General features: G+C 40.6%; 2 protein-coding genes across 3 annotated transcripts; both read right to left on the bottom strand.

Annotated features, from left to right (window-relative positions):
• Positions 1–51,050: 51,050 nt before the first annotated feature.
• On the bottom strand, positions 51,051–356,630 carry LOC148044542 (uncharacterized). Its single transcript, XM_087719342.1, has 5 exons — positions 356,286–356,630; positions 316,297–316,418; positions 294,850–294,897; positions 92,378–92,583; positions 51,051–53,416 (listed from the first exon to the last, which is right to left on the bottom strand). Exons 1-5 carry the CDS (start codon positions 356,344–356,346, stop codon positions 53,338–53,340), a joined length of 516 nt encoding a protein of 171 aa, XP_087575468.1. The 5' UTR covers positions 356,347–356,630; the 3' UTR covers positions 51,051–53,337.
• Positions 161,110–165,019, bottom strand: LOC148044543 (uncharacterized). Of its 2 annotated transcripts, none has more exons than XM_087719340.1 (2): positions 163,352–165,019; positions 161,110–162,806 (listed from the first exon to the last, which is right to left on the bottom strand). In XM_087719340.1, the coding sequence occupies exons 1-2, from the start codon at positions 164,020–164,022 to the stop codon at positions 161,255–161,257; spliced, it is 2,223 nt and encodes a 740-aa protein (XP_087575466.1). In that variant the 5' UTR covers positions 164,023–165,019; the 3' UTR covers positions 161,110–161,254. The 2 variants fall into 2 exon arrangements, with proteins under 2 accessions (XP_087575466.1, XP_087575467.1); XM_087719341.1 differs by having other exon boundaries at positions 161,110–162,811; positions 163,352–163,598.
• Positions 356,631–535,596: the final 178,966 nt, after the last annotated feature.

Below are 535,596 nucleotides of genomic sequence, written 5' to 3'. Positions count from 1 at the left end.
TCCCCCATTTTGATCACAACTCTTAACATTGAGATGGTTCCCTGACACGAAGGGACCAAAACATTAATTAGAGTTAGCAATGCAAAGGCTCCAATTTTGTAGGAGCACAGATCAATGGGGCAAAATGTGAATTGGGGCAAAGACCCATCCTGCTTTCCTCAAAAGTTGCCACCTGAGTAAATCCATGGGTGGCAGCTGCCAGAAATGGATCCCTTCAAAGTAATACAAATTTGACGGCTGGTAGTAGAAGTTGTCTTTGGCTACTTGTGCAGTTCAGCTCTTTTCCCTACTTGGTGGGGCTCCAGATGCATTTGTGAAGCCCAGCTGGTAGCAAAGGAAACATAATGCAAGGGAAGAAATATGTCTGGGGAAAGGAACAAACAACACCAATTTCTGGATATCAACACATGCTTATTTTTGACTGCAAATCACATCATCTTCAAATAGAACTCCCAGGACAAAGTCTGTGTAAAGTTGTATAAAAATCAACCCTCAAAGCCAAATTTAGTCATGTGACAGATCAACATTTCAAAAACGACTTTGGAAAAAAAAATGTCTTCAGACACACAATTTGTGCAGATAAATGTAAGACTAAAAGATATGAAGCTGGCAGCAAAATCCCTCTGATGTGTAGGCACTTTTCCCAGGTATATGGTGCATCTTCTGAGCTTTTTCACCCATGAGAGCCCTTTTACACGGACACCGCCTTTTGCTGCCCTGGCACACTGAAACACAAGCCAGCCATGTGTGTATATACACAAGTGTAGGCATGGCAGCAAGCCCCATGTGAGTCAGGTCAAGGTGGTGATTAAAACGCTGGCTAAAAACCAGGAACCATGAATTCTAGTCCTCCCTTAGGCATGAAATCCAGCTGGATGACTAGGCCAGGCATTCTGTCTCAGTTTATCCTATCTCGGTTGCTGTTGTGTGGTGTGTGTGTGGGGGGGGGGAATAGGAGGCAGGAACAGTATGTACTCTGTCTTAAGTTGTAAAAATAAAGGTGGGGTGTAACTGTGATAAGAAATAAGTAAAATCTCAATTTTTCCAGGTTTCTTGAATGGTATGAAGGTATGCCTAGAGTACTTGCATTGAATTCTACCTGCAGAATTGCAGAAATGTGGAGGCATATTGCTATATATTGTGGATGTGCCTGCTAACCAACTATCTATTTGTTTGGGGAATGTACAGGAAAGGAGGGTCCATACAAAGGAGATGCATGTCCATCAGTATGAATTTCAGATCCTTTTCTGAAGGAATGGCAGAAGTGCCCCACTATTCTTCCTTATTGCATCATGCATATTTATGTATTTATTCAATTTCAACAATGTGACTCTGTGGGAGGGGATATTCCACAAGGCAGGAGCTTCAGCAAAGAATGTTCATCTTCTAGTTCCTGCAGATGTCACTCTTTGGTTGACAGGATCTGCAGCACGCCCAGTATGTTGGATTGTGTTGGGTGGGTAGAAACTCTTGAAAAAAGATGATCCCCCAGGTAACCTTGTCCAAAGCCATTGTTTTGTTTTAAACCTGAAGCTTGCGCTGTGAGGAAGCAAGATCTACACAAAATTCACACAGTAGCTCCTCTGGCTTTCTTCATGGCTTTGCAAAAGGTGTGAAGACATGAATGGGATTGTGACATTAGCTCTTTATGGTGTCAACTTGAAGGGAGTTTCTAAGTGTCTTCAGCTGTATGGAATCCCATGTTGAACAAATGAATCTCTCTCTCTCTCTCCCTCTCTCCCGAGGAAGCTGGGGACATAGCCTCACCCTTCCATTGCTCAGTCTGCAGATAATTCCCCAGAAGGAAGTAAAAAGGGCTCATAGAAACCAATGTTGAATGCCATAAGGGCAGAAAGGTGGGACATAAATCCAATTAACCACAACTAAGGGTGTTGATTGTCCAGTTCATATTTATCCAGAAGAATTCAGTTCTGGGGAAGGCTGAGCCTGCTTAATATAGTATACATGGCATCAAATTGCCCTGGGAGGAGACCCAGTAATAAATATATCATGGTGTGAATTTACATCGATATGGATCAGCCTTTCATCTCTCTGAAGAGAAGGGGAATCTCCCTCTCTCTCTCTTCCTCTCTCTCTCCTTTTTTTTTACATCACTTTGCATTTCTCACCAAGCAATCTTCGCATGTTCCATCTGAGTTAAGACTGGGAGAGAAACTACTGTAGTGAAAAACAAATTGCCAGCTACATATTGCATAGGAAGTTTGTATGATATATCTATCACCTAGCACGGCGACGCATTTGATTTACTTTATACCAAAGCAAAAGGAGCTCAGATTTAAAACTAGAAAGCACTGTTCCATGACTGTTAAGATGGAAATATTTGAATGGCTGGGAAGCATTTTAATAACTGGTTAAAAAGGGAAAGAAGGAAGAAAAAAGTTAGCATGCACGTATTTGTGCAAAAGTAGGAAACAGGGCAATACTTGATCCAGATTAGCAGCTAACATCAACTTTTATTTCATCATGTTTTCTCTTCTCGTGGTAATTGAAAAGACCTTCTCATTTGGCAGGCGTGGGAATGACAGATATGAAAAGGACTCTTGCCTATTCTTTCTTCACGTTGCAATTTACAAAAAGGGGGGGGAGATTATTTTTCTATGTGACAGCTCTCCACTGCAGAAAACAGGGGAAGTAAATTTTCTCATGGTGTTCTTTTCTGAAATTTGCTAAATCAGTCAAGTCTATTCTTGAATTGAGCCTCCATGTTTAAAGGCAGTCTACCTTGAGCACGAGATACTAGATGCCAGGAATAGGGAAACTGTTGATTCAACTTCTAAACTATCCAAGCTAACAGAAAGTAAGATTAAGCTGATCTCTGATCCAGATTTGCAGGAACTCTTATTTCGTTTTGCAGTGTTGTGGATTTACATAGGTAATCCTTAACTTTCAGTCGCTTTGTGTTCAAATTACGACAGACTCCCCAAAAGCTACTTATGACCCATTTTTGAAGTTCTGACCCCCCCCCCCCCAGTCACATGACATTTTGGTCACTTGGCATTTATGCATATTTGCAGCGCCCTGTGTCCATGACTTATGATGATTTTGCTGGACTTCAATATTTACTTCTGGTTTCTAGCAAAAACTGCTTCACAGAGATCAATGGGGCTTTGCTTAACAACCACAGCATTCGCTTAATGGCTGCCATGAAAAAGGTCACAAAATAGCCAAGTTCAATTACAGTTGTAACCTAAGGACTATCTAACTCTGTGAAATATTCTACAAAGTTTGTTTATATTATTAAAAAGCCATCTTATATTGAATGGAATGGGTTTATAATACTCTTTATATATTATTCTCCTCAAAAGGAGAGACTTAGTTGAGACGGTGCAAATGGATCCTTCAGCAAATTATATTTAACTTCATCTATATGCTTTAAATCTTCCTTCTTCTGCTTCGGCTACTTCTACTTTTAGTTGTGGTTAAATCCACAACAAGGTGTTTTTTTTTATTGTTGTTATTTGGCCATCTATTATTCCAAACAAGATGGGATGGATGGATTTGGTTACATTTCATCTTGCGAAGGCAGAGAAGGAAATTGCTTGAAAATCATCTGCACTTCGGTGTCTGGGTGATATTTGTGCAGAATGAAAACTTGTTCAATGGCGATTTTTATATTGCAGCTTGGATTACACGGGTTGATATTCCTTTTTGAAAACCCTGTAGTGGCCACCGTTTCCCTTCTCAAGCCAGGAGTATTGATGTGAATGCCATCCTTTAAATGACTTTTCTACAGGTGTATTTCGTTGTGCCCCATTATCTTTTGCCACTGAAGTACGGGACTGATGCAATGACTCCATAATAACACACTGCCTCAGTAAGGGCCACTTTGCAAATTATTTTCCCCCAGCATAGATATTAATCACTGTGTGGGGAAAAGGCTACTGCAACTTTCTAACCCTGCAATTTTCAGCATGCTAACTTAGCAATATCTCCCAGTGGGTGTAAGAGACTTATTCTTTGGTCAGCAACCACATTTTGAATACTGTACAGGATGATGAAACCTTCCATTAAAATGGTAAAATAAAAAGGAAGATTTGGGGGTGGGTGGGAGGGGTGGAAGCAGCAAAATGAAGTTAAAATAAATATAGGTAGTCCTCAATTTGCAACAGTTCAGTTTGTGAACCATTCAAAGTTACAACAGCAGTGACTTCTGACCGTTTTTCACACTTAATAACCATCATAGCAGAGGTGGGTTCCTACCAGTTCGCACCAGTTCGGTAGAACCGGTTCGTCAAATCTACCGAACTGGTTAGAAGAGGTTCCACCAGTGGACCCGGAAAGCAGGACACACCTACAGAAGAGGTTCCAAAAATTTTTGAAACCCACCACTACACACACACACACACGCAGACTCACACACAGAGAGAAAGAGTAAGAAAGGAAGAAATAAAGAAAGAAAAAAGAAAGAAAAAGTGAGAGATGAAAGAAAAAAAAGAAAAAAGGGACAGAGACAAAAGGAAGGAAAGAGAGGGAGAGGGAGAGAGGGAGAGAGAGAGAGAGAGAGAGAGAACACATGGCCGGCAAGCCACTCCCACCAGGTCACATGGCCGGCAAGCCACTCCCACAAAGGAGGCCACACCCACAGAGTAGGTTCGAAATTTTTTTGAAACCCACCACTGCATCATAGCATCCCCATGGTCATAAGATCAAAATTCAGAGGCTTGGCAATTTGTTCATATATATATGACGGTTGCAGTATCCTGGGGTCATGCGTTGAGTTTTTGTGATCTTCTGACAAAGCAAAGTCAAAAGGGAAGCCAGATTCACTTAATAACCACATTACTAACTTAACCACTGCAATGATTCACTTAACATCTGTGGCAAGAAAGGTCGTAAAAATGGGGCAAAACTCACTTAACAAAAATCTCACTTAGTAACATACATTTTGGACTCAATTGTGGTTCATAAATTGAGGACTATGTGTGGCCCTGTATTGCTTATAGCTTGATAAAAGGAATTCCTTTATAAATAGTTCCAGCGTATTATTTGCCAACTTTTAACTGGAGCCACCCATCCGATTGCTTATGAGCTTTTATTAAAAATCTTAGAAAAAGAACATCCTCACTCTTTTATTGTTATTAATACAGTTGGGTGGTGGGTGGATAGTCAAATTATTCGACTGCAACAAAACCTCATATGGATGGCGGGGAGCTGTACCAGTTATAAAATTAGGTCTGGGCCCTGATTCAGTGAATGGATGAATAAGGCAAATTTAATTCCCCCTTGAGAGTACCCAGTTGGATTCAGATCAAATTAAAGCAAGTTTGGAAGTGTAGACCTTCTCACAAACATCTGTAACTTATTTTAAAGAGTAATCATAGACTCAGTGTCGGGAATCTTGACAGCTTTGCAGTTGTAAAAATGTTATTAAATCCTAATTTGTTGGTGAACATTTTTATGAAAATAACAAAGCTTGTATAGCAGCGCCTTATTAAGAAACTTGCCAAATTACAAAAAAGTTTCTCCTTTTGTGGATTTGTAGAGAAAACAATTGGGTAGAAAGTCAATGAAATGCCACCTTCGGGTTCCTTAGTTTTAGACAAGGAAAATAAAAGGAATATAATGGTAACAGACTGGGTGTGATGGAACTTGAGAGAGTAGTTTGGTGTCGTGGTTAAGGCTTCAGGATAGAAACTGGGAAACTGAGTTTTAGTTATGCGTTAGGCACAAAGCTGATTTGGTAGCCCTGGGCCAGTCCCTTTTTCTCTTGTCAGAAGCAATGACAACCCGTTTCTGAGAAACCTTGTCAAGAAAAGCCTTTCCTGTTAAACTTCTGGGCACCTGTTAACTCTTAGGCACTTAAAAAGTAGATATATTTTTTTCAATCAGGATAAAATAGGCTTTTGTGTCTTCTTCCTCTGCCAATCTGGGATTTTTTTAAAAATATCTTTGGGACCACCTCTATATGTTCTGAAAACTTTATAAAACTGAATATGTCCTTCTGGTGACTATATACATGCTTTTAAGTAGTTCTAAAAGCACCATAAACTCTCCTCTCATCTCTCTTCACTCCTTTCCCATTCTAGCCTATCTTCTCCTTTCTGCGTCTTCCCCAATGTTGCTCTTCTTCCTCTTAATTAATCAAAGCATTTCTTCCTGCTGTGGCTTTAACATCTCTGTAATGTAATGGTCCAAGTTTCTAGGCTTAGCCCAGTTTCTGGCTGGTATTAGCTTTTGCTTTGATTTAACTATAGGTCTAAGGTGGATATCTGTGTCTACCAAAGTAGTAGCCCTTTTCTAAGAGAAAATTTGTGTTGGATATTCCACTTTTTATGGGATATTTTGCAAGGGGATAGTGCACCTTCTGGATATTTCTCCCCCTTTTGGATAACCCTTTTTGGATATTCCACTATTACCACCGATTTGCACCAAAGCATATGCACCAGAGACAAATTCCTTGTGTGTCCAATCACACTTGGCCAATAAAAAAATATATTCTATTCTATTCTATTCTATTTGTCACAGATTCTTTTAAGTATATCCAAGTCAGTGGGTTCCAAAACACAAGAGAAACAACACAACAACACAGGTACCTAAGCCACACACACACATGCATTCACAGGCTAGTACTCACCGTGACCCGACAAAAGCGCGAACGTCATAAGCGCGCCGACAAAACCGCGGCGCTAAAACCGCGATGTCAAAATCGCGCCGACAACAGCGCGCCGACAACAGCACACCAACAACAGCGCGATTTAAGTTAAGGTAAGGTTTAGGGTTAGGGTTAGGTTTAGGGTTAGGGTTAGGGTTAGGGTTAGGGTTAGGGTTAGGGTTAGGGTTAGGTTACAGTGTGTTTCTGTCGGCGCGCTGTTGTCAGCGCGCTTCAGGGCTCCTTCGTCGCTCCTTCGTCGCGCGGTTTTGTCGGCGTGGTTTTGTCACCCCGGTTTAGTCAGGCGCGCTTTTGTCGTTCGCGCATTTGTGGTGGAACCAATACTCACTAGTCAGCACTACTTCACTCTTTCCCACTGCTGCTACATCTCTTTCTACTTTTATTCCTTGTGAATCCTACTAGCTGGCTATGTTCTAAGCAGCCTGTGCTCTCACAATGTGTTTAGATGGCAAATCTAATCTGAAGGATTTTTTACACTGGATCTTGTAGCAGGGAGCTCAGAAATTAGTCTAGTGCTCAGTCCTATGAACAGGATTTGGATGAGGATTCAAGATGTGCACACATACTCCAAATTTGTATGTGAATATAGGGAGGAACAGGTCAAGGTATATGACCAAGAATTTCATGTCCATGCATAAATTCACAAAGTATGCCAAGTCAGTCAAGAGAGCTGGATAATGTAATCCTGGACCAGATTATAAAAATGCCAGAGAGGAGAGATCCAAAAAATTTGGAGACTTTAACTGCTCAGACATCTCTCAGACAACCAACTCAATCAAAACTGCAGGGTTGCAAAAATTGTTGATGATTTCATTTTCCAGAAGTCTGAATGTGAGACAAGGGAATCAGCTGTCCTAGATCTGAACCTAACCAATATGGAAGGACTGGTTACAAAAGTAAAAGCACTGGGAACTTTGGGAAGAAGTGGCCACATCCTTCTGGGGTTTAAGATTCTACAGAAAGAGAAATCAAAACATAGTAACTGTTAGGTAAGCTCCCCATTGGGAGAGCCAGTGTGTGCAGAGAAGCGTTGTGATAATGGTGTTGGAGAACACACAAACCAGCATTCAGAGACACTGCAGTTTAAATAGGCTTTTTACTTTTGTGGAAATAGAGGTATCAGAGTCCATCAAACAGTCCAAGTCATACATGGTTAAGACATCAACGTCTTTCAGTTAAGGGATAATCCAAATAATCATAATCATAATATAATATAATCATACAAACAGTCTGGTACACAAAGTTCGCTAGCAGTTGCAAAACTTACAATACCTCACGCTGATCACTATACGGCACTTCTAACAGCCAGCTTCCAAACACTCAGATCGGATCAGCATCTAACAGTGATTCTGGCTCCATCTTATGGCTGATTGAGGAAACAGCAACCAATCACATTTTGCAGCATGATTTAAAGAAACAGGTACAGCATTGTTACATGATTTATATATTGCCAACCCAACCATTAGATTATATATGCACACTAGATTTCATAACAGTTCATTTTAACCAGAGAGTCAGGTTAGTGTGGTGCTTAAAATGGTTAAAGACACTGGTCTAGAAACTACCCTAGGAATTGTACTCCCAGAATGGGACAACTCGCTGTGGCCAGCTTACCGCTGCCAGTTTGCTATGGCCAAGCCGCATCTGTTGATTCACTGCTGCCAAACCATTGCAGGACAATTCCATACGGCCAACTTGCCACAGGGACAACTCATTGCGGGAAGCTGGAGGGAGAGCCTGGTGGGCGAGAGAGTGAGTGGGTGGAGTCTAAATTACCAGTGACCGGGGGCTTCCCATTGTCACATTCCCTGGTGCTGCTGCCACTGCACTGAGTTCCAAGCCAAAGGGGCTTGGGACGGAGACAGGGTGGCAATGGCTAGGGCAAGTGGCAGGGAGGAAGTGGTGGCCATGCTATTGCTGCCATGCCAAACCCCAGGCTGAAAATGCCAGTGTCGGGTGGTGTGGGCATTGGTGGAGGCTTCGGGAGTCCCATTTTCTCACACACACACACACACACACACACACACACACACACACACACAGCCACCACACTGAACTCCAAACTCAGTCCAAGTGGTGGTGATGGTGGCGGTGTGAAAATGAAACACCTCTGGCCACTGCCTCCCCGCTGCCACACCTACCCACCACCTGCCATGACCATCACCATTGCTGCCACTGTCACTGGCCTCTTCAGCCCAGAGCTGGGTACAGCTGCAATGATGGCAAGAAGCATGAACATGGGAAGAGCCGAGGTGGCGCAGTGGTTAGGGTGCAGTACTGCAGGCCACTTTAGCTGACTGTGATCTGCAGCTCAGCGGTTCAAATCTCACCAGCTTAAGGTCGACTCAGCCTTCCATCCTTCCGAGGTGGGTGAAATGAGGACCCAGACTGTGGGGGCAAGTTGCTGACTCAATTTGCTAAAAAAATAATTTGTAAACCACTTAGAGAGGACTGAAAGCCCTATGAAGCGGTATATAAGTCTAATAAATAAATAAATAACCCCTCGGCTGTCACCATTGCTCTGCACTATGCCCATCCACTCACTCACTCATCCAGATCTACCTCCCACCACTCACAGCAAGTTGTCCCCGTGTGGAATTTGCCATGGTGCCTTGGCAGTGGTAAGCCAGCAGAGGCAACTTGGTGATGGCAAGCTGGCAGTGGTGAGCCATGCGCACTGAGCTGGCAACAATGAGTAGCTCTAGACCCTGGTAGTCCTGCCTCAATACAAAACCAGCTGAGTGACTTTGGGCCAGTCCTCTTTCTCAGCAATGACAAATCACTTCCTAGAAAACTGCAGGGATTTACCCACACAATTGCCACAATTGACTCAAAGGCACGCACGCACACAAACACCATCACAGAAATAATACATGGACAGAAATCCTCACAATAAAGAGAATGTGGAAGAGTTGAGGACATCAGAAAAATAAGATAATTGGATATTGGTTGCCCAATGTTGCAATTAAAAAAAGTAGTCAGTTTAGGAAATCCTTGTGAATGCATAGGAAGCAATCAATTAAGCTAAGAATTTAAAGGGCATGTACAGGAAGTGAATGATGGAAGTAGCAGTCACTTATATCCATAGAAGAGAAAAGAAAAGGGTTCCTCTCCATTCTGTGTTGTCCAGACCATACCTAGAATATTGCATTCAGTTCTGAGCTCTGCATGTTAGGAAGGTTTTGACAGTCTGGAGCCAACCCAAAACCTGACATAAGGCCTGGAAGAAAACAGTCACAAGAAACAGGAGGAGATTGGTATGTTCAGCCGGGATAAGAGAACAGCTACAGGGTGACATCACAGTTGTCTTCAAGTATCTAAACGGCTATCATGCAGAGGACAAAGTAGACTTATTCAGAATAGTTCCAGAAGACGGTTCCACCACAAAACCGCGTTCGACTAAAGGGCGCTCGACGAAACTGCGTAGCTGATGTCATCACAGGGCGACAACAGCGTGGAGACAGAAGCACGCTGTAAACGCTAAACCTAAAATTAACCCCTAAACCTAAACCTAACCCCCCTAAACCTAATCCTAAACCTAACCCTAAACCTAACCCTTAACTTAAACCTAACCCTAAACCTAACCCTTAACCTAACCCTAAACCTAACCCTAACCCTAAACCTTAACCTAACCCTAAACCTAACCCTAAACCAAACCCTTACCTTAAGTTGAATCGGCTTGCTTTCAAAGTGCTATTTAAAGCGCCCTTCTTTCTCCGCGCTCGCTGTTGTCGCCCTGTTGATGATGTCAGCGACGCGGTTTAATCGGGCGCGCTTTAGTCGAGCGCGGTTTTGTCGTGCCACGCCAGAAGACAGAACAAGAGATTGAATTGCAAGATGTTGATTTGGTTTTGACTTTAGGAAACATTTTCCTAAGGATATGAGTTGTATAGCAGTGGAAGAGACTGATTGGGGAAGAGGTGGTTTGGGGATATTATCTGTTGAGGCTGCTGTAGTAAAGGTTTTCTGCAATAGGCATGAGGTTGGACTGAATGTTTTCCAATCTCTCTTCCAATAATTATTTGAATAATTCCATTCGAATAATTGAAATGGGGTTTAATTTGTTATCCCACACACAATGATATATTTGTGACCCTTTATTGTAGCCAGACAACAATCCCCTAAGATAGATCAGCCTGGGAGATGCGGGGGGTGGGGGGGGAGAGAAAATGCTTGGCCCAAGATTGCTGAATGAGGTTCCACCACAAATCCGCGAAGCCATCCGCGGAGACATAAGCGCGAAGACTAATTCGCGCCGTTCGAAGCACTAAGGAAAAACGCGACCCTACCACGATGACATAATCGCGGAGGGCAAATCCGCGATTCCTAAGCACTCAGTACCCTAAACCTAACCCTAACCCTAACCCTAACCCTAAACCTAACCCTAAACCTAACCCTAAACCTAACCCTAAACCTAACCCTAAACCTAACCCTAAACCTAACCCTAAACCTAACCCTAAACCTAACCCTAAAACAAACCCCTAAACCTAATCCTAACCCTTACCTTAATTGAAATCGGCTTTCTGCCGCGGCGCCATTTTAAAGCGCCCTTCTGTTGCCGCGCTGTTGTTGCGGCGGTGATGACGCGCAATGATGACGTCGCGGCTTTAGCGACGTGCTTATGTCTCCGCGGATAAGGGCTTTGCGGTTTTGTCGTGCCACGGCTGAATGAGACCCTTAACTAAATGCAATTTCTTCTTGGGTTGATCTAGTCCAAGCCAGATCATTGGGTTGTGATAAAATTCCTCCCTCGGATGATCAGCTCACAAAGCCACTGTCTTGAGTGAGGATGCTGATAAATCATTTACTCGTTATCGTCATCTGGCTTCTAAGCAAAGGCACATCCTTGAAACTATCAGTGGTTACCTGATGCTGTAACCAATGCAATTTAAAAGGAGACACACTTAAGAAGATACAATGCTTTCCAATAAAGCCTCTTAGATAAAAGAAATGGTTCGAATGCACATAGGTCCACTGAATGGACTCATATTTCTGTACATCAAGTGCTCCCTGACATGGTGTGTGTGTGTATATGCGTGCATGCTCGCTGGGGGTGGAATATTAAAGACAAGAAAGTTAGCAGGGTGAGTGAAGGGTGTAAACAATAAATTGGGTATCCTTAAAGGAATGCAGTCATAACAAGCCATTGAAATTTCCATAAATAACACATCACCCATTTAACTACTAATTTATTATTCCAATTCTGATTTTCAAATTACCGAAAATGAGCTGCTTAAAACACACACGTAAGTTCCACTAATCTAAAGCAGCCTTCAAAGCTGGCATCCAAATCAAATATATCAGCCTATTGTGGAGCAATCAGTTGGCTATTATAACAAAAAATTAGGGCAGGAAAAATAAACCTTATGCAAGGGAAATCAGCCATATGAAGCAAAGTTCTTTTTGAAAGTCTCCTGTGAAATCACAGCCTGCGCACCAAATTAGGTGGGTTAAAACAGCGGGCAGTCATTAATAACTAGGGCCACCGTTTTGATTATGCCCTCATAATACGTTAGAATCTGCAAGATGTATGGGTTGAAAGAAATTATAGATCCTGGCGAGAAAAGATATCTAAGCGTTGCTACCTAAAGGCTTAATGTAAAGGGACTGCCACATTCTGAATGCAAGTGATTACATGGCAGAATCGCTTAAAACCTGCCTGCCTGCTTTAATATAATGATATTTTTGCAGAAACAAAGAGGAAACCTTTCCAGGCTAATTACTCTGTGTGTGTGTGTGTCTGTGTGTCTGTGTGTCTGTGTGTGTCTGTGTGCCTCTGTGTGTGTCTGTGTCTGTGTGTCAGGGGTGGGTTTCAACCGGTTCGCGGCGGTCCCTGCGAACCGGTTGGTCGGCAAACCTGGAAGTAAGTAACTTCCGGGAACGGCGAAGGGTCCACCCGCCCGCCCACGCTCCTTACCCGGTTTTGACGAGTTCTGCGCTTCCACGCATGCGCAGGACGCATACAGCGCCTGCGCGATCCTCCAGGAGCAGCTGGAGCATCGCACAGACGCTAGTACGCATGCGTGCGCCGTGCGCGTGCACGAGGACACCGCCGGCCCCGTTCCAACTGAACTGGTTGGAACGGGGCGAGAAACCCACCCCTGCTGTGTGTATATATATATACATATACATACACACATACATATACATCATATACATATACTTACTTACATACATACATACATATATAAATATAAATATAAATATATATATATATATATATATATATATATATATATATATATATATATATATATATATATATATATATATATATATATATATATATATATATATATATATATATATATATATATATATATATTCACATTTTCCAACTATATTTTTGGACTCTGAGTTGTCAAGTGGCTGGACAAAGCAGTGTTAAAAATTCAACAACCCTAATTACTAGTCGAGCAGTATAAAAACCTCTGAATAAATGTCAGTCGGTGAGATAAGCTCTTATCTTAATCTAATGGCTCCACAGACTTAATTTGTCAGGCCGGCCTGGTTGATGAAAAACAGGTTTCTATTCTCCAGCATTCAGCAGTTGCAGCAACGTCTTTCCAAATCTTTGAAGTTGGATAGCAATACCAACAGCAGAACAGTCCTGGAAAAAAAAAAAAAAGTGGGTGGAGGGGGGGGGGAATTCCGGTGATGAAGCCAATTTAATTCCTATTGTCCTATTACGCTAATTAATACTGCTCTGCCTACACTGGTGCAAGAGAGACAAAAAATGAAGCCAATTTATTTTTAGATTTGTTACATTCTGGGCTAATTGCTCTCACCCCCCCCTCCTCCGACTATCCCCCACCACACACAATGTGTTAATCATTGTGGGTCCCTTCTGGCAGGAGAGAAACGGGGTTTGAAATGAAGGCCTCTTCAAGGAACCATTCAGAAAGACCAGGACAATCAATTCTTCTATCCCACAAAGTAAGACGTTCTGTGTGGAGGATTTGATTCGACTTGATTCCCCCCCCCCGCCCCCCCGAATACAAGAGATGCATTGGATCCTGAATGATGACTGTACCCTTGGAAAGCTCTTCCTTTAAATGCAGTTCATACTGAAGGCGCGCCAGTGTCAACAGACTTCTTGCCAAAAGTCGCAAAAGGAAAGATTTTGACCTCAAGTTAATGCTCCCTCCCTCTCTATCTTTGACCCACAGTTATACGCGCTTGGTAAATTCTGCGTAATTTTTAAAGACCGATGACGGTCACAGCACTCTGGATTTAAGAGATAATGGAGATCTTAAAAACAAAAGCCACTTTAATTTTTTTTTAAAAAAGCCTTTCAGCTTGAGCAGGGCAAGGGAAATGCCACTATATCTATGGGACATGTCTGCATCGTGAAACCATCAATTATAAACTTCTTATGGGGGGGAAGGGGGGAGGTGTAAACTATAAAACATTCTGGAATTAGAGAGACATAAAACCAGCGTAATGGAACACAGAACCACAGACACAATGATGTGATGATTTCAGAATTGCCAAACAATCCCAGTTCCGTAAGGTCATTTTCACCAATAGCAATAGCAGTTAGCAATAGCAGTTAGACTTATATACCGCTTCATAGGGCTTTCAGCCCTCTCTAAGCGGTTTACAGAGTCAGCATATTGCCCCCAACAACAATCCGGGTCCTCATTTTACCCACCTCGGAAGGATGGAAGGCTGAGTCAACCCTGAGCCGGTGAGATTTGAACAGCCGAACTGCCGAACTAGCAGTCAACTGAAGTAGCCTGCAGTGCTGCATTTAACCACTGCGCCACCTCGGACCAAAAGAAAGGATAGATTGCAATGAGGAAAAAAAAGAGACCCTACCTTTCCAATTTCCCTTTATTCAGTGGTGGGGTTCAAATAATTTAACAACTGGTTCTCTGCCCTAATGACCAGCTTGGTAAGCATGGCTCAGTGGTCATGTGACCATGTGGGGGTGGCCATCTCAACATCACTCAGGTCGATGGTGCTTAGGTGACAAACCCTTATTACATTGTAACAGCTAAGGTGAAGTGTCCATCGACCTGAGTGACCTTGAGTTGGCCACGCCCACCCAGTCACATGACCACTGAGCCCCACCTACCCAGATGGTCATTAGGGCAGAGAACCGTAATAAGGGTTAACCAGGGAGGCAGGGAGGGTTAACCAAGAGCCGAGGTGGCGCAGTGGTTAGGGTGCAGTACTGCAGGCCACTTACAGCTGACTGTTATCTGCAGTTCAGCGGTTCAAATCTCACCGGCTCAAGGTTCACTCAGCCTTCAATCCTTCCGAGGTGGGTGAAATGAGGACCCAGACTGTGGGGGCAATTTGCTGACTCAATTTGCTAAAAAATCTGTAAACCGCTTAGAGAGGGCTGAAAGCCCTATGAAGCGGTACATAAGTTAAATAAATAAATAAACAAATAAATAATAAATAAATAAATAAATAAATAAAAGTAAATAATAAATAATAAATAATAAATAATAAATAATAAATAATAAATAATAAATAATAAATAATAAATAATAAATAATAAATAATAAATAATAAATAATAAATAATAAATAATAAATAATAAATAATAAATAATAAATAATAAATAATAAATAATAAATAATAAATAATAAATAATAAATAATAAATAATAAATAATAAATAAATAGTTTCTGTAAGCAGGGCAATAAAGATTAGACTAGAAACAACACCAGAATGTTTCCTTCCTGCTTTCCTTACAAGATTAGCCCTGTAAAGTGGGGAAAAAAGAAACAAAATGAGATTTCTTCCAACAACCGGTTCTCCGAACCGCTTAGAAAATTAACAACCGGTTCTCCTGAATAGGAGCGAGCTGGATGAATCCCACCACTGCCTTTATTATAAAATCCCTTCCTGTTATTCCTTTTAATTTCTTGATGATAGATTTGTTGCATTTCTATAAACAGCCTTTCCTAGAATCCAAGGCAGCGTTTTAAGGAACTGAGCCAGTTTCAGGCCATATCTGCGCTGTTGTTGAGTGTGGGCCACAAACTGTGTCTGGAGTTGCAGGGAAGATGAGATGGTGTCGTCTTCTCTTTGCTGCACCGCCGATACAGCCGAACCCATATTTTTTTCTGCTCTGAGTTGAAAGTATGTTTTCTAGTGTATGTGTTGTTGCCCTGTTTGGTTTGCCTGTTGTGCTTCACCTTTTAAAGCCATCCCTGTACTTTGATCAGCTGCTCTGCAGAGACAGAAGAACTTCCCTTACCCGAGTTTCTTAGTAAGGTCACCACTCGGGCTCTTTAGGAGCTGAACTGAATCTCTTCTAATCTCAAATGTCTACATAAAGGATGAGACCGGCAGTCTTTGGGGAAGAAAAATAATAACTCAAAGAGAAATTTGTATTGGGTTTTTCAATCGATGGAGGTCTTGAACATCAAGGGTTAAAACCGCCACGCTGCTGAGAAGGGACTACAGTAAGAGAGTCAGCACCCAGAGTCCCTCTGTAGAAGGAAGAGTTTCTCAATTTGATAAATAAATAATAAACAAAGTTTGTTGAGGAAAAGCTGGGAAAATATAAGGGAAGAATTTCTGGTTGGTGCTTGTGTCTGTATATACTGTACGTCTGTCAGTATATGTGCTTCAGCTTTGTATATATAAATACATATATACGCCCTCGACGTGATGTCCTGATGCCTGGAGGCTGTGCGAATCTGGATGGGGAGGAACAGGCTCAAGCTCAATCCCTCCAAGACTGAGTGGCTGTGGTTTCCATCATCCTGATTTGTGCATCTTGTTCCATCTTTGATGATAGGGGGAGAAATTTTAGCCCCCTCAGAGAGGGCCCGCAATCTGGGAGTCCTCCTGGATACGCGGCTTAGTTTAGAAGAACATCTGATGGCCGTGGCCAGGGGGGCTTTTACCAGTTTCGCCTGGTACGACAGTTGCGCCCCTTCCTGGATCGGGATGCTCTGTGCACAGTCACTCATGCCCTCGTCCTTTCTCGCCTGGACTATTGCAATGCTCTCTACATGGGGTTGCCCTTGAAGAGCACCCGGAGGCTTCAGCTGGCCCAGAATGCGGCCACGCGGGTTATCATGGGGGTACCTAGGTGCTCCCATGTTACACCCGTTTTAGGCGGCCTGCACTGGTTCCGGTTGCTTTCCAGGTGCGATTCAAGGTACTAATTATGACCTTTAAAGTGCTCCATGGCTTAGGCCCAGGGTACCTGTGAGACCACCTACTGCCACCAGTAGCCTCCCATCACCCAGTGCGATCCCACAGAGTTGGTCTTCTCAGGGTGCTGTCAGCCAGACAGTGTCAGCTAGCGACCCCCAGGGGGAGAACATTCCCTCTGGAATGAGCTGCCCCTGAAGCTTCATATAATCCCCGACCTCCGGTCCTTCCGACGCGCCTTAAAAAATTGGCTTTTCCAGCAAGCCGGCCTGGCCGGAACAGAATAAAATAAATGATTAATTTAATTGTTAATTTTAATCTAATTTTTAAAATTGTATTGTTAATATTAATTGGGTTTGTTTTTGGATACTTTATTTAATTTCCTTTTTAATTTTTGTAATATGTGTTTTTTTTTAATGTTGTACGCCATTCTGAGTTGTTTGAGAGAAGGGTGGCATATAAATCCAATAAACAAACAAACAAACAGCAAAAAAAAACAAGATATACAGACATACATACAGACATATACACAGAAACACAGTTATGTTTATTTATAGGTCAGTGGTGGGTTTCTACTGGTTCGGACGGTTCCTCTGAACTGGTAGTGGTTTGGCGGCCTGGGTCACTGGGACTGGCAGCGGCCCAGGCCTGCCACGCCCCTGAACCTGTTCTCTGGGTGCCTCTATAGGCGCCACCATCTTGTTTTTCCCTTCTGTCCATGTGCAGAACAATTTTTAATGCACTGCGCATGCGCAAGCAATGCACACATGAGTGAATCAACAGTAGTGCCTGCCAGAACCCACCCCTGGTATAGGTCCAGTAAGATCAATACACACACATATCCAGGAAGACCCATACAAACACATAGAAATAAGTACATAGATAGACACAGACAGACAGACAGACAGACAGACAACACACACACATATACATGTCCAATAAGATCCATTAACAGGAAGGAAAGAGATTGCCAATTGCTATTCTGAACCCCACAGAAAGGAAAACATAACCACAGGGGAATTGTCCAGTAGTAGCTACTAGTCTGAGCCTGAACCCCTATTGCCTGGCTGCCCCAGTGTCCCAATTGGGCCAGAATTGTTTCGAGCCAATTGAGCATCCAACCAACATCAGACCAACCAGAGCCATGGTGGCGCAGTGGTAAGAATGCATTATTGCAGGCTAATTCTGCCGAATGCCAGCAGTTCGATTCTGACCGGCTCAAGGTTGACTCAGCTTTCCATCCTTCTGAGGTCAGTAAAATGAGGACACAGATTATTGGGGACGATATGCTGACTCTGTAAACTACTTAGAGAGGGCTGTAAAACACTGTGAAGCGGTATATACGTCTGAGTGTTATTGCTGGTGCTATGGCTATCAGCCCAGGAGAGAAGCAATGTAATGGTGCAGCATAAGAAGACATTGGGAAGTTTTCTGTTTGGGAGGCCTGTTTTGCGGAAATTTGCTGACATCTATATGATGTATATTCTTGATTTTCTTGATAATAATAAACTCTACGAAGAAACTAAGTTAACACGTTTCTTTGTCTCTCTGTCAATCTGCATAACATAACCAAGAAATGGAAGACCAGCTACAATCGGGTGAGTAGGAGTGAGTGAAATTGTCTCTCTGTTGCAACCTGGGTGATAGGCCCAGGCCACCTGGATCCCATTTTTTGACAGCCCTCTGAGCAATTCAAGATTGTTACGGAATATTAGTGGCAAAAAACTCCCCCATACATTAAGACAATTTCATGTTGTTTTAGTCACACCAACCACACAAAATAGGTGTGCTAGAATATGCTTAAGAAACTTATTTTCTTAAGAGGGGGAAAAAGGGCTAGTGGCAGTAGGACCTTCAATGTAGGACTTTGCCAGTCATGCCTCTGAACCTGTTGTAGCTACATCTAGGGACACGGTTAAAGAAGCAACTACCGTATTCACCTATCTGACACTCTACCTGATTCCGTTGTTAGTTCCTCAAACCACCATATCTTTAATCTTAACTGTCCACTGTGGACCTCACAAAGAAGTCCCTAAGGGGGCATGCATAAGCACACCAGCGTGCCTACTGTTCCTATCTTACTATCCCATTGATGTACTTACTTTATGTGTTCATGGGCATGTTATACTAATTTATATCCATCTATTTGTACCAATCTCATGTGATAATGTGCATATCTATACTAATACCTGTTACCTTGTACATGTTGACAAATAAATAAAATAAAAATAAACATTGTGGAATAAATATCAGCCAACAATGTCCCAGGGATAAGTTGATACCTTAAAACTGCTTTTATTCTTCAAAATCACTTGCTAGTATTTTCGTAGTCATTTGCTCCCCTCAAATCAAAATATTGTTTGCTGAAAGCAGGACATAGAAAAACAGGGTGGTGGATATGTTTTATTATGATAAATATTGTGTGTGTGTGTGTGTGGGTCTGTGTGTGTGTCTGTGTGTGTGTGTCTGTGTGTGTGTCTGTGTGTTTGTATAATACTGTGCTGCTAGTGAAATCAAACAATGGTGGAGAAGGAAACATATTTCAGAAAGATATGTTGGATGGCACAACTAGGGGGTGCAGTGCAGAATATTTGGAGGGCTCATAGATTGCTCCCTGATTGAAAAATCGTTAGTGTCTTAACTAAACGAAGAATGGCATCAATCAGTCCTGTATATTTGGAACTACTGTTTTTGCTTGTAAATAAGAGGCTTTAAAACCTGCCTATCCACTCCAACAGTATTATCTGCTTTTAAATATGTGAAGCCACAGCAATCTTAAATAAAGTTATCCCCAAGTCAACACTATTTGGATTATGCTATGGATTGCGGTATAAAATGTCACCGTAGCATAAAATGTCATGAAGGAACCAAGATGGCCATCGATAGCAGCTTCTGACTGGCCTCATTTCTGATGCCCCAGACCTTATGGCCTCAATCCTGCTATCCAGAAACAAGTAAAGAACCCAGACCAGTCCCAGTAATGATACTGGGACCCATAACTCTAATAAAATAAAGGCACAACGAGAATGTCACAGTGCAAACATTTAAATTTCATTCTTGCCTTGGGACAGAACATTAGTGATTATTGCTTTGTAATCGTATCAGTTTCTTCATCAGCAGCTTGAAAGGACTTCAGGTGGAAGGTAATTCAGAATTCCTGCCCTGGGCATTTTTCAGCTGAAGATATAACGCAGCGATAAGTGTTGATTTAAATTAAGGTTCTTAGTTGGGATGGAATTTTCCAGAAGATTGCTTATTCTTCCTATTAATTGTTAGATTCATAAACCCTAAGACATCTGTTGTGCTGTGAAACAGAAAGTGAGCAAATTAAAAATTTCAGCATCAGATCTAAATCCCTTTTCACCTACAAAGTCAACTACTGCTGTAATTTATTTGCAAGATTTCATTCCAATCTGCAGTTTGTTGCAGGATTGATCAAAAGGAATGACACACTAGCTCTGTTTAGCTCTTACTGGACTGAACTTCATCTGTCCTTATTGGGGCCTAGAAAGTAACATTGCTTTGGGATATTTCTCACTTTTCTCTGAGGTAACTACCCACCTTTTAGCATTGTGTCCAAACTGTAACTAATGTTTGCTGAGAAACACATGGGTGTAGAAGAGCAATGGACATTGGAGAAGGAGCTTCTGCCACTATCTGTAACTTCTCCATTCTGTGGAGGAGGCACAAACCCCATGGCCAAGGACATGATTTCCCTATGTTAGTGTGGACCATCTCTATCCTGCGATGGTTCTAGAAAAACAATACTGAGAGTTAAAGTTGACTAAGAACAACTACAACAAGCAATCACTTGTTAATATATGTAGGGAACACAGCAGAGGTGGGTTCCTACAGGTTCGGACTGGTTTGGCTGAATAGGTAGTAACTTGGCCAGCCACGCCCCCAAAGTGGTTCTATCAGCAGTGCCGTAGGTGGCACCATCTTGTTTTTTGCTTGTGTATGCACACAGAAGCATTATTTTACCTACTGCACAAGCATGTGTAGCGCGCATCAAGCGCATGTGCACACATCCAAAGCACATCCCTGAGCGAATTGGCAGTAGAAGAAGCCAGAACCCACCCCTGGAGCACAGTAGATCAGGGCTGTCAAACCCCCGGCCCATGGGTCAGATGCATCATGTGCTGGCCAAGCCCACGCCCAGTTTAGCGAAGGGGGGAAAAAGTCCCAATACGTCACCTGATGCTGCCGTGATGATGTGAGTTTGACACCTCTGCAGTAGATGATTAGGAAAGAGCTGTGAAACATCTGATGTTGTGGCAGTACAGAAAAGGTTGTGGCCTATATGACATAATGCCTCTTCCACTCCCCATCTATATTAAGGTGCCGTGCCTTCAAGTCAGTGTTGATTTCTGGCAACTGCTTGGACTACAGATTTTATGGAAACGCTTTTTGATTGCCTGTGCTTCCAGGGCAGTGGTGGGATTCAAATAATTTAACAACGGGTTCTCTGCCCTAATGACTATCTGGGTAGGTGGGGCTCGGTGGTCATGTGACTGGGTGGGCTTGGCCAACTCAAGGTCACTCAGGTCGATGGGCGCTTCGCCTTAGCTGTTATAATGTAATAAGGGTTAACCGGAGAGGCAGTTTCTGTAAGCACAGCAATAAAGATTAGGCTAGAAACAACACCAGAATGTTTCCTTCCTGCCTTCCTTACAGGATTAGCCCTGTAAAGTGGAAAAAAAACAAAAGGAGATTTCTTCCAACAATCGGTTCTCTGAAGTACTTAGAAAGTTACCAACCGGTTCTCCCGAATAGGTGCGAACCGGCTGAATCCCACCACTGTTCCAGGTCTAAGAGAGAATAACTGGTCCAAAGTCACCCAGTTGGCTTTGTGCCTATTGTCTCTTGATTCCTAATCAGGTATTCTTAACCACTATACAAAATGCCAGCATAGTAAGGAGTCACTAACTCAAAACATACACACCCAACCACAATTGGTTTTGATTTGGATGATGTGAGAAACTGCACTTAACTAATAGGGAACTGAACACCTCTAGTTTTTTTCTTGTGGTCAAACAAGAGAGTGAAAATGAAGATCTCATGAACCTGGAGGGCAAACTAAGGTCATTCATTACTTGATGCTATCCAAACACACTCCACAGCCTATAAACTGTTGTCTTACTACATATTTGCAAGCCTCATACAACGCTGACTGTTCATACGTTCAGGGCATTCACATGCATGCAACTGTATCTTACTATACGAATATATATTGCTTGTGTTAGCTTTAAATGTGTTTTGCCATAAAAGTTAATGGTTTTGATGCTGCATACCTAAAAGGAAACGTTTGTCATTTTCAGCTATAAATGTTTGTGTTCAACAGTCTTAATTCACTGTGTCAGATAAGAGGAAATCATGTTAGAATGTATTTATGATTTATCGCTCCTATCTAAGCTCCAGAGATGTTGGGAAAGTAGTTCTTCTTTTTAATCTAACAGGAATAGGCAGGTAAAACCCACACTAATCTAGCTCTTTGCTAGTGAGAAATAAAAAAACGTTATGTAGGCGATTCTTGGGCCTCTAACATTACAACAAGGTGACTGATCCATCTCTGCATGGGGATTTTGAGGCTCTGTTCCCCAAATTGAGCATCTATTGCATGCTGGTGGATGTTGTGGTTGTATAAAGCAGGAAAAGTCTAAGAATTAAAGGTATGTTCAAGATCATTAGGGGTGGGCCAAAGAGTCTAGGCAGTGGACATTCCATGCATTTTTAAAATAAAAGAACTATGATCCTAAATCTGATATGTGCTCTTTGTGATGGCATAAATTTTAGCTTACATGCTATCTGGGAGTCACAATACATCTAAAGCTAAGCATTTTAGAGCCGTGCTTATCATATATTTAGATGCGACCAAGATTATTCTGCTTTTGCCTTCCAACTTGGACATCTCCTCCAGCTGACAAAAATTCCCAGAATGTAGGCTGTAGACACCCCGCAAAGAGAGGTATGAGTGTTGGCATCAAAAACAAGCAAAAGGTGTAAGGTTTTAAATGACTAAACTTGCATGCACCATTTGGCGGGGGAGTATGGGTCTCTGGTGTACATTTTGCTTGCTTGGACAAAGGGGACTTTTGCTGTAGGTGGATTCATGGCCTCTTTGCACATAGCTGCTGATCATAAACTTTATCCAGGTGTTGCTGCTGGAAAATATGGTGAACCATCCCATTGAGAGCATAAACCTATCTAAGAGTAAGATTTGTTATGTTCAATGGAACTTGTACCCTGGTGAACAGGCATACAGTTTCAGCCTTAAAAGGCCTACAGATTTCAAATGAAGCATTAGGATCCATTTGTTTGGATGCTCAGAAGAAATTTTAATTCCAGTTTGTATGAAATGATTATTATTTGCGTATCAATGTAGAAAAAAGAAGTCAGGTTTCCTTCAGACTGAGCCCAAATAGCATTCTTGGCAATATAGTGGTCATTGCCTTACTTTTTGGGACTGCTTCCTGTCTAGCTACAACTCTGCTATATTTCCTAGTAATCTTCCTACTAAGCATTAACTTGGTTCAATCCTGCCTTTGCTTTACAAGATCAGTTAGATATTATTTTAATTTCTTTTATACAAGCATCCTGGTGATCCAGAATGGTCCTGATCCACTTTAAAATCAGCCGTATTTTATTCCAATAGCTCCTCAGTCTATGACCCAAGGCCAGAGGTGGGTCCCTACCAGTTCGCACCAGTTTGTTAGAACCGGTTCGTCAAATCTACTGAACCAGTTACAAGAGGTTCCACCAGAAAGCAGGCCACACTTACAGAAGAGGTTCCAAAAAATTTTGAAACCCACACCACACACACACACACACACACACACAGACTCACACAGACTCACACAGAGAGAGAAAGAGAAAGAAAGGAAGAAAAAAATAAAGAAAAAAAGAAAAAAGAAAGAAAAATGGAGAGAGAGATGAAGAAAAAAGGAAAAAGGGACAGAGAAACAAAAGGAAGGAAAGAGAGAGAGAGAGAGAGGGAGAGAGAGAACACATGGCTGGCAAGCCACTCCCACAAAGGAGGCCACACCCACAGAGTAGGTTCGAAATTTTTTTGAAACCCACCACTGCCCAAGGCCCAACATTTTTGTCTGGTTTTCCATCGAACTCCATCATTACAAGACAGGCTGTGATGGGAGTTGAGCAGGAAGATTTTTGAGTTTTAAGGAGTCAAACATTCCCATCTGAAACAGCCTAAAGTTTAAATCACAGTGGCCCAAATGTGTTCAGAATCTGACTCACTGTTATTCCTTTATTGGCATGTAGAAACCTCCAATCAGGTAAGATAATGTGGGATGAAATATCCATCTGGTTCAGTTCCAAGCCAGGAGAAAGACACTGGAAACATGGAGGCTGATTGGAAAAATGGTGTAATGATGAAGCCGAACCACATGGATTCTCGGTAGTTGACCACATGGAGTTGAGAGCGAGGGGACTTTATACCTTCTCTTGGGCTTTGCACTTGAACTTCCTGTTTATGTGCCAGAGCATATATTCTCTTGGCTGTTGTAGGGGCCATAGCTGGTTCTGTAGGTTGTCTGAGCTAAGTTTGGTTGAAGCCTGGAGGGTGATGCAATGTCCTCAGGAGATTGTGCAATGTGGTAAACTGGGCTGCAAGATGGTAGTGGGTTAATCCTATTATGTCTTGAGGAGCCATGTCTTAATCCCATCATCCTGGAGCTAGAGATCTTTTGTTTTATAGATAGGCTGGCCCAATCTTTCTCAATGGGCACAACATATCAAGTCATATCAAATCTCACCGGCTCAGGGTTGACTCAGCCTTCCATCCTTCCGAGGTGGGTAAAATGAGGACCTGGATTGTTGTTGGGGGCAATATGCTGACTCTGTAAACCGCTTAGAGAGGGCTGAAAGCCCTATGAAGCGATATATAAGTCTAACTGCTATTGCTATTGCTATAACATATCTACTGAGGGCTATTAAGAAAGACTTGGGGCTGCTTTCTGACTCCAAGAGCATGTTTCTCTATTTCTCTTTTAGGGAAATATAATATTCTGGCTTTTTAATATCTCCTAAAATATTAAAATACAGCATACTAAAAAGCAGAGACATCACTCTGCCAACAAACATGCATATAGTCAAGGCTATGGTTCTTCCAGTTGCAATGTATGGCTGTGAAAGTTGGACCATAAGCAAAAAAGCAAAATCTTCACCTGTTTAAATAAGAGTAATGTAGTTACAACCCATGGCTGGAAAGGTGGCAGTGCTACACATTTAAAATGCAAGGATGTATTAACTAATGTCACAATACCCCCTTTAGCTCTCCCACCCACCTTGCTTGGGACAGCCGGAATTGAGTTAACCCAATAGCCATCTAACTGAATCTCTGTAGAGGCCCTGGTTTCCTGCAAGAAGAGGATGTCAAATTGTGATATATAGTAAAAAAAGAGCTATATTCCAGGTTATAAGAGAAAGTGGGTCAACTTTTTGAGCTCATCAGGAAACTTGATTTATACAAAGGGAAGTTGTCTGGTTGTTACCATGGATTGAGGTGTCATCGCACACCGAATTGGCCTTCTTTAAAAATAGGGATGAAATTGGACATAAGGAAGGCTGAGTGCCAAAGAATTGAGGCCTTTGAACTATGGTGCTGGAGAAGACTCCCGCGAGTCCCTTGGACTGCAAGACAATCAAACCGGTCAGTCCTAGAGGAGATCAACCCTGACTGCTCTTTAGAAGGCCAGATCCTGAAGATGAAACTCCAATACTTTGGCCACCTAATGAGAAGGAAGGACTCACTGGAGAAAAGCCTAATGCTGGGAAAGATTGAGGGCAAAAGAAGAAGGGGACGACAGAGAATGAGGTGGCTTGATGGAGTCACCGAAGCAGTTGGCATAAGCTTAAATGGACTCCTGGGGATGGTAGAGGACAGGAAGGCCTGGAGGAATATTGTCCATGTGGTGGCGATTTGTCGGACATGACTTGGCGACTAAGAACAACAACAACAAAAATATTTCATTCTTCTGGGAACGGGTGGCTTCCCACAACAGGATGTTCCTTTTGCATTCTTATCAGTTTGGGATGAGATGTGGTTAGAGAAAGGGCTCCTTGTAGAGGCTTAACAGACCTATTTCACCCTTTAAAATTCTTAAAAGCTTGGCCCATCTGCTTTGGAACTGGGCCCCTCAGTTTGCTACGGCAGATTTGAAACAGTCCACAAGCAGAAATTTATGTAATTCTGAAAAGTGCGTTAATGTAGCCTTGAGTTCAAGGAATTGGATGGTGAAATCAAACAGTTTCAACAGAAAACCATGTAGGAAAAGGATCTTCTTCCATTGTGTTGACCTACAGCAGGCGGGGTATAGGTTCTGCTGGAATACCTCAACATTTACATAGAAATGCTTTGCTTTTTTGCCCTTCTGGACAGACAGTTCTTAGAATTACCAAATAAAACATCTCCAGTTGCTTTGTTTATTTTCCACCTTTTTCTTTTCTGGGGAAAAAAAGAATGAGACAGCAATAAGAAATCACAGGAGAGCTACAAATGTAAGACTTGGACATCAGCATTTCCTGTAAAAAAAAAAATTGTGAATGAAGCAGAACAATTGCCCAAAATAAAATGCTTGTTTGGAAGCTCCCTAAACAGTCTGATCGCTGATGGGGAGGAAAGGCAGCGGGAACTAAATCCACCTTTTGCACACAGAAATGGAGATTCTCTATCTAAGGGTTTCAGCTATCTTAAGGAAAATGGTATTTTTAATGAAAACAAAACAAAACAAAAAGATTTGGCACACGGATATATTGGAGAGTTTAAACCGTTCCAAGTATTTTTCTAAAATAAAAACGCCTTCCAGTTAAGGAGAGGAGAGAGAGAGAGAGAAAAATATATACTTGGAAAAATAGCATAAAACTGAATTGGATGCTACGGGTGTCTAGCATTTGAGGTAAATGTTTTTCCTTATTTAACTGTTCTCTGGAGGAAGGTGGAATGGGTTTATATAGTGCCAAACGTGTGAATATAAGGTAGATTGCACTTCCTGCTGGAAAGCTGGACCAGAGGCCCTAAACTTTGGGGGCCAGCGAACACATATGGAGTTTTCAGAGTATTTTATGGGCACTCTTGCAAAATGGTTCCATGGTGGCTGTGGCAAATCACAAAACGCCAATTTAGCAGAAGGCAAGCCAAACACTGGACTGCAGCCGCCGCACCATGCTATTTTCTAAGAATGCATTTGGGGTGTCTGTGTGGTCCAGAAGCATTGTGGGAAACAGGTATGGCTGGGGCCTTGTACTCCTTTTTTTAAAAAAATAAAAATAAAACAATATTTTACAATTAGGTGACAAATCTTGTCCAACAGGCACATTGTCATCAGAGGTGGTATTCAGCAGGTTCTGACCAGTTCTGGATAAACGGTAGCGGAAATTTTGAGTTGTTCGGAGAACCGATAAATATCACATCTGAATGGCCCCGCCCCCATCTATTCTTTGCCTCCCGAGTCACAGCTGATTGGGAGAAAATGGGGATTTTGCAGTAACCTTCCCCTGGAGTGGGGTGGGAATGGAGAGTTTACAGTATCCTTCCCCTGCCACCAAACCATGCCATGCCCACCAAGCCACACACACAGAACCGGTAGTAAAAAATTTTGAATCCCACCACTGATTATCATCCCCAGGGGCTATGTTAGCGGGAGTCGGCATTAGACTCTGACCCAATCCAGCAGAACAATTTTCAACCAGCTGACCTAGGCTGATTTAAAAACAATCTAAGCAATTGTTATCTAGCAATTATTCCCTCAATGCTTCTGGTCCCAAATGCACTCTTAGAAAATAGCACCGTTATCCAGCGGTGGGTTCCTAACCAGTTTACTACCGGTTCGCTGAGCACAGGCGCATGTGCAATTGGATGAAAATTAGTCGGGGAAAAAAGGAGAACAGCTGAGGAGCGGCAATTCAAGCGGCTGTCCTGGATCAGCTGGGCTTCAGAAGCTGGAATAAAGGTAAGTGTAACTCAGAGGCAGGTGGACGGGCCCACTTTACAAAAACAACAGAGAACCGGCTTGCTCTGTGTTTGAACTCAGCAATACCGGATTGGGAGAACCAGTTGGAACCAATAGGAACCCACCTCTGTGGTTATCACTTGGATGGAAGACTAGTTGCAAATGCCAAGGTAAAGTGGGAAGTTGAAGAAAGATTCTGCGGAAGGCCACACCTTGTAGCCAAGGAGATATGGCTTCCAGGGGTGAAGCCAGAAATGTGAAAAGTAGGCTCCCACAAGTGCCTATCAGGGAATAAGTGTAGTACTTCTAACTTTTAAAGCCCTGCATGGTATCGGACCTGGGTACTTGAGAGACTGCCTCCTGCCAATTACCTCCCTACAACCGATCAGATCCCACAGATTAGGCCTCCTCCGAATTCCATCCGCCAGTCAATGCCGACTGGCAAATCCCCGGGGGAGAGCCTTCTCTGTGGCTGCTCCGGCCCTCTAGAACGATCTCCACGTGGAGATCCGGACCCTCACTACTCTCCAGGCTTTCCGCAAAGCCACGAAGACCTGGTTGTTCCAGCAGGCCTGGGGCTGATGAATTTCCAGCCCCACTTGAATCGTTATGACTGTTGTTGTTTCTACTCTGTCTGTCTTTTGTCTTATTGTATCCCCCCCTTCCTCTGATTGTTAGCCACCTCGAGTCCCTCGGGAGTGGGGCGGCATACAAATTAAATAAACATAAACATAAAAGTATCTAGATTTCCCGTGTAAAAATGGGCTGGGTTTGTCTTTTTACTTCACAGTTCAAAGTTGCCCATAATTCCACGGGGATTTTTAAGGGGAGGGGGGGGAAGCAAGACAGTAAAGAGCTGCCTTTCAAGATGGCAACAAAATGCTTGAAGAAGGAAGAATGGTGGGTCCTGGGTTTGCTGACTCCAGGAATTCCAGTCAAATGGCTGGGCGAGGGGTTCCTGGTTTTGCTTGAGCTGGCTCTGTGTGTCATCTTGCTGGGATCAAAGACAACAGCAAGAACTTGTGGTCTTTTCCACGTTTGAACCGCCCCCCCCCTTTTCCCTTTCCCTCTTTATTGCATTTAAAAGAGTGAGGAGCTTTGTTTGCTGGCTGTTTAAACCCTACTTCAAAAGAAAACTTGAATCAGTACATGCCTGTGCTATATACAAATTAAAATAATTGATTTTTGGCAGACTTTGGGAAAGATATATAAATTTAAAGGATCACATTTCCAATCCAGGGCTCCGGACGGGCATGTTGATTTGGAACCACTGCTCCCTCGTAGAGCTGGAAGTTGGTCACGGAAGAGAAGGGAGCTGCTCGCTTTGATTTAATCTAACCTCTTGTCATGGCAGCTCTTTCTTCAAGTCTTTACAGCTCAGACCTCTTGGGTTTTGGCACGAGTCCATAGCTGCATCCTTTCGTTGGCGGCTGGCTTGGTGGCCTTTGCACAGAATTGTTGAATGGGGAAGATGTATAGGACAGTACTTCTCTTTTCTAATGCCCTCCTTCTCTTTCTCTCCTTCTCCTTCTCCTCCCCTCAGTGGGAGCACCACATCCAACGAAGCACAACAGCTTCTGGCTTATACCCATCCTGTGACGGATGGCACTGGGTCCCACACTCTCTGCACTGCCCTAAAAATAGCGCTCAATTAACATTGCATTTCAAGAATTGGAAATTTTCCCAGAAGTCCATTCTTTCCCCTCTCTTCTCCCCTCCCTCCCCTTTTCTGTTTCATTACATTTTGCAGTAATAATACATAAGCCTGTAGAAAACATGACGGGTAATGAAAAATGTAATTAATATAAGCAGTGTAAAGCATGTTTTTTTCCTCTGTTGTCCTTGCAGAAAATTGCTGCTTTAAACTGAGCAGGATGTGAAAATGCATAAAGCAAACATTGATATGCTCCGCTTTGTAAATATCTTATGCAAAACCGTGAAGGCAACTGCTGTTTATTATTTTACTCTGTCACAAATTCTTTTCAGAAAGTTTCTGTGTTGTTTTTCTTGTTGCTTCTTCTTTTTTTGCCCTTCTCAGATTAAAAGATCTATCCTAAAATTATCATTTTTTATTACTTTAGCTTTAACACAATACAGATTCAAGGTAAACATTTCATTTTTCCCCTCTGTTTGGCTCCTCCCCATTTCCAGAAAAGATAATCAGTCACCCCTAAACCTTTGCAAAATTTGCTTATGCTTCACATTTGTTTTTTACATATTAGTTTTATTATACATGTCTATCCTTAGACATGATCCAGAAAGCTACAAAACTACATTAGGAATACATTTCCCCCCCAAAAAAGGACCCTGTTATATTCTTAAAGCAACTTGGCAAAGTGCTTTTAATCCTGAAAGAAATTCTGAAATCTGATTTATGAATTTATGTTGGGGTACAAAGACCAAAATTAGCAAGTATAGCATGGCTTGTGCAAATTCTTTGTGTGAGCCCAGCTATCTTCTTTGAATTGGATTATAGTAAGATGTTTCCTCATGAGAGATTTAGCAGGAATAGCTTGATAGCCATCATTGCAGTGATAATAAAGTTTATTATACTATTGTTATTTTTCCCCAATAGAGATTGGCTAGCTCTAGATGCTAATAGTTGTTATCTGGAAATGACTACAGAGTACATTTCAGTTATGGGTAAGTACTGATCTATTGAATCTTAAGTTTGGATAGAGCTTCATCATTCATAGAGGATTCCATAGCTCCACATAATTCCATATGGAACCACAGCAAACTCTCCAAGCTCTTGCAATGTAGAGAATTCCTTAGTATTGCAAATATTCTTGGAACAACTCTAAAATAATTGAAAAAAGCGACTTCCAGGAGAACCACACTTGATTTGACTTGGAGTTGTTATTCATTGCATAAATTGCTGATCCGCATTGCCCAGTATTGAAAATATAGATTTTTGGGTTTCTTTGATACTCTCTAAACATATTGGATTGCTGCTCCTTTTCTCCTTATCTCATGTTCTGCTGGCTGAGGACAATGGGGATCATAGTCCATCACTTCTGGAGGTATCATTAGGGATAAAAGTCTGTCCAACCCAACCTGCATATAGTGGGGACTGAGTATAACATTTCTAGATGTGTAGCAGGTTCTCAATCATTCACTTCCAACTCACTTATGAGTTGAGATGAGAACCCTTGGTAAAACATGCTAAGATGGTCTGCTAGGTAATGCTATGTCTACCAACAGATCAGTGGTGGGTTTCAAAAATTGTTCGAACCTACTCTGTGGCTGTGGCCTCCTTTGTGGGAGTGGCTTGCTGCCCATGTGACTGGATGGGAGTGGCTTGCCGCCCATGTGACCGGATATGAAGATGCCGACGACACTTGTCAGAACCACCTTAAATTACCTCACACACAGCACTGGCATGCATAAGAATAGGATGTAAACTTGTTTTTTAAAAGGCATCTTTGGTTTGCGTTAAAACAACTTCAACACACGCAATGTTCTGATTGCACCACAAACGCAGTAGTCATCCTTACCTTTCACAGAGGCACTGAGTTTTATAAATATGAGCATGATAGTGTAGAATATTCATATCCAAGGACCAGTGGTGGGTTTTTTGGAACCTCTTCTGTAGGTGTGGCCTGCTTTCCGGGTCTACTGGTGGAAACTCTTCTAACCGGTTTGGTAGATTTGACGACATTTCCTAATATAACAGAATTATAACAGAGTTGGAAGGGACCTTGGAGGTCTTCTAATCCAATCTCCTGCTTAAGCAGAAGACCCTATACCATGGGTTTCAAACTCAATTTCATTTAGGACCGCCTCGGCTGTGGACCTTTGGGGGGGGGGGGGGGCTGGGTAGGTTTGTCCGACTGGGTAGGTGTGGCTAACTGGATTGGTGTGGCCAACTTGACGCCAATCCCCAAACTGCTGGCATGTTTCCTTTTTGCATTTGCATACCGAATAGGTGCGAACTGGTAGGAACCCACCTCTGCAACAGATTCTACTAAACTGAACAGAGTTTGCCACAGGAGCACTGCTTTGTAGAATAGGCTTGCTACTCTACCTTTGAAAACCAAGGTGAGAGGGATAAAGTTAACCAAGTTAAAATGTACCTGCAGGAGGCATGATTGACTCTGATAAGACTTTCCAGCTAGAGATCAATCCAACGGAAGTCAAGGCAATATGGTTCATACCAGGACTTTTCTCATGGGCCATGCCTGATTCCTTAGGAATTCAGTCTGAAAAACTCTCCCACCATAACAATCCAGTATTTCAAACTCATTTTCTGTACCCAACTAAAAATTGCGACTAGTTTATTTTTTTTCTTTTCTCCTTCCCGTTCTCTATAGCTGACACTTAATATTAGTTACTGTTTATTTTTACCTTGTTCCCAGAGCTAAAGGTTTTCACTTCAGACCTGAGTTGCTCATGTCCCACACACAGCGTGCCTTCTGCTTTACGTTCTCCTAGAGCCAGGCCTCTCTCTTGTTCCATTTTGCACAGCCATTTGGAGTCCCAGATGCAGGAAATGAAATAATCCACGCTAATACATGCCTGAAAGTGCCCATCTGGCACACAGGAACATCACCCTGCAGAATCACATAAGCGCGAGTTCACTTTTGTTATGGCATTTCATAAACAGAGAAGCAGAGAGCAAACAGGGAAGGCCTTTGAGATAATAACAATCATATTTATCACAGATTGGCCTTAAAATGCACATGTGCTTGCAAAGCAGGTTTGGAAGCACAAAGGAGATTATCCTTGGTGAAATTGCCGCCTAATTTTTCTCATCAAGAAGACTGAATGTGGGTGGAAGCATAGATGATGCCATCATATCTCTCCGTAATTAGAGGCATGCAATTTTCATCTTAAAAGAAATATTTTGTAAAACCTCAAAATATAAGGTGTATTTTCTAAAAAAACAACAAACCAACTCCAGATTTAGAGCTACATTATTAACTGGGCCACTGGGCTAGTCAACAGCAAGGAGATGAACAACATTTCCTAATATAACAGAATTATAACAGAGTTGGAAGGGACCTTGGAGGTCTTCTAATCCAATCTCCTGCTTAAGCAGAAGACCCTATACTATGGGTTTCAAACTCAATTTCATTTAGGACCGCCTCGGCTGTGGACCTTGGGGGGGGGGAGCTGGGTAGGTTTGGCCGACTGGGTAGGTGTGGCTAACTGGATTGGTGTGGCCAACTTGACACCAATCCCCAAACTGCTGGCATGTTTCCTTTTTGCATTGGGTAGATTGGGCCGACGCCACATTGCCTGGCTCCTTACATTTTCCAGGATGGTCCCACAGGGTGGATGCAGTCCATGTGCCTTGTGTTTGACACCCCTGTCCTATACCATTTCAGACAAATGGCTGTCCAGTCTCTTCTTAAAAGCCTCCAGTGATGGAGAACATTTCCTAATTTGGTAGCCAAGTTATAGTGTCTCTAAGCCTGGCATGGTAAAAGTACTTGAAAGGGTAAGTAAGGGTTAGTCAAATGAAGGTGAATGTTATTGTGCATAGACATCTTGGCAGTTTGAGGAAAAAAAGTTAAGATGGCAGCCATAACGATGCAGTCCAAGTCACATCCCTTGTTTATGTGCATGGTGATGCATGTGAGGAAGGTTGCATGGTTGACACTTTACTTCTGTGGGTCTGCTGTGGACATCCAATTGTGCATGAGCTCAGAAGCATACGGAACCAGGCTCTAACTCAATGTAGAACAGATCTCAGCTTCAGTTCTTGAAATCTTCAGAGGGTTGTAAACATCCCAGATAGGAATTCCAGAAGGCTAATTTCAAAGTCAACCTAAAGCGGTTTCCTACATTCCTGTCATTATATCGTAGCAGGTATAATGATCACAACTGGGACTGGAAATCCCATCATAAACTACACCAGTCATAAGTCAAGGTGCCCACATTGGAAGTAATTTCATGGCCTTTTTTTTACAGCAATCATGAAGTGAATATGGCAGTCATAAGTGTGAATCCATTCATTTGAATGGGTGTTTTTTTGCTGGAAACTAGCAAAACCTGTCATGATTTGCAGTCACGTGACTGGACTTCTGAGAACCAATTACAAAGCATCTCACATGCAACCATGTGACCTTGGAGGGATGTTCTATGGGCCATAATGCCCTCATTCCATAGCCCTCATAAATGAAAATTATCCTTAAGTGAACTAGTTGTAAATCAAGAGCTCTTAGGGGAAATCTTTCTCACCCTTCACCAAAAATATTTTTAATATATGATTTTTAATAGAATATTTTTTACAGAAATAAAAGATAAACAGAAAGTTAAGAAAAAGAGAAAAAAGGAAAATTGTGAAAAGCAATACACATAGAAAAAGATAATTAAAGAAACTTCTGATCTTCATTCAGCAATTACAAACAAACTTAGTATCCTCCCTCTCTAAAATTACAATAAATTGTTCCCTTCTGTCCCATATTCAACATTTTTTTAATCAGCAAATCCATAAATCACATTTCATTCCCCACCCCCCATTTTTCACCCATGAGCAAATCCTGGCTATTCAAGTGCTTACCTTTTCCAAAATACAAGCAAATACAACCTTGTGACAGATAAAGGGAATAATAAAACAAAATCTGTCTTCTCCCCCCCTTCCTTCTCACGCGCACCCACCCACACAGACACCAAGTGATGACATTTAGCAATAAGGTTATCATTGCAAAACAAGGAACAAAGCTGATGTTTAAATTAATTCTGTTGGAGCAAGAAATGCAATTTGGAGGACTCCTTTGTTAAATCCAGAAATTCAACACAATTTCCTCAATGACATAAGCACTCATTCTGCTCTTTTGGAATGAGTTTCTTGATAGGCAGGTAAATGTCAATGGAGATTCTCAGTCAACCAGGTCATGGTTGTCCCAAAGGTGCTATTTTCAAGAGGCAACTGGACATTCTGGTTATTCTTTGAAGACATTTCACTTCTCATCCAAGAAGCTTCTTCAGCTTTGATGATAGGCAGGTAGCAACAGGTAGGTAGTATCATCAATACTTAGTTCTATATCAAGAAGCTTCTTCAGCTCTGATGGTAGGCGGGTAGCAACAGGTAGGTAGTATCATCAATACTTAGTTCTATATCGAGAAGCTTCTTCTGATGATAGGCAGGTAGCAACAGGTAGGTAGTATCATCAATACTTAATTCTATATCAAGAAGTCAAATGAGACTATACATACTTTTGACTGGAAAATACTGTATGTAACATTTGGACTTAAAAATAATTTCATTTAGTCTTTCAGCTAGATGCTTAGGTTGGAGAAGACCAATGGTGCAGTTGACACTATTTAGTCATTTCTATTGAAAGCCATGCATAGATTGTGAAAAATGATATGCATATCTATTTAGAACTGGCTCACAACATGACACAATGCAAAATGTAGCATCTTCATGGTAAAGTATTGTAGACTTCCATGTGGTGATCAAGATGTTAATCCTGGAGACAGGAGCTGATGTTGCAATGGTACAACGTGCAATCTCGGAGCTCCGAGATCGTACTAGATACTTTTGCCGCTGGACGGTCCTTTTGGACCTAAACCATCCCGAAGAGATGGTGACAGGGAAGAGTACGTCTTGCTGATCTCAGGGACATCGCAAAGTTCCTGATTGATCCAAGAGAATCTCTTCTTGCCCGCGACAGAAGCGCAGCCAAAAGCTGCTGAAGTTGAGACAGCTCCAGAATGGGAGGAAAGCGGAAAGAGAAAGTGTGTTCATCTGTTGAGGAAATTTTATTGTTATAAAAGAGACTGCCCCCCAAAAATCAAAGCTAAATTAAACTTGCAAAGAAAAGAAAATAAGGAGAGGAATTAAGCTATATTGGACAGTATGTTATCTTTTTTTTAAATGGATGGAAGTTTTGCAAATATTTCCTACTTTTTAAACTTAAAGTATTGGTTTTTCTTCTTCTATTTCTTTTTTTACCTATGGATTAAATCTTTTTCTTTATTTTTATAATATTGGTTTGGATGGATTTTTTTCTCTTTATTTTGCTCCATTTAAGAATTTTGTTTATTTTAAGCCTGGAATATAAAGAAGATATAAAAGGAATATAAAGAGGGTAGTAACATCAGAGGGAAAAGAAGTTACACTGCCACTTGGAGGTTGGAGCTTGAGTCCTGAAAATATTGCTTTCTCTTTTTTCTCTTTGATCATTTTGACTTTGTACTTCAAAGGCTTCTGCTTGTTTACAGGAGAGATAAGGAAAAGAGCATGGGTTGTTTATACAGGTGCTCTTTGGATGCCTCTTTGGCAGCTGGAGAGAAGTGAAAACAAAACCTTGTTTTGAAACTAGAGTGGCAGTGTTTACTAGTTGGAAGTATGGCACAACACCAAAAAGAAACTATAACATTACAACAGATTATGTTTGAAATTCAAAAATTATTAGAAACAACAGAGAGAATTGAGAAGAGATTGGAAAATATAGATTGTAATGCAGTAAAATTCGATGGAAAAATTGAAGATATCCAGCAAATGGAAAAAGTGAAGGTTAGAATCCTAAAAACCCAAGGGAAAAATGAACAAAGAGGCAAGATAATTGTGGATACTGACAGTGAACTGAGTGTGGTTGGAGATGGAAAGAGTGGAACATGGAAAGGGAAGATAGATGGAAAGGAGCTCTACCCCACATTTCAAGGTATAGAAGAAGAAAAAAGAGAAGAATTGATGGATTCAAGGAGAGAAACTTTGACAAAAGCACTACTGATAACCAAAGATAAGCTGATTAAAGAAGCTGATGGAGGGTCTCGAAATTTTACAAGATATGTAAAAAGCAACAAGTTGCGAAGAGAAGTCCACACAAATTTGATTAAGGAAATAACCAGAAAACTAATTCCACAAATGGCAAAAGACATAAGACTGCACTATTACTGGAAAGACACAGGTTGAGATATGAAAACTAATAACAAATTATTAATCAAAATTAGTTAAAATTAGAGCATTATGTTAAAAATGAAGTGATAATGGATATAGTTAGATAAATTGATAATGATAACAATGTACACATATGTATTGGTTTGATAAGAGGAAATTTGGTATAAATTCTAAATGGTGATCATGAAAGGAAGTTTAGAAACTGTTATGCATAAAAGCTTATAATATTAAAAAAGAGTAAGTTAAATTTAGTTAAACTAAGACAATAATAATAATAATAATAAAAATAAAATGATAGATATTGTTAAATAAATGATTGATAATGATAATAATGTAATATTTGTATTGACATGATAAAATGGAAATTGGATATAAATTGTAAACAGTGATTAAGAAAGGAGGTCTAGAAACTTTGTTATTAAACATAATTAATTTTTATTTAGAAAGTTTCATAAAGATGTAATGTTGTTGGATGATATTGAAAATAGGTAACGGAATGCCATCATGTGGTTTTGCTTTAAAATTTGGAATATTTTATATAAATGGACGTAAAAACAATCATAGTCATATGAAGATTGAGGTATGATGATAGTAAGATATATACATATATTTGATTTAAAACATATAACTTGATATGAATTGTAGGTGATGACTATGGAAGGGATGCACGAAAGCTCTTTGTAACCAATTGACATACTCTTTACAATTTGTAATGGAAGATATTTTTGTGGTGTTTGTTGTGTTTTGTCTGTGTTTATTCAAAAATAAAAAAATTATTATACAAAAAAATGTTAATCCTAAGGTTTCATGAGATGTTCTAATTGAACATCTCATAAACTCAAGGTGTTTAATTCTATAGGAATAGAAGTGCACCATGTGAAAAATATTATCAATTCTTTCTTACTGTTTTAATTAACAATGTGAAAACTAAAGAACACATCTATTCTGCAGTGTAATTCTCAATTTCAAAAATGCATAATTTGAGAAAACAGTATTCTCAAACCTATATTGCTGAATTAATTCATTGTCCAAAATTGTGCATTCAAAACTTCATTTTTTTAAAATAAATAATACTTTCAAAGATACTGCTCATTTTGATTGATCCTTAAAAAAAATCAGTACATAAAGCAGGAAGGAGATAGGATGAGACAAATGTGAAAGTGAGTAACAGTAAGAGATCCATTTGCCTTTTATAAACAACGCTATTGCCTAACCATTGTATGTGGATGACACACTAGATGATGAGCAAAGGCAACACGAGCCACGATGTTGCAAACCTTGTGTCTCATCTGCTTTTAAGAACCTCTTGAAGACCTCCAGTGAAAGAAACACACCACTTAATAAGGCAGCCAATTCCAATAATTAATTACTCGTACCATATTCTTAGTAGTTCCTGTTGCTATTGGTTGTGATCCTGCAGAGATTTCCTCCTTCCTTGATATGACAAACATTTAAAAATCGGCTAGCATATCTTACTTTCTGCAGATCTAATTAAATCTAATCTAATTTCTTTAACTACTTCTGATAAGACTAGGTTTCCAGTCCCCTCACCATAATGGGCGCCATCCTCTGAACTTGCTCTAGGTTGTCAAAACCTATTTTAGCCTGTATACGAGCTGCTAAGAGTGTGTTTGCTTTGAAGATTATTTGGATGTATTACTCAGGGCCTTAAGTAAACTTCTCTACTATATGTTGGACATCCCCCTCTCATTTTCTCCCCAGTTTCTATGCCAGAGGTGTCAAACTGGTGGCCCGCAGGCTAGATATGTCATGCGCAGGTCACGTCCACCTCAGCTCTGCGAAGAGAAAAAATGTTGTGAAATATTACATGATGGCAAAGTGATGCCACAAGTTTGACCGCATGTTCCAGGCACTTCCAAAAAGCACATTTTTAAACAGCGAAACTTTAACGAATCATCTCCTGAGAGCACTTTCCTTTCTACTTGTAAAGGATCATAAAGAATTATGTGAGCACTTCCAGTGAACATCAAAGTAGTCCTGTGGTTGTGAAGAGTCTAAGGACTTCTAAGTCCTAATACTTCTATGTTTATGGGGAGAACTTTGGATAACACAGTTTCCCCACAGGCTATCCTCATAGTTCTTTAACCAGAAGTGAATCCTACTCAATTCAGTGGCATTTACTTCTAACTAGACATGTAGAGGATTGTAAATGACAGGAAATGCTGATAGATGAGTAAGCCATAGTTAGGGCTCATATCTAGGTTGCAAAAATCTAGACCAGGGGTGTCAAACTCGTTGCCTGTTGGCCAGATGTGTCACGCGCTGGCCACACCCATCCCCGGTTTAGTGAAGGGGAAAAAAATTGTGAAACATTACATGATGACAACTTGTCACCGCGGGTTTGACCCCCTTGATCTAGACAATCATCAAATGGTAGCAAAGAGTTAAGCATTTTCTACATTCCTTGTTGCCATCTAATGGTTATCTGACTTTGTGTAGCCCATGTAGAATAAGGGTTTAAGGGTATTTTCCAATCAGACAAAGCAGCACTGGAGAAGTTTCCAAACAAGATGGAAGGACTGGTTGTCAAGAAATATTGGACTGTTATCCAAAGTATCTAGCAGTGACCCAAATGCTTTTTTGAAGGCAGGACAGACCACTCACCAGTCTGGCATGTCCTCCATGTTTCTCTGAAGTGCTTTCTGATTTTTAGATGCCACTTCAGCAAAGTAATGCTTCAAGGATTTGATAACAGATGGAGCCAGTACAAGCTGCTCTGCACAACCCAAGAGAGGGGCCTTCTTGCATGGGTCATTTCCTTTAAATCAACCTTCCCCAACCCGGTGCCCTTCAGGTGTGTTGGACTTCCACTATTACAATGCTCCCCATTTCGTAATTGTTTATCACAGCGACTGGAGCTTATTTGAGTTGAATCCCCAAATACCTAGTAAGTGTCAAGAAAATTGCTCCAGTGTTATTATTAGGCAATCAAAGCCCAAAAGAATTGATTCTACTGTGCCACCAGTTTCTTATGTTTACTATAAATTGATGTTGAATCTGGGATAAATACATGTGGCATCTTTTAGAACCTGACAACCTGCTGGGTTCTAAAGGACGTATGCTAATTTTGGGCAATAGTTTAGAATAAGTATCTATGTTATGTTCTGATTCATAAGTCAGACTCCTGTCTCGGCTGGCACTTAGGAAAGATTCACACATAACTCCAGAAAAAGGTAGGGACATGACAAGATTCTTTTAGCTTGTCAGTTTCACATGGAAAATGTTTCTAAGTACACTTGGTGACAGCTGGTGTTTTCTATGTCAGGGACAGGCCTTGAAAATGGAAGGGTAACCTGACAGAGTAACTACCAGCTGTCCTCGGCTGAGGGCACATTTGTAAGCATGCACGGCAGGATGCTGATAGCAGAAAGCCACCTGAGGAAAAAGTCATGTGTGAAAGTAGCCCACAGTTTTACCAATAGTGTACTAGTTCTACTGCATGTGGAGCCTAGAAAGGAAATAAGCAAAATAATAATAATAATAATGTGCTGAGAAAAAGCTGTTTTTACTAAGGATCACCGGGTATTTGTAGTAGCCTAATTAGTCAGATCTAATTTTATACAGCAAGTGTAATAAGAATGATAGCCAGTGGTGGGATTCATTATTTTTTTTACTACCGGTTCTGTGGCTGTGGCTTGGTGGGTGTGGCATGGATTGGTGGGCAAGGATTGGTGGGCATGGCAGGGGAAGGATACTGTAAAATTTCCATTCCCTCCTTACTCCAGCGAAAGGTTACTGCAAAATCTCCATTCCCTCCCGATCAGCTGGGACTCGGGAGGCAGAGAATAGATGGGGGCAGGGCCAGTCAGAGGTGGTATTTACCGGTTCTCCGAACTACTCAAAATTTTCACTACCGGTTCTCCAGAACTGCTCAGAACCTGCTGAATGCCACCTCTGATGATAGCATATAACAATTCATGTAGTCAGAACAATGTTTGATCAATAAATATAACTTGTAACAGTGCAGATCATCATCTATATCTGATCATGGTTATTGGAATTTACTTCCAAGTAAATGTACAATTTTAGGATTATGGTCTGAGAGATTGAATGAGAACCCTAAAGCTACAGTTCATATTCTTCTCCAGCCATAAGATCAGTAGATTGTCCTAGATTAGCCCTCAAGTCAACCACGAACTCTCCTTGCGAAAGAGGCTTATGATTGGCCTACTTTACGAACTGTAAGGACTCGTGAGATAATGTGAGCTAAGTGCTTTGAACAAACAAAATTATGATTTATGAGGTTTGACTAACTGAATAGCACACAACATTGGTTGTTGCACAGCATCATGGTCTGGCTCAATGTGTTGCATTTTACTCCCGAAGAAGAAAAACAATGGTATTTGAAGGGTGGAAAAATGAGATTTACTAATTTGGGTAGATAAGTTTAGACCTGGCAGAACAACTATGTAATTATTGTGTAAGAAACTTCAGTGTTCAAAAAGGCTCTTCCTGCTCTCATTAATCTAGCCCTGTGGTTAATGTGTTTGATTCACCATTTGGCACCATGACAGGAAGCTTTGTATTAGGGAATAACTTATTATAATAAGTAAGTTTACAAGCAGAAATAAGCCATCCCAGCTGACTGTAAGAGAAGTTGCAGAGTTTCCAAATTAATCTTAGCTCTAACCCTGAAAAGCCACAAAGCTAATTGCAGAATTGAAAGCTTTCAAAACATGTTAGGGAGCTTGATGGGAACACGTTGAAATAAACACAAACATTTAGATAAAGCCACCATTTTAATTGTATTAATTCTGCCAATTAATGATAATGGAAGAGCCGTCCAATTAGCTAAATAGCTAATAGTTTTATCAAGCAGAGGCTGGCAATTTAAAGCAAACAAATTCTTTCTAATTTTATCCCCTTGCTCACTAAGATATTTAAAGGATAATGGGGGAATCCAATAAAGGATATTGCTCAAAGAGAGCTACATTTAAATTGTCTAATGGCTTTAAGAGTTTTTACCTCAATTAACAAATACTAAACCTGAGCACTTAGTGAATTCCTGTAAAAGAGACATCATTTGGCCAATTGAGGAGAGTTTAAAGAAATTTATAAATTAACATACTCTCTGCATAAGCATTATGCATAATGCGACATTATGACTGATGCTCTTCCCCCATTGGTATGTCTCCAAAGCCACCAACAAAAAGCAAGTGAAAAATGACAGACTGGAGACATGGAGAGAATTTTATTTACTGAAATACTCAACAAAATGGAGAAAACCAATTATTTATTCGAATAGTGAATTTCAGTAGGAGGAGGTCAACCCATCCGCCATACTGGGGAAGGGACAAATTCTAGCAGCTCTTTTTGTTTGAACTATACTAAAGTTCTGAAAGGGTTGCAAGATCCTTTTCGGAGGATGGGATTCATTAAGTAGAGTAAAGCTGTTGTAATAATATAGAGGATGGAATATTATTAAAGCAATGCCAGTGACTGCTAGTAATGGAGTGGTCTGGAATATGTCCAGTTTGATCCGGATGGATGATCAAAGTCTTCTGATCTCTTAGGGATACTCCATACATATACTTGCATCAGAGTTTCACTCCAACATATATATTTTAATGATGGGAAATGCCCAGTCAGGCAGGGATTAGATTAGATTAGATTTAGTTTATTTGTATGCCGCCCTTCTCCGGGAGGGACTCAGGGTGGCGAACAACTCAAAAGGGGAAAGGGGGATACAAACACAATACACGTAATTAAAATACACAAGAGTCATACAGCCATACAAGTCGAGAGGGGAGGGGAGGAAGACTCAAGCAGGGAATTACCCTTGAATTGTTGCACAGCAACAAGAGATCCAGGACTGACACCCTCTCCCCCCTTAAGCTTCGTAGAGCCTTAATTATACCCTTGGCAGTATGGAGAAATTCCTGTACTATAGGGGGAATACAATAAAGTAGCTAGTTTGAATTCTACACATATGAATCCAGTTGCTTGTGCCTAATATTTATTGGGGGGGGGGGAGGAAACTTCAGAAACAGTTAGATGGGAATGAATGAATCACTGTCTTTCAACCAACTAGAGTCCCCTTTTTTAAAAAAAATTCAACAGGATTTTGCCCTTCCTTCCTTCCCTCTTCCGTCCCCTCTCTGTATTGCATTGTTCACTAAATAAATGTTTCAAATCTCTTGAATTCATCAGCATCAGGTATTCAAATTTTAAGATACTAGGCCAGGGGTCGGCAAACTTAAACACTCAAAGAGCCATTTGGACCCGTTTCCCACAGAAAAGAAAACACCGGGAGCCGCAAAGGTCCTAACCGGAAGCCCCGTTCAATTCTGGAGCTGACCGGAAGTTCAGTTTCCCCACCATAGAGTCTCCTCCTAGCGCGGCGTACTTTTTCCTCTACCTGTCATAACCAAAAGCCTTATCAATTGTGGAGACGACTGGAAAACCCTCCCCTTGCCATAGAGTCTTCTCCGGGTGCACTGTGCTTCTCCCCACCCCAATGGAAGCTCCTCTCAAAATTGTGGTGCTGACCAGGGATGGAGCCCCAGCAGAGAGAGGAAAGAGCCACATGCGGCTCCAGAGCCCCAGATTGCTAACTCCTGTCCTAGGCCGACACACTTTATTGTTGTACTATTAATGTATATGAAATAAAGATAGCAATATCTTAAAAGTAATGCATGTCTTGAATGTGTCAAAGAATAATCTTCTCTACCACTGTTAACATTTTCTCTTTCCACTTTAAAATAGATAGGATCTTTGCCAACCGCTTCTTTAGGATGGGAATGCTGTGGGCCAATATTTTACAAGAGGATCTATAAAGAGGGTAATTTGAAAGCTGTGGTTGTTCTCATTCTTTGTGTCATTGATAGATAAAGGTGGCTGCTTAATCTTTGGCAAAGCAGTGGTATTTTCCTTGTTTAATATACGTGCGAGGATATTTGGCTATATAGGTATTGTTTTATTTCTCACAGGATTCTTAATAAAGCTATCAGAATAATTTATAACTTAACACAGTTTATTATATAAGTTTCAGACAATGGCACTCTCACAATTTCCAGTTTGTTTCCTTCTCCACCCTTGTCCTAAGTTCCTTCTCTTTCTGTCTTCCTGCAGTATCTCCTGGGACATACTAAAGTTGCTTTCTCTGATGTCATTGTGCTTTTCTATTACAGATCCAGCTAATGTCTCTTCTACAGAGGAAGGCATCAGTGGTTGATTTCAGAATAATGGATGATAAGGAGAAATAAATCCCAGCTATCTGCACCTGCCCTGGATTTGGAATAGCAGCAATTAAGTCCTTGAGACTAAAGACCAATGTTTTTCTGAAAACTTCTGCATTTGTTTCAGAGTGAAAGATCAACAGTGGAATGGAGGAATGGCTGGAGAAACTCTGATTATAAAATCATTTCATTCATTCATTCATACATCAGCTTATGCCATTTGATTTTAATTCCTTGGAATTTCAGGTTGCACCTCCGACTACATTTGAGCATCAATTCAGTCTTGCTTCTCTTCTCCGTTATCTGGCCTCTTACCTCTTCGATCCACATTTGATTTCTTCAGATTCTGATTTCACCTGTTTTCTTAGTGAGATTTTGAGTTTCACCTAATGCACACCAGATGGCAATGCACCAAACTGCCCATTTGACTTTGGAGGAATCCAATAGAGACACTTGGGTTTCAGCAATAGCAATAGCAGTTAGATTTATATACCGCTTCATAGGGCTTTCAGTCCTCTCTAAGCGGTTTACAGAGTCAGTGTATTGCCCCCAACAACAATCCGGGTCCTCATTTTACCCACCTCGGAAGGATGGAAGGCTGAGTCAACCTTGAGCCGGTGAGATTTGAACAGCCGAACTGCTGAACTGCAGTCAGCTGAAGTAGCCTGCAGTGATGCATTTAACCACTGTGCCACCTCGGCACAACAATTTCCAAGCTGTTTGATTATAGAAGCTCTGGTTTTCCAAGGTGAAATTGATAGAAGCGTTCCCAATATAAAAAGTGTGATGCCTCCTTAGAAATGAGAATTCCTTAGTTGAGTCTTCTTCAATTTCTTTTTGGAACTACGTAGATAAAAATAACTTACCACAAAGTACATAGGCAACTAAAGCAGAGAATAAACATTCATTCACCTAGCTGGATTTATGATTATGCTAGACCATGGATAATTTATTATTATTTTTAAGCAGCTTTGGTTGGGGACATACTAGATGTATGCTAGCCTTTAGAAATGATGGCTCAGTTCAATCATTGTGCTAAGCCAAAAGCTAGCCACTTTGACAATGTGATTTGCAGCCCAAGAACTTTCATTCTGTATTTTTAAAACTAACTGGCTTTTGCATAATACAAATATTTTTTTTAAAAAAACTCAAGATATGGGCATTTATAAAAAGGACCAAAAAGTCAAGATAGAATTAAATACTCTACATGGGGCTGCCCTTGAAGAGTATTCGGCGACTTCAGCTAGTCCAGAATGCGGCCGCGCAAGCGATTGTGGGTGCACCTCGCTTCACCCACATAACACCTATCCTCTGCGAGCTGCACTGGCTACCTGTCGATCTCCGGGTACGCTTCAAGGTTCTACTTATCACCCATAAAGCCCTTCATAGTAGTGGATCTGGGTACTTGAGAGACCGCCTACTGCCAATCACCTCCACTCGACCTATTAGATCCCATAGATTAGGCCTCCTCCGAGTCCCATCTGCCAGTCAATGTCGACTGGCAACCACGTGGAGGAGAGCCTTCTCGGTGGCAGCTCCGACCCTATGGAACGATCTCCCCGTGGAGATTCGTACCCTCACCACCCTCCAGACCTTCCGCACAGCCCTCAAAATCTGGCTATCCCGTCAGGCCTGGGGCTAAAGACTGTAACCCACCCGAATGGTATGATTGTTGTGTTTTTTAATGATGTATTGTCCTATGTGTTAAATGTTTGTCCCCCCCTTCCTTTTTGAGTTGTAAGCCGCCCTGAGTCCCCCCAGGGAAAAGGGCGGCATATAAATAAACTTCTCAAATCTCAAATCAAATAGCTTTTATGACAACAGTTTAATATCCTGAAGTCGACAAGACAATGTTGCCCTTTTTTCTCTTTATTTTTACTGGCATTAGACCCATTAGCAATGAAAACATGTCAGTAAAAAAAAAAAAATCCAAGGAGTTAAATTAGCAACTCAAGACCATAAACTAAAATTATACTCTGATGATGAGATTTACAGTTACCCAGCAGGATTTCTTAATATTACTACAACATGGCTTTATATCATGTTATTTTAATATTTAAATTATTTGGATCAGATTGATAAAGAAAAAAACTAAATTGTTGATATGGAATTTGGCAGAGAACGGAAAGCCATACATATTTTTGGAATTTAACATGGCTATAAAACAGGAGAAATATCTAGGAATTTGCATGACCACAATTAATTGGGATTTATGTAAAAACTACTTACCAACTTGAAAAAGGGTAACAACAAGTCTTGGCTAGGTAAAACTACAAGAGTTAAAATTAGTATTTTACTAAGATTTAATTTTCTTGCTCAAATGAATATATACTGATATTGGTAAATGATAAGAACAAACAAATAATGAATAATGAACTACTTATGTCCTAATAAAATACGGACCTAAGGTTTGCATGAGCTACGTTTCTGAAACAATTTTGGATGTAAGAGCTGAAGAGAGATTTTCTGAATGGCACAATAAGGAAAGAGGGAGAAAAGAGTTGAAAGACTTAAAAACTTTTGGCAAAAAGTGTAACTAAGAGTAGATACAAAGAAAGTAGATAACTAAGAAAGTTTAAAACAGTTAAAGGAGATAGTTCTTTTGAAGGATTTAAAAAAATAAATTGGAATTAAAATAGACAAGCAAAGAAGATGGTGGGAGGTTTTTTTTTGTATACTGTTAAAGACTGCAGAACATTGGTGGATTTTTAAAGTTAAAGGTAATATGAATCAGGCTAGGATTCTGACCGTAACTATGGAGGTGCTGGTTGTGAAGCTTATTGTAACTACAAAGTGCCTTTTGAGATGTGAAAATAAATAAAATATTAAAAAATACAGAAAACCTCAGAAGAGAGCTCCAATAGTATAAATACCTTGATAATGGCAGAGTTAGCGTCTATCAAGAGTTGTTGCACATTAAGTGTACTTAACTCTATCTGAATGCTGAAGTGGAATCACCTCTCAGCAATTTTCCAGCTCTATATTTTGCAGTGTTCTGGATTGTAAATAATTTTCTCTATTATATTTTACTAAATAGAAGATGGGAACTTGATTTAATTCAACCCCCACACCACCCAAATCACATTTGTACAACAAGTGAATGGGAACAATTATATAACCTCTTTAACAAAACATTTTCAATGGTCGAAGTAAATAGAAAAGAAACAAAGATGCTGTGATGTATGAAAACCTCTGTTTTATGCAACTCTGAAGTGTTCCATTTTACCTACTGACTACATCAAAACAAGACCAAAATCCTTCCAGAAGAACAAGACTACAAGTAGGTTTGAAAAAGTTAGACTTGGAAAATGGATGGATCTTTACAAATTCAGCAATTGTTTTATGGTGGCAAACGCAGCTCTTGCTTTTGCTGTTATTTTAAATAATTCTATGTGAAAGCAATACTGTCTTTTATAAATACTTAGCATGTAAGGTAATTCAATCTGTTTTTGTTTTTTTTGTATTTTAATCGTCCATATCTTTTTGCCCAAGATTTGTAGGAAACACTTGGGGCCTGTGAAGGATTGTATTGGAATTCCCCAGGGAAATAAAAATAATACTTCTGGACTAAGGATGCGCCTTTGCCAAGAATATTCCCCAAGGACAAGATTTTCCAGCCACAAGAAAGTAATCAAAAACAACTACAGTAAAGTTTTAATAACAGTTAAAATAACAGCATTAAAATCAGATTGTTAATATCTTTTAAACCAAGGATGTAATGAAAATAAATGGAGGTCAAAAGACGCATATCAGTTATAGGCAGATAGATGGTTCTCATACTACCAAGTCTTTACTTATCTAAGATTAGGTATAAAGCATCCCCAAATCTCTTCTTGCAAAAGATAATGATAATTTTTTAAAAAACAGTTATTTTTAAATGAACTTAACCCATTCTGCTTCAAAGTATAGGTGTATAGATTAACAAGACAGCATGATTTCCTCCAAGGTCAAGACAAGATAATGAAGCACATCATAAAATGGTAAACTTCTGAATTTCTTTACTTATTGATTTTGGTAAACTTTAAAAACTATAATATTAGGGTTTCTTTTATTTATCGAACTTTGAGTTGATCCATTTTATCCACCAATGCTACTAGCTTTCTAATAGTTGTAAATAGCAAGTTCCATCATTTTCATTCCTCCACTGTGGATAGGGCCAAATTTTTTCATATTAGTACGTATAATAATCTCACTGTAATTATGTACAAAACACTTTTATCCAGTTATTTGTCCATAAGACCCTCGGTGGCGCAGTGGTTAGAGTGCAGTACTGCAGGATACTTCAGCTGACTGCCAGCTGCCTGCAATTTGGCAGTTCAAATCCCACCAGGCTCAAGGTTGACTCAGCCTTCTATCCTGTCGAGATCTGTAAAATGAGGGCCCAGATTGTTGGGGACAATATGCTCATTCTGAAAACCACTCAGAGAGGGCTATAAAAGCACTGTGAAGCGGAATATAAGTCAAAGTGCTAAGGCTTCCATCATGACTCTTTTAAGTCTTCTGAATAAACTCCTAATCCCCGCTGTAAACTGTAGGGGATTATTAGGTGCAAAATACCTCATACATGATAATTACTTTCAAAATTATTGTGGGTAATTTTGGGCAGAACCCATCTGCCAAATGCTTTTGTCTCTCAGAGAAATGTAGTCCAGATAAGATTTCTTAAACTATACCTGAATGCTATTTCTAATCATTTTTCAGAAAAATAATAAGCATGTTCAAATGAAAGAAAGAAAATGAGTCACTGCTTTTGCCACACAAGACACATCTTTTTTGTATCTTAGATGGTATGAAGAATTATGTTTCCAGAAAAAAATGTGCCTTTTCAGATTCTCTAACTCCAAATTGTAAAACAAGTAATGTATGAAAGTAAGGTTCTTGTTATTTTTCCAGCTGTACAGAAGCGTTTGTATAATATGTTCTGGTTGTGTTACTCATGTTGAAAAAATAAATAGTTTTGCTTTTGAAGTGCCCCTAAAGACACTTGAATCAACTTCCCAAGTTGGAGAGACTTTTAAGGATTTGCATTCAATCACATCATTTTTGAGGACAAGAGCGGTTCTTGAATTAATCTGTGGCCCTAATTCTTTCTCCATACAAACATACATTGGATTTTCTGCCAATAATTCTCCTCCTCCTCCTCTCCTCCACCTCCCCCATCTTCCTGCTATCTCTTATTTGCAACACAAATTACAAACAAATTCATCGTTCACTTCAGAGTCAATTCAATTTGCATGATTGCTCAAAGGAAAAGAAAACCAGCTAAATACAACTTTTAATCTTGGTCAAAAAAACATGGTTCACTGCCAAAGACTTAACTCGAACATTTTGCTATGGCGGTAGTTGTTATTGCTGATTATTATAATAATAATAAAATTATTTCAGTTATTTTTATTTTTCTACAAGAATTCATATCACAAAATGTGCATATTGCTAGATTAAGATGAGATTAATGAGCCAGATGGGAATTTGTATTAGTTCAACTAGTTCAATACTTTTGTTATATCTTATACGCACTAAAAAAAGAAAAAATAGGCAACTGTTTCTTTTTACCTAAGCATATTTACTTCTTAAATATTTCTTATGGGGTTTTAGCTTCTAAGTGAGACCTAAAACATGAGTCTCCGGAACGTAAGTATCTTTCAAAGAAAAATTGGTCTCATCTTTCCCCTAATATTCGTTTTTCTTGCCAGATAAGACCATTTTCTTGAACTGTAGTGAGGTTTAGTTTTTAGAAGACTTGTAATCAATAGCATCTTCAAGTATTGTCATCTTCCTTTTGTGTTTCATCAAGCTGCTCTTGTTTCACAAGCTAGTAGTTTCTCTCAAACTTAATCACAGCCCTATTAATTCCAACCTATTAACCTAGAATTATATCTCAATAGAACGTTTTTAATGAGTGGGGATGGGACGATGGGAAGGAAAATTGAATATGGACATATCGACATTATATGAATGGGAGAGGCAAAGTTGTCTACTTGTGCTGAAGTCTTGGAAATTAAGTAATGAAGTTGTGATCAAAATTTTGCTTTGTTTGTAAAGTTGGGTGTGGTTTAAATTATGAAATGATAAGCATACGTCCTCTTGATATGGGAGATATTTAAGTAATCATTCTATGTCTAGTATCTGCATATTGGTAAGAAGGCTTCATTTACAATATGGACAGAAATATTTATTATAGTAATTAGCATTTAAACTGTTTATGATTATCCCAACAATTGCTCAGAGTGTAAATCCCTGTGTAAGCTTAATTCCTCTCCAAATGAGTATTGGCAATGACAATAACTGCCTGACACACCCAGAACATTATTACTCAATTGCATATATCCTGTTGTAACTAATTATATAATAATTAGTTTTCAAGAACACATTAACTTTTTCTCTGGCATGCTCTTACCCTTCCCCACCTGGTTGCAAAAAAACCTACAGCAAATCTAGTATATAGTGAGTACTGGTGCCAAGTCTGCCTTCAGGTTTAATATATTTTAATAAAACATTGCATACTCTCCATATATTTAAATAGATTGCTGGCATGATCTTCTTTCTGGTTTTATGTCTATAAAACTCACTCACTGCACATTATTGAAACTGATCTAGAAAGAAAACTTAATAGCTGCATCATTGCAAATTCAATGCTAGAGATCAAAATCTGTGATTCTGTAGAAGGAATGGCTGAGCATTGCAGTGGAGTCAAGAGAGAGATCAGCCTGGAGTCGTCGTGATTTAAGTTCAACCCCTCTTGAATTCTGTTAACTCTTGTCTAGCGCCAATTTAGTGCTGACTGACAGGTGACTAAATTCTTGTGTATAGGCATAGGCAATAAATCAGCTTAACTGGAACTTGCTGTGTGGTCCTGATTTGCAAGTTCTGGGTTTCCAAACATCCAATTGAAAGAGCGTCCAAAATTTTAGTACAAAAGTTTGAAAAATGAACTCGTACGTAAGTCTGGTTATTTTTGCCCTTTAGTGATGTGTCTCCTGCACTCCTACAGCAACACTGAAGCCCTAGCAAAAATACTGTGTCATGAATACAGTACAGTAGATACTATACTTTAAGATGAGCAAGTTGAGTGGAAAATGCTCTGGACTTCTCTTTCGTGAAAAGGTACCCTGTTTCCCTGGAAATAAGACCTCCCCAGATAATAAGCCCAATTGGCCCTCCCCGAAAAATATTGCAACACAGTAGCAGCCATGAGGTGACCACACTTGCCGCCTCCTGCATCTCAAAAATAATAAGACTTCCCCGAAAATAAGGCCAGGTGCTTATTTGGGGGGGGGAGGGGGAAAAATAGGACCCTGTCTTATTTTTGGGGAAACACGGTATAGAGATGCCTATCCTACAATTTTTAGCTGCCAAAGTCTGAAATAGACAAGAAGGTATTAACTTACCCAACCAATCTGTTATTACTTCTTTTTTTTTTAAATGTGCATTTGTAGAGGCTGTCGAATAAGGATAGGAATTTTGCCTAACTGAATATATAAATATAAGTCTCTTGAAGTGTCCCTTTGAGAGACAAAAATCAAAGCAATGGAATGGAAGTAATTCGTAAGATTATATCAAAGGGTGCATATATGAATACATTTCATTATGAGCTTGTTTTCAAAAGACTGTTCACATGGCAGAGTTAGTAATCTGAGTCCCTTATATAGCCCTTTCATTACAAAGCTAAATTTCTTTTCTCTTCTTTTAGAGAGAAAAGGTAAATTTGGTCCAAATAAATCTGGAATTTTGATTCCCCCCCGCCTTCTTCTGTCCAATTGTATCCAATTCTCTGAGAATGCCTGGATAAATCTTTGAAGTTTCCTTGGAAAGTTTTTCAAAAGTGTTTTGTTGTTGCAGGCTGAAGGAAAAAAGGACCTGCCAAGATCATACAGCCAGATTTGTGTCTAAGGCAAAACTAGAACTCACAGTCTCTCACTTTATAGCCTGATGCCTTAACCACTATACCAAACTGACTCTAGATATATACATATATTGCTTGCTCTCTTAGTGTAATTCAAACTAGAGGCTTTGAAATAAATATTCCAGTTGAACTAATCTGTGTTTTAAAATGTAGAAAATTTATCCTGCAGGGTCCAAATAACTTAAGAGGGTCAGAATAGATTCTTTCTTTAAAAAATAAATAAATCAAACTACTAAAAAGTTTGTGCTGTAAGGACTGTAGTTGCAGCTCCTGCTTCCTAAGCTGGTGCCCTCCCTATATTAGATTTTCCTAGCCAGCATGACCTAGGAATGGAATTGTTATCTGGAGGGCAGCTTTTTGAGAAAAAAAAAGATTTTAAATAGGGTCGCTGGTTTAGTCCAGACATCCCAAGCAAAAATATAGTAGGGGAGAGCAAGACATTTTGCTCTACCTACGTTATCTTCCAAGTCAGAAAAGACCAAATTCCTTTAATCTACTTTGACTTTAAATTAAAAGAAAAACAAACAGGGGAAAAAAAAATTGCACCTGGCTCGACAAAAGTGACTCACTTGCTTGACGTGATTTCAAGCGGCTGGGATATTAAAACCTGAAAAAGGGAGTTTATAATGGAAATGCTGACAGACTATTAACTATAGCATCACTGCTCTAATAAATGGAATGGGCTGTCATAATCTCTAGTTCATAAATATGCAAATACAAGTCAGAGGATTTGCTCCAAAGGATGTCTCTATAATTTTAACTGACCTTTACTGATACTAAATGTGCCTGTTGCTTCTGGTTTCACGTTTTAAATACAAAGCACTGCCTGTTTTGCTTCCAGGATGAGATCCTGTTTTTTCCTGGAAAGTGTATCAGCAATGCATGTCTACTTTCTTCAGTGGAAGCAAAGCAGAGCTCAAATGTCAACGCAAGGTTAAAAGTCCCACTTGCTGAGCAAAAAACCTTCTTGGCTGCAAGCAATTTTGGGTTGATACACATCCATATTCACGCCAAAAATGTTTGCTGAATTAATTACTCTCTTCTCCCTCTCATTCTCCCTCTCTCTTCCTCTCTCTCTCTTTTGAAGGGGAGATTTCAAATGCCTCTTTTCCATTCATGTGTCAAAGACCTCACTGACCTGCCAAAATTCAGTCAGTCACTCAGTGATAAACAGCCCATCAACACAATAATATCGACTCTGAATATTTTCCTGCTTTGGGCCAAATGGAGGTAAATCCAATGACTTAATATTTAATAACCTAAATGCAATTTGCTTAGAGTCTTTCATTGCATAGAAGAGAATTGGATGGCTAGCAGTTTTTTTTTTTTAGATTCAATCCTCCCCTCCCTCCCTCCCTTTAATTATTTTAAGCTATTCATCTTGGTATCTGGTCCACTGATGCTTCGCCAAATTGCCAGCAGGGGAAAGATCTGTCCAATCCTGAAGCTAAATGAGTCACTGAGAATCAATCTGTTTAGTTTCTCTTGCTACGGTAGGATTCCGCTGTCCTGGTCTCATTCGGCTTCATTCAGAAAGAGGGCTTCAGCGTTGGACATTGCCGCCTTCTGTTTCTCCATCCTGGCTCTGTTCGTCACAGCTGTTCATGGATTCCAACTGGCTGGACACAAAACCACAGATGCTCTGGTGTCAACCGCTAGGCAGTTCTTGCTCTGATGGAAAATGAAGACATCCGAGCTTTTTCAAGGTTACCAGTGCAGTGGTTTATCAGGAATCTGAAGAAAAAGGAACAACAGGGACAAATTGTTTAGCTGGTTTTTCAGCTGCTGCCTCGCCCCCTCCCCCAATTTTGTTCCCAATTTCAATTCAATTCATTAAATTTATATGCCGCCCTTTTCCCCCGAAGGGGACTCAGGGCGGCTCACAACTCGAACCGGGGAGGGGAATACAGACAAAAGATTTAAAAACAACAACATAACAATATATAATTTAAAAACTCACAACAGTCATACCATTCGAGACGGGGGCAACAGCTCTTTAGCCCCAGGCCTGTCGGAACAACCAGGTTTTGAGGGCTTTGCGGAAGGCCTGGAGGGTGGTGAGGGTTCGAATCTCCACGGGGAGTTCCCAAATCCCCAAACATTCTCCACAAGGGAATATCGTATTTTTCGGAGTAGAAGATGCACCAAGATTTTGAAGAGGCAAATTAAAACATCAAGCTTTTGCACTCTGCAGACCTCCCCAAAACAGCCCGTTTTTTTGTCCAAAAAGGGCATGAATAGCCTTTAGGAGGCTTGTAGTGTGCTCCTGGGGGCTGGGCAAAAACGAGCAAAAAACGGCTCGTTTTTCACTCATTTTTGCCCTCCCCAACCCTCAGGAGCACTCTGGAAGCCTCCTAAAGGCTATGCATGGCTATTTTTGAAAAGGGGGCGAGGTTTCGGGAGGCCCCAAATGCTGTATTCAGTATATAAGATGCACCCAGATTTTCACCCTCTTTTCTGAGGGAAAAAGGTGCGTCTTATACTCCGAAAAATATAGAAGCCCCCAAATAAGTGTGGTGAAGATTTTTCACCTTTCTCTCCATTACTCTCTAAGCTCCGACCTGTCAGATGCATTCATATACTTAAAAGGAAAGTGGTTTATATAATCCTGAAAGGGGAACGTAAAGGTTTTTGCAGTGCCTGCTAAAAAAAAATGCTAAGAAGCAAGTATTTCATATTTCCTTTCTTTCTTCCGAGCCATGATTCAATTACATAAAACTATGTGCATTGCTCTTAAGAACTTCATGTGAGATTAAGATAACTGGTATTTTCATGGTAAATGATTAAATTAGCAGACACTGTTTTATCTTGAACTTTGCCATCGAGGCTGACATTTTTGCACAATTTACTCCTAGACACTGGTAATCTAAATTGCTCCGCGTCTCTCATTTTTTCAAAGCATTTGAACAACTAAAGAGCCCTACTGCCTCAGTCTGATTTGTAAGAGGGCAAGCTTTGACACGCTTTCATCCTGGCGTAAGAAACGGCAAGAGAGAACATGGATGTTTCCTTTATTTCTGCTGAACTTGGATGGGGACATCATATTAGTGGATAGCATTGGTTCGCTCTTTTGAATGTGTGTGTGTGTGTGTGTGTGTGAGTATGCTTTGATGTTGTAGCAAGGCTTAATAGTTTCAATGATATTAAAAGTGACATCGATGGGAGCTTGAACCTGAAAAAAAGGCAGAATAACAAAAGAGATTTGGAAGGGACTTTGGAGGTTTTCTAGTTCAACCTCCTGTTCATCATTTCATCATCATAGCAATAGCAGTAGACTTATATACCGCTTCATAGGGCTTTCAGCCCTCTCTAAGCGGTTTACAGAGAGTCAGCATATTGTCCCCAACAATCTGGGTCCTCATTTTACCCACCTCGGAAGGATGGAAGGCTGAGTCAACCCTGAGCCGGTGGGATTTGAACCGCTGAACTGCTGATCTAGCAGTAGCTTGCAGTGCTGCATTTAACCACTGCGCCACCTTGGCTCTTTCCATCATTGGCTCATCATTTATTGGGCTTGTATGCCGCCCACTCTCAAGAGACTCAGGGCGGCTTACAGATAAAAAGGGAAGGGGGGATACAAAAAAATTAAAAACAACATTAAAATACCACAACATTCATAACTTAGGATGGGGCTGGATAAATCAACAGCCCCAGGCCTGCCGGAACAGCCAGGTCTTGGTCGCTTTGCGGAAGGCCAGAAGGGTAGTAAGGGTCCGGATCTCCACGGGAAGATCGTTCCATAGGGCCAGAGCAGCTACAGAGAAGGCTCTCCCCCGGGGAGTCGCCAGCCGACATTGACCGGCAGATGGAATCCGGAGGAGGCCTAGTCTGTGAGATCTTATGGGTCTCTGGGAGGTAAATGGCAGGAGGCGGTCTCTCAGGTAGGAAACCCTGTTCAGGTAGGAAACCCTCTAATTCAGACAGTAGCAATCAAATTCTGTATTATTTCAAGAGACTGTATGGCTATGACTGAAACCTACAGTGGAGTTTGGGTACCAGATGATGACATTTCCAATATGGGGGTTTCTGGGAAAAGCCCAGGACCTGTACAGGTAGATCTGGAACTGATGATATGACCCAATCAAAGTCAAAATTAGTTTGAAGTGCCAGTATCAAAAGAGGAGGAATGTCCCACTCTTTAGAAAGATGTTCCAAGAAGTAAGGATTTGAATTAAGAAGGATGTAATTCTGTTCCTATTAGAATCAGTAGATATTCAGTGAGTATCTATGTTATTGAGGTTAATGAAGCTAACATAGATACAGGGAGGCAAGATCCTGAGGAGTTCTCTAACAAATGGCAAGTAGTGCTAAATGAAACATCAAAAAACAATATAGCACTCGTTATGGTAATTGGAATAAGAAAAATTAGAGAAACGGAGGAGCCTATAATTACAAGAATACTTGGATTTGATAAATGCAATAATCTAGGACAGAGGCCAATAAGCGTTTTGTGAATACAATTCTTTGTTCATTGCCAACATCTGCTTCAAGTGACAGAAATGCTAACTCTACACTTAGATATCACGGAATAGAAAACCAGAATCATGTGGATTATCGGTTAGGAAATAGAAATACAGGAAACAGAAAATGTGAAAAGGAAATCAAGCCAGCTGTGACAGTTTCAGGGGCAGATTGTGGAACAGACCATGAATTATTAGTGTCAAATATACAGGTTAAATTTAGAAAATTAAAGAGGGTAAAGGCTGCCAGTGAAAATTGAGCTGGAGAACATACAACAAGAAGAATAGAATAAACACATTATACAATAATCTGAAGGGGTAAGGAACTTGAGGATTTACCATAAGAGGTATTACAATACAGTATTTCTGGAGTTAAGATGATGTCACTAAATTTAAAAATTTGAATTAAAAATTCTCAGGGTTTGTGCTTTTTTTTTTTTAAAAAAAGTAAGGGTAAAAAAGTAGTGCTGGGTTATACACTTACTTACTTTTTCCCCACCTTTATTATTTTTATAAATAAATCAAGGCAGCAATTATATCCCCGCACTTTTTTTCTATTTCCCCCCCACAACAATCCTGTGAGGAGTTGGCCCTGAGAGAGGGAGCGACTGGTCCAAAGTCACACAGCTGGTTTCTACAACTCACACTTTCCTGCTTTCTGCTGGTGCCTTAACTACTAAACCAAATTGGTTCTCTGGTTATTACCTTTGAAAAGGCTTTATGCAGAGCTCCATAGCAATAGCACTTAGACTTATATATCGCTTTACAGTGCTTTACAGCAAGGTTGGGTTCTGGCATGCATTGCTGCCGGTTCGCTTGTGGGCGCGCAGCACACGCATACCCAGTACAATAAAAATTGTTCTGTGCATGTGTAGAAGCAAAAACAAAGATGGTGCTGTCTACGGCGCTACCAGGAGAACCAGTTTGGGGGTGTGGCAGGCCTGGATCGCTGCCAGTTCCAGCGACCGCCAAACCACTTTTGGTTTGGCCGAACTGGTCCGAACAAGTAGGAATCCACCACTGCTTTACCCTCCTCTATAAGCGGTTTACAGAGTCAGCAAATTGCCCCCAACAATTTGGCTCCTCATTTTATCCACCTCGGAAGGATGGAAGGATGAGTCAACCTTGAACCTGGTGGGATTTGAACTGCCAAATTGCAGTTAGCAGGCAGGCAGCAGAAATAGTCTGCAGTACTGCACTAACCACTGAGCCACGACGTATCAAGTGATATACGTCTTGCCAGATTTCAACATGTTCTTCTGTTCAACCCACGAACAGAAATCTTATTTGCAAGTCCTCCGCTTCGCGTAGGTCCTGGTGATAGCCCCCCCCTTAACAGCACTTCACATTGGATGACCCTGTTCTTGTTACCATTTTTCTTTTTACACAAGCTGAAGCAGTTTAGATTAGTTGAATAGCATTAGATAAATGGGAAAGATCCAATTTCAGTACATCTCATTGTCATAGAGTATTAAGATTGTGTTGTTGTTTGTTAAAATTCTTCCACTGAATTGAACTAATAAGCTAATATTCTTCTATTGACTGTTATAATATATATAAAAAAGACATTCACCTTGCCTTCCATCCTAATGCCTATATGTTTATTTTAGATCTAAAGGGGTATGAGAGAAAACATACTTTACCACCATGGGAGTGAGAGCGCTATCAGAAAATTGCAGTTATAATCTTTCCTTGCACATCGAGGTAAATGAAGATACCTCCTCTCGATCTCTTTTAACCTTCTGAGATACCAAGTTGAAATGAACTTTGGTTGTCCCAAAGTTATGATCTAGTATCCATCTCATGAAACTGGAAATATGCAACAAGGGGGGAGGGTCATTCTCAGTATTTTGCTCATATTTTCTTTAAATTTATATTATGTTTTTCCAATAATCTTTTAACATTAATGATATTAAGAAGTGTTTTATGACTTTTCTTGTTTTCTTTCTCCCTCCATCCTTCATTTCCTTTCCTTTTATAGACCTTAGATCAGGGTACCCAATCTCCAGTCCCAGTCCATGGCCCATTGGAAACTGGGCTACACAAGCATGAGTGAGCATTCAAAGCTCCATTTGTGTGAGTGGTGGCACACACACAAAACCATCCTTCCCACCTTCCAGCCATTGCCACTCCACATAGAGCCGAGGTGGCGCAGTGGTTAAATGCCGAGGTGGCGCAGTGGTTAAATGCAGCACTGTCAGGCTACTTCAGCTGACTTTAGTTCTGCAGTTTGGCTGTTCAAATCTCACCGGCTCAGGGTTGACTCAGCCTTCCATCCTTCCGAGGTGGGTAAAATGAGGACCCGGATTGTTGTTGGGGGCGATATGCTGACTCTGTAAACCGCTTAGAGAGGGCTGAAAGCCCTATGAAGCGGTATATAAGTCTAACTGCTATTGCTATACCGGGAAATGTTGGGGACTGCTGCCTTATTCTATGCATTATCTTGCTTTTATGGGGGGAATCTTGGGGAATCTTTTCGGCCAAATAATGTTTTATTTTAGTCTCATATCATCCCATTTTTCTATATGTTCAAGGCAGCTTAAATGGGGGTCTCCCTTCATTTATCCCTGCAAAACCAAACAATGAAATAGGCTGGGCTGGGAGAAAATGACCCATCCAAAAACATAAACAGGAGCCAAGGTGGCGCAGTGGTTAAATGCAGCACTGCAGGCTACTGCTAGATCAGCAGGTCAGCGGTTCAAATCTCACCGGCTCAGGGTTGACTCAGCCTTCCATCCTTCCGAGGTGGGTAAAATGAGGACCCAGATTGTTGGGGGCAATATGCTGACTCTCTGTAAACCGCTTAGAGAGGCCTGAAAGGCCTATGAAGCGGTATATAAGTCTACTGCTATAAAGCCAGTTTCTATGGCCAAAGTTACATTTGAACCTAGAGCTCCTCAATCCTAGTTCAACCCCATAACATTACATTTCACTCATATAGATGCTTTAAGGAAATCAATTTTATAATTTTGTAAGTAAATCTATTCTACAGATTTTGGAAAGTGATCACTCTTGCCATGAAGTGCCAGAAGATTCAATCAAGAGAAGACCAGCTACTAAATACCTGCACATAGGTGTTATTTCCAGCAACAATTTTTACGGGCCCGGGCCCAGGCAATGTCTGACATAATAAAAAGAGTTAATGAAGTTAGGAATGGAGTTCAAAACATGGAATATGCTGAATCTACTGAGGCCATTGCCTGAAATATCCTGAAATCTCTCCTTGGAAAACGTATTTATTATATATGGTCAGACTCACCCTCTAGAAAAGGGAAAAAGGCAGAAAGTCAAAGTAGGAGTTACACCTACTTTGCTATTAGCACCTATAGTATCTGTCAGCGGGGCAAAGTGAGAAGAATGTGTTCTGTGTTCCAAACTTCACTCTGATGGTTGATCAGGTTATGCTCTATATATCATTTTTCTGTTCAATCATAATATGTAGGAAATATGTGCTAATAGCAGATGTTCACATGGGACAAAAATGGCTCAGTTTCAAAAGAAGAAACATTGCTGAATCTTGATATTTCAACAGTCTGAGTTGTGTATTATAACGATAAATCAAGCGTGGCAGATGATATCATGTGGGCTTGCCTTTCAGCTACTTGGTACACTACTTGAGCACTGGATTTGTCATCACCACAACAATTATGTACCTCCATGTTACTTTTGTAGTGTATGAAAATATCGTACTTGGCTAGCTCACACCATATGGGTCTTACTTATGTCAGCATCCTTCCTTAATAGAGTAGGTGAATGTTGGCAAGAGATAATAAAACGGGGTCACAAAAAAGTCCAACCTTCATAAGCTACATTGACAGGCAGGATGGACAGATTACGGAACCTCCAAGATAGCATATAGAAGAAAATGGATTCTGTTACAACTGCTCTCTCCACTCATCACCTAAACTGAATACATTTTGCATTTGAAGGTATTTAATCACTGCTAGGTAATGACAGGTAGTTTAACCAGCCTAACATGTTTTGAGCTGAGCTCCTGTAATGGTCATGTGGGGATGACTATGGCAGGCAGTGCAAAGAGACTCAGCCATGGGAATAGCCAGATAAAAGCAACTTAGCCCAATTTTGGAATGTGGGCAGTGTAAGTGGCTCAGAAAAGACTCTTTGTAGTTTCTTGGGCTGTAAAGGGGAGGGGTGGTCGTGATGATGTGGGGAGGGGGGGGGAGGAGGAAGAAATGCACTTTCAGACTTGCAAGATTGATATGAGTCTTGCGAAGTAGACCAGATAGGAAACATGGCCAGATAAGCTAATTCCACTTTATTCTAAGGCAGTGGTGGGATTCAATTTTTTTTACTACCGGTTCAGTGGGTGTGGCTTGGTGGGCGTGGCAGGCGAAGGATACTGTGCAAAATCTCCATTTCCTCCTGATCAGCTGGGACTTGGGAGGCAGAGAATAGATGGGGGCGGGGCCAGCCAGAGGTAGTATTTATTGGTTCTCTGAACTACTCAAAATTTTTGCTACCGGTTCTCCAGAACTGGTCAGAGCCTACTGAATACCACCTCTGTTGTAAGGTTACATTAGCCAAGTCTGGCAAATCTAAAAGTACATTTCTCTCTCCGTCTCCTTTATAGCCAAGAAACTAGGGAGGGTCCCTTCTGAGCTACTTGCCCTGTCCACATTCCTGCTGGCTAAGTTGCCCTTTATCCGACTAGTATCTTGGTTGCTTCTCTACATCCTATCTCCCAAGGTCACTGCAACATATCTTTATGGCTGCCTTGTTACCATCTCTAGCTTATAGTTACGGACATCTCAGAATTCACAAAGCTAAAATATTCCTGTCTTTGTTAATCATGACCCAGTGTGATGGATGCAGTGTGTGTGGAAATCAAATAATACAATTCTTCCTTCTGATTAAAGTTAAATTTATTAGCAATTAAGACCAGGGTAGAAAACAGAACAAGGCGAACTTCTAATTCTACGGTCCAAAATTATATAGTGAGTGACTGCATTATTTGTGGATAGTTAATATCTACTAAGAAGTTGACAGTATTAATATAACGGCAATGCAATTAAAACAACCCTCCAAGTTTGCAATGCTAAGATTATTTCTGCTCTAATTAAATCATAGCTCTTTAGCAAAAAGGAGAACAAAATTAACATGTTGGAATCTCTTCTCCCCCAGTTGCTTTCAGCACTTTCCTTCTCCTGCCCTCCCTCTTGGTGAATATTGATTTGGGGCTATCCTTGGCCATCCTAGTGAAGAAGAGAAAGCAGAATGTCTTTGGTTAAGCACCTAGCAGGTCATGAAAGCTTTCATTCTGTAACCAGCAGGATGAGAAATCGCCATATTAGAAAGACATACCAGCAGATAACTTCCTTGGCCCAGATATTCTGACATTTCTGAAGCATACAGAACATGGAACTGATTGGAGTCTGTGCATATAAACCAAATTCATAATACTCCTTCTGATAATAATAATACAATGAAACTGCACAAAAATTAATAAAATCAACATGAAATCCAATAAAAGGGAACACCACAGATTTCTATCTTCCCATGTGTTGAGCTCTTCCTTATTACAGGGCTGCGTTCAAGGAAGTTGCCTAGCAAAATTTTACTACTTTTTATAAGACTTAGTTCCAAGTAGATAAAAGGTAAAAGGTAAAGGTTCCCCTTACACAAATGTGCTAGTTGTTCCTCCGTTTCTTAGCCGAAGAGCCAGCGCTGTCTGAAGACATTCTCTGGGTCATGTGGCTGGCATGACTAAATGCCGAAGGCATATGGAACGCTGTTACCTTCCCACCAAAGATGGTTCCTATTTTTCTACTTGCATCTTTTACATGCTTTCAAACTGCTAGGTTGGCAGAAGCTGGGACAAGTAACGGGAGCTCACTCTGTTACGCGGTGCTAGGGATTCAAACCGCCAAACTGCCAACCTTTCTTGTCTACAAGCGGAGCGTCTTAGGCATAGAGCCACCGTGTCCCTCTCCAAGTAGATAGTTTATGTAAAAAGCATCCAAAGCACGTGGAGTTTCTTGTTTCAAAAATCATGGAATTCTGGATGTCTCCACAGAAAAGGCAATACAAGCAGTCTTTTTACTTGTTATCCTGTTTCCCTGGAAATAAGACCTCCCCAGATAACAAGCCCAATCGGGCTTTTGAGCGCATGCACTAAAATAAGCACTTCCCGAAAATATTGCAACACAGCAACAGCCATGAGGTGACCACACTCGCCACCTCCTGCACCTCAAAAATAATAAGACCTCCCCAAAAATAAGGCCAAGTGCTTATTTTGGGGGTCAAAAGAAAATAAGTCCCTGTTTTATTTTTGGGGAAACACGGTACCACAATAGGAACCAGGTGAATCACATCTGATCCTTATGATCTTTTCTGTCATGTTTGTTAAGTGAATCACTGCAGTTATTAAGTGAATCATGCATTTATTAAATGAACCCAGATTTTCCACTGACTTTGTTTTCCCGAAGCTGGCTGGGAAGGTCACAATTGGCGATCGGATTAAAAAAAAAAAGCAAACTATACGTACACTGAGAGTTGGCCAAGTCTTTGCAACCCAGATTTGGAAGCCTTAATAAAGTGTTGTAAAATAGTGCTGCTGTAAAAGCCCAAAATTATAGCTGTAGATCACATTTGAGCAAGAGCAAGGAGAGCTTTTAATTGATTTATTCATTGGATTTATTGATTTCTTTTTAACGACTTTGCTCAGTTTCCACATCTGACTCCATTCATGTTGGAAGTCATCCTCTGGCATCCAATACAAAGCTAAGTAGAACCGCCAAGCCCAAAATTTGTTTCTCCTTGCCTTCCTGGTTTGATTAAAAAACATGTAACTGAGTTAATGTTACTGTTTAGTTTCCTTTAGACATACGAGCTAGTATAGTTAAGCTATCATTGCAGAAGGCAGTTGTTTATTCAAGCGAAGTGGTAGAGGTTTTACACTTGTTACCAACTACTTTATTTATGATACATTTGTCATTTCACAGGTCAGTTTTTAAGCTCTTATTTCTTTCGTTCTCCATCCTTCCCTTGGAATTGTAAAACTCTTCATCTCTTGGACCTGATGATTAAAATCTTCAGGGTGTTTGTGTTCATTTCAGATAAACTGACTGCCTGCAATTGAGCAACTGCTATGACCTTTACACAGATGGCTTTCTGGTGCTTAGGCTATGCCTGCTTATGATGGAGGAGGCCAGCTGAAAAAGCTGTGCTACAGGGAGTGGAAGGGTGGCGTAGAATAATTGACTTATCCATCGTCCAATGTAGAATACTTTAAATCCATTTCTGTTGGACATGATAGCAACTAGCGAATTAGTAAGTGGAAGTTGGAATGTCATCTGCCAATAGGTTGCATTCAGCTTTACAACTCCTGATGATCATTTTTCAGAGGTTTCATATAGGCTATGAGCAATATACAGTTAAAGACCAGTGATTTAGCAACCATTCAAATTTCCAACAGTGCTCGGCAAATAGTACGTGTGACTGGTCCTCAGAATTCTGGTCGTCACAGGGTCTCCATAATTATGTGTGGTTGTCATTTGTGACTTTCTTTGCTGGCTTTCAACAAGCAAAGTCAATGATGCCACAGTTTACAACAGTGTCTTTAGGGAAAGCAATTCTGCTCCCAATTGCCACCATAAACTGAAGACTACCTGTGGTAGGGTTTCAGCAGAATGTAATGAGTAATCCAGAATCTACCAATTTGATTAAATATTTATAGACAAGACTCAAGATGCAAGTTTATTCAAGTGCTAATCTTAAAATAAGATCTAATGCAACAGGTCAGCTTTCTGATTGAGTCTCTTCCAGGAGAGAAGTTATATAAAGCTGTATTGTTGCTCCATTGTTACATGATTTCTATATAACAATTCCACGGTTGATCATCTAACTTAAACAGAATTTCATTCTTCAAATATTTCAGGGATGCACACAGCTACTACATGTAATGATGCCGTGATGCGATCACTATCATTGATGGGTCTTTAGAGGGCCCTTCAGCCTTTTAATATATCTTCTGCAGGGAGCAACAGCTATAGTTAAGCTCAGTGGTGGGTTGCAATTTATTTTACTACCAGTTTGCTTGTGCGTGCGTGCGGGATCGTGCAACGCTTCTGTACATGCGCAGAAGCATCCGGGCGGGTGGGTGGAGCCTTCCGCTGCTGCCACTACCAGTTTGCCCGATCTGGGCTGAACCGGCAGCAACCCACCTCTGGTTAAGCTGCACTGAAACCCAACTGCTGAGATCTTATGAAATATGTCCTGGCATAGTTACATTGGCCCACAGATTCCCAAATCAAATGACAGAGATCGTTCAGACTGGGAGACACTTCGAATAGTCCTCATGCCCTCATCACCTCAAGACTGGATTACTGTAACGCGCTCTACATGGGGCTGCCCCTGAAGAGTGTTCGAAGACTACAGTTGGTCCAGAATGCAGCCGCGCCAGTGATATGGGGTGTATCTAGATACACCCATGTTACATCTATCCTCCGCGAGCTGCACTGGCTCCCCATTGGTCTCCAGACGCGCTTCAAGCTGCTAGTCATTACTTTTAAAGTCCTACATGGTTTAGGACCTGGCTACCTGAGAGACCGCCTCCTGCCACTTACCTCCCAACGACCAACAAGATCGCACAGGTTGGGCCTCCTCCGGGTGCCATCAACCGGACAATGCCGGCTGGTGGCCCCCCGTGGGAGGGCCTTCTCTGTTGCTGCGCCGGCCCTGTGGAACGATCTACCCATAGAGATCCGGACCCTTACCACTCTCCCAGCCTTCTGTAAAGCCGTCAAGGCCTGGCTGTTCCAGCAGGCCTGGAGCTGTTGATTGATATCCAGCCCCGCTTAGATGGAATGGATGAAGTGGAATTTTAATTGTATTTTTTATTCTTAAATTTTAAATGTTTCTTTTGTCTTGCTATGAGCCGCCCAGAGTCCCAATGGGAGTGGGCGGCATACAAATTTTATTAAACTCGAAACTTGAAACTCAGATTTATGCAAGCAGTAGTCCTAACTTTAAGAAAAATCAGCAGAGTACAATAGCATATTTCAATAGCTGCGCAATACTATTGTAGAAGACAGCTGCATATAGCTGCCAAAAATGTTTTGCTTCACACAAACAGTGAAGCAACAACAGGTCTTTTGAACGTCACGTAACACAGGGGTCCCCAACCCCCGGCCCACTAGTGGGCCATGACCTATTCAAAACTAGGCCATGCAAGGGCAGCCCAGCACACACTTGTGCAGCTCAACTTTTACAAGTCGAGTCGCGCGGGCATGCGTGTGTGTGCTGGGCCACCGCTCACGTGACCCCGTTTGCCTCTCTCTGCCCTTCGCCGGGCCAAGCCACAAAGGTTGGGGACTGTTGACAAACTGCTTTGACAAACCCACATCACAGCAAAATCATACAAATCAATTTACCTTTCCTCCTTGTTAGTGGAATCTATGCAGACCTTCAGTTCCTACTTATCAACTGTAGAAGATTCATGGGATATCCGCGTATAGGTGAACAAGGCCTAAGTGACCTGTAGATTTCTTCCATACCATTCAGGTGGCATTGCACGGTTATTTAAGTAAACAACCAGAAGATTAAAATTACTGGAGACATAAAAAGGGCACTTGACATTTCTGCTCATTAACTAGCTGATGAGTGTAACTCATTTGGCATTAGTTTATTTATTGTCAGCACATTGTCCCACGTATCTTGTCAACACAATGAGCTTCACTCCAACATCACCTTGAGTTCTGTTGATGGCTCCTCTCAGTAGGAAGGAAATGGGTGGGTTTCATACGTGGCCAATGTCACTTCGGGTGTGTCACCAAGAGAGGCTTGCCAACCACTTTGATATTTCAGGACTAGCATTTCGTGCACCAGAACAGTCAGATAGAAAAAGCCACATAAATTTCCCACCCTCATCTGGAAAGAACTTCAGCAACTGATGCAAAGCCCATTTTTTCTGAACAACTCTTGGGATGGGGTGGCATATTAATCTAAGTAATAACTAAATAATCTGGCAACTTCCAAATTATTATTTATTAGCATTAAAACAAAATTAGGGATGATGATCTAGAGAACACAGAATTTCTTAGATTTGCCATCGGGAAACCAGTTTTAATCTCTGCACACAGTGGATTTCCAGAGAAGAAGCTTTACCACATGCAATGTGCCTTTAATGTGGTGTCTAGCTCTTTTATTTTTTTTGTCATTTGTGATCACAGATAAACAACTGACCAGTTCTGTGGTGTGCTTTATATCACGGCACGCAACCTTTCACAGCCACAAACTGCAGATTCTCTTCTGTACTTTTTTTGAATGTGTGTATGTGTATAATAACCTGCTATCTATCTATCTATCTATCTATCTATCTATCTATCTATCTATCTATCTATCTATCTATCTATCTATCTATCTATCTATCATCTATCTATCTATCTATCTATCTATCTATCTATCCTTCCTTCCTTCCTTCCTTCCTTCCTTCCTTCCTTCCACCCACTCACCCACCCACCCACCCACCCACCCACCCACCCACCCAATATTTTCTGGAATTATTAGAAATTTTAACTTTAATTAATGTTTCAAATCATTTTTAAAAATCATTAAAACAATGGAAAACATGCCATATGGAGTATTATGCAGACTAAACCTGATGGTTGTTCACTCTTTTTGTACATAAATGCTAGGTAACTCATGCTGACAACAGCCAGATGGAGTTGTGTTGTTATTATTGCTATTATTATTTATTATTAGTATACTGCTAAATGAAGAAAAACTGACAGCAGTTTACAAACCACTCAATTAAAACATCCATGCTGAAGAAATTAAGAAATCACATATATATATAATTCATTTTATCTATTGGATATATATATATATATATATATATATATATATATATATATATATATATATATATATATATGTGTGTGTGTGTGTGTGTGTGTGTGTGTGTGTGTGTGTGTGTGTGTGTGTGTGTGTGTGTATTTGTATGTGCATTTGTATGTGCATTTGTATGTGCATTTGTATATATGTGTGTGTGTGTGTGTGTGTGTGTATAAATACAACACAAATTGTAACAAAGGCAACAGTAAAAATATTGGGTTTCTGTCTGGATGGTCTCTTGTGATGAACCGATGGACAGAGAATGGAAGTAGTGAACTTCCTCCCATATTTGGGCATACCGGGGGTTGTAACTTTAAATATAAATATAAATATATTTTTGTGTGTGTGTGTATGTGTGTGTGTGTGTGTGTGTGTGTGTATGTATATGTATATTTATATGTTGTATTTTTGCTGATAAATAAATAAAGGGAGACTAGTATAGATCTATTTCAAGCTATTTAGCTCTCATCAGCTAGCCATACCCTTACTGGGATTTGAACCTGTAAGGGTATGGCTAGCTGATGAGAGCTAAATAGCTTGAAATAGATCTATACTAGTCTCCCTTTATTTATTTATCAGCACAAATACAACAAAATGTAACAAAAAGGCAACAGTAAAAATATTGGGTTTCTGCCTGGATGGTCTCTTGTGACGAGCCGAAGGACAGAGAATGGAAGTAGTGATCTTCCTCCCATATTTGGGCATACCGGGGGTTGTAAAAATCTAGTATATATGTGTATCTAGTATGTATGTATGTATGTATGTATGTATGTATGTATGTATGTATGTATATATATATATCTCCAATAGATAAAATTAAATAATACAGATACAAAAATAAAAATAAAACAAACAATTTTAAAATAAAATAGATAAGAAGTTAGCAGTGAACTCATCTCCAATACTCTACGGAGAAGTTTTATTTTAAGTAAGTTCTGGAACGTTCAGTATATATTCTTTCTTGGTAGACTGTAATGTACCCAATCCTCCATTAGGCTGTGCACATAATTTAGTTGCTTAAATTAATTTAGATTGAGATCCTTTGGGTTCCTGAATACTTGAAACAACTTCAACTTCACATGGTGTAAAAGAATAATCGTGGATCTAAAGTCTTTGGCTTATCACCACAGTCTCTAAGATTACTAGTCTTCAAGAAAGATGGCGCAGCGATCAAACAATAAAACTTTGATTTATTTAAACAAGGTTGTCTATGAATCAAAACTTTATTTATTTATTTAGATATTTACCATATTTCTATTCTGATGTGATCAAAAGCTTTTCTAGTCTTCTTGTGAAGTTGTTTGATTAATCTTGTAAACTATACCTTGTAGGTCTGACGTCAGTGTTACTTCTCGGGGAAGCAATTGTTAAATCAACATGTCCATTTCTCGGTTGCCTCCTGAAAAAGCACCTTTGGGACAACCATGACCTGGATGACTGATAATCTCTACAGACCTTTAGCTGTACAATTTGGGATGAACACCCTTTGAATAGTGTGGGAGTAGGAATGGATTTCCAGAAGAAGAAAAAACTGCAGACTACAGGAACCAGGAGCAGTACTCAGGTGACCCTGAGGACACATATAAACCTCCAAGTGCTTCAATGACACTCTAAAACAGGGGTGTCAAACTCACGGCCCATAGGCCGGATGCATCCCGTGCTGGTCCCGCCCCCCACCAAGTTTAGCGAAGGAGAAAAAACATCCCGATATGTCACAAGATGACGCAAATTTGACACCGCTGCTCTAAAAGGATGAAAATTACCAGCTGTCTGCAAGGAATATAAATTCTCCCATTGCCTACTATCCTGTCAGAGCTGAAGAAGCTTCTTGGATGAGAAGCGAAATGTCTTCAAAGAAAAAAACAAGAAAGTCCACTTGTCTCCTGAAAAAGCACCTTTGGGACAATAAAGCCAAAAACATTTGCGCTGATGTTTCACTGTTGCAGAAACTGTCCATTACTGAATGAAGTGTCTCTGGATGACAATCCAATCTTGCTGTTAGTGCAACATTCCCAATTTTCCTTCCTATATGCTAGGAAGAAGCTACGGTTACATCATTTCATTGAATACTTTTTTTAAACATTGGTCAACTCCTAGAATTGTGTTTGGGTAGAGTGGAAGCCTCCTTTTAATATGTACTATACTGGCAAGAATTTCTGAGTAACAGATTAACAGAGTTGGAAGGGACCAGAGGTGGGTTCCTACCAGTTCGCACCTATTCGGTAGAACCGGTTCGTCAAATCTACTGAACCGGTTAGAAGAGGTTCCACTAGTGGACCCGGAAAGCAGGCCACACCTACAGAAGAGGTTCCAAATTTTTTTGAAACCCACCACTGCTAAAGGGTTAGGGGTGCAAGGATCTTGTAACTTGACAGCTTTAAGACTTGCACACTTCAATGCCAGAGTTCCTGAGCCAACGTGACTGGAGGAGGAATTCTGGGAGTTGAAGTCCACAAGTCTTAAAGCTGTCAGGTTTGAAGACCCCTAGTTTTTTTTCTCTAAAGGGTTAGGAGTGCAAAAGGGTGTTGTAACTTGACAGCTTTAAGACTTGCATGCTTCAATGCCAGAGTTTCTGAATAGCTACTTGGACCGACCTAAGTACTAATTCATAATTTCACATCTGGTCACATGGGCGGCAAGCCACTCCCATCCGGTCACATAGGTGGCAAGCCACTCCCACAAAGGAGGCCACACCCACAGAGTAGGTTCGAACAATTTTTGAAACCCACCACTGGAAGGGACCTTATGGGTTATCTAGTCCAACCCACCACCACCCGTCCAAGCAGGAGACCCTAACCATTTCTGACAAATGGCAGTCTAATCTGTTCTTGAAAGCCTCCAGTGATGAAGCTCCCACAACTTCTGAGGGCAAGCTGTTGCATTGGTTGATTGTTCTCATTGTCAGAAAGTTCCTCCTTATTTCTAGGTTGAATCTCTTCTTGATCAGCTTCCATCCATTATTCCTTGTCTGGTCTTCAAGTGCCTGGGAAAATAGCCTCACCCCTTCCTGTCTGTGGCAGCCCCTCAAATATTGGAACACTGCTGTCATGTCTCCCCTGGTCCTTCTCTTCACTAGACTAGCCATATAGAGTCTTGGTAAGTACAGATTGAGATTGGCATAGCTTGCTACATGTAATTAAGATTCAAGTTAAGAGAGGAACTCGCAGAATAAGATAAGATCCAATTAAGACCCCATTGCCCTGTTTTAATGGCACCTCTGTATTGAGGAGCTAGGCTGTCTTTGGGTCGCTTTCCTAGTCTCTGTTCACCCCAATGAAAGTATTCCCCTCGCCAATTCTGATGGACGATTCTGCTCTTTATCAAATCCATCTTCTAATGTGTGCAAATGAAAGAGTCTCTGTTTCACTCTTTCCCTACCCATAGGAGAATAAGATACAGCCAGCAAAAACAAGAGGCATGCCTGGGTTTCGTGCTAGAATTAAGGATATGAAAAAAAAAAGAGGAAACAAATACATTAGGAAAATTGCTGCCAGAGTAAGTTATTCAGGTTAGATTGTCCAGGGAGAAAGTTAATATGTTCCCTAGCCATTAAAGAAAGCTTTCCATGACAGTGCTACCATTCATGAAAGGCTTCTATGGTGCCAATAGCAAAGATTTTACGGCATTCTCATTTAATTTAATGGGAATGCTGTGGGGCCCTCATATTTCATGCCTCGAGATCACAGAACTGTGCACCATACATCTTATTAATCAGCATATACAAATGCTGTTTGTATAAACCAACCCTGACTGTTAATTACAGATCCTGTTCGTTGAAATTTTGCATCTCCCCCCTCACACACCATTTTTGGCCTAGCAAGTTTTTTTCCAGCAGGAAACAGCGATGCTTCTGCATTCAATGAAGTTTAATCTTTAGTCAAGGTTATCCCGCATGTCCTATCCCTTTCAAGGTGGCTCATATGATGTTCCTGACCGTTGAACATATCCATTGGAAGGAGCCAAATTTCAATAAGAAGTCCTCTTTAATTTGGCCTTCGCTCAACAAGCGAAGTTTGAGCAGATGTTTATAGTGAGTTGCGGAGTGCCAAATACTTTTGAAAGTGCTTAATTGTACATGTTTAAGGACACCATACCTGGCACAGAAGCTGAATGCCTGGAGTGTGATCATCACAAAGAGGACACGTGTGTTGCATTAGGACACATCCCTTGCCAATTACATCCTACTTTCTCTTAACAAAGAGCCGAGGGTAGCTTTTACACAGGTACTCGTGTAAGAAAAATACGAGGCTAGGGAGAGGTGAGAAAGAAGAACAAGGGAAGAAGTTTTGAGGCTGACAGTTCTGGTTTCTAATCACAGTGAAGAATTTTACAAAGGATCTTCTATCATAGTTTTTTTGTTTTTGCTTTTGCAGGAAAGATATTGAAGTAATATATCGTAGAATAAATGTTGTTCTTTGCTAGTTCTCTCTCCTAGGACCAGGAATATTAAAGAGTTTCCACATAAGCTATGAGATCTGACAGGGTGTTTTGCAGTGTTTGATGGTAGCTTATCACTTCCTCCTCTCAAATTTGAAGATTTTGCTTCCAGAAAAATAAGTAGGCAAATTAGTAAATAAACCACACCTGTCTCTTTGACTGATTCTTAACTGAATGCCTCCAGAGTCATTTTCATAACAATTAACTCCAAAACCATATGGGAAGAAGTGCTTTTTTTTCCCTTTTAGAAATAACTACATTACAAAATCTTCTTTGCAAAACCTTTCAAAATTACAAATGAACGAAAAATTCACCTGAAACTTGTTGCGTATCAGAAGGCATGTTGCCTACAAATCTATGAAGAAATAAAATCACAGATAGCCCTTGACTTACGATCATCGAGCCCAACATTTCTGTTGCTAAGTGAGACATTTGTTAAATGAGTTTTGCCCCATTTTACAACCTTTCTTGCCACAGTTGTTCAGTGTATCATTGCAGTTAAGTTAGTAATATGGTTGCTAAGTGAATCTGGATTCCTCATTGACTTTGCTTGTCAGAAGACCTCAAAAAGAGTTCATATGACCCTGGGAACGTGACTGCCATCATCATAAATATGAATAAATTGCCAAGTATCTGACTTTGGATCACATAACTATGGAGATGCTGCAATGGTCCTAGATGAGAAAAATAACACAGTAGAAAGTATGGAGGACAGTTATAAAACTTTCCCCCATTTCTGGGGACAGCCAGGAGGAACGACTGGGTTTTGGATGTCCGAACGGAGATTTGGATTCAGTCTGCAAAGCCAAGAGAAAATGATCCCAGGGGAATTGGGCTGCTTTTCAAATCAGAAAATTGTGATTCAAGCTAAATGTTGCTATTGTTTATTTATTTTAGAAAATTTATATTGCTGCCTATTCCCACATGGCGATTCAAGGCTGCTTACATGGATATAAAAACACCATATAAAAATAAAATAAAAGTAATACAAAGAAAAATAATGAAACAATAAAGTAATAACCTCCCCAACCCCAGCAGCAACACACATTCATACAAGCCATGTAATGGGCTCCATCCCGCTCTGGGTTCCCCAGGCCCGCTGGCAGAACCACATCTTTAGTGTTAAAGGCTGTTCAACAGTGGCAACAAGTTGTTTTGGGATAGGGTGACTTTTCCCATGCTGAAGGTATTTAAACGTTGATTCCAGAGGTGGCATTCAGCCACTTCTGACAGGTTCTGGAGAACCAGGAGCGGAAATGTGGAGTAGTTCGGAGAACTAGCAAATAGGCTGGCCCCGCCCTCACTGCCTCCCAGCGGATCTTCTTTTGTTGCCCTGAACAGGAGAAAGGAGCTGGACAGCAGGTTAGAGGGTTGGGAAGGGAATGGGGATTTTGCAGTATCCTTCCCCTGCCACGCCCACAAAACAATGCCAAGCCCACCAAGCCACGCCCACAGAGCCGGTAGTATTTTTTTTATCTGACTACTGGTTGACTCACTCTTTTAAAGACATTGAGTTAATAAAGGGAATATTAGAGTACCGGTGTTGTCCATTATTGCATCCCTATTGTTATTTGTGCAAATTCTTACTACAGCAATTAACAGAGGAAATGCCAATGCTTATGGCGACACTACAGTTCAAAATTACTATATTATAAGATAATTTATTCATATTTCATAATCATGAAATACAGAGATATCCCTAAAGAGTAATCAACTCAAGGCTGGAGCTTCAGTCCATTTCTTTGCTGCCTTTGTTCATAGAAAACAAACAAGAGCCAAGGTGGCGCAGTGGTTAAATGCAGCACTGCAGGCTACTGCTAGATCAGCAGGTCAGCGGTTCAAATCTCACCGGCTCAGGGTTGACTCAGCCTTCCATCCTTCCGAGGTGGGTAAAATGAGGACCCAGATTGTTGGGGGCAATATGCTGACTCTCTGTAAACCGCTTAGAGAGGCCTGAAAGGCCTATGAAGCAGTATATAAGTCTACTGCTATTGCTATAAAAAAAAAAAGAAAAAAGAAAAGTTGACGGTCACAAAATCAAGCATTTTCTCACTATGCAGTCCATGTATTTTTACTCATAAGTAAATGAGTAAGTGGGACTTTTAAGAAATAGGCATGTAAGATACAAGCTACTAAAATCTTCTATCAAGAACTGAGACATTGATTTACAGAACACAACCCACAATTCCACCTGTTCTCCAAATGCTGCTTCTAAACGACCCCCTTGAATAAATGCAAGATGAAATTTTCATGTGACAATATACGAATTCTCACACAAGGAAATATATAAGCTGCAGGGAAATCACCTGAAGACTAAATCCACTAATGACCTAGATATTACACTTTAATTTATTGATAACTAAATAATCAGAGGTTTTTTACAGGCTCCTAAAGTCCCGACAATTGTGTATTGTGCACTTCAGCATGCACGCTGACACAAACAAAAACAATAATAACATCTGAAATGTAGTTAGGAACACAATTGAGAACATCTGTATAGTAAGCAGAAATAAATTAGAAATACTGAAGTGTTTTGTAGCTGTGAAACTGGAGAATATAAAAAAAATAAAATAACTGACAGCACCTGGATTAAACAGTTATAAATAATGGATAAAGGGAAAAATCACATTACCCCCTGTGTAAATTCCTCCTCCTCAGAAATATATTTTATGAATGTAGAATTACAGTAATAAATGCAATATTCGTTTTTCCCCACAGAAGCTCTACTTCACAGCTATAATGTAGTTTGAAAAAGCAATCATGACTATAATGTACTTTGAAAAAGTAATGACCAGTACAGACAGTGTTTGCCAGTGTTTGCTGTTTCCCTAAAATAATTTTGCTTTAACTTTAGGAAAGGAAGACACATGTTGCTATTGAAATACTTCATTACACTTACTAGCAAATAATTCTCTCCAAAACAACCCACCTCTCTAACAAATAAATATCAAAAAGTCTTACAACAAAGCTGTTTAGGCAGACAACAGAGCCCTCCCTCCCAGCAGCAACATCTGATAAGTTTTGCTGATACTCCCATAGAGTGTCTTCAATTTCAATATTCAGTAGCAGTACAAGAAAAAGCAAGTGAGTTTGAAGAGGAAGCCAAGCTAGAATCAAACAGCTACCCAGCAGATTCTAAATGAAAAGAGACAAGAATTTCCCCTCAGCTCATAGATAGAAAATGTCAGAAACATATAAAAAAAAAACATTATGAAATCAGGCAAAAGTCTGGAGTGTTTTTCCTTCATGATTAATGATTGGTCTGAAACAGGATGAGAAAGGGAAAGCAAAGTTCCTTTTGAAGTACCTTAAAAAATGCCACAACTGGCGGTGGGGATGTGAGTGGGAATATTGCAACATCAATTTAAAAATAATAATAATAATAATAAAAAAAAATCCCCTTCCACTAAGATGTAAAGGTCAGGCAAGATTTGGGTGTTTTTAAATGCTGTTGTGAAGGAATGTTTATAAAGGTTAAGATGTCATGTTGTTTCAGAGTTATGGGCCTGGGAGGGGGGTTCCTTGAGTGCCAGCTGCACCTCAGGCCACTGTGGGCTGTGAGACACAATGACAATGGACAGCAGGAGGCTGGCTGATCATAGGCTATTGCTGGGGAAAATTGTACCTTGCTTCCCGAATAATGCAAAGGGGTATGAATATTTCAGAAGCAAAAACAAAAATATCCTACCTTAAAAAATATGCCTTCAATAACACCGCAAAGGCCTAATTTAAACCCCCCAAAGCAGGAACAATTCCAGAGTTCAAGCTGACTCTCTGTCCTTAACTCAATTTATTACGCCTCTCATTTGCAGTACAAATACATATGGTTTGCACAGGCACTATGAGCTAAATTCAACCTGTTTCAGATATTGGCTAGCAAATGGGAAGGAAACGTGATACGGCTGTTTAAGGTATCCTTTTAAAACATTAAACACATAAGCACTTGTGGCTGAAAAGGTATGGAAACAGGTAATGGCCATGGTGTGTTTGTCTGTCTCTTCCAAAAATTCCTGGACAAATTTCTTCATGGCTGTTACAGCCTTATTTGCAGACTTGGGCCTATATGGTTACAAAGAAAAAGCAGGACCATAAGAACATTGAAACTGCTTTGTGCGATGCTCCATAGTTGTAAGCAAACTCAGAGTCAGTGCTAAAAGTTTCATTTCACATCCAATAGTCTCTTAATCAGTCCCAGAGTAACAAGTCCCAAACTCATGCTCTGATTTGGTATTAGGTCTTATTGCTCATCAAGGACAATTGAAGGTGAATTGCAGAAGACTAAGCTATACTGCGGTCCGGCAAGAAAAGATGGTTTGGACATCATTTGAAGCTCATACTTTTCACTGGGTTATGATACAAATACTTACATGTCAATACAACTTTCAGCTTTGCAGTTTAAGCAATGCAAATTAAGATACTTGCTTTGCCTCAGATTAACTATTGTTTTTGCAAACTGAAACTGGCTGAAGAACTTCATAGCAGCTGCAGGATGCATCTAAACTAAATAATACCAGTTGCAATTTAGTCGGTTCACTGACAAAAGGGTGAACGACAAAACCGCGCCCGACTAAACCGCGGTGACAAAAACGCAAGCTCTAAAGCGCTCCGACGAATGAGCGCTGAATCGCGCCGACAACAGCGCAGCGACAGAAGCGCACTGTAAAACTAAACCTAACCCTAAACCTAACCCAAAACGTAATGCTACCCTTAACCCTAAACGTAACGCTAACCCTAAACCTAACCCTAAACCTAACCTTAAACCTAACCCTAACCCTAACCTTTACCTTAACTTAAATAGGCTTTCTGTCACCGCGCTGTTGTAAAGCGCCCTTCTGTCGCCATGCTGTTGTCGCCACGCTGTTGTTGGCTCGTTGATGATGTTGCGGTTTTAGAGATGCGCTTTTGTTGGCGCGCTTTTGTTGTGCACGCTTTTGTCGGGTCACGAATTTAGTCAACCTGGCCAGTGGTGGGATGCTGCCAGTTTAACAACCGGTTCGGTGAGGGCACACTTCGTGTGTGTGTGTGCCTAAAGGGTTTGCGCGCAGCACTGAAAATAGAGCATTTTGAAAGCTCAGCTGCTTACCTTCCAAGTCAGCAATGGTAAGTAGAACAGTGAGGGGGGGGGGAATCAGCTGTGCCGCACAAATCAGATGAGTTAGAAAGCAGGAAATAAAGGATAAGATGGGGGGGATGGATGGGTGGGGCCAGCTGATCCTCGGAGCTACCGCTTCACCCAAACTGGTCCAAACTGGCTGCATACTACCTCTGAACCTGGCTAATCTTAACTTCCTTCTATTCTGATAGTGGATCTATTTTTTTTTTAAACTAAGTGACTCAGGCAGACTTCCCATAGAAATTACTACTTATAATAGCAGAGCTGAGTTTCAGGTAAATGCGTATGAGATTGCAGCTTTAAGTTATCTAATGGAAATGCATGCTTACAAAGAGACATTTTTATTAAATATAATTTCATTTTGACATTGCCCTCCCATTGATGCTAATCTCTCTGATGTAACAGCGATAGTCTGTAAAAGATGTGCCTTGGTGAGTCAGACTGCAAAGCCAGAACTGAAAAAATGCAGCAACGTAAGCATTTATAAACACACCTTGGTTTTCCCATCCATGATCCATCGCCCTTTGCAAGCCACACTGGCTACCAGTTGGCTTCTGGGTACAATTCAAAGTACTGTAACTGGGCCTCCTCATTATAAAGTCCTTCCATGGGTATTTATAGCACTGCCCCTTCCTAACTGTTTCTAATAGTATTTGTTCTTTTAACAATTGCCAAGGAACAAAGCTTTCCTTTGCCAATGATTAAAATAAAGGCAATATGCTAAAGACCCATGAAAGCATGCCAGTGGTATTATTTTAACCCATAGGAAATGGTGCCATGAATGCCTCCAACCAAGATAACAAATTAGGCTTTATTTTGGTTTGTACGGTTATTTTTCAAACAAGTACAGATCAGAGTTTGCCTGCATTTCTTTTGGAACCTTGGTATTTCGGGTTACTAATCAACATGTGTGGTGAGCAACAAATGGGTGAATTCAGGATTGTTTATGTCTGAACAAATCTACTACTGCCAAGCTGGATAGATTCCTCCCTCCCTCCGTCCCATACATATTTAGAATAACCAAACGTAGTTAAGGCAGGATCATGTCTTCTAAGTATCAGAGTGGTTTTTGTCTGTTTTCATCCATGCTTACTTCATTCTAATCTATATTTCATAGCTGGGAAAAAAGCATGCCTTTTTGAAGATTTAATATTTCCCATTCCCTAATTAAATAGCAAGAATTAACAATATGAGTTCACTTAGCAGTATTTAGCAATTAATGGGCTTTACGTGCTGGAATTTTGCCCCTACGTAAAACCACTAGTTCCTTCTACTACAAAAGAACTCCAACTCTCATTAGCTCATTGCACTGAACTTTTTCAACACCTAGTGTGACATACACAAAGTTGTAAATGTAAGCAATGCATTACCGTGGTGGTGCAGTGGTTAGAATGCAGCATTGCAGGCTAATTCTGCTGACTGCCAGAAGTTTGATTCTAACTGGCTCAAGGTTGACTCATCTTTCCATCCTTCCAAAGTCAGTAAAATGAGGATTCAGATTGTTTGGGACAATATGCTGACTCTGTAAACCGCTTAGAGAGGGCTGTAAAGTACTGTGAAGCGGTATGTAAGTCTAAGTAATATAGCAATAGCAGTAGACTTATATACCGCTTCATAGGGCTTTCAGCCCTCTCTAAGCGGTTTACAGAGAGTCAGCATATTGCCCCCAACAATCCGGGTCCTCATTTTACCCACCTCGGAAGGATGGAAGGCTGAGTGAACCCTGAGCCGGTGAGATTTGAACCGCTGAACTGCTGATCTAGCAGTAGCCTGCAGTGCTGCATTTAACCACTGCGCCACCTCGACTCTAGTGCTATTGCTATCAAAAGAAATACCAAAGCAATAAAAAAGTGTTGTTGCTAATTGAAAGAATTGGATAACTGAGCTCACGAGCCATAGATGTCTATGTGCCACAATCATTTCATATCATGGGCAGACTCTCTGGTAGACATGCATTTCCACATAGCAAAAGGCACTTTTTCAGTTAAGTGAAATATCACGATAATCAACACCTTGAGTTATTCAAGAGGAAATGTTTGAAGAGCTCTTATGAAAAGTTCAGCATAACCCCAATTCTCTGTTTACTTGTATCTTACTGGAAACATTAAATACTCATTCGGCTCTAAAGTGATCTCTGCAAGTGAATTTTTAAAACCATGTTCCTCTCTTAAATCCATTGGTAAAATATTTCAAAATTCATACATTTGTGTTAGGATACACCTGCAAAGAAAACATTTATTTTCTCTAATCATGTTTGCTTCAAATTTGGTAATTCACTATTTAAAGAAATGAGACTTCTGTATTTACCAAAATAAATTAAGGAGGAAACCAAAATGGGAACAGAAAGGTCAATCAAACCTACATTGATTGCTTTGGAGAATGTACGATGATATCACTAGGATACAGCCAAAATTATTATTTTTTGTTTTTTCAAGTTTTTCGGGGAACAAGATGTAATGGTATGTGAGAAAGACCTTGGGAAATGGAGAGAAGAGATGGTCCTAGTGAACAATCAGGTAAGAGACAGCAATAGCCTGCAGGGACCTTTCCTGTAAAGGCGCGGTGAGTTTGGTCCGGTTCAGCCGAATAGGTAGTAACTTGGCCTGCCACGCCCCCCAAACCAGTTCTCTCGGCAGCGCCACAGGCGCCACCATCTTGTTTTTTGCTTCTGCACATTCGCAGAAGCATTTTATTTAGTACTGCGCACTAAAGCACACACACGTGGCGCGTCCCTGAGTGAACCGGCAGTAGCAGCAGCCGGAACCCATCCCTGTTCTTGGACTATAACGAAGATGATGGGAGATTTGTATTTTCAGACCTGAAAGATTCTGTTAATGTAGCCTTACAATAAAATAGAATTAGTTCACCTAGTTGTGTTTTCCGTCTAGTCTACCTGGGAAGACTGACAGTAAGCACATTAAGTCTGTTTGTTATTTTTTAATGAGAAATCTATAGCGCAAAGAGTATATCATATTTAGCAAATCCACTTATACTTAATGAATAAAATCAGGGAGTAAAATAATTATGCTTCTCTTATACAAGTGAGTCCTTAGCATAATGGTTAGGGAAATCATGTGGACAAAAACAGAATATAAAACATATTTTCCCCGGGAAGGGACTTCTACTGCCGGGAAGCTACAACAGAGAAAAATCCAGTTCTTTACCAATAAAGTGCTTGTAAATATTTCCCTCTTGTAATCATATTTACATAAGAGTAGAGTTTGGTTCATACAATTGTTTCTCATTCTCAGGGCTTTATAAAATAAATAGTGTCTCTTCTTCTGCTATCAGCTGACATTAACCCAGCTGAAAGGATTGACCAAAAGGCACAGATTGGCCTTTCGATTTAACATTACCTTGAAGCATTTTATAAGGTTGGCTTGTACATAGTACAGAGAAGATTTTTTTTAGCGCTTTTCTGAATTAGGAACGTTACAGGTTATGTTTTTAAATTCACAAAATTTAAAAAACAAAAACCAGGAACTGAAATTCCTAACAGTTTTTGCATAAATTAGTTATTAGTGCATTCACAATAAAGGGACTTTCCTCCACATTACTGATGACAAACTAAAGTAAGTAACCAGCATTTAAATTTGAATGAGACTTAAGAGCTACTTATTTTATTTTGAATAAGGACAGATTGTTGTTGGTTTTTAATAGCATATTTATAGGCTCAGTTCAGACGTGACAAGAAAAACTTGTTTTGTACTATATGAAGCCTTGTTTTTATTCTCTTCCATGAGGTGGAGATCAAGAGTCCATTTTCCATGGTTTGTATTATGACGAAATTGGGAATCTGCAGTTTATATAAACTGTATTTAATATAAATTTTATATTAAATTTTAATAAAAGCCAAAGAACTAAACTGTAATTAAACCTTAACTTCCTAAACAGCAGAAGAAACTGTAATTGCTTAAAAGACAGTCTTTTGACGACAGCCAAAATGAGATGGTGTTTACCATTAATGGACGATGCAGAAACCATCACTCTATACCAGTGGTGGGATTCAGCCAGTTCGCACCTATTCGGCAGAACCGGTTGGTAACTTTCTAAGTAGTTCAGAGAACCGATTGTTGGAAGAAAACTCCTTTTGTTTCTTTCCACTTTACAGGGCTAATCCTGTAAGGAAGGCAGGAAGGAAACATTCTAGTGTTGTTTCTAGCCTAATCTTTATTGACCTGCTTACAGAAAATGCCTCTCCGGTTAACCCTTATTACCATTGTAACAGCTAGGGCGAAGCGTCCATCGACCTGAGTGACCTTGAGTAGGCCATGCCCACCCAGTCACATGACCACTGAGCCCCACCTACCCAGATGGCCATTAGGGCAGAGAACCGGTTGTTAAATTATTTGAATCCCACCACTGCTCTATACATACATTTTGGAGGAAAGAAAAGGTTATCTGGAAGATGAGGGGGAAAAAAAGGATTGTTGGAATTGTTTGTTCATACATATGTGGGTAAGAAGTCCTTCCTTCTAATTAAGATATGCTCAGTGAGTAACCCACTGGTATTAAACTCGACCGCGTCATGTGACATCACATGACATGGTGATGTTTTTTGCCTTTGCAGAATCAGAGTGGGCGTGGCCTGCATGTGATGCATCCGGCCATTTTAACATCCCTGGAGTAATCTATAATTTTAATTATATCAAAATACCATGAAGCCCTATTTTCCTTATTATGCGCTTCTTTTGAATGCCTTTTCTACTCCGATGTAATGTGGGAGAAATAGATATTATGTAAATTAAAACTGATATGTAGCTAAATCATTTATTAATGCATCGTACAGGTAAATTGAGAAACTTGGATATAAATAAAAAGGGGAAAAGAATGAAGATTAATGTAACACTGCTACACTGGAGGACTTTTGAATGGATTACAGGCTATTTTTAACTAACATAGAAATCACAGATAGTCCTTGCTTAATGCCCTAATTGGGACAGGCAACCCCATCAATAAGCAATGCAGTCACTAAGTGAAAAAAATTCTCATGACTGTGTTAGGTTTATAGCATCAATTCCACTGGGACCATTAGGAGAATCACCTGCAGTTGCTAAGGCATGTGACTGTGACTTTAGTGCTGGCTTCTCCATTGACTGTGCTGGTTGGAAGCCAGCTGTGGAACACACAATATTGTGACTGTGGGGTGCTGTCACGGCGTAAGTGCCTGCCACTTGCAAAACTAACCTGTTTGGTGAGACAAAAAAACAGCACAAATGTTTGCGAAAGACTGGAAGGCTTAAGGGATATTTTGCTGAAAGAAGGAAGAAATGAAATGATTATTTATGGATTTGAAGATTAAGAAATACATGAATTAAATGACAGGGTTAAGGATCTTGCATAACATCTAAGAGGGAGGAAGGTTAATAAGAGTGTAATTAAATATTGAAAAAAAGCTTGGAAGTCATTTATTTATTATTTAACTAATTCAATCCCTTCCTTCCTTCCTTCCTTCCTTCCTTCCTTCCTTCCTTCCTTCCTTCCTTCCTTCCTTCCTTCCTTCCTTCCTTCCTCCCTTCCCTTCGTTCCTTCTTCCACAATATAAATAAATAAATGTTTTTAAAAAGTGCATTTATCAGTTGTGTCACACCTGAATTTCAATGAGACCGTGGCAACACTGCAATATTAGTCATAAAGTGCAAATTGTAAGAGCAGGGGGGTCATTAAGTAAGTTTCTCACTGCTATTGTAACTTTGAACAATTGCTACACAGGGTAGCCATTAAGTGAGCCATCCAAAGGCAAAATATTTTAAACTCCTGTGGAAGAAGGCATTGACAAATGCAAGGGCAAATTCAGCATTATTAAATCTAGAATGGTTTAGTTATCAATTCACTGATTATCAAATTACATAATTATCAAATAATAAGTATTTCTAATTTGAAGAAGTCAAAGGCTGATCTGTTGCTTGGTAGAATCTCTGATAAAGGCAAAGGTAGACATTTCATTGCCATAGCTCAGTCAGGTTTAGTGCAAGTATGTTGAATATGCAGTTGTAGCTGCTAATATCGGTTGGCCATTGTTGGAAAGCAACGAAAATCCACTGCCAAGCCAACTCTATACCAGCCAGGCTTGGAACAGAAGTGATGCCATATTCTAATTTTATGAACCACGCCATATGCTTCCTATATGGCTATATGACTGCTGTAGAATAGAATATGCCTGACATGAAATTGACCCCTTGTAAAGTGGGCCAGTTCAGATTGGATTTGGGGCACTATAAAGCTACACTCAAATGGCAGTTGCTATTTGTAAATTATAGGTCAAACATTTGGTAACTACGCTAATGCATGAATTCTTTTACTTATGTTAACAGGCTTCTCCCCAATAAAGAAGTCTAAAATCTTTCCTATGAATTTTACTGAAGGTATGCATTTTTGAATCTGCATCTCAAAGACAGAATGACACATCAGGTTACATCAGTTTTCTAGCCATTGTAAAATGCAGTGCAGCTCTTCGGAATCTTATTTTTGATGAGAGATAGAATGCATTCTTGTTAGCAAAGTCACGCTCAATGCTTCTTATTTAGTAAGCATTATCTGGCTACCACCCGGGGGAGGGCCTTCTCTGTAGCAGCTCCGGCCCTTTGGAATGAACTCCCCGCGGAGATTCGGACCCTCACCTCTCTCCAGGCCTTCCGGAAAGCCGTCAAAACCTGGCTGTGCCGGCAGGCCTGGGGTTGATGAGTTCCCTCCCCTCTCGACTTGTATGGCTGTATGACTCTTGTGTATTTTAATTACGTGTATTGTGTATCCCCTTTTCCCCTTTTGAGTTGTTCGCCGCCCTGAGTCCCTCCCGGAGAAGGGCGGCATACAAATAAACTAAATCTTAAATCTTAAATCTAGTACCACTATAAGTATTAATATTCAAAAACCAGTGTTTCTTTTTTTTAAAAAAGAAATCTCCTATTTTCATATTTTGTGCCAAAATTTACAAATTATGGTTTCCAGTATCATTTCTGGCCTATCCACTCCTACTTCATTAATGCTACCTTCTTGACATCAAGAATGCCTAGAAAGTGTACAGGCTTTAGAGTTTATAATATTACAGCAATAATAATTACAACAACAACAATAACTGCAATAACAGTGAGGATGATGAGGATTCTATCTCAAGTAATGGAAATAAAACCGGAACTAGACTTTTTCTTTCCCCAGAAAGGATATTAAACATCTTTTTGTCTACTATTTTATTTTAGTTCAAGGTAGGAACATAGACTTCTATTGTGCCACTAAGAGCTTTAATATGTATTCATTCCTATTTAGCTTTGCAAAATATTTCCAGTAAGATTAACAATAAGCTTTCCTATCTGTAGGTGGTCTGGCTGAACATGTATACTTTAATTATTCAAGGTCAAGGCATCAAGATGTACACATATGCTGAAATAACTTCGCTTTGAAATAAAAATCCCTGTCTTACATTCTTCTTTTTCTTTTTCTTTTCTTTTTGTATATTTTGTATGCCGCCCACTCCCGAAGGACTCCGGGCGGCTCACAATAAACAAGGGAAGGAGGATAAATAGACAAAAACAACACTTTAAAATACGCAACATTCACAGTTTCCGTGGGGCTGGATGTTTCACAAGCCCCCCGGCCTGCTGGAGCAGCCAGGACTTGCTCGCTTTGCGGAAGGCCGGGAGGGTAGTAAGGGTCCGGATCTCCACGGGGAGGTCATTCCAAAGGGCTGGAGCTGCAGCAGGGAAGGCTCTCCCCCGGGGAGTCGCCAGCCGACATTGGCTGGCGGATGGAATCCGGAGGAGACCTAACCTGTGAGATCTGATCGGTCTATGGGAGGTAATCGGCAGGAGGCGGTCTCTCAGGTACCCAGGTCTGATGCCATGTAGGGCTTTATAGGTAATGACCAGCACCTTGAAGCGGGTCCGGAGACTAATGAGTAGCCAGTGCAGCTCGCGGAGGATAGGTGTGACGTGGGTGTACCTAGGTGCACCCACAATCGCTTGCGCGGCTGCGTTCTGGACTAACTGAAATCTTCGAACACTCTTCAAGGGCAGCCCCATGTAGAGCGCGTTACAGTAATATTTTCCCACATTTGGCTTAAAAAGAACTGTTGTAGTGTAGATTATTTTTTTTTTTGTGGGAAGAAGAATCTTTTAGTGACATAGTGGCTGTACCCTTTATCTGGCGTGCAGAATGTCACCTATTTCAAACCTTGCAGAATGTTTTAATTATTACAGTTTTTTCTTTTCCTGAAACTACCTACTTCTCTGCTTCATTATTTATAATAAATCGTGTACCATTTCATCAGTCTTCCAATCACTTCTAAGCCCAAACCTACTAATAATGAAGAATGATGATGATGATGATGATGATGATCAGAGAAAGAAATAACAAGTAAAAAGTTTCTGCTAGATTTCAAACCAGCGGTCCTTGGCTCCTCCAGCAAGTCCACCAAGCTACTGATATCAATAGCTACAACAGAGATTAGAGAGCTAGAAGGCAAAGAGCATCAGTCCAGGTGAGGGGGTGTTCCTCTCTCAGTGGTGGTAGCCAATCAAACTTCGGAGTTTGCCGAGGAAGAAAGATCAACACACCAACTAGACCACAATATTTGAGCTGATTAAAAAACACTTTCAGTATTTTTTGAGCAGGAAAACATAGGTTGCATTTGCAGTGGGCTACAAACAAAGGACAAAATATTCTGCCTTCCAGAAATGGTTGATGGACCACATTCCCAATGGAGCAACCTGGCAATGTGGTTATAGTACTTAGTTATTGTTGTGGCCCAGCAGGAGCCATTGGAGCTGCCGCTAGACTCCGACAGCGAGGGCCCCTATGAGTCGGCCCTGGAGGATGTGGAGGACCCTGGACAGGGTTCCGACTCCGAGCAGGGAGCAGAGAGACTGGTTGGCCACCAGGTGGCGCCTGAGCCTTAGACCAGTGGGGAGGAGACAAGGGAGAGTGATCCAGAAACCAGCAGTGAGTTGTTTCTGGATGCACGCCATCGAAGAGCTACTCGGCGTCAAGAACAATTACGCAATTACAGGAGGTAATTGCACTCAGCTGGTGGTCATTAGGCTCCAGACTATAAAAGCTACTTGTGCACATGGCCCTCTTTGTAGAAGTCAATGCAGGATTGAATGTCGGAGGACATTACTGTAGGATTGAATGTCGGAGGACATTACTGTGAGCTTGGCAGGCTGGATTGCTGCCAAGCCTTATCTGTGTTTATTGCTGCCTGAGTTTGTCTGAGTTGCTGCCAAGGTCCTTATCTGTTTGTTATGCTTGGCTTTCAGCCACCGAGGTTTTGGTCTTGCTATTAAAATACATTCCAGTTAAGCTTGTCCCGGCATTCGTTACTGGATGGAGGAGGGGGGGGTCGGAACAGTTATGTAACTTAGTTTTGAAACACACTTCTATCATTTCTTAGAAGCGATTGAATGCTTATAAGAAGTCACTGGATTAAAACAGCTATTCATATACACATTCCTTAAGCAGAATGAGATATTGTGTTCTGCTGTATAAATGATATTCTCAAGGGTGGTTATGAATACTGACTCAATCATTGTAGCAACTAGTTCAGGGTTGTCTAACATCAGAGGTTGGTGGCTTTCTTCTCTGGAGGAGTCAGAGGCCCTGCCATTGCCCTTTTGAGGGACTTGTTTCTCTGCCTGTTGAGCTGGTTGGTGAAGTCGTCATCAAAATGGCTAAAATGGACAATTGAGGGGGATGCAAGCATTTTTTCCTCTTTCTTGCAGGCTGGGTGAATCTATTTCTTTTTAGAACCATGGGCCAAATAATATTCTGCCTGTGGGCTATAGGATGCAGACCCCTAATCTCCATTGTCTGAGCTTAACTCTGAGGGGGTCTTAGACTGGAGTATTTAAGTGATTCCTAAATCTAAGATCGTTGACAAGCAAAATATATGTTCTATTACTAATATTACAATTGAGATATTTTATCAAAGCTACCTTGCGTATTTGTGGGTCAGCAAAATTAACGTCAGCACCGATGATACCATACAATTTGGTAAACTACACATTCAGGATTACATAATTAATATTAGTAATATTTGAATTTAAAATCTATTTACAAAATGTTCCCGAGGATAAATTTCAAATTCAATTACTGTTATTAAGTATAATTTATTATATTTCAAATGCATTTAGTAACCTAAATTCTTTGGGTGGATTACAAATTTATTTAAAGATCAAAGACTTTTGTGGCATCTTAATAATTAACAAATATATCATTGCATACATCAGTGTTTCTCAAACTTTCCCTAATCATAGGCCGCTAACATCTGGAAAATCTGGAGATCACACAGTAAAACAAGTATCTATCTCTTCCCTATGTTTAAGAATGTAGGAAATCTAGTTTTTTGTATTGTAATGAATACATTAATAATCATACTCACATTTGTGTTTACCTTCCTATCAGCTCCATTTTTAAAGGACATTTAAAATGAATTATTCTTCCAAATAAAAACATATTTGTTCAGGTATTGTACATATGCACTTTACAATAACAACCCTTAGCACAAACCCCTGCCAGTCACAAATGATCTTTAGTAAAAAAAAATCTCTGAATATAAAGAAGCTAGGAGTCCAATGGAATTCCATTTCTAGGTAACCATTGCCATTATTGCTATTTACATGCTTCTTTTTGGAGTTCCTGGTATAGGAACACAGCAACCTTTTAGCACAGTATGGACACTCGTGCCATGTCCTCACGATCTGTTTGCTACTTTCAGTTTTCAGTGCTCATGATACTACTAATCATCTGTATATTTCAAGAACTGATCCATTTTCTCAAACAAGGAACTTTAATGTTGAGTAGCTGATGGGTGAAGGGAGGGTTACATGGACTGGGAGAAGACACAGTTCGGACCTTAACTATCTGGTGGTAAACCAGGGGAGGCAGTAGCTAAGTGGGTAAGTGACTCTGATCTGACCAGGTAAATGTCAGTGAAGACCTAGATGACCTAAACAGAGATGGCCATGACTTCAGGGAAGGATGTAGTGAATCCTTGGTGGACTTATGTCAACCACCAATGATTCTTGAATCACAATTTCAGAATCACTGGCTTCAGTGATTATTACGTAACACAATTCACTTCCACTGTGAAAGTTTAGACTGTAACAAATTTGCTCATCATAAAGTTGCCATAAGAATCTTTGGTAATTTTGCTGCAAGAGACTTGATCCATCTGTTCCTCTGGAAATGTATATAAAATATTAAAAACAGTCACTCAATGGCTGAATGAAAGAAAAGGTAGATTTTCTAAAAAGTAGAAAGTAAGGAGATTTCTCAGTAGCATTGGAACAATATAATAAAAATGTAAAAATCTCCTATTCGGTGCAACATGTGGCACATTAAAATAAATTTTACAAAAACCAAGCAGGACCTTATGAGATTTGTTTTTTTTTTTTTACAGGCAAATGAAGACAGCAACAGAGGAAAGGATCAAATATTTCAAAGAATTCAAGCCTCCTGCTGGTTTATTTATTGATTTAAAACATTTATAGAGCCGCCCATCTTATAATAAACTCTGGATGGCTCCCAATCAAACATTATAAACATCTCTGCATCTGAATCATATTGTGTAGGCACTCCTGGCTCTCAGTAAACAGGATTCACATACTCACTAGAGGTGGGTTCCTACCAATTCGCACCTATTCGGTAGAACCGGTTCGTCAAATCTACCAAACCGGTTAGAAGAGGTTCCACCAGTGGACCCGGAAAGCAGGCCACACCTACAGAAGAGGTTCCAAAAATTTTTGAAACCTACCACTGGTCTTTGGATATGATTATCCTACACTATCATGCTCATATTTATAAAACTCATTGCCTCTGTGAAAGGTAAGGATGACTACTGCGTTTGTGGTGCAATCAGAACGTTGCGTGTGTTGAAGTTGTTTTAACGCAAACCAAAGATGCCTTTGGAGCCAAGGTGGCGCAGTGGTTAAATGCAGCACTGCAGGCTACTGCTAGATCAGCAGTTCAGCGGTTCAAATCTCACCGGCTCAGGGTTGACTCAGCCTTCCATCCTTCCGAGGTGGGTAAAATGAGGACCCAGATTGTTGGGGGCAATATGCTGACTCTCTGTAAACCGCTTAGAGAGGGCTGAAAGCCCTATGAAGCGGTATATAAGTCTACTGCTATTTAAAAAACAAGTTTACATCATATTCTTATGCATGCCAGTGCTGTGTGTGAGGTAATTTAAGGTGGTTCTGACAAGTGTCGTCGGCATCTTCATATCCGGTCACATGGGCGGCAAGCCACTCCCATCCGGTCACATGGGCGGCAAGCCACTCCCACAAAGGAGGCCACACCCACAGAGTAGGTTCGAACAATTTTTGAAACCCACCACTGCCCTACAGCCAGCAGTCCTTCCATAGTGGTTGAAGGCAAGTGATAATGGAGGAAGACAGCACCGAATTTGTCCTCCTCATCCACCAGTCAAAAAATATACAGTTCTGTGATGAACATGAAATTATTCTGTTTTATTTATTAAAGAACAATGTTGTCATATTGCAGAACCTGAGAGAGATAAAGTTTTCATTGGGACCAGATCGTTTCCCACTTGTGATCCCAATAAAAAACCTCTGGTTGTGAAGTTCAGGAATTAAAAAAATTCCCCGGTGATAGGAAAAAGTATAGCTTGACATTAGTGAAGATTAAATGTGATTCTTACAAATAGAGTGGCCTATTTAGACATAAGATTTGTTTGAGCTTCAAGGACTATGGCTGAGAATATTTTCGGATTATCATATTCTTATGCATGCCAGTGCGGTGTGTGAGGTAATTTAAGGTGGTTCTGACAAGTGTCGTCGGCATCTTCATATCCGGTCACATGGGCGGCAAGCCACTCCCATCCGCTCACATGGGCGGCAAGCCACTCCCACAAAGGAGGCCACACCCACAGAGTAGGTTCGAACAATTTTTGAAACCCACCACTGATACTCACTCTTTACATCACAAATTGCAACACTGAGAGAAGCTACATGTGGTCGAAGAGACACCTGTTGCTTCTTTAGGCTCATGTCCTGACAGAGGTATAGCACAAAGAAACCCAACACGAACAGAACACCCCAAGGAAGGCAAAAAATTGGACCCAAATAAAAATGTGACACGCTTCAATTAGATACATCTTTGGCTTCTGTTGTTTTGGTTGGAAAACAGCTGCAGGTGTCCTCCAATTAGCTCCCCATTTTTTGCAAATATCAACTGTCATATTTAATCTGTTCCGATCATTGTGCAGCTAAGTCAACCTTCATCGTTCTTTCACGATACATTTACAGCCTGGGTTTCTAGCATTCAAGCTAACTTTCAAGCTAGTCAATTAATGCATTATTTACAAGTTCTGTGTTATTAAAAGTAGATTCTTAATTTGCTAATGGGTTAGTAGTCCCTGGGCAACTTTCCAATTGGTATTATATTGAGGAGAAATTAAAAAAATAAAATAAAAAGATCCCTAGCCCCAAACTACTGAGGAAAAGGGGAAAAAAATAAGGCTGATATTTAGCTGCTTTGCTGCAGTTTTTTATTCAGATGATATGTTACTTTTAATGATTCTTTTGTCCCGGCTCCCATAGACCCAAATTAAGACAAGCTAACCAATTGCTTTAAAATAAGAAAAAGCTCAACCTCACTCTTTTTTCATATTTGTTTTTGAAATGTCAGGCTTTCTCGAATGACTCAATACATATGTTTATATTGTAATATAAAGCAGCCAGATTTGCAATACTGAACTAGCAACACAACAGATTAAAAAGGTTAGAAGTCAAGGGGAATTAAATACAATTAGCATTTCCTTGCTTTTGTGCTTCCCAGAGGGAATACGTAATATGCCAAAATGCTTATTTAAGATTATTTTCTGAAAATTATGTCACTGGATTTCATCCCCCCCCCCCAGTGCCACCTTTTTCAGTTTACGTTCTACTTTCCTTTGTTCTTCACTTGTTTAACCACTTCATTAAGGCCTGATCCTACTTCTTCTCTTAGCTCCTCAGCAGCTAAATTACAGCCCCCAACCAGAGAGTCGCCATCATTAAAATGCTGACATTAAATGTCTGAAGATAATTCATGTTAGTGACACTTATTTACAGGGCATACCTACAATTTCACAGTAACATAAATTAGTTTCAAACAGTAAATGTCAACATTTTAATAGTGACCATCACAGCTTCAAGATAATTGTGTCAACATGGGGCCGGCTGATTTGAGAGAAAGGGGAAAGGAAGATGGGTTTAATTATGGATGAACATTAGACCAAAGATTCAGTTTGAACCCAAGTTGGGAAAAGAGGGAAGTTTTGTATAGAAGCAAGTCAAGAATTACAGTAAATAAAAAAAAATGAAACAAAACCACCAGCCTTCCCTCAAGAGTCATATTGCAAACCACAACATGGATTTTTGCCATTTGACCATCACTGGCTCGGTTGCCTTTGGAGGAATTAAGTGAGGTGTTGCTGATGCAAATGTGGTTTTGGGAGAGGCTCTGAATCCGAAGTATATGTGGACTTAATGCATTCCACTTTCCATTTCATATTCAAATATGCACCCTGGCCATTTACAGATTTAAGGACAAACTGGTAATACTTTGGAAACTGCCCATCACATAATTAACTAAAAGGTCAAATTAGACACATGGCTGGTCATATGATTTAACCCTGTTATTAGCTGAGAGGAAGCCAACTGGCGTTTTATTGCTTGTTCTGTTTTCTTCAATGTGCTTTACTAGTCAGCAACTGGAATAGGAAAAAAAGTAGGTTTTGTATAACAAAGGTAACTATATCCAAAAGGTGCTTTTTCAGGAGGCAACTGGATTTTCTTGTTATTTCTTTGGAAGACGTTTTGCTTCTCATCCAAGAAGCTTCTTCAGCTCTTAGAGGATAGTGGGGAATGGAAGGATTTATAATCCTTACTGTATATATAAATCCTTCCATTCCTCACTATCCTGGCAGAGCTGAAGAAGCTTCTTGGATGAGAAGTGAAATGTCTTCAAAAGAAAGTCCTGTTGCCTCCCAAAAAAGCACCATTGGGACAACCATGACCTGGATGACTGAGAATATCTTACTGACTTAAAGGTAACTATATTATCCTGAAATATTATTCTTAGTTAGGTGGACAGAGATAGAAAAGACAAAAGAAGATTGCTTATGGCAGACATAGTATACCATGTAGGTATCTTGTTGTATACAGATGCACAACTAATCTTTCTCAGAAAAGTTATGGAAGAAAAGATATAGGGTTTAAACTGCTAACTACATTTATGCAGAAAGCATTCTCAACTTAGTGCTCTCCACATATAGCTGGTTCTCAACATACAGCTACATTTGAGACCAACATTTCTGTTGCTAAATGAGACAGTTGTTAAGTGAGTTTTGCCCCATTTCACGGCCTTTCTTGACAAAGTTGTCAAGTGAACCACTGCAAGTATTAGATTAGTAACACTTGTTAAGTGAAGCTGGCTTTTCAATTGACTCTGCTTGTCAGAAGGCCACAAAAGGGGATCACATGACCTCAGGGCAGTACAACCATCTCAAATGCTTTCCAGCTCCAAGCTTCTGAATTTTGATCACATGACCATGGGGTTGATGCAACGGTTGTAAGTGTGAAAAAGGGTCATAAGTCACTTTTTTTCAGTGCTGTTGTAGCTTTGAACAGTCATTAAACAAACTGTTGTAAGTCAAGGACTACCTGTATTTGGAAGCTATACTTTCTGAGTTTTCAGCCAGTGGTGCCCTCAGTTCTATCAGACTAGAGATGGTTCTTCTGCAGGCCACCCAATTTTTTCAAAGGCCAGACAACCTTGATCATCTTCACGACAGAAGAAGCAACAAGAAACAAGAGACTCTGTTTCCACACTCACTTGGTCAGAAGTATCTCTGTGAGTCCTCCAAAACAGATGGCTGCTAGGTTGAAAAGAACACCTGGCGGGGGGTCCGTAAATGCAATGATCATCTGGTAGACCAGGAATGGAGTGGTGATCATGAGAACCAGGACTATGCAGAAGATGATCCACTGATGCCACTGTGTCGCCAGAAGTCTCCAGGGTGACTTTTTCTCAAGTTGGTACTGGAGAGAAGGGGAAACACAAAAAAGTAAGCATGATATTCAAGCAACTTAAGGCCATGCGATGATGAATGCTTGCTGCTAATAGTTTAGAAAACTTCACGAAATGGTTCATATTGGATCATAAATATATGAGTTGTTGAGAGCTTTTCTGATTTTCACAAAAGGATTTCAACAATATTTTTTGTTTGCTTATATTGAGCAATGTATTTATGACAGGAGGGAGCATTAAAATGTAACCTATGACTGCATATACGATATTTGGGAATTTTAAAGATAAAGGCAAAATGGGCAATATATTCCATTAATAGAGAATGGCCTTGAGCTACCGGAACAAATCATTTGAGATTCAGTTATTGCATATTAACTTCCTGAATCTTCATTCTGTCAAAAACTAACAGGGAAAACATATTGTCTGAGATCAAAACGCAAAAAGCCCAAGTCAGAAACAAAGCAATATTCATTTTCCAGGATCCAGAAAATGCTATATTTAGTGGAAAAATGTGAACTTTAGGCATCTGCCCTAAAAAAAAGAACAAAATGAACATTAAAAATTGGCTCTGTTGCTTTGCTGTCACCTATCAGGAATGAATGAAAGGCAATTCTTTCCCACTCAGAGCTTTACGCCAAGAAATTAAAAAAGAATGTGTTTCTAAAAGCTAGAAAAAAAAAGACCCAACAACCCCCCCCCCAAATATGGCTACATTTAAAAATAAAGCACTTATATGTACAAAATGTATATTTTAAAAGCTCACATGTGGAATTAATATGTAAAAAGTGCAACACGGGAATATTTTTTAAAAAGAATTCACTGAAGTTATATTCAAAACTATGAAATATGTTAGGGAAAATAACATGCAAAAACTGAGGGTATTAGGGTAAGAATGAAAACATACAGATTTGGAAAGCGGAGTCTTTAAAAAAAAAAGCTATTCTAATTGCCACATTCCTAATTGGCACTAATTGGGACAGCAAAAGAACTGATCTATATAGCTTCAACTTCCCTAATTAAGGCACTGTACACATTCTCCCCATTTTATCGCTATGCCTGAGTCTTATTTACTTCATAAGTAGCCTTATTTGTGTTGATAATTGCCTCTGAAATTCCAAAGTCACTCATGGCTAGTGAAGAATTGAACCTGGGTCAGTTCAAGACCTAGTCTTAAATTCTTTAGAGCAGCCACACTGACATTTGGTATTTAAATAATAACATGTTTAAGACAGTTTTTATCTGAAAGACCTAAGGGAAGCTCTCGTATGCCATGTTGGATGAAACTACGTGCAAAGTGGTGTGAAATGATCACAGGGGCAAATGAAGTTCTTAGCATGCTTGATGATTATGAAGGACTCTGGAGGACTCTGGGAGGTGTAGTTTCATAAGGCTAAGTTAATTACAACTTCTATTTGTCTATCATTTTCTCTGAAACTTTAAAAAGCATTAGCCATAGCCGAGAGAGCTTTAAGAATCTGGGTCTGTTTTGTCACCTTACATTTCTACTTAATTATCACATTAAAAATATACAATTTTCAGTCTTGAATTCTTTTTATCACCAAATAAGTAACCTTTCCTTTCAATGAGTATCAAGGGATTTTTTTCCCCCAGTCTGAATTGCTTATGATTATTTTAAAAAAAGAAAGATTTCAAAAACCACCAAATAAAAGCTATCTAGATGCTAAAGAACAATTAACCATAGTATTATTTCATAGTATGCCACATTTGCTACAATTTGTATCAGTACTATTGACAAAATATGTGAGCCATACATGCAATCAGAAAAAAAAATTCTATTTTTTATCAATATATCTTAGACTGTGGTTGTTAAATATCTATACCGTGTACGGGTTCTGGGAAGTCGGGGGGGGGTAGGTTGTGGGGGCTCGGGGGGGGGGAGGGTGGGGTGGGGGAATTATTCCAGGTTTGATTTCAAAGTAGTATGATTGCACATGTATATTGTTTTCTCTTAAAACATGATATTCTCTATGTAATAATATACATGTGATTATATGTTATGGAAATGAAAATAAAATATTCGTAAAATCAAAAAAGGAAAAAGAAAAAGAAAATACTGATAGGGGGAAATATCACGAACCCATGGTTAGGATTAAGCATGACATGCAGGTATTTGGTGTTTAAACACATCTCACCTGCTGTCATAACCACAGGTGTAAATAAATATTAACATCTCTTGTCCAATGGAAAGAAATCAGTATATAACTTGGATCATTTAGAAGAAAAATAATACGCCATGCATCACACAGGGGATTTGTTACATGCAACAAACCACATGCTTGCCAAATAAGGTGGTTCTTTTTTTCTTACAAAAGCACCATGAATTATACTTTCTTGGGTGGGGGGGGGAGATACTTATTCGCTTCCCTGTGGCCTATGGAAGTATGTAAGTTAAACCAATACCTTTAACTGAACAAGCCATACAGCAAATATTTCTCTTTTGTAAAGAAGTTTGTGCATTGCTTTTGTAACACTTCAGAAAGCTCAGAGGGTTGCCAGCTGGATAATCTGAAGATCCTTTCAGCCTTAAATGCTGCAAGCCTACATGTGCTTCCTTGGAAATAAATCCAATTGAATCCAGTGGGGCATACTTCAGAATAACCATGCATAAGATTGGACTATTCAACACAGTAGGTGATGTGATGGGAAATAGTACTTGTTGGCTGTGGCCGCTGAGTGGCAACTGGGAGGAAGGGGAGTCTTCTTTCTTTAAGAAAGTAGAAAACATTGGAAGCTGCATTTTACTGAAACAGACCATTGGTCCATCAAGCTCATATCATCTACTACAGGGTTCCCCAACCCCCAAGTCGTGGACCAGTACTTGATTGCGGCATGCACAAACAAGCAAAGCTCTTCCGGTCCGCAGAAAAACCTTTCTCCATGGAACCGGTCCCTGATGTCCAACAGGTTGGGGTGTTCTACTATATGGAGTCAGAAACAAGGATTTTCCCCTCAACTCTACCTGAAGATGCCAGAAACAAATGTTGGGAGGTTTGCATATATGCCCTACAGCCAGCAGTCCTTCCATTGTGCTTGAAGGTAAGTGATAATGGAGGAAGGAAGACAGCACCGAATTTGTCCTCCTCATCCACCAGTCAAAAAATATACAGTTCTGTGATGAACATGAAATTATTCTGTTTTATTTAATAAAGAACAATGTTGTCATATTGAAGAACCTGAGAGACAGAGGTGGGTTCCTACCAGTTTGCACCTATTCGGTAGAACCAGTTTGTCAAATCTACCGAACCGGTTAGAAGAGGTTCCACCAGTGGACCCGGAAAGCAGGTGTGTGAGGTAATTTAAGGTGGTTCTGACAAGTGTCGTCGGCATCTTCATATCTGGTCATATGGGCAGCAAGCCACTCCCAACCGGTCACATGGATGGCAAGCCACTCCCACAAAGGAGGCCACACCCACAGAGTAGGTTCGAACAATTTTTGAAACCCACCACTGCCCTACAGCCAGCAGTCCTTCCATAGTGGTTGAAGGTAAGTGATAATGGAGGAAGACAGCACCGAATTTGTCCTCCTCATCCACCAGTCAAAAAATATACAGTTCTGTGATGAACATGAAATTATTCTGTTTTATTTATTAAAGAACAATGTTGTCACATTGCAGAACCTGAGAGAGATAAAGTTTTCATTGGGACCAGATCGTTTCCCACTTGTGATCCCAATAAAAATCCTCTGGTTGTGAAGTTCAGGAATTAAAAAAATTCCCCGGTGATAGAAAAAAAGTATAGCTTGACATTAGTGAAAATTAAATGTGATTCTTACAAATAGAGTGGCCTATTTAGACATAAGATTTGTTTGAGCTTCAAGGACTATGGCTGAGAATATTTTCGGATTTCTCTCATCAATTAACTCAGTTTATAAGAAGTCAACTAAAACTATGGATTGTTGGAGACTGCACTGACTAGAAGAACACTTGCTTTCTGCTGCAAAGTAGCTCCAGAATCTAACTGAAACTATTTAGTTAAACATTTTTTTCTATTAAAAAAGACATCGAATCATAGAATCACAAAGTTGGAGGAGACATTAGAGGTCTTCTGAGCCAGATTCTTGCCAGGACTTTTTCAGAAATATGGCTATTCAACTTTTTTTAAAAAAAACCCTACAGTGATAGAACTTCCATAACTCAGGAAGCAGATTCTTCCACTGTTTAACAGTTCTTACAGTCAGGAAATTCCTTCTTATTTGGTCTGAACTTCTCTGTAAAGCTTCGCCCATTTTTCTTGTCTTACCCTTGATCATTGTGAAGAATGAATCTATCCCCCTTTTCCCTGTGGTAGCTTTTCAAGTATTGGAAGGCTCCTATTCTGTGCCCCCTGGTCTTCATAGGAGCTTTGCTGCTCTTCCCTGCACTCTTTCAAATAAATCTGAACTAATTTCAAACTTGGTCAATGAATCAATAGTTTCAAGACTCTCTTGGAAGCTACATCCAGAGTTACGCACACTGTGGAAAAATGGCTCTTCTTGATGCTTATGTATGGCTAAACACTGCCTGGCTGCTTACTGCAGTTTATCATTCTTCTTCATATCTATCTCTATATTTTTCACTAAATGTTATTGTTCCTGTTATTATTATTAGAACAAACTCTCCAGATTTTTATGTACTGTTAAATAAATGGTGATTTGTTGAATATTGTTAATTTTGTTGTTTAGGAGTGTGCTTCAACAGGGACAGAACAGCGCAGAATGGATCTTTCAATGGCTATTAACTATAATGAATAATTTTCCAGTACTTAGGAAATACACGAGAAGGAATACAATTCACATCCTAATTCCAAATGGTATTTACAGTAGTTGGAAACAAGAAGCTGGGCTAGATCTAATCTTTCCTCATCTCATCAGTCCCTTCTTATGTTCTTAAGAGTGCTTTCAGAAAAGGAAATGGGAAGAAAACTTTATTAACATCTGTTTTATGCTTCGTTCTTCCATAAAGTATAGGTGCTGAGAATTGGTACAAGAAGAGTACTTTGATCTCAAGATAAGGAGATTGAATTGCCTATTAATTTTGGGCTTATGTGTATTACTGAGTGTTAATAGTAAACTCGCCACATTTAGTTCTTGGATAAAAGTTTTGCCAGTGTCAATTAAAAAAAGAGTCTACTTTTAATTTCCCCCCCACTGCACTAATTTGTGGTTTAAATGGATTTGTCAAACTGAAATATGAAAGGAAAATCATGTTTGAGCTAAAAATGGAACAGTGGGTGAAAAAGTCCTCTTGCTATATTTATGATTATCCAATTACTCTTATTATTTTAGTCTGAATCAAATTCAGCCTAACAGCACAACTCTAAGGGGCTTTGCTCAAAGTAAGTCCCACTGACTTCAGTGGTGGTTCATTACACTGAAGCCGTGCTTAATAAAATTAACAAAGAGAAGAAATCTCAGGGTCAAGCCATGAAAATGTAATTGAGTCACACAAGTGGCACCCGGCTACCCATGCTTGTATGTATAACATTTTGTATGTGTTTTTAAGAGCAGTGCCTGAAGTCCAGTTAATTGAACGGTTCCTTAGTTCCCATTTGTGTTGGAGGCACCACATAGCAATAGCAATAGCAGTTAGACTTATATACCGCTTCATAGGGCTTTCATCCCTCTCTAAGCGGTTTACAGAGTCAGCATATTGCCCCCAACAACAATCCGGGTCCTCATTTTACCCACCTCGGAAGGATGGAAGGCTGAGTCAACCCTGAGCCGGTGAGATTTGAACAGCCGAACTGCAGAACTGCAGTCAGCTGAAGTAGCCTGACAGTGCTGCATTTAACCACTGCGCCACCTCGGCTCCTCTTTTAAGGTGCTTGCAGATTCAAAAGATTAGCTAGTGACATCATCGTTGCCCAGGAGATGCCCATGGTGGCTCACCCCACCATGCTGCAGCACTCGAACATGAGCTTGCTAACATCCAACCCAACCCAGTGTCCTAACCACATGTAACTCCCTTAGTTACACATCTGTTTAAGTGTTTATTACACAGAGGAGGACTTCAGTGCATTTATTGAAAATAGGATGGAGCTTGGGATCAGCTGGATGAATTATGAGAACTATTGCAAGCAACTTTTTTGGTAGGTATTAAGTGATATGACTTTGCCTGCAGAAGCCATAGGTCCTGTTAAAATGTCTTGCGGAAAGAAGATTGGCAAATGTGCAGCATGCTTCTGCTTTCTTCTGGCACATTCTTAAAGCAGGCACATTCTTAAAGCAGATACAACTTATTTTTCAGATTAGCTTTCCACCTGCAGGTTCTGGTTGGTGCTCTTCTGAGCAAATATGCTTGTCTATAATATATGTAGTCAAATACTGTTGTTCACATGAAATTCCCGATTCCACAAATGCATTTTAAGAACAGTCCTTTTCTTGGACTGAAGGCCCCATTCCACAGAGCAATAAAATAATAGTGATGCTACTTTAATTTTTATTGAAATCCTCCTCACTCTTCCACTTACTATAATTCCAGCGTTTCGGAGGTTGCTGCAATTATTATTATACAAACTTGCTCAATTTCGTGAGTGTTCCATGACAGGTGAAAGATGCTGAATGTCAGGTGGGGGGAAAAAAATTCATTGCCTGATTAAAAATTTCAGGGTAACTCTTTAATAATGAGCACATCTGAACATAGATCTTTCACGAAGAGCCATATTTCACATCATGGGTATTTCAGGAGCTAGATACTGACTGTAAACTCTCCTCTGATTAAAAGAGCAAGTACATCAGATTTTACCATCCCCCCATCCCCAGCCCTGTTATATCTTGCATAGCAATACATCAATGTTCAAACATTCAGCAGAACATTAGCATGCTCCTATTAGTATGCTCCTATTGCTACATGCACATAAGATCATAGTGCACTAGGGCTGATAGTGTTACCCAGGAGTTGCAGAAGTTGCATGGGCACATCAGTTTGTAGCTAGGCTTCCCGTGTCAATGGATGTTGGGCTCAAGCCAGAACCAGAAAACCCAAGCCAGAACCAGAAAACATGGTTTCTAGGACTATACAGATCTCCAGAGTTTGCTTGTAAACATTTACAATGATAAAAGATATATGTCCCTTATAATTGGCTTGATGATTATTTATCCGTGGATGCTAAACAAGAATCAAATGTAAGTGGTAGATGTAAGCGGTCCCAGAGGATCTGGGTGCTCCATCACTGGAGGTTTTAAAGAAGTGATTGGACAACCATTTGTCCAGAATTGGATAGGGTCTCTTACTTACAGTGCATTCAGAAAGTATTCAGACCCTCTTCATGTTGTGGCCCAGAAGAAGCCGTTGGAACTGCCACCAGACTCCGACAGCGAGGGGCCCTATGAGTCAGCTCTGGAGGATGTGGAGGACCCTGGACAGGGTTCCGACTCGGAGCAGGGCACAGAGAGGCTGGTTGACCACCAGGAGGCACCTGAGCCTTGGACCAGTGGGTTCAAGGGAGAGTGAGCCGGAAGCCAGTAGTGAGTTGTTCCTGGATGCACGCCATCGAAGAGCTAATAGGGGTCAGGAACAATTACGCAATTACGGGAGGTAATTGCACTCAGCTGGTGGTCATTAGGCTCCTCTCCAGACTATAAAAGCTACTTGTGCACACGCCCCTCTTTGCAGAAGTCAATGCAGGATTGAATGTCGGAAGACGTTCCTGTGAGCTTGGCATTGCTGCCAAGCCTTATCTGTGTTTATTGCTGCCTGAGTTTGTCTGAGTTGCTGCCAAGGTCCTTATCTGTTTGTTATGCTTGGCTTCCAGCCACCAAGGTTTTGGTTTCTTGCTATTAAAGTACATTCCAGTTAAGCTTGTCTCGGCAGTCATTACTGGAGGGAGGAGGGGGCCAGAACACTTCACTTATACTGCACCTTGATTTTACAGTTGTTTTAATTCATTTTTTTCATTAATCTATATTCAGTACACCTACCCCATAATAACAACGTGAAAACAGAATTTTAGAAATATCTGTAAATTTATTAAAAAGAAGAAACTGAAATATCACATTAGCGTAAGTATTGGTGGTGGTGGGTTTCCATTTTTTTACTACTGGTTTGCTCGTGCGCATGCTCATGCATGATGCTTCTGTGCATGCGCAGAAGCATGGGAGGGCGGAGCCTCCCACCGCTGCCACTACTGGTTTGCCAGATCTGGGCCGGGAGCAACCCACCTCTGATTCAGACCCTTTGCGGGAACATGTGAAATTTACTTCTGGTGACTCCCAACTTCTCTTGATCATTGCTGATATGTTTCTATAACTTGAATGGAGTCAACCTGTGGTAAAATTAGATTGATTGGAATTATTTGGAAAGACACACACCTCTCTATAGAAGGCATCACAGTTGATAATGCATGCTAGAGCAAATGCCATGATGTCAAAGAAATTGCCTACAGAGCTCAGAGGCAGGACTATTGCGAGGTACAGATTTGAGGAAGTCTACTAAATTTTCTGCTGCACTGAAGGTTCCTAAGAGCACAGTGGCCTCCATAATTCTCAAATGGAAGAAGTTTGGCACAACCAGGACTCATCCAAGAGCTGGTCATCCGGTCAAACTGAGCAATTGGGAGAAGAGCCTTAGTAAGAGAGGTGGCCAAGTATGCAAGACTAGTTAAAGGCCTTGGGCATCTTGTATCTGGTTAAAGGCACTAAACTCAAAATCAGGAGACCATGACTTCTGCACAAAGCGAACTCAGTGAGTTTAAACCAGTCATTGTGTTTCAACCCTAGGAAAAAGGCAATGACAAAGCACTTCCAAAAAATGTTACTGAAAAAGGACACCTCCCTCCCAAAAAAACATCTGTCCACACGGTTGCCAGGTATCAAGGCTGATTATGAAGGTGAACATCCACAGAATTCCAGCATGGTAGACTGGACAAAGAAATTCTTCTGGGAGAAATTATCCCAGAACAAATCAGTTATCAAATCATTTTCACAATAGGCAAACAAAACAGGAAGGATGTCATCAGGAGATAATTTCATTTAAGGATTTATTTCTTTACTCACTATAGATCATTACACAGAGGAATGAATCCTGTATTAATTACTATACTACATTTCAATAAGATTCAGATTAAAAGAGTTAACTAATATTCTGATAATCAAAGAGGCTTGTCCTTTACTTGTTTTCGATAAGCTCCTTCATTTATTAAATAAGGCTCAATGAAAGAAACCTAGATCAGGCCCATCAGTATTTCAAATATATAAATATGTTGAAATTTGATCCCAATATGTTTTTCACCCCAACTGCTTTTTCACAGTTCCTACAAAACACTTTAAACTGATATGCAACCAAGTGTTGAAAAGGCTAATGTGGGAACAAATCATAAAAGCAGTGCCAACTCTTTATTTTGCCCATAAATGGAACGTGAATACTCATACACAACAGTGTTCTTGATGCTTTGCAAGCTTTGACCCGAATTGATGTTTCTCTTTGTAATTCTACAAGAATGTCTGAGCCTGATTAGCAATTATGCATGATAGCCTATCAAGTAATTAAATTATATACACTTTTCTTCTGGGATGGAAGAATGCTCATGTTTCACAGGATGTCTGCATGAAAAAGTCTGTTGGTGTTGTGCAATTTCTCCCCCCTGCACAATTCCTGCTGATGAAGTTATCATGAAGAAAGTCTCGTTCTGAATTTCTTATGATTCTAGGAGATCCCATTGCTAGAAAATCAAATTAGGACCAAAAATTGTTCAGATATTTTTTTTAAAAATCTGAAATAAGATATTTCAAAGTTTCAGCGAGGGTAACTTTTCTGCATCCTGATGGTATTCATATAGCAACTCATGGAAAATGAAAAAGCTGCCTCTTATCATGCTACCAATTTAATTCCTTTTACACTAAACACATTGCCCAATGTTCATTTTGCCTTGCCCAAAAGCTGAAGCATGTTTAAGAACAAATGTGCGTAGCCAAATGGTTTCATGAAATGTCTGCCATGCAGTCCAAAATGAGCAGCGGTCAAGATGGAGTCCTGAAGGTCACAAAAAGGTGAAATAAGTTAAGGGACATTCAGGTCCTAGAACAGAATTTTCCAATCACAGGCTGTTTAGATTACAACCCTCATCACACCCAATTGCACTTAATGCAATTCAAGTCATCTGCAGTGCACCGTATTGAGAAAGGCTAGCTAGGAGAAAATAGCAATAGCAATAGCAGTTAGACTTATATACCGCTTCATAGGGCTTTCAGCCCTCTCTAAGCGGTTTACAGAGTCAGCATATCGCCCCCACAATCTGGGTCCTCATTTTACCCACCTCGGAAGGATGGAAGGTTGAGTCAACCCTGAGCCCGTGAGATTTGAACCGCTGAACTGCAGATAGCAGTCAGCTGAAGTGGCCTGCAGTACTGCACTCTACCCATTGCGCCACCTCGGCTCTGTAAGACAACTGGTTAGAGGAGTGTGATATATGAAAACTGCAAGGGCAGTCAGGGAACTCCAGGAACATGGGATTGTCTGTGCATGTAGATGTACATCCATCTAACTTCATTTGGGGAGGCTACCAAAGAAGGACCTTTATCCAAAAGCCATCTTATAATTTGGACAGGTGCAAATGAAAGAGATTTCCTTTAGATACAATAAGCCCAAATCTTCACTGGTATTTTAAGGTCACCATCAATATTTTTTTTTTACTTGGATTTGGAAAAGGCCTGGAAGTCCAGATCAGTGGTGGGTTGCAGGCTGTATGCCCCGGTACGGGCGTACCGGTGCCTGCCCGGAGCACCGGGTACCGGTACAGTACAGTGATCCGAAGGGCCCACCTGTTGTCTTTACCTGTCTTTAAACTCTTCAGCACTTCCGCGCACGCTGCATACAGCGCCTGTGTGATGCTCCGCCAAGCAGCTGGAGCGTCGCAGAAGCGTCACTGGAGGATAGAATGCATGTGCCGCTGCACATGTTCATGTGGAGGACACCGGGCCTCGTTGCAACCGGTACCCATCACTGGTCCAGATGCACATTTTATTGTGTAAGAAATGGTCTCTGCTGAAATTCTAAGACAAAAGGCATGTATATTATTAATGGTATCTTGACCACTGAGTATTGTAAAAATCTGGGTGGGATGTTTACAGTGTGTAGCTTTAAAAAGTGGATCTCTTCCAGTGTAGCCAAGAAACCAGAAAAAGAAGGCTTCTAAAAGTCAAAAAAGATGCTGCCTATTCTGATATTATATTAGTTTGTTGCTGCAGAATAGAGCCATCACATGCTCTTGTTAGAATTTTTCATCTCGAAGTAGCATAAGACAAATCAGATGCTTAGTGCTCCTATAGTTGGAAAATATATCTTAATTGGCACATAAATATCTCAGCCTAGCTTTCAGGAGGAGTTTGTTCACCCAGCTTGCATCTCCAAACTGATGGTATCTGAGGGTGCCCCATCATATTGTAGGCACCTCCAGCAGTGTTTTAATTGCTTACGAATGAAAACTGCACATTCCCCGAAGCCCAAGAGAATGAACTAGGCCAGGCCTAAATATATATTAGTGGGGGTGTTGGAAGAGGAGTGTCATATCCAGTTGGCATCTGGGAACGTTGTAAGGAAATCAAATATTTATATTTTCAGTTATAAAGGGATGCTTCTGATCTACTTTAATTACCTTCACAGATGTTGCCATGCAAGTTTTAAAGTGCTCTTATCCTGACATGTGCTGAATGAAGTCCATCTCAGATCAGGACTTGGATGTACAGCTGCTGAGGTCCACAGGTCTCCCTTCTAAACATCCAGCAAGCCAGTGGTGGGTTTCAAATTTTTTTCGAACCTACTCTGTGGGTGTGGCCTCCTTTGTGGGAGTGGCTTGCTGGCCATGTGACCTGGTGGGAGTGGCTTGCCGGCCATGTGTTCTCTCTCTCTCTCTCTCTCTCTCTCTCCTTCCTTCCTTTTGTCTCTCTGTCCCTTTTTCCTTTTTTTCTTTCATCTCTCTCTCACTTCTTCTTTCTTTTTTTTCTTCCTTTCTTTCTTCCTTTCTTTCTCTTTCTCTCTCTATGTGAGTCTCTCTCTCTCTCTCTCTCTCTCTCTCTCTCTCTCTCTGTGTGTGTGTATGTATGTGTCAGTGGTGGGTTTCAAAAATTTTTGGAACCTCTTCTGTAGGTGTGGCCTGCTTTCTGGTGGAACCTATTCTAACCGGTTCGGTAGATTTAACGAACTGGTTCTACCAAACTGGTGCGAACTGGTAGGGACCCACTTCTGCAGCAAGCACAACTGCAGAATTTAGAGACCAAGCCACCTGTACCTAGACCACTCTTTTAACAAATTGGAATTGGAATTGGAAAAGTTTATTTATAGGCCGCCCTTTTCCCTGGGGGGACTCAGGGCGGCTTACAACTCATAGGGAAAGGGAATACAAACATGACACATAAGCACAATACATAATTAAAAAGAACACAACATTCATACCATTCGGGTGGGGATAGATTACAATCTTAGCCCCACAAATGCTCAGAACTCATCCGAAAATGCATATTGTTAATTTAAAGCTGGCTATTCATTAATTAGAGGCTTAATGGAAAGTGCCATGGAGTTCTCTGCCATGCTGAAGGTTGCCTCAAGCCCTTGTAAATGACGCTCTGATAACAAGCCGAATCTATCTTCATTATTTGGCCACTCCCGTCTGAGTGTGCTCTGCTTCCTGTAAAGCAGTGTGTCACTTGGCATGGTAGAATTAAACTTTTATCCAAACCAGATTCTGCACTCACCCCCCCCCTCTTTTTTTTTTTTCATTCCTTGAGCAGTTCCAATTTATTCTGCCTAAATGACATCTGATTACCTAACATGCAGAAGAAGAAGAAGAAGAAAAAACCTAACCTAAAACAGTCATCAGATTCCTTGTTCTGGCCCACTGCTTTTCTTCTGGTGATGGGCTGGGAAATTTCCAGGACCCTCTGCCTTTAGACTGCCTCACATATTAGACATAGTGTACAGAAAGAGTCGTTCCCCTGCCCCCCCCCAATTTTTCTTCTCATACAGTTACAGCTTAAATAGGATGTCTGTATTTCCCGATAGAGTACAGGAAATTAATTTTAAATCTGAAGAATAAATATCTTTTTGTTCAAGTTGATTTTTGCAGGCTCGCTCTTTCAAATACAGATCACTCATGGCAATCTCAATTCACACAAAATGATCCAGAAGCAGAACTAGGAGACCCACAGGCGGAGGAATAAAACTGTTTGTGTAACTCAGTTAATTTTGCTCAGGCTTTTTCACTTCTCAGCTGCCGAAGCCGCAACCCTTCACAAAATTTCAGTAAACCTCTATTATGGGTTTAAGTTGAATCATCGAGAGTTGAATCTAATCATTGATTTCTTAAATGCATTATTTTCCCTTAAGCTAAGGGCTCGATAAGTGAAAGACACCAGCTAACCTTTTCTGGCAGATGGGTTCTGTGTGGAGCCATTGCTAGAGACTTTGAATACAAGCTTGGTTTGGCTGTTAACACATTAGAGTATTTACAGGTATTATCTCCTGCTCTCATGAACCACAGTTCAGCATTAAGTATCAGCGAGCAGAACAGATAATTGTTACTCTAATGAGAAAGAGCTCTCCCAAAGTTCAGATATTCAAAAGACTTGCCTATATGGCAAAAGAAAAGACAATGAAACATTCTAGAAATAGGAAGGAAGTAGAGAATGGAGGGTAGAAGAGAGAGGAAGAGAAGGAGAGAAAGTAGGAGAAGAAGAAGAAGTGTGTTGGAGAGGTAAGGGAAGAAGAATGAGGTAAGGGAAGGTGGGTAGGGGAGAGAAAAAGAAGAAGAGGAGGGAGGAAGAGAAAGAAAGAGAAGGAGAGAAGGTAGGAAGGAGAAGAAAAAGGGTAGGAGTAGAGAAGAGATAAGGGAAGGAAGAAGGGGATGGAGACAAGGAAGGAAGTAGAGAAGGAAGAGAGGGAGAAAGGAAAAGAAAGAGAAAACAAGGTGGTGTCTTAGCAGGTGCGAAGGATGGTAAACAAAGCATTCAAAACTATACCTTATAACCTTCCAAATGGGATAATAATAATATAAGAATGGCAAAGAAAAAGAATAATTATGTGAATGTATATCTATAATCTGTATGTAATAGAACAAATGACAGTAAAAATATATAGCATAATATAGGTAAATAATATCTAGTCATAAGTAGCTAAGTTTAAATAAATAGCAATAGCAATAGCAATAGCAGTTAGACTTATATACCGCTTCATAGGGCTTTCAGCCCTCTCTAAGCGGTTTACAGAGTCAGCATATTGCCCCCAACAACAATCCGGGTCCTCATTTTACCCACCTCGGAAGGATGGAAGGCTGAGTCAGCCTTGAGCCGGTGAGATTAGAACCGCTGAACTGCAGATAACAGTCAGCTGAAGGCGCCTGCAGTACTGCACCCTAACCACTGCACCACCTCGGCTCTAAATAAATAAAGAAATGTACATACAAATAGATAACGAATAAGGAGATTATGAATGAAAGATAGAAATGTATAGTAGGGAAAACACTAACTGCAAAGAAACCGATTCGGAACTGCTGTATGATATACGATGGAATTTATTGTTCCTGTGTTGTTTTTAAGTTATGTGTTTGTTTTTGTTGATGTGTTTATATGTTTAAAATAAAAATAAAATAAAAAAATAAAAAAATAATAATATAAAAAAACATTCTAGAAATAGCTGAAAATATAACATTTAATATAATATAACAAAATATACCATTTAAGCATGGAGCGTTAATAAATCCTGATGGTTAGATTAGAGAATATTCTTTCTTTTTAATCTGACAGAAGATAACAATTGGCAGTTAATTGATACAATATTATAAAGAGCAGATGAGCAGCTGCCTCTCTCCAGCAGCGCCCATGCAATTTTGGATTTTATTATAGAAATGTTTTCTTAGTCATTGTAGGAAAAAAAAAATGAAAACATGAAGTCAGAATCTGTATACAAAAATTTTACTACTTTGAATTGACCCAAAATCTGTGACTCAGACTTTCTCTTTGTCCTTTCCTATTTCATTTTATGATTATTTTCTGTTGTTAAAAACAGTTGCCAAATATTTTATAAAAATTTTGAGGGTGTCCTTGTGCTTCTTTGAGTTAAGGTTGGACTGAGCAAAGAATTTGGCCTTTGAGCATTTGTCACATAACTCTGCAGAAGGTAAATCCAACGTTTGAGGGGAAAGGGAAAAATATAGTATTTTTTTTAAAAAAAACCAATTTAGCCCATTTTTTTTATTCACCATAATTTTAAACAGAGTAAACTAGCTAAGCCCACAAAATAAAATACTCCACAGTAAAAATTATTCTCCCTATCCTGTTTCAGGGGGTAGACAAAAACAGCATTACCTTATGCCTAAGGATATTTACCCATATAGTAGGGCTGTATTACTATTATCCTTCTCATCTCTCCTATTACTTTTTTCTATTGGTATCTATGATGATCAGTTTGTTGTTTGTATATACATTGACAGCTTATGCACTGCAGACAAATTCCTTATGAGTCCATTCACACCTGAACAATAAAGAATTCTATTCTATTCTATTCTATTCTATTCTATTCTATTCTATTCTATTCTATTCTTTTCCATGTCTGACGAAGGAAGGAAGGAAGGAAGGAAGGAAGGAAGGAAGGAAGGAAGGAAGGCTATATGCACCTTCCCCTGGGAAATCAAAGTTACAAATTTTTACAAAATTAATAGTTACTGCCACAACCCATTAAAGGATCTCAAAGATTGTACATTAAATGGCATTAATAGGGCCTTTTTTTTTAGCGCAGCGGGTATTTTTATTGATTTTATTTATTATACATTACCCACGCATAGAGTCTGTATGCCTGCACATGAAAGAGAAAATATGTAGCTAGGATTCATGACAGCCATGTCCAAATGTAGTTGTGAATATTGTGCTGAAGTCAGAAATTATTCAAGTAGGAACAAGATCTCAGATGTACTGAGCTTTGCCTCAGCCGAGGTGGCGCAGTGGTTAGGGTGCAGTACTGCAGGCCACTTCAGCTGACTGTTATCTGCAGTTCAGCGGTTCTAATCTCACTGGCTCAAGGTTGACTCAGCCTTCCATCCTTCCGAGGTGGGTGAAATGAGGACCCGGATTGTTGGGGGCGATATGCTGACTCTGTAAACCGCTTAGAGAGGGCCCAATGAAGCGGTATATAAGTCTAACTGCTATTGCTATAACTGCTATTGCCTATCCTTTGGAAGGCTGAGGGTATTACAATTAACATTTACCCCTCTTTCTCACCCTTGTAAAAAACAAACAAGCCTGTATCTAAAACATCAATGTATAATAAGAAAGATAAGCCAGAATTTAGTCCCTTGTACTCTGGATTGGTACCTAAAGCTTCTTCAGCTCCTCAACAATGTTTTTTTTTTGTATTTTGGCATCAAAATTACACTTGTGGGCTTGTTTCTCTTTTTCCTGGTGAGATTTATAAGAATGTACATCTTAGTAGGGAAATGGGACTACAAAATCATACATAATACCGTGTAATAGATCCCTGAACTTTGTAATGAGAAGATGTGGCTTAGAGACCTAACAATGAGGAAAGAAAGAAAAAAGTTGGGCTGTGAATGACTGTCACCGCGGGGGGGGGAGGGGAAGGGGGTTGTATGTTTAAAATTGTATTTGTATCTGTATGTTTTACGCTTAAAAAAATGTATAACTAATGAATGCCGATACAAAAGGCTGTATATTTACGTTATATTGTTATGTATGTTTTGTCTTTTCTTATGTTGTTGTATTTTTCTTTCTGTTTTTAAAGGTAATAATGTTTAATAAAAACTATTTAAAAAAAAATCATACATAATACCTATTGTCCCTAAACAAGACCAAACTTCCTTTTTTAAAATATAGTGACGTTGTTTGTTACATAGCATACATTTTCTTCTGATTTGATTTCTTGATGACTTGCTGTGCAGCATAGATACTTCAGTTCTGCAAAACTGTGTAGAACAATCGGTTCCCAGAATGACAAGTGTTCTGAAAACTTGTTATAGAAAAAGCTATCTGTAAGGCTTTCTATTAGCAGGGAAGAAACCCTCGTCTTTGCCAGTTCATAGAAAAACTGTTAGGAAACAGCATCAGAAAAGTTGCCACTCCAATGTTGTACAAGCTACTGTATATTGTCGTAAATTGAAAATAGCTCACTTGTGGAATTATTTCCAGCAATCCCTTTTACTTCAGTATATCTTGCTAAAGAGGATTTGGTCTGGAAAATTCAATTTTTGGGTAGGCAGCTGGGATGACATCTGGCCAGATTAACTATTAACTGTTAATCTGGCTAAATATTATCCCAGCTGCCTAACCAAAACTAGCCTTCCAGCTGTTGGCTGTATCATCCCCATCCACCAAATTGTTTTTTTCATGGGTGAGAACAAAGAAGTGATCGTCATCCATTTTTCCACCTCTATTCTTCTGCTTTATGTTCATAAATGGGTAAAAAACTAGAATAACCATAGGCCATTCTCTCTGGGATTGCCCATGCTAATTGTCCATAATATTGTTTCCAAAAGCTGCAGAGGATTCTATGCCCTTTGACATATAGACATAGAATATGTTGTTGATATTTAAGTCCTCTGTCCTTCTATCGTTTTGCTTTCGTTCTCCTTGTGTTTGTCTGTTTTCGCACCACTTTTGCCAGTTAATTGTTTTTGAGCTTTATTGATGCTTAGTAAACATACAACTACATTTTTTGCTGGTTGAAATTGAGTGCTGTGCATGCCTGCTTTGACCTGGATATAGGGACGGATTGGGAGTATGCTGGGGGCAAACTGAATAGGGAATGGCCCTGGTTGAGTTGAGTTTGAGTTTATTGATCTTGTATGCCGCCCACTCCCGAAGGACTCCGGGCGGCTTACAATAAACAAGGGAAGGGGATAAATAAACAAAACAACACTTTAAAATACGCAACATTCACAGTTACCATGGGGCTGGATATTTCACAAGCCCCCCCGGCCTGCTGGAGCAGCCAGGACTTGGTGGCTTTGCAGAAGGCCGGGAGGGTAGTAAGAGTCCGGATCTCCACGGGGAGGTCATTCCAGAGGGCTGGAGCTGCAACAGAGAAGGCTCTCCCCCGGGGAGTCGCCAGCCGACATTGGCTGGCAGATGGAATCTGGAGGAGACCTAACCTGTGAGATCTAATCGGTCTATGGGAGGTAATCGGCAGGAGGTGGTCTCTCAGGTACCCAGGTCCGATGCCATGTAGGGCTTTATAGGTGACGACCAGCACCTTGAAGCGGGTCCAGAGACTAATGGGTAGCCAGTGCAGCTCGCGGAGGATACGTGTGACGTGGGTGTACCTGGGGGCGCCCACAATCGCTCGCGCGGCTGCGTTCTGGACTAACTGAAGTCTTCGAACACTCTTCAAGGGCAGCCCCATGTAGAGCGCGTTACAGTAATAATGGTAATAGTTATAACATCAGTGACAAATCACAACAGTCATTACATATAGCAGAACCTCCCAGGTGGCTTGTAGATACAAATGGAAAGTCTATGAACGCACTGTAAGTCAGCTGACTTACTATCCCTACTGGCATTTGTTACGTTTGATCATGGCACTGAGACAAAGGCTTTAGTGAGGTTACTTTCCTGGTTAGATCACACACAAAAGTTAAGATATATTCTACTCCTTGGGAGGTGGGTTTTTTTTTTTACTTACTAGAAAGAATTGTACCAGCTCCATGCCTTTCCCCCACCCGGCATCTAACTAACCTAACTGATCAGTGGTGGGATTCAATTTTTTTAACTACCGCTTCTGTGGGTGTGGCTTGGCTTGGTGGGTTTGGCTTGGTGGGCGTGGCAGGGAAAGGATGCTGTAAAATCTCCATTCGCAACCCATTCCAGGGAAAGGTTACTGTAAAATCTCCATTCCCTCCCCACTCTAGGGGAAGGTTACTGCAAAACCCCATTTCCTCATGATCAGCTGGGACTTGGGAGGCAGAGAATAGATGGGGCGGAGCCAGTCAGAGGTGGATTTGGTTCTCTTAACTATTGAAAATGTCTGCTACTGGTTCTCCAGAACTGGTCAGAACCTGCTGAATATCACCTCTGTGTCTGATGGTTGTTCTTACTAGGTATTGCATCCCCGATAGTTGATCTTCCCAAGTTATTACCAAGATGCTTTTTTGCATTTCTATTGTGAAAACCTGGACCCAATATCCATCCAGCATTCCCTTTCATCTGCCCAAAGCCATAGCCTTTCTTTTGTCTGATTTGGGATTTTCTTTTTCTTAATTATTTTTGCTTCACCAGAACTTTTCTTTAGGTTTGGAGAATGACAGTAGCCTAGTCTTAACAAAGTAAAATATGCTTATATGAAGAGCTCCTTATAGTTCCTTAATTGTTTCAATTGTTTCCTTAAGTATTCTATACAATTGCTAAACTTAATCACTGCTTTGTTATGCTAACTCCTTTAGCTAATTTTACTGCACTTTCCCTTTCTTGCTCCTAACCTATAGAGGAGGGGGCAAAGTGGGTAACATTACTCTTTTCCTGCATTTTGGTTATACTTCTTTTGTGTTGTGATTCCTGGCCTGTCATTTTCAACAGCTAATCCATTCTGCTGATATCCCTTCCCAATTCTGCTGGTCCTTGCTAGATTTCCAATCGCACTTTCCTTCTCCCACCAGGGATCCTTTTCCAACTACCCTGCTTTGCTTTGCTCCAGAGATTTTAAACTGTCCACCGGGAACTCACCCCATTCCTAAGAGATCCGTAAAGGGGGCATGCATAATCACACCAGTGTGCCTACCATCCTTGTCCTACTGTCCCCATTTATTTGTACTCATTTCCTTGGTTCATGTCCATGTTTATACTTATACCTGTTATCCTGTACATGTTTGACAAACTAAATAAATAAAAATAAATAAATACAAATAATAAATAAATACAAATAATAAATAAATACATACATACATACATACATGCATACAGTAAACTGGGCCTCAGACTCAACAGTATGAGGTTTCAGGTCCTAATCCTAGGGTTTTTCCCATATCATTTATTTGTATTTATTAGTTTTGTATGCCGCCCACTCTCGGAAGACTCCGGGCGGCTTACAATAAAAAAGGGAGGGGGAACATATAAGACAATATAACAATTTTAAATTACAGCAACATTCATAACTTAAAGTGGGGCTGGATACTTCAACAGCCCCAGGCCTGCCGGAACAGCCAGGTCTTAATAGCTTTACGGAAGGCCGGAAGGGTAGTAAGGGTCCGGATCTCAACGGGGATTTCGTTCCAGAGGGCCGGAGCTGCAACAGAGAAGGCCCTCCCCCGGAGGGGACACATAGCTTTGCCAACATTCAATATTGATAATTAAAACAAAAAGAAACCTTTCTCAATGTAGCATTTATTTGCAGGCAAACTCTCGCCAACACACAAGAGGGTGCTTTAAATGTCTATCTCCTATTTGACTGCCATTTGAGAAACCCACTAAACATCACTGACCAACCGTTTTCGATTTTTGAAATCTATAATCCAATTCTAGTAATGAAAGTTTGTCAGGAAAAAAAATCCTCCTTCATAATATCATCCTTGCACCAACCGTATATTAAGAGGTGAGAAAACACGAAAGATTGGGTTGTAGCCAGAAGAAAGAACTGTCAACCCTTTTTTCTTGGTTCCTATCCTTTGTGATATTCAGGCACTGGAATTAAGTCCTACATTCTGCCTGATTGAAACAGGCAGTCTCAAGATGAACTTTTCTGAAATTTATCAGAAGGATTATCTGGACTCTTTAGGTAAGTGCTTTTTATGGTTAATGTGCTACCATACAAAGAAACCTTTTCCTTCTCCTTTCAGATCAGAAAGCTTATATTTTGTGGGGCCCTGCCACCAAGTACAATGCTGCCACTGAAATGGAGGTCAAATGTGAAGGGCTTTTTGTGTTGTTGTCATTGTAAGCATATAGCAATGAAAGAACTGTTTAAATTTTTGTTATTATTATTCAAATGAAAACCGTGTTCCACCGTATGAATTTTAGCCCTCTGATTACAACGGGGAGGGGGGGGGGAGAAGCACTCTACTGTGCAGGAACTCTATTATCTAATATTGCTCTTTGAAAGGGGGGGGGGAAAGCTAGAAGAAAACTTAGATCCAAGTCAGGTCAAGGTGACTTTTGCAAAGGTTAAAAGCTATTCTGGAGGGCTGCACTATCCATAAAGGCAAATGAAATTATATTTAAAGACTGATGGAAGAAAAGCAATAATTGAGATAAACTGCTACTGGTTCAGCACAGGAAATCCTGATATTAAAATAGAGAAATGGAAAGTCTTTCAAATCGGCTGTCACATCAAAGAACATCCAGCTTTTCATTACATTTGCGACAATTATGTTTACTTTTTAATGTTTAGCAAGCCTTTGGGGGCCAAGCTCTTAGTGTTCAGTTAAGCATTTCCGTAATAACTTGAGGGAATACTATGGTTTTGAATCTTCCGACTTGCAGCTATCAACTGCTGACCTAACCTGCTCCCGGCATCTATAATATCCCAAGCTTTTGTCATGGAAAGAATTATGAGGTCTCAATCAAAAGCATTGTGAAGCCACACAACCCATATTATGATCTGGGTAATGATTGTGCAGGACATATGTAGTTATACATACATGGGAAAAAGAGAAGACGCAAAACATTTTATTTCTAGTCTGTGGTTTGCCATTAATGGAAGAAACAATTGGCGTGTTGCAGGGGTATTGAACATAAAACCTAGGGTACCGCATATGATAAATAAAACTGTCAATTTAAGTGCAAGATAACTGGGTCAAGGAATCTATTGTGGCCTAGACAGCCAAGTAATGAAAGCAACACAAGAGAAGAGTTGATTGCAGAATTTTGATTAGCTCACATCTCCCTGGCATTGCAAGAAGTAAGGCTGGGGAAATAAAGAACCTGGATTGCAGCCAATATACCAGTATTCAGCTTTGAGATTTGTATTGGCTCCTCCTACAAAGATATTATTGAAATCAATGCTGCAGGTGCTTCCACCAGTTCCAAGATGGAATCAATGTGCTACAAAGTCATTTAGCTTTTCATTTGCAAGCTAAGCTTTGCAGGGCCTCTGAGAATCTGAACGTAGTAATTAAATAGTTCATATTTCTGAGTTGGAAGCATGGGTTCATACATACATGTATCATGTAAGACTATATTGTTGCCTTGATAACTTGAGAAACATCCCAACTTATTTTCCTTTCACATAGGATCACGAACGGAGTACTTAGCTAATTTGCAAAAGTCTTGGGGATAAATGAGATCAGCACACAAATCATTTTCCTGCATGAAAGTTTTAATCATAGACTTTCTGATTCCTGATAGCAACTAATCGTGTTATGACTCATCCTCTATGATGAATATACCTCAAAGAATCACTCGGGATCACTAATGGCTAGAATGAGCCAATTATGGACATTAATAATCAACATAAAGCCTGGTAAACTTAATTATCTAAATTAAACTTGTCTAATCCAAATATTAAAAGGGAGTTGTCCCCAGGCTTTTAAAGTATCCATTTAAAATCATTGTTATGATTTGCCATATCTAATGGCTATACAACAACACAACTGAAACTGGATGCTACTCTAGATGGATTAACTGGACACCTGGTTTAATTTGAAACAAAGCATGTTTAAAGAGCTCATGTAGTCTACAATAAAAAGTACAATTCAAGACTTTGTTTTTTTAAAAACTCTACTGGCTTCTTGAAAAAAAATGTTATACTTAACTTTTCTTAAATTATCTCTTTGTCTTCATTATTTTAAATCACTCTCAGATTTCTTCCTTTCTTTGAGAGACCGCCTCCTGCCAATTACCTCCCTATGACCAATTAGATCCCACAGAGTAGGCCTCCTCCAGATACCATCAGCTAGCCAATGTCGACTGTCGACCCCCCCGGGGGAGGGCCTTCTCTGTGGCTGCTCCTGCCCTCTGGAACGATCTCCCCGTGGAGATTCGGACCCTCACCACCCTTCAGGCTTTCCGCAAAGCCGTCAACACCTGGCTGTTCCGGCAGGCCTGGGGCTGATGAGTTCCCAGCCCCACTTGAATTGTTGCGATAGTTGTGTAGCTTTTAATCTGTTTCTTGTATTGTGTTTTTGTCTTGTTCGTTTTTTGTAACTTCCCCTTCCCCGCTTGTTTGTTAGCCGCCCTGAGTCCCTCGGGAATAGGGCGGCATACAAGTATAATAAACATACATACAACATACAAACATAAAACCCGATAGACTCAGATACTTGCTAATATTGCTAAATAGGGTTAAATTTGGTGAGGTTAAATGGAAATCCACACAGAACTATAAAGCTCACTTCCGTGGTTGATGTGTTCTTGCTCCCTTCTCCTCTTCTATCTTACAAAACTATAACCTTCAGTTTAGAAAACATCACAGTTTATAGCTTTCAGCTGGATTTGTTTCCCAAATATCTAGTTCTTAAAAGGGCTGTTACCCATTGGCCAAAGTTTATTAAGAAAGCCATTCTCTCTTAAACAAGTTTAGTGGGTTTAGTGCAGTGGTGGGTTTCAAAAATTGTTCGAACCTACTCTGTGGGTGTGGCCTCCTTTGTGGGAGTGGCTTGCCACCCATGTGACTGGATGGGAGTGGCTTGCCGCCCATGTGACCGGATATGAAGATGCCGACGACACTTGTCAGAACCACCTTAAATTACCTCACACACAGCACTGGCATGCATAAGAATATGATGTAAACTTGTTTTTTAAAAGGCATCTTTGGTTTGCGTTAAAACAACTTCAACACACGCAATGTTCTGATTGCACCACAAACGCAGTAGTCATCCTTACCTTTCACAGAGGCACTGAGTTTTATAAATATGAGCATGATAGTGTAGAATAATCATATCCAAGGACCAGTGGTGGGTTTCAAAAATTTTTGGAACCTCTTCTGTAGGTGTGGCCTGCTTTCCGGGTCCACTGGTGGAACCTCTTCTAACCGGTTCGGTAGATTTGACGAACCGGTTCTACCGAATAGGTGCGAACTGGTAGGAGCCCACCTCTGGTTTAGTGTTTAAAGATTGAGGTGATATACAAGGTGACTAATTAACTAAGCAGAAAGCCAGTTTAGTGTAGTACAGGGGTTTCAAACTCAAGGCCTGGGAGCTGGATCCGGCCCGTGGAGTACTTAGATCTGGCCCATGGGGCCACCCTGGAAATAGCAAAGTACTAGCCCCCGGTGCCTCTGCCAGTGAAAATGGAGCTCTGGAGGGCTGTGTGTGGCCCTCCTGAGCTCCATTTTCATTGGCAGAGGATTGCAGGAGGCTGTCGCAGCTGAAAACGGAGCTCGGGAGAACGTTTTTGCTGGCGGAACACTCAAGCCACCACAGGCACCCCCTACACAAATGACATTGAGTTGGCCACACACACCATGGGCATGCCCCCCCCCCCCCAAGACCAAACACAACCCTGATGCGCCCCACAATGAAATCGAGTTTGACACTCAGTGTAGTGGTTAAGGTATCAAGCTAGCAATTGGGAGATCGTGAGTTCTAGTCCGATTTTAGGCATGGAGCCATCTAGATGTCTTTGGGCCAGTCATTCTGTCTCAGCCTTAGGAAGGAGACAATGGCAAACGGCATTTGAAATCTTGCCAAGAACACTGCAGGAGTAAAAGACTGACTTGAAGGCATAAAAATAAAACAATCTCCTAAACAAATAATGGAAATTAATTACCACAAAATTGTGTAATTTATATGCATGCATAAATACTTCAAAAGAATGAGTGAATCTGAAATAAATGTACAAGATTTATTTTAGTGGAGAAGACGGAATGGGCAATACTGTACCAGTTAATAAGTTGTTTTAAACATACACACACCACAATATTTTCCCTCTGTTTTTACCAGAAGATCTTTAAAAAAAGAAAGAAAAGGAAAGTGATTGCTTATGCAAAAATTTTGATAACCTAGCTGGCAGAATAGTTATTTAAATTTTCGAGCTTTTAAATGCGGAAGATCAACCTAGCTATCCACATAAATAATTTTGACACGATAAGTATGTGAATGCGATGATAACTGATAAGTGAAGCAATTACTTTGCCTTTTTTGGGGGGAGATTATATTAAATGAAGATTCTGATAGATTAATGAAAAGAGACAAAGCAGACAAAAAGGCAGCTGTAGAGCTTTTGGGCCCTCTGTTATCTCTATTATACGATATTGAAATAGAGTTGCTATCACTAGTCATGTAACTTCTGCCTTCCAAGAGTGAACAATGAATAAATTGTCACAAGATGGTAACTGATAAATTGGGATTGGCAGTGTTTTTGTTTTTAAAGAAGAGTAAATAAAAACATTGGCTGCCCCATGCTAGACCTTTCATGTAATATTTTTGAGAAGCTTTGCTGTGTTTGTCACATGCTAGGTCAGCATTCATTTATGTCGCTGAATTGTTCCTTGCTAGACTATCTTATTCTATTTTTTGTCCCATAAAAATTCCTTTCAAGCAATGATATGGATGGATGGATGGATGGATGGATAGAAATAGATGGATGGGTGGACGGACGGACGGATCGACGGACACGCTGGGAAGGAAGAAGTCAGTCAGTCAGTTAGATAGTTATAGAGGCAGAAAAACAGACATAATAGGTAGATAAACCGAAAGATATACACTAAAAATACAGCACAGGTTCGATTCCCAGTAAGGGTATGGCTAGCTGATGAGAGCTAAATAGCTTGAAATAGATCTATACTAGTCTCCCTTTATTTATTTATCAGCACAAATACAACAAATATACAGAAAGACATATACCACTATTTTTATTGATACAAATTTATAACTTGTGACTGAGGAAAATATAACAAAATGGCCATAAACTGAATATTTTAAATTCTTAAAATGGTTCCACCACAAAACCGCGGTAGACTAAAGCGTGTGTGACTAAAGCGCGGTGACAAAACCGCACCGTCAAAAACGCGCGACAACAGCGCGCCGACAGAAGCGCGCTGTAACATAACCCTAAAAATAACCCTAAACCTAACCCTAAACCTACCCTAAACCTAACCCTAAACCTTACCTTAAGTTAAATGGCGCTTCTGTCGGCGCGCTGTTGTCGGCGCACTTTTGACGTTCGCGGTTATGTCGTGCCACGTCTTAAAATTAATTCTTAAAAGTACATTTGTGATGCCAGCAGACAATCTTTCAAAGTTCAAGGTCTACTTCAATTTATTTAATTTCAATTGTTGGGTTGTTTTTATTTTTATTTTTTGACAGCAAGGGAACGCTGGATAATAGGGAAAGCGGATGGGGCAGGAGTTAGAGGTTTGAAGATGGCAGTGTTATTAGATTGTTCATATTGGCATTGTTAGGCATTTTGATTCTTTCCTAAGGGTTAAACAGCAATTTTACTTTCCCCCCCTTTACCTAGATACATTGGAAACATGAGATAAAGTACCAATTCTTGACAGGTTGATCAGAACAGGGACTAAGGGATGCAAAAAAAGTGGTTTGGGGACCTGTGAACGGTGAGTTGTCTACCTTGTTTTAGGAAATACGTATGAGAAAGTGCATTTGTGGGAAAATATATTAAAAATAAATTAAGAATCATGCATTTTCAGGTACATATTGCCTCAGGATTCAGAATACATTCATGTAAAAAGTAGAACTGTTCGCATATAATTCTGGAGACTGGACTGAAACTATATTAAGGATTTAACACTAAAAGTAAGCAATCCTGCACTTTCTAAACTGCTTGGATAAGAGACAGATTGTACATATAGCTAATGAGCAACATAGAAAAAAAGCCAATTTTCAATGAAACCACAGTAGGGGTTTATTTACCCTGTTTCTCAGAAAATAAGACAGGGTCTTATTTTCTTTTTACTCACAAAATATGGCTTGGGACTTATTATCAGGGGACGGTTTATTGTTTTGGGGTTGCCGGGCGGCTGTTCTCTTGCGAGCGGGATCCCAAAGAGCCGGCCACAACCTCAGGGGCAAACGGCTGTTTTGCGCTGTCGCAGCAGGACAACACAACAGCCATGAGGCGACCATGCTCATGACAAACCCCCTTTCCAGCTGGGCACAGCGCCATTCACTGACCTAGGGGTATTGCCAAGCCATGTGAGCACCTGTTTGCCGTCGCCCAGCTCTCACAGCTTGGCGCCTTCGAAATGTCAGTGAATGGCACTCTGCACTCTGAGAGGGGGTTTGTGCGAGCGGCTGTTCTGGTCCCACTCGTGTGCCTCCCAGCTTCACGATGCCCTGGACCAGCTCTCCCTGCAGATCTAGAGCACCTCCGCCTCCGTCACCATCCTAGCATGGCTTTTTTGGCAGCTTCCAAACTGAGTCTTCCAGCAGTGGCTGCCCTGGGCGTACGCTCTATGATTGTGAGTTGGCTGCCGGCAGAGCATACTCCCAGAGTGTACAACCATAGAGCGTATGCCCAGAGCGGCCACTGCCGGAAGTCTCCATTTGGAAGCTGCTGAAAAAGCCATGCTGGGATGGCGGTGGCGGCAGCGGAGGTGCTCTGGCTCTGCAGGGAGAGCTGGGCCAGGGCATCATGAGGCTGGGAGGCGCATGAGTGGGAGCGGAACAGCCGCTCGCGCAACCCCCTTCTCCAGCTGTGCAGAGTGCCATTCAGTGGCATTTCAAAGGTGCCAAGATGCGAGAGCTGGGCGGCGGCGAACAGGCGCTCACATGGCTTGGCAATACCCCTAGGTCAGTGAATGGCGCTGTCCCTGGTTGGAAAGGGGATTTGCCGGGTGGCTGCTGTGCCTGGCTTTTTGGGAGCCCACTCACAAGAGAGCAGCCACCTGGCAACCCCCTCTTCAGTTGGGCACAGTGCTGCTCACCAACCTAACGGTATCCTGAAGGCACCAAGTAACGTGATCAGCTTTGCCTCCCCCCCCAGGTTCTCACTGTTTTGCACCTTCGGGATACCTCTAGGTTGGTGAGCGATGCTCTGCCTGGCTGGAGGTGGGGGGGTTGTCCAGAGGGCTTATTTATGGGGGAGGGCTTATATTTTTGCCCACCAGAAAAATGTGGCATGGCCTAATTATCAGGACATGTTGTATTTTCGGGGAAACACGGCATTTATCAAATTTTATGGACGCCCATCTCACAAAAAGTGGCATACAACAATTAGTCAAAACAACAACAATCATTATCCCCCCAAAAGTTTTAAAAATCCACAAGGCACAAAAAAGAGTGAATGGTAACCACACTAACGGAGTCATATCAAGATTTCACTGGTTTCCTGGAACCCCAAGTCTTGAGGAACTTCTGGTACATTCCACTAAACTAGATTAGGGATTGGTTCTTCTACTGTTGAACCAAAACATCTACACACAAAAGATTGCAGGGAAGTAATCTCTCCTTCAATGCTGTGGCTATCTGATTCGATATCTGGACAATATAGCACTTCTATGTGATGTGTGTCTTTATCATGGTAATTGCTTGGGGCCCATTCCAAATTTATTTGATTAAAGTCAAGCGAGAGGAATGGTGGGACTATATTTACTGACCTCAGCCTCACTTTCATCTCCTGATTGGCTCTGTCCCTTGCCATCTACTCAATAGAGGGAATGTCTGAAGGGGCAGATCTGTTCCATATACTATACATAAGTAGATCTATCGTATCATTTGTGTTCTGTTCCCCCTCCTTCGCTCGTTCAAAGACGACAGGCAGACAGACTTAAAAGGAAAGAACTTTATCAGCCTCGACTCACGCTGGCTGCGAGCCCAAAAATAAACATAAATAAAGTCTCTGGCAAGAAGATTTCAGAATGCAAAACAAAGATCACTTACAGCAAAACCAGGTGTACAAAAAGAAAGCAAAGTACTTCTCCAAGTGTCTCTTTGAACCAGGGTTACAGAAAGCAAATCACTTATCCAAGTGTCTCTCACAACCAAACCACGACCGATGAATGATGAACGAGTGAACGTTGACTTCTGCCACCAGGGTGTGGCACCATCCATCCTTTTATCTCCAAAAGACGACACTAATGAGCCCCAGCTGCATCCCGACTCAACTTACAGCAAACTTCTGCTGAGTCACAACACATTTGCAATATCAATTTGTATAATCTAAGACCCCCAGGGAAAGTATGACTTAGAAATGTTGTTTCTATGCACTGATGGCAAGGAGATCTAAGATTGAGAATACTAATGCCAATGAAGGCTTGAAAAGGAAACCAAAGTGCTAATATAGAGAAAGGCTTTCTTGGGCATTGGAAATAGAATATCAGAGGGACAGAGATAAATGTTTCTCTAAGGCTACTACATAAATTCATGGCAGAGGCAGGATTGAAATCAAGGACTTACTGATTCATAGCTCAGTTCTCTGATGCCCTAGAGCAGGGGTCCTCAAACCTGTCCGTAAACCAGTACCGGTCCGCAGCACACCAAAAACTGGGCTGCACAAACAAGTGAAGCCACACCCATGAGATGCACGCAGCATACAAAACCATGCCACCTCCAGTCCACGGAAAAACCTCACTCCATGGAACCAGCAACTGGTGCCCAAAAGGATGGGGGGGGGACGCTAATCTAGAGGGTAATGTTGGATGAGATCTAGGCAGACTCTAGTAGTCAGAGAAGCCTTAATCCACCTCTGCCTTGCTTTTTTGCCACAAACAGTTATTAAGCATTGTCAAAACGATGCAGCGCTGTATGCTTCCCAATCCATGCATTTCTTTGGACTGAATATGGTTTTTATTTTTTTAAAAAACCCTATAGGACCGGGATGGCGAATCTATGGCACGCGAGGCATTGCCCTGTAAGCTGGCCAGCGAGAAGCCTCCTGAAGGTCCCTGAAGGCTCTGGAGGACTAGAAAACGACCCTATGAGCAAAAAAGGAAGTCTGTTCCTGAACTTCCGGTTTGCCCGTAGGGCCAATTTTTTGCACTCCGGAGGCTTCAGGGAAGCTCTTGAAACCTCTGGAGGTCCTCCGGGCGGAGGCTGTTTTCGGCCTCCCCAGGCTCCTATAAAGCCTCTGAAGCTTGGGGAGGGAGAAAAAAGCATGCAAAAAATGGGGGGGGGGGAGCTCCCGTCATGCGTGCATGCGTACTGGGGGGAGGGTCACACATTGCACAATGGGTGTGGCACACCCATGCATGACCCCCCTGCACTCCCCTGCTTATGGCACGCGAGCCAAAAAAGGTTCACCATCGCTGCTATAGGATATTTGTATTAGCAATGTGCAGAACTTTTCACCTCGAGGTCATACCAGAGAGAGGAGGGGTGGAGGGAGACATAGAGAAAACCAGTTTAGTGTAGTAGTTAAAGGCGCTACACTTGAACTAGAGTTCTAATCCCACCGTGGGCACAGAGACAGCTACCTGATCTTGGGCCAGTCACTCTCTTTTAGCAATAGAAATAAAACATGGCAAACTGCTTAGAATCCTATGAGAGAGTGACTTTTAAATTTCTTTCTAATTTGAGTCTGTCTTGAAAAATACAATTAGAAGTTGAAGTCATTCCTTTCATTTCTCATGTGTTGAGCTTCTTTTGTTTAGTCAGAAGTAAATGAATTATATATATAGTACAATAGTTATTTAAGGCACTTTCGCAACCAATTCCATTCTACATAATTCTATGAGGATTAATTTCTGGCATGAATAATAGTTATGAGCCTGAACCTTACATTGACTTTATCCGTACATTATGTGTAAAATTACAGATTTTTGTTTCCTTATTTTAGTTCTTTGAAATTATAATTGGCAGCATGCTAGGATGAATGTCACTTGAGATCAATTAATCAAACAGCAAGGATCTAACTGAGATAATTTACCTATAACAGGTTTTGAACTGGATGGCAAAAATAGCTACTTAATCTAATGGGATTTTTAGTATGAGTAGATATACTCACTTACTTGAGAGAAAGCATCATTTAATATAATGAGAATAATTTTTGAGCTATACAATTGTACTGCCAAACTTTTGTAATTTATTCCAGCAGACTGCCCAATTTTATTCTGTGTGTCCCTGAAGAAAAATGTTACCAGAAAGTACTGTATATAGAGGTAAGTATGTGTTGTGGCCCAGCAGGAGCCATTGGAGCTGCCACCAGACTCCGACAGCGAGGGGCCCTGTGAGTCAGCTCTGGAGGATGTGGAGGACCCTGGACAGGGTTCCGACTCCGAGCAGGGCGCAGAGAGGCTGGTTGGCCACCAGGAGGCACCTGAGCCTTTGACCAGTGGGGAGGAGACAAGGGAGAGTGAGCCGGAAGCCAATAGTGAGTTGTTCCTGGATGCACGGCATCGAAGAGCTACTAGGCGTCAGGAACAATTACGCAATTACAGGACATAATTGCACTAAGCTGGTGGTCATTAGGCTCCTCTCCAGACTATAAAAAGGCTACTTGTACACACGCCCCTCTTTGCAGAAGTCAACACAGAATCGAATGTTGGAGAACTTTGTGTGAGCTTGGCAGGCTGGATTGCTGCCAAGCCTTATCTGTCTTTATTGCTGCCCAAGCTTGTCTGTGCTGGGTTGCTGCCAAGGACCTGTTTGTCTGTTAATTAAATATTGTAATTTATCTCTGGCTCGGAGTGTGCTTTGGTGTGGAACGAGGGGGGTCAGAACAACTTTGGATGGTCACTAAATGAACTGTTGTAAGTCGAGGACGTCCTGTATTGTATTTAGAAAGGGAATATACAGGTTCAGATATTCTCTTAGCTACGATGATTCCCTGAATGATTTTCAATCAGTTACTCTCTGCCCAATCTACTTCACAGGTTGTTTGGAGGAAAATAGGAATGCTATACATGCCATCTTGAACTTCTGAAAGAATGACAGGATATAAATAAAATATATCTCTTCCCTCTCTCTCTTCTGCATTCCTAAGTGCATACTGCATTTTATCCTCTGGTCATTTAGCTTGCATGATTTAATTAAACACTACATATAAAAAGATAAAATGTTATTGTTTATTCCTACTACAAACCAGTTTAAGCTACAGACCTGATATTAATGTTAAAGTTTGGCTTCTGTGTTGAACCTGCATTGGGACACTTAACTGGCAAAGCAAGAATATTCAGTCTATCATTGCATGGAAGTCTCTAACATCAGTCATATCAGCATCTGGGTCAATGAAAAAACATGCAAGAATTTCAGGCAAACTACTGGAAGCCAATTTAGGATACTTTGAGGTCTCTTAATAAACTTTTTAATGCTTTTGTCAAGCTTCATTCACAAAGAAAATGATATCCATGAAAGCCATAGAACAGTGGTAGTCAACCTGGTCCCTACCGCCCACTAGTGGGTGTTCCAACTTTCATGGTGGGCGGTAGGGGTTTTGTCCAATACTGAAGCACTTTCCTTTTTTTAAATTTAATTGACTTTTTAAAACATTTCATAGCATTATTTAAAAAGATTTTCATTAGGTTTTCATAAAATCACCATTACTGTGGAACCGGTGGGTGGATTTACTACTAACAGAGATACAAAAGTGGGCGGTAGGTATAAAAAGGTTGACTACCCCTGCCATAGAGCATAGATATATTGTAGAATATTGTATAAACTTGAACATTGTGCTAAAATAAAATGCCAAAGAGTTTAGCAAATCAGTCAAAGTTATTTTATGCTTCGGACACAGAATAATTTCAAAACAATTTTTTATTTTATATATAAAAGAAGAGGCAGTTGACACTTTTAAAAAACAAAATATTGATAATGGGACAGTGACTTTCCATATTCCTGAAGCACAAAGGACAAGATTATAATTTTTCAATTTTACCTCCTGCTTATCAGTGCCCTGCAACTTGCAATGATCATTGCCCATTTGCTTAAGAACAGTGTAGTACACAAGAAAAGACCCACTCGATTAGGTTAAGGCCCATCGAAAGCCAGAATTAATTACCAGTACTCACACTGGCCAACCAGATACCTCTCAGGTGTTTATAAACAAGAGAGATACGATACATACAGTATTTAATACCTACAGTATTTAACCTAACATGCTGCTCCCAACCTGGCAATAACAATGCAACTCAAGTTTTCTATCCCCTATGATTTATCCTATCTTCTTTTAAAGCCATCCAAGTTAAGGGTCATCACAACCTATCATAGCGATGAATTCAACAGCATAATTATGCATATGGGAGGAAATGCCTGCTTGCTTTTTCTTTAAATATTTTTCCAATCAGTGTCATTGAATGGGCCAATGAATGTTGAGTATTTCACAAGGTAGAAAACCTCCTCCAAGTTCACCTTATGTATGCCAGGCACGATGGTATACAACTCAATATCCTTCTTGAGACTCCCCCCCCCCCTCCAAGTTAAATAATCCGAGCTTTCTCATACAGAAAATACAGTAATAATGTTGATTACTTTGCTCTCTTCTACCCTTCAAGTTACATCCTTGTTCAAGTATGGGAACCAAACTGTATAGGATGATATGTGGATGTACCACATATTTGTATAAAACTATCACAAACATTTGCTCTTCCCTAATGATCCTTAGCATCAAATCCTTCCCTTTCACAGTTGTTGCACTCTGACTCAACACCTTCCTGATTCTCTCCATGATTGCTCCAAGATTCCTTTTTTGGATAGTTATAGACATCTCAGACAAGACGTCAGTGTTTAGGAAGGATTTCTTACTGCAATGTCAGTTGGTATTTACCACCCCAAATAACTTAGCATTATCCATCATCTTGGCCTGATCACTGCTCAAGCCAGGTCAAAACTGTTCATGAACCAATTGATCCCAACATAGTTCTTTCATGGACTTTTCTTTTTACGTTCTTCAATTAAGAAAGTGCCCATTGAGTCGTAGTTTTTGCTTTCTGTGCCTCAGATAGAAGGTCCATACAGAGAGTGGTAAGGACAGCTGAGAAGATTATAGGAAGCTCGCTTCCTGTTATTCAGGATACTGCTTATAAGTGCTATGGGCTTAGAGCTCAGATCATTTTTAAGGGACCCCCCCCCCCTTTCCTGTCTTTAAAGTTTACAGAAACATTGCTCCCCTCTGTGAGGAGGTTTCGAAGTATTTCTAGCAGGACTAACTGATTCTGTAACAGCTTTGTTCCCTATGCCATCTGTCTGATAAACTTGCAAGATTCGTTTTTGTCGCCATGTACATGTATACATACAAACTAGTGTTGTTTCTCTGTATCACAGAGTTATCAGAGGTGGTATTCAGCAGGTTCTAACTAGTTCTGGAGAATTGGTAATGGAAATTTCGAGTAGTTCGGAGAACCGGTAAATACCACCTGTGACTGGCCCCGCCCCTATCTATTCTCTGTCTCCCAAGTCCCAGCTGATCAGGAGGGAATGTGGATTTTTCAGTAACCTTCCCCTGGAGTGGGGTGGGAGATTTTACAGTATCCTTCTCCTGCCACACCCACCAAGCCAACCAAGCCATGCCCACAGAACTGGTAGTAAAAAAATTTGAATCTCACCACTGGTGGGTCTGTGGGTGTATGCATATTTTTTCATCATGTTTATGTAGCATATATTGGAGGTAGTGATCCTTTAAGAGTTGTATGCAACAAAATTTCATTTTAATGTATGCCAATTAGTGTAAATTTAAAGTGACAATAAAGTTGTTCGAAGTTCAATAAAGTTGTTCGAAGTTCTATGAATCCAGAAAAGGTTAGGTTCTCTTATTCTTGGCACCAAGAACATTTGATGAGGAATTTTGTAAACGTTTTTTTTTTTTTGAAAGTACAAATATGCAACATCAATAGGAAGATCTCCATCCATCTGACAGTTTACCATAAAAAATTCAAAAAGGTTGATGAAGCAGAATTTAGCTTTGTGGAATGCATGTTGATTTCCCTTCAGGGCTTATACATCGATTTGCATAGCTACTTTTTTTTTCTTTGATTACCTGTAATACCAGTTTGTCTAGAATAGAGATTAAGCTGCCAGGTTTATAAAAATTGTTGTCACATTGGCTAACTTCAAATTATCTGGCATTGAGACGAATTTGAATGAAAAGTAACCTATTTTTGTTAGAAAAATTTACATTCCAGTTCCTTATGTGGATGCATTGAGGACTCTCTAATATCCTAAATCATCCTAGAATATCTTCTCTGGTCACTTCAGCCGGTTTTTGTTGTTCTAGATCTGAACCTGAGAAACTTAATGGAGGGTTAAGTATGAGTTTTATGTTTTCTAATAGTAAACACAGATTCAAATAACCCAATCAAATTGTCTGCCGTTTCCACATTCTTTTTCAGAATCCTTTATCATATAATGATCTAAACATTGATCTTGGGATTTTAACATATTTAAATAATTTGTTTCCTGTCTTCTGTCATACTTCCGCAACTTCTTCTTACGAATTTATTAATATTATTCTACTTTGTTTGTGTGTGCCAGAGTTCGTGCTCTTTCCTGTTTTCCCTATTATGTTAGGGCTTTCATTTCCTAAAGAAAGCCTTTTGCAACTTCCTAGAAAGTACTAAACAGCCATGCTGGCTTTTTTTTTCTGGATTTAATTATGTAATGCATATTAGTTGAGCCTAAACTATTGTGGTTTTACATATTTCCAAGACTATAGGCCCTCTTGACATTTTTTCTCAGTTTATTTTCGTAGGATCATGGAGTGGTTGGGACCTTGGAGACCCCCTAGTTCCTGCCAGTGCAGAAATCAAATTGACTTGACTTGACTTGAGTCTTTAGCGTCGGTACGGCATCGCCAATCCCTTCGCTGTAGAGTCGCATGCATCCCGAACCATCGCCACCCATTGTTTGCGATTTTGAGCGGCAGTTTTGCCATCTCGTATGGTAAAATGGATTCGCGAGAGGTCTTCAATGGTTATTTTGGGCCAGGAGTTGCTGTTCATTCTCCAAACGTGGCCTGCCCATCGCATTCGATTGTGCCTTACAAGTGTTGTCCTCACTTAAAATATAATTGAGACAAAAATTTTGTCATTAAGGGATGTGGTCATGTGATCATATTGCTTGCTTGTGGAAATTTTGGCACTTCAGTTGCTGTTTTGCAAACTTCTACTGGCTTTGCTGCCCAATAAGGTTGCAAATGGTGATTATATGACTGCGGGCCACTGTAATGTCATAACTGAGAGGCAGGTGTCAAGGATTAGGGTTAGTAACGGATTGCATTTAGATGAAGATGCTTGAATATAGAGAGTCACACTTATATACAGCTTTCAATTTCCACTTTTATTTAAAAATCTGTGGATGTTGTTTTCCTTCTTGTGAAAAACTAAGATTATACCTTAGAAAATTTCATTTTCAAATTATGATCTGTTCATGGCCTTTAGGTTGGTACAAGCACAGATGTAATAGAAATTACCTCCTTGGACAATTTTGGACAAAGAAGCAAGCCAAGTTATGATAAGGAGAAAAAGAGGAGCATACCATGAACTTGAAGTATTGTTCAAAGTAGATGTTGGTCAAAATGGCATAAGAAGCCGACAAAGAAACAAATAAATTTTTCAATGTATGGTTTGAAGAAGAATCTGAAATGCTACAACTGATCTCAGAACAAAACAAACAAAAAAATCCCCCAAATTCCCATAAAGGAACAGAGGATGTGTTAATATAAATCAATGTTCTGTGAGAAATAATACAAGTGACTTTAAGGGTCCTCCCCCCCACCAGCACATTTGAATATACACGTTATAAGGGTTAATTTTGCAGAGACTGACTGTCAATAAAATGGTTGTTTGTAGCTTCTACTGTCTTTGAAAAACGGATACTCATTTCTGTACAAGGATATATTAATCAGATATGAATAGCAAAGCATTTCATTTACTATTGATCTGCTCCTAATCAGAAATCAAAAATGTACCTTATCCCATGACAAAGTACAATTATCTATTTTGTTAATTACTATAATTATCTTCCCCACATTTATTTTGACAGCAGTGTCAGCAGCAGAAAACTATTTCTTCAAATTGCCTCATGCCAATTATGAATTACAAATTCATACAATTTTGACAAATGATTTTCATTCCCCTTTGTGTAGACTTTCAGGCTTTTTTGAATCAAGTTACCAAACTGTATTACCCTCTAAAATGTTATCCATTCCAGGTATTAAGAATCCCGTAAAGAAAGTTAGATAATATTGAATAGTAACAAAAGTTCACATTGTATCATCTTATTAGAATTATCAATGACTCAAACAAATCTGAAGAATCCTAAACTGAAATATAAGAAATATGACTCTTCATTAAATATATGAGAAAGTAGCAACAATATTTATAGGATTGTAGGGCAGAGTGCAAATAGGTCATTTCAACTTATTATTTCATAATTTCCTTTGAATGATTTTTTTGGGATGGCACCACCATTTTAGGTCTACAAATATGTACAGTATCTTCAGCAATGTTTCATTGGGGTCTGATGGAACTGGCTATCTATGCAGTCTTATAAATTAATACATTAATTTAATTCGTAATTCGTAATTTAATAAGCTTATATGCCGCCCAATCCCGTAGGACTCCGGGCAGCTTACAAATACGAGATAAAATAAAATAACAAATAGGGGAGAAATGAAAACAGTTTAAAAACACAACATACATTCGGCTTAGCTTGGGGCTGGACCTGATTCATAGATCAATAGCCCCAGGCCTGCCGGAACAGCCAGGTTTTGGTGGCTTTTTGGAAGGCCGCGAAAGTGGGAAGGGTCAGGATCTCTGCGGGGAGATCGTTCCACAGAGCCGGAGCAGCTACAGAAAAGGCTCTCCCCGAGGGGTCGCCAGCCGGCATTTTCTGGTCGACGGCACTCGGAGAAGGCCTAGCCTGAGAGTTCTTATCGGCCGTTGGGAGGTATGTAGCAGGAGGTGGTCCCTCAGATATCCAGATCCAAGGCCATGTAGGGCTTTAAAGGTAATCACCAGCACCTTGTAGCGCGTCCGGAGACCAATAGGGAGCCAGTGCAGCTTGCGGTGGATAAGTGTAACATGGGTGTACCGAGGTAGACCCGATATCGCTCACGCGGCTACATTCTGGACCAACTGTAGTCTCCGAACACTCTTCAAAGGCAACCCCTTTAAGGTAAGGTGTAAGATCATTCTGCCAGAAAAAGGTTTAGGATTTCAGCTGTACAGTTCCAGCAAATTGCCAACACGCTAATACATTTTGTATCTTTGAGTGACTAACATATTTTGAAACTATTAACAAGTTTTGATGCCAAGTTTGTAATGAGACAACAACTTCATCTGCTTCATAAGGTCTTGAATGCTATGAATCATACTTTTATTTAGCTATGAATATTGAGGGCAAGCCACCAACGAAAGATGAGTTGACTTGCACGAAACCACTTCATGTATAGAAATATGCCCTTGGAACACACTTCAGTGTTACAGTTTTCATCTGTTTTATATCTTGTATTTTTGTGGCCTCATTTTGAATTCTATACCTTATTGCTTTTCAAGTAGTTCTTGCATAGAAAGGAACAAAGTGAAAATTTAATCCTCAGCTAGAACTGGTATAAGTACCATCTAAGTACATCAGTGTAAATATCTTGCTCTCCTGTTCAACAGGAATTAATGGTGTAGTTCAAACCTTTGCATAGACTTGGCAACTCAACTTTCAGAACATGGAAGTGAGAAAATATGTACTTTGTTCAACTAAAATAAAATATGCAGCAGTTTCTGGAATAAAAGCATTGTGATTAAATATTATTACCCATCAAATCATAAAGCCAGCACCAAGATTATATAGCTTAAATGTTTTCCACCGGCAGAGCTATATGAATATTTACAGTATTTAATCTCTATAGTATATTAAGCTTCATTATTATTGTCACCATCTTTAATGTTCCTTTTTAAATTATTTCCTCTGATCTTACTGTCTACTCTGTCCCACTTCTAAATCTATTGAACTGTGTATGTGTGTGTGCATTTATATGAAAATACACTCATCTCTCTCTCTCTCTCTCTCTCTCTCTGTGTTGTGTGTGTGTGGGGGGGGAGGGAGTGTGTGTTGTTAAGACGAGATTAGACAACAATTTGTGTGAAATGGTTTAGGATTTCCTGCCTGAGCAGGGAGTTGGACTAGAAGTCCTCAAAGGTCCCTTCCAACTCTGTTATTCTATTCTATTCTATTCTATTCTATTCTATTCTATTCTATTCTATTCTATTCTATTCTATTCTATTCTATTCTATTCTATTCTATTCTATTCTATTGCTAATGCTGCAATAAATTGTCTTTAAGAAGTATCAAGACTATATTATTTACTTATCTTAATTTGTCCCAACTATTTATTTATTTATCACATTAATATGGTTTGGAGAAGATATCCGTTAACCATTTTGTCTATGCATTAAAAGGAAAAGACAATCTTAAGATGGATATTGTGTCTTCAGAGTATTTTCTAAAGCCCAAACCCTAGCTAATCTAGCAACCTTTCCCACAATGATCAACGTATAACAATTGTAAATAATAAAGCAATGGCCTCTTCCAATACTTTCCCCAATAAATGTTATTGAGAGGCAAGTTGTCTCTGATTCCGAAGATAATATTTAACTATGATGGAAAGCAACCATTGATAGCCTACTATTCCATGCATATTCACTCTGTAAAGCCATTCAAGTATCACTTTTTATTCTCCGCAAATTCTCCTTTTGAGCATTAAGGAGAGGAAGGAGAAGAATGTATCTCGTTTCAATAACATACATTATTTTATATATCTTTCTTTCCACGTGTTTGTCTTTTTTCTAAAGAGCTTCAGACACTGTCTAGGTTAAAACAGAGCCCTAATAAAAGTAACTAGATCAGATTTTATATATGAGATGCATTTATTTGAAACGTATCCTACATCTTTCAGTACTCTACAAAACTCAAGCTGCTAAAATATATATCAGTCATAGAAAACATATAGCAGTCATAGCAATAATTATCAATTGTTCGGTTCCAGTGACATCCCTGCTTCACAGTACAGTAACCATTAAAAAAAACCAGCTGAAATTACCTTTATCAAAAGAGGTGTCATCATTTAAAGGGAATGGCTCCATGCTTGTTTCTGACCCTAAATGCAGCATTATTTGAAAAAATTCTGTCATTGGCATCTCACAGCAAAAAGTAGCCTTGCATGGCAGACCATCAATTGATTGATGGGTGTTAAATATGGGTCTTCTCATCAGCAGCATCATGTACTGGTAGCTATGCTGGTGCCATTATTTCCAGAGCTTAAATATCTGGAAACAAGTCTTCTGCTGCTTATCTGTACCTAGGGTCTTGCCTAAGTTTGATCACTGAAGTGTTATTCTATTTTTTTTAAATGTACAAATGCACCCTAATGTCAATTTTAGCCTGACGCGAAGTGCTTTATAAAAAGACTTTGGAAAACCTTGGTTAGTTGTGGCCAACATAAATTTCAGTTCTCAAATCCATTTGGGATTGTTAACAGTGGCTTAGGGATTCACATGTAAGACTTTGTTGTTAATTGCGAAGTTGTGTCCGACCCATCGCGACCTCATGGACAATGTTCTTCCAGTCTTCCTGTCCTCTACCATCCTCTGGAGTCCAGTTAAGCTCACACCTACTGCTTCGGTGACTCCATCCAGCCACCTCATTCTCTGTCGTCCCCTTCTTCTTTTGCCCTCAATCTTTCCCAGCATTAGGCTCTTCTCCAAAGAGAAGAGACTTAACATATCTTAAGTCTTAAGATATGTAAGACTTAAGTTACCTTAAATGAAAAAAGAATCTTGGTTTTAAGCATTTTGTCTGCATTGGGCCTTGATGAAGCCCCTTCTCTGTTTTCTTCTTGTATGTGTTTCAGATACCTTTCCTCTTAACCGGACTGCTTAGTCACCGCAGTTTCTTGCGACTTCTTTATTGGCTTCAATAAATAAAGTGATATTCTCCTGATATGCGTGCCAGAGCTTTTATTTTCTCCACCACGCCACGATTTGTACTTTTACCGTTCCCATCACCACAGGGCCCATTTTCAAACTATCGTTTTTAAAGGTCACTTGTTTTGTTCCAATGCAGTTGAGCCTGACCATGATTTAACGACACCTCAACAAGCAGCATTAAAATTACCCTCTGTATGTGATCATAAATAATTATCCGGCCAAAGAAAAGAAAGAAATTTCAAAGAAAGTAAGAAAGAAAACAATATTTCTTTCGCAAGAAGCCAAGACGGAGGATATTAGTTAAAATGTTAAAGTATATTAACCAATTATGCGAAATCCCTTTCATATTGGCTTGCTTCATTTCAAACATGGCACAGGCTATTTTGTCTGTGAACTCGAGTGGAACAAAAAGCTACAGAATGCAATTTGTGTCAGGAGTTGGACTACAGAAGGACAACTAATTCTAATTAGTACAAATTCCCCACAGGCCAAAAAGGAGGCCTAATGCAGGAACCAACTGCCTAATGCGGTTTCTATCATGCAACAGGTGGGCAGAGGTCTCCCAAAGGTTGTCATGGTGATAGCTACTGGTAGACCTTTTGCTGGACACCAGTAATTAATTGAGTGCATGGCCAGTCTTTGAATGTGATATCTTTTAATATACTTCAGAAGTAAAAAAAAAAGAAAGGAGGAAAAAATGTCTCTTTTAATTGGTTAAAATTAAAATAGCAGAAGAGTTTGCCAAGAACTACAGTAATGTAATGCAAGTCTTTTCAAACCCTCAAACTGGAATTCTTTGCATTTCTACAGGAAAAGTGGTATGTTAAAAAAAAAAAAAAAAAAGGAGGGGGGAGCCAAATTTGCTGGGAAGAAAGTCTTCACTAACTAATAATATGGGCATTTTCCAAGACATATTTATAATGCAAAATTATGTGTGCGGCTCATGAACAGTCATATACATTAAAAATACAGGTTTAAGATATACGGAAAAATTATGAGGACAGGGTGAGGATTTTTAAAGTGGAATGAGAACGAGACACAGAAAAGGGAAGAAAGATCAAAAGTTGGAGAGAAAAAAGGATGAAGTCATTATTGGAATGCAGAGTAAAATCCACAATATTTATTCATTTTACAACAATAAATAGACTTGCTCTCCAACTCTAAATCTATCTTTGAGTTTTGCTCCTTAAATTACTTGATCCGGGAACTCATTTTTCAAATTTCTATTCCATATATGGAAATAATTCTCTCTTCAGAGCTTTTTTTTTTTAATGAGTCTAAATCAACACTGTTCCTTCATTCTTGCTTTTAAGGAGAAGTGCAACTTCGAAAGTTTTTCAGTTAACACAGACATAAAATTTACTCCACTTTGTTTTAGAATTAGTTTGACTGTACATTTTGAAGGTTTAGTGTCAGGGAAGTTTTGCTTCTCCCATTGCAGGGTCAGAAATTTATTATATTTCTAAAAAAGACATCTTAGAGACTGCAAATAGCGCAGTCTGAATATTTGAAACTGAGTGTTTATTTTCCTAGCTTCATCTTAATCAACAGTGGAATTTATCTGGAAAGGCATACAAGATTAAAATATAGACACTACCACTAAAGTATTTCAATAGTCCTTCTGATTGCCAAACACATTGATTTTTTTTTTTTAAAGTATGTGATATGTTTTCCTATGAAACCAATCCTCATTTTTGGTAATGAGAGACATACAATCTCTTAATATGGAAACCTTATTTAATTACCTGAATCCCAAATTAATTTGCTAATTAGGAAAATCTGGAATTTGTAGGCTCAGTAAGGGAAAGCCTGCTTTATAAAACTTAGTTTTACTTTTATCTTCAATTTCAGCATACGTTTTTGTCTGTATTGTTATATGATTTTCTAACATGCTTTACTCTAATCAATTGGGTCTTTTTTGTCTTGTTTTGCTGGTCAATGACCAAACTAAAATAACTGACTATCTAAATTAGTTGATTTCACCGGGTTTTATAGCAATGAATGTAATTATAGAATGTAATAAATCTCTCTCTTAATTGAGGCACTGCATTGTGCTAGTCTTTTACTTCTTCTGGGGTCTGAGAGGAGGAGAAGGTAGTCTTTTGGGGTGCTTCAGGGCTCAGTCCTCTCTTATTTAATATCTATTTGTGGCCACTAGGTATGGCAATCCATTGGTTTGGGGTGAGATATCACCAATATGCAGATAACACTCAGCTTTGTACTATCTCTACCACAGTCCCTTTGAGTGATGTTAGGGATGTCCTATTCCAATGTCTGGAGGTGGTTCAGATTTGGATGAGTTAGACTTTGATTCAACCCTAGGAAGACTGAATAGCTGAGAGGCTCTAGAAACTATCCCAGACAGACCCATGGTGCAAACTAGAGGTCCTTTTAGACTCATAGTTAACGCTCAAAGAGAAGAAGGCAAGCATGGCTAGGAGAACCATGCCACATCTTTGGGTGATGCACCAATTGTGCCCCTTCCTGGACCAGGAAGCCCTGTTCACTGTCAGCCATGCCCTTATAGCCTCTCATTTGGATTACTGCAATGCTTCATGAATTTACTGTAAATTGGTTAAGTATCTTTGTTGTATGAATTTATCTATTGCAGTAAGAAACAATAAACAGTAACTTCTGTTAACACACACACACACACACACACACACACACACACATATATATGTTTTCTGAGGTTTTCGCGGGTGTTAGTATGTAGGTCTCTAGTTGTTCGGGTTTTCTCCCGCGTAGAATTGGAGATGTCTTGGCGACGTTTCGACAAAGTCACATTCGTCATCTTCAGGCTGCTGCTGACTACTTCAGGTTTGGTGTTTCCAGGAGTAGAGTCTCCACTAACTAATTCCACTACTCCTGGAAACACCAAACCTGAAGTAGTCAGCAGCAGCCTGAAGATGACGAATGTGACTTCGTCGAAACGTCGCCAAGACATCTCCAATTCTACGCGGGAGAAAACCCGAACAACTAGAGACCTACATACATACATACATACATACATACATACATACATACATACATACATACATACATACATACATACATACATATATATATATATATATATATATATATATACACCATAAGTTTGATATAAGCCACTGATTAGTGGTAAAAAGTTACTACATATATATTTTCTCATTTAGATTCAACAAATCTATACATTTTGTTATACCTATTTAACTCATAAATTCTATGTCAGAATTTCCTTCGTCACTACCACAGTTTTTTACAGAAGTAAAATCACACGCAGGGACGCATTTACAAGTTGTCTTCATGAATTCACTCACATCAGACATAGGAAAATGTTGGAATTTCCTTAACAGGACATGGTCTTCCTTAGCTTTGCCAGCTTGATCTCATGTTTCTGATCTCAAATCCACAATTTCAATTCAACATCAGATTGGGCTTTTTCTCTGGATAATATCAACCTGAATAGAAATATCCATATTAATTGGACATTAATATGATTGAGCAGGTCCAGAGATACTTCATGAGAAGAGTGCTCTACTCTTCTACTCACAATAGTATTCTCTATGCCACCAGACCACAAATTTTGGGCTCGGACAATCTGGAACTGTGCAGCCTGTGGTATGATCTAAGTACAGTACACAAAATTGTCTGTTACAATGTCTTCCCTGTCAACGACTTCTTCAGCTTCAACCTCAATAATACACGAGCAAACAATAGATACAAACTCAAATTAAATCGCTCCAAACTCGATTGCAGAAAATACGACTTCAGCAACGGAGTGGTCAATGCCTAGAATGCTCCTTATGACTCTATTGTTACATCCTCATACCCTCACAGCTTCAACCTTAAACTGTCCACCGTGGACCTCACCGCATTCCTAAGAGGTCTGTAAAGGGAGCGTGCATAAGCGCACCATCCATTTGTATTCATTTCTTTTGTTCATATCCATGTTTATATTTATACCTGCTTGTACATGCTTGACAAACTAATAAATACAAATACAAATAAATACAAAGGTAGAGAAACAGGCTTGCTGCAAATGAAGCTGCAGTGTTATTTAATACAAGACCTCAAAAGATATAGAATGTAAATATTATATTTATTTACTTTTTATTTTTTATTTTATCAATTTCATATATACATATATACATTCACAATTATATGATCTCATAACTGTTATTAATAATATGTATTTATAACAATTTTTCCCTACAGTTGACAATATACTTGAAGATTGCTTTCTTAACATCCCATAGATCCATCTTATCTTACAATGGTCCTACTTCTTCTTCCCTCCCTCCCTCTTTCCTTCCCTCGTTTCTTCTCTCCTACTCCCCTTCCTTCCCTCCCTCCTTCCTTCCCTCCCTCCTTCCCCTTCCCTTCCCTCCTTCTCTCCTTATTTACAACCATTTTATAGTAACAGTTCAAAATTGCAACGGCAGTGAAAAATTGGTCCTCACACTTACAACCATTGCTCTTTTGATTACAAGGTCAAAATTTGGGCACTTGGCAATCAGCATTTATTTATAATGGCTACAGTACCCTGGAATCATGTAATTGCCATCTGTCACCTTTCCAACCAGCTTTCACCAAGCAAAATCCATGGGGTGAAGCTGAATGTGCTTAATGACCACATGATTCACTTAAGAACCATGGCAAAAAAGATTATACATTAGGTGTGATTCACTTAAGAACTGCCTTGCTTAGCAATAGAAATTCAAGGGTTCCAACTGTGATCATCAGTTGCCTGTAGCAAATGGCGTTGGAAGTACGGCACATGTAACACCACTGCTACATGAGTTGCATTGGCTACTGGTGTGTTTTCAGGTTCAATTCAAGGTGCTGGTTGTCACCTTTACAGCCCTACGTGGCTTGGAACTGGGTTACGCGAGGGTCTGTATCAGTGGTGAGATTCAATTTTTTTTATTACCGGTTCTATGGGCGTGGCAGGGGAAGGATACTGCAAAATCCCCATTCCCTCCCCACTCTCAAAATTTCTGCTACCGGTTCTCTAGAACCTGTCAGAACTGGCTGAATACCATCTCTGGTCTGTATGATTTCAAGAGTCTTTACCTGTCCAATTTGGTCTAGCAGATTGGACATGCTGTAAATCCCATCAGCCAAAGAATGCCGGCTGACAAGGACCAGAAGATGGGCCTTCTCTCCTGTAGACCCTGCTCTGTGGAATCTTCTCCCTAAGAATGTCTCCGACTCACTTGACCTTTTGGAAGGCTTAAAAATCTTAGTTGTGTGACCAAGCCTGGAGCTCTAAAAGTATGATTGAACCCATTTCTTGGCTTTATTGTTAACTGATTGGTGATCTCGATTGTTGTTTGTATTTGTTTTGTATTGTTTCTATTCTTTTTCACTGTTTTATCATTTTAGAACCATTAGCCACCTACAGTCATTTGGTTGAGATGGGCCGCCACAGAAATTGAATAATTAAATACATTTATTACTAAAAACAAAGGTCGTTGAATTTCTTGTTATAAAAAATATAATTTTACACTACTTATCCATGAATCCAATCATGTTATCTTTGTATAATTATTAAGTAGCTCACTGAAACACCTCCAGGGGGATATGAAAATATTAGAAAGTAATACTTCACAGAAAGAGAAGTGAAAGCTTGAAACCAACTTCCAGCAGAGATTGAAGTTCAGTCATCAGTAACTGAGTTTAAAAATGCTTAGGATGAGCACATACCCATCCTAAGAGAAAAATTAAAAATAAATAAAATACAACAATAATAATTAAAAAGATAATTAATTTATTTAAAAAACACACTAAACTCGATGAATCACTGAGTCTTTTTCTGCCATGTTTTTATGTTTCTGAGCTTGTCGATAAGAAAGTTGGCAGTTCAGCGGTTTGAATCCCTAGTGCCATGTAACAGAGTGAGCTCCCGTTACTTGTCCCAGCTTCTACCAACTTAGCAGTTCGAAAGCACATAAAAAATGCAAGTAGAAAAATAGGGATACCTTTGGTGGGAAGGTAACAGTGCTCCGTGTGCCTTCGGTGTTTAGCCATGCCGGCCACATGACCATGGACAGTGGTGGCTCTTTGGCTTAGAAACGGGGATGAGCACTGCCCCTAGAGCCGAAAACAACTAGCATGCATGTGCGGGAGAACCTGTGTCGACTGGCAACTACGCGGAGGAGAGCCTTTTCAGTAGCAGCTCCGACCCTTTGGAACGATCTCCCCGTGGAGATTCGTACCCTCACCACCCTCCAGACCTTCCGCACAGCCCTCAAGACCTGGCTGTCCCGTCAGGCCTGGGGTTAAAGATTATATTCCATCCCCGCCCGAATGCTGAATGAATGTTGCTTTACTCTTTTAATTATGTATTGTCCTATATGTCTTTGTATGTTTCCCCTTCCTATATAAGTTGTAAGCCGCCCTGAGTCCCCTCAGGGAAAAGGGCGGCCTATAAATAAACTTAACCTACAACCTACAACCTACCTTTACCTTTACCCTATGCCAGTTTAGTCCTCTGTCACCAGAATGATTTTATTAATCCAATGCCTTCAGAGCTTCCTAACAGTATTGTCTGGTCTCTATCATAGGCAAACATGTGGCTTCTTTTAATAAAACATTTACATGAAGCTGTAAGACTTCCTTGGGATAATATTATTTTAGCGTTGTCCGATTATCCTGGTAAAGAAAGAACGCTGAGATCGAAGGATAGGGGGAAAAAACAGACTAAAGATTAACAGGAATAGCTCTACAAGTAGTAAAACAAATGATGATCACTCCTTTTTGGCATCTGGCTATGCCAAGCTTGGGGGGGGGGGGGAGGAGCTTTCAAACACTGACAATCTGGTATATTGAAGTATGACCATTATTTTTTATTTTCCACGTTTTTGGTCCAAAGACAGTTCTGAGTAATTGATTCCCATAATGAGCTATGGTTCGTTAGTCAATTTAATTTATAATTGAATTGGATGGATGTAACTCTGTGTAAAATTGTCTCTGAAGAATCTGTTTTGTTCGTCTGTTCAACTTGTGGCAGGGATAGAAGAAAATCTAAATTATTCCTTTTTGTAAGGAGGGAAAACTCTAAAAAAATAGCAGCTTCCCTTGTGAAAATAAGAAGCAGGGGAGAAACAGTTGCAGGGTAAAATCTCACACTATTAACAAAAATGTACGAAAAACTTTTAATTTACATATTAGGGTTAAGGGTGACACAATTACATCGGGAAAATAACTCTCTCTCTCTTTCTCCTTTGAAGGCTAAAGACACATCCAAGTACAGTAAACATCATGTTTATGTACGTGTGTGTGCGCGCACACACACACACACACACACAAATATATAATGTACTCAAGTAAAAAAGTATTCTCCACTTTAACACAAGCTACAAATCTCAAAATTATTGTATTATAATGTTAGAAGCCCGCAAGTCGTTGGCTTACATTGATGGTTAAAGAGCTATACTTAGTGGCAGAACGTGTGTTATATGAAGAAGGTTCCAGATTCATTCTCACGCAATTGCAGTAAAAAAGAAAGGAATTGGAGAGCAGATGATGTGACAGACCTCTGCTTGAAGCCCTGGGGAGCTGCTGCCAATCAACTAGACAATAGAGTAATGGGCCAAATGGGTCAACAGTCCAATCAGATGTTAGGAAGCTTCCTATAATACTTATGTCATATTTCAGTGGCCTTTGAAGGAGAAAGATGCTTACAAATGCATCGTATGTTTCATATGTGATAATTTCATACAACCAGGTTTACTAATCAGAATCATGTTATTGTTAAGGCTTTTTAAGTAAGTCTTGACTCAGGGTGGACTACCTGTGCAGATTCAGTTTTCTCAGCATCATTTTTGAAAGTGATTTGCCATTGCCTCCTTTCTAGGGCTGAGAGCGGGTGACAGGCCCAAGGTCATTCAACTGGCTTTTGTCTTAAGGGAAGACTAGGTTTCCCAGTTCCTAGCTTGATGTTTTATCCATTTCACCAAACTGCCTCTCGACCAGACTAGAAGACTTTCAAGGTCCCTTCTAACTCTGTTATTCTGTTTGCCATAGAACAGACAAAATATGTTTATATTTGGGGAGGGGGGAAGCATCAAAAGATGCTGGAGGACAAAATGTTTGGCCTGAAATTATCCTAATAACAGAGTATCTTGATCTCATTGAGACAGCAGTTTTTTCTAGCAACACAACTGTTTGAAAGAGTAAATTATTTATAACAGGGGTCTCCAACCCCCAGGCTGTGGCTCGTTTGGAACCAGGCCATGGAAGTGGCAGCTGAGTGCAGGTGTGTGCAGTAGATGAGCTGCTTATTCAACTCCATTAGTGGAAGGGGTGGGCGAACATGGCTGCCTCTCACGCAAATGAAGCTGCACACGTGTGCTCACCCGCCGTTTGCACGGAATCATTGCCTCTCCCTCCCCCGCTGGCCTGCAAAGCTGGAAAAGTTGGGGACCGCTGATTTATTTATTAGATCCCTCCTAAAATCATGTGAAGTAATTCCTCACCTGTCACCATTGTGATTGGCCAGAGAGCCAATAACTTATTTTTGCAGTTGGAAAGAGACAATCAAAAGATATATGGAGAGATAGTTGGCCATTGTACATTGGATGTGGGCTACTTCTAGTTGAGTGATTTTCATTTAGTGCAACCTTTGCTCTGTCAGTGACAAAAATATATGTGCAGTTTTCAGCACTGGGATCTAAAAATAAAATACAACATCTAGCTGATGCCTATTACCATTATCTACCTTTGAAACATTAACCGAGCCAATATTGGTTTGACAGGATACTCTAGATCATAAGTTACACATTCATTCCCCTGGGCTTGAAAAAAGAGAGTCATACTGAGCTCCCACTCAAGTCCCGCTTAAAAACTTGGATGTTGCATTGGTTTAATGAGCCCCAAGCATATGATGTACTAACCCAGGCCATGAAAACATCTAGCTTTGAGGATAATGAGATGTTTGATAACATCTATCCAAATGACTGAAGCATTGGAGCCACATGACATGCTTCAGGGAAATGGCAGAAAACCTCTAGCATTCACCCATCAGCCAGTTTGATCTTTGTCAGAGGGAGCCTTTGAAGATCTCTAATAGGCTGTTCAGCCTGACCCTGTTTGTATGTGTTGCATTTCCCACGTTTGGAAAAAAAAATGCAAACCCTTCCTAATTAAAATGATTAGCATTTGTATTTGGTACCTAAACACCAAATGTAGAAAGTGTCTGTTTCTATACATTTGAGGCAGTAGAACAGAACTCTACTAACCCAATACACTGACAGGAATTAATGGAGTTGTAACCAAACACACTCACGAGCATGCAAACATAAGACAATAGTAAAGAAAGGAAAATAAATTTGACTACAGGGGGAAAACCAGCCTAACTACAATGGGGCGCGGATGATAATCACCTATCCTCGATCCCAAAAGGCATATATATTTATCTTACAGCCAAAGGACTATTTTGGCTGTAAGCAGAATGTAGAGAGTTTGTACTGGAGAGGATTTCATATGCATTTGTAGAGGCAACGATGACACACTACTCTTCAGACTCAAATGGCCTCCAGTTAAGAGGTCGCTTAACAATCTCATTTGTCTATATTTGCATCAAGTCCTCAGTAAATTCAAATGGCAACAGGCTTCCAGGCTCCTTATGTTATTCAGATAATAGGGTTTTTTCCTTTTTGTGTAACTGTAATAGTGCGACTGTAATGTCTAATCTATGTCATACTTTGAGAAATGCTTATACATTCATTTTCTGAGCGAGTTACATCTTTTCCCCCTCCTGACTGCATTCGCTGCTACATCGGTGTGTGTGTGTGTGTATGTGTGTGTCTTTGGAAACATCATGCTGTGGTGTTGTTCTACAAAGAAATTCTAGCATTTGGACCAATGTTTCCAATAGTCAGTTAAACATAGATTGTGTGTTTGTAAATGAAAGCAGCATACTGTTTAACACCAGAGGGAGACTGGAGCTGTTGAAATAATTATACCGCTGCTGAAAATTTTTCTATATACCTTCTTTTTAAAACAAAGGTGTATGGCACAATAGAATATGCTTCTCATTTTTTAAAAAAAAATTGACATCAATCATTTTTACATAATGCACAAAGCAAACTCTAGAGCTCAGATAAGATGTGTCACTGTAAACTTATGTTCAGAGGAGCTTGTATCAGTGTGATCAATCATTTAATAACCTATGCAACTTTCATATATATATATATATATATATATATATATATATATATATATACATATATATATATATATATACATATATACATACATACATACATACATACATACATACATACATACATACATACATACATACATACATATATATATATATATATATATATATATATATAATATTTGTGCTGATAAATAAATAAAGGGAGACTAGTATAGATCTATTTCAAGCTATTTAGCTCTCATCAGCTAGCCACACCCTTACTGGGAATCGAGCCTGTGCTGTATTGCCTCTAAGGCAGATGTGTTAACCATTGAGCCACAGAGCTCAACTCCTTATCAGCCAGCCAGGGTGAAAGGTATCTATTTAGATTTTACAACCCCTGGTATGCCCAAATATGGGAGGAAGATCACTACTTCCATTCTCTGTCCTTCGGCTCGTCACAAGAGACCATCCAGACAGAACCCAATATTTTTTTACTGTTGCCTTTTTGTTACATTTGTTATATTTGTGCTGATAAATATAAATATATATATATGTGTGTGTGTGTGTGTATACTTATAAATATTGTGTGTGGGGGGTGGCGTGTACATAATACATACACGCACACTATATCTTTAAAAAGCAGCATATACACCAATGTTATCATTCATTTCTAAACTAAGATTGATGAAGAAAAACAGAAGATTTCTTTTAATATTTTAATAGATTATCAGATGGATATACTAGAAGAAAATATGGATGAAGAGAAGGGTAAAATCTTGCAATGCATAGGGGCCCATACAAATTCAGAACTACGTGAAGAAGTGAAGGACATAATGGATTAATTACCATCGAATCAAAGTCTACAAAAACCAAACTACTGATAGTCCTCGACTTACAACAGTGTATTTAGTGACCGTTCAGAGTTATGACATCTCTGAAAAAAGTGCAGCATCCTCATGGTCACATAATCAAAATTCGGATACTTGGAAACCGGTTCTTATTTACTACAGTTATTGTGTCCTGGGGTTATGTGATCCCCTTTTGTGTCTTTCTGACAAGCAACGTCAATGGAGAATCCAGATTCACTAAACTACCATGTTATTAACTTAATAACTGTGGTGTTTCACTTAACTATGGCAACAAAGGTCATAAAATGGGGCAAAACTCACTTAACAACTGTCTCATTTTGCAACAGAAATTTGGGGCTCCATTGTAGTTATAAGTCGAGGATTACCTGTGTGTGGGGTTTTTTTTTGAGGTTCAGATTTGCTATGTTATTTATTTATTCTATTTTTCTTTGCATTTTTATCTTGTTTTGTTTTGTGTAGGTTGCCTAGAGTCGGTTAGGAGTTGGCAGGCACCAAAATTAAATAAAATCAATCAATCAATCAAAATAAAAAAAAATGCAAATCAGCGATGGAGCTCTTCAAAATCTAGATGGGAAAGCTTTAACATCCCAGGACACTCTAGATCTTACTTCGCCGCTCGAGCGATTGTGGGTGCACCTCGGTACACCCACGTTACACCTATCCTCTGCGAGCTGCACTGGCTGCCCATTGGTCTCCGGACACGCTTCAAGGTGCTAGTCGTTACTTTTAAAGCCCTATATGGTATCGGACCTGGGTACTTGAGAGACCGCCTCCTGCCAATTACCTCCCAAAGACCAATTCGATTGCACAGACTAGGCCTCCTCCGAATTCCATCTGCCGGCCAATGTCGGCTGGCGACTCCTCGGGGGAGGGCCTTCTCTGTGGCTGCTCCGGCCCTCTGGAACGAGCTCCCCGTGGAGATCCGGACCCTTACTACCCTTCCAGCCTTCCGCAAAGCAGTTAAGACCTGGCTGTTCCGGCAGGCCTGGGGCTGTTGAACTATCCAGCCCCATTCGAGGTTATGCCTGTTGTAGAATTTTAAATTGTTGTTTTTTATTTTATTTTTTTGTATCCCCTCCCTTTTTATTGTTAGCCGCCCTGAGTCTCTCGGGAATAGGGCGGCCTACAAACTTAATAAAATGGAATGAATGAAATGAAAAGGGCTACACTTAAGCAAAGAAATTACAAAGACTGATTTCATCACGAGACAAACTGCAATGAGTAAGGATGTTTCTCATTATTTCTCGTACATGTCAAATTCATGGCCACTGAAAAAATGTCTGTGTTACACCCATCAACAGTTTTATGAGTATGTTCTGGCTTCACCAAGAGTTAAGAATCTGGGACTTTCCAAATGTTGCTGAAATACAGCAGGCAACAGCTACTGCCAATGATGAGGAATGCTTTAAATTAGAGTTGGAGCACATTTGAGCACTAAGGTTCTCCACTTCCATAGACAATTATTTCTTTCTGTTGTTCTTCTTTTGTCATTCCACTTCATAATCCTGGAATATACACACTTCTATCCCAGGATAATAGTTCAGTGTCTGATGAAATGTATTGTAATCTCCCCAAACGTATGCTATTACGTTCAATGAACACAAGACCCTCCACTATTCCACTCAATTCTAAAACAGTCTTATTACGTGCATGTAATGGTGACATAAGGAAGGCATAAGGTCAGAAGGAAGATCTTTTGATTTGGCATAGTTCTAAGTTTCTTTTGGAACTGGCACCAGCTCCAATGCTGGCAGATGGTTGCCCTCATCACTAAACTAATTCAGTGGACTTCCCATCTTTTTACATTTCTGACACAATTGCTTCTTGATTCATGTAGCAATAGCAATAGCAGTTAGACTTATATACCGCTTCATAGGGCTTTCAGCCCTCTCTAAGCGGTTTACAGAGTCAGCATATTGCCCCCACAGTCTGGGTCCTAATTTCACCCACCTCGGAAGGATGGAAGGCTGAGTCAACCTTGAGCCAGTGAGATTTGAACCGCTGAACTGCAGATAACAGTCAGCTGAAGTGGCCTGCAGTACTGCACCCTAACCACTGCGCCACCTCGGCTCTCGCAGTAAACTAGTTCAGTCTTACTTCATTCTTTAATCATACTGAACTGTCCCTTGTCTACTGCATAATTCTGCTTTAGCTGGAATATTTTCTCAAATATTGATTGAAATAAATTAAGGAGGTAATTATTGCCCCAATAATTACCCAAAAGGTTTTAAAATAATTTTTGGAAACTTGATCTTTGAAAAGCCTGCCAGATATTTTTTTGTAGAAATGAAAGGTAGTTAAGGAAAACGAAGTAGTGTGGCTAAGACAAAAACTAAACTAAAAAAACCCCAAACCAAATTGTTTTAAAAAGTTATGTCAGATTAAAAGTTTTGCAGTTCTATAATGAGGCTTGGAGAAGCTTGGGACATAAAGAGTACAAAATATTGATTATATTGGAGGGAGTGTGAACAAAGGTATTATCTGATGGATATGACCATGGCAGCAGTGGCGGTGGGGTGAGGGTTCAAAAATATCAGCTGGAGCCAGTGGTAGGTTTCAAAAATTTCTCAAACCTACTCTGTGGGTGTGGCCTCCTTTGTGGGAGTGGCTTGCCAGCCATGTGACCTGGTGGGAGTGGCTTGCCAGCCATGTGTTCTCTCTCTCTCTCTCTCTCTCTCTCTCTCTCTCTCTCTCTCTCTCTCTCTCTCTCTCTCTCCTTCCTTTTGTCTCTCTGTCCCTTTTTCCTTTCATCTCTCTCTCTCTCACTTTTTCTTTCTTTTTTCTTTTTTTCTTTCTTCCTTTCTCTTCCTCTTTCTCTGTGTGAGTCTGTCTATCTGTGTGTGTGTGTGTGTGTGTGTGTGTCTGTCTGTCTGTCTGTCTGTCTGTCTGTCAGTGGTGGGTTTCAAAAATTTTTGGAACCTCTTCTGTAGGTTTGGCCTGCTTTCTGGTGGAACCTCTTCTAACCAGTTCGGTAGATTTGACGAACCGGTTCTACTGAACTGATGCGAAATAGTAGGAACCCACCTCTGGCTGGAGCTGTGATCACAAGGTCAAAACCTCTTTTTTTGGAACATGTGATTTTATCTTTAGGAATCAAAGTACTTTGTGTTAATGCTTCTGCTTATTAGAAATAAACAACTGTTTTTGTGTGTTTCTTGGTTCAACAAATATAGGGCTGCCAACATAACAGCTTTCTTTTCAGGCTCTAGACCTACCTGCGTTTGCTACCTACTATTAGCTGCTAAGATTTCGTGGACAGCAGCAGTTTTAATTTCAGACTAGATTTTATTCCTTTACTTCACCTGGCAGTTATATACTGTATGTGGTGGAGATGACATAGTTTAATGCTTTAATAACCCAGTGAGTGAAGTGAAAGTTAGATACATATCCGATTTGTCAAATTGTAGGTCCAAAATTTTGAATCCCACTATCTTCACCTCATTCCTTAAAAAATTCTACTTTGAATAGAAAATGTTCCCAGTTTATAAACCATGACCCAAAGTTTTGCTTTGCATTGTCTTTGCTATTAATTTACTCCCTTCCCCCAAAGTAACATTTGAAACAACAAAGCCATAAAAAAGTTATTCTGAAAGATCTTTTTCGCCCATCTCCAGGGAAAAAAAGAGAGAGAACTTATTTTGGCTACATTAACTACATGTCGACACCCATGAACTGAGAGCTTAAAACAAAATGAATGGAAGGTCAAACTTTAGTAGAACCATTAATCTCTATTGCCATATCCCAGAATGAAAAAAAATATATGAGAAATGTAAACACATTTCCAACCAGCATTTGATAGCAGTAGATATACAAAGTCTAAGAGATAACCTTTCATGAAAATTGGGAAGTTTGACTATATGTCAGAATTGTGTGCATATTTGTGTCCATGTGGCCATATACTCTTTATTATGGCGTGTTTTTCATCTAATACTTTTATCATTTTTATTTTGGGTGATGGAGGAAGTATGACTTCTGATTAAAAAAAAAGGAGCAATGTGAGGGAAATATCCCAAAGGATGATGCTATTTTTCATCTTTAATGTGTTTCTGAACTTACTTATTCTCTACTTATCCTTCTTTTTCCAGTTTTTGGGAGATCATTATTCTTTTTTGCAGGTGCCCTTTGGCCTCTATTTTCTTGACGTTTTGTTTGCACACAATAATTCATTTCCACTCCCTTTCCATCTTTAACGTCTACCCTTATTTTTTTTAAAAAAATTCTCTTGAATTTCACTACTATTTAAGTATTGCTCTGTTTTGTTTTGAAATCATGCTTCTTCCTTCCTTCTTTCCATTATGCCAATATTTGATTTTTCACTTCTCTTATCCAATGCATACATTCATGTATTGTGAAGATAGCATCAAATGGTGGATCAGGGCTGCACATACTGTATGGACACACAGAACAGAACAGAATGCTTTATTGGCCAAGAGTGATTGGACACACAAGGAATTTGTCTCTGGTCATAATCTCTCAGTGTATATACAAACCAGGGGTGGGTTGCTAATCCCGTTCCAACCGGTTCGGTTGGAACAGGGCCAGCAGCGTCCTCGTGCACGCGTGCAGTTCGCGCATGCGTCTTAGCACCTGCGTGATGCTCCAGCTGCTCGTGGAGACTCGCGCAGGCGCTGTATGTGCCATGCGCCTGCATGAAAGCACAGAAGCCTTCAAAGACCGGTAAGGAGCGCGGGCGGGCGGGTGGGCCCTTCGCCGTTCCCGGAAGTTACTTACTTCCGGGTTCGCCGACCAACTGGTTCGCGGGGACCGCCGCGAACCGGTTGAAACCCACCCCTGATACAAATATAAGGTAATATAGTCATAAGCTGCCAATAGAAGATGGTAGTAGAAAAGGTGACTAGGATAATAAAGCCCTACTACATGGATAAATATCCTTAGGGATAAGATAGTACTGTGGTAATTAGGCAGCAGAGTGAGGGCACAAGAGAAAAAACTGTCTTTGTGTCTAGTTGTTTTGGCCTGCAATGTCCTATAGTGGCTTCCTGAGGGGAGGAGTTGAAACAGTTTATATCCAGGATGCGAGGGGTCTGCAGATATTTCCTCAGCCCTCTTTCTGAACCTTGCAGTATACAGATCCTCAATGGAAGGCAAGCTGGTTGCCAATTGTTTTTTTTCTGCTGCCCTAACTATCGGTTCCACCACAAAACCGCGTTCGACTAAAGGGCGCTCGACGAAACCGCGTAGCTGACGTCATCACAGCGCGACAACAGCGTGGAGAAAAAAGCACGCTGTAAACGCTAAACCTAAAATTAACCCCTAAACCTAAACCTAACCCCCCTAAACCTAATCCTAAACCTAACCCTAAACCTAACCCTTAACCTAACGCTAAACCTAATCCTAACCCTTAACCTAACCCTAAACCTAACCCTAACCTAACCCTAACCCTTAACCTAACCCTTAACCTAACCCTAAACCTAACCCTAAACCTAACCCTTACCTTAATTTGAATCGGCTTGCTTTCAAAGCGCTATTTAAAGTGCCCTTCTTTCTCTGCGCTCGCTGTTGTCGCCCTGCTGATGACGTCAGCGACGCGGTTTAATCGGGCGCACTTTAGTCGAGCGCGGTTTTGTCGTGCCACGCTAACTATCTGTTGAACTCTGTACCTGTCCTGTTTGGTAGATGTAACAAATCAGAAAATGGTCACAGAAAATGGTGTAATATCGAAGTAGGGTCATTGGAAGGAGAAAAAATTAAAATCTTTTTTTGTAAATTTCTTTTTAAGCTATTATTAATAGGACTGCTCTTTCCCTATAGCTGTTAGCAATGGGAAACAGTGGCATCAGCTGCCTTAGCATTTTCTCTCTGTGTGTATATGTAATATTACTACCCTCCAGCACTCCTAATCAAGTTCGCTGTTTCCCCACACTAGGACAAGTGAATAAATTATCAGTGCAGGTGGCCTGTTATTACATCCTACTCATAGCTCATCAAGTAATGTAGCAAATTTTAAAGTGCACAGACACAGTCTAGGCCAGTGTTTCTTATCCTTGGTAACTTTTAAGATTTTTTTTAAGGCTAGGGAATTCTGGGAATTGAAGTCCATACTTCAGGGTTGAGAAATGCTGATCTAGGCAGCCAGAAATAGAGGAAAACACAACGTTGAAAAAGAAGCTCCATGAAAAGGACAGGAATTAAAACTGTCCTGATCATTGGTTACCAGTCATCCATACAGCTTCCATCTTCCAATTTCATTATTGCAATATATGCCATATGGAGACATGCTTTATTATTAAAATTACTAAACCGAGGTGGCGCAGTGGTTAAATGCAGCACTGCAGGCTACTTCAGCTGACTGCAGTTCTGCAGCTCGGCTGTTCAAATCTTACCGGCTCAGGGTTGACTCAGCCTTCCATCCTTCTGAGGTGGGTAAAATGAGGACCCGGATTGTTGGGGGCAATATGCTGACTCTGTAAACCGCTTAGAGAGGGCTGAAAGCCCTATGAAGCGGTATATAAGTCTAACTGCCATTGCTATGCTAAACAGATTACAGGAATAACTGATCCTATATCTCGAATCCAACACAGGATTTCCTGGAAGTAAGATTAAATCAAATTTAATTGCATATAAATGATTGAGTATGAGAAAGCCCAAATGCATTCAGGCATTGTGGGGAACTCCCCCCCCCCACCCCAGCATATTCTGCTATAATCAATAGATTTGAAAATGGATAACTGGATTAAGGAAAAAGAGGATTTTTATTCTTCAGGAAAATATTATGCACATTTTCTGAAGCCCAAGACACAGAACCATTTGAGAAGACAGTGTTAGGAGATTCCTTTACATCAAGTCAGAACATTCATGCAGCTAATCCAAAATTGTGAAAGCAGTTCACTTTACTTGTCTTTTAGGGCAGAATTATTTCTTAGTCTATTCATTCATTCATTCATTCATTCATCCATCCATCCATCCATCCATCCATCCATCCATCCATCCATCCATCCATCCATCCATCCATCCATCCATCCATCCATCCATCCATCCAACCAACCAACCAACCAACCAACCAACCAACCAACCAACCAACCAACCAACCAACCAACCAACCAACCAACCAACCAACCAACCAACCAACCAACCAATCTGTATAGCCTTCAATCTCAAACCAGTGACCGGGCTGTAAACAATCATAAAAACAATTGTACAAAAAGAAATTAAATACAAATAGCAATTAAAGATATTATAATTTGACAGGGTCAGCATAATCAGGAAAGGGAGCCCTTCACACTCTTGGGACTCCAAGCCTGGACAAAGAACCAAGTCTTCAAGGATTGTTGAAAGGCCAGCAGGATTGGGACCCAGATTGTTGTTGGGGGCAATATGCTGACTCTGTAAACCGCTTAGAGAGGGCTGAAAGCCCTATGAAGCGGTATATAAGTCTAACTGCTACTGCTACTATCCTAACCTCAGGAAGGGAGATATTCCACAGGACAGGTGCTTTGGTAGAAAAACACACTTTCTTGTGGAAACTTTAATGATAGAACCCATTGCAGGGAAGGTATGTATTTCACCACTGAGTTACAGCCATAAGGCAGGAACGGTGGGCACCATATAGAATCTCAGCTACAATGAGACAGGCTAAGAACAAACAGGCAGAGCATGTATGACCTGATATGATCAAATGCTTAGAAATATGAATTTATTTTGTGCTCTTTTTCATGATTAGTGGCATTATGCTGTTATGCAAATAATCTGTTATTTATAGAGAGATGCATTATGCAGTTATGCAAATCACCCATAAATAATTAATATTTCTCATCATTATTTGTGGGGAAATGTGCCCCTAAAGCATGTAATATCAGGTATTTAATATATTGTGGCCTTTTGCTTTTTACCCTTTATGAATAGCATGTTGTTCATACCCATGTTTTTACTGTTCAGTATTTATAAATCTCTTTGAAGTAGTATGAGTTTGTTGAGATCAGAAGTGTCGATGGAGAGCAGCTTTCTTGGACTTGGGGAAAAAGGCGGGGATTGGGCATGCTTGGTGGAAATCCTCAGAGCTGTGGCCTAAAGTATTTGGAGAACACTCAATTAGAAAAGGTTATCATATAACAGGTGTGGTTGTTGCAAGAATCATCATTAAGATAGCCGTATCTTACAGAAATCAGTGAAGGCAGCAAGTTACTAATGAGTGTGACCAGAATTGAAAAAAAAAAGATAAGCTATAGATAGCAACATGTGGAAGCCTTTTGAGAAAGGTCTGCCCCATAAAAACAACTTTGGCTTTCACCCCAACATTCACAACAATAAATAAATCAAGTTGAATTTCACCATCAACAAAGATCAAGCATGGAATGGAGACCCGAGAACCTTCTACTAAGCATTAAACCAGAAAACATGAGCAATTCAATATGGCATTTGAGCCTACATATAATTGTGGCCGCAAGAATAACTTATGCACAATTTTGGAAATCCACTACCATACCGTCGGAAGATGCTATAATTAAAAAGATCTATGAATGTGCAGAAATGGACAGAATGACGGATTGGCTGTGGGACAAAGGAGAAACGGAACATTACCTTAGCTGGAACTTATGGTATATGTGGGCGACAAGGAGAACAGCAGGGACTTAAAACGGGGAAAGTTAAAAGTGAACATGGGTATTGTAATAGATCCCTGAATTTTGTAATGAGAAGATGTGGCTTAGAGACCTAACAATGAGGAAGGAAAAAAAAGTTGGGCTGTGAATGACTGTCACCGTGGGGGGGGGGAGGGGGGGTTGTATGTTTAAAATTGTATTTGTATTTGTATGTTTTACTCTTAAAAAAATGTATAACTAATAAAGATTACTTTAAAAAAAAAACAAAGATCTATCTGTAAAATTACTGAAAATGTGTCTTCTAAGGCACAATTTTGCTATCATCTTTACCTAGCAGTACTTGGCCACTGTCTTTATAATATAGGATTTGTGTATAAGAAAAGTTTTTCTTCCTTATTTTTATTTGGCAGAAAATGTGATGGGACTAAGTAATAAAGTAGAAGAAGTCAGACGGACACAAATCAAATATGGATGGATTCATAGATTCCTAGTGGGAACGTGATCCCAAACTAGAAGATAACTGGTTCATCACTAGTAGCTTTGAGACTGAGCAGCTGATGATTCCATTTTCTGTCCCTCTGTTGATGACAAGCTTCCTGCATGGGTCTATGAGAATTCAACATGGCCAACTTGCCTTAGCCAACTAGCCATGGTCAACTCACTGCAGGACAACTTGCTGCAGGAAAAGAGTTAGTAGTGGAATAGAATCATTAAAAACAAGAGGAAAAAGGAGAGATGCAATGAAATGTGAATGGCAAAAATTTAAATGTTTATTTATTTATTTTAAATACCATATTTTTCATTGTATAAGAAGAAGAATATAAGAATAAGGAGTATCCCCACCCCCCAAAGAGCATGGAAATGTTGGTGCATCTTATACACCAAATACAGCCATTTGTTTGCCTCCCAAAGCCCCACCCATGAATCAATTTTTGCAAAAAACAGGCCATTTTTTTGCAAAAACGGAGGCGTTTTTGCCTTCCCTGAGTCCCCAGAAGACTCTGCAGGCTGCAGCATGGCTGGAGGAAGGCAAAATGTTGGGAGTATACTCCTAGTGTTGGGTAGGCAATATATATCTTTATACAACAACAAATGGTCATTGTTACTTTAAATGAGTGGATGTATTTAACAACTGTAATTAACTTTACAATAAGAAGGAGTCAAGAGAGCTCACTCTCTCTCTGCTTGTCCTATGCCTGATGACTTGATGTCTGGAATGTAAACTGTGACTGTAAGCTATTGTTTGTTCTTTGAATTGTGTTTGGACTAATATCTACTATCACTGCTTGTGAAGCAATTATCAGTAGTAAAGCTACTTGTTTTTACTAGCAGTGTCTGAAACTCTATTCGTGTCTTTCTACTAGCAACATTCTTTCTCTCTAGCTGTACATTCCGCTGCACTACTTGCTGTCTCCCAACGGAGATACCCCTAACACAAAATGCCCCCGTTTTTGCAACAAACGGGTGAAAAACAGGCCATAGACAAACACTTTTTTTCTTACTTATCTCTTCGAAATCTGGGTGCATCCTATAAACTGGTGTGTCTTATAGTCTGAAAAATACGATAATTAAATTGAATGTTTAAAGTATCCCACGGCTAGTTGTGCCGTGGGGAGTTGGCTGTTGTGAATTGGCCATGGCAAGTTGGCAATGGCAAGTTGTCTCATTTCCTCATGCATAGCTACCATACAACACCTGATGATAAACTGTGACTCCCCTCTATACTTTTTCGGTATCTGTTTACTTCATATATTGACTTCAGCAGCCGTCACTGAACAATTTTACAGTGTTGACTCTGGCATCCCTTGATTTCACTTACCATCTGACAGATTATTAGACCCCAGTAACATTGTTCAGCAGTTATCCGGAAATCAAAAGAATCTGACAATTCCTTGCCAATTTTCTCTATTTCTAATTCTTAAAAAACCTTCAGAATACAGAATTTATTGACTCGTTTTTTTAAAAAAGAAAAGAAAAAATTCTCCAGCCTAATTTTAGAATCTGATTTCCCAGTACAAAACTGAGCAAGAAAGGTATGATTGTTCTCATAAATAACGTAGGACTATAGAGTATATTTTAAACAAGTTTCCCCACAAGACACAACTGCCCTATATTAAATTATTTTTAAGCATGTTGATTAAAGTAACAATTAGTTGCTATTATCTTATGGACATTTTCATAGCATTTCAAAAGCAATTCCAGCTGGAGTAAAATTGTTGCTTCCCCTAGGTATAATCAACAGGAAAATTAATAATGATGTTCATTGTAGTTATAAATCATTATAGTTTTGGCAATTAATATGGGGAAGAAAATATGAAGGATCTATAGACATTATTATTGTGGAAAGCATTTTAATTTTTTAATTTATTATTGGATGTATGCTTTTCCTTTCTATTTACACCAATGTTCAAGGCAGCAATAAAAATATAACACAATTCAATTAAATGGAAATAAAAATAAAAATTAGAATAAGTACCAATTAAAGGATTGTGAAAAATATTATTTTACAATCTCTGTAAGTACTAGGGAATGTGTTCTGTATTCTGGGGTCTACAGTGAAGAAGGCTTCTCCTGTGTATTGTTAGCTGAGCTCCTAATAGTGGGGCCATCTTCAAAAAGGGCAGTCATACAGATAATAACAATGGTGAATGATCAGAACTCCTATGATCAAATTTACTTTTTTGTTAAGGTCGTCAACACAACAAAACCCAAAATTTGTAACACTATAACAATAAAATCAATTCAGACCTGTCACAACCTCAGGTTGTTCCAAACCAGGGGTGAAATTCAGCAGGTTCTGTAGAACCGGTAGCGGAAATTTTGAATCATTTGGAGAACCAGTAAATATCACCTCTGGCTGGCCCCAGAGTGGGGTGGCAATGGAGATTTTGCAGTATCCTTCCCCTGCCATGCCCACCAAGCCACGCCCACAGAACCAGTAGTAAAAAAATTGAATTTCACCACTGCTCCAGCCAATCATTCTACAAAAGGTCTCCAGGACAGTTTGGTTTTGACTAGTTTCTGGAATCTCAACAGGATAGGTGATGATGTCTCTGATAAATGTGGAGTTGAGGACCATGGCAGGATGAAGATTTGGTAAGTAGACCAGCTATTTAAAACCACTCCAGACATGGGAGGACCTGAGATTACCTAGAAATTCTCCAGACAGCTATTCCTCACAAGGAGGCCATAAGATAATGATCTCTATGAGCTTAGAGTTCTAGAAATTGAGAGAACAGCTAGGTTGCTCAAACTTTGGTTGACACCTTTGCAAGAGAACTAAGTTTGCATGCTTTCTTTTCTAATTACTTTTGGAAATCATTTGTTAATTGCTTTTCAGCTATTAGAATGCTTTGGATTGAGAGTTTGATGGCACTAGATGAATTTTGTTCAATCCTTAGTGAAAGTTCTACTTACATATTTTAAATCTGTAAAAGATGTGTGTGTGTGTGGGGGGGGAGTAAACAGCAAAATGATGATTAAAACTTTGATTTTAGAAAGTTCCAAATGGACAAAGGGCCCAGATAAATTTGAAATAAGATTTTGCAATTAATTATAAAGAATACTTCCCATGGCAAAATGCTTTTGTTTTGATTTTTTTTAAAAAAAATAATAAGATAAGGTTTTAAAAACTGGACACTAGATGGAACTATAGATTACAATTAAAGGAAAGAACACATAAACTTCTCTTACAATTATAAAATAAAGCAAAATATTCTAACATTGAACAAACTGAAGGATATTTTTGCTGCTATGGAGAGACTCAAATATATTATAGAAGAACAAGTTTTAGCTAAGAAGATTGAAACTGAATTAAAAATGGATTTACAAATGACAGGCTGTAAGAGTGGCATGGAAAAATATGTTACACTGGGCATACAAAAATCCCCAGTTGATGTTTTTATAAGTAAAAAGTATACAGAGATAATATACCAAGAGAAGTGACCTAGATACTTTTCCTACATTGGATTTGCAAAATTTACAAAATTTTGGAAGAATCTGGTGAGGAGGGAGAAAGAAAAATGAAAAGAAATCAAATTCTATGACATTATTTGAATGGATTAAAATTAAGATTGTAATTTATAAAAGGAGGGTATATAAAGTTGGTTTATTTGATCAATGTTAAATATGTTGTTATTTCTGATAACATTTAATGGACGTTTGCTGACACAGGGACTGAAATGACCAGGCGTTATGGATTTGTTTACAGATAAAACATGTGATAAGGGAAGAGAACTTTTGCTGTATTTTAAGAGAAGATAATAAGCTATTAAAATTATTTACACTTATTTATTGTCTAAAGAAATCAGACTTCCTCAGCCTGGTACTCCTCAGATATGTTAAGATTATAGTTCCCAGATTTCTCAATTGGCATGGCATGCACTGCTACATCTGGGGAACATTGCATAAATAATCTTCACTTTTTCTAAAGAGGCTTCACCCTATAGAATTTCATATCTAGTGAGATCAACATTAGATGTGTTTCTATATCATAGTTATTTCTTAAAGCTTAAATTTAACTACAACATCCTATTATTTAATCCTTTATATTTAACAGTTAGTTAGTTATAAATGGAAATAATTTAAACTGTATCTATCCTTCAGCTTTGGGACAAATCCAAACCATTGCAGATAGACTGCCATTAGAAATAATTGTATCTAAAACTGATACTCAGTACTGAAACTAAGATAAAGCTTGAATACATTCAAATAATTACATACCCAATGGAATTTTTATCATGTTTCTAACTATTGCTTCAGCCTATGACATGAACTGTATTTCAGACTTCAGAAATGATTTATGCGATCTGCTAAGCTTCCAGATATATCATGTCCGAGTGGAATTATGAAGTCAAACACTGATGTCAAATACAAATTTAATTAGATGCTGAAGGAAATACTAGACCAAAGGAGAGAGAAAGGCCAGCTTATTAGGTCAAAATGGAACTAAAAGAGGATACCTTTTCCTCAGTGATCATAAAACAATTTTAGAGTAGTATAAAACAAAATGAATTGGCTGAAACCTAAAGGTATAGAATAGCCTTTTTATATAAACGATGAAGCATTTCATAATTTCAGATGAATAGATGCAAGGATTTTCTTCATAGGTACTCTTAATTAAAAAGCAAAACAAAGCAGGGAAGATTCTTTTTTTAAAAAACACTTGGCAGAACGGGATGACATTTTAGGCAAATTGCTGTTCTGGGGTGACAGAATTGTGGTGCAGCTCCCTTTGGGGCCTGAACCTTAGAAAGTGTTGTCTGCAGAGGTCACAGGTTGGGCCTTCTCAGTTGCAGCCTTTCCCAAAATCAAATGGGTCCTGGCTCTATTAGCTTGATGTCAGCTATTGTAAATGCATTATTATGTGTGATGATATATTAATTGTTTCATCAGGCCTTTGGAATCTGAGGATTTTTCTGTTTCTCCCAGATGTGATTCGGTATATAATATTCCTTACCACCTGGGCGAATTACAACACTAGATTATTGGGGTTTTTAGCTTTTAATCTTATTACTGAAAATCTGTAAACTGCTGAGAGACAGACATGCTTGGAGTAGCAAGTAAGAAATGAATAAAGTAACAGAGAATGCAGCAGGATTGGAAGGAATTGCAGATATTAAACATATAACATACCACACACTCAACCAAAATATTTTCAAAAGCCTTTCTGGCAGTTGAAAATGAGCAAGACTCACTGGATGCTGGAATAATCCCAAAATATATTACTTCAACGTCTCTTCTACAAAACATTGTATGCGGAAGAGGGAATTACCTAAAGGCCTCATTCTGCATTTAGATCAAAGGAGAGTTTGATCTAAAAATCTCCCAAACTACAAATATAACCTTATTGCTTTTATTCTTCTATATCAAAATTAAGTTAAATATTATTTAATATTTATTGGGAACACAAATGGCTTTCTTTTATATGGTCAAAAGAAAACTTGACTACCTACATAATCAGTAATATACAGCTTTTCAGGTAAGGCAAATTGCCATTTTGCACAGCAATTGAATGGAGGAAGCCTAACTCAAAGCTCAGTAGATAATCAGAGTTAGTATGAGTGCAGAGGTAGTCCAGATGGCATTGTTTATAGGATCTATTAGTAGTAGTTGCATTCTTAAGAAACAGATTTTGATGAATTACTCTAAGCAGAGGTGGGTTCCTACCAGTTCGCACCTATTCGGTAGAACCGGTTCGTCAAATCTACCGAACCGGTTAGAAGAGGTTCCACCAGTGGACCCGGAAAGCAGGCCACACCTACAGAAGAGATTCCAAAATTTTTTGAAATCCACCACTGACACACACACACACACACACACACACACACAGACAGACAGACTGACAGAGAGAGAGAGAGAAAGAGAAGAAATAAATAAATAAATAAAAGAAAAAAGAAAGAAAAAGAGTGAGAGATGAAAGAAAAAAAGAAAAAAGGGAAAGAGAGACAAAAGGAAGGAAAGAGAGAGAGAGAGAGAGAGAAAGAAAACTCATGGCCGGCAAGCCACTCCCACCAGGTCACATGGCCAGCAAGCCACTCCCACAAAGGAGGCCACACCCACAGAATAGGTTCCAAAAATTTTTGAAACCCACCACTGACTCTAAGGCAAACTATATGGAACTCTCTTTCAAGGGAAACTGCCATATGTATTGAACAAATACATTAAATAGATAAATATGACAGAGGTACAACTATGTCTAGATTAATAATTTCTTTTTTGTGCAGAAAGACACCTTTGGTTTTCTAAAAAAATCTAGCAATATTGTAGTCAAATGTAACTAACCTAATCTGAATATCAACCCTTTATAGATTTGCCTATGGAATAACATTTGATTTGATAATTGTTGAATTAGTACCAACGGAAAATCTCTAACACATAAATAGGAAATCTGTTTGTGTGTGTGTGTGTGTGTGTGTGTGTGTGTGTGTGTGTGTGTGTCTGTCTGTCTGTCTGTCTCTTTCTTCTCTTTCTCCTGATCCATCTGGGTGGTTAAATTAAATGATCTTCTCCACAAAGGTCAAAAGTTAAGTGTCTTGGTTTCACAAGCCTTTGCCTGTAATGGGATGATAATCCAATTCCTTGACATGAAGAACGAATTCTTGTCCAGTAGTTATTAAATATGCAGGAAGCCTGAATCTGAAGATAAATATATAGACGTAATGAGAAGTATAGCTGGGATAGAGCACTAAGATAATACTAAAAATCTCAGCTGAATGGGAGATGGGTGGAAGGAGAAAAAAGAATACATTCATAATTCAGATATTTTAATAAAAGAAACTATTTTATTCTAAAATAAACACAAGAATCTATAGTAGGAATGGTTCTAAGTTGGGGTAGATCTTTTCCCTAGCAATCTCTGCTTTGTCATAGTCAGTAAATCAATGTTTTATATGTATAAAAATAATCTTAAATACTGATTAATGATGCTAATATTTATTTAAACTCAGCCTGACAAGCTAGCTAGTGAATCTATTGAAGTCACTAGCCCAAGGATATTTTTCTTTTCCTGCATGCACGCATGTGTACATGCACACACACAACACACAAATATTTCTGGATAGATGGATGGATATATGGACACATATGTATGTATGTGTGTGTGTGTGTGTGTGTGTCTGTGTTTTCGTAGATTTTTGTTTTCGTAGATTTATCCATTTTTGTAGATATATCCATCCCTAACCTTAACTTGTGGTACACTGTTGGATTAAAAGGAAACAAAAGAAAAAGAATCAACTTCCTATTCATAAAATCTTCCTGAAGTTAAATTTTATTTCATTATATATAGAAAGCTTTTGATTGTATTGACATATAAAATGTAAACATTATTGTCCATATGCAATACCTATACATAGGTTAAGAAACCACAATCCACAATCAATAGCAATAGCAATAGCAGTTAGACTTATATACCGCTTCATAGGGCTTTCAGCCCTCTCTAAGCGGTTTACAGAGTCAGCATATCGCCCCCAACAATCCAGGTCCTCATTTTACCCACCTCGGAAGGATGGAAGGCTGAGTCAACCTTGAGCCGGTGAGATTTGAACAGCCGAACTGCAGAACTACAGTCAGCTGAAGTAGCCTGCAGTGCTGCATTTAACCACTGCGCCACCTCGGCTCTTTTTGAAAGACCGTTGGCTTACCTGAACGGTCGTTCTCGGGGCACTGCGAAGAGAGCCCAAATGCTGGGTTAACACAGCCTATCTGCCCTTGGACTGAGTGATGATTTTCTTGACCACGCCTCCCTTTGCCTGCACATGCTCAATTCGAAAACGAAGGAACCGTCCTGTAATCAATTACAGTCAATACAGCCACATCGTTCAAATACAAACACCCGGGTGGGTTTGGGCTCTCTTCGCAGTGCCCCGAGAACGACCGTTCAGGTAAGCCAACGGTCTTTCTCCAGTGCACTGCTCAGAGAGCCCAAATGCTGGGACATGCCCAAGCTATTGAGTCCCAGGGTGGGGAAGCGCCGAAGCCTCTGGCATTTCAGCCACTCTTTGTAATACTCTTCTGCCAAAGGAGGCTTCGGCTGAGGCAAAGGTGTCAATCTTATAGTTTCTAATAAAGGCCGTGGGGGAAGCCCAGGTGGCCGCTCTACAAATGTCTAGGATAGAGGCCTGGGTTGCCCAGGCTGCAGACGTTGCAGCGCTCCTGGTGGAGTGAGCGGTGATTCTTCTCGGAGCCGTCTTGCCCTGGTGCTCATATGCCAGTTTGATGCAAGCACGTAACCAACGTCCCACAGTGTGAGAGGAGACCTTGCGGCCCAGGGACGCAGGGAGGAAGGAGACAAAGAAAGCCTCTGACCGGCGGTGGTCCTTTGTTCTCTTTACATACGTGCGCACGGCCCGTCTCACGTCCAGCTTGTGCCACTCACGCTCCTTAGGGTGAGAAGGATGGGGACAGAAGTTGGGCAAAATAAGTTCTTGAGTCCTGTGAAACAGGGAGTTAATTTTCGGAGCAAATGACGGATCAAGTCTCAATATTACTCTGTCCGGGTGAACTACGCACAAATCCTCCCTGACAGAGAGCGCAGCAAGCTCGGCTACCCTGCGAGCGGATGTAATGGCCACCAGGAAAGCGGTTTTGATGGTGAGGTAGCGCAGACTGGTCTTTTTCAAGGGCTCAAATGGGGCTTTGGTCAGGGCCTTAAGCACAAATGGAAGATCCCATGACGGATACCGGTGAACAGTTGGAGGGCTGATGTTCGCTGCTCCCTTGAGAAAGCTCTTGATCTGGGGAAGCTGACTCAGCGAGCGAGAGGAGCCCTTTGCCAGGATGGTAGACAACGCTGCAACCTGGCGTCTGAGGGTGCTGACTGCAAGGCCCTTATCCAGACCCTCTTGCAAAAAGTCTAGGGTCTGGGGGATCGAGGCTGAGGAGGCCTCTATGTTCCTAGTCTTGCACCACCGTGAGAAGGCGGCCCAGGTGGCATCGTAGATTCTAGTCGTAGAGGGCTTCCTGGCCGCTTGGATTGTTCGAATGACCTGGTCAGAGAATTTTTGCTTCCTCAGGAGCTCCCCTTCAAGTGCCAAACGGCTAGCTGCAGCCACTGGGGCTCCGGATGGGTGATGGCCCCCTGGCTGAGGGCAATCTTGTCCCGGGGGATTCTCCAAGGTCTTTGAACTGAGAGGCTGACCAGGTCTGCGTACCAGGGCCTTCTGGGCCAGGAGGGAGCCACCAGAATGAGGTCTGCCTTTTCGGTCAGGAGCTTGTTCACCACTTGAGGGATGAGCGGAAGTGGAGGGAAGGCATACAGAAGTCCCTGAGGCCACGCTGACCTCAGAGCATTTGTTCCCTCCGCCTGGGGCGAGTGGTAGCGACTGAAGAAGCGTGGGAGCTGTGTGTTGTTGTGTGTGGCAAACAGGTCTACCTGTGGCTTGCCGAACCTCCTCACGATCTGCTGGAACAGGTCCGGGTGCAGGCGCCACTCCGAGTGGTCGATGCGTTGGCGGCTCAGCCAGTCTGCTTCCCGGTTGCTTACGCCGGAGATGTGATCTGCACTGAGAGAAGCCAGATGACGTTCTGCCCACCTGCCCAGCGCTTCTGCCTCGAGCATGGGGGCCTTTGATCGAGTGCCCCCTTGCCGGTTTATGTGCGCTTTTGTCGCCACATTGTCTGTCATCAACAGTACATGAGCCCCTCTTACTAGAGATGCGAACTTTCTCAGCGCTAGGCGAGCTGCCCTCAGTTCCAGCCAATTGATGCTGTGGGCGGCCTCCCTCTGAGTCCATCGGCCTTGGGCTAGGTGGCCCTGACAGTGGGCGCCCCACCCCAGGAGGCTGGCATCCGTGGTGACAACTAGTCTCTCCGGCTCCTTGAACAGGCAGCCCTTCCTGACTGCCTTGGACCTCCACCATGCCAGAGACCGGATCACCTTTCGTGGGAGCCGAACCCGCCTGAGTGAGTTGCTGTTCCTGGCCCTCTGCACTGGCAGCAGAAACCACTGCAGCTCCCTGGCGTGAAGGCGAGCCCAGGGAACCACCCCCAGGCACGAGATCATTATCCCTAGGAGCTGGGACAGCTGAATGATGGGTACCGACCTGGCAAGGCTGCAGTGCTTCACTCTGCGTCTCAGGTTCGACAGCCGGTCTGGCGAAAGAAATACCTGGCAGGAGGTGGAGTTGATGACCGCACCCAGGTGCTGTATACAGGTGGATGGTCGGAACTGGCTCTTCTCCATGTTGACAGAGAAGCCATGGTACTGCAGGGTCTGCACAGTTAGAGAAACATCGCGGTGTGCCTGCTTGGTGGTGAGAGAGTGAATGATTATGTCGTCTAAATAACATTCCAGACGAACCGGATGGTTGCGGAGATGAGCCGCTAGCACTGCCAGAATTTTGGTGAATGTTCTGGGCGCAGATGATAGCCCGAAGGGAAGAGCCCTGTACTGGAAATGCTTCCCTTCCGCGTAGAACCTCAGGAACCGCCTGTGGGCCACATGGATGGGGACATGCAGGTAGGCCTCTTTGAGATCTATTGATGTCAATAGGTCCCCCTCCCTCACACAGCCCAGGATGGAGTGGAGTGACTGCATCTTGAACCTCTTGTAAGCCAGATGCTGATTTAGGCTCTTGAGGTCCAAGATGGCCCTCCACCCCCCTGAACTTTTGGGCACTAGGAAGAGGATCGAATAGAAGCCCCTCCCCTGCTGATCCCTGGGGACTGGCTCTATCGCCTCTATCTCTAGGAGATGGCAGATTTCTGCCCTCATGCGTTCCCTCTTTTCTGGGTTCCTGGGGGTAGGACAGCGGATAAACTTTCTTTGGGGAAAGGATAGGAAGTCCAGGAGAAGGCCCTTGCGAATGGTGTTGAGGACCCACTTGTCCGATGTTATCTCCTCCCACCTGTCGGCATACAGCCGTAGCCGACCCCCGATGGGGGGATCCCTGTGACCGTCACTTTCCCTTACGAAAGGGCCGGGATCCACCACTGTTGTTTCCTCCTCCTCGGAATGGTCTCCGAAAGGAAGACTGGGATTGGTTGGCACGAGCCCCGAAGGATCTGTCTTGGTGCCTATCCCCCCCTGCCTGAAAGGGCCTCTGATAGGAGGAAGGGTGAGAAGATTGCCCTGTTTCCTGGCTCCTGTAGGGTCTCTTACGAAAGGACCCCGCCCCTTTCCGGTCACCCCTTTTAAAGGTTGCCGGAAGGATCTTGCGTTTGTCCTTGGTTTTGGTGACAAACTTGTCCAGGGCCTCTCCAAACAGAAAGCCCCCTTTAAATGGGGCCGATGCCAGCTTCCATTTAGCCTTCATTTCGGCCTGCCAGTGCCTGAGCCATAGGAGGCGGCGGGAGGTGATATTGGAAGCTAGAGCTCTGGAAGAGAATTTTGCTGCTGTCAAGGTGGCATCCGCCGAATACTCGACAGCGGTAATAATCTTGGTTAGCTCATGGCGCCACCTAGATTTCCTTGGCGGGGGTCTGGACCTGAGTTGGCGCAGCCAGAATAGGGTGGCCCTAATAAAAAAGGAGGCAGAGGTGGATGCCTTGATGGCCCAGGCAGACGCCATGTGTGTTTTCTGACATGCCTTTTCTGACCTCTTATCTTCTGCCTTAAGTCCCTCTAGGAGCTCAGCTGGCAGATTGGAATTGGAAGTTAGAGACACGACTGGGGCATCTACTTCTGGGAATTTGAGGATTTCCTCCATTTTATCTTCTACTGCATATAGAGTTCTATCCCCCCCACTGGGGTTGGTCAGGGTGCCTGGCTGTAGCCACTGGCGCTGTACCACGTCCATAAATAGGTCTGGCACAGGAATAACCTCGGGGGTTTCTACTGTCTCTTTGAACAACCCATGCTTAAGATCCTTGGAAGTGGAAGCCTGAGAGGCCTCAGGTCTGGAAGTGGGGCCTAACTCTGTGGCCGTCATGGCTTTGTGCAAGATAGACTTGAATAATGACGGTTGAAACAGGCCAGAGAATTTTGGCTTGTCAGGGGTGGGGTTTTCGTCTTCAGAAAGGGCGAAAATCTCCCCTTCTTCCTGCTCAGAACTTGATAACCCAGAGTGAGAGGGGCTTGAAGATGGGGAGGAGGATACAGGCTCCTTAGAGGTGGAGGCCCTAGGTTTGCGTTTCTCCTTTGGGGCCTTGCCCTTGCTAGAGCCCTTGCGCTTAATGCCTTCAGCTATCCCTTGGGAGATGGCTAAGGCAATTACCTCCCTCATTTCATCCGAGAGAGCAGAACTTTTCCCCCTTTTTTTTCTTTTGCTTACTGGGCCTGCGCTGGCTAGGCCTGCCTGAGCTGGATCCACCCTTCCCAAGGGGGGAATTCTGGACAGAATCTCGTTCCTCTCCGATGGAGGAGCTAGGGGAGTCAGGGTACCCCCAAGATGCTTCAGGAGATGGATCCCTGGATGCATAGTTATCCCCAGACAAGAATTCACTGTCCCCGGGGGATTGGGCCTCACGATCAGGGGAAGCTGACTCCCTGCTGCGACGGTCTGGGCTAGGTTCTGGCTGAAGGGGCCTTGAAACCTCCCTGGGATCCACTGTGGCTCTTGGAGAAGACCTTTCAAGTGAGCCTTTGTGCCCTTTGCCTTTATTTACAGAGGGATCCAGCTTGCAGCGCTTGCTGGAGGGCCCCACCTGATCCCCTAAGGCCTCCCTGCATTCCTCAGCCATTTCAGGTCCCCACGAGGCCTGGGAGATAGCTGGAGCTGGGATGGGCACGCGCTGGCCTTTGCAGTCCAAAAGCGCTGGCAGAATCTCCAGGAGGGAAGGGCCGCCTTGGGGTCGGATTTCCTTCCTCCCACCGCCCTCGGTTCCCCGAGACTTAGCTTATTTTCCGGAGGGAGGGGCTAGCTGGCTTCCCAGACTAGCCCCCAGCCTCCCCGCGGTGTTCTGCAGTCGTTGAGGGCTCGCTGAAGCTCCGTTGGCTGGCTGGGCTCTTCTTGCTGCCTTGTTCCTCGCACGCTCTGAGCTCTGCCGCTCTGCCCGGTGAGTCGGAGCGATCCAAAATGGCGGGGGGTGCGCACGCAGCCGCTTCCCGCTCTTTCCAGCCCTGAAGGTGTGCGAAGGCTCCAGCCGTCGCTGCTGTTGCCGGACAAAATGGAGCAGGCGAGGGAATCCCAGCAATCCGGCTCACCTGCTTTAGAGCCTTCTCAGAGCCTTGCTGGACTTTTCCTCCCCCTGGGACGCCCCTGTTCCAACAGGGAACTTGGTTTATCCCACTAACTGCTCCCTTGCTAGCCAGCCCCCGCTGTGCAAGCCTTTTCAACCCCCTGCAGTGCTTGCAATTAGCAACAGCAGGGAAAAACCGGCAGCCCTTCTCTTAAAGCGACGGAAGCCTCACTGGAGGCAAATAGACAGACCTGATGTAGAAGCGTGATTTCCTCTATCTGAGAATTTAAACGTGGTCCAAATTGGGAAACTTTTTCCAGCCTTTCTGCTCTTAGACTGGAGCTCTCCCAAAACAGCCCTAACTCGGGCGGACTGAGTTTTCGAATTGAGCATGTGCAGGCAAAGGGAGGCGTGGTCAAGAAAATCATCACTCAGTCCAAGGGCAGATAGGCTGTGTTAACCCAGCATTTGGGCTCTCTGAGCATTATTTTTATTTATATCGTTTAGTTTAATGCTTTTTGCAATTGTGAAGTTTTTAATAATCATATTAGCAATTGTTTTTTTGCATGTTGATTATTTTTAGTTTTGTTGTATGCCGCAACATACGTTTGTGAGATGGGCAGCCACATTGAATGAATGAATGAAATAGTGAAAACAAAGAGAAGAACACAAACTATAGTAAGATGATCCATTAATAAACCTGAAAGGTCAGTTAAGAGCAGTTTATCTTGGAGAAGGTCTGTTTCCATGACTGTTAAGTGCCTGTACTGACTTGAGAGCAGATATCCATGTATACAAACATGCATGTATGATGTGTGTGTGTGTGGGGGGGGGAGAGATAGAGATAGATAGAAAGAGAGAGAGAGAGAGATCTCCCCTTTTTCAGAATAGATTTCTACAATTAGAATACTGCTATCAAAAAGACTTAGATATGGATATGATAAATTTTGTGCTGGTTAAAGGTATTCTTTAACCTGATACTTTGCAATAGTAGGCTCCAAATTGTTCATTCTTTAGAAATCAAAATAAATACCTTGAATTGTACCTAGAAGCAAACTGGAAGTAAAGAAAATTATTTTAAAACTCATGTAGTTTACTGTAAAATAATCGTTTTTGACAAAGCTGTAATTGCTCCAGAAACCTGAATTGAGAGAGAGTGAAGTTATTCTATGAGTAAAACACAAATGTCTCTGGAGGTTTTGCATATGCCTGTGGATTCCCTAAATTTCTAAGTTTAACTGTCACATGAAGCATCTGCATGAAAAAGAAGAACACCACTTCAAAGCAGCGGTGTACCCTCTAATGTATGTAGGGACAATTCCATTTTTTCCTCCCTAAATATATTTACATTGTTGTCAGTTTCCTGAAGAGCTGAAGACACAATTATGCATCTTAATTTTTCAAACATTTTTGTCTGTAAACTTCGACATTCACAACATTATGTCTACTGCATGATAATAGCAATATTCAGCCACAGCAACCCAAGCCATAAATAAGAAAGCACGGAGGTGGGATCCTACCAGTTTAACAGCCAGTTCACTGAGCAAGCACTTCACTTCACGCTCGCGTGCACACCAGATGTGCGCTGCGCGTGCACAGTTTAGAGAAGATTTACCTTCCGCATTACTGCTTGGGAAGAAAAACAGCTGAGGCACAGCAATCCACTCTGCCGCGGGCAGTGGTGGGTTTCAAAAAATTGTTCAAACCTACTCTGTGGGTGTGGCCTCCTTTGTGGGAGTGGCTTGACACCCATGTGACCGGATGGGAGTGGCTTGCTGCCCATGTGACCGGATATGAAGATGCCGACGACACTTGTCAGAACCACCTTAAATTACCTCACACACAGCACTGGCATGCATAAGAATATGATGTAAACTTGTTTTTTTAAAAGGCATCTTTGGTTTGCGTTAAAACAACTTCAACACACACAATGTTCTGATTGCACCACAAACGCAGTCATCCTTACCTTTCATAGAGGCACTGAGTTTTATAAATATGAGCATGATAGTGTAGAATAATCATATCCAAGGACCAGTGGTGGGTTTCAAAATTTTTTGGAACCTCTTCTGTAGGTGTGGCCTGCTTTCCGGGTCCACTGGTGGAACCTCTTCTAACCGGTTCGGTAGATTTGACGAACCGGTTCTACCGAATAGGTGCGAACTGGTAGGAACCCACCTCTGACCGCGGGACTCAGTGGGTAAAGTGCAGGGGCGGGTGTGTTGGCCCACTTGCTCGTGTGAGTGAACCGATTTGCTCCCAACTGATCTTTGGAGCTACTGGTTTGCCCAAACCGGTCCGAACCAGTAGAATCCCATCCCTGGGAAAGAACATGGGAATTCCCCAGTTGGTAAGGGATGGAGATTTGTATGGGAACTAAGGATTGTGTGGGAACCAAGGATCTATGCTGAAGGCAAACAATGATTCATGATGGACTTCCTAAATTCCAGTGCTATGCAGAAAAATTCTGCTGCTTTTTTTCTATCAGCTCTTATACAATACAATACAATAGCAGAATTGGAAAGGACCTTGGAGGTCTTCTAGTCCAACCCCCTGCCCAGGCAGGAAACCATATACTGTTTCAGACAAATGGCTATCCAACATCTTCTTAAAGACTTCCAGTGTTGGGGCATTCACAACTTCTGGAGGCAAGCTGTTTCACTGATTAATTGTTCTGTCAGGAAATTTCTCCTCAGTTCTAAGTTGCTTCTCTCCTTGATTAGTTTCCACCCACTGCTTCTTGTTCTACCGTCAGGTGCCTTGGAGAATAGTTTGACTCCCTCTTCTTTGTGGCAACCCCTGAGATATTGGAATGCTGCTATCATGTTTCCCCTAGTCCTTCTTTTCATTAAAATAGACATACCCAGTTTCTGCAATCGTTCTTCATCTGTTTTAGTTTCCAGTCCCCTAATCATCTTTGTTGCTCTTCTCTGCACTCTTTCTAGAATCTCCACATCTTTTCTACATCGTGGTGACCAAAACTGAATGCAGTATTCCAAGTGTGGCCTTACCAAGTGGTGTTAACACTTCACGTGATCTTGATTCTATCCCTCTGTTTATGCAGCCTAGAACTGTGTTGGCTATTTTGGCAGCTGTTGCACACTGCTGGCTCATATTTAAATGGTTGTCCACTAGGACTCCAAGATCCCTCTCACAGTTACTACTATTGAGCAAGGTACCACCTATACCAGTGATGGGCAACCTTTTTGGCGTGGTGTGTCAAAAATCGGCCAAAAATCGAGCATAACTCGCGTTGTGTGTCACTTCGACAAAAACATAAGACTCTCTGTGCCGGCCTGACTGGAGAGAGGCGCGCATTGTTCCCGCGCTCCTCTCCTGCGGGTCCTCCCTCGCCGCGCTGATGACGTGTGTGCGCATGGCACGCACGCCTTACCAGCAGCCCCTGCGCTCAGAAAGGGGCGGCGGCGATACATTAAGTGAGTGTGGCGTGGGAGATCACACATTCCGCCCCCCCTCCTCCAGCACAGATTCTTTCATCCTCAGCGGCCGTGCAGGAGCCGAGGATGAATCACATGAAATCCTGTGCGTGTCACCCCAAATGGCTACGCGTGTCAGCACTGACACGCGTGTCATAGGTTCGCCATCACTGACCTATACTGTACCTGTGCATTTCGTTTTTCACTTATACACTTCGATGAATGAGGACCTTCCACTGAAAATTCTTTTAAAGGCAATACTATTGAAATTTCCATAGGTTCTTTTGACGATGTTCTTTTGCTTATTGAGTTATCCAGAGGTCTCCAGAATGTGTATGCGAATGGCCTCTTTTTGAAGTACAATCCTTGTGTGGCCTTGTTGGTTTCAACAAAAGATATCAGGAGGCAAATCCCTTCTTTTCCAGATTGCAAAGGGTGAGTTGTCTGGAAGGCAGAGTGTAATAGTGGGAGATTTAATGGAAAGAAGCAAAACAGACTCTCTGATAGTTCAAAGAAGAAAGCGAGCATGGGGAGAAGTTAAAAAGAAACATTCCAGCATCCAGGAAAGGGGAGCTTCTGAAGCCTCTTTTGCAAAGGAAGAAAACTTTTGGATTTCTTCCAGTGACCATCAGGAACCCATTTGCACTAACAGAATGGGAACGCCATTAGTATTAGTATTAACTGTCATATAATCAGCATTCATACGCGAGTCAACCCCAATAAGCAGATTGCCATCTATTTTTAATACTGTCCACAGAAAATTAACTGACCAGTAAAAATAGAGCCACGCTCTGAATATTTGCAATTTGCGTTCTGAGAATTTTCTTGGTAGTTTCAGCACATTGTGTTTTTACCAAGAGGGGGGAAAAAAGCTTCCACCCATGTGGACTCCCTTACAGAAACAGAGCATTTGCAGTAGCTAAAATAGCTATACTCTATTTGATTAGAAGTATATCTTCATTTCTTTTTTCCCCCACTATGCTTTTTTCCCCTTTCTATTTGTGTTTTTCTACCAGTGCAGAACAAATGTGTCTATTATGTGTGAATTGGAAGAATGCATCACCAAATCCACCCTGATCATCCTTGAAATGAGCTTATGCACATATGCTCCTAAATACACAGATTCAGGTCAGATATTTAAACAAATGCAAAAGAGTAGAGTGAAGAAGAGAAATCAGGCTCTTCAAAAGCTTTGGTACAATCCTACCACTTCCCCAAATTATTAGCAAATTATTTTATTGTGACAGAGCGAGAAAATGATTGAATAAATGAATGAGAAATGATCATATCAGCTTTTTTTGTTTAAGAATAACGCTATATAAATGTAAATTTAACAAAGTCAAGTTTAATTTTTTTTCCTGCTTCCATTCATTACTTTATGGACTACGCTTCCTGTTACTTCCCTTAAGTATGCCCCCCCCCCTCCCAAAATCCTCTATTCCTGTACTGGAATTTTAGATCTGGCCATATCTAAAATCAGTGTAATAACTCTTGACTCACTCTGGTTCATAAGTCAGAATACTCAATTTTTTAAAAAAGTGCACACGTTCCCTTGAAACCGTACAGGAATACAGTAATGGGTTTTAGGGACACACAGCGCACAGGGTATTTTTTGGGGGGGAAAGTCCAAGGGATATGAACTAGGGGTGAAATTCAGCATGCTAAGAGCCAAGGTGGCGCAGTGGTTAAAATGCAGCACTGCAGGCTACTGCTAGATCAGCAGGTCAGCGGTTCAAATCTCACCGGCTCAGGGTTGACTCAGCCTTCCATCCTTCCGAGGTGGGTAAAATGAGGACCCAGATTGTTGGGGGCAATATGCTGACTCTCTGTAAACCGCTTAGAGAGGCCTGGAAGGCCTATGAAGCGGTATATAAGTCTACTGCTATTGCTATTGCTATATGTTCTGGAGAATCGGTAGTGGAAATTTTGAGTAGTTTAGAGAACCGGAAAATACCACCTCTCTGGCCCCAGAATGGGGTGGGAATGGAGATTTTGCAATATCCTTCCCCCAGGAATGGGGAGGGATGGAGATTTTGCAGTATCCTTCCCCTGTCAGGCCCACCAACCAGTAGTAAAAAAACACCTGAATTTTACTACTGATATGACTACAAACCTTAACAGGTACAGTATATGATAGCAATAGCAGTTAGCAAATACAATAGACTTATATATCCCTTCACAGTACTTTCCAGTTTTCCCTAAGCAGTTTACAGAGTCAGCATAGTACCCCCAATAATCTGGGTCCTCATTTTACCGACCTTGGAAGGATGGAAGGGTGAATCAACCTAGGGTCAGTGGGACTCAAACTGCCAAACTGCTGGCATATATGTAATCAGGTTTAGCCAAAAGTATTTTTTAGAGCTTTCCGGAATTTAACAATGTTTTAAGTGCAGCATAGGACCCACAAACACAAACACTCATTGTGTGCAATGAATGTCTGAACAGAAATCTGATATATTTTCCTTGGTAATCTAAGCCAACATACATTGTAGTCAAAACAACTTATTTGCAACATGTAGTTAATTCTCTCTGATTTTTCATATGAAATTCACATTACTTTAAGGTCATAATTTTTATATGATGGACTGCTTCCTACCCCATAGCTGTCTTTCTACTGTATATATTAACTGAAGTCAGATGGTTCTCTGTGGTGTGAGATGTTACCTACAGATGCACATATCTCTTTAATTCAGATTCATGTTGGGATTGATTTTCCATTTCATTAACAGGAAAACATATTAAATAATTCTAGCTAAAGTCATTTCTTTGTGCATCCATCTTCCTCATCAGTATATTCCCAGTGTATTCTCTGTCGTGTGGCATTTTAATTAGTTTTACACAATGTTGTGCATTCAGCAAAAAAACCCCAAAATATGATAAATGTGATTAAATGTTTCAGTTTTGAGAACATCAGCTTAGGTAAGCTTTTACACAATAAGGCATTAATAACCTTTTGCATGTGATACAAAACAATTTTCTGTGATTGATTATCATTTTGTGACGTTAACAGCAATAACAATAGATGACTACTTTACTCACTGTAAAGGCAGTGATAGACTAGGAGAATCACACAAAATTATTATTAACTTTGGCAGAGAAGGCAATTAAAAGTGGAACATTTTGGGTTTTATGTTTGATTCTAACAATAAGTGTATAGTTTATCAATCCCATCTACATATATGCTCAGTATGTATGTATGTATGTATGTATGTATGTATGTATGTATGTATATGTATGTACCCAATATTTTTACTGTTGCCTTTGTTATAACAAAGTTTCTGTCGTGATGGACTCTTGTGACGAGCCGATTGACAGATGATGGAAGCAATTAGCTTCCTCCCATAATTGGGACTTACCAGGGGTTGTGACACTAAATATATACCTTCTTCCCTGGCTTCAGCTGATAAGGAGGAGACCTGTGTTTGCCTAAGATGCAATACAGCACAGGTTCGAATCCCAGCAAGGGTATGGCTAGCTGATGAGAGCTAAATAGCTTGAAATAGATCTATACTAGTCTCCCTTTATTTATTTATCAGCACAAATAAAACACACACACACACACACACAAACACACAAACACATTTATGGAAAGATTGAGTGACTGTTCTAGTTTACTCCAGGCTGCTCAAAAGTGAGAGAACAAATAAAAAATGTATTCATTTGGTTATTAAGGCATATTTATAAGCATGATGGCATTTCACACATTACAGAAGGCATTATGCAGATTTTTGGCTTTTTTACACATTATACATGGTAAACATCCAGTTTTCCACTGCATTTACAGCCAATCTCATATCCCTTTGCATCTGTCATATTTCTTAAGAGCTTGCTCTTCTCTCTAGTGATATTGGTGCCATTAAACATGATTTAGATCATCTTCATAATGCTTGGCAATATTCTGAATTAAAATCACCCATCACTGGGGGAAAAAAATATAATCTGAAACAGTACAGATCTTTTCATCTTCCCCAGTGACTAGAACCTTGCAACCAAAATAAAATTTTCTAGGATGCCTGTGTTTTTATGATGGGCTTGAAATATGTAGGATATATTCTGACCCAAGGTTCATAATGGGACTGCTGCTATCAAAAGTAGATAACTCACTAGGTAGCCATTGTATTTTACTGCCGCCAAGTGGGAAAATAAAAACATGATGAAGAAATGAACAGGGCCATTGGAAGCACCACCAAATTCTACATTGGGATTATAAAAATATTTGGGGAATGATTTAAAAATAAAATCAGGTCCAGTTGTCATTCTCACCAAAGTTGGCTCATCAGTATTATTGAGGCAAAGGATAAAGGCACACCTGCTTTGAAAGCAAAAAATAAAGTAATGTCTACGCATGGGGGAGGGTGGATAATGCCATAATAAAAACCTGAACAATCCTGTTGTGAAGAAAAATAAACAGGTGCTTTTCTCCTTGTTTCATAGCCTTAATATGCTATCTAGCAGGTACACCTTCCAAATGTGTTGGGATTAGATTATGCATGCCTGGAATCTTGGTAACCCAATATTGTAAGAGGGACTGTCCTAACCTAACATTGGGATATAATCCCTATTATGGTTCTGCTATGAAAAGGCAGGGTCCCTACTTTTTCCTAAGTATAGACTGGAGACTTGTCTCTGTCATATATGTTGCTAAGAATAATCTTTTAAAAATAATTTCATTCACAAAATCCTCCCAAAATAAGGAAGCTAGTATATGCAAGGCGTTAACTTTCAGAACAGATGTCTTCTGAATAGAATGTGGTTCTATTCCTTATAGATTTAAAAAACAAACAAACAGGAAGCAGTTCGACCTGATGCTTTGTTTTCCATGGGCAAACAGAGAAATGTAAGCAGGGTTGGCATTGAGCATCATATGATGTGGAAAGAGCAGCAAGCAGCACCTCTGCCACTGTGTCTTTAGATAAATTGTCATTTTGTAATTGGCCATACTCCCTGGCTTTGCCATTTTGTCAGTGGACAAGCCCTCTTCCTTCCTATGGCAACTGCTTTGTTTGAACCACAACAGCAGGGGTGGGTTGCAGGCGGTATGGCCCAGTACGACCGTACTGAAGCCTGTCCGGAGCACTGGGTACCGTTCTGGTACAGTGCTCTGGAGGGCCCACCCGCCTGCCTGAGCTTCTTACCGTGTTTTAAAGCTTTCGGTGCTTCCACGCACGGCGCATACAGCACCTGCACGATGCTCTGCCAAGCAGCTGGAGCGTTGCGGAGGCTTGCGGAAGCGTCGCTTGCAGCTACAACACATGGGCGTGCTGTGTGTATGTCCATGTGCGCCGTGCACATCCATTTGGGCGACACCGGGCCCGCTCCATCTGTACTGGTTGGAACGGGATCCGGAACCCACCACTGCACTACAGCCACAATGTTAAGTCCTCGGACTTACGACCTAAGTCGGGTCGAACCCGCTTGGTCTTCACTGATTGGTTTAACCGCGCCTGTCGGCAGGCGTGGAAATTGCAGCCCTCGGATTGGCTGCCCGCCTGACAGCGGTCATATAAATAGTTGTCAAGCATCCCCTGTTGTTGCTTGTTGTTTCTGACGTTGGGTTCATTAATAAACAGTTCAATTGCAACACGGCATCTGTTTTACCTCAGCTTGTGAATAAAGCATTGGCGACGAGGATGGGATACAATGGTGGCACCATATAAATCAATTATGCTGGCGAGTTTCCAAGACCGACCATGAATTATTGCGCCGAGAGAATGCCGACCTGCCTCCAGATGCCACCTGCCGGCTACACTCTCCATCTTTACCAACTACGCCTTCTCCACAGCCCGAATCATTCTCGTCGGCTCACATACCTGCAGTTGATCACCAGGTTCCAGAGGCGGAGTCTCCCATGGACATTCCTTGCCAATCCCGACCGCCGCCTGAGAACTGCGACACTCCTTCTCCACCTGTATCATCACCCGAACTGCGCAGGTCAGGTCGGATCCGCCACCGCCCCGCCTATCTCTCTGAGTACACTTGCGCGATCCGCGGGGAAGGAGTGTCAAGTCCTCGGACTTACGACCTGAGTCAGGCCAAACCCGCTCAGTCTTCACTGATGAGGACCCAGACTGTGGGGGCAATATGCTGACTCTGTAAACCGCTTAGAGAGGGCTGAAAGCCCTATGAAGCGGTATATAAGTCTAACTGCTATTGCTAACTGCTATTGATTGGTTCAAGCGCACCTGTCAGCAGGCGTGGAAATTTCAGCCCTCGGATTGGCTGCCCGCCTGACAGCTGTCATATAAATAGCTGTCAGGTGGCCCCTGTTGTTGCTTGTTGTTTCTGACGTTTGGTTCGTTAATAAACAGTTCAACTGCAACACGGCATCTGTTTTACCTCAGCTTGTGAACAAAGCACACAGCATGCTTTCAAGATGGAGGTTTTGTCCTTTGGCCCCCAAAAAGTGAGAACATTTTAAATTTTGAACATTTTAACCCATCTGAAATGTGGAATATTGTCTGTAATCCAGACAGCCCCTGCTTGCCAACCATTATTAGCAATCAGGAACAATAAGTTATATATACTTTGGTTTCACAGGCTGTCTCTTCATGTTGTTCACAGAGTGACAATGTGGAGTGACTCAGTAACTGACAGATGTGGAAAAGCTGAATCAGAACAGTTGGCGCTGTTATATTTTTTTAAAAAATGATCCAGTAAGCAGGATCCTACAGACCATTCCCAGAAACTTTATAAATAATCAGCCCAGACAACGTAACATACACAGGATTATTGTAACTCATCATCCCATGAATGTCAAATCTCTACTGGAACCTTTGCAATATACTCTTCCACGTATCTCCAATTCTTTTCCTTCTTCGGCAAATATCAAAAGGCAAAAAATCTGAAGAGCATGTATTTTTACTATGTCCTTAATCCTCCACATACATTTTTAAAGTAATCATCGGTCATGATATTTTTCACATTATTAATTCTTTAGCGATAAAAATACGAGTGCGGTAAAGAAGAGCTTCTGTTTTCGTCGCATTGAGCCAAAGCGTTATCCTTTATTATATGATGCCCTTCTTGAACCCTTCTTAGAGGAGACAGCTACAGAGTGTTGGAAACTCTCAACCTCACACTTACAGTTACATCAAATATACTGGGGGGAAACAGAAAAGAATGGAGTATAATGGAAGATCCATTAAACTATGCAAGTATGCATGAACTGTAAAAAGTGTATCTTGCACATATCAGCTATATAGCCTTTAGCTGTTAGCAGGTGCAAGTCAGTCAGTTGTACAATTCATTTGTCTACCTAATTGCACTGAAGATAGGCTTTTAGTTTGCCTATAACATTGCTAATGAGTAGGTTTTCAGTTCGATCTAACTAATTAATTCTTGTTAACTTCCTTTACATGGCTGTTCTTTTAATTTAACCAGAGACAGCCCCATAGTTGCTCCTTGCGTTTAGTCTCCACCAGATTACTCTATTCATTAAGGGGCTGTAATTATTGGTCATACCCCTTTCCAAATGGCCATTACAACCTCTGGCTTGCATATTGAATAACAGCAATTTCCTGACTCCAACGGACTCTTACGTGAGGGAGGGGAAAATGCTAATAAAGAAAGAATAAATGATTCGCGGCTTCATTCAGCGGTGTGTAGACTTCTTTTACAGAAGAAATTGCACTGAGGTGGTTTCTGGCAGGCCCCCTACCTCCACCCTGGGTGAAAACAATAAGAACCAAGTCAAGCATTCCCTGCTCCTGTGATTACAGCATCCGTAAAAGTGATTATATGGCTGCTGTAATCAACTTCAATGAAAGCTGCCTGTTAGAGCTTCAATAATTACTCATTTCTGTTAACAGCTTGCTTTCAGTTTAGTACTTTGAGGCCTAGAAAGAAGAAAAAAAACTAGGGTGCTTTAATAAAAAAAGACTCTGTGAGTCAATACTCTGTGGGGTAAAAGCTTGTGTGTGGCCAAAAAGAAAAAAAAGAAAGAAAAGTTTGTATGCAACTTTTTGTCTTCTTCTCAATAACAATCTCCCCCCCCCCTCCCCATTTTTTTTTTAAACGCAGGCTTTAGGTTCTATTTAATCAGCAATAAGCACAAGTTCATCCAGGGTTCACTCATGTACTACGTGTTTACTAAAGGAGGCATGAGAGTTTAAATAAAGTGGTGGTTTTCAGCATTTTCCTCATTTCTTTAAACAAACCGCCTGTCTCCGGAGCATTTGAAAACCGCCATGGATATCTTTGTAGTACTGGTGTACCTCCTTTCGTTCAAAAAAAAAAGGGGGGGGAGGAGAAAAGAACAGAGTTTACATCAGCTATGGATTTCTTAATGACCAAACTTTTTTTATCCACAGCTAAAATCAACATAGGTCAGTCTTGCCTAAGCTGGCACCAATGAGTCATATTTACTAGGGATGTAGTCAACAGGAGATTACATAGGTAGGAAGGACTAGTATATTAATAAAGAAGGATACTTGAAGCTCAGATTTGACATGAGAGGTCCTTGGTCCTCTCTGAGCTCAGTTGTTTTCTTACCGATGTTTCACTACCGAAACTAAGTAATATCTACAGTAGATACTTCCAGATCTCATAGGCTAGAGGAATTGAATTGAATTTGTGTTTATTTGTATGCCGCCCTTTTCCCTGGGGGGACTCAGGGCGGCTCACAATCAAAAGGAAGGGGGGAAACAGACTTTTACATATAGACAGTACATAATTAAAACGCAACATTCATACCATTCGGGTGGGTCACAATCTTTAGCCCCAGGCCTGACGGGATAGCCAGATTCTAAGGGCTGTGCGGAAGGTCTGGAGGGTGGTGAGGGTACGAAGCTCCACGGGAGATCGTTCCATTGGGTCGGGGATACCACCGAGAAGGCTCTCCTCCGCGTGGTGGCCAGTCGGCATTGGCCAGCGGATGGAACTCGGAGGAGGCCTAAACGGTGAGATCTAATGGGTCGTGTGGAGGTGATCGGCAGTAGGCAGTAGGCAGTAGGCAGTGTGCAATTGTGGAACAGAAGGAAGCATGCTTAAATCAACCAGTACTTGTCATGCTATTCTTTGTGCATCTTGAAGGCACTTTTTCCCGAAACACAACCTTCTATACTTCCATATTGTTCTCTGAGTTCCTTTAAGGAGGGTTGGTGTAGAATTTTAAAGTGAAGATAGGTTTTATAGGTTTTATAGGTTTTATTAGCATTTGTAGGCCGCCCTTTTCCCTGAGGGGACTCAGGGCGGCTCACAGAAAACCAGGGAGAGGGGAATACAACATTAAGACAACAACATATAATAAAATAGTAAGCAACATCCATTCATCATTCGGGCGGGGTAGCAATTCTTATCCCCAGGCCTGACGGGCGAGCCAGTTCTTCAAGGCAGTGCGGAAGGCCTGGACGGTGGAGAGGGTACGAATCTCCACGGGGAGCTCGTTCCAAAGGGTCGGGGCTACTGCTGAGAAGGCCCTCCTCCTTGTGGTTGCCAGCCGACACTGGCTGGCCGATGGGATGCGGAGGAGGCCTAATCTATGGGATCTTATAGGTCGTAGGGAGGTAATTGGCAGAAGGCGGTCTCTCAAGATACGCAACAATCCAACTGAAAACCCTGTATTTGTCAGATATATGCAAACTTTTAAGAACAGATACTACGAAAGGAGCGTTAAGTATCAGAAAAGGAGGGGGGAGGAAAAAGAGTACTTGAGCAAATCCACATGAAAGGTTTTTGATGGAATGCAGATAGAATTAAAATATTGAAATTAAGCTCTGTTCTGGATTATATTCAGGGTTATCCCCAAATTTTCTGTAAGAATGAATAATGATCATTTCTGTTTTATCCAGTTTAAACAAGTTGTTTATGTCACCACCCGGAGGAGGGCCTTCTCTATGGCTGCTCCGACCCTTTGGAACGAGCTCTCCATAGAGATTCGGACCCTCACCACCCTCCAGACCTTCCGTAAAGCCCTTAAAACCTGGCTGTTCTGGCAGGCCTGGGGCTAACAAGTCTTTTATCCCCCCTCGAATGGTATGGTTGTTGAGTGTTTTAAATTGTAGTATTGTTTTATTCGTGTTCTTTTTCTTATTTGTAAACCCCACCCCCCTGACTTGGTTGTGAGCCGCCCTGAGTCCCTTCTGGGGAATAGGGCGGCATAGAAATATAATAAACTCAACTCAACTCAACTCAACTCTGAATTTCCAAAAATTAAAAAGAGCCTACAGTAGGTCACACTGTTTGAAGATTGGAAGTCAGTTGTGAAATGCAGTTGGTTAAAAAACTAAAGTTTAATTTGAGGTTGGTAAAACAGCTGAGATGTGATCCTGGTTAATTCCATACACAATACAACTCTGCACTGAACTGATTGTGTGCATCTTTTGATTAAGACGATGAACAAATAGCCAGCTATGGTTGGCACTTTATACAGGGCTCCTAAAAAAAAAGATAAAAAATATGAGAGCCTAATCTATAGTCCTACAGACACATTTTGTACATTTGTGGGCCCTTTCACATGCAAGGAATGTGAAAGGCAGAGATTCCTAACCAGTGCTGTCCTTACATGTCCCTTGTTGCATATTCTCCTTGTTGTGTGGTCTTTTCCTTTATTATACTTTTGTTCTGCTGTTAGCTGCTGCTAAACCCCTTTTCTGATTTAGAAATTCCTCAAATCTCTAAGGTAATATAAATAGGTGAAACATAGGAAATAAATGGGATGATGGCATAGACATTTGGGTAGCACAAAAACAAAGAGCAAATGGGCTTTTCTTAAATAAACTTTTTAAAAATGGAGAGGGTTCAAACATGTTCAGTAACTTCTACAAAGTATATCACAATCACAATCTAAGCCCAAGTTGGCATCAAAAACACTCCCACCCCAGTATTTTCAGGCTCATGCTTAGAACCTCCTATAGACCTGCCTCCCAAATCAAGCCATCATCTATATACCTTTATCATCCAAATAATCCCTTTCCTAAATTTCCTTCTCCCACTAGAATGTAATCTGGGAAGACTATTGTCATCTATTTACCTGTAGCTCTATCACCTACTGTAAGTATCTTCTAGGAGAGAGATTATATAAAGCCCTTTGTTACTTGATTTTTATATAACAATTCCATGGTTGATCATCTAACAAACAGAATTTCATTCTTCAGATATTTCAGGGACGCACACAGCTACTACATGTAATGATGCTGTGTTCCTATCACAAACATTGATGGGTCTATACAGGGTGGGGCATAACCTTTTCCTAGGGGGTCACAGCAACACTTGTAATAACAACACAAATAATTCATACACCATTCGAAAGCCCATCAAAAACTGAGTTTATTGACACGATTTAATAGTCAGTATGACCACCATTAGCCCTTCGAACAGCATTCAAACGAGGTGGATAAGAACACAACAAATCTTCAAACAGTTCCGTTCGATTTTCCAGATTTTCCAGAGGGCGGGGCATAACCTTTTCCTAGGGGGTCACAGCAAGATCGACAGCAGTTTACAACTTCCGCGACACCTCATTTTAAAGCCCATAAAAAACTGAATTGAATGAGCTATTAAATGTTAAATTTGTTTCGGTTGAAACTTTGAGAATGAATTTGGAAACTGTGTTGAAAAATCTGGAAAATCGAACGGAACTGTTTGAAGATTTGTTGTGTTCTTATCCACCTCGTTTGAATGCTGTTCGAAGGGCTAATGGTGGTCATACTGACTATTAAATCGTGTCAATAAACTCAGTTTTTGATGGGCTTTCGAATGGTGTATGAATTATTTGTGTTGTTATTACAAGTGTTGCTGTGACCCCCTAGGAAAAGGTTATGCCCCGCCCTGTAGAGGGCACCATGGGTGTTTGAAGACATGTGAACTGATTAACTCTCAAAGTTAATTCAAGTTAATCAATTCGTGTTCAATCCAAAAGAAAGACAGTAATGACAGTTTCTGTGTGAGGGGTGGGGTGGGGTGAAGAGATCCTCCTAAGTGGTTCTATCTTTTCCCACCTTGGGATTCATTCCCTTATTCCTAAAGTCAGTGTCTCTATACTTCCAGTCCTCTATGCTTCCAGTCCATTTTGCTGAATGGAAGGTTTCTTCCTGCCAACCTTTTTATGCTTCCCTCAATAAAAAGCTACCCTGATAACATAAAAAGTGAGCCACTGACTACATCTTGTTGGGTTGGGCTGCGGGATGGAGCCCATATTGGTTTTTTTGCATGGGGGCACAAAAACACCGATGTACATTTGTATGGTCAAATCAGTGATGCACAAGGATGGAAGTAAGTAAACTTAAAAACATATATAAATTAAGATAAGATTAAACTGGGTGGCTGTTTCTGTTTCCTTTTCTGCCTGCCTACTAACTCTCCCCCCTCTCCCATCCATCCATCCATCCATCCATCCATCCATCCATCCATCCATCCATACATACATACATACATACATCCATCCATAAATACATACATACATACATACATACATACATACATACATCTATACATCTATCTTCTATCATCTTTCTCTCTCTTTCTAATCTCTCTCTCTCATTCCAATTTTTTTTACTACCGGTTCTGTGGGCGTGGCTTGGTGGGCGTGGCAGGAGAAGGATACTGCAAAATCTCCATTCCCACCCCACTTCAGGGGAAGGATACTGCAAAATCTCCATTCCCACCCCACTCCAGGGGAAGGATACTGCAAAATCTCCATTCCCACCTCATTCCAGGGGAAGGATACTGCAAAATTTCTATTCCCACCCCATTCCAGGGGAAGGATACTGCAAAATCTCCATTCCCACTCCATGCCAGGGGAAGGATACTGTAAAATCTCCATTCCCACTTCATGCCAGGGGAAGGATACTGTAAAATCTCCATTCCCACCCCACTCCAGGGGAAGGATACTGCAAAATCTCCATTCCCACTCCATGCCAGGGGAAGGATACTGCAAAATCTCCATTCCCACCCCATGCCAGGAGAAGGATACTGCAAAATCTCCATTTCCATCCTACTATGGGGCCAGCCAGAGGTGGCATTTTCTGGTTCTGTGAACTACTCAAAATTTCTGCTACCGGTTCTCCAGAACCTGCTAGATTTCACCCCGGCTCTCATCTGAATCTCACATATGTTTTTGACTGTAATTTCCACCTTCCTTGCTCTTTTCTATATTTGTACTGCTTTAAGAGAAAAATTAACATTTTAACAATTGATCTTAACCTGAAAACGAGTTTGGGTGAGAAGCCAAAGAATAGATAGAGGCCTTTGAGTTCCTCCCTGACTAAAGTGCTACATCTTGGAATGACTCTCAGTAATGATATTCAAGCACCTTTCTTATTCAAAATAGTACCACTTTTTCAAGCATCAAATGGAGCACAATCCTTTCAAAGGAAGGAAAAAAAGACAGGTAACTTGGGGCGTTCTGACACATACTTGCTTTAAGATGTGAGGAGTGTCTTTAAATCTTTTGCCTGAAGAGGTGATTAGGAAGACTGAAGTTTGAGTAATGTATTAGTGGTGTGCAAAAACCTATACTTTTTCCTCGTCCAGTTTCAGAGTTGCATTGCTGACAGTGATATTTTACAATGTGAGATAATATTTTAATGAACTTGTTAAAAAAGACAAAAATGTAATGTCAGGTTTTGGTTCTACAAAATTATCCACTACGTTGACAAAATTGAAAGCTTGTTCAAAGAACAAATGGATATTATGATCAAAAATTCACCAAGAAATTTAAATTACATCCATAGTCCATTCCTTCTTCTAATATATTTCATAAAATATATTTTCCTAATTAATATATATTAAATGAGAACATATTTATCTCTGCCTCTAATACAATGAGGGTGTTTAAGTATTACACAGTTCAAGGCTCACAAGTAGTTCTCTTCATATGCAGATTTTAATTCCTCCGCAGAAAATTATATGCCTTTTGATACTCAATTAAGATACTCCATTCTGCAAATAAGAGAACTAAGATAGAGCAATACACGATGATACACGATGATATCTGAGATGATATAGAAGTAATTTTATGGGACAGAATATGAATTTTTCAAAGGTGGCTATTATAAATTTTATAATAGCCACCTTTCTAAAAGAAATTTCTTGACTGTAGAACCTGTAGATTTTGCCTGAACACATTCCCTTAATTATCACCACTGAATTCAATAAGTACAACTAGATAATACAGCAGATCTCATGTTCCAGGAATTTTTGGAAATTCTTCCTTTTAAGTCAAGTCACTCAAGTGACTATATTTCGGTCAATGAAAACTGGTGTTATATAACTGTCTGCAATAATGAAGTATAACCATGGTGTCAGTCTCTGCTTTGCTACTTGCTTTCGGCTGCCATTGAAACGGGGAGGGGGAGGCATAGTATTTGGTTAAGGAAGTTTTCAGTACAGGAGTGATTGTAAGAAAAGGGAGTTGTTCTCACCATCTACTGTGCATGATGCAGATAATGGATTTGCCTCCAAGGCCAACTACCAATTACCTCCCAAAGACCCATTAGATCACAGAGGGTTGGCCTCCTCCGGGTTCCGTCTACTAGCCAATGCCACCTGGCTACTACCCGGGGGAGGGCCTTCTCTGTGGCAGCTCCAGCCCTCTGGAACGAACTCCCCGCAGGGATTCGGACCCTCACCTCTCTCCAGGCCTTCCGAAAAGCCGTCAAAACCTGGCTTTGCCGGCAGGCCTGGGGTTGATGAGTTCCCTCCCCTCTCGACTTGTATGGTTGCGTGATTCTTGCTTATTTTAATTATCTGTATTCTGTTTTATGTTCCCCCTTTTCCCTTTTTGAATTGTTCGCCGCCCTGAGTCCTTCCCGGAGAAGGGCGGCATACAAATAATAAAATTCAATTCAATTCAATTCAATTCAATTCAACTGTTTGGCATACCAACCTGATGATGCTTTTTGAAGATGACACCCACATGACACCTGAGGGAGGTGCAGATTGGACTATGGGATGGGGTTACCGGGGGGAGGGAGTTGGGTCACATATTGATATCTATGATTACGCGCGCTTCTGCCTCAGATCTTGCTTTGCTTAGCTGCTACCTTTTCATAACCAGTAAAAGTACTCTTAATTCTGCAAAATGGAGTTGAGTGGTTTCTTTCTTGGTTACTGAGGGAGGCTGCCTTGACACATGGAAGCATTACAGCTAAAATATTCCAAGAATCAGAAAACTAGGACATGTTTCAGTTTTAACACAACATAGCAATAGCAGTAGACTTATATACCGCTTCATAGGCCTTTCAGGCCTCTCTAAGCGGTTTACAGAGAGTCAGCATATTGCCCCCAACAATCTGGGTCCTCATTTTACCCACCTCGGAAGGATGGAAGGCTGAGTCAACCCTGAGCCGGTGAGATTTGAACCGCTGACCTGCTGATCTAGCAGTAGCCTGCAGTGCTGCTTTTAACCACTGCGCCACCTTGGCTCATGGAGAGCCAGTCTGGTGTAGAGGTTAAGGTGCAAGCCTAGAAACCAAGAGACTGTGAATTCTAGTTCTGCTTTGAGCCTGAAGCCAGCTGGGTGACCTTGGGCCAGTCATGGTCTCTCAGCCTTAGGAAGTAGGCAATGGCAAGCCATTTCTGAAAATCCTTGCCAAGAAAACTGCACGGACTTATCCAAACAGTCACCGGCAGAAGTGAGTTCCTACCGGTTTGGACCGGTTCAGCTGAGTCGGTAGTAACTCGGCCGGCCACGCCCCCAAACCAGTTCTATCTTATTTTTTTACTACTGTGCATGCACACGCGCGAAATACATGTGCGTCCTAAGCGCATCCCTGAACAAACCAGCAATAAGAGAAGCCGGAACCCACCCCTGGCCACCGGGTATACATTCTAACTTACATATATAAAAAAACAAACATAGAGATATCTATAAATACCACACACAGAGCAGCTCAAAGCACAAAGAGAAGTTCTTTGAGGATGGGTTCCAGCATGAGTCCAAAAGCTTGGAAGACTGACCTAGATTGGATCCTGCAACAGAGATATCTCTTAATGATTATTTATATGATGTTTAATAATATAATGTATACAAAAAAAGTTTAAATCGGGGTATTAATCTTGTATTCTGCATATGTAGTTGAGTTACAAAATACGATTCAGCACAAAAATGCTTAAACTCGTTATATTTCACTATACCACTTTGGATTTCATACAAGCAAGGTAGGACTTGTTACCAATGGAATAATTTGGACAAGCCTTATAAGTCTGTTATAGTATTTTTTGTTTTAGTATGTTGGCTGTTTGGGGTAAACTTTGTTTAAAAGTTTGGGGGTGGTATACATACAAACAGCCACGGGACCATGTCTTTTTAAAGGTTTGCACAACTATTAACCAATCAGTTCAAGATCAAACATTAACCGCCAGTATCACAAACCTGAAAACTAATTGCCGTCATGGAAGTAGAATTACAACACCAAGTAGCTTACACCGCCTCCCCCATTAATAGGAATTCATATTACTCATCAAAGAAAGAATATGAACATTTGGAAGGACCAGAATTTGGTGTAAAAACATGCTTAGTGCCAGAGTGGAGGAAAGACAGAACAAATTCCACCGATTCAATGAAAAAAAAAATGGAACACGCAGCTTATAATTTGACTGTGAAATGTGAAATAAAAGAACTGTTTGTCATTATCATTTCCTTCTACAGAAGATACAACTGGCAAATACATAGTAATCTCTGAAAACTAAAATTTATTTAGGATTATACCTGAGGTACCCTTTAAAACTTTTTTCATATATGAAACAGATTTGTTTTTGTCTTAGTTATTCCTGAAGATTTAGAGATTTAGAGAAGAATAGTTATTTACCTGAAAGATCAAATATTTCAACTATTCTGATTGATTTATGGTTGTTTCTTCAAAACATAAAATTATGCACACAATGTTTGAAGAATAAATTTCTATCCAGCTATTAGGTATTCCTAACAGCTTATCCCTATTGAGATATTGCGATGAGGAAGACAACAGGAAACTCATACAGGTAGTCCTTGTTTAGTGACTATTTTAGTTTCAACAGTGGTGAAAAAGTAACTTTTGCATATAGCAAAGGATAGTTGAAGCAAGATCAAAACCACGGTCTCAATTAGCGACTGCTTCATTAACAACTGAGTTGCAGGTCTAGTTTTGGTTGCTAAAGAGAGAAATACATATACTTATGTAACCCACTCACAAGCAGGCCAAAACAATACTCCTCAATAGTGTGTGTAATCTTGAATTTGAGCCTCTCCATCCCAGTCTAATGCCTTAATTAGTGTAACGTTCTGCATATATTAAGTGCTCTTGAGGATAGTTCAGAATTTCTCCACCAGAAGCTGGAGGATGGAACTAGTATTGAAGCACAATAAGTAGCAAATTAATACGGTTATTCTACTTGTTCAAAGAATCTAGAAAATGGATTTCCCTTTATAAAATGAAGTAATTTGTATTCAAAGTAGAAACCATTTTAAGATGAAACCATCCATCTATTTCCTTACATTTTAATACTTACTCTGAAAGAACTGGAAAGTCCTTTTAGCTATGTCAATTGAAATTTAAAAATCCTCATTGCTGACTGGAGCTTACCTAAGAATCCCTTTCCTCTGTCACTCGATTAAGTTAAAAATTAGTTTCACTTAGGAATGTTTAGAACTGTAAAATTCTGGTGTATTTTATTGTAATTAAGGCAGTATTTCTTTCTAGCAGACTATTTCTAGCAGAAAAATATTATCATTGTTTACTGTTGTCATGATCCATTACATATATAGAATCTTTATAAACATCAGATTAAACAGTTGTTAATATAAACAACATGAGAACTTCTTTTTTAAAAAGTAAGGGCAACTTTCTGTTGTTCTTTGGTATATGGTTTTTCCATGTATGTTTCTTTCCTCTGTTGTAAGTTCTTGAAAATATTTAACCACTTTTTTATGATTACTACCTTATTATGGAGAAATAAATTCTAGCCAGACTTCATGTTATGCCACTCTGAAATTCAGAAGGATCGATAAAATACTCAAACATATTCCCAACAGAATTCATGGTAAAATCAATTCACATAAAACTATCCTGTAGTTTTATGTGCAACTTTACTGTAAATGGATCTGAAATTTTGAATAACTTAATTGGTTTTTGATCTAGTCACATAATTTGTTGGAAACATAATTTTAGTGAATTTAAAGTGAATTAAAAGAAAAGGGGGAAAAACCTAAGACAGTGACTTTCAACCCACACCCCACAAATATAAACAGTATCACTGTTCACTATGTCTTCACCACCTCTCAGTTAAAAAATATAAAACTCTTTGACCTATAATTCAATTCTTAACTATAGACAAGTCTGATAAACAACATCTTTTCCAATCCAGGTATCAGCAAAAAGTCCAAACACAGTCCTAAAATAATTACATTTGTTAACAAAAATAAAATTCATTATTCCTCATTTCAACTCTTAAGTGTAAGCAAATCCAATATACGTACATCTTTTCCAATTCAGATGTCAATAAATCCAAAAAGACCTCCGAAATAAGATATCCCCTTTAATCCCAATCAAATAAGCCAACTTTATGTCCTTTATTTTTACATAAAATAATCTTGCTCTTTAATCCATTCAAATTATCATTAGCCCTTGTCTCAAATTTCTTCAAAACTGTAACAAGCCTCTTTTGTAAATCCAACAGGAAAAAATTACTCCAATTACAAGACTGACCAATTACAGTCTTGAATTGTCATTTTTATTTCCTTCTTAATTTTTAGTCTCATCCAATTTTTTTTAATACCAAGCAATAAATTCTGGTTCACCTTGATCTCCTCAATCAGATAGACTTTGTTCTAAAACTTTTTTTTGCAACAGCAACTTCAGCTGTAACAGTTTCTTCTGGGATTAAGGTGTCTCATAAAAACATGCAAATTGCTGACATTATTGATTCAAAGTCCTGTTGCTATTCCTCATCTCTGAACACCATTATGAATTGCTTGCTTAAACCTTCTCTTGCTTTTTATTTATGATTACTTTTATTTATTTGTATCTTGCCTTTATTATTTTTACAAATAACTCAAGATGGCTTTTTCCTGTTGTATTTTGTATTCTTCAAGCTTCTGAACATGCAGTTTCATTTTCTTATATTTAAGGACATGGTGTTTCCAACCTTGTCCTTTTGAAGGAGTCTAACTTCTTTAAAGTTAATAGGCAATTTCCAAAGGTGGTTAGCACAGAAAGTGCGAATGTAGGGTCCTTTGAAGGGTCTGACTGTGCCTGGAGCAAGAATAGCAAATTTCCTCATCTCCTGGTTCTCCCACCTTCTAACTTCTACTGCCTTGTAGTCTCCTCATGACGAGCAATCCTACAGAGCACAATATGGGCAACTTTGCATCCTCTTTCTCCAACGGGAGTTGAAGGAGCTGACCTACTTGTCTGTTCCTTGTCCTTTATCTACAGTTATCAGATCCACGAAACACAGAACTGATTTTAATGGTGGCTATAATGTAAATATCTCCCTCTCTGAATTGTACCCACTATTCAATGTCTAAAAAATTCAGTAGGAAATGATTGAAAAAGAAGAACAAGCTATGCTGTTGAGCTTGTAATAATTGCCCATCCATATTTTTTGCTTTCTATCATGTTAAGGCTATCATTTACCGCAGTTTTCAGAGTATAAGACACACCAGAGTATAAGACGCACCAAGGTTTTGAAGAGGCATTTTTTTTAAAAGTAAGTAGGTAGATAGAGGGAGGGAGAGAGACAGAGAGAGAGAAATACAGTAGGTAGGTAGGGAAAGAGACAGAGAGTAGGTAGGTAGATAGAGAGAAAGATAGATAGAGAAATACAGTACATAGGTAGGGAGAGAGATCGAGTAGGTAGGTAGGTAGATAGAGTGGGGAGAGAAATACAGTAGGTAGGTAGGGAGAGAGGGAGAGAGAAGGTAGGTAGGTAGGTAGGTAGATGTTTCCAGATATACTTATCCATGTGCTGGAGAAGGAAATCGCTGACAACGTGCAGCACCTAAGACTTTGTTTCTGCTGGCACAGCACTTGATCAATCTAATTCTCATCAATTACTTTAACTAAAGAGCTTTCTGAAAGGAAGGAAAAAGTTTTTGCACTCTGCAAACCTCCCCCAAATGGTCCATTTTTTGCAAAAACGGCCCTGTTTTTTTTAATAAAAAGCATGAATAGCCTTGGGGGGGGGCTTGCAGAGTGCTCCTGGGGGAGGGAAACAAGCAAAAAATGGTCCTTTTTTGAGAAAACGGGCTCGTTTTTTGTCAAAAAATTACATACATAGCCTTATGGAGGCCTGTTTTTTACTCATTTCTGCCCTCCCCAGCCCCCAGGAGCTCTCTGAAAGCCTCCATAAGGCTCTGCAGGGCCATTTTGGTGAAGGGGTGGAGCTCCGGGAGGCCAAAAATGATGTATTCAATATATAAGACGCACCCAGATTTTAAGCCCCTTTTTTGAGGAAAAAGGTGCGTCTTATACTCTGAAAAATACAGTATGTTCTTTCCAGATCTGACTACTAGAGAGTTAAGCAATATACATTTCTGGAAGGACTTAGGTTTGAGTAGTCATAGTTACCAACACAGATGAGAAGAAGGACAGGGAAAGTCTAGAGAAACTTGCATGCAGGCCCATATTGAGTTTAGGCTTATATTTTCCGTAAAACACTATTTCTGAAATGCTGCGGAGGAAGCCCACTTTCAAAAGCAGTTTATGGTATGTCTGGGAAGGGAGTCTGCTGTTAAAAGGAAAGAGGGTAAAAAGCTTACACTCTAAATCCCACTGGGTGCAAGCAATCCATTGAAGCACCTAAGTAACTCTCTGGATTATAGCCAGCATAGGGTATAAAAGCTTGATTGTAAAATATATATTTCTTTAAAAGTTTTATTGTGAGTTTCAGTTTGCTAACACCTCTTTGAGACTTTGGGATTGCTGATACCATACTATTTAACTCTCTCATAAACTTCAGAAAGTTTCATATTCTGTTTTAATTAGTTTTTCTATTGTCTGGAGTTTGGGGAAGAGCCAATACCTCATCAAGTCTATTAAATTCAAGGGTGAGGAAGTTTATTTAATTCTTGGCAAATGAAAAGTCCATCTTTATTTCTGCAGCCTCTTATACGTCTTCTGTTTGTTAAACATACTTATCTGATTCAGCCTGCCGCCACAGTTTGAAACAAAAAAAAATCAAAATAATATTAAAGGCTATAGTCTAGGCAAATGTACCTAGAAGTAAGCTCCCCTGAACATAATAATATTTACTTTGAAATAAATATGCACACTTGTACTGTTGAACTCTTTCTGTCCAAGGACTATTCTACCACCTACTAAAAATTGCAACTAAAGCTTAACCAACTTCTGATCCCAGCTTAGGCCCTGTATGATTGCAATCTGTAAAACATGCAAGCTTCAGGAATGTCTGAAGTTATTACTCATTCAACGGATTATTTTCCCATGTGGCACTGTAATCCCACTTTAAATATAAAAGAGATTAAAGAAGCCAACTCTTTCAGCATGAAGGTGTCAGAAGTAAAAATATTTGTCATAGGAAATTCTTGGAGCAACTCCATAAAGTGTATTTGTGGCAGTAAATGGGGTTAGTGATACAAGTCTACATTCTTTCACACGTGCACATACTCTCAAATGTATATAGAGAATGACCGTTGGCTTACCTGAACGGTCGTTCTCTGGGCGCTGCGGGAGAGTCCAAGCATGGGTTAAATATAGTCTATCTGCCCTAGGACTGAGTAGATTTTTCTTGACCACGCCTCCTTTGCCTCATTGAGGGCAGTTTAAAAACGAAGTCTTATCCGCTGTAGGACACCCTTCAGGTATCTTGCTTGTGATACAGAATCTTGGATACCGCAATAAACCCTGGGCTGGTTTGGACTCTCCCGCAGCACCCAGAGAACGACCGTTCAGGTAAGCCAACAGTCATTCTCCTGTGTGCTGCTTGGAGAGTCCAAGCATGGGATATAACCAAGCTATTGTGTCCCATGGAGGGAAGAATTTGTGTCCAGATTTTCCAGAGCCGAGGCAACTTGCTGTAAAACACGTCTTCCAAAGGAGGCTTCAGCTGAGGCAAAGGTGTCAATTTTGTAATTTCTGATAAATGCTGTGGGAGACGCCCACGTAGTCCCTCTGTAAATGTCAATAATAGAAGCTTGGGTCGCCCAGGCTGCTGTAGTGGTGGCACTCCTTGTAGAGTGTGCCGTCACTCGACCTGGCACTGTCCTGCCCTGATGCTCATAAACCACTTTTATACAGGTCCGCAGCCAACGTCCAATGGTTGAGGACCCAATGACCCAGGCTGAAATGACACAAAGAATGACTCTGAATGTCTAAAGTCCTTGGTCCTTTTAATATATATGTGCACCGCTCATCGAACGTCTAGCTTGTGCCAGGAACATTCCTTAGGATGCTTAGGTCTGGGGCAAAAGTTCGGGAGGATCACCTCCTGGGCCCTATGAAAGTGAGTATTCACTTTTGGTATGAAGGAAGAATCAAGTTGCAGGATTATCCGATCGTGATGGATAATACACAGTTCCCCCCTGACAGAAAGCGCTGCAATCTCAGATACCCTCCTAGCAGAAGTAATTGCTATTAAGAAGGCAGTTTTAAAAGTCAAATGCCGAAGACTGGCAGTTCGAATCAGTTCGAAGGGCGCGTTCATCAGGGCTCGCAGAACCTAAGATAAGTTCCAGGAAGGGTACCTGTGTATAGCCTGAGGGCAGATGTTGGATGCGCCCTTCAGGAAACTCCTGACCTGAGGGTGTTGACTCAGGGACTGATGAGTGTCTCTAGACAGTATAGTGGACAAATCTGCAACCTGGCGACGGAGAGTTTTGGGTGCCAACACTTTGTCCAACCCCTCTTGAAGGAAGTCCAGAAGTTGGGGTATGGATGCTGAAACGTCTATAATATCACGCCCCTTGCACCAGGTGGAGAACGTGGCCCAGGTCGCATCATATATGCGTATTGTGGATAATCTTCTGGATGCTTGAATGGTCTGGATGACTTTGTCAGAAAGATTTTGTTTCCTCAGGAGCTCCCCCTCAAGTGTCATACGGCTAGTTGAAGCCACTGGGGGTCTGGATGACTGATGAGCCCCTGGCTGAGGGAGATCTGCTCCTGAGGAATCCTCCACGGTTTCTGGATGGATAGATCGACCACGTACCAGGACCTCCAGGGCCAATGCGGAGCTACCAGCATAATCTCCACCTCCTCCGCAAGGAGCTTGGTGATTACCTGCAGAAAGAGCGGTAGAGGCAGGAAAGCGTAGAGGAGGCCTGGAGGCCACTTGGATCTCAGTGCATCCATCCCTTCCACCTTGGGCGAGGGGTAACATGAAAAGAATCTCAATAGTTGCATTTTGACTTGAGTTGCGAACAGGCCGACTTGTGGTTGACCGAACCGCTGCACTATCTGCCGGAACAGAGCTGGATGTAGATGCCATTCGGAGTTATCGATCGTCTGTCGGCTCAGCCAGTCTGCCCTGATATTCCTGGCCCTGTATATGTCATCTGTTCTGATTGATGCTAGGTGGCATTCTGCTCAACGGCCCAGAGACTCCGCTTCCGCCATAAGTCCCTTGGAGTGGGTGCCGCCCTGTGGGCCTTTGTTGCAATGTTGTCTGTGAGCAACAGTACATGGCGACCAACAAGTTGGGCTGAAAACCGTCTTAGGGTAAGCCTTGCTGCTCTCAACTCCAGCCAATTTTTGCTTCGGGCTGCCTCTGTCTGCGACCATCTGCCTGACCCTGGCAATGTGCCCCCCAGCTGTAGAGACTGGCATCTGAGGTGACCACGACTCTTTCAAGTTCCTTGGACTGGCAACCTTTCTCTACTGGCGTCGACTGCCACCATCTGAGGGAGCAAATCACTTTCAGTGGAAGCCAAACTTTTCTGGGCGAATTGCTGGTCTTTGATCTCTGCATCGGCAGTAAGAACCACTGTAGTTCCCTGGTATGAGGTCGAGCCCAGGGAATTATTTTTAGGCAAGATATTATGATGCTGAGAAGCCACGAGAGTTGGACAATTGGTAGGAATCTGACCTGGTGGCACAGGCGGATTCTGCTCCTGAGATTGTGCAGCCGATCTGGTGACAGAAACACCTGGCATGAAACAGAGTCTATTATGGTGCCAAGGTGCTGAATGTGAGTTACCTTTTCGAGATGACTTTTCTTTCGATTCACCGAAAAGCCGTGGTTCTGTAGGGCGTGTATGGTGACCTGCATGTCTCTTATGGCCTGGTGACGGCTCAATGACTGAATGATGATGTCGTCCAGGTAACATTCCAGGCGAATAGGTTGCATTCAATGAAGCATCCGTGGAATATTCCACAACTGTAATGATCTTATTGATGCCACCGAGAGCCCTCCGAGGGAGGCTTAGATCTCAAATGACATAATCAGAGTAAGGATGCCCTTGTGAAGAAGGAAGCGGAAGTTGATACCTTAATGGCCCAGGCGGCTGCCTGGTGTGTCTTATGGCAGGCTCTTTCCGTCTTTTTGTTCTCTGCTTTAAGACGATCTAAAAGGTCTGCTGGTAGGGCCAAGTTGGAAGTCAAGGAGACCACTGGGGCATCCACCTCTGACAATTTCAAAATGTCCTCCATTTTAGATTCTAAGGAGTATAAATTTTTGTCTCCCCCACTGGGATTGGCCAATGTTCCTGGCTCCACCCACTGGTGCTGCACAACATCCATGAACAGGTCAGGGACTGGAATGAGCTCCGGATCTGGAGCGTTCTCCTTAAATAGTCCCTCCTTGGGATCCTGGGAAGTAGAGGAGACAGTCTTATCCTTAGGTTTAGCTGGGCCTAGATCGGGGAAGCTCTGGCCTTATGCAGAATAGCTTTAAACAAAGACGATTTGAAGAGGCCAGTGAAGGCAGGTTTATCAGGGAGCATATCCTCATCCTCCAATAATTCAAACTCGTCTGCAGCCCCCTCCTCCCAGGCTGAAACCTCTGTTGTGACAGAGGTACCAGGAGAATTGGGGTTGCAATCCCTGTTCTCAATGAGGTGGTGACCGGTCTTAGGACCCCTGCCACCTCTAGCTTCCTTTTGTCGTATTGCTTCAACAACGCCCTGGGAGATAACTTCCCTCATCTCAGCTGACAGAGCCTTTGTCTTCTGCAGGCCTGGACCTAAAGGAAACCAGGTGACGGTCACGTCTAATAGGGACTAAGGAATCCTCCTCAGGTAAGATGCACTGAAAAGGCTCCAAATCCTCCCCCATGGAAGAGCTGGGGAAATCCAGGTACCCCAGGGAAGTTGCAGGGGACCCAATTTGAGATTCCCTACAGCTTAGGGATGGTGACTGATCCCCTTGATTCGAAGGAACTTCCCCTTCTACAGATCTGAGTGGAGGTGAGCCCGGGAGAGTGTCACCCTCCTGGGACAAGGTGTGGCCCAAGGGCCTGTCAGATCTCCCCCTTAAGGCCTCCTGCCCTTTGTCCACCTGTTTCTTGGGGACTTTGCTCCCTGAGGAACTATGGGTTGATTTCCTCCTGTTGCTCTTACACCCTTTCCCCCCTTGGTTTGGAGGATATGGCCTACTATGCTTTTAAGATGGCCCTGCCTGCTCCCCTCTGCCCCCAAACCTTCATCTGCCATGCCCACCGCTGATGAACTTCGAATGAGGGTGGCTGAGTCATGGCTTGAAGGATGAAGCTGCAGTAAGGAAGGGCACGAGACGTTTGGCCAGCCGGCTTTAAAGCACCTGCAGATCCGCTTAATAGCTGGAGGCTGGCTATGTGGCCAGGACACTCTAATGCCATCTTCCTGTGACAGGAAAACTTCTGGAGAGAGAGGGAGGCCCTACTGGTGTCCCGAACAGGACCAGGTATTCCCCGGTAGCGATCTGCGCTGAGGTGATAAGGTGCGAGGATCCGATCTCCACAATCATCCAAGGCGAAGAAGAGTCAATTTGCTGGTCTAAAATAGACGCCGCAGCTTCACGCTGCCAAGAAAAGATTCTCCAATGCCTGTCAATGCCTCAATTAATGGCCGTTAAAAAGCACACGAAAGCGTCGCTTCCAAAATGGCCACTGCACTTGTCGGACTGTCAGAAATGCCGCTGCGAATACCAGGCTCTTGTGAAGCTCCCAACGCTGCGAATACCAGGCTCTTCTGAAGCTCCCAATGCTGGCAAACAGCTGGAAACGCACAGGAATGCTCCTGCCGGCCCCACATTCACCACCAGCCGCCAGACAGATGGCCTCTGCTATCCCAACTGCTGGGTGCGACCAGCAGCAGTTCGGGTTACTGACAGTCACATCAGCAATCCTTTAAAGTAAGTAATTCTTCTGAACAGTTCTACTGAAATCTTTACTGAATACACTACACTAAGGGGGAAAAAATAAAACTCTGAAATCTACTATGAATTGCTTAGAGAGATCTGTCAAAGGATTGAAGAGCTCTCCAAAACTAGTCCTAATGGACGGACTGAGTTTTTAAACTGCCCTCATTGAGGCAAAGGTGGCGTGGTCAAGAAAAATCTACCCAGTCCTAGGGCAGATAGACTGCATTTAACCCATGCTTGGATTCTCCAAGCAGGACACAGGGGAAACACTATGAAAACATGCATAGTATAGATTACATTCATTTAATCATTGGACTGTTGCTTGTACATTTCTGAGAAAACACTTCATTTTTCATGTTAGATTATATTAGGTAATTCTCATTTTGACATAGAACTGCATATCTCTCCTATTTCACCATCTTTTAACAGGAAGCTGTGTCAATAAATAAATCACATGTTCATCAGACTCAAACCAGATGTTTCTGAAATCCTGCATCAATGAAGATGGAGATAGCTGAAATATTTTGAAAAATGACTAAATTAACTATAACTGATACTTGATCATTTTATTTTTTAATGTTATCAAAATCACAGAGACAAGGGAAAATCAATTTTAGTAGACCTAAAATATGCTGCATTGCCCCACTTTAAATATTGTTCTTTTCTCAAGTATTTTTTTTTAAAAATCAAAATTTTACTATGTTAAATTAATCAACATATTAACAGTACAAATTCACACAACAGCATCAACAATATAGTATTGCCATCATATAGACATGCTTCCAAAAAGCCCAGGAAAAGCAACACAAACTCAGGAACACACGCGTATGTAGGAAAATAGTGTGTGACTTTCCAGACAAAAGAAGCAGGATCACACCAATTTTTATAGTAATTCTGGAAAATCAAATGTGGCATAGATTGATTCCTTTTTATTTCACTCTAACTCTTTTACTCCAAGTGAGAACTGCTTAGGAAATATTAGCTGTGATGGGTAAGAGAAACAGATACTAACTATTAAGAGCCGTGGTGGTGCAGTATTGCAAGGCTAATTCTGCTGACTGCCAGCAGTTCGATCCTCACTGGCTCCAGGTTGACTCAACCTTCCATTCTTCTGAGGACAGTAAAATGAGGACCTAGATTGCTGGGGGCAATATGATGACTCTGTAAACTCTTTAAAGAGGGCTGTAAAGCACTGTGAAGTGATATATACAGTAATTCTGTTGCTATTCAACACATCATCCTTTTGTGGGCAACAGTAGAAGGATGTGAAAAATTTAAGAAAATTGCCATGACAATGTGATAGAAGCTCTTATTTTGTGTACAAGACAAAGGATTTTATCATTTGGGCCTAGCCACTATCTTTTTTCTTTCTTTCTTGAATAAGGTTTGCTAAATTATACAGAAAGCAAAGTACACAGACAGACAGACAATGTTGGTTTTATATAAGTTCTTTAGTGGCTTTCTTTTAATATCCTTTCTTTATCTCCAGATATCATTGATATTTCACTGGACTGAATTTAGTTGAAGTGGGGCAACTTTCTAACAATTTCTCCTTGGAAAAAGAGAATAACTTTTGTCCCTGATGAATATAGACATCCGAGGGAGATGGATGATTAAGGAATATGAAAAATAAATAAACATACTTTTCTCAGTCGCCTTGTGAAATTGTTCTATTTTTGTACAGTTTTTTTAAATAAAAATATTAAGTCATATATTCAATTTCTTGGCAGAACAATAAAGCAAAACAAAGCATTATCATCACTTTACAAATGTAGTGGGTGTACCTAATGCATATGCTGCATTTGTCCACAGTTTTTAGGATCATTTATGAATAATCAGAGGATTCCCTGAAGCATATTTCAAATTTTATAAAGAAAGAAAATTGTAAGCACATGCCATGCCCACTGTTAACCAGACAGATATACCAGCTTCACATCCTGCAGAACTGCAGAAGTAGTCACAACTTGTACAGATGATTTGATGATCAGTATTCTTGTTTGCATACTGTAGAAGAAGTCTAGCACATCTGTATATATGATACTATATACCTTTCCACAAGACTACCTCTGATTTATTTTGGCCATGTCATACATGCAGATTAATTGGAAAGTCAATGATGCTAGGAATAGTTAGTGGATCAAGAAGAAGGGGTAAGCAAAGAACATACTGGCTTGATAACATCAAAACTGATACAAAGATGAACACACAACGACTGAAAAAACAAGAAACTGCTTGACAAGGTAGCATGAAGAACACTTGCCTATAAAGCCACCAAGAGTTGGACATGACTGAATGGTTAAATCAACAACATATTGATGATTTTTCACAATTCTAATAAAAGTTTAGCTAATAGAAAATATAATCAGTGGCTACTGAAGAGCCATGGTGATGCAGTGGCTAGAATGCAGTACTGCAGACTAATTCTGCCAACTGCCAGCAGTTCACTTCTCACTGGCTCTAGATTGACTCCCCTTTCCATCCTTCCAAAGTCGCTAAAATGAGGGCCCAGATTGTTGGGGGCAATGTGCTGACTCTGTAAAACTGCTTAGAGAGGGCTGTAAAGTACTAAGAAGTGGTATGTAAGTTTAAGTGCTATTGCTATTGCTACTACAATTGTTCAGAATGATGCAGGGCAATTATTTATTTCACACCCAAATGTTTAATAAATAGATGGTAGGGACATAGCACAAACAATCTTCATATTTTACATGTGCAATAGTTCATACTTCAAGCTTCCTGCTATATAAATAGTCACTGTTTGTGTATGTGTGTTACTCCTTCATTCTTAATACAGTTGAGTGCATACAATGAGACTCTCATGACCTTTGTTAGTGACTTCATTCTGTATGGTTTTATAGTCCAGTCCATTCATTTTTAGTATCATTATAGAGATTTGAAAAATATTCAGTTCTGTCATGGCTGCAGATTCAAATCAGTTCTTTCAAACATCAATTGCTTTATCTCAAAGTCATGAAGCCTGTTTCTGGCAGTAAATGTTAACCTATCCTATAACAGTTTTTTTTTTAATCCAAAATTAGTTTAGGAAAAGGAAGAAAATGGTGATTCCCTTGGTTTAATTTCCATTTAGTATTTTTCCTATTTTCCTTGCAGCAATTATTTAATTAATACAGTATTAGCAAAATGAAACAGAATGATAATGTTTTAAAAGTTCATACTTTTCTCATTTCTCTCCTAATTCTCCTTCAAGTGAACTGAAGCTACAGTATATAGCAGAACCACATACTGTATGTGTCTCAAAATCTGGAGCATCTATTTTGAAAACAACTTTTTGTTTCAACATATCACTGGGTGACCTAATCCGTGAAAATGACAGCGAAGCCATTAATAAGCATGTTCTTTACATAGCACCATCCAATTAATCAGCAAGTACGGTGTAGTAACAATGTTTAGCAACACAGCAAAAGAAAATATACTTTGAAGTAACAGCTTTGATTTATTTATTTTTTCTCCTAAAGAAGTCAGTAATCTGGAAAGGCAAGCTTCAGGGACAAACTTTACAAACCCTTCGGTTGTCATTTACATAAAGAGGTCGCGTCTTTTAACTGAAAAAGAAATGATTACATTTGCTTTTTCAAACGTTAAGTGTGTTTTTGACATGCAGGAAAGGAGACATATCAAGGAGAAGTTAGAGATGTACAAGGGAAAAAAAAACATTAAAAGGGATAAGCAAAAAAGGAATACACGGTAAAATAAGAACCACAGATGGATGCTGAGCTCATGCTTCTGTGGTATAAAATTTTAAGGATGCAATGAGCATTAAATAAAGAATTCTGAAGACCTACAGTCAAGGAATCAACCAAACAAATATGCAAGGCAATTGATTGGGAAGCACTACATTTTAATAAAGAAGAATTAGGAAATTAAATACGTATGTACGTCAGAACCTGTTATCATCCAAGAATTCTCAAACTTCTATTCTCTTTGTTGTACATATGAGTCTTGGAAGGTGAAGATTGTAAGGGTTCTTTTTATAATATATTCAATTTTGGGGACACAAGACCCAAAAGAGTCATCAACAGCATAGGTCCCTAGACAATTGGTATGTATTTCTCATCATAGAGGCTGGGGCGATATTGTGTGCTTGCAAATTGTCCCAAAATACAGAAGTGTGTCAAAAGTTATACAGCTCTTTATGTGAGTGTTTTTGTCTCCATTCTATCTTCTCTCCTGTTTCTTCTAATTCTATTTTACTGCACTCCCTGCAGTGACACAGTGGTTAGAATGAAGTACTGCAGGCTACTTCTGCTGACTGCCGGCTGGCTGCAATTTGGCAGTTCGAATCTTACCAGGCTCAAGGTTGACTCAGCCTTCCATCCTTCCAAAGTTGGTAAAAAGAGGACTCAGATGGTTGGGGACAATATGCTGACTCTGTAAATCGCCTAGAGAGGGCTGCAAAGCACCGTGAAGTGGTATATAAGTCTAAGTGCTATTGCTATTGTTCCCCACTAGAAACACAGCATTACTCTCTCTCTCTACTGCACTACTAGGATACACCTCCCAGTATGTTTTCTCCCTGAAAATCCTGTTCTGCCTCCTGCTTTAATTCCTCTCTCTAGACATTCTTCTGCTTCCTGTATAGCTCTTCTTCTCTACTTCTGTTCTCCAGAAACGCTTTCCTTTCATAGAGAAAACTTCACCATGAGAAAGTTTGAGATACGATCCTAATGTAGTGCTAGATTGTAAAGCTGTTAGAAACGCTGCCCTTTTTGTTCTTTAAAGAGTCTAAAAAGGATTAATTAGGAAGTGGAGAAAGACACCCCCCCCCCAATATTGATTAACCATCTCCCAATAAATTCTTGAGCTTTGAACTGGTCAGAGCCCATAAAACCTTAAATTATCCCTTGGGGGTAAGAAAGAATAATAGTGGTGAGAGATGCACATCTCGATCTCTGGATTTAAGAATTCCCATTCAAGAGAGAGCCCATCAAATCCCATACAAAATAACGTTGGTCACATTTGTATCATTATATTTTAGTCATGGCAGCCGTGGGAGAGGGGGAGAGAAAGTGTAACACACAATCTTTGGGGAGAGTCTTTTCTGGGGAAAAAAACATATATATCTGCAAATATACTTGTCGGAGTTGCTTTAGAACTGTATCTTGTTTTACGTTCATATCTAGTCATATATAAATTTTTTTTAGAATATTTAACCAAGCCAATTATCCTCCTAAATGTTTTAGTTTTGTTTGCACAGAAGGAGCAATTCTATAATGTTTTTGGCTGATTGCTCTGTACACATGAACTTGGGAACAAATTGTTCATGCAATACAGAAAGTTTAGTACAAATATTGAGTAAAGGTATAGGGAGGGAAGGAGGAAGGAAGGACTATAACAAGCAGACAGAAACATTTTATGTTCTTAAAAAAGTAATATCGGGCAGCCTTATCATGGCGATAGTGGAACAACACAGTCTAGACTCAGACATAACACAAGGAGAAAATATTTTTTCATCAACTGTAGAAGAGACAAATGAGACTGTGGAAACAGACTTCTTATCCTATCTTTACACTGTTTCCAAGCTACCCCCACTAGGGGCAGAGTAGCACAGGCAAAGAAGAGTGAATTGGGGGGGGGGGTACAGTGTGTGCTTATACAAGTGGTGTACAACTTATACAAGTAGTACAGTGGTGGGTTTCTCGCTCCGTTCCAACCGGTTCGCCGGCGGCGTTCTCGTGCACACGCGTGGCGCGCGCATGCGTACTAGCGTCTGTGCAATGCTCCAGCTGCTCCTGGAGGATCGCACAGGCGCTGTATGCATCCTGCGCATGCGTGGAAGCACAGAACTCGTCAAAACTGGGTAAGGAGCGCGGGCGGGCGGGCGGGCGGGCCAGTCGCCGTTCCTGGAAGTTACTTACTTCCGGGTTTGCCGACCCACCGATTCGCAGGGACCGCTGCGAGCCGGTTGAAACCCACCCCTGAAGTGGTACTATGCAAACCAAGAAGGGCGCAAAGTGGTAAACACAGACAGGAAGCATGTGAAGGAGTGGCATGGGCTGGGAAGAATGGGCAGGGCTTCCTTCCTTAATGTCCCTTCCCCTTCCCTTCAGGCAGATAAGTGGCTGTTGCTGGGTGGGGGAGGGAGCAAGGGATTGTGAGGCTGGCTAAGACACTGTCATGAAACGTTGAAAGCAAAGCAGCCATAATTTCCCCAAATCTTATTCCCCTTGGGAAATATGGCTCCCAGATTTTGGACACATTATGTACGTTAGCCCATTTGAAGAACCTTGGTTTAAAAATTATTGCCCTATGATGCACCATTTTGCCCAGTTAAAGGTAATGACCATGACAATTTTAGAAGTATATACTGTAGAACCTCAGTACATTAGCTCTTTTTCTCTTGGTATCAAATATCTTACAGCAGTGCGAACACGAGTTAAAGTACACTGGCCTTGAAATTATTTTAAGGATGGATTTAGAATTTGTGTGTGTTGTGTGTGCGCGCACGCGCGCGCACACACACACACACCGTTTAACGGATGGCCTTCAATTGCTTAATGGACTCCCTTCCAAAGGTCTCTCCGACCCTACTTAGCACCCCAATGCGACAAGAACATCAAGTGCTGCCACTTGCTAAGGCATTTCCTTGCTATTTCCTTGTTTCCCTCACCTTGGAGAAGTGAATTTTACTTGGTGAATTCTTAACCTCAGTCTTAACAGTATGATTTGAGAGTGAGATAAAGAAAGAGAGAGAAAGAATTAAGTCCCTGTGAAGACACTGTTGATGTTCCCAGAATGCTTATTGCTTCGCTTGGGGGTGGGATAACCTGAAATACAGAAAATGCATATGCATGAATCATTCGTATTCCACTAAACATCAGGAGAAGGCTTTTATAATTTATCCAGTACAAGGCCTCATGTAGCAATGTGGGAACCTGCAAAATTAACAGTAAACTGTCTCTTAAATGTTTTGAGATAATCTTATTCTTTAGGCAAAACTGCCCAGAAAAATCTGTTTAATACTGCACTGTTTCCATTCAGTGGGATCTATTTAACTCCGCCAAGCTTTATAATGGAGGCATCCATCACTGTTACAGATGTTTAAGTCTTCCAGAGGTGATATCCATCTCAGATAAAGGTCCACAGCTCTCTGAAAAGATGGCCTCATTTTAATTTTAAAAAAATCATTGAAAGCTTTAAAGGTAACTTTTCAAATGCTTCTCTCCAAGTGTCTTTTTCAAGGAGATTTCACAATCCAGGGATTGAGAGGTACAATGGGATGGGCATGAAGATACTTTTAGATAGTTTGTTTGCTTTGAGGTCAAGTGTTTTTACACTCTAGGGTATTTATAAAAGTTAAGTTTTAGCAGCGAGAGACAGCTGGGACTATAACGGCCTAGTAAGTACCTAGTGAGTACTGGTGGAGAAATCTTGCATGATACATCTTGTCTGCAACCGTGACCCGTCAAAACCGCGGTAGACTAAAGCGCGCCCGATTAAAGCACGTACGTGACGTCATCAGCAGCAGCGCGATGAAAAAAATTAAAAATAAATTAAATTAAAATTAAAATAAAATTAAAGCAAGCCGATTCACATAAAGGTAAGGGTTAGGTTTAGGGTTAGGGGTAGGTTAAGGTTTAGGGTTAGGTTAAGGGTTAGCGTTAGGTTTAGCGTTAGGTTAAGGGTTTGGTTTAGGGTTAGGTTAAGGGTTAGGTTTAGGGTTAGGTTTGGGGGGGTTAGGGTAAGGTTTTCGCTTTAATTTTAAATTTACCGCTCACAGCGCGATGTTTTCGTCGCACTGTGATGACGTCACGTACGCGCTTTCGTCGAGCGCGCTTTATTCTACCGCGGTTTTGTGGTGGAACCGTCTGCAACAATAGTTGAGAATTCCCCAGCACAGGACGAGTTAAGAGTAGATTGTCCAAGCTTCCTGTTTTCATTCAGATGTGTACAAATTACCTCAAGATGCCCTCCTCCCTCCTCTTCTCATGAAAACACTACGGTCTGAAAGAAACTCTTGTTATATTGTTGCCACTTAGGTTTCACTGAGCCTGCATTATCTATTCACAGCTTTAATGATTTCCTGCTGAGAGAAGCTTCGTAAAAGTCTTGGCAGCAGGGCTAAGAATAGCATTAAATGCAAGGTTATCTAGGCATTACACTCACTGTAACATGCAATTAACTCTCCTCTTCCATTTTCATTACACAATTATTCATTAATGTCAATTTAATTTTATGCATTGTTCTACATGACCGAAGGCTGATTACGGGCCTTTTCACTCCAATATCCCAAGTTAACTGGTGCCAGCCTCACCCGGGGCTGCCTAATTGCAATTTAGCTAGACAATTCCTCCCATTTTTGCCCTCCAGTAACAGAACAACAGATCCTAGCCAGGTAAAGATTTTAAGGTGGAAAGAAAGGGCAGGAAAGAAACATGCACTAAAAATAATAGGGCTCTAAAAACCAAAAAGGTCCAGAACGAGACGACGCTTTCCCTCAACTGGTTTTATTGAGAATGCTAGTGCTAACAATAACTACAAACAATCTTTATCCTTTAATTTGGTGAGTGCTGCCCTTAGGGATTTCTTCAGTTATGTAATACAAATAATACTTGTGGTGTTATATAACTTTTTATTTAATGCAGTGTTTTTCAACCTTTTTTGTGCAAAGGCACACTTTTTTCATGAAAAAAATCACAAGGCACACCACCATTAGAAAATGTTAAAAAAATTTAACTCTGTGCCTATATTGACTATATATAAAGTAATTCTTTTGAATCCTCTGCGATTGTTGCTATGGGCGCACGCATGGGACGTCAGTGACGTCCCTGCGTGCGCTACCTCCCGGCGGTCCCCGCGTTTTTAAAGTAAACGCGGGGCCGCAGGGACTTAATAGAGGCATCCCTGTGTCCCGAAAGCAACTTTCGGGACACAGTCACAGAGATGTCCCAAGGCAAAAACACCCGGCGGGTGTTTTTCCCACGGCACACCTTACACTATGTCACGGCACACTAGTGTGCCGCGGCACAGTGGCTGAAAAACACTGATTTAATGGATGACTTCAATAATGTATTTATACATGCCACCTACCACATTATTGCTAGGGTTTCTTTTTTTTTTAACTAATTTATTTTTTTTAACATTTTTTTTTTAATTCAGGTGCAGTGCAGTTATTACTTTCTAAGCAGTAATGGGAAATGTTAGCTCTGAAGCAAGGACACTGCGCCGATTGTCTGTGAATAGGTGTACAAATAGTAAAAGAAAAGGATTTGGGCAAAGCTCCTATTAAACACCCATACCAAAACCCCACTTGTAACACAAAATAAGACTTATGCTACCTTAAAATGAAAGTTCAGACACCACAGATAATATAAATTCTCATAAATTATCTCATCCTGGAGCTTTGCATCAAAGTTTAATCTGCATAAATGGCTTATCTGTTCATTTTTTTTTCCAGTCATAGGAGAAAGTAATAGCTTAAAATTAAGACATTATGAATTGTTAGAGCATGTCGCTTAAATAGAAGGCGTGCCTTTTAAACAATGAATTACGAACATGAAAAATGATTTCCCAGAACTCAACCCTAAGGAGCTTCAAAATTCATTTTTTTAAAAATGAGAGCGTTGGCTATTTTCTTATACTTTGTCACTGGCATGTCAAGTCCCCCACCCTGAAAATGCTGCTTCCGAACCAAAACTCTTCCTTGCCTCCTCAAATTCATCTAAGCAAAAAATATGAACTTTGATTCTACCGCAGACTATAAAATTCCTCCATGACAATCCTATGCCATATTTCTGCCAATTATTTTCTCTTAGGAAATCATTCAAATATACATTGACAGTTCTAGGAGTCGGCAAACTTGTAAAGTTTGATTTCACTCGATTTCTCTTTCCAGCATTCTTTCTTCCATCTTCTTTTCACATCAGTTTGTATAGATGAACATCCACATATTTTGATGTGTATTTCCCCCCCATCCACAAGTTTTGGTCCACCATTTTCTCTAATGTACACATTTGATATTCACATTTGCTAATATCTATAATTTTGTATGTGATATTATTGGTATAAATTTATTTTATATCTTCTTTATATAGTATAATGTATCTTTTATCTACTTTGAAAAATGGTGATTATATTTAGCATTCCCTTGTAACATTGTGTGAATCACACATACCTTACGTTAAATGACAGCTAATGTTATGATTTAGTATTGAATGTTTCATTATGAAGAGAAGATAAACTTTCAAGCCATTAACATATTAAATGACTTATATACTGTAGGTAGTCCTTGATTTACGAATGATCACTTAACAACTGTTCTAAGTTATGATGGACCTAACTTGGGACTATTTATGACCTGGATTCAAAGTTCTGATGGTTGCTTCCCCCTACAGTCATGTGATCAATTTTCGTTCTCGGCAACACAGCCACATTTATGGATATTTGCAGAATCTGGCATTCACATCACTGTGTTTTACAACAATTTTGTTAAAATCCAGCATTTATTTCCAATTTTCGGTAAACCTTCGACCATAATGAGCCACTGGTTTGCTTAACGACAACCAGAAAATAGATAATAAAAAGTAATAAAATCATATGACTGACCCATTTTAGGACTGTCATGAGTTATGTCCATGATACACAGGTGCCACATGTAGGCCCCATTATAGTTGAAAGCCGAGCACTACTTGTATATAATCTCCGGGTTGTCTTTCTGATATATCTTAAAGCAGCCTTATTTCAAATCTTCTCTCCTGGGGGTTTGTTTTGGATTCATAATAAGCCTGGTTATAAACATTAATTACAGACAGAAACTCAAAACGCATACTCACCTTGTCTTGATGTTCTATGTTATTTTATTTGATTATTACGAAAAGGTTCTGAATAAAATCCTTTTGACTGATAAAAATGTTAATTGTCTAATTTCAGATTAATAAAGCATATATCTAAATAGCCAAGAGGGTTATTACTTTTTCTATAAATATATATATATACTGTGTGTGTGTGTGTGTGTGTGTGTGTGTGTGTGTGTGTATGTATGTATGTATGTTTGTTTGTTTTCTGAGGTTTTCGCGGGTGTTAGTATGTAGGTCTCTAGTTATTTGGGTTTTCTCCCGCGTAAAATTGGAGGTGTCTTTTTAAAAATGCCCACACAGCATGAACAGGCGGGACGATACCTCCCGCCTGCCAGCCATTTGGAAGCCTGCCCTTATTGATAAACGAGTCCCTAACATGATGAATGACACCAGGCCCACACTCACAAGAGCCACAAAGGATATCACCACCAAACATCCACAAAGAAAGCAGACAAAAACCCACACTGATGAGGAGGTACGACCAAGGACCAGAAGCCAGACTGCAAATGCACCATTAGCCTCTTTAAACCCCTCCTATCCTTACATGAAACACAAACCCCAACCAATCAGAACACACCTCCACCCAATCAGGACACACCTCCACCCAATCAGAACACAGACAAGCTCCCACCCAATCAGCTCAAACCCCCACTGGCAGTTAAAAGGAAGAAACAGCCGAGATCTCACATTGCTCCTGGAAGCACCAAGCCTGAAGATGACGAATGAGACTTCGTCAAAACGTCGCCAAGACACCTCCAATTTTACGCGGGAGAAAACCCGAATAACTAGAGACATACATACATACATACATACATACATACATACATACATACATACATACATATATATTTAAAGTCACAACCCCTGGTATGCCCAAATATGGGAGGAAGTTCACACTTCCATTCTCTGTCCAATGGCTCGTTATAAGAGACCATCCAGACAGAAACCCAATATTTTTACTGTTGCCTTAGTTACATTTGTGTGTATTTGTGCTGATTTATTTATCAGCACAAATACACATACACACACACACACATACGTGTGTGTGTGTGTATGTATGTATGTATATATATGGTTTAAGACTCTCTAATTTTCATTGGTGTTGTATTTAAACAAACTTATTTTTAGCATGCATAAACAACTAGTGGATTATAAGTTTAGACCATTTTTAATTAAAAGGACTACAGTATGTGAAAATTACATGATAAGGCAGAAAAAGGCTTGTATTAGTAAATATATTATTTGTACTGTAATGTATAAGGACAAGAGTTCAAAATGTTCCTTATAGTCAGTTTGAATGTAATCAACAGTTCATAATTGGCTAGGTGGATTCATTTTGATGAATGAGATTACAAAATAGACTTACTTTAAAACTGTCTCAAAAGCTCCCCCCCCCGCAGACCACCCTCTCTCAGTGTAAGTTTTTTTTTCCCATTTGGAGGAATAATAAATAACATTGATGTAGAGCCGAGGTGGCGCAGTGGTTAAATGCAGCACTGCAGGCCACTTCAGCTGATTGCTATCTGCAGTTCAGCGGTTCAAATCTCACTGGCTCAGGGTTGACTCAGCCTTCCAACCTTCCGAGGTGGGTAAAATAAGGACCCGGATTGTTGTTGGGGGCAATATGCTGACTCTGTAAACCACTTAGAGCGGGCTGAAAGCCCTATGAAGCGGTATATAAGTCTAACTGCTATTGCTATTGCTATGTCTCTACAAAAGACACCAAACTAGAAACCAGGAGACTGTGCGTTCCAGTTGTAGCTTAGGGCATGAAAGTTGGCTGGGTGACTTTGAGCTGCCAGTTTCTCTCTCCCAGGCCAATTCACCTCACAGGATCGTTGTGGGAAAAATAGGAGGAAGGATTTAATTTTTGTTTGCTGCCTTGGGTTACTTATAAAGTAACAAAGGTAAGGTTAAAAAAATTAATAAAATTAATGTTGTGTTTCAAGTACAGAATGGATAAAGCACTTGGAAATGGCATTCGGGGCACTTCCGATCCTTTTATTCTTTGGGACACAGTTTCCTAGACCCAAATCATCTTTATTCACATTCCCTCTTCCATTTTTTTTTCTGATCTAGTTCCCAAACTTCCGGTTTGCCCATAGGGCCAGTTTTTTGTGCTCCGGAGGCTTCACGGAAGCTCATGAAGCCTCCGGAGAGCCTCCCGGGGGGCGGGGGAAGCTCTTTTCGCCCTCCCCAGGCTCCTATAAAGCCTCTAGAGCTGGGAAGGGTGAAAAATGGCTTTAAAAAAGGGTGAACTCAGCTGGCCACTGCGCCATGCGCGCTGGCCAGCTGACAGGGCAGCGCCTTGCATGCCCTGAGAAATGGCTCCGCGTGCCACCTGGGGCACGCGTGCCATAGGTTCGCCATCACTGAACTAGTGTATCTACCTACACTATTTCTGTATTGTATGATTATACACAATTTTTACTTGATCAAGGAAAAATTAAAAGTTGTTCTGCTGTTTACTCAGGGAACCAGTTCAGCATATATGGAGTCCACAAGGCCAGCTCTTAAACTCTCTTCATCTCATTCAAAATTGCTGAGTGAGTTTGCCTTTCTAGATTGCCAAAAACATTACAATGGACAGTTTTTCAAAATGAAGCAACTCTCCCATATTGTACACCCAAAGAATATTTCTATCCAAGCCAAGATTAGTCAAACCAATTGCTTATTCTTATATGTTACTGAAGCAAATATATTTTATTCTAAGGAATTATGAAATCTTTAATATCTAGTTATAAAGATAATAAAAACAATCTGGTGAGATAAGATTGATGTCTCTGCAACTGAAGGAAAGCAGTGTTGGGATTCAAAAAAAATTTCTACAGGTTCTGTGGGCGTGGCTTTGTGAGTATGGCAGGGGAAGGATACTGCAAAATCCCCATTCTCTTCCCAACCCTCTAACCCGCTTTCCAGCACCGTTCTCCTGTTCAGGACAACAAAAGAAGATAGGCTGGGAGGTGGCAGGGGCGGGGCCAGCCTATTTGCCGGTTCTCCGAACTACTCAAAATTTCCACTACCCATTCTCCAGAACCAGTCAAAACTGGTGAATACCACCTCTGGTTTGAAGGTAGCATGACTTGGGTTGATATAGGAACATATGTGATATAGAGGAGAAAAAGTAACCGCAAAATAAATTTCATTTACTTTTCAAAGTTTCATATATAGCTGACTTTCTCACGAAACAAGTGTCCTGTTGCACATTGAAAAAAGGAAAGACTATGTTTTCAAACTTTCTGAATAATAAAAATAGGAAAGCAGATTTTATGCTGAATAGGATGGTGTTCCATAGGAAGAAGGCTTCCAGCTTGGAAGAGGCAGTTGTAGTAATCTCAAAAATAGCCAGACTCCAACTAATGTAGGATTGATCAACATCTTGAACTGCAACCAATTCAGCTCCTGTAGTATTGGTGTTACCTGGCAATACTATGTTGTCCCATTTAACATGCCTTTTATTATTATTAATGGGCACCGGCAGAAATGGGAAAATCTAGAAATTCTTGGTAAATCTAAAACACAGCTGTCAATAAGAGCCGAGGTGGCGCAGTGGTTAGGGTGCAGTACTGCAGGCCACTTCAGCTGACTGTTATCTGCAGTTCAGCGGTTCAAATCTCACCGGCTCAAAGGTTGACTCAGCCTTCCATCCTTCCGAGGTGGGTGAAATGAGGACCCAGACTGTGGGGGCGATATGCTGACTCTGTAAACCGCTTAGAGAGGGCTGAAAGCCCTATGAAGCGGTATATAAGTCGAACTGCTATTGCTATTGCTAATACTCTTCCCCTAATATTCCCCTAATAAATCTAAATGAATCATAACAGGGAGAGGATTGTTCCTTGCTGCTGTCTTGACTAGGCTGGAAAAAGTACTCCAAACCGAGCCCATAAACCGAGAACCCAATTGCAGAGCTGAGAACTCCTGAAACATAATTAACCAAACAGCCAAAATCTGTGTCACTCTGGGAACATACTTGTAGGTTGGGTTTGATTTTTAAACGCGACATCTGTAATTTAATTGTGTATATTCCGAATACTCAAAAATAGGCATTTCTGAGCTGGAATGATTGGGATCAAAACAGTTTGCACATATTTTGTTTATTTTATTTATTTTTCACATTTCTGAACGGCCTATCTGCCTCAAGGAGACATATCTCTTGCCTTGCAATCTATATGGCTTAGAATCAGAAGCTATTAATATAAAAAAATACATATTTTGCTCTTTCCCCTCTCTCCAAATTCATTTTATAGTTTCCATTCCATTGGGGAAAAAACCCCTCTCCAAACTCTTTATAAACCATAAAAGCCAATTTACCATTCTGCCACACTATTGCACCTGTTGTGTGAAACAAATCTCTTTCTTATTGCCTTTTTGATGTTCTTCATCCACATTAACCCAAGAGTAGATAGCAGTTATAGAAGTTATAATTTTTGAATAGATATGTGTATCATTTCATGACAGACAGAAAAAAAAAACAGGGATAATTGAGAAAGTTTAAAAATCCCTAATTGTTTTCAGGCATCAATAAAAAGAGGAGAGTTAGTAGTCGTGAAAAGTTCATCAGGAACTGTCCTCAACAGCTACCTATCATTACAGTAGCTTAGAACGCAATGCTCCTTTTCAAATCACTGTTATTTCCACACTCATCCAGAAGAGTGGAATAGGTATTATAACGTGTGCAATGTGTGCAGAAATATTTTTGCAATGGAAATAATGTGAAACACGCAATCAATTTTCAGGGCAAAGTTTTATAGGTAAACATTGACCTGGAAGGTTATGTTATTAAAAATAAACAAACAAACAAACAAACAAACAAACAAATAAATAAATAAATAAATAAAATAGTCAAACTTCCAGTATCATTGCCACTGATCAATGATACTGGGCACCCATGTCTTTTTCATACATCTACTGAGAGAGAGAAGAAGAAGAAAGGTTTTTTTAGGATGAAATCATTCCTACTGGCATGAGATACACATGTGTTGCACACAGGTTCTCTGCACAGATATTTATACTTAAAGGATACTCCAAATGCTTTCGAAGCCAGTCTAGCCTTATACAAAGCAACTTGACTTGGGTCAATCAGGCTCTTTTTTTTTTTTAATAAAATAATTTTTCTCCCCTACAGTTGACAATATAATTGAATTTGCTTTCTTACCATCCCATAAACCCATCTTATTTTACAACAATCCTACCTCTTCTTCCTTCCTTCCCTCCTTCCTTCCCTCCTTCCTTCCCTCCTTCCTTCCCTCCTTTCTTCTCTCCTTCCTTCCCTTCTTCCTTCCCCCTTCCCTCCCTCCTTTCTTCTCTCCTTCCTTCCCTCCTTTCTTCTCTCCTTCTCTCATTCCTTTCCTCCTTCCTTCCCTCCTTCCTTCTCTCCTTCATTCCTTCCTTCCCTCCTTTCTTCTCTCCTTCCTCCCCTCCTTTCTTCTCTCCTTCCCTCCTTCCTTCCCCCTTTCTTCTCTTTCTTCTCTCCTTCCTTCCTTCCTTCTCTCCTTTCCCTTCTCTCCTTCCCCTTCCTCTCCTCTGCCCTTCCCTTCTTCTTCCCTTTCCTCCCCTCTCTCCTACTCTTACATTCCCTCCAATTCTTCCTCTGCTTTACTCCTTTTCCTCTCCTTTCTCCTCTCCTTCCTAACTTTCCTTCTACTCCTCTCTCCATCCTCTCTATCCGTTGTTGTATTTACATATTTTCCTCTTCAGGGGGTAATAGCAATAGCAATAGCAGTAGACTTATATACCGCTTCATAGGCCTTTCAGGCCTCTCTAAGCGGTTTACAGAGAGTCAGCATATTGCCCCCAACAATCTGGGTCCTCATTTTACCCACCTCGGAAGGATGGAAGGCTGAGTCAACCCTGAGCCGGTGAGATTTGAACCGCTGACCTGCTGATCTAGCAGTAGCTTGCAGTGCTGCATTTAACCACTGCGCCACCTTGGCTCTTAATAAAAGGGTGACCTGAACCAATCAGGCTCTAGTTGGTCTTCACTTGACTGTAGATTTGATTTGAGCCTATCGCTGTCTCCTACCTGATGTTGCCTCTTGGGCTTTTGGTTATGGGAATAAAATGAACCTAACACCCCTATGTATGCTACTACCTTTCAAAGTGAAATATGCATACACAACTAGCCAAGCAACAACTTAACTAATAATTAAATAATGTGGTCTACATCATATTGGATTAAAGAGACTTACATTGTACAGGTGGAAGATATGATGGTTGTGTTATTTACATTACTCACATTAGTTTTGGAACATGCAGGCATGCTATATGTATCATCATCATCATCATCATGATCATCATCAAACCCATAAATATTAATGCAATATCATCTACCCCCATCTTGTTGCTTCCTTCAGAAGTCAAGGTGAACTGTTTGTAAAAGCGCAGGGCCCATTCCTGGGAAATGGAGTGCCATTAAATCTAGCCCCGGACACTTGTCCTGAAGTACTGTTAGTCACTGAAGTGCTTAAAAGCAACACTGACTGGAAGGAGAAGAGATAGGTTGGCATTCTACCTTTTGTTCCTGAATGAGCATACATTCAAAGTGGCATGAGATCAATAAGAGTCAAGGCTTCCATTAACTGTCTCTTGTAAGAGAAGTCCTACTTTACTTCTTGAGATGACAGAGTCTACACATTTCAGATTTCCTAAGTAAGAGAGAGTTTTATGTAAACAGTTTTACTCTTTTGATTCCTGGGTAGAATTTACATTAATGCTAATGGGAACTGTGCACACATATGGAGAAAAATATACCACATGGTGATAATGACTTCCTTTTATATTAAGGCTTCTGCCTCAAATCACTTTCAAACTGTTCTGCTGTTAATCTGTTTGGAAAGTCCATTTGTCAGAGATTTGATACCACAGTCTATCTTTTATTTGTGTACCAAATGCTCTGACCTTAATTCTCTGAATAAGTGTTGTCACCAGTCATGGTTAGGGAACCATTTCACACATTACACATCTGGAAATCCCATGATGTGATTTTGGCAAAAGAGGACCTTACAGCCAATCACAACTCTGATTTCAGAAACTGACAGTGCCAAACCCTCCTCCTGATTTGAAGTGAATGCATCTCGGATACTGTTAGTCTGGGGCATTGTTAGAAAATAAAATGGAAAAAATTAAAGTGTGCAGCATTTTAATTCAAGAAAGTAAAAAGCCTTGTGGGCAATTTAAAATGCTGCCTTACTGATTATACCAAGAACTTGTCAAAATGCTTGAGATGGAAAGTTAAACGACCACTTCAAACAAGAGACCTGAGCATTGCACGATGGGGTGAGCTGCTGTTAGTTCAGAGGTGGGTTCCTGCCAGTTCGCACCAGTTCGGTAGAACCGGTTCGTCAAATCTATGTGGACCCGGAAAGCAGGCCACACCTACAGAAGAGGTTCCAAAAATTTTTGAAACCCACCACTGACACACACACAGACACACAGAGAGAGAGAGAGAGAGAGAGAGACTCAACAGAGAGAGAAAGAGAAAGAAAGGAAGAAAGAAATAAATAAAGAAAAAAGAAAAAAGAAAGAAAAAGTGAGAGAGAGATGAAAGAAAAAAAGGAAAAAGGGACAGAGAGACAAAAGGAAGGAAAGAGAGAGAGAGAGAGAGAAAGAAAGAAAGAAAGAAAACACATGGCCGGCAAGCCACTCCCACCAGGTCACATGGCTGGCAAGCCACACCCACAGAGTAGGTTCGAATTTTTTTTAAAACCTACCACTGTGTTAGTTGCCTCAGTTCTTGTCCACCCAGCAGTTGGAAAACATGCAAATGCAAGTAGATAAATAGGTAGCACTTCGATGGGAAAACAACAGCATTCCATGCATCTCAATGTGTCATCATGTTAGCCACATGACTATGGAAACGTCTTCGGACAATGCTGTCTAAATCGGCTAAGAAATGGAGATGAGCATGGCCCCCTACAATCAGACATGACTGAAAAGAGGATAACCTTTTTACCTCTTTAAGTTCAAACATGCTAGCTTTCCATCTAATCTTTCTATTTCTACATCTATAACCATTTACTAACAGGGACGTGCAGTCAGGGGAGGCAGGGGAGGCAGAGCCTCACCACTGTCATCATGAGCCGAGGTGGGGCAGTGGTTAGGGTGCAGTACTGCAGCCACTTCAGCTGACTGCTAGTTCTGCAGCTCGACGGTTCACATCTCACCGGCTCAGGGTTGACTCAGCCTTCCATCCTCCGAGATTGGTAAAATGAGGACCCAGATTGTGGGGGCGATATGCTGACTCTGTAAACCGCTTAGAGAGGGCTGAAAGCCCAATGAAGCGGTATATAAGTCTAACTGCTATTGCTATTGCTATGAAAAGAAAAAAAATGTAAAAGGAAAAAGGCAAGAGCTGAGGTCAGGCTGAGCTAGTTGCTGCCAGAGTCAACACGGATGACTCTGCTTAGTGCTTAACTGTTTAAAAAAGCCTCTAAAAAAGCGCCCTCTATAGGAAGTGGCAGGAGAACGACATGCCTCATCTAGTCTTGGTTTTTATGATCACTCAAGCTGAGTTAAGCAAGGATTAAAAGCCGAAAAATTCCTGACGTAGATGAGGCAAGTCGTTCTCCTGCCTCCTCCTGTAGAGGGTGCTTTATAAGAGGCTTTTTTAAACAGTTAAGCAGAGTCATCCATGGTGACTCTGGCAGCAACTAGCCCAGCCTGACCTCAGCTCTTGCCTTTTTCCTTTTACATTTTTTTTTCTTTTAATGATGGCAGGCAAGAGCAGAGTTGAAATCCTCTTTGAAACAGCTGGAAAAGGTACGTGAGGGTCGGAGGGAGGGGGAAGGAATTCAAACTTCATCCTCCTGGTGCAACTTGGTGTGTGTGTGTGCGCGCGCGTTTGAGAGAGGAGGAGGTGGGAGAGAGGGAGGAAGGAGTGGAAGGGAGAAGAAAAAGAAAGAAGGAAACTTATTTAGCAAAGGAGAAAAACAAATGCTGTCACTTTAAATCGGAACTGAGCATGCCTGGCTGTGGAATTCTGGGAGTTGAAGTCCACAAGTCTAAAAAAATTGCTGCCTCACCAGGCATAAACCTCACTGCACATCACTGTTTGCTAATGTTGGTAATATGAGAAAGCCCCTAAAAATGATGCCACACCTATATAACAACAGACAAGTTTAAATTCATCGAATGTTCAATATAATAACTATAGGTGACAATGCAGGTAGTCCTTCGACTTACAACCATAATGGAGCTTGCCCATTGCAGTCATAAATCATGGTGATTGTAAAGCAGATCACCTCATGACCAGACCCATGGGTGCATGCGCACACGCATGTGTGCATGTACTAACTGGAACTTTGAAATGAGGTTGTAAATTGAAGACTGCCTGTAAGCTTTGCTCATACATTTTGAACTTCTACCATAATAAGAAAAAGTAAAAGAGAGAGAGATTTAATATATTTATTCTTTTTCTCACTGTCATTTTTATTATTATTTTTTGCTTCTACTTCCACTTCACCTGCTGTATTTATATCTTGAAACAAATTAGTTTTTTTTTAAAAAAAAAAAACCTCCCAGAACTTTTTCAATTTTCAAGTGAGACCCACACATTTCATGAGATATTGTCTTCTGTTCTTTTTAGTCATTCCTTTTCCTTAAGGGGATTTCATTATTACGTTCGCCTCTCTGCCAGTTTGTATAATTTTAATTTATCATTAAGCACCACTTCGCTTTTTAACATAAAGAATTCAATGTGCTTGATGGAGCAGTACTTCATGGAAAGTTAGTTCCTCCACAGCAACAACTGTTTAGAAAAGAGGAGTTTATTAATTTATCAGAGCCTTATGTTCAATTTCAGATTCTTTTTTAGCTTAGGAACTAACAATCAACTGCACCTGTTACCAATTAAAGTATTAATAGCACATCAATCAGTGAAAAAAAAATAACTGCAAAAGGAGATTACAACAGCTCTGTACACATGTCAAGGAGGGGGGGGAGGGGGTTGCTATCCTTTATCCTCAAAGAAATTAAATCCATAAACTATCCATGACCAATTCCAGACCAAGCAGTTTTGTGCTATGAAGTTTGCAGTAGTTTAACACCTGAGCCTTGGAGCGCCAAGTATTCTCCTTTAGTGGAGGCATGAGATGTCCTGCATTTAAAACGTAATAATGCTGTTTTAAACATAGCTGCCAGCAGGACACTCTAAAGGCTGTTACAAAGCTGGACAAAAGTTAATTGCTAGGTTTACAAAAGGCATAAAAGCACCAGCTGATGAGAACTGGTTGTTACTCACATCTTCTTCTATTTACCTCTTATAGCCAAGGGACTGTGCTCTTTATAAATGAATTTTGTCAAAGGAGTTGACCCTCATCGCCTTTATTATATGAAATGCATTTGAGAGACTTTATATATTACCCAGATGACTTATGTTATTATGTCTGGTTGTACAATTTGGGAGTTCCATAGCCCGGTGTATTTGTAAAAAACAAAAACAAAAAGCATTATTGAGAGTTAGCATGCATTGACTAAAAAGTGTATTGCTTTTATTGGCAAGCCATTACTTTGCAATAGCAAGGAAAGGTATCTGGAGTGCTCTTGGGAATATTAAATATAATTGCTAATTGAAAGGAACCAAGGAATGTGATGAAATTGGGGGTGGGTGTTAAGATTATTCCAATTGATTTATCTTGTTTGATGAATCCAACCTCCGGTTCCCAAGACCCATTACAGCATGTTGTGATACAAATAAATAAAGCAGAGCATGAAGGGACCTGGCAGACTTTTTAAAAGGTAGTGTGAATGCTTTCCAAAACAAAGTCACCTACAAGTGGCCAGGTGCAAGGCCCTATAATGGACTTGTTCATCTGGCGCTTAAAATAAGTTGCTGGCAAAGCTTTCTAATTTGTTAAGAGGATCTCCTAAGCCCTGTGGGAGAGAGTCACATGCATAAAAGCAAACCCAGTTCCTAGGAAAATGAAGCCCTATTCTTTTGTTTCCCCGTTTGAGAAAATGGCAAGATATTCTTTTTTTTAAAAAACTGGGGATTTTAACACTTAAAATACTCTCAATTCTTTTTTTTTAAAGGGGGGGGGGAGGCTGTCAGATTTCTTCCTCTTGTTTGCTTCAGAAAGTGGTGCTTTGATTGTCCATTAGAGAGTTGTTTACATTTCTCCAAAAGCACCATTTAGTTTTCCTGACAAGGTGGAATAAGTGACTGGCTGTGATGGATAGAGGCACCTGTCCTAATGGCTGCTCAAACTGTGCCCACTAGTGCACGTTACATTGATAAATTGACAACAGTTGGGACATGCACCGCTAACAGCAAGAATGAGGCTACTAGGACAAACGCAGGCAGTTAGACAGTCTGCTTTAATATTCTGGGGAAAGGTATACAGACTTCTAATCTAACACCCTAACAGCTGCAGTGAGAAATTAGCATGTGGGCTGATTTTTTTTCCCCCTTCCCTTCATTACTTTGGCATTATTGTGGAAAGCTAGTTTGGAAGCATGCTTAACCATTGTAATATTTCCCAGCCTCCTAGTTGAGAAGCACCTGCGTTCAGGACACCGATTTCTTGAATCTTGGGGGGGGGGGGGGGATTACTTAATTATATATTTAATTAATTATTATTTTTTTAGTCATTTTATTAAAGCTTATAGGCCGCCCTTTTCCCTGAGGGGACTCAGGGCGGCTTACAAATCATGGGAAGGGGAGTGCAAGACAAAAAAACATAAAACTGTGCGTGAATAATAAAAAAAAGAAAATAACAATAAAACACAACTTTCATTCAACATTCGGGTGGGGCGGATTAGAATCTTATCCCCAGGCCTGACAGGCTAGCCAGATCTTGAGGGCTGTGCGGAAGGTCTGGACGGTGGTGAGGGTACGAATCTCCACGGGGAGATCGTTCCACAGGGTCGGAGCTGCTACTGAGAAGGCTCTCCTCCGCGTAGTCGCCAGTCGGCACTGACTGGCGGATGGAACTCGGAGGAGGCCTAATCTGTGCGATCTGATAGGTCGAAGGGAGGTAATCGGCAGGAGGCGGTCTCTCAATTATATATGTGTTTCTTTGTTTTTTAAAATCCTTTTCTCAATATTTTAGTCTTAACCTTAAAGAAAAAGATGGGCAAAGATGCTTTGCTTCTTGCAAACGTCAGCTGAAAGTTGCAGCTCTGTGGTTTTAAAGTGTTGCTGCCAGATTTTGGCAAGGTGACTTCCCGGCCACACACCACCATCAAGTCACGTTCTGACTTTACGTTATAGAGGATAAAACCGACGTTTTTGCATTGTGTTTCTACTTTGTATATTTTATTTCGTACCAGGTTATCTTTCATGATTGTTCCCAAACTTAAAAGCAATAGTTGATATGAGGCACCCCAGTGGTGGACCTTGAGAATTCCTGTTCTAATAACCAGTCACCTCACAGTGAAATGGGTGGGAAACAAATTTAATTAATAAATAAACCAAAGCAGACCCTTTCCAAACTACTACGTTTCTACCTGAGAGACCGCCTCCTGCCATTTACCTCCCAGAGACCCATAAGATCCCACAGACTAGGCCTCCTCCGGATTCCATCTGCCGGTCAATGTCGCCTGGCGACTCCCCGGGGGAGGGCCTTCTCTGTAGCTGCTCCGGCCCTATGGAACGATCTTCCCGTGGAGATCCGGACCCTTACTACCCTTCCGGCCTTCCGCAAAGCGACCAAGACCTGGCTGTTCCGGCAGGCCTGGGGCTGTTGATCTTTCCAGCCCCATCCTAAGCTATGAATGTTGTGGAATTTTAATGTTGTTTTTTATTTTTTGTATGTTCCCCCTTCCTTTTTATCTGTAAGCCGCCCTGAGTCTCTCGAGAGTGGGCGGCATACAAACCCTATAAACAAACAAACAAACAAACAAATAAATAAAGGAATATTTAACATTATTATGGTTCGTCGCACAGTCAGCCAGATGCTCAGATTAGTTTGGGCATTTTTATCCATCTATTTAGTCCCACCCAAGGTCCTAGAACAAGCAGTTGTTGATGTTTGATGGTATGATACAGTGGTGGGTTGCTGCCAGCATTACTGCCGGTTGGGCGTGCAAAAAAATTTGCGCGCTGTGCACATTTTCACCTACAAAGGTCTGCGCATGCGCACGTTAGAAAAGGAAAAAAAATCACATTTTTGCAATGAAGATAGTTCTGCGCATGCGCAGAACCAAAAATCAAGATGGTGCCGACGATGACAGAACTGCTCAGTGCGTGGCAGCTCAGGGCGTGGCAGGCCGAGTTACCACATACTCGTCCAAACAGGTCAGAACCCACCTCTGATATGATAGATATTGTTGCAGGATGTAAGCTGTTCTGAATAAAGCTGCCTTTTGGAACTGATAGATGGTGAATTCGTCAATGCCAATGATGTTCACATGGTGCTATCATTATTATCATTTATTAAATTGATATGCTGCTCAACTTGTGGCTTGAGACAACTGGAGAAAGTTGCAAAACAATCTTTCCCCATGTTATTGTTAACTATTTAACAAAAAGAGCCGAGGTGGCGCAGTGGTTAAATGCAGCACTGCAGGATACTTCAGCTGACTGCAGTTCTGCAGTTCAGCTGTTCAAATCTCACCGGCTCAGGGTTGACTCAGCCTTCCATCCTTCCGAGGTGGGTAAAATGAGGACCCAGATTGTTGTTGGGGGCAATATGCTGACTCTGTAAACCGCTTAGAGAGGGCTGAAAGCCCTATGAAGCGGTATATAAGTCTAATTGCTATTGCTATTGCTATTTGGTTATTTCTCCTTTGTGGCAGTGGAAAAAGAAGCATAACTCCTACACCCCCTCCCAACTTCCTCAAGGATTAGGGAAAGGTTTCTTCTCTCTGACCTGAAATAGCAAGATTTCTTGATAAGCTCAATGTAATTTCTGGAGCCATAATCATATTGCCATATTTTTGACTTGCAGCCCGAAAACATGATTTTCTGTGGTATAAGGCTTTGCATATTCCAAGTCAAAAACTGTATTTCCCTAAAAAAATCATAAGTGGCAATAGTGGCATTTGTTTGGCTTCTGAAGAAGGTTCACAGGTTCCTTGTGAAGACTAGAAGAATTGTAAACTGTTAGCCAAATATTTAATAGTTGGGGATGTGAAGACTACTATTTCGGTAACGTTTTGTGTTATGATATATTCAAGAGTCCTTTGGTTTAGGGATTGTTGTTTGGGTTATTAGTTGTGTTCAAATATTACCTGCCCTGAGTTTTTGTGCATGAATGTGTAACATGCATTGATGTATGTCTCTGTATATATGGGGATTAAAATTTAATACACTCAAAGGGAAGATTCTCTATTATCTAACTCATTACCTAATGAATAATTTCAGATTTTTTTTCAACCTCCTTTTCTTGTTCCTTAGCAAATTGAAGTCATGTTCCAGCTTCTAAATCCCTGAGTAACCAACAGGTTCACCTTAATTTTTTGTTCTGGATAATTTTAAGATAAAATGGATATGTTTTTTTTTTTTTTAAACTGCTACTGGAGAAAACATTGTGCCCTAATGCCAAGACATTAAACAAGGCTGCTGAAACAAAGAAAAATGGACACAATAGCACTCTTTTCCAAGCCTGCTTCTAAATGGGCTCATTGCTGATTTTATGATGGGACACAGTTTGCCTTTATGATTTGCATGGATAATGAAGCAATTAGCAAATATCATATATAAAGCATGCAAGTTTGCCATTAGATACCAAACACACCATTAGGTGTACTCTGTGAAGGCACAAGTAATTTGCTAATTCTATATGCTGCTCCTGGAGATTTGCTCAAAGCCCAGTTGATAAATTCAACATCATATTAGTAGACAAGGCAGAGTGTAGTGTGATGAAAAATTCTAACTGGCTGGCAGTCAACTGCAATCCCCCACTCACTAACTGCTACTAAACCTCTTTTTTGTGGGAGAATTATTGACACTGGAAATGGCTACTTGCACAGTATTGCAGCAAAGCAACAGTAATGTTGGATTGGCTGTGCAAATAATGGCAACTAGACAAAGCAAAAAGAGGGTGCTCCGTTATTACAACAAGAAAATAGAACATGAAGGATTTGCTTAATTAAAATGGAACAAAACATTGTGGAAAGTTTTTCTTCTTAGGGGAGATTATAGTCAAGGTGGGTTGGCCATGAATAACCCAGGTGTTGGATGTGTTTAAACACGCAATTGCATTTGAATGCTGTTTTTCCTTCTGGCAGGGAAAATGCCACTCCAATTTTCAAGAGACACAAAATAGTTTGTTCACAAAAGAGAGACAAAGAGAAAATGCAAGAACTAAGTATTCATATACATTATATAGGCCTGAAAACTATCTTTTCTGAAGTTTTGGGAAAAATCACAGGCAAAATCTGGGGGGGGGGTGTTTAAATATTGGAGAGGGGGCGCTGTTTAGGGTTCCATATAATATAATTGCAGGAACCACCATAATAAAAAGCATATTGCCTTTGAACAATAGGTGAAATACGATATATCACATTTTCTCCTTCAATGATAAACTTCAAAAGAAAATACCATATCCTTCCTTATATCAAGCTGGACTTTTCTACATTCCTTTGCGCTCAATTTGTTTATAGGAAATACTCAACAGAAATGTATCATGAAGATTTTTACATTTATTATAAGACCCAAATACAATTGAAAACATAGTCCTCAATTCTCTTGATGGTGGGTAAAAAATTTACTGCTTCCTTCCAAGCAAACCTCCTGATATTCATGATCGCTTTTGAAGGCCCATTGTCCAAGATATTGTAAATAATAAATGTACAAGGGTCTTCTTGATTGCAGCATCCTACTTTCAGAATACTTTCCCAGTTAAAAGAAGCCAGATAGATTTTTAAAAAAATTACATTTCCAGGTCATTCAACTCAAGCTTGTATCAGATCTGTGGTTCAAAGCGACTTAATTTATTTTTGCAATTATGCTTGTTTTTGAATAGCGGAATATTGATCTGTAAAAATAAATCAACAGGTACATATAAGGGAAAAACTTACCTGAAGAAAAAAAATATATAGCTAAAATAAAATATACTTCTAAATGCCCATAACTCATTGAAAATATATTTTCATGTTTCTCTTGACGGTTTCCTATCAATGGAATTTCTTAGTCAAATGCTAAGAAATATAGAAAAGACACAGCTTGGTTTAGGGAAGAGCAAACCTTTTCTTTTGAAATGTCATTAATTATCTTAATGACACGCCTGCTGCCAATCACCTCCACTAGACCGATTAGATCCCACAGATTAGGCCTCCTCCGAATTCCATCCGCTGGCCAGTGCCGACTGGCGACTACCCGGAGGAGAGCCTTCTCTGTGGCTGCTCTGACCCTCTGGAACAAACTCCCCATGGAGATTCGAACCCTCACCACCCTCCAGGCCTTCCGCAAAGCCCTTAAAACCTGGCTGTTCCGACAGGCCTGGGACTAAAGAGCTGTTGCCCCCGTCTCGAATGGTATGACTGTTGTGTTTTTAAATTATGTATTGTTATGTTTCGTCTTTTATTTTTTGTCTGTACCCCCCTTCCCTGATTTGAATTGTGAGTCGCCCTGAGTCCCCTTCGGGGGGAAAAGGGCGGCATATAAATATAATCAAATCAAATCAAATCTTGGAAGGGGAAAAAAGTGCTATATTGTATTGTGCATATTGTTTGATATTTATAAGTCACAGAAAAGGTAGCAAGTTGAAGAAGAGCCCCTTCCATTCTTACGTACATTACTTAGAATGATCGGAAAGTAAAGCTTCCAAGTGCATAGTTCTATACACAGAGGGTTTTTTCCAATGTGACTGAGAAACCAGTCTTCTGGATCATTTGACCAATATCCTCTGCGTTGATAGGGGCATTTTCTTCTTATGGAATGGACGGAGTGCCATTAAGTCCAACCTTAATGCTGGGTGAAATCTAGACAGCAATACCTTCAAGAACATTCATTTGCTAGGATTTTGCTCAAGTTCTATTTTAGGGAAGGAAAGCAATTCTCCTAACTCAAGGGGTTATTAAGCTTGAAGATTATAGTTGGTTTTTGTTTTAATAGTGCTTGCTTATTTATTTAGTTTATTTTATACCAAGAATACCTGAGATAAGTTATAAATAAATAAATGAACAAACAAACAATGCTACCTTCCAAATTTCTTTTGACCAGACTTGTTATGTGATAGAATGTTTAACCTCCAAACCCCTCCTTTTAAAAAAATCAAACTTGCTTCCAAAATGTTCTGAAGCACTACGGAGATAATAAATATTCCTTCTGTATTATAACACTAGTTTTAGCCCTGATTAAAGAGGGAAAAGGACACATTTTTTGTATTTTTTGTAAATTTGGAATTCTCACTCACAGTTTCCTTAAAAAAAAGAGTCAGTCAGATTCTTCATATAATATGTAGTTTGGTCCTAAAATGCCTTAATGAGTTTTAAGCTCAGAGTTGTCACACTAATGGCCTACAGTGGCTATCCAAAGTCTATTTTATCTGTGAGATCTTTCTATATAATTTGGAAGTAATGGAAAGTTTGTCACATGTGGATGCTACAAAATGCACTGAAAGCTTTGGCTATGATTTTCCTTCTAGTATAAAGGCTTGGAAAGGATTTCAAGGGTCATCTCACACTTTTGACAATCCAGCTGTTAGAGAAAAACACATTACACTCTCTTTCTCCTGCTCAGTAAAAACACTTTCCCATTTTGAAGATAGGAATTCTGGACAAATAAACCTATTTATAGTGATCTATACTTATATTCTACAACAAAGAGAAGAAAAGATGAATTTAAAGAAATAAAGAACTTTTGCTGGTCAAGAACAGACCACAGGAATTCTCCTTTGCAGACTTTTAGTATTTTTTAATTGTATTTTGTGGTGTAAGAAGTTAAAACCCACCTCTCTCCTAAAAGGATGAAATATCCTGGGAAATATTCAAAATGCAGAATTTTATGTTTCCCCGGATAAGAAAGGAGAAACATGCTTTTGGGCAGGAAACAGACTCACTCCTAGCAGCCCCCACCTTTGTCAATGGGCCATTAGGGGCTCTGAGCTAATCTACATAACAAAGGTAGGTTAGCCTTCTACAGAAACTCACCACATGGCATCTGGAAACTCAACCAAGCTTGGGACTCAAAAGACACACAACCTACAAAGTCAGCTAAGACACACACACACTCCGCCCTGGGAGTATGACAACCAATCAGAATATATTTCTTACACAGGAACAGGAAACAGAGAAGTGGGGCCGAACAGAGTATAAAAAACTCAGGAACTCTCAGCAAGCACCCTTTTTTCCGTGACCCGTCAAAACCGCGGTCCACTAAAGCGCGCCCGATCAAAGCGCGTACGTGACGTCATCAGCAGCGCGACAAATAAAATTAAAAATAAATTAAATTAAAATTAAAATTAAATTAAAGCAAGCCGATTCACATAAAGGTAAGGGTTAGGTTTAGGTTTAGGGTTAGGTTAAGGGTTAGGGTTAGGGTTAGGTTAAGGGTTAGCGTTAGGTTTAGCGTTAGGTTTAGCGTTAGGTTTAGCGTTAGGTTAAGGGTTAGGGTTAGGGTTAGGGTTAGGTTTAGGTTAAGGGTTAGGCTTAGGGTTAGGTTTAGGGTTAGGTTTGGGGGGGTTAGGGTAAGGTTTTCGCGTTAATTTTAAATTTACAGCTCACAGCGTGCCGTTTTCGTCGCGCTGTGATGACGTCACATACGCGCTTTCGTCGAGCGCGCTTTAGTCTACCGCGGATTTGTGGTGGAACCCTTTTTTCTTCTTCACCCAACATCTTGAAGCATGTGATCACCTTTTCTGTTCAGGAGCTCAAGCCATGTGATCATGTCCACCATTAAACTATTCTTCCAAGCAGCCTCCATGTTTTCAGTGTCTTTTTCCCTACTTGGAACTGAACCCAGAAGGACATTTCTCCCAACAGTGGCAAATAAAGTTTGAGCAGCAAGTCATTCATTCCCAGAACTCCTTGAGAGCAGGAATTCAACAGAGTGCAGCCATACTGGCATGCTTAATAAAACAGATATCCAAAATGATTATCAAGGCTGAGTCTGTACTCTATTAGATTTTCCTTCTTCCTTTCAAGCAAATACAAACAAGCCCTGTGAAAGTAGCATGCTAAGGGAGAACTAAATTAAAAAGCCAACCACAATTGCATTAGTGTGAGAGGTTACAACAAATGCAATCATTACTCTAAACAAATCCTAAATGCATATAATCCACAAAGAACTCTGAAACAATCCTGCATTCCATGGGGATATGCTGTGGTATATAATACAGTGCCATTATAATAAAAAGAAGACGAACAAGAAGAGGATCTATGAGGCTTATCGCAGAGAGAGACAGAGAGAGACAGAGAGACAGAGAGAGAGAGAGGGAGGGAGGGAGGGAGGGAGAGAGAGAGGGAGAGAGGGAGGGAGGGAGGGAGGGAGAGGGAGAGAGAGAGAAAGAGAAAGAGAGAAAGAAAAAATGAAAAAAACAAAAACAAAGCAGAGAATAATAGGAAGCGAGTAGTCTATTGTTTCTCTACCAGGGCAAAGGAACAAAGAATTTAAAAGAGAATGGTTCTATCTTGGTCTTGAGTTTGCTCATGCATACAGCTGGCCAGCATGGAACTTAAATAAAACAAAGCAAATTTGTGTTACCGGTCCAAGGTTTTTTGCGTTTGTGTGTGCATGTGTCTCTCTGTGTGTGCCTGCCTGCGTGCATGCATTCATGGAATAGCAGAGCTCATCCCACGTATAATGAATTCAACCCAGGAATGTAATTTTACAAATACACTTTTACATTTAGAATGCTGTTATCATAAAAACAAAACACACGCTGTGCGGGTAGTCAGCCTGACTTATAGCGGCTTGGTTCAACTTCGGCAAGATAACCAAGAGTAATGGTTTTCAAGCCAGATTATTAATATAACATGAACTGTAAATGCTTTTGTAGCGCGGCTCAGAATAAGCTACCAAATCTCATTGGAATATAAAGGAGAAAAGCTGTGCCGCGTTTTGTTTTCTGTCCTACAATGAAAAGTTTAGAGCATTGCCACAGACGCTTTGTCCATCCTAGGTATTGGCTAAAGGTCACATTTTGCATGGACTGGGAATTTGTTCTGCACACCTTTTGCATGGTGGTGTACATAAAAGCTAATAATGGTTGATTACTTATACAGCTGCCTATTTCCATTGGATGGGGGTGAGGGCAGAATGAGCATTTTAGTATTCTTTCTCCTATTTCTAATCAGCAGTAGCATGTATTTGTATTTGTATTTAGTTTATTTGTATGCCGCCCTTCTGCAGGAGGGACTCAGGGCGGCGAACAACTCAGGGGGGAAAGGGGACATAAACACAGTACACATAATTAAAATACACGAAAATCACACAGCCATACAAGTCGAGAGGGGAGGGGAACTCATCAACCCCAGGCCTGCCGGCACAGCCAGGTTTTGACGGCTTTCCGGAAAGCCTGGAGTGAGGTGAGTGTCCGGATCTCCGCGGGGAGTTCATTCCAAAGGGCCGGAGCTGCTACAGAGAAGGCCCTCCCCCGGGTAGTAGCCAGATGGCATTGGCTGGTGGACGGAACCCGGAGGAGGCCGACCCTGTGAGATGTACAATGCCATCCCTGTATATAACCTACTGCAATCTATTGACATTAATGAAGCAAAGCCCCAACTTTAATAAACCCATCATATGTCTTTCCTGCAGAACATGACAGATCTAAAGCCAGTGGTGGGTTCCTGCCGGTTTAACAAGCGCATGTAAGTGATCGCATGTTTTACATGCACAGTTTTAGCAAACCTTACCTTCCACATTACTTCTGGTGAGTAACACAACTGAGACCTGGCAATCAGTAAATCAGCTGAGAAGATATAGGTAAATAAAGTGCAGGGGCAGGCGGGCGGGCGGGCCGACCTGATCATCAGAGCGAACTGGTTCACCCAAACTGCTCCGAACCGGCTGAATTCCACCCCTGCCTAAAGCTCAGTTTGAAAGATTCCTTAGAGTAGATAAGTTGACTGTTTTTACTTCAGTTGGCTGATGTTGCAACCTGATCTTACTCTTTAAGTACAGAAGCTAAATCTTAGCAAGAAAACAGCACCTGTTAAATGTAGCCCAGCCCATTCTTCTCTGTCACAAATAACACTAATTTCTTTATCAGAATCTCTCAAGTACAGACCATGATTTTGAAAGGGTAAAAATTTACTCTGCCTGGTATATTTTCAGGGGTTTTCTGGAAGAACAGGAAACCACCTGAAACAAACCTAGATCCTAGTTTTGGTTTCTGGGTCATGCTTGAACACAAAATGCTCGGAATATTCAGTATTTATTTGGAATGTTATGAAAACAAAAAGGATACAGCAAAAACTTCAGATGCTTAAATTAATATTTTTCACCTTATGATCCTCCCAATACATTAAATATGTTCAGTTTGTATCTTACCCTTTTAAAATATGATAGTGTTTTTAGTGGATTAGAAAAGTTGGAAGGTTGCACCAGGTTGGAAGGTTTTCTTGCGGTCAAGAAAAGAGCTTAATTTAAATTTAAATACAGCAGTTTTAAAATCTTTTTTGACTTCTGAGTTATAATGTTAATAAATAGATTAAAATTGATATATGTCCTCTTGAAATATTGCTAACATGTTTGTACTGATAATTAAAAAAAATCTTTTCTTATTGATGAAAATAATATGACAGATGAAGACCCTTGTTGTTTTAATAATTTTCTTACGCTGTCCTAAGATTGAATCTAGATTGACTAGGCCCAAGGAAATGAACGGAACTTAAGTTGGGGTTGATTTAAGACTTGCAGATTGTACCAAATCTTCTTAAATCCTAACACTGGATCCGATGAAGAAAGTGTATCAAACATCAGGTCTCACATTAGATCCAATCAGAGGTGGTATTCAGCAGTTCTGGAGAATCAGTAGTAGAAATTTTGAGTACTTCGGAGAACCGCTAAAAAAACCTCTGACTGGCCCCACTCCCATCTATTCTCTGCCTCTTGAGTCCCAGCTGATCGGGAGGAAATGGGGATTTTGTAGTAACCTTCCACTGGAGTGGGGAGGGAATGGAGATTTTACAGCGTCCTTTCACTGTCACGCCCACCAAGCCATGCCAATCAAGCCACCCCCACAGAACCGTAGTGAAAAAAAAATTGAATCCCACCACTGGATTCAATCTTAGGACAGCATTAGGAAATTATTAAATCAATCTTTTTGATTTATATATTTTTATTATGTTTTTTTTCAGAGAAAATAATACTGTATTTAGGAATTGTTCAAAGGACTTTTATCAAACAAATAAGGAAAACTGCAGGAACTTGACCAGGCAACCTCCAAGAACACAACACAACTGAACAGAAGAAAAAAAAAAAGATAGATGACAGACAGATAGACAGAGACAACCAAACCAGTGGTGCGTTTCAAAAATTGTTCAAACCTACTCTGTGGGTGTGGCCTCCTTTGTGGGAGTGGCTTGCCACCCATGTGACCGGATGGGAGTGGCTTGCCGCCCATGTGACCGGATATGAAAATGCCGACGACATTTGTCAGAACCACCTTAAATTACCTCACACACAGCACTGGCATGCATGAGAATATGATGTCAACTTGTTTTTTAAAAGGCATCTTTGGTTTGCGTTAAAACAACTTCAACACACGCAATATTCTGATTGCACCACAAACGCAGTAGTCATCCTTACCTTTCACAGAGGCACAGAGTTTTATAAATATGAACATGATAGTGTAGAATAATCATATCCAAGGACCAGTGGTGGGTTTCAAAAAATTTTGGAACCTCTTCTGTAGGTGTGGCCTGCTTTCCGGGTCCACTGGTGGAACCTCTTCTAACCGGTTCGGTAGGTTTGACGAACCAGTTCTACCGAATAGGTCCGAACTGGTAGGAACCCACCTCTGAACCAAACACACACATATAAATTTCAAAATAATATTACAGTAATAGGTTATACTGAGTACTGGCACATTACAGCAGGACGAATAATATATTCCTGACATGTCATCACTATGAAGTTCTCATCAAAATGGGTTTTGCTTTAAAGAAACATAATCCTTCATTAAACTAAAGGCTATTTTACTGACTAGGTCCCCTCCTTCCAATATATAAAAGTTTAAATCGCTTATGAAGCTAATTTAGCCTCAGTGAGTGGTATAATATAAATTGATAGAACTGGCTTTCTTGAAATTTTGCATTTCTGTCTGGTGGATGTCACATTAAGCCTAGATCCAGCTTCTAACCATTTTTGATAATTTAAAATCCTATGATAATCTTTTCCCCTAAACAAAATTGCAACTGTTAAATTAATCTCAGAAGCCTAATATGCTGTATATATAATTCCAGCTCACATGACCATATTCTAACTGTACATCTAACATTCCAATTTCAAGCAGGAAAATTACTGCTCTTTTTCCCCTTGAAAAGGAAATCCACAGATGCAGTGGGGTTTTAGATCTTTCTAGAACCTGAAAGTTGAAAAATAGAATTTCATCTTAGAATAACAAATGTCGGGAATATAATTTACATCAAATTTGTAATTTCCATCGATCGTAACTGATTCCTATGCTGACTTCATAACATGCTGAGCCCTCCTCTTGAAAATAGCCAACAGTGTGATAGGACTTTATTTATTTGAAATGAAGTCTGTACATTGTTTCTGTTGCAGGTCAAGGAAATTTACAAGAAGTTAAAATTAGAATTACAGATAAATAAAATGCATTTAAAATAAATCAAGACCAGGAATATCAGAAGCATACTTATTCTTACTTTTAAAAAATAAACTGTCTAAAGTCATTTAAAACGCTGCTGGACTTTATATCCAATACAATAAATACATTAAATAAATGAACTCTTCAAAGGAGTGACCTGGAGCATACCCACTTTGCTTGTAGTTGTGGAATGAATAAAAGCCAACTGCAGCTAATATAGCTCGCAAAGTAAGAGAATTTTAAGGGTATTCTATGCTGCACCCTGGATACAACAACAAAGAGTTTTGAAAAACTTTACATCAAAGTACAAATTTACTCAAATCTCATTACCACATATTGACTACATTCACAATGTTTTTCCTACGAGAATATTTTTATCTGTACAAATGGTATTCTGGATAAAACGAGTGCATATGAATATTTACAATATTTACATTTTCTCTTAGGACATAAATAGGTGAAAGTGATGTATACACACATTTGTCTACAGATGTATATTTCTAAGTGTTTCTTTTTCATTGTCTCATTATTATTTTTCTAATTTTATATTTTATGCCTTTTTATTTTGTACTAACAATCATGGCTATTATAAATATTTTTATTGATTGTCAGAAAAATAGATATGAAGACTTCCACAGCATATTACTTTTTACATACATTTATTGAATGCAATTTTTTTAAAAAAATGGAATTTCTTTAATAAGTGCTTTTTTAAAATAAACAAATAAACCTGGTCTTAATCTGTATGCGAATTATCCTAGTGTATGCAGCATTTTTTTTCCAGAAGCACTTCCCACATTTAATCTGTTCTTGTCTGGTTGTTCTGTTTTGTTTTGTTCTATTCCACAGGTCATAGGAAGCACAGTTTTACCCCCCACTGAACAATTTTAAAAGTTAAATTGGCAGATGGTGTCAATGTTCTCCCACTGAAATCTATGGCAGATTTATTTCACATAGTGCAACAGGAAAGCATTAACACTGCAACTGACCCCAACTGCAAAAAAATAAAAAATAAAATGTAAATTACCTATTCTGGGAGTTATAGCAATAGCAATAGCAATAGCAGTTAGACTTATATACCGCTTCATAGGGCTTTCAGCCCTCTCTACAGAGGGCTTTACAGAGTCAGCATATCGCCCCCACAGTCTGGGTCCTCATTTCACCCAACTCGGAAGGATAGAAGGCTGAGTCAACCTTGAGCCGGTGAGATTTGAACCACTGAACTGCAGATAACAGTCAGCTGAAGTGGCCTGCAGTACTGCACCCTAACCACTGTGCCACCTCGGCTCTATCCCCCAAATTATTAGAAGCATTGTTTCACTGTTGTTTAGCTTCTCTAGAAGTTTTTCTGGGAAATTCAGCACGGTTGAAGACTATATTTAATATTGTTCCTGGTGAAACTATACATTTGTCATCTTGACCTATCCTTCCAGAATCACAATCCTATAGGCTGCTCCTAAGTTGCTACAAAGGTAACTTCTTCAGACAGTGAAGCCTGTTTACCTGCTAGATAAGTGGTTCTCGCCAAGAGTTAGTGTTTTAATAGAAAAAGCTCAGTTTTAAGAACGGATTCCAGTATGCAAGATAGGAAAAGAACAGCTTGTTTACAGTATGTAAAATCTAGTTGTTTGTTACTTCTGACTTCCTCAGATAAACAAAAAGGGCTAAACAAGGGTTGCTGTCACTGTCACCTAATAAATAAATTGGTTGATAGATATGATCTAAATAATTAAAAATCTTCTCTTGGGACTTATTTAAGTACACACACACACACACACACACAGATATATTTGTGTTTTTTTTATTTGTGCTGATAAATAAATAAAGGGAGACTAGTATAGATCTATTTCAAGCTATTTAGCTCTCATCAGCTAGCCATACCCTTACTGGGATTTGAACCTGGGCTATATTACATACTAGGCAGAAATCTTAGCCATTAGGCCACAGGCTCTTATCCATTATCAGTGAAGCCAGGGTGAAAGGTATCTATTAGATTTTTTTCGCTGATAATGGATAAGAGCCTGTGGCCTAATGGCTAAGATTTCTGCCTAGTATGTAATATAGCCCAGGTTCAAATCCCAGTAAGGGTATGGCTAGCTGATGAGAGCTAAATAGCTTGAAATAGATCTATACTAGTCTCCCTTTATTTATTTATCAGCACAAATAAAAAAAACACAAATATAACAAAGGCAACAGTAAAAATATTGGGTTTCTGTCGTGATGGACTCTTGTGACGAGCCGACTGACAGATGATGGAAGCAGTTAGCTTCCTCCCATAATTGAGGCTTACCAGGGGTTGTAAAAAATCATATATATATATATATATATATATATATATATATATATATATATATATATATATATATATATATATATATATATATATATATATATATATACACATATACATATACATATACATACATACATACATACATACATACACACACACATATACATATATATATATACACACACACACACACACACATATATGTGTGTGTGTGTGTAGGGATATGTACATATATGCATATGAATTTCATTTTCTGAATGTATTTTATGATTTAAATGTCATTATTCCCCTGCTCGTTTTGAAATTATTTACATTTTATTTATTATATATCAGCAGCTTGGTCGCGTTCAATACAAATATTTATACTCATTCAAGCCTCATTTCAAGTTTCAAAAACTCTGTTTATACAGATATAAATACATAAATACTCTTAATGATTCTGGTGAATGTTTCCATTGATCTGATGCTTGGATCATAATAGAAGTGGTTTTGTGACTTCTTGTGTAAGTTCTAGCAATATACTGTTAGGAACTTTTGATCGCTAATAATGAATATGGTATGTAACCCAATGCATTGTTTAGGGTCCTATCTTGACCAAAGTACCACATTACAAACCACAGAAGCCTTGAATTAGTTTATTGTAACTCATTCTATAATTTGAGTTAAAAAAAAAAATAGCTCATGATAAAGCAAACATATTTCTCATTGGCAATTGCCCCCGGAGGCAATGTTCCACTTGGAATAATATTCTGATATTTTCCTCTCATCACCTTGTTTTTTTATTTATAGCCATTTTAATTGGCTTTTGTATAATGTTTTAAATGTCAGGTGCTAGAAATGAGAAGCTGGGATAGATTTCAAAAGTACTACGAGTTTATTCCATGCTACCTATACACAAGATTCTGATCTACTAAGGGTCAAAGCAAATTGATGCTAGATAAGAGTTAACTGATTTCACAAGAGGTTGAACTTAGATCTCTTGTGGGAGTATAGTGACTCCAATCTTGACCCCTGCCCAGGTTCAGCCTGGTCATCTCCTACATTAAGCATAGGTTTTGTTGTACGCTTGTCAACTTGTACGAGATGTGTGGTCATGTAAAAAGGAAAGGAAAAGAAGAAATTCTGCATCTACAAGGATTCACAACAGTTACCTGTTTGATTTGAGGCCTCTGGAATTGATGCAATTGTTACAGTGCTTTTGCTTCGTTCCAGCCCCAAAACAGGTTCATTTGTGGTTCAATCAGTTGTTGGATTTAGCACCTTATTCATTACCAGTAGATAAATCTATTCGAGCAGAAATACTCAGCAATTGTCAAACATTTCAGAACAGAAACATCCAGATAGATCCAAATCTCCCTGACAAGCTATACATAATTATGGAATCCATAATTCTCACAGCATCATGACAAAAATTTATATTTAGTTACATGACCTTGGCACACTAAATTTTCTGGAAAAATGAAGGATCAGCTGTGGTTAGTTGCTTAAAACTTTGCCTAAGGCCATCACGTCTCCCAGTCAGTCATTAATGCCATGAATATAACAAGGACTTTATCATTTCTACTTAATTAAAGAAGTGGATCTTCAGAATCTTTCTATTAAGAGTGTCTTTCTTTCATAGAGTATGTTTTAAATAGTTTCAATTCTCTCTCTTCTTTTTCTTCTTATTCTAAAGATATTTGACACAGCAATTCCAATTTTCTTTCTAATGGCCAATGTTTAAAATGGCTTACATACAATTATTTTTTTTCCTCTAATCTTTGGCTGAGCCCTTTGCTCTAAAAACTGGAAAAAAATAATCCATTTCTTTCTGTCCCAGGAGGAAATATAACTGTCATTTCTGCATGAAGGATATTGAATCTAAAGTAAATAACTAGCCAGGATTTAAAAGCTTCCATCTTTAAAGCAAACAAATACCAAATTAAATATATCTAAATGAGAAGAGGGAAAATAGGAAAATATTTAGCAAGGATAAACAGATACTGCATCAGAAAAGAAATAAAAATGAAAATCACCAAGGCTACTTAGAGAATCAATTTCTATAAATGTAATTGTAATATGCCTTTCTTCTCCCGTTTTCTTTTTTCTATTAATTTTTCATTGCTTCTTGGAAAATCATGGGTTTACATTGGAGGGGTTACTAGATTTTTAAAACTATAGCTTTATTTCTATTTTCTATTTATAAGCTAATTTATATATACAAGTTAAATGTAGATAAAATATTTAATACATTAATTGACAAAATGTTATATTAATACGCAATTACCAGTCAAGATATTTTACAACACTGATTTCTTAAAAAGGAGATTAGCAATAGCAATAGCAATAGCAATAGCAGTTAGACTTAAATACCGCTTCATAGGGCTTTCAGCCCTCTCTAATCGATTTACAGAGTCAGCATATCGCCCCCACAGTCTGGGTCCTCATTTCACCCACCTCGGAAGGATGGAAGGCTGAGTCAACCTTGAGCCGGTGAGATTAGAACCGCTGAACTGCAGATAACAGTCAGCTGAAGTGGCCTGCAGTACTGCACCCTAACCACTGCGCCACCTCGGCTCTTCTAGAAGATGAACTGGAGGACTTCAGAGTAAGAATATCTGTTACAGATTACTGCCTATCTTTTCAGCACATGAGCAAAAAATACATGAGCAGCAAACAACACTTATCTGCTGCTTTCGCAGCCTTTGATGTGATCTTGTGACCTCTTGGGAAAAGCTGAAGAACATCACAGTTGCTTCTGCTGATAATGCAGAGTAAAACTGATCCAAACTGATCCAATTTCTATGATCTAGGTGGTTAACCAAAGCTAAGTTTGGACCTCTTTTTATTTAATATCTATATAATTTCCATAACTAAATGCCTGCAAAGAATATATAGACATGCTAGAAAATTGGGAGGCTGCCTTTGTCCAGATCTGCCAAGAAGAGCAGCTAGCTATTAATTATGATGAGACAAAAGTCATTTTTTCCTCAACAACTCTAAGATCCACAGATGGCATTAGGACATAGGACAGGTGCCAGAAATCAATTTTTCCTTCTGGAAAGAAAATTGTGCATATTAACTGCATCTCCTCGGTGGCTGAAAAATGGCCCACAAATTTATTAAGATTTCATCTCAAGCACGGAAGGTTTTATCTTTGCACTTCTTCAACTTTTGGTTATAAAATCAGCCAGGCAACTACTATAAGGAGCCTTCAAAAATTTTAATCACATTTTTTTAGGATCCCTTTCTTAGTAGTCACTAGACTCAACGCAGATTAGAGACTGGATTGTCCAAAATTAAGCCAGATTCTGGTTAGTTATCCCCACAGCTTGACTAAGGGTTATCCTGGCACCAACTGGGTTACTGCTGCTAATATCATTTGGCAATTTTAGATGTGCTTCTGGATATCTATCTGAATAATTTAATTATTTGTGCCACCTCAGTATCTCTGCCTCTCTGTTTCTGTCTCTGTCTCAAGTTTGTATAGTCACCCACACCCTCAGGCCCATACACAATTGGATAAAAACCACAAACATTAAAAAAAATCTATATTATGAAAAAAACGGTATAAAAAACAAATATATAATCCCCTAGCGCAAGAGAAGATAAAATGGCCACCTTAACAATGGAGCCATCTAAGTATATCTCAGATTCCCCGGGACTCCCTGGGAAATCTTGAAGGTCTTCTAGAATGTCAAAAGGGATGGAGCTAATCTAATATCAGTACTTTTATTGACACTGTAGTCTTCTGATGTGTATATTTAGGTTTCTTAAATGCAAAACAAAACGACATAGCTGTGACAATCATTTTGTCTCAAAGATGGCATGCATAAACAGATGTTCAAGCGAATAGAACCTCTTCCCAGGGGTGGGTTTCTCGCCCCGTTCCAACCGGTTCGGTTGGAACGGGGCCAGTGGCGTCCTCGTGCACGCCCGCAGTGCACGCATGCGTACTAGCGCCTGTGCGATGCTCCAGCTGCTCCTGGAGGATCGCGCAGGTGCTGTATGCGTTCTGCGCATGCGTGGAAGTGCAGAACTCGTCAAAACCGGGTAAGAAACGCGGGCGGGCGGGTGGATCCTTCGGCATTCCCGGAAGTTACTTACTTCCGGGTTCGCCGACCAACCGGTTCGCGGGGACTGCCGCAAACCGCCTAAAACCCACCCCTGCCCTTCCCCATAGAACACATTTCAGTGGGATAGGTTGAAAGAAAGGCAAATATATAAATGGATTATGGTCCAATCACAAACTCAGAAATCTTCTGCTTTAACTGGAGGAAGCACAGTAAACTACTACTTCCAACAGGAAGCCTCTCCTGGATTGTGTTCTCTCCAGATAGCAGAAAGACACGTTTACATCTTGCTATAATATCTGGTTCACTCATAATGTAAGGATACAATGTGATTTGTTTACCATTATTTTTTTGGTCTCTATTCCAAAGTCTTTGTCTTAGGTTGGATTCATGCATCATGCTAAACCAAGTGAGATAATAATGTAAGTTACCTGGAGAAATGACCATTGGCTTACATGAAGGGTCCTTCTCTGTGCGCTGCATGGGCTAAATTAGTCTGGTCGCCCAAGGACTGAGGTAATCTTTTTCTTTAGCCACACCTCCTGATCCTCCTTAATGCCAGATTTTTGACAAGTTCTGGAATTAAAGAAGGCTGATGATGCGATGAAAAAAAATGGAGTTGATGTGATGGCCCCGAATCCCTGGACCCAAAGACCCTGGGCGGGGTTGGACTCTCCTGCAGTGCACAGAGAAGGACCCTTCAGGTAAGCCAATGGTCATTCTCCTGTGCGCTGCTTGGAGAGTCCAAGCATGGGTCATACCCAAGTTAATTTTCACTAGGGCGGGAAGAAGGTTGAATGCCGAATAAAGAAGGTCGATGTATTGTATTAAAAATACAAAGTACACGGTGGTGGGTTTCAATTTATTTTACTACTGGTTTGCTCGTGTGAGTGCTCGAAGTGTTCAGCGGAGCCTCCCACTGCTGCCACTGCCAGATCAACCAAAAGAAACCCACCTCTGAAACTACCTTTTATATTATTGTTTTCGTGACTCTTCAGCTGGAGTGCTTTGTTTTTATTTTATTTGTATTAACTTAACTGGCTACCTTCAGTATAGGGGAGATAGGTAAAGGCAAAGGTTCCCCTCGCACATATTGGCTAGTCATTCCCAACTCTAGGGGGCGGTGCTCATCTCTGTTTCTAAGCCGAAGAGCCAGCACTGTCTGAAGACGTCGCTGTGATCATGTGGTTGGAATGGTTCACCCACAAAACCACGCTCGACTAAACCGCGCCCAACTAAACCACGTCGCTGATGTCATCAACAGGACGACAACAGCACAGAAACAGAAGCACGCTGTAAACCCTAATCCTAACCCTAACCCTAACCCCCCTAAACCTAATCCTAAACCTAACCCTAAACCTAACCCTTAACCCAACCCTAAACCTAATCCTAACCCTTAACCTAACCCTAAACCTAACCCTTAACCTAACCCCATACCTAACCCTAAAGCTAACCCTAAACCTAACCCTTACCTTAAGTTGAATCGGCTTGCTTTCAAAGCGCTATTTAAAGCGCCCTTCTTTCTCCGCGCTGGCTGTTGTCGCCCTGTTGATGACATCAGCGACGCGGTTTAATCGGGCGCGGTTTAGTCGAGCATGGTTTTGACGGGTCACGGATCGGAATGACTAAAAGGTGAAGGTGCACAAAACGCTGTTACCTTCCCACCAAAGGTGTTCCTATTTTTCTACTTGCATTTTTACATGCTTTCGAACTGCTTTCTTCTGGAGGGAAGAGATGACCGTTTCCTTAGAAGCTGCCATGACCCTGGAAAACAAGGCTCCAGAATGGCTTAGGTTGAGGGACCAAATCTTCCACACATCCAACAATATTCAGAGTCCCTAAATTATCTAGAAAAATCTGATCCATTCATCTTTTCATTTTTTTATTATATTCACTTTGTGACAAAAAAATGACTTAAACAGAACTGGCTCCAATACTTTCCTTTTTTTTCACATTTCCATTTTTTTTTCATTTTATGAAACAATGAGCCCACAGTATATGTTTTCCAGAGACACTTCTAGGTGTCTGTGTAATAAAGCAGCTACCTCTGAGCACCAAATCATTACTCAAACAACAGTTGTGCTTGAAAACATATTTCTAAAGATTTTCATACGAATTCGGCTGTACGGCCTCTTATGCACCTCCCTACTTTCCTTCAGAGGCACCGAGATAAAAAAGAAATGTTGGCCTTAACTCTGGATTCCCATCTATTATCACATTTATGTCACAACCTCTGCTTTATTCAAATAGTGGAGTTTTGTGAATTATATCCTAGGCCTCAGAAAAAGCTTAAGGAGTTTTACAATTGGAAAGTGTCACACAATTTCACAGAGAGAAATTGAATGTAAACAGTATATAAGCAGGAACATTGGCCACTTGTAAAATAACACCCATGCCCTTAACGCCTGCAACGCCAATTATATTTTTTTTTCCCTGGTAAACAGGAGATGATGACATTTCAGCAGTTCAAGGCAGCGAGCGCAGAAGACTATCTAAGAAAAGCAAAACACAAAAAAAAAAACAAAAAAAAATGGGAGCAGACAGAAAGGGAATTAAAAATAAAAAGAGAATTCTTTTTTTTTAAGATTAAAAAAACATATTATTTCTACCAACCAGAGTTAAAGATAGGCTTAGACACGACTTTCGCCTTCTGCCCCCATCTTTTTGCTAATCATATTACAGATTAAAGGCTTAATTTTCTTAAGTGTTCTAACTTTTCTAGCAAGAATAAACTTTGAACTTTGTTTTAATGATACAAGGAAAGTCCTTCTTTGAACTATCACTAAAAGAGTTGCTAGAGATAGAGGCGGCGGGGGGGGGGGGGGAACAGAGGCAAAAGGAATGTTATTTCAACAGCAAAGCACTTTAAGTGATGGAGGGAAATCACAATGTATAAAACATATAACTCAGGCTTGGCAGAAATGTACTAAATAAATAGTGATGCTAAGTGACACATCTAACAGTGTAGCCTCGGTGTCTTGTCATTAACACAATTATGTCAGTACAGTCAATCAGCACTTTGCCCTGACTTTAAAGGAAGAATCTGATTGCACGCTATTAAAAGTTTGAGTTAGAAAAGCAAAGAAATTACAAGGGGGGGGAGACAGTCATCACATTAAACAGCAATATGACTTCATAGTTATTTGTGAGGGTTTTTTCTAAAAAAAAAAAAAGGACGATGCAAATCCCACAGGGTTGTACTGTGTATGTTTGAAATGCTTTCTGACTGCAGAAACGCTAACATTATTTCTATGATTTCGAAACCATAATGTAATATGTAATATAAAACAGCCATCTAATAAGCCAAGAAGGGAAAGACAAGAAAAAAAACCACACTCAAGACAAATATAGGAGAAGCTGATTTACTACTAAAAGAATAATAATCAATGAAGATTCAGGGCCTCTGAAGTATGAGTTGTAACATGCTACAGTCAAGCATTCTCCATTCAGGTGCTTTCCCCAAATCTGTTCAAATTAAGTCTCAAAATATCCCAATATGCAAAGGCATGCAGCAGATGTAATGCTATCCAATCCGTATTTCTATTAGTGTCCATAGGGATATTTCCATTAACTGCATCCAGGGGGTGAAAGTAGAAAGCAGAATTCCCATCTGGAACATTCAGAGGTTCCTTGTATGCCAACGTAAAATAATTGAATGTTAAACTGGAAGAGAGTTTCAAGGTTATCCCATCCCCTGTTCAATCTAAGAGCTGAAGCTAAAGATGCAGTTGTAGCATCCTAGACAGATGGCTGTCCAGCCTTTGTTTAAATATCTCCAGCAAAGGAGTGGCCACCACCTCCTGTGGCAATCTGTTCCACCACTTCCTGAGATAATCAGTTCTATAGATGAAATGCTCTCATCATTATGTTCAGCTGAGATAGGCTTCCGTGCCATTTCCTCTCATTCATCGAACAGACCATCAATTCAGAAACTTACTTTAACAAATTACAATAAATGGTGACACCTTTTTGGCCCAAAGGTGATCAAAACAAACTACAAGCTATACAAGTGCCTCCTGTAATCTATTTAATGGGATATCTGTAGATTTGTATGCCTTGTTAGGTTGGTGGGCAGGAAGATTTAAAAAAAAAGAAATTAGTGGATATTTAATTATGTAACTATTTCTCTCTTTCTTTTTTTTAGTAAAACCAAGCAACTTATTAAGTACAGTGACCTGGCAAAATAAAAATTAGGTCCCTGGACATGAATAGACCTATCTGAACTCTATGCTGGAACAAGAGAGAACACATCTCCTCATTTTTCTTTCTGACAGCTCTTCAGCTATTCGAATGGAGATATGTCTTCTTTTATCTTCTCAGCTTCAGGGTGAACATATACAAAGTCCCTCTAGCTAGTCTTTGCTTTCTAGCCCCTTCGCTTTCCTTGTGTTCTTCCACGTGGATTTTCTTCTTAAAGGTCAATCAGAACCTTAGGAAATCTTGCCTAGATTTAGACAAGATTTGCCTTATATAAATCTTGCCTCATATAATGCTTCGGTTTACCTTCCCAAGGTCAATTAATGTTGCTTACTGAAGCTGTAGCATTCATTTCATGAGATTCCTTCCGTTAATATGAGACAGGAATCCCTTATATACAAACAAATATGGTATTATTGTGTCGTGACCCGTCAAAACCGCGTTCCACAAAATCGCGGTCGACGAAAGCGCGTATGTGACGTCATCACAACGCGACGAAAAAGATCGAAAAATTGAAATAAAAATTAAATTACAGAAAGCCGATTCACATAAAGGTAAGGGTTAGGTTTAGGGTTAGGGTTAGCGTTAGGTTAAGGGTTAGCGTTAGGTTTTTCGTTAGGTTAAGGGTTAGGTTTAGGGTTAGGTTAAGGGTTAGGTTTAGGGTTAGGTTTGGGGGGGTTAGGGTAAGGTTTTTGCTTTATTTTTACATTTTTCGATCTTTTCCGTCGCGCTGTGATGACGTCACATACACGCTTTTGTCGACTGCGATTTTGTCGTCCGCGGTTTTGTGGTAGAACCTTATTGTGTATCATCCAACAAAACCCAAATCCATAGCCCCGAGTTTATGAAAGATACTGCCTTTGGATCCGATTCTGAATAAGTGGAACAGCTATCTTTTGAAAGTTACATTAATCACTCCTCTTTTAGCTCTCATACATATTGTGAGAGCCCAGCCGGCTACTTCATGAGCAAATCTCTTGGTGGAACACTTTGTTTCCTCATTCGCATTTTGCTTGAACAATAAGTACATTTTAATAATTTTTGGAAAATCAATTTTGGTGTTAATTACACAAGCCAATGTTTATGTTAGCCAAACACTAGAGAAGAGAGTGGTCTTTCTCAGGCCTGCTTGCTTAAAAAAAATAAATCAAATCAGTATATATGTTAACTTTTTGTTTCCCCTGTTGAATCTAACAAAATGTTCACTGAACTTTCTCCTCCCTTTCAATCTCTGCTTTGTCAGCAAAAATGCCGTAAGGAACATTAATTATCAAATGTGCCCATTTTATGACTGTTAAATACCTCATTAGATTCTGTTTTGGAAATTGCATTTATGAACATTAAAAAAAAAATTAGGCCTGCTTGTAGTAAGGTCTGGAAGTCTACAATACAGCCCGGTTCAAAATCATCTATGTTCAGTATATATAAGTGGGTTTTTTTTTAAAAAAAATTAAAGCATTTCAAGTAACTTCATTTATCACAAAAAAGAGAACATTCGGAAAATGAGGCAGTGTAATCACAGTCTTCTCTGATTTACAGGCTCAAAGGGCTTTCAGAAGAAGTCAAATAAATATAATACAGAAAAGGTTTAAAAGAGCTACAGAATGCAAAGTCTACAGTGTTCAATGATTTTTCACTCATTCGCCCATGTTACCATTAAAATAATATCTAACTACAGATTTACATCCATCCACCCATGTAAACACCCTTATGATAATTTCTATTACACAACTCTGCCTTTCCTCAGTTAGGTTAATGAGTATATATTAGGTTTGCTTTAACCAATATAGTTTTGGTTTTCATATTATACATGCTCACATGACTCCAAAAATTAAAAAAAGAAAAAGGAAATCCTTGTCCTTTAACAAAAGAAGTAAAAATGTGGCAGAAAAGGTGTTTAAAATATATCATCTGTCCTAACCTTTTCCTCCATTAGGGAGAATATGCCTGGAAAAAAGATTAAATACAAATTTGCTTTGCTTTTAAACCCACTTAAGAAGCACCTATCCCATCTGTCCATATAAATTCCAATGGAAAACACGATGACATGCAATTACTAATCTCAATGTACACAGCTATGCCTCAGGGACTTGGTGGTTCATATTTTACTGTTCTGTAATCAAATACAAAACTAATGAGTAAAAATATGCTTCCCCCAATAAATTCCCAGCACCTGGACAAGCGCCTGACAGGGAAATGGAGGATGCTCAGACAAAATTCATCCTGCAAAGCTATTAAAGTGTTATACTTGCCAACAAGTGTTCATTAAACAAGAATGAAGGATCTTTATGCCAGTTTCTTACCAAAGGCTTTTAAATATTTTAATGGAGAGTAAAGACTATTTATCTGAACTCTGATCAGTTAATGTTCAAATCTGTTATGAAGAAACAAGGAGTTCTTTATAATACCTTTCATAATAATCCACTTTGCAATGCTTCAAATAAAGACTAAGGACTGTAAAAGATTATGCTGCGTATAAACAAAATCAGTTTCATTTTGATATTATGTATATGGTTATTTCTCCAACCCCTGAGCACATTAGAATCATGATATATATATATTTTAATTTAAAGAATGTTTTTTTTTTTACAAACACTCCGAGATACAAATGGAAAATAAGATTGGAGGCGACATCACTTGTTCAAGAGCAGAGAACACGAGAGCCTATTTTATGGGATGGATGAAAGACAACTGAGAACAGCAGAGCAGACAAAGATAGGCCATATACCTCTTTAGGAAATGAAAGCTTACATAGAGGTGATGGTAATCAAGAGATAATCTTCCTGAAGGCATCTGTGAGCCACTTCTCATGTTACACTTGACATGGGTACTATGCTATTGTGCGTATTGGAATGTTAAATTGTGCGGCTTTTCTCAGATAGCATGTGAGCTTCCCTGCAGGCAAATGTATTATGTGTACTTTCAGATAGAGGATTTCATAGCCTTTTGTACTATATTCACATATTAGCCTCCATTCTTGATGCATTTTGGAAAGCAGGGTTCTTGAAGCTACTCATCAGCATATTACGGTGCAGAAGTTCTGCTTTAAAACTAGTCCTTGTTGCCATCAGCTTTTTTTTAAAAAAATGTATGGAATAGGTACTTGAAGCTTTCTAACAAAATTGACATAGTAAACCAAAAGAGATCGCACAGACTGGGCCTCCTCCGAATTCCATCCGCCAGTCAATGTCGACTGGCGACTACACGGAGGAGAGCTTTTTCTGTTGCAGCCCCGACCCTGTGGAACGATCTCCCCGTTGAGATACGCACCCTCACCACCGTCCAGGCCTTCCGCGCAGCCCTCAAGACCTGGCTCTCCCAACAGGCCTGGGGATAAGTCCTTAATTTGCCCCACCCGAGTGTTGAATGTAGAATGCATGTTGTGTTTTTACTACTTATTTTGTTTATATATTGTTTATTTTGTATTGTACCCCCTCCCTAATGGTTGTAAGCCGCCCTGAGTCCCCTCAGGGAAAAGGGCGGCCTATAAATCTTAATAAAATACCAAAAAAAACCAACCAAATACCAAAAGTTTGGTGTCAGAATGTGGTATAAACATCGATGAAGAACATATTGATAGTGATGATTCAGTATCTTTCCAAGCGTTGCTTCATATACAGTAAAAGGACTCTAATGTGCCAGTATTCCAAACAGTGGTGCACTCCAAATGCACTGGATCGTGAGTCCTACCCTTGGACTATGCTGGAAGGGGCGGCACTGGGTTTTTTCCCTCAAAGGTAAGAAATCCAGTTTCTAGCTACCTTGGAGAACTAATTTTTGTTTCCCCCCATTTTTCAAACATAGTTGAAGTACCGTATATACTCAAGTATAAGCCGAGTTTTTCAGCCCACTTTTTGGGCTGAAAAAAGCCACCTCGGCTTATACTCGAGTCAGTGAAAAATTTGCCCGAAATGGAGGAGAAAAAGGGGCGGGACCGTGCCGCTGTGTGATGCTCGTGAATGGCCCGGCGCCCCTGTGAGTTTCCCCTCCCTCTGTGTCAGTTTGCCGCGCAGCGCGCACCGCACCATCCCCCCTCCTCACGTTCTAATGTAATGCAGGGCTGTCTTACGATTCCCCTTCCTCCCCCTCCTGCCGCTCTGCAACCATGTCCCACCTCCTCCTTGTTATGGCAAGCAGCCACATAACGATGTCCCAGAGCTAGTTTACTGTTTTTCTTTGAAATAAATATTCAAAAACATTATTGGTATCTATTTTTATTTTTGAAATTTACCGGTAGCTGCTGCATTTCCCATCCTAGGCTTATACTCGAGTCAATAACTTTTCCAGTTTTTTGTGGTAAAATTAGGTGCCTCGGCTTATATTCGGGCCGGCCTATACTCAAGTATATACGGTAGGTGTTTAGATGGGCAATGATCTGTCCCACCTTCTTTTCTCAGCGTCAGTTCTTCTCTGCAAGCTATCTATGACACAGACCATTGTCTTTGCCAGAAGTTCTCAAAAGAGCCTCAAGTTCTTCCCCAAAACCTTCAGCACTCCCTGAAAGTGGACAGATTATGTTCAGAAAGAGTTTCCAACACTACCCTATCCACATTTGGAAATCACCACCGTAAACACAAACCGGGGATAAGGGGAGGAAGGGAATTGATTGGAATTTATAGCACCTTGATGTGCTTTGCAAATCTAATGGATGATAATGTGGCACAGCTCTACAATTCAGAGAATTACCAGCTGTTCTGATTACAAAAATAGGAGCTGTAATGCAACATACTTTGAAGACGGTCTCATCTAGCCTAGCTTTAACAGCTTGCTCTTCTTAGCTCTCAGTAGGTGGTTTAGGACTTTCCTACAGAATCAACTCTTAAATAGCCACTGTGGTGTACACTCTGTGGATGTGCCAAAAGTCATAATGCTGTATATTCTTTCAATAAGCTATGACAAGTTCATTATGACCTTAATGACATGTTTTGTTTCTCTTGGAGACTCTATCTATCTATCTATCTATCTATCTATCTATCTATCTATCTATCTATCTATCTATCATCTATCTATCTATCTATCTATCTATCATATCTATCTATCTATCTATCTATCATATCTATCATATCTATCTATCTATCTATCTATCTATCTATCTATCTATCTATCATATCTATCTATCTATCTATCTATCTATCATATCTATCTATCTATCTATCTATCATATCTATCTATCTATCTATCTATCATATCTATCATATCTATCTATCTATCTATCTATCTATCTATCTATCTATCTATCTATCTATCTATCTATCTATCATATCTATCTATCTATCTATCTATCTATCATATCTATCTATCTATCTATCTATCTATCATATCTATCTATCTATCTATCTATCTATCTATCTATCTATCTATCTATCAATCATATCTATCTATCTATCTATCTATCTATCTATCTATCTATCTATCTATCTATCTATCTATCTATCTATCTATCTATCTATCTATCTATCTATCTATCAATCATCAAGCCCTAAAAGTACTTTGCAAGTAGGGGGAACAGAACCAAGTCAGGTTCTAGTGCAGGGGTGTCAAACTCAATTTCATTGAGGGCCGCATCAAGGTTATGTTTGACCTTAGGGGTGGGCATGGCCAGCATGACGTCACTCATGTCGGGAGGGTGCCCGTGGTGGCCTGAGTGCTCTGCCAGCGAAAACAGGCTCTCAAGCTCCATTTCCGGCTGTGACGCTCTCCTGCAACCCTCTGCCTGTGAAAACGGAGCTCGGGAGGACCGCATGTCCCCTCCCTTGAATTGTGAGCCGCCCTGAGTCCCTTTCAGGGAAAAGGGAGGCATACAAATAAAGTAAAATTCAAATTCAAATTCATATACAGGGACCCACACATGCTAATCCATTGTGTGAGAGAAAAGAAATAGTGAAGTATCAACACAAACATACAAAACCTAATTTATTAATTAATCTTGGATTCTGGATGCCAATTCAGGATCATTTCTTGACATTTTCTAAATTTTGGAATGAATTATATCAACAGTTTTGCTGACCCCAATTCTAAATAAAGGGCTGACTATTAACAGCTTTATGCCCTTGAACTTAAATCCAATACAGTATAACAGCGTACATTTAATTTTTTATTTCTTTTCTAGGCTCTAAATTTTAGTGTCCAATCCAAGCAATGCACATGAAAATTCATGGAAGGTTGCCCAGTGACAAGAGTAGCAATCAGACCTATCCATCTTTCACCCTCTCTTTCAATCAGAATACAATATGCAACTTAAACCAAAGCTTCATTTCATGCAAGTCTATTCAGTTTCTCATGAAATCAAATGTTAATGAATACTATGTAAATTTTGCTTTTTCCAGTTAAAAAGTGTGCATGTGTGTAAGATAGAAATTGCTGTTTTGCATTTGCATATGTGAAATTACACAATTGTATGCACAGCTGCTGGTTTTATATATCCATCTGAAGACATGGCATGGAGCAATAGTTTTATATCTCTGGAACACAATTCATAGATTCTTACACAAGTACATTGAGCAGCTTGAAATACAAAGGCTGGTTTATATATGGTATATAACATTTAACTGAATGTTTATTAATTTGAACTATTTTGGCAGCATTATACGTTGTGTGATCCTGGATAATGATCCCAGTTACATGATAGAAGAGTACAAGACCCTCATCTTATATACTCAGAATAAATAGAAGGTTCTTACCTCAAATTAATGCAGTGGTTCTCAAACTTGGCAACTTTAAGACTTGTGGACTTCAACTCCCAGAATTCTCCAGCCAGCAGAGCTGGCTGGAGAATTCTGGGAGTTGAAGTCCACAAGTCTTAAAGTTGCCAAGTTTGGGAACCACTGCATTAATGGGTCATGGTTAGAGACTTTTGGCAAATCTTCATATGTTCTTTGAAATTTAAAAATCTACTAATCCATAGTGTATAAGTAGATGGGAATTGCACTTATTTCTTAGAAAGTTATGTAGAAGAAGAAAAAAAAAGCACTGCCATCTTTAATTTCTAAAAGAAACAAGTTGTTTATGGCAATATTGGTCTCCTTGCTCAGGTTTCTTCCTTGATATTCCTAGGATTGGCCACATGAGTGTGTAAATTGGTAAGGTTCTATGATTAGTTCAGAAAGTGCCAAAAGTCAGCTTCTAAAGCTCAAGGTTTCTACAAAGATCTGGACATTTTGCAAGTTAGAAAAAGGTGGAATGCTATTACCTGTATATTACCTTGTACAGGTAATACCAATATCAATAGCACTTAGACTTGCAGTGCTTTTACAGCCCTGCCTAAGTGGTTTACAGAGTCAGCATATTGCCCCCAACAATTTGGGTCCTCATTTTATCGACCTCGGAAGGATGGAAGGCTGAGTCAATCTTGAACCTGGTGAGATTCAAACTGCCAAACTGAAGGCAGCTGGCAGCCAGCAAAAGTAGCCTGCAGTACTACATTCTAACCACTGCGCCACCGCGGCTCTTATCTAATCCTCAATTTATGACCACAATTGAATCCAAACTTTTGCTAAAAGAGACAATTGTTAAGTTAGTTTTCCCCATTTTACGATCTTTCCTGTCATGGTTATTAAATGAATCACTGCAGTTATTACGTTAGTAACAAAGTTTTAAGTGAACTTGGCTTCCCCATTGACTTTGTGTGTCAGAAAGTGAGCACATGATCCTGGGACATTGCAACCATCATAAATGAGTCAGTTGTCAAGCATTTTAATGTAATCATGAGACCATGGGGATGATGCAATGATCATAAATGTGAAAAAGAGTCACCAAATGAACTGTTATAAATTGAGGACTACCTGTCTATAGAATTGAATCATGAACTTCAAATATTCCATATAGCATCATTACAAATTCATGGTATCTCCAGGACTATTTTTAATCATGGGAATAATCTATAGCCAATCCCAATAACTATTGATTCACTTTAGTAGATCAACCTAATACTACATTATCGAAGTATAATTGGTTGGCTACAATCTTTCCACATTTCCATTTGAATAAATCCATGAATTCACATATAATTCAATCCCAACTGTATCCTGGTTCATTTTGAAAGATGAACAGTTGCATTTATGCTTGACTAAATTCAGGATCCTTGTTATGTAAAGTATGACAAGAGAATCTGCTCCTGCAGATTCCTGTGCTTTATGACATTGCAGATAAAAAGACCTCTTAATTTTGCTTCAGCCTTGTACAAATATTTAGCAAGAAAAAAATAAATCATTTGGAACACACGAAAGATATACTAGAAAGTAATTCCTCTGCAATGTAAAATTAATTTGCGTGATGCACAAACCTAAGATGCAGTGAAGGATATTACTTTATTATTATTCTTTAATTTAATATTATTGATTCAGTACGATTATAGCAAAAAAGAAAACAAAGCATCATACAAAAAAGGATTTAAATAAATGAAAAAGTTAATTAAGATACAATTCAATTATACATATTTTAAAGTTAATGTAACTCCATTTTAAGACACATTTTTCAGCACAAATTGAAATGATCGTAGAGTCATCTTGTTCAGTTATTCATTTGTGCCAATGGAGAGCCAACAGAAAAGCTGATAATTCACATGCTTTGTCAAGGCAGTTTTTGGTGTATGATCCACAAACATCTTTCCCAGAGCAGTACAACTAATCCTCGACTCACAACCACAATTAAGACCAGAACTTCCATTGCTATGTAAGATAGTGATTTTACAATATTTTGCTGCAATTGTTAAGTGAATGACCATTAAGTGAAACCCATCATTGCCTTTGTTTGTTAGAAGCCCACTGGGAAGGTTGTGAATGGTGATCATGTGACCCTGGACAATTGACCTGTTGTAAATACACTGTCACGAGTGAAACATTGGCAGCTATGTGCCTCTTTGTTTCAACTTGTCATTAGAGTAAGGGGCGGGGGAGGTGTTGATTATGAATGGGTTAGTTGGAGAAACGAAACTTCTACAGTTCCACTGAAACTTGTGAGAATCTGGAAACTTTCCAAGGATATATCAACAGGTGTGAAGAAGAAGGCAAATGGTTCCCATAACAAAGAGAACTTGTCTACATGGCCTACCAGGATACACAAGCTGGATGTTGACATATATGCTGGTTGCTGAGTGCCTAAAGTTTGATCATGTAACCAGGGGGATGCTGAGATGGTTGTAAATGTGAGGACTGGACATTAAGTCATTTTTTCTCATTCTATTGTCACTTTGAATGGTTGCTAAACCAACAGTCATTAGTTAACAATCTTTTTGGCCACAATACAGACACTATATATTTGATTGACGACCACAATTGAGCCCAAAATTTCTGTTGTTAAGTGAGACATTTGTTAAGTGAATTTTGCCATATTTTATGATCTTTCTTGCCTAAGTTATTAAGTGCATCACTGCAGTTGATAAGTTAGTAACACAGTTTGCTAAGTGAATCTATCTATCTATCTATCTATCTATCTATCTATCTATCTATCTATCTATCTATCTATCTTCTGTCTGTCTGTCTGTCTGTCTGTCTGTCTGTCTATCTATCTATCTATCTATCTATCTATCTATCTATCTATCTATCATCTATCTATCTATCTATCTATCTATCTATCTATCTTCTGTCTGTCTGTCTGTCTGTCTGTCTGTCTGTCTATCTATCTATCTATCTATCTATCTATCTATCTATCTATCTATCTATCTATCTATCATCTATCTATCTATCTTATAGGAGCTGTGGTAGCACAGTGGTATAATGCAACATTGCAGCCTAATCCTGCTGACTCCCAATTGCCAGCAGTTCAGGCAATTCGATTCTCACTGGCTCAAGGTTGACTCAACCTTCCATCCCACCGAGGTTGGTAAAATGAGGACCCAGATTGTTGTGGACAATATACTGACTCTGTAAACTGCTTAGAGGGTTCTAAAGCACTATGAAGCTGTATAAAAGTCTAAGTGCTAGTTCCAATGCTATTATATAGCTGCTGGTGTCATCAATAGCAACTGTGGGCATCACATCTCAGCAAAGAAAACTCTTAATGATGTTTGTAGACAATCAGATAGGTCCACAGGGGATTTGGAAGTGGTGCAAAGAACTGTGCTTAGGCAAAATCTTGCAGTAGTATTGTACAGAAAGTTTGATTATATATCACCATACAAAGGGAGCAAAAGTTATACTCCTCCCTGCTTTGATCTACTAATGACCTTCTCCTTAGATGTCCAATGCAAGCCACCATGACTGAAAAATGACAAAACTTGATGTCACAATGCAAAGCTTGGCCTTTTTGATGTTTGTGTGGATGCAATGGATGCAAGCACAGTATATAAGTAATACATATTGTCCTTAATTTACAACAGTTCGTTTACTGGGATTGTTTAAAGTTATAACAGCGCTAAAAAAAGCGACTTACGTCCAGTTTTAAAGCTTACCACCATTGTAGCATCCTCATGGACATGTAATCAAAATTCAGATGCTTGACAGTTAACTCAAGTTTATGACAGTTGTGGTGTTCCAGGTCGTGTGATCCCCTTTTGCGACCTTCTGACAAGGAAAAGGAATGGGGAAGCCAGATTCACTTAACAACAGTTTGACTAATTTAACAACTACAGTGAGTCACTTAATAACTGTGGCAAGAAAGGTGGTAAAATGGGGCAAACTCACTTAACAAATTTTGGGCTCAGCTGTGGTCGCACGCCGAGGGCTGCCCGTGTTATGAATTGCACTGTGTAATTTACTTCTAACTCTCTGACTTTCATATTGCGCCTTCCCCTCCTCACTCAAATATAAACAGTATGGAATGTGTGAATTCCTGTGAGTAGACAGGATCACAGATTTCCACCTAGCTCTTGCTTTGCGTCCATTAACACAGCAAAGTGGCAGGGAAACAATTTTAAGGGGGACACAATCCCACAGATTCATGGCCTTTTTCCTTCTGCTCCAGAAGTGGGTTGCTTCCGGTTTGGCCCGGATCAGGCGAACCAATAGTAGTGGCGGTGGGAGGCTCCGCCCTCCCACCTAGATGTTTCCGTGCATGCACAAAAGTGTTATGAGCATGCACAGGTGTGCACGCATGCATGAGCGAACCGGTAGTAAAAAATATGGAAACCCACCACTGTTCTGCTCATCTGTGTTTACAGTATATGCATCCATGTCTGTTACTGGAATGGTTGCTGAATAGGCTGCGGAAACTATTTTGATACCCTGAATCGGAGTCCACATCCGTCCCACAGTGTTGCAATTTAAAACATAAACACATTGGTAGCAACGTCTGGCAGTCAAAATATCTGAATATTTCATTTTCCGAGCTTCCTTGAAAAGGTTTTGTACCCCAAAAACCCAGCTTGAAATATTTGTGGTAAATAAAAAATAAGCCATATTCATCCCATTGGAAATAATTCCAGCCTTCCCTTTAAAACGTCAGGCAGCGAAGCACCTATCAATCAGCTGTTCTCAGGCATGTGTGGACTCCTCCTGAGATTCTTTCTCCACCTTTAATATTGCAGAAACTCTTTTTGTTTAACATCTTGCCTTGGGTGGAAATTGCTGATGACTTTGTGTTATGCACTTGAGAAATATCCAATGGCCTTATTGAGACTCTTCGCTCTTGTCAGAATTTATACTGAATCAGAAGCCACTAAATACAACAACCTTTTCTTTCAAATTAAATTCAAGGGCCAATCAAAGGGGAAATAGCTGGAAAAGACTCAAACTAGATTTAAAAAATGACCTATTGAAATTCCTTCTCTCTCTCATTCCGCAACTTAATTTTGCAATGAAGCCAACCAATTGTTTTTATATGGGAGCTGGAATAAGATTGCAGTTGTCCCAGTATATTACCTTATAAGGAAGCTTTTGACAGCACTAGATTGCACTCATAAAAACTAATGAACATTCTTCCTTAATACACATTTCTTTCTTCCAGTTTAGAATTGAAGTGACAATGTTACTGAAATACCCTGCAGGCTTTTATTTAAATTATGTCCTATAAAACAATGTCCCCTTGTCATTCACCACTAATTCAGCAGAAGTTAAGCCATAAATCTTTCCAAAGGCCAGCAAAGCGCTTAACTTGGCACATCCCTAATAAAATTAAGAATGTGACTTTATTATGTGAACCTTAAGTAGGTTTGGCCAAGATATTAAGATTTTTGCTTATGGCAACAGTGGCTAATGTGGATTGGTATTTTCATTATAACGCACCCAATAGCACTTCCAAGTAATGTCTCAGGTTTCCAAATTGGACAATAATTTTCAACAGTATTTGACACATTACTAGGTGTTATGGCTGAAATTCTGTTGCCAAAGCTGCACACAATTTAGCGTACTTAAAGGCGGTAAAGACTTTTCAGTAATGCTAATTCTGCTGCATAAATGAGGGCAAATTAATTAATACTTCTATTAACGTAACCTGATTTCACTTTGTTCAAGCAGAGAACCACTTACAGGCTTTTAACCCACACTCAGATATATTGTTTCAGCTCAAGGCAATTTTGCAAAACGATTTATACAAGAATAAGCTAAAAATGCTTGTAAGGGGAAGAAGAAGAAAAAACCCTAGCAAGGTTTGAGGACCTGAAATGCACATGGTGCATTTTTCCTGCTTTCAGAGGAACAAAAAATTGCAAAATTGTTGGATGCACACACCCCATATATATACATATACATACACATATACACACACATACATACACACACAGAGAGATACATACATACAGTTGTCTTTTCAGTTATTTCATCTCTTCCCTACAACAACTTCTTTTCTCATATTTATTATACTTCTGTTTTCAATTCTATTTTCATTTCTCAGTTTCTTGCTTATCTTTATCTTTCTTGGCACGCTATAATCTTTTAATTTATATTGCAGATAGCAAGGCAGGATTCTCACTGTTGGTCATTCCGGCAGCCAATGGCCAGCCCTTTAAAGTGGCTCAGTGCCAAGTCCCTTGTACCTAATATAATTGTACTGTTTAACATGCAGCAATCTCAGCCCTATGAGAGTATCAAGTCAGAAAAGTTCACTTTATGATAAATACAACATAGCCTGAAAAAGAAGAATGATTGATGCCCAGTAAGCAGACTGTTTATCAGACAAACTCATTTTGCCAACTTTGACATAAACTGTTAGTTTTCTTATCAGAGTGACATTGTGAGACCAGCACCTTGGTAGAAAAACTTCCCAAGAACTCTTCAATGACCTCTAAAACAGCACTATCTTATCATCATCTGACTTTCTACCACAATAAATCATTTACAAATAGGTTAAAAGAAAAGCTGATATTAGAAAAATGGATTTATTTTCTAGAGCTATAGACTTCAAAATGTTCTGAGACTTCCAGTGGAACAATGTGATGTTGATAAAGTGTTCATAAAGATTGCTTCCCTTCCACGTTTTGCAAGAGACTGTATAATGTAATCTCTTCTCTTCCAGGAGATTTTAAATAAACGATTACTAACAATTAAGCTTTCATTATTTTCATGGGCAATTCAGGCCTCATTCATGGTATTGCCAGGGAAAAAAGAGTATTCCTTAGTTCAGAACATCCCATTTTTCCTAACAACAGTCTTCTAAAGATTTTAAAAAAAAACTTTTACTCAAAGACGACTATTGTGTCCCTCAAGCTGGTAATAACCCCTTCTTTGTAAAAGCAGGGAGAATTATTATCACTAGCCAGTCTGAGGTCCTTCTAATTTTCCTTCAAATTGTTTTCCTTTGTCCCAAAGGTGCTTTTTTTCAAGAGGCAATTAGTCTTTCCTGTTTTTCTTTGAAAACATTTCGCTGAGAGTTGAAGAAGCTTCTTGGATGAGAAGCAAAACGTCTTCAAAGAAAAACAAGAAAGTCCATTCGCCTGTTGAAAAAAAGCATCTTTGGGACATGGATAACTGAGAATCTCCACAGACATTTAGCTATGCACTTTTTCCTTTGGTTTTCTTGGTCTTCTGTGACTGTTTCGTTTAGTTTTATTGAGCTTGTATGCCGCCCACTCCCGAAGGACTCCGGGCGGCTTACAATAAAACAAGGGAAGGGGATAATACACAAGACAACATATTAAAATATACAACAGTCACAATTTCCGAGGGGCTGGATATTTCGAAAGCCCCCCGGCCTGCTGGAGCAGCCAGGACTTAACGGCTTTGCGGAAGGCCGGGAGGGTAGTGAGGGTCCGGATCTCCATGGGGAGATCGTTCCAGAGGGCTGGAGCTGCAACAGAGAAGGCTCTCCCCCGGGGAGTCGCCAGCCGACACTGGCTGGCAGATGGGATCCGGAGAAGGCCTAACCTGTGTGATCTAATCGGTCTATGGGAGGTAATCGGCAGGAGGCGGTCTCTCAGGTACCCAGCCATGAAGGGCTTTATAGCTAACGACCAGCGCCTTGAAGCAGATCCAGAGACTAATGGGTAACCAGTGCAGACTGAGGCCCCAACCATCACTGATACTCAGCTGGATCTACAAGAAGACATTTGTGGATAATGGTCCTATAAAGCCAGTCTCAGGTGGCGTTAGACCAATTCCCAACCCAAATACTCAACACACTTTCCTTAGTTCCTTTGAGCCATTCTATTGCTGCATCTTTAGAAATTTGTTGGAGGAAGCAATCCTTAAACTAGACCAACTAGACAATATGATGACTTGACTTGCTCTTTTATTGCTGTCATTGTTGTCTGCATCTTATATGTCTGACAGGCATAACCTGATATTAAGAATAAGAATCAGCACTTTTCGGCCCAGGTGTACAAGACTTACTTCTTCCTTCTCCATGTGTATTGGGAAGTAATTCACTGTTACAGGGCTGTATTTTGTTAGGCAAGGATGAGCATGTTCATGAAATATACAACTGGCTTCAATTTAGCCCTAAAATTGCTACAATAAGAAAAGTAGTAAAAAAAAAAATATTACATGTTAGTTTGCCTTCTATCCACCCTTGAGATGACTCATGTTACTACTGCCAATTTCACATCTGGATAATACTTTACACTGCTTTTAGATACGTATCTAACTAGGCGTGCTCCAATGAAGAGAATGTACAGGTAATGCTTGACTTATGACCATTTGTTTAACAATGATTTGAAATTACAACAGCCTCAGGAAAAGTGACTTATGATCCATCTTTTGACCAACCACCACCTCTGTAGTCACATGATTGCAATTTGGTACCTGGCAACTGGCTTGCATTTAGATGGTTGCACCATCATCCAGTCATGTAAACGTGACGTGAGACCTTCTGAGTTGGCTTCTGCCATGCAAGTTCAATTGGGGAAGTGCATTCATCTAATGATTGTGTGATTCGCTTTACAAATATTTACTTCCCTCCCCCCTCCCCCCAACCTCCCCCCCCCCCCGACTTCCCAGAACCAATACAGGGTATAAATCTTTTAACAAAAACATTCTAAAATAAACTTTAAAAAAATAGTATCATCTTTCATTTGAGCTTTAACTCCTCCTTGCTAGACTAGCTCTAAACAAATTATATCATTCCTTGTTTCTTTAGTCATAAGCTATCTGAAATTTCTTGGTCCCATATTTATTTTGAGTATAGTCAATCCATCTTCTCCACGCCAGTTTATATCTCTCATTTGAATGGTCCTTGAGATATGCAGATATTTTAGCCATCTCAGCTAGGTTTGTTACTTTCAATGTCCATTCTTGCATAGTAGGCAAATCTTCCTTCTTCCAGTATTGCACCACTAGCTGCGGTTATTAAATGCAAAATCAGGTTAATCTCTACAACTGCACAATCAGTAATTATACCTAACAAAAATAACTGAGGGGTAAACTTTATCCTTTTTTAAGGAACATTTTGCATAATCCACCATATTTTTATCCAAAATGCTTTAACCTTTTTACAAGTCCACCATATATGAAAGTAAGTAGCATCAGCACAATCACATCTCCAGCATTTAGGCTGTTGTGATTCACTCATTGATGAAGTTAAAATGACCATAAAATTGTATCCAGTCACATGATGACTTTCTTAATGACTACTTTGCTTACTGACTGAAATCCCAGTCTCAATTGTGGTCATAAGTCAAAGACTGCATGTACTCATACAGTGGAGTCCTTGGTGCTTTGTTATTATTGCAGATAATATCAGTACTACAACAATGTTAAATTATGTACTAAAACAACAAGCAAGTTAAAACAGTAAATATAGGGTCAAGAATAAACGGGAGCTGATTGAATATGGATTAAATACAAAGGTGAATAACTTCTATTAAAGTATATTGAGTGGCTTGGTCTTACTGAGAGAATAAATGAGGATCAGATTATAGAAAAAATATATGAAGGATGGGAAAGTATCTTAAGGAAAGGGGTCCCCAACCCCTGGTCCATGAACTGGCACACGACTGTGGCATGCCAGAAACTGAATCGTGCAATCAAGTGAAGTCCCATCAACGGGATGTAGGCAGCATGTGAAACCATGCCTCCTCCGGTCCACAGGAAAACCTCTTTCCATGGAACCAGTCCCTGGTTTCCAAAAGATTGGGGGGCCACTGTCTTAAGGGAAGAAGGAAGACCAAGAAGATCATAGCTGGATGGAGTTGATGAGGTTTTGAAAAAAGAACAGACGAGAAGTTTAAAGAACAAATGGCAATGTATGAGCTGGTATATAGATATCGCTAAAGCAAGACTAGCTTGCAAGGATGGAAAGCTATGGAGAGCTATAATGAATGGCATTGGTTCAAAGTAATGTTAGCCTTTTCTCAGTCTATAATTTCTTTGGCTATTTCTCATTACTTTTTGTACTTTGTATACCGTTTCTTACATTGAAAGGAATAGTGTGATGGTTATATCGTATATAAATATATGCACCTTATTAAGAAAATGTTACAATTGCGTGTTGGTATATTTTGAAATGGTGGGACGCTGTGGCTCAGTGGCTAAGACTGAGCTTGTCGAACAGAAGGTCGGCAGTTCAGCGGTTCGAATCCCTAGTGCCGCGTAATGAGCTCTCATTACTTGTCCCAGCTTCTGCCAACCTAGCAGTTCGAAAGCACGTAAAAATGCAACTAGAAAAATAGGTACCAATTTGGTGAGAAGGTAACAGCGCTCCGTGCACCTTCGGTGTTTAGTCATGCTGGCCAAATGACCATGGATATGTCTTCAGAGAGCGCTGGCTCTTTGGCTTAGAAACAAAGATGAGCACCGCCCCTGGATCTGGAAATGACTAGCACACATGTGTTACCTTTTTATATTTTGAAAGGATGTTAATGAAGAATAAATCTGTACACGTCACTGAAGGAAGACTGTAGTTGGAATGTTTGAAGAAGGACTTGCTCAATGTCACCTTGGTACGTACATTTGGAAAACGTTTTATAGAAGAATGTAGAATATTATTTGGCAACCCAGGATAGCTACTCAGAAACATCTGGAAGGCCACTGATTTCCCATCCCATCTGCAGATGCTGTAGATGAGAAGCCTTTCAAAAAGAAGGCAAGTAGCACAACCAGTTCCTACATCTTTCCTGAGGGACACTACAATGATTTATCTGGAAAGCACAGTGCTATGACTCTTATTATTTTTACCAAAGTCATAATGCAAGACAAGCAGTTGGTTTGTAGGCATGCTATATTTTCCAGTCCTTATGATTAATGAATTATTTTAAAAAAAAACACACACACACACAACCCCCCCTTCTAATTTTGTTCTATTTCCTTCCTTCCTCCAAAACTAAAAATGAAAAAGAGTCAAGAAGATATAATCTGACTGCATCATGGCCAAGTCTATAAAAACCTGGGCAGCAACAGAAGCAAAAAACAAATCTTGGTTTATTGCTGAAGAACACTCACAGAGTAACATAAAGTAAATTTACTTAAATTTACTACAGATAATCATATGCAGATCTGGAGTCTTTATATTTTATAGCTCTTCTTAATTTCACATATTCCTGCCGCAGACATATAAAACATTTCATCATCATGTTTAAACAAACCATCCTCAAAAGATGTGCCTTTCTAATAGCATTTTCCATCCAAAACTCCTTACTATATTATTTAAAATACTGTTTTCTGTGTCAGGGTTGCAAAACTCTGCACACATGACTAATTGAGATCTAACTGAAAACTACACAATACAAAGTAGTGATGGGAAAAAGAGAAAATGGAGCTGCATTTTAAAGGTTTTACTTAAAAGAAAGTAGTGAAGATAAAATCCAGGTTTAACAACACATATTTGTCATGCTCTTCAGAATTCTAAGCTCAGAAAAACAAAAGACCCACCCCCCCCGCCCCTTTGCTCTTAGCATTTAACATCTAAATCATCATTTTTTAAGACCTTCATTTTAAATACAGACACAACATGGAAGAAAACGTGGCTGTGAGCCATTAGCTGCTTCAAATATCAAAGCAAGTTGTAAAATGAAAGCAATTCCAGTATTTCAGATTATAGAAAACGGCAAAAGATATCCTTAAAATCCAGGTTTGTTTACTTTTACACATTAGGGATTATAATGTTTTGTAACTCTTTTTACCTCAAAGTTTTGCTCCTTTATTGTACTACTTTAAACATGTCAATTACCTGAAGCAAAGAGAGTGCTTGAGAATGTATTTTATGGTCTGCACGAAGATTAAATTGGGGGGAATACATCCATACACGTGTGCTTTTTTGAAAAACTCATTTTATTATGTAATTCATAATAACCTCTCCTTTCTATAATTTTGAATAATAGTGATGGAATATTTTTGTATATGTACATTATTTGTTGTCATAATATTTCCAACTTGTAATTTCAGTGTCATTTTCTCTCTCTCTCTCTTTTGTAATTTCTCTGGTTTGTTTGTAAACACATTTTTGTGTTGTTTTGCATAGTTTATATTAATTTCCAATTTCTCTTATTGTTAAATAGACAGCTGCCACTGTGAACGTTTGATTTGCTGCAGAACCTTTATTTTCGGGAAATTTCTTTAATGCTTCTTTCATTTTTTATGGCATCTAAGATTGCTTGCACTTTCTCTTGTCTCTACTGTTTAAGTTTACTCTTACATTTTGTAAAATGTCCTCTCACAAAAGTTTTACTTGTGTTCCAAACTCTCCTTATATTTGCACCATCATTAAAATTCTCAAAATAATTTCAACTAATTTTTAAAGTTCACCACTGCTGTTTGTTTTTGTAGCAATGACTCATTCAACCTTCATCTAAAGCATGGGGTTTAAACTCGATTTCATTGAGGGCTGCATAAGGTTTGTGTTTGATCTCGGTGTGGGGGGGGGCAGGCAGGGTGTGTGTGGCCAGCATGATGTCACTTGTGTTGGGGGTACCTGTAGTGGTCCAAGCACTATGCCAGCGAAAATGGGCTCCTGAGCTCCATTTTCAGCTGGGACGGCCTCCTGCAACCCTCTGCCAGTGAAAACGGAGCTGAGAAAGGCTTCGTGCGGCACTGTTTTCGTTGGTCCTTCACTATTTCCAGGGTAGCCCCGTGGGCCAGATCTAAGCACCCCATAGGCCAAATCCGGGCCCCAGGCCTTGAGTTTGACACTCCTGATATAAAGGAATTAATTTTCCTTTTAAATGCTAACATCACTGTGTTATTATCTATTTAAGATTTTGGAAGATATAGACTTTGTAGAGGACTCAAGATTGAGGAAGACACAAACCATCCATAAGGGCAATGAATGAAAATAAATAAATAATCCTTATCTTCTGATGACTATAACTTTGTTGATTGTATCTTACAATTTATATTGTTTATTTAGTATCCTTGTGTGAGTTACGTAGATTGCTTATGTAGTATCCTATGACTATCAATAAGTGTTGTACCTTATGATTTATGATGAGATCTGCCTTCAAAGTGACAATAGTTTCCTGAAGAAATTATAGTGTACTATTATTCCAATCAACTATCATCTTCATCTTCCTCCTCCTCATCAGTAAACAGTCCAAAATTGTCAATAATTTTCATCACAGCCATGTTTTTCTGCTAGAACTGCCTTCCAGTGCTACTTTTTATGAATAATTCAGTTTAGAGGCCTTTACTGAAGAATCCTGAATATCTTGCACATTTTCTTCCATTGGTTGTTTCTCCTAACATTGTCTTAGTATTCCAAGGATTCTACCATTCATTCAGTGATCCTTCAATGACTTATTGGGATTTAATTCGGAGTCCAAAATCAGTACTATACTTTATGCTTTAGCAAATTGTTGCCTCAAACTAATGACAATTAAAATAACACCGAATATACTTAGAAATATTTCCGATGATTACATTTTTTTGAATATATTATAAGCAAATCAAAACTGCTAAAGGGGCTGATAATATTAGCATAAACTCTATCCACATGAAGAGTCTCTGTTCGGTCCTCAATGAGTTAACACAGTACGTCAAGTGGAAGAAAGGAAAATGAGAGAAACGCCAATGGAGAAAAATGTGAAATTTGACACTGGACAATTTGCTTATTTCTACAGACAGATTCAGCGATTTTTCACCCAGAAAATTATGCCAATATCAAACATTTGCAGGTATTCACTACCATCGTAATTCCCTTTCCTGATTGTTTATGTTTAACAAAACAAGTATGCTGTTGGCAATCAGGTGTATGCAATTCCAGGGATAATTCAGAAGAGAAAGCAAACCCATGTTCTCCCCATTCCTTTCTGTCTACATAACTTTCATAAATGCACAATCAAGTATCTTATTTACCTAAGTCGACATTCCCCTTTTTCTTGAATACTGCCTGAATTCCTTTATTTTCATTTAATGTCAACTGCACCAGCAAGTTCTCCTTTATGTTACATCACTCTGAGATGTTTAGAAGCAAGACGTAATAATTGTGGGCAATTTTTTCCAGGTCACATGCCATTTTAATAGGGTCCCAGAAATCTTATTACTTAAGATAGTGGTGACCATGCCTCCCAAAAAGGGTGGGGTCAGGAAAAAAAGTAAATTCAATTCAATATAGTTAACAATATCAAGATTCTTGCATTTAAATACTTTGCTTTCTTTCACAATTACTTGATTACAACTTCACCCAAGGCTTGGAAGGCCGTATATTTTGGCTCTCTACTAGACAGACTACTAAATATTTATAGCGTAAATGTTTGTAATTAAAACAACTACAAATTATTTTCCAGATTTAGTCTCCCTCCATTTGAAGGAGCCAAGGTGGTGCAGTGGGTAGAGTGCAGTACTGCAGGCCACTTCAGCTGACTGATATCTGCAATTCAGCGGTTCAAATCTCACCGGCTCAGGGTTGACTCAGCCTTCCATCCTTCCGAGGTGGGTAAAATGAGGACCCAGATTGTGGGGGCGATATGCTAACTCTGTAAACCGCTTAGAGAGGGCTGAAAGCCCTATGAAGCGGTATATAAGTGTAACTGCTATTGCTATTGCTATTGCTATTCCCCTTTTCTTGTATCAAATTGTAGACTGGGACAAGGACTTGTTATTTTGTGTGCCCCAATGGGACAATGACAACAACTAATTTAACAGCATTAAAACCTATTTCAAAAAGTACTCATAGTCTATTTGAGTTGCACCAAATTATATAAGCAGTTCAGAATATTCAGTTAAAACAATTCAATTATTCCAGAACTGAAAAGAAATTTTGGAAGGGATTGGCAGTTTTGTTTTTTAGGCAAAACTTGTAATGTATGCACTGAAAGAGGAATAAGGTTCAGCTGCGCAGTTCCATCTTGTTCCAACTGTGACTATCACAGCCCAACTGTATGTCAGTTAAAAAGATAATGTCATGCAGAAAATTAAGACCATCTGATGAAATAATGCAATGAAACTCAGTTGGAGGGAGCATCTATTCACATATAACAGTTTACACATCAAGACAGAAAAATCTGCATAAGAAAACGTCAAGATTTGAACATTTGGGCTAAATGAGACAGATTTAGGAAGCGACAGCTAGTGTGAATGTTAGGGCAAGGCTGCATGTAATACTGTAATGTGAGGTAGATGAACAGTTTTAAAATATGACATAGATAGATAGATAGATAGATAGATAGATAGATAGATAGATAGATAGATAGATAGATAGATAGATAGATAGATAGCCAGCCAGCCAGCCAGCCAGACAGACAGACAGACAGACAGACAGACAGACAGACAGACAGACAGACAGACAGACAATTTGTTGACTCAGTCTTAATCAGGTTCCCAATCTGAAATTTTAATTTGGGGGACAATTAACTGTTGTGATGATAGTTATACTTTTATTTAAAGGGCAATACTATAGAGCGGAGGTGTCACAGGCTGGCCATGCCCACTCCCAGTTTAGTAAAGGGGAAAAAAGTTGTGATACATCATGTAACGACAACCTGTGGTTGCAAGTTTGACACCCCTGCTGTAGAGTATTCATTTTTTGAATTTTTTTATCTTTTTATTTTCACTAAGCACTTTGTCTTTTTACAGCTGCATATCACATGGAAGAACCACATTTTTAGAGTGTCCTGGATATTAAATGTTTCCTCTCTAATCTGCACTTTACTGCTCCACCTTCAAGTTTCCTAATGTTTTTCACCAGAACTGTTCTTGGATTAGAACAATATCAAGTAATGCAAACCAAAGAAGTGTGGGAAGAGTTTGTTCACTCAATAATGTACCAAATTTGTTCTTAAAAATCGACCATAAATCCATTTTAGGAGGCAAACACATACTTAAGCAAACAGGTCTTTTCTGTCATTTCTGGTATCCCCCTCACCTGGTAGCAATTTGCAAACAAAATGAGTCTTGGCTAGGTTCCCACACTATGCTAGTCTAAGATAAAATCATATTGTGTGTTATGGGAACCCAGCTGTTGCCTTAGCGTGTTTGGTAAACCAGACCATCAAGTTCAGTCATAACATAATTTACTTGTTCGAGCATAGCATACTATGTGAATGTCGCCATTTCCTTTTGTGAACCCAAATTTAATATCTATGTCCAGGTTTTTTTTATATATTTTCCTTAACCCTATATATCCCTATCTAATAAAACAAATTCTGATGCCATTATTTTGAGAATGCCCTGCACTCCAAGAATGGAAAATAAAGTCCAGGAGTATTAAATGTAGCCTTCTGAGAGGAGATTAGAAACAAGACCTTTGACAGGGCGTTGGTCCTTACCTGATACGCCTATTCTCACTAGAAACAAGACCCTTGACTGCCCATTTCTAAAAATGTAAAATCATTGCAAGCAGTAGTATTGATTATATTTAATCTATTATTTAAGTGCAGCATCAGAACGTGGGTCAGAATATCATGCATTGCCATCCTTCCTACTGGTTGCCTAATCTTTCTCCACCATGTTAATCTCAAATTAAACACTAGTCCATTTAGAAATGCAGATTCCTTACCAGGGGTGGGTTTCAACCGGTTCACGGCGGTCCCCGCGAACCGGTTGGTCGGCGAACCCGGAAGTAAGTAACTTCCGGGAACGGCGAAGGGCGCACCCGCCCGCCCGCGCTCCTTACCCGGTTTTGACGAGTTCTGCACTTCCACGCATGCGCAGGATGCATACAGCGCCTGCGCGATCCTCCAGGAGCAGCTGGAGCATTGCACAGACGCTAGTACGCATGCGTGCACTACGTGCGTGCACAAGGATGCCGCCGGCCCCGTTCCAACCGAACCGGTTGGAACGGAGCGAGAAACCCACCCCTGATCCATACCCACATATCTACAATTATAAACTTAGTCAGTATCCATACAAAGGGCAAATTATCCAAACTTAAAACAGACCCTGATTAACCCTTCCATTATATTTAATTGAAAGCCCTGGGAAAAGTATATATTTTGATGCATCTCCTCATGGCAGCCTCAGGTATCTTGTAAAAAACAATGCAGTAGTTATTCTTTGTGCTATTTTCAGGAAACACTTTATGCAAAAGATCACCTTCATTCCTTATTGTATCTCATACATCTCTGTTTTATATTTCATTGTGGTTTTTGAATCAAGATTAGGGACTAGTGATCCCACTTGGTGATCAAACCTACTGACCTGTTATTTATTATGAATGGTGAGCTTACTATGTGTTTACTGTGTACCGAGACTCATTTAAGTGAGGTTCTTGATGCTTTCACCTACTGATCTTTACCACTGCTTAATATCAGTGGAAGCTGAATTAAAATGAAAAATATGAAGTATTTATTAGGCATGTGTGCAGCATTTTAATGTGAAACATTTCAAGCTCAAGCACTCTATTTTGAGATAGAAAGTTATTTTCAGTTTGAAATGAATAGTTCTGACAGTTCCAGATGTTTCAAACTCAAAATAGGGGAGTGTTGAGTTCAAAACACTTACGTATCAGCTAAAATGACTGACTTGAACTCAAAATGTTTTGAATTCAAAATACTAGCAAATGTTCTGCTAGCATTTATTATAACCTTATATAACATTTGCATATTCCAAATCCTTTTTGTGCAAAATTGCAACTGCTGATAACAGTAATAAAAACAACTTTAATTACAACCTGACACCAGATAACAACACGATACAGTACATTCCAAAGAAATAAAATAACTAGAAGGCAAACATAATAAAAAGAAAAGTGAAATAGGCTAGGAATAAAAATGGAAAACAAATAAAATTGGAAAAAAAATAGGCAAATAGTTATTGATCAGTCTTTTCCTGGCATGAGTGTAATCAGCCTCTAAGATGTTTGTTAGATTATAAAGTGGGTGTAAAATTTAAAATGTTACTCTTGTAAAAGCAATTGCAGAAAACTTGACTATTTTCCTAGGATTTTCAGAAAGCACATCAGCTTAAGTTGAGTTTTCTCCTCATGAGATCAGCCAGAACAATTTGACAACAGGGGGTTTATTAACTCTACAAGATAAGTTGTATAAAGAAGGGCAGCAAAATGAAACATAGGCAATGGACTCCATATCCTCCAGTTGGCAAGGCGATGACTGTTCTTAGATAAAGCTATTATTGCATATCAATATGGAAAGCAAGAAACGGAATCTCTCCAAAGAGAAAAAGCTTTGATGTGACATCCTCAGAATGTTCTGTGGGAAGTTATCACCCAGCCCTCTCCCAGAAAAATGAAATATCCTAGGAAATATTGAAAAGGCAGAATATTTCTCTGGATATGAAAAGAAAGAAGACATGTTTTAAAAGACAGAATAGTTGCCTGTAGCTTCCTGCCCATCCCCACTGTTAATGGGCCATTAAGAAGGCCAAGCTAGTCCACTTACATAATAAAGGCTTCTCCACTGCAGCTGCAGGGGGGATGGGATTAAAAGCATGATAATATTGGCGCTTTACTCAACTGACCACATGGCATCTGAGAACTCATCCATACCTGGATTCAAAACACAAAGTAGAGAGTTGCCCCTGCATGGCCCCATGGGAGTCTGACAACCAATCAGAATACATTTCTTACATAGGAACAGGAAACAGAGAGGTGGGACTGAACAGGTTATAAAAAGCCTAGCAAGCCCCTCCCTCAGCCCTTTCTTCTTCTCCACCAACATTGAAGCATGTCATCACCTTTTCTGTTCAGGGCTCAAGCCATGTGGTCCTGTCTACCAATAAACCATCTTTCCAAGCAGCCTCCATGTCTCCAGTGTCTTTTTCCCCACTTGGAGCTGAACCCAGAAGGACATTTCTTTCATCAGTTCATTAGGTAATTTGCTGGGATTTTTTAAAAAAAATCTTCCATGCACACCACCCTTGACTTGGAGGAGGGATAGTCCTGGTGAAGACTGATATCAAAAGCATATTTTCATTCTAGGTTGGGTCTCTCTAGTCCTAGTAAAATTAGATATTCGCCTATGGATGAATTCAATGCCTTTTTTCCTGAAATCTATCCAGGATAGTTAGAGCAGCCCAACAGCCCTCTGAGAAAATGAATTGAACTCAGAATCTAAGCAAAGTTTCCTATGAGTTCCCATAGAAGCAGGGCCCGATTCCAAACAGAACTAAAGGTTGAATACCGGTATATTCCAGGTCACTTGGAGAAGAGACCTTAAAATCCTTGACTGAACCACTTCAATGGGATTGAGATCTTTATAAGGGCAAATCTGAGAGTGATACAGTAGAAAGCTCATTAACTGAGCTCTAAAGATTGCAATAAACACTGGCATAGTTACTCTCCCTCCCCACCTCCTGGCAATGCCTGATCTCATTTTGGGACGAACTGTATCTGCCAATAGAACAGATTACTCCTCTGTCACAAAGTCTAAAGAACGACTTTCAGTGAGATGTAACATAAGCAGTATATTCCATGCCTTCATTTTCCAGCTCAAACAGCTTTCATAGGAAAATACGGCATAAGTACAGAAAGCTGAAATTAATTGAAATGATTAAAATTAATTAAGCAACAAAGGACTGTTTTTAATATTATATTTGTATTGTTACCATTATTTGAAAAATGGCAATCTGTTAGGTTTTGCGCCATTGAGAAAATAGCGAAACTTGGGATAAAAAGCAAACTGCAGTTATAGTGTTGTTAACTATGAAAAGTATGTTTCCGTATAAATGGGCACATCTCTTGCAACAAGAAAAATGATTCATCCTAAGGGAGCGGAGTTTACTAAGTTGGAGGAGGGGTGTTGGATTTTAAGGTATTATGATTGTACATGTATAGTGCTATTTTTTCTTTTTTATGTATATTGAAATGGAATTGTAAATACCATCAACACAAAAGGGAGTTTGCTCAGAAGCTGAAATACACCAAGGGAATTAGAGGAAGAGTGGGAAGCAGAGGAGAGAAGAAAGATAGGAAGAGAGGGACAGGAGAGCGTGGCACGACAAAACCGTGCTCGACTAAAGCGCGCCCGATTAAACCGCGTTGCTGACGTCATCAACAGGGTGACAACAGCGAGCGCGGAGAAAGAAGGGCGCTTTAAATAGCGCTTTGAAAGCAAGCCGATTCAAGTTAAGGTAAGGGTTAGGTTTAGGGTTAGGTTAAGGGTTAGGGTTAGGTTTAGGGTTAGGGTTAGGTTTAGCGTTAGGTTAAGGGTTAGGTTTAGGGTTAGGTTTAGGGTTAGGTTTAGGATTAGGTTTAGGGTTAGGTTTAGGTTTAGGGGTTAATTTTAGGTTTAGCGTTTACAGCGTGCTTTTTTCTCCGCGCTGTTGTCACGCTGTGATGACGTCAGCTACGCGGTTTCGTCGAGCGCCCTTTAGTCGAACGCGGTTTTGTGGTGGAACCCAGGAGAGAGGGTGAGGGGGGAAGATGAGGTGTATAAGGAGGAGTGGTAAGGGGAGAGAGGAGGAGAAAGGAAGGGGAAGTAGAGTAGAAAATGATGGAGGGAAGAAAGGATGTAGAAAGGGGGAGGAGAGAGGGGGAAGAAAGTGTCGGATAAGGTGTAAATATGGTGTATGGAGAGCAGAAGAGCCAATAACTGTTTTTTTTTTCCCCTTTGGTAGTTGATAGTAAGATGAATTGATGTAATTACTTAATAATACAACTTGATATTGACTATGTAATAGTATACATGTGATTAGTATATGCTATGAAAATGGAAAATAAAAAAATTTTCTATGCGAAAGAAAAATGATTCATCCCAACAGCTACGTTTAGCAAACACCTTTCCTGCTTCCCCTTTATCTCAAAATGTGGTGGTGTTTTTTTCTACGTCTGAGTCAAAAATAATAAACGGTGCAGTGATAATAAGTAAATAGCTTATTTTTCTTTCACTATTAGAAGTTGATGTTTCTGCATGTCATCGTTCTATTTTGTTTTGTTTTTAGAAAAACCACAAAAGTGAAGAGTCACTTGCACAAACAAACAATAAATTCTGAGCAACCTGCTGTTAGACCAGTTGTATCTGTCAAGATTCACATTTTATTTATTCAATCTAGAAATAGTTCTGGTGACAAACCACCGATTCTTTACTAACTTAAATGAGATACAGATAATGAAAATATGTCCCCAACTTGTGTTCATAATACTCTTCTGTGTCAAGAATCCACTTATTAAGATTATTGTTGAAGATATCACAAAACAGATGTTCATCTGTAAGAACTAGGAATGAAAAAAAATTATTAAATTTCTATTTGTAAATATGCAACAAAATAATAACAAATGTTTATGCAATCCTGTCATCCTATAGAGCAGTGGTTCCCAAACTTGGCAACTTTAAGACTTGTGGACTTCAACTCCCAGAATTCTCCAGACAGCTGACTGGAGAATTCTGGGAGTTGAAGTCCACAAGTCCTAAAGTTGCCAAGTTTGGGAACCACTGCTATAGAGCTGTGATGGGGAACCTGTGGCACGTGGAGCCATTTCTCCAGTTGCTCTTCCAGGTTCGGGAGCATCAGCCAGCCGGTCGTCACGAGCATTGGCATGCCAGAAAGCAGAAGAGGAGCCGACTGGTGTGCATGTGCATGGCAGGAAAATCATCTTTTTGTTTCCAATGTGCACATGCGTATCGGCCATTTGGTGATCTAGTTCCTGGCGCGCATGGACACACAAAAAGCAGCAGCAGGAAGAGCAACAGCTGCATGTACCAAAAGACGCAGAGAGGGGCTCCCAGCCATAGCTTCTTAGCGGAACAGAACTGTGGTAGGGGCTTCCCTCCCACCCTACCCGAGCGGACTTGTTGTGTGGCCCCAGCCCTCCAGCCCGTGGCTCATCTGCGGTCCAAAGTGCTGGCCAGTTCAGGCGCCCCAGAAAAGCAGGGGCAGCGGTAGCCACAAGGGGAAGGACAGGAGCGGCCAGCCAGCCCCTGCAGCCAATCCCACACCAGCCAGAAGCGGCACTATGACAGCCACCGGGGACAAGGGGGCAGCAGCGGCAAGGTTGGGCAAGGGCTTCCCTTCATCCCCACCTGAGCGGGCTACTTGCATGGCTCCAGCCCGCAACACTAATGTGGATCCACGTCTGAAGTGCCTGGCTGGCTCGGGCACCCCAGAAGAGTTGGTCAAACCCCGCGCAGCCCCAGAAGAGCAGCAGCTGCAGCCACAAGGGGAAGGGCAGGAACAACCAGGCAGCCATCACAGCTGCTCCCATGTCAGCGAGCAGGCCCTCGGCGGTGTCTTTATGTGTGTACCTTGCCTCCCCACCAGCAGCTCCTCCAGCATCGCAGCTGGAAGCAGCAGCACAACAGTTGCCGTTACCAGGAGTGAAGGGGTGGTGGTGACGAGAACGGGCGACCACCACCCCTTCGTCCCTTCCGCAGTAGCGGCTTTTGCACTGCTACTTCCAGCCGAGATACTGGCAGAGGAGTTGCTGGCGAGGAGGAGAGTTGCCAGCATTAAAACGCCACTGAGGGTCTGGCAGAATATATCCTGGCTGGAAGCAGCAGCGCAACAGCCGCCATTACTGGGGGCAAAGGAGTGGCGATGATGAGGACGGGCGCAGATGGGCTTCCCTCCCCCCTGCCCAAGCAGGCTTCTTATACAGCTCCAGCCTGTGGCTCTGATTAGGTTCAGCGGTCCAGAGCGCTGTCGCTACCAGAGGTGGCAGTGGCAACAGCATTGTAGAGGGTGGAGGATAATGCCCTGGAGTTGCCCCATAACCCAGGTCGGGAACATGAAGCCAGGAAATGGGTCTCCCAGGGCGTCGGCTGGCCAAAGTGCGGACCTTTGCAGGCCACAATAGTAACAAAGTCTGTGCGGTGGCCAGGCTGGTTGCAAGGCTTGGAATCTGGCACAGGCCAGCTTGGCCACCTCACCAAGAGGAGCAACGCCTCGTAAGGTGGCGGGAAGTGGCAGGCGTTGCTGCTGCAAATGTAAGTGGAAGGTGCTGGGTCTGTTTCCTCCAAAACAGTCGTTATATTGCCCCTTGGGCAGGTGGAGTGAGAGCCCTGACCAAGCCTATCGGCCACAGCTGCTATTTCCAAGAGCAGGCTGTTTAGGCACCCCCAGTGCAGTCCGGGAGACAGCAAAGAGCCTTGGGAGGGTGGGGGAGGCTGTTTTTGCCCTCCCCAGGCTCCTTGAAAGCCTCTGGAGCCTGGGAAGGATGAAAAATGAGGCTTTCACATGAAAGTTGTTAAAACAAAGAGTCTCCAGCAGGATGAATGTGGGACAACATTGAAATAAGGGGATGCTGGGATGAATATTTTAGAGAAAGATAGTGGGAAAGATAGAAAGTGTCAAAGAGCTGAACTGAGACGGATGCTCTCTTAGGTAAAATAATATAAAGGAAGTCAGACAAGCTGTGAGTAGGGTGAAAGTGGTAAAGCTGTGGGCACAGAGAGTTCAGTCACCTGACTTCTTTAACAGGCGTGTAAAGCTTGCAACCGTTCCTGATAATTACATAAGGTACAATAATAGCATTATTCCAAAGAGAATAATATCCAAAGTAAATGTAAAAATTACAGGGAGATTAGTTTGCCCGGCGAAGAATTTGGTAGACTTCTGATTGAAAGGATAGCAGAGGTGATAAAGAACCAATTTTAAAAGTGCAATGCACAAATCCAAGGTGCACAGTTCAGATTTTTGCTCTTTAGCAGGTCATTGAGAAATATGTGAGAACAATTTTATTCTATGTTTGTTGATTTATAATAAAGCGAATAAGCTTGAATTATGGAATGTTTTCTAAAAACAGGAAGCGTGTTTACTGAATGCAATAAAAGTGGTATATGATGAAAGCAAATCATGCATGAGAATAAATATATTAATTAGTAACTGGTTCAAAACTGAGCAGAGAATAGGGAAAAGGACAAGTAACATCCTTTGGATGAATTAGTAAGAGATGATTTGGGGATATCAGTGGGGCCGTGAATCTGTGTTGACAATACCTTGTTGGTTGAGAACAATTTGACATAAAACGTGAATGTTTGCATAAAATTAGATAATTGTACATTTGGTGAGGAAGGATAAGTTGGTGAGCACAAGTGAATATAAAATTAAAATTATTTGGAATCACCCTAGATATGTCCATAATGTTATAGATAGTTTTTATATGTATCTGACATCCAATGAAATGGTCTTCAGAGATGAGCAAAGTCATCACATACCTCAAACCACTTCTACCTCCATTACCCTTAGTATTTTTATCTCTCTCAATCATGAGCCTAAATTTTAAGTTCAATGTTGAGAGTGATATTTTTTCCCCCTTCATAATCTCTAACCAAGGCACCTATAATGCAAAACCAAAAGCACCCTCAGGGCACCTTCATACATTTATTAGAAAGCAAAGATTAGAACCATTTTATGGAAATTAAAGATAATGTGAAACATTTATCAACCTCAAAGCCAAGCAGAAAAGGGAAAAGTGTTTCACCTTCTCAGGAATGCGCACAAAATGATTTCAGCTAGAATGTATTGGTCAGACTAAATCCCATGGCAGTGTCAAGTATATTAACTTCACATTCTATTCCATCAAATTTCTCTTAAGTTTTGATTTCACAACTCACATGCAATTTTTTCTAATATATATATATCTTGTATGCACTTTGCATTTAGCTCCCCTTAATACATGTATGTATGCATGTAGAGCCGAGGTGGCGCAGTAGTTAAATGCAGCACTGCAGGCTACTTCAGCTGACTGCAGTTCTGCAGTTCGGCTGTTTAAATCTCACTGGCTCAAGGTTGACTCAGCCTTCCATCCTTCCGAGGTGGGTAAAATGAGGACCCGGATTGTTGGGGGCAATATGCTGACTCTGTAAACTGCTTAGAGAGGGCTGAAAGCCCTATGAAGCGGTATATAAGTCTAACTGCTATTGCTATTGCTATTGTTAACAGAGCTACACGTCTGTATTTTTGTTTGTAATTTTCTTAAAGTTTTGTGTGTAATGAATTTAAAGCATCACTGTATAAAATATTTCAGTCAAAAAGATACAATAGTCCCTTCCATGAAGTATCTTTGTCATATTAGCCAATAATTACCTTCTTCATCAAATTATTTTACATTCCTAACCTAACCCCAATGAACTAATAATGGGTTGTTTCAGTTTTTGTGTTTTTTTCTCTTGTGTTTCTTCAAACTGTGATAAAATTATGGGCCTTCCAGATATTTGACGAGAATATACCCACCGAGGTAGTATGAGACACAATGATTTTGGTCAGGGGTCAGAATACAGTATATCCACAACCGTATTTATTTTTATCCATCCATCCCTCCATCCCTCCATAGCTATCTATATCTATCTCTATCTGATTAAATAGTAAAATATACTCATATGTTTATGTGTGTGACATACATACAGACAGACACACACACACATATGTAAAACTTGCTTGAAAAATGGAGGGATTGTGATACAGTGAAACATGTCAGAAACTGTACTCCACAGGTCTTCCCATATTAGTGATATAATAATGACAATCCACGTCAAAGTTAAAGTAGAAACTAATCTGATCACTGTGTGAAGCATAACATTTATTCAAACTCTTTTGGTATTCTGACTGGAAGAATAAGTGTTAAGGAAACAATAGTAGATGTCTTGCTGAAAGACATGAGAACGTGTTACAACACATAGAAAACGAAACTAGTTTTAACACTTAAAAGCAAACTATACCAAAAGCTCCTTTGAATTATATAAAGATATTATCTTTCACTGGAACAATACAGTTTTTAATTACTAAGGAACCATTCAAGATATTTTTAATCTTTCCCCCTTGTTTTTAAAATGAAGCTCTTCTAGTTTAAGTTCTATGGCAGTTTGCTTGAAATTAATAAAACAGACTTATGAAGCTTATCAGAAAGTATGTCATTTCTGAATAAAACTGCATTGTTTTGATGAGGATTTTACAGTTAGCATGGTGTGCAAATCATGCAAATTCAATTCAAATTGTCATTCTGATTCAGAAAAAAAATCCTAACTTGATTTTGACAGTTCAAAACAGTTTAGAAAATTGATCCAATTCAATTCAGACATTTGAACAGAATCAGATTGGATTGGGATTTCCAAATTAATTTTTATTTTATTTTTTAAAAAGCCATTTCTGTGCATGGAGAGAAGCATTTATTTTATATTCATCATTTTATAGCTATTGTCTATCCACTGCAGGATGAAGGCCTCTTCTGCAGGTTCACTGTATATTATTCAAACTAAATTCTCAAATGGAATATTCACAATATTCATCCTATTTAGCGTTTATATATAAAATACCTTACATGGTTCTATAGTTTGATCTAAGCATAAATTTGTCATAATATTTAAAATTTTCTAATATCTATTGCTTGTACCTTGATAGGGAAAGGATCTTTTTTGTAATATATACCATTTAAATTTTAAGTTACTTTTTTCCCCTACAGGTATAGGGTCCCCTTTCTTCGGATAAACTAAGAGGGTTTTTAAAATATTTGTTAAATTTCATTAAGTTATAAATAAGTCAAGGTGGCAAATCTATCTAACATTCCTTCTTCTTTCTATTTTCCCCACAACAACCACCCTGTGAGAGGAATTGGACTGTAAGAGAATGATAGGCCCCAAGTCACCTACCCAGTTTCATGTCTAAGGCAAGAGATGCTACTCAGGGAATGATCAGATAAGAGAGGGCATAGCCCACAGCTGTATAATGAGTGGAGAAAGAGGCTCAGAAGGGACCCTCCTGAAACAAACAAAATATTAAAAAGTTATGATATTTATAGAGTTACTTACCAAGCACATCTAAATTTTATTAAAGTAACCAAACTATCTTTACAATCCCCAAGGCTTTTGAGCACCCCGAATGTTTGGAAATTGAAAGTTGAAACATTTGATACACCTTAGCTTCTCAGACTGCAAATGAGACAGCAGGGGACCTGCCCTTTCAGACTTGCAAGATTCTGTTAATTAGCTTTACAATAAAAAAAAATGGAATTAGCTCATCTGGCCATGTTTCCTGCCTAGTTTCTTTAGGAATGCAGACACCCAGGTCCTAGGCTAGAGTATAAAGCCAAATTTCCAAGGCCGTATGTAAGACCAACAGGACATAGCTAATCTAATTTCAGAGAGGTTCCAATGCCACTGAAGAGAAGGCTCTCTTTCTGGAACCTGTCTGCCAACACTCCTAGCTGAGAAGCATGTCCTTTCTACCAAATTGGGTAGAAACAATGGGGGAGAGATGATCCATAGTTAACCTGGCCCTAAACCATGGAGGGCTTTATAGGTGACAATCAGCCCCTTGAATTGCACCTGGAAACACAACGGAAGCCAGTGCAGCTTGCAGAGCAGTGGTATCATACGTGTCAAGTAACTGGCACCGGTAACTGCCATTTCCCATCTATATGCATGATGCACCATCAGTTGGTGGACATTATTTCATTCCAAGGGCCTAGAAATTTATGTGAAAATTTGTGTGAAGAAAGTATATTTGATGTTCCCATGAAGATGAAAGAAACCACCCCTGAGTGACATCACAGCATTTTTCTGATAATGACTAACCCCACCCTAGTAAGTGATTCATGATCACAACACAAACAGATCTTACTGGTTTCTCAACCCCTCCGCAGAAAATTAATAAATATCACCTCTTCCCTTTATCAAAAAGTATAGGATGACCTCCAGTGGTGAGATTCAATTTTTTTACTACCGGTTCTGTGGACGTTGCTTGGTGGCTTGGTGGGCATGCCTTGGTGGGCATGGCAACGGAAGGATACTGTAAAATCTCCATTCCCACCCTACTCCAAGGGAAGATTACTGCAGAATCCCCATTCTCTCCCGATCAGTTGGGACTCAGGAGGGATAGAGAATAGATGGGAGCAGGGTCAGTCAGAGGTGGTAATTACCGGTTCTCCTAACTATTCAAAATTTCCGCTACTGGTTCTCCAGAACTGGTCAGAACCTGCTGAATACCAAGTCTGATGACCTCACCATGGGAAATAATAATGGTCATTTGCTTTGTTAATCATCATCATGATCAGCATCGCTGTAGCGATGAAAACCTCTATGAATTTCTTAAGCGATAGAGGAAAGTACAGTTGCCAGCATTTGGTAAAAAAATAATAATTGTGTGATGTTATTGGCTTTGTTACCCTATATCACCTTGCAGCCATTTATTTCCCTGTGGCATCATGAATTAAATCCACCTGGTTATGCATTCCCTTTCATCTAACTGTTTCCTTAAGGTGATTATAAAAAGTCACTCGAAAACAAAGATGTTTATTTAACTAATATCAAATTCTATAAGTGAATGAGTTTTAATGAAGCTTAAGTGCAAAATGCATCTCAACAACCAGAGCTTTTATGTCATTAAATTTTTATTAAACCATGGCAAAAACCTTAAGGCTATTTTAATAAATGTTACTTTAATTGTATTTTGCATTTCTCTCACCCCTAATTTGATCTAAAACCTTCAGAGACAGCAAAAAAGTTCCTAGCTCTTAGAGCAAGGTGATACTATTACTAGAAATTACGAACCATTTCAAGAATGGCTTGCTGAAAGCTGATTGGATATAAAGGGGGGGGGGGAGCTCATTATATACATCAATGCAATAATTGGAGTTTATTCCATGAAAAGAACGTTGGTCCTTACCTGACCGTTTCTTTTCTGTAGTAAGGCGGGAGGGGCTACAGTTGGGTTTAGTCACAGCCTGATTGGTCCAGAGACTGAGGGATTTTTCTTAAGTACACTCCTTTCCCTCTCAGCTCCCAGTTTCACGAGGTCAAATGGAAAAAGCTGCAAGTAGTATGTAAGGAAAGCCAAGAACACACACAGACCTCCGACTGCCCCGAACCCCTACAGATGTCCTCTAGAGGAGCCCTGGTGGCCCATGCAGCCATGGTAGCCGCGCTCCTAGTGGAGTGGGACGTAATTCCCTGTGGTGGAACCTGATCTAGGGCTTCGTAGGCTGCCCTGATGGCCTGTCGTAACCACCTGCCTATGGTAGCTGAAGAGACCCTGGCACCCAAGGTACTGGGCTGGAAGGACAGGAACAGGGCCCCGAACACCTAATAGGGGATGTGTGCCTAAGATAAATGTGTAGGGCGCGACGGATGTCTAGTATGTGCCAAAGAATTTCTCTCTCATGGGAAGGAGAGGGACAGGAGTTAGGGAGAATGACGGTGTCCCGTTGACTGAGAAATTGGAACCATATATGTATATTTCCAGTATTGAAAGATTAGGGTTAGCTGTTCAAGTGAACAATATGATGTCTTTGAATGCTTCTTATTTAAGATTTATTTATTAGAGTAGGGGTCCCCAACCCCCACTACTGGGCCATCAGATGTTCAGAACTGGGCTGCAGAAGTGGCGGGTGAGCATGCCATATTTGCTTCATTTATGCTTAATGTTAAAAGTTATAATATTTATGTAGTTACTTACCAAGCACATCTGCTCACCCCCACTTGCATGAGCAGCAGCCGAGTGTATGTGGGAAACTGGGAAAAATTGAAATATATACAATAACCCAAATACAAAATAAGCAGAGTTGATTTGCTGGTGAACATAACAATTAAGAAATATAGCTAAATATAAATCTCACCAGCGATGCTGGTGTGTATGGGATGTGGATTTTTGTTCTCAGATGAACATGTGCCACAGATTAGGCTGGATTCTTCCGAGTGCTTCTGTTTTGTTTCAGATGCTAAAAGAAATGGAGACTGGTTTCCCAGGATGCACTTGTTTTGGGAGTGTGGGTTGATGGGTAAAGGGGGCGGATCAGCTTCCAAACAATATAGATTGTTATTTGGCCCCCAGCCACTAGATGGGGTCAGAGAACAACAACAGTATATAAACTAATTATATCTAGGGACATGACAATCCCTCTATGGTGGCAAGAGGTAAGCAGCAGCGGTAGACTTTAGGGCCATATCAAAACTTGCACTAATTTGAGAAAGTTCCAATCTTTAAAAAATGTCATAATAAATAATACGAGCACTGATGATGTTAGCTAGCTGGGTAATGAAACATCTGCAAGCCAAAAATCAGAAAGCATGAAAGACTCCATAAAAATATAATAATCTAAAAGAATAAAATCACCATAAGAATCCATCAATATGTTATAATGTAATAAGGAGAGGGACCAAAAAAGTGCAATTGCTATTTTTATCCTGATTTGCCTTTGGGGGAGATGTTCATGGTAACTTCACATCTATGACACTAATCATTTTGGCACATTATTGGTAGTCATACTAGACACACATAGGCTGAATTTGTATCTTCCTTCCTTAATTCTCAAGTTTATTTGTGGCTAAACCGAAGCTGGATGTCAAATCTGGGTCTCTCAGAACAAAATCTTAATAATTAACTGGCAAAACTGAACATGATAGTTTCTGACACACCTACACCAGTAATTATTGCTTTGAGGCCATTTACTAATGAAATTAACGTATTCATTGCCCTAACAAATTAGCATAACTCATACATAATGCCCCACATTTCAAGACCTTCCTGGAAAAACAACACTTAGCTGTGGAGAGTGAAATGGCAAGGGCATAGCATGAAAGCATCACGCTCCAAAGGGTTACATGTTAAAAATCACCATGACTAAGAGTACAGAATGTAAATACAGTATGTGTAATAACACCATTAACCAGGTCAGCCAAGACTTGTATTGATTATTATTTTTCCACTTCAAATATCCACATCTTACAACTGAGGCATCTGAAGAATTACAGTAGGAAAACAATCCTTTGGAGAAGCAGACATTTTTTTCTTTTTTGGTCAGATAATACTTATAGGGATGACAGTTTTTCTCTTAACTGAATGAAATGTAATCGGCAACATCCAAAGTGGCAGAAATGCTAAGGCAATGTAAAAGCATTGGATTGGTAAATTATATATATAAAAAAGATCTTAATGCTAAAATAAAATAAAAACCAACAGGGCAAAAGTTTAAAATGCAGGTGAAAGCTTGGAAATGCAAAGTCAAGATGCCCACCTGGTTTTTAAAGTATATAAACAATGGGTGTATTCGGCATATATAAAGCATTTCAGGAAATGTTACACAATACTTCATTAAATCTTGTAGCAGGTTACATAGAAGTACCTATAGTCATTGCTCATGTGTAAATGAGACTTCAACAGATAATTAGAATTGCAGAAAAAAACAATTGCTACCAACCTGCCTTCCATTGAACTTGTATACTGCACGAGTCAAAAAGAGAGTTGTAAAAATAACAACAGACCCCTCACATGCTGGACATAAATTGTTTCAACTTCCACCCTCAAAACAAAGCTATAGAGCACTGCACACCAGAACAACTAGACACAAAGACAGTTTTTCCCGAATGCCATCCTTCTGCTAAACAACTAATTCCCACAACACTGTCATATTGCCTAAGACTGTATTACTATTATTCTTCTCTTCCTTCCTAGTAGCTATCTCTTCCCACTTATGACTATAACCATGTTGCTTGTATCTTTAAAAAATTATATTTTTTGTTTCCTAGTCTAATTTGATTACTTATTAACCTTTTGTGGCCCAGCAGGAGCCGTTGGAGCTGCCACCAGACTCTGACAGCGAGGGGTCCTATGAGTTGGCTCTGGAGGATGTGGAGGACCCTGGACAGGGTTCCGACTCCGAGCAGGGCGCAGAGAGGCTGGTTGGCCACCAGAAGGCACCTGAGCCTTGGACCAGTGGGGAGGAGACAAGGGAGAGTGATCGGACGCCAACAGTGAGTTGTTACTGGATGCCCGGCACCAAAGAGCTAATAGGCATCAGGAACAGTTGTGCAGTTACAGGAGGTAATTGCACTCAGCTGGTGGTCATTAGGCTTCTCTCCAGACTATAAAAGAACGGCTTGTGCACATGCACTTTTTGCAGAAGTCAACACATTAACTAATGTTTGATGAACAGTATTGTGAGCTTGGCAGGCTGGATTGCTGCCAGGACTTATCTGTGCTGGATTGCTGCCCCGGCTTTTCTGTGCCGGTTTGCTGCCAAGGACCTGTCTGTCTGTGAATACATTCCGTAAAGTATCTTTGGCTTGGAGTGTTTTGGTGTGGGACGAGGGGGGTCAAAACAGTAATCTATGACTATCACTAAATGTTGTTATCTTACGATTCTTGATGAATGTATTCTATTTTATTTTTCTTTATATACACAGAGAGCATATGCACCAAAAACAAATTCCTTGTGTGCCCAATCACACTTGGCCAATAAATAATTCAATTCTATTCTATTCTATTCTATTCTATTCTATTCTATTCTATTCTATTCTATTCTATTCTATATAACCTATCTAACCGATGCACACCCAACTTCACAAAATTGCCTTTTGCAAATAAACACACATCAAGATATGCGCCAACATGCTAAATTGCAAATACACATAGTAAAATTCAACAGAAACAGGAAGGCCGTTTACATTCTTCCTTTCCAAAATAGACTGCATGCTTGTAGCACCCTATCTCTTGCTAATATAAATAATTGCAATAGTGTGGTGTAGTGGATGAGGTGTGAGATTGGGATGGAGAGATCCAAATGCTAATGATTTTTGACCAGTCACTCTCTCTCTCTCAGCGGAAGCTGTTCATAACAGGGAGAATCTCCTTGTAAACTGCCTAATTCAAACAAAAGCAGTTCGCTTAGTGACCATTCAAACTTACAACAACATTGAAAAAAGTGACATGACCATTTTTCACACTTACTACTTTTGTAGTATCCCCATGCTCATATGATCAAAATTCAGATGGTTGGCCACTGGTTCATACTTATGACCATTGCTGCATCCCAAGATCATATGATCACCTTTTGCAACTATTTGACAAGCAAAATCAATGGGGAAGCCTGATTCATTTAACAACCGTGTTATTAAGTTAACAACTGCAGAGACTCAGTTAACAGCTGTGTAAAAGGGGGGCAAAACCTATTTAACAGATGTCTCACTTAGCAACAGAAATGTTGGGCTCACTTGTGGTCTTAAATTGAGAATTATCTGAAATAAGCTGATTCAGAAGTGCTTCAAATCTCGCTATTAATTAAAGAAGCCACACTTTTTATCAGGCAATGGTAGAAACCTGAAAAAAGATGAGCTGCTTTAATGAACAACAGATGCTATGGTAACTTGTTATCTAAATTACTGCTTTTAAATTGTTTTTGAAGTATTTAGAGTGTACATACATATAATTTGTTAGATCTATCTTTCTAATTCCTCGCCCTTACACAGATGCTTCTGTACCTGTCTACCTTACTTCTATTGGTTTTATTTTAGTTAATAGGTTTATATTTAGCAAAAAGCCAACTGTTCATATACTGCAGTAGATAGATGGCCCTATTAAGCTGAAGAGAAAACAGACACACACAGAGAGAGAAACATATATACTGTATATTTCTATTTAAACGCATACTGTACATTTCATTTAGTGGCTTGAAAGCTTTAAAATGTAGATTTTTGGGGTTGTCCCATATTAACAACTGCACCAACAGAGGGATAGTATCAAAATCACGTGAAGTGTTAGTACTGCTTTATACTGCTTTGGTAAGACTACACTAGGAATACTACATTCAGTTTTGGTCATCACAATATAAAAAGATGTTAAGATTCTAGAAAGAGTGCAGAGAAGAGCAACAAAGAGGATTAAAGGGCTGGAAGCTAAAACATATAAACAGTTGCAGAAACTGGGCATGTCTAGTCTAATGAAGAGAATGACTAGGGGTAACCTGATAGCAGTCTTCCAATATTTGATGGGCTGTCATAGAGAAGAGGATGTCAAAGCAGCAGTACTCATAGTGTGTCAGCCCGGTGTGGGGGAGAGGGGGACTCGTGTGAGTGGCAGGCGCATGTGCATTTAATCTTATTAAAACATACAGCTGCACTGATAAGAGTTTTCTTTTGCAAATAACCCGTCTGAGGGTCTGATGAAGATTGAAACCCCAGCACTGTAAGTGTAACAAGATTTTTGCAACCTTTTGCACTTACCATATTTTTCGGAGTATAAGACACGCTGGAGTATAAGACGCACCAAGGTTTTGAAGAGGCAAATTTAAAAAAAGGTTTTGCACTTTGCAGACGTTCCCAAAAACGGCCCCTTTTTCGCAAAAACGGGCCCGTTTTTTTTTTCTTTCAAAAAAAAAGGGCATGCATAGCCTTTAGAAGGCTTATAGAGTGCTCCTGAGGGCTGGGGGGAAATTGAGCAAAAAATGGTCCATTTTTCGCTCATTTCTGCCCTCCCCAGCCCCCAGGAGCACTCCGCAAGGCTCCTAAAGGCTATGCACAGCCATTTTGGTGAAGAGGCGGGGTTTCGGGACACAAAAAATGCTGTATTCAGTGTATAGGACGCACCCAGATTTTCAGCCTCTTTTTTGAGGGAAAATGGTGTGTCTTATACTCCAAAAAATATGGTACTTCATCTAACTTCATATTAAACTGTATGCAGGGAAATTCAATTGAAGTGAATAAGAATGTCACTTCCCACACAATTGGTATGCACAAAAACCCCACCTGTTAAATGAATATTCATATTTAGAGAGAAGTGTCCATCTCTTATGCTAAAGTCACAGTCTGGATTGGGATCTCTAATTTGTGTGTCAGTGTGTGAGTGTGTGTATGAGTGTGTGTGTGTGCGCGCGCATGTACCTTTAATTCAATCTTGACTTCTGGCCAGACGATCCCTCCAGTTTTCTTGGCAACAGTTTTAGAAGTGGTTTACCATTGCCCTCCTACTTAATCTGAGAGTGAGTGGCCCAAAGGAACCCAATTGGCTTCATGTCCAAGGTGGCAACTCACAATCTTCCAGTTTCTAGTTTTGTGTCTTAACCACTATACCAAACTGACTCCTATAAGTAATTAATTAAAAGTTCTTTATGGTGTTTGCCAACAGGTCTACATGATCACACTCTGGGTGGAGTATCAACAAAGTAGTAAAAAAAAATTATCCATGGACTGTATATCCTGTGAAGATGGAACCGTCAGCAAACCAGATGATATTCATACTGGATGATCAGAGATACATCTGGCAAGAGAGTATAGCAATAGCAATAGCAATAGCAGTTAGCCTTATATACCGCTTCATAGGGCTTTCAGCCCTCTCTTAGCGGTTTACAGAGTCAGCATATTGCCCCCAACAACAATCCGGGTCCTCATTTTACCCACCTCGGAAGGATGGAAGGCTGAGTCAACCCCGAGCCGGTGAGATTTGAACAGCCGAACTGCAGAACTGCAGTCAGCTGAAGTAGCCTGCAGTGCTGCATTTAACCACTGCGCCACCTCGGCTCTTATCTTATTGATTTATCCTTAGTCTGGTGTTTTGGTTCATTGACTGCCAGCAGAGATGGGAGTCGAGTCAGATGAGTCAGAGGAAATGGAGGGGGTGCCTGGGTTACCATCGGGGTCCTCAGAAAGCTTTGAGGAGCAGGAGGACTCAGAGCCAGATACAGGGCAGGACGCATCTACTCACACTCAGGCAGAGAAACAGCTAGTTTCGGGGCCTGAGCTAAGCAAGGGGGAGGAACAGCTGGGCCCTGTCCCAGATGTGTGTATGCACAGAGGAGTGTGGAGAGGAAAGCAATGCAGGGCTGAGGGTAAGCTATACGGGAAAAGAAGGAGACATTAACAAGTCCCTCCCTGGCTGGGATATAAGGAAGAGGGGTGTGGGAGGCGTGGTTGCTGGAGACATCCGTTTATGCTCCAGAAAAATTCCCTCCGGTGGATTCCTTACCATGATTTCCTTGCCACACTAACCAGGTTGGTCAGGACTCTTTGTGTTGGGATTGAAGTGCTAATTGAGGCTCCCTGCGGGGAAACTCAAGAGACTGCTACGGCTTGTGAATCACCTACAGCTTGTGAATCACCTATGGATGTGTGACGTAGAGCTTTGTCGGTGTGTGACCTGGAGCTTTGTTAGTGAATGCTGTGTATTCCTCCCTTTCTCCTCATGAGTTGGCTGTTGAGTGGGGCTAATGAAGGCTTGGTCAAAACATCTGGATGCCTACTAGAGAGATGTCAAAATAGATTGGCTACATGTGCAAAAACCTAAAGATTAACCGTATGATTATAACAAACTTTACAAAATATATTTTTAAAGAAGTCCTATACACGTCAAGAAATTTAATGATATAGAAGATGGCACCCAAGGAAATTGACAGCAATAATGGTGACAACAGTGGAGTGGTGGACATCTGTAATAAGACCTTACTAAAGGTGGCAGAAAACAACAGGTTATCTACAGGCTAGTCCCCTTCTCACTTGGAATTTATGAAATAGCAAGTTTAAAGCATAAGAATGTAAATTTCTACCTGCAGGGAGCCAAATTCACACTTCCTTAGAGACGTGCAAATTGTTAGGAATTAAATATCTCTTCCTCAAAGGCATTTGAGATTAATTTTCAGACTAGATATAGCTAGGAAAATGCAAAGAAGTCACCAGATGTTCACTCGAGGATTGTTACTACCTTTCTAAAAGCTACCATTTGTAAAGGGAGTGCTAGGTTGTCACTGAGAAATTGAGTTTCTGAGAAGTGTGGCTGCAGATTCTTTGTACCACTCCTTAACTGATGCTGGTAAGAAACAAACTTAACCAAGATGGTGCCATTTCAGCCAACAGATGGAAGAAAAATCATGAAAGAGCAACTGATAAGGTTATGACTCTGCCTGTTACCATCTCTTCCGCATCTATATACTGTAACTGTCTCTCGTGGCACGACAAAACCGCACTCGACTAAAGCGCGCCCGATTAAACCGCGACGCTGACGTCATCAACAGGGCGACAACAGTGAGCGCGGAGAAAGAAGGGCGCTTTAAATAGCGCTTTGAAAGCAAGTCGATTCAAGTTAAGGTAAGGGTTAGGTTTAGGGTTAGGGTTAGGGTTAGGGTTAGGGTTAGGTTAAGGGTTAGGTTAAGGGTTAGGTTTAGGGTTAGGATTAGGATTAGGTTTAGGAGGGTTAGGTTTAGGTTTAGGGGTTAATTTTAGGTTTAGCGTTTACAGCGTGCTTCTGTCTCCGCGCTGTTGTCGCCCTGTAATGACGTCAGCTACGCGGTTTCGTCGAGCGCGCTTTAGTCGAACACGGTTTTGTGGTGGAACCACTGTCTCTACCCCATGACTTGGTATCTTTTATTAAAAGCACAAGCACTACTCTTACAAGTAAGAAACAACCTTCACCACCAAATAAACTTTTAGTAAATAATATAGGGCAATAAGTAGTAACAGTGGAGCACTAATGAGCTCTAATTGTAGTCTACCTAGTAGAACAGAGCAAGGGTAAGATATATCTGTGGTATAAGATAATGAGACAATTTTGCACATGCAAAATGAGATTCTGCAATACTTAGATCACAGAATGTAAACATAGATACAGTAGAATAGGAAGTCAACCATTGTCTGTAGCTACGGAAGAGAAAGGTGAAGCTCTTCTCAACTTCTTTGGATTGAAAGAACTCTTTTTCTACAACAAAGGCAAGGATGCAGAGGTTTAAATTTTTTCCCCAAAGTCAGCTCATTTGCAAACCCGAATCATATTTCACAGAACACCAGAATCATTTCTTGATTAAGACACAGGGTTAGCATTCATCACTACTTAAAACACCCTCCAGGCATTCCAACACCCACCACATTCATCTTAGGTGATGAAACTATAGCCTCCCAATAACAATAAATGGGGTTTGTGGCTTCTGACATGCCTCGACATTACCCAACAAGTAAAAATAGCTCTGAGAGGACCCCGGTTTAGAAGACTTATGATGACGGGATGGGCTTCAATTAATTTTCACAGGCTTCAAAAAGCAGTCCAGGGCTTTAATAGCTGGAAGGCTTTTGTTTGAGAATCCACAAGAAAAATTTGAAGGGAGGGATTAAATATTTTTGTGTGTGTGTGAAATCAGAAATAGTGATAAACTAATTAGGAGCGTAGTTGTGCAATGAGTTATATCCTCCATTCTGCTCATTTTGGTAGAAAGTGAGGTTCTGATAGGGACGGTTTCACCATCTTTTCTTCTTCTGTGTTTTTTCTTTTCATTTCCTACTCCTTTCACTGTGCAATATTGCTGGGCGGTTCCACCACAAAATCGCGGAGGACAAAATCGCGCTCGCCGAAAGCGCGCATTTGACGTCATCACAGCACGACGAAAACACCGCACTGTGATCGAAAAATGTAAAAATAAAGCTAAAACCTTACCCTAAGCCCCCCAAACCTAACCCTAAACCTAACTCTAAACCTAACCCTTAACCTAACCCTAAATCTAACCCTAAACCTAACCGTTAACGTAACGCTAAACCTAACGTTAACCCTTAACCTAAAGCTAAACCTAACGCTAACGCTCTAAACCTAACCCTAACCCTTAACCTAACCCTAACCCTAACCCTAACCCTTACCTTTATGTGAATCGGCTTGGTTTAATTTTAATTTTATTTCAATTTTTAATTTTTTTTGTCGCGCTGTGATGACGTCACATGCGCGCTTTCGTCGAGCGTGATTTTGTCCTCCGTGCTTTTGATGGGTCACGATTGCTGGGCAGCTGCATCATATACAGGCAGAGGTATTCATTCAATGGAAAAGGAACATTTTAAAAAAAGTACTCTTTCCCCCTTTTTATTTAGTTTTTAACGTTCACATTTTCTGCACCGCATTTAAATTTCACCGAGAGCTTTACCTGAAGTATTTTTCAAGTAGCATCTAGAAAGGGAGTCCACCTCAGCTTGCTTCCTTTTTCATTAATGCATTGGCTCGCTCTCAGCTTGTGGCACATTATAAATCGGCAGTCAGGGGTTAATTTTTTAAGGAGGTTATAATGTGCAACAATCTTAGCTAAGATAATGAAGGATCAATTCTGCCTTAGGAACATCCAGTCAGACGTTGATATTTCCAAAGCTCTTGCCAGTGTGAGAGCTTTCTGCAAACATTATCAGGCACCCAATATAACCACATTCTGTTTCTTCTCTGGCTAGATCATAGTGAAGAGAATAAGCCTTTCTTCCAAATTGTCCCTCTTTTAAGTGGATTTAATGATTTCATATTTTGTAATTTGCTCGAGCACTGGAGGTTTATTAAAAAAGAGCACTGAACTGACCTCCCTTCCCATGTCACAGGGGCTGTTGTGAAGCTTCCTAATGAGATGTTTGCAAAGTGGATTTGTATAAGTGAAAAATGCTAAGTATTTTTTTATTACTGTATGATATAGATCACGAAGCACAAGTAAATTAGGTATTAATCCTTTTAAGGATAAACATACCAGGGGCAAAATTACACTGCAGTTGTTTTTCTAACATCCAGCACTTCATTAAGTACCATACAAGATTATGTAACTCTGCAAAAGAATATCTATGCAAAGTTTATAATCACAGCAGGGGGAAAAAATGTTCCCACAGTTTTGTTTTTATGCTTTTATGCAATTTTTTAAAGGCACACAGAGTTCCTGCAGATCACTGGAATTAAACATAAGATGCAAAAAAATGACAGAGCTTCATGAATTAGCTTCTATAGCAATGATATCGTGGTTCATTTCAAAACTTTTGCTTTGTAGGAAGTCAAAGATCCATAGTCTGAATGTATGAGACTCAATTAGGGTTTCCAGCAACCGATGCCAGAATTTTTATGTTTAAATCAGTCTTTCTTTAGTTCTTATTCAATTCCTTTTCCCAATTTGCAACTGTAAACAGCCTGGCTGATTTGTCCTACTGCACTCTACAACAAGATACTGCTTCACACAGCAAAATATATTGAGTTCAAGATTTAGAGCCATTTCCCAGGGTACATTGGGGTCATAATAGCATTCCATTTTTAATCATTCTCATGTCTAAAAATGCATAGTGAGTGTTTCTACAAATATCTTCTCCCTAACAGGAGGCAAAACTGAATGGGGAAAGATTATTGAGTGTGTTGGAAGGTATAGATTTAGCAGATCGCTGTGATTTCCAGATATGGCCTCTATTGTAATTATAATTAGTTTTATTTTGGATTCCCGATCTGCTTGCAGAAACAAGCCCAGCTTGCAGAAAATACCCCCCCACCCCACTGTAAGATAGCTGAATCAGCGTTGAATCCATTTACAGGGAAATCTCACAAAAAGATGTTGCCTAAGTAAAGAATCATTTAGGTGTTTAAACTTGTTTTACCAACTGTACAGATTAAGTGTGCTTCTACATGTTCTACATCTGGTTGAAATTATTTGCACCTTCTCTCAGAAGCAGCGGAGGTTACGCAATCTGACCTTTCCTGCAAAGCCAGTTATTTTGTAATCTCATTTGCATAGTTCCTATTGACTACTTCCTGTTCTTTATTCTCCTTTCGCAGATTTGGAAATGAAATCTGATATAGGCACAGGGAGTTCATATCATGTTTTAGAATATCTGATTTGACTGTTTCACTTGCAAGAAGAGATTATGAAAATAGGAATGCATAAAGCCCTCTAAACTTTAATGCATACTCGTACTTATTTGGAACTTAAATAAACAATTAAGATTATAATTTACCTGGAATCTTAAACCAAATATATAAGGCTCCTTTCCCCCCCCCTCAGAAATGAAAGCAATAGAAATAGCACTTAGATTTATACAGGCAGTCCTCGATTTACAAGAGTTAATTTAGTGACTGTTCAAAATTACAACACCAGAGGTGGGATTCATTTACCTTCCATACCTCATCTGCACATGTGCACCACCTTCTGCGCATGCGCAGTGCTCACGCATTACATCGGGGCGGGTGAGCAGAGCCTCTCGTAGCCACTGCTACCAGTTCGCTCGAACTGGAGAGAACCAGCCGAATACCCTGTCTGAACAGCACTGGAAAATGTGGAATGACCATTTTTCACACTTATGACCATTGCAGCATCTCCCCACGGTCATGTGATCAAAATTCAGACAGCTGGCAACTGACTCATATTTATGACGGTTGCAGTGTTCCAGAGTCACATGATCAGCTTTTGCGAACTACTGACAGGCAATGTCAAGGGGGAAGCCAGAATCACTTAACAACCATGTTAATAACATAACCACTGCAGTGATTCACTTAGCAACGGTGGCAAGAAAGGTCGTAAAATGGGGCAAACCTCACTTAACAAATGTTTCACTTAACAACATGAATCTGGGGCTCAGTTATGGTCATACGTCGAGGGCTACCAGTATGGTGGTTTGTAACATTGAGCAGTTTACAGAGTCAGCATATTGCCCCAAATAATCTGGGTCCTCATTTTACCGACCTTGGAAGGATGGGAGGCTGAGTCAACCTTGAGCCAGTCAGGATCGAACTCCTGGCAATGGGCAGTTAGCCTGCAATACTGCATTCTAACCACTGCGCTACCACAGCATATATCTCCCAGGATATTAAGAGATTGGAGCAAAAAGTCTACATTTTGTATCTGTATCTGTATCCCCATACCGATTTGATGTAGCTTTTCAAATGAAGCATCTTTCACTATTGGTCATGTTGGCTGGGGATGGAGTGAATTTAAGTCTGGAAACATCTGGAGGGCTTCATAATCCCTATTTCTGCAAGGGTCAAATTAAAAGCATTACTTTTTAAAGATGTCTAATATAAAGTTATATGTTGTTTGAATCATTTCCTTTACTAAATTGCAAACCACTGAGAAGCTGCTACTTCCTAATAACAATTTCCATTATAGATCTTTTGGTTTTTGAAACATATATTAAATAAGTAATAAGCAGCCTTGATTTTTTTTAAAAAAAAAAAAGTTAAATAAATAAAAGTTTAATGGAGCAGCTTGAAGGAATTTATTTTAGTGCCTAGTTGATTTTAATGTTTGCATTTGTTTGCCTTTTATTTGTTAATAAGTTGCTAGCAGGATTTTTATTGTGCCTTATTTAAGTTTGATTAAAATTATCCACTTGCCTTGAGAGGACCCTTTTATTCTATAGACTGCCTGTTAGCTTTATAAATATTTTATTTTATATTTGTCAATCAATTTCTGGCAATCATCTGGCAAGCTAAATACTTCCACACAGGTGTTTTCTCGTTTTCTTTCCCTTCCCTTTCCCATGCTTTGTCTGTAGAAGAAATGATGCATTATCTATCTACTCATATAAATAACATCCCAATGAATAATTATGATGGCACCTAAGATAGCTATGTCAGGTGCAGTAAACATTCTACAACAGAAGAAACCCTTGAGCAATTATTTTGCAACACTCTTACCTGCATTTGTCATAATGATTTTTTCACACGATGCACCCAAGGAAAGAACAGTGGATGCCTGAAGTGCTGTTTAAATTAGTAGAATGCCTGATGAAGAACAAACACCTTTCAAAAATTCTAGAAGTTCATAAATACCTAGGGATCTTATATAATATGCAATATTATATAATAATATCATCCTGAAACTTCCTGATCTTCAATACAAATTTGACTACGGCCCACCAAAACACTGGTAGGGTCCTCATACTGAAGCAGCAGGAAATTAGTAATTTAGTAATTTAATAGATTTGTATGCCTCACAATCCCGTAGGACTCTGGGCGGCTTACAGAGACAAGATAAAAGTTAAAATATTAGAAATAAAAAAGATACAATTTTAAAACAACACACCATACATTCTGTCTAGGTGGGGCTGGACATTGTTCAACAGCCCCAGGTCTGCCGGAACAGCCAGGTTTTGGTGGCTTTTCAGAAGGCCTAGAGAGTGGAAAGGGTCCGGATCTCTATGGGTAGATCGTTCCACAGGGCCAGAGCAGCTACAGAGAAGGCCCTCCCCCGAGGAGCCGCCAGCCGGCATTGTCCGGCCGACGGCACCCGGAGAAGACCCAACCTGTGAGATCTTATTGGTCGTTGGGAGGTATGTGGCAGGAGGCGGTCTCTCAGATAGCCAATGGCTCATGTTGTGGCCTGTTGGTAGCATGAGGTCAACAATCCCCAGGTCTGGAGGTGGGTGATGAGGAAGAGGAGGAACAACTGGGTACAGTGCCTGACATGCGGATGCACAGAAGGCAGAGAAGAGGAGAGCAGTGGAAATCCATGGGCCGATCCTTGGGAAGGAAGGGCCACCCAAGCTCTGGGGATAAACGGCAGAGGGTGGGGCTTAACTCTGGTAATAAAAGGCAGGGGGCTAGCGAAGCCCCACTCTAGCTGCTAGCAAAGCCCCACCCTAGCCCTGGGGATAAAAGGCAGGAGGTGGAGATGAATAGATGTAGCAGACAACTATTCATCTTCCGGCCAGCCGGACTTGTTAGCCTGCACTGAGAGAGAAACGTTTTGCTGGGGCTGCTGGTGCACCTAATAACGGAGTCTTTGAGTTAATTTCAGAAGGTTTGTCGTGTTTGGGGAGCTGGATCGGAACAGTGGTTAAAGACGCTGAGCTTCTCAGTTGGAAAACTGTCAGCCTGAGTTCGAGATCCGAGCAGCACATGAAGAGGTGAGCTCCCATTTCTTGCCCCAGCTCCTGCCCATCCAAGAATTTGAAAGCATGGTAATGTGAGTAGATAAATAGGTGCCACGGTAGCGCAGTCGTTGGAGTGCAGTACTGCAGGCTCCTTCTGCTGACTGCCGGCTGCCTGCAATTTGGCAGTTCTAATCTCACCAGGCTCAAGGTTGACTCAGCCTTCCATCCTTCCGAGGTTGGTAAAATGAGGACCCAGATTATTGGGGGCAATATGCTGACTCTATAAACCTCTTGTAGACTGCTGGAAAGCACTGTGAAGCGATATATAAGTCCAAATGCTAATGCTACGATTTTGGTGGGAAGGTAACAGTGTTCCATGTGCCTTGCTAAGACACTGAGATAAGCACAGCTCTTAACTAGAAAGGGGAAATCTTTAGCGTTACCTTTAGTGCTGATGCAGGCCAATTTTAAGAAACAGTACGCCAAAGATCTTGTCTTTGTTACTTCCAACTGTCCACATAGCTTAATTGACTAATGTATAGATCTGATATTAATGCATCAATTTTTTTATTTCCCTTAACATTCATCTAAACTCTTCTTTTTAAAATGATCAAATTCATCAACAGATGTATATTTCAAAATAAAAGATATAAAGAAATAAAGTTTAAATAAGTAATTTTGGGATATTTTCCCTAAAATACTTTTAATCCTTTTAAAAATAAATAAATATGCAGATTAGTATAGAAATGGATAGAGCCAGGAATGAGTAGATACTATATATGGTTTAAGAATATAGCTGAATTATCTCTCACAACTAAGAACTGTATAATCACTCTATAAAAACCTTTAACATAATTTTAAAACTAGTATCTCACATAGATATCTGATATCTCTATATACAAATGAGGCAAAAGATATCCAATGAAAGAAGTAGGATATCCTAACCCCAAAAAAGCTGATTTAGTGGATACCAAGCAAACCCTGGCAGAATTTTGAACTAAAATGCCTATAGGTACGCTTAGCATATGGTTTGGGTGTTTGAAAAGGAAGAAAAACAAGCAACAGAGTGCATGATATAATGGGCTAAGAATTTTGATACAATGATATAATATAATTTTGATATAATGGTCACATGGATGACTAGGAAAGATGTGGTTAAAAGAATTGAAATTAACAGTGTCCTAGATTTTAAAAGATAATGTCTTCTTAATATAATCATATGACATTTTAACAAAATAAAGAAGTACAAATATTAAAAATGAAACAAGGAGAATAAGAAAGAATAGTGAATAAGAAAATAGATAAAGAGGTAAGAAAACAAAAGAAAAAAAGGGCTTTTTTTTACAAAATGAGGATATTTTGTCCTCATGACAAAGATTTAAAAGGTATTTCTAACTGTTATTGTAAATGTAACAAACATGACATAACTGCAGCAAAAGTATTATATGTACCAAGATGAAAAAATACAGAAATATCCTCACTGGAGGAATAAATTGTGAAAGTGGCAGGACTTTCTGAAATGGCCAAATTGATTGTCTGATAACAAATTTTTATTAAAAAAAAAACCTGGAAACCCTTAATTGACTTTCTGTTGAAAATGGAGAAAAATGAATTATTGGTCTTGAGATTTATTCGTTTAAAAAGTGTTGTTTATAGGAATTAGGAATAAAATAATTTGGGATGGCAGAAACGATAATTATGTTTCTAACTGCTGCAAAGACGATTAGAAGTGGAGCTTTTTTTCCTTCTTCCCTTTTCTTGACTTTTACTGTTTCTTACTTTTTCTTTCATAATTTCTCTTTTGTCAAATTCTTTCTTTGTTTTTGTAGTAATTAAATCCTAGTATTTAATAACTCTTAGATAGATAGATAGATAGATAGATAGATAGATAGATAGAGATAGAGATAGAGATAGAGATAGAGAGAGAGAGAGAGAGAGAGAGAGAGAGAGAGAGGTAGGTAGGTAGGTAGGTAGGTAGGTAGGTAGGTAGGTAGGTAGGTAGGTAGGTAGGTACGTACATACATACATACATACATACATACATACATAGATGGAGAGAAATAAATATGGCCTAGGTAAGAACACAATCAACATTTGGCATCCAGGCAATAGCAGGATTTAAAACCGAAGAGAACAAACCACTCATTAGTACTAAATTCCCTCGGGGTTGGGAAAGAAGAAGGGATCAGTAGTTTTAACTTGACTTTAAAAAACCCAAAAAAGTTTATGTTTGACAATGCTCATGCAAATGATAACAGGCACATGAATGCAAAGGTATAATGCAAGTGTCATGGTGATAGTTCTGAGCAACTATCTTGGAACTTTAAATTGACCAATGGGGAGGGGGGGACATTTTATTTGCATACAATAATTCTCTGGGAGCAAGTTCCTTTCATCTAACTATACTGTAGAGGAAACACCATCACTATGAATTAATTAAAAGAGGAACTACAGGAACGAAGAGATGCTGACCCTTTGGTGTTCTTCTGGCTTTCCTGTTCTTTTCAGATAAAAAAATAATAATCAAGATTTCCAAGTATAGGCAACAGTAAAATATATGACACAACTACATATGAACAAAAAGAGAGCACACCTAAATATTTCTGTAACAAATCATATCAGATCTCTATCATTAGGCAGCATTTATGCGTTTCATTGCTCTTAATATTGTTGATGACAATCATTTGTAGAAAATGTGGTATCTATTAGTCTCCCCAAAAGCACCATCTGAATAAAAATATGTATTGGAATCACCAAAATTTTACAAGAATTGTCACAAGAATACAAAAAAAAAACTATCTCATGAAGCAATAGCAATAGCAATAGCAGTAGACTTATATACCGCTTCATAGGGCTTTCAGCCCTCTCTAAGCGGTTTACAGAGGGTCAGCATATTGCCCCCAACAATCTGGGTCCTCATTTTACCCACCTCGGAAGGATGGAAGGCTGAGTCAACCCTGAGCCGGTGAGATTTGAACCACTGAACTGCTGATCTAGCAGTAGCCTGCAGTGCTGCATTTAACCACTGCGCCACCTCGGCTCATGAAGAGTTTGGCACACTCACATTATGATCCCCCACATTTTTAAAAAATATCCAGGTCAGCTAGAACAATTAATCAGTGGAACAGCTTGCCTCCAGAAGTTGTGAATGCCCCAACACTGCACGTCTTTAAGAAGATGTTGGATAGCCATCTGTCTGAAACAGTATAGGGTTTCCTGCCTAGGCAGGGGGTTGGACTAGAAGACCTCCAAGGTCCCTTCCAACTCTGCTATTGTATTGTATTATTGTATTGTGTAAGATGACACAATAGTGTTGGGAAGTGGAAAATGCCTGTGAGTCATATCAATATGTCATGTTATAATAACAAACATAAATGTATATTATTATTAATAATTCATTATTAATTCATCACACATTTCTAACACCTCACAATTTCTTTTTTCTCCCCTTGTGATAATCCTCACTATTCATTCTTACAAATCTTTTCTACGGTCCTCATATGATGAGACTCCAACTGAAAGATGAATCAGTTGCCTGATATAATAGAGTAGGGTTTTTTGGCTGAGGAGAGTTAAGCTAAATGGTTCACAGCTTAGGCACTCAGCCATAGTCCATGAGGAATTTCACCATAGATTAAAATGTTTACCACCAGGTATAAGGACTGTTTAAGAATATATGCTGAAGCTGTTTTCTTCCTGTTGAGAAGCGAAGTGTCTTCAATGTTAATAATTTAATTGTATAATACTTAATGAATATAGGATTAGTTTTTACTGAGTACACAAAAGATTTATGTGGCCTTTTCTCTGTCCCTTGTTCACTTTTCTCTTATAAATAAAACAATTATTTTAAAAAGAATGCTTTCCTTTTCTTTTTATGTAGGCATTTCCGCGAAGATCCACGGTAAGTAAATGGACGCAGGTAACTTACCTCAGCTGTACACACTTTGCAAGTTGGAACATTTTCATTATGAAGATTCTGCAAAGTAGAAAAGCAGGCATTTAGTAATGAAACCGATCTCACAAATGGGAAACAGTAGATGAGAACAATGTATATATGAAAATACATTAGCATCATCTGCTTGGCAGTATTAAAGACTCACGGGGTGAGTTGAGTAATGAAAAATGAATGTTTTACAGTTTCCGAATGTGTTTCGTATGTGATAATTGGTACCATTCTTGCATTTTAATTTTTTCATTTTATGCTAATGCTCTTAATTAGTCCTCAAGTCAATAAGGCACAAAAAGATAATGGACAATCGGCACAATGCAGGGCTTGGGACTGTGGCATCTCTTTGTGCCTTAGAAATAAGTATGCCTTTGGTGCTTAGCATTCATTCTCCGAAAGAAAATTGATCTTGCGCCATTTGGTGTGACAAAGCATCCAAAAAGTGTTTTGTTTTTGTGGCATACTATTTGGGATTTTAAGTGTGGTGTACTTAATTATCATGGAACCCAACTTATTTAGACTTCTAAAATGAAGCACAGCTGCACAGCTGCAGTATTTAGTATTCACTGCACCTGATAGTTTCAAAAAAAATCCATTCATAACTAGAGGCTGCTTTCTTATTTACCAATGCAAAAAAAACGCATTCCTGTTTTTCCCTTCTAAAATGAAGTTGTTTAAAGAGATAAATAAGGGCATAAAAATAACAAAATTCTATAATTAAGGCCCATCTGATAAGCCCAGGGCCTTTTCTCCTTGAGCCTAACCATGACACAAACATAACCCAGCAAACTCATTGTCTGCTATATCTTCATGATGTAGCTTTTAACTAATCCAAAATTGCTATCTGAAAAAGCTTAAAGGTGTCCCCAGCTGTTCCAAGGCATAATAGCGTTTTTTCCTGCAAGTAAGAAATAAGCGGTAGCAGTTTGACATGGATGACATCTGACATAATACACTGTCTTAATTATGTGGCCCCTTGGAAATTGATACCAGCTAGGCCTCTTTTAGCTACTTAAGCTGGTGTCCTCTATGTTCCTAACTTAGGCACTGTGTTTAAAACATTTCTTTGGGACACGGCAAACCTTACTTTTGTCTAGTGACCAAACCTGTAAGCCAACCAACCATTTTTTGTGGATCATCATGAGTAGCAGCTGATCTCTCTTATCTCTAATTTTATGACACAATTTTCTTCATGCCTATCACCTAATAATCAGGCTCCTTTTGAGCAAAGGTTTAGCATTATTCGAGAAGATCACTCTTCCAAGATTAGCACTAAGCTTACATCCAAAAGGTCCCTAACTCTTTGAAAGTTCATACAAAAGAACAGTTTTGCAAAACTGAAATGAGGTTTATTTATTTATTTCACTTCAAAACTGGTTGTCCTTAGCGTATGACAAACTGGGAGAATCTACCAAATTCTGTATTTAACAGTCCCGTATACAGGATATATAACACTATGTACTAGGACAGTGCTTGTGGCAAAATAGGTGACATCTGTAGGAGTATCGAATCTTGTGCCATTAGGGTCTTCAGATTGTTCAAAGATTGGTGGATAGCATGAAGCAGCAGCAGCAAATGGCACAATAGCCAAAATTAGCAAAAGGTAGACATTGGAAACCATAGAATTAAAAAATAAATTTAATGGAGAGGGAAAAATCTTCAGCCACACTTACACCAGTGGTGGGTTGCTCCCAGTTCAGCCCAGTTCAGCCGAACCGGTAGTAGCAGTGGCGGAAGGCCCCCCCCAGATGGTTCTGCGCATACGCAGAAGCATTGCGCATGAGCGCACCGGAAATGGTAGTAAAAATATTTGCAACCCACCACTGACTTACACCATCCATTGAAAGGGAGACATCCTTTTAGGGCAGAGAGTTCCATTTATGAGGCATTGGAACAAAAATCACATTGACCCATTTAGCCTCAAAAAGCACATGAAAGTGATGTAACACTTAATTTGGAAGGATAAGCAGATTCTCAAAGGAGATAGTCCTTCAACAATCCATTTAAAAAGGTTCTTTGAAGCCAATGTAATAGCTAACAAAATAAGTTGATTCTAGGTCCAATATTTTAGGAAGAAAATATTGTGCTATTTGAAGTTTCAGAGTGCCTTTGAAGGGTAGCCCCTAGGGAGTGTGCTGGAGTAACCTGAGCTGAGACATAACTAATGCATGGATCATATCCAGTTCTGACCAATAATAAATGCAATGGTACACTAGATGAAGCTATGAATAAGCATCCCTGACCACCACACATCCCTACATATCTATTAACTAGCCCAGGTTCAGGAGTTCGGATTTATTAGATCAAGAATGGGAATTATGTCCAAACTTAATTCTCCTTTAATCTGTTCTGATTTGCTCAAAGACTTGTAGAATTTATCAATATCTACTCATTAACTTCACAGCACATATAAAAATTACAGTCACTCTATTCAATACTGAGCATATAATGCTGTTAAGTAGGGATGGACCCTATATCCCAGTGACTTCAACTAAGAGAATGCCAGTCTCCTTTTGCTCAGTTTTGGATGTATGGATTTATTTTGCTTCATGGACAAATTGCATTTCCATAGTCACTCTTTAAATCATGTTACCAAAATATCTATTCTGACATCAAATATCAGGGCTGACTCTAGAGAGACACAAATAAGGTAAATCTTAAAAGGAATTTACCTGTTCACTTTTCAAGGGGGGCATCAAGTAGGATGTGAGGGTTTTAATTTTATCTTTCCAGCACCTGCACTGCATTGAGATTAGGAACAGGAGGAAGAAAATGTGTGTTGTGTGCATGTAGATGTGCATATGGAATGTGTGTACGAGGCCTGATTCATCATCATGCAGTACACCTCATCTTCATGGCCAAACCACATCTGTGCGTTAGATAACTCTTTTCAGTACATTTACTAATGTGATTGGCTTGGCTTATTAACTGCCTTCAAGTATGACATGAGTATTCAAGGTGGCTTCTGCTTTAAAATGCCACAAAATACCAGGAAATAATAATAGAAGAAGACACAAAACACAAACAAGAGCTTCACTGACTTTTAATGAAGTCAGTGAAAGAGATGTGGCGGACATTCCTTTGGGGATACATTTCCGAGAAGTGATACAGAAGAACTGCTTTGGCATGATCAATAATACTTGGGCCTCAAATTGTGGAGGCACTTTTAAAAAGGTTCTCACTTGCAGGTCCTAATGGCCGAAGAGATTCACAAATGGAAAAGCGATCACTCGGGTAAGCAGGACGCAAGCAATATATGACTTAAAGGGCAGAGTTCTTAGGCTCAGTTTTGGCCGCACTACTTTCAATTGTGCCAATAAGAGCAATTGGCAATCCAGGTATTATGTCATCCAGGTAACCTTCCATCAGTTAGTAGCCTAGAATTCACATTTTGCAGCAGCTAGAGCTCAAATGTATAACTATAAGCCCACAAAGTAGGGGTGGGCTTCAAGAAATTCAGCAAAGGGTTCTCTGCCTGGTTGCTGGGTACATGTGGCCAAGTCAGCTTCCTGCGCCACAGTGCGGGAGGGGGAGCTTTCACCTTCCACAGGTCCGGAGGCTTTCCTCGAGCCTCTGGGAGGGCAAAAACTGCCTCCCTGGGGCTCCAAAGGGCCTTTGAAGGCCAGAAACAGGTCCATTTCTGGCCTTATAGAACTTCCAAGAGGCCTGTTTTTCCCCCTCCCCGAGAACAGGTGCTACACTTACGTTGCCATCCAAAATGGAGACTCCTGGGAGGGGTGCGGTGGGGCGGGAGGAGCAGGGTAGGCGGGGCCAGCCATGGGATTTGGAGATTCTCCGAAACAGCCATAACATTAGCTGCAAGTTCTCGCGAACCCGAGTGAACACCACAGGACACCTTCTTCTCTTGGACTGACTCGGATGCTTTATTTTGTCTCTTGTGATACAAAACCCAACCTCAGTTTTCATACCCTTGATAAGAGTAGTGCAGGAACTGATTTAAATAATAGCAATGGGACTTAAGACTTACCGTATATACCGCTTCACGGTGCTTTCCAGCCCTAAGTGGTTTACAGAGTCAGCATATTGCCCCCAACAATCTCTTCTTCTTCCACAATACCACAGAACAGCTGACCAATATAGCTGCCTCTTCCAGGAAACACAACTAGATGAGTAAACCTACTTTACTGTAAGGTTAACGTTAACAGAACGTTGGAAATCTAAAAGTACAAACTTTGCACTGCCACTTTTAACTACCTGATCAATTGTGGAGAGTCCTTTCTACGTTTTTTTCTGTGACCATTAAGTCCTCGGGGGGCTCCCCTTCCTCTTGTCTAATTGTTTCCTAGGCAACATCTCTTTCTCTCGTCCCCCAAGGTCATCCACACATTCTATTACATCTGCCTCCTGAGCAGGGAAAGGGAACAAATTCTGGGTTAGTATCAATTCTCCCCATACTCCAGGAAGATTTAATAATGCCATGAGCAGGGTTTCCGGACAGCATCACTTCTTGGCTTGGTTTATTCCTGTTAAATAGAATTGTTAATTGCTTTGGCTTTAGACAAGGGTTTTTTTGTTTTTTTTTGCACAGGACTGTCCTATTCAAATAATTTTTTAATCCTTTTTTATTAAGTTTTGACAGGCGTGTTAAGCCCATTGAAGCTCTCTTCTTGGGAATTTTTTCTTTGTTGCCAAATTGCATTAGTGCAATCTGGGGAAACACTGCGGGCCACACACGACCTGCATATTCTTCCTCTTTGGCTTAGCATATTGAATTGATAAAAATGAGAGCCAGTTTGATGTGGTGGTTAAGGACATTGGGCTAGAAACTGGGAGGCCATGAATTCTAGTCCTGCTTTATGTGCACTGTCAAGTTTGTTGACTTTGGGCTAGTCCATTTCTCTCTGCCCTGAGAAAGAGGCAAAGGCAAACTATTTCTGAAAAATGTCAAGGAAACTGCAATGGAATCTTGACTCATTCAAAGGCAGAGTCACAGGCAGGTCTCTAGTTATTCGGATTTTCTCCCGCGTAGAATTGGAGATGTCTTGGCGACGTTATTCTACGTGGGAGAAAACCCGAATAACTAGAGACCTACATACTAACACCCGCGAAAACCTCAGAAAACATATCTATCTATCTATCTATCTATCTATCTATCTATCTATCTATCTATCTATACATACATACATACATACATACATACATACATACATACATACATACATACATATACACACATACATTTACATATTTACATATTTACATATATACACATATACACACATATACACACACATACACACATCTACACACATCTACATCTACATCTACATCTATACATCTATACATCATTCATATAATATATATATATATATATATATATATATATATATATATATATATATATATATATATATATATATATATATATATATATTTGTAGTTTGCTCTTCGGCTGATATTTCAAGGAAAGAAACCAAAGAATGAGAAAAGAATAACCCCACCAACCCAAAAGCCCCAATGATAAGCTGCAAGAAAGGCATTGTGTGCGATCTTTTATGTAGCTACTCAAATGTGAAAACCTTCAGTTTACGGGACGTATTTCCAAGAAAGATGTATTGATCTGCAGTGTTTCAGGCTTGTTTGTTTACTTGAAGTAGAATGGATATTAAAGAAGATAATACAGAAATAAATTCAAAAGACCTAGGTTTTTGAAGAATGTATCCTGTTCTTTCATTGTGAATAATTTGTATCTGTTTTTTTTTTCTCTCTTCCTGTTATTGTTGGGTTAATAGGCATCTTATTAAAACGATGAAAGCGTTTGGTATTTTATGAACCAAATGTAGGAAACCAGTTTTGATATATAGGCATTGCTTTCTGTTCCTAAGGAACCACATTAAGCAGGAGTTTTCTCCAGCACCTCTCTCAACTTTTCATTTTTCTGGGGAAATATATAACATTACCATCTGTAGGTAGCCATTGTCATGGGAAATATTTTTCTTCCACTTTCTGAAAGGACATAATTTATAATATGAAATTAAAAGCATCAAATTAGTAACCCAATCCCTGTATTCCAGTTTAATGAAATTGTGCCTTCGTTGCATTATTGTTTTGTGCCACTGGACCATTCTCTTTTGTTTTACAAACAAAATGTGGCTTTCATTAATAAAGAATTGTGTATGACAAAAAAGAGAGAGGGGGGGAGAAAGAGAGAGATCCTTGGTGCACATTGAAGTATGTCTCCCAGAAGTAACAGTGCTCTCATTTAAAAGGATATTTTCTTCATTTGCTCTCTAGAACTAGAAAATCACTGATGTTTTTGTCTTCGTAAAAATTAGTTTTAAAGGTTGAATGGGGATGCCCTCCGACTGAGCTGTGCAAATCCTTGGAAGAAATATAATAGAGCACACGTATGAAGCATCCCTTTTCACACAGATATCAGCCATTTTTTTTACAGGCTCTAGTTGTAGGTTCAGAAGCTGCTCCCAACTGCTTCCAAATCCCCAAAGAAATGAAGGGACTGTTGTGCACACTTATGCAAAGACAACAAACTTTCCAAACTCATCACAGCTAGAAAAAAGACACGGCTGCTTCAATGGTTTGAAAAGAGGTGTTGGGTAGGTTATCTCCGATTCTTACAAAGGATTTGCACAGCTTTAATCAATATATTTCCCCCATTTCTTTTGATGATCCGCTTCACATTATTGGCACTAAGATCTTGTTTACTGTTTCCAATTGGGGTATATGTGTATTGGGCAAGTCCAGAAAGAACATAAAATTAATTCTGAGATGTCTATTGGGCATAAGATCTGGATGTCAAACTTTGGACTAGTTACAAATCATACTTATCCACAAAATTAAAATACAAAGATGGAAGGAAAAAAGATAAGAGGGTGCCTAAAACGTCTTCAGATTATTTGATTAATATATTTTAAAAAGACCTCTAAAGTGCTGACAGGAAATGTGCTTGGCAAGCAAAGAATATAGCTGGCTTCAAGAAGAAAACACATTCAGCTAATTCTGAAATATTAGTTCCTTGTATTATATTGGAGCCAAGAGGATAAGCAAATACAAAAGCATTCTGATTTACTATTCCAATATACAGGAACCGTTTTTTCCTGCTGAGTTCCTGGCCAATGTGTCCATCGCTAACTATGGCAAGATATTCTCAGCATAGCCTAATCTGAGCTCCTGGCTTTATTTTTACGGCCAAGAGAGGCAGGCATGCTCCAGCAGCTGTAATGAACTGAGAAGTTCTACATTTCACAGCATTTGAAATGCTCAAATCTACATTTTAACACTTCAAAAGTGACTACCATGGATTTTTTTTTTAAATGACAACAGTGAATTTCTTCTTTGGCTGTCCTGGGTCAGCCATCTTGCTCATGTGTGAATTGTATTTTATTAAAGGCAGATTGAACAAAACTCAACTACATTTTCACATAATGGAGATGATTTATTTTTTTTAAAAAATATTCTTAGGTAGATTTTCCTTTTCTCTAAATTGGGTTATTCGGGTTATATTTTTAAAAGAAAAAAGGGTCAAAATATCAGGAAAGAAAGTAATACAGGTATCACATTTCTTGTGCAGGACTTAGAAAAAAGATTAAATATATCCACTGGATCATATTTACTATTCTTTGAGGGTAAAACCAGATTCTGAAAACTCTATGATTTGATCTGATGATCTGTGACACAGCAAATTTATTGAAACCAAGCAGATTGGCACAACACCTGGAAATCCTATTTAGATTTCTTGAATTATACACCTGAATAAAAAAAATCTAATTTAAATATTTGAAAGAAATAATCTATGTTGACTTTTATAAATACAGAAGGCCATGCAATGGAATATATAGACTTGTCCCAAAGTCTGAAATTAAAGATTTTGTGTGAAATATGAACGGATATGGATTTCACATTCTTATTAAAAACGAATAGAAGCCATAAGAGAGGAGGAACCATTGAACCATTAAGATGGGAACAAGATGGCAAAAGGGGTTAATCAATACATTCTGCAGCAGGATTGTGGCAAAAATTCCTCTTCAAAATCCCCATTCATCCCAACAGGGAAACCTATGATGACCCAAGGAAGCAAAAAGACTTTCTACTCGAGGCATATTTTCCCCTCATTTCTATAGATACTTTTAAACTTGCTGCGGTCAGCAGCATAATTTGGGTAATTCATTTCCCCACTTCCCTTTAACAGTTCAGAAGAATGTTTGCAGACTGTAGGACTTCCAAGGGATCTCCCTGGCCATTCAGAGTCAAGGTGTCAGGCGTGTTTTATTTCTCTGCTCAAATGTTCTCTAGGTAATTTTCAAAACAATTCACACGAGGAGGGGAAAAAAGGTAATGATTTCCTGAAGGCTCTATTTAACTGTTATACTAGAAGCTCAATCAGCTGTGACTCTAGTGACACCAAACCACTGCTGTTTACATATCTCCCTCTGGATTGTTTCTTGGATATAGAAGAGTGTAGCAGAATCAGAGGTGGTATTGAGCCGGTTCGGGCAAACCGGTAGCTTCTACGATCAGTTGGTCCCACCCATCCACCCCTGCCCTATCCTGTCCTTTATTTCCTGCTTCCTAGCTCATCATCGCGTAGCACAGCTGATTCCCCCCCCCCTTCGCTGTTCTACTTAACATTGCTGACTTGGAAAGTAAGCAGCTGAACTTCTAAATGCTCCATTTTCAGCACTGCACGCAAGCACTTTAGGTGTGCATGTGCATAAAGTGCGCATTCACCAAACCGGTTGTTAAACCGGCAGCACCCCACCACTGAGCATTGGAATGTTGGGACACGAGATGGAATGCCGGCAATCAGTTTGGATAAAGAGATATAGATGCTGGCCTTCGGTCTGTACAAATCAGTCCACAAAATGTTTTGTTTGTGAGAGAAGTGTCCCTATGGAGCTTCTTAAAATGCTGTGGTTTGTTAAAGGCTTGGAACAGCGGCTTTGAGATTCTGCGAGATCCGGACAAGCCTAGTAGCAAGGGCCTACACCAGTGGTGGGATTCAGCCAGTTCGCACCTATTCGGGAGAACCGGTTCTTAACTTTCTAAGAAGTTCAGAGAACCGGTTGTTGGAAGAAATCTTCTTTTGTTTTTTTCCCCGCTTTACAGGGCTAATCCTGTAAGGAAGGCAGGAAGGAAACATTCTGGTGTTATTTCTAGCTTAAGCTTTATTGCCCTGCTTACAGAAACTGCCTCTCCGGTTAACCCTTATGACATTGTAACAGCTAAGGCAAATCACCCATCGACCTGAGTAATGTTGAGATGGCCACGCCCACATGGTCACATGACCATTAAGCCCTGCCTACCCACCCGGTCATTAGGACAGAGAACCGGTTGTTAAATTATTTGAATCCCACCACTGGCCTAGACCTAGAGTAACTGTGTCAAGCTCTGAAGGAGCTGCCAAGGGCATCCATAGAAGACAGTAAAAAAAAAAAAAAGGCAAATATACTGTACATGTTTAAATGATGTCATTAAAAATTAGCATGTGGCAAGAAAAGCATAGATCTATTCAAGCACAAGATTACGCATAAGGTAATATTCCTGAGTTATAAAAGTTTGTAAGCCAGTTCAAACTTCAATGAGAACAGGGTATCTCTGAATAAAATAATTTCTGTTCACACTCATATATGGCTCATAAACAAACAGAAGCAAAAATAATTGTCCCAAAACATGGAACATGTACTTGCAAGTGGCAAGATTCAAGTATATGTACTTTCCATATAATTGTTCAACAACCAAAATTAAATTTAAAAAACATTTTGACCTTCATTGGCCAATCTTCATTTTCTCATTTATTGTATGTATATGTCATGAAATAACAATAGTCTCTGCCTGGCTTACAGTATCAATATTGTGCAGAGTGTTTGTCTGAAAAAAATGCTAACAAGGAGGCAATGGGAGTTAAGGTACGTCATTTTTAAAAAAAGATAATTTGATATTTTAAATATGGTAGTAATTAGTAATTTGTTAGTCAAGAGTCATGATGTATCTTCTTTGTTTGTTTGGTATCTTCTTGCCAGATACCTTATAAACCAAAGCAACAATAATCAATAGAAATATAATAAATATTTTTAAAAAATCAAACTGTACAAATTAGAGATCCTTTCCAAATATAGTTACTATTCAGTGTTGAATTGAATTGAATTGAATTGAATTTATTGGTCTTGTATGCCACCCACTCCCGAAGGACTCTGGGCGGATTACAATAAACAAAGAAAGGGGATAAATAGACAAATAGACAAACAACAATTTAAAATACACAACATTCATAGTTCCCGTGGGGCTGACTATTTCAACAGCCCCCCAGCCTGCCGGAGCAGCCAGGTCTTCGTGGCTTTGCGGAAGGCCGGGAGAGTAGTAAAGGTCTGGATCTCCACAGGGAGCTCGTTCCAGAGGGCTGGAGCTGCAACAGAGAAGGCTCTCCCCTGGGGAGTCGCCAGCCGACATTGGCTGGCAGATGGGATCCGGAGGAGGCCTAGTCTGTGCGATCTGATCGGTCTGTGGGAGGTAATTGGCAGGAGGCGGTCTCTCAGGTACCCAGGTCCGATGCCATGTAGGGCTTTATAAGTAACGACTAGCACCTTGAAGCGAGTCCGGAGACTAATAGGTAGCCAGTGCAGCTCGCGGAGTGTTGCCAATATTGATAATGTAACCTGTACTGAAAAGAATATACATAGAGCAAATGCTACAGAATGCTGCAGGGGTAACAATTTACTCCATTTCCTATAATACATTTTTCTATCCCATCCTCCTGCTCTCAATTTTCATCGGTTTCATGGAGACAATGCTGGAATGTCTTTCTATTTCTGAAATCCTGAAGCTAAGCAGTCCATCACTTCTATCTAACCATACCTTTGATAAAACAAAGTAGGTGTACATTCAACACTACAAGCATTGGTACTTCAATACCACCACTGCTGGCATTCCCAAATCCAAAGCAACTATTTTATGCTCAACCATGTTTGCCTTCACCACAGCTGGTCTGAAAATGGTCAGCTCCAGCATTTCTATTTTCAAATTTCAACTTTCAGAGAAGTTCCTTGTCTTGCTGCACAGCTAAGCTGAATTAAATTTGTTCGGGGTCTCAACAGAGGCAACAGCTTGGGTTCATAGCAGCATGGAGCCAGTCCAGGAATGACATAAATGTCACATATGGAGGTGTCCATAATAAAAAAAAAAAATCCATAATTAGATGGACTATTTCTGGAAGGCTTATATTTTGATAAATTGATATTGTTTTTACCTATGATGGAAATGGCTAACATTCCTGCTATTATCCTTGTGCTATGGACTACTGCATGAAACTCATTGAATTCCATATTCTCTGATTTGTTTGTCCACACTAACTCTTTGCTAACATGCTAATTTCCGCATAACTTTTCCCAACAGTTGATAAATGAAATATATTATTTTAAACAGCTTTGTTGTAACTATTTGGTCCCATGATACAAACTAATGTAGGAGCCAGAAACTGCTTAAGGTGCAAACGATCTGTTCTATAGGAGGCAATTTTTACCCTCACTTTATACAAAAGGATCAAATATGAGTCCCAGATAACCCACAACAGATGTAGGAAGAGCAGAAAAAACGTCACTTATGATAACCTCCCTTATTTGGCAGAAAACAGAGGGAGGCTGCCTTGCACACAAAATGCCCAGTTTGAGGGGGGGGGGGACATTTTGGAGCTCATCAATCAGGATACTTTAGTACATGGAATAAACTATATCTTCAAACAGTAGCCTTGAATGTTCTGTATTAAGATGTGGATTACATTTCCCCCTATACTTTAAAAATTCCACTTTGAACATTCTTGCTGCCTTTTTTTTCTAGAAGCGTTGGTCCCTTTGATGGAAATGTTATCCTTATAATCCTATTCTTATCTTTAATTTTAGTCCTTTCAACAAATTCTAAAGTAATAAAAGTCATCATCTTGGAATCAACTTTGGGCTAGATGAAGACCAATAAAGTCACGTTAAAATACAAGGAAGAAGAATACTTATTATTTTCTTATTCCTCTTAATAATTGAAATGACTTAAAAACTGCAGCCATTTGATAGGATTTAAAATCTGTCCCACGACTTTGACTAATGGAAGGTGCAGCCTTAAATATGCTGTTGAGCTTCTTAAGCTGACATACATGATACAAAGGGAAGATCTTGCTTTGTAAACTCAGGAACTAAGAAATATCTTCAGCAGTCCTTTTCAAAGCACTTTTCAATCTTAAATCACAGCTACTCAACATTATAAAACCCAGATCTAAGACTTGCACAAGGAGCAAAAGATACTTCTAGCACTAACAAAGTGTTGACGTTATTGATTTTTGGAAGAGGAAGAAACAAGGATAAGGAAGGATAATTAGGTTTTAAAAGTCTCTTTACTGTGAAGGTTTAGCCAAAGTAACTGGGGAAAAAAGGAGGGTAAAGTTTCCAACAATTAGTCAAAATTTGGGGGGGGGGGGCACCACATTAAATTTGGGCTATTGCCACTTCCCTTCTTTTGGCAGCTACAGAATGTTTCAACCATCATGCAAAAGCATCTGGCAATGTGAGGGTTAAAGGAGATGTTCTTTCTCTTTAACAGATGGTTAATTTACAATAATTATTACTAAATCCAGTGTTTAATAAGTTAGATACCACAACCCCGGATGCAGAAACACTTGCCAAAGCACCATTCTTAAGAGTCCAGGGATGAAACAAACCCTGCAAAACACTCACTAGCCTCATATTCTTGAGCTGAGGGTGGCAGGTTGAAGCGCATTTTAGCTTTCCTGTAGATTATTAACTCTTTATTACCATCTGTTATCTTATTAGCACATATTGCAAGGAAGTCATACAACCTAGGAGCTTGGCCAAAAGCATATCCATCAGTAAACTGAAGTGGCAGTAAACTCTTAGTCTCCAGCATAGCATTTACTCTGGCCTAATATTTAAACATTTACTCAGTATTTTGAGGGGAGAAATCTTCATGTGAAATATGTACATTGGATCTATAAACTTAACGGAGAACTTCTCCTGTACAAACAGCAAGAAATCCTGCCCAGGTCTCAGTGCACAAAAAAAAAAACCCTCTTGTGGACTCTTTGTCTTTTTTTTTAAAGGTTTATTGAGTCTTATTTTAAGATAAAATGAAAATAGGAACCAAAATTAAGAAAGTTGAAGAAGAGAGACGTGCAGAACTAAAGAGGGAAAAAAGTAGTGACACCTGTCTTTTTTCAGCTCGGCAAATACAGAAAAGAAATTAGAATCTCAACCATTTCTAAAAAATGTATGCCATTTCTGCAAAAACAAAGGAAGTTTTTCTACTTCTCCATTCACACAACACAGTGATCCTCCAACTAAAGACAACAAAACCGAGAATGTTAAGGTGACCAGACGTCCCGCTTTTGGCGGGACACACCCGCCTTCCAACGCATTTTCCCGCGTCCCGCCCGCCTTTTTAAAAGGCACGCTTTTTTTGGCGCTCGCAGCTCCCGCCCATCAGCTGCTAGCTTGCTGGGCTGGCTCATCGTTCTGTTCTCTATCCTACCAGATGAGCCAACCCAGCAAGCTAGCAGCTGATGGGCGGGAGCTGCGAGCGCCAAAAAAAGCGTGCTTTTAGCCTTTTACCTACTAACTACCTACAAATTTAAGCCAGCCCAGCCTCCCGCTCACTGATTGGATTGGCCTGGACTCCAGCCAATCAGTGAGCTGGCTGGGATGGGAAATTTTCAGCACGCTTGCGCGAGTTTCCATTTCCTTTCTACAAAAGACGAAAGAGGTTGCAGCTGCGCTGACTGGTGAGTAATCTAATTCTAATCGAATTTTCCGCTCGCCGCGGCAGGAGGAGAGGGTGGGGGCAGCTGCAGCCGCCCGCGGCAGAGAAGTTCCATGCGGTGCAGGGGCTCCCGCCGCCTGGCAGAAGCCCCTGAACCGCGTGCGGGCGGCTGCCCCCTCCTCCTCCCTGTCCTCCTGTGGCCGCGAGGAGTAGTCCGTTCGTGCAGAAATTGCCCGCCCTGGCTGAGTGAATTGGGATCACCTGTGGCCGCGAGGAATACTCCGTTTGTGCAGGAGTCCTCGCGGCCGCAGGCGATCCCAATTGAATTCACTCTGTGCGGGCGGCTCGGCTGCCCCCCCCCTCCTCCCTCTCCTGCGGCCGCGAGGAGTAGTCCGTTCGTGCAGAAATTGCCCGCCCCGGCTGAGTGAATTGGGATCGCCTGCGGCCGCGAGGAATACTCCGTTCGTGCAGGAGTCGGGCGGCTCAGCTGCCCCCTCCTCCTCCCTCTCCTGCGGCCGCGAGGAGTAGTCCGTTCGTGCAGAGATTGCCCGCCCTGGCTGAATGAATTGGGATCGCCTGCGGCCGCGAGGAATACTCCGTTCGTGCAGGAGTCGGGCGGCTCAGCTGCCCCCTCCTCCTCCCTCTCCTGCGGCCGCGAGGAGTAGTCCGTTCGTGCAGAGATTGCCCGCCCTGGCTGAATGAATTGGGATCGCCTGCGGCCGCGAGGAATACTCCGTTCGTGCAGGAGTCGGGCGGCTCAGCTGCCCCCTCCTCCTCCCTCTCCTGCGGCCGCGAGGAGTAGTCCGTTCGTGCAGAGATTGCCCGCCCTGGCTGAATGAATTGGGATCGCCTGCGGCCGCGAGGAATACTCCGTTCGTGCAGGAGTCCTCGCGGCCGCAGGCGATCCCAATTGAATTCACTCTGTGCGGGCGGCTCGGCTGCCCCCCCTCCTCCCTCTCCTGCGGCCGCGAGGAGTAGTCCGTTCGTGCAGAAATTGCCCGCCCGGCTGAGTGAATTGGGATCGCCTGCGGCCGCGAGGAATACTCCGTTCGTGCAGGAGTCCTCGCGGCCGCAGGCGATCCCAATTGAATTCACTCTGTGCGGGCGGCTCGGCTGCCCCCTCTCCTCCCTCTCCTGCGGCCGCGAGGAGTAGTCCGTTCGTGCAGAGATTGCCCCGGCTGAGTGAATTGGGATCACATGCGGCCGCGAGGAATACTCCGTTCGTGCAGGAGTCGGGCGGCTCAGCTGCCCCCTCCTCCTCCCTCTCCTGCGGCCGCGAGGAGTAGTCCGTTCGTGCAGAGATTGCCCGCCCTGGCTGAGTGAATTGGGATCGCCTGCGGCCGCGAGGAATACTCCGTTCGTGCAGGAGTCCTCGCGGCCGCAGGCGATCCCAATTGAATTCACTCTGTGCGGGCGGCTCGGCTGCCCCCTCCGCCTCCGCCTCCCTCTCCTGCGGCCGCGAGGAGTAGTCCATTCGTGCAGAAATTGCCCGCCCCGGCTGAGTGAATTGGGATCGCCTGCAGCCGTGAGGAATCCATTTGTGCAGGGGTCCTCGCGGCCGCAGGCGATCCCAATTAAATTCACTCTGTGCGGGCGGCAGGAGCTGCGCCCACGAGGAGCTGCCTCTTCGTGGAGAAAAAAGGAAAGGGCGACGGCTCCAGGACACAGCCACCCGTGGGAGGAAGGAGCTGCAGCCGAAGGGAGAGACGCTCGCCCCCGTGTTCAGCAAAGCAAGCCCGCTGGCGGCGCCTGTGCTGTGGTGGGAAGCGAACTGCGGGTCCCCCCCCTGCCGCCGCCGCCTTCTTTACCTCTGCCTCTTCCAGAGCCCGGGGTGGCTGTCAGGGCGCTGACGGTGGAGCGGACGCGGCCAGTTTGTTACTGCTTCCAGGATCGAGACGGATGAGGGAAGCGGCGGTGGCTGGCCCCAACAACAACACGGTGCGGTGGGAAGCGAGTCTGCAAGGCTTGGTTGCTTCCCATCCAGAGGTGGCGGCAAGAGCAGCACGTTGTTGTTGTTGGGGCTAGCTAGCTTCTCGTCCATGGCTGGACCTTCCGTTCTTCCTCCGCACCTCGTTACAGTCGCTGCTGACGTCCGCCGCCACCGCTTCCCTCGTCCGTCTCGATTGCTGGAAGCAGTAACAAACGGCGTGTCTGCTCCGCTGTCAGCCACCCCGGGCTCTGGAAGAGGCAGAGGTAAAGAAGGCGGCGGCGGCAGGGGGGGACCCGCAGTTCGCTTCCCACCACAGCACAGGCGCCGCCAGCGGGCTTGCTTTGCTGAACACGGGGGGGAGCGTCTCTCCCTTCGGCTGCAGCTCCTTCCTTTCAGCGCCCTGACAGCCACCCCGGGCTCTGGAAGAGGCAGAGGTAAAGAAGGCGGCGGCGGCAGGGGGGGACCCGCAGTTAGCTTCCCACCACAGCACAGGCGCCGCCAGCGGGCTTGCTTTGCTGAACACGGGGGGGAGCGTCTCTCCCTTCGGCTGCAGCTCCTTCCTTTCAGCGCCTTGACAGCCACCCCAACCGGCGGCTACCGGGCCTCGCTGGAGTCAATTGCAAAACTGCGTTCAGCACTTTGAGGACCTGAGGCATCTTGGGAAATGTAGTTCCCTATCAGAAAGAATGGAGTAGCTGCGAATTTATAACAACATAATATAACTTGGTGCTTCGCAGGTTACGAAAATCTCGTTTGATTTGCACACTGTTTTTTAAAAGTTAGATAAAGAAATTATGCTGTGAAAGCGACTAGATAGCCCCCCTCCCCTTCCTGTGTGTGAGAAAGGGAAGGAGAGGAAGGAAGGAGGGAGGGGGGAGGAAAAGAAGAAGGGAGGGGGGGAGAAGATGGAAGGAGAAAAGATGGATGGAAGGAGAAAGAATGGAAGGAGAAGGAGGAAGATGGAAGAAGAAAGGAAGAAAAAGAAGAAGGGAGGGAGAAGGAAGGAGGTAGGAAGAAAAGGGGAAGAGAGGGAAAGAGCAGAAAGACAAAGAGGATGAAGTTGATAGGCAAGAGGAAGGGGGAAGGAAGGGAAAAAAGAGGGAGAGAGGAAAGAAGAAAGGATGGAACTAGAAATGAAAGAAGGGAAGGAGGGAGGAAAGGGGAAGACAGGGAAAGAGCAGAAAGACAGAGAAGGTGAAGGTAGATAGGCAGAAGGAAGGAAGAAGCAAGAAATAGGAAAGGAGGGAAGGAGAAAGGAACAAAAGCAAAGAGGAAGGGAGAAATGGAAGGAGCAGAAAGACAGAGAAGGTAGGCAAAAGAAATGAAGCTGAAAGAATGGAAGGAGGAAGGAAGAGAAAAAAGGAAGAAGGGAGTGAGTGAGGAAAGGAGATGATGGAAGGAGAAAGGAAGGAAGAGAGGGAAAGAGCAGAAGATGGATATGTTGGCATGAAAGGGATCCGGGCACAATCTCACCTGTTCCAAGTAAAGTTGCCTTTTGCAATTGGCTACCGGTAATCCTCGACTTACGACCAGGATTGATCCCCCAATTTCTGTTGCTAAGGGAGACGTTTGTTAAATGATTTTTGCCTCATTTTGCGACCTTTTATTGCCACGTTAAGTGAATCATGGTGGTTGTTAAGCCAGGAACATGGCTGTTTAGTGACCAAAATTACAATGGCATTGAAAAAAGTGACTGATGACAATTTTTCACACTTAGTGACCATTTTCACACTTAGCGACCGTTGTGGCATCCTCATGGTTACGCGATCAAAATGTTGATGTTTGGCAACAGATTCGTATTTCTGATGATAGTTTGAAATGGTGACAGTATAAATTATTGCTGGTGTAATACTTAACAATGGTTTTTAAGGATTTCTTTTATTTATAGAATACCTTTTTTATTATTTTGGGGGGATTTTTACTTTTAAATTGTTTATAAAATGTATTTACTACAAGAAATGTTCCTTTTTGCAAATGTGATCTTTGCAAATCTTTGTGATGCAATATGTTCAGACCAGGTTTATGTGTCTCAAAGTGGCTGCTATTCTATGGGCAGGCCAGGTTGGTGCAAGGCAGCTTTGCCAGATTTGGTGTGTTTCACCCTCATTGAATTTTATATCGTATAAAGAATGGAAGGAGGAAGGAAGAGAAAAAAGGAGGAAGGGAGTGAGTGAGGAAAGAAGAGGATGGAAGGAGGGAGGAAGGAAGGAAGAGAGGGAAAGAGCAGAAGACAGATAAGGTGAAGGTAGATAAGCAAGAGGAATGAAGGAAGAAGTGAGGAGTCTCGAGGAGGGGGAAAACATTTAGTGACCAAAGTTACAATGGCATTGAAAAAAGTGACTGATGACCATTTTTCACACTTAGCGACCGTTGCGACCATTTTTCACACTTAGCGACCGTTGCAGCATCCTCATGGTCACGTGATCAAAATTTTGTTTGGCAACAGATTCGTATTTATTCTGGTTTCAGTGTCCTGGGGTGACCTTTTGACAAAAAAAGTTTTTTTAATCAAGCCCCCCCCCCCCCCCCCCCCCGGTCAAGGGTGTCCCTCTTTTCCAATCTGAAAATCTGGTCACCTTAGAGAATGTTCACCTAACAATTCTACCCTAACAAATAAACCACATCCTATTCAGCTGAGAGCCTAGTTAACACAGCAGGTTAAAACAATGACTGGATTCCCATAATATACTAAACCACAAACCACATTACCCATTTTAACCTAGGCTATTGCGGTGGTGCAAGCCAGGCCTGTGAGTAACCTAGTTCTGTTATTACAACAGGGCAAAAACAATCCTTCTGATCATTTCAATATTTCCAGATGTAAACATGAGGGAGGGGACCAATTTGTTGAATTACTAATTCATAAACACAAGAGTGTCTCTACCAGGGGGTCATTCAGAGGGCACAATGTGAATTTCTGGGCCTGAAAGCTGTTTTCCACATGTTATTTTTTCTTATAAAAAACATATTTAGATGTATTTCATGAAGTTCCAAAACGGTAGACAGTAGAGTTAAATTACCCTGTAAGGGGGGGGAGGGGCTCTTCAGCCACCCAGAAGACCACTTTTGTGGAAATAAGTGATAAATAAATGCTCAGAAATTACTTGTATAAAAGTCTGCTGGTTAAAAAAAAGTGCTATGTTTTATATTACCCACTTATTCCTCAATGGAATTTTGCTCCATACATTAAAGGCAATGCCAGATTAAATCGGTGCTAGTTTAAATTTTGGCAAATGATAGACAAAATGTCTAATATTTTTAAAAAATATTTTTATTATTTTTTTAAAAAAATATTGGCCTTCCCATATATATATTTGCCTGTTTGTAATTTATCAAATGTTTGCAAACTTTAAAAATCTCATCAAGCAATTTCCAGTGTTTTCATTTCCAATTAGTCTTCATTATAGCCAGATATTATAAAACCTGTATACTTGCAAACATAGGCATGTAAACACATAATTACTTATAGAGATTTCTACCAACACAGACATACAAAAGAGAACGAAAGGAGGTGAGCTGGTTAGATAAATTATGACTGTAATTATTATACAGTATGCAATTCTAAGGAAGTCTAAAAAAGCATTTTGTTTTCCTATTCTACACACCATCCATCCTTTTGATAGCCATAAATCTCATCCAGTTTTTGAAAAGGATGTACTTGACCAGTCATTCCTTTGAAGACCCATACTTCTAATCTACTTCTCCAGGTCAATATCCCAACAAAAAATACGATGTGTTTTTAATTGCATCATTATTTCTTTGATTGCAGATTCTGCCTCCATCCCACACACAGATTATCAGCACGTGCCCCCTAATCTGTATTTATTGTTTCAGCATGGATTGACTGCCCAAGTCTTCACAATGCATTGCATGTGTATTAAAAAGTCCTATATGTTTCATTAGGTCCTATTCATTTCACGATTAAATCTTTCCCATGCAAAAGTTATGTTTAAAGTTGGGATTTCCATTTCCAAATTATTTCTAGAAAGGATTCCTTAAACATAGGCATAGTTACATATTTAAGTCACATGTTTCTACTTTGCTTTAAATTCCATGTACATGCATCTTTCTAAAATAAGTGTGCATTTGTTACATATATTAAATTTAAGTTTATGAGGTGTCTGTGTGCATGTGTGTGTGTTTCCCCGAAAATAAGACAGGGTCTTATTTTCTTTTGACCTCCGAAATAAGCACTTGGCCTTATTTTTGGGGAAGTCTTATTATTTTTGAGGTGCAGGAGGCGGCGAGTGTAGTCACTTCATGGCTGCTGCTGTGTTGCAATATTTTTTGGGGGGGTTGTTATTTTTTGGGGAGGGCTTATTTTAGCATATGCTCTCCAAAGCCCGATTAGGCTTATTATTTGGGGAGGTCTCATTTTCGGGAAAATAACAATACAGGAGAATCTAAGTACTAATAAATTATGCAAGATAGCTTATAAATGTAAGTGCAGCATTGTTAGGTTCTTCACAGATCCCTGTGGTGCACAATGGCCAAGTGATGAAATGTGTGTCATATGTGCACAGTGATGAAATGTGTGGCAATATGTTGACACAAACTCCCGCTCCTAACATTCTTGAGTAAAATATCGTGGTACCTGTACAAAAAGATGGAGCTTGCACTGTGATGTCAGGATATATGTTTGGCTATTTTGGTGTCACTTTAATGTCATTGATACTTAATGTCCACCTAAAAAAATATTTATTTGTACCAATATTTAAACATTGAGAATTAGAAAAAAACCCTTTGTTCTTAAATATATACTGATCAAAAGTCAGCAACGCTTTCAGGTTGCAGACATTATAACATGGTATGTATGGTCGCAGGAACCCCTCCGATTTTTGGACTAAATCAATGAAAATACTAGTTGCTGATTCCAACATAGATAAACTTGCAGCTCTGAGAGGTATCTCTAACTTAATCAAATCTGATGGCAATTTAGGAAAAAAATATGTGTTTTCTGCATTCACACAATACAATAAAGTTAAAATGAGTTGGACAAACATGATTTAATACTTGTGTAGAACATCAGGAAATAAAAATTAAAAAGGCTGGGGTTTGCATCTTGCGATTTCTCCGCGGGTTGCCCATGAGACCAATGATGAAGGAAGACACGGACACGAGTCTTCTCTCAGGATGAGACGACCCAGAGCATAGTCTGGATGACTCTTTTATTGAGCATACACAAAGAAAGGGTGGAGTTGCAAGGTCCATGTGGACCAATCATGGTTGTACAAGTCTATGGTATATGGTAACTCATTCACTTCCATGTAGACCTCTGAACCTAGAGAATGCCCAGTCAGCAAATAAATCTTTTACTAGCATGCAAACTTCTGACCCCTAGTTAATACTGCATAGTCAGCATGCAAACTTCTGACCCCTAGTTAATACTGCAGAGTCAGCAGGTGTAACCTCTGCCCTACTTAGTGCTGAGAGCTAACAAGTTGTAACCTCTGACCTTATGGTAAGTGATTACTGCTGATTCGCATAGCTATGCATGCATACACTTATGTTACAACAGCATCTGACATCACAATGCTTGTTTTACCATGTTTTTCATCATCATGGTTTGAAGTAGATGACTCTGAAAATTTTGCCCTTTCAAGGTTTCTGACAAACAATGTCCATCCAATATAATTGGGGGGAAAAACCAATGAAATCTTACCACACTTTTATTCATAATACAACGGTGACACATAGATGTTTCACTGAAAGAATATAAGACTGAAGATGCAAAATTGGAAGCCCAGTTTCTACATCAGTTCTCTTACCTTTTGTATCCAAGTGAAAAGACATTTCTGGTGAGCGAAGAGATTTTTGCAGTCACAGAAGTGGAGCAGACCGTCACGGCCCATCTCATCTCCTTCCCGGCAGATAAAACATTCTTTTGACTCTAATTAAAAAGATTAATAAAGTAAGAGAACACATCAGGTTTGCATCAATCAACTGCCCATGTGGTTCATATTATTGTAATTAAAAGTTATCTCTCAAATTGTTGGATGAAAGTGCCATGATCTGCAATTGAAAACAGATTGAAGGGAGTTTTCCCAACTTATTATATTTTAAACAGTCAGACTGCAGCAATGTTCTGGAGATAATATGTTTAAAACGGTCCTTAGAGGCAAAATGTCAGCAATCATATATTTAGGTCCTTTGAAAGGCTCCTTATAAAAATGTGTCTTGTGTATTTGTATTTCTTTAAAGAAAGATAGTAAAACATTAATATCAGCCCAAGTCCCCTTGCAATGTTCAACTGCAAATGATATTCTTTCGCTTTTACTACCCAATCATTAAATCACAAGAAATATCTCAGTTCTAACAATACAGTTCTATATTCCTTTATAAGGTCTCATCTCATAAAGGACCTTGAAGGCTCCAGGGCTAAAATTCTTTACTCTTGCTCTGAGTATGAGAGCTGCTGGTGTGAACAATACATATGTTGCATTCGGAGAGTCAAATCTAGACTTAGTAAAGTGAAATATGAACAAACTTTATGGAGTTAAACAATGTTTTACATCCAACTACATCCAACCAGGGAACACTGATAAATAGCTTCCAAGTAAGCTAAACATAGAGGGAAGATATGGTTAACTGCAGTGTCTAGATCAGGGGTGTCAAACTCAAGGCCCGGGGGCCGGATCTGGTTTGCAGAGTGCTTAGTTTAGTTTAGTTTAGTGTTATTTGTCTTGTATGCCGCCCACTCCCGAAGGACTCCGGGCGGCTCACAATAGACAAGGGAAGGGGGGATAAATAGACAAAGACAACACTTTAAAAACGCAACATTCACAATTTCCGTGGGGCTGGATGTTTCACAAGCCCCCCGGCCTGCTGGAGCAGCCAGGACTTGGTGGCGTTGCGGAAGGCCGGGAGGGTAGTAAGGGTCCCGATCTCTATGGGGTGGTCATTCCAGAGGGCTGGAGCTGCAACAGAGAAGGCTCTCCCCCGGGGGGTCGCCAGCCGACATTGGCTGGCAGATGGAATCCAGAGGAGACCTAACCTGTGAGATCTAATCGGTCTAAGGGAGGTAATCAGCAGGAGGCGGTCTCTCAGGTACCCAGGTCCGATGCCATGTAGGGCTTTATAGGTAATGACCAGCACCTTGAAGGTGCTTAGATCCGGCCCATGGAGCTGTCCTGGAAACAGCAAAGGATTGGCCCATAGTGCCTCTGCCAGTGAAAATGGAGCTCGCGAGGGCCATGGGCAGCCCTCCCAAGCTCTGTTTTCGCTAGCAGAGGGTTGCAGGAGGCACTGGCCAGAGAACAGGTTTGGAAGCATGGCACGCCTGGACCATTGCCAGTTCCAGCGACCCAGGCCGCCAAACCACTACTGGTTTGGCCAAACCAGGCCAAACCAATAGGAACCCACCACTGTCTGTACTGCTGATCCTCTCTCTAAAAGGAGATCAATCCATGTGAAATAATTATAGCAATTTAGAGTGTTTGGCATCAGTTTAGGCATCTGTCAAAATTTCCCCCATCCCATGTTAAGTGGATTGATTGGTAGGTGTTTCTCCACATCTGCTGTTTGGTAGTGAGCTGGGAAGATTATAAAACCAGAGGAACCTAATAATTCCTGGCGTTGATATACTCCATACATCAGAAATAAGGGTGTCTTTATTTGCCAGCTCTATACCTGGGTAGAACAGGAATCATCACTGGGCCCAACAAATGTTACACTGGTATAAAAACCTGCCAATTTAGAGACTAGATAAAGACTAGATAGCCTTTACATTGGCCATAAGGAAGGGTTTTCCCTGACTAGGGTCTATGTTAATTTGTAAATACCCCTGACAGTCTACCAAATGTCAGCCAAGCTATTTTTATCATGGTTAGTAGCAAGGAGTATATAGTATGCCTAACTGTTCGATACTGAGCACCCTTTTTGTAGTATTTGTAAGTTTTCCAGAGAAACTTGCTGGCTATTATAGGAAAAGTGAATTGTACATGTAATGGACCTTAATCTGGTCTAACAAGATGATTTACACAAAAAACACAACCTGACATTTACAAAGTGACAGAAGAAATAATAATCCACTCATTCCTATATTTGTATTGAGAAAACAAGATTGTCATGCACGCTGATTGCTATTTCACTTGCAAGTCAAATGCATGTTTTTAGTAATGCAATAGAAAAAGAATAATACGAAGAGTCTGATACAGAAAGCATACTAGAGTTTAATATATATATGACAAATTGTTCAAAAACAGCAAAATGTGACCCGACTCTAGTTTCACTTTTCATAATATTCTGCTGAGTAAGGACTGGGTATGTAAATTAAAATAGCCTCAGGATGCAGTACTTTTCACCTGAAATTCCAATTTGGTCGTTTTCTTAGAGTATAAATACATACACACAAACACTTCAAGAATTAAATAATGAAACTCTTGCTCTCTTGTTCTTTCAGATTTTTATTTTTAAGAAGTGAAACACACATTTCAGGTTGATCAACTCAAGCAGTTAAGAACAACCAGTCTATTACCAGCTAATAACTGCAATAAAGAATTGTATTAGTCCATATTTTTTTAGACTATCAACAACCTAATTTGCATAGTTGAGACTAATCAATGGATTGGAATCCAGTTAGTCTTTGATTTTAGAATAGAATAGACTTATGCACTAGAATTAGTTGGTTCATAAAAAACCTGCACACACAATGTGTGATTTTTAAGGGAATGCACATATCCAAAATCTTCATAAAACTGTGTTTAGGAAACAGAAAGGAAGTCTTTTTTGACGCAGCCTTTATAGAAGTGATATGAACCAAAGTAGATCTTTTCAACCATGTAATTTAAAGAGTATGCCCAGCTGATGGGATTCAAGGGGGGGGGGAGTTAAATTGCTTTAAAGAAAATAGGAAATACTGCCCATGCACAAACTCATTATTGGATGATTAAAAATATTTTAAAATATTTTCTATTTTTAAAATATTTTCTAATATTACCACTAACCATGGCAATATAATTGCTAAAACCTGGGTGATATTTGTTCCTATGAAATATGACTATGCCTTTAAAACTGTCTCCTATTATCTCAAGTGACTGCAGAAATAAACAAAATGACTTATTTTTTTAAAAAAGCTGAGAAAAAATGAGGCCTGGGGGGAAAAACATATAAGAAAAAACCTCAACCTATTTTTGAGTTCCAAGCAGGGATATCCTGCATGCAAAACAAGCACTCTAACCACTGTGCTATTGATATATCATTATAGCAAAGCATCAAAGCATCTTCAGGAAATGCTTTGAAAATGAATTGAGGGGACATTTCTTCCTCAATAAACTTCTAAGCTTAGTTTATAAAGGAAGTAAAACAACCCAACCAAATATTTTAAAACTACAGCAGAAAAACACACCTTGGAGTTGCCTCTGCAATGAAACAAAGTGAATAAGGAGTAATGTTATCCATTATTTCCCTTTAAAAAATGGGGACTAAGTGACCAGGCGGTATGGTTAAGCCCTAGATTTATGTTTCAATGCCGGATGTTGGCGCACCAAGCGCAACAGCACTGATTTGTATTATTTACTGATCGTCCAGATTATGCCACTGATAAAACTGTGTAGGTCATTGTCAACGTAGAGCATGACATTGACCCACTATAGCAATAGCAGTTAGACTTATATACCGCTTCATAGGGCTTTCAGCCCTCTCTAAACAGTTTACAGAGTCAGCATATTGCCCCCAACAACAATCTGGGTCCTCATTTTACCCACCTTGGAAGGATGGAAGGCGGAGTCAACCCTGAGCCGGTGAGATTTGAACTGCTGAACTGCTGGTAACAGTCAGCTGAAGTGGCTGCAGTACTGCACTCTACCCACTGCGCCACCTCGGCTCTATTGATATCTTTTTGTATTCCGTGGCTTTATTTTTTAATCAGTAGATGGACAGGTTTGTCTTTGGTGTTGTGCTTGGATAAGCAACTCATAGGGGGGAAAAAACAAACAGTGGATGAGAGTGGAAAGGCAAAAACATTCGAAAAGGAAGCGATGGTAAACCATAATAAAAGCAAACAAAAAACAAACAAAAAAATTACACAGGCATGTCCATAAAGTTATCAAACTCACTTCAAGAGATACCTTCACAATCAAATATTTGAATTTAGCTTTCCAAAATAGATACACTGGTTTTCAATGCATTTGTCTAAAATATTTTCTTCTTTGATCGTTTTTTTTGAGCAACGAACTCCAAACACTAGACAATAGCAATAGCAGTTAGACTTATATACCGCTTCATAGGGCTTTCAGCCCTCTCTAAGCGGTTTACAGAGTCAGCATATCGCCCCCCACAGTCTGGGTCCTCATTTCACCTACCTCGGAAGGATGGAAGGCTGAGTTAACCTTGAGCCGCTGAGATTAGAACCGCTGAAGTGGCCTTCAGTACTGCACCCTAACCACTGCACCACCTTGGCTCTACAAATACGTTCTGTGCCCCAGTGGTGGGATTCAATTTTTTTACTACCGGTTCTGTGGGCGTGGCTTGGTGGGTGAGCTTAGCTTGGTGGGCATGGCAGGGGAAGGATACTGTAAAATCTCCATTCCCTCCCCACTCCAGGGAAAGGTTACTAAAATAGATGGGGGTGGGGTCAGTCAGAGGTGGTGTTTACCGGTTCTCTGAACTACTCAAAATGTCCGCTACCGGTTCTCCAGAACTGGTCAGAACCTGATGAATACCACCTCTGCTGTGCCCCTAATTTGTGCTTCTACAGAATACATTTTGGCAGCTCCAACACCGTTGAGACTATCTAAAAAATGCATTGCAGATTACTGTTACATGCCTATCTCTTAGTCTCTATTTTATTACTAGTAGTTTCTAGAGTATCATCTAACTTGTTTTATCAAGATGCAATCAGAATTTAGGTTTCATGAAACAGGGAATATATTAGGATTAATAAAGTGCCTTTAAAAGAACCCCAATAAAGTTTGGATGTCACATTGCATATATTATTGCAATTAAACACTTTGAAGATGACTGTCTTAGAATTTATTAAATCTCATCCTTATTAACTAATGCTTAACTGATTATATATTTTCAAGTGTGGCTGAATGGAAAGCAAATCAAATTGGATGCTATTACAACCACTTTTAGATTTGGCATATAATATTCCATCTAAAACACTACAAGATTATTATTTTTAAAAAAGAAAAATATTCACCCAGTATTTATTAACATTATTTCTGAATTAATCCATATACCAATAGATTTAGCTTGAATTTTATAGAGAAATCAATTCTTTGTTTAGCTATACAATGATTAAACAAATTCTTAACAATTTTAATAGCAGAATTGCGGGGGGGATTAGGGTGAAGAAACAGATAAGCATTAAATATTGTGGAATTCTTAAAAATATTACTGAGAAGAGTGGCTAATATAGTATAGTATGGGAATTCAGACATGTCTTATAAATAACTATCCACAAAGTTGGGTGGTTGAGCACTGAAATGGACAATAAGGATTTTGAACTGAACCTCAAATAAATGTATACCATATTCCGTTCACCGCCAAGCTGGAATGGAGAAGATGGATTGATTATATTAAGAATAAATATGGGACTAAGAAATTCCAGATAGCTTATGAATGAATGAGCAAGCAAGGATACAATTTGCTTAAAGTTGGCTTTACAAAAGGGGAGTTAAAGTACAAGTGAGGGATGATGCTAAAGTCTGTTAGCTTATCTTAGAATATGGATCTTAATGTTTATACCCTGTATTTGCTCTGGGAGGTTGGGGGGGGGGAGTTGGGTTTGGGGGGGAGGTATATATTTGTAAAATATAAAAATTTTCAATTAAAAAAAACAATATTCTGTTCACCGCAAACATTTGGCATAATGAGCCGCCTGATAAACATCTGGATTATAGTTCTGCAATTATTTTATCTTGCCTATTTTGCTACCTTGTTCCAACATGGCTCTTGAACATACCCTGAGACCAAAGTATCAGGATAGGAGGTTACAGAAATGATATATTTCCCATTAACATTTTTTCAAGTTTTATTTATGTATTTACTATTATATATTGCAGTGTTTTACAAAGCAACCCCAGTGATTTACATCACACACCTACACCACATTATTTATACATTTTACAAATGTACATTTAAGAATTTAATAATATAATCAATTGAAATTAAATTAAAATTTAATTTAATGAATACTTAAATGCATTTATAAAATAACAAGATAGCATAACATAACCAGCAGATGGAGTCCTCTTATCCACCAGGCAAATAGCTGGGTTTAATCAGTTTTGGAAAGTAGCATTAATGGGTCACGTCTAATTTCTTTTTCATAGAACTGGAGCCATAACAAAGAAGCTGTGCCTCTTGGCATTTCCTTTCCTGGACGAGATCTACTTTAAATGGAATTGTCTACATGTCAGTGAGGTATCACCAATCTACTTCAAAGTCCTAGCTGGTTATCTATAATGAAACTGTTATAGCTGAATCTTTCACCCAACAATATGATGATATATGGGATAGCCTGACAAATCAAAACATTTTCAAAGTTAAAAATTTTGTTCCAGTCACATTTCATTATACTTCTTCCCTGGTGCTTACATAGGGCTTGTTATCATGCAAACTTCAGGCTGAAATAAAGCCAGCAATCTTCACTGCAGATTTTTTCAGTCTATTCTATAGAATAATATGCTTCCTATTTACAGAGAGTTCTTGTGTTCAGAATGTACAACAAACTACAAAAGCATGACTTTGAATGCAACTCTGAAGCTTACCTTTAAGCTAGGTGCACATTGATAGCTGATAAGTGCCCAGAGAATGATTACTAAGTAATTTCACCCCATTTTAGCATCTGTAGAACTAATTTTGCTAATCCAGAAATTCAAGAGAAAACCCACAGATAATTCCTTTTCAGCATCTTACATTCAAAATGCGAATCTGCAGAGATTTATGCAACACTTTAAAAACATGTTTGTCTTAGTTGGATTCTTAACAAGCCACACTGGTGGTTTCCAACTTCAGATGTTCAATACATTGCTGAGTTGCTGCATACTTTCCAAGCTCATTTCCAGGTTAGGTGTAAACATCTCTGTGCCCTTATATGAACTTTGACAGAACTGTTCCCACCAGCCAATGTTACCATATAACTCAAGAGGGTTCACCGACAAAAGGGCGAACGACAAAACCGCGCCCGACTAAACCACGGTGACAAAACAGCGTGTTCTAAAGCGCTCCGATGAATGAGCGCTGAATCGCGCCGACAACAGCGCGGCGACAGAAGCGCGCTGTAAACCTAAACCTAACCCTAAACGTAACGCTAACCCTAACCTTAAGTTAAATCGGCTTTCTGTCTCCACGCTGTTGGCGCCGCGCTGTTGTTGGCGCGTTGATGATGTCGCGGTTTTAGCAACGCGGTTTAGTCATTCGCCCTTTTGTCGGGTCACGACTCAAGAGTAATGTCTGAACACAATAATTGGGCTTCCTTTTTTCATGACATGATTAAGATCATCTGCTTATCCTACTGCAACAGGAAAGTTGATGGTTTACTGTTTACTTGTGCTATGGAAAAAAATAAGATACCAGGTCCAGATTGTAAAAATCGCACGTTCTCCTAGATAGCAGCAAAATATACCTAAAATTCTTAACTTTTTTGATGCTATCTACTGATCTTCCAGATTTCTTGCAGCACAAAATCTCATATTCCTATAAAAGGATAAATGACATGTCCCATTTTTCCTCATCTGCTTTGCCTGATTTCTAATGCCAACGGTATCTTCATTTCACTAGTGCTTCAAAGGTTAACAGTATGCTGCATTGTGTTAACTTCTCGATTGCTTTGTTTCCCCCTTCCTCAAATTATTCTTGCCTTTTTGGCCTCTCAGTGATTGAACAGATGTTTCCAGTGAACTCTTGACAAAGAAGCACATTCTCCCTCCTCCCCTCTGCACCAACATATTATGTACTCTGCACACTCCACTATTTAATCATGTCAGTGCAAAGAAGGAACCAGGAGGTACTAGGGCCCAACTAAAACCTCTCAAGAGTGATTGGAAATGCAACAGTTGAATGCTGTAGTATGAAAACAACAAGTGAAGAGGCACAGGTAAGTATGGTTTTGCACTGAACCATCACCTTGGAGCCAAGTTCTTTATTTTTAATTTTATAAAGCAATCTCAATTTCCTCTCTTTCTCAAGAAAAATGAAGGTGGGGGAAAGAGACTGTGATTATAAGCCCCTTTCAACCCTCCTCCCACTCCCTCCATGCAGTTCGGCTTGGTACACAAGGATATTGCTTGCTTCTTCATAACTTCTCTGCAAATAAAACGAGATTTTCAAGCAGACCACTTTAAAAGCCTTGAAGGGACTAAGCGAATGTGTGACAAAAATGCAACATATTAGTTGTTATTCCCTCCTTCTCAAAGGATAAAAAAAGATTCACTTTGAAAACAAGGGAAGAAACTATATAGTAGGAGAGGGCTTCACAAACACTTTCTCATTATTATTTTAGAGGAATATTGCAATAACCTTGGAAAAAATGTGGCACCCATTAGGAAAACGCAATCTTAGCCTAGAAAATATGAACTTAGTATAGGAAAGGGTGAGAAAGAAGCTCGAGATTGCCCCACCTTGACTTTCTTTGGTGTGAGACAAAGTGAAGACCTGCTGTCAGGCTTTCAAAATTCTGTTACTATAGCCTAAAGTAGTATGTGATGCCTGTTTCTTGACCTGGTCTACCTCAAAGGGAGGTATCTTTTTCCCTCAGTTAAAAACATATTCTGCATATATAAGTGTTGTGACTCAGCAGATGTCTTCTGTGAGTCTTTTCAGGATGCAAGATGACCAATGCAGCTGGGGCTCGTTAGTGGCGTATTCTGGTGATAAAAGGACGGGTGGTGCCACACCCTGGTTGCAGGAGTCAATGTTCCTTGGTTCGTTCAACGTTCCTTGATCCTCGGTCGTGGTTTCTTCGATGGACACTTGGAGAAGTGATTTGATTTCTGTAACCCTGATTCGTAGAGACATTTGAAGAAGTGCTTTGCTTTCGTTTTGTTCACCTTGTGTTGCCGTAAGTAAGATTTGTTTTTCATTCCGTTATCTTCAGGCAGAGACTTTAATTAGGTTTATTTTGGGCTCGCAGCCAGTTTGAGCCGAGAACTGATAAAGAGAGTTTGTTTGTCTGTCATCTGTTAACGAGCAAAGGAGGGGGGAACAGAACATATAAGTAGCCATGAAAGAGAAACATGTGCTCTTCTTAAAGATGTTAAGAAAATGCTTGAGTTTTATTATGTTTTGGGTATACAAGGTTGCATGACTGACTCCAAATCAAGGGTAGCAGATTAGGGTTGTTCTTGTCCATTGAAAAGGTTGAATTATTGAACATTTCTTTCAAGTCATTGCCCCATCCAAATGTTAAAATATTCTCTAAGAATATGGCTTCCAAAATAATCTAAAATTTAAGTTTAGGAAACTCTTCAAGGTTACAGTTGATTTTCCATGATTATCAATGCCTGGATCACGCCAAGTTACTTTTCTTGTAACTGAGGGCCACTTTCTTTTACAATTAGCTCAAACATTGAAGGTCTTTAGGATACAAGTCTATGACAATAAGCTAAATGAGGCTGAAAATTTGTAGCCTCTTTTTTATTATTATTTTTAAATAGATTTATGGTTTCATAAAAACCATCTTTAATTTACAGAGTTTTCCACAGAAAATTAGGATGGACATCCAGAAAAAAGGTAAAAGGTTTGCCTGGGGGATTGGGCTACATGAAGCATCTGATTATCCATATTTTTGGGATATGGCTCCATTGGAATAACAGCAGTGGTCAAATACTTTGGTTTTCATTATATTAATCTATAGATGAATTAGCATTCATTCTCTGTCCCTTGTAATATTAACTGCTTGGGTAGATTACTGCACAAGGACCACACAGAAAGGAGAATTATACAGAGAAGTTGCATCTCAATGGTGGAAATTTTTATATTAAATCTTGGAAAATTATTATATTTGATAAAGGCATAAATTATCCAATATTATGTTTCATTCCATATTTATTCAGTTCTATGCATTTAAGGACACACGTACATGTACATAAAATAAAATGTGCCACAAACGTAGGCTATGAGCTTTGGATTCCCTACTGTATGACTCAGTCCCCTAACAGTTTATGATTTATGCATCTTGCCAGTGGAGAAGTAGGCCATGCCAGCCTTGAAAGAACTATAGCTTGGCTGTTAATACACCTGAAGGACATGTTGCCCTATCATTGATTGGTCATTTCTTTAAAAAGGTAGAATCCTGAACAAATTCCTATAATATGTGTGGCCGGGTCTGGATGCCCTCCTGACCAAGGATATTTATACAATTAGAATAATTGTATAAATAATCCCAATGACATTCCAAAGTACTTTAAAAATTTGGTTTAAGAGATATATGCAGGAGATACTTAAAATTTACACATACACACACACACACACATACACACATATGGTAAAGGTTCCCCTCGCATATATGTGCTAGTTATTCCCGACGCTAAGGGCCAGTGCTCATCTCCATTTCAAAGCTGAAGAGCCAGCGCTGTCCGAAGACATCTCCGTGGTCATGTGGCAGGCATGACTCAACGCCGAAGGGGCACAGAACGCTGTTACCTTCTCAGCAAAGATGGTCCCTATTTTTCTACATTCTTGCATGCTTTCGAACTGCTTAGAAGCTGGGACAAGTAACGGGAGCCCACTCTGTTATGCGGCACTAAGGATTTGAACCACCAAACTGCCAACCTTTCTGATTGACAAGCTCAGTGTCTTAGCCACGGAGCCACTGCATCCCTTATAATTCCATAGAAATAATTAATAGAAATAAGCATAGCATACACAATAATATGAAATTGAAATAGTCCTGCAAGAAAATCTTGGAAGTATTATTCTAGTATTCATTAACATTAAATAAATACCATTTGTAAAATAGAAGTTTTAAACTACTTTCCTTGGCAAGTATCCTAATGTGTCGGATTACAGTTCCTAGCATCTCCTGTCCAAGTGAGTTTGCTGGGAGGAGATAATGTAATCCAATTCATTGCATTGGGAGTGAGTATTTACACAGAGGAACCAAAGGACAGTTAACCTTCTTTCTTCCAGAAGATTTTAGTATCTTAAAAGATTTGTAAATGTTTGATTTTCTGTAGGAAAACTTTACAATGAACGATGTTCCCAAATATGCCATCACATTTGCAGAATTTAGTGTAAGTGAAGATTTGGAAGAAAATTTCTTCTCTTCTCAGAATTTCAGAAGGCTGGCACTGGCATTTGCCCCTCCACAAATGCTAATGAAAGGCAGCATTCTGAATGCCTCGAAAGGTTGGCATTTACTAGCAATTTTGCCAGATTTGAATTCTATTCCTTCAATGTTGTAGGTCCCTCAGCGCATTGGGGAAGCAGACCTCAAATCCTCCATTCTCTCCGCTTGCAACCTTCCCTGCCAGCTTCACCACTGACTTTCTTGGGAAGCCAACAGAGAAGATTGCAAACGGCAATCATGTGATCGCAGGGGACTTGGCAACCACTTGAAAATACAAATTGGTTGTCAAGAAATGTGGCCATGTGACAAGGGGCGGTGTGAACATTTGTGACAGCTGGGGGTGCTTTAGGGCAGGGTCCACAACCCCTGGGCCATGGCCCGGTACTGGGCTACAGCCCGATGGGAACCAGGTTGCACAAATGGTGGGCGAGCAGACGAGCCTGCAAAGCTTGTGAGAATCATCCTGTTTCCTACCACTGCTGCTGCCTTCGCCAGGTTCCACCACAAAACCGCGGTCGACTAAAGCGCGCTCGACGAAACTGCGTACTTGACGTCATCACAGCGCAACGAAAAAAGCACGCTGTGAGTGGTAAAGCTAAAATTAACGCGTAAACCTAAACCTAACCCCCCGAAACCTAACCCTAACCCTAACCCTTAACCTAACCCTAACCCTTAACCTAACCCTTAACCTAACGCTAAACCTAATGCTAACCCTTAACCTAACCCTAAACCTAACGCTTAACCTAACCCTAAACCTAACCCTAACCCTTAACCTAACCCTAACCCTAACCCTTACCTTAACGTGAATCGGCTTGCTTTAAAAGCGCTTTTTAAAGCGCCCTTTTTTCTCCGCGGACGTTGTTGTCGCACTGTTGATGACGTCAGCGACGCGCTTTAATCGGGCGCGCTTTAGTGGACCACGGTTTTGTCGTGCCACGCCTTCGCCAATCTATAAAGCCAGGAAGGTTAGGGACCACTTTCCTTAGGCACTGTAAAGCCCTTGTTCTGAAGCTGTCATATGTCATAAATTAGGGACTACCTGTAAAGCCAGAGCGAGTCAATCCCACACTGACCTTAAAACCAAGCATGAATTGAGATAATCTTTCCAACATGCAATACGTTTTCCTCTTTTTGTCAGTCACACTTCTTAGGCACGTTGTAAAGTTTCAAACCTGCGAGGATTCCACAGCATCAAAACGTCTGATCGTGAGGGATTCCCCGAATTAGATTCAAATACTGCCTCTTTCTTTTTTTTCTGGAAATGCTATACTGGTCTATAGATTGAAGGTGTATGTGATCCACTTTATTGTTCTAGCTAAATGATTCAATGGCACGGCTGCAAAGTTTCAATCTTCTGCCAGAAACGAGGGGAAAAAACCCAAAACCAACTATGTACTCTTCAGAGGGTTTACTCCACTCGATACAGTTAAGCTGCCTCTTTTTTTCCTGTAAAATGAAAAAGACAAGCCAGAAACATTCTGCTTTTCTAATGTTCCAGCTGGAAGCAAACAAATGTCTTCTCTGTTCTCTGCTTTCCACCTACATTGATTGAACGGGTGGATTGTAAGGGTTGCCGCTATATAAAGAATGGAATTAGGGAAAGTGGAGGAACAGGAAAATTCAGAAAATTAGACTCTTTGATTAACACACCTCTATGCTTAATATGCACTTAAGCCATTGATCAGTTAATTGCACCAGCTATTCAATTAAAGCATTCATGCCTGTCACCGTATGCTCCGAAAGTACCATATATACTTATTATACACTTAAGCCATTGATCAGTTAATTGCATCACTTAGTCAATTAAGGCATTCATATACATGTCCTACGGTGTGCTGTAAAATATACCGCATATACTTGTAAGCTGCAAATTATATTAAGCACTGGCTGGTAAATATCTGAGATTGGTATTGAAGAGGTTGATTCATTAAAGCCAATTCTCCTTTCTTGGCTTTTTCCTAAACAAAGAGCTTGACACTCTTTCTTTGGGGGGAATATGGATTAATGAGTAAGAGACTTCCACGGGGTTCATATTTGTTCTTTCAGCTCTAGCACACCCTCTCTACAGCAACCACCACACACCTGCCACACAAATGTACAATACTGTAAACCTTGCAACACAGTTTTACAACACAAAATTCTCTTTCCCTCAGAAATGTTCCTATCTACAACCTATTGTTTCCAAGCAAGATATTTGATCTTCTCCTTCTCACCTGTCAGCCAGATCTCCGTGGCTATCAAGCATGATAATTTCTGCCAGTGCTTTTGAGAACCAATGCTAGACAACAATAAATCCACCACCTTACACATCCCTACTTTGCTTTCTTGACTCTGGTGTGCAAAGTTCAACAGTCAGGATGATACATAAAACCAGATGCTTTTTATTTTGTAATCTGGAAGACACCGAATGCAGCCATTATGGACCTAATTCTGTAGTCTCCCAAAACAGGAAGTGGTTTGAGATTCAGACCAAATGTGGAACATCAGGAACTACTTCTTCCAGATTTACCTCTAGAAAACTAGCGTCATAATCAATGTCATCTGGAAGAGAAAAATAATAGTTTGTTGTTCCTTAGAAAGTTCCATCCCTGGAATGGTGAGTTTTGCACAAACTTAAAGCAAACTCAAAGGATGTTTTCCTTCTTGTGTGAAAACAAACCTTAGTCTACTCTAGAGGATGAAACTGCATATATTTATAATTGCATACATGTATGTTATGCCTCTGCAAATCCAAGAATGAGTGTTGATGATGCTTGTGCAAGAAAAAGAAAAATTCTTCCGAACTGTTCCGGAAAGCACACTCTCATTTTAAAAAGCAAAGTAAATTGATATTGCTGTTTCATTTCAAGGCCTCTTGTGCAGTAGTAGGGTAAAAGAAGCTTCTACATTATGGGAAATGACAGACAAGACTTTACAATGACCAGAAAGCAGCTGCAACGTGCTCTACATGGGGCTGCCGTTGAAGAGCATCCGGCGGCTTCAGCTAGTCCAGAATGCGGCCGCGCGAGTGATTGTGGGTGCACCTCGGTTCACCCACATAACACCTATCCTCCGCGAACTGCACTGGCTACCTGTTGATCTCCGTGTGCGCTTCAAGGTGCTTCTTACTACCTACAAAGCCCTTCATGGTAGTGGATCTGCGTACTTGGGAGACCGCCTCCTGCCAATCACCTCCTCTCGACCCATAAGATCTCACAGATTAGGCCTCCTCCGAGTGCCATCTGCCAGCCAGTGCCGGCTGGCAACTACGCGGAGGAGAGCCTTTTCAGTAGCAGCTCCGACCCTCTGGAACGATCTCCCCGTGGAGATTCGTACCCTCACCACCCTTCAGACCTTCCGCACAGCCCTCAAGATCTGGCTATCCCGCCAGGCCTGGGGGTAAAGACCATAATCCGCCCCCACCCGAATGTTGTATGAATGTTGCTTGATTTTAATTATACATTGTGTTTTTATGTTATTGTATGTCTTCCCCCTCCCATACAAGTTGTTAGCCACCCTGAGTCCCCTCAGGGAAAAGGGCGGCCTATAAATAAACTCAACTACAACTACAACTACAACTAGCTCTTCAAAGAGAAGGGTGTGTTGTTTCTCCACTTTATTAAAGAGAACCATATTACCTGCACGGCATAAACCACTTTGTTCAGACAACTGAAGTCACTTTCCCACAACCCAATAATGTCCCATTTACACTAATTACGATGATCTCATTCTACAGTCTCACACAAATGTGTTTCCCTAACATAATTTTTAGTCTTAGCAAAAATTGAGAAAGCTGATTTTTTTTCCCCCTCGGCACAAGAAAAGCCAAACACATGGGTATGCAAAGTTGATGGACCTTTGGAAGAGAGCTTTATATAAGTTGCAGTGCACTCTGTAAGGCAGTGGTTCCCAAACTTGGCAACTTTAAGACTTGTGGACTTCAACTCCCAGAATTCTCTGCTGGCTGGAGAATTCTGGGAGTTGAAGTCCACAAGTCTTAAAGTTGCCAAGTTTGGGAACCACTGCTGTAAGGCAATCGCCCCCAATTATGCACAGACTCACTATTAGCGATTCGGGGAGTAACTACACACCCTGAGAAGTATGCTAATGAAATAATTAAAGGCTCATCTAAAGAGTTGCTAGGAAAATCTCCTTCTCGGCAGTATTGACAGAGAACTGGTGAATTTCCATGCCCAGCATATAGTAACTTGGATTACCTACACATAAGCAGAGGTTCAGGAGAAGTAACCAGCCTCTAAATGTCATGGATGTAACCGGAGGACATCTTTATATTGTCTAGTGGAACATCAAAGATTATCTGAGACACCCCAACCATTCCATCACTCTCAAATGCCTTCTCTCGCCCAGTATACACTTCATTCATTTACTGTCCAATTATAGTGCTTAGCTATGAAAGCTGGTAAGATTTTTTTTCCAGCAAAAAATAAATAAGAGAAAAACAGAATTTTTGTAAAGCCTGCCATCAACAGTTCAAAACAAATCACCACAGCTGCAGAGTGTGAACCAGCAAACAAGTACTATATCTGTGTGTGCACCTTTACATAGATTTCCACTAGAGAAAAGACAATTCCATCTACAACTCAGGGATTTAACGTGGGATAGCCTTCAGGCTGAAACCTAAGAAAAAAAGACAAAGAAAGCAAGTTATTCGCACCATTTAACCTAGTAGCATTTTGAGCACCGCACAGAAGCTACACATGAAGACAAGCAGATACATGGATTTATCAGGCCAGCAAAATGACAATTCACCAAAGGCAAACTGTCCCTGATAAACAGGGAAACCAGAAACATTTATGAGGCATTACTGTTAGGAAGAGATACCATATTCTAGTATTTTTGGAAGTGAACGTTCAATCTGTGTCAGATTTTCAACTTTAAAGAGTGTGCCTCAGCTATTGGAATTTTTGGAAAGCCTGGTCTAAATCACAAAACATTCACATAAAAATTGTGATATTATCAGAACTAAAGTGACCTCTGACCTTCTGGGATTTCTTTCATCAATGGTGGCAATATGTAAGTTTTCTGAAGGAAGTTAGCTATGTCATTGCAGCTGTTCTTTCTATCTCTCAGCTTTAAATGGGTTCAATAAGGCCTTAATGCCCTTGAACCATAATGTATCTGTGTTGAATTTTAATTTTAAAGGGATTATCAAGAAAATCTATTCTTTCTGTCGATGCCCTTTGAAAAAAGTGGTAGAACACTTTTGACCAATTATCTTTGAAGGGGGCATTAAAAGAGCGGAAATACCCAAATATTTTAACTGGGAGCTGAGACTGGGAATCAAAGATGATTCGGTCTGATGTAACCTCCAGCGTATAATATGGCGCATTGTACTAAAAACAAAAAAACAAACCCCAAACCCTAAGCAGTTTCCCAATTTAGGCTTTTTGGAGAAATCTCTCCGCAGTGATTTTAGTTTACTTTTGCCTAATGAAATGAGAATGATTGCCTGCTAGAGCAGGGGTGTCAAACTCAAGGGCTGGGGACTGGATCCGGCCCACGGGATACTTAGATCTGGCCGCCTGGAAACAGCAAAGGACTGTCTTGTGGTGTCTCTGCAAGTGAAAACGGAGCTCAGGAGTGCCATGGGTGGCCCATTTTTGCTGGCAGAGGATTGCAGAATGCCATTGCAGCCAAAAACCGAGCTTGGGAGTCCATTTTCGCTGGCAGAGCGCTCAGGCCACCACCGGCACCGCCGACACAAGTGACATTGAGCTGACCATGCCCATCCTGGCCCCACAAGGTCAAACAGAATCATGATGTGGCCCTCAATAAAAGCCAATCTATGTTAGAGGAATCCACGGAGCATGTATGTATATGTGTGTTTGTGTCTATGTGTGTGAGGGGGTGTCAAAGTAATCACCAAGACAGAAGACAGGGTTGCAATTAAAGCCACACTCTTGTATCGCAACACTCTGTTTGCCTTTTTGCCAATGTTGACCTCCCACTGGGGTCTGCGCCAGTTAGGAACTGAACAAGGTCCGTGGTTTTCATTATAACACAAAGACCCTCAAACTACTTCATACCAGAATACCCTCTAACTACCATCTAATTGACTTCAGCCTGAAGTTTTCTGCTCGATCACTAGATTACTAAGGGAGGCTCCAATTCAAGAACCAAGAACCACTGGATGTCATTCATCAGCTGTTTATAAGCAGTCTCAAATGCTCTGCCCATCGAAATTTAGGAAGTATATATTATGATCTCTTTGTGGTGGTTGCGGGAAATTCAACTCTCAAGAATACCTTTTCAGCATACTATTACAATTTTTAATCTCCCTATGTTTGATGGAATGTAGGATTTACTCTAGGAATAGGGGAGAGGAGAAACCAACCGTTACAGAAGGAATTTCAGAAAAAGATAAACTTGGTCTTCCGGGAAGAGAAAGGGTGAAAAAGAAGCTCAAGTAAGCCTGCCTTATTTTTGTTAGGTATAAATTGGGATTAGAGAGAAACTCTGCTTTGAAGATTATGTTATAATACCTGAACAATAAAGATCATTCTTGATAGCCTAGCTCCGTGATGGTGAACCTATGGCAAGTATGCCACAGGTGGCACGCAGAGCCCTCTCTGCGGGCACACAAGCTGTTGCCCAACTCAGCTCTATCGTGCATGTGTGTGTGCCTCCCACTGGCCACCTGGTTTTCGGGTCTCTGCTGCACATATGGGGGTCACATGAGCATGTACAAGGGGTTAGGTATACACAGGGTGGGTTGCATGTACATGCACAGGGGCGCATGCACGTGCACGAGGGGTGGAGAGACCTCAGGGGTGTTGCATTCACATGCATGGGGTGGGGGGAGCACAGGGGTAATGCATGAATGCATGGGACAGGGTGCGCATGGGGGGTTGGGCGCGCTCGGTAGTTGCATGCTCGGTGGTTGCGCACTTTCAGCACACGGCGACAAAAAGGTTAGCCATCACTGGCATAGTTGTTTCTTTTTCTTGATCTGGCCTACCCCAAAGGGCTGACATTACCTTATGGTTTGTTTGATTTTAATGGCTATTGCCATAAATTACTTTAATGTATTGTTTATAACGTATTTTGCTGCTGTTTTCATTGCAAACCATTTCAAGTTGCTTCAGCACAGGAAGCAATCTATTAATACCTCACATAAATAATTAAATGAATTCATTACAATCATGCCGAAGCTTCTGAACACACACACACACACCCCAAAAAATATTTATTTCCTCAACAAACCTATTTGGGCACAGCTAAAACCATATATTAACAAAATATCAGAAAAACACTTTTATAATTTGTGCTTCATGCTGTCTGCATCAGAATTTTATCAAAGATAGATGGCAAAACTAATTCGCAAATCCTTCTGTTCGTCATTTAGTCATTCCTCAAACAAGTAACTCCTGACTTCTACAAATTCCAGGGAATAGCCATCCCTAAAACTTTGAATAGGAAGCAACTGTAGCTAATTAATAGCAATAACAATAGCAGTTAGACTTATATACCGCTTCATAGGGCTTTCAGCCCTCTCTAAGCGGTTTACAGAATCAGCATATCGCCCCCACAGTCTGGGTCCTCATTTCACCCATCTCGAAAGGATGGAAGGCTGAGTCAACCTTGAGCCGGTGAGATTAGAACCGCTGAACTGCAGATAACAGTCAGCTGAAGTGGCCTGCAGTACTGCACCCTAACCACTGCGCCACCTTTAAAAAAAAAATCAGAATCAACTTGCCTTTTCCCTTAAATGGCTGCAAAACAAGTTTGTTTCCAACAATAGGTAAAAAATACTCTACCTCAGAGGTGTCAAACTCAAGGCCCGGGGGCCGGATCTAGCCTGTGGGGTGCTTAGATCTGGATAGCGGGGCCGTCTTGGAAACAGCAAAGTACCGGCCCGCGGTGCCTCTATCAGCGAAATGGAGCTTGGGAGGGCCGCTTGCAGCTCTCCCATGCCCCATTTTCAGCCTTTGACAGCCTCCTGCAGCCCTCTGCCAACGAAAACGGAACCAGTGAAAACAGAGCCATCGAAGCGCGTGCCGGAGCACCAGATACACGAAGACCAGTTGGCCAGTGCATATGCACCCGCCAGCCAGCTGGTTCTTCAGGTTTCCAGCTGGCGCGCCAGTCAACTAGTCTTCGTGTGTGACAGTGTGCAGCTGGAGACAGTGCGCGTGCCCACAGAGAGGGCTCTGCATGCCACCTCTGGCACATGTGCCATAGTTTCACCATCACGGACCTAGGAAACAGTTGATGGTATCAGAGTGGAGTGCAAAGAAAACAATAAAAAAATAAACTACTGAAGAAATGGATATAAAAGTTATATTCTGGGATAAAGTGTTCAGAAAATTCAGTTAGCAGTTTTGTTGACTATGCATGAAAACATTTGTCTTTTACAGCATGCAGCTAAACCACAATATAAAAAGCTATACATCAGAAAAACGTGAGGCTTTGATAGACATGTATTTAAAAAGGCATTCAGAAAGACAACGTTTCGAATAATTCCTCACAGATTGAAAATTAAGGAGCCAGGATTATAGTTGGGCAAAGATTCAAAGTCACATGAAATAACAATTCAGAAGATATGGACTGGACCCTTGACAAAGTTGTTAGAATTTATTAGGCAGCAGAAGTAGTGGTAGAACTTTACTAGACTACAAATCATAGGGTGTAAAACATAAAGAATACCGCAAGCATCCAGCAAGTATAGAGACATGCAAGGGGAATAAAGCAAGGAAAGAAAGAGGATTTTGATCAGTAATTCAAAGGATGAGACTGCAGATCAGTGGTGAGTTTCCATTTTTTTTTACTAACTTTTTACTACCATTTTTTACTGTCAGCCTCTGCTTTGCTGCTGCTTCGGCTGCCATTGAAACGGGGAGGGGGGGCATGGTACTTGGGAGGGGTTTACTAATTGTGCTGGAGGAAGATTCTGGAGTTCTGCTGCCTGTCGGACTACGCATGCGGAGGAGGTTCCCGCCAAGGCCAACGGCACCGACATTCCATCTTGGTGATGCCTTTCGAAGTTATCTCACACCTGACACTTAGGAGAATTATGATTGGACTGTAACTGGGATGCCAAGGGGTGGGGAATGGGTTATTCTATATATCATTTGCTTTCGCGCCTAAATAATCAGTCTTCGCTTTGCTATGCTTCTAATCATTTATAATTAGTAAAAGTGCACTTGATTTCTATCAATGGAGTCTCGTGGTCTTCTTTCCTAATTACTCAATGAAGAGGTGCTGACAGGTTCGCTCGTGCGTGCTCGTGCACAATGCTTCTGCTTCTGTAGAAGCGTCCAGGCGGGTGGGCAGAGCCTCCCACCGCCACCACTACAGTTCGCTCGATCCGGGCCGAAATGGGAGCAACCAGGTGTCAAATAACTTATCGTTTTTAAGTATCTGTTAATTTAAAGTATCAAGCAAAATTATGAAGGAAAAGATTATTTCGGTCTCCAAAAGATTTTTTTTTTGTATATGCAATCCCTGGGAAAGTTGCAGCTGCTTTAAGGAGTTGTAGATAAGTGCTACATTTGCACTCCAGTGTGTTGTAAAGTGCGTTTTGGAGATCAGATTGCAGAGCCCTAGAAAAGAATCAATGTCCAAATTAATAAAGGAGAGGAAATCTATGTAATCCCATGCAATTAAGGTCTGCTGCAAGCTGAATCATCAATTCAGTCTGGAGAATGAATTTGATTCAAATGAATGAACTGATTTCAAAAGTCAGATCAATTCGGCCTATTGATTTGATTCTGAGTGATCACTGATATGTTTCAAATCATTGAGTCTTGTACATGCACAAATCAGCGAATCAGTTCAGAGACATCAAAAGAATCAGTCAGATTTAACCAAATAGCCAGTGAAGGTACAAATCAGCTATTCTCAGCAATGAGCATAATTCAATGCAACCACCTTGCAAGTTCTGCAATCCTCCAGTACATATGAAGGTGAAGCTAAACCAAGTTCATTGTCCGTCCTGCTGACTCAGGGGTGGGTTTCTCGCCCCGTTCCAACCGGTTCGGTTCGAACGGGGCCGTCGGCGTCCTCGTGCACATGCGCGGTGCACGCATGCGTACTAGCATCTGTGCGAGGCTCCAGCTGCTCCTGGAGGATCGCGCAGGCGCTGTATGCGTCCTGCGCATGCGTGGAAGCGCAGAACTTGTCAAAACTGGGTAAGGAGCGCGGGCGGGCGGGTGGGCCCTTCACCGTTCCCGGAAGTTACTTACTTCCGGGTTCGCCAACCAACCGGTTCGCAGGGACCGCCGCGAACTGGTTGAAACCCACCCCTGTGCTGACTACATGGACAACTTCGAACATTTGATTGGTTGCCAAATGGTGGTTCTTCCTGTTTTTAAAAGATCTGATTGATCTGACGTTATTAGGCTTGAAACCAGGCACTTTCCTCAAAGTCTGTATTTATGATTATAGGCTGAAGAGGCAGCTGAAGTAGGCAAAAGTCAAAAGCTTAAAAACCAGATGTGAATTAGGAATGACTTCACTCACAAGCTGCAGATGGGCCCTCAATCTTTTTTAGAAGGTCTCAGTGGGGAAAAAAATAGCCACCATCTATAGCTGTCCCCAGCCCTGAAATTCAGGATTATTATTATTATTTTCCCCTTTTGAAGACGATTCTATTACCTTTTAACATTTACCTAGAACAGTATTTTTCATGTTCAGCAATTTTAAGATATGTGAACTACAATTCACAGAATTCCCCAGCCAGCATGAGCAACATTAGGAATAATGGTCACATAATATCTAGCACAGTATTTGTCTATGCTATTACCCAAGAAGATGGGGTCAGTTCAGGGACTCCTAATCCTTGGTGAATGATTACTAGAGTGGAACCATCTAATATGGCTTCCTATCCAGCCTTCTTTCTTAACAAAAATAATTTAGTTTAAATTCGGCACTCCAGATTTTCACAAATCAGGGGGAGAAAAATAGTGGGAATCTTTCCCAGAAACACATCTTCAGCTTTCCTTTTCTGAAGACAAAGACCTGGAGGATATCACTTTAAAACTAGCACTACCCACTACAAGACTGAACAGGCAAAACCAGGCAAGTGGAATTAAGATTAGGACATCATGAGCGAGTCTTGTGAAACAGAGAATTCTATTATCCAAGCAACAAAGTGACTAGATATTCAAAATTAAACTAAATCAATATTATTTTGCATTTAGGATTAATTAAATTAAACAATTAAAACAAATGGCTGCCCCCAAATTAGAAAACAAAAGGAGAATGGGTGTTGTTGGTTCTTACCTGATATGCTCATTCTCTGTGAAGTGGAGACAGTAGCTAGACTGGGTTGGTCTGTCCACTAAACAATTGGACTGAGTCTACACTTGTGATGTCATCGATCCCTGGTGACTCCTCCCAGTTTAGACGAAGTAGACTGTAGACTCAAGTGGGAATTGTGAAACAAAAAAACATCTGCCAAAAGCATACTCTCTCCTCCACCCAAAAAGTTCAGTTCAGAGTGATTTACACTAGGGTGGGGTCACCACTTCACAGAGAATGAGTGTATCATTTAAGAACCAATGCCCATTCTCCTATGATCATGGAGACAGCAGCCAGACTGGGACATACCAAAGAATGGGCGGTCCACTAGTGTGGGAACAATAGAGTACAGAACGTTAAGGCACATGTACTTGTTGCAGCATTCTGCGACCAAAGGCTGCATCAGCCGACACATACTTGTCTAATTTGTAGTGGCGTATGAAAACTGTGGGAGATGACCATGTGGCTGCCCGGCAAACTTCTTCCAAGGTAGCCGTAGTTGCCGCACTCCGGGAAGAGTGGGCTGTAATGTTCTGTGGGACCTGTAAGGACTGAAGTTCATAAGCCAATTTAATACAGGCTCTGATCCACCACCTCAAACTCGACGGTGAGGCCTTGTTTCCCAAGGATGCCAGGTGAAAAGAGACAAAGAGAGATTCTGAATGGCAGAGCGAAGCCGTGCGGTCGATATAGATCTTAAGGGATTGGGGTACATCAAGTGTGTGCCATTTGTGCTCTCGCTCGTGATGAGGGGCTGGACAAAAATCAGGTAAAGTCAACTCTTGGCCCCTGTGAAATCGACTGTTGCCTTTTGGTAGGAAGGTTGGATCAAGGCGCAATACTACACAGTCTCTATGGAATATGCACAGATCATGTCTCACGGACAGGGCCGCCAAGTCTGAAACACGTCTAGCAGATGTAAAAGCCACTAGAAACAAAGTCTTGAGTGACAACAATTTCAACAACGTGGACCTTAATGGTTCGAATGGAGAAGTGAGAGCCTCCAGAACCCACGGCAAATCCCAAGTCGGGTATCTGTGGATGACAGGAGGACGGAGGTTCGAGGCTCCCCAGAGAAATCTCCGGACCAAGAGATGAGTGGAAAGATGTTCTGAGGCCGAGCCGTCCAGGGCGGAAGACAAGGCAGCCTCCTGTCGACGTAATGTATTAGGGGTGAGACCCTGATCTAGCCCTCTCTGTAAGAAGTCCAGCACTTGAGGAATGGAAGCCCTTAGTGGATCAATAGTCAGTTTAGAACACCAGAGTGCAAATGCTCACCACGTGGCATCATAAATATGGTTCATTGAACTTTTACACGATGCCTGAATAGTAGCAATGACATTGAGGGAGATGTTCTCTGCTGTTAAGGCTTGCCGCTCAATCACCATGGGGTTAATTGTAGCCACTGGGGGTCGGGATGGAGAACTGGCCCCTGGTGAAGAGAGATTAGTGGAATGTGCCATGGAGGGGAGATCAACAGTGTCACAAGGTCAACAAACCACAGTCGGCGCGGCCAGTGGGGCGCCAGGAGTAAGAGTTCTGCCTCCTGTTCCAACATCTTTCATACTACCCTCTGGATGAGAGGGAGGGGCGGAAATACATATAGTAGGCCCTTGGGCCACTGGCACCTGAGAACGTCTACCCCTTCTGCATTGGGGTCCACAAACCGTGAATAGTACTTGGGGACTTGGTTGTTGTCCTCTGTCGCAAATAGGTCTAGGACAGGCAGTCTGAACCAGACCATGAGACGATGGAAGAGGTCTGGGTGAACACTCCACTCTGCCTGATCTATTCTGGCTCGGCTCAACCAGTCTGCCTGGACGTTGGAAACCCTCTGAGATCGCTCCGCCCTGAGAGATGGTAGGTAAGATTCCGCCCATCGGCACAATAGATTGGCTTCTTGCATCAATGGGCAGGATCGGGTCCCCTCCCCCTGTCTGTTTATGTGCACCTTGGTAGTGATGTTGTCAGTCAGGATGAGGATATGATTGTCCTGAATCATGCGTTGGAAATGAATCAGGGCGAGGTGAACTGCTCGCAGCTCTAGCCAATTTATGTCGTTTTTGTTTTGTTCTAGCGACCACTGACCCTGTGCCACCAGGTTCTGCATGTGCGCTCCCCACCTTGTCAGGCTGGCATTCGTCATAAGAGACGGTTCAGTTCTCTGACTAATGTCCCCTGCAAAATTGCCGGGGACTGCCACCACCTCAGGGACTGGGTGACCTACCTGGGGAGGATAACCCTGTGGGGGGAACAGCTCCTATTGGTTTTCTGATGAGGGAGCATAAACCACTGTAGGGTCCTGCTGTGGAATCTGGCCCACGGAACTACCCCAAAGCAAGATATCATTTTCCCTAATAGTTGGGAAAGCAGTAGTAGGGACACTTTGCGTAGGCGCAAGGCCCTCCTGACTATCTCCTTGAGGCCAAGAATGCGGTCTTGGGAGAGAAACACCCTCTCCACCATGGTGTCTATAACGACTCCAAGATGAAGAATGCAAGTCCCGGGGACAAGGTAGCTGTTCTTGAGATTCACCTCAAACCCGTGATCCCACAGAGCCTGGATGGTTTGGGTTAGATCCCTTCTTGCTTGAAGAGGTGACCTGGACAACAAGAGAATGTCATCCAGGTAGCAAAGAATTCTGATGGGTGACGATCTGATGTAGGTAGCTAGGGCTGCCAGCACCTTTGCGAATACCCTGGGGGCGGAGGAGAGGCCGAACGGAAGTGCTCGGTACTGGAAGTGCCTCTCCCCCATAAGAGAACCGGAGAAATCTTCAGTGATCTGCGAATATGTGAAGGACCCTGCATTTAGATTCCATGAGTAGGGATCTAAGGGAGCTCCGAAGAACTGAGTACCACTGAAAGGGGAGGCTGCGAGGCGCCACTTGGTACAGACATCGGCCTGCCATGGTTTAAGCCATAGCAGGTGCCTAGCCGTAACCGAAGAGACCATGGCTTTAGAAGCAAGCCTGACAGCATTTAAGGAAGCATCCGCTGAATATTCGATGGCTGCCCTAACCTTGTTCAGATCCCTGTGTGACCTGGTATCAGTGGTTGCAATATGTTCCTTGAGCTGCTCAATCCACACTACAGCAGCCTGGAGAAAAATGACGTGGCTGTGGAGGCCCGAACTGCCCAGGCACCTGCCTGTTAACTTTTGACTAAAGTTTGATCTGACCTTTTCTCCTCAGGCTTGAGGACTTTCTCAGGGGCTCCAGAGACCACTGTGGATGAAGACAAGGCTGCAACCGGCGCGTCCACTGGAGAAGTCTCAAGAAACTTGGTAAGTTCTGGGGCAACATTGTAAAAGTGTTTGTCTAGGCTGGTAGGTTGGGGGCCTGTGCCAGGTGAGTCCCACTGCCGTTGGACAACATTCATGAAGATCTTAGGAGATGGAATAACTTCCTTTTCCACTGTAGGTTTGGAGAAAAGAGTGTTAGGACGATCGGTCGAAACCGGCCCAGCAGCCTGAGCCTGAGTAGAAGAAGCAGAAGACGAAGAAGGTAAGTTAGCTGCTTTTATTGCTTTGAACAGGAGGGATTTAAAGCGATCAGTTTTGAACAATCCGGCAAAAGCAGGGGCATCTGGAGTGGCCCCTTCGTCATCTGATAGGTCTGAGTCCCTGAGGGTGTCTTGATCTCCAAACATAGAAGCCTGAGTGGCAGAAACAGAGGGAGGGTTTTGCAGGGTGACCCCAGACACTATGTCTGTGTCTGTGAGATGGTCCCGGAGGAGGGTGCTGCTGAAGCCTGGCAGCAATGCGTTGTTTTATGGCTTCTGAAATTATGGCTGCCATTTCCGTAGGAGGGAGAGAGAGGTTTGAGGCACCCCTGTGCTCTGAGACGGAAGGAGGCTGGCCTGTTCAAATGTACGATCCCTATTGAGAGAGACATCAAAGAAATTGAGGAGGACAACTCCCCATCTGAATCATTTAATGATGAAGAAGGGCCCATGGGTGATAGTTCAGGGGGACCCAGGGAGACAGCTTGATCCACTTTGGGAGGGGGAGGAGAGGCCTGGATGTTCTGGTTCACTTGTTTCTGGGACCACTGAAATTCCTTCTCTAGGGCCTTTTGCCTTCACTCCTCAGCTTTAGTAGAGGATTTTTTGGGAGCTTTCCCAGTAACAGAAGCCTCTTTAGCCATCCTCTTGTGGCTGCTCCTTACTCCCGATGGACCTGCCCCTTCTGGTTCCTTGTTGGTAACAGCCCCCACCAAGGAGATACCAGCCATGACTGCCAAGGGCTAGACTCCGAATAGAGAAATGGAACGATCTCACCGCTGCTGTCCAGGGAAACGCCGCTGCAGCCTGGAGCATTTTTAGCTCCTCCATCAACACCACAATGCTGAGTGCCCAAGTTGCAAGATGGTGGCCGTGGTCTTCACTCGCTTTTCGTCCTCCCGCAGAGCCTCAAAATGGTGGCTGTTCCTCCCGATGCCAGACGGAGAGCTAAGCAGCAGTCCGCAAGACTTCTGAGGCAGCGACTCCTTCAAACGGCCAGGAAATGCAGAGTGCTTCGTTGGGAAAGCCTCTGAGCTGTAGCTCGTGAGCTAAACAGTCAATGCTGCCCTGAGCAAGGCTGGAATGCGTCCCGGAGCGAACTCATGGGCGTAAGGCAGACCGGCAAACTAAGCTGAAGCCCAAAGGCAATTTTGAATCTCCCGCTCAAACAGAACAGGAGAAAAAAAGGAAAATATATTCCAATCAAAATTTTTAATTTTGAAAAATGCCAATAAAGGTAATTGAGAGCAAGTTTAAAGAGGAGAGAGCAATTCTCACAGCTAGTCCAGGTTGGACTGAGTCTAAACTGGGAGTCACCAGGGCTCGATAACATCACAAGTGTAGACTCAGTCCAATTGGTTACTGGACAGAGCAACCTAGTCTGGCCGCTGTCTCCACGATCATAGGAGAAAAATGCACATTTATATTAGCCTTAACCAAGAGTTTGGTGGGTATATATGCTCCTTATGTCAAATACTTGCCAGCAGATTTCCCTAACCATAATATTACTGATCCAGGCCTTATTGCTTAAGGAAGAAAATAGTATGTTCATATTGTGGTCCGCTGGTGGCTTGCGGAGCTGGCAGCAGAGTCGGACAGCAAGGAGGTTGGGGGGAACATGGGCCAGTCCTGGAGTCTGGGGAAGGCTCGGATGAGGGCTCTGCGTCGGAGACAGAGAGGGGGCCAGGGTCATCTGGGAGTTATGTGCTGCCTCCAGAGCCTCCAGAATCGGACAGCAGCGAGGCAGAGGAACAAGCTCCCCCTGTTCCCAAGTGCACATGTGCAGAGCTGCCAGAAGGCAAGAACAGTTAAGACAGAACGGATGACTCAGGAGTAAGGCTTGGAGGTGATTGGCCCCTCCCATAGAACATAAAGGAGGAGCAAAAGCACAAGAGCTTTGCAGGAAGCAACTTAGCAATAGCAATAGCAGTTAGACTTATATACCGCTTCATAGGGCTTTCAGCCCTCTCTAAGCGGTTTACAGCGTCAGCATATTGCCCCCAACAATCCGGGTCCTCATTTTACCCACCTCGGAAGGATGGAAGGCTGAGTCAATCTTGAGCCGGTGAGATTTGAACAGCTGAACTGCAGAACTGCAGTCAGCTGAAGTAGCCTGCAGTGCTACACTCTAACCACCTCGGCTCTCAGTTGGTTGGTTCATGCTGGTCAGTTTACCTTCTGAAGCTCCATTTTGACTCTTTGTTCCATGTGACATTGCCAAACTAATTGCCAATTAAGTCATTGGCAGCGTTTCAAGGAAGATAAAGGTAGGTGCTTATCAGCCTTATCCCGAAGGACTTTGGCAATCTACTGTAGGACTCCTTACAACTATTTGGGACTCATTACAGGCTGTGAATGAACATAATTCATAGCCTTGGAAATAAAAAGAAGGTTTTTGGGACTAAGCATATGTTTTCTACTGTATCAGGAAACACCTCATGTACTGTTGTGATACAGAAGCTAAATAAGAAATGATAAGAAAAGGCTGACCATAGTCAAAATGCCACAGTACACTGTCTTAGTCAGGTGCCGGGCCTCAAACCAAGAATGATACATGGCAATTTTTCCAAGCTGATTTATCATTTTATACCTATAGACAAAATCCTGCCAAACTAAGCACTCTGCTATATGCATCTACTATACTCTGAACTATTAAGCAGGTGCTGTCTTCACTCTCTTTCTGGACTGAATTGCCCCTGGTTCCTCTGGGATGCACTCCTTCCTTCCTGGGAGTGCATCTCCTTACTACGTTCCATTACGTTAGATTAATAATTCCTTCATATCAATACAAAACACTTATTTTGACTCTGGTGTTTATATGGAAAGAAGCCCAGCTGAATTGCTTCTCTCTGCTTCCAGTCCTACTTGTCCTTTGAGGAGCCTCGCTTTGAATAATGTTTTAATCATCAATTAAAATGCTAGTTCATTTCATTCGGTTATGGGGTGTTTTTTTTTACAACATAGTTAAAGCTTCAAAGAGGACCATTTTAAACCCATTTGACTTGTTGGTTTGTGAATAGGAAATGTTATGGGAATATTCCCATAATTGGTCATCTGACCATCTTATGTATTATACTGGGGGGAAAAAAACTGTTGGGCATTCAGTAAACAGGCTTTACATATTATATTACATCAATTGTTCTTTAGCTGTGGTTTAATAAATAAAACCAATTCATGTACATATTAAACTACAAACAAAAGTGGTTAGAGCCGCACATTATATGAAAGCGTATGATTGCTGCTTTAATTTAATTTGAGTATTATATCTAGGGCTCCAGATCTGGTCTGCAAATATCCAGAGAACAATTTGATGGAAACAAAGGATATCTCTTGTTTCTGGTGGTGATCCATATTTTTGCAGGTCAGATTTAAAAGCCCTAGTTATGTGAACCTCACCAGAAGAGAAATGTTGGTGTGTGACATATTTGAATGAAAAAGGGCGTTGGTACTTACCTGATACGCCTCTTCTAATAGAGTGGAGATAGCATCCACTTAAGGGTTAACCCTGTCTGTTCTCCTATTGGATTGATTCTGGTTAATAATTAATTAGCCATCTATATAACCTGTCTCTGTGAGTGACTCCACCCAGCTTTGCGAGGAAGAACAAAAAGACAGACTCCATGTGTTATCCAACCTTCAAGTTTAGTAAACCATGTAATGCAAAACCAACAAGAAAGTTCAAAAGCACAAATAAGGCAGCGAACAACAACGTCATCAACTCTGTTCCCAGGTAAGCATGGAAACACAGTCTCCATACCGGGTGGGACTGGATGCTATCTCCTCTCCACTAGAAACGGCGAACCAGGTAAGTACCAACGCCTTTTCTCAATAGAGCTGAAGACAGCATCCACTTATGGGACAAACCCAAGCTAGTCCCCGTAGGGAGGGAAGAGGCTACCTGCCGGTATGGACTGCTTGCAGAACCCTGCGGCCAAAGGCAGCATCTGCTGAAGCGAACTTATCCAGCTTATAATTCTGAACAAAGGGCGAGGGGGTCACCCATGCCGCCACCCTGCAAATCTCCTCCAGGGAGGCCTGGGTATTCCACGCCGAGCTTCTGGTGGAATGGGAAATAATCCCCTGAGGGACCAGAGCACCTTTGGAGAAATAAGCCATGGCGATACATTTCCTAACCCATCTGCCTATGATAGTGACCGATACCCTCTGCCCCAGGGAGGAAGACTGGAAAGAAACAAAGAGACGTTCCGTCTTCCTCAAAGCCGACGTCCTCTGGATGTAGGTCTGAAGGGCCCGCCGGACATACAGCTTGTGCCACTGCTCCTCTAAGGGTCTCGAAGGCGAGGGACAAAAATTAGGTAATACAATTTCTTGTGCCCGATGGAACCACGAATTGACCTTGGGTCGGAATGATGGGTCAAGCCTGAGGACCACCCTATCTTCATAAAAGGTGCACAGACCCTCCCCAATGGATAGTGCCTGGAGTTCTGATATCCTCCGCGCAGATGTGATGGCAATTAAGAATGCGACTTTCAGGGAAAGAAACTGTAGGGGAGTAGCATCTATGGACTCAAATGGGTCTTTCGTGAGGGAGGTGAGGACCTTAGATAAGTCCCATGTGGGATATCTGTGTGGCCTTAAATTAGAAGCCCCTTTCAAAAATCTTCTAACTGCCGGGTTCAGACAAATCGGTCCGTACCGGTAGCATTTCACCCCGATCTATATGTTGCTTGTATCACTTGAAGAGAAGTAAAGTTCTGAAAACGTTAAGTTGAGACTAATATATTTTTGACATAAAAAATGGAAAAGGCTACTCTGAGTGAGGCATCAAACTTGCATGGAAATCTTAGAAGGGCTGGAATTTGGTTTAGATTATCAAATCTAAGTCTAATTGTCAAGAAAAATCCAAATGGCTCTTGAATTCATAGTTTGTCTTCACACTGGACCACGACTTGCTAAAAGTATATTTTATTAAATCTGCGTCTTTAAAGAACTCTAACTCCCATAAACAATTAATTTTATACAACCTCCTCCTATTAAATTTATAGAACAGAATTTAAAGGCACATGCATCTCCATTGAAAAGAAGTACTAGAAATGCCTTATCATTTTTTTGACAGGGTGGATACGTTTTGAGAATGATTGATTTACAAGTGCAGAGCTCATACTGAGTGGCTGAAATCTAGGGCTGAAATTCAAAATTATTAGCAGAAAAATATTGGGGGGGGGGGCAGAAGTGACAAGCTATTTCTTTTCTCATATCTGATGAGGGAAGGAGGAAGGGAAACGGGTAAGAATTAGGAAAGAAATCACCGAGCCTGTTGAGTTACTTGAGGCAAAATTGACTTTAAAAAAAAAACACCTGCATTCAGGAATTTAAATAAGGCGTCTATTTTTATTCCAGCCAATCATCTGATCTGAAAGTTAGGAAGAATCAATTTAACAAGAAGTGTATTTAATCTGAATCACTTATCCATTCATAGGGATAATGGAGAAGAGAAGCCACATAGGAGCTTCAGTTACCATAACTAGGGTCCTATAAATTATTAGCAGAATTCTGATAGCTTGAAGGTAAAAGTGATTAACAGAGGAAAGTTATTTGCTCTAATCATTTCTTTTTCAGAATAAGAAAGAAGAGTTGCAGTCCTTATTGCAGCTACTACCGTAATATTTACGGAAGGAGAAATATACCAGAGCCATCCAGTATCCTGGTGGATCATATTCATCAGCTTAAATCACAAAAATCTGTCAAAATACAGTGCATGCAGCTTGTTAGTTCCTGTGTAGCCCAAAGCTTTATTGAATCCACTGCTCAAGTATTTTATTCTCCAACTGGCATAAGATGCACTCCGCATGTTCTTAGATGACAGAACAATGGCCTCCATATAATGGGCAATTCTGGCTACTAGAAAATACCTCAGGAGTCTATAGTAATTGGGAAAAAAGATATGATAGCTCCCACCATCATTGTCCAAATGGAACCCAGTGCTGGTTCTTGGTCTAATTGACTTGTTTAGTTGTCGGCTCTGAAAGCAACTGCTTGAAACAAGTCGGATATCATCACTCCCGCTGGGGTGCAAAGCTTGCTTTTACTGACGCCAACACTCTTTGTCCAGCTTATTCTGCTTGTAGTACACTTGAATGAGATGTACTGAGAAATACTGATATACCGATATAAGAGACCACCTCATCACCTGTTTTTCTATGCTGTAAGATGCACAACCGGCCTCTTCTTGTTCTCTAGTATCTAGTTCTCGAGTTGCTCACTTGTTCTCTAGTATCTCTGAGGTTTTCTCACTCTCTTTCTTTCTCCGACTTTGGTATTGGAATTTTTCAACAAGGCCTATCACTATTTATTTATTTATTTATTTATTTATTTATTTGTCTTGTATGCCGCCCACTCCCGGAGGACTCCGGGCGGCTCACAAAAGACAAGGGAAAGGGGGGAACGAGACAAAGACAACATATTAAAAACAAAACCAACATTCACAATTTCCGTGGAGGTAGATGCTTCTCAGCTCCCCCCAGCCTGCTGGAACAGCCAGGACTTGGTGGCTTTGCGGAAGGCCGGGAGGGTAGTAAAGGTCCGGATCTCAACAGGGAGCTCCAGAGGGCTGGAGCTGCAACAGAGAAGGCCCTCCCCTGGGGAGTCGCCAGCCGACATTGGCTGGCAGATAGAATCCGGAGGAGACCCAACCTGTGCGATCTAATTGGTCTGAGAGAGGTAATCGGCAGGAGGCGGTCTCTCAGGTACCCAGGTCCGATGCCATGTAGGGCTTTATAGGTAGCGACCAGCACCTTGAAGCGGATTCGGAGACTAATAGGTAGCCAGTGCAGCTCGCGGAGGATAGGTGTAACGTGGGTGTACCTTGGTGCACCCACAATCGCTCGCGCGCCTGCATTCTGGACTAATTGGAGTCTTCGAACACTCTTCAAGGGCAGCCCCATGTAGAGCGCATTACAATAATCCAGTCTTGAGGTAGCCCAAGTTCTGATTGCAACAAATAACTAATGAATACACTTAAGACAGGAATTTCTATAGTATTTTAACTTTAAACTGATGGATTTCATGGATCAAAAGCAAACGGCACAAGCTGATCTTCTTTTTCCTTGTCCCTCTCTTCTCCCTTTCTATATTGATAAAATGGGGAGATGCACTGCAGTGTTAGAATTGTTATCTCAAACAGAAATTAATAAAACATGCTCCGGTTTCTTTTTCTAATTGGTTGCAGACAAAAATCAGCACAGGATAGAAATGGGCAAACCTTCACTCCCCATCAAGTCATGGCTTGTAAACTCTGAACAAAGAGTGATCAGTAAAAAGCTATATAGCTTGTGAAATGCTAATAAAATAAATTAATGCACAAATAAATATTCTTTGTTGGATGAGTTAAGTAGTAAGCATTTCACAAATTCCTCCCTGGCCATATTCTCAGGGGCACTGTGATTTGTGATATGTGCATTGGGGTTTGGGAGGCATTAGCCATCCCTACTAACAAATCTTTAGACTACCTCATACACTGCACAATTGTTATCCCTGTGCAATGTATAGAGTCTAGAGTCTGCAACATACAATGTCACACACTCCTCAAGGAGTAGAAAGTGTTACCAGTGGCTACTGGTAGAATTATTTATTGCTTCTGCTTCATTATTTTAGTATTCATTGCCTTCACCTGTGATGAATATCCAAATAATGCTTGAAAACATCATCACATCCCTTTTCTCCTGACATTTATAGCATTCATTTGCTCAGGGAGGGGAAATTTAATCTTCCACAATTATAAGGAAAAGTGATGGCAGCACTTTTCTCATCATCAGGTGCCTTTAGCAAATGAGATTTTCCCACCTACAATCCGGTATGAAACTCCTAATCCTTTAAACGATTCGTATCCGAGAACAATCCAGTAAGCCTGAGGTAACACTGCAAGAGGACTGTCAATTAATTCAGAATTCTTCCCATAGAATTCTCATTCCAGAATCTTCATTCTGGAAGTAGGTGAAATCATTCTTTTTTCACAGTTTACCTTAAGGCACTTATTTCCAGTAGTGATGGTTAAAGATACTGGGAGCTACAATTCAGGACGTCTGGAATGGTGCCAGTTAAGGATGAGGCCTGAAGATATTTCATTTTTTTTAAAAGCTTAAGTGCTATATTTTCACAAATCCAGCAATGATTCCTTTTTACTTCAGGCCAAGCAGCTTCGGTATATTTTGGTTCCTGAAGCAAAAGATGAGATGAGGTTTTCCAAATTCCAGGTATTGGTGTAAGTTAATTATATTAGGATCTTTAGCCCACATAAAAGAAACAGACTAACTTAGAGAAATGTGATATTGTACTTCCAATTATCCCATTGTCACTTGTCCCTACATGCAAGAATAGCAAGTGGCTACAACTTACTTTCTTGCAACTCTAAAATACAGACAGTCCTTGACTTATTTATGACTGGTTACTTAGCGACCAAGTTACAACAGGTACTCCCAAAGCTACTTATAACTCAGTTTTAAAGATTCAACATTGGGCCACTCCTCATGGCCATGTGATATTTTGGAGGCTCAGTACTTATGGCTCGTACTTATGGCCATTTGTAGCACCCCGCTATTACATAATTTCAATTTATTATGGTTTTGCCAGAAACCAATATTTACTTAGCAATAGCAATAGCAGTTAGACTTATATACCGCTTCATAGGGCTTTCAGCCCTCTCTAAGCGGTTTACAGAGTCAGCATATCGCCCCCAACAATCCGGGTCCTCATTTTACCCACCTCAGAAGGATGGAAGGCTGAGTCAACCCTGACCGGTGAGATTTGAACCGCTGAACTGCTGAACTAGCAGTCAGCTGAAGTGGCCTGCAGTACTGCACTCTACCCACTGCGCCACCTCGGCTCTAACTTCTTACTTTGTTGCACCTTAGGAAATAATGACCGCAGTGTTTGCTTAACAACTGCCATGTTCACTTAGCAACAGGATATTTGCTTAACAATCATAGGATTCAATTAATGACTGCCACAAAAAGGTCATAAATAAAAAATAATATTCCTTGATTTTATGACCTTTCCGTGGCAGTCATTAATTGATCTGCTTTACAGCCATCATGACATAAGTGTGGAGCTCAATTACGGTCAAGAGCTACCTGTGTCCATTTTCTGGGAGCGATGTCTCATTTTACTTCATAGCAAGGCTAAGCTTGAAACAATGGCAAACAATGTCAAGAGTTAAAATATCCTTCAACCCCATTTTAATTTAAAAATACAGTTGTTCAGTTAATAACATGGTTGTTACGTAAACCTGGCTTTCCCTTAGACTTTGTCAAAAGGTTACAAAAGGTGATCATATGACCCCAGGACGCTGCAACCATCATTCATAAGAGTCAGTTGCCTAGGGTCCGAATTTTGATCATGTGATCATGGGAATGCTTCAACTGTCATAAGTGTGAAAAATGGTCAAAAGTCACAGTTGTAACTTCAAATGGTCATTAAAGGAATAATTACAAGTCAAGGACAACCTTTATAGTGGTTTCCAAATAGGATACCACAATGCCAACCCATAATACCTGGACCAATTATTTTGCTTACTTAAGTAATCTTTAAATGACAGTATGCTGTTAGTGTCTTATTTTGCCACATGTGGGGTTAATCTCAAATAATGTATTATGGCCAAAGCACATATAATTGAAGCGATGTACAACATTGTCTTGAAAATCTGATTTGTGTTTTTATTAATAGCAATCTATAGACATATCAAAATGCAGGTGAAACTGACATCTTGTATAATCAGCATTTGACTATTCTGAATAGCAATTCGATCATCCTCGTTTTTATAAGCATTTTTTTTAAATAAAGTCTATGTTGTATTGTTGTTTCTCTTGTTGTGTGACAAGACTATTCCTGTAATTACTACATTCCACAGCTGTATTTTCTTTCTCTGTCTGGCATCCCTAATTTGTTGACCTCTAAAACATACTCAGTTTTGGGAACGAAAACCAGTTGCTACAGATCCTACATCTATAATTGTATGTGTATAAAAATAAATTCTTCTGCATGTACACATTCACAACTGGAAGACACATGGTTTTATATATGAAAGAGATACTTGATGGTATGAAACAAAACCACTGTTATAAATGGTGTAACCAGTAGGCCACTTTTATTTAAATAAAACGCATTTAAAAAATAAAAATAAAATAAGTAGCCATACGTCTTATATTCCATAAAAGTGGTTGGGTTTCAGAGAATTCCCTACTGTTTGAGTGCCTGACAGGGTGGTACTGTGCCCAGTACCAACTTTACTTTCCCTGTTCAGATATATTAACTTCTCAAGAAGCAATTTTCTTGAAAATTTAATATAGCAAGGTTTCATATTCATCAATATACTATCTATCCTCTTTATGTCTTAACAAGAAATGGACAATTTTCTCCACATGAAAAAAAGGTCAGGATTCTATTTTTTATTTAATTTATTATAAAAATATGCGTGGCCTCTCATCTTGCAATCCACTCTGGACACCGCACGAGCACCAAAACAATTTGTAGAGAGCCAGTTTGGTATAGTGGTTAAGGTGTTGGCCTAAAAACCAGGAAAATGAGTTCGAGTCCCGCCTTAGGCATGAAAACCGGCTGGATGACTTTGGGCCAATCTCTCTCTCTCTCTCTCAGCCATGTTGTAGGGGGAAAAGAAGAGGAGGAAGGCCTACGTTTGCTGCCTTGAGTAACTTTTAAAGTAATAAAGGCAGAATAAAAAAATCTAATAAAGAGAAAATTGTAGAAACAATAAACTGAGTGGCTTTGGATGCTGTCCCCGAAGGACAGCCTAGACAGTCCATCCTTAACCCTGGGGGGGGTGTGAAAATTTACACCCCTCAGAGAGGGCCCGCAATTTGGGGGTCCTCCTGGATTCACAGCTGACAGTGGAACACCATCTGTCGGCTGTGATCAGGGGGGGCCTTTGCCCAGGTTCACCTGGTGCACCAGTTGTGGCCCTATTTGGATCGGGAGGCACTTCAAACGGTTACTCATGCCCTTGTCACCTCAAGGCTGGATTATTGCAATGCGCTCTACATGGGGCTACCCTTGAAAAGCGTTCGGAGACTGCAGCTAGTCCAGAATGCGGCCGCGCGAGCAATATTAGGTATACCGAGGTACACCCACGTTACACCTGTCCTCCGCGAGCTGCACTGGCTACCAATCGGTTTCCGGACGCAATTCAAGGTGTTGGTTATTACCTTTAAAGCCCTACATGGCTTAGGGCCAGCATACCTGCGAGACCGCCTACTGCCACATAGCTCCCAACGGCCGGTAAGATCCCAGATTGGGCCTCCTTCAGATGCCGTCAGCCAGAAAGTGTCGGCTGGCGGGTCCCTGGAGGAGAGCCTTCTCTGTGGCTGCTCCGACTCTTTGGAATCAGCTACCCCCAGAGATCCAGACCTTACCCACTCTCATGCCTTCAGGAAAGCTGTTAAAACCTGGCTGTTCTGGCAGGCCTGGGGCTGTTGACCTCATTGTTGAGGTCCAGCCCCGATTAGAACGAATGCATGTGTTGTGATTTTAAACTGTCTTTTTCTTATTTTCTTTTTCTTCTTTCTTCTTTTGTAAGCCGCCCGGAGTCCTTCGGGATTGGGCGGCATATAAATTTTAATAATAAATAAATAAATAAATAAATAAATAAATAAATAAATAAATAAATAAATAAATAAATAAATAAATAAATAAATAAATAAATAAATAAATAAATAAATAAATAAATAAATAAATAAATAAATAAATAAATAAATAAATAAATAAATAAATAAATAAATAAATAAATAAATAAATAAATAAATAAATAAATAAATAAATAAATAAATAAATATGCCAAGCAAAAAGTCCTAAATAAAACAAACTAAATGCAAACAGACTCCATTATTGCAACACCCAGACCACACGATCTGAGGAAATGCAATGTGGTAGCAAACATTTTCCTTACAAATGTGAAGTGCAACTGTTATCGACCTATATTTCTCCCATGCTTTTGATCCCTCACCTAATAGCTCAGTGGTGGGTTTCAAAAAACTTTGGAACCTCTTCTGTAGGTGTGGCCTGCTTTCCGGGTCCACTGGTGGAACCTCTTCTAACCGGTTCGGTAGATTTGACAAACCGGTTCTACCGAACCGGTGCGAACTGGTAGGAACCCACTTCTGTAATAGCTATTCTGATGCAGCTCTCTTGACTTTTCTTTTCTGTATACTAATTCTTCTGATTTGGGGCCCCTCTTCTTCCTTGCAGTGCTCATAGTTTCTCCTTCTCCCTCATTGGTAATTAAAATGCTGGAAACAATATTTTCCCAAAGGCATCTGCCCCAATCACTTAACATAAAGAAAGTTAAACTTTGCAGTATTTCGGATCCAAGGGAAGCAAGAAGACATCCCTGCCCCCATCTATTTTCTGCCTCCCGAGTCCCAGCTGCCCGGAAGGAAATGGGTTTTTTGCAGTAACCTTCCCCTGGAATGGGGAGGAAATGAAGCTTTTACAGTATCCTTCCCCTGCCATGCCCACCAAGCCACGTCCACAGAACCGGTAGTAAAAAACATTGAATACCACCACTGAGCGAAAGCAATAGCTAAGTGATATATGCAAAGGTGCAGAGTAATTTTTTGAAGCTTTTTACTTTCGGTGAAGGGGATCTAAAAGTTTAAGAGGTTACATGAAGGCCCCATTTTTATCTGACTCAACACATGTGACATATGTAAAACAGAGTAGGGTTTCAATCACACAATGTGGAAAATGGTTATGCTTGGCCTAAGAATTACAATCTTTGGCCCTTATCCCACCATTCCATATTTGGGATGTGAAATATAATTTCCTACCTGCAGTGCAAAACCCTGCTATATAAAAAGTTGGGAATATTTGATTAGGATTTTTGTCCTGACCAAGGGGTTAAAATACATGAGCTTGATTCATCAGACTAGATATTCAGATCAAAAAATAGCCAGAAGGCCCAGTATACTAAACCGTAATTTTTTTAATATACTTGTACCAAAATGAGAAACATTTCACCTGATCTTTACTTTCCAAGCCTTCAGCTCTTGCATATTGATTATAAAATTCCTGTAGCCTTGCCATGGTATCCATAAAACCATTACTCAACCAATTACCCATGTTTGGATTATAGATACGAAATGGCTAAAATTTCTGGAGCTACAATCCAAATGTATCTGGAGGAGGGTGTATTTGGGAACGCCAATTTAACAACTTTTGAGATTTTTGGGAAATATCAGGCAGCACCCTTGCAGTTTCACACTATGCTTTGATTACACTATAGGAATTTAATGTGCCCTCTCGAATATATCCAATAGTTCCTCATAGGGATGCTTTTCATGAAAACTCCGAAGTGGTGAGGAAATATTTCAGGAAAAGTCTCTCTAAACTGACAAATATCTCATAGTTAATGGAAGAATACCAGCCTCCTCCAAAACACACTTCGGAAAACAAGATAACAAATTATCAAAAGTTTGTCTTTTTACTCTTCCTAAGAGCGAGCATATAAAGATCATTTTTATCTCGTTATTTGTGGCTTAGGCCTTTCAATGAAATATGGATTTCCCTGAATGGGTTTTACTTCGGAGTGACTACGCTCTGTTAGAGCCACGGTTTGCTAATACTATTTTAAAGTGCTGCATGCCTGCATTTGTGCCTGTGGATGATTGGGAGGAATATACTTCAAGAAACACCATGTATACAGCCATCACCTCCCTTGAATTCTACCTTTCTCTCCTCTTCCCAAATACATCCAGGCACAAGACAAGAGGCAGTTTTTGTGCCTTGATTAGAAAGAAGAGATACTTACCTATGTTGATTATAGGGGTTGAGTCAGAGTACATTTTTAAAGATTCATAGTCATTGTCCATTGCCAAATTCTTTCACTGCTGGTAAATGTCTTTATTATGCTCACAGTCTTGTCTCAGCATGTATGGCCTTGGGGAAGCATCGGACGTCCTTTCAGCTCTTAGCAGAGCAAGCTTGGTACAATTTCAACAGGAAACCCTTTGCGTTGCTCAGTATCAACACTACAGAAGCCAGAGTGCAACGTCATCTCTTTTTTCTCTTTCGGATTCCGTCTCCAAACTTTAGAAAGCACACTGTCAACTAGCTGCTGCTTTCAACTTTAATAATACACTTGAAAAGAGGTGTTTATGTTTATGTAAGTAGTTTACGCTGGCTAGACCAATAGCAACGTGCTTGGGGCTGGGGCTGGGGATGATCTCAGTTGGAAACAGGAACTGAAAGTATATTTCACCAGCTCGTTTTGTCTGTAAACAGCCTGGTTGTCCTTCTAAGCGCCTGGCCGTATTGTGTAAGGAAATTCAAATAGTTCAATTGGGATCTTTGATTAAGTTAGCTGCACGCATCTTAATTTATTGGCTTTTTAGTTTTGCTGTTCGGGAAAAATAAAAATAAAAAATGAAGGAAATTTCCTTAAGGATCGGCTTGCTTTCAAAGAGTAATCAAAAGCATCTGGAAAACATTTCCAATCTATCATAAACAGGAAGGAATCTCACCCATGTGACTTCTAGCAAAATGATGCAAACTGAATTCCCTGCCAAAATTTACAGTAATCTGTTTCTCTTTCGCTCCCCACCCCACCCCCAAGGTGGAGGAAAAGAGGAAAACGCAGCAAGAAGTGGATTACTTCAGACCAAGACATAGACTAAGCCCAGGAATTGTTACTTTATTAAATCAGCTTAGTCATTTTGGGGCACGTCTGGAAATTATATAGGAGCAAAGCACTAAAATGGATTGTATTTCCTTTTTTTCCAGTACTAATCGCTTTCCTTCTAAAGGACTTGTTAGAGAAGACAAGTAATTTATATGTCTGCAGTTTGGGGCCAATTTTGTCTCTGCGTGGAGCTTCTCCTTTGTACTGCACAAAACCGTGCTTATAAAAATGGGATGCATTTAATATTAGTAATGCCCCTCAAAAATGATATCGAGAGTTGTTTTTTAATAGTACATTGAGAGCGTAGAAAAGAAAGATACGGCGTGTATGTTCCTACAAACAGATATGACATGCTATAAGTGTACCTTTTTAAGCAAAAGAAAGGATAGGCTGCAAAAAAAATAATTACATCCTTCCAGAGTCTTTGAAGCGGTTCACTGTGTGACCGCCATTAATATTCACTCTATTTAAGAGCTCACTTTTATTTTTCTGGTTCTGCACCAGTTTATCTCAAATTGGAGTAATGCTAGATTATGATTCCACAGTACTACAGCACTTGTAGAGAGCTAGTTCTCCACGGGAATCTCTCAGTAAATATTATTTCTTGGATTTTAAAGGGAATGGTGAGCAGGAAGCTTACAGCTCCTCTGTAGCAACTGTTTGGATTCCTGATTTATTATCTGCTTTTGCAAATGGATTTGGATTTGGATTGGATTTATTACATTTATATGCCACCCTTTTCCCCGAAGGGCCAGAAAGATGCATGTAATGTGGGGTTTTATTTATTTGTATTATATTTTTTTATCCCACCATTATTATTATTTTTATAATTTATTTTTATAAATAAATTTTATAAAATAATTTTATAATTTTTGTAAATAAATTTTATAAATAAATATAAATAATATATTATTATAAATAATAGTAATATTTATTCATAAAACAAATATAAATATTTATTTTACAAATAAATAAAGTAAAGAGCCGAGGTGGCGCAGTGGTTAGGGTGCAGTACTGCAGGCCACTTCAGCTGACTGTGATCGGCAGTTCAGCGGTTCAAATCTCACCGGCTCAAGGTCGACTCAGCCTTCCATCCTTCCGAGGTGGGTGAAATGAGGACCCAGACTGTGGGGCTAAGTTGCTGACTCAATTTGCTAAAGAAATCTGTAAACCACTTAGAGGGGGCTGAAAGCCCTATGAAGCGGTATATAAGTCTAATAAATAAATAAATAACTCAAGGTGGTGAACATATGTAACACTCCTCCTATTTTCCCCACCAATAAAACTGAGATAGGTTGGGCTGAGGAGCAGTGACCAAGGTTATCTAAGCGGCTTGCATCCCTAAGGTGGACTAGAATTCACAGTCTCCTAGTTTCTAGTTTCCAGCATCTTAACCACTCTATGACTTTGGGTCATAGAGAAGAGAAGTGAGAGCGTTTTTACATCTGTTGGATCAGTGATAGGTCAGAGTGATGTTGAAATTTGGCTCATTGCTGAAAGAAGTAAATATAAATATGAATTGCCTTCAAACTAGTTTTGATGAATTAGAAACTAAACAAGTGCTGCAGAAGGCCTCCAAGACATTCATATGGTTCGTAGATAGAAATAAGAATTATCTAGCAGCCACAGAGGAAAGAAAAGATTTGGTTAAATCAAAATGTATTGACGGGGCTGGGGGAATGTTATATAATTTATGTCATTCATCTTTTATAAATAATTTGGCTTAATATTTTTCACAAGCAGTAGAATCAGGTACTATATCTGGAATCCAAACAACTGCTCTTAAAAAATAAAGGAAATGGCTGAGATTCATACAATAAGTTATACATCCCCTCATCAAAGTCCTATCTGATATATTTACGTCTTGAAAGTATTTACATACCTCTCCATATTAAAAAAATAAATCCTAATATGGTTACAATCATTTGAAATTTGCAAATTTTTAAACTCTTTTCCAACATGCAATGTCTCATGGATTAGCAGGGTTTGTAGCTGAAAAGCACAGTCCCCACAAAGAATGTGCTAAGATATCCTACAATAGTATGAGATAAAATTCCTTAATTAATTTCACATTGGAGCCAAGATAAAATGCTCACTATTCATACATATAGATAATCTGATGTTTTAATACTGTGCTGATCTCATTTTTAACACAATTATGTCCCACTCTCTATCTAAATAATCTAAGGAAGCTTATATGAGATTATTTCATTCATAATACCAGTATAGCAACTTTTGTATACTAAGAAATTATGAATTGCTAAGAAATTACAATTGGCTCAAGGTCTATTCTCTAAGGGTGAGTAGACATATACACCAATAGTTGATCCATAGCAGCATTCTTTTTTTAAGAACACATTTTTTAAAATAATAATTTATGAAACATTGATAAAAATATTAAGTTTATATCATCTTCCCATCCATTTCCCTTGATTGAAACCACACCGACTCGCTCTCCTCGATCTAGTAAATCTTTATGTGGATAGAAATGCGGGCAGAGGTGGAGAGCTATGTTGATTACTTGTCCCATCTTTGGACCTCCAGCAATATGCATGACCTATTAAAAAGGAACACCCAACACATTTTTATTTATTTAACCTAAATAAAATAGATTGAGTATTTTCATAGGATTGGTGAACTTCATACCATTGGATGCAGAGGGAAGATTGATAATAGCGGGAACAGGGAAGATTCATAGCAGTCATAGTAAGGTGCATTCGTCCTATTCTTAAATGAGGACAGTATGTCAATGTGAAAAGCACTAGGCCTACAGAATATCTTCATCATGTCTCAACAACAGGTTTGGTCACTGTAACTATTGCTCACACGTGAATGTATACAAGCTTTACAAGTACATGCTGTTCTTCATCCCATTTACAGGAGGGAATACAACATACTGATGAATGAGCCTCAAAGCCTACTAAATACTTGAGTTCAGTACATTACAACTTCTGTGTACTAATAGGAATATCTACTTCCTGGAAGGCCAGAATTTGGTCTCACATGAGATCAATATTCCTATCTCTGAACCTAACCCAAGCCCTAAAGCACTCCCCACCACCACCACCACAAAAACCCCTGCAAGAGAGAGCCAGTCAGTCTATCTGGGAGCCACAGCCTTGGAAAGGAAGGGTAAGGGGATTTCATGGAAGACCTTCTGGACCAAAATGTGAATCCTGATTATATCATCCCAAGGGTCCTCTTCGTGCACTCAAGACTATACTTAGGAACTTTTGGAACAACATGAAAGCATAATTTTTTGCACCAGAAAACTTCCAAGTTTATTTCATCTGCCCGATCAGCGGGCTAGTGAAAAGACTGAAGCAACCTTCATTTGTAAAAGACATTTCTCCATAAGAAAATGTCTTTTACAAATGTTAAAGTGGTCACATTGGCCCCAGCAAGCAAGATACATGGATGAGCTTTTAGCTAAGTTTGCCCGTGTAGTTTTGTTCTCGTTTAAGAAAGAGAACATAAAGTTATGTTCCATTTTCTTACTGTGCACTATATCTTTGGGAACAAATATTTTGGGCATGATCAAAAATAATTCTCCTTCTATTTCATGTCATATTTTTTTTTGAATAACCAAGGAATAATGTCCCTTTTTATTCTAAAAGGGAATTTTATTTTTAAAGAATTTTTTGCCAGTTATGGCTATATGCAAACGTGTGTCAAAGATTTGTTTATTTAAAGGACACATTTAAACACAAATCCTATTGCCAGCTCATTCACACTTCTCTGATGCATAGTTTGTATTCTCATTTTCTTCACTTTATCCCTGTTTTCCTGCCATCATTAGTATAGTGCATCTGTTATTCTATCATGCATAAAAGAGGTTGCCCTTTCTTTATTTTAATTAAAGCTATTCAACCCCCACCCCCGCAAATACAATAAAGCACTGGTCCTAATTTGCAAAACTATATCAGATATAATCTCTCCGAAGGCATATTAGCATCTCCTGCAAAAGTGTTTAATGAAAGAGAACACTAAGAATGTGCCCTTTTCTTTTATATATATATTTATTTACTGGCTTCTTGACTTTCCCCCTTCGAGCTACGCCATAGGTATGTAAGTGAAAGAGGGTCAGCGATGCATGAAGAATAAAGGCTTAATTAATTGAACTTGAACTGTAAAATGGTGCACTAGATGCGGTTAAGGCACATTCCACACTTCCCCCCCATAAAGATTGTGACATTTTTGGTGGAAGTGTTGAAGATGGGGCCAGGAGCCATGAAATGGATGAAACTTGATTAAAGAGGTACAGCAGGGAAGCCCTTGTCCTACTTTCCACACAGACTTCTCTTTTCCTGCCCTTATTTTCTTAACTGAACCTCTTGCTCTAAATATTATAGCTAGTTTTTTGCACATCACATGCTATTAGGAGCACATAAGTAGTTGCTGACTTAGTTCTACAAGCCATACATTCTTCGCATAGGAACCTGTAGTTTGTGAAATGTGGATTCAGGTGAATTTTATCTATGGTCACAGTAACTATCGTTTCTTCCATAAGTAGTTCCTATTTTTTTTTTTTGTGATACCAGTTTTCTTAAAGTATCCCAAAATACTTCTTATCCAAATAGGTTTATCAGGATCCAGTAAAAAGAAAATGCCTTTATTGTTGCAAGTAGTTAAGCCAAAGCTGTATTTTTCTTCTTTCATTTTCTGATAAAAGGCAGTTTGCCATTATTTTCAAAATGCTTATTTTACTCTGGATTCTTTGCCTTGTACGTTCCATGGATTTTTAAGGGGATGAAAGAAAAACGGCTATATCACAAATATTCAAAGAGGCTCTTGCAAGTATATTTCATTATCTCATTTGCTAAACTGTTCATGCAGGTAGTCCTTGCTTAATGACCAGTCACTTAGCGACTAATGGAACCTACAAGAAACTTCCCCAGAACTACTTATCACTCAGTTCAGTGTTCCAACCAACACACACACACACACACACACACACACACACACACAATTGCATTTTGGGTGCATGGCAGCTGGCTCACACTTACAGCCTTTTGTAACATCTCACCATCTTGTGTTGATTCTGGATGGATTTTGCCAGTTTTTGTGTTAACTTCCAGTTTCTGGCAAAAAACTCTTCATTGAAGAAAACAGATTTGCTTAACAACTAGCACATTCACTTAAGTGCCATGTTCGTTTAATGAATCTCACAATAAGTCATCAAATGGGTATGGTCACATGGTGATCTGTTTAACGACTGCCACAATTTATAACTTTAATACCAGGCTCAATTATCACCATAAGTCAAGGACTACCTGCACTGCCAGTAATTCATACTGGAAAATACCTGGTCCTTACAAACCATAAAACTGAATGGCTTGAAATGAATGTTGGCATACTTGTCAACAATGCTTCCAGTTGGTAATACTAAACTCCAAATGGACTGATTTAATTATGTGCCATCAAGTCAGTGTGGACTGATAGAAACCACACAGATTTTCTCCATGATGATCTGTCCCTAAAACTCTAAAGGGTAGATGTTGAATTTGGTCCTAGGATATGTCTCATTGATTTATTACATTTGTATGCTGCCCTTTTCCCCAAAGGGGACTCATTAAAGGGTCAGAATTAAAATTGTAGAAAAGAACAACATGGATCTCTTAATTTCCATCCAGGAGGCCATTCAAGTTCTGCTGCTTAGAATGGTGCACATGTTCACAATAAATGATTTGGTGAAATCAGTGTCAAGTTGGGACAGAATAGAATGGTGATTGTCTTGAAATTGACATGTTTTATACTGCCTGGTTGCACAACAACATCCATCCAAAATCATTCAAGTAACGGAAATCAAGCAGCATGCTGGCATAGTTTTCTGCTAGCTCACAATGTGGAAGGTAGCAGATAGTTTAATGTGCTCCAACTTGGGTGAAGTTCTAATGCAGGCAATTATGAATGTGCTTTTTCTGATGAAATTTTATGTATATATTGTAAGCCAATGGTCACAATGGGAGGAGGTGGAGCTGATGGATTTGTCTTTTTCTAGTAGCTCCCGCAAAGCTACAAACTCAGTCAATGTGGTTCACTTCTTCTTTTAAGAAGAAAATTCTGGTTCTAATACTGTCTTTTAAGAAACAGCTTATTGAACTTAATTGACCCTAGTAGAATAGAATATTTGTGGTTCAGGATTGAGCTATGGGGTCTTTGATGCTCTCTGAGTTTGGTTGTTTTCCTGCAGACATTTCATTACCTAATTAGGTAATATTATCAGTGCTAGAAAGGAAGTGGGGTTTTCATTTCAATCTTTATTAGGACCATCATAAAAAAATTAAACTTTAAAAGAAAGCAGAACTGAATAGAACCAAACAGAATAAGGCATAGTAGCAATAGCAGACTTATATACCGCTTCATAGGGCTTCCAGCCCTCTCTAAGCGGTTTACAGAGTCAGCATATTCCCCCCAACAACAATCAGGGTCCTCATTTTACCCACCTCGGAAGGATGGAAGCAGAGGTGGGTTCCTACCAGTTCGCACCTATTCGGTAGAACCGGTTCGTCAAATCTACCGAACCGGTTAGAAGAGATTCCACCAGTGGACCCGGAAAGCAGGCCACACCTACAGAAGAGGTTCCAAAAATTTTTGAAACCCCCCACTGCCCCCCCCCAGAGACAGACAGACTGACACAGAGAGAGAGAGAAAGAGAAAGAAAGGAAGAAAGAAAGAAAGAAAAAAGAAAAAGAGTGAGAGAGAGATGAAAGAAAAAAGGAACAAAGAGACAAGGAAGGAGAGAGAGAGAGAAAAAGAAAGAAAGAAAAAAAGAAAGAAAGAAAGAAAGAAAGAAAGAAAGAAAGAAAGAAAGAAGCTGTGATTTCAGTGGTCCCTTATCCACAGGGGCAGTCTCAGCTAATACGGAATATTTTTTATGTTGGTCCCCCAGAACTGAAGAGTGGGGTTTGCTCTCTGTTTACATACTACTGTCTTGGCTTGGGGGGTTAGGGGTGATCTTGGCAGTTCTTTGCTGCTGTTATTTAGTGTTTGATTGTTTGTCTGAGTTGGTAGCTCAGGATATTAGGATATTGTTTTCTGCTTGATTATCCCTTTGTTTCCTTTTGGACCTTTTGATTGTCTTTTTTGAATAGCATCAAGATGTTGTTTATCTCTATGTGCCTGTTGATGGCTGAATTGTTTGAGTGCCGGGCTTCCAGGAATTCTCTAGCATTTTTGGTCTTATGAATTGAATAGGTTTGTTTAGGGTTGCGTTCAGGAAATAAGCATTCGACAGAAGGAGGAAAAAGTTCGGATTCCACAGAGGCTTTTGAGTTGCCATTGGAAGTACCTGCTTCTAGATTTTTCTGCATGCTGAGTCAGATCTTTAATTCTCTGTGAAGAGCCTGCAGATTTAAAAAGTACCTACAAGAAGAACTTGCCTTGCCATATAGTTTTGACTAGTTCCCGACCTACAGCAAGGGATCCAGTAAGGCCAAGATGGCAGAACAGCTCCTACGAGGGAAGGCATTCCTCTCCTTTCCTGCTTGAAGAAAAGAAAGATTGCCAAGAGAGATGCCGAGGAGGAAAGGAAGACAAATTGTTTTCAGTCTCTTATCAGTTTTAAGAGTTTACAACAGCTTCAGACTCACTTTCTCTTTTTATGCTCCTCAACCACAAATCTCTTAAGTTCCAGGCTGTTTTGTGACTTTCTGAACTATTCCCAGGAACAAAGCATTTGTCTGCAATACTATTTTAATGTGGGGAATGGTTCGGGTCTCTTTCTTCTGTCTTTATTCACAGTTTTGAGTGGACGTTTCCCCGTGGTGGGTTTCAAAAATTGTTCGAACCTATTCTGTGGGTGTAGCCTCCTTTGTGGGAGTGGCTTGCCACCCAACTGACCAGATGGGAGTGGCTTGCCACCCATGTGACCTGATATGAAGATGCCGACGACACTTGTCAGAACCACCTTAAATTACCTCACACACAGCACTTGCATGCATAAGAATATGATGTAAACTTGTTTTTTAAAAGGCATCTTTGGTTTGCATTAAAACAACTTCAACACACACAATGTTCTGATTGCACAAATGCAGTAGTCATCCTTACCTTTCACAGAGGCATTGAGTTTTACAAATATGAGCATGATAGTGTAGAATAATCATATCCAAGGACCAGTGGTGGGTTTCAAAAAATTTTGGAACCTCTTCTGTAGGTGTTGCCTGCTTTCCGGGTTCACTGGTGGAACCTCTTCTAACCGGTTCGGTAGATTTGACGAACTGGTTCTACCGAATAGGTGCGAATTGGTAGGAACCCACCTCTGACGTTTCCTCATGATGGAAAAGTCCACTCAAATGGCCAGATCTCTGGATTTGACTTTATTTGTTCCTCCCATATCTTGACCATGCACAAGTTTGGAAATCTGGTTAATTGGGGATGAATTTCACTGAATTAATGAAGTTTGTTTCTGAATCGATACATGCAGGAGCATTTTTTTTCTTACTTAATACTAAGTAGGTATACGGGGAGAGATGCACACAACTTATGTGCTGGAAATATGAAACAATATTTCCAAAATAACCATAGATAGGACCTAAATATGTTAATGCCCTACATGTCTAGGGTTAGTTTAGAAATATATTTTGGAGGCTAAGGATGTGAACTCATTAAAACTTTAGCTCCATCAAAGTTATAACTTGGCCTTTAGCATAAAATGGTATAGCTAGGAGCAAGTCCATCTCTTTCTTTATGGACAGTGGGGCCTGGAAATAGCACATAGAAGAATGTGAAGCTACAAAGGGGTAGGTAAAATGTTTCCTACCTCCACCAAAATAATAAAAACAGACACATGTATGGCTACATGAAACTCTTTGTTGACAGAAAAAGTAGAAAACCACTACTGATATTTATAACAAGTCACTTAACTACCATTTGAAGTAAAGACGAACAACCCCCCCCCCCCAAAAGGTACTTACAACTTGGATTTGAAGTTCCAATAGCCACAACACACACACATCTTTCATGGTCACCTGATCACATTCTGGGCATTCAGCAACTGGCCCGCCTTTACAATTATTAGTAATGTCCTTGAGTTAAGGGAGCATGACTTTCGATGTTTGTTTTCTGCCAGAAACTGCTGTCTGCTTCCAGTTTCTGCAAAAAAACACCCATTGTAGACAATGGGTTTGCATAACAACCTCAGGTTCACTTAATGACCACTGTGACTCACGTAGTGACCGTTGCCGAAATGGTATAAAAATCAAATCAGTCGTGTGATGACCTGCTTGATGACTGGCACAACTTACTACTGTGATTCCAGGCTGAATGATGGTTGTACATCAAGGACTACCTGTATTACACCCAAATGTAACCGGAACCACACAGGTGGCAAAAGTTGGCTAGCTTTTTTCATTTAAAAAAATGATTTTGAGAGGGAGGGGTTTACATGGAACACTCTAATACCTGACCAGTCCTTTCGAAAGTGGCCCAATGTACTTTGGAAAGATCTTTGGAAACAACGGGCAGCTGCCTTTGTAGAAATTATGTATCAAAATAGCCATGGAGAATATTTCCCAGTAATCAAAATGAGGGGGCATGTCTGCAGTAGCTTAAAATTGCCAAGAAGAACTGGACAGATTCTGCCCATGACCTCTTGGGAAACTACATGCTATAGTTTATCGCATTAAAAAATTGTATTAAAAGACAAACTGCCATAGCTAAGAATACCCTTAAGGTGTCTCAGATATGGGCTGGGACTAGGTTAAAAGCAGAAATGTTTAAAAAAATAAAAAAGCAGGAATGTGGAACGGAGGAATCAACCATACACTATATTGCTAATTGCCAGGATATTTTTTTAATTTGTTTCATTTATTTATATCGCATCTTTATTACATTTTTATCAATATCCCAAGGTTGTGAACATATTCAACATACCTCCTCCTTCTATTTTTCCCACAACAACCACCTTGTGAGGTTGAATGGTCTGAGAGAGAATGACTGGCTCAAAGTCACCCAGCTGGCTTTCTAAGACAGGACTAGAACTCACAGTCTCCTGGATTCTAGCCTGGTGCCTTCACCACTAGACCAAAGTGGCTCTTGTGGATACTTGTGCATACATCTAACCAGTGGTGGGATCCTGCTGGTTTAACAACTGGTTCGGTGATTGCATGTTGCGCATGCGCGAGCTGCGCGCACAGATTTACCAAAACTTACCATCTACGTTACTTCTTGGGGAGTAACACAGCTGAGGCATGGCAATCTGCTCTGCTGTGCTAATCAGCTGAGAGGATATAAGCAAGCAAAGTGCAGGCAGGTGGGCCAACCTGATCGCCAGAGAGAACTGGTTCGCTCTCAGCTGATCGTCGGAGCTACCGGTTTGCCCGAACCGGTCCGAACGGCTGAATCCCACCCCTGCATCTAACCATTCCAAGAAAACTTTAAGGTAGTCAGGTGTCTGCAGCCTAGATTAGGGCTGATCGAAAACTAAAAGTTGCACTTAGTGAATCATTAGGGCAAAATCTGGTCCTTCCATTTCTGATGGTTTATTCAAAATCTCTCCTACTCAATTCCTAACTCCAGACTTCTCACTACACCTACTTTCCAATGAAGATTGGGAGTCAGACATGCTGCCCTCCAAAGTGACAAGTGTCTCGGTATATTTTAAAATTTAAGGATACCCTGAAGTCATACTCAACACTTGGTAACTGCATGTAATGTTCATGTTGTTTTCCTGGTAAAATACAAATGTGGTTTGACGTTGCTTTCTTCTGACAATTCTTTTCAACTTTTCTGTCTATCCTTGGAATGCCCAGGCTGTTTCCCCTTTCCAAATACTAAAAGCTCCTCTACTTTTGAGCCTAGACAAGTTTGACTAGATATTGCTTCCTGCTGAGGCTCAGTGTATTTTGTAATAAAATATGTCTGTTTGTGTGAATGAAGACATTGTTTATTATATTTATTTCCACAGATGTTACCATTGCTCCAAAACCAGTTAAAAAAAGAAATGCCCATCAAGCTTCTAGAAAACCTTACCTAAGGAAAGAGTAGAGAAGGACAAAAGGAATAACAATTGGATTTCCTAATCTACTGCCAAACGTAAAGCATCTCCCCCATTACTACCTGTACTGGTACTTCAGTCAATTGAGATAGGATTTTGCAAAGCCATCTCTCAGCATCTGTTCCTTCTTCTCTGGCTGAAACTAGGCAAATTGGCCTTCCTCTTGCAATGATGCTCCTTCTAGGAGACAATTGATCTTTATGGCTAAGATAGGTTGGCCTGCTGCTTTTTCGGGTCCTTAAATCTTTAGACACTGATCAGACATTCTGCAGCCTGGTTCCAATTAAGCTATCTGTAATGTAGAAGCTCAAGCTATCTCAGCACATCTGTTGGCTATCATACAACTAAATAACATAGGTGCTTAGTTTAAATCTGCCATGAAATGACATGCAGACTCCATCTTGTACCAGTTACTTGGAATAGATGAATATTTGCACATAGCCAACTAATGTGTAATTATTTGCCAGGGAAATCAGTCAATAGTTATAACATGAAGACAGAAAGGAATAAGTTTGAACCCAAAAATGATGACACATCAATCAGTGTTGTACAGTTGACTACACTATCCCAGATTCAAGCTAAACAATTCAGATTTCAATGATCAACCTTCGTTTAGAATGAAAAGATAAATATTATTTTCATTGCTAGATATAGGTGTCAGGTGTGCCTCCATCAAAAACCAAGAAAGAAAACGCTCAATTCCATTGTTCGTGGAAATTAAAAAACTTTTACTGGTTACGAAAAGATAGCAGCGAACGAAAAGCAAGATCTGAGCCAGCAAGGCGCGAACAAGTACATATCACATGATTACCCAGCCCCCTCCCTCCAACAACCCTACCCCAGTGTCCAATCTGCAACTCCCCGAGGTGTCATGTGGGTTGCATCTTCAAAAGGCATTATCAAGTTTCTATGCAAGACGGTTGGCCTTGACCAGGCCTGAACACCGGCCACCAGCATATGCAGAAGATGGTAAGAAAACTCCCTTTTCCATATCTCCTCCAGTACCATATAATTCCCATCCCAAATACCATGCCTCCACCCTCCCCATTTCTATGGCAGCCGATAGCAATCAAGCAAAGCAGAAGCTGACAATAGGGAACCTGGGTAGTAGTCCAATGAATAACTTTTTAAAAGGTAAATACATATCCTTAATTTAACATCTGTAACTAAAAATGAAGATTGCTATTATTAAATAGCAGTTTTTCTTAAAGCTATGAAAAGATGCATATGTTTTGCTGTTTGTTTTGTTGAGATCTCCAGATACAATGATTTAACCCCTATATATAGTCAAATACAAGTAAATAGAATTTATGAGCAATGTCTCAAGTTTACTTTTATACTGAGAATTGTAATAGCATAGCACTTCATAGCATAGTGCAGCAATGAAGTACAAGAAAATATAAGGTACAGAAACATTTTAATTCTAATCTACAGATAATATGATAAATAGCCATCAATCAATTAAGGTTATACTCTCTATTTTGTGTTCAGAAACTGGATACATGACAACTGCACAATTAAACAACTCATATAAGTATAAAATTTATAAATACCCTGTTTTCCCGAAAGTAAGACCTCTCCATCAAGCTTTTGAGCGCATGCGCTAAAATAAGCCCTCCCCCAAAAATAAGCCCTTCCTGAAAATATTGCAACACAGCAGCAACCAGGAGGTGACCACGCTCACCGCCTCCTGCACCTCAAAAATAATAATACCTCCTCCAAAGTAAGGCCAAGTGCTTATTTCTGGGGTCAACAGACAATAAGATCCTGTCTTATTTTCGGGGAAACACGGTACTCTTTGCTTAATGACCATTTAGTTAATGACAGTAAATGTTATGATGGACATCCCCAAAATTACTTATGACCCATCCTTGAAGTTTAGATTGCTGCACACCTCCGATGTGGTCACATGATCATATTTCAGGCACTTAGCAATCAAATTGTAGGAAAAGGACAGACAGAGACTGGGGAGGAGTCAAGAGATGAATCAGCGGGAAGTCCATATGTTCCCATAAATGATTCTTTACTCCTGATACGAATTGAAATTATGATTGGTTGCTGCTCCCATGGTCATATGATTACAATTTGTAATCCAGCAAAGATGTCAATTCAGGAGAATGGATTCACTTAATAACCATATGCTTTGCTTAATGACCACAGTGATTCATTTTTACAACCATACTTGTTTTCTAATGTAATCCTTGCCATCCATTTTCTAGCCATTGATACTTCCTTGATATGTGTGTGTGTGTGTGTGTCGGGTGGGTTTCAACCGGTCCGCGGCAGTGTGCGCGGACCTGTTGGTCGGTGAACCCGGAAGTAAGTAACTTCCGGGAACGCCGAAGGGCCCACCCACCCGCCCACGCTCCTTACCGGTCTTTCAAGGCTTCTGCGCTTCCACGCAGGCGCATGGCACATACAGTTCCTGCGCGATTCTCCGCGAGCAGCTGGAGCATCGCCCAAGCACTAAGGCGCATGCGTGAACTGCATGTGTGCACAAGGACACTGCCAGCCCCATTCCAACCATACCGGTTGTAACGGGATGAGCAACCCACCACTAGTGTGTGTGTGTGTGTGTGTGTCTGTGTGTGTGTATATATGTAAACCCAGAGCTGGGTGTTACCAGGCACATGTCCCCATTTCCAGCAATATAACCAGATGTGGGTTCCTACCTATTTGGTTCGGTTCGACCAAATAGGTAGTAAAAATCTGGCATACCTTTCCGAACCAGTAGTAATGGCAGCCTGGCCACGCCCCCAAACCGGTTCCCTGGTCATCGCTCGCTCGCCCCACTCCACCCAGTCTCTGCTCTGCACCTTGCCTGCCTGAAGCATTGCACCCCTGATCTGTCTGCCAGATAAGCCTGCAAGTCGCAGTTTAGCTAGCTGCCCCTGCCCTTATCCCCATGGCCTTGCCATGTTTCCCTGCCTTCCACGCGGCCTTCCCGGCATCCCTGTGGCCAGCTTGCAAAGGCAGACAAGCGGAAGGCTGCGTGGAAGGCGGGGAAGCATGGCAGGACTGCAGGGAAGGGAGCAAGCAGCCTACTCCCTTCCCCGTAACCTTGTCATGCTTCCCTGCCTTATCTGCAGTCCCCCATGCCTGCTTGCCTTCTGAAGTCAGTTACAGCCTGGCCTGGTTTCAGGTGGAGTTTGCAACTCTTGGTTGATGCTATGGTAAGGAAACTAAGCATTGTGTAAAAAAAAATGTGTTCCTATTTTTGCCTAATCTTTATTTTTTTTTTAAGAAACACCTCTTACATTCATTTTTATCATAAATGGTTTGGTTAAATTCTACTTTGATTCCAATTACACAGAGCAGTTTTCTATTGCATTCAGAGATTGTGTGAATTCTGAAAATCAAAAGAGTTGATTTTTTGAAGTCACAAAGCTTGAATTTGAGGCTAGCTAGAAATGTTGCACAGAGTTTAATGGGAACAATGCTTGTTGCATAAAAGCAAAACAAAAAAAAACCCTAAACAACAACAACAACACCAGATTGTTGTGCATAAACAGGTAACAAAGAATAGGACCTGTGGCTTTCCATAGCTCATTAAACACACACGAACACGCATGCACACACAAATATGCATACACACACAAACACGCCCATACGGCATAATCAACTTCAAGACAAAATACAACTTTCAAGAAGATTTCAAACAAACTTCTATATAGTAGGATAAAAAAAATAAACAAATTGGATTTTTCAGTATTTTTTTTTTTAAAAAAAATCTAAAAATCAGCAGAACAAATTGATGGACACAATCCTGAGATAGATAAAACTTTTCTGAAATCTGCAAAGACACTTCAGGAGGTAATAATTTAGGCTTTCCTGCTCTTGTTTCAAAAGCGGAAAAGAGAATAAATCCAAATCTTAGTCAGCTGATTTTTTTTCAACTATTTTCTCCTCAGAGCCAAGGATTTTCCAACTGTACAATTAGTCAAGGTCACTCCTGGCAAATGTGAAGTAATCAAGGTTTGACAACCATCGGCTCAATTTACTCAATTATATAAATATTATATGTATACATTCTAAACAAAGAAAACCCCAAAACGTTCAAACTAAAATCCATGCAATTAATGGAAATGCTTTAGTATGCATTTTTATTACAATAGATCACCAAAAAATATCCTTGCTAACCAAAATTTTTAATTTAAAGCACAATAATCAACTTCAGAATGTATGGACTATCATAATGACCTTTCTTTATTTCAAAAAATCATAAATAGCAATACATCCTGTATCAAATTATGATCAACTTAGATAATATCCGATCTCATTCTCTATAGTGCATTATTTTTTTAAATTTTAGAATAGAAAACAGTTTATAAAAGGAGAGTTGACCGAATAGCAAATAAAAAAACAAAGCTAAAGTTAATTAATGAAATTCAGAGAAAGTCTAAATTAGGGTAGCTTCTCCAGCCAATTTGCTCTAATTCATAAAAGGAGAAACATATTTCTGTATATCAGTTTCTAGTTGAAACCACAGACTTAATCAGCAAGAAGTCACAAAAAAGTCACAAAAACACATTAACACAAATGCTAGCACAAATACTGAGAAATATTCTCATATGTAAAATCCTATAAATTATTAAAATTATTTTTGTTTTATCTTCCTTAGCAGCAAGGAAGTATTCCAGCCTGATTATTTTTCTATGGATTATTTTTCAAATCATTTTTATTCATGGCATTAGAAAGCCTTGTCTGTATCTTTTCCTTAAATGTCCTATGAATTTTTAAATTCATAGGATAGTAACATTGTGCTGCTTTGTTCTTTCACATTTAAATCTTCTGATGTAAGTTTTTTTAAAAAAAAAACATGATGCTGTTTTCAATATAGAAATTCATGTATCTTCCTTTCAAATTCACATTTTGATGGAGTTTTGATTAGGAAAAGAGAAACGCAAATCAGATTTTGATGTTCTCCTACAAAATATGGTGGTAGTGACAATGCCAAATTTACCCCCAAAGGAAATCTACGGCAAGAATTTGAAAAAACAACAACTATGCCTAATATCCTTTACCTACTTTTAGCAACTTTCTGTGCTTATAAATGGCTCTTTAAAATATTATTTTGAAAAATAAGTTAGTTTAGCCTGTTTTTCTGCATTCATAGTTAACTTTCTTCTTCCTTACTGCCAGATTTGGCAGAGTGGGCAGGAATTTGTGTTAACTTTTAAATAATGCTACGTTTCTAATTGCTAAGGAAATTATAAATATTATTACTATCACATGAAGCAGGAAAGCTTCAGAATATATAATTAATCTCTAAAGCACTCCGATTTTAAATAGTAAGCTAGCTAAACTTGTAATAATCATATAACAATTCACTTAACAGTTTTTCAATTAAAATGCTATTTTAATATCACTAAATAACTCTGAGAGCACCTTTTTAGAATTCATACAATAGGAATATTATAAAGCACTACTAAATGGTATGCTGCCACAGTTTTACCTCAGCTTCACATTGCTGTGAGTAATATAATTTTATTGATTTAGGCTGTACATAAAGCACTACTGTGTGTTGCAGTTTCATTGATTTCACTTTTAAAGTCCTGTTAAAATAAATTTGGCAATTTTATTTTCTCAAAAATTGAGTGAAATGTCATATAAGCAGTATAAATTCTTGGTATTTCTACATTCAGTGATATCTGTAAGCGAAAGTCATATACCATAATGGCTCTGTCTGAATTAGCACCTCACATTCTCATGGCATCTACAGGCAGATGACATGACTCCAAAATTGTAGTTATATAGGTTGTGCTTGTTGTTAAGCAGGTCATCCTGTGACCATGCCAAATTTTATAACCTGCTTTACAACAGTTGTTAAAAGAACACATCAGTCGTTGAGCAAAAGTGGTAGTTAAATGAACTCGGCACTCATTAAGCAAACACAGTGGTTGTTAAACCAACCGATTGTCCGCAATGGGCATTTTTTATCGGAAACCAGAAGTAAATACTGATTCCAGCAAAAACTTTGCAAATCTCAGTCATGTGACTGCAGGATGCTGCATATGGCCAAATATGTGGGCCAATTACCAAGGGCCCAAAATGCAATTACACAATCATGGTGGGGGGAGTGCTCAAACTTCAAATCCAGGTTGTCAATACATTGATGATGAGCCGAGGTGGCGCAGTGGTTAGGGTGCAGTACTGCAGGCCACTTTAGCTGACTGTGATCTGCAGTTCAGCCGTTCAAATCTCACCGGCTCAAGGTCGACTCAGCCTTCCATCCTTCCGAGGTGGGTGAAATGAGGACCGGGACTGTGGGGGCAAGTTGCTGACTCAATTTGCTAAAAAAATTGTAAACCGCTTAGAGAGGGCTGAAAACCCTATGAAGCAGTATATAAGTCTAATAAATAAATAAATAAAATTTTTAACTCTGTTGTAACTTTGAACGTTTGCTAAGCAGGCTAGCATATATAGGGCTACCTATACTATATCCAATTAAACACCCAGAGTTCTCAGATCTGGGTAGGAAAAATCTGGAAGGGCAACAAAGAGTTATGGAAAACAATGACCTGCTACAGCCAGATATGGTAATCCTTACTGTCTCATAGGAGATTCATAGACCTGGTCTCATTTTGAAAAGCTTGCAGTTCATAGAAGTGGATACTTTGCCCATCTTTCTTTTTTTTACATGGGAAGGTCCCATAACTGACAAGCAGAAATTCAATTCTGCATTATATGTTTGAGCTGTTTTGAACATGAATGTGTTGCTTTGGTACTGCCGGCAGGAGTCATTTTAGCTGTTTTCCATGTTTGGAAACTCTTTTCACTTGTAATTATGTCCTTTTCTTCTATGTTTAAAAATGCTTGTATTAGTAGGAATAATGCAGAGGTGGGTTCCTACCAGTTCGCACCTATTCGGTAGAACCAGTTCGTCAAATCTACCAAACCGGTTAGAAGAGGTTCCACCAGTGAACTCGGAAAGCAGGCCACACCTACAGAAGAGGCTCCAAAATTTTAAGAAACCCACCACTGGTCCTTGGATATGATTATTCTATACTATCATGCTCATATTTATAAAACTCAGAGCCTCTGTGAAAGGTAAGGATGATTACTGCGTTTGTGGTGCAATCAGAACATTGCGTGTGTTGAAGTTGTTTTAACGCAAACCAAAGATGCTTTTTAAAAAACAAGTTTACATCACATTCTTATGCATGACAGTGCTGTGTGTGAGGTAATTTAAGGTGGTTCTGACAGGTGTCGTCGGCATCTTCATATCTGGTCACATGGGCGGCAAGCCACTCCCACAAAGGAGGCCACACCCACAGAGTAGGTTCGAACAATTTTTGAAACCCACCACTGGAATAATGTTTGAAGTATACTTATAGTAGTAGAAATTGTGACAGACATAGCCCTGGAACTTAGAATTACAAATCATTGTATAAAAGTGTTATGCCATCCCAAAGAAGCCCAGAGAAATCTGTAAGTTGGGATATTGCTTCAAAGAAAATGTTTTTGTTTTTCAAATAATCAAATTCCTGATGGATAGGCACAGGATTGTCAGCAAAGCTCTGTTTTCTAAAAGGCATGACTGAATCTCACAGCAAAGCCATTTCACAAGGCTTCTATTAATGTCAGTGCCAGTTTTAAAGGGTTACCTCTAGGGTGATTTTGTAAAATAACCTAACATATCTCTGTAAATTTACCTTGTAGGCCTATATTTTTCAGTATGTACTGTAAATATTAAACAAAGTTATCAGCTGTCTGTTAGGGGGTGCTGCTTTTGGTTTAAGAAATGTTTCAGTAGAAAGGGTGAAATGTAAAATTTTTTAACAAGGGCCACAATTTTTTAAGAATTTTGAGAGATGATTTAATTAAACAGTAAGACTAGCGGCACTCTCCATTATCTTTTAATAACCTTCTGGGGAGTCATTAAGCCTTAAAGGAGAGCAAAAAAGACTGAAAACAGCAACCTTTTACAAATAAGACTTTCCACTCTTTTCACTTTTCACCCTTTCATACATACAAAGAGTATGTCAAGTGAAAGTCAATGGACCAGGTTGCAGTCAATCAAACCCACACTGTTTGCAAACCTGGGACATCTTCGAACACCCATGCTGATTATTTCCTCAATAGAAGAGAATATTTGTAAGTCAGGTTCAACTGTGAAGTCCTTGGTTCCTTCTAAGCTGGGTTGTTTTCTTCAAAACTTTTCATTACCCAACTAAGTATCACCTTCAGTGCTAGAAGAGAGTGGGGTTTCTTCTCTGTTCATATATGGTGACTTTCCCTGTCAATGTTGAGGAGAATGTTCTTTTCTTCTCGGTAGTTTCTTGATTAGGTTGTTGTTTACTGTTTGACTATTTGCCTATGGTAATTCCCTGATTGGAATATTGTTTACTGCTTGATTGGTGGTCTGGTATTAATCCTGGTGTTAATCCATGTTCATCTGGGTGTTGAATGCTAGCGAGGTATTTTTGTTTTCTTTTTAGCATTGTCAGTTTTGAATTGTGTGTAAACGTTGTTTATCTCTATGTGCCTATTGATGGCTGTTTGTCTGAGTGCATATTCAAATATAGCAAATACCTTGAATCATAGATCTCATCAACCTCTGACCTACGAGCAACCGTCGATTGAACTTCAACTAGACCAACAAATCAGAGAAACAGCCATGGGATCACCACTCATAGCAGAGACAGAAACAGTAAACAACAATCCAATTAGTGTATTACCAAGAATAAAACCACACCAGTACCAACACTGACAAGGAAAGCCACTATATAAAAACAGAGAGTAAACTCCATTCCCTTCTAGTACTGAAGAAGTTACCTATTTGGGCAATAAAACATTTGCAAGAAAACATTCAAAATCAGAGGGTACCAAGACTGCACCAATTTTTCCTCATAATACAAAAATTATTTCATAAGTTGTCATCAGCCTAAGGATTTCTTCAATTTACTGAAATATTTTTTTCATGAAAGCTACTTTCTGGCACTGAAAACTAATATTGAACTAAAATGAACTAACATTCTTCTAGTACCAATGATAGCTCAGTATTTCTCATGCTACTTTCTGGGGCTAGGGTATAAACATGGGATGGCTCCTGGTTTCTGACCTGAGGTTACAATGAGATACAATCTGCCTTGTCATTTCAAGCCTTCTGGTTTTTTTTAACCTGTTTTCAATCTATGTCAAAGTTCAATACTGGAAAGCCTCTTCCTGTGATTTCTGATCAGAACCAGAGGTGGTATTCTACCGGTTCGGACTGGTTCACCCAAACCAGTAGCGGAAATCATGGGTGGCCCCACCTACCCACCCCGTCTCTATGGCATCCCATTTAGGCTCTTTTTAAGCGAAACGTGCATGCACGGAAGGCTTAGCGCATGCACGGTGGTGGTGCATGTGCTCACATTTGCGAACCAGTAGGGAATACCACCCCTGATCAGAACCAAACCAATATATTTTAGAAACATTACAGACTTCAATTCCCGGAGTTACCTAGCCAATAGGCCTTGGTTTCCTGCAAGAAGAACCCGTATAATGAAAAGTTCCCAGTAGATTCATTAACGGATGACCATGGAACTTGATTTGCTTCACCCAAGGATGTGAAGATATTTGGGAGTTGTCTTGGGTGAAAAGTAATATATGCTCCCTGCATTCTCCCACTGAAATTTCTCTACAGAAAGTAAGAACAACTGAACAATTGGGTGACTGGAAATAAACACACCATCAGCAGCACCCTTTGCCACCTCCATATAAAGTACATTCAAACAACATTTCCAATTTGGAGAAGGAATTACAATTATTACCTAAAGACTATCCCTTCAGATAGTTTTCAGATATTTTTAATTCTGACACATTTGGAAAATCTATGTGTTCCTCCTTCCAAAAACGAAGACATAAACAAGCATTTTAATCTGATTTAAATACAGATACGGCTAAAAAAGATATAAATAATTCTAGTATCCACTTCATCAAATTAACATTTGGTTTTTGGAAGAAACATAACGTGAAATCATCTCAAAGTAGTATAGTATAGTGTTTGTATTGTGAGATTTTCAGATTGGTAAAGAGGGACACCTTTGACCAGCGGGGGGGGGGGGGAGCTTGATTAAAAATTTTATACGGAGCAACAAAAATTTTCATACAATGCAAAAATAGTATTGTAATTTTTTTTTATTTCAACATAACTACAATTTACAAATATAAATTGTAACTGTTGCCAAACATCAAAATTTTGATCACTTGACCATGAGGATGCTGCAATGGTCGCTAAGTGTGAAAATGATCGCTAAGTGTGAAAAATGGTCATCAGTCACTTTTTTCAATGCCATTGTAACTTTGGTCACTATACCACCTTTCTTGCCACAGTTCTTAAGTGAATAACTGTAGCTGATAAGTTAGTAACTTAAGTGAATCTGGTTTCCCCATTTGACTTTGTCAAAAGGTCACAAAAGGCAATTACATGACCCCAGGACACTGAAACCATCATAAATATGAATCTGTTGCCAAACATCAAAATTTTGATCGCGTGACCATGAGGATGCTGCAATGGTTGCTAAGTGTGAAAATGGTCACTAAGTGTGAAAAATGGTCATCAGTCACTTTTTTCAATGCCATTGTAACTTTGGTCACTATACCACCTTTCTTGCCACAGTTCTTAAGTGAATAACTGCAGCTGGTATTTTGTATTTTGGATAGAATCTTTTTTTAAATAGTCTAAGACAATTTAAAAAATGAATCCACACAGAATAAATTGAAGTAAAACATTTCAAACTATTCCAGACAGAATAAATTGAAGTAAAACTATTTTTAAAAATTCTATGCACAATATATTTAAAAGTATTGTGCATAGAATTTTTAAAAATGGTTTCACTTCAATTTATTTTGGATAGAATCTTTTTTTAAATAGTCTAAGACAATTTAAAAAAGAATCCACACAGAATAAAACTATTTTAAAAAATCCTATGCACAATAAATAAAATATTATTTTAAAATACATTTAAAAAATGAAAGAAAAAAACCCAGCTCACTTACCAGCAGGCAGGCACTCCAAGTCAATCCAGAATGATGTAGATGTTAATACAAAGAACTGAGCAAATTAAAATGGTGAAAATGGTCCCAGGGAAATATTTTTCAAAGAATATTTCACCATTTTTTGCACACGAGCCGACCTCCAACCTCCGTGCCCTTCCCCTCCGGGAAATCCAGGAAGAAACTCTCGCTACTTCTCTAGCCAAACTATTTCCTGGAGCTCTATGGTACTGGGTCATCTTTTCTTATAAAAGTAAGTAAAATGGGCAGGGGGGGGGGGTTCCGTTTTCTTTCTTTAACGTTTTATCTTCAATGAAAGTACTGAGACAGGGTTAGACAGAGTGTCTTTTGTCTTGCCCCAGTTAGGATTTCTTAAGGAAATCCACTGGGCTTTCAACATGAAGCCAGAAAATCAGGACTTTTTAAAAACACCCCGGGACATGGGACAAATTGTTATAAATCGTGACTGTCCCGCCAAAATCGGGACGTCTGGTCACCTTAGTTTACCTGGCCTTAATTCATACATGTATGTTACATAATTATTAAATAATTTCAGGTTACAACTTTCCCTTGAATATGAGCTATCTTTGGCCAAGACAATGAAAATTGATTGGTATAAAGCTCACATATCTGAAGGCCAATTTGGTGCAGTGGTTAAGGTGCTGACCTAGAAACCAGGAGAGTGTGAGTTCTAGTCCTCCCTTTGGCATGAAAGCCAGCTGGATGACTTTCGACTAGATACTCTCTCTCTGCCCAGTTCCGCTCAGAGGATTGTTGTGGGGAAAATAAGAGGAGGAAGGAATATTGTGTGCATTTGCCACTTGAGTAACTTATATTTTATGAGGATCCAGTTTGGAATAGTGGTTAAAGGAACTAAGCTAGAAATCAGGAAGCTATGAATTCTAGTCCTGCTTTATAAGCATGAAACCACCTGATCACTTTGGGTTAATTTATTTATTTATTTATTTATTAAATATATTTATATGCCGCCCAATCCCGAAGGACTCCGGGCAGCTTACAAAAAATACAAGAAAAAAAAAACACATAACGATAAAAGAAAACAATTTAAAAACAACAAACACCCACATACATTCATTCTAGTTGGGGCTGGACCTCAACAGTGAAGTCAACAGCCCCAGGCCTGCTGGAACACCCAAGTTTTTACAGCTTTTCTGAAGGCCATGAGAGTGGGAATGGTCCGGATTTCCGGGGGGAGTTGGTTCCAGAGAGTCGGAGCAGCCACAGAGAAGGCTCTCCTCCAAGGGCCTGCCAGCTGACACTGTTTGGCTGACGGCATCTGAAGGAGGCCCAATCTGTGGGATCTTACTGGCCACTGGGAGGTATGTGGCAGCAGGCGGTCCGGAAGGTATCCTGGCCCTAAGCCATGTAGGGCTTTAAAGGTAATAACCAACACCTTGAATTGAGTCCGGAGACCAATTGGTAGCCAGTGCAGCTCATGGAGGACAAGGGAAACGTGGGTGTACCTCGGCACACCCAATATCGCCTGCGTGGCTGCATTCTGTACTAACTGCAGTCTCTGAACGCTTTTCAAGGGTAGCCCCATGTTAATGCTAATCACTCTCACAGTCCTAGGAAGAAAGATTATTTTCATGAGATTGTCACGAGTCAAGACTGATTAAAAGATACACACATACAAGAAAAATCTGTATCCAGAGATACCGCTACTGCGGCTGTAGAAACTATTCATCAGTTTTTGTTTTGTCAGTGAGGTTATTTTACCAATCACCCCTGATATTTTTTCCATTGGTATGAAATGGGAAAACCAAACAGAGCAGTATGAAGTCAGGAAAAATAATTTATGTATAATAAAGCGTCAGAAAATCGATCCAAAGCCGTACTTGCACAATTCCTTTATTAAGTCCAATCAAAATGATAGCAAGGGGTGTGCAAGCTTTCAAGGTCACCAATTTTCAAGTTCTCCTCCTTCTGCAGAATATTCTGGGGAACTTGGCAGCTCACACGCTCTTTTGTGTCATTGCAGTTTAACCTGATAAAGGTATTAACCAGCTGTATATTTTGGATTTATTTTTTGTGACATATTATTTTCAGAAAAATCAAATTCATTTGGAAATACTACCAAGGAAAATTGGCCTCGGATCATGCTAGCATTCAAGTCTTTCAGGATGTCAGAGTTGGAATGGCAGCATTTTTTTTTCTGTCCCATGCATGATGGGGGTAAGTATAAACGTCACCAACAACCAAACATGAATAAAGATGATATGGTTCTTAAACCTTTCTCACTCTGACTTTCAAAAATACTGAAATCATCTGGGTTACAATTAAAGTAGTGCTGTTAACGCAATCAACAATAATGAGCATACTAGATCTGTGATGGCAAACCTATGGCACACGTGCCACAGGTGGCATACAGCGCCCTCTCTGTGGGCATGTGAGCCATCATCCCAGTTCAGCTCCACTGCGCATGCACGCCAATGGTGGGTTTCAAATCCCATTCCAACCAGTACGGTTGGAACGGGGCCGGCGTCGTCCTTATGGATGTGCACAGTGCATGCACACATGCGCACAGCACATATGTGCTTCTTCACGCCTCCACGCCTCTGTGATGCTCACAGCTGTTGCGCGGAGTGTCGAGCAGACGCTGTATGCAACATGTGCTTGCGTGGCAGCGTAGAAGCTTTAAAAAACAGGTAAGGAGCTCAGACAGGCGGGTGGGCCCTCCGGAGCACCGTACCGGAACGGTATCCGGTGCTCTGGGCTGGCTCTGGTACGCCTATACTGGGGCATGCTGCCTGCAACCCATCACTGATGCATGCACACCTTCCATCGGCCAGCTGGTCTTGGGTCTCTGCTGCTCATGTGTGGGGGCGGAGCGCATGCAAAGGGCCATGCACAAATGCATGGGGGTGGGGCACATGCACACATTGCATTTTGGGGGTTTGGGCACACACACGCGCATTTGCATGCGCACATGTGCGCTTTGGGCACTCGGTCCAGAAAAGTTTAGCCATCTCTGTACTAGATCATCTATGTATTTATTTAGCAAATTTAGCAAAAGATTAGACGTAACAGCTAACTTATCATGAAATTTAGTTTTCCTTCCTTCCCTTTCAGAAAATATGTAAGTACCCTTTAAAGGTTAAAACCCTTCCATGTTTTTCATTATAAATTCTTTTAACTTTGCAGCAAAGTAGTACATGCATTTTTTTTTCTTTCATAGCTCAGGAAGAGGGTTCAACTTCATTGTTTGGTATAAGTAACCTTTCTGTGACTGAGACTTTTAAGTGAAGCCAAGGTATTTGAAATAACAGTGTGGGGCCAAAATGAGCAAGAGCTAAATTTAAATGTATATACTCATCCCCCATGTTATATTTTTCTGCTTCAGTCTCATTAAAAATTCAATTTTGGTGGTTACATTTGAAAGAGTCCAGGAACCACATCCTGAGTTTAGGAAAACTTTGTAGACTTGGGTCCATAGGCAGATTATACTCCGATGTCTCTGAAGCAGCCCACAAAGATTTAGAAATGATATTACCTGAAGCTATTTTGAATTAAAACAACTTCAGTTGGATGACTTTTGAATTAAGGGAAACGAATCAATGGCTACATCTGAGGAGTACATATACTCAGCTCTTTAGTTTTAATATAATTTCATACTTCATTATTTTTCAATGACCTTATGTTCATAGTTGCATTTCTACTCCAATAGTCATATATATCTCCCAGGGAATCTCCATGTTGGAAGTTAGATGTATGTGCACATGTAAAACATATGACTCACTCGTATTTCTTGTATTTCCATATATTAACATTACTGTTTTTACTGTTGAGACCCAACAGCTGGTTTGCAGAATGATGGGAAGGAGGCCATTTCATTAATGTACAGTTAATTTTGTTCACTGATTTATTTTATTCTGCAAATCTGCTGACAAAGTTTTCAAACAACAAAGCAATTATTAAGCGTTGCAGTGGGGGAGTCTGTTGTGAGTTTGCATTGAAAAATGATGAAATCAATGCTGTAGTCTACAGTGCAATAAAACATATCTGTTATCCTTTGATTAGAATTCTGCAGAAGGAAGGAAGGAAATTAAAATAAGGGCAATTAAGATCTTTCTTTGAGTGCCTGATGCTAATATCTTGCAACTACTCTATTGCTTTGAGATTAAAAGGGACCATGTTGATGACTCTTCCACTGAGTAATAAAATGGAAGTTGGATATCACTGATTAACCATTAGGTTTAATATCAGTTATATTATTATTGTAACACTGACGGTTACAATTAAATTATGTGAAGTGTAGGAAAAGAGTGGAAAATGTTCAGTGTTTGCCCCAGCAGGACTAATGGCAGAGCAAGATACGTTATCTCTTGTACTATTGTAAATAAGACAGAAATAAATAAAATAAAACAGAATGAAGATCATTAGCCTATAAAATCATTAGATCATTAGCCCATTAGTTAATACAGGTAGTACTCAACTTACAACAGTTCATTTAGTGACCACTCAAGTTACAACGGCATTGAAAAAAGTGACTGACCATTTTTCACACTTGCAACCATTGCAGCATCCCCATCAGTGGTGGGTTTCAAAAAAAATTGGAACCTCTTCTGTAGGTGTGGCCTGCTTTCCGGGTCCACTGGTAGAACCTCTTCTAATCGGTTCGGTAGATTTGACGAACCGGTTCTACCGAATAGGTGCGAACTGGTAGGAACCCACCTCTGATCCCCATGGTCATGTGATTTACATTTGGATCCTTGACAGCTGGTTCATATTTATGACGGTTGCAGCATCTGGGGTTATGTGATCGCCTTTTGAGATCGTCTGACAAGCAAAATCAATGGGGAAACCAGATTCACTTAACAGCCATGTTACTAATTTAAAAACTGCAGTGATTTACTTAACAGCTGTGGCGAGAACAGTTGTAAAATGGAGAAAACTCCCTTAACAAATTTCTCACTTAGCAACATAAATTCTGGGCTCATTTGTAGTCATAAGTTGAGGACTACCTGTACTAAGGTGATCAGTGAATAAACTCTGGTTTAACTATGGAACGCACCACCCCATATGTTGTGGCCCAGCAGGAGCCGTTGGAGCTGCCACCAGACTCCGACAGCGAGGGGCCCTATGAGTCAGCTCTGGAGGATGTGGAGGACCCTGGACAGGGTTCCGACTCCGAGCAGGGCGCAGAGAGGCTGGTTAGCCACCAGAAGGCGCCTGAGCCTTGGAGCAGTGGGGAGGAGACAAGGGAGTGTGATCCTGATGTCATGCATTGGAGCAGTGGGGAGGAGACAAGGGAGTTGGTCCTGGATGCCCAGCAACAGAGGGCTAACAGGCATAAAGAACAGTTACGCAGTTACAGGAGATAATTGAACTCAGCTGGTGGTAATTAGGCTCCTCTCAAGACTATAAAGGAATGACATTCCATACGCTCGTTGCAGGAATCAACGTATTTACTAGAGCTGGAGAACTCTCATGGCTAGCTTGGCATGCTGGATTGCTGCCAAGGTCAGTCTGTGCTGGATTGCTGCCAACGTCTAGTCTGTGCTGGATTGCTGCCAAGGTCTAGTCTGTGTGTTAATAAATCCTTGAAGTATCTTTGTCTCGGCATGCTTTGGTATAGGATGAGGGGGGTCAGAACACCATATATACATACATATACTCTTTACAGACATTGTTTGGTGACTGTCAAGGACTATAATAAAAATGACAACATACTTGGAAAGATTTCCTAGAATTCAACCAGTTATGCTTGGAGCATAACAGAGCCAGCAGATCCAATAAAATTTTATCGCTATTGTATTTACTTTTCTTATGGTCACCCTGTGGAGGGATGAAGTTCAAAAAAGGTAAGATGATGGTCAGGGCGATCTGTACAAAAGCGTCTGGCATGTTACGTTGACATGGCTGCCATATTGCCTTTTTTGATATCCTACATGGCTATTGATTTTTAGTATTATGTTAGATTATAAGCTACATGCATGTAAATGGTGTATTTTGCTCCTTTGCCCAGCATTCAGCTGAACATCAGGTGACAAACGGCACATCAAAACCATGGCGATTAAGTTAGGCAAATTCAAACAAACTCATTTATTTCTTGTATGTTGTAGAGCATTCCACAGCAATGGACCTTAAAACCAAAGTCTTGTCTTTAGACCTTCGAATTAAGAAAAAGAGGGTTGAAACAGAACTTCATGATTGCCGTAAAATGATTGTTGCTGTTGTTAGTTGCAAAGTTATGTCCAAACCATAATGACCCCATGGACAATGTTCCTCCAGGCCTTCCTGTCCTCTACCATCCTCTGGAGTCCATATAAGCTCATGCCTACTGCTTTGGTGACTCCATCCAGCTACCTCATTCTCTGTCATTCCATTCTTCTTTTGCCCTCAATCATTCCCAGCAATAGGCTTTCTGCAGCGAGTCCTTCCTTCTCATTAGGTGGCAAAAGTATTTGAGTTTCATCTTCAGGATCAGCCCTTCTAAAGAGCAGTCAGGGCTGATCTCCTCTAGGACTGACCGGTTTGATTGCCTTGCAGTCCAAGGGACTCGCAGGAGTCTTCTCCAGCACCATAGTTCAAAGGCCTCAATTCTGTGGCACTGGAAGAACCATAGCCTTGACTATATGCACTTTTGTTGACAGGGTGATGTCTCTGCCTTTTAGTATGCTGTCTAGATTTGCCATAGCTTTCCTCCCCAGGAGCAAAGGTCTTTTAATTTCTTGGCTGTAGTCTTCATCTGTGGTGATCTTGGAGCCCAGGAAAATAAAATGTCACTACCTCCATTTCTTCCCCATCTATTTGCCAGGAATTGAGAGGGTGAGATGCCATGGTCTTAGTTTTCTTAATGTTGAGTTTCAAGCCAACTTTTGATTATACAACATCTGTTTAGATCCAGCAAGAGTCAACCTGGATAGAAATGTTACAAGCGCTTGTCTTTAGCAATCACCTCTTTACGTGCTTCCTTAGGCCAGGAGCAATGGTTGTTGGAGTAAGGCTTTCATTGGAAAGGAAGGGAAAAGAAAGTCTCTGTACCTTTTTCTTCCCTGGCTAATGATTGAGGCCCATCTTTTCTTGCCATGCTTGTCCTTCCTACAGGAAAGACATGTTGTGACATGATCATCTGAAAGTGAGGAATATGAACATGGCAATGATTTGTTAGATATAATTTTGCACCATCCCTTCAGCAGGAGTGCCCAGCTGTACAGAGTAAGGAAGATGACCTTGGTGGAAATATCCAAGAGCTATTCCCAAGGTAAAAATACAGAGCCAGTTTGGTTTAGTGATTAAGGCACCAGGTTAGAATCCAGTTGTGGGTTCAGGTTCTGCCTTAGGCATGATCCGTGATCTGACAAATGCGCGCATGGCAAAAGCGTGCCGACCAAACTGTGGCGCTAAAACCGTGATGTCATCAACGTGCCGACAACAGTGCGCCGACAACAGCATGCCGACAGAAGCGTGATTTAAGTTAAGGTAAGGGTTAGGGTTAGGGTTAGGGTTAGGGTTAGGATTAGGATTAGGTTTAGGGTTAGGGTTAGGATTAGGATTAGGTTTAGGGTTAGGGTTAGGGTTAGGTTTAGGCTTAGGTTTACAGCCCACTTCTGTCACCGCGCTGTTGTCGCTGCGCTTCAGCGCTCATTCGTCGGCACGCTTTAGAACTCGCGGTTTTGTCACCACAGTTTAGTCGGGCGCGCTTTTGTCGTTCGCCCTTTTGTCGGTGAACCGGCATGAATGCCTAAGGATGGATGACTTTGAGCCACTTAGACTTTTTTGGCTCAACCCATCTCACAAGGTTGTCATCGTGGGAAAAATTAGGGGAGGGGGTAGGACTATGAGTTATGCTTTCTGCCTTGAATTATTGATTTAAAAAAAAGAAAGTTGGGTTAAAAAAATCTATACATAAATAAAGAAGGAAGGCTGAATTTTTTTAACGCTTGAGAAATCAGATAACAGGTAGTCCTCGACTTACGACTATATTTGAGCCCAAATTTATGTTAAACTTTCTAAGTGAGACATTTGTTAAGTGCGTGTAGCCCCATTTTATGACTTTTCTCCCAACAGTCATTTAGTGAATCATTGCAGTTGTTAAAACCTGGCTGTTAAGTGAATCTGGCTTCCTCATTGACTTTGATTGTCAAAAGGTCACAAAAGGTGTTCACATGATCTGGGGAAACTGCAACCGTCATAAATAGGAACCAGTTGCCAAGCATCTAAATCTTGTTCACGTGACCATGGGGATGCTGCAATGGTCATAAGTGTGAAAAATGATCATGTCACCTTTTTCAGTGGTGTTGTCACTTGGAGCAGTCACTAAATGGGGACTACCTGTATATAAAAGCAACTCAGGCAGATTTACCAGAATCTACGGATGGTGACTGGGGAGAGGAATCAGGCTGGCAAAATTCTGTTACTGTAGCCTATCGGAAGAGAACTTTTAGCCTTCCTGTGGAGTTGATTTCCTGGTCTGATCTACTTAAAGGGATGGACAACAGCTCATTTGGGGCTTAAACTACACTTGACTTTGGAGTGGCGTTTGAGAACACACTCCAAAGTATAAATGGAGACAGGAAAAAAGAAGAAGTAGGCAGCACAAGCTTAATGATGATAATGATAATAATGGTACAGTTAAGATGATTAATGTCCATGCATTTAATGATCTTCTCCCTCTGCCACATTAAAAAAATTAATAGTAACTTTTGAAAAGGCTTTGAGAGCCATAACCAAGGCTTTTGAGGCTTATGCACTGATGATTTCAGCTAAGATGGAATCAGGGACGTGCAGACAGGGGAGGCAGAGCCTCACCACTGTCATCATGAAAAGAAAAAAATTGTAAAAGGAAAAAGGCAAGAGCTGAGGTCAGGCTGAGCTAGTTGCTGCCAGAGTCACCATGGATGACTCTGCTTAACTGTTTTAAAAAGCATCTTAAAAAGTGCCCACTACAGGAGACGGCAGGAGAACAACGTGCCTCATCTAGTCTGGCGTTTTATGATAACTTGAGCAGAGTTAAGCAAGGGTTAAAAGCCAAAAAATTCCTGACGTAGATGAGGCACGTCGTTCTCTTGCCTCCTCCTGTAGATGGTGCTTTTTAAGAGGCTTTTTTAAACAGTTAAGCACTAAGCAGAGTTATCCACCATGACTCTGTCAGCAACTAGTTCAGCCTGACCTCAGCTCTTGCTTTTTCCCTTTTACATTTTTTTTTCTTTTCATGATGGCAGGCAAGAGCGGAGTTGAAATCCTCTCTGAAACAGCTGGAAAAGGTACGTGTGGGTCCGAGGGAGGGGGAGGAATTCAAACTTCATCCTGGTGCAACTTTGTGTGTGTGTGTGTGTGTGTGTGTGTGTGTTTGAGAGAGGGGGGAGGGAGCATATGGAGACAGTTCTTTAGTTTATGCACTATGTAACACTCTAATACTATGCCTTTGGGTCTTCTGAAATTTTAATTATCCAATCATAAGCAAAAACAATGTTTTCAGTAGAATGAATTTCCTCTTCTACTTACACCTGCCAGCCAAAATGCTGCTAGTGGTATTGCTAACATGGGCTGAGGAGGAAAACCTAAACTTTCTGAATCCTGGTGCAACTTTGTGTGTGTGAGAGAGAGAGGGGGGGGGAGGGAGGGAGAGGGAGGAAAGAGGGGAAGGGAGAAGAAAAAGAAAGAAGGAAACTTATTTATCAAAGGAGAAAAACAAATTCTGTCGCTTTAAATCGGAACTGAGCATGCCTGGCTGTGGAATTCTGGGAGTTGAAGTCCACAAGTCTAAACTAATTGCTGCCTCACCAGCCGTAAACCTCACTGCACATTACTGGATGGATTATTCAGACGAGATAGATGTATAAGTCCTAATAAAATCTAAAATATGGCTGCTTAAATGAAAATGCAAGCATACGGGGCAGCCCTACCACTAAGTAACAGCTTCATGTGGCAAATACTGAAGGGCATAGTGTAGTAAGATAAGAGAGGACTATTCTATATATCTTGTTCTGTTCTCATTGTCTTCATATGCAGTAGACATTGTTGAGTAAAACCCAACTCCAATCTGCTTTTCTGGCAACGGGGAAAAGAAACAATGGACAGTAAAATGTTTTGGCCAGGCCCAAAGGCAACTGTAGTGACTACATATATTATTCCAGATGACACAATCATTGCAAAATGAGTGGAGCATAGATTTGGGGCTCTGGTCCTTCTGATCCTCTCATAACCAAAAAGCACTTGTGCCAAATGAAAATTTTATATTCCTTTTCCTTTTAAGCTTGATATGTTTGATATGAAGAGGAAAAATAATTACATGCTCCTTGTGGGAGGTTTATTTTAAATCTGAAGCCAGGATCCCATTGAAGCCAATGCTTAGACTTTTCAAAATTTATTTTAGGGACCATAGACATTCTGAAGCTTCATTTGATGTTTTCTCACACTCATGGTGACATAGTATCTCTAAACTGGTGCCAAGCATGGCATGTGTTTTCCATCTTTCTGCATTGCTCATTGTTTTAACCCTTTGGCCAAAGGCGATTTAATAGCATCTTACTTCATGCATAAACTTGTGGCTACTGCGGTATTTTCAGTAAGAAGAGATCCAGATGTTAACACTTTCATTAACACCACAGAGGTTCTCCATTTACAATGCATAATTCTCTGGAAGTATTTGTACCAAACCAACTAGACAAATTGCAAACTGCAAAGCCAAGTTCTTCATTAAAATTACTGCCGGTTAGAGAGTTTGGTTTTAATATTTAGATGTCTGTAATGATGATTTCAGTGCCATTATTTCTTTTCCAAAAATTGTAAGTAAATCTTGCATAAGTAGTGTATCTAATAATAGTAATACACCAACATTATCTGGTGAGCTACATAATTTTCCACTTTGGGAAGTACAAGATGTTCTCCATCTTATATAAGATGGTGTAGTTGTTGATGGTGTCAATATAATTCTGCAGAATGCTTCTGACACAACTTGAAGCCAGCATGGGAAATTTGTGAGTTATATGCCCATAACGTCTAGCAGGCAGAGGTTAGGTTAAGGATCCCCCCGCACGTCTCTATTTCCCCTTTTTTGTGACCAAGAAGGAAGGGTACAATCTCTGTTTCTTTCCTGATTAAGATTCTGCCTTTTGTGCTGAAAAGGAAATTAGCAAAAATCACTTCCTCATCCTGAAGCCTTGTTCACTAACATCATCAAGGGCAGAACATTATAGCCCTGTGTATTCCGTCCTCCACCCATGTTCTAAACTCTGATTTCATGTGTGATTAATTATTCTTAAATTACATCAAAAACTGGGACACTCTGCTCATGTAAGAGGGTTTGACCCTTGAAAAACACAATTTTCCTGCTGGTTCACCTGAATGTTGCTTGAAGAGACTGAGGGAGAGGCTCCATCGGAAGGTTCATTTGTAAGGAGATGTTCTCACCAAAGGGACAGCTCAGATCTGGGCAAGGAGGGTGTGTGGATGAGGGGTTGCCTAAATCAGGACAAATGAATAAGCCTGAAACACATTATATGAGCACCCAAGTAGAAATCTTCCTTCCTTCCTTCCTTCCTTCCTTCCTTCCTTCCTTCCTTCCTTCCTTCCTTCCTTCCTTCCTTCCTTTTAGGTAAAGGTTCCCCTCGCACTTATGTGCTAGTTGTTCCCAACTCTAGGGGGCGGTGCTCATCTCCGTTTCAAAGCTGAAGAGCTAGCACTGTCCAAAGACGTTTCTGTGGTCATGTGGCCAGCATGACTAAACGCCAAAGGCGTATGGAACGCTGTTACCTTCCCACCAAAGGTGTTTCCTATTTTTCTACTTGCATGTTTTACGTGCTTTCGAACTGCTAAGTTGGTGGAAGCTGGGACAAGTAATGGGAGCTCAGCCCGTTATATGGTGCTAGGGATTTGAACCACTGAACTGCCAATCTTCTGATCGACAAGCTCAGCGTCTTAGCCACAGTGTCCCTTTTCCTCCTTCCTTTTAGGAAATTTATATAGCTGCCTACTTGCTCACGGTGACTCTCGGTGACTTACAGAAAATAAAAACACAATTAGAAGAAATAAAGATAATAAAAAATAACTTACTTCCTTGCTCTCCCCTCCTTCGTTTTCTTCCTAACCAAAGCCAGGGCAAAAGTGCATAGGGAAAGTTGGAATGAGTTAGCCCCCAGCTATCATCATTATCATCATTACGCTTTATGTCTGTAGTAGGTATTTTAATGCTAGGCCTTGCTTACTATTTCAGAATAGAAGTAAATTCATACCTTACTCTGAGTCTGGCCTCTATACAATCTTTTTCTTTTTTTTTGGCAGCCTGGCCCACTAGCAACCTTTAAAGGGAATGGGGTGTGAATAATTAATACTCTGTAGAGGAAATAAGGAAAGCTTTGGGTGACACCAGCCCTTTTTAAAAAAATAAACTTTTCAACCAATGTTTTATCTTTTAAAGAAATGGAAAAAGAATTAGGAAGTGATTGTGGGAAGGGAAGTTACAATATTTTAAAAACAAATAGCTTAAATCTATTGGAATATTGTCACAGATCCAATTAGCATATTGCACCTATTATAAATCTGGTTAGTTCTGTGATGATGGAAGAAGCTGAGGAAATCCTGTGGGATCATTTTAAGGTTGGAGGCTCAGACCAGTAAATATTTGTTTTTAACTAACCTGGAGGAAACCTACAGTAATGTGCAGGGAATCCTAATACAAGTTGAATTGTCTTGACACTACAGTTAAATTGTAACCTTCAAGGGAAAAAAAAAATCCCCAATGGCCAATTTTAGTTTAAAAACACACACACACACACCTCAGAGATCTTCTCAGGTGGTAGCCATGCCCACCTACCAACTCAGCCACTGCATGATGCAGTTTGGGGCTGAATAATTCTAAACATCTTAAATATGTAAATCATTTCCTAGGTTCCTAATTTATAACAGATTTTGTGTAATTATTTGATACATTGCATACCAAGGGTGGCTGAGATTGTAGACAGAATCCAGATTCTCCACCTTATCACATCGAGCAGCAAGGCTTGAAGAGAACTTCTACCCAGCTAGACTCCAAACTTTATGCAATCAAAGAGCCGAGGTGGCGCAGTGGTTAGGGTGCAGTACTGCAGGCCACTTCAACTGACTGTTATGTGCAGTTCAGTGGTTCTAATCTCACCGGCTCAAGGTTGACTCAGCCTTCCATCCTTCCGAGGTGGGTGAAATGAGAACCCAGACTGTGGGGGCGATATGCTGACTCTGTAAACCGCTTAGAGAGGGCTGAAAGCCTCATGAAGCGGTATATAAGTCTAACAGCTATTGCTATTGCCAAATATACTAAAAAATATTATAAAATAAAATAAAATTTGAGGGCGTATTCATGGGCCAATAAATTCTTATAAAAGCGTAAGAAACCTAAACAAGCTAATGCCAGGCACCTTGTTTTTCTAACAGTACAATTTCAATGGCTGTGTTATTCCACTAAGAAAATATTAATAGTGGACATTAGTATGTACTGAATGAGGATGAGGCCTGTGCCACTGAGTTGCTGAATTATGGGCAATGCTATGTTGAAATTTTAACAAGAGGTTCTCTGTCTGGTTGCTGGGTGGGCATCAGTGGTGGGTTTCTGCTGGTTTGCACCGGATCGGGAGAACCAGATGGTGAAATTTACCGATCCGGTGAGAGGAGGTTCAACTGGTGGACCCAGAAGTAACTTCTGGAACGCCTGCCCCGGCCCTGTCGCTCCTCGCTCACCCCCGCCCGTCCGGAAGCCACTCCATTGCTCGCTCCCCCTGCCCTTCTGCACTATCCTAGCCCAATTCGGTGTCAAGTCCCATACCTGGGAGTGGAGGTTGTGAACAGAGAAGCATGGAGAGGTCCAGCGGCACAATCCACCAGACAGCAGCGGCAACCTCAGGAGTTTTCTCCTGGATTCCTCTCTGTCATGCCTCCTCCGATCTCCCAAAGTTCTTTCTCCAGAGTGTGATAGCTTTCTACTGGATTCCCTTTTGTCTTGCCTCCTCCGATCTCCAAAGTTCTTTCCCCAGCATGTGATAGCTTTCTACTGGATTCTTCTCTGTCCTGCCTTCTCCGATCTCCCTAATTTCGCCCCTTAATCCTCCAGTTGTCCTTTTGTGGGAGGTTTTCCCCTCTCTTCCCCCACTCCTTCATAGGAGCCCCAAAATTTTGCCACATGGCTTGGGGGTGGTGGTCATGTGATTGAGTGTGCAGAAGTGATGTCAAGTTGGCCATAGTTGCCCGGTCCCATGACTGCCAAGCCACACCCACAAAATAGGCCACACCCACATAATAGGTTCTAAAAAAATTGAAACCCACCACTGGTGGGCATGGTCATGATGGGTGTGGCCTAGTGGGTTTCCTGCACCATGGCAGGAGGGGTGTTTTTGCCCTCCGGAGCCTGGAAAGGGGCCCGTTTCCGGACTTCCCGAACTTCTGGTAGGCCAATTTTTCACCCTCTCTGAGCCTCCAGGCACGTCCTGCACTTCCCTGCATCCAAAACAGACTCCTGGATGTGGTGGGTAGGAGGGGCCAGCCAGGAATGGGATTTGGGGTTTCTCCGAACTGCACAGAATCGGTTCACCGACAAATGCACGCTCGAAAAAAACACGCCGACGAAATTGTGGGGGAGCAAACCACAAGTTCGAAATCGCGCCGACGAATGTGCGCAGAAGCGCGCCGACAACAGCACGCCGACAGAAGTGCGCTCTAAACCTAACCCTAACCCTGAACCTAACCCTAACCCTAAACCTAGCCCTTACCCTAACCCTTACCTTAACCGTAATCGCGCTTCTGTCGGCACTCTTTGGTCAGCGCGCCTTTGTGCCGCATTGTCGTCATCGTGGTTTTATCGCTGCGGTTTTGTCGGCGTGCTGTTGTTGGGCACGCATTTGTCGGGTCACACACAGAATCTTAGCTAGAAGTTCTCCCAAACCCCTGCGAACCCCCAGCAGCCCACCCCTGTCAACGTTCAATGCCCATGGAAACAAGCCCTGCTGAAAGATGATATTGATAGAAGAGAATATTTGTAGCTCACGATTGAACTGATGTTATTACCTAGTTTGCTAATAAAATGTCTGCAAGAAAACCACCAAGCTCACAGAGCACCAAAGACTCCACAGATAATGATATTATTATGATTAGTCACACAGTCAACCAGATGCTTAGGCTGGATTTGGCATTGTTGTCCACCTATCGAGTCCTTCTCAAGGATCTGGAATAGGTAGATATTGTTTAATAATATTAAAAAAATATCATTGCAGGATGCAAGCTGTTCCAAGTAAAGTTGCTTTTTGCAATTGACTGATGATGTACAAATGGTGTTACATATGTTTTTGAATTTATTATGATGATGTTTGGAACCAGAGTCAACCAGATGTTTAGATGGGCTTTGGCATTTTTATCCACTTAGTGAATCCTTCCCAAGGACCCGGGATAGGCAGATGCTGTTGTTAAAGATATAGTTGCAGGATGTAAGCTGTTCCAAGTAAAGCCGCCTTTTGCCATTAATGTATTATATTCATTATAATCATTATTACAAATCAAATTCAACGATGCTTATATTGGAAAATATAGCTGTTACCCCTTTTCCAAGATATTTATATTCTATAAATTCCACTGCTAGGACAAAATTTTACCAAGGGCAAGAAGAATAGATATATGATACATTTAATGGAAGATGCTCGTTAGTTCAGAGATAACCTTCCAATCATTAGTATGCAGATCAATAGATGTTGCAAACATATCACACGACAAACTTTTGCCTTTGGGGGAAAAAAAATCTGATCTTGTTGCCTCTTTTGTCCACTGCCTATCTGAAATGAGCAACAAGTAGGTGGGAGAAAACACAACACAACAAAATAACAAAATAAATAACTAATAAGTACTAGAACATACCTTAGTTTTGCCTGCAGTTGGTATGATCCTTAATGTTTATTATACAAGTGATACCAAATGCTAACTTAATTCTAGCAGCTTTGCTCCCTCTACATTTTTCATGTAATTGCTTGTACAGCAAACCAAATTCCCGCTTGTTCATTAGGATCTACTTGTTATTTATAGCATGTGCTCTTCATCTTATTCTTCCACTGAAAGGCCTAGAAACATTTCCTATGGACAGTATTTATTCAATGAAAATGTATTCATTTTGTATGTTTATGTATAAAAGTAGGATATAAGTTGACTACCAAATGTATTAATTGTTGAAAAATATTCCGTATGTTTTTATCCGATGAATCATAAAAAGTCTTCAACTGTCAAAGATTTCTATAGCGGTATAAAATTTATAATACCATTTTTACTTTCATATATGTGAGTGTATGTTGCCTAACATTCAAATGGCTTCATTATTTTCAATAATGTTATCCTATACATGTGTTTGGCATAAGTGCTGGATTTCTGATTGTTTTGGCAGTGAGAGAGAAAGAGAAAGAGAGAGAGGGGAGAGGAGGGGAGGAAGAGAGAGAAGGAGGGACAGAGACAGAGAGAGGGAGAGGGAGAGGGAGAGACAGAGATGCAACTTTATATGATTTCCCTATCTTAATGTGCTTGGTGTGGACTACTTGCTGTGAATGTATCACCAGCATATATACATACATACATACATACATACATACATACATACATACATACATACATACATACACACACACACACACACACACACACACACACACAAACACACACACACACAAAGTTACAACCCCCGGTATGCCCAAATATGGGAGGAAGTTCAGTACTTCCATTCGCTGTCCATCGGCTCATCATAAGAGACCATCCAGACAGAAACACAATATTTTTACTGTTGCCTTTGTTACAATACAACACACACACACACACACACACACACACACACACACACATTTAACTCCATTCTTTTCTATCCAACTTTTAAAGAGTAACAACCTTCCCAAAATGTCGATGGATGTTCTACATTTCCTGAACTCAATGGTTACTGATTTGCATCTGATTGTGAAATTTTGCATACATTGTAAAATGAAAGAAGGGAGGGTGGAGGAGGAGGAGAAGAGGAATGACGAAATGCAGAGACCTACACAGAGAGCCATATGATTCGGTCACAGGAAAAGGGAAGCAGATGACACTGCTAAGAAGATTGCGAACTTATTAAAATCCAGGCAAGAGAAGGCAAGCAAAATATTTGAGAAAGGGCAAAGGAATAATTTGAAAGGGAATAAAAATGTTCTGACAATAGCTTGACCAGTAGAAGATAGAAGAGGAAAGAGAAGATTGAAAGATAAAAAATGACATTCGGAACAACGCAACTATGAAGCTAATGGTGTCATTTGTTTGCTTTTTTTTTTTTCAATTATATTCCGCCTTCAAGAATCCTGGAAGTAAGAACTTTATGTCCTATTACATTTTACATTCAGTCCAAAATGCTAGTAAGAAGGTTTGGCAGAAACTGAAGCCAGGAAGTAAGTGTATCAGGGCTGGAGAGAGAAAAAAAGTTATGGATGTATAGCAAGTGAGACATTATCAATAGCCCAGACATTGTATTGTTTATAATTCTACACAAGGCATCACGTAGCATGAAATCAAGAAACCAAAATAGTGGAGGGAAAACATTTGGACTACAAGCCAGTTATCAAACAATTTGGAAGGAAAATTCCTATATTCGTACATAGAGTACAGTGGTGGGTTTCAAAATTTTTTGGAACCCCTTCTGTAGGTGTGGCTTGCTTTCCGGGTCCACTGGTGGAACCTCTTCTAACCAGTTCAGTAGATTTGACGAACCGGTTCTACTGAATAGGTGCAAACCGGTAGGAACCCACCTCTGATACAGAACATAGGCCTCTAATGCCACTTGGGCCTGAATTATTATATAAAGAATATTAGGATTTAGCACACCTCTAAACCAGGGGTGGGTTTCAACCGGTTCGTGGCGGTCCCTGCAAACCGGTTGGTTGGCGAACCTGGAAGTAAATAACTTCCGGGAACGGCGAAGGGCCCACCCGCGCGCCTGCGCTCCTTACCCGGTTTTGATGAGTTCTGCGCTTCCACGCATGCGCAGGACGCATGCAGCGCCTGCGCGATCCTCCAGGAGCAGCTGGAGCATCGCACAGATGCTAGTACGCATGCATGTGCCGCGTGCGTGCGCGAGGACGCCGCCGGCCCCATTCCAACCGAACCGGTTGGAACGGGGCGAGAAACCCACCCCTGCTCTAAACTCACCACATTCATATTCGGGGAAGAAAAACATTGCTTCTCCTTTGTGCTTGTTAAGGGAGCATCACTGAACACACCAACACTTTTCTCACAGTGCTAACCTTGTTAGTGCTCCATCTAACTGCATGTAACCACTCAGCATGACACCTTTTCCTATTTCTCTTTATGAATAATTTTGTTATACCTCATCCATTTTCAAGTGCTCTTTATTACAGCATGGCATTACATTTATTAGATTTCCCATTGGAGGATTCTTCTTCATGTTTTTCTTAATAGTGCCATGTTCTACCTCTTTTCCCTGTAAAGCTGGCATTTTTCAAAGGGCGTTTATTAGTTCAAAATGCATGCCAGGAATTTCTTTCATGTAAGAGGAAGATTGCAATAAATATTCCCACTTACAACCCAATGTAATCTTAAAAGGGAATAATGCTAAGCCAACCAAATAGACAGGAAGAGGATATGCATTAACCATACCGTATCACCTCCCCTGCTTTCAGGTTCTTCCAGATTTTTCAGAATAATGAACGTACTCACCTAATATTTGCATGATCTACGGACTTGATTTTGACCGGCTTCTGTTGAAGAATATTCTACTGTAGTTACTTCTCTACTATTTGTAATGTCGTTACAGTCCACTGATGAAAGCTAATTAGAAAAGCAGCGACAATTAAATAGGAAGACTACAACATCCTTAAGATTGGCCAGCAGAGGCTTGTGAGGCTAATGAATCATAACAGGCAGAAGTAAATCAACAATGAATTTATGTATATGCAAGATGATGACAAATGCTCTGTAATGCAAGACAGAAATCAAATCTCTTAGATTGGGGAATAGGGAGGAGGCATGACTCAAGACAGGCTTTACAAAGGGAAATGCCAAAAGTTTCACATCTTTGGTTAGAGCTGGAAACACACTAAGGGGAAATCCAGGAAAATCATGGCCAATCAGCACCAAGTATTCTTAGCTAAATAGTCCAATCATCTGACTCATAATCTGCCAGTTTCCTATGTGCATATTTGGTTGTTAGTTGTGAGCAGCTAACCACAAGAATCATCCATACTTCATGCAGAGGAAGCCAACATGTAGCAATGGAAAGGAGACAAAATTGACATCTATCATCATCTGACCAGTTGCTTCTCCTTCTTGCTTATATGAGTTTTTTTGTAAAAAACCTGGAGCAAGAAAGATCGAATTTACTTCTCCAACCAATGTGGTACCTGTATAATAGCAGACATGGAAATGAGATTTGACAATAGGCTTACCCTTCACCAGGGGTGGGTTTCTCGCCCCATTCCAACCGGTTCGGTTGGAATGGGGCCGGCGGCGTCCTCGTGCACGCGTGCGGCGCACACATGTGTACTAGCGTCTGTGTGATGCTCCAGCTGCTCCTGTATGCGTCCTGCACTGTATGCGTCCTGCGCCTGCGTGGAAGCGCAGAACTCATCAAAACCGGGTAAGGAGCGCGCGCGGGCGGGTCGGCCCTTCACTGTTCCCGGAAGTTACTTACTTCCGGGTTCGCTGACCAACTGGTTTGCAGGGACCGCCGCAAACCGGTTGAAACCCACCCATGCCCCTCACTGACTTCCCATGAAATTGTAAAAATAAAGCAGTTTGAACAAAATGTTTTATTTTTTCGTTTCCAGACTATATACCTTGTTTTGTTCCACCGTGTTGCCTGATGTGCCTTTTTTCTCTTGTAGATCTTTGAATCCTTTGCCCACTTTCATTCTTTTGATTAAACTTTGGTCAGAGGGAATCTTAAGCAATTGTTTCTCTGACAACCATCGTCAACCATTTTTAAACAAACAAAACATTATTATCTATCTCTACCCAAAGTGATTCAACTACACGTGTTTGAAAATGACACGGTAACTCATTGGGCAGAATCATGCTGGGAATTTCTGCCCAAAACTGCTCTGAATCAATTAAAACTAATAACTGGGTTAAAAATCAGGAACATCATTTGAGGTTGAGGTTTGAGGTTTATTCGATTTATATGCCGCCCTTCTCCCAAGGACTCAGGGCGGCGTACAACATTAAAAGAAACACATACTACAAAAGTTAAAAAGAAATTAAATAGGATATCCCCAAACCCAATTAAAATTAACAATGACACATTTTTTAAAAAAAGAATTAAAATTAAAATTAACAATAATCAATACTTTGATTTGTTTTGTTCAGGCCAGGCTGGCTTGCTGGAAAAGCCAACTTTTTAGGGTGCGTCGGAAGGACCGAAGCTCCGGGGGCAGCTCATTCCAGAGGGAAGGGCTCCCACAGAGAAGGCTCTCCCCCTGGGGGTCACCAGTCGACACTGTCGGGCCGACGGCATCCTGAGGAGGCCAACTCTGTGGAATCGCACTGGACGATAGGAGCTTCTTTTGAAGAAAAGAAGATATAGATGACTTCATTAAGAACATGCTTTGAGTAATATGAGAGCCAGTTGATTTTTGGTAAGATTTGTGGACCAAAAGCATTTTGCTGGTGACTTTTTTTCTATTGTGTGTATCCTTATTAGTACAGAATAGAATAACATAGTTGGAAGGGACCTTGGAGGTCTTCTAGTCCAACCTTCTGCTCAGGCAGATAACCCTATACCATTTCAGACAAATGATTGTCCAATCTCTTCTTAAAAACTTCCAGTGTTGGAACATCAACAACTTCTGGAGGCAAACTTTCATTAAACTAGACATGTTGACTTCCTGCAATATATACCACACCAATCTTGTGACACAGTGCAACCTTTATAGTGCATGGAGCATTAGCACACTGGTTAGCAAGCAATTCATGCCAAAGAATAATTCTTTGTGGAAACCTATAAGAGAGAGGTGAGGAAATTTTATTGACTCAAGACAATACATTATATTATACGTTATATACATCTAGTCTGACTTTAGGCGTTTTATGATCACTCGAGCAAAGTTAAGCAAGAGTTAAAAGTCTAAAAATTCCTGACGTAGGTGAGGCACGTCATTCTCCTGCCTCCTCCTGTAGAGGGCGCTTTTTAAGAGGTTTTTTTTAAACAGTTAAGCAGAGTCATCCACGGTGACTCTGGCAGCAACTACCTCAGCCTGACCTCAGCTCTTGCCTTTTTCCTTTTACAGTTTTTTTCTTTTCATGATGACAGACAAGAGCAGAGTTGAAATCCTCTCTAAAACAGCTGGAAAAGGTATGTGTGGGTCCGAGGGAGGGGGAGGAATTCAAACTTCATCCTCAAGTGTAGATTCCTCCCCAAGTGTAATTTAATTACAGGCAGAGCCATGTTGCCTTTTCAAACACAGACACACACACACCCACACACACACCTGGATAAAACTATATAAGCCCAGCTTCACTGATTACAAGTTTGAAAAGGCAACGTGGCTCTGCCTGCAATCAAAGGCTCGGATCGGCTCCCCTCCAGCTTCTCTGCCTCTTCTCTCACTCCAGCGTGCAAGCAGGAGGTGAGTGGGTGGGTGGGCTTTATTGTGTTTTAGGCATTTCCCACACAGACAGCAGGCTGCATCCAACTTCTGTCTTTGTGTTTGTTTGAGAGAGAGTGAGTGAGAGAGGGAAGGGTGTAGGAGAGATAGTCCAATCCAACTTCTCTGTGTCCGTGTGTCTGTTTGAGAGAGGGGGAGGGATGGAGAGAGGGAGGAAGGAGGGGGAGAGAGAAGAAAAAGAATGAAGGAAACTTTTTCTCAAAGGAGAAAAACAAATGCTGTCACTTTAAATCGGAACTGAGCATGCCTGGCTGTGGAATTCTAGGAGTTGAAGTCCACAAGTCTAAAAAAATTTGAAACTCACCACTGTGTCAGTGCCTCACCAGCCATAAACCTCACCGCACGTCACTGCCTTGATCACATGTTATTTGAATTTATGATTTAGAAAAGGAAAGAGCTAGATTAAAGGAAAGTTATTCCGCCCGTGATGTTACAATAAATATTGTGGTTCTTCCTTAAAAATTATACTATGGAAGCACAGTATTTTGACTGCCTCTCCGCAATTATTTCTACCCATCCCATCAGGTCTAACAGGAAGGACATGTTGTGGATCATGTCAGCTAAGAAGTTTCATGTGATGGGACCCAGAAGGAGAGCCTTTTCTGCCATGGCCATGGCCCTCCAGAACTTTATTTCCCCTGAGGTGAGATTGGCCTCATCACTGCCAGACTTCCAGAAGGCCTTCAAAATGTAGATATGCTATTAGGCTGCTAAATTATTATATCCCATATATTCAGATTGCATTGCTGTCTGGTTTTTTTATTACTGCATTTTTAAATGTTTTTAATGATAGAAGACTATGAATTTATTTTGTTTGAACTGTGTATACACCATCCAGGGTTCTCTGCAAGTGAGATTTTATTCATAAAATAAATAAATAAAGGTTACTAATCATTTTTAAGCTGCCCAGGTTTACAGTGCCTATGATGGGTGCCTCTTTCAGTCTTTTAAATAAATGAATAAATAGGATCTATGATCAAAAATATTATGTTAATCCCCACAGTGACATATTTGTCAATCTCAATCTAACATAGTTTACTAGGTTATGAGCAAAAAGGGAAAAGAAAGAAAGACGGGACCTCTATGTTCTTATATTTAAATAGAGATGTATACATTTAACTAGGAAAATAATCTGAGTAAGCAAAGTTAGTAGTAAATTGTAATACAGAGCACATTTTAAATCCAGCACAAAAAATGTAATGAGTATCAAGAAAATTTATCTCTCTCTTCCGAATATTTCTAGCCTACCTTTCAATTTTAAAAATTTATAAAACTGTCTCTGAACATATTTTAAAGCAATGACAATAACAATTTAAAATCCTCAGCATAAATCTATTTCTGCAAGTCATCAAGAATTGACTATAAAATAATTCATAGATAGTAGTCCGCCCTCTTAAAATGGCATTATGTTAATCGAAGTTTTTTCTGTGTTAGAGTGGACAAAGTTGCAATCAAATTGGTAAAATGTCCACCTATTAACTTTAGTCAAAAGCTGTTTTAGAAACAGGGAGTTCTTCCTAAAAAGTTTTGTTAATTCTACTTTGGCTAGACAATAGATTAGTTCCCATTCATCCCTTACCTCCCCCTCCCAAAAGCCCCCACACATGTGCAAAATGAAGCGACACATGAAAATTGAAATTCAATTGGTTTTGTAAATTGCCAGATTACAATACTGAAAAAGGTTCATCTTTCATTGAATCAATAATATTTAAAATTGTGGAAGATAGCAATGAAAACTTAACGTAATAGCAAAGAATCTTTCATCTAAATAAATACTCATATTTGCTTTCCCTTTTTTATTGTATTAACATATTAATCTGTAATAAGAATTACAACCTTATTAATGTATCTATCTAGGTATTTCTAGATAGAAGTAAAAAAATACAATTTATAAAAACTTCCTACTTCTCCTCAAAATAAGAAATTCTCCTCATTCTCAAATTAGAATTTTATATAAAAATGGTACAGTATATGTACTTTTTATTATTTTATTACATTTTATTATTTTAAGTATTTTTTTTCTTGATTGATGCTTAAATGTCAATCTAAAATCAACATACATACACAGACACATACAAATAAGCACACACCTCAATCAGATTCCAACTAGCAGACCAGAGTTCTAGGCTAATCATAACAAATCATAACAATATAAAGTATATGTTAAGACTAACATATCAAGAGGATATATTTTGTTGATAACATTGGCCCATCATTATGTTACTGCTATCAACTGCAACAGAAAGATATAAAACATGAAACAAAAATATTCCTTTTTAAAGATGTGCTTCCAATTGAAAATGCTTTCATCCACTATCAGTGATAAAGCACAGGGCAACAACTTTTTCATCCATGTCTCTCTTGAATAGTTGTCATCTCAATCACTTCATGAGGGACCAACCATACTGTTAAGTATGTCTTTGAAAAGTTGTCTTTGAAAATGAAAATCAGTAGAACAATGAGATCAGGGGTGGGTTTCTCGCCCCGTTCCAACCGGTTCGGTTGGAACGGGGCCGGCGGCGTCCTTGTGCACGTGCGCAGTGCACGCATGCGTACTAGCGTCTGTGCGATGTTCCAGCTGCTCCTGGAGGATTGCGCAGGCGCTGTATGCGTCCTGCGCATGTGTGGAAGCGCAGAACTCGTCAAAACCGGGTAAGAAACGCGGGCGGGCTGGTGGACCCTTCGGCGTTCCCAGAAGTTACTTACTTCCGGGTTCGCCGACCAACCGGTTCGCGGGGACCACCGCAAATCGCCTGAAACCCACCCCTGAATGAGATCCTCCTCAGTGATGGGTTTCCATTTTTTACTACTGGTTTGTTTGTGTGCCGCAAGTGCGCTGCTTCTGCGCATGCACAGAATCATCTGGGCGGGTAGGCGGAGCCTCCCACCACCGCTACTACCGGTTCACCCGATCCGGGCCGAACCGGGAGCAACCCACCTCTGATTATCCTCTCCATTTTCCATTTGAGTAATTCACAATATTGAGAATCAGCTTCATTGTGTTCTTGTATTTGACAAATAATCTTCCCTCAAGATGATGCTACACTGTCTTATACTCTAGGACAGGCCTGTCAAACTGGTGGACCATGGGCTGGATGCGTCACCTGCGGGCCACACCCACCCTGGCTCTGCAAAGGCAAAAAACATCGCAGTAAGTCACGATACATCATGTGACGCGATTGAGTTTGATACCCATGCTCTAGGATGTGATACCATGTAGTAGGGTTGTATTACTATTATCCTTCTCATCTTACCTGTTACCTATTCCTTTAGTATCTTATGATTATCACTTTATTGTTTGGATCTTATGATTAATGCTGATTGTTTTTATTTAGTATCTTATGACTATCACTGAGTGTTATGATACATGATGATCAGGGCCGGATTTAGATGAAAAGAGGCCCTAGGCTATTCCACTTATGAGGCCCTTTCACCTCCCATTTTTAAGTTTGTAAATTACATGAGAGACAATAGAAGACATCATTACTGTGATATATATCAATATATATCAATATATATAGCTGGCCTCCCAACGGAGGGCGGCTCTGCTCTGTGACAAAGGCAGCGAGGCCAGCCGCCTCCCCTGCTGCGCTCAGCTGCCCGGCTCGGCCCCCTCACCCTCACCTGCCTGGCCGCTGGTGGGCTCCGTGTCGACAGGGCGGCTACTGGGAGCGGCCGCGCCTCTCGCCCAACCGCCAGTGCCAGGAACATGGGTGGGCTTCCCAACTGCCGCGGCGTTGGAACGATCTTAACCAATACATTTTTATGTTTGTTTATTAGTCATATACGTAGAATTTCTCCTTATTTTCGGTTCAGTGTTTTAGTGTTCACTGTTTTTAGAATAGTGTAATTTTAATTTTGCTAACAATTTGAATGTAGGCCCCTCTTGATCTTGAGGCCCTAGGCTGAAACCTAGTTAGCCTATAGGAAAATCCGGCCCTGATGATGATTGTATTTTATGAGTATGATCATAATTTATCACTTGTTGCTTCTATGTACATTGAGAGCTTATGCACCGGGGACAAATTCCTTCTGTGTTCCAATCATGCAGAGTCAATAAAGAATGGTACAGAAATGCTTTCTTCTTTCAGGGTGCTTCTTTAAACTATCCCTGTAGCTGTTCCCATAAACCACCTCAGAATCCCAGAGAACAGGCTAGTCCAATTCTCCTCCTCATTGTCACCCTCATCCTGGAAGACGTTTGTGGTTAATAATTTCTGTAATGCTATTGATGAAATTACATGGAGTTAAACAGGAGTTGAGGACGTCTTTGTGCTTATTTAACCCCCTGGGAAGCCATGCACGGTGGCCACGGACAAGCATTTTCTTTTGTAGCTTTTCCTCTAGAACAGTGACGGAGTCCTTCGGGATTGGGTGGCCTATAAATCTTATTAATAAAATAAATAAATAAATAAATAAATAAATAAATAAATAAATAAATAAATAAATAAATAAATAAATAAATAAATAAATAAATAAATAAACAAACAAACAAACTTTTCTGGACTGAGTGCCCAAAGCGCGTGCCTGAACCCCCAAAATGCAATGAGTGCACACACACTGTGCATGCACCTCCTGCCTGCACACACGCCCCTGTATGCACCCCCCATGCATACACACATCCCTCCCATGTACCCTACCCCTGCGCATGCGCCCCAACCGCATGTGCCGCACCCCCTGCTCATGCACGGCAGAGACCCCCAAACCAGCTGGCTAGCGGGAAGCACGCATGCATGCGCACTCAAGCTAAACTGGGGCAACGGCTCACATTCCCACAGAGAGGGCGCTGTGTGCCACCTGTGGCACGCATGCCATAGGTTCACCATCAGGGCTCTAGAATAGCACCCAAACTTTCTTTCTCAGACGCTTCCATAAATGCAGCATGCAAAACACAGGTCTTTTTTTTTGCAGTCCAATTAATTCTCTTAATAACCACCCCATTCATCTGTAATCTCTGTTCTGCTGTACCGTACTTAATTATTTTTTATGACGGTGTGTTAGTAAGCCAAGGCATCTTTCATAAATCTAATGTTATTATTTCCACAGTTGTTACCTTTCTTCAGAATAAAGAATGAAACTATAGGCATATGCAGGCCAGTAATATATTAATTTTGCCACAGGAGAACTGTAAACTGCCCTTACCGCACTGAGGATTGGATATAATTGCATATATGACTAAGACGCGTAAGACTTTGGGATGGTGGAGGGGGGAGGGGGGGAGAATGCAAGTAGTGAGTTTTTGGGTGGCAGCTTATTAGCCTTAATGATGGAAGCAAGGCCCATTGCCTCTAGCAAAAAATCTGAAACTATTTCGAAACAAAGATATCTTAACAACCTCAGAAACGGCTCCTGCCACTAGTTAGTGAAAATATAGAATGAGCCAATTATTCTTCTACAGTGACATAAGTATGTAATTTGCTAGCATCACCTACAGGTGAAAATACAGTACTGTGGACTGTACGTATAGAAAGCAAATAAGTGGGGTATTTTCAGGGTAAAGACACATAAAGTACACGATCAGTGTAATCAGCAACTAATACCATTCTTTTTTTTTCTCCTTCTTGCAAGTTCTGCCCCTTGGAAAGTATGTGCTATGATGAAGCTGGCGTCATCAAGATACCAAATTTTTCCACTCTGGTTTTGAGTGGAAGCAGCTACAGATAAGAACATCTTTGTAATTGTGGGGAGGGTCAGATATGAATCTGAAGTGAGTAAATAGAGAAGGTCCCAGGAACCTTTTTGTCATATATCTTAGTCTAAGATCAGATCACAGCTACATTTCCCTTACCAAGGAACTGAAAGGGAAGCAGCCAGCTATATATACTGTGCAACACAAAAGTTTCTGGCAGCAACCAAATAAAATGTAGAGGATATTCACATTTGTACAGGGCACATCTTAAATAAGCCAGGTATGCGCTTTCTTAGAGCAGGCTGACAGAAATGTGTTATGAGTCATCTCGTATACATTATTATTCAGCTTCCTTCCTTCCTTCCTTCCTTCCTTCCTTCCTTCCTTCCTTCCTTCCTTCCTTCCTTCCTTCCTTCCTTCCTCTAGCTATCATTGTATTGTATTGTATTGTATTGTATTATTTGTATGCCGCCCTTCTCCGGGAGGACTCAGGGCAGCGAACAATTCAAGGGGGGGAAAAAAGGGGAACATAAAAGACAAAATACAAATAATAAAAGCAGACAACAGTCGCACAGCCATACATGTCAAGAGGGGAGGGAACTCACCACCCCCAGGCCTGCCGGCAAAGCCAGGTTTTGACGGCTTTTCGGAAGGCCTGGAGAGAGGTGAGGGTCCGAATCCCTGCGGGGAGTTCATTCCAGAGGGCCGGAGCTGCCACAGAGAAGGCCCTCCCCTGGGTAATAGCCAGGTGGCATTGGCTGGTAGATGGCACCCGGAGGAGGCCAACCCTGTGAGATCTAATGGGTCTGTGGGAGGTAATTGGCAGCAGGCGGTCTCTCAAGTACCCAGATCCAATACCATGAAGGGCTTTATAAGTTACGACTTGAAGCGTATCCGGAGACTGATCGGTAACCAGTGCAGCTCGCGGAGGATAGGTGTAACGTGGGTGTACCGAGGTGCACCCACAATCGCTTGCGCGGCTGCGTTCTGGACGAGTTGAATTCTCCGAATACTCTTCAAGGGCTGCCCCATGTAGAGCGCATTGCAGTAGTATATTGTAAGACTGTTTCTGTCTCATACATTTTACCCTTCAGACTAAGGAAAACATGTATCCACCTGGATTTTAAAAAAAACCATTTAATTCATCCCCCCCCCCCAGTACACTATGCTCCTATATCATTAGTTGTGAAGAAATTAAATTTGCAACTTGAACTCACTTATAACAAAGTAAAGCTTAACAAAATAAAATCTGTGTGGCAGGGTGCATTTTTCCTCAGAGAAGTTGTGGAAGTTGGGATGGGGGTGGTTTAAATGGCATGGGAAAAGAAGAGAAAGGTGCTTTCCCCTTCTGTTTCTCTTTTTTTTTAACTCCTGAATTTGGCTACTTTCCAGTTTTATAGCATTAACACCTGCTGAGCCAGGCCCAGCTTTTTTTTTTTTAAAGCCAAAGTAACTCTTTCACTAAATTTTCTTTTCTTTACATGCAATCATTTTCTTCTACCTTTCCTAAGTTCAGTGGGATAAGGTTGTCATTTCATTTCATTTTCATTTCATTTCATTTATTAAAATTTATAGGCCGCCCTTTTCCCTGAGGGGACTCAGGGCGGCTTACAATCACAAGGGAAGGGGGTGCAGTATCAAAAGACAAAACAAAATGTGAACAAAGAAAAAATAATAAAACACAACTTTCATTCAGCAATCAACACTCGGGCGGGTAACTTGGAAACCTATCCCCAGGCCTGCTGGGAGAGCCAGATCTTGAGGGCTGCGCGGAAGGTCTGGATGGTGGTGAGGGTACGAATCTCAACGGGGAGATCGTTCCACAGGGTCGGAGCTGCAACAGAAAAGGCTCTCCTCCGTGTAGTCGCCAGTCGACATTGACTGGCAGATGGAATTCGGAGGAGGCCCAGTCTGTGCGATCTAATTGGTCGAAGGGAGGTAATCGGCAGGAGGCGGTCTCTCAAGTACCCAGATCCACTACCATGGAGTGCTTTAAAGGTGGTCATCAGTACCCTGAAGCGCACCCGGAGACCGACAGGTAGCCAGTGCAGCTCACGGAGGATGGGTGTAACGTGGGCGAACCGCGGTGCGCCCACTATCACTCGCGCGGCTGCATTCTGGACTAACTGTAGTCGCCGGATGCACTTCAAGGGCAACCCCATGTAGAGCCCATTGCAGTATTCCAGCCTAGAGATCACAAGGGCTCGAGTGACTGTTGCGAGAGCCTCCCGGTTTAGGTAGGGCCGCAACTGGCGGACCAGGCGAACCTGGGCAAATGCCCCCCTGGTCACAGCTGACAGCTGGTAGTCATCATTATATTACTTATTTAAACATTAGTGTCATGCCTTGCAAATCCATGTGTCCCACTAAGGACTTCTATGTAGTCTGTTACCTGAATGATATTTTTTAAAGCATGGGTCTATCCAGGTGATTAATGGGAATTCATGAATGGGAGGATATTTGCTATCTGCCCGTGCATCCTGATTCTCCTTCTGCTAGATTTCTTCTATCATTTCTTAAAAACTGTTGTCCAGATTTAAGATTTGTGTTTTGCTTTTCCTGGCTACAAAAAACAAACAAACAAAAGAATCACAACATTTGTGCAGGAGATTTTGGGGGGGGGGGTTGGGAAGTATCGCATGGTATTATCCATATACTATTCTCACCTCATTAGTATTATAAAGCTGATTTGAATTGATATAAAGTTATCCCCGATGATCCCATCCGTGTCTGATCAGAATGACAAGATAGTACATTAAAATGAGATAGATGCACATGCAGGTAGTCCTTTACTTAAGGTAAAGTTTCCTCGCACATATGTGCTAGTCGTTCCTGACTCTAGGGGGCAGTGCTCATCTCCATTTTAAAGTCAAAGAGCCAACACTGTCTGAAGACGTCTCTGTGGCCGGCATGACTAAACGCCAAAGGCACACAGAACGCTGTTATCTTCCCATCAAAGGTGATCCCTATTTTTCTACTAGTACTTTTAATGTGCTTTCGAATTGCTAGGTTGGCAGAAGCTGGGACAAGTAATGGGAGCTCACTCCGTTACACGGTGCTAGAGATTTGAACCACTGAACTGACGACCTTTCTGATCGACAAGCTCAGTATCTTAGCCACTGAGCCACCTTAACTTACAACCATTCATTTAGTAATTGTTGAAAATTACAATGGCCCTAAAAACAAGTGATTTACAATTAGACCTCAGACTTACAAGTGTTGCATTGAATACACGGCCACATCATCAAAAATTGAGCCCTTGACAACTGGCATATATTTACAATAGTTGCAGCATCCTTGGCTCATGTGAACCCTATTGCAATCTTCCCATGTGATCCACTTAACAACTGCAGTGATTTGACAAAAGTTTTTTAGAATTGGGGAGGGGGTGACTTACTTGACAACATCCTTGCTAAGCAATGGAATTTTGGCTCCTAATTGTGGTCATAATAGCAATAGCAGTTAGACTTATATACCGCTTCATAGGGCTTTCAGCCCTCTCTAAGCGGTTTACAGAGTCAGCATATTGCCCCCAACAACAATCCGGGTCCTCATTTTACCCACCTCGGAAGGATGGAAGGCTGAGTCAACCCTGAGCCGGTGAGATTTGAACAGCCGAACTGCAGAACTGCAGGCAGCTGAAGTAGCCTGCAGTGCTGCATTTAACCACTGCGCCACCTTGGTCATAAGTCAAGAGACTGTATTGAACTAAAGTCTCTTCCTTGCAGAAAGACTATAATTTATCACATCTTGGACTGCCTTGCACGTAATCCCACAATGTATGAACTATGATTGTTAGCACGTATCTCCAAATTAAAATTTCACATTTCTATGGGATCTAATCTTTAGGAACCTTATTTAGAATTGTTTCATTAGCTGAATGGTCTTCTGATAAGTAGCTGATTACTTCTGATAATGGGTATGTCTGATATGTTGTAGATGTTGTAGTTCCTCTCATTCATCCCAGGAGGACCAAAAAAATGTAGCAAAAAAATAAAATCAAATTAATATTGAAGTAATAGAGCTTATACTGCTGTGCTATATTTCTTCAGCATTTGGTGATGTTGCCCTATGCTTTGAAGAGCAATTTTGGTTTTGTAGCACTTTGCTGTGTGCCTATTATTTAATTGTACCAACCAGTAGCATTTTAGGAAACCAATGGTACTGGAACCTTCTCCTTTAATTATATTCAGGAAGGAAGGAAGGAAGGAAGGAAGGAAGGAAGGAAGGAAGGAAGGAAGGAAGGAAGGAAGGAAGGAAGGAAGAGTTTATGCAAAGCTGCAAGATAATGTATAAGCCATGGGTCATCTATCCACTCTATACTTCTGGATATTGTCACTGAAGGAAAGTGTCACAGCACTCTTCCTCTTCAAAATGCCAATTAACTGTGCATGTAATGCCTTAATTGTGTTCTTAAATTACATTTATTTATATATTTAATTAAATTTATATGCCTCCTATTTCACTGCCTAGAAATAAATGCTTTTATACACACACACACACACACACACACACACACACACCTGACCATACAGATCCAAGGTGAATTGTGTTCACCAGTTGTTTAATTGTCAACTTACGGCAAGCTAAATGGTTGACACAGGAGAAGTCACACTCTTTTAAGACACAGTTGCTATTAACCGTTCATTTGCAAGCCAGAAAAAGTTTTGTTTCATGACAAAATTCAGAAATCTTTGCTACATATAAGCTGGTATTTCAAGTCCTGCATTTGAGAGAGAGGGGTGGGGGAGAGGGGAAAAGAGAATGGGACACAGGAGAAAGAGAGTGAATGAGAAAGGGAAAGAGAGAGGATGGGACAGAGGAGAAAGAGAGAATGAGAGAGAGGGGAGGGGGAGAGGGAGAGAGAGAATGGGACAGAGGAGAAAGAGAGACAGGAGAAAGAGTGAATGAGAAAGGGGGAAGAGAGAATGGGATAAAGGAGAAAGAGAGACAGAGGAGAAAGAGTGAATGAGAAAGGGAGAGAGAGGGGGGACAGAGGAGAAAGAGAGTGAATGCAGAAGGGAGAAAGAGAGGGAGAGGGAGAAAGAGAATGAGAGACAGAGAAGAAAGACAGCGAATGAGGAAGGAAGAGAGGGGGAGAGAGAATGAGAGACAGGAGAAAGAGAGTGAATGAGGAAGGAAGAGAGGGAGAGGAAGGGAGAGAGAGAGAGCGAGAGAGCGCTTTTAAAGGAAGAGGAGAATGGTCTGCTGAAATATGCTGGAATTCCAAATCAGCCTTTTTGTTTCCCGTTTTCATTTACTTTGCTTTGGTCAGCATTTGGTGAAGAAAGTGGTGCTAGGTCAAACCCCTTCAGAGATGAAGCCGCAAGCAGCCTCTTCCTTTTGCCGCCTTCTCCCATCCAAAGCACATGACTTTCTTGCAACACCCCCCCCCCCCAGGGCTTGCCTCACACAGCTCCAATGCACAAAAAAGCCCAGAGTGAACTTCGCACTGAACCTTTGTGCCTCACTGTTTGGAACATAATTCTTTGTCCAAACGCATTATATGTTAAAATGCATAGCACGCTTAATTTGAGGTAGGTAATTGATAGCTAAAAATATAAATAGCCAGAAGACATCCCTAACGTCACAACTCACAAGTTTAATATGAACGTACCTAAAAATAAGGGAGGTGGAGGGGGTGTGTGTTGCAAGACGAGCAGACATCTCCCTTTATTCAATTAAATGTATTTTGGAGAAAAAGGAGTAGGATTTTTATTTTCTCTGTCTCCAACATTTTTCTGTTGCTCAGTAACTTCTGTACTGTGTTTTCCATCCATTAATAGCAAGGATGGAATAATAAAACTCTTCCAATAGCTTTAACAAGCCTTGTGGGAACATTTATTTATGTACATCATGTGATCCATTTTAGACTGCAGGGCAGAGCTGGCTTGCCTGGAAATAGATGAAAAGTGCATTTATTCTGAATTTTTATATGAGTTTAATTCCATTTGCACCCCCTGAACCTAAGTAATATTGTTCTCCCACTATTTCATGATATACGTATATATATATATATATATATATATATATATATATATATATATATATATATATATATATATATATATATATATATATATATATATATATATATATATATATATATATATATATATATATATATATATATATATTTGCAGTTGCAAGAGCTTAAACCTTAATGTGGCAATTTGTTATGTAGAAAAGCAATGTTTTCTGATATACAATTGGTGTAAAAAGCTGGATTTTAACCCGAGTTTGCCACTTAGCATGAATAGAGTATAGTAAAAAGCCACGAGAGTTGCTGTAGAAGAGAAGAGGGGAATCCACCCAGGTGGGTAGTTTCTAATTTTGATTGATAAATAAATAAAATAAAATTTTCATTTATTTATTTATCAAATTTAGAAACCACTCATCTCTCTTGCAGAGTGATTTGGAACACAGTGTTGGAAGAAATGTCCATCTGTGTTCAATTCCAAGTGGGATGAAAGACACTGGAATCATGGAGATTGCTTGGAAAGATGGTTTAATGCCTTGGAGTTCCTAGGTGAAAAAGGGAAGAGATCAGTGGTGGGTTTCAAAAAAATTTTCGAACCTACTCTGTGGGTGTGGCCTCCTTTGTGGGAGTGGCTTGCCGGCCATGTGACCTGGTGGGAGTGGCTTGCCGGCCATGTGTCTTCTCTCTCTCTCTCTCTCTCTCTCTCTCTCTCTCTCTCTCTCCTTCCTTTTGTCTCTCTGTCCCTTTTTCCTTTTTTTCTTTCATCTCTCTCTCACTTTTTCTTTCTTTTTTCTTTTTTCTTTATTTCTTTCTTCCTTTCTTTCTCTTTCTCTCTCTGTGTGAGTATGTGTGTGTGTGTGTGTGTGTGTGTGTGTGTGTGTGTGGGTGGGTGGGTGTGTGAATGGTGGGTTTCAAAAATTTTTGGAACCTCTTCTGTAGGTGTGGCCTGCTTTCTGGTGGAACCTCTTCTAACCAGTTCGGTAGATTTGACGAACAGGTTCTACCGAACTGGTGCGCACTGGTAGGAACCCACCTCTGGAAGAGATGCTGAGAGTCCCTGGGTTTTATGCCCTCTCTGGGGCACAGAAAGAGTATCCTGATTTGTTGCTATCAGAGGTCATAGCTAGCTTTGTAGGTTGTGTGCTAAGTTTGATTGAAACTTGGTGGGTGGTGCAATGAAGGGCAATGAAATGGCTCTGCCCCTTCAGGGTAGATCTTTGTTATGTAGAATAGACTGGCTCAGGCCTTAATGGCTCATTGACAAAAGGGGAGGGTATTAAGAGTGAGTCTGTTTCCTGCCTAAAAACATGTTTCTCCATTTCTCATCCAGGGAAATATAATATTCTGCCTTTGTAATATTTCCTAGGATATTTCATTTTTCTAGCAGAGGGGTGGGAACTTCCTTCACTAGTATGAGTTCATTGGAAGCCCAGACTGGGGTTTACTGCTTATGCAGCTTCAGCGCCAAACTTAGAATATCAAGCATGAGTCGAGAAATAATTTTGGTGAATATACTTAACACAAGCCGTACTTGATTCAATACACAATATGGATTTTAACAATTTCTTGTATATATCGGTATTATTTTCTGCAGACCAAATAAGACTGTTGCACCGTTGACATTGGTTCCGCATGTTTTAATATTGACTTGAGCAGGCACCCGACCACAAGGAAAAAAGGAACATTTATTTTATAACGAATCCGTGTTCAGTCCTAACATCAATGTGTATCGATGTCTCTCCAAATGATAAACAACTGTCAAGTAAGTAGCTGAAATATATCATCGATGGATCTTATTGGCTGCCCTCTAATGAAGCTTTCATCAGAATGGGAAGGTGAGTCATACACTTTTTTTTATAATTACAATTCAGATAAGTTTTTTTAAAAAAACGCAGCAACTTGCCAGGTTGTTCATAGGCCCACCTATTTCAGTTGAATGTGATCTCAATTTCTAAAGCTGGATAAGGCATGTTTAATCTCACACTGTTCTCATACTCCCACTGAAACAAGCAAAATCATTCAAACCAGCTGCTTCTACATAGCTGAGAAGGAGAAGGAGGAATCATCATAAGATGCTGTATTTTGTCTTCTGTCAAAAAGCCTTCCAAGTTACTGTAGAGAGAGATTGAAAACAGGAGCCACAAAGCAAACTCTTTTTTAAATGCTCCCTTTGCCTCGTATTGATTTACTAATTTTGAGCCCTGCAACTACGTTTCTTTACCAGAAGCATTCTTGTTGACTGCACACAACCGATGTTGTGTATGTATTCCTGCAAGGGCTGCAAAAAAAAAAATGCTCCTTCTGTTCCGCCTTGTCCCAAAAATACTGGATGGTGTTTGCATTACCTTACGGAACTTTTGATGATGTCTTTCAAACCTCAATTTGGATCTAATTCATGTGTGTTGTGACATCAGCAAGTGCATTGTGCAGATTATGTAACATGCATCAGTTACATCATTGTATGCAATGGCTTTCATGTGCTCCAAAAATATATGTTATTTTTGATGAAAAGTAGATAATATATGATTAGGTAGGTAGGTAGGTAGGTAGGTAGGTAGGTAGGTAGATAGATAGATAGATAGATAGATAGATAGATAGATAGATAGATAGATAGATAGATAGATAGATAGATAGATAGATAGATAGATCGGCAGACGAATAGGAGATAGATAGATGATAGATAGATAGATAGATAGATAGATAGATAGATAGATAGATAGATCTATCTATCTATCTATCTATCTATCTATCTATCTATCTATCTATCTATCTATCTATCTATCTATCTATCTATCTATCTATCTATCTATCTATCGAGCCGAGGTGGCGCAGTGGTTAAATGCAGCCCTGCAGGCTACTTCAGCTGACTGCAGTTCTGCAGTTCGGCTGTTCAAATCAGGGTTGACTCAGCCTTCCATCCTCCCGAGATGGGTAAAATGAGGACCCGGATTGTTGTTGGGGGCAATATGCTGACTCTGTAAACCGCTTAGAGAGGGCTGAAAGCCCTATGAAGCGGTATATAAGTCTAACTGCTATTGCTATTGCTATAAAGATGGATGGATGGATGGATGGATGGATGGATGATAGATAGATAGATAGATAGATAGATAGATAGATAGATAGATAGACAGACAGACAGACAGACAGACAGACAGACAGACAGACAGACAAATAGGCAGGCATATAGTATAAGTAGGATGGATAAATTATAATTTATAAAATGTGTCACTGAAATTTTTAGTAGTTAAACCCAGCTCAAAGGAAACTTTACTTAAATTATATGCAACTATTTCTATATTTCAGCAATACATAGGGAGAATTTTGACAATCCACTATACCCGGGATGGCGAACCTATGGCATGCGTGCCACAGGTAGCACACGAAGCCATTTGTCAGGGCACGCAAGGTGTTGCCCTGTCAGTTGGCCAGTGCGCATGCAAGTGCTGGCCAGCTGAGTTCAGCCTTTTTTTAAAGCCATTTTTCGCCCTCCCCAGGCTCCAGAGGCTTTATAGGAGCCTGGGAAGGGCGAAAACAGCCTCTCCCAACCCCCCCGCCCCCCCGGAGGCCCTCTGGAGGCTTCAGGAGCTTCCCTGAAGCCTCTGGAGTGCACAAAACCGGCCCTACAGGCAAACCCGAAGTTTGGGAACGGACTTCCAGTTTGCTCATAGAGTTGTTTTTAGTCCTCTGGAGCCTTCAGGGAAGCCTCCTGAAGGTCCCTGAAGGCTCCGGAAGAGCGAGGGAGGCTGTTTTCAACCTCCCCAGACTCCTATAAAGCTTCTAGAGCCTGGGCAGGGTGAAAAAAACATGGAAAAAATTGGAGGTGAACGCCTGTCATGTGCGCATACGCATTGGGGGTGTGTCACACATTGCATTATGGGTGCGGCGCGCCTGTGCATGACCCCCCCTGTGCTCCCCCCGCTTATGGCACGTGAGCCAAAAAAGGTTCGCCATCGCTGCACTATACTATTGTGGATGCACAGGTTTAAAAACAGTCAAGTGAAAAGAATGGTATGCAATTTTTTTTTTTATTATTATAGATTTTATTGGTAAAAAGAAAATACAACATCCATAACTTGTAACAAACAATACAACTACATTTCGAGATATTCCCATACTTTCAAATCATTATAAACATCAAAGGTTAGGTATCTTTCCCTCCCTCTTTTCTTCCCTCCCCCCCTTACTTCCTTCTCCCCTGCCTTCCCTCCTTTCTTTTCTCCTTTCCTCCTTTCCTTCCCCCTCCTTTCTCTCCCTCGGTCCCCCCCTCCTTCTCACATACCTTTCCTCCTTCCCTGCCTCTTTCCCTCCTCCTTCCTTTTCTCTTAATCTCCCTCCTTTCCTCCCTCCTTCCTTCCTTCCTTTCAACTCTCCTTCTTTCTTTCTTTCAAGAAGGTATGCAATTTTATGCAAAAATATAAAATGTAAAAAATATAACCCAGATGTGCAGTGACTTATATGTGTGTTAATAACTTCAATTTTAATTTACAGTGTTTCCAGGGGCCTTAAGTAAAACTGCTGAATTCCATTCAAAAATTTATTTGATTTAAAAAAAAAAAAAACCTCTAGCAATATCAGATTTACAAACAATGCAGGTGCATTTATAACCTGGCTTCTTTTAGATTTAGTTCCCCGAAAAAGGGCTTCTGACCCCAGGAGGTATGTACAGAACACCTGCCTGCAATTCTTTGCAGCTGCGGCATCTGTCCCCAGAATCGTGGTGCACAGCCTGAGAAAAGATCCAGCTGCAAAGAGAAGTGAGACCTTCATACTCCAAAGCACTTTTTTGAAGTTGAATCTGAGAGATTGCCTGGCTTTCTTAGTAATTTCATGTGGTCTTTAAAAATGGCCTTAGCATTCCCAAGGGAACTGGAGGGCATGGCAGTGTAACTCTGAGCCTTTCTAAGGCTTTTAAATCTGTCATTAAGGCTGAGTCTCTGACAAGGTGGAGGATAATCCTGGGCTCACTTTTAGGAGATTGCAGGGAATGATTCTTCGGTTTAATTCTATGTTTAATTTCGTTTAAAAATGTAATTAATTTAAAAATATTTTAAAAAAATATTTATTTATTACCCCACCCATCTCACCATCAAGAGCAGAGCTGGTATTCAGCAAGCTCTGACCAGTTCTGGAGAACCGGTAGTGGAAATCTTGAGTAGTTTGGAGAACCCGTAAGTACCACCTCTATTCTCTGCCTCCTGAGTCCCAGCTGATCGGGACGAAATGGGGATTTTTCAGTAACCTTCCCCTGGAGTAGGGAGGGAATGGAGATTTTACAGTATCCTTCCCCTGCCACGCCCACCAAGCCACGCCCACCAATCCACAGCACACCCACAAGCCACGCCCACCAAGCCATGGCACACCCACCAAACCATGCCCACATTACCGGTAGTAAAGATTTTTGAATCCCACCACTGATCAAGAGTGACCTGATACAAACCTGATGATCTGATACAAAACTGGTATTGTAAGTAGATTCAGGTTTAGATTATGAGGTGGGAAAGTAAGGTGCTTCATGATGTGAGAAAATTTCAGCGTAGCCGTTTCAGTTTAAATCAGTGGTAGTCAACCTGTTCCCTATCACCCACTAGTGGGCGTTCCAGCTTTCATGGTGGATGCCGGTAGGGGTTTGCTGTAACTCTGCTTTATAAATTTTATAAAGTAAAGTTACTTCCCTACTTTATGAATCACCATTACAGTGGAACCGGTGGGCGGTTAGAAAATTTTACTACTAACAGAGATACAAAAGTGAGTGGTATGTATAAGAAGGTTGACTACCCCTGGTTTAAATCAACTTCTGGCCCAGCATTACCTTAAAAAAAAAAAGTTAGAAGAGCCAGATAGAAAGTTAAAAGAATTGGATTCTAACTCTTCCCCTCTTTACTCTGTCTCATTCTCTTTCTCTCTCTCTTAATTTGGGTAGTGAGATAGTTGTCTTGGATCCACCTAGGATTGGTGTTTTTTTTCCTAATTAAATATTGGCAAACATTGAAAACAATTAACTAGCAAAATGCAGGGAAGAAGGGGCATGAAAAAACAGTAAGAGTTTTTTTTTTTAAAAAAAAGATGATTTCAAATGAGAATCTGCATACTATTTATATAGAGATCTATGTATCTTTCAAAAGGCAAATAATTGGCTGGGTGATTAGCATGGACAGACTCCAAAGGAGTGGCTGTGGTATTTCTCATTTAGCCACTACCATGTTTAGCAACAGTGATGGGAAAAGTAACTTTACAACCAATTCCCTCATTTACAGCCTCCACAGGTTGGTAAAGCAAAGGAAAGTTGAAGTAACATCATATACATAGTTCCATTCATTTAGCAGCCACTCAACAATCAAGTTGATGGCCCCAATTGTGGCTGCTAAATAAGAGCTACTGTCAGCCTCTGCTTTGCTGCTTGCTTTTCAGCTGCCATTGAAACGGAGAGGGGGGGGGGCATGGCATTTGGGCGTGGGAAATATTCTGTGCTGGAGAGACTGTAGGAAGGGAGTTGTTCTCACCATCTACTGCGCATGTATCGGGGAGAGGAGTTTCCCGCCAAGGCCAACTGTCCGGCATACCAACCTGATGACGGTTTTTGAAGATGTCTCCCACATGACACCTGTGGAGTAATTGGATTGGACTATGAGCTGGGATTACCAAGGGGAGGGGAAATGGGAGAGCCGAGGTGGCGCAGTGGTTAAATGCAGCACTGCAGGCTACTTCAGCTGACTGCAGTTCTGCAGTTCGGCTGTTCAAATCTCACCGGCTCAGGGTTGACTCAGCCTTCCATCCTTCCGAGGTGGGTAAAATGAGGAGCCAGATTGTTGTTGGGGGCAATATGCTGACTCTGTAAACCGCTTAGAGAGGGCTGAGAGCCCTATGGAGCGGTATATAAGTCTAACTGCTATTGCTATTGCTAACTGTTATACATTGATATCTATGCTTGCGCGCGCTTTTATCTCAGATCCAGCTTTGCTTAGCTTCTATTTACTTGTAACCAGTCAAAGTACTCTTAATTCTGAAAAATGGAGTTGAGTGGTTTCTTTCTTGGTTATTAAGTGAAGCAGCCCTGACAGCTACCTGTAGTCTAGATTCAAGCCTTTTACGTATATTTCTATTCTGCCCCATGAAGGAAACCATTTGATGGATGGAGATGATGTATCTAACAAAGGGAACATTTTTTGCCTAAGTTTTAACATCTTAAAAAGGAAGACTTTTCAAACTTCCCTGTGGTAAAAAGTGCAAGCAAAAAATTCTTCCCTATAAACAGCAATCAGTGCTTTTCAGAGTCAAATATACTGATATTCTGATGCAAAATATGTGGATACTCCACAACATTGAGTGCTGTAAGAATGTGTTAATCATGATTTTGGACACTGCCAACTTATTTCACTATGTATGCATATGAGCCATTTAGGTAGCATTAAGTGATACTCCTGAATAAATATTTTATAAGAGTCCTGCTTCCTTTATACTGGTAGTCCTTGACTTATGACAACCATCGATCCCAAAATATCTTGCTAAGTGAGACATTTGTTAAGTGAGTTTTGCCCCATTTTACGACGTTTCTTGACACAGTTGTTAAGTGAATCAATGCACCTATTAAATTAGTATTATGGTTGTTAAGTGAATCTGGATTTTCCATTGCCTTTGCTTGTCAGAAAGTCATAAAATGTGATCACATGAACTCAGGACCTTGCAAATGTCATAAATATGAGTCAATTGCCAAGCATCTGAATTTTGATCCCAGGACATAGGGTTGCTGCCATGGTCATAAATGTGAAAAATAAGTAGCTTTTTTCAGTGATGTTGTAACTTCAAACGGTCGCTAAATGAACTGTTGTAAGTCAAGGACTACCGGTACAATGTTTTTATTGTTAATTTTCTGAGTTGACGCTACAAAATTCTACAGGATGACATTGTATAAAATAGCCATTAAAAAGTGCATATACATTGGTAAAAAAAAAATTGTTTACTGTCGAAAATGATTGAATAGATGGTATCATGAACTTCTTTTCCTTTGGTTAATTAAAGAGCACAGGCCATTTTTTTCATAAAGAATGTTTTTAAAAAAGAAAACAAGTTATTGAAAGTCCTTCGGCTGAATAAACTACTTTCAAGTAAGTGCCATAAAACCCATTACATCTCTTCTTTACAAGTGGATCAGGTCCAAAAAAGACAATCAAAAGATTTTTTGGGGGGTGGTGGCTGCACTGAAGGATTATTTTAGATTAAAGGAAGGAGTTTTGATGGTCTGGCACATTTGTAAAGGGGGGGAAAAAGATAAATTATTAGCCATGGAGTAAACAGAAATGCTTTTTCAAACACTGCAACAAATCCAGTAATAAAAAGGGAAAAGAAGAAAAAAAATCCTGCTGAATTAAGTTGAGTCCAAATGGAACGCTGTATATACATAATTTTTTTTAAAAAAATCAGAAATCAATCTTATCTGTTGTGTAAATGAAATGGCTATTTTAAGTTAAAAATAATATAAATCTCCAAAATAGCAACTGAAACGGAGCTGTTTCAGTTGCAGGCTCCTTTTTCAGTATCACGGGACAGTCCACAGGAGGACTGATTTGAGAGACCGCCTCCTGCCAATTACCTCCCTGCGTCCCATCAGATCGCACAGAGTAGGCCTCCTCCGAATTCCATCCGCCAGTCAGTGCCGACTGGCGACTACGCGGAGGAGAGCCTTCTCAGTTGCAGCTCCGACACTATGGAACAACCTCCCCGTGGAGATCCGTACCCTCACCACAGTCCAGGCCTTCCGCACAGCCCTCAAGATCTGGCTATCCCGTCAGGCCTGGGGATAGGATTACTCTCACCCCGCCCGAATGTTGAGTGAATGTTGTGTTTTTATGGATAATTTTCTTTTATTCACGATTCTTTTTCTTTTTAAGTCTTGTCTTGCACTCCCTTCCCCTCATTGTTGTAAGCCGCCCTGAGTCCCCTCAGGGAAAAGGGCGGCATATAAATCCTCAATAAAATCCTAAAAAAAAAAATCCTAAAATCCTGATTATATTAACCAACCATTATTGCATAACTATATTTTATTTGTTTATTAATTGCATTTGGCTGCCCATCAGGGCAAACCAAATCTCAGGGGGATAATATTCTTGAGGCAGGCACCAGAGTATATTATTTGACATTTTATATTATATTATAATATTAATCTATCTCCAGGGACTTCCTTTTTTTTTTTTTTGCCATTACACTTCCCTTCAGTGTGATCTTACTTGCTGTGTCCTCTAAAGAGCCAAACCCAGTGGTGGGATTCAGCCAGTTCACACCTATCTGGGAGAACCGGTTGTTAACTTTCTAAGCAGTTTGGAAAACCGGTTGTTGGAAGAAATCTCATTTTGTTTTTTTCCACTTTACAAGGCTAATTCTGTAAGGAAGGCAGGAAGGAAACATTATGGTGTTGTTTCTAGCTTAATCTGAGCTGAGGTGGCACAGTGGTTAGGGTGCAGTACTGCAGGCCACTTCAGCTGACTGCTATCTGCAGTTCAGCAGTTCTAATCTCACCGGCTCAAGGTTGACTCAGCCTTCCATCCTTTCGAGGTGGGTGAAATGAGGACCCAGACTGTGGGGGCGATATGCTGACTCTGTAAACTGCTTAGAGAGGGCTGAAAGCCCTATGAAGCGGTATATAAGTCTAACTGCTATTGCTATTGCTATTTATTGCCCTGCTTACAGAAACTGCCTCTCCAGTTAACCCTTATTACATTGTAACAGCTAAGGCGAAGAGCCCATCGACATTAGTGACGTTGGGTTGGCCACGCCCACCCAGTCACATGACCACCAAGCCCCGAACCTGGTCATTAGGGCAGAGAACCAATTCTTAAATTATTTGAATCTCACCACTGGTCAAATCCCAAAATGGCGACCAAGGAACAATGAAAGCAGTACAATAAAACTTAGGGAAAAGACATTTATTGTGACAATGTGCAACTGAAAGGGTCTTCACACCTTTGGACTCTGTCTGCCTCTAAACCTCATACTTTGGGAAACCCTAGTATATATAGCCACTATTTATTTATTAAACAAATTTATATAGCCGCCTAACTCACACATAGACATATTCGTTAGTTAGAAATATATGACTTGCAAAGTCTTATATCCGCAAAACACACAATGTTCCTCTGCATTTGCATTCAACTGAGGTGCTTCTTCTTTTTTTAATTGAAAGTTTTAAAAAAAGTTTTACAAATATATACCTCCCCCCCAAACCCAACTCCCCCCCACCCCACCCCCCAGCCTCCCAGAGCAAATACAGGGTATAAACATTAACATACATATTCTAAAATAAGCTAACAGACTTTAGCGTCATCCCTCACTTCTACTTTAACTCCCCTTTTGTAAAGCTAACTTTAGCAAATTGTATCATTCCTTGCTCATTCACTCATAAGCTATCTGGAATTTCTTAGTCCCATATTTATTCTGAATATAGTCAATCCATCTTCTCCATTGCAGCTTATATTTCTCATCTGAATTGTCCTTAAGATATGCTGATATTTTAGCCATCTCTGCTAAGTTTGTTACTTTTAGTGTCCATTCTTGAATAGTAGGCAATTCTTCCTTCTTCCAGTATTGCGGCACCAATAGTCTTGCCGCCCTTGTAAGGTTCAAAATCGTATTAGTAACTGAGGTGCTTCTAATGCTGGTTTCTAAATCTTTTAGGAGCTGTCAGAAACCTCAGAAATCAAATGTAAACAAGCATTAGGACCGGGGGTGGGGGGTGGGGGGAGAATGGCCATTTTATTTTTAAGATGCAATAGGATCTGGATAGAAACACCTAAAACATAAAAGATTATTGAAAACAAGTTTATCCTATCATAATTGTCAATCTGAAGGACACTGTCAGGTAAGTGAAATATAAGCTCAGCATTGTATAAATGAAGTTTGACATTTAAAAACAAACTGGTTTTTTCTCTCTCTCGTAGCTAATTTCTGCCCAAAGTAATTATCTTCAAGCCCCATTTGCAGCCTCTTTTAGTACTACAGGAAAATGGTGCTCAAAAGGACAAGTTACAAAAAAATAGTGTTGCTTCTACTTTTCACACTGAGAAATATTAAAGAGGGTGTGAAAGTTCTGGGCATGCCACAGCCACACCATAGAAAATAACTGCACAAAATATTTTATTGTAGCACCCACCTTTCATGTTGCCCTGGACAAACTCCACCCTCATAAACTTTGCAACCATCAAATATTTTATGTAAATAAATATTTGATGGTTAATTCTAATAACAGAGAAGGGGCCTTAAAGTTTGTAAAGTAACAGACAATCTTTGCCTCACTCCAAACATTCCTGCATTTGTTGGGATTAGGTGCTGGTTACTTACTTATGTATTAAATGTATTTTTATTTACTTGTTGCTCTCTGTTTGCTACTGAGCTTCCAGCCAATATCATGTTGCATTGGTCAGCATTTGGTGCTAACCCTAACCCTAGCAGTTGAGTGATATATTTGCACCATTGTACTGTTGCACTGTTGTTGCTGTTGTTCTATTGCACTTTTTGGATGTTTAAAGTTCTGAAAATAAAAGTTTCAGAAATTTCTTAGTCAGGTAATAAAGGCTAGTAATTGCATGATGGCTCTGCAGTTAAAGACACCGAGCTTGTCAGCTGGAAAAGTTGACAGCCTGGATTACATGATGTGTGATCAGGAGAGCTCCTGTCCGCCCACTAATTCCTGCCAACCTCGCAGTTCGAAAACATGCAAATGTGAGTAGATAAATAGGTACCATTTCAATGGGAAGGTAACAGTGTTCCATGCACCCTGGCGTATAGTCATTTGGGCCACATGACCACAGAAATGTCTTTGGACAATAGGGGCTCACTCGGCTAGGAAACAGAGATGAGCACCACCCCAAAGAGTCAGACACGACTGTACAGGGGGATCATTTACCTTAACCTTTAATTGCCATGTAATGGGGAAATTGTACTAATACCACTATGACCTTATTACTCGTCTCAATATATGTACAAATAGTCTTGTCCAAAGCTTAGCAGGAAAGGATTACTAATGCCCCATCAAACCTGATTAGCTGGACTATCCTATTACTCATTTGTTTTAACTGGCCGTTTTCCAAAATGGTGCTCCATAGTTACACAGACTTTAGTTAATGAGGAGAGGAATAGGAAGGGATAGTTGTTCTGCTATTGTACCCCGTTATGTTAGAGCTTTAGCAAACCAACTCCTGAATATGAAGATGATATTTTCTGACTAAAAACCTATTTCTATGAGCATTATAAATTGAAATACTACCAAGAAGAGAATACCAGAAATTGTGTGGGGGGAAAAGATTGACATAAACTATGGAACTAGATTGAGAATTATCCAATGAGACTTATTAAGTTGAATGTGTCTATCTCTCTCCCTTCTTCTCCCCCACTCTCCATTTTCTCCTTTCCCTCTCCCTGAGAATATTTACTTCTTAGGGATTACAGTCTTGGCAGCATGGTCTCAGCTTCTAGTACAAGCATTTACCAATGACACAAATACAAAGATTTGATTGCAAAGACCTGGCTGTTATCTTGCCCTTTTGACACTCCTCCCCAATACTCCTCCACTATGAAAATATTGTGAATCAAGTGTGGAAATAGGCATGAGATTCCCTTCATTTTATTAACCTTGTTTAAATAAGGCTCTATCTGGAAATCAGCTCCTTATGATGCATGTGTTTTTTCATTTCCACCCAGACATTTGAGATAAAGCAAAAGCAACTAGAGCTATTGAAATAAACAGAATTTGCCACTCAGCAGTAACCTGACCTTCATCCCCGTAAGCATTTCCATAAATGGGTGCTAAGAAACAAAAATGTGCAGTGGGATGGGGATTTCATTTTGGGAATTCAGCTCAAGCCATGATCCAGGTCAATGGCCCACCGTTCAGAGATTCACCTATTCAGACTAATGAAACATCAAGTAGAAAGAATTGTGTCTTCATTTTATAAGATATTTTAGCATTTTTTTCCATTGGGCTGTTTACCCAAAAGAGCTTTGCTTCTATCAGTTATGACCCTAGATAATTCTACTTCCTCATTCCCCGTTTTTTTCTTGGGAGGCACCCAACCTAACAGGGAGGAGAGAGAGAGAGCGTGGATCCAGCCCTCCCTGAAATCTTAGATCCTTAACTAGTTGTTCCCAGGAGAAAGCCGTGAGATTGGGGATATGCCTGTATTATAGGCAGATCATAATTACGTAATAAGCCTATACTCTGCTTATATGGGTCTGGTTGTTTATGCATCTGACAATTTTCTCCAGGACCTTAGTGATAGAGTTATTATGGACACCCTCTTCTATACTCTTGTTCTTGTATTAAGATATTTCATTTAAATTTTATTAAAATCAACATGATGACAGGTTATGTGTCTGTGTGCAAGGATATAGGTAAGTGCAGTATGTACGTGTGTGTGAGAGAGTGAGAGTGTGTGTACACACACACACACACACACACACACACAGCACAATTTATTTAGTTTGAAATACTGTAACTCACCCACAATCTCTGGGGCATATCAAGTTAGTTTCAATAAATACAAACTCTGTTATTGTTAAAGGAATAGGTTTAGCTCTTGAGAATGAACAGTTCTAGTTCTGCTCCAATTGGACAGCTGGGAATGTTGTTAATATAGAAAAATCCCCCAGATGTTGTAGCAACATTAAATCTTCAGATTTAAGCATATGGAATTGAGATATAGGCACAAGGAAAGGTTTGGGTACAAACACACACTTAAACACACACACACACACACATATAAATATAGAAAAAAAGTATTATGTCAAATAATGCAGAACCAGAAGTTTTTGCAAGACTTTCCTCCTGAACTGTATTTTATATGGGATGTGTTTACAACTAAATGTGATACTTAAAAAAATAAGTTGTATGGATTTGGGGCATATACAAAATACAAAGTTTTGTATTCCTTTCATATCACTGTTCTTTTTGAACTTTTACACATTAAATGAGGTGACCAGAACACATAGTGACATGATGGAGTGCCATTTGGTGTTCCAATCAGCTGGTCTTGCCCTTCTCCAATGGTATGAGCTGAAATTCTGATCTGGAGCATTGATATCTTGGCTGACTTAAAAATCCTGAAAATACAGCTAATTCCTAAATGAATTAGGAAATGAATGCCACTAAGATCTGGGCTACAAAAATCCAGATGGCCACTAGATAGGTTGAGGTTTGAGGGTTATTCGATTTATATGCCACCCTTCTCCCAAGGACTCAGGGCGGCGTACAACATTAAAAGAAACACATACTACAAAAGTTAAAAAGAAATTAAATAGGATATCCCCAAACCCAATTAAAATTAATGATACATTTTTTTTTTAAAGAATTCAAATTAAAATTAACAATAATCAATACTTTGATTTGTTTTGTTCAGGCCAGGCTGGCTTGCTGGAAAAGCCAACTTTTTAGGACGCGTCAGAAGGACCGGAGGTCGGGGATTATACGAAGCTCCGGGGGCAGCTCATTCCAGAGGGAAGGCGCTCCCACAGAGAAGGCTCTCCCCCTGGGGGTCGCTAGCCGACACTGTCTGGCCGACGGCACCCTGAGGAGGCCAACTCTGTGGGATCACACTGGACGATGGGAGGCTACTGGTGGCAGTAGGTGGTCTCGCAGGTAGATAGATAGGGAGCAACAGTTTTCTGCATTTTTTTCCTTTTGTATAGTGGTCATCCCAGAGTTTGCTAGCTCAAATAGCATGAGTTGAATCAAAGATACTAGCCACAAAATTTGCTGTTTATTTAAATCTTTTAACATAAATGAGACCCATTATTTTTTTTCCCCCAGAGTTTTTAAGCACTGAGAGGATTGGCCATTTTACAATGCCAACACATTACTGTATTGCCTTACTGGTTTTTGCTTTAGTCTTTTTAAAACTTGCTGCTGGTGCCTGGAGAAGTCCTCTGAACCAAAGATCAGGAAAGGTTTGTTCCCTAATAAACTGTGGCAGGCTTTATTCCCTGAAAGAGGAATTTCAGTTCTTTAAAATCAAGTATAGGGCACTCGGTATCCAAAACACAAGCACTGTATCCTATTTATTTATCATTGTATCCTACTCATTGCATCCGAAACAACTGAGTAAATTTCAGTCTTATGAAATGCAGGTTGAATAGGTAACTATAACAATCCAATAGGATTTATAGGTAACTATAACAATCCAAGATTATGTTGTGGCACACCACACTGAGGTAGCACAGTGGTTAAATGCAGCACTGCAGGCTACTTCAGCTGACTGCAGTTCAGCGGTTCGGCTGTTCAAATCTCACCGGCTCAGGGTTGACTCAGCCTTCCATCCTTCCGAGGTGGGTAAAATGAGGACCCGGATTGTTGTTGGGGGCAATATGCTGACTCTGTAAACCGCTTAGAGAGGGCTGAAAGCCCTATGAAGCGGTATATAAGTCTAACTGCTATTGCTATTGCTATGTTTCCATGAAGTTTTACTGAAGACAAATCAAGTGAACCTTTCTTGAAACCCCTCCTGTTTTTCAAGTTTTGAAAGGCAGAGAATGTGTTGAAATGTATTCCTACCCTTCTCATCATGAAAACTGTGCCATTGAAGCTGTCTCTGATTTAGTCCTATGTGGTTTTTCCTTCTTCAAGAATGATAGACTCCTTGTTGACAGGATGATTGTTTGGATCATCTTGGGAAGCAAAATCCTAGTCTCACTTTGGTATCTTGAAGTTGAGTGTCTTCATTCAGAAAAAATGATGAGATCAGGGAAGAACTTACAGGCAGATGCCTGAATCCCATCAGACAATTATGGGATCTTTCCCCCAGCAAAAATAGGTATGGATTACAGGTAGTCCTCAACTTACAGCTGGCTGTTTAATAACCATTCAAAGTCATGACAGTCTCAGAAAAGATGTTTTATAGCCTGGGCAACTCTTCTATAACTATTGTAAAATGTTATGTCACCCCTCTCTCATGGTCATGTGACAATGACTCACATTTATGACCTGTTGCTAAGCACCTTGGGATCATTTGGCTGCTATTTGCAATGTTCTCTACTGGGTTCCCAAGAGCGTCAATGGGGAAGCCAGCAGGGAAAGTTGCAAGGGGAGAGTAAAAAGAGAAGCTGAAATCTTCTGGCAGGAATACAGCTGAAATCCTGAAGATGGTGGGAGATGTAGTATGGTACCTAAAGGTTCCCAGATTTGGAAAGCTTGCTAGAGACCAGGGGTGTCAAACTCAAGGCCTGTGGACCAGATCCAGCAAGGTGTTTAGATCTGGCCCGCGGGCCTGTCCTGAAAATAGTGAGTGACTGGCCCATGGTACCTGTCCCAACAAAAATGGAGGCTGGGAGGGCTGTGTGCTCCATTTTCAGTCACAACGGCCTCCTGTAGCCTTCTACCAGTGAAAATAGAACTTGGGAAGGATGAATGCAGCTCACCCGGGCTTTATTTTCGGTCTCCCCAACAGTGGTGGGTTCAGATCAGTTCGGCCAAAGCAGTAGTGGTTTGGTGGCCTGGGTCGCTGGAACCAGCAGTGACCCAACCCTGCCATGCCCCCTAACTGGTTCTCCGGGCGGCATCATAAGTGGTGCTATCTTGTTTTTCGGTTCTGCGCATGCACAGAACAATTTTTATTGCTATGTACATGTGCGTCAAGTGTGTGCCCCCCCCCAGCCATGCCCCTCCCCAGCCATGCCCCCCAGCACCCCCCGGAGGTAAAGCACCTCCCCCCCCAAGTTTGACACTCCTGCTATAGATCATATAGCAATAGGTTCGATACAAGACAACTATATTCTGTTACCCCTTGTGCCTCAGCAGTCTAACAGCTGATCTCATCTTCTTTAAAAAATTAACGAACTCAATTTACACTACTTTAGACTTCTCTTGAGAAAAAGACATGATGTAGTCAATTTTTAAAGAAAGTCCTTGAGAAGAAAAGTCTCTGAGCACTGGGCTATCTCCACAGACATCCTACCAGCATAGAATTGGCTGGTTGCCTTCCCTGGCTGTCTGCAATAATTACTTTTAAAAGCAAGTTATAGTGTTTGGGAAAGGGATGATTGGGTGGAAAGTAAATATTCCCCTGTACATTCAAAGTTATTGTTGCGAATATCACTTGGCCAGAGAGTATCCGTCTTCTGCTTTTCAAATTACTTTGGTGGAGGGAAGGGGGAAGGGAGAGATACAGGTATATAATAAATACAGATTCTTTTCATTTGGATTTTCATGGGGATTGCAAAGGGGGTGAAGAATGCTGATGTTTATGAACTTCAAGGTATGGCAGCCTTGGACACTGGAACATTTTCAACAGAATCCAGTTACAAGCCAGAAGCTGCCATGGCAAACTTCATAGGCAGGTTCCAGGGGTGGGTTTCAGGCGGTTCGCGGTGGTCCCCGCAAACCGGTTGGTCGGCGAACCCGGAAGTAAGTAACTTCCGGCAACGCCAAAGAGTCCACCCGCCCACCCGCGTTTCTTACCCGGTTTTGACGAGTTCTGTGCTTCCACGCATGCGCAGGACGCATACAGCGCCTGCGCGATCCTCCAGGAGCAGCTGGAGCATCGCACAGATGCTAGTACGCATGCGTGCACTGCGCGCGTGCACGAGGACGCCACCGGCCCCGTTCCAACCAAACCGGTTGGAACGGGGCGAGAACCCCACCCCTGGCAGGCTCCCAGGCCTGAAATGTCATCTACCTATGCTTGAAGGGATAACCATTTTTCAAATCAAGAAATACTTAGGGGGAATTTCTTTTGGAGACCAACTGTAGTTTAAAGACCAAGAGTTAAATTGCACTGTCTCAATTGCAGCAATTTAAAAATACGATTTTATCAGATTCATCCCCATGTTTTCAATTCAACAAGAACCCGCTTTCTCCAACTAAGCTGATGGACTGTGCCCTCAACCAATGTGCCTCATGTGCACAGCATGGACTGGGAAGGCAGCTTCCTTTCTCAAGATGCACCTGGTTTAGCAATTTTTTTTGAAGAAGTGAGGCTCTCAACACATCACAAGGTGAGAAGTCTTTCTTTTTTCTTGGAGTCTCATCTGACCAGCAAAATTATTGAGATTCTCTTTTGAAAAGAGCCAAACATTCCAGCCAGACATTTGCTGTGACTTTTGTCAACTTTTTTTATTTGTTGTGGTTGCTGTTGTGTCATTTCAACCAGTTGTGGAATTCCTAAATTTTTACTACCGGTTCTGTGGGTGTGGCTTTGTGGGCATGGCTTTGTGGGCATGGCAGGGGAAACTGCAAAATCCCCATTTCCTCCCCATTCCTGGGGGAATAGCAATAGCAATAGCAGTTAGACTTATATACCGCTTCATAGGGCTTTCAGCCCTCTCTAAGCGGTTTACAGAGTCAGCATATCGCTCCCACAGTCTGGGTCCTCATTTCACCCACTTCGGAAGGATGGAAGGCTGAGTCAACCTTGAGCCGGTGAGATTAGAACCGCTGAACTGCAGATAACAGTCAGCTGAAGTGGCCTGCAGTACTGCACCCTAACCACTGCGCCACCTCGGCTCTTTCAAGGAGGGATATTGCAAAATCCCCATTCCCTCCCCACCCCACTAACCTGCTTTCCATCTCCGTTCTCCTGTTCAGGGCAACAAAGGAAGATCAACTGAAAGGCTGGGAGGCAGCAGGGGTAGGGCCAGCCTATTTGCCAGTTCTCCGAATTATGTGTTTTCAAAAGGTTAATAATTATGATTTCTCAAATTCTGTTTATAGCTTCCAGTTTTTAGATGGACGGCCATCAGAATAGATTTAATTTTTCAATTTCCGAGACATGGGCCCAGTGGTGGGTTTCAAAAATTGTTCAAACCTACTCTGTGGGTGTGGCCTCCTTTGTGGGAGTGGCTTGCTGCCCATGTGACCGGATGGGAGTGGCTTGCCACCCATGTGACCGGATATGAAGATGCTGACGACACTTGTCAGAACCACCTTAAATTACCTCACACACAGCACTGGCATGCATAAGAATATGATGTTAACTTGTTTTTTAAAAGGCACCTTTGGTTTGCGTTAAAAGAACTTCAACACACGCAATGTTCTGATTGCACCACAAACGCAGTAGTCATCCTTACCTTTCACAGAGGCACTGAGTTTTATAAATATGAGCTTGATAGTATAGAATAATCATATCCAAGGACCAGTGGTGGTTTTCAAAAAATTTTGGAACCTCTTCTGTAGGTGTGGCCTGCTTTCCGGTCCACTGGTGGAACCTCTTCTAACCGGTTCGATAGATTTGATGAACCAGTTCTACCGAATAGGTGTGAACTGGTAGGAACCCACCTCTGCATGGGCCCCTCCCTCATTGCTATTCTTATAGGAATATTTTTCTTTATTATTATTATTTTATTTTATTAATATTTATTTATTTCCCACCTTTATTATTTTGACAAATTACCCGAGGTAGGGAGTACATTCAACACACTTTCCCCTCCTCCTATTTTCCCCACAACGCTAACCCTGTGAGGTAAATTGTGCTGACAGACAGTGATTGGCAGATCGTCAACTGGTTTCTAGCCTAGTGGCTTCACCGCTGATCAAACTGTTTCTATAATAAATCTTAATAAATGAACTACACCATGAAGTCTTTTCCTAACGTGATCTTGTGAAAAAAAACACCCATGTGTTGTAAATGTGAAAGTTTATTAGTTTGTAGTAGAAGGAGCAAATGGCCTTGAGGGAAAGGAGGAAGAGCCATTCTTAAGACAATGGCTCAGGTAAAAGAAACCCAAGTCCCTAGCAGAACAAAATCCCTCAGAAAAGACTCTCCCTATTGTCGTGAAATAAAGGGAGAAGCGGAGAAGCTCATTCAGACCTGTACGATTGATTCTGCCAGCATACCATGATAATAAAAGTAATGTTGGATTGCATGACTTTGGATTCCTAGAGGCCAAAGAGTTGACTTTAAGATTTTCTTTCTAACCCCACTATCACTTCAAGCTGCTTTAAAAAAAACAAAACTGACAAAATGCAAGTGTGCAGGAATGCAAATTTAAAAATAAATGGAGTAGTTTTTCACAACTCAGCAGCTGGATAGATGCTCAGAGACAAATAGCCTGAAGAATCATGAATTTCTTGTCCGCAAATCTTTTCACCTGTCCCTGAGATCAAGGCAAAATATGGGGAAATGCTGACAAGTAGATTCTTTAGGTGAAGAAACTCCCACCAATAAGAACTGTGCTACTATGATTTGGTATTCCTCATAATTCAGTAATCCAGAGAATTGGGGAAAAAAGGCATTTTAAAATATAGGGGAGGGAGGTTAAAAGCAATCCAGAATATAGAAGAACTAAAATCAGGAGGTGATTTGGGGAAACCCATTAAATGCAACGCAAGGGAGCCAGATGTTACAGTCTTGTTACTGTATTTAAAAGCAGTATGTATTCATTTATTTAAAATGCATAAATGTATTTAAAAGTCTTATTTTTGCTAAATCATCTGTTTCAAGAAATTTCTGGATTTTATATTAGACCATTGAAAAGACACACCAATGTAATTATCTTCTCTTGAATAAGATAAAACAAAGCTTAAGTACTGGCAATGTCTTTATCACTGCTTAGAATAACAACTGCAGATTACATTACTATTCTCCTGTTTTTATTTCAAACTCTCTCAGTTCCATAACCTATTAGCTGGCTCCATATATGTCAAAGAATTACCCGTTCATCTCTATAAATGGGGAAAAATGAAAAATAAACTGTAAAATCTAAGCAATAACATTGTGGAAGCTTAATGGCATCAAATCTGAAACTTTTTTTTTTCATTTAAAAAATACATATTACTAGGAACTGAAATAATATTTAATGTATGCAATTTAGTTATAATTGGACACAGTCGGGGGCCATTTTTGGGTCAAGTTTTATGAATTAATATGAACTATTTACAGATTCATATTTAGAATCTGTAATTATATTAAAGGTAAAGGTTCCCCTTGCACATATGTGCTAGTTGTTCCTGACTCTAGGGGTGATGCTCATCTCCATTTCAAAGCCAAAGAGCCAGCGCTGTCCAAAGACATCTCCATGGTCATGTGGCTGGCATGACTAAATGCCAAAGGTACACAGAACGCTGTTACTTCCCACCAAATGTGGTCCCTATTTTTCTACTTTCATTTTTACGTGCTTTCGAACTGCTAGGTTGGCAGAAGCTGGGACAAGTAACGGGAGCTCACTCCATTACGCGGTGCTAGGGATTCAAACCGCTGAACTGCCGACCTTTCTGATCAACAAGCTCAGTGTCTTAGCCACTGAGCCACCATTAGGAACATGGAAAAAGGTAGAAACAACTTAAGATCAGGAATGCATCTCAAGTTTTAAATATGTAAGATATATATGGATAATACAAGGAATGAGAAGATACAATAGAATTAAAGAAATTGTTCATCGGAAATAAATTTCTGGTCAAGTAATTTAAAGAATGTTTATAAATAAATATCAGATAATTTTACACCTTGTATTAATCTTATGCTCATCAAATCATCAAAACTGTAAAAAAGCAAAAGTTGGAATATTTGGGGCATGTGATGTGACACCTGGAAAAATACACCATACTTCACTTAATCCTCGAAGGAACGATTGAAGGCAAATGAGGTCCAGGCAGAAGAACAACGTCATCGCTTCAAAATCTAAGAGAATGATTTGGACAAAACTCATCAGCACTTTTTTGTATGGCTGTTGATAAAAATAGGATTGCCAACATGATCGCCGACATCCGATGATGGGTAAGGCACAAAGAAGAAGAAGAATTAATCTTATTTATTAGTAATATTTAAGAAATATTAAATATCTACTTTATTTAAAATTAAATGATCTCTTCAGTGTTATAGTCATACCAATTACACCAGACCTTTTGGAAAGTCCAAAATATATGAGAAGAAGTTTATGGATTTAGATTTGATGAATGGCCTTGAAAAACATACATTTTGTTCAAATATTTTTCAGCATTTATTAAGAACTGATCATAAATTAAAACACATGGAAGGTCCCACTGAAATCAGAGCTTTTCTAGATTATGTTGGAGAGTTTGTAATCAGATTTATACATATTGACATCCCTGGTAGCCATGAGCAATCAATTATTCATTTTGGTTCAAACTTTTTGAGAAAACGGAAAAGTACTCAGCTATCTTTGGTAAATAGTCCTACTATAAATTTATTGTCCATATTTCCCAAGACATACAAAGTGCTACAATACAAGAAATTAATTCATTTTGTCCCCTGTTAGCTGCCAGATTTTATTGCAAAATGCTAGAAAATTAAATAACTTCTTTCTCTGGATCAATAGTATTTTAAAGTGTAGGAAACTGCATTAGCTAAAAAATTAACACAACTGCAAAAAAGTCTTTTAGTCTCTTTTAACCTTTTTTTAAAAGTTCCATTGAATTTAAAGACATGTTATTCATAGATTATTTATATTTTCAGTTACATTCCACTCCTCAATTTACTTGTTTATCAAAACTATTTGTCACCTGCTTAAAACACACACACACACACACACACACACACACACACACACACACACACACACACACACCAGAGCTTTAGGAATTTCTTTAGGGCTAGATTTATTATGTATGGACAGATATTATTTGGTATATTATTTAAGTGAAAATAATTTGTTTTTCCATTTTGTTTTTTATTTCAGTTTATTATTATTATTTATTTTATTTCTGATAATTTTTCTCACTTTTCTTCTTACTTTATATGTTTCATTAAAGATAATTAATATAAGTGAAATGATGGTGCGAATTAGCCACAGAGATTTTTTTTATTAAAATGTCTATGTACCCAATCAGCATGGACACCAATTAGTTATTAAGGGAAATCTGCAGGGTAGAAGGTTTTTATGAGCTTGACAGGAATATAAAAGTACAGATCAAGTCAGTTCTCTTTCCTTACTTTTTCTTACATATAAATATTTTCACGTAAATTAAAGAAGAAATAAAAAGGAATGTGGTCATGTTAATTACATATTATGCATTGGGAAACAATGAATTATAGCTAATGCATATTCGATAGGTTTCATTGGCAGACTTGATCTCATGGGTATTTGGTGCAAGCCAAGGTGGTGTCCTTGTGCGATATATTTGTGAAGATTTGGATGTGTTTCTACTCTATGCACTGTATGTATGTATGTATGTATGTATGTATGTATGTATGTATGTATGTATGTACGTACGTACGTATGAAGAGAAGAAAGGCTAATAATCAGGTTGCATAAATAAACACCGGATAGGATCTACTGAGCCGAGGTGGCACAGTGGTTAGGGTGCAGTACTGCAGGCCACTTTAGCTGACTGTGATCTGCAGTTCAGCGGTTCAAATCTCACCGGCTCAAGGTCGACTCAGCCTTCCATCCTTCCGAGGTGGGTGAAATGAGGACCCGGACTGTGGGGTCAAGTTGCTGACTCAATTTGCTAAAAAATTTGTAAACCGCTTGGAGAGGGTGAAAGCCCTATGAAGCGGTATATAAGTCTAATAAATAAATAAATAAATAAATAAATAAATAAATAAATAAATAAATAAATAAATAAATAAATAAATAAATAAATAAATAAAATATGCAACTCTAGTTGTGGTTTGAGGAATTGATGGGGACTACAAAGTTGCTATGAATTCCTCCATTCTCCTTTTTTTCTCTCCCATATATAAGTTTTTAATGACTTCATTGATATTAACCATTGCTAATTTCTTCACACGGTATTTGCAAGCTACATTCAAGCTAGAGTTATGACATACTCATGCAGAAGGCAAACACACCTATACAGGATTAGTTTTGCGCCTGACCATAATCCATTTTAAGCAGTTGACTTTAGCATCATAGTTTGTTCATTGTTTGTTTGAATTACTAAAAGGCTATCCCGTAGTGATCCATTATCTGATGTATCAGCTACTATCCAACTATCTTTATGCCTAATAAATATTGTGTACTTATTCTCTAGCACGGCTAGCCTAGTTAAGTGACAAAATTCACTAACACTGCAGTTTCTTTAACTCCTTGAACAATTGATGGCATCCTCTAGCAGCACCTTGGTAGACAAGCCGTATTGTGATAAGTATTTGGTCCCACAGTCAGTGGAGCTCGAGATAAGTGCAGTTGTACATCAGGGTCCATCAGACGGTGGCCATCAAGCAGCTGTTGCGCCGAGATGTAGACTCCATATATTAGCACTTGGAATAGTTGAATCAGCACAGAAGTCCATTTTGTGAAAGTTATTAATCACTTTAAAGGGAAGAATAATAACTGCTTGATAGAGAAAGAGAAAGATACAGGGACAGAACAAATGGAAATCAGAGCTGTGGTTTGCTGTCATGAAGGAATACTGACTGGTGAGCTACAATTCTTTCAACTGCATTTTCCTTTGCTAGTAAGTCCTGCAAATCAGCTACCTTCTCCGAGCTATAAACCACTAAACATGGCTGGGGATCTACAAAGAAAGACATTGCCTAGCATATCCTATCAAGATTAGATTATTAGACTCTCCAGGAAAATGATCTAAAGACACACCTTTCTTTACTTTATTGATTGATTGATTACATTTATATGCCACCCCTTTAACTGATATGGCGACTTGGGGCAGTTTACAACAATAAAAAGATAAACAAGAAAGACGAGATGAGAAGAGATCTTTTATTGTCATTTTTTGTGAGCACCCACATTAAAAATGAAATTCTGTTGCCTGCTCTCAAGAGAAAGTATATATTTCCCCAAAACATACATAATACTATATACATACATAACAGAGGTGCGTTCCTACCAGTTCGCACCCATTCGGTAGAACCGGTTCATCAAATCTACCGAACCGGTTAGAAGAGGTTCCACCAGTGGACCCGGAAAGCAGGCCACACCTATAGAAGAGGTTCAAAACTTTTTTGAAACCCACCACTGGTCCTTGGATATGATTATTCTACACTATCATGCTCATATTTATAAAACTCAGTGCCTCTGTGAAAGGAAAGAATGACTACTGTCCATTTTGAATACATAGTGGAAAGAGGAACTCTCAAGTTTCTTTGTTCCACTATGTATTCAAAATGAACAGTGATTAAAATCGTGTGGGGGTGGGTGGGTGGAGGGGGGTGTAGGCATCTATTTATGTATGTATATTTGTATTTATTAGTTTGTCAAACATTTACAAGATAGCAGTATAAATATAAACATGGATATAAACAAAAGAAATGAATACGAATAGATGGGGACAACAGGACAAGGAGGTAAGGCATGCTGGTGCTCTTATGCATAGCAATAGCAATAGCAGTTAGACTTAAATACCGCTTCATAGGGCTTTCAGCCCTCTCTAAGCGGTTTACAGAGTCAGCATATCGCCCCCACAGTCTGGGTCCTCATTTCACCTACCTCGGAAGGATGGAAGGCTGAGTTAACCTTGAGCCGGTGAGATTAGAACTGCTGAACTGCAGATAACAGTCAGCTGTAGTGGCCTTCAGTACTGCACCCTAACCACTGCGCCGCCTCGGCATGCATATAGTATGTGTCTATGTGTGTTATGTATGTGTTTGGGCAGATATATATGTTCTCTTGGGAGCAGGAAACAGAATTTCAGTCTTAATGTGGGCCAGTGTGCTCTCACACACACACAAATGACAATTTAGAATGTAGAAACAATTAAAATTACAATACTATATAAAAACTGGAACCAAGGAGATGGATGGCATGGGGTCCTTCTTACTCTGTCAGCCACTTCCAGTGGTGTTTTACTAAAATATGCCACTGATTCTCGTTTTTCATGTGCTTCTTTCCTGCAGGTACAGAGATGGTTTACTTCTTTCCTTTGTAAATAAGTCACACATGATTTTTTTTTCCATCCAGAGTTTGCTCTGTACCCAATGACCTCCTGTCATTTGTGCAAGCCAAATCTATTGAAAAGCACAACTATTCAAACTAAGCTGACCTGACCTTTGATGGCTCATCCAGACAAATGAGTTATCACTGGATGCTGTAGTTGTTCTGTGATGAGATCATCCCAAACTTGGGATAGGGGAGTTATGCACATGGCCTTCTTCACTGCTTGTACTCATACTTACAAATAAAAAGATAAAAGTAAAGTTTTCCCTGGTCCACCTGTGTCTGATTCTGGGGGACAGTGCTCATCTCTGTTTCTTAGCCAAGGGAATCAGTGTTGTCTGAAGACATTTCTGTGGTCATTGTGGCCAGCAAAACTATGCGCCAAAGCACACCGAACACTTTACCTTCCCACCAAAGTGGTACCTATTTATCTACTCACATTTGCATGCTTTTGAACTGCTAGTGGTGAGGCAGGTGGTGAGGCAAGTAATGGGAGCACTCAGGTCTCAAACCTGGACTGTCAGCTTTCCAGTTGATAAGCTGAACATCTTTAACCACTGAACCATTGAGCCCCCCCCTGTACTTATTAATATTGCACGAAAACATTTGGCAGCTATGTTCTTGGCAGAGAGGCATCCATACTTTCTCCTAACATTTTCAATTCAAATGGCACAATTAGGGAGAAACCCCATTTTTCCTTCTCTGTGGAAAATATGGGGATATGGGGATCATATTGTCCTTAAAGTGTATCCCTGCACTTTAGAAAATTTAACAAGTTCCAATGCACACATGTGGAACTCGGCTGGGTTTTGTGTCAACTTAATTTCCTGGCCACCTTGAAAATGTGTCGTAAGGCATCTACAGAACCTGGGATTTTTTTTTCTTTGTACTGTACTATTTTTTCAAGATTTAAGAATAAACTAGCAATTAGTATACATGCACAAGTCAGCTTCAGTTCATGGGAACATGAATTTTGCATTATTTTTATAGCAGGAGGGAAAGGACAGGCAGCTCAGCCAGCTAATCAAAAAAGGAAACCCTCCAAGCCCATAATGGATCAATTAACACAAGTTTACTGTAATGTGATTTTGTTCAGAATATGAGTTGACATTTGAAAGACAAAAGGATCCTGGCAAAGGCTTACCAGAGCAATATGGATTCCTAGTTTATATTACACAAAGACTTTGGCAGACTATAACAAACCATTGTCAGTATGATTACCATGCCATGTTAACATTGTTTGAAGGCTTTCTTATATTGCAAGGAGAGGAGCTTTCAGAATGTTTATACTTCACAAGACATGAAACATACTCTTGAATATATTCCATCAGTATCAAAAGCAATTCTTGGGTTCTCTTAACAGGCACTGGAGATGGACATTATCAACATATCTCATAACATGGGCTACCTAAGGACAATGTCTCCAAGGGCATATGTGCCTCCACGAGGCCAATTAAGACCAGCACAAGAGCATAATTGTTTCCGGGCTGTTGGCCTGAGCTCTGAGTTTGGCAATTTGGTTACAAATGTTTCATCACCATTCGAGGAGACATCGTCAGTGCTCTTTGAATTGTGCTTGTCTGTCAGAGCGCTGGCCTTTAAATACCTTTTTATGTGATGCATGTGATGTTGTTGCGTAGTGGGTGCCAGTCTACCAATTGCTGACAACAAAAAGATTGCATCAACAAAGATAGCATTTACAATGAACAAACAGGCACCCCACTATGCAACAACAGAAATCGCAACCCATCAGCTCACAAGAAATCGAACCACGTCTCAGTAACAACAACCAGCCATTCAAACAGACTAAAACCAGACCATGGCTCAGCAGTATCCAAACAAACAACCCTAATTTTCATCACACAGACTATATTTAAAACCAAAGACCATGCCTCAGTAACAACAGCTAGCCAATCAAACAGTCCAAAGTCAGACCATGACTCAGAAGTAGCTGAACAAACAACACCCACACTAATCTGCATCACATACAAAAAGTATTTAAAGACCAGTGCTCTGGCAGATGAGCACAATTCAAAGCACACTGACAATGTCTCCTCGAATGGTGATGAAATGTTTGCAACCAAATTGCCAAGCTCAGACCAACAGACCAATTGCCAACCTGAGCTACTTATATTCAAATACATTTCATAATTGTTTCTGTTTGGCGGTGATATCAACCGATTGGAGTGAACGTAATCTTTGAGGCACATGCAATTTCTAAAAACCTGCTCTGGATAGTTGGGGAAACCTTCTAGAATAGCAAAGAAGGAGAAATATGAAAAAAAGTGGGGGGAGAAGGGAAGTCCCCAGCAGAACTGTTCTTTGTATTCCAGCACTCAATTTGCAAGCTTTGCTCCCATCCTCACAATCTTCTTAAGGGCAGAATGATCTAACATTTATTTAAATGTGCCTCTTAGTTAACCTCTCAGGACTAATTTTAATAATCCAATTATTCTTAAATAGCAGCCTGGTCAGCATTTTTTTAAAATTATTTGATAATTCCCTAGTAATTATTCTGAAATCACATCATTTTTTTCCTTTCAACACTTAGCGCTCTTGTAATATTTATGATTTGCAAACGGAATAGTTTTACATGCCCTTGATTGCCCAGAGCATTAGCAAGAGGTATGTGTTATGTTTAGCTCAATCCCTAGATAGGAATGTCAAGATGAACCAGAGTCTACCAAGGAGAATCCCCGAAACTGTCTATTATTGAAACTTTGGGGTTTTATTTATTTATTTACCTTTATTCCACTTTTATTATTGTTGTAAGTAATTCAAAGTGGCTAACACAGCTAAATTTCCTTCCTCCTCCCACAACAAGGTGAGGTGACTTGGGCTGAGAGACAACGATTGGCTCGAAATCACCCAACTGACTTAATGCTTAAGGCAGAACTAGAACTCCTGGTTTCCAAATTTCTAGCCTGGTAGCTTAACCACTAGCCCAAATAGACTCTCATTTACTGAAGTCTTGATGTACTGAACCAGGGGTGGGTTCCTGCCAGTTCTAACCTCTTCTACAGAAGAGGTTCCACAAATCTATAGTGCTGTTTAGAACCGGTTCCAGCTCCCTCCCCCTGCCCATCCGCACATAATCAAGATGAAGAGCGAGAGGAGGAATTCTGGGAGTTGAAGTCCACAAGTTTGAACACCCCTGGATTTTTTTCCCTAAAGGGTTAGGGGTGCAAGCGTCTTGTAACTTGACAGCTTTAAGACTTGCTTGCTTCAAATGCCAGAGTTTCTGAGCCAACATTTTGGTTGCTAAGTAAGAGTGTTGTTTCACCACTTTTTTTAAGTTGGCTATGCCCACCCAGTCACATGACTGCCAAGCCACTCCCACTCAGTCACATGGCCAGCAAGCCACTCTCACCCAGTCACATGGCTGGCAAGCCACTCCCACAAAGCAGGCCACACCTACAGAAGAGGTTCTAAATTTTTTTGAAACCCATCACTGTACTGAACTCAAAGAGCAGGAGGGCTACATAAACACCTATGTTATGTTTAAAACGGGGTGAAATTCATCAGGTTCTGACAGGTTCTGGAAAACTGATGGTGGAAATTTTGAGTAGTTCGGAGAAGCCGCAAATGCCACCTCTGGCTGGCCCCAGAGTGGGGTGGGATTGGAACTTTTGCAGTATCCTTCCCCTGTCATGCCTGCCAAGCCAAACAACGCCAACCAAATCACGCTCACAGAACTGGTAGTAACCAGTAACCGGATCTGGGTACCTGAGAGACCACCTCCTGCCGATTATCTCCCATAGACCGATTAGATCTCACAGGTTAGGTCTCCTCCAGATTCCATCTGCCAGCCAATGTCGGCTGGCGACTCCCTGGGGGAGAGCCTTTTCTGTTGCAGCTCCAGCCCTCTGGAATGACCTCCCCGTGGAGATCCAGACCCTTACTACCCTCCCGGCCTTCCGCAAAGCCACCAAATCCTGGCTGCTCCAGCAGGCCGGGGGGCTTGTGAAACATCCAGCCCCACGGAAACTGTGAATGTTGCGTATTTTAAAGTGTTGTTTTTGTCTATTTATCCCCCTTCCCTTGTTTATTGTGAGCCGCCCGGAGTCCTTCGGGAGTGGGCGGCATACAAGACAAATAAACTAAACTAAACTAAACTGAACTGAACTGAACTAAACTGAACTGAACTGAACTGAACTGAACTGAACTAAACTAAACTAAACTAAACTAAACTAAACTAAACTAAACTAAACTAAACTAAACTAAACTAAACTAAACTAAACTAAACTAAACTAAACTAAACTAAAAGGAATTTCACCACTGGTTTAAAACCTCCAAATTCTATGTAAAGTCAATAAACACAAAAGATAAATCACTTTATCCCTATATCCATGTCAGGGTTCCAAGCAACTCCCCCAACAAAAGAGGACTTTTAGGCATTCCTCAAATTTCCATTTTATTAGCGATGTCATATTGGCACATCTGGGAAAACCCAAATTTGAAAGCTTCCAGGTTTTTCCCACCCAAAAGAAAGTCCAAGTCCCTGCCCCAGCACCCATATGTCCATCACATGGTCCAAACAATGCACCGTGCTAACTGAAGATACTCCCCAGTCACACTCCTCCAAATGCAGGGGTGGCGCAGTGGTTAGGGTGCAGTACTGCAGGTCACTTCAGCTGACTGTTATCTGCAGTTCAGCGGTTCAAATCTCACCGGCTCAAGGTTGACTCAGCCTTCCATCCTTCCGAGGTGGGTAAAATGAGGACCCAGACTGTAGGGGCGATATGCTGACTCTGTAAACCGCTTAGAGAGGGCTGAAAGCCCTATGAAGCGGTATATAAGTCTAACTGCTAACTGCTACTGCTATGCAGGGCAGCATGGCCTTGACTCTCGGAGAAAGGAATGTTATTTTGACTATGTATCTCCCCAGCTCCATGCAATCCCCCCTCACAGTTTCCCACCGCTACATCCAAGGCCCAAGATGGCTTCCAGACCTCACACTCTGCTATATCAATATATGCCTCTGGAGCTGAAACTTAATTTTAAAGAATAAAGTGCAGTCTATGGTTGAAAAAAGTATGTTCATGACTTTATTTTTGTATAAGCTGTTTTTGGTTAATGGTCGTGGTAAAGGTGACAACAACAATAGGGTGGAAGCAAGGAAAAGTAAAGAGAAAAGCAACACTGAAGGATTTACAAGGAAATGTATTAGGGTGAAGTACTAGACTAACATTCTGTGTAAACCAGAATAATAAAACATGGACCATACTAAAAATTATCAAGGTTGTGCACACAAATCTTCAGAGGAGAGCTTTGTTGAAAATGTAGTGCTGCTTGAAGAGGCTCCATAAAGTACTTTTGTGTCTCATTTTTAACCAGCGGTGATACAAATGTCTAAGTCTCATGAAGCATCTAAGACTGGATCATCAAGGCTCAAGATAGATGCTAAACTACATCTTTCTGGTCTTGTCAGGTAACTACTGGACTTCAAGATTTAGCTTCTCTCCATAAGTGTTGAGCTGCAGAAACCAACCAAATGTGATGTTTTGTGTCATGAAGCACATCCAAAGTTAGAGCATGGATCCAAATCCCTGTTTGAAGATCTCCAGCAAGACAGAAGTTACTGTCCTTTACCCAAGTTATTGAAACAGGCTCAATGTCATCTTTTAGGAATGCTGTACTACTTGATTGCTATGTTGGGCAGGGAATTAGATTAGTAACATTAAGATATATGAACTTCAACTCCCAAAATTCCCAGTCAGCCTTGAAGTTCACAAATCTTAAACTTGCCAAGGTTGAGAAACACTGGATTAGATGATCTCCAGGGTCCCTTCCACTCTATCCTTTACAATCTATGATGGATGATACATGACAGTACATGTATAAAAGTTCTAGAGATTATAAGAGAACCCAAACTAATCAATGTGATACAATAACAGAGATAAACTGGATTGAAACTACAGGGAGTTTGAGGTCATATCAGAGGAAATAATAACATCCCACTGTGTGTATGTTTGTGTGGTTTGTGTGTTTGTTTGTTTGGCTCTGCATTTCTTTGAGTAGTGACTCCTAAAGATTGCCTGGACAAATCCCTGCAGTTTTACTGGCAAGATTTTTGAAGTGATTTGCCATTGCCTTCTTCCTAAGGCTGAGAAACAGTGATTGACCCAAATTCCTCAACTGGCTTTGTGCCTAAGGAAGACTAGAACTCACCATCTTCCATGTTCTAGCCTTGTTCCTTAACCAAACTGGCAATATCAGTTAACAGATAACAGCAACTCTATGCATAAACAATTTGAAGGAACTGTATATAACCAACAAGAGACAGTTAAGTCTACCTTTGAATATTTGAAGGACCATCACATGGAGAAGATGGAGAAAATGTTTTCGTTGTTGTTGCTGATGGTGGAAAAACTAGGAAGAATGAATTTGATTTACACGATGAAAAATTGAGACTAAATTCAGAATACATTTCAAGGCGTTTGAGCTTTTTGCTAGCGAAGGAGAATGGCTTACAACTGCACAGTTTGTTTAAGAAAATTCTGAGAATGACCAAATATTATGAGTGACGTAGGAATAATCTTAACAATGAGGAAATGAAAGAAAAATGTGAACACATTTTCCGACATTACAATGTTCTGCTTCAATTCTGATTTAGTGTTGTCACATATTATATGAACCAGCATAGTAGCCTACCTTTATTTGAATTCTGTGGAGCATTTTGCTGAGCTTGACCAACAAACAACTCAGTTAACCTTCAGATGTTTTCCCTTGCCCCTTTTCACTCTGTCTCTTTCTCTCCTCCTAAACAACTTTCACCATGCATGTCCCCTTAGACTCTTTCATCTGTTAGGAAAAAAAACTCCAGGGAGTTACATTCTGACCATTTTATAATGGATATTTCCTATTAGTTGTATGATGTTGTAAAACAGAACAACTGTGTTCCTTCCACTCAACCTTAACTGACTGAAAGTACAAGCCTATAAAAGTCGAATGACCTCCAGTCAGACTGAACATTTATTTGATATGCCCTGCCTGGTCAACACTGTCCATTTGCTCATTTTATGACAAGGCGTACTTCAAGAACTAGAAAGAAACTTACATCTTTTAGATTAACTGTTATAGAACTTTGGTCAGGCAGCTAGTTTGTCATCTGATATTCACTCAGATCTCAACTTCTTAACCAAAGCTTCGACTGTGTGCTTGAATTTTGTGGCACGACAAAACTGCGCTCGTCAAAATAATGGTGATAAAATCGCATCGCTAAAGCCGTGACGTCATCACCGCGCGTCATCACCGCCGCAACAACAGCGCGGCAACAGAAGGGCGCTTTAAAACGGCGCCGCGGCAGAAAGCCGATTTCAATTAAGGTAAGGGTTAGGATTAGGTTTAGGGGTTTGTTTTAGGGTTAGGTTTAGGGTTAGGTTTAGGGTTAGGTTTAGGGTTAGGTTTAGGGTTAGGTTTAGGGTTAGGGTTAGGTTTAGGTTTAGGTTTAGGGTTAGGTTTAGGGTTAGGGTTAGGTTTAGGGTTAGGTTTAGGGTTAGGTTTAGGTTTAGGGTTAGGTTTAGGGTTAGGGTTAGGTTTAGGGTTAGGTTTAGGGTTAGGTTTAGGGTTAGGTTTAGGGTTAGGGTTAGGTTTAGGGTTAGGTTTAGGGTTAGGTTTAGGGTTAGGTTTGGGGGGGTTAGGTTTAGGGTTAGGTTTAGGGTTAGGTTTAGGGTTAGGTTTAGGATGCTGAGTGCTTGGGAATGCGAGGATTTGCCCTCCGTGATTATGTCATCGTGGTAGGGTCGTGTTTTTCCTTAGCGCTTTGAACGGCGCGAATTAGTCTTCACGCTTATGTCTCCGCGGATAAGCGCTTCGCGGATTTGTGGTGGAACCCTTGAATTTAATGCAAAACAAAAAAATAAAAGGAGGAGAAAATAGCCTAAATAGTTTTATCTAGTTTTAAACAGTCTACCATCGTTTCCCCATTTTTAAAGTCCAAACTTTAATGAAAAAAAAAGAGAATCGGTTTCCCCTTTCTTTCTCGCTCCTTCTCTCTTTCGGATCTTCATTAAAAGAAGTCCGTTTTGCTCCTCTTTTAGCAAAACCTGTTATCTGATGACGTGAATTAAAGTCTCTCAAATGACTAATAATCATATCAGGGCTGCCATGTCAGCTTGTAGATTTGAATAAGAAGGTCTGAAAACGTTTGCATGCCTCAATGTGCCGGTGCTAAGAAGCTAATGTGATAGGGCTGTCATAAAGCGCTGGGAAGACACGTCTTAATGTAATCTGTCATGTCATATGCTAATCTTCAGCCATTACTTGAGTGCAGTAAGTAAGTAGAAAGCATTTGGGAGAAATCCTTTTCAATTTCTCTGAGTACCACTTCTGCTGCTGGTCAGCTCAAATGGGTTTTGTACATTTAATGCCAAGCTCTCGTCAGGTTGGTTTAGGTCACACTTAATTAACCAGCAGGCTGATGGCAAGGGCTGGTACCGCATTATGGAAAATGGGTATCCCTGATGCTGCCTTGCATATAAATATTTCATACGCTGAAAGGGAAAGGAGGTTTTCTCAGCTTTTGATTGCGGCTAGGTCTATTCGGGAGCTCAGGGAAGAAAACTCTGTGCCCAAAACCACACAGTGACACTTTAACAAGGCAAGTGGGGCAAGGAAGATGACTCAGGCTTTATCCCGCTTGCAGACGTGAGTGCAGTTTACCCAAAGATGATTATAAATAGTTTAAGAGGTTTCTTTTTTTGGTGAAGACGGACTTTGAAATCCCTCCATGCAAGCTGCCACTTAGCCAGCAGTGACGAGAAAGGCTGCCTTCAGCCTGATGCTGTGATGAATAACAACACAACCGGTATCAAAAGGGGGAGGTGGGAGGAATTCACCTGGCTTATTGGATTTAGCAAAGTGGCATAAATGTTTGTCCAGGTAGAAAAACAACGCTGGACACAAAAAAAAATTTACGTTTTTATTTTACACACATAAACACATCAACAAGAACAAACACATGACTTAAGACAACATAGGAACAATAAGTTCCATCCTGTATCATACAGCAGTTCCGTATCGGTTTCTTTGCAGTTAGTGTTTTCCCTTTCTATAATTAGCTATTTATAACCAAATATTGTTTATCTATAATGTGCTATATATACATACAATTCCAGGTAAACATTCACATGGTTATTCTTTTTCTTTGCCAATCTTATACTATTGTTATTCCCTTTAAGAGATTATAGAGTACAGTTTGGGTTGTATTATTTACCATCCCAAGCATTATTGTGACATCATCTTATTTTCTCTTTCTTTTCTTTTCTCTCTCCCTTCCTTCTCTACTTCCTTCCTACCTCCTCTCCTTCCCCTTCTTTCTTCCCTTACTCTCTCCTACTCTTACCTTCTCTCTTCCCCTTCCTACTCTCTCTCCTTCTCTTTTTTCTCCCTTCCTCCCTCCTCTCCTTCTCTTACTCTCCCTTCTACCTACCTTTCCTTATCTCTTTCTTCTTCCCTTACCTCTCCTCCACACTTCCTCTTCCTTCCCTACTATCTCTCCTTCTCTTTCTCTCCCTTCCATCCTCCTCTCCTTTCCCTTCTTTCTTCCCTCTTTTCACTACTTCCTTCCTTCCTCCTCTCCTCTCCTTCCAAATTTTTCTACTGTGGGATGAAAATTGGAAGTGATTTAACGGTGGGGATTTCAGCACAATTTCGGCAAAAGGATTTTGAAGAAAACATTCAAAGGCTACTTTAGTACCGATTTGAAGATTAAGAAAGTTGTGTGAACTAAATGAGAGTCACAAAAGATTTTTATAATGTTTAAGAGGAAGGAGGGATAAGATAACTGTAATTCTCTGTTGAAAAGATGGTTGGATGTCATTCATATATTTCCTAACTTTAGTTTTGTCTTTCTGCTCTTTCCCTTTTGTTTTATTTCTTTGCTTACTTTCCATTTATCTTCTGTTGTATGAGAAAATTCTTAATAAATGCAAATAAAAAAAGAAAAACAAAGATTCTTTGAGTGAGTCTTAATTAAAGCATGGGCCTAAAGCATTACAGCTTGACTAAAAGCATACTCAAAAGAGAATTGTAGGCAAAACTGAGGCAGTTTGGAGTTAAGGCTTTAAACTCAAGACTTGGGAATCATTCAGACCAGCCCTTGCCTCTACACAAATAAATAGGGAATATTCCGAGTATATTTGGATTATGAATTATGAACACTTCCTCCTTCGGAGTTAAGAGAGACCTAATTTAAAATGGTCTCTCTTCTGCACCTCACCACCTCCACATGGGACGGTCCTTAAATTAGGACTGCTGCAGAAGTCAGCGTGATGAAGTGGTTTGAGTTTTGGACTTTGTCTGGAAATAACTCCTAACGTTGAGCTAGTCATTAATTACGTCTCAGCAGACCATATCCTGCAACACTGTTATGAGAATAAAATGGAGAATCATGTTGGATGCCTGGAACTTTTTAGAAGAATTGAAAATGGGTGCAATAAATTAGCACGTATACTGTATATTAACAATAAACGTCAACCATGTGTGTATTGTTCTTAGCTTTCTCTAACATATATTGGCTTAGAATGTAAACAAGTCTTTACAGAGAGTTATATTTCCCCAAATGCCACACATCCTTTGAGGACCTCAATTGTATACATGCATACATACATACATACATATGTATGCATACATTCTCAAGGAGAGAAGCAACTTGGAATTAAGGAGAAACTTCCTAACTCTGAGAACAATTAATCAGTGGAACAGCTTGACTTCAGAAGTTGTGGGTGCTTCATTACTAGAGACTTTTAAGAAGAGACTGGACAATCACTTGTCTGAAATGGTAAAGCATCTCTTGCTGGAGCAGGTGGCTGGACTAGAAGACCTCCAAGTTCCCTTCCAACTCTATTCTGATTTCTAGAAGCCTGGCACTCAGACAAGTCAGCCATCAATGGACAAATAGACAGTAACAACATCTACAGACTATGCAAAAGAGGCAATCAACCAGCCCAAGGGAGCTGAGGTGGCACAGTGGTTAGAGTGCAGCACTGCAGGCTACTTCAGCTGACTGCAGTTCTGCAGTTCGGCTGTTCAAATCTTACCGGCTCAAGGTTGACTCAGCCTTCCATCCTTCCGAGGTGGGTGAAATGAGGACCCAGACTGTGGGGGCGATATGCTGACTCTGTAAACCACTTAGAGAGGGCTGAAAGCCCTATGAAGTGGTATATAAGTCTAACTGCTATTGCTATTGCTAAAAGAGAGCAAAAAGACTCCAACTTCTCTGCACCAGTAATCAGTAACCAGATCAGCATACATTAACTCCAAGGTTAAGTTCAGACCAATAACCAAGTAACCAATACCACAATAAAGAAACTGCCAAAGAGCCATCAGTAAACATCCCAACCAAAGAATCTTTAATATTGCCCCCTCTCATACAGATAGGCAAGTCCAGAGGTGGTATTCAGCAGGTTCTGACCAGTTCTGGAGAAGTGGTAGCAGAAATTTTTAGTAGTTCAGAGAACCAGTAAATACCACCTCTGACTGGCCCCCATCTAATTCTCTGCCTCCTGAGTCACGGCTGATCAGGAGGAAATGGGGATTTTGCAGTAAGCTTCCCATGGAGTGGGGAGGCAATTAAGATTTTACAGTATCCTCCCCATGCCACGCCCACCAATCTATGCCACGCCCACCAAGTCACACCCACTAATCTATGCGACGCCCACCAAGCCCTGCCCACCAATCTATGCCACGCACACCAAGCCACGCCCACAGAACCGATAGCAAAAAAAAAATTGAATCCCACCACTGGGCAAGTCACCGGAATATAAACTGACAGCAAACAACACTCCTTATAAGCACTAATGATATTACCTAGTTAGGGTAATGAAACGTCTGCAAGAAAACAAGTAAGTTCAGAGAGCACCAAGGACCCCTCATTTCAACCGTGAGCTATAGATATTCTCCTTTACTGGAAGGAATACCTGTAAACTGTTCCATAGTATAAAGTTGTCCTTGCATGTTGACTATCATGAGTTTTCCATTATATAGATGCTGCTTATTTACAGATTGATAATAAAAAATCAACTGCTCCTTTCCAGAAAAACCAGAATCATAATGCAAACGAGGCATTTATCAGGGTTCAGAGCATAGATAGACAGTGAACAAAGAGAAAAAAAACACCAGCAAAGAAATAGGTTAAAAAATGATTTTCAGAGTCTTCACTGAACCTTTTAGAAGAAAAAGAAATAGATCCTAAATTTGTCATGGTTTTTGTTCAATAGCCTATAGGAAATCAACCCCTGGTGACAATATTAAACTATGAATGTATTTGTGAGTACTGCTGTAGATAACTACCTGAAATAAAGAAATCAATAGTATCACAGATAAGAAAAAGAGAGATTATTTTTCCATGCAAATTGAAATACACTTAAATACGTACAAGGCATTAAGTAAGTCCATGCAGCCAGTACAGGCTCTTTGACACAGAGAGAACAAAGAAAGCAAAAATACTGATGAAAGAAATGTCCTTCTGGGTTCGGCTCCATGTGGGGAAGAAGACACTGGAGACATGGAGGCTGCTTGGATAGAGGGTTTATTGTTGGACAGGACCACATGGCTTGAGCCCTGAACAGAAAAGGTGATCACATGCTTCAATGTTGGTGGAGAAGAAGAGAAGGGCTGAGGGAGGGGCTTGCTAGGCTTTTTATAACCTGTTCAGTCCCACCTCTCTGTTTCCTGTTCCTGTGTAAGGAATGTATTCTGATTGGTTGTCAGACTCCCATGGGGCCATGCAGGGGCTACTCTCTAGGCTGTGTTTTGAATCCAGGTATGGATGAGTTCTCAGATGCCATGTGGTCAGTTGAGTAAAGGGCCAATATTATCATGCTTTCCTGTAGCTGCTAGTGAAGTCTTTATTATGTAAAGTGGATTAGCTTGGGCGTCTTAATGGCCCATTAACAGTGGGGATGGGCAGGAAGCTACAGGCAACTATTCTGTCTTTTAAAACATGTTTCTTTCTTTTCACATCCAGAGAAATATTCTGCCTTTTCAATATTTCCTAGGATATTTCATTTTTTTAGGAGAGGGCTGGATGATAACTTCCCACAATACCAAGCAGGTAAATTGTTTTCCCTCCCCCCTTAAACTAGGAAAACACCTATAATCATATTTCAGGGACAGATAGTTCTCTCTCTCTCTCTCTCTCTCTCTCTCTCTCTCTCTCTCTCTCTCTCTCTCTCTCTCTCTCTCTCTCTCTCTCTCTCTCTCTCTCTCTCTCTCTCTCTCTCTCTCTCTCTCTCTCTCTCTCTCTCTCTCTCTCTCTCTCTCTCTCTCATATATATATATATATATATATATATATATATATATATATATATATATATATATATATATATATATATATATATATATATGTTTTTTTTATTTGTGCTGATAAATAAATAAAGGGAGACTAGTATAGATCTATTTCAAGCAATTTAGCTCTCATCAGCTAGCCTACCCTTACTGGGATTTGAACCTGTGCTATATTGCATCTTAGGCAAACGTCTTAGCCATTAAGCCACAGGTCTCCTCCTTATCAGCTGAAGCCAGGGAAGAAGGTATATATTTAGAGTCACAACCCCTGGTAAGCCCCAATTATGGGAGGAAGTTCACTACTTCCATTCTCTGTCATTCGGCTCGTCACAAGAGACCATCCAGACAGAAACCCAATATTTTTACTGTTGCCTTTTTGTTACCTTTATGGCTAGCTGATGAGAGCTAAACAGCTTGAAATAGATCTATACTAGTCTCCCTTTATTTATTTATCAGCACAAATATAACACACACACACACACACGCACGCACGCACGCACGCACGTACGTACGTACGTACGCACGCACGTACGTACGTATGTACGTACGTACGTATGTATGTATGTATGTATAGTGACCATTTGGCACAGAAACATAAAATGACATGACCATTTTTTACACTGAAGACTGTTGCAGATCCCCATGGTCATGTGATCAAAATTCTGGCATCTATTTATGACGATTGCATTGTTCCCAGGGTCACGTGATCCCCTTTTACGACCTTCCGGCAAGCAAAGTCAATGGGGAAGCCGGGTTCGCTTAACAACCATGTTACTAACTTAACAACTGCAGTGATTCGCTTAACAACTGGGGCAAGGAAGGTTATACAATGGCAGAAAAAAACTCTTAAAGATCACCTGATCAGTTTCACATTTCACTTTTTAACTATGCAGAGGTATGATGAAAAGTCCTTCCCTTAAAAAACACACCCACCCCACATTACAGCATGATACCCCAGCCAGTTAAAAAGAACAGTCCTTCCCTCTCCTTTCCACCCCTACTCCCCTCCCCTCTTTTCTCCTCTCCTCCCCTCCCCCTCCTATCCTATCCTCCCCTCCCCCTCCTATCCTCCCCTCTCCTCTCTCCTCTCTTTTATCTTTTCTCTTTTTCTCTTTCTTTGTTGTGTTAGGCTAGAGTACAATTCAGTGATCCCTGAGAAGGAAACCAATTAATTATTAAATGGCATAGATCCTCTTTTGTCTTTGTGGAGAAGGAAATTTGCTGAACTGGGGGTAAATATACAGGGCTGAAACTCAGAACATTGGAGAAGAAAGAGCAAATGGCCTTGAAGAATGTAGCATGGTTTCCTGGTCTGATTTATTAGATATTGATATTCAGTGTTATAGATGGTAGTCCAACACATATTTGAATTTGATGGTCCTCAAGATTTAATTTTTAAAAATGTATTTTTACCACAGCATTTTGCCCTGTGAAATGTCCTTGCCCATAAAAATAGCAATAGCAATAGTATAGTACTAGCATTAGCACTAGAACTAGCACTTAGATTTATATATCTCCCCATAGTGCTTTACAGCACTTTATGAGTGTTTACAATGTCAGCCTATTGCCCCCAACAATCTGGGTCCTAATTTTACTGACCTCGGAAGGATGGAAGGTGAGTCAACCTTGAGCTAGTCAGGATCGAACTGTTAGCAGTGGGCAGAGTCAACCTGCAATACTGCCTACTAATCACTGCACCACCACCATTTCTGGGTAGACCTTAAATATCACTGTCATGGTCTTTTTTGCCCACCTCCTATGGATGCCTGTGCTTGTAAGCATAACAATTCTTCTAACCACTTTGTCAAATCTTTCTTCAACTTATGTGTGTTTGTGTGTGTGAGTGTGAATTAGTTTGAAAGACCCAAATACCAGATTGGAATTGTTGTTTGATTTTGATTTTGATGGTTTAAGTCATTTATGGCACTAAGTAGCATTGGTGTCGAGTTGAACTATATAAATGAATATTCAGCAGGTATCTTTTTCCTGTTCAAATCCTATTATTTGGGAAGATTCTCAATGGAAGCCCAAGATTTTGATCAGTTCTAAATTGTTCATGACTTATCCATCATTTCATTAGTAACATCACATTAAACTTATTTATTATAATATTTTCAGGAAGTCACTTTTGAACAAATTAAAGAAGGTCCTGATCATGGTCATCTTATTAATTAGGGGGATGGACAGACGAATAAAGGAACCGAAATTTAATTTCCAAGCATACAATGCTGCTAAAATTGAAGGAAAGAATGAATTATGAGGATCAGCATAATCAGATATGGAAGCTTTTGATTTTCAGAGTTCCGAGCTAAAAGATGTTAAATGCAGTTCAGATGAAGTAATAACCCATGAAGGAAACAAAACTTTTCAAAATGATAAAATGCTACAGTCTACTGATCAAGGAAGAATGATATGTTTTACTTAAATCATCTATAAAAAATAGATTTGCCCAACAAATCAGGTGCACTAAAAAGCCAGTGGTCGGCTTGCCTTTTATTAGATTAATGATATGTTTATACAATGTGGCTATGTGAATATTATTAGCTATGTCACCAAATTTTATAATGAGACAGACTGAAAGATACATTTAACCATATTCAAATCTGGGCCATTGACCCATACATCTTAATACCCTTTTTATAACTGGAGTGATAAAATAATTTCCCGGGGGTGGTGGGGGAAAAGGGAGGAAGAAGAAGAAAAGGAGAAAATATTAGTTCCCAATGTTATCATCCAGTAGTTTTAAGAATCTATAATGCTTCTGTGGTTGCAGACTTAGACTATCTTAGACAGAGCTGGTATTCAACAGGTTCTGGCCAATTCTGGAGAACCGGTAGCAGAAATTTTGAGTAGTTTGGAGAACCGGTAAATACAACATCTGACTGGCCTCATCCCCATATATTCTCTGCCTCCTGAGTCCCAGCTGATCAGGAGGGAATGGGGATTTTGCAGTAACCTTCCCTTGGAGTGGGAGGGAATGGAGATTTTAAAGTATCCTTCCCCTGCCACGCCCACCAAGCCCCACCATATCCACCAAGCCATGCCCATAGAACCAGTAGTAAAAAAAATTTGAATCCCAACATTGGTCTTAGACATATATTGCCTGTCTGTCTTAAGGCACATTCAGACTTCATAACTAGACAGTTTTGAATTTATAGTATGGATGAGAAGCAATGCTCCTTTGCATCACTGAGGTGAAAATCAAAGTTAGGCTGATAAAATTGATCACACACTTCATCGTAGTGAAAGGGGGCCCTTCCCATGCACAGCAACAATGTAAGTGAAAGCGAGTATCAATTAAAAGCTTCACAGGGCAAATCACCCCTAATTTATTTGGTGCAAATATCATTTAACAATTTTCCAAAGCTGTCCTTTTTAGGAATTTAAAACAGAAATCAAAAATGTTTTTCCTACAGTATCATAGCTTCTGTATTTTGTTTTATATTCAGAAGTAGAGGTCATAGTAACCTTAGGAAAAACAAGGAAGAAGAACAGGAAACTGCCTTAGGGTGAGTTTTCTGAAAACAGAGATTTATTCAGTCCTATCTGGAGATGCTAGGTCAAGTCTCGGACCTCCTAAAAGAAACTGAAGTTGTATGCAATATATAATGTAATGAAGTTTTATAAAATGAATCACCCTTAAATGTCTCTAATTTTAGAAATAGTGTGCACTGATTTTCTCAGTTGTAATGTAGGGCTAGGAAAATTGGACCATCAGAAGGGTTGAAGGAAGAAAAATGATGTTGTAGAAAATTGGTGAGACTACTTTGGCCTACAAGAACAAATCATTCATACTAGATGAAGTTTAAACAAGACTCCTCACTAGAAGCACTAATAGTGAACATAAAGCTTCGATATTTTGGATGCATTATGAAAAAGAAGAAGAGAGGAGAGGAAAGGAGAACTGGAAGTAATCATAGTATTTGGAAAAAGCAAAGATAAGCAGAAGAAAGATTTCACAAGTGGTTTTGCCATTGGTTGCTTCCTAGAGCCGAGAAACAGTGACTGGCCCAAAGCTGGGCTTTCTACCTAAGGCAGGATTAGAACCCACAGTCTCTTGGCTTCTAGCTTGATGCCTTAACTACTATCCCAATGTGGCTTTCAGCATGAGCTTACAAGAACTCACAGTCACTAACATTGATTGTTGGTTCAAAAAAGTGGGCGTTGACTCAATGACTGAATTTAATGAAGCCGATTAGGTAACTGGTTAAAGCAAAGATGTTGAAACTTTAGGTCTGCAACAGAGGTGGGTTCCTACCAGTTCGCACCTATTCGGTAGAACCGGTTCGTCAAATCTACTGAACCGGTTAGAAGAGGTTCCACCAGTGGACCTGGAAAGCAGGCCACACCTACAGAAGAGGTTCCAAAAATTTTTGAAACCCACCACTGGTCCTTGGATATGATTATTCTGCACTATCATGCTCATATTTATAAAACTCAGTGCCTCTGTGAAAGGTAAGGATGACTACTGCGTTTGTGGTGCAATCAGAACATTGCGTGTGTTGAGAGGAGGAGTGGGAAATAGAAGGGAGAAGAAAGATGGGAAAAGAGGGATAGGATGGCATCGCTCACATCCCTCACTTGTCACATGGGTGGCAAGCCACTCCCACAAAGGAGGCCACACCCACAGAATAGGTCCGAAAATTTTTTGAAACCCACCACTGGTCTGCAAGTGTTGCAAACTAACATCTCCAAACGGGCAGTAATGATGAGAAATTCTGGAGACCTGGAGCAATATTTGGGTAGCAGCAGGCTTCTTATCCTGAGCTTAAAATTTTCATTGGGGTCAGCAAGAAGAATAGTATTCAACATCAACTGGATTGCACTTATTGCTTTCAGAACGGGGAAAAGAAAGAAAGAAGGACTGCAAGAAAAAGAGAATATAAATATATAACATTTAATATAAAGGTAGAATTAAACTGTAATAATTCATTTTAAGCAAATTTCCTATGTGGCTTGCTTTAGGAAACTCTGCACTGAATTGCTACAATATGAGTAAATAACAGTGACAGTAGTGCGGAAATTACAACAATAGGTATAGTAGACGGAGATTCCTTATGATAGCTCACTATTCTACTAAATAAAATATTTTTGTAAGCTCGCATTAGAGACCCAGACATTTCAAAGAAAAAAAGAAAAGTGTGATTGAGTAGAATTCCCAATATGAAAAGAGTTCATTTAATAGCTGAATTACAATTGACAATAAATATATTTTTAAGCTGGCCTTTTCTTTGTTATTAACTTTTGCTTTCTGCATGGTACTAGAGAAAACCCAAGAGACAGAAAGGGAAGCCGAAAGAATGAATCTCAATAGGACCAATGGAGCTAAAATAAAAAATGCAATATTTTAAAACTGATTCTGTGCTTTCTTTTTCCAAAAGGCAGCGCTCAAATGATGAAGGATGAAAAAGAACACAAAGCCTATTGTCTTTGTTCTGTATGCATTTCTCCATAAATTTCTCTTTTATTCATCCAGTGCCCCATTACATTCTGATCAGTGGCTTATTTTATCCATATATATTGTCATTCCTTGGATATGATTATCCTACACTATCATGCTCATATTTATAAAACTCAGTGCCTCTGTGAAAGGTAAGGATGACTACTGCATTTGTGGTGCAATCAGAACATTGCGTGTGTTGAAGTTGTTTTAACGCAAACCAAAGATGCCTTTTAAAAAACAAGTTTACATCCTATTCTTATGCATGCCAGTGCTGTGTGTGAGGTAATTTAAGGTGGTTCTGACAAGTGTCGTTGGCATCTTCATATCCGGTCACATGGGCGGCAAGCCACTCCCATCTGGTCACATGGACAGCAAGCCACTCCCACAAAGGAGGCCACACCCACAGAGTAGGTTCGAACAATTTTTGAAACCCACCACTGTTCCACCCCCACCCGTACCAGGACTGAGGGGGTGGAATGACAAAAGCAGCATTATGGTATGGATCTCTAAGCCTCACTCCTTCTGCATACAGTTAGTCCTTGACTTACGACCACAATACAGCCCCAAATTTCTGTTGTTAAGTGAGACATTTGTTAAGTCAGTTTTGCCCCTTTTTACGACCTTTCTTGTCACAGTTGTTAAGTGAATCACTGCAGTTGATATGCTAGCAACCTGGTTGTTAAGTGAGTCTGACTTCCCTTTTGGCTTTGGTTGTCACAAAGGTTGATCCCATGACCTTGGGACACAGAGAACGGTCATAAATATGAACCGATTGCCAAACATCTGAATTTTGATCAGGTGGTTATGGAGATGCTGCAAAGGTAACTGTGAAAAATAGCCATGTCACTTTTTAAAGTGCCGTTGTAACTTTGAAGGGTCACTAAATGAACTGTTGTAAATCAAGGGCTACCTGTGTATTGTGACATTGCATGTACATTGCATATGTTCTGACCCCCCTCCTCCGTCCAGGAACGAAAGCCGAGACAAACGTAAATGAGAATGTTTTTAATAAGTCCAGACTCTTGGTGGCTGAAAGCCAAATCAACAAATAGATAAACACTTTGGCAGCAAGTCCTACAAACCTTGGCAGCAATGCAAACAAACTCTGGCAGCAATCCAGCCTGCCAAGTTTGTTTCTCGTTAGTCCCTAAAGTTGACTTCTGCAAGAAGGGCGTGGCACAAGCAGTCTCTTTTATAATCGGGAGAGGAGCTTAATGAGCATCAGCTGAGCGTAATTACCTCCTGTAATTATGTAGTTGTTCTTGACGCCGAGTAGCCCTTCGACGGCGTGCATCCCAGAACAACTCACAGGATCACTCTCTCTTGTCTCCTCCCCACTGATCCAAGGCTCAGGCACCACCTGATGGCCAACCAGTCTCTCTGCGCCCTGCTCGGAGTCGGAACCCTGTCCAGGGTCCACCACATCCTACAGACATGTTTTCAAGTTTCAGTAGAACCATTGCTGCAACCGAAGTAACTCCTATGCCTTCTACTAATTTACTGATACTATGTACAACCAAAAAGATGGATACTACTAATCTGAACTGAGGATGTGCAATATAGTTTTATACAGTATTGTTTTTTATGTGCAATGGTTCTTGATGAAGGGTATACCTGAACTTAAAGTAGGCACATTTCAATTCAGAAGAGAATGAGAGGGTGGGGGAATCATGGAATAGAATAGAATAGAACAGAACTTTATTGTCACTTTAAATGTACACTAATCAGCATACATTAAAATGAAATTTCATTGCATTCACCTCTCAAAGGATAACCATTATGCATATACCCCCACACGCACACCAGTGGTGGGATTTACATTTTTTACTACTGATTCTGTGGCTGTGCCTTGGTCGGCGTAGCATAGCATGGCATGGCATGGCTTGGTGGGTGTGGCTTGGTGGGCATGGCAGGGGAAGGATACTGTAAAATCTCCATTCCCTCCCCACTCCGGGGGAAGGATACTGTAAAATCTCCATTCCCTCCGCATTCCGGGGGAAGGTTACTATAAAATCTCCATTCCCTCCGCATTCCGGGGGAAGGATACTGTTAAATCTCCATTCCCTCCACACTCCGGGGGGGAGGATACTGTAAAATCTCCATTCCCTCCCCATTCCGGGGGAAGGATACTGTAAAATCTCCATTTCCTCCCCACTCCAGGGCAAGGATACTGTAAAATCTCCATTCTCTCACCACTCCGGGGGAAGGTTACTGTAAAATCTCCATTCCCTCCCCACTCCGGGGGATGGATACTGTAAAATTTCCATTCCCTCCCCACTCCGGGGGAAGGATACTGTTAAATCTCCATTCCCTCCCCACTTCAGGGGAAGGATACTGTGAAATCCCCATTCCCTCCCGATCAGCTGGGACTTGGTAGGCGAATAAATGAGGGCGGGGCCAGTCAGAGGTGATATTTACCGGTTCTCCAAACTACTCAAAGTTTCCGCTACCGGTTCTCCAGAACTGGTCAGAACCTGCTGAATACCACCTCCGCCCCACCCTCATACATGACACAGAGAAACATCACAGTTTAGTTTGAATGTATACATATACATGGCGGAAAGAAAAAAAGAATCCTTTGAATTTACAAAAGGGATGGCATTAGGAACAAAGTTATTACAGAATCTAGTAGCGCTGCTGAGTACTGAGTTTTTATTTCTGTAAGCGGCCTGGAATCACAGTGAGGTGAGTTGGGCATCCCTATACATTTTCTTAATAAAAATAGTGAGTGATGAAAAAAATAAGAAACAAAAGGGTGTGGAAGCCTATATTCACAGAAGATGGTTGTAATAGTGCATGGAAGAAATCCTCGAATCGCGGTGGTACAAATTAGCAGAATCCTATGCCAAGCCCCATGCCAGGCAGTATCGCCCAATATCATCCAGGAGATTACAAAGAGAGATGGTTTTAAGTTCCCATCTGGCTTCCCTGCTGCCGCACCAGGCTCCTTGCCATAATGCTCTCTGGTTTCCTTGAGACAATTGCAAAGTCAGTTCGTGACCACCTGAGGGAAACCGTACCATCTGGAAGCACCCAGAGAAAGATGCTTCGCAATTGTGATGTGGTTTCACTGAACTAGAACACATCGGATAGTTTATGAGAAATCCAATGTGCCAGTAAAACTACCCGCTTCACGTAAACCTCCATGAGCCATGATCAGAAAGTAAATGGAATGATGATATGAACTGTTTATTGAAATGACTGAGGGTTGCCAGATACGGCATTACTAAGTTAACATTTTGGTTACTGAATTACAAAGAACATTAAGGAATCTGCGTAGCTTCAGAAAAACTGGGGGTGGGGTGCGGGGAAATGCATTGCACTTTGATTGCACCCACAGTTTGAAAGGGAAAAATTTGGAGTGGAAAAAGAAACCCATTTCACAATCTCTTGTCTAATTATGAACCAGGCTCCAAATGTTTTTGAAAGTTCAAACTCGGCTCATAATTACTTTAGCCCATACTTAGCAAAAATGTGAGAGACATGAAAAAGGCTTCTCGTGGCACTTTGACAATGTCCTGCAAGAGCTAATGGCTGTTGGGCTTTCACGGTTTTTAGAGCTAGTCTTACTAACGTCCCAGAGATGGCGGGAAATGATCGTTGCCATCGATTTTTGTTTCTTGTTACAGGTGGTCCTCAACTTATAATTGCAATAGGGATTGGAAAAAAATTCATCATTGAGAATGTGGTCATTAAGTGAGGCATCCTATGACCACACCCAGTTTGATGACCTTTTAAGCCACAGTCATTAAGCAAATTGCCATGGTTATTAAGTGAGATGTCAGGTGACCATGATCTGCCACAATTCCTGCTGGCTTCTCCATTGACTTTGTTGGAAACAAGCAGGGAGGCCAATGATCACATGACCGCAGGATTGTTGTGAAAGTTATGAGTGCAAATCATAAGTCACTTTTTTGATACTGTTGTAACTTCAAACAGTCACAAAACAAATGGTCAGAAGTCAAGGACTACCTGTAAGTAAGGAGCATTAGGCTTTGTTACTCTAAATGACCAGGGTCAAATTATTCAACTTCACACACATTATGAGAAGAACTCGCTGTCTGGAGAAAACTCTACTGCTGGAAAAGGTGGAAGGAAGGAAAGTAGAGGAAGACTAATAGAATAGTGGAGAGACTCAATTACGAAGATTGCACCATTGGAAGGACCATATTAAGGACTGATTGGTCTGGGAGAAACCAAGGTGGCGCAGTGGTTAAATGCAGCACTGCAGGCTACTGCTAGATCAGCAGGTCAGCGGTTCAAATCTCACCAGCTCAGGGTTGACTCAGCCTTCCATCCTTCCGAGGTGGGTAAAATGAGGACCCAGATTGTTGGGGGCAATATGCTGACTCTCTGTAAACCGCTTAGAGAGGCCTGAAAGGCCTATGAAGCGGTATATAAGTCTACTGCTATTGCTATTGCTATTGCTATTGCTATCTTTGTGGTTCCTAGCAGAACAACAACCTGATAGCACATAATCATCAGTCAGTTATTGACAAATATGAAGGAAGCTGTAGTGATGGTAGTAATGATGAAGATGGTGGTTAGGAAGACCTTGGTTTATTCTATTATACTACTTTTATTCATTGGGCCCTTTACCTTAGTAAGGAAGCTATACAATATGAGGAGGAGATTATGAAAGGAAGGGTTTCCTGGCTTGGACACAATCACAAAGGCTAGAAGAACTAGAACATGGATGGGCCTGACTATGAATTATTCATATGTTGTGTTTAGATGATAGCCTTATAGCCCACATTAATTCATCCCCTTAATAAACTCAATTAACTGCCTATTCTTAAACATTATTTCTGAGTTTGTAAGCAGTTCTTGGTTGATCAACTCAATGTGGAAAAATACACATCATGATACCCTTAACCTCCCCCACGGAGTAGTTCCATGTGTAGTTTTTCATCCTGTTGCAATATCTATCCAGCATAAGCGTAAACTATGATGCACATCAATTCAGCATGAGTTAGAGCTTTTGAGGCATGTCCTATGGGAAATATTTATTTCTTGCTGATGTAAAATGAAGGGTGATTATGTAAGGCTACTTTACCTGGAGCAGGCAAACACATTTTTTTTCCCAGTCAGAATGAATGTAAAGATATGTCAGCTGTTGGTTTTGGAAGGGAAGTTGTTGAGGCTGATGGAGTACAGGGAGGACTTACTTAAACGCTTATTACATGATGCCGATTTAGCATCAACAATAGTTCAGCCTGCGCTTAATCTCTTATTTATCTCTACATTCACTTCCTTCCCAGATTCTATTCTTTCTATTCTGTTGGTGTTGGATGCCTTCCCAGGTTTGTCTATGTCTTCTTAAACATTTGACTGCCCAAGGAGGTTTCCATTGTTAAAAAAGATCCTCAGCAAGGATTTTTGAAAGCATGTACAAATCTCCTACCATACCATATGGAAGGCTAACTGAGGTGGTACAAGATAAATAAGTACCATATTTTTCAGAGTATAAGATGCACTTTTTCCACCCTAAAAGGGGGTGAAAATTTGGGTGCATCTTATACATCAAATGTAGTCCCTCCCACCTGCTGGCCCCCACCCTTGGGTCTCTGCCTCCCAGCCATTTGTCTCCTTGCAGCAAACAGCCTGTTTCAGTTTCAGTTTCAGCACAACTTGATTAGCACAAGCAGCTGATTGTCGGTTGGATCAGCCTCCTGACGATCAGCTGTTTCATGCTCAGGGATTGCCATTGCCTATTGCTACCTCTGTGCGTGTCCCATTTTCTGCCCATTCTGATCCCTGCTGCCTAGAATGGATGGAAAATGGGCACGCAGAGGCCAAAAACAGGCCTTGCGGAGGCTGAAAACAGGGCACGTGGAGGTAGAAATAGACTATGGCAATCCCTGTAGCCTGAAACAGCTGATCGTTGGGAGGCCAATCCAACTGACAATGCTAATCAGGCTGTGCTGAAATTGAAACTGGAACATACTGTTTGTTGCAAGGAGGCAAATTGCTGGGAGGCAGAGGCAGATTTTTTTTCCTTGTGCTAATAATCAGGTTAAACTAAAACTGAAACTGAAACAAACGGTTTTCTGTTTGCTACAAGGAGGCAAATTGCTGAGAGGCAGAGGTAGATTTTTTTTCTTGTTTTCCTCCCCAAAACTAGGTGCATATTATACTTTGGAACATCTTATACTCCGAAAAACATGGTGCATTGCCCATGGGATTTCTCTCCCATTGGTGCTGCTTGATGATGTTCCTGAAACAGACGTACCAAAGACAGTAATCCCATTAAGATTACTACTGAGCTAGGATGCATTTTCGGACCTAACAATCATACAAGTAATATTCTATACCAGTGATCCCCAACCCCCGGTCCGCAGACCGGTGCCGGGCCGTGGAGTACCTGGCACCGGGCCGCGCAGCGGCCGGGGGCCATGATCGCTGCAGCGGCCGGGGGCCATGATCGCTGCAACGGCCGGCCGATTCCTGAAAAAAACCTAAGAGCGCCTGCGCAGCTACGTAGGGCTAGCGTAGACAGCGCTAGTAGCGTAGCCTTGCGTAGGCGCAGTTTGTGCTACGCTATCTACGCTAGCCATACTGAACTGCGCCTGCGCAAGGCTACGCTACTAGCGCTGGTCATCGACGCGCTCAGCCGCCACGGTAAAATTATCAAAGGCTGACTGGTCCGCGGCGATAAAAAGGTTGGGGACCACTGTTCTATACCACTGTATTGTGCATCAGATGCACAATAACTGCATCTGATGCTGAAAGCCAGAATTTCATCAAGCTGGAATTCCACGGAGAAACAGAAATGCAGTTTATTTCTGTATTTTCCCTTCTGTTTTATTGTGCGATCATTGTTGATGAAAGCAAAGGGCTTATGTTTATTTTTCCGAACTTAAGTGAAAAAATAAAGACAAGCTCACAATAAATGTGGCAACTAGGCCAGCACCAAGGTTGAGGGTCATTAGCTTTTTAGAAAGCTCTTTCCTGCACTTGAAAATCAATGTTAAGAGCCCACCTACTGCTTATGACCCTCAAACAGCATCCTCAATATAACATGACTCGAAGGCAGGTTATATTCACCATTTACTCTTATTATTCCCCACAACCTTGGATGAGATACCTGAAGAGTCCCATGCTGGAAAAGACACCTTTAAAAAAAACGTAGGAAGTTAATGCAGTGGCTGCTTCGTTTCATGAAGAGAAATCATATTTAAAATGGAAAAAACTTGGTACAAGCTTCATTTACAACATGCAGTATGCATCATCCCAATATTTCGCATTTGCATGTTGAGGTCCCGACATCACAGATTGATGTCATTTAATCATTATTGTGCAAATCCCCTTAACCACCCCACCAGCCCATTGACAGATTGTTGTGGCCCACCAGTGGACAGTGGATCTGGCTGCAGATTCGAACAGTGAGGAGGTTGGGGAGGAACATGGGCCAGTCCTGGAGTCCGGGGAAGGTCTGATGAAGGCTCTGTATCAGACGCATAGAGCCATATGCCAATTATCAGCTGCCTTCAGAGTCAGAAATCAGTGAGGCAGATGAATAGCTGGAGCCTGTTCCCAGTATGCGCATGCGCAGAGTTGCCAGATGAATGGAACAGCTAAAGAACAGGGGTTAACTTGGGAGGGAGTTTGTGGATGATGAATGGTCCCACCCAGAGGAAATAAAAGAGGAGTGAAAGGGGAATGAAGTTTGCAGGAGACAATTAGTTCACTTAATTGGTTTGTGACTCTCCGAGACTCCTTGCCAGGTTTTGCAGATATCGGCCTGGCCACTCTCCAAGCCAGATAAGGTCTGTGACTGTAAATCCTCCCTTGAAAGACTTTGCTGGATGTGAATGAGCAGAATTCATAGTAAATTAATAAAAGGAGTTTTTGTCAGGACTAGGAGTTTGCTTCATGCTCTTGGGAAGCCTAGAGACCTTATTCTGCTCTTCCGTGAATTCAGCCTAGGATAGCATATTCAGGATTCCCCATTTTCTTTTTCCTCTCAGTAATTTTACAAACTAAGTTTGCCTCACAAATTTTCTGACAAGACTGATCAATATCCTGAAGAGGCTGGATGAAGAGCTAAGGAAGACTTAAATTTTAAAACAGGCTTACCATTACTTTACATCTACAGTATTAGGAACAAGTGATTCCAAAAGCAGTAATACTGCAAACACAGGGATATTGTAACACTGGTTGTGTGCAAACATTGTGAGGAAAGGGTGACAAATTAAAATTAAAAAACAATATTCAGAACTGCCTTTCTGGTGTAGATGTATGCTGTTGGAGTGCTAGAACGAGCAACTCTAAAAGTATGTCATAAGCTGGAGGGCTGTGTATAATTTTAAGGCTTGTTATTATTATTAATAAACATTTATGTAGCTCTTTAATTTGCATATTTAATTGCATGTAATTAACACCACTCACATATCCAGTCCGCCCGAATCTCTCAGATACCAAAGTGGAGATAGCAGGCAAGTTTTTCATATTTTTACATATCTGCCCTCAGATAGTTCTCTAAAAACTAAATTGAGCTTTCAAAACTGGTGACGGGAACCATTTACTATAAGATTTTTTTTAAAAAAAAGACTCAAAACAGTATTATTTTTCTTCCTTTTTGCTGCTATATTTTCAAGCCAAATCATACAATGATAAGGACTTTTTTTTTAAGAGAAAAGTTTTCAGCTTCTCATATTCTAGATCAGTGTTTCTCAACCTTGGCGACTTTAAATCCTGTGGACTTCAACTCCCAGAATTCCCCAGCCAGCACAGCTGGCTGGGGGATTCTGGGAGTTGAGGTCCACAGAACTTAAAGTCGCCAAGGTTGAGAAACACTGTTCTAGATGCTTCTTAGTGATTTGAGTTCATGGACTTATTCAGGGTTGCAGTTGCTTATCCCTGAATTATGATATTTTAAAATCTATTGTTTAAAAATACAAACACATGGATATGCACTTGCTATCTTTCAAGGTGAATTCATACCTGCACCCATCATTTATTGTTCCAAACATAGATTAGTGTATTCATCACCCATTAAAAAGGGAAATAAGTGAGCAAATGTATAAACATGATCCAAACAGCTAACAGACTGATTTCCCCCCCCCCCCATTCATGCTTTCACAATCTGTCCCCAGCTTAAAAACTACATTATAATCATTATCTCCCAGAGTACAAACTACAAAGGAATGTTAGTTGACTTTGGACACGGCCTGCGAAATGTGCAACAGCTCCAACAAGAAAGAAAGTGTGTGTGTGTATGAAGGTGTGTGTGAAATTGATTACTTTTCTTCCCTTGTCAAGTCTTCCAACCATGCTACTAATGGACCAAATTCATGGGGTTTAGAGAAAAAAAGGTGTTGAGTTGAAGACTTCTTGGCAGGAAGGAAGTTGAGTGGATAAAAGAATAGGTGAGCTGAGAATTAATCTCTGGCTTTGATTGAAGCAGGAGACCGTGTAATACTCCAATGAGAAATGCGAGAACTTAATCTCATTCCTGCAGGCTCACCATCACTTGAAACTATTATGCATGTGTGAACCAGAACAGTCATGGTGAAAAGAAACAGCAGCAGAATAACAGCTATGCTGGGTTGATTGCCCCACTCTTGTTCACTTGACTATTTTCATTTGCTAAAGGCATTCCTCTTTTGCTGATCCATGTTGTATATGCTAAACAAATCAAGATTAATCTGGAGTCTTTTAATAAAATGGGATGCTCCGGCATCAACAGTATTCATCGAGCATTCTACATCTCCAGGTTCCTGTCAGCGACATGTCACCTGCAATGCAAACAGCAGAAAAATATGAAATAATAATTTCATACATCATCTATGTGAGCAGGAAGCAGTCAAACATTCAGTCCAAATTTAAACTGCTACTGTGCAATAAAGCAAATACCATCCAAATAATATTTCAAATGATTGAAAGGCTTTTGATTTCGAAGTGTATTCTCTTAAGCTAAGTGGTCCCCAAGACCATCTAGAAAATTCAATTGTTTCATTTTAAAATGTTTCTGCCCCAAATTATATCAAATCCTAATGTTTCAGTAGAAACACATGGGATTGGATTGCTGAGTGGGCGCCTGATCGCAAAGAAAAAATCTAATTTTCTGATGGCATTTCCTCATACTGTCTCAAAAGGGATAAAATTTTAATGGATGATTTTCTGAAGCAGGTCACCAGTCATTGTGCTGGGAAGATGTGCAGGTCGAGTTTGTTATGTGGCAATGGAAAAAAAATAATATATATATATTGACAAAGAATGCTAGAAATAAATCAAACTCTGCAATTGAAGCCATAAAAGATTTTCTTCCTGTAACATTTAAAATTCTGTTGTAAAAAGCACGTTTTATACTGTTTATAAGATCATTCTCCTGCTTGATGATTGATTATATGATAACAAGTTGGTGCCATCTTTCAGTGGCCACAAAGATAGTCCTTCTCCAGGATGATGTGTCCTCAAACAGGCCCTTCAAGGTACCAATTGCCATCATCATCAAATCCACCTTCCTGTCCACCTTTCCTCTTATTGTACATTTTTTCAAGAGAGTCTTTGTGTAATGTATCCAAAATAGGATAAGCTGAACCTGATCATTTGTATTTGGAATGAGGATGCTGGATTCATTTATACTATGGTCTATTATTTGGTTTTCTTGAGTATCCTCAAAGTTTCAAAAACATAAATATTCTACCCTATTTCTTTAAAGTTCAACTTCCACTTTCACAGAATGTCAAGGGAAAACCATTGCCTTTGATTTTTGCACAAACATATCACAGCATCTTTATTGTGGTATATCCAACCATAGCATATTTCTTGATTGCTGGTTCCTTTACTGTTCATAGCTGATTATAAAATGTGGAAGTATTCCATTCCAAGAGCTGAGGTGCTACAGTTGTTAGAGTGCAGCATTGCGGTTGCCTGCTAACTGCAGTTTGGCAGTTCAAATCTGACCGGCTCAAGGTTGACTCAGCCTTCCATCCTTCCAAAGTGGGTAAAATGAGGACCCAGATTGTTGGGGGCAATATATTGACTCTGTAAACTGCTTAGAGAGGGTTGTAAAAGCACTATAAAGCAGTATAAAAGTCTAAGTGCTATTGCTATGCCATTCCATTCCATTCCATTCATTCCTCTCCATTCCACTCCACTCCACTCCGATCCAATCCAATCCATTCCATCTGACATATGTAGCCACCCATTTTATGCACAAAACAAAACAAAAATTAAACTATCACAAAAAGCACCTCCAGAAAACGCACTCTGACATCAAAAACAACCTTACTGTGCACCAGCCTCACTCTATCCTAATACTTTTGGGAAAAGCCAAGTCTTCAAGGCTTTCCACAAGGCTCAAAGGGTCAATTTGAAGGCTGATTGCTGTGGGATCATTTCCTACCCAGCCTATTTACATGTTCTGCAGTCCACAGTCCACACCAAGGGTAAATATAAAATTACTGCTCAATATAGCATCTGAAGAAATTGGTAAAATCTGGATGTTTCCAACAAACCGATAAGCGGAAGAGGAGTTATATAGGTAGCCCTTGAGTTACGACCACAATTGAGCCCAAAATTTATGTTGCTAAGTGAAACATTTGTTAAGCAAGTTTGCCCCGTTTTACGACTTCGCTTGCCACCATTGTTAAGTGAATCACTGTGGTTGTTGATAACATGGTTGTTAAGGTAATCTGGATTCCCCATGGACTTTGCTTGTCAGAAGGCCGCAAAAGCTGGTCACATGATCCCAGGACACTGCAAGATATGAACCACTTGCCAAGCGGCTGAATTTTGATCATGTGACCATGGGGATGCGATGACGGTTGTAAGCGTGAAAAAGGTCATAACTTTGTTGTAACTTTGAATGGGTGCTAAATAAACAGTTGTAAGTCAAGGACAATGTGAACCTGCAAATTTATACACTTTTTTCCCTCTGAAGCAATTGCTTAGCTGTGCTTATGTAGTTTTGAAAATGGGGGATAGTCAAAGAGGGCTGTAAACGGTGATTGATAGATGGTCTTGGATTCACATGAATCCTTCTATAACAGTATTGTGTACTAGGACCGTGGGCTATGACCGGAATGACTGAGACGGAGGCAGGAATAAAGGCTGACAAGTTTATTCCATAAAATGTAACAGCTAACAGTTGGAACCGGCTTAAGACAGGAACAGCGGCTTCTCATCTGACAGCTGCCTTTTTATACTTGGAGCTGTCAGATGGTAAGCCAATCAGCTGTCGAGTATCTCCCGCTTAAACAAAACTTTATTGAGCATGCTCAGAATGTGACAAACAGGAATGTCAAACTTGATTTCACTGGGGGCCGCATCACAGTTGTGTTTGACCTCAGGGTGTGGGGTAGGTGTGGCCAGGGTGGGCGTGGCCAGCTTGAGATCACTTGTGTCAGAGCCATCTGTCAGGGCCATCTGTCAGTGGTCCGAGCGCTCTGCCAATGAAAACAGGCTCCATTTTCAGCCGCGACGGCCTTCTTCCCCCCCTTTGCCAGTAAAAACAGAGCTCAGGGAAGCTGCTCCCCACAAGCCCCATTTTCACTGGCGGAGGGTGGCAGGAGATAGTTGCGACTGAAAACAGAGCCTGAGAGGACTGCACCCACCCATCTCCGAGCTCCATTTTCATTGGCAGAAGATGGCATGAGGGCGTCGCAGCGGAAAACAGAGCCTGGGAGGGCTGGACACAGCCCTCCCGAGTTCTGTTTTCGCTGGCAGAGGCACCGCAGGCCGGTCCTTTGCTGTCTTTAGGGTAGCCCCATGGGCCAGATCTAAGCACCCCAGGCTGGATCCGTACCCCATCTTGACACTCCTGTTCTGAAGCATCATCCCAAGCTCAAGAGTATTTAGAAAAGAAAAATGTCCTTGTATCGTATTACCACTGTAGCTTATTCATATCTTTATCAACAGGTCAAATCCTTTCCCATGAACTAGTAAACTCAGCTGCCTGCCGAGCAGAGAGCAGAAAGGGACTGAGAAGGATAAAGTTTAGCTTCTGCCCTTCCAGAAAAAGGGAATCGAGCTAGGGTTGGTGGCTGCTTCATTTCATCTATGACTAAAGGTCCTCATTCCTGTTATTTTTTTCCCTTGAAAATCAAATGTTTAATACAACAGTAGGTGATCCCCGCCCGAGCACAAAAGCCACACTTCAAGAGGGCTGCTTACAAAATTTGCAAGATCTACTCTGAACAGTTTCACAGCAAGCCTTAAGAGATAAATTTTGCCTGGAGGAATCGTACGGGACGGCACAGCAGGAATCATAGCAACGTAAACAGCAGTTATAGTGCTTGTCTTTTCTCTCTCGTTGAAATAATGTGGGAAGGAAACTTTTCAGCAAGGATGTTGCAGGCATGCCTGAAAATACTTCTTAGGCTACTATAATTAAAAGTAAAGACTTCCACTAGTCAAATCAATTTCTGGTATTTACAGGTCCACATTCATGGCTTTCTTGACAATAATAAGCAAATAATTTGCTATTGACTTCTTCCAGGATTTAACACAAACACACACACACACACACAAACACACAGCACTAAGTTCTTTTTTGAAACACACAATTGAAGTTGATAGTAACAGTTGGGGGTCTAAAGGGAAATATCCACTCTATAATGCTGGGTTTTCCTTTCGTGCTCCATCCATGTCTGGTCTTGATTAGCTTTTTCCAACTTGCCAGTTGAACTATGAGGTCATAATAGAGGGTGAGGGGGGCTCAATTATATTTCAAAGCATTTAACAAAAGCATTATTGCCAGATTTAATTCCAAAAACGAAAGACAACCAGTGTACAGTAAATTGTTCTCTACAACTACCATGTAAACTGAATTTTACCATGGACCACAATTTCCACAATCTGTATTATTTTACTTCTACTTACATAACAGCAGTGAAATATATTCCCTTGAGTACAGAACTCAGTTGCCACATCTGAATCCCAATTTATGATTGTGCATACAAACAAGACTTATACATCAGATTCCTTGGCAAAAGTTAACTATGGCAATATGTGTCACTGGAATTCCTAATAAGCTTCATTTTGGCTTATGTTGGTAAAAACATAGACTGAAAATCTCCTGCACACTTAGCTTGGAGTAAAGACCTGCTAAACCTGGAGCATTTATTTCTGAGAAGTCTACATTAGATTTACCTGTCAATCTTAAATCTAGCTAACATCAGCTATGAAGTAATCACTCAGAGAGCAGTAGAATTTACTACACTAATGGTATTCTTGGGTATTTATTTTATTACATCTACCTTAGCTTAGTGTCAAGTAAAATGTATATTTCAGGGAAGATATGTCTTTAGATCAAGGGTCATCAACTCTTGGGCAGTGGGCCAGTACTAGGCCAAGGCCCATTGGAAACCAGATAAGTGATGAATGAGTGGGTGAGTGCACAAAACTCCATTTGCGCAAATGGAGCTTTGTGTGTGTGTAATTGCCCACCATTTGTGTGGAACAGTGGTGGGTTTCAAAAATTTTTGGAACCTCTTCTGTAGATATGGCCTGCTTTCCAGGTCCACTGGTGGAATCTCTTCTAACCGCTTCGGTAGATTTGACGAACCGGTTCTACCGAATAGGTGCGAACTGGTAGGAACCCACCTCTGGTGGGTTTCTAATTTTTTTTACTACCAGTTTGCTCGTGTGTGTGAGTCCGGGCCTCCCGCCGCTGCTACTACCAGTTTGCCTGATCTGAGCTGAACCAGGAACAACCCACCTCTGCCGTGCAACCAACTTCGCCCCATTGCCACGGTTGTGGTCCACAGAGCTGGAAAGATTGGGTACTGCAGCCGTAGAAGATGCCACATGCAAAAAGAATTGAATGTATCCCCACATTGATTTCCGTCTACATGATTTTTGAGTTGTAGACCAGCGCAGAAGGCTTTGAACAAAGTTTCTCAGCCAGTGGCATGAAGAAATCTAGTGAGATGTTACTCCTTCTCTTCTTCAGATTGAGAAGGAGCCTCTGTGGGAGAGAGAGTCTGAGAGAAAAAGGGTCGAGCAAAGCAACATTTATTAAATGTGCTGAAGCTAAGGTAATTGAATATCTGAGCTAAAAAAATGCTACTGCTTTGGACGAAATGATAATTCCGACGATCAGCTGTGTGACAATCAGCTATGCCATGTGATTTGTATTCGTTAGAAAGCAGGAAATCCTGCTGTCCCCACCCTGTGCTGTTCTACTTACCTTTGCAGACTCAGAAAAGGCTTCTTAATTCTTCTTTTTCAGTGCTGCGTGGTAGCGCCTGTGGTGTGCCTGCGTGCGAAGTGCGCATGCGCACACGAAGGAAACTGGTAGCGAAAGAAACTGGTAGCAGACTTCAGAGCATTTCACCCCTGCATCTGAACAATATATTTCCAGGAATTCTGGACTGGAACAGACTCTGAAAGATTTGGGTTTAGGAATCAAAATAATATCACAGAATATAACATAAAACATAACATTTTGCCTAGTTAATCCACCATCCCTCGTTATTTGGATGCATTCTTAAATTGAAATACATATAAACTGGGGTATTTCATTAATTGAGTTTGCTTTAAGAGAATACTGTTCATAGCGGCAAATGCTGTTTTAGCCCCAGTCTCTCTCATTATTTTGCAGTAAAAATAATTATCAAGAGTATTAATGCAATTTTTATGTCCTTACAATTTACCACAACTGATGAATGTAATAACAGCGTTGCCTGTAAAATTATAAATGTCCTCTTTGCCTAAGGTAAGTTTATTTTGTTACTATCTTAGTGGGGTGAATTCTTTTTATAGCTTATTGGATGAAACTTAAAATGAGAATGATATTTATATTATTGTTTATTTAATTTTAGACTGCCCAGATCAGCCTCACACAAGAAATCCAACTATTTTATAATCAGGTTCCTGATCCACACATTACTAAAGTATTATGATTGGGTGCATATACAGCCAAATTTTATTGATATCAGTGTTATTATTTCAATGACTTTAATTAAAAAATTAATTCAGTTAATTAATAAATTAAATTTAATCATTTTATTTAATAAAGTTGGTAGAGGAATTTGGACGCAAATACTGAAGTCAAGAGGCATTCCACGGTGTTTGCATTAAGACACAATTATTGCTATATAGTTGTTATCAATTTTTAGTGATGTACAACATTCTGGAAAGAAGATTCCTATACTTGGCCAAAATATGTATCAGAGGTGGAATTTAGCAGGTTCTGATCAGTTCTGGAGAAGCAGTAGTGGAAATTTTGAGTAGTTTGGAGAAACGGTAAATACCACCCCTGACTGGCCCCACCTCCATCTATTCTCTGCCTCCCGAGTCTCAGCTGATCAGGAGGAAATAGGGATTTTGCAGTAACCTGGAGTGGGAAGGGAATGAAGATTTTACAGTATCCTTCCCCTGCCACGCCCACCAAGCCATGCCATGCCCACCAAGCCATGCCCACAGAACCGGTAGTAAAACATTTTCAATCCCACCACTCATATGTATGGTATAGCAGTTGTACATCATATAAACAATAACAGGAATTTCAGCCTCCAGCTGAGATTGATTATTTAAAAGAGCTGATTAGCAATGACAAATTTAATAACACATTTTTCTTATTGGTTTAATGCAAAGAGAAGAGAAGGGAAGGGAAGGACACAAAGGAAAGGAGAGCCCAAGAAACAATAAAAATATTTTGTTACAGACAGGAATCCAGTTAGCCTAATTTTAAGACATAATTAAAGCATAACTACATGGAATAATTTTACAGTTTTCCCCTTGCATTACTAGAGACAGAAATGGACACATATAGTATCAACAATCCAAGATAGTACATCTGGATTTCCAACTCTGAAAAATAGGATTCCTTGTAGTCCCTGTAGAGATGAGTTCTAAGTTTGAAATATATAATTCAAACGAACATCTTTGAACCTATTGACCTTTGAAATACACATTGCAATAGCAAGGCAATAATAGGAAAAGGCTATAATATAAAAATATTGGGTTTTTTTAGATCAACAGTCAAGCATTTAAAAATATTCCTTGGGGTAAACAGTAAATATAGACAAAATTGCTTGTCAAAGTATGAGTGTGACTTTAAGTTCATACCTATGTCTATACCTATAAATCTTATTTCTTTCCTTCTTTCTTTCCTTCTTTCTTTCCTTTTTTCCTTCCTTCCTTCCTTCCTTCCTTCCTTCCTTCCTTCCTTCCTTCCTTCCTTCCTTCCTTCCTTCCTTCCATAGTCAATATTTTTTAATGTAAGATATTCCAACTCTTTATTTCATGATTGCATTCATATAAGATATTCCAACTCTTTATTTCATGATTGCATTCATATAACTATTGTATAACATTCATCTTAGTAATAATGCTCCTTTACTGTTTGCAAGCAAAATGGAATAAAAGAGAACAATAGATTTAGAATAATCCAAAAGACATTTGGCACTTTTAGATGTTGCTGAATGGATCAAGGCATAAAATCAAGAGCTGTTTTAACTGACTATACTGCTATTTTGAAAACCCTATTCATCTTCCAGTAACTTAGATGCTTTTAAAACTTGGTTTTGACAATAAATATAAAGGGCTTTATTGTCCACTCTCATCCAAACGTTGTATTTGGAATTTTCAAATAATTTGAAGGTTACTCATATAAATAAGCGTCAATATTACTTTGCCATCCAAACTTCTTCTAAATGAGTTTTGTAATATTAAATAGGGATAGAACTACAGCTGGTGCCAACTCACTGCTTTGATAACAAAGGAGTAACCTGGTAATATCCTGATTGTACCCAAATTAGTTTTTTGACTAAACCCCTTCTGTTACAAGGTGAAATTGATATCAAAATCTATTTTAAAAAATGTAACTATGATGGAAGCTGCCGTGCCTTGCTTCCGGGATGACAAAAAATGTCATACTAGAATGGAATGATTTTGTCCATTAGGTGTATTAATGTTATCGCTTAATATTCCCCACAATAAGTACAGTATAAAATGTATCTGCTTGACAAGTTTGCCTTCACTGGATTAGGTTATTCATCATGTAGAGGTTAGGTTAAGAGAATTACAAATGCACAAAATACTATTAATGACTTTACTTTAAATATACTGGAAAATTTGTTATTTTGGAGTGATGCTATCTGGTTAGTTGGCAATCATTAGCAGCAGTATTATGGCACAGGATGACACAGCAGCTACCCATTTTTAAAAGTCTTATTGAAGTATTCAGAAAATTTCATCCTCATTTTTCAAAATCAAAATCTACATTCATCCATCTGCTTGCTAAATTTTATACCCCACCTTTCTCCAGAGCTCAGTGTGACATATCTCCAATTTGTCCTTACAAAGACTCTATGAGGTAGGTAACCTTGAAAGCATCTGTCACTAAGATTAGATTTGAATTTGGTGCACTAAGCCTAAGCAGTGGTGGGATTCAATTTTTTTTTTACTACCAGTTCTGTGGTGGGCGTAGCGTGGCTTTGTGGGTGTGGCAGGGGAAGGATACTGCAAAATCCCCATTCCCTCCCCACTCCACTAACCTGCTTTCCAGCTCCGTTCTCCTATTCAGGGAAACAAAAGAAGATCAGCTGGGAGGCTGGGAGGTGGTGGGGGCAGGGGTAGCCTATTTGCCGGTTCTCCAAATTACTCAAAATTTCCGCTACCGGTTCTCCAGAACTGGTCAGAACTGGCTGTATACCACCTCTGAACCTAACTCTAAGCCTAAACCTAACTCTAACCCTGACCAACTCTAATTCTAATCCTAACCCTAAACCTAATGCAAAAAAAAAACAAAACCTTTGGTTTTTTGCAGCCATAATGGGCTGCAATGGGTCCAACTCCCCCCCCCAAAAAGTGGGAACAAAGGCCACAGTTTGTAATGAAAGTCAGGTCTTATTCTTTGTCAACTGCTGAAAACAGCATCTTGTCAGATTATGAAAAGACACTCCATTGTTCACAGGTTTATATGATGGAAGAAGTAGCACGAAGTGGTTGCTTTCTGAAAATTCTGTAAAGTAAGTCTATATTCTTTTGTCCACTTGGAGTGGAAAGCATGGGAATGGGAAGAAGGACATGTAACAGCCTTGCAAAGGGTCTTTGGTGCTGCTCGTCTATCTGCAGACAGATTGATGGTGAGTAGTTTTTAAGGAAATGCAGAAAATGGTGAAATGAATTAGATCCAATGTATTAAGAACTAGCAGGTTCTATGAAATATAATATGAGCCCTGCAGAGGTGGGTTCCTACCGGTTCGCACCTATTCAGAAGAACCGGTTCGTCAAATCTACCGAACCGGTCAGAAGAGGTTCCACCAGTGGACCCGGAAAGCAGGCCACACCTACAGAAGAGGTTCCAAATTTTTTTGAAACCCACCACTGGTCCTTGGATATGATTATTCTACACTATCATGCTCATATTTATAAAACTCAGTGCCTCTGTGGAAGGTAAGGATGACTACTGCATTTGTGGTGCAATCAGAACATTGTGTGTGTTGAAGTTGTTTTAACGCAAACCAAAGATGCCTTTTAAAAAACAAGTTTACATCATATTCTTATGCATGCCAGTGCTGTGTGTGAGGTAATTTAAGGTGGTTCTGACAAGGGTTGTTGGCATCTTCATATCTGGTCACATGGGCGGCAAGCCACTCCCATCCGGTCACATGGGCAGCAAGCCACTCCCACAAAGGAGGCCACACCCACAGAGTAGGTTCGAACAATTTTTGAAACCCACCACTGGAGCCCGGCCTCTGTAAGTAATCCTGAGATAAACTCTGGTCAGAAATCCTGAAGTTTTTGTTTGTCAAAGACAGGGGTGTCCACAGGATAGAGTCAAAAATGTTTTGGTGATGACTGCAATAGTGGGGTCAAACTCTGACCATGTTTTATCTCAGTCACACTTAAAACAACAGGTGAAGCTTTAATCACACAGTTAGAACCATCATCTTCTCCTGTGTGACCACAACCTGATTGATGTAGACCAGTGGTTCCCAATCTTACCAATTTTAAGATCTGTGGACTTCAACTCCGACAACACCGCGGCCAGCCATGTTGGCTGGGGTATTCTGGGAATTGAAATCGACACATCAGTGCTGGGTTCTGGATCCTATCACAACCGGTACGCTGCAACAGGGCCAGGCATCCACCACGGGCACACACACTGCACCTGCATGCGCACCCACCACCCTGCGACGCTCCAGCTGCTCGGCGGAGCATTGCGCAGGCACTGTACGCTGTGTCTGTGTGCGCAAATAGCCCGGTTAGCTTAAATACAGGTAAGGAATGAGGGCAGGCGGGTGAGCCCTTCAAAACACCATTCTGGTATGGTGGCCACCGTACCTCTCAGAGCCCACCACTGCCACACTCTTAAAAATGACTACAGTTGGGCAACACTGATGTAGACAATGCTAAGCAAAATGGGCCCAAAAGAGGGCCTTTTGTACTTGAGAGACCGCCTGCTGCCAATTACCTCCCACAGACCCATTAGATCTCACAGGGTTGGCCTCCTCCGGGTGCCATCTACCAGCCAATGCCACCTGGCTATTACCTGGGGGAGGGCCTTCTCTGTGGCAGCTACGGCCCTCTGGAATGAACTCCCCGCAGGGATTCGGACCCTCACCTCTCTCCAGGCCTTCCGAAAAGCCGTCAAAACCTGGCTTTGCCGGCAGGCCTGGGGGTGATGAGTTCCCTCCCCTCTCGACATGTATGGTTATGCGACTGTTGTCTACTTTTATTATTTGTATTTTGTTTTTTATGTTCCCCTTTTTCCCCCTTGAATTGTTCGCCGCCTTGAGTCCTCCCGGAGAAGGGCGGCATACAAATAATAAAATTCTATTCTATTCTATTCTAAGATGCCGGTGGGAGTTGAAGTTCACATATTCAAATCAATGCTGAGATGGATGCTTTGAAAAAAACGGAACGAGTTCTTCCATCCGTTCCACAGCATGCCATATCCTTAGTGCGAAAGTTACTTTCTAGCAAGTACCTAGCTAATATTTGAAGAAAAAATATATTGAGAAAATTGGTCCATGTCTTAAGCGTTCCCCATGTCCTAGCTACTGTGAACATATTGTGCCCATTTCTGTTTGTTTTTTTAAAAGATCTTACTGGAACAGCTTGCACAACTTGCAGACTGACAGCCATATAGACAGAAGGCTTCTGTTTATCCCAAGGGCGGCACACATGCTGGAAAAAGGCCAGCTAAAATACCAAAAAAAAACCACCCTCTTTTGCAAATGTTATTTAGGGCTATCAAGGAAAGTTGTGATATAAGTAAGCCACCACATTTTTTCGTTCATTACAGCTCCTGATTGGGCGTTGCTCTTTAGACTTCAGAGAGAAACTATTTTGCTTTTAAATCTCAGATACTGCTATTATACGAGGCATGGTTTCATCTTGGCATTTGCAAGTAAGGAAATAGTGCACGCACACCAGGGGTGGGTTTCAGGCGGTTCGCGACGGTCCCAGCAAACCGGTTGGTCGGCGAACCCGGAAGTAAGTAACTTCCGGGAACGCTGAAGGGTCCACCCGCCCGCCCGCGTTTCTTACCCGGTTTTGATGAGTTCTGCGCTTCCACGCATGCGCAGGACACATACAGCCCCTGCGCGATCCTCCAGGAGCAGCTGGAGCATCGCACAGATGCTAGTACGCATGCGTGCACTGCGCGCGTGCACGAGGACGCCGCCGGCCCCGTTCCAACCGAACCGGTTGGAACGGGGCGAGAAACCCATCCCTGGCACACACACATCACACACATAATGCATTTTTTATATAAGTAAATCAGTGAGTGTATTGTAGAAAGGTCTGCAAATGGTAAGATTGTGAGAGTTGATTTAGGACGGCATTAGCTTTTTTTTTTAAAGTCACGTATAGGACTGTGGTCAAACACATTTTACCGTAGTCACTTTCACAAACCGTGGCACTCATTCCTCCTCTTGATTTATTGTCCTCTGATGAGTGACAAGGCTTAAAGCAACCCTGGACTATCCATTCAACAGCCTGAACTCAGTTGTTTGCTTACAGACATTTCATTGCCCAACTAGGTAATATCATCAGTGTGATGATGTTCATACACTCACACTGATGCTATTACCTAGACAGACAATGAAATATCTTCAAGCAAAGAATTCAGCTCAGAGAACATTAAAAACTCCATAGTTCAACCCTAAGCTATAGATGTTCTGCTTTATTGTAACCATTAAAGCAAAATAAGGACATACTTAGAGCATCGAGGGAAGAAGATCACAGAATGTTTTCTACTAGCTGTCATGCCCTTAACTCTTTCACTGACACACTCTACTTTAATTTTCAACACTTTGTTGTTGTTGTTGTTAGTTGAGAAGTCATGTCCAACCCATCCAGGGTTGGTTCGGTTGGAACGGGGCCAGAGGCGTCCTCGTGCATGTTCAGTGCACGCATGCGTACCAGCATCTGTGCGATGCTCCAGCTGCTCCTGGAGGATCACGCAGGCACTGTTTGCGTCCTGCGCATGCGTGGAAGCGCAGAACTCGTCAAAACCGGCTAAGAAACGCGGGCAGGTGGGTGGACCCTTCAGCGTTCACGGAAGTTACTTACTTCTGGGTTCACCGACCAACCGGTTCGCGGGGACCGCCGCGAACCGTCTGAAACCCACCCCTGAACCCATCGCAACCTCATGGACAACATTCCTCCAGTTCTTCCCATCATATGGAGTCCATTTAAGCTCATGTCTACAGCTTTGGTGACTCCATCCAGCCACCTCATTCTCTGTCATCCTTTTCTTCTTTTGCCTTTCCCAGCATTAGCCTTTTCTCCAGTGAGTCCTTCCTTCTCATTCGGTGGCCAAAGTATTTGAGTTTCATCTTCAGAATCAGGCCTTCTATAGAGCAGTCAGGGTTGATCTCCTCTAGGACTGACCAGTTTGATCACCTTGCAGTCCAAGGGACTCGTAGGAGACTTCTCCAGCACCATAGTTCAAAGGCCTCAATTCTTTGATACTCAGCCTTTCTTATGGTCCAACTTTCACAGCCATACATTGCAACTGGGAAAACCATAGCCATGACTATATACACTTTTGTTGGCAGTGTGATGTCTTTATTTCAAGACTTATTGAGTCTTAACATCTGGCCAGTTAAGCAATGGAAGGGCTAAGGGACACCATTGTTGGCTATTCAATTGGATATAGTCCAGCCCTAGATTAAAAAGCAATTTTACTATTGCTATATTAAGAAACAGGCAAATAACGCTTGGTTGAAGGTCTGCTATTTTTTATAACATGGCACTGATGCAGTCCACTAATTCCTTTTTTTAAAAATTACCATGGCACTAATATTTCTTGATTTTGTTGTATGTGTATTCCGGATTTTCTCTGAGAACTCAGTGTTAACCCTACAACAGCACTTTGCAAATTAGGATGAGGTAAAACAGGCTGACTAGCCTGCAATTGAGGGTTAAGTGAGTACTTGAAATTTGGTTTCTCGGATTTTGCTGTTGTTGTTTGAATTTTTCCCTTTAGTTGGCTCTTTCAAACAAGCTGAACAGAACCAGTGTGCATTTTATAACCTAATTTAGAGGGGAAAAGTGGAAAAGTCCTTAGCTAGAACGTTTTTCCTAGACAGTTAATCACCTCGTCTTATTCTGTGAGGAAAAAACGTGATCCAACAAATGCGCGCATGACAAAAGCGTGCCGACAAAACTGTGGCGCTAAAACCGTGATGTCATCAACGCGCTGACAACAGCGCGCCGACAACAGCGCGCCGACAGAAGCGCGATTTAAGTTAAGGTAAGGTTTAGGTTTAGGTTTAGGTTTAGGTTTAGGTTTAGGTTTAGGTTTAGGTTTACGTTTAGGTTTAGGTTTAGGGTTAGGGTTAGGGTTACAGTGCGCTTCTGTCGGCGCGCTGTTGTCGGCGCGCTTCAGCGCTCATTCGTCGGCGCGCTTTAGAACTCACGGTTTTGTCACCGCGGTTTAGTCAGGCGCGCTTTTGTCGTTCGCCTTTTTGTCGGTGAACCAGGAAAAAAAAGGTATCAACATTTGTTTCTGGGAGAAAAGCCTGGAATTCTGTATTTCTTCACCAAACAGCTTACTACTTCCTGAGACATAAAATTAGCACCAATTAGATCAGTGAACTATCACAATTATTTAAAAAGAAAACTGAATTAAAAACACATTCTTCTGGAATATGTCTAAAAGTTTCTTGCATTAAAAAAAAAGTTATGTGGATTTACTAGCGAGCCAAACCGTAGTTTTATGGTTTTCAGCTTGCACTGTTGCCTTTCTATTTCATCTAGGATTTAATATCATTAGTCTTCTTTTGCAGAAACCTGAGCATTCCTTTCTAATTTATCTAGGTGATACCCTGACAGCAGCTCTCTTGATCGAGACTCCACCATTTACATATCTCCCTCTGTTAATCATCCACTGAAATGAGATTTAGAGTAAAGGGAAAATAAATCAATTCTGACTCTCTTCACACGTCCCACAAAAACTGGGTTTCTCAGCCCCATTCTTTGAAGGGATGGTGTCCTGTTTTGATCTGTCAGCTGTAAGCAGCTTGCCTACTCCCAATCTTTTAATACTTTCATCAACCTTTAATCTTCATGCCAATTAGTGGTAGTATAAGAAGAACAAACTGCAGGCCTGCTACCTGGATTTCAAGGCCTCTTTACGCAAGGTTTCCATCAATAAAAAGAGGTGGTGAGCTAAAGTCATGGTGGACCTTGTGTTTTTGTAAAATTTCAGGACTGTAAGAGGATATATGAACTGGTTTTGTTCTTAAATGAGATAAGACCTACATGCAAGGATATCAGTTATCCTCATATCAGTAACTACTACCCTTCATTGGATAGTTTTTGTTGGTGACTGCATTGTGAAGGGAAGGGAATTGAAAACTTTGTTTCCCACCACTTTCCAATAAAGACAACATACATCCTCTCTGTCTCTGTCTGTCTGTCGCTCTCTCTCTCTCTCCCCCCCCTCTCTGTCTCTGCCCGTTTGTTCCTCTTTCTCTTTCTCTTTCTGAGAGACTGCCTGCTGCCAATTACCTCCAATAGACCGATTAGATCCCACAGATTAGGCCTCCTCCGAATTCCATCCGCCAGCCAATGCCAGCTGGCGACTACCCGGAGGAGAGCCTTCTCTGTGGCTGCTCCAACCCTCTGAAACGAGCTCCCTGTGGAGATTCGAACCCTCACCACCCTCCAGGCCTTCCGCAAAGCCCTTAAAACCTGGCTGTTCTGACAGGCCTGGGGCTAAAGAGCTTTTGCCCCCCTCCTCAAATGGTATGGTTGTTGTGTGCTTTTAAATTGTGTATTGTTTTGTTCGTCTTTTTTATCCCTTATCTGTATCCCCTTCCCTGACTTGGATTGTGAGCCGCCCTGAGTCCGCTTCGGGGAAAAGGGTGGCATATAAGTGCAATAAATTCAATTCAATTCAATTCAATTCTTTCTCTTTCTCTTTCTCTTTCTCTTTCTCTTTCTCTTTCTCTTTCTCTTTCTCTTTCTCTTTCTCTGTCTCTGTCTCTGTCTCTGTCTCTGTCTCTGTCTCTCTGTCTCTGTTTCTCTGTCGCTGTCTCTCTTTATCTTTCTCTGTCTCTGTCTCTGTCTCTCTTTCTCGTTCTCTGTCTCTCTTTCTCGTTCTCTGTCTCCCTCTCTCTGTTTCTGTCTCTCTGTATGTCTCTCTCCTTGTGTGCATGTGTATCCATCCTGCATATATTTCCTTTGGGGCTAAGGGGAAAAAGGAAAAAGGAAGAAAAGGAATTAAGGGCATGAGATGAGGAAGAGGGAGAAAGGACAGTTTCAACAATACTGCTCATTAATCCCTCTCCCTGCTCCCTTATTTCTGTTTCCATTAAGTCATCTGCTGATTCATATATTGCCATTTGGTCTTTCAACTTCTCACCTTTCTCCTTTTGAAAATCTCGTCAACTCCATCGGACGGCAAGTTTCTCCACCTCCCCCTTCCTTTCAACTCGCTTGCCCTTACTTCATACATTTGTTTTGCAATGTGATCCTCATTCATCCTCTCCCTATGATGAAACCACCTCAACATACTAGCAACTCACTTTTCTATTTAGTCCACACTCATTCATCACCCTTTCATCTTGGGTCTTTACCCCACACAACTGTGTTCCATATTATTTTTATGTTACTCCTGAGAGTCCCAGCTCTCGTTTTCATTTAAGAAAACGGGCAGACGTTTTCAGTTATACGCAGCCTTTTCACTTTTGTCAACATTCTTTCCTCACAACAGACCACATGCTACCTATTATCTTTCTATTAACATTTTCCCATATTAAATTTTCTCCAAATATTTTCAATTTTTAGAAAACATTATACCAAGATACATAAACTTATACACTAGCTTTACTATGTATGTATCCTTTGAAACTGTTCATTACATTTTCCCTGACAAACACAACTACTATGGTCCTTGATACATTAATTCTCAGATCCATATTTCTCTTTACATCATGCAATCTGTTTAACATTCATTCCAAATCATTTGGCTTCTTAACTGATGGCATGGCATTATCTGTATATAAATGCTCATTCCATTCATCTTTTCAAATAACACACCTCGCAGATCACCATAAAAATTCAGTTTGTATTTGTTCGTAAATAACATTAAACAATGGACATCACACATCTTTAGCTCACTACTCATATTCCATAATTCACTGCTCTTATCTAATCGAAGTAATTAACTTTCATTTTCACATATGCGCAAAATATTCCATGTCAAATGTACAGACTTTATCATATGTTTTCTCTAAATCAATAAACATGTCATAAGCTAGTTCTCATATTCGTTTATCTCTCAATTACCTGTTGAGAAGCCAGAGTCTTATTTGTACAAAACAAAAGATTACATCAGGCCAGGGGTGGGTTTCAACCGGTTCGTGGCGGTCCCTGCAAACCGGTTGGTCAGCGAACCCGGAAGTAAGTAACTTCCGGGAACGGCGAAGGGCGCACCCACCCGCCCGCGCTCCTTACCTGATTTTGATGAGTTCTGCGCTTCCACGCATGCGCAGGACACATACAGCGCCTGCACGATCCTCCAGGAGCAGCTGGAGCATCGCACAGACGCTAGTACGCATGCGTGCACCACGCGCGTGCACGAGGACGCCGCTGGCCCCGTTCCAACCGAACCGGTTGGAACGGGGCAAGAAACCCACCCCTGCATCAGGCATACAAGAATGAGGGGAAATTTCTGAGGGAGGGGCAACTAAAGATGATCTACAGCAGGGCTGGATGCCTCACGCAATGGCCTTGCCTGGAGAGAAAAGCCCCACTATGTCACGTGATGCTGCCATGACTATGAGAGTTTGACACCCCTGATGTACAGGATGTCACATGGGGAATTGTCAGAAGAAGAAATCAGCAACACAACTACATTTCATTCTCAGAGCACAAAACCTATTTCTCCTGGGAAAGTCTGAAATGGAAGTGATGTAATGGAATGGGTGGAGAATGATCTTAGAGAAGGAGGGAAAGAGAAGCTGCCTAGGAAACAATCAGACAAGGAAGGCAGGAGTCCCCAGTGACTTAATTGTTAGGGAAAGGAACATAGGAAGGTACTGCCCTAATCAGTGGTGGGATTCAGCCAGTTCGTACCTATTCAAGAGAACCAGTTGTTAACTTTCTAAGCAGTTCAGAGAACCGGTTGTTGGAAGAAATGTCATTTTGTTTTTGTTTTCCACTTTACAGGGCTAATCCTGTAAGGAAGTCAGGAAGGAAACATTCTGGTGTTGTTTCTAGTCTAATCTTTTTTGCTTACAGAAACTGCCTCTCCGGTTAATCCTTATTACTTTGTAACAGCTAAGGTGAAGCGCCCTTCGACCTGAGTGACCTTGAGTTGGCCACACCCACACAGCCACATGACCACTGAGCCACATCTACCCAGCTGGTCATTAGGGCAGAGAACTGGTTGTTAAATTATTTGAATCCCACCACTGGCCCTAATGGACCAAACAGTTAAAATTGGTGGTGCAAACTTTTCATTTTCAGAATTGCAAGATTCTGTTAATGTAACATTAAAATAAAATAGAATTTGTTCATCTATTCATGTTTCCTCTTCGGTTTACTTGGAAGAGCTGACATTAGTGAATGGTTCTTCCATATATATTTTTTAATTAAAGTCATCTTCCTTACTCTCTAGATACAGTTACAATCTTCACACTTGCATTCAGCAAATTGCCCAGGCACTCTATAACCAAACCACCACATACACTTCAGAGGTGGGTTCCTACCGGTTTGGCCTAGTTCGGCCGAACTGGTATGGCGGCCTGGGTTGTTGGAACCGGCAGCCGCCCAGGCCTGCCACGCCCCCAAACTGGTTTCCCGGTCACCACCACCACCATCTTGTTTTTGAATTTTAATTGAACTGTGCATGCGTGTGCACAAAGCATGTATATGTGCAAACCAGCAGTAAATCCAGCCAGAACCCATCCCCGATATACTTACACCATCTACACCTGCAGCATTAATATTTTTCAACATTCACATAGCATTTGTTACTTCGTTCTACATTTTTTTTTCTTGGATGCTTATATTGATAGAACTTACTTAAATCCCTCCTTTCAATATGTCACTAAAATCATCATACAGACACTTTCTCTCACTTCACTTTGACTTCAAATCATGTCAACTTTTGATTTCAAATTCCATTTACTTTACTTAGAGCCTTCTTGTTTAGTCCTTTGTATCCCCTTCCAAAAATGTTTTCTCTGTAATTTTCATCAGCCGGCTAGAGTGAAACCCTTCTAGTTACTGTGAGTAGAAAAAGTGTGAAACAGTGGTATTAAACTTAGTTTAAAAGATAATAATACAATACAATAGCAGAGTTGGAAGGGACCTTGGAGGTCTTCTAGTCCAACCTCCTGCCTAGGCAGGAAACCCTATACCGTTCCAGACAGATGGCTATCCAACATCTTCTTAAAGACTTCCAGTGTTGGGGCATTCAAAACTTCTGGAGGGAAGTTGTTCCACTGATTAATTGTTGGCTGAATAGTTAATCCATAAGCAACTTAGTATAAGTTTATAAATTATATTTACATCCCCTTTTTAATAAGTTAAGTCTTCATAAATAATCCCATGTTATCTTTCAACAGTTGGGTAGTATAATTTAGGAGCAAACAGTAGTTTTCAACTTTTTTCAAACCTTTGGCCTGAAGCTCAACTCTGTTATCTAAAACTCCATTTTATTATTTATTATCATTAAAAGTAGTTCTCCTATTTTGCTATATTACTTTATCTTTTCTTTTGGCTGTTTCCATCTTCGCTCCCTAAGGAGAACAAAAATTAAGACAACTAAATAGATATGTTGGTTTTGTTGAAGCATATTACTAAAAATAAAGACAATTATTATCCTTTGACCAGGGCTTCCTTTGTGCAGTTAAGATTTATGACTTCTTCATTTTAATTAATTGCTTGAGAAGGTTTATAGCTTACAATAAAACTATTGTTTTCTAGTATTTATTTAGTTATACCTTGATTGTTAACCAATCAGGGTGCATTTATAATAGCATAAAATACAGTTTTATAAGATATTCTAGGAAGAGTGTAAAAGTACTCAATATTACTTTTCTCCACTCCTATCAAATTTCAGGTTTTATTTATTTACTGTACTTTATTTATTAAATTTATATGCTGCCCATCTCATAATCAAGTGATTATGAGCAGCTTGCAATGTTGCAGATATCATTATCAAACAATTAGAAGTTTAAAAAATTGGTCATTAAAAGACAAAAGATTACACACACACACACACACACACACACACACACACACACACACACACATTAAGTCTTATATGCCAAATAACACAATCATTTCCTTGGCTCAGCTGATAAGGGAGGAGAGCTTGTGGCTTAGAGGTTAATATAACTGCCTAATATGTAAAAACAGCCCAAGTTCGAATCCCAGTAAGGGTGTGGCTAGCTGATGAGAGCTAAATAGATTGAAATAGATCTATACTAGTCTCGCTTCTTTATTTATCAGCAAAAATGCAACTCTATCTATCTATCTATATCTATCTATCTATCTATCTATCTATCTATCTATCTATCTATCTATCTATCTATCTATCTATCTATCTATCTATCTATCTATCTATACACACACACTAGTGTGTGTGTGTGTGTGTGTTCCAGCATAACTCTGGAATGCCTCCAGCAAGGGGTAAGACACCCCTTGGTGTGTGTGTTCTGTTAAGATACAGCCTGTTGTGCCGTACTCTTCTGTACGGCCATAAAATAGATTCTACTGTACAGTGCAGTGGCATTGCCAAGGTAATGGCTTCCCCTTCCCTCTGGGAAGGGGAAAATCCAACATTAGAAATTAGGTTTGGTCCAGGATTATTTTTGAAGAGCAATGTATGGATTATTATAGAGGGTGGCAGAGAAAACATTTCTCCTGGACCCCACCAGCCAGAATTCCTTGGCCGACAGGCTCTGCAGCATATCCCTTCTGCCAGAGTAATTGGGTGGGTCATCCTCATTGGGATGAGATGGTTCTTCTGGTTCTTCAATGGTTTTCTTGGTATAGAAGATATAACAGAATTTCAAAGGAAATTCATAGTTGCTTGAAATTAACTCCTCACAAGTGGAGTTTCCCCAGTGGTGGGATTCAAATAATTTAACAACTGGTTCTCCACCCTAATGACTGGCTGGGTGGGTGTGGCCAGGGGGAGTGCAGGCAGCACTTGGCCTGCACCCCCCCCCCGGGAACAAAAATGGATCCCAGGGGGGGACCTCCCCCCTGCACCCCGTTTTGGGCCTAGTAGGCCCTGCAGCCTCCTGGGAGCAAAAATGGGCCACAGTGGGCATTCTGCCCCCCTCTTGCATCCCATTTTGGGCCTAGCAGGCGTCCCTGCACTTACCTGGGAGCCAAACCAGGGCACGTGGGGACTCCTGGAAGGGGTGGGGCAGAAAGGGGTGAGGCCAGCAAGCAATTTAACAACTGGTTCTCCCAAATTGGCCTGAACTGGCTGAATCCCACCACTGGGTTTTCCTGCTTAAGATCACACTGAAACAAGTGGCAAATGCAAGAGGACATACGTGAGAAAAAAATTGGGTAAAAGTTACTCTTCCTCAGCCCAGGGGAAGTGTTGTTCTAACTGCTAGTTTATCTATTTCACAGCTGTGGTACATCTCAGAGGAAATGGCCCTAGTCCAGAGTAGCTGGGCTTCAGTATGCAGCTTCTCCCCTTGGCTGTTCAGTGGCAGGGCTATGCTTCCTCATGATTTGTACAAATGCGCATTCATCCTACCCTTATTTTTATTTTGCATGCCAATCACCAAAGACACTTTGAACTTTCTTTTTCATTTGTGTATGGAGAGTTAAGTACCCTTCAGAATTAATAGCAACATTTGCTTCAATAGAAAAAGTGGACAAGGTGATATTTCACAGAAAAGGGCTACACTTGTGGATTAGCTGGAAGGTTTCCAGTCTAATAGAATTTTTTTTAAAAAAAATTTTTTTAACTGTTTTGTATACTGTGTGGTGGAATGTAGTCTGGATTCCAGGGAGGATGGGAGGGGCTGCATGCCAGAGGGCAAAGAGGCAGCGAAGCTTAGATAATTTAGTTGGGAGAAAGAGAATTAAAAAGCCTCCCCCACCCCTTGCAATTCTCAGAGTATATCTGTAGTGATGCAAATAGTTGCTTTCCTTTGGCAAGATTTCTGTCCATAGATGAGGAACAATAAAGGAAAATGCTTAGAAATAATTCCATGTGTTTTTCTTGGAGGCCTGACAACTACCACATTCTGGTGGCGCTACAACAGAGCGAAACAAATACATTAAAATCTATAAAATATAGAAATATCCATAGTAATATGATAAAGGTAAAGATAGAGATTTTCATGCCTGACTGTAGGGGGCGATGCACATCTCTATTTCTTTGCCGAGGGAGCCAACATTGTCTGAAGATGTTTCCATGGTCATCGGGCCTGCATGACTATATGCAAAGGTGCACGGAATGCTGTTGCCTTCCACCACAGTGGTACCTATTTATCTACTCACAATTTGCATGCTTTCTAACTGCTGGATGTGCAGGAGCTAGACAAATAATGGGAGCTCACCCCATCTCACGGCACTCGGGACTCCAACCCGGCTGTCAGTTTTCCAGTTGACAAGCTCAGCGTTTTTAACCACTGAGCCATCACAACCCCTATAGTAATGTAGATTATCCTAAAATAAAGCAATTTAATCAATCAAACAGGGAGAAGATCACCCTGTGTTCACCTCCAAATGCTATCTGGGAGAGCTTCATTTTCATACACTTCAGAAAATCATTAAGAAGGGAGACTCTTCTACACAATAGATCCATAACTGCCTGGGGTGTTAGGGGGGAGGGGGGAGGGGGGATATATAGTATGTGTTAGATTTTAAAGTAATGTGACTGCACTTGTATACTGTTGCTCTTTAATTCCACTGTAAAAATAGGATAAGCTGAATATATTAATAGATAGTAGAAATACACCGAAGGGAGGAATAGAGGGATAGAAGAAAGAGGGGTAGAGAGGGTGGGAGAGAGGACTGGAGGGAGGGTGAGAAGGAAGGGAGGGAGCGTACCGGGAGAGGGGAGTGGTAGAGGGGGAGGGGAAGTAGGGTAGAGGGGAATGATGGAGGGAAGATGGAAAGTTGGAGGGGGGTGAAAGAAAGGGTGTATGGAGGGTCGAAGAGGTACATTGGGTCTCTATTTTGGGGGGGTTTGTTGACAAGAGGAATGGCTGTGTTTATTGTTTAATGTTATATGACCCCGGTTATGCACAGTATATATGTGACTGTACGAAAATGAAAATGGAAAAAAAACCACATTTACATAATAGATCCATAACTGCCAAAAAAGTGGTAAGGGCTTCTGTTTCTCTTACCAAACAATATTGAGAACATTTGTGATTTATTTCAGGTTGTCTGTATCAGAAAGGCTGGATAAGAAACTCCTGTAAAACACCTAGGTGCCAAGTTATACAAGGCAGACTCATTCAAAACCAGAACTTTGAAATGCTCTCAGAAACTGAATGGTTATCAGTGCAGGGTCCACATATGGTGTAATGAGCTCATAACATCAAGTGACAAGTCATCCATGCTCAAGACATTTCATACTACATATTGTTTCTGGGTGATCTTCAAAGGCAGTCCCCATTATGGTAAGCACATATGTGCTAGCTGTTCCCAACTCTAGGGGGGCAGCACTCATCTCCATTTCAAAGCCGAAGAGCCAGCGCTATCCGAAGATGTCTCCGTGGTCATGTGGCCGACCCATAGACTTCAATTCCCAGAATTCCCCCAGTCAGCCATGTTTATGAAAGTTAAAGTCCACATGTTTTAAGTTGCAAAGGTTGGATCTCCCTGATCTAAACCCTTGTGACACTGTACTTCCTCTCAAAAATTCAAGATACGGATACGGATTCAGATATTCTTGCTATTCTGCATCTTAAAATCTATCAACAATATGATTGCTGAGTTAAACTTTTAAGGTTATTATTTCCTGACATCTTTAGCTACATCAACACCAGGTCATTGTTACAGATTTGTAAAACCAATGTACATTTATACATTTTTTTTGCATGTTAATGTTGCAGCTTGTTGCAGCTGAGGATTTATCATAATTTAAATCATGATGCAGCATTTACATATCTTTTGCTTAGAAAAGAGACCACTATTTATCACTTTAATAAATGGACTCAAAGTGGTTTCCTCCCGCCACAAATATTCCAAATTAGTGTTCGAATGCAAAGACTGGTGCATCAATTGAATTCCTTATACATCTTGTTATCAACTAGAATATGCTTTTCGCTTGCATGAGTATAAGATCGCTATCAATAGGAAATCTTTTAGGGTTCGTTTATTTATGTCAGAAGCATCACAATAAAGAATGCTATGTGACATAAAATGTAAAATACAAGATTAAAATATGTACAAATTAATCAGATCTTGCCCAGAAACTAGCAACATCAATTGCATACTATTGTGCAGCTCAAGTGTACATTTGTATGGTAGAATAGACAGATGGACGGACGGACGGACAGACAGACAGACAGAGGGAGAGATACCTTTCACTATAATATTTTTAAATTATTGATAAACCATTAATTATTGGCTGTGGTGCTTTGGGGCAGGTGTGGTTTTTTTGGGCATCTGCCAGCATTTTTCCCTGTCTGAAATTTGTAGATACAATGGTTTACTTTTAATTAAAACAATTAATTCAGAATGAGCATGCTGCAAAAACCAGCACCTGCCTCCAATTCCAACTTGATTTTGAAAAATGCTCCAGCATCCTATGTGGACACCAGAAGCTTCTTTTAAACGTTATAAGAGAAGCTGGTTGCCAATTGATGGTGTGTTTGGAAATGGATCCAGCTACCTAGAAAAAGAACAAAAGATGTGCTCAATTTATAAAGATTTTTTTTGGGGTGTGAGCAAGATTACTCTTATTAATTTGCCCTCTAGTAAATGTATCTTCCAACAAAAAATTTTTTTTGGAACACCAGGTTCAACTGAAATAAAGTACAAACGCCACAACTATATGAAGCTCACTGTTCAGATGTTGGGTTCTTGGTGCCCTCTGAACTTGCACTGATGGTGTTACCTAACCTAATAATGAAATATCTGCAGGAAGAGAAACAGACTCACAGAAGATTGAGAACCCAATCAAGTTCGTTTGTCCTCATGATCACAGTGTGTCTAAAGGATAACAATCTTAGTCTGCCCCCCACTCCCAAATTCCTGACTTGTTTCTCTTGTTCAACCAACTTGGGAATGATTGATCTGACGTTTTACTCCAGCAGAAAAGTCTCTCTCCTCCTGTTTGCAGACAACCATATGTTAATTGCGAGAGAAACAACCCACAATCCCCCATATTGCCAGCAAATTCTCATACATATGCTCAATTACCACTTGTCTTCTTTAGAAAGAAAATTACCCCAAAGGGAAAAAAAATCACCACCAAAATATTATGGTACATCAAAAGTTTTTTGGTAAGTAGCCCACCGTCCTGTGCCCTTCTGAAAGCATAGCACCTGGCAATTTTAGAGCAAATGCTATTGCTATTGTCCAAAGTCTTAAACCCTTCTGATAAATTCAAACAATTAAGTTCTTTAAAATACCAATTTATGCACACTGAAGAGAAAGAGGGAAATACCCTCTGGGCACACCGCGCAATAACCTCGCAGTGAAAAGCACCCTTAATAATAACAATAATAAAGTTATAAATTGCACCACTGAGCCAACAGGAAATTTGAATTTTGCACGTGTCAAACCTAGAGAATTTTAAAAAAGAAAAACAAAAGGTAAGTGTTTATAAGAAAGCCATTGTGCTTTGCAGGCTAAAATGAAGTTTCTAGAAACATAGAGACACGACAGAATAGGGAATTTCAAGATTTTTTTTCCTGTAGGTTCTGATAGCATCTCTTTCTCTGACACCAGAATACGTTTCCCCTTAAAAACAGGCAATTCTGCTCAGTGAGGAAGTTTTACTTTAGCTAGAAGTTGTATTAGGAAAGATTGTTGCATTTCAATATTTTACATGTAACATTGTAAATTTGAGAGTATGTATACCAGGGGTGGGTTTCAACTGGTTCGCGGCAGTCCCCGTGATCCGGTTGGTCGCTGAACCCGGAAGTAGGTAACTTCCGGGAACGGCGAAGGCCCCCCCGCGCCCGCGTGCCCGCCCGCGCCCATTCCTTACCCGGTTTTGCCGAATTCTGCGCTTCCACACATGCGCAGGACGCATACAGCGCCTGCGCGATCCTCCAGGAGCAGCTGGAGCATCGCACAGATGCTAGTACGCATGCATGCGGTGCACGCATGCACACGTGCACCGCGCGCATGCGCAAGGACAACGCCGGCCTCATTCCAACCGAACCGGTTAGAACGGGGCGAGAAATCCACCCCTGATGTATACAAAAGAAAAAGATTTAAAATGGGGATATTTGTGTATTTTGATGAACACCTTGGCAAAGGATTGGCAGAAATATAGGCTTTTATGAAGTATAATGGCAGCCTTGTGTTCCTAATTCACTTTTTTGCTTTTACTGCTAATAGACAAACCCTCAATGATAAAGAATTTGTATTGAAAAATGGTCTATATTCTACGGCTGAGGTCACAAGGTATATTTTGTCAACTAGTCAGAAACTGATCTGGCATCTTTCTCTATCACACTGCAAATCCAAGGGAGGATTTTGTGGAACAATTGACCAATAGCTTAATGGAGGTCAGCATTATTAATAACCGTGAGCAATTACAAGGTTTTCAGCATTCAGGGAAGGGAAAGGAAGGGAAGGTGCTTCCCTCCCCCATGATTCTATAATGCCACCATTTCTTAGGTATGTTAGCAAAGTGGCTTAATTATTTTTTGGTGATACAATAGCAACAGAAAATGCTCTGTCTCTCTGAGTTGCTTGGGTCAAATCCAAGATTGCATGATCAATAATCAGCTTGCATAGATATCAAGTTTGTTTACAATATGACTTCTCTTGTGGTTAAAATGGGCACAATGGACCACAACTTTAGAGAATTCACCAAATTTTGCTTGTTTCACTTTCTTTTTCTTTTAATCCCAATAAAAACAGCCCAGTTGGATTCAGTAGAGTAACAGCTACTGTGCCTTTTTTCCCACTATGAGATGCATTCTTTTTTAGATAAACTCTTGCAAGCTGAATACCTACTGTATTTTTCATTCTATAAGAGTCACTTTTCTCCCCCTCCAAAAGTGGATGGGAATATCTGTGTGTCTTATAGAGCGAATGTTGCTGAAGTCCCGCCCACCTGCCACCTCCACATTTTGGCCTCTGCCTCCCAGCAATTTGCCTCCTTGTAGCAAATAGCAAACAGCCTGGTCAGCTTCAGCACAGCCTGACTTAATACGAGCAGCTGATTGGTGGTTGGATGGGCCTCCTGGAATACTGCCGATCATCTGTTCCAGGCAGTGGGGATCAGTGCCGCCCATTGCCGCCCATCACTGCCCATTGCTGCACTGCCTATAGCTGCCTCCGCACACCCCATTTTCAGCCTCCACGTGTCCCATTTTTGGCCCATTCCAGGCAGTGAGGATCGCTGCCACCCTTGCCTATCACTGCAGAATGGTGGCAGCGATAAGTGTGGCAGCGATCTCCGCTGCCTGGAACATGCTGAAAACAAGATGCGCTATGGCCGAAAATGGGGTGTGCAGAGGTGGCGATAGGCGGCAGCAGCGATGGGCAATGATGGGTGGAAGCAATGGGTGGCGGTGATCCTGGCAGCCTGGATCAGGGGTATTCTGGGAGGCCGATCCAACTGCCAATCAGCTGCTCATGCTAAATCAGGCTGTGCTGAAGCTGACCCAGCTGTTTGCTGTTTGCTTCAAGGAGGCAAATTTCTGGGAGGCAGAGTCAGATTTTTTTCTTGTTTTTCTTCCCAAAAGCTAGGTGCGTCTTATGGTCCAGTGCATCTTACTGTGCAAAAAATACAGTATATTATGATGGCTTAATAATATACTTAGAAGAATGGAGCTTAGGAGTTCAAGGTAATTTTTGATAGATAATGGCTAAAATCTCACAACAAATTAACAGTAAAGGGCTGAGCTCAGGGGTGGGTTCCTGCCAGTGCTAACCTCTTCTATAGAAAAGATTCCACAAATCTATTGTGCCATTTAGAACCAGTTCCAGCTCCCTCCCTCCACCTGTCCACACCATGCTTGCCCCACCAGCCGCTCATTGATTGGCTGGCTCACCAATCGCCCTGCCTGCCTCTAAGAGTCCTGTCTAAACCTTAAAGTCTTAAAGCTGTCAAATTTGAACACCCCCGGGTGTTTTTTTCTAAAGAGTTAGGAGTGCAAGGGTCTTGTAACTTGACAGCTTTAAGACTTGCGTGCTTCAAATGCCAGAGTTTCTGAGCCAACATTTTGGTTGCTAAGCAAGAGCGTTGTTAAGCGAGTTTCACCACATTTTACAAGTTGGCCATGCCCATCCAGTCACATGGCTGACAAGCTGCTCCCATCTGGTCACATGGCTGGCAAACCACTCCCACAAATCAGGCCACACCTACAGAAGAGGTTCTAAAAAAATTTGAAACCCACCACTGGCTGAGCTCCATGGTCTCTGATGGTGAGCAGCCTAATCAAGCTATTTCGTTTTATTGCAGCAGATTTAAACATGGGCTTAAATATCACCAATTTGGAGTTTTCAGGGTCCAGAATAAAAACAAAGAAAAATAACACCTTACATTTACCACAAGTATTTTTTACAATCCATGGGAAATGGACCTAAAGAAAACAGCCAACATATTTTCTGTCCCTTCCCAAGGCATGTTGTAACTCTTTTCGATAAAGAGGCCAGGGGAAGGAAACTAAAACTTTGAGCATAGATTTCAATCTCTCTACAGCAGCAATCCCCAAACTTTCTGACTTTGCAGTCTGGTGGCGGCAGGGGAGGGAGGGGGAGAAGGAATGGTCCCACGTGAGTGGCATGCATATATGTGTGCGTGCTCAGTTCCATTTGCACAAGGGGCAGGTGCATATGCCCACCACTTGCACAAATGGAGCTTTCTGCACACACGCAATCACCTCCCGCTCCTGCGGCCTGATTCCGAATGGGCCATGGCCAGAGGTGGGTTCCTACCAGTTCGCACTTATTTGGTAGAACCGGTTCGTCAAATCTACCGAACCGGTTAGAAGAGGTTCCACCAGTGGACCCGGAAAGCAGGCCACACCTACAGAAAAGATTCCAAATTTTTTTGAAACCCACCACTGGTCCTTGGATATGATTATTCTACACTATCATGCTCCTATTTATAAAACTCAGTGCCTCTGTGAAAGGTAAGGATGACTACTGCGTTTGTGGTGCAATCAGAACATTGCGTGTGTTGAAGTTCTTTTAACGCAAACCAAAGATGCCTTTCAAAAAACAAGTTCACATCATATTCTTATGCATGCCAGTGCTGTGCGTGAGGTAATTTAAGGTGGTTCTGACAAGTGTCGTCGGCATCTTCATATCCGGTCACATGGGCGGCAAGCCACTCCCATCCGGTCACATGGGTGGCAAGCCACTCCCACAAAGGAGGCCACACCCACAGAGTAGGTTCGAACAATTTTTGAAACCCACCACTGGCCTTGGCCCAGTACCAGGCCACAGCCTGGAGAATGGGGACTTTTGCTCTACAGGCCCAGCTTAACAACTGCAAAATTCCTTCATAATTTGTGTTCAGATTGGCCCTGTTCTGTAAGGAGTGGTATTCTAAGACAGCCCAAACACATTATTTGAATTTCTCTCAATGCTCTGAGACATTATAGTAGAACGGCTTTCTGATTCAGCCACATTTTCAAATGTCAAACAATGTGTCTATGATGCCATACTTCCTTTGTGAACTCACCAACTCAAACTCTCAGATCCTTAAGCAATAAACTCAGGGAGCAGTCCTAGGGTACAATTGCTGAACTAACAGTCATCTTGGACAGGCAACAAATTTGCTATTGTGGTGGCTGTATTCTGTCTTTCATTTGCTGAAAAAAATGTGAGAACAGAACAAAACAGAACAGTCTTGGATGGCAGAAAGAAAGAAAGAAAGAAAGAAAGAAAGAAAGAAAGAAAGAAAGAAAGAAAGAAAGAAAGAAAGAAAGGAGATGGAGAGAGAGAGAGAAGGAAGGAAGAAAGAGGAGAGAGAGAGAAAGATGGAAGAGGGAGGGAGAGAGAAAGAAAGAAGGAAAGAAGGAAGGAAGAGGGATAGAGAGAGAGAGAAAGAAAGAAAGAAGGAAGGAAGGAAGAGGGAGGAAGAGGGAGAGAAAGAAAGAAGGAAGGAAGAGGGTGGAAGAGAGAGAGAAAGAAAGAAAGGAAGGAAGGAAGGAGATGGAGAGAGAGAGAAAGAAGGAAAGAAGGAAGAGGAGAGAGAAAGAAAGATGGAAGAGGGAGGGAGAGAGAAAGAAAGAAGGAAAGAAGGAAGGAAGAGGGATAGAGAGAGAGAGAGAGAAAGAAAGAAAGAAGGAAGGAAGAGGGAGAGAAAGAAAGAAGGAAGGAAGAGGGTGGAAGAGAGAGAGAGAGAAAGAAAGAAGGAAGGAAGGAAGGGAGAGAGAGAGAGAGAGCGAGAAAGAAAGAGATAAAGAAAGAAATCTACTGAAATCCATAATCCAAATCATGGCAACATTTCTAACTATTAAGCTCATTTCCTGCTTTTTAGAATAGAATTTCTGAAAGAGGCTTGCTGCTCTCTATCCAACCACTAACACAAGTTTGAGTTCCTTCTTTAAGAATCCAGACAGTCACTGAAAGTATGATAGACAGCTTGCTATTTCAGGGCTGAACTAGCACCTGCGAGGGGACAGGACCTTTCCTAGTTTAATTGTGGGCAGCAAGTCATGGCAGCAATCAGGGTCAGGCGGTGGCTGTGGAGGTAACTGATACGGAAACAACAGATGTCACCGTGGCAGGTGTAATATCTGCAACTCTGCTTCCTTATTGCTTCGGTTAGAAACAAATACATAATGAAAAAGCACCAAATCAAAGGCAACACATTAGAAGCTGTGGCATAAATGGTATGTGACAAGCACGTCTGTAGATGAAGGGAAGTGGCTTTCTTCCTGTTAAGTTCTCTATTCTTTCAATGCTTTTCTAAAAAACTGTCCCTAAACTCAGTTTCTTTATATTGGAGATGAACACAAGAATAGCAATAGCAATAGCAGTTAGACTTATATACCGCTTCATAGGGCTTTCAGCCCTCTCTAAGCGGTTTACAGAGAGTCAGCATATTGCCCCCAACAATCCAGGTCCTCATTTTACCCACCTCGGAAGGATGGAAGGCTGAGTCAACCCTGAGCCGGTGAGATTTGAACCGCTGAACTGCTGATCTAGCAGTAGCCTGCAGTGCTGCATTTAACCACTGCGCCACCTCGGCTCTGATCCTGTTGACAATAGTCTACTAAAGGAAAATAAGATATCATTGCACATCTCTAAAGATTCTATAAATTATTTATTATTTTACATTACTTTAAAAAGATTACAAGAATGGAACCGGGACATTCATATTTATTTTTTTGTTAGAAATCTGTACTGTACATCACTAAGATTACAATATGGCTCTTATTGCCCTAAAATATAATCAGAAAAACCTCCAAATATCCATATTATGTTTATATCATAAATGTTCTAAATGAGCTCATTATAATGAACATAATTTACAGTTAAAAACAAACAGTGGATTTTTTCCAGAGGCTTTTAATATCATTTTTTTAATTGTTCGCTGTGTTCAAAATATGCAATTTTTTTAAAGATTAAAGCATTAAAGTTGCTAATTATATTCTCAGAACTAATAATTATTTCTTTACCCTTTTACTACCTTCTTCTGGCAATAAAAAAAAAATGTCAGCACTGATTTAATTTTTTGCTATTATAGGATTAAAAGAAGTTTCTAAAAGGCAATTAAACATGCCCTATAGCAATTTCCTATCAGCATCCAAAAACTCTTTGCTAAAACAACAGAATTTTTAAAAAGAACATTCAAGCTCTCTACGCTCGTTTTTATATAACATTCCATTGGCAATTATCTCCAAAGACAACTTGACTGCCATAATGGGATTTTGCACACATCTAGGCCTTAGTTTAGTAGATTTATCATATTAGACTAACAGAAGATAAGGGAAGATAGACGATTGCTTGGAATACCAAATCTTCTACTTCTTGTGCACTGGTTCTTCACCTTTGGGATCTAAACTCATGATCAGCCAGAGGCTTAAGTGAAAATAATCTTCACCTGAACTCCCACCTGATGTATCACAAAATCAATTATTGTATGATAGAGCATTTTGTAACCTCTGTTCTGGTTGGCTTCAGTTTTTTTTTTATTCTCATTGGGAATTCTTCAGTTATCAACATGGAGAAATATTCTCAGAGAAAATGTTGGCAGTCAAGCATCCTTTCGTTTAACAGTCAAAGTAGTATGTTTGCTAAAGAATATAGCATCAAGACTTCATTTTGTCACTGCACTGGAAGGTGTGTGTGTGTGTGTGTGTGTGTGTGTGTGTGTGTAATGGTTTCCCTGTTCGGTTATGTCTGACTCTAGGTCACAGTGCTTATTTCCATTTCATTTCCGGCAAATACCACTTCTGATTGGCTCCACCCCATCTATTCACTGCTTCCCAAGTCCCAGCTGATTCGGTGTCCCAGTTGATTGGCTGGGACTTCTTCTGTTGCCCTGCACAGGAGAACTGAGCTGGAAAGCAGGTTAGTGGGGTCGGGAGGAAATGTGGATACTGCCCACCAAGCTGTGCCCACCAAGCCATGCCCACCAAGCCATGCCACGTCCACAGAACCGGTAGTAAAAAAAAATTTGAATCCCACCACTGCCGAGCATGGCTATACACCAATAGCAATAGCAATAGCAGTAGACTTATATACCGCTTCATAGGGCTTTCAGCCCTCTCTAAGCGGTTTACAGAGAGTCAGCATATTGCCCCCACAGTCTGGGTCCTCATTTCACCCACCTCGGAAGGATGGAAGGCTGAGTCAACCCTGAGCCGGTGAGATTTGAACCGCTGAACTGCTGATCTAGCAGTAGCCTGCAGTGCTGCATTTAACCACTGTGCCACCTTGGCTCTACCAAAGGTGCACGGAATGCGGTTACCTTCCCACCAAAATGGTACCTATAAATCTGCTCACATTTGGAACTGGTAGGTTTACAGAAGCTGGAGCAAGTAAAGAAACTCACCCTATTGTGTGATGCTCAGATCTCCAACCTGGCCTGTTGGACAAGCTCAGTGTCTTTAACCGCTGAGCTATCACATGCACCCCCCCTCCCAATATATAAAACGTTCTTAAAAACCTTAGGCAGGAGGTTCTTGTGAATCTTCTCTCCCAATGTTCTTCTCATTGTTAACTCAATCTGATTTCTCTCCACTGTTTTCATCCGTTGAAATCTGTCGTTCCCAATAGTTCCTAGGAGTATATTTTAATTGATTAATTTGAGAGCCTTGAATTAAAAAAAAAAGTCAATCCCAGTCATTATTTCAAATACTGAAATGCACTTTAAATGGTTCCCTCCTAATAAGGGTTTCAGGACAATTATCGCGAAGACCTCCAAATATATATTCTTTTGAATCAGCGATTGACAAAATGTCACATGACATACTTAGCATGAGTATAGGACAGTGATGGGTAACCCTTTTCTCCTCGTGTGCCGAAAGTGCTCGCACTGCTCCTGACAGTGTACGTGCCCACACCCATAATGCAATGCACCAGTGGTGGGTTTCAAAAATTGTTCGAACCTACTCTGTGGGTGTGGCCTCCTTTGTGGGAGTGACTTGCTGCCCATGTGACCGGATGGGAGTGGCTTGCCACCCATGTGACCGGATATGAAGATGCTGACGACACTTGTCAGAACCACCTTAAATTACCTCACACACAGCACTGGCATGCATAAGAATATGATGTAAACTTGTTTTTTAAAAGGCATCTTTGGTTTGTGTTAAAACAACTTCAACACACGGAATGTTCTGATTGCACCACAAACGCAGTAGTCATCCTTACCTTTCATAGAGGCACTGAGTTTTATAAATATGAGCATGATAGTGTAGAATGATCATATCCAAGGACCAGTGGTGGGTTTCAAAAAAATTTGGAACCTCTTCTGTAGGTGTGGCCTGCTTTCTGGGTCCACTGGTGGAACCTCTTCTAACTGGTTTGGTAGATTTGACAAACCGGTTCTACCGAATAGGTGCGAACTGGTAGGAACCCACCTCTGCAATGCACGCACAACACCTCCTGTGTGCCCCCCCGCGCATGCACGTGTGACCCTCTGCACCCCATTTTGGGCCTAGCGGGCCTCCCTGAAGCCTCCTGGGACAAAAATACCAGGGGGGGGGGGGCACGCCGCACCCCCGCATACTCCCTAACCCTCATCCATCCGTGCACATCTCCCACATGCGCAGCAGAGACCCGAAAATCAGCTGGTCAGCGGGAGGCACACGCACATGTGTGGTGGCGCTGAGCTGGGTGACGGCTCGCGTGCCCGCAGAGAGGGCTCCACCTGCCATCAGTGGCACGTGTGCCATAGGTTCGCCATCACGGGTATAGGAAGCAGCTGTAAGATGTTCTGAAGGTTATTTTTTTTTTAATCCTCAAAAGATTATGTCATCACATCCAACAAACCCTGGGTTGAACGATAAATTGTTTGAAACAAGGTAATTTGAAAGGGTTAACATGATCTTTAGGTGAAACAGAGGCATTTGTTCATTCTCTGTCTTAATTTCTCTTCCACTAACGTATGCATATATGGTACATTTTTCTTTCTCGGGTACTATGTGAGGAACTATATGGTTGTTTTTTTTAAAAAAAAAATCTTTGATTACTGCTTCTCAATCCAATGAGTTTTAAATATATTTTCACCCACTCGTGTTACCTTCTGTTCATTGATTTCTTTTTCTTTTTAATACGCTTTGCCAGTCCCTCAAATGAGCTTGGTCTACTTTGATCACACCAACTCTTTATTCCCTTCTCTTATTAGTTGGTTAATGACAGTTATCTGTATGTTAGTGGGAGAAGTCATGTCCAGGAATGGGGAGATTATATTGATACTGTATTCGCCACTATTGCAAGTATACTGTATTACCAAAACAATCACTGTCCTGACCTTTAAATGGGCAAAATGATGTATCCTAGGGCAACATTTTTTGATTGTATGATTTATTTATTTATTACATTTATATGCCGCCCTTTTCCCCGAAGGGGACTCAGGGCGGCTCACAATTCAATCAGGGAAGGAGGTACAGACAGGGGGATAAAAAGACGAGACATAACAATACAAAATTTAAAAACACACAACAACCATACTATTCGAGAAGGGGGGCAAAAACTCTTTAGCCCCAGGCCTGTGGGAACAGCCAGGTTTTAAGGGCTTTGCGGAAGGCCTGGAGGATGGTGAGGGTTCGAATCTCCATGGGGAGCTCGTTCCAGAGGGTCGGAGCAGCCACAGAGAAGACTCTCCTCCGGGTAGTCACCAGTCGGCATTGGCCGGTGGATGGAATTCGGAGGAGGCCTAATCTGTGGGATCTGATCGGTCTATTGGAGGTAATTGGCAGCAGGCGGTCTCTCAAGTACCCAGGTCCAATACCATGAAGAATCAAGGTACCCCATATGGGCTAACTTACAGAATGTATCCAAAATCGTGGACCCATAACTTCCCAAGAGAATGAAACTTGGGGAGGTTGTGACTGTTTTATAGAGTACTGGCTGCTGATGGGCTGCTGCTGTGGTCATGTGATCCTCATTTTTGACAGTCTGTGACAGTTTCCCAGCCAATCTCACAATCCATTGCTCCTTTCCCCATCCAGCAGCATCAATCTGTCTGCTGGGAAGGAAAGAAAAGGGAAAGGAAATTTCTGGTGCCCCTTGCCAGTATCCAGCAAGGAAACTCACTGGGGAAGCCAGTAAGAAGTTAGAAATTGTTCCTGATCCCACTGCTTTTTTGGCTGTCTTTGGTCATTCTTTTTCTCTATTTAGGTAAGGAAATAGCTCTGAAATGCAGACCCAACATGATATGGATTGCCTAGTACTGATTAATTTCAAAAATTAAAGATGCTGGAGTTTCTCCTGTTCCCTAGTGATTGCTAGCAATGTAAACTTACAAATAGGATATTGTTTTCAGCTAATAAAGGATGTTTGTTTGTTTTTAAGCAATGTATATCTTCTTGTATCTTTAAAAAGAAGCAATTAAGATAGCTTTCTTCTTCCTAATTAAATCTCTCCACAGATATTGATCCATGGTACCTAAAATTCCCAACCAGGCTTCCACAAGCAAGTGAACATTAGAATAAGGTCAGTTGGAACATGAATGTATGATAATAACTTTCAAACAAAGTTTTTTGAAGTTGTTTGCAGCTAGATGTGGGTCTTGTGGTAGGGAGATGCTTGGGGTGCCTCAAAACCTTGCTTAGCCATCACGCCTGGAAGCCCTACGGGCCTAGGAATATCTTAAGATGGCTCTAGTATTGTGTCTAATTTACTCTCTCCTGTACCAAATATATTTTTAATATGTCTGTTGTTTAATAACTGTTTTTTTTTAATTTATTGTTTAAAGGTTGTACTTGTGTGAGATGGGTGGCCATATAAATGCAATAAATAAATAGGAGGATCCCTCCTTCCACAGTGTAAATAATGTTTCTCAAAAATTATTCTCAACTTAGCCTGTGTCTGAGTTCACAGGGAAATATCATTTTGGATTATTCTATCTTTGCTCATCATCAAATTGGATCCTGATTAAGAAATCAGTGTAAAATTTCAAATGTCAGCTTATTTTTAACGTTGCTAGATTTCATGCCAAAATATGGTTGCCTCTCATTTTACCAATTTAATATATACAATGTATGATTGCAGGGCCTGAACTGAGGGCCTGCCAAATAATGCAAAGATGGCCTTGGCTTTAGTCTGGAATTGCTATGGAAAAAACACAAAAGGCCATGGAAATGTGTCAGAGAAGACCATGAACGAAGTTCCCTGTTTTATATTTAGGGGTCTTAATAACCCCGTGAAAATTACTATGGAACTATTGAACTACGGGTGAAGTTAACATTCATGCATTAATAACTCCAAGTTGTTTTCAATTTACAGACAAAGATAATGGAAGAAATGTAATATGAAGCGACTGTGGGAAAGCACAGCAGAAAGAATGCTAAATTCTAAAATTAGGAGTACAACTTTACAAGCGTATTTGTAAGTAAGCACCCTGGAGGTTGTTCTTTGAGTGAAAGAATATTTCAATCAATAATAATAATTTTTACTTAGCACATTGTGTTAGGAAAATCTATCATTTAAGTCTAGAATTAGTCCTTGATTTATGACCATAATTGAGCCCCCAATTATGGTCATAAATTGAGATGGTCGCTAAGTGGGCCATCATGTGACTGAATCTGATTTTATTACCTTTTTTTTGTTTTAAGTGAAGGCTGTGGTTGTAAAGCGGATGCCACAGTTGCAAAATGAAAACTGTGGTCATTAAGCAAACTGTTCATTATGAGGTCTCTTTTTGCCAGAAACCAGAAGTAAATGCCAGAGGGGGAAAAAAATTAAATTTCAGTCACATGACGACAGGACACAACAAACAACTGTAAATGGTCTCTAAGTAATTAGTCGTAAGTCAAGAACTACCTGTATCTACAGCTAAGGATATGTAGTGAGTTCTGCTCCATTATAGAGGAAGAGTACCAAGAACTAGAACTGCATTGGTTCAAATGAGAAACAGAATTGAACTGAGAGAGGAAGGACGCAAAGAAAACCAGGAGAATATCAGAAACATCAGGTTTGGAAGTATTACTACTTCGGAAAGGAAGGTAGTGCAGCGAGTGGTGAGGATGGCAGAAAAGATTATTGGCAGCTCACTTCTGACTATCCAGGACATAAGCATATAAGCGATGCTTGACTAGATCCTCAGTATTGTCTGGGACACTACACATCCTCTTCATGACTTGTTTTCCTTGTGGTATCTGATACACAGACACACACACAATATATATATATATATATATATATATATATATATATATATATATATATATATATATATATATATATATATATATATATATATATATATATATATATATATATATATATATATATATATATATATATATATACAATGACACAATACATTCTATCTATCTATCTATCTATCTATCTATCTATCTATCTATCTATCTATCTATCTATCTATCTATCATCTATCTATCTATCATCTATCTATCTATCTATCTATCTATCTATCTATCTATCATCTATCATCCATCCATCCATCCATCCATCCATCCATCCATCCATCCATCCATCCATCCATCTATCTATCTATCTATCTATCTATCTATCTATCTATCTATAACATTCTGGGCTTTGGTTTGGCTCCGGGTTTGCGGTCTGGCCATGTGTTCATGGTGTGTGTCGGTTTGCTTTGTATGGGGGTCAGAGGGGGTTGCAGCAGTTGGTGATGCCGCCATGGTTTGGCTTTTGGATGGTGGTTGCATTTCGTCTATGGGATGGGTTTGGGTTTGAGTCTGGTGTGGGTGATTGGTGGTGGCATCCTGTGTTGTTCTGGGTCTGGTGTCGGTTTTCGTGGCTGAGACTCGTTTGTTGACAAGCGCTAGTTTCCAGATATCTGGTAGGCGGAAAGTATTGTCACGTTTATTCATGTTGTGGCGGTGTTTCTCTATCACAGTGTTAGATCACAGCCATCTACTCAGGACATTACATCACAGAACTCAGGAGGTTACAATGCAAAGGCTCAGGATATTACAACGCAGCCAACCTCCCAGGATGTTGCAGCACAGGACTCAGGATATCACTACACTAGAGCTCAGGATGTCATCACACAGCCCAATACCCAGGCCATTACAAAACAAAAGACTAAATGGCACACAGCTAGTATCTCAGCCACACAGGATGTTATGAAACAGCCGACTTATCTGCATACATCAACTCCATCAACTAATCAAGATGTAACAACACAGCCAACCAACCCGCTTACAGCAACAAAGCCAGCACTCCACACACGCCCACCAATATTTATAGAAAGGCGGCAGCTCTGATCACGCTTTGCTCGCACAAGCACAAAGCCAAAGGCACCAGCCTGAAGATGGTGAGTGGGACCTCATCGAAACATCGCCAAGATACTCTCAATCTTACATGGGAAAGGACCCGAATACGCCAAGACCTGCATACCTATACCCATGAAAATCTACGAAAACATATACATATATACATACATACATACATACATACATACATGTATGTCTGTCTGTGTATGTATGTATAGGTGTGTGTGTGTGTGGTGTCTGTGTATGTATATGCATGTATGTATGTCTATGTATGCATGCATGTTTGTGTACACACAAATGTATGTCACATTTTTTTTTTGATTTTCAGAAATGTTAAGCCCATATTGCTGGTACTGTTCTCTAAACGTATGAGAGATCAGAGCACTGTAAAATTCTCCATTGGATTTTGCTTTCACTGTTGGAATCCTAGATTTTATGTGTAGATACGTATCTAGACGGATTGCATTCCAGGTTCAAACTAGAATCTTAGTGTTATTTAATTGGTTTATTTTTGGCAGAAATCAATTTAGCCGCAGTTAAAAGGTACAGAGGCAGCTTATCAGGTCTCACTGCATGATAAACAATAAAGCTGTCATTTAATGCTCTTAAATAATTAAAATAAGTTGGAATAAATGGATGCTTGGTTGATTTGTATTTTGCTTGGCTGACAACTCCTCTCTAAAGACATAGTAGGAGTACTGTGGTTAAATGAATAAGGATGGAAAGTGTTCTACAGTCAGGTGGTAATTTTGGGATTCGTACCGCTCCTACGATATCGCTTTACGACGATAAATAATGTTTGGTTTGAGTTTAGATTTGAAAAAAAAGTAGAGCCAAGAAGGACGCGCATCACACAATAAATAAAAAGAGCATCATAAATACATAGATTGACTGGTTCATTAAACAGTTAGAATTTGCCCTGTGCCAGGAGTCATAGGGGACAATTAGGGAACATGAAATTGTGCATTTGAAAGAACAACAATAACAATGCTGCAATAATAATCCATATATCACAAATGAAGCAGACTGATCCGCCGCTTCATGTTTCATAGAAAAGGAGATTTGAAATATTCCCATTGTTTTGCTGAGTGCTTATAATGATCTTTAATTTGTAGCTCTTGAATGCTTTGAACATTTGGGTAGCTGCTCAGGTGCATTTATTTATTTGTAAGGTACATTTTTGCAGACATATTTCAGTGTGCCAGCAAATGCTTCATTCCCGTTGTGAACCCTAGCAAGAAATCCCACAAAGCTCAAGCTTAGTTTACTGCTTCTCACTAAGGCAGCCTATTGCTTCACACAACCAGGAATATGTCTATTAGATCTGCAATGAAGAATGATGGGCCAATTCAGTGTATCATAAGCGCAAGACCTAATGTACCTGCCATAATTTAATATAGCCCCTGGGTGGTCATAAGCCCATAACCTTGATAGAAGGTTTTTGAAGACTATATAAATCTTCCAGAAGAAAAAGAAAAGGTAAGTATACCAAAAGTTCTATTACAAGCTTTATTTAATGTACAGTACTCAAAAAAAGGGAACATGCCACTGGCAGCCAAAGGGAGATTGCAGTAGAAAGAAAAACAAAATTGTACAACGCAGGCCCTTCAAAATGGTGCATGTGGTGGGCATTAAGGAAGAGGTGGGTAAGAACATCTGGAGAAAAAACCAGCGGTTTAGATGCAGTTTCATATACCTGCAAGAAGGCCCTACCTGTTCTTACCTAGCCACATCGTAACTATTTTCCGATTGCATGGTCGTTTGCAGTTGGATGTGTGTGAAAAGAACTTCAGAGCGATTTCAGTTAATTTTGGGACATAAGCGTTAGCCCTGAAGGAAAGAGAATTATTTTCATAAATAGCAATAGCACGGAGACTGATATGCGACTTCATAGTGCTTTTACAGCCTTCTCTAAGCAGTTTATAGTGTCAGCATCTCGCCCCCAACAATCTGGGTCCTCATTTTACCCACCTTGGAAGGATGGAAGGCTGAGTCAACTTTGAGCCTGTGAGATTTGAACTGCCAAACTGCAGCTAGCAGTCAATTGAAGTAGCCTGCAGTACTGCACTCTAACCACTGCGCCACCTCGGTTCTTAAATGTTTGTACTAATGTTAAATATACATTGGGGTCTCCAAACTTGCCAGGTTTAAGACTTGTGAACTTCAGTTCCCAAAATTTCCCAGCCATCATGGCTAGCTACGGAATCCTGGGAACTGAAGTCCACAAGTCTTAAAGTTGCCAAGTTTGGAGACCCCTGGCCTACATGAACAGAGAAGGATACCTAATGCAAATATTTACCTACCAATCTTGAAAGCAGTGGGGATGAATTAATGAAACCTAGCCAAGAGAACCAGACCCATGAGCTTGCTTGCACTCATCTCTTCTTAAGAGTGGCCAAGAACGCATGAAGAGAATTGTGCAACTGTCTCAACATGTATTGTACGCAGTGCACTGTATAAACATCCATAATGAGATCCCTGACAAAAAAAGGATCCAATCAAACATATTATTACAATTACTGATTGTGGATGACATATTGATTGAACATCCTAACTGATGTTGACATGACTATCAGTTGGCAGATTCAACAGGCCCGGAACTGAATTTGGCAAAAGATTTAGATTTAGATTTAGACAATCCCTTTCTGAAAAGTTGTGTGAATATTACACATCAGTGATATTGAGGCCTGTTAAACATACCCAAAAAGTGAGTAACAATTTTTTGCTCACTCAAAGTGGGGGCAGGTTGAATGTCTTCCCATGGTTGGGGATGGTAAGATTGGAGAGGGGATAAGCTGTACTGGGATTCTTCTAAAGACTTTGTTTCCCAATCTTGGCAACTTCAGCCCCCAGAATTCCCCAGCCAGCCATTGCTAAAGTTGGGAAATACTTTCCTACAGCCACCAAAATTGTAACATGCAGACAGTAAGTTTTTAGCAAATTATTATCCCAGGTGCTCAAACACCATCTACGATTTAGGAAACCCTTCGTTACCACAAGCTGTGTGATGAAGCAATAGGTGAGAAGTTTATTTTCAAGCCATTTTCATTAACAACATGGTTTACAAAAATACATGTATTGTCCGCTTCTTGTATTCAGATTTTTCCAAGTATGCAATATAGGTCATTGTTCTGTCCCCCCCTTCTCTGCTCGTTCAAAGACGACAGGCAGACAGACTTAAAAGGAAATAACTTTATCAGTCCTCGGCTCAGACTGGCTGCGAGCCCAAAATGAACATAAATAAAGGCTCTGGCAAGAAGATAACAGAATGCAAAAACAAAGATCTCTTACAGCCAAACCAGGTTTTCCAGAAGCAAAATCACTTCTCCAAGTGTCTCACAAACTAAAACAGGATTGGAACTGAATTCTCCATAAACGAACGCCAAAGTCAATGTATATGCGGGACCAGGGTCTCTTGGCCACTTCCCATTCACGAGTGGGTGCCTGTGGTGATGCTGTTCGCATTTCCTGGCAGGGTTTGCATGTGGCCACCCACTCGGTAATGTCCTTGTCCAACTGGGGCCACCAGATGTAGCTCCAGGCTAATGCCTTCATTCTCACGATCCCAGGGTGCCCCTCATGTAACACGTCCATGGTTAATTTTGGGGAATTATTACTCTTTCTCCCCACAGCACACAGCCTTTTATGGTTGACAGTTTGGTTTGCTTGCTGTGATAACTCTGGAACTCCTCCCCCAGTCTCTCCTGTGGCCAACCCCTCAACACCCAGTTCAGAATTTTTCATAATATTTTGTCCTTTTGGTGTGTTTGACGATGTCTATGGCAGTTACTGGACTGGCTGGGTTGATGTCGATCAGCAGTACTTGAGTGGTGCGGGGTCTTCCACTAGTTCTGGCAGCAGGCAGCGGCTGAGAGCGTCAGTATGGCTGATGTCTTTGACGGGTCGGTGGATCAGCTCGTAGTTGTACGCAGTGAGGAAAATGGCCCATCTGGTCATTCTTGGGGACATGTATGGAGGGGGTCTGTTGGTTGCCAGAGGAGTCCAGAGGAGTCAGTGACCAGCTCGAAATGTCTTCCGTATATGTACTCGTGGAACCGCTTGATTCCTGCCACCACGGCCAAGGCCTCTTTACCAATTTGGCTGTAGTTGCACTCAGCCTGTGACAGGGTCTTTGAATAATATGCTATTGGTGCTTCCGTTCCGTCTGGTAGATGGTGGCTGAGGACCACCCCAACTCCGAAGGGGGAAGCGTCACAGGTGATCCGGACCGGCAATGTGTGGTTGTATTGAATTAGGACACTGTCGAACGAGAGGAGGTCTATAACTGCTGCAAACGCTTGGTCTTCTTTCTGTCCCCAGGTCCACGGCATTGTCTTCCCCAGGATCTTGTGGAATGGCTCAGCAACAGTGGCCTTCTGTTGTAAAAAAATGCTATAGAAATTTAACAGTCCCCAAAAGGCTTGCAGTCTGCCTTATTTTTCGGGGTGGGGGCGTTCTTAATGGCTTTCAGCTTGCTTTCAGTCGGGTGGGTGCCCAACCCATCTATTAGGTAGCCCAGGAACTCTACCTGCCTTACACCAATTTTACATTTATTAGGGTTTACTTTGAGTCCTTTTTCCTGAAACCTCCCCAAGGTCTCGCACACGCGTTCCATCAACTGGCCTATTGACTCTCCTGATATAAAAATGTCATCGAAGTATGGCACCACACCTGGGATCCCATGCAGTAGCCGCTCCATTAGGCACTGGAAAAGTCCTGGGGCTACGCTGACCCCAAACTTCAACCTGGTACATTTAAATGCCCCCCTGTGAGTCACTATGGTTTGTGCTTCAGTGGTCGCTTCATCTACTGGCAGCTGCTGATAGGCCTGGGCAAGGTCTAACTTGGCAAATACCTTCCTGCTTCCTAAGGAATGTAACAGATGTTGCACTACTGGCACTGGGTATGCACTCTGCTGGAGGGCCTTGTTCAGTGTACACTTGTAATCTGCGCAGAGGCGGACGGACCCATCTGGCTTCACAGGGGTGACTATGGGGGTCTCCCACACTGCGTGGTTGGTTGTCACGAGGATTCCTTGGGCAATCAGCTTGTCTAATTGTTCCTCGACCTTGGGCCGCAAAGCAAATGGTACCCTTTGGGGTTTGCGCCTGATGGGGGTTACATGGGGGTCTAGGTTAAATGAAATGGTTTTCCCCATATATTTACCTAGGTCCCCATTGAAGATGTCTGTGAACTCCACCAACAGCTGGTCCAGGTCATGGGTGGTTACACAGTGCAGTCTGGTGATGTCCAGGGCCAGGGGTTTAAACCATTCTACTCCCAGCAGGGATAGCCAGTGGATGCCAACGACTGTGAGTGGCAGCTGGCCCTGGAACTTGTGGAACATTACTTTGTCCTCCATTCTGCCTAGCACCTCTATCCGGTTCCCTTGATAGTCATTCAGGCAGATATTTGGCAGCTTCAGGAACTTCCTGCTTGCGGCTAGGTTCAACTTCTTGATTGTTTGCCAGGATACTATTGTGAAATATGACCCTGTGTCCAGCTCCATTTTGCATGGTTCCCCTTCAATGGTCAAGACTGCGTAGTATTTCTCCTGCTCATATGTATCTGTGTTTCCCAAGGTTGTGTGATGGATTTCTCTGGGAGCTTGATATTGGTCCTCTCTTTATCTGCTCCATTGTTGGCTGGCTCTTGGATTCCCTGGTCTTCCTGATGGGGCTATAGGCTTTGGCTGAAGGGGAATGAATTGGGGTGCTTTGCAGGCTTCAGCAATGTGGCCCTTTTTCTGGCATCGGCGGATGTCGTGTCCTGGAAACGGCCAGCCGCCCCCTTGTGTGGAAGCCCATGCAGCCCAGGCAACGTGGCTACCTGCTCTCCACGTTCTGCCATTTTTCTGGGTACATGTGGTGGATGGTGTTGTCTGCGTCATCCCAGTGGCCATCGTACTCAGGAACTTCGGTTGACCAGTTGGGCTCCCGGTATGTGTGGCGCACCCTGCTGGTCTTCCTCACGTTTGTCACTGAGTTGTCTGATGATTCCGCAGCCCTGGCCTCCTCGACTACATCCTTGAATGAGACCCCACTCCGTATCAACAGTTTCTTTTGTAAAGAGAGGTCTCTCATCCCCAGGATGATCTGGTCCTTCATCATCTCTTCGGGATTTATGAACTCACACCTGGTAGTGATCTCCTGGAGGCTGGCCGCAAAATTATTGACGGTTTCTCCCTCTCGTTGGCGCTGGTGGTAAAACTCATTCCATCTGACCATGGGTGAAAGCGGCCAGTACCTAATGGTCTTCCAGGATGCATTGCAGGGTGGCCCAGGTGACAGTCTCCACATCTGCTGGGGCAATCAGCGTCTGTGCCATTTTATAGATCTTGGTGCCATAGTAGGTCAGGAATAATGCTCACTTCCTGTTGTCCAGCCTGTCCTGGTAATCACTGGTCTCCAGGAACAATCTGAAACGGCCCATGTACATGTGTCAGTCTTCCGTATGTGGGTCAAAGATCACTGAAGCAGGCGATACTTGCGATGCCATTTGTGCAGGTGGTCGGGGGTCCTTGTTGCAAGATAGCTGCATGGTTCATGAGGAGGTTCTCAGGTCCCTTTGTCCTTCATTGCCAGTTAGATCAGCACAAATGCAGCAGGTGAGAGTCGCTAGTGATTTCAGCACTTTTTATTTCCAGAAAAATGTGACTGTGCTCTGCCGGCTAGGCTTCCAGAGCTCGTCCTTTAAGGAACTCCAGGCAGACCAGCCAGCCAATGACAGCAGTTCAAATTCCCCGCGGTTGGGACAGCCAATCCGCGGCGAGCATGACAACTTATGTAGATTCTAGCCAATCCGCAGTGAGCATGAAAACTGATGTAGATTTCTGACGTACGTCTGTACGTAACAGCTGTACTTTTGAATGGTCACAAAATTACACTGAGGGAGGGTGTATTACAATATTGTCATGGTTTCACATCAGGGCTGAACTTCATGATTCCTACTTTATTATACTCATTCTAGAAAGAAAAATATTAAGGAACATCAGATTTGAAATCATGTTGAAACCTGAATATTTAGGATAGCTTACTCTCTTCAATTAAGTCTCCTAGTCCCTCGATGCCGTACTTTGATCTAAACATTCACGAAGTGCCTGTGCATATTTATGATACCCCATGTTTCTGCAGAATCCATCCAGGATCTGCAGATGTAGAGGATAGGCTGAAGAAGAACAGGAGGTGTTTTGTTGACACAATCAATTCAGGGTCACTTCAACGCTGTTCCTGCCAGACTGCTTTCCTAGAGTTCTAGTTGTGTATCAAAGCATGAAGACATTCCCATATGGTTCCCTTCATTAAGCTGGGAGGTCTCAGAAGAAGGCTGAACTGCGAGGCAAGACCCACAAAAAGGGGAGCACAACTGCAGTCTCTGGATTGTCTTCACACTTCCCTGCTATTTCAATGCTCTCAAACATTAAACATTTTGTCAGAGGGTGGGACTAGGATGCTGCACACGCCTAGAGGCATGGTTGTAACTGCAGTCCTGGGATTTCAACAAACTTGCAGTTTCCCAGCTCCTGCTGGTAATAAGAGATGGAATAAGCATAATACAAGATTTTCTCAATTGCTTCTGGGATCACACAAAACAGAGTAATTAGTCCTGTAACAAGTCCCTGACTTTGCACTATTTTTCAACATCTTTGCTCAGGTTCACTGCTCGTTCTTTTTATTTGTTCAACAACCTATTGGGGAATATTTATCAATCGTAATACTTCAGCATAGTTTTTGGGATAACGGGCTTAGCCACCCTGCCAGTTGAGGTCGCCCCCATCACCACTACAAGCCAGCAACCATTTTGGGAGGGCAGGAATGGAAGCCATTTTTTCCCCTCTGCTCATATTGTCACCACCATGAATGTGGTTGCATTTTTCTTATTCCACTTTTAATGGTGGGGTTTTTCTGTTTCTGACAGATCGCGAATAGCTTCCTGTTTTGTCTGCTGTGCTTTATTTACTTCTAGGGCAATCCCTGCAGTTGGATTAGTTACTCATTAGAGGCAAAAATGCCCTCCTTGTTACATTTTCTTTGATTTTCCTGAACAGCATTTTATTGTACCAGATTTTTCTGAGTAGCTTTATGATTATAATAATTGCCTTATAGGCAGAATGTCATAGCAAAATCTGAAGTGTTACTCCCTCTCACCCCAATTATTGTTATTATTTTTTTGCTATGTTACCTGCTAGACTAGGCTGGATTTTGGTTGTTTTAATTTTGTTTTAGTATGTTTCCTGAATGGACTGATGAAAGTGGACTTATTAAGAAATAACACAACATGTCTGAAATCTTCAACAAATATTATGAGCTATTTGGAATCTGGAACTAAAATCCTTCTGGCCCAGGTAACAAAAAGTAGTGACCTGATATGCCATCTATTTACAAGGTAGATGATATACCAGAGGTGGGTTCCTACCAGTTTGCACCTATTCGGTAGAACCGGTTAGAAGAGGTTCCACCAGTAGACCCGGAAAGCAGGCCACACCTACAGAAGAGGTTCCAAAAAATTTTGAAACCCACCACTGGTCCTTGGATATGATTATTCTACACCATCATGCTCATATTTATAAAACTCAGTGCCTCTGTGAAAGGTAAGGATGACTACTGCGTTTGTGGTGCAATCAGAACATTGCATGTGTTGAAGTTGTTTTAACGCAAACCAAAGATGCCTTTTAAAAAACAAGTTTACATCATATTCTTATGCATGCCAGTGCTGTGTGTGAGGTAATTTAAGGTGGTTCTGACAAGTGTCGTTGGCATCTTCATATCCGGTCACATGGGTGGCAAGCCACTCCCATCCAGTCACGTGGGCGGCAAGCCACTCCCACAAAGGAGGCCACACCCACAGAGTAGGTTCGAACAATTTTTGAAACCCACCACTGTGATATACCCATTATGCTATTATAGAATTGATAATAACAGATGTTTTATTAGCACAGTAAGCATTGATATAATTGAAGGGGCCTCTTTCCTTTACAAACTAAGCACCCTATCAATAAAGGAGAATCTTTGTAGTTAAGGGTTGAAATGCGAGATCCTTGAGGCTTCCTGAACTTGGTTGTTTTCTTGCAAATGTTTCATTACCCATACTAGGTAGCATCATCAGTGTTATTCCTATCTAAAATGGGTAGAAGCACAGAAACAATGTCATATGGAAAAATATAGTCTGCAAACAGAAGAGGAACACATACCCTGAGTTTATTTTGACAGTGAATATAAGATTACTAGTAATGGTCACCTGATTCTACTTTCCAGAAATGACTGTCTGCCCATAATGATGAAAAGCCACCTAGGCAGAGTAGGTAAGTTTCAACTCTCCAACAGCTACACCTCTCTACCTGACATTTGCTCATATTTCCAAGATGTCCAGATAGATAATATATATTATACATTCTTTGCTCAGTTCTTGAAAATAACCACCTTTAGCTTAAATGTCCTCCATGCTCATTACTGATCGATAGATTATAGGTCTGCAAAAAAATTTTTTTTCGAGAGCTGTTTTGGTTATTCTACGTAATCTTTATGTTTTTTTGGTGCGCTGAATCCGAAAATGACCTCTATTTTGTCATAGGACATCACATTTCCTGACAATTTAGGTAACTATGTTAAATAAGGCAATACCTCAAAATAAATGGAAATAGACTTATAAAATTGAAGTTTTATTACAATATTTTCATGAAAATCCTTTTTTGAACTGAAATGAGCTCACCTACACACACTAAACTCGATTCTTCTTGTGAGGCTCTTCTTGGTGCATTTACGCTTGTGAGTAGCATCTGGAATGTCTCTCTGAAGCATCCAACAGTAGTCTGCCATCATTGTAATGCTCCAGTTTCCCTGGTATCTCCTTTCCATCTCTTTAATGTCTTGGTGGAATCGTTTACCTTGTTCCTCACTCACAGCTCCCAAATTTTCAGGAAAGTAGTTAAGGTGGGACTGGAGGAAATGCACTTTCAAACTCATCAGGCAACCTAAAGCTTGAAATGCTTTCAGCATTCTTCTGATGATCTTTTTGTAGTGAGGATCTTTGTTATTGCCTAAAAAATTCTGTACGACTTCTTTAAATGCAATCCACCCTTCTTTTTGAGGATCCATCATGGTATTGACAAACTCTTGATCAACTATAAGCCTTCTAATGTCTGGTCAGACGAACACACCTTCCTTCAATTTTGCCTCTGACAGGCATGGAAACTTGGTGACCAAGTATTTGAAGCATTTCCCATCTCTTGGAAGTGATTTTATGAATTGCTTCATCAATCCCAATTTTATGTGGAGAGGTGGTAGAAGAACTTTATGGGAAGGTACCAAAGTTTCTCAGACAACATTTTTTTCACCGACTGTTAGCACCCTCGGCTGCCAACTCTTCTTGGTCCAGTGATTTTGTCGGTCTCGACTGTCCCATAGACACAGAAAACAAGGGTATTTGGTATATCCAGCTTGTTGCCCGAGCAGCATGCACAAGACCTTCAAGTCCCCACACACTTGCCAACCGTGTTCTTCATATTTAAGTTTACGAAAAACCAATTCCAAGTTCTTGTAGGTTTCCTTCAAGTGTATGGAATGACCTACACGTATGGAAGCGTAAAAACCGTTGTGGAGTAAAACTGCTTTGGGACTTCTTTTTGAAGAATCTATAAAAAAACGACATTGCTCTGAATCATATTGGATTTTAAATTTACCCATCAGACCTTCGACATCGATGCAATAAACCAACGTCTGGGCGAAGTAAGGAGCGAACTCCTTTTCATGATGTCTGAACCATGAAGATGACACTCCTGACAACAATAAATTCCTGCTTTTCAGCCTTGATCTGAGTAACTCAGTGGCATCTTTGGGAAGATTCAAATCTCTTACCAAATCATTCATCTCCTCCTAAGAAAACAATTTTGGCCTTGTATCATCTTCAAAGTCAGAACTTGATTCGTCATCTGGTTCACCTTCATCGGAGCTAGGTATCTCTTCCAATGTAGCAGGGGGCTTGGGTACTGGTATATCTGTGCCATGGGGATGGGATGAATTGCTGAATGATTATTGGGGTATGAAATGTAATGCTTCCATTTGGAATTAAACCCTTTCACATTGCATGAACAAAAGTAACAGTCATCATTATGGTTCTTTTGCTCTCGCCATACCATAGGAATCCCATTACGGAAAGATTTTTTCTTACCCTTGAATCAGTTTTGGAGGTCCTCAACACACCGTTTGCACACTTTATGAGGCGCCCAAACTTTATCTTGATCTCCAATTTTTAGTCCAAAGTATGCAGACTTTTTTTCACAAAGTCTGTAATATTCTGCTGTTGCTTCAACGCTGTATATTCACCACAGATGAAACAGAAACTGTCTGGCGAATTAATACACTTTTTAATACATAACAGTTGAAGAATGACGAGCTAACATGAATTGCGATGAAAAAGTGTGAACAGCCTAGAACCAAGAACCTGATGAGGATTCATGCACAAGTGTGGCATGCAGGAGAGAGCAGCTCTGTGTCTGTACACGAGACGTCACAGTGGTGGCCACGCCCCCTGCACTGACCGGAGATGCTGCTATCTGTCCTGTGTCTCCCTCCCACTGGATTCTTCAGGAAAGATTAACCCCTTCTACCATTAGAAGCAGAGACTTAAAACTTGCTTAGCTTATCTATATATTGCTGACCATCAGATTTACAGTGCTATATATTTTTTTTACATAACTCGGACAAACCTTTTAAGGTTTTTTGGCATTTTACATCTTAAATGCACTTATGTGAATTAATTAATAGTAATTTGGACTTTAAATTTGGTTAAAAACTCATAATATTAAAAAAATACCAAAAATTTTAAAAAATGATAAAATTTGAAGACAATTTTGCATGTTGTGGCAAATCATGACGTCTAGGAGTTTTTTCGATATTTTATTTGTTTTCAGCACACCAAAATACATGGAAATTAGATGAAAATAATCAAACAGCTTTTTAGTCGCAGACTTGTGTTATGTGCCATCAAGTTTTTGTTGACTCGTAGCGATCACATAGATAGATTTTCTCCAAAACCTGGCCTTTTAGATGTTCCAATATCACAGTCATCACCATAGCAATTGAATTAAACTAAAATTTATTAAGATTTATTTTAATTGTGCAAATAATTTTTATTGCTCTGAAAATGATTTTTTCCCCAGATGTTTTATTCATGATATGTTTTTTTTAAAGGAGACTATTCTAGAAAAAGACCTCCACATAATTAGGAAGCAATCACTGTGTTTTTCTTGTTGTCCTATTTTTTCTTTCACTTTAAGCTGCTTCATTGACTTTAATTAAACTTGCCCTAGGCTTATGAGCCTAGCAAATACAGAAACACTTCAGAAAAAAGTTGTTTCCGTCAGAAGATTCCCCCCCCCCCCCTCTGCTTCTTTAAATATGTCCAATTTGCTGAATAGATGGTTTTCATTTAAAGGCTGTTACAACCATCCAACTGCAACTCCTCATTATAGGCAGAAAATCCAGACCACCTCAAAATGCACGTATGTGTCCATGATTGGTTTTTTTTAATACTATGCTAGATAGTAGCTTAGTGAGTTAATACAATCTTAGCTATTCAGGTTTCATATGAAATTTGAACCTAGCCACTATATGTTACTGTTACTGGCATGACATGATACCCATGTATCAGTGGTGGGTTTCAAAAATTTTTGGAACCTACTCTGTGGGTGTGGCCTCCTTTGTGGGAGTGGCTTGCCAGCCATGTGACCTGGTGGGAGTGGCTTGCTGGCCATGTGTGTTTTTTCTCTCTCTCTCTCTTTTTTCCTTCCTTTTGTCTCTCTGTCCCGTTTTTCTTTTTTCTTTCATCTTTCTCTCACTCTTTTTCTTTCTTTCTTTCTTTTTCTTTCTTTCTTTCTTCCTTTCTTCCTTTCTTTCTCTTTCTCTCTCTCTCTGTGTCAGTCAGTCTGTCTGTCTGTCTCTCTCTCTCTCTCTGTGTGCGTTGTGTGTGTGTGTGGCAGTGGTGGGTTTCAAAACTTTTTGGAACCTCTCCTGTAGGTGTGGCCTGCTTTCCGGGTCCACTGGTAGAACCTCTTCTAACCAGTTAGGTAGATTTGACGAACCAGTTCTACCGAATAGGTGCGAACTGGTAGGAACCCACCTCTGCCATGTATGTATGCAACCAATTACTTATCTGTATTTCTCCTATGCAATTGGGCAAGGACTTTAAATACACTTGTCTAAATATACTACAGACACAACTGTCAAATGTGTCATTCTTTCAACTTGGCTTTTGAAGAATCAAACTTTAGATATGCCCCTCCACAAAAAAAAAGAACCAAGACGGACATGTGGAGTAACTTCTGAGTATTTTCCTTTACTGTTCCCCGCCTGTACACAGAAATCTTGCCAAACTAAAGCAACTATTTGCGTCACTGTAGATATCCTCTGAGAATCACTAGGGAGGAGCCTTCTCAAGTTTCTCCTTTCCAAGTAGAATCTCCATGCTTCTCAGCCACTTGGTCTTCTGGAATGAAGCTCCTCTCTCCTGGGAATCCAGACAACTTTGCACTACAAGATGGCATGATTGCCGGTTCTAAATACAAAGCAACAGTGGTTGATATGGGCACCAGGGCTTGGAATGAACTAACACCTATCAAGGCCCAGGCAGTGGCTTCTTCATATATCTCCTTTCTGACTCACTGATCATTCAACTACTGCCTTTGGGGATACTAAGTTTTGGAAGAGGCAGCCTCTTCAATTCATTTTACTACTTATATGGATTGGGGTTATCTGGATCCCATTTGCTTGGGCCTTCCTTTCTGAGTCAAATTCATTGAGAGTCAAGAGCAACGGTATAAAAGAAATCTTAATCGGTTTCTGCATTAAAACTTTTATTCTCTTCCCAATAAGAGTTTTAATGTAAGAAACTCACAGGAATAAATCTGTCAGATCACAGTTAGATTTGCAGTACCCAATGGGTAGTCAGTATTTAAGGCAATGGGTCTTTCTTTCCTTATACTTTTAGGAATCTGAAGTACAGCAGCCAACCTATATTAATATTCTCATAATTTACCCATCATTTTAATTTTAATTCTGTCACTGTTAAGTGCTTAAAAGTCACTGAATTCAGTGAAAGAGGTTAATCACAAGGTTATCTTTCACTGAATGTAATTCAGTACATGTTTCTACAAACAGTATAGATTTTTAGGTATATGCAGTGTAATGGGAGGATGCAAGAGAATTTCCTATTGTACTGGCACCACATAAGATTCCATGTAGGACTCCATTTATTAGACTCTATCCTGTTTGAATAAACGCTGAATAAATACAAATTAAACTCTTTAATTTTACAACATATAGACAGACTTAACCAGAGTTTCACTGGAAAAATGTGACATCCGACCAAAAACCGAACCAAAAACGCTAGGGAATTTGTAGAAGCCTGGCACTCTTACAAATTAGCCATCAACAGACACATAGATGTGAACAATATCTATAGACTATGCAAAACAGAGAATCAACTAGCCAAAAATGGAACGAAAAGACCCAAGCACCTCTCCATCAGCAACCAGCAACCAGATCAGCATAGATTTATTCCAAAATTAACCTCAAACCAACAAGCAAGTTAAACAATATCCCTCAGTCAAAAGAAGCCAATAGCAAACTCTCTAAGGCCACCCCCACCAATACCGACAGGCCAAGCCACCAGATAATAAATTGATAGCAAACTCCACTCCTTACCAGCACTGATGATGTTACCTAGTTTGGGTAATAAACATATGCAAGAAAACAAACAGATAGCACCAAGGATTCCTCATTTCAATCCTAAACTATGAATAGTCTCCTTTATTGGAATAAAGGTTAATAAATCCCCCCCCCCCCCAATCAATGGATTTATCATTTCTAATTGTGCTTTGTTTCGTAAGAACAATCTGGGTAATTAACTATTTAATTCAGAGTTACAAATAAAGACTGCCTTTTAGACATAATTCCTTGTTAATTTGGGATTATAAACGGAATTTGTCTATGCGGTTGTTCATTTGCTTATTTTCTTGCCTACAATTGTTTAGCAGGCCATTTACAAGCTCAACACAATCAGCTGAAAATCTTAAAAACCAGCTACACTGAAATTAAAATAATAAAGGAAAATCACCTACAAAATAATTAAAGCCGGCTACACAAAGCCAGGCTGAACAAAAGCAGATGAGTGTGAAGCTGAATGAGCTTCCCATAGAGATGCCATCAAAATACGTGGTGAATACTGAAAAGGCTCTGTCACAAAGAGTTATCTACTAGCATCCCAATGGATAAATCACAATAACAGCAATATTTTGCAAATATGTATAGCAAATCAAAATTGAGAAGGATGTTCAAACCAGGGTACATATGTAGCAGTGGTGGGATACGACCAGTACGTCCCGGTACGGCATACCGGTGCCTGCTGGGAGCACCAGGTACCGGTCCGGTGCTCTGGAGGGCCCACCCAGCCTCCCGCTCTCCTTACCTCTATTTGAGCCAACTGGGGCATTTGTGCATGTGTATGGGGCGTACAGTGCATGATGCTCCGCCAAGCAGCTGGAACGTTGTGGGTGGTGGGTACGCATGAGGGCGCTGCGTGCGTGAACATGGTGGATGCCCGGCCCCGTTGCAGTGCACCGGTTGCAATAGGAGCCAGAACCCACCACTGATATGTAGGCATGCATTTATTTCCCAAAGACCCATTAGATCGCACAGGGTTGGCCTCCTCCAGGTTCCGTCTACTAGCCAATGCCATCTGGCTACGACCCGGGGGAGGGCCTTCTCTGTTGCAGCTCCGGCCCTTTGGAACGAGCTCCCCACAGAGATTCGGACCCTCACCTCTCTCCAGGCCTTCCGAAAAGCCGTTAAAACCTGTCTGTGTCGGCAGGCCTGGGGTTGATGAGCTCCCTTCCCCTCTCGACAGGTGTGGTTGTTGGCTATCTTAAATGCTTGTCTTTTATTTGTGTGTTCCCTTTCCCGTTTGAGTTGTTCGCCGCCCTGAGTCCCTGCAGGGAATAGGGCGGCATATAAATAAAACAAATCTCAATCTCAATTTCAATTTATACAGCCAGCCATCTCAATCTTGAAACTCTGGGTGGCAAACGATGGTTAAAAACATAAAAAGACAAAATATCACAATAGATCAGGTGACACTGCTCATACACCATGCTCCTAACCACAATAGCTTGCAGATGAAGGAAATGGAGTCTGGATGGCCAGAAGAAGCAAAACTGTTTGAGCCTTCTATCACCTCCTTCTGATATAGGTTAAGTTGGGAAATAATGACTAGCACAAAATCAGACAGTGATTTAGCATCGATACCTAATCTGTTAAAGAGGAATAATCTTACTTTCACTATGGATTAATTGTCATTTTCTGGGAATGCTGCAGGTGGATGATCTCTTTGTTGGGTTCTGTTGTTTTATGATCCTAAAACGTATATTAACATTTAAGGGTTATCAGTGTTTTGAAGCTCATAAGAGCCAGCTTGGTGTAGTGGTGAAAACATAAGAGCCGAGGTGGCGCAGTGGTTAGGGTGCAGTACTGCAGGCCACTTCAGCTGACTGTTATCTGCAGTTCAGCAGTTCTAATCTCACCGGCTCAAGGTTGACTCAGCCTTCCATCCTTCCGAGGTGGGTGAAATGAGGACCCAGACTGTGGGGGCGATATGCTGACTCTGTAAACCGCTTAGAGAGGGCTGAAAGCCCTATGAAGCGGTATATAAGTCTAACTGCTATTGCTATTGCTATTGCTATCAGGCTATGAACTGGGAGTCTAGTGAGTTCTAGTCCTGCCATGGACACTAAGCCAGCTGGGTGAATTGGGCCAGTCACTCTCTCTCAATCCCAGGAAGGAGGCAATGGCAAATCTCTTTCAAAATGTGGGAATTGGCCACCAGAATTCCAAAGGCCAAGTTTAGTATAAGTTATTGCAATGGATACTTAGGAGCAGAGTACAATTATTGGTTTGGTTTATTAGATTTAATAAATCTTTCTTGCCTGGACTACTGTAACACTCTCTACATGGGGCTGCCCTTGAAGAGCATCCGGAGGCTTCAACTGGTCCAGAATGCGGCTGCGCGGGTTATCATGGGGGCACTTAGGTGCTCCCATGTTACACCCCTTTTAGGCAGCCTGCACTGGTTGCCTGTTGTCTTCTGGGTGCGATTCAAGGTACTAATTATGACCTTTAAAGCGCTCCATGGCTTAGGCTCAGGGTACCTGCGAGACCACCTACTGCCACCGGTAACCTCCCACCGTCCAGTGCGATCCCACAGACAATGTTATTGTCAATTCTAATTGGGTTTGTTTGGGATATTCTATTTTTTTTTAACTTTTGTATTATGTGTTTCTTTTAATGTTGTATACCTCCCTGAGTCCTTGGGAGAAGGGCGGCATATAAATCTAATAAACCAAACCAATTATTGAGTTCCACCAACCTATTTGAGCTTAGAGGAGGCAGTTGATTCAATTTCATGCTGGACATTCTTAACCAATTAGCAGCCACATAGTGATATAGTATTAAAAAGGTAAAGGTTCCCCTCACACATATGTGCTAGTCGTTCCTGACTCTATGGGGAGGTGCTCATTTCTGTTTCAAAGCCAAAGAGCCAGCGATGTCTGTAGACATCGCCATTGTCATGTGGCCAGCATATGTAAATGCCGAAGACACATGGAACGCTGTTACCTTCCCACCAAAGGTGGTTCCTATTTTTCTACTTGCATCTTTACCTGCTTTCGAACTGCTAAATTGGCAGAAGCTGAGACAAGTAACGGGAGCTCATTCTGTTACGTGCGCTTGGGATTCAAAACGCCAAACTGCCAACCTTTCTGATAGACAAACTCAGCGTTTTAGCCACCGAGCCATCGAGCCACCGCATCCCTGGTATAGTATCAACTGTACAGTATTAGTCAATTTGATGTAGTAGTGAAAGCATCATGCCAGGAACTAGAGACTGTGACTTTGAGTCCTGACTTAGGGACAAAGCATGCTGGGTAACCTTGGGCCAGTCACTCTCTAGAAAGTGACTGACCCAAAGAAGAAGGCAATGGCAAATCCCTGACAAAAAAAAAACCTTTCTGAAAAAAATTCAGGAATTAGTCCAGGTGCGCAATGACACCCTCCCTCCCCCACACAAAGCAAATATAATAATATACAACTGATATCTGACTCTCTGGAGTGAAGCAGAAGTTTTTTGAATGAACTGGATTTCCGTGACCCGACAAATGTGCGCACGACAAAAGCGCATCAACAAAACTGCGGCAAGAAAACCACGACATCATAAACGCGCCCACAACAACACACCAACAAAACCGTGCCCACAAAAGCGTGATTTAAGTTAAGGTAAGGGTTAGGGTTAGGGTTAGGGTTAGGGTTAGGGTTAGGGTAAGGGTTAGGTTCAGAGTTAGGTTTAGGGTTAGGTTTAGGGTTAGGGTTAGGGTTAAGGTTAGGATTAGAAGGTGTGCTTTTGTTGGCGCGCTGTTGTTGGCGCGCTTCTGCGCACATTTGTCAGCATGATTTCGACCTCACGGTTCATGCTCACGGTTTTCTCGCCGCGGTTTCGTCGGTGCACTTTTGTCGAGCGTGCATTTGTCGGTGAACCCTGGATTTCTACTCTGACTTCAAGGGCGGCTCTGAACAGAGCAGAAGACATCTCAGTGTTAAACAACCTGGGATTAGAAAATGATTGTTTACATTGCTATTGCTAAGGATTTCTGAGCTGTTCTTACTAGATACAGAATTCTGGATTTGATTGGGTTGATCTATGAGAATTCTAAATAATAAGAATTCTGAAATCTTTTGGCCATTTTAGAATAAGTCACAACAGTGATGGTGCAAAAGCTTATGATTCATGTTTGTAATGTATTATTGTCTCTTTCTGAACTACAGTGAGAGGTGAGGGTTGTAAGTAGTAAATAAGAAAAAAAAAAGTAGCTAGGCATTATTTAAAAGCAATATCTATCTATTCACTTAGCTAGCTAGCAATTTTATCACCCGAAGTAAAAGTTGTTCTGTCTGTATGCTTCATTTACTAAATACAGGATAGAGGGCTGAATTCCTTCTAGTCATTTTGCTCTTAAATATAAATTGCATCCACCTCAGGGATAGGATTGTGACAGCTTTTAACAGTCCACACTGCAACAATTAGTGATAGGAAAAACAGCATATCCCCAATGATATTGCAAGGGGAATTTATGTAGGCAGAAGGCAATTATCTAAATTGGATTTTGGAAAGGACACTGTGAATAATCATATGGGAAATGCCATGGGATTTTTTTTTTCACAACCTTAGGTGGTAAGGACTTGTTCTCCAAAAAATATTAGCTTATGAGGAATTGCTCTTAAAGTATCCACTGGTGTTTTCCCCCCCTTTTTTTGTTCTTTAGACTCTTTATTTTTCTCTTGAATTTAAAAAAAAAGGAAACTTCTGGGGAGTGAACTATAATTGAAGATCCCAGCACAAAGGAAATCAAGCCACCAACACTCAACCCAAGCTGTGGAATAACAGGATTATTTGAATAAATTATGCCAGTTGGCACATTTGAAAGGCTCATACAGCTAGCATTGCATGCTAGCATAGCATGTCCTGAAAGTTGCTAGTTTTACTGATCTTATTTTTTTTTAAAAAAAAGAGGAACACAACTGTGTCCCTTTTTTCCATTTATAATGATACTCTGCTATTTTTATTTCATCTTTATGGCCTCTTCCTTTGTTAGCATTAGCAGAAATACTGTTATTTTGATACAGACCAAAATCTAATCATAACACCAGGCCTCAATTTTCTTAAATGCTCAAAATGTGTGAGTGAATGGAAGAAAGATGTACATTTAGATGTATAGCTATGTATGCAAACATGTTCTAATATTTATTGGCATGGCAAGTCCTGTGTGAGAAAATGCATTCAAATACATCTCGCAAATTTAGTTGGAGGGGGAGTTTGTAAACCCTTATTCACAAAAGTTATCATAGAACTTTGATCCACAAGGTTTAATCACAGTGTAGCACAAGACAATGTGTAAGTGGAAGGCATATTTTAGAGCATAAAAAATATCCAAATTAACTGAGGGACGTCAAATGATCTGTGTTTTCCATTCAGGTGGTACACGCAAAATTGGGAATGGCCAGGAATAGGCTGAATCTTTGGCAAGAATTTTGAGCAGGACCAAAATATTAAACAAGCCTATAAGAACTTAGATAATTATTTTATATAATCACAACAGCGATCTGGTCATTTACTTTGTCTTTAAAAATATTGTTTCAACAGATTCTTCTCAGCACTTTATAGTAGTCCCTTTGTAATACAGGCAGTCCTTGGTTTACAACAATTCATTTAGTGACTCTTCAAAATTAAAATGGTACTAAAAAAGTGACAAGACCATTTTTTTCAGACTTATGACTGTGAGTCATGTCTTCACCTTTTGCAACTTTCTGACTAGCAAAGTCAATGGGGAAGACAGATTCACTTAACAACTGGGCCACTAAAGTGCAAAAAGGGTCTTAAGATAATGGAACTTTTCTAGTTTGTTAGTTTCTTTTTATCAAGATGGACTTTCCTGCTGGGTAAACAATTGTGGGCTTATAGGCACACAAGACAGCTGAACAACTGAGTAGTAAAATTGATGCACCAAAGGAAGTCGTCTATGATGTCATCCTTGAAGTAATATAGAAACTTCTTACTGATTTAAGATAAAACAAATAAAGTAAATTAACGAAGTACATTAACAAATAAATAAACATGAATCAATGCATAATATTTTACTGATGGTCAAAAGCTCTGGCCTAAAACACAGACCTCCCATGTAGTCTCTAAACCATCAACATTAAGCTTTGGTGTAAGAAATATTTTGGTCCTTTTTAAAAAAAACTATTGACTTTGCTAATGATGTTGTTGAAAAAAAAACTGGCATCTTTTTATACCAAAGATTTGGTTCTGAGAACAAGAGAGTAAGATTACTCTTTTTGACAGGAAGGTTTCAAAACTCAAAGATATTTCTTCTTCCAGATCCCTACAAGCTGGTAAATTATGAGATGCTGGTTAATATAATTTAAATGTTTTTGTCACTCGGATGCCTTGTAGTATTCATCAGTGTATCTTAAAACAATGGATTCTTTCCGTATTACCCTAAATTGCCAATTATAACCTAATTACACAATGAATTAGATGCCAGTGAAAAACTGAATAGCTATCGCCATCCCACTTCCAGCAGTGCACTTGGCAAGATTATCCCCATTCTTCAAATCATTTCAAGAAAATTACTAATTGAGACCTAAAAGCCACCAAGTTCCAATGTCCATTGGAGTTGAGTGGACAATAAATTTGAAATAATAATAATAATAGAGCACCACCTTTATTTATTTATGGTTCTTTTATCCTGCCAGATTCTAAGTTGATGCTAGCAGTTTTCAAATATAAAAAATTAAAACAGAATAAAAAACATAAAATCATACTCATGATCACTGAAAAGCAGAATAACACAGTAAGCCTAAATGATGTCCACTTACTCCTGAAATATCTTCTTAAATAGCTCATTAAAAAAAAAAACTGTCTAGGAAGAGCCAACAATTAAGGTATGAGGAGGGACTCTCTAAGCTGGCTTGCTTTCTTGCAGACTTTTCATTACCCAAACTAGGTAGGTTTAGGTTTAGGTTTATTAGCATTTGTAGGCCGCCCTTTTCCCTGAGGGGACTCAGGGCGGCTCACACAAAACCAGGAAGGGGGGAATACAACATTAAGATAACAACATATAATAAAATAATAGACAACATACATTCATCATTCGGGCGGGGTAACGATCCTTATCCCCAGGCCTGACGGGCGAGCCAGTTCTTCAAGGCTATGCGGAAGGCTTGGACGGTGGAGAGGGTACGAATCTCCACGGGGAGCTCGTTCCAAAGGGTCGGGGCTACTGCTGAGAAGGCCCTCCTCCTTGTAGTTGCCAGCTGACACTGGCTGGCCGATGGAATGCGGAGGAGGCCTAGTCTATGGGATCTTATAGGTCGCAGGGAAGTAGGTAATATCATCAGTGCTAGTAAGGAGTGTTGTTTGCTGTCAGTTTATACTATGGTGACTTGTTTGCGTGCATGAGCTACAAATATTCTCCTTTATTAATAATGGCATGAGTCAAATTTCAAGAAAAAGCTGTTCCATATTATGAGTGCTCCAGTGGTGGGTTTCAAAAATTTTTCGAACCTACTCTGTGGGTGTGGCCTCCTTTGTGGGAGTGGCTTGCCGCCCATGTGACCGGATATGAAGTTGCCGACGACACTTGTCAGAACCACCTTAAATTATCTCACACACAGCACTGGCATGCATAAGAATATGATGTAAACTTGTTTTTTTAAAAGGCATCTTTGGTTTGCGTTAAAACAACTTCAACACACGCAATGTTCTGATTGCACCACAAATGCAGTAGTCATCCTTACCTTTCACAGAGGCACTGAGTTTTATAAATATGAGCATGATAGTGTAGAATAATCATATCCAAGGACCAGGGGTGGGTTTCAAAATATTTTGGAACCTCTTCTGTAGGTGTGGCCTGCTTTCCGGGTCCACTAGTAGAACCTCTTCTAACCGGTTCGGTAGATTTGGCGAACCGGTTCTACTGAATAGGCGCGAACTGGTAGGAACCCACCTCTGGAGTGCTCCAATGATAAATGCTTAGCAGAAGACAATTAGCAATTTAGCAATTTAATAGATTTGTATGCCACCCAATCCCGTAGGACTCTGGGCGGCTTACAGAAAGATAAAAATTAAAATTAAAAATAAAGAGAGATACAATTAAAAAAAACAACACACCAGTGGTGGGTTTCAAAAATTTTTGGAATCTCTTCTGTAGGTGTGGCCTGCTTTCCGGTCTTCTAACCATTTTGGTAGATTTGGCGGACCGGTTCTACCGAACTGGTGTGAACCAGTAGGAACCCACCTCTGGCAGAAGAGGTGATCCTGTAGGTATTTGGGGGCCAAGTCGCATACTACAGATTAAAACCAAATTAAGTCTATTTGGAAACTTCCTGGTAGCCAGAACCTCCATTGCAAAACAGAAGTTATGAATCTTTGATTGGCCAATGAACAGGTTATTGAATTTTATACCAAGTGAAGTTTCTGATTAGTCTTCAAAGGCAGACCTATCAGAATAGAGCTGGAAGGGACCTTCAAGATCTTTTAGTCCAACCCCCTGCTCAAGCAAGAAACCCTATATCAATTCACATAATTGACAGTCCAGTTTCTTCTTAAAGACCTCCAGTGATGAAGCAACTACAGCTTCTGATGGCAAGCTGTCTTTACTGTTAGGAAGTTTCTCTTTAGTTCCAGATTGCTTCTCTCCTTGATTAGTTTCCATTCATTGTTTCTTGTCCGGCCTACAATTGCTTTGCGCTGCCCTCCTCTTTGTGACAACCTCTCAAATAATGGAATACTGCTATCATATCACCCCGCGTTCTTCTTTTCTCTAGACTAGCCAAACTCAAATCCTGGCACAGTTCTTCATATGTTTTAGTCTCCAGGCCTTTAATCATCTGCTTTTCTTTGAACTTTTTCCACAGTCTTAACATCTTTTTTTTTTTGTAATGGGATGACCAAAACTGGAGGCAGTATTTCAAGTATGGCCTTACTAAGGCTTTATAAAGTGGCATTAATACTTCACGATGTTTTGATTCTATGCCTCTATACAAGGATTGTATTATCATTTTTGACTGCCGCCACACACTGGTGGCTCATATTTAAGTGATCATCCACATGGACTTCAAGATCCCTCCGATGGTTACTGTTTTAAGTCAGGTTTCACTTAATCTATACTTGTACCTTTGATTTTTTTTCCTGCCTAGGTTTAAAATCTTGCTTTTCTCCACATTAAATTTCATGCTGTTGGATAAGGCCCATTGTTCAAGTCTGTCAAGATCTTTTTGGATCCTGAGCTTGTCTTCTGAGGTGTTGGCTATTCCTGCCAGCTTAGTGTCATCTGCAAACTTGATGAGTTCCCCTTCTATTCCCTCATCTAAGTCATCTATGAAGATATTGTAGAGTACTGGGCTTAAGACGGAACCTTGTGGCACTCCATTGCTTACTCCCCTTCATGTAGATATAGTACCATTAAGGATGACTCATTGAGTATGGTTTGTCAGTCAGTTACAAATCCATTTGGTGGTGATGCTGTCTATCCCACATTTTTCTAGCTTTCCAAGAAGTAGGATGTGGTCAAATATCTTGTTGAAGTCTAACTATACTATTTCCACAGCATTTTGCTGGTCTACTAATTTAGTCACTTTGTCAAAGAATGACATAAGATTGGTTTGGCATGATCTGTTTTTAACAAACTCATGCTGGGTTTTAAGTTTAACTTTATTAGCTTCTAGATATTCGCAGATCTGTTTTTTTATTATCTTTTCCAGTATCATCCCAGGTATTGATGTTAGGCTGATCAGTCTGCAGTTTCCTTGGTCTGTTTTCCCCCCCTTTTTGAAGATGGGAATCGCATCAGCTCTTTTCCCGTGACCCGTCAAAACCGCGGACGACAAAAGCACGCTCGACGAAAGCGTGTACCTGACGTCATCAGCAGTGCGATGAAAAAAATTAAAAAATAAATTAAATTAAAATTAAAATTAAATTAAAGCAAGCCGATTCACATAAAAGTAAGGGTTAGGTTTAGGGTTAGGGTTAGGGTTAGGTTAAGGGTTAGGGTTAGGTTTAGGGTTACGTTAAGCATTAGGGTTAGGTTTAGAGTTAGGTTAAGGGTTAGCGTTAGGTTTAGGGTTAGGTTAAGGGTTAGGTTTAGGGTTAGGTTAAGGGTTAGGTTAAGGGTTAGGTTTAGGGTTAGGTTTAGGGTTAGGTTTAGGGTTAGGTTTAGGGTTAGGTTTAGGGTTAGGTTTAGGGTTAGGTTTAGGGTTAGGTTTGGGGGGGTAAGAGAAGGTTTTTGCTTTAATTTTAAATTTTCCGCTCACAGCACGATGTTTTCGTCACGCTGTGATGACGTCACGTACGCGCTTTCATCGAGCGTGATTTTGTCGTCCATGGTTTTGTGGTGGAACCCTCTTTTCCAATCCTTAAGGTTATTACCTGGTGTTCCAGGGTTTTTGAAAGAGATGATACAATGGTTCTGAGATAATATCTGCCAGCTCCTTCACAACTCTGGGATGTAAACCATCAGGTCCCAGTGATTTATATTTCTCAAGATCAGTTAGGTGTTCTCTAACCATTTTCTTGCTTATTTTGACTTTTATTTTTACACTTAGGTTTTTTGTAGGTTGGCCTATAGTTTTCTTTTGCGTGAAGACTGATGCAAGGAATGAGCTAAGCAGCTCTGCTTTCTCTCTACTGCCTGTTACTTCCTTGCCATCTTCCCTCTTACTGGACCTACCGTATATACTCAAGTATAAGCCGAGTTTTTCAGCCCACTTTTTGGGCTGAAAAAAGCCGCTTCGGCTTATACTCGAGTCAGTGAAAAATTTGCCTGAAATGGAGGAGAAAAAGGGGCGGGGCCATGCCGCTGGGTGACGCTCGTGAATGGCCCGGCGCCCCTGTGAGTTTCCCCTCCCTCTGTGTCAGTTTGCCGCGCAGCGCGCACCGCACCCCCCCTCCTCACATTCTAATGTAATGCAGGGCTGTCTTACGATTCCCCTTCCTCCCCCTCCTGCCGCTCTGCAACGATGTCCCACCTCCTCCTTGTTATGGCAAGCAGCCACATAGCGATGTCCCACCTCCTCTGGTACAGTGATCCAATGATAGGAATCACTGTGCCGTGTGTCATAGGAGGCGGGACATCGCTCCCGCGGCTGCACGGGACATCATCATCACAGCGGGACATCAGCATCATGAGGTGAGTGAAGTATTTCATTGAATACACCGGTATTGTGTGATAATAATTTGTTATCCAGAGCAAATTTTTACAATGGCTTTGAAAAACATTATTGGTATCTATTTTTATTTTTGAAATTTACCGGTAGCTGCTGCATTTCCCACCCTAGGCTTATACTCGAGTCAATAACTTTTCCAGTTTTTTGTGGTAAAATTAGTGCCTCGGCTTATATTCGGGTCGGCCTATACTCGAGTATACACGGTACTGTTTCCTTGACATTTTTCTTGTTATTTTTATGTTGAAAGAAACTTTTATTATTATTATTATTATTATTATTATTATTATTATTATTATTATTATTATCTTGCAAGTCTTACTTTTATTAATGGATAGAGTTTATGAGAGATATAGCCCTTTGCCATAGACGATTTTAAGGAATTATGCACATCTGTAAGCAGGAGTTAAGTCTCACTCTGATGCCAGAATAAAATTAAGCCAAAATAAAATTAAGTCAAGACCCTACCCCAAACAGATGGGGCTAAGCATAGAGTTACTGTAGCCAGGTAGTCCCATTACTGGGTCAAAAAAGTAAAGTAAGTAAAACTTATCAATTGACCCATCATGGGCGTTTTTGAATCTACTAGCCACAATGTTTGAAGAAGAAATGGAGCTCAGGAATCGCCTGAGGTCTTCTGGAGTTAATCATGCAGAATACTTAACTTGAATAGCATTCAGGATGCTCTTAAGCATATTTATTTGAAAGTAAACCATACAACACTTGAATGTACATGGGATTGCCACTTTAAGATTGAATCTTCCCCAATAGCAGTGAATTTTGTTTCATATACCACAGAAACTGTAGGGGAAAATATGGCCTAAAATACGGCTGTGCAATCTTACAAAAATGTGGTGGCTTTTTGCATGTGCGAGCGTAGGAAAATATGTGGAACATGGTAAGTTAATGAAGGCAATGCTTAATGCAATGAATATTTTTTGGGATAGTATGCAACATAATCAGAAAATGGGACAAGAAGAGGATTATTTTTTTAAAAAAAAAATCTATTTCATCAGCCTGTCAGGAAAAAAATGTAACTGACAAAATGTATGTCTTAGGTTAGCCTACTAATATTTAGCTAGGGACTTCTTTATTTTGGATTTTATGATTCTGTGATATAAAAAATTAGTATTTGGATAAGATGGAAAATATATAAATTAATGAACAGTTGAATTTACAAAATGCAAATGTTTCATTTTTATGCTGCTTCATAAATGTGTTCCTTTTTGTCATAATTAATGAATTTGCCTAGCAACTTGCAGAGGTAGGCAAATTGGCTAACCAGGTGCTCTCTAAATTATTTGGACTACAACTGCCATCATGTCTTATTATTGGTAATGGATAGAGTTCAGGAGAGATATAGTCCTTTGCCATTGATAGAGGTTAATCTTATGAGATGTGGTGGAGCAGTGGTTAAAGTGCAGTACTGCAGGCTATTTCTGCTGATTGCCAGCTGCCTGCAGTTCGGCAGTTCAAGTCTCACCAACTCAAGGTTGACTCAACCTTCCATACTTCCAAGGTGGGTAAAATGAGCAATAAGCTGACTCTATAAACCATTTAGAGAGAGCTGTAAAAACACTGTGAAGCAGTGTGTAAGTCTAAGTGCTATTGCTATTGCTAGTAAGAGAACAAAGGAATTATACCCATCTGTAAGCAGGAGCCGAGTCTCTTTCAAAATGTGGGAAGTGGCCACCAGAATTCCACATGCCAAGTTTGGTATAAATTATTGGAATGGATACTTAAAGCAGAGTACAATTATTGCGTTCCACCAACCTATTCGTAAATGAATAAAATTAAATCAAAATGAAAAATAAAAGGACATGTTTTGGATTGTTAAACAGTTGTAAAATAACTTTTCCAAGTTTGCATTGGTTGTAGATTCAATTATCAAATGAAAAATTAATTTTATTAATTGAGGAAAATTCAGATAGCCTTTCCTCCTGCTATTTTCTCTTTCCTATTATGTGCATTTCAAAGGGCACTTAAGAAAGTTTCCCATAAAGGAACATATCCAAGAGGCCTGTTTATTAATGGCAATAAATGAAGGCATTAAACTTTGCAGTTTGGGCTGAGGCCTATTTATACAATATTCATTTTCCTTGGCTTTAGACAACTACAATACTTTTATTACTGGAAAATTGTTCTACCTAAATAAATAAAAAAAGTAATCTAACGTTGCTATTTTTATCCTACATTTCTGGGCTGACTATTACCTCCTAAAATTTGCTTGAAAACTCCCAAGCTCTTTCAGCAAAAGAAAATGTCTATTTAAAAAAATATCTTAATATAATTTGTCCATTTGAAACTGGTGGCTACCTTTATGTCTCATTTTTAATGTTATGCAACTGAGACTACTTTGCAACTGTCTTTCCTGTACTTAAACCACATATTTAGTTTTAGCTGCCTAACTGAGCTAACAAAATATTCCTAGAGACTTACTATCCTGTGCTTTTTAATATACGTTTAAACGTTAAGTGTTCCCACTATACTCACAATATGTTCAGGAACACAAACTCGAATTTTCTTAGTTTGCAATGCAATCAGTTATGTCGAAAACCCTTTGACCTACTTCTAATGTGTTATGGGCCCTGAATTAATTTTTTTTTGAAGGTGTAATGTAAGTAGTGATTTTGGATTAGGCAGGTAGCCTTAAAATCTCTGAAACACCCAACGAAGATGAAAACAGAGAAGTAAAATATAAATGCTTGTCTTCCTGTTATTCACTATAAGCCGTCAACACCTTGGCAGAAGGTATCTATCATTTTCCTGGTTATTTTCTTAGATATCATGAGCCATGGTGACATAGTGGTTAGAGTGCAGTACTGCAGGTTACTTCTGCTGATTGCCGGCTGACTGCAATTTGACAGTTCAAATCTCACCAGGCTCAAAGTTGACTCAGCCTTCCATCCTTCTGAGCAGGGATGAAATCTATTTACCTTCACTACTGGTTCACAAATGTGAGCGTGCATGCCCAGAGTGTCAAAAATGGAGGTGATTGACGCCCCGGCAGGTGTGCAGAGCCTGCTACTGAGCTCACCTGCAAAGGTAAGTAGGGGGGGGGGAGAATCCGCTGTTCCACGTGATTTAGATTACTCACTACTTTCCTATTTTCTCACTAATATAAGTCACAGCTGATCGTCAGAAATACCAGTTTGCCTGAACCGTTAGCATTTTTTTACTGCCAGTTTGGGTGAACCGGTAGCTTTTTTTTACTACCAATTCGGGTGAACAGGTCCAAACCGGTAGCATTTCAACCCTGCTTCTGAGGTTGGTAAAATGAGGACCCAAATTGTTGGGGGCAATAAACAGCTTAGAGAGGGCTGTAGTAGAGCACTGTAAAGCGGTATATAAGTCTAAGTGCTATTGCTATTGCTATTGCTATCATCACACTGGAGCCAGTGTGGACATTTAAAGACAGATGTGCACCATCTTGACCTGTCTCCAGTGGTCCTTTTCCTAATACTGGGTAAAAATGTGCTGTGGCTATCTTGTTTCAGCATGTCACCAGCCAGAAGAGAAGTCATCAAACATTTATTAGACTATAATTTCTTTGGCTACACTTCACAATAGCAATAAGCACTGTTGTAAGATCTGAGATGTTGTAGGTATATAGCCTCTATGTGCACAGGGAAGATTTTTTTTTACAGGAGCTTTAAACCAATTTTTGTTGGATCTTTCATTGTCAGATAAGTTTTGCCAGTTGTTAACTAATCTTCAATTTCACCTCCATGCAATAGGTTGTTAAACTTCTTGGCGATGAGTGGGTATTGCAACCAAAGCCCATGGAGTTCACTTTCACCTGGTGCTAATCATTCTTGATCTTCTTTGTTGTTATTACAAGAGCCAAGGTGGCGCAGTGGTTAAATGCAGCACTGCAGGCTACTGCTAGATCAGCAGTTCAGCGGTTCAAATCTCACCGGCTCAGGGTTGACTCAGCCTTCCATCCTTCCGAGGTGGGTAAAATGAGGACCCAGATTGTTGGGGGCAATATGCTGACTCTCTGTAAACCGCTTAGAGAGGGCTGAAAGCCCTATGAAGCGGTATATAAGTCTACTGCTATTGCTATTGCTATTAAGCTCTTGCATTTTAGCTTCTTTTTTATTTTTATTATTATTATTCAGCAGATTTGTGTGGGGAGACAGTCTTTTTTTTTTTTTTTTTGTATGCGGTGGGAGCAATCTCTACGTTTTCAATTTACAAATTAACTACTGCCCAAAGGTTTCACTGAATGCTTTTCTTGACAGATGTATGCTGCCTAACAATAGGAACAAGAATTAATATGTCACATTAAAAAAAAAAAAACACCTATTCAAGGCACAGACTGTGTTATCTTCATTTCCTATGCATAGAAATCCCAGCACTAATGCAAATGAAAAAAAAAATGGAAGGGGGGGAAAAAAGTCCATTAGTTGATTTGTTAATGCACATAAGTGTCAACAGGTGTGATCAAGTGTAAAAGGAAAATGTCGCTGGTGCATTTGTGCTGTCAGA

This window comes from Thamnophis sirtalis, unplaced genomic scaffold (genome assembly GCF_051295495.1).
Source record: "Thamnophis sirtalis isolate CommonGarterSnake01/CBP01778 unplaced genomic scaffold, rThaSir2_p1.2 scaffold_7, whole genome shotgun sequence".
NCBI lineage: Eukaryota > Metazoa > Chordata > Lepidosauria > Squamata > Natricidae > Thamnophis > Thamnophis sirtalis.
Note: the sequence above shows the minus strand (reverse complement) of the source record. Positions and strands in the feature narration are given on the sequence as shown.

Bases quoted from the DNA above. Each gene is read 5' to 3' on its own strand.
- LOC148044543 (XM_087719340.1), bottom strand. From the start codon at position 164,022: ATGAGGGCAGAAATCTGCCATCTCCTAGAGATAGAGGCGATAGAGCCA. The intron at 162,807-163,351 runs GTCGGTACCCAT...CTCTCAGTGCAG, and splicing joins AAGCACTGCAGCCTTGCCAG to ATCACATCTCCGGCGTAAGC.
- LOC148044542 (XM_087719342.1), bottom strand. From the start codon at position 356,346: ATGGACAATGACTATGAATCTTTAAAAATGTACTCTGACTCAACCCCT. The intron at 92,584-294,849 runs GTAAGTTACCTG...CCTTCTCTCCAG, and splicing joins GCAAAGTGTGTACAGCTGAG to TACCAACTTGAGAAAAAGTC. The intron at 53,417-92,377 runs GTGAGTGTGGAA...CTTTTTCTTCAG, and splicing joins ACAGAGATACTTCTGACCAA to ATTCCTGATAAACCACTGCA.